We start from the raw sequence: 559,672 nt of genomic DNA, 5'->3' as shown, positions 1-559,672 counted from the left end.
GGTAGGAGGAGTATTTTATCACTGACATTTTCAATACTGCAGCACAGCAGTACTAAAAAGCAGATAAATTACTGTTGGTTTGTTATTGGGTTTATCTTCTCACCAGGAAATGCATCCCTTCATTGCGGCACCCGGCATCCCGCCCCCTTGCTAGGCCATTGCTCTGTGCAGTGGTTCTTCCCCGGCACCCGTTATTCTTACACCATAAAAACAACCTGCTGTCACTTTAAATGGCTGCGCACACTTCAGGTTCAGTAACAAATATATTCAGTTTTAAGAAACTGACAACAAAATTATTTCAAGTAAAATTTCTCCTGCTGCCTAGTTTGAGCCAGCTGCGGACTGGACCTTTGGGAAGGGATACAGGACAAGATTGCCTGTTTCTGTTTCCCGGTGTATTCGCTTCCCAGGGCTGCTGTGAAAAAGCATCACAGACTGGGTGGCTTAAACAACAGACATGTTTTGTTTTACAGTCTGGAGGCTGGGAGTCTGAGATCAAGGTGTCAGCAGGGCTGGTTCCCTCTGAGGGATGTGAGGAAGCATCTGTTCCAGGCCTCTCCCCCCAGCTTCCAGTAGATTGCTGGCAACCTTTGGCATGCTTTGGCTTGTAAAGGTATCACCCCACCTCCGCCTTCATCTTCATATGGCGTTTTCCCTGGGTGCATGCCTGTTTCTGTGTCCAAATTCCCTCTTTTTATAAGGACACCAGTCATACTGGACGAGGGCCCACCCTGATGACCTCACCTTGATTACCTCATTTCCAAATAAGGTCACGTTCTGAGGCACTGGAGGTTAGAACTTCAACATATCACTTTGGGAGGCATAATTCATAACACCTGCCCAAGTGGCTACCTCGATTCTCCCATCAGTAGGATGAACATGTAATTTATCATCCAAATAGGACCCTTTTGAGACTGAAAGGGGGTGCTGTCAATAATTATGCCAGAACTTCAGTTGTAAACCAGAACCATCCCAGTCAAACTGGGGCATATGGTCACCCTACCCACGAAGCACAGACCCAGTGGACGCAGGGAGCCAGGTGTGGGGGGCTGGAAAGTGTTGACTTGACCGACAAGGCCATAGTAGGTGCTGGCACTCTCTGGGCGTGGCAGATATTTCAGGCTAATGGTTTCCCTCATGCAGCACTGGAAATATCTCACCTGCAGTTCACTGGATTCAGGCAAATGCATCTCTATTTCAGCAGGTGGCTTAAGGTTTCCTTCTTTTAGAATCAGAGCACCCAGGAGCCCTTTTTCTGCTGAGATCTCCTCACTCCACCAGGAGGTCTCCACAGACAAGACCTAAGACAGCCCCACTGCAGTTCTCTCCACAGGGGATCCACATCTGGTCCCCTGAGAACACTCACCGAAATTTGCCTTCACAAACTGTGGGGATAAGATTGCCCCCAGTGTGGTAACACCTTTTTCCTCTTCAGTCAGAACAACTAGTCAACCCAGTGCCACACGTTTTAGATTTCCCAGGAGGCCTCTCCAAGGGGTCCCTTTAAAGCCCCTTTCCCTAGGTTTAAGTTAATGAGAACTAAAGGACTCAACTCATCAACGGTTCTCTCTCCAAATACTTTTTCCTTTAATTTTCCTCTCTGGGTCCCCTTCCTACCCTCAGTGGGAGGAGTTCAGCACCTCCAAGCCATCCCTTTTTGCACGTCCTGCACGGCGACCTGACACATCTCCTTGACATGTGACATCTATTATTTTGGTGCTTCAGCCAGAAACAGAACCAAATGGTTTCCCTGAAACCGTCTTTTACTCTACTATTATTTACCAGGCTGAGGCCCTCTGAAGGCAGGGATTGTCTTACTCAACTTGGCGTCCCAAGCCTCCAGCTGCGGGTCTGACCCCTGGTAGGGGGATCTGTAAATGTTTCCCAATGAATGAAGTAACGCCAGTTTCCAGTCCTCTCCACGTTCGGATCCCTCTCCTCTGACAGCGTTTCAGTTTGGTTTTATTAAAGCCCTAAAGCAACCTTTGGTAATGGAATAAAGAGACAAGCGTAGAAAAGGGAGATGGAGGTGAACTTCGTCCAGCTTCGGAAAGGATGCCTCTGATTCGGGCAGGCGGGATGCACACAGGCAGAGGGGCGGGCGGAGCAGACGCGCCCCCCGCTGCGAGGCTCCCCGCGGTCTCGGAGAGGCGTGGCTGCCTTTGAGCTCCAGCTGGCGGCTGCCGGGCGCACTGCAGGGCTCCTCCTGGCTGCGAGAGGAGGGACCACTGCTCCCACGAGCAGCGGGATCTTCTGGGATGCTCCGGGAGATTTTCATTGGCTGCCAAGCCAAGTTCAAAGGCGGCCTGGAAGCTTTCAGGATAGACACGTCCGTCCAAAACGCCCCCGGCGTTGACCAGACCCAGGCAGGTGGTCTGCCCTGCGGATGTGCTGAGGGAAGACTGATTCAGGGAATCCAAAGAAAACTTTGTTAATAACATGGGGTTCCACATACTGCTCTGGGGCCAAAAATATGCTGTGGGACAGAAACACTTGAATCGACCTTTCAGATTTTTTTTAAAAGGGTTCATTATTATTGCACTGGTTGCTTGTAAGAGAAGATAAAGGCACTTGGGGAAATAAATTTTGACATGAGAGGTATGTTTTATAAAATAATTTACATAATATATATATAATAGAAGTAGCCTCTGACTGGTGTAAATACTTCGAACAACCCAGATGTGTATTAAGTAGAAAATATGAATCGCTATCCCCTCCCTGGCACCCCAGCTTCACTCCCTCTCCAGAGAGGTAATCATTATTAGACAGTTTGGTGAGTTTTCCTTAGTAATGGTAATCGTGGTAGTAAAAATAATAATAATAGTAGCAAAAATGGATCAAGGACTCACTTATGTGTCAGGCAGTGTCCTAGGTCCTAGGCATTGGGGTCTCAGTGAACAAAACAGAAAAAAAGAAAACCCTCTTGAAGTGTTTGTTCTACTGGTCTGAACTTCAAATGGGCCAGGAAAACCACAGTCCCTGATGATCTGTTGTCAGTAACCTTTCTGGGACACATGTGGTAATTTAATAAAGAATAATAATTCCTTATGTTTATTTAACCAGTATGAATTGCTTCCTGATCCCTGGGTTAGCAGCAACTTTATGTCTTTATTTTTGAAATTGAATTAGGACCCGTTCACAGCCTTATATATCAAGATTAGAAGGGAGTCTGGTATCTGTCTGCTGAGGTGCTCCCTCTACCTTGGCATGAAGGATTCTAGAGGGGATCTTATGATCCAAGAAGGGGGTCTTCTCGACTTCCAACAGGAAGTATCCTGACTTCTGAGTCCAGAGTTGACCAGAGCTGCTAATGTTCCAAGCTACTACTTGATGTCATTGTCAGAAATGAGCGACCCACCACATGGGGTGACCCAAAATATTGAACCATCTGTATACCATGGGCATCAACCAATCAGAAGACAAGCAAGCCACAGTGCCAGTGTAGGGTGCTGGGACCCCCATCATTCCTGAACTTAACCTTTGTTCATTAGATCATGGATACTGGAGGGGAGGGTGGGGAAGCCAGGTCAGAGTCATCGTGGTAGAGGGGACACTTGAGTGGGCGGAGGATTGAGGCAGTGGCTAATGAGCCGCCATTACAAACGTATTCCAATATGTCAACCACCCATAGAGCCACACCTGTGTGGGCAGGTAAATAGCCCAGCTCATGGTCTGTCAAGTGGGGCTGCTGATGGTGGCAGTGGATTCTTGCTTGCCCAATTACATGCCCTAGACAGTGCATCCATGAAGAAAGGTAGATGATGTCTGTTCCTTTCCTTGACCCACGGAGCCCTTCACTGCACTCCACAATATTTGAACCCAGTTCTTACAGACATGCTCCCAGGAGGTCATCCCTCCTCAAAGGGTCTGCCTCTGTGTGGGCTCTGCAGTCTGGTGGAACTGACATCACTTGCCTCCTTCTTATTCCCAAAGGGAACTTCTCAAAGAGCCATTTGAGCTTTTGGATATAAAATGCTGATTTCACCTTATTTTCTAGGCAATGGCATTGGCCCCATCTCTTCTAAGAATGGCTACCACAAACCCCTGACACACAGATGTGCATATGCCAGACACACACACACACAAACACACACACACCCTCTGAAGAAAGCTACCTGTATTTTACGGGTTCTCAAACTTCAGGAAACATAAAATGCAAATTTCCAGGACTCCCTCCCTCAAGAGTCTAGTTAATCAGGTATCCAGTGCAACACAGATTTTTGTATTTTAAACAAGACACCTCTCAACAATTGGCTTTGAGGCAGATGGTCAGACGGAAACAAACACCCACTGTTCCTCAACAAGGACTTCAGCTCCATTTACAAATCACTTTGTGTTTTGCAAACAATGACAGGTGTGTTGCCCTCTCCAAAGCCCTAATGCTGAACAGAGAAGTAAATCATAAACTCTAAATTTGGTTGTTACACTCACCCTATTAGTCTGTTTCCTTTAAGTTGTCCCTGGCAAACATGCCCAGAGATTCCTTTGGAGATTGGAGGTTATTGCAAGGATGCAAGGGAATCTGAGGTAGCATGGAACCTTTCCCCAGCCATGTAATCTATCTACCTCCCAATACTCCTTTGATCAATGTTCACAGAGACTTGAGGCTCAGGAGATAGCCCGAGTCAAGTACCCATCTTTATGTTTGTTCATTTAGAATATATATTTCCCCCAAAAGGGCTTATGATTGGTCAGCTCTTCACCGAGCAGAGTGGAAGGCTCTTCTGAACAGTTTCACACCCCACACAGCCTCAGGGGGTGGAGTTTCTCATGTTCAGACAGCTTTGGTGCCATTTCTGATCCAATGACACATGACCTGAGACGTGAGTTCATTTTCCAAATTATACGACAACTCTTGGAAGAAAGCCCCTTGTAGGAATATTTTCCCCAGAAGGAGATAAGGGCAAGCAGGCTCTTGAAGGTTCATGGAAAACTCTTGGCTTCTCCATGTGTTCTCCATTGACTGGGGGCATGTGGTATATACATACATCAGAATACTATTCAACCTTTGAAAAGAAGGAGATTATACCATATGTAACAACATGGGTGGACCTGGAGGATGTTATACCAAGTGCAACAGCCAGTCACAGAAAGACACGTATTGCATGATTCCACTTCTGTGAGGTTTCTAAAACAGTCAAATTCATAAAAGCAGTGACTGGAAGAGCAGTTACCAGGGGCCTGGAGGAGGGGGATATGGGGAGTTAATCGTCAACAGGCATAAAGTTTCAGTTAAGAAGAATTAGTTAAGTAAGAAGAGATGTGCACTATGACATAGTACCAACAGTCAACAATAATATACTATACACTGAACACTTGCCCAGAGGATAGATCTCATGTTAAGTGTTCTTACCAAAATAAAGGAGTCTTTTCATACCGGAACCTTGCTTTCCATCACGCTGAACGTTCACTTCCTCCTTCAATTCTCAGCCCAGAACTTAAAAACTCATTGTGTGTGAATGACCAAAATTTTTTCTTTGTTACTTCTACCCAGAGTTTTTTCCATTTTGAAAACATACGTGTATGTGTGTGTGTGTGTGTGTGTGTGTGTTACTTATTCAAGGCTTCTGGTCAATGGTGCACAGAATTTAGCCTCCCAAGGTCTGTTGAGAAGATAAAAGAGATGTTTTTATACCACTGAAACCACAACATGAAGGAAAACAAAATAAAGGAGCCAGGAACAGAGCTAAAACTGGGGGCGGGGGGGGGGGGCGGGGCGGGAATTCTAAAAGATAGAAGCAAAATGGAATTTGGTGAAGAGAGAAAAGAATAGAGAGGAATCACTCAAAGAGCAATCCTTCCCAAGGATGAGAGAAGCTTGAGGGTGGGAGTCCACAGGGTAGGGCAGCTGGGAGGCCATCACGGGATTAACAGCAGTGTTCTGGCCATCTACTGCTGGGCTGCAAACGACCAAAAACTTAAAACAATGACAATATTGATTGTGCTTTATTTATTGCACAATATTTATTGCGCAATATTTATTTGTGCAACAAATCTACAGTTGAGGCAGAATTCACTGGAGACAGCTGTGTCTGCTTTCTCAGCACTGGAGCAGTTCAAACATGGGGGCTGGACCACCAGGGGCTGCTTGGTATCTCTGTGTGGTTTCTACAGATGGTCTCTCCAGTGTGGTGGCTTCAGGGCAGTTTGGCTTCTTACATGGCAGCTCAGGGCTCCAAAGGGACATATCCCGAGAAATAGCCAGGCAGATACTGAATTGTCTTTAGGACTTAGCTTTGGAAGTCGTTTAGCATCACTTCCACTGCAGACAATTCAAGGGGAAAGAACATAGACCCACTTCTTGATGGAACAGTGTCCGCATCAGGTTTAAGAAGAGTATATGAGAGGGGATAGTTTCGTGGGCCCATCTTTGGAAAACACAAACTGCCACAAATTACGTTTAGACCAGCTGCACCAGATAATTACGGAAAACCAAAACAGTGAAGAGAAGGGTCAAGATGAACAAACACAACTGACCCATGAAGGAAGAAAAAAAAATTCAGGAAACACAGATATAATTTTTTAATAAAAACTGATTAGGACCATCAAAATTACTTGCGAATACTTTACATCCATAAAATAATATAGGCTGATATGAGAAAGACATAAGCCAAATAAAAGAATCTGACCAAAGTTAATTATTGGATGGACTGGCTGGATAATAGAAAAGGTACGGTGAGGACCAAGACAGCAACCTAGAAGATAATCTTGAAAAAATCCCCTACGATGTACAGCAAAAAGCAAAGAGTGAAAAATCTATTTTTTTAAAGCTGGTCTTTAACCAAAGGAGTTGAAAACTTATGTCTACACCGTAACTTGCATAGAGATGTTTAGAGCAGCTTTATTCACAACTGCCAAAACGTGGAAGCAACCAAGATGTCCTTCAGTAAGTGAATGGGTAAATAGACTGTGGTACACCCACACAATGGGTTATTATTCAGCACTAAAAAGAAATGAGCTATTAAGCCACGAAAAGACAAGGAGGTACCTTAAATGCACATTACTAAGTGAAAGAAGCCAATCTGAAAAAGTTACATACTGAGTGATTCCAACTATATGACATTCTTCAAAAGGCAAAACTGAGACAGTAAAAAAGATCAGTGATCACCAGGGCTTGAGGGGAAGGAGGGATGAACAGGCAGAGCACAGAGGATTTTTAGAGCAGTGAAAATAACTGTATGATATTGTAATGATGGATACGTATCCTTATACGTTTGCCCAAACCCACAGAATATACAACACCAGGAGTGAACCATAATGTAAACTATGGACAGTGGGTGATTATGATGTGTCACTGTAGGGTCACCCTGATTTTTTAAAAAAGTACCGTACTGGTGAGTGATGTTGATAATGGGGGAGGTTACATAAAAAATAAAAAGTTAAAGAACATAGAAGGTAAGTCTACTGGGTCACAACTTTTATGTACTAGGACTATCAGAAACAGACGCAGCCACAACAGAGAGGAGGAAATAATCTCCTCAAATAGAGGAAAATATCCTCAAAGTAAAGAAAAGTGTGACCCTTTGGGAGTCTAAAAGGTCCCCAAGGGCTAAATGGGGTGAATAAAAAGGAGCTCATGAACAGAAACATACAGTTGAACTTTCGGATCTCTAAGATAAAATAAAAAGAAAATATCCTTCAAGAAATATGCATATTCTTTGTGCCAGAAAGAGAAAACTGGTTACCTACAAAGCAAAGAACCACACTGTCACTGGACTTCTCTTCAGCAAACATGGATTCGAGAAGTCAGTGACATCATGTTTTCTAATTATGAATGATTTTTTTCGATCCTAGATTTCTATACCCATCCAAGACTAATCAGGCAACATTAAGAAATATTCACACATGCTAGTATGCATGTACTCTCAATTTTAAAATAAAATTCTAAAAAAATAATTAAATAAAAATACAATTCTAAAAGAAATACTCAACTACAATGAGATACTACTATACACACACCAGAATGGCTATAATTTTAAAAGACTAAAACTGTCAAGTGTTGGGGGGAGATGTGGAGTAACTGGAACTCTCATACATTATTGGTGGGAGTATAAAATGCTGCCACCACTATGGAAAAACTGTATGGCAGCTTTCTATAAGGTTTGACATGCATTTACTCTATAACCTAGCAAATGGCACTCTGAGGAATATACACAAGAGAAATAAAAGCATGTGTGCACATAAAGACTTGTACACAACTGCTCGTAGTAGCTTTTTTCATAATAGGCAAAATCAAGGAAAAACTCCAAATACCCATCAACAGAAGAATGGAAAAACAAATTTTGGTATATTCCTGAAATGAAATTCATCTGTAGAAAAGAACAAATTCCTGATAACAACAGCATGGGTAAATCTCAAGAACATCACGTTGAGCAAAAGAAACTAGACACAGAGGACTACATAGGTCTGGTGCCATTTAAATAAGTTCTTGAACAGATCAAAATAAACTGTGGTGATAGAAGTCAGAACAGGGGTTACCTGAGGGGAGTGGGGATAACTGACTAGAGAGAAGGATGAGGGAACTTTCCAGAGTGATAGGAATGTTGTTTGCCTTAAGATTTGTACACTTAAGATTTGTGCATTTTCCTCTACATAAAGTACGCCTTCATAAAAGTACATTAAAAGGAAAAAAATAAATCAGGAGATATAATTCACCAGTTTTAATGATTGGGTGTAAAAAGAGGGAGAGAATGGAGAACTGAGTTTTACATTCAAGGATGATTCTCAGGCATCTTCAGTGCTATCAGCTGAGCCCGAGAATAACCGGTCATGAGCAAGACTGTCAGAGGTGGAGTTCTCAGCCAATAGCACAGAATGGCAGGGTGGGCTTTGCTGTAAGTAATTCCTTACCATCAATAGCTACCAAAGTTGCGAATGGTTTGTTTTGATATTTTTAACTCAGCAAGTGCAGATTTGAGGTTACCGCTTTAATGAGGGCATTGTAACAAACTTACATTCCAATGTACAGTTTCTGATGGGAAATCAAACGGTGAAGTTCAGCCCCCAAAACAGGAATGTGCATCACCTACAGTTTACTTACGCCACAGCGACCTCCTGGAGAGATTAAAGCATTCAGATGCTTACAGGGCACCTTTATGGTTTTAGCGTGCAGTAAAATAAACCAAAATACAGAAGGACAAAATAATTTAAAAGGAGACATTCAAGCAAAATTAGAAAAAAATTCAAGAAAGAACTTAGTGTAAGACAAAAAGAAGCACTGTGGTTACGTATGACCCAGAAGAAGAGAAGAAAGCTAAAAATCAAGGAAGGAAGGTACCCATGAACACTGATGCTCAAGACATCTCCTGCCAAATGGCTGAAGTTTAAGAGCACAATATCACATCTTCATCTCTATGGACTCAATCAGACTAATGAGCTCTGTGGTAAATAGTGACTGCATAATGAAAATATTGTAATAGTTGTATTAAATGCGAAACTTAGACTCGGTCTTGAGATGGGTAAGAAAAGAATTACAGTCTTGCCAGTAAAAAATAAAAATAATAAAAACTGGAAAGCATGGTGGAGATGAGAGCTGGACAGACGCGTTCATATGCTAATTTCCATTTCCTTCATCCGGGAGTGCCAACAGATAACTGTCTGAATTTCAGAAGTAAACCGAGGTTTGATTATATTATTTTAGGTCATGAAGATCACCATTATAAGAATTAAAAATAATACCTAAAGAGGGAAGGGAGAGGGCTTCCCTGGTGGCGCAGTGGTTGAGAGTCCGCCTGCCGATGCAGGGGACACGGGTTTGTGCCCCTGTCCAGGAAGATCCCACATGCCGCGGAGCGGCTGGGCCCGTGAGCCATGGCTGCTGAGCCTGTGCGTCCGGAGCCTGCGCTCCGCAACGGGAGAGGCCACAATAGTGAGAGACTTGCGTACTGCAAAAAAAAAAAAAAAAAAAAAAAAAAAAAAAAAAAAGAGGGAAGGGAGAGTGGTGGGTATAAAGGTAGTAAAGAAACTGCACTGAGTTCTTCATAACTCATGGTCTGAAGGCAATAGATACCATCTACAGTTGGTAAAACAGGACATGAATATGTATACTGTTGAAAATAAATGTTAACTACTTGCGGAACTTAAAAATCATTAAAAATGGCCATCTCGGGACTTCCCTGGCACTCCGGTGGTTAAGACTTCGCGACTTCGCCTTCCAATGCAGGGGGTAAGGGTTCAATCCCTTGCAGGGGAGCTAAGATCCCACATGCCTCGTGGCCAAAAAATAAACAAAACAGAAGCAATACTGTAACAAATTCAATAAAAAGACTGTAAAAATGGTCCACATCAAAAACAATCTTTAAAAAAAAAATGGCCATCTCTGAGAGTGAGTGACGGATTCAGGATGAAAATGCAAGTTGAAAATATTAACTGTTAGTTCCTTCGGATGGCTAAAATTGGAACCGTGATGGAGTAGATTACTACCTTTACTGTTTTGTTTGTTTAGGGTGGCTGATGGGAGAGGCAAAAGCCTCCCCCACTTCCTCCACAAGCTTTCCCTTGGTACCTTCCGTGCCTGCGCTGTTCTTTTGCTTTAGCTTTGCAGGATTTTTTGTCAGGATTCAAGCCACCCAAGGTTCCCTTATGACAATCCCTGAGATCTCACATGAGAACTACCAACCGGAGGGGTTAGAAGCCAGTGAAGCAAACCTGAAGGCTGGCTGACTGCCTTACTCTGCTACTCCTGACATTCCTTGTTGGAGATACCAGGTAGGGCCAGAATGTCACCAACCTGCCTCACTATCATTCTAAGGAATTAGCTTAAAAATGTATGGCTAATAGAAAGTTTAACAATAACAAAGACATTAACATTAACAAGGAATTTCCATCTCTGCCCCCTTCCACCCTTTCCCCTACACACACACACACACACACACACACACACACGCCTCCTGTTTCCATGGAGGAACTTCCTCTTAAGCAAAGTTCTCAACCCTATGGGGTAAAGAGATGCATCTAGAAATATGTGGGCATTATTTTGGTTGTTAAATAACTGAGCCACATGTCAAGGATGCTAAAGATCTTACAGTGTGTAGGACACTTCAACCAGAAACTGTCCTGCCTAACATAGTAACGGCAACCATTCAGCAACATCCCAATAGAGTGACACTCTTAACTCTCTGTTCCCCTTCCTCCTCCACCCCAGGGAAGGAATGACTTCTCTAATTGGTGGCTTTGGGAGAAGGAATGAGGAGGGTAGCTCAGGCCCTGCTGGGATCCACTGTCTTGGAAAGACCTGGAATTCATCCACACCAGAGCCTGGGTGGGAAAATCTGTTAATTCTAGTGGAATGTTAGCAAGCCCTTTGGGACACAGTTCTGAAGCCACTGTCTGCAGTCACCTTTGTCAGTAATAGAGATGACATTTTTATGTCCATTTGTCTCTCTGCTGTGTATTATTTCCCAATTGTTCTGAACTGGGAAGGGAATCAAGGAATGCTATTTGTTTATTTATTTATTTATTTATTTTTGTTTTTGCAGTACGCGGGCCTCTCACTGTTGTGGCCTCTCCCGTTGCGGAGCACAGGCTCCAGACACGCAGGCTCAGCGGCCATGGCTCACGGGCCTAGCCGCTCCACGGCATGTGGGATCTTCCTGGACCGGGGCACAAACCTGTGTCCCCTGCATCGGCAGGCGGACTCTCAACCACTGCGCCACCAGGGAAGCCCCAAGGAATGCTATTTATTGATCCAATATTTTTTTTAAATTTTTGAGAGACTTAAGAGAAAAAGTGCAGAATATAAATGCCAATAGTCTTTAGATTTTTCAGTGATCTTAAATTTTAAAATGCCCATCATTTAGAATAATTTGTTATTCATATGGATTAAAGGACATTGAAATGGTATTTTCATTATTAAGACTGCACCTAGCCTAATGCTAAAATAGACTCGAGGCTGCTTTTTAAAAAATGCATACAATTGCACAAGATTTTCTTTCTTGCTTAAAGATACACAGTATGGAAAATCAAGGTCCAATAACAAGATAAAGCATGCTCTACAGTCCTGTACAATTTTAAAAGGTAGGCAGCAAATTAAGTACTAAACTTTCAAGTGGCCAAAGCAGAAAGGAAAACACAGTTTCAATACTGATTCTGCCCCCTGAATATAAGATTTAAATATATTTTCATTCATTTTACATACACACACACACACTCACACACACATACATACACCAGTCAGTGTGTCAGTCGCTCAAGACAAAATCAGAATTGCTAGCACCGATGCCTGAGGGACCTTTCTACAGTAGTTTTCATAAAAGGCTTATTGGCTGATATAATGGTTATTCCTCCACAGCATCTCTAAAGCAAATATATCAGTGAATTACTTTCAGCTGTTTCTTATGGTTTTCTTCAACACAAGCCATGAGCATGATGCCAAAGCAGAATTTAATAAAAGGTCTCCTTCAGAGACCAAGACAATCCAAGAAAACTTCCCTCCAGTGGTCTGGCTTGATGCCCAAACTTACAAGGGATAGACTGTTTCATCATTTATAAACATTTTTGAATAGCTGCTATTATATTGTATATATGATAAATGTTCAAATTCTATACTGCCAATACCCTATCATCTACTCAAGGACATAAATCATTCCAAAGCTTAGACATTTTTTAAAATTAAAAAGAGCTAGAAAATCTAAATGCTTTTTGGCTTTGGATTATACTGCTTGGATATTTTTTTAAACAGTAACAATTTACTTCCTCTAGTATCTTTTTCTTGGTTGTCTGTATCCTCTGATCTTCAACATGTGAGCTCCCTCACAGGGTATGGGATGGAAGAATTTCCACTGAGGTAAAACACTGAGTCATTATAACTTCTACTTATATTTCCTTTTTTTTTTTTTTTTTTTTTTCTTTTTGCGGTATGCGGGCCTCTCAATGTTGTGGCCTCTCCCGTTGCGGAGCACAGGCTCCGGATGCGCAGGCCCAGCGGCCATGGCTCACGGGCCCAGCCGCTCCGCGGCATATGGGATCCTCCCAGACCGGGGACGAACCCGTATCCCCTGCATCGGCAGGCGGACTCTCAACCACTGCGCCACCAGGGAGGCCCTATATTTCCTTTTTAAGAACGAAAAGAAAAGGGAGGGAAGGAGGGAGGGAGGGAGCAAGGAAGAGGGAATTAATAAAGCCTTCCTGGGGCTTCCCTGGTGGTGCAGTGGTTAAGAATCTGCCTGCCAATGCGGGACACGGGTTCGAGCCCTGGTCCGGGAAGATCCCATATGCTACGGAGCAACTAAGTCCATGCGCCACAACTACTGAGCCTGCACTCTAGAGCCTGAGAAATACTGCTTTACACAGTATATTTCAACACTTTCCAAATTCCATTCATTCAGGTATCATCTCATCTCCATGATTTGTGTCAACTACCATCCATTCTATTAAGACTTTCATTCTCACTTTTTTTTACTTTAATAAGTTTATTTGAAAAAGAAACTTGTGGGAATTCCCTGGCAGTCCAGTGGTTAGGACGCTATGCTTTCACTGCCGGGTTCAATCCCTGGTGAGGGAACTAAGATCCCACAAGCTGCAGGGCGTGGCCAAAAAAAAGAAAGAAACTTGTATGTTGATTCCATAAGTGGAAGACTAGTATAAGTTGTCATAAAATGAAAACCATAATAGGGAGGATGGGAGGGAGGGAGACGCAAGAGGGAAGAGATATGGAGATATATGTATATGTATAACTGATTCACTTTGTCATAAAGCAGAAACTAACACACCATTGTAAAGCAATTATACTCCAATAAAGATGTTAAAAAAAAAGAAAACCATAAAAAAATTTTTTAAAGCATTACAACTAAATTTAAAAAATATCTGTCCATGTACCTTTAATATTAACGTTAGCAAATGAAAGAAAAAACATAAAGCTTTTAGAGGAAAATATAGAACGATATTTTCAGGACCTGAGGGTAGGCAAAAGTTTCTTAGGTCACAGAAAGCAAAATCACAAAAGAAAATTAGGTAAGTTGGATTTCCTTAAAATTTCAAACTTCTGCTCATCAAAGACACAATTAAGAAAATACAGGGACTTCCCTGCTAGCACAGTGGTTAAGAATCTGCCTGTCAACGTAGAGGACACGGGTTCGATCCCTGGTCTGGGAAGATCTCACGTGCCATGGAGCAACTAAGCCTGCGAGCCACAACTACTGAGCCCGCGTGCCATAGCTACTGAAGCCCACACGCCTGGAGCCCGTGCTTCTTAACAAGAGAAGCCACCACCACGAGAAGCCCGTGCACTACAACGAAGAGTAGCCCCCGCACGCCACAACTAGAGAAAGCTCACGCGCTGCAATGAAGACCCAACACAGCCAAAAATAAAAGTAAGTAACTTTTTTAAAAATTAAAAAAAAAAGAAAATACATAAGCAAGCTACAGATTGGGAGAAAATGTTGCAAAACATCTACCTGACAAAAGACTTCTATCTAGGGTATGCAAAGCATTCCTACAATGCAATAACAGAAGACAACTAACCCAATTTTAAAAAGACAAAAGTGACACTTCATAAAAGAAGATATTAGACAATAAGAACAGGGAAACAGTGAATGGTTTACTCACTGATTCTACAAACATTCACTGAATATTAAATATGTGCTCCATGAATAGAACAACTGTGCTCCTGAGGGCCTCACTGCTGGTAGGGGAGGTGACTAAACAGATTCATCAAATACAGTGTAGTGAGTGTTATTACACAGATAATAGCTTTTCATGTATGTATACATACACAAACACCTATGTACACATCTACATGTATATACATATGTAACATATATTAGTAATATATAACAATAATGCAATATGTAATAAATACTAACATATAATACATTACTAATATATAATATATATTATATATTCACAGATTTGAATACAGATTTATATTTATGAAGATTTTTGTGTGCCACTAAGGGTAAGGGCCCTTCCTGACTGCCCTGAACATTTATTCAACATTTCCTGAGCACATTAACTAAACCTGAATAAGTATGTGCTAAGTCATGTAAGGAAATAAAATATTCATATATTTATATGATTCCATTTATATGACATTCAAGAACAGCAAAAACCTATGGTATAGAAATAATAATAGTAGTCATCTTTGGCACTATTTTGACTGGGATGGAGCTCAGGGGAAAATCGTTTCATGCTGAAATGTTCTAAAAAATCTTGACTTAGGTGATTGCATACACTTATTCGTGTTTGTGGTAGGAAGTTATACCTCAATAAGAAGTTTAAAAGGACAAATCAGGCAAGCTCCTGCCTTAAAGGACATTGCAACCTAGTCGGCAAAAATAAGGTACGCTGAAACTAACTACAGCAGAAGGCAAGGTATGTTAAAAGTGATGGATCTAGGGGACAGTGTGGCTCAGGGGTTGAGGCATGGCCTCCACACCAAGAGGTCTTGGATTTGAAACCAGCCTCGTGAACTTGGGCCAGTCACTTCATTGCTGTGAGTTCACTCCTGGGAACCCATTAAAGCAGTGGTCCCCAAACTTTTTGGCACGAGGGACTGGTTTCGTGGAAGACAACTCTTCCACCGACAGGGGCGGGGTGGGCGGTGGTTCAGGAGGTTAACGCCAGCTCCACTCACTTACCTGCCACTCACCGCCTGCTGTGCGTCTTGGGGCTTGGGGACCCCTGCATTAGCGCTTCCCTGCTCTATAAAATGTGAATCATAGTATTTCCCTGCCAGGATTGTAGGGAGGATCAGACGAAATCCCTTATGTAAGTCCCTTACCATAGTGCCTGGCACTCATTTGTATTCAGCGAGTCTCAGCTTGTATTATTGCTACATGCAATCATTCCTAAAAACTCCCACAACACGGTAAGTATAAGTTCTCACAGCCACAGTAGCCCACACGCAGCAAGTGGACCTTTCTCTATCGATCCACTTTTCAACTGGACCTCTGTTGAACCCCTGTTCTGCCACGTGGCAGAAAATAAAATCTCAGTTCCTGGTTTTCTCAGTTATTTCAGGGTCGAGCTCAGTCCTTTCGTGGTTTCTGCTTCCCAGATCGGGGAGGTGGGTTAGGTTGTGCACTGAGGAAGTGGCTGGTCCATGCCAGCACCCAGGGGACCTACCTTGTTCCATCAGAATCCTGTCCTGAGGGGCCTGGCAATGTCACCCCTCACACTGATACTCACCCCCCAACCCCAGGTTCCAGCCTCCACTGCATACATTACCACCATGTTGAAAGAGGCAGGCATGTTTTAGCATGGCAGGAGCTAAATGCTCTCATCATTTAAAATAGACAATAGATATTTTAAAATAATTTTAGGGAAATGCTAGCTCCTGCAAAGCCCCTAACCAAGTGCTCACCAATGTGGGACACTTCCCAGATCTAAGTTCTCAATTGCTATTTGACCACCTTCCTTTTGCCACTAATCTCTCTCTGGTTGCCCAAGGATTCCATCCTCCAAAACCAACTAACAAGAGACTTGGAACAAAATAAAATCAAAAGCTGGATTAGCATATCATTAAAGGACTTCATTTTCCACATAACAGAATCAAAAGAATGAGTGGAGCATGGCAGGTGCAGGGAGGTAAGGAGAGAGGGGGACAATGACAATAGTAATAAAAGTTACATTTATTACATGCTAGCTGCTGTACTGAGGCTTTTTTTAAATAATGGGAAATTTTTGTACTTTTGGTATTGTCTCACATAATTTTTTTCTTTAATGGGAAACAACAGCAGATGGGGAAGGAAATATTCTACTTCTCTTACCAGCAATCAGCCCTGTGCTACTTAGTTCAAAGCAGGATTTCCCCCCTTGGTCATGAAGTTCTCAGAAATTAGCTCAGTGAATCCTCACAGCAACCCAGTGAGGAAGCCCCACAATCATCTCCACTTGAAAGATGAGCGCAGAGTGTTGTTTTTTTTTTAATAATGCACTTAAAAAAAAAGTCTTTACTGAATTTGTTACAATACTGCTGCTGCTTTTTATGTTTTGGTCTCTTGGCCATGAGGCATGTGGGATCTTAGTTCCCCGACCAGGAATCGAACCCACACCCCCTGCATTGGAAGGCGAGGTCTTAACCACCGGACCACCAGGGAAGTCCCACAAGATGAGTGCATGGAGTTTTACGTGTGAGAGATTCACGGCTCTAGTTGAAGCCACCATGGTTTTGGGTCTCTGCACTGCACCCTCACATCTAATACAGTCTGGTATGGTCACTGGCTGTCTTGGTTTTGCTACCCAGGCCTATCTCCTCCTCTACAGCCAGCACTTTTTTTTTTGTATATATATTTTATTTATTTGTTTTTGGTTGCATTGGGTCTTAGTCGCGGCACACGGGCTTCTCTCTAGTTGTGGCGCGCAGGCTCATTTGCTCCCCAGCATGTGGGATCTTAGTTTCCTGACCAGGGATTGAACCCATGTCCCCTGCATCAGCAGGCAAATTCTTCACCACTGGACCACCAGGGAAGTCCCTACAGCCATCAATCTTATGATGCCATTGTTACTCAGTGTACACACAACAGCTGTACAGCAGTCACGGGAAGGGTATATCCAGTTGGGAATTTAATTAATAGATTTTTTCTTTAGAGGACAGCAAAATTGAGGAGAGGGTACAGATCTCCCAAATACTCCTTTGCACCCACACTCACAACCCGCCCCACGAACAACATCGCCCCCAGAGTGGTCCATGTGTTACATTTGATGAACCTGCATTAACACATCATGATCACCCAAATCCACAGTTTACATCAGGGTTCACTGTTCGTGCTGTACATTCTATAGGTTTGAACAAATGTGTAATGACATGTACCCACTATTATAACATCATACACAGTATTGTCATTGCCCTAAACATCCTCTGTGCTCTGCTTTTTCATCCATCTCCTTGTCCCCCAACCCCTGACCATCACTGATCTTTGTACTGTCTCCATAGCTTTGCCCTTTCCAGCATGTCATATAGTTGGAATCATTGGCTGGGATTTTTTTTTTAATATATAAATTTATTTATTTATTTATTTATTTTTGGCTGTGTTGGGTCTTCGTTGCTGCCCGTGGGCTTTCTCTAGTTGTGGCGAGCGGGGGCTGCTCTTCGTTGCAGTGCACAGACTTCTCACTGCAGTGGCTTCTCTTGTTGCGAAGCACGGGCTCTAGGTGCGTGGGCTTCAGTAGTTGTGGCACATGGGCTCAGTAGTTGTGGCACACGGGCTTAGTTGCTCCGTGGCATGTGGGATCTTCCCGGACCAGGGCTTGAACCCATGTCCCCTGCATTGGCAGGCAGATTCTTAACCACTGTGCCACCAGGGAAGTCCGGGTAGGATTTTTAAAGAGACTCTGAGTAGCTATTTTTGGAGGTGGCAAGGGTTCAAGGAAGTAATGGGGATACCGAGGCGCCCAGGGACTAGTGCCTTGAAAAGTCATTACTACCTGCGGGCCTGAAGATGTTACCAGAGCCTGGTTGAGAGTTAGCACCACGGAGAGGGGCTGTCCAAGGGAGGATGAAGTCACAGAGGGATATAGCTATGGCCCAAACCGAGCCAAGTCAGGAGGAATAAATATCCAGACCTTTCTCTCTCCTCCACCCTCAAGCCTCTAGCTGGTGCCTCCCATGGGCCAATCAGAAGCCAGAGGGCAAGATGACTTAGGTGACAAACACAGTCCATAGGGCTTTGCTTCCCAGGATGCAGAGCAGGGTCTAAAAGGGTGGAGAAAAGGCTTGGGGGCAAATGGAGAATTACCCACCCAATGGGTAATTCTCTTGACTTCACTATCAGTCAAGTCTTAAACAGTCTGTTCCCCAGTAAAAATTTAATTCTCTTTGTGAGTACCACTGGCAAAGGAGGAAGCATATTCCTATAAAGAAACTGTGTCCATTTTTAGATACTCTCTAGTATGTAGACTATCTACAGTAAATTGTACTTTTTTAAGTGGACAATTTTTACATTGAAAACAGAAGCCAGTGAACCTGTTCATCTCCTCAGTTAATCAAGAGTTCAGTGTGCCTTTGTATGAAGACAAACTGCAGCCCTTTGGACATTTCTTCCAGTTCTCATATTTAGAAGAAGAACCAAATGAAGTTAGCAAAAAGCAAGGATTGAGGAACTATATGACAAATGTTTTGTGGGTCTTTTTGCTTTTTTTTTTTTTTCTCCTTTTTGACCAGAAGTGACAACAGAGGAGCAGAAACAGGGGAAATTTTCTGCCACTGGGCATACCTGTTATATTGTTGGATCACAGACTCCCTTTTTTTAAAATAAATTTATTTATTTATTTTTGGCTATGTTGGGTCTTCGTTGCTGCACGCAGACTTTCTGTAGTTGCAGCGAGCGGGGGCTACTCTTCATTGTGGTGCGCAAGCTTCTCGTTGCGGTGGCTTCTCTTGTTGCGGAGCACAGGCTCCAGACACGCAGGCTCAGAGGTTGTGGTGCACGGGCTTAGTTGTTCCGCGGCATGTGGGATCTTCCCAGACCAGGGCTCGAACCTGTGTCCCCTGCATTGGCAGGCGGATTCTTAATCACTGTGCCACCAGGGAAGCCCCCCCAGATCTTAACAATGAAAAAGACCTTAAAAATCATCTAGTCCTGTGTTTTTCAAGCCTTTTTAGTTGTGAGGGCCCTTGCTCAGGCACTGACATGGCAACCCACTAAGTGGAAGAATTTTACTTCACAGGGCCTGGTACTGTGCTTTGCACTTGGCCAGGATTATCTCATTTCATCCTGTCTACAGCCTTAAGAGGGAGGTTCTTCCTTTTGTACATTGACAGAGAAAGATGCCAAGGGTCAGAGACGAGCAAGGGCACATTGCCAGTGGCTGTAGCAGGTGGGATTCAACGTCAGGGTTCCTGACTCCACAGCCCGAGTCTCTGCTTCCACATAAAGGCAGAGGTGATTTAGTTAAAGCAGAGTGTAGGTTTTCAGAGCTTGCCTCATTCTCCCCTTAACCCTGACCTTACCCTTGGCCACCTGGGACACTGTTTAAAAAATACCCATCCGAGTCTAACACTTGATAACTCAATCGGTTAAACTGACTATCATCAACCCCAATATATGGAAAAACAGTCCCATACTTCTCAAATACACCCCAGCTCTTATTTTCCCTCCTCTTCAAAGTACTTAGATATAATTTTCCCTGTCATCAATATGCACATGCAATTTAATCTTTGGCTTCTTTTAACCTAAATCTATTTTCTATAAAAGTTCCCATGTATAAATCCAGACATTGGACTCACCAATTTAAACAGCTGTTTATCATTTTTATAGAATACTTTGTAATAGAACTTCCTGCCCCGTATTCCATGGAAGCCTCGTTCCTGATGATATTAGTAGGTGTCTGCAATAAAAAGGGGTTTTTACCAGTTTTTATATTTATGTGAAAAAATATGTATTTTTTGACAAGTTTAGGAAATGATACACATGCTCTCCTGCACATCACATGCACATTAGAAAATTAAAGATGATAAAAAGTCATGTAAGAACTTCCCTGGTGGCACAGTGGTTAAGAATCCACCTGCCAATGCAGGGGACACGGGTTTGAGCCCTGGTCTGGGAAGATCCCACATGCTGCAGAGCAACTGAGCCTGTGTGCCACAGCTACTGAGCCTGTGCTCTAGAGCCCATGAACCATAACCATTGAAGCCCGTGAGCCTATAGCCCAGGCTCCGCAACAAGAGAAGCCACCCCAATAAGAAGCCCGCGCACCGCAACAAAGAGTAGCCCCCGCTCACTGCAACTAGAGAAAGCCCGCACACAGCCATTAAAACCCAATACAGCCACAAATAAATAAATAAATTTATTTTTTTAAGTCATGAAAGAGAGCAACGGACGTGATTAGGCTTAGTAAACGGATTTGATCATAAAATCCTTTTGTAAAAACCTCTATGGAGCAAATCCACTGCTCTACAGATCCACCGGATGGAACCCCGCCTTGTACCAGGTTTGCTTGGTCCTTTCTCAGTGAGTATGGGACCCTTACTTTACAGACGAGGAAGGTAGATTTTCAAGTCACCCATCTGGCTGGTAACACCGATCAGGATCCTAGCTCAGGTCTCCTAATAACTTTTACAGAAACCCCTGTGATAAACCTGTCTCGGCTCTTAAAGATGGACACATATTCTGATATTTCACAACTGATGGAGAGCAAGCCAGCAGAACTCCTAGGCCCTACGGTCACCTCACATCGCCTGGTAACTTGGTGGCCCAAGGCCTCTTAAAAGGAGACTAGTTATTGGCTGAGGATGACTCAGCTTTGCCTCCAAATCCTAAGGTTCTCCACTGGGAGGCAGCTGCAGGGGGCATACCAGTGGCTCGGAACAGTTTCCCTCTGCTGAGGTGCTGCAAGCACCATCCAGTCAGTAGCCTGATCCCACGGCACAGTCTTCTTGTGTTCTAGGCCCTGCAGAAAACTGATGGATTTTTGGGTTACACAATAAGCAGGTTAGGAATAAAAGTGTGGGCTCTGGGACTTCCCTGGTGGCGCAGTGGTTAAGAATCCACCTGCTAATGCAGGGGACATGGGTTCGATCTCTGGTCCGGGAAGATCCCACATGCTACAGAGCAACTAAGCCTGTGCGCCACAACTCCTGAGCCTGTGCTCTAGAGCCCGAGGGCCGCAACTACTGAAGCCCATGCGCTCTAGGGCCCACGAGCCACAACTACTGAGCTCGAATGCTGCAATTACTGAAGCCTGCGTGCCTAGAGCCCAGGCTCCGCAACAAGAGAGAAGCCACCGCAATGAGAAGCCCGTGCACCGCCATGAAGAATAGCCCCTGCTCGCCACAACTAGAGAAAGCCTGTGCACAGCAACGAAGACCTAACGCAGCCAAAAAAAAAAAAGAAAAAAAAAGAAAGTGTGGGCTCTGGCATGGAGCCCTGAACAATGTGCTTGCTAAAGGCAAAGTGAATATGGGGTGGGTAGAGGAAGACAGTGGTCACAGATATCAGCTATGACCACACGATCAGTCGCAGAAACCAGGACCGTGATAGTTGTGCGCGTTCTTCCTTACTTGACATGAATATATTTGCTTATATACAAACCAGTTTTACCCTCTTTCATTGCTCTAGCCTCTGGAATAAGATGTGTTAATAGTAGTTAACCTCATATTTCATTATTTAAGCTACAGGATATCAAAGGGACATTGACTTACCTAGAAAAGAAATCACCAAAACATGGACTTTGGACAGGTCCAGCACGTTTCTGGATGTATGAGACAAATTGTATTATGCCTCTAATTGGTTAAACTGCCACCTATCAAAGAAATACTGGGTAGGAGATGGGAAAGAGGTGCAAAGGAGTGTAATTCAGCCAGTACTTATAGGAAGTTAGATATAATACTGCATTTGTCCATGCAACGTAATTCAGCATCCTTGAAAAGTAAGTGTGCCAACAAGGTTCAAGGAAATTGATGCCTTTGCACTGGAGGATAAATAACCAAATGCCACCTGGGGGGACTCACACTCTCCCAGGCTTCTTAGAACTTACAAGCAGCAGAGACTTTTTGTTGATACCAAGAGACGATGGGGGAGGTTCTGTGCGGAAATGATTTTTGGTGCCAGGTGACTCATTTTTAAACAACTTCCACATTCGGCAGATGGTGATAATGCCAGCGCTTAACGATAGAGCTGGGTAAATCAGGACGGCATGTTTCCACACTTCTCAGATGCTTATTTCTAAACAGTATGTAAAAACCACGTCTTTGGGTACCTCTCTCTGCAGTGAGTCATGTAATCTAAGCAAGGCTGCCGCCTCTGGAGTCCATGCTGCCCTCCTGTTAGAATCCAGTAATGGAGCACACTGATTAGAGTATGGAAAAAGGATCCAGACACTCATTTTTCAGATGCTGAAAACATCAGGCCACAGAATACACTTACCACAGACATTTTCTGTCTTGATCATTTCTCACACGAACACTGTCCTATTGAAAGGACCTTAACCCTCATCAAATTCCCATGTATTCCAGACAAATTAAATCATGTAACCATAGAAACTATGGGGTAGAAGGAACTTATACTCATTGAGACCAGGGCAGAAATAACGAACTTTTTATCAAATATTTCATGCTCCCCCTCCCGTGCAGAAGAGCTGTGGCTGAAACATGGCTGCCCAGGGAGGCAATACATTTCTCAATGCCTTTCATTTGTGCAAGGGTGTGTGACTGGTATTGGCCGATATAAAGTGAGCAGAAGTGATGTGTGCCACTTCTGGCCAAAGCAGTTAAGAAGAGGGTGTGTCACTTCTTCTCTCTCCCCTTCCTCCTGGACACAGAGGTCTCTAAACCTTCAAGGTATGGCAGAGCCATGAAATGAGACATGCCTGGGTCCCTGAATCACCATATGGGTCCCTGAATCACCACCAGGACAATCTTCATCAGATTGTTATGTGAGTAACAAATACATTTTTACTGTGTTAAGACTCTGAAATCACGGGCTTAATCTTTCTTGTAGCTAGCATTTCCCTAATTAATACAGAGTCCAACTTCCATCTTCCTCTCTCTATCCAGTGTTTTAATTCTCTTTACAACTCCTCACAGAGACATTACTAGGAATACCCAGAAGCACTTTGTACGATGGCCGAGATTATGCACGCTGGTATCAGGCAGACTAGGCTTTTAATTCCATTTTCTATACTAAACTAGCTATGTGTTCTTGACCAAGCCAATTAACTTCTCAGAGCCTTGGTTTCCTCATCTGTAAAATGCACATAATAATAGTACTTAGGTCATAATATTGTTGAGCGAAGTAAAGGAGCTCATCCACATAAGGCACTAAATATTTAAGAAATGAAGGCTTTTGTTCTTCCTGGCATTATCCTACAGGTGATCATGCAACACGCTCTGGTGATACTATTAAAGAGATCAACGGGCAGCTTTTTGTTGCATGACACTTTCCAGAGGGCCAGAAGAACTTAGGCAGACCAGCAGCTTCCCTACTTAGATACCAGGACCTTAGAAAATTGGGTGAGTGATCCAATAGAAACACAGGTCCTAGGAGACTCGGGTACCAGGAACCCAGAAGGAATAAGCTTCAGAATCTCTGGGCACTAACACATCTTACCAACACTCAGGGTCCTTCAGTAAAGAGGAGATGGGAGCTGTTGTTTTCAGGATGTACACGTGAGGTCATGTGGGAGACGCGAGTGGATAAACCCAGTGTAGGTCTATCTCTGACCGGGCCTCAGGAAATGGAGCCCTCCCCCATGGTCGCTAAGGAAACCCCAGAGATGCTCTCAGGTGACATGAAGAAGGGGGAGCCCCAGCACCAGAAGGAGGCTTGGGGGGAACGCTGCTGGGAGCGCATGAGGGCGATGGAGGAGGGCAAGGGCCAGGGCAGGCGGCAGAAGCCTGTGCTCCGCAAGAGAATCAGCAGTTTCCTGCCTCTGATTCCTGTACCTGCTCTGCCGGCTCCCCTTTGGGCCAGGGCACCCTCTCCCTCTGCCTTCTTAGCAGAAGTGCAGAGCGCCTTGTAGACTTCCCTGCTGACCCCTCTGTCACCCGCTGCCCCAGGGCAGTCCTGCTTTGGCAACAGGAGCCTGAAACAAGACTCACCCTTTCCTTCCTTTGCCCAGACGCTAAGGGTTGGAAAACAAATGCAGATGTTTGGCTCAAAACCACTCCAAAGAAAGATGAGAACAGCCTGCTTCCTGCCGCCCCTCTGGACAGCGATCAGGAGAGTGATAACTCAGACCCTGCCCTGTGCCCACTTCCAAGATCCCTCCAGCCAAGCCACTGAAGAGGCTTCACGACACTGGACCCACCAACTACTTCAAAAGCCCTCTCTGAAGACCAAGAAGGACAGAAAAGGAAAAGCAGAAAGAGAAGCTCCGGTGCAGCACCCCGGGCATCTGCACCGAGGGACACCACGGGCTCAGGCTACCTTCCCCCTCTGCTTGTCTTTCGGTCATGCGTTTGTATTGCTGCTGCAGTTTTCAAGTGTTTGGACTTGAACAGATGAGGGAAGGCTTTCCACCACAGGAGGGAGAACCAAGAAAATTTCAAATACAATGCATTTTCCAGATTCCCGTCTTTATACCAAAATATTGATATTCATGAAGGCAAGCAAGAAAGGAGGGAGGGAGGGAAGGAAAGAGAAGGAGCCCTTCAGAGTAAATCATAATTTATCTTGGGCTTCCCTGGTGGCACAGTGGTTGAGAGTCCGCCTGCCGATGCAGGGGATGCGAGTTCGTGCCCTGGTCCAGGAGGATCCCACATGCCGTGGAGCGGCTGGGCCCGTGAGCCATGGCCGCTGGGCCTGCGCGTCCGGAGCCTGTGCTCCGCAACGGGAGAGGCCACAACAGTGAGAGGCCTGCGTACCGCAAAAAAAATAATAAATAAATAAAAATAATAATAATAATAATTTATCTTGTGCTTACCTCATAGTCTGGTTTTCAGCACTCCCAACACTGATGACCTAGAAGAAAATGAAGTCATGCAACAGTGCCCAAGTGACCTGTCCCCCCAAAACACACATCTGAAGCAGCCCATTCCAGCTTTGGATGATGCGACTGAATACTTTCCTTTATACTGAGACAAAATATTTCTGCCTCTATTTCTCATCCCTGGTCCTCTCTCCTGTCTTGGGTCCACATGGAACAAGTCTAAATTTTCTTTCTCATGTAAAAGTCCACAGTGAAGCCCTGTCCATGTGAGAGCAGAGGGAGAGGGTCGTCGCCTTGAGGATTAGCTCTCCACGGGGAGCCTTCACCTTTGCAGCGATAACAGGCAAAATCTTTCATGGTTTTTTTTTTTTGAGGGACGCTAAAGGACTCTGAACCCCAAGTCTTCCTTCCAAATTCCAGTCTTGCCCTAACTCCTTTACTGTGACCTCTTCTTCCTCAGTGTCCCCTAATATGGCACAGAGGCTGCAGGGAACAGGACCAGGATAGGTACGTTTGGAGGTCAGAGCGTGAGATGTGACCCAGTTTGTACTGGGGAGAAGAGAGACCCCAAAATACTGGAGATGCTTATATCCAGTCAGCACAGGCCACAGCTACTCATTTTTCATCATCACCAAGGCCCCATGGGTGAGACAGGAGCAGGAAGTCAGAAACACCTCCCTCTGCCAATCCTGTCCCAACGTGTCTCACCAGCCCAGGTGTCCCTCATACCCTCCCCTCTGTCTACTGTCTTCTTTTCTAAAACGATCCTTCAAGATGTTGGTGGACGTAAGAGGAAAGATTTGAGAGAAGAGAAAGGAGAGGGCCTGGGCTATTTATCCAAGAATTTAAACCCCTTAACGTCTGGCTCTTCCGAGTTCTCTTCAGAGATAACTTACTCTTCTGATCTTCTCATCCTTCTGCTTCTATCTTCCCAAGTTGACAAATATTGTTTGCCCATGTGACACCCTTTTCCTTTCTCCTGGTCAAAGCTTTCTGAGTTTCCTCTGATGAGGCACCTCCTTGGTCCACGTGGTTTATTCGACTGACTGCCCACAACTCACCATCGCAGGGATGAACGGAAGACCAAGGCCTGACCAAGCAGAGTCACGGTGATTGGCTTGGGGACAAAAATGGGAGGGGAGGCAGCCCAGTGAGAGTCTACACTGTGGATTTTGCTGGAACTATTGGAAAGGATGTGCTGAGGTTGCTAGGCTAATAGGATTTAAACCTGGAGCTGTAGACAGCCATCATCACCTGCTCTTTGCGGTACTCTTTTTTTTTTTTTTTTTTGCGGTACGCGGGCCTCTCAGTGCTGTGGCCTCTCCCGTTGTGGAGCACAGGCTCCGGACGTGCAGGCTCAGTGGCCATGGCTCATGGGCCCAGCCGCTCCGCGGCATGTGGGATCCTCCCGGACCAGGGCACGAACTCGCGTCCCCTGCATCGGCAGGCGGACTCTCAACCACTGTGCCACCAGGGAAGCCCCATCACCTGCTCTTGAGGAAAGCCTGCTGAGCATGAAGCTAACACTAAGGGGTGAGGGACCAAGAGGTGAAGAGACACAGGCTTTGGCTTATGGCTGTTTGAGTTGTTTGTCTCTTGCATCCAAAATTACTCAGAATTCTGAGTAATACTTGACCCCGGTGGTTCTGAAACTTTTTCGTCTCAGAATCTCTTTGCAATTTAAATGTTTTTGATGACCCCAAAGAGCTTTTGTTTCTGTGAATTATTTTTATTGATATTTATCATATTAGAAATTAAAATTGAGAAATTTTATAACTGTCAATAAAACTCACAACGAACTCATTTCGTGTTAGTATAAATAACATATTTTTATGAAAAATAACTACATTTTCCAATAGAATATATTCAGTGAGAAGCATGCCTTTGTTTCACATTTTTTCAATTGTCTTGCAATGTCTGGCTTAATACAACATAGCTGAATTCTCATATATGTTTCTGCAGAATGACATTGCCATATGTTCTTTGGTTAAAGTATGTGAAGAAAACCTGGCCTCACAGAGATATGTATTGTTGAAAAAGACAGATTTTACAAGACTTTTCAGAGAGTTGTGGATATTCTTTTTTGGTATTTTCCCAAAACTTGACAAGTGGTAGTCTCTTAAAAGTTCGTTACAATGTGGAATCTGAAACTATAAAAGGAGCTTTTCATATTCTATATACTCATAAAAAGTGAGGGTGGGGCCTCCCTGGTGGCGCAAGTGGTTGAGAGTCCGCCTGCCGATGCAGGGGATACGGGTTCGTGCCCCGGTCTGGGAGGATCCCATATGCCGCGGAGCGGCTGGGCCCGTGAGCCATGGCCGCTGAGCCTGCGCGTCCGGAGCCTGTGCTCCGCAACGGGGGAGGCCACAACAGTGAGAGGCCCGCATACCGCAAAAAAAAAAAAAAAAAAAAAAGTGAGGGTGATAAAAGGCAAAATAATATCTTAGAATTAACAGGAAAATAGTTTTGATCTTCTGGATCCCCTGAAAGGTTTCTAGGGACCTCCAGGGGTCCCTGGACCACACTTTGAGAACTACTGCTCCACCCTAAGCCTCATCAACCCTGACTCTCTCTGTGTGTGTTTTTCTAATTTAAAGTTCTTTTTTTTCCTTTTTTTTTTTTTTCTGGCCATGCCGTGCGGCTTGCGGGATCTTAGTTCCCTAACCAGGGGCTGAACCTGGGCCCAGGCAGTGAGAGTGCCGAGTCTTACGCACTGGACCACCAGGGAAATCCCTAATTTAAACTTCTAATATGAAGAAAAGGGAACTGATTTGGCTCATTCGGTCACCCTTCAAGAAGAAAATCTGTATAAGGTTTTCAACGAATAGTGCTGGGTGCTCCCCATGTTCTGGGCACTATGGTGGGAGCTGGGAGTACAGTGAAGAGCAAAACGGAACGGGCCCCTACCCTCAAGTTGCCGGTAGCCGAGCGTGGCTCCCAGACATCAATCCTAACATAGATTTACGAACTAGGGTAAGTTATGTGAAGGAAACTAAAAAAAGTCAGGGAGTGGTAAGGGATTGGTTCTGCAAAGACGCGACTTTTAAAAGATAAAAGGATAGGGGCTTCCCTGGTGGCGCAGTGGTTGAGAGTCCGCCTGCCAATGCAGGGGACACAGGTTCGTGCTCCGGTCCGGGAAGATCCCACATGCCGCGGAGCGGCTGGGCCCGTGAGCCATGGCCGCTGAGCCTGCGCGTCCAGAGCCTGTGCTCCGCGATGGGAGAGGCCACAACAGTGAGAGGTCCATGTACCGCAAAAAGAAAAAGAAAAAAAAAAAAGGATAAGTAGTCGTTCTAGGACGGTAGAGGAGAGGCATGGGGAGGGGCGAATGCCTCTCGCTCCAGGCCGAGGCAGTTCCATGTGAAGCCAGCATCCCTGGAAAGCGAAGGTAGGCACCAAATTGCAGGAGAGTCTGGAGAGGTAGACAGGAGCCACCTGTTAGACACAGTGCTTGCAAAACGCCATCTCATTGGCTGCTGGCCTGCCTACAGAGGAGTGCCTTTGAGTCTGGCACCTGCCCCTGGTCGAGGCAGCTGGAGCCGAGATGCAGGGTCATGTGGTGGCCCAAGCATCAGGGACCACTGGGAAGGGATTGTGGGAGTACAGCAAGCACTCCCAGAAGACTTGTGATCTCCTCTAAAAATCATATTCCATCTCTCACGGCTTCACAGTTGTCCAACGCACAGCCATCCTCTGATTTGGAAGCCTTGAAGATCTTCTGCATTCGCTGGTCACCCATGCTTGATTTTCAATAGGGACATTGTCACCGGTGGGGCTCCCGAGAGGCAGATTCGGAGATGGAGCTTAGCAGCAGGATGACTATTAGGCCTTGGAGACAAGACTTGTGAGAGAGAAGCGACAGAAGCAGGATTGCACAGAGGGAGAAGCTGACCCGCAAGGCACTCTCAACAAAGGTCTCAGCTAATCTCATGGGCAGCTCTGAAGCTGAGCTGGCCATCCTGAATTGTCTCGACTTGCAGCAGGAGGGTCAGCTTTACACCCTAGCGTCTCCCAGTCACTGGATATGCGTTGCTCTGGAAGGAAGCATGACCTTGGAAGGCACCATGACCAGGCAAGGCAGTTTTCTTCAGTTAATGCAAGCCCCAAAGTGGAATGACAACAGATGGCTCTCTTCCAGCATCATTCCCAAGTCCTAGGGGCATAATCCTTCTTTCCAGAAGGAGGATCTGAGGGGTGCATCACAGCGCCCATCATGCTCAACAAGAATCACAGTGGCGTTTATGAGGACAGCGGTGGCCAGGGACTCAGTGGGACTGAGTTCCAGTGCTGGCTTTTCATGAATCAAACACACATAAGAACTTAGAGCTGGTGAGCTGGGTGCACCCTGCCTGTCTCTCTACCTTGTCTCATAGCCATTCTCCCTCATTCATCCACTCCATCAACCCTTCAAGCTCATTTCTTCCTTGGGGCCTTTGTACTGTCGATAAGAATTAACTCATTTGTGTGCTCAACTAGAAGGTATGGTCCATGGGCACAGAAACTGTGTTCTTCATCTTTGTGTCTTCAGAACCTAGAACACAGTAGGCATAAAAACATTTGCTGGAAAAAAATGAATGACTGGACTTCCTTGGTGGTGCAGTGGTTGGGAGTCCACCGGTCAATGCAGGAGACACAGGTTCGAGCCCTGGTCCAGGAAGATCCCACATGCCGCAGAGCAACCAAACCCGTGTGCCAAACTACTGAGCCTGCGCTCTAGAGCCCGCGAGCCACAACTACTGAGCCCGCATGCTACAACTACTGAGCCCTCATGCCACAACCATTGAGCCCACGTGCCTAGAGCCTGTGCTCCACAACAAGGGAAGCTACCGCAATGAGAATCCCATGAACAGCAACGAACAGTAGCCCCCGCTCACCACAACTAGAGGAAGCCCATGTGCAGCAACAAAGACCCAACGCAGCCAAAAATAAATAAATAAATAAATTTATTATTTTTTTTTTTAAAAAAGAATGACTGAGGACCAGGCAGAGTGGGTATACTGGATTACTCGGGCTGCCATAACTAATTACCACAGACTGGGTGGCTTAAACTACAGAAGTATATTTTCTCACAGTTCTGGAGGCTACAAGTCTGAGTGTCGGCAGGGCTGGTTTCTTTTGAGGTCTCTCTCCTTGGTTTGCAGATGGCTGTCTTCTCCCTCTATCTTCACATGGTCTCTCCTCAGTACATGTGTGGATCCAAATTTCTTCATCTTAGAAGGACACCAGTCACATTGGATTAGGGCCCACCCTAATGGCCTCATTTTACCTTAGTTACCTCTTTAAAGACCCTATCTCCAAATGGAGTCACATTCTGAAGTACTGGGGGTTAGGACTTCAACATACAAATTTGGGGAGAAACAATGCAACCGAAAACATTGAGGGGACACAAAAAGGCTGTGTTGTGGGGTTCTTCTCTCAGAAGCATTGCTGTTTCACACAAAAGAAGAGATGACATAACACCAGCCAGCATTATTTTTAGTCTTTACAACCCGGCACTGTGCCGGTGCTTTTTACAGGCATTAACTTATTTCTCCTCACAACCATCTGTTGAGGTAGGGAGCAATATGCCCATTATACTGACAAGAAGACAGAGGCTCTGAGATCTTACTTACTCAAGGTCACACAGTGGCCAAGGGGAGAAGCTAAAACTTGAACGCAGATCTCCTGACTCTAAGCTCCCACAGTTAACTATTTCTAGAGAGTGCCTCTTGTTTATCTTCACAGCTTTCCCACCCCATGATTTAAAATGCTAACACCCTGACTCCACAGAGCCATAATTCGTTTAATTACATGGTATTTTGTGATGTCCTCGCCCAGTCACCTGTGGCCCTCTCCATGGAGAAGGGAACCATCCAGGAAAATAACAGAAACCCAGATGTTGCCCTGCATTCAGGGTAGAGAAGCCTGAACAAACATTTCTTTTTGCTCCCAGCACTAAGTCTAATGCTATGCTCCCCACCCTGAAACTTAAAACCAAAATCAGAACTTACTTCATTCTATGTTTCATTAGCTTGGAATAAGCCCAAGATAAGGTTACCCAATTGACGAGTCTGAAAAAACTGCAACCAATTACCCTGAAAAATATGCTAAGCCTGAACAGATTTATTCAACGTTGCTTGGTGGGTGGCTTCACAGGACGGAGGCCAAGATTTATCATCTGTTTGGCTTTGCCTTTGATTATTCATTGACTGGCATGACTCTCTTACCATAAGCTGATACAGTCTCCCATCTCAGAGAGAGAGAGCAAAAAAAATACAAAACACCACATTGACTGATTCATTCCAAACAGAATGGTTTTTTTTTTTTTTTGAGACAGACCTGTGGTACTAATGCACCTTCCCTGTTTTCCTTTTTTAATTCAAGGCAGGAGATTAATGAAAAATTTAGTGATGGGTGTGCAGGTGGAATGTTCTACTGATTCCTCTGGGTGTATATCTGAACACACATTATAACTGGCTGTTATAAGCCATGCATCTTGGTAGATGTACTCTCAAATCATCTCATTTAACTTGCACAAGATCCCATAGATAGGTGCTGTCATCCCCACTGTACAGGTGAGGAAACTGACTCTTTAAAACTGCGTTGTCCAATACGGTAGTCACTAGCTACAGGTAGTTATTTAAACTTAAAGATAAAGTAATTACAATTTTAAAAGTCAGCTCCTCAGTTACACCAGCCACATTTCAAGTGCTCAACAGCCAGGGGTGGCTAGTGGTCACCAAATTGAACGGAACAGATGTAGAACATTTCTAACAACACAGAAAGTTTTGTTGGACATGCTACTCTACAGTCTAGAGGCAAGAGCCTTGCCATTTGCTTAAGCAAAGGTGAGATTCAAACCCAGCTCTCTCTGCTCCAAACCCACTATTCCAGCACACCTATGGCATCTGTGGTCTCCCAGTGGGAGCCTCTTAGCTACAGAGGGCAGCAACCTTGACCCTGATTTCTTTAGTATTCCCATGGCGCCTTACACTTAAACTGAAAACTTCTTTCTGCCCTGAAAGGCGTGTTGGAAAATGCCAAGAAATGACCAGCAGGTGGTGTGTGTGTCCCATGTCTCATAAAAGTGTGCCATCCCCAGGCCCTGCTAAAAAAGGAGCCTGCAAAATCCAAACACTTGTTCTGTTGCAAGACAAAGGCTATAGATAAAATTGGAATTGTTCTCTCTTCCCTCTCTTTAAGTTCTTTTTCTTATCACTCAGAAACTTTGCAATAAAGACGTTTAAAAAACTGGAAAATACAGCCACCTTCCAATGTCAGCTCCCTTGGCTTTAAATAATATCTAAATGTGGATTACTCTGAAATGTGCCTCCTCAGACAGACCCACCCCTAAAACTCTTATTGTATTTATCCAACTGCCTACTTGGTATCTCACAGGGGTGTCAAAAAGGCATTTCGATATGAATTTGACCAAAAAGGAAGTCTCACTTCCCTGACCCCTCTGCCTCCCAAACTTGTTCTTTCTCCATCTTCCCTATTTCTAGAAATAGTACCACCATGCACAAAGTTACTCAGGTCCAAATCCTAGCCTGCGTGCACGCACGCACACACACACACACACACACACACATTACATCACTTCATCAGCAAATCCTGGTGGTTCCACCTCAGCAGATCTTGAATCCATTTACTTCTCTCTGTGTCCACAACATCTCGCTCATCCAAGCTGTCATCCTCTCTTGCCTGGACAACTACAGTGGTTCCTAACAGGTCTCCATGCTTTGTCCCTTGCTATTCTCCAACACATTCTCCAAAGACATCGTTTAAAACCGAATCAGAGGGACTTCCCTGGCGGTGCCATGGTGCCATGGTTAAGAATCCGCCTGCCAATGCAGGGGACTCGGGTTTGAGCCCTGGTCCAGGAAGATCCCACATGTCGCGGAGCAACTAAGGCCGTGTGCCACCAACTACTGAGCCTGCGCTCTAGAGCCTGCAACCCACAACTACTGAGCCTGTACGCCAGAACTACTGAAGCCTGTGCGCCTAGAGCCAGGCCGCACTCCGCAACAAAGAGAAGCCACCGCCATGAGAAGCCCACGCACCAGAATGAAGAGTAGCCCCCGCTCAAAGCACCTAGAGAAAGCCCACACACAGCAACGAAGAGCCAACACAGACAAAAATAATAAATAAACAATTTATTTTTCAAAAAAACCAAATCAGAGTATGTCACTCCCTTTAGAATAAAATCCAAGCTCTTATCAGGAAGTTCATGTAGGCCTACAAGACCCTACAAGGTCAGGCTCCTGCCTCCCAGGGCTTTTATGGTTGGTTACTAATCTCTCACATCTGTGGTTCCTCAAGCACACCAAGCTCTCTCTTCCCTAAGGGCCTTTGCATGATCTCTGGTCTCCTTTCAGGGGTCACCTCCTCCGAGATGCCTTCCCTGATTACTGTCTAAAGAGGCCTCTTCTTCTAGTGTTTAGACCATTACACTATTTCACTCTTCAGAAAACTGACCCCAATTATAAATGAGGTTGAACTCAAAGCTACCAGCTCCAAAGTTCCAGTACATTTCAAAAGAGGAGGGAACATGGCATTCAGAACTCGTACCTGAAGGCATATTTTCAATTAAAATCGTCCTCTTGTCTTTCTTACTTCAAAACACCTCTGGCATTCTTGCTTTGGAATTTCCTCCGGAGCCAAGCATTTGGATCATAATGTGGTTCTAAATGGGCTGCAATACAGACAGCGGCAAAGAGCACGTTTTAGAACAGTACTGTGATATAATCTCATTTTTCAAGTGGAAGAAATACATGACACTCTCTCTCACTTTCCCTGAACACACCTCCCTCACACACGCACTCCTTCCATGGAAACACAGTTGTCCCTCGGTATCCGCGGGATAGTCGTTCCAGGACCCCGGGCAGACACAAAAGTGCGCAGACACTCACTTCCTGTCTATACAATGGCGCAAGCGCAGTCGGCTCTCCGTCTCCGCGGGTCCGCATGCTCAGTTCAACGCGCTCTGTGGTTGGTTGAATGCGTGGACGGGGGCCCCGCAGGTGCGCGGGTACGGAGCACAGAGTGTATTTTAAGTCTGAAAGGAGACTCGCTAAATTGTTAACAGTGTTTACGGTAAGGAGAGGAGAACTTTCAAAACGCGCCATTACTCCTCTGCAACTGGGATTCCCAAGGGAGCGGATAGGGAGACGCGGGGCTGATTTTCAGCTGGAATGCAGCAACTCGGGCTGACCCGCTGGTCACAGCCCCCGTCCCCTCTTACTGGACTGTGCCATGACATACCAACTTTTTTTTTTTTTTTTTGGCGGTACACGGGCCTCTCACTGCCGTGGCCTCTCCCGTTGCGGAGCACAGGCTCCGGACGCACAGGCTCAGCGGCCATGGCTCACGGGCCCAGCCGCTCCGCGGCATGTGGGATCTTCCCGGACCGGGGCACGAACCCGTGTCCCCTGCATCGGCAGGCGGACTCTCAACCACTGCGCCACCAGGGAAACCCCATACCAACTTTTAAATGTTTTCACTGACACCCAGAAAACAACCCAGGTTCTGTTTTCTGCCCCAGTACACACTGCTGTATTATTTAAATTCAGTATGATATGTGTGCATCGATTTAGTTCACATCACATATGTGACAAAATTCGTTTCATCTCAAGACTGAGCATCTACTATTGCCGTGTACCAGTGGTGGGGTGAAGAGGCAAGGACAGATGAAACACAATGTCTGCCCCCAAATCTCACAGCCCGTGACCAAGACTATCATCACCCAGCTTGCTCGTGACAGTTTGATCTGAAAAGCTGTTGGCTCTTTTCAAATATCAAAATCTTCCTCAGTGAGCAAAACCCTAGAAAATTCTCAAGGGGGCTGGGGGTGGAGGGAGTGCAAATAGAAGCCTGCCTTGTCTCCGAAGGCAGTTCCAAGAGAAGACTAGGAAAGACTTTGGAGCAAAAATGGCCACTAAAGTAAGTCCTTGATTGCCGAGGAAGCTTGGATGGGACGATCATTTATTTGCTGTATAAATTCTGGCACCAAAAGTAAAAACTCATTCACATTTTCTTAAAACTATAGTTCATAGTTACACCTAACCCCTTTTTCTTAACACAAATATTTTTGTAACATTGTCCTTACTCTCCTGAATTGTAATTTACACCGGGTATAATCTACCTACAAAAAATTTCTAAAAATCAATATATTGTTTTGTCATATAAGGGAGAAGTAAAAAATACAGTTTACAGTATAATATGTATTTTATAATACGAAAGTGCTCAGATGATTCAAGAATCAGTGAGTAGTCAAATGTTTGCACCTATTTTTAATGATGACATCTGGATTTCAGAAGAACTAGACCATATTCGACTGAATGTTGTTGACTGTTTTGCTTTATATTTGCTATTTCCAAATAAGGGCTAGATAAGCATACACAGAATCTCCATGAATGAAATAACTATAAATGAAAACTGATGCAACTACGTGGCCCTGGTGACTCGGATCCCAAGTGTGATACTGCCATTAATGACATCATTTTCCAAGATGGCGGACAGCTCTGGGTAAACTGCTAGAGCCTTCCTTCCATTTACACAGTAGTAGCGTTCCTGGGAAGCGTGGTGGCTATTAAAACCATGCTGGTGTTTGTGGTTATGTGAAAAAAAGAGTTAGGACCTATGCTCAGATAATGAAAAATAAGTTCTCACCTGTGTCAGTGGTGGGGCTTTTGAAATCTTGAGGGACACAAGACAACTCTTTGCTCCACAGGCCTGTCTCATACTGGCCCCCGAAGCCAGGAGGATGTGAGACTTCCTCATGTCCATCCCTGCAACCCCTGCAATTCTTGTGAAAACCAAAAGCCCCGTCACCTGGAAACATCCTCTAAGGATGTGCCATCCCCTTTGAGAAACACTTCCTTGAAGTCGCAACTCTTAGGAGAACTCCAGGTCTTTTAGTCACTCTTTTTTTTTTTTTTTTTTTTTTTGTGGTACACGGGCCTCTCACTGTTGTGGCCTCTCCCATTGCGGAGCACAGGCTCCGGACGCGCCCGCTCAGCAGCCATGGCTCACGGGCCCAGCCGCTCCACGGCCTGTGGGATCCTCCTGGACCGGGGCACGAACCCGTGTCCCCTGCATCGGCAGGGGGACCCTCAACCACTGCGCCACCGGGGAAGCCCTTGGTCACTCTTTGGGTTACTACAGCGCTTACTCTGTCCCCTGTCACCCAGCTGGACATCAAAGCATCAGCAGCAGGCAAGTTATGGGGCCTGGGAAGAAGTGATCACAGTGATGACGGCTCTGGAAGGAACAGACGTGCTTCTGGGGAGTGAGAGGCTGAACTCCAGGCAGTAGGTGACACTCTGGCTCCAAAGGGCACACAGTACTGGCCACAGGAGGGAACTCGGCCAGCAGGTCATAGGGACAGAGAGAGGCCCTGCATGTGAGAACAGGAGGGTGAGCTGCAGCCACAGGAAAGCACGGGGCGTGCAGCAGCCACAAGGCACCCACAGACAAAGTCCCACTTGTGGAAGAATCACAGCCTAAGGACTCTTCCAGGGTTTCAGAGAGAAAGAGGAGTAAGTGGAGGGAATAGAAGGCACTGGTTAAGAACTTGGGCTTTGGGATCAGACGAGTTCAAATCCCAGCTTTGCCACCGCTGACAGGTGTGACTTTGGACCAGCTGGTTAACTTCTCTTTGACTCTGTCTCCTCATCTGTAAAATGGGCACTAATGGCAGTAGGGCTCAGATGGGATCAGAGGGAAGATGCCGAGCATGCTGCCTGGTGGCCTGCAAGCTGCTCCAGAGCAGGACTCTGACTAGTTCTGCTCCCCTTTATACCCAGAGAACTTGATGCGCAGGAGCCACACTTGAGCCCTGGTCGAGTGACCCGGCTCGGAAGGCCGTGTGAAAGGCAGCCATTCTCACCGTTATGAAGGGACCAGATACTGGGGCTGGGGTAGGAAGTGGGGACTTGGTTCTTTACTGGGACACCAGATCACAGGCAGTACAAGAAGAGGAAACCAGATCACCCGGGTGACTGAAGCAGGGCTCCCGAAATCTCTGAGTGAGGACAGCCTGGTCTCAGCACTCAGGGGCTGCCAAGCTCCCAGGAGAAAGTCCCGCAGCCCCATCATGGGGGAGGGAGGGCACTGGGGCCAGACAGCCACGGGGCGCTGAGAAGCACGGGAAGGAGGCCTGAGCCAGACCTGGAAGAGCGTGCTGGCCTGCAGACCTGCAACTCCACGACAGGTCCTCCCGCCTGGGAACTGTACACATCAAAACTAAACGGAGGGCTTCCCTGGTGGCGCAGTGGTTGAGAGTCCGCCTGCCCATGCAGGGGACACGGGTTCGTGCCCCGGTCCGGGAAGATCCCACATGCCGCGGAGCGGCTGGGCCCGTGAGCCATGGCCGCTGAGCCTGCACGTCCGGAGCCTGTGCTCCGCAACGGGAGAGGCCACAGCAGTGAGAGGCCCACGTACGGCAAAAAACAAAAAACAAAAAAAAACTAAACGGAGCCGTGCAAAGTGAGAGGAAAGTAGGCCAGCCCTGGCTCCTTCCCCCGCACCGGCTCCAGGTCACGTCACTCTCCCCTCTGTGTTCTGGGCTCCAGCCACACTGGTCATTTCCTTGTTTCTCGAAAATGCTAAACTTCCCCACCCACATCCCCACCAGTCACTCTTGCCTGGCTGATTTCTTCTCACCCTTCAAGTCTTGGTTCAAACATCACTTCCTGGGAGAGGCTTTCCCCGAACCCCCAGACCAGGTACAGTGTCCCTCTTCTTTATTCTTATCCTTGCCCCTTCCAGCCTTTTCCTTCTTAGTATCTATTGCAATGACAATTATTGTGGGTGTAAGAATCTGCTCAGTGTTCATCTCTCCCACTGGACTAGACACTCCTGAGAGCAGACACCATGTCAAGTCCATTACCCCATATCCTGTGGTATGCAGCCTAGTCCTGGTGCATGGTTAGTACTCAGTAGATGTCAGGAGAAAAGAGAAGAGACCCTGAAACTCAGAACGGGGTTACTGGGTTTGTCCTGAAGGAAAATCAGATGCATAGAGAAACGCAACTCTTAAGAAAGCCAGGCCACTGACATTTCCGATTGAATATTCATTTTGCAGCAATTTGTCACCCTGTTTCGAGGCCTAGCACACAGCAAAGATGCATGCCATCCTCTCCTCTCAAACACAAGTGGCTATGACAGAAAATACTTGCGTTTGTGTCCCCTTCTCCCTGCTGTCCAGCAGGGCACCCTGAGTGATGTCAGGTGTACCATCCCTTTGATCTTGCTGGTGAGAAAATACGTTCAGGACTAAGTCCCAGGCAGAAATGAAAGCTGGAACTATATTCAATATCCTGTGATAAACCATAATGGAAAAGAATATGAAAAAGAATGTATATATATGTATGTATAACAGAGTCACTTTGTTGTACAGCAGTAATTAACACGACATTGTAATTCAAATATACTTCAATTAAAAAAATTGAGGGCCTCCCTGGTGGCGCAAGTGGTTGAGAGTCCGCCTGCCGATGCAGGGGATACGGGTTCGTGCCCCGGTCTGGGAGGATCCCATATGCCGCAGAGCGGCTGGGCCCGTGAGCCATGGCCGCTGAGCCTGCGCGTCCGGAGCCTGTGCTCCGCAACGGGGGAGGCCACAGCAGTGAGAGGCCCGCATACCGCAAAAAAAAAAAAAAAAAAAAAATTGAAAAAGAAAAGCTGAGAAAACAGATTCTTTCCTTGTGTCCTCTACCAACCTGCCACCACTGTGCAGATCTCCCCCAGCTAAAATCTGCCGAAAAAGACACCTGAGCACCTTTTCTGGCCTGTGGGCGAGAAACTGTAGTTCATTTCTAGAGATCACTTCATTCTTTGTTTTTCTTTCTGTATCATCACTAATGGGAAGCTCAGATCCTTTTAGGGGCTTACAGAGTACAGGCAGAGAACAGTTAGCCCTAGAAGGCCAGCTTTTTCTGAAGGCAGAGAAATGGCAATTTCCCAGCATCTCACTTCTAATAGTTAATTATCACCTCCAGTTGCCAAACCCTCATTCTGAACCAACAAGCATGCTCTTAACTGCTTTATATAAATGATCCTATTTAATCCTTCCAGCCCCTCTATGGAACACATGCTATTGATATTACCCTCTCCATTTTCCAGATGAGGAAAACTGAGGCCTAGAAAGTTGAAGTAACCTGCCGGATGCACAGGACCAGGAAGAGGTGACAGTGGCGTCAGATCCAGGTCTCTTTGCCCTCACAGCCTGAGCTCTTAAGCGCTGCACTTTACTGCAAGAATACTTACAACTCAGGGAGGGGGAAGGGTAAGCTGGGACGAAGTGAGAGAGTGGCATGGACATCTATACACTGCCAAAGGTAAAACAGATAGCTAGTGGGAAGCAGCTGCATAGCACAGGGAGATCAGCTTGGTGCTGTGTGACCGCCTAGAGGGGTGGGATAGGGAGGGTGGGAGGGAGGGAGATGCAAGACGGAAGAGATATGAGAACATATGTATATGTATAACTGATTCGCTTTGTTATAAAGCAGGAACTAACACACCATTGTAAAGCAATTATACTCCAATAACGATGTTTAAAAAAAAAAGAATACTTGCAACTTACAAGGTACTTTGATTGTTCAATCAGCTAGTTAATGGAGCAACACGAGCACCAACACCAATGAGAATCATCGTAGATACGTGTTCAGGTATTTTTATTACTGTCATTATGTTATGGTCCCTGATTTACAAATATTGTCTTGAAGCAGAGGAGAGGCCATCCCTCTGAAGATTCCTTACTCTTTGGCCTCTGCCCGGGGTCTGGCCACAGAGGCAGCTGTGTGTGTGACTCGGGCAGCTGTCAGCTGAGGTGGCCGTTGCCCAATTGCTCAGATCCCCCTGGGTCAAGGGTGCACCATCACATGGGCCCCAGACAAGCACCCAAGTGGGATTTGAGATGCACCCATGAAGGTGACAAACCCTGGCTTCTATTACCGGTTCCTAGAACTAAGCTGTTTCCCCATGTAGGGTCCTGTTATGATTCATGCAAAGTGAGGGCTGAGTGACAAGTTCAAGTCTTCTTTAAATATGCCAACCTGAAGTGGGTGGAAGGTCACTCCGGAGTGGGTGATGCTGGGATCAGCAGCTCATGTACGGGGTCGGGGGTGGGGGGGGCGGGCAGGCGATTCACGGATGGAGGGACCCCTGGGTGTGGAGACGCGTTCGGCCCTGGGTTCAGCTTCTGGCTCCGCCATTTAGCTAGCTGTGCAACTTGGGACAAGTTTTGTGTAACTTCTCCGAACTGATATGGGATAGTCATACCCACATCCACCTGGTAAACTTTTCAAGAGGATTTTAAAATAAAATCAACCCCTTCAGGTAAGCAGAGGAAGTAGGATGCAGCAGTTCAGAGCATTAAGTTTGCAACCAGACCTGAGATAAAAGCCCAGCTTGGCCACTTCTTTGCAACCTTGAACAGATCACTTTTAATTTCCCTGAGCTTCCATTTATGCATCCCGGGAAAAGCCACCCACCTTGGAGGGTTTGGAGTAAGAATTACGTGCAGTGGTACAAGCAGTATGCTTAAGTCAGTGCCTGGCACTTAGGAGAGCCTCCATAAGAAGTAGTGTTATCTATTAGGTATGGTCAGGACCAGAGCCTGGGCTTCTTTATGATCTGGCCGGAGGTTTGAAGTCAAGTGTCCAGGCTTAAGTCAGGGAGCAAGCAAACTCAGGGCAGGCTAGGGGGTCCAACACAGAAGCAACCCCAGCACACTGGTGGGTCCTGCCCTGTTCTTCCCCAGAGCCTCCTAAGAGCTGCCTGCCCTGTTTCTCTACCTGGCCAACTGGATTCTTAAGTTTGGACTTTTAGGACATTCATCAGCGGGTCTATCAGCAAAGGCTGAGGGCAGGGCTGAATTTTAAACTGATGTCAATTTTTACTTTAAGGGCCCTGAACCTAATAAAAAAATGTGTCTCTAGTTAAAAAGGGATCTTGGGTTGACGTCAGTAAGAGAGTTCAGCCATTAGCCAGTTTGATTACGGATAGCTTATTTATACAGGGCTCATCTTTGATTAACTGAAAGTGGGGATTCACTGCATCCTCCTCTGCTTTCCCCAAAGGATTTTTAAAAAATATTAATTCTGACCTTCCACTCTGTAATTGTACTTGATGGATAAACAGCCAGGCCAAGTGGAATAAGTAGGACTTTGGAATCAGAGAAACCTATGTTTCTCTAAGGCCGCATTTCTTATCTGTGAGATAGGACAAGAAAACGTAGGTTATAAATTTGATGTGAATATTCAGTGAGATCAGACACTTAAGGCAGAATGGTTTTCCCTCTCACCTTATTGCACTCACCTCTCCCTTCCTGGAGACTTGGGCAGCAGACACTGTTAGTCTTCTACCCAACTATGATTCCACACCCCTTCTGTCTTAGAAACAGGATCCCAGACGGATTCATTCTCCTTTGAGAGGCCATGCCTTTTATTTTAGGGGACGGGAGTACCGAACCCCTGGATTTCCCTGACAGTCCAGTGGTTACGACCCTGCACTTCAATTGCAGGGGGGACGGGTTCGATCCCTGGTAGGGAAGCTAAGGTCCTGCGTGCCACATGGTGCGGCCGGAAAAAAAAAAAAAAAAAAAGTACTGACCCCCCTAGGCAGTCCTAGGAAATAAACCTTGTTTCATTTAAGCCAGCCCTGGCTTTCTCAGGCCTCCTGCCAAGTGGGTAGTTTAGACAAGAGCACATGATACAATTCCGGGTGATGAGATGGGGAAAATTTGCTGGGGAGCCTCTGGGGAGGTTTGCACTGTTTTGAGAAAAAGGATACGAGACAGATATATTTCCTTTTCTATCTCTGAGTGTTGTCATCTGTGTGCAATAGCTGAGAGAAGGCAGCCATCTTTGGACCATGAAGAGAGCCAGCCTATGAAGTTAGGGCAATAAGCTGAGAATGGCAGGGCAGAAACCAGAAGGAACCTGGGCGCTGGGTGATGGTGCTGGGCCAGTGAATGAACCAAGCCAGCAACTCCGGGGTATATGGGCCCCTTGCTATATAAGATAATAAATTTCCTCCTTGTTTTAGCCCTTTCTGGCAGATGTTTGGTTATTTGCAGTCAAAAGTCCCCCCATGCAGACCCCCTGATAACCTCATCAGGGTTGTTTGCAATTATTTGTATTCTCTCTTTCTGGGCCCATGATAAGATCACACTTCTTTACCTCCTTTGACATAAGATGTAAATATTTGGCTTGCTTTGGATGAGATGTGAGCAGAAGTGCTGTATGTCATTTCCAGGCAAAGGCTTGTATGTGCCAGTATGATTTTCCACATCCTCTTTATCTGTCTGAGCCATCAAGGAAAGAGACAAGGCCACCATCAACTTGAATTCCCCAGTGATTATGATAAAGAGAGGTTGCTACAGCCAACATTATACACGTAGCATAAGAAATACATTTGGTTGTGTTAAATCAATGACATTGGGGGGTGATGTTTGTTACTGCAGCACAATCTGGTCTTTCCTTACTGATACCCATCTAACTGATACATTCAAATAATAGAATAGAGACTCTGGCAGAGAAGGCAAGGGGAGGTATACTAATGGAAGTTTAATCCTTGTAATGTGAAAAGTCTGATTTCTTTCTAGATAATTCACTCTAAGGCCAGACTACTGTACAGAATTCTTATCCCCTCGCCACACTGTCTTTAAGATTCACACCCCATCCATCATTAGAACTAAAGAGAGAAGCCACAATAGAGATTCACTGAAAGAAAAGGCCAGACTTTTGGTGAAAGGAAGGGAGTAAAGAGACTGAATGGACCAGGGAGTCTGGAAGGTGGAGAGGGGTAAAGAGAAGTTCAGGTGACAAGAAGGGAGGTCACAGTACCCTCCTGGAGTGTTGAGATTCAGACCTTGCACCTGCTCAAGTAGCTGGAAATTGATTGGCTAGAGTAGAGAAGTCACTCCTGGATTCCACTGTCCTGGTTTAGAACTAGCCCCTCAAACCCCAAGTAAACAAGCCTTCTAGGATGATATGTACAGTAAGTCCATTTACTTATGAATGGTGTGTTGGTTTGCTGGGGCTGGTGACTTAAACAACAAACTTTTCTTTTCTCAGAGTGCTGGAGGCTGGAAGTCCAAGATCAACGTGCCAGCAAGGTTGATTTCTTCTGAGGTCTCTCTCCTTGGCTTGTAAGTGGCCACCTTCTCCCTGTGGGGGTATGGTCTTCCCTCTGTGTGTGTGTCTGTACCCTCATCTCCTCTTCTAAAGACATCAGTCATTTTGCATTAGGGCCCACCTATATGACCTCATTTTACCTTAATCACCTCTTTCAAGGCCCTTGTCCAGATGCAGACACATTCTCAGGTACTGAGGCTTGGGACTTCATCATATGAATTTGGGGGGTGGGGAAGGGGCAACAGAGTTTAGCCCATAAGAGATGGTAACATTCTTCCTTTTCACAATAAAGGTAACAGTGCAAAGAGTACATAGGTGAAGTGCCTGGCACTCAGTCATTCCAATAAAAGGTAATTATTAATTCTGTCGGGTTGCTTTGCCCTTTGCAGGTTCATAAATTCCCCGAGGAATGATTAAAGCCCTATGTTCTTATGCTTCTTTGTGGCTTGCACAGCCCAACCTTGCATCATAAACATGGTACTCAACGATTACATCGCAGTGGTTAAGAGTGTGGGCTTTAAAGACAAATATGCTGAAGCTCAAATTCTGACTCTGCCCTTTAAGTGGCTGGGTAACCTTGGGCAAGTCATTGAAATGTTCTATGACTGTGTCCTCCTCAGTATATTAGGTTTATTGTGCCTACTTATAATCATTTCCCAGGACTGCTGCAACAAATTACCACACGTGAGTGGCTTAAAACAACACACATGTTATTATCTTACAGTGGTAGAGGCCAGAAGTCCAAAATCAGTCTCACTGGGCTAAAATCAGCATGTCTGGAGGGCTGTGCTCCTACTAGGGGCTTTGTGGAAGAATCCATTCCTTACTTCTAGAGGCCACCTGCATTCCTTGGTTTATGACCCTTTTCTGTCTTTCAACCTGGCGATTGCATCACTCTGACCTCTGCTTCTGTTATCACATCTTCTCTGATTCTGACTCTTCCATCTCACTCTTTGACATATAAAGACCTTTGTGATTACCGTGGGATAATTCAGGATAAACTCCCATCTCAAGATCAGCTGATTAGCAACCTTAATTCCATCTGCAAACTTAATACCTCTTTTTCATGTAACGCAACATATACACAGGTTCCAGGGAGTAGGACATGGACATCAATGGGAGCACATTATTTTCCCTACCTCTCAGAATTATTGTGAAAGCCAAATGAAACAATCTATGTAAAGGGTTTGGCACGGTGGGTAATCAATAAACAATGTTCGGGACTTCCCTGGCAGTCGAGTGGTTAAGACTTCACACTTCCACTGCAGGGGGCATGGGTTCGATCCCTGGTCGGAGAACTAAGATCCCGAGTGCTGCATGGTGTGGACAAAAACAAAAAATCTTGGTCCACTTAACATACACCTGTATACTCAGAAAAAAAAAAAACCTAAAATAGAAAACTAAGGTACTTAAAAATAAACAAACAATGTTCTTTGCTTCCTAAGAACTCATTCTATGAAACTCCTCATTGAAGGTCAATATTATTTGCAAAACTATGGGTCTCTGCAAATGAGAGTTACTTTAAAATTCTGGCAGAATTTGTTTAGGTGTAGAGGTGTCCAGGATCATTGCATCTTTGAGGAGAAAGAGATGCTATAAGTCATCAAAGCCAACTCTCTAATTTTACCAGAAAGTTAACTGGGACCTGAAGATTATAAGTGGTAGAACAAGAACTAACAGCTAGATTTACTGTATGACACACAGACTTAACGTTTCATCATTAGGCAATATTTCAGTAGTTATCTTCTGCTTCTTTTCTCTTCATAATCCAGGAAGACGGGAACCTGGATGGTGGTCCAGATCTGTCAGCAAAATCATAATTGCTTGCATTTATGTAGCACTGTTCTCCCAGTGAAGTCGAAGAATCTTACACAGAACCTTCCTCCATGAATAAGGGACCTGACTGTTCATGAATAATGACCATTTGTTTTTTGGTCTGATTGGCCATTTTTCCTTTGGGTTCCACTCTTCATTCTATTCCATGGTAAACATACTCAGTCCATTGCCTACAACCTCCTCCCAAGGGTGGCACCATGGCCCAGGCTTGATCAATCAGGAGCTTCCCTGGGATTCTTGCCAGAACCATTGGAAAAGTTCTCTTTCTTTCAGATTGCAACCTTGGGGCCATTGGCAGCCATCTCGTTTATTGTATAGAAAGAGAGAAGCATGATTAAATCATCTGGGCCCCTCAAAAAGCCAAAAGACTCCTATTTATAAGAGCTAAAATATATCTTTTTTTTCTTAAACCAGTTTCATTTGAATATCTGCAACTTGTATCTCACCAATACAACTGGTATCGATGTAAAGCCTGATCTCTTTCTTTGAATCTTTAATAGAAAATGGCTTATAAATTTGAAAGTTTCAGTTCTTAGTAAGCGATTTATGAAACAATAGCAAAAGATTTAGGGAACCATTTATCTTTAAAACTTGAAGTGTGGTAATCCTTGGTAAATTAAAGAACTATATACTTTTTCTCTAATTTTTAATTATGAAAAAATTTCAAATATACACAAAAACAGAATGGTATAATCAACACTCATGTACCCAATACTCAGCTTCAGAAAGTATCAGCATTTGGCCAAACTTGTTGCTTCTATGTCCTACATTTTTTCCCACCTCATTGAAGTATTTGAAAAGTAAAGAACTATATTCTGATGTGCATAAAGTCTCCTAAACTGTATGACCTGGGCATATGAATGTCCACTCAATTATTGTAAAGATATTTACTATGCGCTTACCTTATGCTCAGGGCAACCATCAAAGCCCATTTTCTTTCTTCTTTTTATGCAAGTAATTTATGTTCACTATGGCAATTCAGAATATGTAGGCAGGCAGGAAGTAAACTAAAATCATTTATAATTCAGTCACCTAGAGAGAGCTATTATTACTATTTTTTTTTTTTTTTCTTTTTGCGGTATGCGGGCCTCTCACTGTTGTGGCCTCTCCCGTTGCGGAGCACAGGCTCCGGACGCGCAGGCTCAGCGGCCATGGCTCATGGGCCCAGCCGCTCCGCGGCATATGGGATCCTCCCAGACCGGGGCACGAACCCGTATCCCCTGCATCGGCAGGCGGACTCTCAACCACTGCGCCACCAGGGAGGCCCTATTATTGCTATTTTGATGTATACGGACCCAGACTTTTTTCTCTGCACATATAATAATAGCAGCTATTATTTATTGAGAGCATCATCCATGCTAAGAATTAGGCTCCATGCTTTATCTGGGTCATTATTTCTTTTATCCTCACAATAACTCAATGGAGAAGCGACTTTCATTATCCTGATGTTATAGTTTGGGAAACCAAGACACATCAAAGTTAAGAATCTTGCTCAAGATTACACAGCTAATAAATGATGGGGCTGGAACTGAATGAAGGTAGTCATTTTTATTATTTTAATACCAAAAACACAGGATCGTACTCTTTTGTATCTTGCTTTGTTTGCTCAAAAATATATCTTGAAGATCTTTCCCTGTCATAAACCTATCATTTCATTTTTAAGAACTGCAGTGCATTCTAAGACATGGGTGGACTCCACGTCACTCAACCAAATGCTCATGTAGACATTTAGTCTGGTTTTCATTTTCCCACAAGCATGGTGCCCATAGTCCAGGATTGGCTTGGCTGTTTCCGTGAACATCATGCCACCCGCCTGCCCCTACACCATGAGTTGTAGCTTCTAAGCACCCTGAACTGCAAGCCCTTTCCTGATAAGGCATGCCCTTTCCCATGGCTACATCTTCACTGAAAGTGCTTACATTTTTCAAATTCCAGGCATTCCCAATCCTTAAATGTCACCTGTCCCTTTTCCTGATTCCTGGCTGGATGGCTAGCCACTTGGGGCACCAACAGTATGTATGGCAAGATGCCACGTCACTGCTGTGTCTGGCACATTTGCTTATATGTGTTTCTAAGATGCAAGGCATTTCTTTTCTTTTCTTTTCCTTTTTGGCCACGCCATGCAGCATATGGGATTTTAGTTCCCTGACCAGGGATCGAACCCAGGCCCTCGGCAATGAGAGCATAGAGTCCTAACCACTGGACTGCCAGGGAATTCCCATTTCTTATCCATCTTGGAAACCGCAGTGTCTGGCACTGTGCCTGAGACCTAGCTCAGCAATTATTTGCTGAATTAAAGAAAAGAGAATTATTAATAGTAACAACAGCAACAGTGATGGCTACTTTCTGCTCAGCACCTACTCTATTCCAGGCACTGTGGCTAATTACCTTATGTATATTATTTTGGTTAACACACATCTGTACAAGGTATCATTATGTCCTTTTCTGGGTAAGGAAACTGGATCTCCGAGAGGTGAATTAACTCACCCAAGATCGGCCAACTGATAAAGAAAAGAACTAGGATTTGAGTTTAGTCCAGGTACAAAGCCCAAGCCCTATCACACTGGTGTCTTCTCACGACCCTAGGACATGTATCCATTCTTCAAAGAAATATTTACTGAGCACTTACTTGTGCTAGCCCTGGACATAAAACAACAGACACACAAGCATCAGACTCACCTGGAGGGCACATTGAAAATGCAGATTTCCTGGCTCTGGAGATTCTGTTCAACCTGTCTGGAGTTGGGCCCAGGATCTGCATTTTAATAAGGCCCCAAGCAGGGCTGACATTCCACCAGTAGGCACTGGTGTGGCCCCACTGGTTGTTAAAACACTGACATATTTCTAAACCGCTTGGTAAGCAGACATTGCCCCCAAAGGACCTGAGGGTAGGTGACCAACTGTCCTAGGTTTGCCTAGGAATGTCCCAGTTTCGACAATGAAAATTCCACATCCTGGGAAAAGCAGGATGGTCACTGACCACAGCTGAGTGTCCCCTGCCACCTCAGTTACCCCGATCTTTCCCAGATCCGCATGGTTCCGAAACCACAGGGTCGTTGGGTTGATGCCTGGCATAGGATGGGCCTCTCCAATTGTAACTGCTGTCAGTTCTGACTTGTGGAGGTCCTCACCTTTTCTGGGTTTAAATATTTTGAACATCATCTCTGGCCCAAGTGATTCTGATGCAGGCGGTCCAGGGACCACTCTGTGAGAAACACTAGTCCAGTCGCCTGATACCAGACTAAGCATTGAGGAGATTTTTTCAAAACATAGTACTAGAAACATTTATGGGCCAGGAGCCATGAGAACTTTACACAAATTAACTCGTTTAATCCTCACTGCAATGCTAAGAAGCAGATGCTATCACTATCCCCATTTCACAGATGAGGAAACTGAGGCCCAAAGAGGTTGAGAAACTTGCCCAAGTTTGCATAGCTAGTGAGGAGCAGAGGCGGGGTTCGAATGCTGCTCAGCTCCAGAGTCTGTGTGCCTGGCAAGCCAAGACAAACACTCCCGTCCAGCAGACCCAGGCTGTTTGTTAAGGTCAAAACCTCGGGAGACCGCATTCCTCTGCATACAACTGGCACCACTGTCTTGCTCTGAGCCCCCAGTGTCCAGAGTTGAACCACTGCCACACATGCACAGGCTTCAGGCCTGAAGGCAACACCGAATCCTCCCTTCTGCTAATTGCTCTCCTAGAAGCCGTTTTCAGTTCTCACAGCAGCTCTCCTCACATGGCAGCAAACTCTGAATATCAACCGCATTTAGGAGCGAGGGCTTGAAGCATATGTCAGAGGCAGAGAGGAACCAAGTGACAGCCTTTCTTCCGGGAAGGAGTGTGAGTTTTTTACAGGCAGGGCTGCTTTCTCAGCGAACTTCTCCTCTTCATTTCTGAGTCCACCTGTTACCAGGCCAGATGGCCCCAGCTAGCCTTTTCTTTCACAGGCTTCAAATAGAATGCAACACCCTCTGAGATTCAACCAAATTCCACCCACTGACACGAGCCCCCTCTTTACCCAGGTGTTCTTGAAGTCTTGGAATTTGACACCTCCACAATCTGACATTTACGACTGGGAAGAGGAGGCCTGGAGTGGGTGCTCCGGCTTTCACTGAGCCGTTCAATAAATCCTGAGTGGGCTATCACTGTGTACCGAGCATCGCGCCAGGTTTGTGGATACAGATGAACGAGGCAGAGATGGTGGCCGCCCGCTCATGGAGCTTACAGCCCGGGGGCCAGCCAGAGGAATATCGTTCATTGTCATTGAGAGAGATGCCCTGATGGAGAAATAAGTGTAAGTGTTTAGAAGTTAAGGTAAACATGCAACTAGAGATTCTCATACTAAGTGAAGTAAGTCACAAAGGGAAAGACAAATACCATATGATATCACTTACATGTGGAATCTAAAATATGACATCAATGAACTTATCTATGAAACAGAAACAGAATCACAGACATAGAGAACAGACTGGTGCTTGCCAAAGGGGAGGAGCTTGGGGGAGGGATGGAGTGGGAGGTTGGGGCTAGCAGATGTAGGCTTTTATATATGGAATGGATAAGCAGCCAGAGCCTACTGTATGGCACAGAGAACCGTATTCAATATCCTAGGATAAACCATGATGGAAAAGAACATTTTAAAAAAAGGATGTATATATGAATAACTGAATCACTTTGCCATACAGCAGTAAATAAACACAACGTTGTAAATCAACTATACTTTAATTAAAAAAATTTAATTTTTTTTAAAAAAAGAATTAAGTGTAAGCTGTAAGTGAGGATGTTTAACAGAGGACTCTGACCTATTGGCCATCAGGGAGACCTCGATCCAAGAGGTAATGGGTAAAAGCCGCAACCGGAAGGAAAAAGAAGGTGCTGGTTCAAAATAGGGGCAGGGAACAGGTATTACAAGTTCAGGGGATGCATTTGCAAGAAAACCTGAAACCTATAGGAAACTGTCAGAGTCATGAGAGGCCAGCGGCAGAGAACAGCACCAGGGGGGAAGGCAGACACGCCAGAGCTTGTTGATCTCAGTGAGAGATTTGGGTGTTCTCCAGAGAATAGGGAACAGGAGAATGACACGGTCAGATCTGCATTTTTAAAAGACTCTTCTGGGGAGTTCTCTGGCCGTCCACTGTTTGGGACCCTGGACTTCCACTGCAGGAGGCACGGGTTCGATTCTTGGTTGGGGAACAAAGATCCCGCAAGCCACGCGGCGTGGCCAAAATAAATAAATAAATAAATGAACCATTTGAATTGGAAAGACTTCTAAATTGTTAAGGGGGGAAAAAAGGAATAAAAGACCCTTCTGGCTCCAGCTAATCAGTAGCAGAGGCAGAGCTGGGCCTCAAATTCAGGTCCCTTGTCTCCCTGTCCTGTGTTCTTTTTCACCAGCCTCAGAACATGAGTCCTGCTCTCAGCATTTGTGTTTGAAGAACCCTGTTCCATTTGTATCCAAACTCTGTTACCCACTTCCTCAACTTCTTCATCATCCGAGGTGAAGGAGAGCTCAAAACCCAGGCCTGGAGTTCCCCAGTGGTCCAATGGTTAAGAATCCACCTGCTAATGCAAGGGACACGGGTTCGAGCCCTGGTCCGGGAAGATCCCACATGCCACAGGGCAACTAAGCCTCTGTGCTACAACTACTGAGCCTGCGCTCTAGAGCCCACATGCCGCAACTACTGAGCCCATGTGCCTAGAGGCCGTGCTCCGCAACCAGAGTAGCCCCCGCCCGCCGCAACTAGAGAAAGCCGGCACACAGCAATGAAGATGCAACGCAGCCAATAAATAAATAAATAAATAAATAAATAAATATTCCATTAAAACTCAGGCCTACACAGATGCTGAGCCAGACCCAGCTCTTATTTCTAGCTGTGTGCTCTTGGGAAAGTTAGTGAACATCTTTGGGCCTCAAGTTTCTCATCTGCAAAATGACAATAAAAGTCCACCTCAGATCATTGTTGTGACAATTTTGGTTTTTTTGGCCATGCTGCGTGGCACGTGGGATCTTAGTTCCCCGACCTGGGATCAAACCCGAGCCCCTTGAATTGGAAGCGTGGAGTCTTAACCACTGGACCACCAGCGAAGTCCCTGTGGTGACAATTTTAAAAGATAATGCATGTGATACATTATGTAATGCATTATAATGCATGCAATGCATTGTGTATGACCTATGACCTCAAATCAATACCCAGTAAATAGGAACTCTTCACTGGAACTCCCTTCTCCATGGGGGAATCCAAAGACTTTTGCTAAAGTTTTCAGTACACGTTTTCTTTTCTTTCTTTTTTTTTTTTTTTCCATACACATTTTCTCAAGGTCTTTCAAGCTGGAAGGAGCCACCGCTTTTTGTTACCTTTAGTCTGGTAAGGCTCATACCTGCCCTGGCTATAGGGAGGACCACGTAACCCAGGCCTGGCCAATCCTAGCACTCCAACTCCATCAAGGGGTGGGCTATTTATTTATTTGGTTGCTCTGGGTCTTAGTTGTGGCAGGTGGGCTCCTTAGTTGTGGCCCACAGACTCCTTAGCTGTGGCATGAGAGCTCTTAGTTGTGGCATGCGCGTGGGATCTAGTTGCCTGACCAGGGATCCAATCCAGGCCCCCTGCACTGGGAGCGCCGAGTCTTAATCACTGCGCCACAAAGGAAGTCCCTGCACTATTGATTTAAAGGGGCCAATTATAATCCTTGCCTGAGATCAAATACACAGATGCTGTGAACAAGGAGTTCTCTCTTTTCCATGGCTGAGGCTGCTGCCAGCCATGCTCATGGAAGCCAACAGGCAGGCAGGAATGAGAGCCAAGAGTCAGATGAACAGAGCCAGCACTTGGGTAGCAAGGAGTTGTAGGTCCTAGACCCTGAGGCCACTGTCGTCACAGCTCTCTTTTACAGTTCTGCGAACTACCTGCACAGCCCTGCAAGTTTCTCGAGTCACTCATTGCCTGTCTTGCTTTAGCCAAGTTGAGAGGCGTTTTGACACTTGCAACCAAAAGAGCTCTGACAAACTGTGCAGTTGTCGGGGGCACAGGCAATTCTGAATCATCGACTTAGAGCCCTAAAGTTCAAAGAGGCCTCAAAGATCATCCAGGACAGTGGCTTTAAAAAAAATAATACAACAACACACTTTGGTTTGAAGTAGCAAAATCTTCTTTTTCAATCTTCAGAAACCCAAATGTATAACACAGATAAAAGAGGAAGTGCCTTTGTGGCTGTGAGAGTGTGGGAAATCCTCAGCCCTGCCCACCACCTCCTGATTCTGTCCACTTCCCCTGCATCCATCTCAAAGTCAATGTCTGGTCCAACTTCCTACATCAGGAATCACCTTGACCACATCTTTGACACTTGTTCATCAAGCCTCAGTTGGACGCATTCACCACAGGCAGCTGACCAAGCCACGAGGTGGTCCACTTCCTTTGCAGACTTTTCTGATAGCAACATAGTTCCTCATCTGCCTTGTGGTAACACCCCCCCACACACACACGGGTCTGAGTCCTTGGGGGTGAAACGGAGCTAAATAAATACACCTTTCTGATGGCTTCCTTTCCTGAAGACAATTTTCCTGTCCCACTTAGTTCCCAGCTTATACACACTCAGTTTCCTCCTCATGGGAACTCACGTCCAGCTGGTGAGATGCCTAAAATAGGCAGGCTGCTGTACAAGGTGTGGTTTAAGGAGAGACAGAAAGACAGAGGCTTACAGTTAGAGCAAGTGTTTATTAAAAAATAAAAAAAGAAAGAAAGAAAGAAAAAAAGAAAGACAAACACATAGAGGTTTCTGACAGCCCCCTACTTCCTATGGGTACCATTTTGCCCAGGCTGGGGGACTGTGCTTAGGCCCATACACACCTCTTCTCCTTTCTCTTTCAGCCCTCACAACCAACCCATAAATTTAGGGATGATTTTTATCCCCATTTAAAAGATGAGGCCCAGGGACTTCCCTGGAGGTCCAGTGGTTAAGACTCTGAGCTTCCACTGCAGAGGGTGTGGGTTTGATCCCTCCTGGTCGGGGAACTGAGATTCTACAGGCTGCGTGGCACAGCCAAAAAAAAAAAAAAAAAATGAGGCCCAGAGGAATTAAAGTAACTGGCTCAAAGTCAAGAGCTAATATTTGGTGCGACTGGGATTTGAACTCAGATCTCACCTGACTCCAAAGCTGGGCCTTTAGGTGTTCTTTCTTTTTTCTTTTTTTTTTTTTTTTTTTTGCGGTACGCAGGCCTCTCACTGTTGTGGCCTCTCCAGTTGCGGAGCACAGGCTCCGGACATGCAGGCTCAGCAGCCATGGCTCACGGGCCCAGCCACTCCGTGGCATGTGGGATCTTCCCGGACCGGGGCACAAACGCGTGTCCCCTGCATCGGCAGGCGGACTCTCAACCACTGCGCCACCAGGGAAGCCCTAGGTGTATTTCTATTAGAAGGCATAGCCCTCTGTGCTACTGACCATCTAGCCCTGGAAGATGCTAAGATGCAGCAATGGAAGGTTGGCATCAATGCAGATACTTTTTTGCAGACTTTATATCACTGTGGTCAGGACACAAGGCAGACGCTTCTTTGTAGGTGAGCCTTGAAGAAGCTTCTTTTTAAACACAGCACAGTCATTGCGTGTTAGAGATGATTTCATCTGTTATTTGAGCAAGCAATCAAGGAAGACGTGGGTCTCTAGGGCTGGGATGATGAAGCATGACTGTCTGCGTGACCAAATCGATTACAGTTAACCCAGCTTCCCTTTTCTCTTGCCCGTCAAGTCTCTTTCATTAAGCTCTTTCCCAACAGAACCCCACTTCTGGGTGTCCCTGTGCTGGAGGAAGAGGGCCTGGGGAGCAAAGAGGTGCAAGAACCAGTTCTGTCCACCTTAGAGCCTGTGGTGTCACCAGAAAGGGAACTTGGCCTCTGTTTCCTGCTTTCTAGCTTTAGGGCCAGTGTTTCATGGCTGCGTCTGACGTTTTCTCAAAATGGGCCAGCTGTGAACTGTAACAGTAATAATATTCCTGACGGCTTTCACTGAGCAGTTGCTATAGGCACAGGCACACACAGCATCTTGTACAATACCCACAGCGTGCCTTCCAAGCAGGCACTTCTGTGATCCTGGTTTAGCGGACATGGTCACTGGGGTCTGAGGAAACTGGGTAACATACTGAGGATTCTTGCTCAAAGTCACCCATTTGTAAATGGCATGGTTGATACTTGAACTCTGGCAATCTGACCTAGAGCCCAGCTATATTGATATATTAAGTGATCAAAGCAGATTTGAAAACAGTGTAGGATACTATTCAGCCATGAAAAGGAACAAAGCATAGTTACATGGACGAATCTCACAGTAATCATGCCGAGTAAAAGAAGCCAGATAAGCGTGTACACACTGTATGATTTCACTGACATGATACATTGAATTGATGAAATTCTAGAAAATACAAACTGACAGTAACAGGAAGCTGGTCACTGGTTGCCAGTGGCTCGGTGGGGGTGGGGGGCAGTGAGGTAGGAGGGAGGGATTATAAAGGCATGAATAACCTTGGAGCATGATGGAATTCATTCTCTCAATTGTGGTGATGGTTTCCTGGGTGTATATGAACGTCAAAAGTCATCAAGCTGTATACTTTAAGTGCGTGTGGTCTATTGTGCATCAATTTTATCTCAGTAAAGCTTAAAAAGCAGTATTGGGCATGGTGCTGTTTGGTTTTTAAGGAAAAAAATAAAACATATATATACATATGTACATAGGTATACAGATATATTTATATATGATAGCGTGACTCACAAGGTCCTGTGTGATCTGACCCATGACCCTTTCCTCAGCATCATTTCTCACCACCCACCCCTTAACCCTCCACGCTGGGCAAAGAGTAGCACTCTCATTTCCTCCCTGGCCTCATGCAGTCTCTTACCCCCTGTCTTTCTCACTAGCTCTGTGCTCCCTCCGCCTGGTGGAAAACTGTCTCACCCTCCCCCATCTTTCCTTGGCTGACTCCTCTTGAATCTTTAGGTCTCACCTAAGATGTCCCCTCCTTCCTCAGACCGAAGCACTTCCCTTTGGCACCTGGTACTGTAATCGTTTAATAATTTTTCTCTACTCTTACCTTGTAAGTTCCAGGAAGGCAACAGGCTGTCTGTATTCTGTTCCTGGACGTGTTCCTCATACAGAGCACCAAGCCTGGTACACGGTAGGTTTTCACTAGATATGTGTTTGAAGGAAGGACCAGAATGATGTTTTCAAAACCTAGTGGACAAGCACTACTTCTATATACTAACATATTATTAAGAAAAAAACCACACGATTAATATTCTCCAGTATGCAGGCAAGCGTAAGGTTAAGAGTGATTACTGAAACAACATGTCACATAAGTGGTTAAGAATATAATATTTAGAGTCACTCAGAACTGGTTCTACCAGTTGCCAGCTAAGTTACCTTGAGCAGGTTATGTTATCTCTCTGAACCTCTACTTTCTTCTCTGTGTAATGGAGGTAGTGATATTCGGTCATTGTTAGGTAGTTTCAATGAGATAACGCCTGGGGTGTGCTCAGTAGGGAACCAGCACACAGTAGGTGTGCTATTACTATTATTATCCTTATGATGATGATTATTGCACTGATATTGTCATTCAGATCAGTGGAGTATCAACCGTCAGCCAAAACCCTCACATTTATCTGGTTCTCTTCTTTTCACCAAGCGTTGCTCACATAGCATTAGTTGCCCCTTGCAGGAACCCAGCGAGGAGGGACACAGATGTTATTATTACCCGTTTTAAAGGAAGCTGACTTCTTCCCAGCTTCCCCTTCCCCCTCCCCTGGCCCCCGTGTCCTCCCTACGTCTGCATCTTTATCCCTATCCTGCCACTAGGTTCATCAGAACCATTGACCACCTAGAAGGGTGGGATAGGGAGGGTGGGAGGGAGGCTCAAGAGGGAGGGGATATGGGGATGTATGTATACGTATAGCTGATTCACTTTGTTACACAGCAGAAACTAACACACCATTGTAAAGCAATTATACTCCAATAAAGATGTTTAAAAAAAAAAAAGGAAGCTGAGGCCCAGAGAAGCAAAATGATTTCACCTAAATTGCATATGAGGCAAACAGTGGCACCAGGGGCCAATCCCAAAATGGTTCAGCCCCGTAAAAAGGGTACTTGCTGGGGTCTTGCCTGCTCCTTAGACATGAAAGGGACTGAAAGCCCCTGCCAGGTGGAACCCAGCCTCCTTTCCTCAAGTCCCCATCCCTGCCCCTCCAAAAACTCCCTCACCCAACAGAGGTACAACCCTGCCCCCTGCTCCAGCTCACACACACAACTTCTGCCTTTTTTCTCCCCCTCACATTTTCTGCTCCTGTTTCCCAAGACTCCCCTCTCTCTGAGCTGCTCTTTTCCCACAATGATACTGAAATCTCATTTGATTAAGCAAAGCACTTTACCCTCCACCCCCGGCACGGCAGGTATGACCTAAAGATCAGTGCTCAGCCATAGAAAGGCCCCCCTAAACCTGGCCCCTGCCTCGTTTATCTCAGAGCAGGGAAGATAAATGAGAAGATCTGCTTCTGGAAAAGATTTGCTGGGAAGATTTGCTTTGTTTGCCTAGCACAAAAACTTGCTCGATGGTATGCTTAATTTTATTTTCTTCCTGACATTAAAAAAAAAATACATAAAACCCTGGTTTCTGGGTTCTCTCTAAAAAATGAGAAGATTGGATAACACAGGCCCCTGGGTCAAACACAGCAGCAAGAAGCCAAAGTAGAGTCATGGCAGGCCCTGTAGCCAGGCCAGACCGTTAGTCTGTGCCGGAATCCACGTTTGCGTGACTCGTCTGGCCTCTGGAAGAATTTGAGGCTGGAATCCCTGCGCTGGCCGTGTCACCCAACTGGCAGAGGTTTTACGTCAGTCTTCTTTCTTCCCTTCTCTGAGTGGAAAGACCCAGTTACGGAGATTCATTTTTCCACTGATGTAAATTATACTACCACCCCAAATTAGATAGCAGAAACAGTTACATGCAGTTTGGTTTTCAGCATATTTTCCACCCCAATGCAAAAATGTTACATGGCATATTTAGAATATTTCCCCCTCTCACAGTAAATGTTTTTTTCATGACAACTGAAATTCCCATTATTCAACTATCTACCATGTGCTTTGAGATTTGGAGATGATTCTAGCTGATTCCAGAACTGGAGCTGAAGAACATAATTTCTGTTTTATGAGTAGCTTTCTGCAGTGTAGTCCCTAGCATAATCTGATATAATGCTCATTAACTGAATTGCTCTTTAGTTTACTATTTGAAGTTCAATGCACATTTGCAAAGGCAGCTCAAGTTCCTTTTAAGCTCTGACACCATTTTCTTGTGCCTCTCCCAATCTGCAAATTAGCTGACCCTCAATTTCTTCCAAGGGCCTTTAGCCCCAAGCAGAGAGGACGTGGTCCTAACTGTGTAAACTTTCTCTCTCACTGCTGACATTGAAGAGCCACCTGATTTGTTTTCACTGAAGGAGTCCCCAGGAAACACCATCTGAAAGGACAGAGCAAACCCTAGAGAAGTGCTTCTCAAAGTGTGGTCCCTGGACCAGTAGCATCAGCAGCACTTGGGAGCTTGTTAGAAATGCACACTCTGAGCCCCGCCCCAGAACTTCGGAACCCAAATCTGCATTTGAACAAAATCTCCCGCTGATTCATCAATAAAGAAAACAAGATAATTTCTTTAGTGAAAAGGACTGTGAAGTAAATAAAAGAGAGGGTGACAAGACAGTGACTGCGAAGGGGCTCCTTAACACAGAGCAGCTGTTCTCGAAATTTTTGGTCTCAGGACCCAATTATACCCTTAAAGAGTGTTGAGGACCCTAATGAGCTTTGTTTATGTGAGTTATATCTATCAGTATTTGCCATATTAGAAACTAAAACTAATAATTTTTGAAAATATTGTTAATTCACTTTAAAATGATAAATGTTACCTATTAACATATATTTTATGAAAGTAGCTATATTTTCTAAAACCAAACGAACTCATAAGAAGAGTGACATAGTTACACACGTTTGCCAATCTCTTTAAATGTCTGCCTTAATAGAAGACGTCTGGATTCTCATATTGGCTCCTGCATTCAGTCTTTTGCAGCATCATATGTCATGGGGACTTTGGAAAACACCACACTTATGGGAGAGAAACAGTGAAAAATGCAAATACCCCCTTAGTACTGTTATAAAAATAGTTTTGACTTGGGGTACCCTCCCCCCCCCACACAGAGGGGGTCGGTCCCGGACCACACTTATAACTGGTGATGTGATGTGATCTAGCGACGGAGGAAGGCCTCCCAGTGGGGTGGCGTGTAAAGCGTGATCTCAATGATAAGGAGTCCTTACGGGAAGACTTCTCACTTTAAACAGCATAGAGATTGTGCAGTGAAGGTGTCAGTGCGACTTCTGGTCCCGACTTGGTCCTAGACTAGCTGCAAAACTAACGACAGGTCCCTTGTCCTCTGTGTTGCGTGAGGAGGGTGGTCTGTAACATTGCAGCCCCCGCGCTCCGCCCCAGTATCCGGGAGGTCCCAGCGTGAACTTTAGAGCAACCCTCTTGTTTGCCCAGCAGAGGGCGATGGAGACCAGCCCCGGCCGGACCACCTCCACCCTGAAGGCCCTTCGGCGCCTCGCCACACAGACATAAGGTTCCCTCGTGATCCGGGCGGTTTCCTTGGCACCAGCTGGCACCAGGTATCTCGGGCAACCTGGGCCGTCCCCGGGGAGGGGCTGCGAGCCGCGAGAGCCCTTCACATCGCTCCAAACGTGCCCAGGTCGGGATGCTCGGATTCTCCCGATAAGTCTCGGAAGAGCAGAGGGGAGGAACTGGTTTGGGCAAAGACACATTTTTTTCCCCCACTGGGCCTGTCGGTGAGGAACCACCCAGGAGCTGTTGACTCCTCACTGGGAAAACCGGGCGGGGCGGCCGGAAGGGAACAAGACGGAGCGCTGCGCCAGCTCTCCCCCGGGGCTGCCTGCCTGCGGGCGCGGGGCCTCGCTTGCCTCAGCGCTGCCAGGGCCGGGGCAGGGGCCGCCCGCGACGTCAGCTGCCTTCCCAGAAGAATTCCACCGCCTGCGGCCAGGGGCCCGGCCCGTGTGGGGGCGGGGGCTTTTGGTTTCCGAGGATGACACCACTCGCTCGCTGCGTCTCCTCGCACGCACTCAGTTGTCATGGAGACGACAGCATCCTGGCAGCCTTGGTGAGGCCAACCAGCCCTTGATAAGTGACCCGGAGCTCGGCCCACTCAGGAAACCACTGGCTCTAGGATGCCTGCCCGAGGAGACGGGGCCGCGTGTCCCGGATTCTCCCCTGGGGGAGCCCTGTTGGGCCACCTTCCTCATTCTGCAGGATTATCCAGATCTCAAAGCACTCTCGCCAAGGGTCTTAGAAACAACCTTGCGGGGGGGGGGGGGGGGAGGGGGCGGGAATCGAAGCCCAAAGAAGAGAGCCCTAAGACAGGACGTACCAGGCAGAACTGACTTTCAATTCTCTAAGGTTTTGCTTTTTTTCTTACCTTACTTTCCATGGAGCGTTTTCTTATGATTGTCTTCAAAAGGTTCTCTGGCTTTAGCCACTTTCAGTGAAGGAAAGTTTGTTTTAATTCGCCTCGGCAAGCTTGTATTGAGCACTTAGAATGTGCCAGGCAAAGAGAGTGGGGGGTGATTGTAATAATAATGCCAGCCAGCGTGCCTTTGACACTTTCAACCATGCACAGAGGTGAGCTCAATCTTCCCTACAACCTTAGGGGGTAGGTAGGTCTTGTCCCATTCTAGAAAAAGGAACTCAGATTATCCAGTCAATCTGAGACCAGCTTGGAAGTGAAATCAGATCTGAGCCCTAAACCAGAGACCTTAACCATCACCAAGCAGCCTCTCAAAACATCAGTTAAAATGGTGTCTATGTCTCTGGAACCGATGCATTTTTACTGCACTGAGACCATGCATTTAATCTTTATGTGTAAATAATAATTGAGAAGGTCACGACAAAAATAATCCTAAAGAAGGAATAAGAGTTATATAATAATAATGTAAACACAGCTACCATTGACTGAATACCCACTGTATGCCAGGCCCCCTCTACAATCATTACCACATTCGATACAACAACTCTCTGAAGTCAGTTCTATTACTTTGGTCCCCACTTTGCAGTCAAGGAAACTGAGACACAAAGAGGTGAAGTAACTTGCCCATATCCCACAGCTGGTAGATTAATACATAGTACTTAACAGAATCGTGTGCTGATCCATAGTAGGCATTCAGTATAATCGCACTCTGCTTGGGAGAGAATGGAGAGAGGACAGGATATACAAACACCTCAAGAGAGCCTCATTCATTCGGACCATTTCCATCTAAGATATATTAAAATTTGAAAGCAGGCCAGAGTAGGGTTCCTTTTATCCCCGTGGGCGTGGGTGGGGTGAACATTGCTAAGCAAATAACATAAACAAGGTGAGGACATTTTTTTTAACATCTTTATTGGAGAATAATTGCTTTACAAGGTTGTGTTAGTTCCTGCTGTATAACAAAGTGAATCAGCTGTACGTACACATATATCCCCATATGCCCTCCCTCTTGCGTCTCCCTCCCTCCCATCCTCCCTACCCCACCCCTCTAGGTGCTCACAAAGCACCGAGCTGATCTCCCTGTGCTATGTGACTGCTTCTTTTTGTGGGAAATGTTAGAATTTAGGAAGCACTTTCGTACCCAGGATCGAACTGCATCTTCACGACACTCCTGAGAAGTAGTCAGAACCGGTCACCTTAGCTCCAATTTACAGGTGACCTCTGAGGGGCTTTGCTGAGAAGACTTTTTTTTTTTTTCTTTTTGCGGTATGCGGGCCTCTCACTGTTGTGGCCTCTCCTGTTGCGGAGCACAGGCTCCGGACGCGCAGGCCCAGCGGCCATGGCTCACGGGCCCAGCCGCTCTGCGGCATATGGGATCCTCCCAGACCGGGGCACGAACCCGTATCCCCTGCATCGGCAGGCGGACTCTTAACCACTGCGCCACCAGGGAGGCCCTGAGAAGACTTTTTAACTACTAAAGAAAAAATTTAGGACACGAAAGTAAACCACTCCCGAGAGACAAAAAGTGGAAGCAATCCAAATGTCCATTAACAGATGGATAAACAGAATGTAGTATATACATACAATGGACTATTATTCAACCTTAAAGAGGAATGAACATCTGATACAGGTGACAACAAGGATGAACCCTGAGGACATTACGCTAAAGTGAAATAATCCAGTCACAAAGGACAAATTTGGCATGATTCCACTTACATGAGGTACAGTAGACAAATTAGTAGAGATACAAAGATACAGAGGTTATCAGGGGCTGAGGGGAGGAGGGAATGGGGAGTTACTGTGTCATGGGTATAGAGCTTTTATTTGGGACGGCAAACAAGTTCTAGAAATGGACGATGATGATAGTTGCACAACATTGTGAATGTACTTGATGCCCCTGAATAGTACGCTTAAAAAATGATCCAAATGATAAATTTCATGTTATGTTTTTTTTTTTTGATGTTGGGGGTAGGAGTTTATTAATTAATTTATTTATTTTTGCTGTGTTGGGTCTTCGTTTCTCTGCGAGGGCCTCCTCCAGCTGTGGCAAGCGGGGGCCGCTCTTCATCACGGTGCGCGGGCCTCCCACTATGGCGGCCTCTCTTGTTGTGGAGCACAGGCTCCAGACGCGCAGGCTCAGTAGTTGTGGCTCACGGGCCCAGCCGCTCCGTGGCATGTGGGATCCTCCCAGACCAGGGCTCGAACCCGTGTCCCCTGCATTAGCAGGCAGATTCTCAACCACTGCGCCACCAGGGAAGCCCATGTTATGTATTTTTTATCATAAGGAAAATAATCGTTTAAAAAAAGGAAACCTCCTTAGTACTCCCCATTCTTCTGTGACTTTTTCTTTTCAAGAGAGAATTCTCACATGTTTATTAAAGCAGGAGTGGCTTAAACCCAGGCCCATTTCTGAGCTTTGCAGGGGTTGCTACCTCCACTTGAAAGTAAGAAAACGTCACACCTTTAAAAATAGCTCACCATTGTGTGTTTTCGCTAAATACAGGAGACTGGTATTCCCCTCAGGTATTCCAAATGAGCAAGATCTGGCCGCGACAGGACAGAAGCAGGAGTGAGTCACTGGCTTGGCAGGTGAGGTCATCATGGGGTGACGGTCTGCGTCAAGAGGGCCCCTCACCTCCCACATCTCTGATCTTCTCCCCTCATGGGTGGCCAGGTCACCAGCCAGCTTAGCTGGAAGTCGAGCTGCTCCAGTGTGCTGTGCAGTGGGAGACATTCCTCTTTATGACTCAGTGCTTCAACACCCCAGTAGATGGGCACATAAAGCCTCCGGCAATGAAAGCCAGCTCCGAGGTCAAGACCCCGACTGCCAAGTCATGGTCTATAAGTAAAAGAGGGAAGACGTATATCCTTGGGAAGGGAGCGGAGAGAGCTTGTTTTCTGTTTGGTGGAATGCTAACTATCTAAGAAATGGTGGAATGGTTCTACTTATCTTGATTATCCTGATTAAGACAACTTAGGAGAGTGGCACACGGAAGGGGACAGTAAATATTTGCTGAATGATGCTACTTTGGAGGAGTTCAACTGCAAGGACAATCCCAAACTCTGAGCAGAAAAAAATATATTCTTACTTAGCTTCCACCAACCTATTTTCTCAAAGGGGGCCTGGAAAGGGGGCTTGATATATTTTCCTGGAATTGACACAGGTTTCATGCAGACAACTATGGTACTGACACAAAGAATCATGATGTTTATGCAGGTAACTAAGTTATTAATAAGTGGTAATATAAAGGGACTTTCTTGGACACGTTTGTACACTCATCTAGCAACTGTTAGCAGAGGTGCCATGTATGTACATAAGATGAAAGAGAAAGTTTTTAATTTATCTGTGTTGCCTTTTTCCTCTTTCATCTGTACACTGTTGAGTCAATCTGGTATGGTTGAAGGTACATGGGCCTTAGCATCAGACAAGCCTTGCATTAGTCAGTCAGGGACTCTTGGTTGAACTGGGTTCAAATCAGCTAGAGGGGGAGAAATTCAGGGGATGGCTTCAGGCACAGCTGTATCCAGGTGCCCAAATGATAATGTTATTCTGTATCTCTCAACTTCGCCTTCACGGGCCCATGAGGTGCCCAAGAATCTTCCCAGTAGCTCCGGGCTTACATTCGCCTGGCATAACAACTTCATGAGAAAGAAATCTCTCCCATTGTGAATATCTCACAGACTGAGAACCTCACAGTCTGAGAAAGAGGTAGAAGCCACTTCTAGAATGAAATGGAATGGTTGCCAGGCAGGCAAAAACTATGGATGTCCACTCCCTGTGTGCAAATGTCTGCCTATGGGAGAGAGGGTTTACAGTTCAGGTGCTACTTTCCTGGGTTTGTCTGTGAGTCAGTCCTGTGTGGTGAAATGTGTGTGCTCTGGACTCAGTGGACCAGAGTCGAAACTGGCTCTTCCCTCACTGGGTGGTCTCCAGCAGCTCACTTAGCAGTAATCATGCTAATAACTACCATGTTTTGAAGGTGAGACATGTGATAGGCATTAGGTCTATTAGCTCATCGACTCAACAGCTCTGCAGAGTAGTTAATATTGCCCCGTCTTAGAGATGAGGAAGCTGAGGACCAGAGGCCTGAAGTGGCCTACCGGTGGTCACTAAGCTAGTAGTGGGCACTGCAGCCCAGGGCACTCTGACTCCAAGTGGCCTCTTTGGGCCTCACTCTCCTGGCCTGAGATGGAGAAGGAAGAAGAAGAGGAAAAGTAACAGGAAGAGTAAAATGCCCGTCACATTAAGTATGCAGCGAATCTAGTTCTCTGCATCTGTTCTCCCCCTCTATTTTTTCCTTACTTCCTTTCTCTTTTTCTTTTTCTGGTCACTTCTTACGGTCCTGGATTTTCCCTCCCTCCCTCCCTCCCTCCCTCTTTCTCTGCCCTCTCTCCCTTTCCTTCCTTCTCTTTCTCTCTTTCTTCCTCCTTTTCTTTCTTTCTTTCTCTCTCTCTCCTTCCTTCCTTCCTCCCTCCTCCCCTCTCTCTATCTCTCTTTCCTTCTTTCTTTCTCTCTCTTCCTTCCTTCCTTCCTTTTTGCCTCTTTTTAAAGTCCTCACATGGTCCAGGGTGATATTTCTGAATCACAACAGGGGCAGGATAAACACTGGGCCTTTCTTCATTGTTGCAGCAGTCACTCTCTTACCTATGTTGCCCCTAGAGGAACCCACAGCTGTGAACCCCAGTGCAGCACCTGGGCCTGCCCAAGATCAGGTTCTAGTTTACTTGGGAGGCAAAAATCTAGGCAAATGGGATTCCTTCCGCCCCCGCCTCAAGCCCCTGTGCTCACTGATCTCTGCTTGAAAGTCTTACTAATTTGTTTGACCTGAATCTCCCCCCTCTGACCAAGGTGGCACAGGTGCAGGGCATCCTCTCTCACTGGGGCCCTGGCCTGACCTCCTCATCACCCCCTGCCGCCTGCCCAGGGAGCCGGCCCAGAGGCCTGATGACAGGGAAAGGAAGTGAGCACCAGGCAAGATCAGCCTCAAGGCTTTGAGATAAGCGCCTTTAATTTGGACGTGTCCTGACTAGAAATCAGGAGGGTTTGACATTCAGAGCAGGGAGCTGGGCTTTACCCAGATCCTGGGCAGGGGTGGGAGCCGGGCCCCCGGGGCAGATGCAGAGCTGAGAGCTGGAATGCCACCTTCCTGAGGAAGGACAGGGACTGGGGGTGTGGGGGGACTTGGAAAACAGTGAACCTCTAGCTCCTCAATGAGCATGGCATGTAACGTTCTGGCCTTGGGAACAGGACGTCCACACAGGCGACAGAGCTGACAGGGCTCCCAAGCGCTGCTGCAATGCCCAGCACTCACACTCCCTCCTGACAGCTGGCTGCGTGTGTGCAACAGCGTGTAAGTCACTTTGCGCATAGCCACGTGCCCCGTTTGGCGTGAGGGCCTCACCGCCTGCCCAAGGCCCTGCGGCCACTCCACGTGGCTGCGGCCACCGAGGCGGGCCCTGCAGTTGGGTTCAGGGTCTCCCTCTGGGGGCAGCATCCTGGCAGCCAAAACTGCCTCCTGTTTCACCTGGAAGGAAGGCACTTGTGAGTAGAGGGGCGCGGTGGGCAGAGGAAAGGGGTGTGTGTGTGGAGAAGCTCATGCTCATTAAGTACCAGCCCCACCCCAGAGAAAGGGCACTAATGAACCCCATTTTGTAGATGGGGAAACGGGGACTCCCAGAAGGAAGAGGCATTGCCTGCTCACTGAGCGGTTTCATTTCATGGGCTTTACCCACCTCCAAGGGGCCCGGCACCTGGGCGCCGTGATTTCCTCGCCCCGGACTTCTCACGCTTCAGTGTGCTCACACATCACCTGGGGCAGCTTGTTAAGATGCAGATTCAGACCCAGCCTCTGAGATCCTCAGTTCTGACCTGTTCCCAGGTGACGCTGCTTCTGCTTGTTAGGGCCACGTGAAGAACGAGGCCCCAGTTGCTAGGCTGTCTTTGTGATGAGCTTGGAGCAGGGTGCATTTCAACAGCGCTCTGGCAACGGGTGGGAGGTCTAGCGCTGGGCTCTCCGGATGGAGCTGTGCTGTGAGTTTAAACTATCCACCAGGTTTTGAAGACTTAGAATAAATGATGTAAGACATCTTTCATAACTTTTTCTACTCATTACAGGTTGAAATGATACTATTTTAGCTATTCTGGGTAAAATAAAGTATCTTTTAAATTTTATTTCACCTACATCTTTTTGCTTTTTAAATACGAGTACAAGAAAATTTTACATTATGCACGTAGATTGTGTTATGCTTTCAGCGAAGAGCTCTTGTCTAGAGCTCTCGACCAGGCAGGGGCGATTTTGCCCTCCAGGGGATATTTGGAAATGTCTGCAGACATTTTTAGTTGTCATACCTCAGGGGGAGGGGTTGCTGTTGATGTGTCTGGCCAGAGGCCAGGGAGGCTGCTCAACACCCTGCAATGCACAGCACGTCCCCTTACCACCAAGATTTATCCAGCCCCAAATGTCCATAGTGCCAAGATTGAGAAATTCTGGTCTAGAATCATCCCCACTGTCTCTGAAATTATTTATTTTATGACTTATCCATTGCTTTTGTCCCCCTCCTAGAGTATGAGTCTCATGGAATCAGGGACATCGCCTGCTCGCAGCTCCTGGAACAGCGCCTGGCACGAGGTAGGCATGGCATTCTATAACATGCGTTCAGCGTCTCTGTAACTGCCTGAGCCAAACAGGTGGTTTGAATTCACCCATGTAAATTCGCAGAGGCCCACCAGCCCCAGGCCTCAGAAGGCCGTGAGACCGCGCTGCCCTGAAATCAAGCTAGGACGCGTTCTAAACATCTTGGCGGGTTTGCGGGGCAACCGTACGTTCACCAGTCTGTCGATGGCGGGTACGAACCACGGGAGCAGAGATAGGAACTGACTCAGCAGGGCGGCCCGGCCCCGCCCTGACAGGCCTTTTACAAACCAGGCTGCTTTGGTTTCCAGTGACTTTATTTACCACTCAGTGGTGGTGTCAAAGGCCTGACTCAGGCCGTCTGGCTGTCTTTTCTTAGTTGCTGGGCCCACGGAAGCCCAGACCCAGGATTTCTAAGGAAGAGTCATCTCCCAGCCATCTCCCTTCGCAAGAAGCCTGTGGGTGGGGCGGGCGAGGCCAGAGGAGAAGCTCAGGCCCACCCCGGGCGTGCAAGGGAACAGGACTGGGACGGATGACATTCTCTTGTTCAGATATCTCTTTAATCTTCGGGGTCAAGTCTTGATAGCCACTTCTGGCCCTTCTCCCTTTCCCATTCATCACTCCCGGGGGTGGGCTGTGTCCTGGTGGAAGTCGGGGAGGCTGGGCTTGGCCTCAGGGCTGGGCTATGTGACCTTGGGTAAGTGAGGGAAGTGCTCTGAGCCTCAGTTTTGTCTTCTATAAAATGGGGGGAGGGGAAAGAGGAGTAGGAGTTGTGTTGGTCTTCAGATCGTTCAGTGTCTCCCTCTAGTCTGAAGGAAAAAGCGCAGACTCCTTAGCACGGCCCGGCTTTACTCCTGTCACCTTGCTGCCTCCCACGCTTCAGCCTGGGTGACCCGCCTTCGGTTCTGTTCGTGTGCCTTGCTCTCTCTCTTGCCTTCCGGTCTTGCGACCCGCTGTTCTGCCCTTCCGCGGAGTGTTCTAGAGTCGGGCTTAAAAGCATGAGTGGTGGATCCCATGGCACAGGCTGACTGTGTGCCCTTGGACAAGTTTCTTACCCTCTCTGTGCCTCCATCTCCTCTTCTGGCCAATGAGGATAACAGTGGTACCTGATGTATACGGTCACTGTGCCCATTAAATGAGCTGGTGCTTGTCACGTTATTAACAACGTTGCCCCAAACCTAGAAAGCAACGAGGAAAAAAGTCCCTGCCGTTGTTTTTATCATGTCTGGAACCTGTTCTCACTTGTGTCTCTGGAATCAGCTGAGTCGTCACCCTCTTCAGGGAGCCTTCCCTGATTTCGCACCTGCCAGCTGAGGTAACTGCCCCTCCTCGGGCTTCTGAGTCACCCGACTCACCTCTGTCACCACCCTGTCGCCTGTGTGGTAACTCCTGTTTACTTGGCTTGCTCCCCTCAATAGAATGTCACTTGCTCTAGTCGAGAGGTTGGAAATGGATCACCTGCTGGCCCAAAGCACAGGTGTGCCTTAGCTGGACTAGAGGGGAGTTTGGAAATATTTTCATAGGATGCTGAACTTTGGAAATAGGATGATTCTCTAAAAAAATTAAGCCTATGAAGAAAACCTAAGAAAGCCCCTTTAAAAAATACGATGATTTCACATAAAAACCTGGATTGCTGTTGGACAATAAGAAACTCTGCTAACACAGCCACGGGCATCGCCTGCACCTGCAGGAGTGTCGCCTTCAGGCAGGCGCCTGCTCGGAGCGTCCTGCAGGCCCGAGCCACCCACCTCGATCCACTCTCAGCCTCTGCTCAGGAAATAAGGAGGTGATACAAGCCTATGATCTAAATCAGGAAACCCTGGGCAGTGAAGGAGGGGTGCTGTTTATAACCACAGATGAGCCAGACAGCCCAGGGGAAACGAGCCGTACACTCCCCCTAAGTCTAGGGCAGGGATCCTAAGCATCTTTGCATTTCACAGCACACATTTCCTGCCAAATGAATGCTCAATAAGTGACAAGAACAGCAGCTAGCATTTCTGGAGCCGTTGTTGGACGTGTTCACTCCTTCAGTCCTCCCGAGAACCCTGTGAGGTGGGGACACTGAGGCAGGATACATTAGTAACCTGTCTCAACCGTACAGGTGGGAAGGGGGAACCCAGGCAGGCTGAGTCTAGACACCTATGTTTTGGCTAAATCAGTGGACATGCCTGCAAAAGGGAAGCTGCTCTGGGCTCAGCCTTCCTTTACAGAAGATGGACAGTAGGTAGGGTTAATGGTGCGTCTTTGCATTTGGCAAGAGGAGGGTAACTAGGGCACGTCTGTCACTCTGGTGTCTGATGAGACATGACTTATAACTGAAGTCTCACCCACACTCCCTGCAAACACAGGGCTTCTCCCTTGTATGTGTCCCCTGGTGCTTGATGAGACTTGACCTATCCTTGGAGCCTTGCCCACAGCCTCTGTACTTGACTTTTATCATTCTTGATACTCCTTCCCCCATGAGTATGTGATTCCCCCAGTATATATGATCACAGCACACGAAACGAATGTTTTTTGAAGGGAGAGATAGTCTGGGAATATTCTTTTGAAGTCCAGGAAAAAAGGCAACTGTTTATTAAAGAAAAGAGGAGAAAAGTAAGAGGGTGGGAGAAAGGGATTCTCCTCCCCAGCAAAGTGAGTGAAGAATTACAGGGCAGGCACAGCAGAGGGGGAGAGACAGGAGAAGGGAAATGGAACAGGGGCCCTGGAGGCCTGAAGAGGAGTTGCTGAGAGAGGGACCAAGAAGGCAAGAGGTGGCAGATTTTTAAAAATTCACAGCGAGACTTCAGCAGCTTCAGGCTTAGGCAGCCACCTGGTTGGCTGTGCTCGAAAGAAAGTCCCCTTATTGGGGAAGGGAGAAGGAGAGAAGACCCTGAGAAAGAGAGACCACAGAGATGCAGACGCCGGGCTCAAATCCCAGCCTGGGCCCCCCCCTACTTTTCACCTTGGTTTCCAAGTGGGTGTTCCAGCCACAGGAGGGGAAGTGTTCAGACAGAGCTCGGCTGGTGGCGGTGAGTCAGGGCCCCAGCCAGGCCCTTGCCAGCCCCGGGGGGTGGGGGGAGCCTCTTGCCCACAGGCCTGGCAGCAGCTGCTGGGTGTTATCAGGAGCCACAAGGCTGCAGGGGCCTGGCAGGCCATGCAGATTCCCTCCAGATGACCCGCGGCCACGGGGTCCAGCTCCAGAGCCCTGTTGCTCTGCTGCTTCCATTCGATCTGGCCATCTTCCGAGTGTTTGCGATTTCAAGGTCAACAGTGCAAGGGAGACAGGCTTGCAGGGCAGGATCAGCCTAGCTGTAAAGGACTGTCACCAAACAGTTTATTACTCACCTCCCTTCAGTTGTAAGCCCTGAGAGGGCGGGAGTCCTGTTGTGGACCCCACTGCGTACCCAGCACTTGACATGAAGGCTGGTATACAGTAGGTGCTCAACAACTGAATGGATTAGCATGCATTGAAATCTTCCTGCTGCCCCTGACTAGCTGTGTGACTCTGCCCAAGTCCCTTAGCGCCCCCGAGGTGCCACTTCCATCATCAGTATAATGGGATATGGCCAATAAAAGTACAGACTAGGGACGTCATCCCCCTCCTGCTGTGAAATAAGATAGCGGCACGGGAGTGGGGGGCTGGGGGCATCCACTCTGTAGCTGTCTCTCAAATATGGGGGGAGGTGCCACGGACGAGATGCTTTCATGTTCGGAAAGTCTGCAGCTTCTGTGGCAGGTAGTTCCAGGTGCGTTGTACAGATGTTACTTTTTAGGAAGACGGTGTGGTTATGTGGTTAAGGCCTCGTGTTCTGGAGGCCCAGTACCTGGGTTCAAATCCTGCTTCCACCCCTCGCTTCCTGTGTGATCCCAGGCAAGTCACTTGGTCTCTCTGAGCTTGTTTTCCTGTGTGTAAAATTGAGTCGTCGTGAGGTTTCAAGGAGATCCATCCCAGACTGACCCTGGCACAGAGTAGATGCTCCAACATGTGTCAACCATGATCACTAGTTTCCACCCCCCAACCCCGTGAAGCAGACACGACTCCCTCCAGGGTGCAAAAGAGGAAACCAGAGCTGGCCAGGTGGGGAGGCGTGCCTGATGGTGGAACCCTAAGTAGACACCCCCGTCCCCGAGGCCCACCACAGCTGCCAAAAATAAGGTGACGTGTGGCCAGCCCTGCCTCCACCCGCTGCCCCCGGGGAGAAGTGAAACACGAACCCACCAGGGTAAGAAAGAGGAGAAGGAAGCAGCTGAGGTGAGGAGAGGCGAGTGGCCCCGAATCCTGTCAGAAGGACCGTCTAGGGCAAGGTCAAGTCCAGGTCGGTGAGAGGGTGGAGGTGGTGGGAGGATAGTGTGACAAGAACAGAGAGAGAAGTTGTTCGCATCTGGCTAGATACCTCAGCTGTGACCTCCCGTCTCTAAGGAGAGGGGTCCCTGCAAGATTTGCTTTCAAAACTCTCTTGGGAGAAAACTCATGGCCCCGATTCTTAGAAACTGCCCTCATCCCAAGACAATAAACAACTCAGCGGCTTTTTGACTTTCCGACCAGCACCCAGGAGTTGGCCTTCTGCCTGGTGTACCTTCAGCCTCTGATGAGAGTTCCCATTCCCTACACTTTCAACCTCCCCATTTTACAGATGAGAAAACTGAGGTTGAAACGAGGCCTCGGGCCCTAGCTCTGCCATTACTAGCTCTTGGGTCCTAGTGGTTCACCAGCCAGGCCTGTTTTCCCATTCCTAAAGCAGAGGTGTTCAGGCCCCATCTTCCCTTCCATCCTTCCTCTTCCCTCCAGAGCAAAGGGTGTGGAATTCTAAGGCGAAGATCACCTGATCAAGTGGTGTGGATTAGCCAACAACCCAGCACTGAGGTCAGCCTCTGGAAGCAATTTAAGATGGCCCAGGGATCTGAGATTCCACACGCCCACAGGCAAGCTGAAGTGTTCCCTCCCACGTAGGGCTGCCTCCCTTCCTGAGCAGTTCTGCTCTGATTCTGTGGGTGAAGCAGCTGTGCCTTCTGCAGAGCTCCAATGCCAGGCTCATCGTAGGTCTTGGACCAGGCAGGATCCTGCATCAGGGATTACCGTCCCAGCTTGTAACGAGCACCTTCCATGGGCCAGGCACCAGCCAACAGTAAGCACCTCTCTCCCCGTGCAGCAACCCTCAGTGAGGCAAACCCACACTTACTATACCCATTTTACACCCATGGAAGTTGAGGCTCAGAGAGGCACCTTGCCCAGGGTCGTGCAAAAGCAGAGATTCAGACCCAACCTGGGTGACTCCTTCGGACAGAGCCGTTCCATTTAAATCAACACCAAGTGATTGGATTATGTGTCATTTTCTTTCTTTTTTATTAAAAACATTTTCCCCCTCTAATTACTTGCGTTAACCAAGGGACGCAAGGCGGTAACCAATGGAAGCGTTTACAGATAACATGCTGGGTCGCCTGGAATTTGATTTAAACTAATCCAGTTTGGGGAGGGATATAAATCAAGCAAAACTGTCCATGAACTGATCGTTCTTGAAGCTGGGGTATTGGGTTGAGATTCTCTAGACTGTTCTCTCCCATTGTGAATAGGTTTGAAAATGTCCATGATCATGTAAAAATCTAATTTAAATTTAACATGTGCAAAGTAGTGAATTGGGGATAAATTCACTACTGGGACAAGCTGTGTGCCATGGTGGGGGGGGGGCGGGCGTGTCGCCCGCCCCACAGCTGAAAGCATTTTAAGGTTGCCTTGAGAAGGCATTCATTACGGCCTCCTGGGTCTGCTCTCCCTGGACCACAAGGGCCCTCTTTGCATCCAAGAGAACAGTCTGCCCCCAGATTGGCAGCCACGTGAAGACAGCATGTCAGGGTTCCTACAACCACACTGCGGTTTTATGATGGAATTTGGAACCATATGTGGTTCGTGTTCAGCCAGTCAGGAGATTTGAGGACTCTCTTATAAATGTTACCAGCAAAGGCACAGTGGCTGCCTGTGTTCTGTGACACCCAGAAAACTGGAAAAGATGGGACCTCTGACTTCTGTGTGTTGGCCACGGGTCCAGAAGTGACCCCTCTCTGCAGGCTCCCGGGGGCCCCGTGCTCAGTCCTCCTGCCTTTTCCCACTGTGCCCTGGGAGCTCCACTTGTCCTTCCAGGCCCCCCAGAAACAAGGAGGCCCCCTATTGACAGCCTTTCCTGTCTGCACCTGCTCCTTCCTCAGACAAGTGGAATCAGCTCTCCACTGGCCTTCATTATATTGAACAACATTCATTTATTCAATAATTATTCATTAAACACCAACTATATGTACTGGGGTTACAGCATAGAGTCAGTAGATAGATAGATAGATAGATAGATAGCATGTACAGCACATAAGAAACATGGTCCCCATGCTCCAGGAGCTTCTAATTTCATAGGGGAGAAAGGCAATAATCCACTATGAATACGACTAATCATTAATTACAATTCTGACAAGTGTTTTGGAGAAGCATAGGAGCTGTGAGGTCATATAAAGAAGAACCTGGTCTGTTAGGGTGTGGGCATGCAGAGGATTCAGAGAAGGCTTTTTGGAGAGAATAATGTCTAAACTGAGATCTGGAGATTGGAGGTATTCGATGTCCAAACAGGGAAAAGGGGTTGTTCCAGACAGAGGGAACAAAGGGCAGCGGGGCATGGCTTGTTGAAGGAAGTGGAGGAACAGTGTGTGGTCTCTGTAGTATGTGGAGTACAAGGGGGAAGGAGATGGTGGCAGATTATGAAGGCACTTGAAGGCCAAGCTAAGGATGATGGAGCAATCATGAGAGTGTGTGTTTGGGCGGGGGAGGTGATGTTATCCTTTTGAACCTAAGATGATCACTTTGGTTACTGCAGGGCTGAGTGGATCAGAGCAGGGCAAATGCGAATGCTGCAGGGCTGGGCCAGCTCGTGTGACACATTTGAGAGAATTAGGAGAAAACACCCCACCCCCGAGGAAGACATAGTTCTGTAGACCCATGCTTACAGAATGGAGCCTGGCCTGCTTTTCAGTGCCTACTGACTCTGAGCCAGTACCCTTGTGCAGGGAACAACCTGTACAACTGTACATAATGGCCATGGATATTGGGGAACGGAGAAATCAGAAGACTGTAGAACATTTGTTGACAAGTCTGCCTAGTCCACTATAAACACCTTGACTTCTAAGTTCTTGAGCTTCACATTCATGTTTGCAGCTCCAGTGCAGGTAGGAGATGCTCCAAATGTTTGCTAAGTGGATTCTTCTTTGGCCATTTTTTTTTTCCTTTAGACTTTCTGTTGTGTCGTTCTCTTCTTCTAAAGTCATAGTGGCTTCTTGTTCACACACACCTGTTAGGTGTTAGGAGGCACTGTGTCAGGCAGTTTGCCTCTTTAGTCCTCCAAATACCTTATCCTCTGTCCTTTTTTTTTTTTTTTTTTGCGGTATGCGGGCCTCTCACTGCTGTGGCCTCTCCCGTTGCGGAGCACAGGCTCCGGACGCGCAGGCCCAGCGGCCATGGCCCACGGGCCCAGCCGCTCTGCGGCATGTGGGATCTTCCCAGACAGGAGCACGAACCCGTGTCCCCTGCATTGGCAGGTGGACTCCCAACCACTGCGCCACCAGGGAAGCCCCTCCTCTGTCCATTTGACAGAGGCTAGGCCAGGGTCACATATCTAGGAAGGTGGACAGGGACCTTTCTAAATCCTTAACAGACAGGTCATGCTGTGTGTGAATCTGGCAAGTTCTTGGGGCGGGGTGAAGGTGGGGAGCAAGGGTGTGGCGGCATACCTTCTAGTAAGGATTCTTGACGTTGAGTCTCTAAACCTTGAATCTTAGAATGTCAAGGTTGAAAGGGATCATCTGGGGCCTCATTTTACAGATGGGCCACCAAGGCTCAGAGAAGTGCTAGAAATTGTTCAATGTCACTGAGTTAAGTCAGAGCCAGAGCAGGACTAGGAACCAGGTCCCTTGACAGGTTTGGAAGAAAAAGATAGATATCAGGAGTAGAGATTAGAAGAGAAAGACCAAGGGAGGGATCGCTCTCTAGGGATGGTATCTAACCGTGATGGGTATCAGTGACGTGGCCCGGGGTTAGCTCAGGACGACAGAGTCCTGGGTGACCATGTGAAGGAGAAGAGAAGGCAGAGAAAAGAGAACTTCCTCAAGGTCTGGGCAGGTCTCTAAACTGGAATCCATTTGGATCCGGCCTGGCTTTAGAGTCTTTTTTAAAATTTTTAATTTTTTAATTTTTTTTTTTTTGGAGTATAGCTGCTTTCCAGTGTTGTGTTAATTTCTGCTGTACAGCACAGTGGATCAGTTATGGGGGTGGGTGGGACGAATTGGGAGATTGGGATTGACATATATACACTATTATATGTAAAATAGATAACTCATGAGAACCTACTGGCCATAGGCTTTTCAGACAAAAAGTTGATTTCTTGTTCTGGGCTGATGGCCAGGAAAGACTTCACTGTCAGCAGGCTGCGGACGGCTGCTCTTAGGGCGCTGGGCAAGGTCAGAGAGAAGCCTGGTTCCTCTTCCCGGCGCCTCCAGCCCAGGTGCCCTCTGAGGGCCCCATTCCAGTTCCCAGCCGGTGCCTGCTTGGGGTTTTCCTGCTTCTGGGTCTGCATCACAGCCCCTCTTATGTCACATTGCTTCAGGTCCCACTAAACGTTTGTCTGAGCTGGAAAATCCCTCGGAGCCCGCCCAGGCAGCCCGTGACCATAGCGGCAGGAAAGTGTGACAGCGAGGCTCGCGGGGTATGAGGTTTATTCTTGGTGTGTGGTTGGGAAGGGCGGGGCTGATGGGGGTGGAGTGGCATGGGATGGTCAGGAGAGAACAGCGACATCCCAAAACGAGGAACCCCTCAGAGAATTTCCGGCCAGTTTTCCTTCCCAAAGTGGCCTCTGCTTCCAGCCCCCAGGACTGTCTCCCTGCGTTGGGTCTTCATGGAGCCTCTTGGGGAATATCTCAAGATCCAGGGTCCAGCCCCTCTATTTTAAATAGAGCATGTCAATCCCACACTCCCAGTCTATCCCTCCCCACCAGTGGCAACTTTATTTTAATCCACACATCCTCCTTGAGGAGCAGGTATTAATCCCATTTTACAGATGGGGAAACTGAGACTCAGGAGCACAGTGTTGTACACCTACTCATTCATCCACTGACTCATCAGTTACTTACTAAGTCCCCACCATATAGTGGCCACTGTCCTGGGTAAGGCAGAGGGAGCCCAGAGTACAGTCCCTGCCTCAAGTTTATGCGTATATGTTCCAATAGAGGATTGCAGCCATGAGCAAATAAGCCCATCAGTAAGGAAGGTACCTGCAGATTGGTATCAGGAGCACGCAGCGTGAGGAGATGGAGGGTCAGTGGGGGTATAGTCGTGTTTTTTTTGTTTTTTTTTTTTTGCAGTACGCGGGCCTCTCACTGTTGTGGCCTCTCCCGCTGCGGAGCACAGGCTCCGGACGCGCAGGCTCAGCGGCCATGGCTCACGGGCCCAGCCGCTCCGCGGCATGTGGGATCTTCCCGGGACACAAACCCGTGTCCCCTGCATCGGCAGGCAGACTCTCAACCACTGCGCCACCAGGGAAGCCCTAGTCGTGGTTTTTTGTTGTTGATTTTTGGCCGCACTGCACGGCTCGCGAGATCTTAGCTCTGCAACCAGGGATCGAACTTGGGCTCCCACAGTGAAAGTGCCGAGTTCTAAGCACTGGACTGACGGGGAATTCCCTATAGTGGTGTTTTAGAAAGAATGCTGGGGGAAGGTGTTCTTCACAGGTGACATTTGAGCTAGCTTTGGATGGGTGAGAAAGAGCCCAGGGAAGGTTGATCTCAGCAGGACCAACAGTGAGAGCAAAGGCCCTGGGGTGGGAAAGGCCTGGTGGGTTAACAGGAGTTCCGGGGAGGGACTCATGTGAACAGGGGGGAGCGTGGGAGGAGGGGAGTTGGGAAAGCAGGTGGGCCTGGGTCACGGCGGCCTTCCAGACCCCAGGGAAGGGATGGAGGCATCGCAGGCTGTCAGTGGCAGAGGCTGGATTTTAACCCATAAATCCAAGCCTCCGTGGCCAGCCTGGGCTCTGCCCCATTAGCCCAGGCCTCAGCCTTGACTCTGAGCTAGGCTTGGAGGAGGGGGAGAGGGGAGGCTGGCTGGGACCCCACCTCTGCTCGTGGTGTGTCACAGGACAGGCAGAGCCACTCCCCGTTTCCCAGCTTCGGAGCCTGTGGGGCCTGTGGGTTCCCCACTGAACAGGGACAAGCCTGGGGGGCATCGGACAATCAGCCCTAAGGAAGGAGCCACTGTTCCAACCCAGGACTCCGCCTTGCCGGCTGCCCCCAGACTTCTGGGCCTCCTGCCTTCCTCCACTCACTGTTCCCTCACCATCGAGTCGGCATCGGCCCCACCTGGGTTCAAATCCTACCATCAGAACCAGTGGGACAGTGGAGGAGTCATTTTGTTGCCGCCCTGAGCCTCACTTCCCTCACCTGTGAAATGGGCTCACACCTGTCTGCTCTCCTAGGGCTGTGGGGGAACATTAAATCTGATGAGAGTGCTATTAGCAAACACGGACCAAGCTTGCTCTGGGCCAAGCTTGTGCTCATTGCTCTGCGTGCGGTGTTTACTTTATTGTCATGTGCACGACGTGGGGTAGGGATTGTTATGGGAGCCAGGTCTGTGGGCACACGGCCTGTGCAGTCATGCAGGGCCACCACGCGCTTCCAAGGGCCCTACAGTGGGTTTTATACTCAGCCATTGCTGTCTTGAAATTTTTAACAATTTTTTGACAAGGAACCCTGCATTTTCATTTGCACCGGGCCCTGCAAATTATGTAGCTAGTTCTGATTATTATGTATTCATTTATATATTCAAGAGATATTTATGGAGCCAGGCATGGCTTAAAGGCCCTGGAGAGAGAGGAGTGAACAAAACAGAATTCCCCACCTCGGTGGAGTTTACTTTGCATTACTTGGTTCAGAGAGGGTAAGTTATTTGCCCAAGGTCACACAGTGAAAAGGGGATGCCCAAGTTGCAACTCAGAACTCTTAACCACAGTACCATTTCCCCTTCAGCCTAAGGCTGGAAAGTGTTTAACAGCACACCAGGCAAGGAAATAGCCACAGAGTTCTAAGTGCTTTAGATGTGTTAGCCCATTGCAACAGCCTATTTTAGAGACAAGGAAATGGAGGTCAGAGAGGATAGGTAACTGGCCCAGAGTCACACTGCTGGTAAGGAGTAGCGCTGAGACGAGGAGCTCAAGTAGGCTGGCTCAGGGCCACGCTCCTAGCCCCTCCAGCACACTGCCTTTCGAAGTCATCACTCAGGAAATGGTGGCTTTTTATAACTCTTTTAATCACCACCATTTTTGTTTTTGTTTCCGGAGACTCCACGCAGCCGCGAGGAGTCGTCCCACCCAAGGAGACCCATATCACTTTGTGTGGAATGAGGGGATTAACAAATGGATGAGCAGATTCCTTCCAACTATGGGGGTAACATCGACAGCTGCCCGCCACCCCCTGGCCCCAACTCCGACATGATTTATCACCGGGTCCTTGACATCCAACTTTCGTTGCCTTGCCTTCAGCCAGTGATGAAACCTCTCCAAGTTCAGGATGTAGAAAACAGGGTCTCACCTTCCAGGAAACAGGCCGGGCTGAAGGGAGGGGGCGCTGTGGGGAGCAGTGGTTCACAGCGATGGTTATCGCTCAGTACAAGCTTTCCTTTTCCTCCCTCCGTGATGACAGGGCTTGTCCTAGGGGTGCCCTCCCCTTGAGGCTGTCACTGTTTGGAGGGTCTTGTCTCCCATGCTTGGGCTGATTTGAGGAACTGATTAGTCTGGCAGACCTTAAGTCCTGGGTGATTTCTGGGGCTCTGCCCAGACTTCCCACTCTCCTCACTGGTGTGTGACATGCTCTGTCATTCATTCATTCCTCAACAAGTAGTTACTGAGTACCTACTATGCGTCAGGTACTCTTCTAGGAACTGGGGATACAGCAGAGAATAAAGCAGACGAAAATCCCTGCCCTCAGGGAGCTTATATTCTAGTCCAGGATATTGCCAGGATATTGCCAGGACTTCTTTGGATTGGATGCAGACAGTGGGAATTTTCCCTTCTTGGGCACTGGATATTTTTTCACTCTTATAAATATTATCAAGTTTTGTCTAGGACACAGTTAGGGTACTTTTTGTTTCAGGTAGGAGAGTAAATCTGGCTCCTGTTACTCCATTTTTGCCAGAATCAGAAGTTTTTCCTTATGAGAAAGCCTCTAGGCCTGGGAGGGGCAAGACTTAAAAGCTCATCAGTTATTTATACCTTCATGTGAATGAGTTTATGAGCTCCTTTCTGAAGCATTGTGGTTATAGGAAGTGAAGAACCAAAAGACATTAAATTAGAATATAAGACTTAGGAGATAAATCCAGAAGTTCTCATACAGCCATAATTTCATTTGAATTCATCAGCATCTTGCAAATCTGCCAACAAGTCAGGTGCTTCTATTTTCATTTTACGATGAGGAAGGTGAAGCTGGGAGGGCTTAAATGACTAGCTCAGTCACACAGCTAGTTAAGACTCAGAGCTACTGACTTCTATCCTCAAGCTCCTTCTAACACACTGTGGGTCAGGGGTCACCATGGGGAGGGGAGAGGGCAAAGGGCATCTGTGATCCCCAATACTCGTGCTGATTTGGTTATTTCTCATAACTTCTGCCTCAGCTTCCTAGGGGCGTAAGTCAGCACAGCTCATGTTCCCTGAGCAGCAGCTACAGCTTAGAAAGACAGAAAGAGAAATCAGACCAGAATGTCAATTCCACGAGGGCAGGGGCCACATCCGTTCGGTTTACCCCTAGGGCCCCCATGCCTAGAACAGCACCTGACCCCTAGTAAGTTTTCAAGGACTATTTGTCAAACAGAACACGATGGAATGGATTTGGGGAATAAACAGACCATGAGGAACACCTGCCTCAGTTGCCTTATCAGTAAAATGGAGACAAGTCTCTGCCTTTTAATGCTGCTTTGATTTTGTTGATGTATGCTTCATGAGGACAGGGGATTTTGTCTGTTTCACTTACACACTGCTGTGTCCGCAGCATCTAAAAACAGTGCCTGTCACGTAGTAGGTGCTTAAGAAATATTTGCTGGGTGAACAGGTGAGAGTGAAATATCTAGGTTTCGGTGAATGTGTAGCATCGGGGTTAAGAGCGAGGAATTTGAAGTCAGAGCTGAGTTTGGCTCCTGGCTCTGCCACTTACTAGCTATATGACCTGGAAGATGCCTGTGAACCTCAGTTTCCCCATTGCTTACACTAAGGAGGGTCATCATCTCTACATCCAGGTGTCCTGAGGATTAAGTGAGGTTGTGCAAATAAAGTTCTTAGCATAGCTTAAGGAACAAAGAAAATGCTCCAAAGTTATAAAGTTCTCGCGTGTCTAAGAGTGAGGGTGCATTTTAAAAAATTATTTAAAACAGTTTTTAAAAATTGAAATGTAGTTGATGTACAATAACTTGTTAGTTTCAGGTATTTTACATAATGATTTGATATTTGCATACTTCATGAAATGATCACCACGAGTGGTCTAGTAACCATCTGTCCTCATACAAAGTCATTACAATATTATTGACCATATTTCTTATGCTGTATATTATATCCCCATGACTTATTCATTATATAACTGGAGGTTTTTACCTCTTAATCCCCTTCACCTATTTCCCCCACCCCCGAACCCCTCCCTCTGGCAACCACCTGTTTGTTCTCTGCATCTATGGGTCTTTTTTTTTTTTTAACTTTTTATTTTATATTGGAGTATAGCCAATTAACAATGTTGTGATAGTTTCAGGTGCACAGCTAAGCACATGAGTCTGTTTTGAGGGTGCATTTTTTAAGGGCTGTTTTTCTCCAAAAGGACTTTTATCCCTTGGACTCCTCCAAAAGACCCCAGAGGTTGTTCTCCTGAAAGTTGAGGCTGCATGGAAAACAAATTCCTATCAAATCTCCATTGACATTTTAGGTGCTCCTCAAGCCCGCAGGGCAGGGCCCCATCCTGCCTTATGCTGGCTTGATCCTGATGCAGCCAGATTCTCCGCGGGGTCACCAGGCTCTGCTCCACTGCCCTGGTCTTCTGCAGCCCTTTGAAGTTGGGCTGTGTCTTTTCTTGTCTCATGGTTGGCTGGGCCTCAAAGCTCACAAGCAGGCCGTTCCGCACCAGGGTGCAATGGGTGCTCGAGAGATCTCCAGCAGAGATAGGGAGTGAAATCTAGTCCCGCAGCAAAGACAGCTGCAGATAAAGTGACCACCCCGGGCTCTGCCATCCCCACTGAAGCCCTTCAACCCTCATCGATGGATCTAGTCCAAGTCTGGGTCTTGGCCCACTCACAGGCCAGAGTTCTGGGTCTTTCTGGTCTTAACTCTTTGGGCCTGTAGACTCCATAAGTGTAGGTCAATTTTTGGTTTAGCAACTTCAGTCATTATCAAGGGAAGATTCTGTGGCTTGGAAAAGAATGACCAGTGAGGCTGACCTTCCTCTGGACTGCAAGGGTGAGGGAGCAGTTCAGAAGAGTGAACAGGGAGGCCTCTGACGCCGAGGGGTGGGGGAAGATGCAGAAGGGTGCTGGGCACAGAGAAAGCTCTCAAGTCCTGAAAACAATTATTACGTGAGTTTGAGAATAAGGAGATTCCAGACCGAAGTGTCCATATCTTTCTTTTGACATTCAAAAGTCCTACCCATCTTTAAGGCTCATTCACAACCCACTTATTTGGAGGATTTTATGGAGCTTAAATTTCTCCCAGCCTCACTACTACATGGCTCTCCTCCCCATCTGTTCTGCTCCACTGCAAGCTCTCCCTAAACACATGTATATGTGTGTGTCTGTAACTAGCTTGTGTGCTTTCATTCATTCATTCAGAAACAGGCAGTATAGTCCAATGGTTAAGAGTGCACATGGGAACCGGGTAGCTGGAGGTCGCTCTGACAATTACTACCTGTGTGAGTTCAGCAAGTTACCCACTTTTTCTGTCTGCCTCAGTCTTCTCATCTCTAAAGTGGGCATAATAGTACCGACCTCATCAGGCTGGGTGATGGTTAGCTAGATGACTACCTACAAAGCATTCAGAACAGTGCCTGGTACATAGTAAGTACTCAATAAATAAGATACCATGCTTATCCTTTGTCAGCAAACATTTATTAAACATCTCCCAAAGCTGTGTGTATAACTATTACTGGGCTCGTGGAGATAAAAGATAATGCCTGCCTTCCTGAACTCTCACTTTAGACTCCACACCAACCTTTGGTAATTTCCCTTCTTTATCGGCAGGAAAATGTTTACTGATAAATTCATGAAAGACGGACAATTATTCCTTCTCTGATCGGAGCTTGAACTGCCCAGGGTTACTTTTGTCTTGTGTGCATTGTCTTAAGGACCAGAGGGTTTACAAAGGGCTCTACCACTCACATACAAAGTTATTTCTCCTCCGCTGAGGCTCAGTTTCCTCAACGGTAAGATGGGAAGTGGGTGGTAACTTCTGCCTTTTAGGGTTTGCAGAGCAAAAACAAATGAGGCAAAGCTCATGGAGGCATCGCGGAGCCCCAAATGGCTTGCATAGGATAAAAGTGAGGGCAGCCTCTCACAACCCCAGTGAGAGTTTCCTAGGAGGGCAGGACCAGCTTCTTGGTCCCTGACAGGATAACACACACTAGGGCCAAGTGCAGGGTCTCTATCACTTCATTAACAGTTTACACAGCAGACCCAGTGAGAGTCAGAACTATAATGATTGTAAGCCGCAGAAACTCCTCTCCAACAGCTTAGGCAAAAATAGAAATGTGGGGTGATGACTCTGGGGGTAATTGGTGTATGCACAGGAAAAGCAGAAGTGCAGCCAAGGCCTCAGGACAGCTAAGGGGTTCACTCATGTGTTCTCTTGCTGTCTGTCTCTATCATCTTATCTCTTCTCTCTCTCTGCCTGTCAGCTCTGTTCCCTCATACCAGCTCCCTCTATGTGGCAGGAAACATGGCCATCAAGAACATCCTGTTTCCTTAGAGAGAAACTGAATCTTCTTCCCTAGATCCAAACCAAAAATGAAAAAAAAAAAAAATCTCATGGAAAGATTCTGATTGGCTCACCTTGAGTCATGTGTTTCTTCCCGGGATCAATCAGCTATAGGGGGTGGAGGGCAGCAAGGGGAGATGGAGTTGCACAGCACAGACTCAGACACTAGGGGCCTACCCAGCTATCAGGACCCCAGTCGGGGAGCCTCCACTTCAGCCCCTGAGAATGTCTGAGGCTGTCCCCTTACCACGCTTAGCACTTTTATTGTGCCCTGGCCTGAATGCATGTCGTTTCCCCCAGTAGATGATAAACTCCACAAGAACAAAAATGATATTGGATACTCTTTTTAGTCTTCTCTCTTCCCCCTCACCCTGCCCATAACACATAGGATGGCAACCTTAAGCACACTGCTAGTCACATGGTCATGGAATGTCCCAGATAAGAGATCACAGAACTAAGGCACAGAGACAGAAAGCAGTTTGCCCAAGGTAACACAGCTCAAAGTAGATGCCAGGTCACCTGCCCTGCGATTTCTGTTTGCTTTCTCTCTCTCTTAGGGTTAAAGGCTCCAATCCTTATTCTTACAAGGAAGCCTCTGCATAGCTCAGTCACTTCCTGCCTCTCCAGGCTTATCTCATACACTCTATACATCTTCAAGGTGGTTATTATTTTTATTGCTATCCCTATCGTAGCCAGAGGCACCCACACTGATCTACTTCCCTCTCATTAGAGATAAAGGAATTTCTGACTCTGCATTCCAGCCAGGGGTAACTTCTTTCTCAAATCTGCCTCACCACCCCCTATCTTCAGAGCTTTTGCACTTGGAATTTCCTCTGCCTGGAACACACTTTGCTAGGGCTGCTGTAACAAAGGACCACAAACTGGGTGACTTAAACAACAGAAATTTATGGTCTCAAGTTCTGGATGCTGGAAGTCTGAGATCGAGGTGTCAGCAGAGTTGGTTCCTTCTGTTCCAGTCCTCTCCCCCAGCTTGGGGTGATTTGCTGGCCATCTTTTATTCCTTGGCCTGTAGATGCATCCGTCTGATCTCTGCTGTTATCTTCACATGGCATCCTCCTTGGGTCATATCTGTCTCCATGTCCAAATGTCCCCTTTTGATAAGGACATCAGTCACACTGGATGAGGGCCCACCCTCATGACCTCATGTTAACTTGATTACCTCTGTGAAGACCCCTGTTTCCAAATTAGGTCACATTCTGAGGTGTTGGGATGTTAGCACCCAAACCTCTCTTTGGGGGGACACAGTATAACCCATAACAAACATCATTTTTCACCCCTTTCCCACCCAACCAGACATCCTCCTTATCCATCCCATCTCAGGCGAGCTTTCTCTGAACGCCGCAGACCTCACCCGGCCCTGCTGTCTGCCCTCGTGTATTCTTCCTTCATATTTGTTGTGGATGGCTGGTATCTGCTTGTGTTGTGATCTGGTCAGTACTTGTGTCTCCCTCAGATGCTCCTCTTCATGAGGGCAGGAGCATGACTGTCCTGTGCACCACTGCAGCCCCAAAGCCCAGAACCTGACTGTCAGTAAAGGGTATCAGTAAATGCCCGTGGCCTGAATGAATGAATGATTGAGAGATTAAGCTTCACTAATCAGAAAAGCAAAGAGAAGTTTCTAAGCAAGGCCCTCAGGGTCAGAGAGATTAGTATTTCCTCTGGAGAGAAAGAATTTGCTCCAGAATCCACCAAGGGCCAAAACCCCGCCCTCACCTCTTGACTAATGGTCATGGCCTCTCCCTCCTACCCCATCACCCTGGGAGAATCCACTCAGCATAGCTTTGCAGGGAAGGCCTCAGGAACCTCGGGGAAGCTGGAGGTGAGTCAGAAAGGCTGGTTAAGTGAACAGCTCTGAAACCTGACCCTTGGCATGGAGCTTGGGGGAGGCGGGTTCGCAGAAGGTAACAGTGCTTGCTTTAAAATTCAAGGGGCCTGAGGGAGCATCATCTTGCAGAAAAGCACTCTAGTTGGTAAGGGGCCAAGTGTGGCCCAAGCTCCAGGTACCCAGGGTTGCTTTCCCACCACTGCCTGACTGCGTGGATTTTGTCGGGTCCACCCCTCCCCGCGGGGCTATCCTGCACTCACCTGCGTAGGAGATGCAGCTTTAACCTTTGTGGCCTCTCCTCTCCCTTGTGTGGGTGGAGAGGCCAGGTGGAGAGACCTTCATCTGGCTCAACTGAAGCAACTCGAACTACCGACCCATAAAGGAATTCCAGCCCCCCCCCCCCCCCGGCTTCCCAGGACCCCTGGGGAACACCTCATAGGCAGTAGAATCCCAAAGGGAAAAAGGAAGGCCTCCCTAAACCTAGCTCAGGACGAGGGCCAAGCTGGAAAAAGTGACTTGCATGCCAGTCACCACGTTTTTTCCCCAGTGAAAGGCTGACTCATTGCAACAGGCTTGGACTGGCTGGGACTCGAGCCGGTGGCTTGGAACATGCCTGGGCAGTGAACGCCTTGTCTAAAGGCTGGGTGGTGAGAAGCTGCGGATCAGGGGAGCTGAGGCCGCGGCCCTGGGGAGCACCCGCACGCAGCATGGGAGCCCGAGGGAAGCAGGGGGAGGGGGCGTCCCTATTTTCCCTCCCTCTCAAACTCTTGGGGGCCTGGCATAGCACAGCAGGAGCTGGGTAAAGTCTAGAGGGGTCCTAAGACCCCAGGGGAATTAAGTCCTAATGTCCTAAGACATACACGTTATGGTGTTTCCTCCCCATAGGACAAGTAAACAGAAAACAACACTAAACTTAAATGTAGAGAAAACGAATAAGGTCTTGATTTGTTTCATGAGCATTTATCTCCATGCTTTCCTTTGAAATATCAAAGTGGAATTATTTTCCAGTATGGGGGAAGATGGAAGGGAACTGGGGTTGCTTTCCTAGTGCCCTGAGCACATATTCAGTCTGCCCTTGGGGTGGTTTGGCGTGATGCAGAGTGCAGAGTTTGACTCTGATGGACCCCCCAGACCCTATTCCCTCCTCATGCCATTGTCCATGTTGACATCCAGGGCTTTTTGGCAAGGACTTTTGAGTCATGCGTTGGTTTAAATCCTGGCTGTGCCATCTGCTTGCTGTGTGACCTTGGGTAAGTCACTTGATCTCAAGTGACTTAATTTCTGTACGTGTCAAATGGAAAGTACACAGGATAAATGCATGCATAGTGCCTAGCACAGCACATAGCACAGAGTCTGGCTTATATACAAGATCTCTTCCAGCTTCTCCGTTTATGCCCTACAAAGCTGCTTTTTAGGAAAAAATGGTGTCAGTCATTCACACTTCAGTGTGAATAAGCTCCTGTCAGTGTCATTCCTTCTTTTCATTTATTTACTCAACAAATGCCACGTACCTGCCTGGTACCTCATTTGAGCGAGGTGCTACTACTCTATGTACAGATTTTTCTTTTTATCCTCACAACAGTCTCTGCAAGATCACTAATATCCCCATTTGGTGGTGGAGGAAACTGAGACTCAGGGAGGTGAAAGGACGTTCCCAAGCTCAGACAGCAGAGCCTTGTTCATTCAGGAAACACTGACTGAATTTCTGCCCTGTCTCAGAATGGGGACTAGGGGCACAGCAGGCAGTGACTCACGCCCCCATCTTAAGACCCTCATGGGCTACTGGCTGTATTTGCACATTTCTGTCATCACTCTAATTGCTAAAGTCCCTGAAAACCTTGTGCATGTGGTCAGGGAGCGCCTTTCCCTTCCCTCCAATTGCCTGTCACAGGGAGTTGCCTTCCTCCTCGTATGTAGGGCTGGCCCTGCCCAAAGCTGAGCTGCTAGATCAAGAAAGCCTCCTGCTTTTCTTTCCACATCATTTTCTGGGGCTCTGCTGAGTAGATTTCCAAGACTACCTCAGAATTCCGTTCTTCTCCCTTCTTTTGCACTTCATGAAATAATATATATTACAGAAATCACACACGTTCATTGTAAAAGAGAGAGAGACAGAAGAAAAGAAAAGAAAGAAAAGCAAAAATTTTCAAAGTAACGGTAACTCCAAGTCTTGCTGAGATGGTTAAAATTTTGTTGTATTGTCTGCCAGACCTTTCTCTTATACAATTAGAATATAATTAATAGTGATAATGATAATACCGATAACACTAATTTTAACTAACCCTGACTTGAAGCTTCCTCAGTACCAGATACCGTTCTAAGCACCTTAAAAATTTTAACTCATTTATTCCTCACAATAGCTCAGTGAGCTGATTATTACTGCCCTCATTTTACAGGTGTGGAAATTGAGGCAGAGAGAGAGAACAGTTAAAAGTGTACATATTACTCTGTTTTTTTTTTTTTAAATGGGAGCATTCTGGGGGCCTCCCTGGTGGCGCAGTGGTTGAGAGTCCGCCTGCCGATGCAGGGCACGCGGGTTTGTGCCCCGGTCCGGGAGGATCCCACATGCCACAGATCGGCTGGGCCCGTGAGCCATGGCCGCTGGGCCTGCGCGTCCGGAGCCTGTGCTCCACAACGGGAGAGGCCACAACAGTGAGAGGCCCGCGTACCGCAAAAAAAAAAAAATGGGAGCATTCTGAAAGCACTGCTTTGTGACCTACTTTTCTCCCCTTAACAATTATAAATTTACCTTCTCAATTGTACTTTTTCATGACTATTTAGCATTCCAACCTTCATGCATACCATGAATTATTCAACCAGTGTCCTGTAGGCCACTTTTCTGATTTTCGAGGTTTTTTTTTTAAACTATGAATGACACAGAGATGTCCATCTTTGTAGCTTAATCTTTGAAAACCTAATGAATCCCTCCCTGCGATAACTCCTGGAAGTGGAATCACCTCGTCTCGAGACATACCTATTCCAAGGCTTCTGGCGTCCCTTGCAAATTTTCTCCCGGAGCAGTAAGACTCCTGGGAGGCTAAAGGGATGTGAACTGTCACAGCCCCATAGAGGACCGCTTTGGTGATACCCATCAGAATGACAGATGCTCATGCTATGACCCAGCAGTCCCACTTCTGGGAGTTTATCCCATAAATATCATTATACACGTACAAAGTGACATCCACATGTTACAATTAGTCATTGCAGCCCTGTTGGTAATAGTGAAAGGTCAGAAATAACCCAAATGTCCATAATAAGGAACTGATCAAGTACATGACAGTATATCTATACAGTGAAATCATACGCAGTTGTAAAAAGGATTCCAAGCCTTTCTATGTATTCATGGGAATAGCTCCCCAAGATATAGTAGGATAAAAATAAGTGCAGGCTATTTACAATAGCCAGGACATGGAAGCAACCTAAGTGTCCATCAACAGATGAATGGATAAAGAAGATGTGGCACATATATACAATGGAATATTACTCAGCCATAAAAAGAAACGAAATTGAGTTATTTGTAGTGAGGTGGATGGACCTAGAGTCTGTCATACAGAGTGAAGTAAGTCAGAAAGCGGAAAACAAATACCGTATGCTAACACATATATATGGAATCTAAAAAAAAAGGGTCATGAAGAACCTAGGGGTAGGACAGGAAAAAAGACGCAGATGTAGAGAATGGACTTTAGGACATGGGGTGGGGAAGGGTAAGCTGAGACGAAGTGAGAGAGTGGCATGGACATACATACACTACCAAATGTAAAATAGATAGCTAGTGGGAAGCAGCCGCATAGCACAGGGAGATCAGCTCGGTGCTTTGTGACCATCTAGAGGGGTGGGATAGGGAGGGTGGGAGGGAGACGCAAGAGGGAGGAGATATGGGGATATATGTGTACGTATAGCTGATTCACTTTCTTATACAGCAGCAACTAACAAAACAATGTAAAGCAATTATACTCCAATAAAGATGTTTAAAAAAAAAAAGTGCAGGGAGAGACAAATTAAAGGTATGGGTCTATCAGATACAAACTACTATGTATAAAATAGATAAGCAACAAGGATATTTTGTATAGCACAGGGAATTATAGCTATTATCCTATAATAACTTATAATGGAGTATAATGTGCAATAATACTGAATCACTATGCTGTACACCTGAAACTAATATAATATAAATCAACTATCCTTCAATTTAAAAAAATGTGTGCAGAATGATGTAAATAGCATGCTATTTTTGTATGAAAAAAGGAGGCAAATGATAGCCCTCATTTGTAGTTGCACGTATAAACACTGATAAGCTCTAACATAAGTTAAAACAGTACCTACCTGCCTGTTTACAGTGATTTTGGCTGGGCCAGAGGGATCAAGATTAAAGAGAACGAATCAAGACAGGAGAACAGTTTTTTCACTGATCACTTTCTGTGCTTTTAGAATCTGAAACTATGCTGTACTTCTATTCAGAAAATTCTAGCTCTTAAAATTTCCCTTCCGGTATTGTTAAAAATTTTTTAGGTATGATAATGCTATTGTAGTAATTTTTTTTATAGAATACTTATTTTTGAGAGAGAGTAAAATATTTACAAATGAAATTATATAATGTCCCGATTTGCCTCAAAATAATATTTGAATGGAAGAAGCAGAATAGTATATATATTACAGATGAAAGTGATTGGACATGAATTGATGACTGTTAAAGCTGAAAAGCTGATACATAGAGGATTCATTATGCTCTTCTGTTTACTTAAAAAAATAATTTATTGAGGTGAAATTCACATAAAATCCAGCACTTTAAAGTGAACAATTCAGTGGCATTTAGTACATTCACAGTGTTGTGCAGCTACCACCGCTGTCTAGTGCCAAAACATTTCCATCACTTCAAAGTAAAACCCTGTACCATTAAGCAATTTCCCCCCATTTTTCCCTCCCTCCAGCTCCTGGCAGCCATCTGTCTGTGTTCTGTCACTTATCTATTGTGGACTTATCTATTCTTGATATCTCATATAAATGACCTCATAGTATTTGTGACTTTTTGTGTCTGGCTTCTTTTACTGAGCATGTTTTTGAGGTTCACCCATGTTGTAGTTTGTGTCATTCTACGTACACATGTTGTAGTGTAGAGCATGTAGTACTGCCTTTCTTTTTAGTCCTTTGCATGTATATACCGCATCATGTTTATCCGTTCATCCGTTGACGTACATTTGGGCTGTTTCCACTTTGAGGCTATTGTGACTAGTGCTGTTAGGAGTGTGCTTGTACGTGTCCTTGTCAGAGTACCTGTTTTCAGTTTTTTGGAGCGTATACCTAGGAGCACAACTTCAGTTGTATGGTCATTCTATGTTTAACTTTTTTTTTTTTTTTTTGCGTTACGCGGGCCTCTCACTGTTGTGGCCTCTCCCGCTGCGGAGCACAGGCTCCGGACGCGCAGGCTCAGCGGCCATGGCTCACGGGCCCAGCCGCTCTGTGGCATGTGGGATCCTCCCGGACCGGGGCACGAACCCGCGTCCCCTGCATCGGCAGGCGGACTCTCAACCACTGCGCCACCAGGGAAGCCCTATGTTTAACTTTTTGACACGTCACTCAGCTGTCCTCCCCAGCAGCCGAACCATCTTACATTCCCACGAGCAATGTAGGGAGGTTCCAATTTCTCCACATCCTCGTCAACATGTTTTTTCTTCATTGTAGCCATCCTAGTGGGTGTGAAGTGGCCTCTCATTGTGGTTTTGATTTGCATTTCCCTGATGACTAATGACGTTGATCTTCTCATGTGCTCCTTGGCCATTTGTACATCTTCTTTGGAGAAATGTCTGTTCAAGTCCTCTGCCCATTTTAAAATTGGGTCATTTTTCTTTCTGTTGTTTCTGTCTACTTTCTTATATGTCTTAAATTCTCCACAGTAAAAAAAAAAAAAGGTACAAAAATATTAGACATTTTATAAAAAACTTTAAGAAACACACGTCTCCCCTCCCCCCCCGCCCCACCCCCCGGGAAAAGTTGTAGTTTTCCCTCCTTTTTCCCCCAGTTGAATTCCGCAGAGATCCTTGCATGATCCCTACCTCCATATACCATCCATAATGTGGTTTCCAAGAAAACCGTATTTGCTCTTCAAACAAATAAATAAGCACAGGTGTCTTCCCTTTCACCCTCTTACAGGTAGGTGCAGGGTGGAACAGCAGGGCGCTTAGGAGGAGCCGAGGCTGGCTGTCCCCATCACTTTGGCCACAGCCTGAGGCCAACCCCCCACCTACCTAGCAGGCTGGTGACTCATTCCCTGAGGGCCCCGTGTAGAGCGGAAGAAACCTTCTGGGCCCCAATCCAGCCACATCACAAGACTGGATGGACCAGCGTGCTGGTGGCTTGCATAGCCAATGGGAGAGGCTTCACCCAGCTCATGTTCTGCTGTGGCAGTCGGGCCAGACAGATGGCTTGGGATAAATAGGGGGGGTTGTTGCTGAAGGGGGGATTTTGGCTTTGAGTGGCCTCAGCCTCCCTCTGGAGCCCGGAGAAAGTGGTAGGTGAGGTGAAGGCCATGCCTGAGGAACGGGCTGTAGTTTGGTGCCTTCCAAACATTCTGTGATGTTTTTTAGCAATGGAACTCTTGCTCAAACAAACCTTTACGATATTTAGGACAGAGAAACAGGAAGCTGCTCCAGCTAAAGAGGGGGTGAGAAGCCCAGAGCCTTCCCTCCCTCCATGCCACGTGGCATGCTGGGGAGTTCTGGGTCTCTGGGGAACATGCCGGTCCCATTAACACAGAGTCTTTATATGCAACCACTTGGGAACTCAGCGCAGTCTGTCTCTTGGAGCCTTGAAGGGGCCTCAGAGGCCTGAGGAGAAACCTGGCAGCCCGGCAAGCTCCAGCCTGAGATTCTGACCCCTCTTCCACACAGAGAAGAGACCTCTTGCTTACTGCTCACCAACCACGTACTGGGGAGCTGACCAAGGGCTGCAGAGATGGGCCAGGGTGTGCGTGGGCTGCAGGAACCTGCAAGGGACAGAAAGAGCTGCAGTGGCCTGGTCTCCAAGCCTTCCAGCCTTCATTCCAGCAAGAGAGCCGGGAACTCGGTCTCAGCCTCCCTCCCTCCGTCCAGTGGAAATGCCTCTTCCCAAGTGGTCCATAGGTCCCTACTGTCCCAGGCCCCTCTACCTGCCCCTCTCCTAACCTTAAGAGAGATGTGCGGGAAGGAGTGGCCCCTCCTCCCACCCCAGAAAATTTGACATAGAATTTCCTTAAACCCAGATCCTGGTTCTCAGCGTAGTGAACCTAAGTGCCCAGCCCGCCCCAAGCCCCAGTAGTCCGGCAGGGTTAGTTCTTTAATTAGAGAATGGGCCCATTTTTGGCTGCAGAATGGTATGTGGGGACATTTGTCAGGAAGCAAATAAAGAGTCGCGCGAATAACTTTACCCTGAGCTTCAGTTATCTCCTCCGCCCACTGGGGATCATAGTACCTATTCCACGGGGCTATTTTGAGGATTAAGTAAGATAATGCATGCCCAAGCCCAACGTCACAGCAGCTCAGTTTAGAAGCAGTTCTATACCAGAGAAAGGGCCTAGCTCTCTCCTTCACACGATGTGTAACCTCTGATGAGGCTCAGATTTCTCCTCTCTGAGCTCCAGTTTTTTCACCTCTTATTAAATACCTACCCTTCACAGTTGCTGTAGGAAGTAGAGATAATTCACATAAACCGTTTAATATAGTGCCTGGCATAGGGAGAGTACTCAAAATATGGTAGTAACTGAGGCAATTATTATACTTTTACTATTATTATTTTTATGATTACCATTACTATTATTTAACAGGAAGGGCAATGGGGTTTTGTAGTTAAGCATGTAGACTCTGGAGCCAAATTGCCAAGTTTAAATTCCAATTCGCCACCGGAGCTGTGTGACTTTAGGCAAGTTACTTAGCCTCTCCTTGCCTACATTTTGTTAACCATGTAAGGAGAATAATAATTAAACCTACCTCATGGAGTTGCTGTGAAAATTAAGTTTTTGTATATGGAGTGCTTTGAAGAGTGCCTGGCAAATAATAAGTGCTACAAACTGCTCCTAGTAATAGTAGTATTGGTATACTATGCACAACCAGATTCTGAAAGCCTTCCCCTTGGATCCAATTAAGAAGAGGCAGAAACCAACATATTCACCGTTCCACTAATGGTTTAGTGACTCAGAAGCTGTGTGACCTTGGGCCAGTTAACTCCCCTCTCTGAGCGCGCCTTTAGCTATCTCCAAAATGTAAATTATACTAGTACCCGTAATGGTCCTTCTAGGTTGTTAGGCTTCATTAGTGAGCCATGACCCGTGGGAAGCTTCTAGCTTCTAGTTAATTAGGCTCTTTTTCCAATGCCCTGCCTAAATCCAGCTCCACCCCCGCCCCCCCCCCCAAGCAAGCCTTCCCTCCCCCGCAACCCCGGGAGAGCGCTCGGATTCCCTCCCGCGGGGCGCGAAGGGGGGCTGCCCGGCGCCCGATGCCAGGTCCTATTCTGGGGGCCGAGCGAGCCCGCGACCGTGCCAAGCTTCCCCGGGGATCAGGTTTCTGCTGACGCGGTGCCAGGCACGTCTGCTTCCAGGAACCGGCAGCCGCATTTAGCCGCGGGCCGCACATGAAAGGGCTGCAGTCGGAAACGTGACGTTGTGTCAACAGGCGAGGCAGGTCAGCGCTGGGTGAGACCATCCCAGCCGGCCGGAGGCTCACGCCCTGTCTGAAGGCGGCTGGATCGCAAGTGTCCTCTCCCCCTACCTCTGGCCACCTCTCCTCGGCCCCCAAAGCCAGCGCTTCAGCCCCTCCCAGTCACACACACCCCTTGGTTAACGGAGGTCCTCTTTGTCCCCAAGGGGCCAAAGGCTGGGGTGCGAACCCCTCCTCCGCATCTCCCTCCGAACCACTTGGAACCTGCTGGAACCGACCTAGGAAGAAGATCAAGGGCAAACTGGAAGCAGAAAAGGAGGCAGAGGGAGGGCTGCTGCTTTGAGGGGTGCTCCATAGGCTCCAGTCGTGGGATCTGGGCTGAGGCTGTGTGGAACCCCCAAACCCTTCTTAGTTCAGGGTGTGACACCACTTCCCTGTCTCCACAGCTACTCCTTGAGTCACGGCCCAGGGCGGAGAGGGGGGCAGGCCCAGAGAGCCTGGCCTTGTTTTCAACCCCGTGCTCCATCCCCAGGATACACTTGACTTGTTTAGGTTTTTTACCCATAAAGTCTAGCCAGAAAAGCTCAGCAATTCATGGAGGAATTCAGGAGCTTAACAGGCAGGAGACCCTGAGGGCCAGGCCCTAAGCTGCTGGGAGAAAGAGGGCCTTACCGATTGCTGTCTGCCTGCTGTAGGACATGCGAGGGGGGCTCAGAATCCTTTTTTACTGAACCACAAACAGGTGTGGAGGGGGCGATGCCAGACTACCAGTTCATTGCTAAGACCACCAGCTCATCTCCTGACTCCTGGTCCAGGGCTCCTCCCATGACACACCAGGCTGCCTGCGGGCACCTCACACAAGCCAGGCAATGCTCACTCTCGCCTGCTGGCTCATCAGCAGAGAGGGAAGGTGACATTTGAAGCAAACAGACACGACGGGCAGGTGGTGTCTCTGCCTGGCTGAGAACTCCCTGGGGGCAGTTTCCCTGCATGGGCTCCAGACAGCCAGAGGGTTCTGGAAGATGCTCTGGGATCTGGAGCTTGGCGAGCCAGGCGCTGGCCATCAGGACACCTCTGAGACGGAGAAGGGGACAGGCAGAAACGCTCACTCGACCGGGTCATTTCCCACTTCTTTTCCCATGGAAATTTTTTTTTTTTTCCTAAGAGCGCTTGACTAAGGAACGCCAATATTCATTCACGCACAAACACACCCAATGAGAGGAAATCCAGGAAGGATGTAGAAACTAATCATGGAATGTTGCTTTCAGAGGCAATTGGACAGGATATGGCAAACCCATTAGACCGTGCTAGACTCGAAAAAACTAGAACGCCTTGGTAGAGGTGCTATCCCCAGCAGCAATTATTATTGCATCATAATCCATTCAATCTTCTCTCAGTGTGCTGCCCCCTCCAGCAAGCTCCCCAGACACTGAGGCCCACGATTTCGTACTTTGATTTTCTGTCAAGTTTTAAGGACCATGACGAAAGCAGACTGGGGGGAAAAATAGGCTTTTTGCTTAACTCTGGAAAGAGGCACAGGCTGATAGTGAGCCTCTGGCAAAGGTTAGTCTAAGAAAACAACTGAACAAATATTTACCTACGAAATTGACTGAGCTTATTCTGTCTGAACACAGGCATGGGAAAACCTGAATGAAATCATACCAAGATTAACTAGTTGTTACCTTCAGCCAAGAGGGGAGGGCAGGAGGAGAAGGCCATTATCACACCCTTGAGAGTTCTTTTAAAAATGCAGGAGACCATCTTTCTCTTCCACAGGAAAAGGATCATTTTATTAAGTATTTTAAAACAACTAGTTAACATTGACTCATAGATAAAAATATTTACAATTTCCCACCTTCAGGAAGGCTCCAAAATATAGACACTGTACCTCTCCCCAGAGAAAAAAAAATTATTCTCTTCAAAAACAGGAATACATTCATTTGTTCTCACTTTTGTAGATCAAGTAATTATACAAATAAACATCTGAAACATTTTCCTTTTTAATATATTTATATAATATATATTTATGACAGTTTTACAAATAAAGGCAACGACTTTAATACCAAAATAAAAACAGGAAAGGAAAAAGTTAAAACACGATCAGTGATCAAGCATAGTGCATTTCAAAAAGCTGGTGCAGGGCGAGCTGGACAAGTCAGAAAAGTACTCTGGACCAAAAATAAAACTTCTTTGAAGAAGACAGAATCCTTTTTAGCAATAAGGACACTCCATACGCCGTCGGGCGAGGGGAATTAGCCTGCAGAAAGGATGCTGCTTTGCCAAGGGTTGGTTAGGCCTTTAAGAAGCTAAGCTTGGTTAAAAGGAGTTTTAGGATAGAGCTGAGAGCCGAGTCTGGCTTGGCTTGTTGAAACTGCCATTTGTTACTCAGCTTTTACGCACTCTGGGGTGCTTGGAACTTAGGCGCCTGCATCTCTCACAGCCTGGTTTGGTTCCCTGGACAGAGAAACTGTTTCTAGGTGAGACTAGAAACAGGTGCCAGAGGCCCGGGGGACCCCTCCCGCCTCCCCTGGCAGCCGGGCTTGTACCAGGGCGCCCTTTTCAGATCCTTAGTAAGCGAATCACTTCGAAAGCCTGAGTAGGGAACTCCATTCTCTTTACTCCCCCGAGGCAGGGGTGGAGAGCAGACCTGCGGATATCTCCCCATATCTCCCCAAACCACTACCGTGCTATGCCAGCGTTTGCTACCTCACCACTTTGCAGAACGCTCAGTCTGGCTGCCCTCTCCCCATGTGGTGAGTCACGGAGACAATAAAAGGGAGCAGGGTGGGGTCATAAGAGCTGGCTGGGAACTGCACTCTGGAAAGCCCTCTTTTGAAAGTACCTTTTGCTCAAAGCCACAGACCCGGCTCCCAAAGTGAAGACTGACTCACAGACCAAGACTTTGAAGCTTTTGAAAATCCAGCTGATCTGTATCAGAGGGGACTGTTCTCTGGGAGGGGAAAAGCCCAGAGGTCTGCGACAGTCCCCCTTAAATCTCCTGATGTCAGGCAATCCTTCATGTCTTCCCTACACCAAAAGGAGCTTTAATGTCCCATACCAACACACAATGCACATGCGTGTGCGTGCGCACGCGCACACACACACACCCCTGAATCTTCTCTCCCTGCCTCAGATGATCTTGGCATACACACTGGAACAATCCTGCTACACTCACAAACACGTTTTTTTGTTTTTTGTTTTTGGAAGTAGGGAGGAAGGAAAGCGAAGCAGCAGGATCCCCTAAATAGTTTAGTCTTTGGTTTCTAAGTTTAAAGGGGGGATCTGCTTCAGAGCTTGGAGCAGGGCGGAAGAGTCGATGGCCGGATGGGCTGGCAAGGGAGAAGGGAGTCTCTGGGGCATGAGCAAGGGGGCTGAGATCTTGTCTGGGTTCATGAAGCTGGTGAGAGCTGCGGCAGAGGCGTTGAGGCCTGGGTATAACACTGGGACAGAGGTGGGATACCAGCACTTCTCCAGCATGGGCAAGTAAGCAGTCGCTGACGGTGGGATCAGATAGAAGGGCAGGCAAAAGGGAGGCTGGTGCGGGTGTGGGCCCAGGAACGGGGAGCTGATGAGGTCACTGCTAGTGAAATGGCCTTCATCATCTGAGAGCTGCATTCTGCTCTTTTTCGTGGGGGGTTCTTCGGATTCTTGCTTAATAGCACCGATCCTTTCTCCCATGGTGAACCTGCGTCCATGATCACTTTTGAAGAACGGCTGCTCGACACGCAGCTCAGTCTTCTCTGATTCTCCTCCGTAGCCGCTGTCTGTGTCCGTGTCACTGCCACTCTGCTCGCCGCTCGAGTGAGCGAAAGTCCGCTGGATGACTGGCACACAGTTTTTGCCTGGGCCTTCAGAGCCTTTGGCCAGGGAGCTGGGTTTCTCCTTGAAGTCCATTGCTTTGGCACCTGGGTCTGACGGCTTCCTGGCGGTACCACCCTGCAGGAGCTCGGAGACCACACGGTGGAGGTGGGTGACGAGCTGGGTAGATTTCAGGTCCCGAGTGTTCTCGTGCTTGGCCAGGTACTGAAGCACCTCCCGGGCACATGTCTGGAAACCTGAGCAGAACATCTCTTGACCTGCTTCGACATTTCTCCCCGACAGATCACCTGGATCAACACAGATCCAAAGGAAGACATTTCAGAAGGCCCTGTGGTTCACCTGGACACCTATGTTCCAAGGACCCAGAGCTTTCCTTTCTGTTAACAGCATTTGCTGATTTATGTTCCTAACTCCAAAAGTAATAGGATCAGGGGAAATGTGGATGACAGCAAAAAGTATAAAGAATAAAATAAAAATCATCCATAATTCTACCATTCAGAGATGAGATATGATTTGTAATGGCTGTACAATATCCCATCACAGACACAGACCATATTTAATAGAGACAGACTGTTTCCCCTCTTGTTGAATTTATAGGTTGCTCTTGAGTTTACATTATAAGTGACACAGCAATGAACATCCTAGTATGTTTGTAACCAGAGTCAACTTATAGTCAATTTATACCTTTTTACCATAGGAAGTGACTGGATCGTCAAAAAAGGAGAATGAAGGAACAGTGTCACCTAAGGTAAGCTTATTTTCAATGACTTATACAAGTTGAAGTCATGCTGTCATCTTTAAAGGCTATTTCTAAGTCTTTCCCATGTATTCCATTCATGATCCCCAAGAAATTAGGTATGGTCATCTTCCTGTTTTCCGTAAGGAAACTGGCAGAAGCACTTGCTAGCTTTTTGTGATTCTCATCATACTAGTTTGGAAAGGAGAGCAGAGGAGAATGGAATGAGGGGGTGGGGAGAGGAATTTCTCTCTAGTTTGTACAGTATGATTTGGAATGGGTGTGACGAGATGGTTAGAAGGTGGCTGTGATTCTCTAGAAGTCAGTAGAAACAGATGATGAAACTTCAGCGGTTTTGTTAGATTGTGTAATTCACCAAGATACCTAGTGGCTATTCAGGGAATCACATGAAATGCAGGAAAAACTTCTGTTGTCACCCTGCCAGGATCGTACCACACACCGAGTGATAAGGAAGTAGAGAAACAGGAAAACACTGGGGCATACCCGTGATTTATTCTCCAATGAAACAGGGCTAAGAAGAACAACTGTAAAACACCCACGATGCAAATTATAGGTGCCTTGGCATTTTCAAAGGGAGGGGGGAAAACTCCCAGAATCCAGAAACTCTTAAGTCAAAATGCCACAGAAATATTTTACCATTTGACTAATACGTATTCATGCCAGGTGGCACACGCAGCATTCCGAATGAAAAGCCTGACCTTTTAGGAAAGATAAAACGGCATCTCCCCCAACGAATGTGCATAAGCAATCTATTGCAGGAACGTTTCTCATACCAGGTGTTGAGCCCACAGGCTCTCTATTTGTGCTAGAACTCTTAGGAGATGATAGCCAGGCTTGGGTACTCACCAGCTTGCAAACCGCTCTGCAGGGCAATGATTTTCTGCTGTTGTTGATCAATTAGGTTTGTGAGTGCTTTCACATGCTTCAAGGTAAGTTCAAGAACCACTGCTTTTTCCAAGTGACCCAAAGTCTGGAATAAAAAGAGCGTCAGTCAGCAGTGAGCGCAGAGAAGTCCCACCTCTGGGACACTAATTAGCAATGAGATATGTCTCTAAAGGAAGGAAAAAAACCTTTCCTGGTTGGCTAAATTTAGTTTTAAGTTCATAGTTGAAGTTTAAAAAATATATATATATATATATATATATATATGTATTCAATATATATTTTTGATTAAAGAACAACAAACTGTCACCCATCTTTGGAGGCCTTTTGGAAGCAGCAGCTAGCTCAGGAGAAAGCTTTGACAGATAAATTTTTCCAGCAGCCGTTGCTGACCTTAACTCAGGGGAATCCGGAGATAACATTTCTCTGCAGTGGTGTCAAACCGAGAGACTTCTACTGTGTCTGGCAGCCAAGAGGCTTTCCCTAGTTTCTTTCCTGACATCCTGTGATAACTTCCAGCTCATCTACACTTTTTTCTTCCTCCCTAAATACTATTCTTTTTTCTTTCCCCAACCAAAGCCTGCCAAGCTAGTAAGCTGTTGGCTATTGCCAAGAAAGGACAGGACGTAAAAAAAAAAAAAAAAAAAAAAAAAAACCCACATACACACACACATACACACACCAAAACAAGTCCTCTTATTTTAAAAAGGGACCGGGGGAAGGGGGGGAAGGGGGTAAAATATTTGCGAGCTGCTTGGTTTGCTCAATTCGGGGAAACGAGAGAACCCTGAAAATCGCCAGCAGGGAAAGTCTTAAACTCTTGCAAGGGAAGGCCAGCCGGTGTCGGTGCCAACCTGGAGAAAAACAAACGGTTCTCACCTCATTTGCACGAGGCTGCCAGAAAATTCTGACCCTGGGGAAGGGTACCCCCAAACAGAGCCGCCCACCAGCTCGGATCGAGCCATCTGGTCTGCAGTTCCCAGCGGGGCCTGCAGGTGGCGAGTGACCCTCGCCCGCCCTCTGGGCAGAGGAGCTGGTTTGGACAGGGGCCAGCTTCTCACTTACTGTAAGTTTGAGATGTTCGGGGAGGAGATCCTTCAGCTGGGCGATGCACTCGTTAATCCGGTCACGTCTCTTTTTCTCGATGAGCCGGTGCGGCAGTTTGTAGGTCTCCTACGAAGCGCACGGGGAGACGGTGGGCGCGGGAGGACGGGGGTGAGGAGCCCTCCTCCTCCCCCCACCCCCCGCCGCGGCGCGAGGAGTCGGGGCAGCGGAGCAGAGTCACACCCAGAACCAGCTCCCCTCCGCCCCTTCTTCTCCAGGCCACTCAGTAGAGGCACAGAGCCCACACCTGGCATACCCCCTCCAGCCGCAAAGTGAGAAAACTTTTACTGGAAACTCAGCGCGTGCGAGGGGCTGGGGTCCCGAGGGGCGCGGTGCTCTTACCTTGCTATCCTCGCTCCGCTTTATTCCCCGCCGCGACTTGTACACTTGGTACATATGGGCAAAATCCATCCTGCAGGGAGAGGGACGAGGAAGGGCTGTGACTTGCGCACCGGCTGCAGGAGCCCTGGTTGGCAAGAACCCCCGGATGCGCCCAGAACTACTCCTAGTTGCAAGCCGCGCACAACGCAGGGCTGGAGTTGAGGCTTGAAAGGGCCCGGGGTGCCAACTTACCCTGGTAGGTCTCCGGGCTCCAGTCCCGGCGCTTTGGGCAGGCAAGCGGGGGGCGGTTGCGCACTGGGGATCCGCTCCATTGCGCGGCGAGCCGGGGCCACTGTGCGCTCCTGTCTGCAGCGGCAGAGCGTCGGGTGAGGACTGTTCTGGAGAGGGTTTCGGGGGTCTCTTTGCAGGGGTTCCTCGGACTCTGAGCTCCTTGAAATCCGCTGGGCTGTCGGGAGCTGCGGCTCTGAGGTGCAGCTTCAGTTGGGGGCGTGCATGGTGGACCCGCGGCCTCGGGCTCCGGCTCTGCGCACAGACTGGCAGTGTGTGCTCCCTGCGCCGTCTGCGCCGTGTGAGCCAAGTGAATGAGAAGTGGGGCGGGCGGGGAGGCGGGAGGGAGCGCGGGGGGGCCGGTTAGGGCGGAGTGGGGGGGTGGGGGGGGACGAGCCGAGGAGTAATGGAGAGGCTGCGGGCTGGGTTAAATGGGAACGAGTGGGTGGGTTGGAGCTACGTGTTCTACCCTGTGACTCCAGGCACGTCTGGCCGCTGCCGGGGAGGGAAGGAGCGACCTGCCCGCCCTCCCCCGGCTTCATCACATGAGTCTCACGTGTTGGACGACGCTCCCGCGGCTGCGAGGGAGCCCCCGCCTCCACCCCCGGCCCCCAGGTGTCTGCGGCTGCCTTTCCCCGAAGAGGGGGTGGCAGCGCAGCCCGGGTCCTGCCCAGCCGGGTGGGGGGCGCGAAAGCTGGAAGGGGCCGGGGAGGTGGGGGGAGGTTGGTAACGTGGGCGAACCTGCCCCAGGGAAATGAAGTAAGTTCCCGTCTCCTGGGAGGGAACGGGGGAGGACGGACCCGCCCGCGTCTGACTCAAGCCGGGAGAGGAATATCCCCTCGCTAGCTCCAGCCCAACCCTCTTCCTCCTCCCCCCCGCGCGGCCCGCTCGGAGGAACAGGCGCACAGCGGAGGGAGTCGCCCGGCTCCCCCCCCCCCCACTCCCCGGCGCCTTCCCCAGAGGCTGGGGTTTCTTTCTGTGCCGGCTTCCCTGCCCCCACCCCTCGGCCCCGCGTCCAGGAATCGCCCGCCGTGGGGAGGGGCTGAGGGGCGGGGCGGATGTCACCCCATGGGAAGCGGGCTGGCAGCCAAGCGCAGGGGCAGCCGAGGCCGCCGCCGAGCACGCTGCGCGCACCTGACCCGCGAGGCTGTGCGCCGCGGGCCCCTGGCTCCCTCGGAGCTGCGTTCCCGGGCACAGCCTGCACGCCGGCGAGCACCCACTTAAGCACCCCCAAAGGTGCCCCAGTGCCCCCCCCCGTCCCGCACTTGTGCCAGTCAAGCACAGAAAGATACCGGGCGCGGTGCCCTGCGTCCCCTCCCTCCTCTGCCCCCACCGGAGCAGGACGCATCCCCTCGGGCCGCAACGTTACACAACCGCAGCGAGCGCGCCTGCCCTGCAGCAGCGCGGAGTGTGACACTTCACGTGGCCGGGGCTCGGGCCGCAGCGCTCCCGACTGCGAGCCCCACTGCTCTGGCCGGGGGGGACGAGGCCCCCGGGCTGCGGTGTGCCCGCCAGGGTCGGCCATCTCCCTCCTGCCGGGGACTTCGGGGGCGCTGTGTGCGGTCTGCGCTCGGAGGAGGAAGGAAGAGAGAGACTAGGACAAACTGTCCATCACAGTGACATCTTAGCGTTCATTCATTGGACACATATTGTTGAGCCCCTACCCTGTGCCAGGCGTTGTGCCCGTTGCTAGATAAACTGTGGGCGAATCGAACACAGATTCTGCCCTTGAACTCACAGGAACGTCTGAGAAGAGGTTCCGCTGGGCAGTGAGGGGAAGGCAGCCCTGGGAAAATTATATCGGTGCCACCGAGGGACAGAGGGGAAAAAAAAGAAAAGATAGGAAGTGTGTGTGGTTTTGTTCTTATTTTTAAAAATTTTTTTAAATTTAATACGAACAAAGATGCCTGGGCAGAGGAGGAGAGGGGAGAAGTTAACCCATTGCCCGGAGCCTGGGGCAGAAAGGCCTCCTCCAAGCGGCCCCAGATCTCCGCAATCTCACTTGGGCCGCGGGAGGCCCCCCCCACCACCTCCCCCGGAAAAGTCCGGCCTCTGTGACCTTCTAACTGCCTGGAGCAGGGAAAACAGCTGAAACTCTAAGCCCGCGGTGTGAGCAGCGCTGATGCAGTCAGAGGAGGGAGCCAGTGGAAATTCATGACTAAAATAAGGCCTGGCTGGGGATTTCACTGACCTCTGTGCTGCCCTGCCCTGCAAGATCGGGGAGTTGAGAGATGACTGTAAGCCTTTCCCACCACGCCTCGGGTCAGTCACCCCGCTGCGGAGTGACCTGGCTGTGGGAAAGATTGAAAAAAATGGGGTTAACGCTGGGCGCGGGTGAAGATTAGCCTCGGCTGCAGTTTGGGGGCTGGGGTGGGGTCAGTCTTAATTGCCAGTGCCCTTGACAACCTAGAGAACTGGGATTCACACTTCGACCGAACTGGGAGTGGATTTCCTTCAGGTCGTTTTGGAGAGCTCCCACTTCCTGTTTATGTTTCACAAGCGTCAAACTCATTAGCAAGTGTGAGAAGTGCCTCCTTTTCTAACTGCTGACTGGCTTGACCTCACTTGGTTCAGCATCCCTCCCTCCTGGAATGTACTTTTACTGGCTTTTGTTATCAACCATCTCTCCGGAGGCTTCCTGCGGAGAGGTGGGCAGCAGGGCCACAGGCAGGAGGGGACTGGAGTCGCTCCTGGGTTTGTGCTTTCAGTCTAAGGGGACCTGCTCCATTGTGAGACTTTAATAAGGGTGAAGAGTTGTCATGACTGCGTCCAAACCACAGCTCCACAAGGAAATAAGTACTGGGGAAGGAAGGAACATATGTCCCCACGGCTGTGACCCCCCCCCTCGGCCCCGCCCAAGCCAGGAGTGAACCCAAACAGTTCAGATTCCATGGCTCAGGTCTCAGTATCATTCCTAGAATGCTTTGAAGTTATCGATACTTTTTGCCCTTACCTGACCTACAATTGGAAATAACAAAATATATCATTTCCTACTTTTTGTTTGTTCGAAATGTACTCTCAAGCATCAAGAATTCTCTCCACCTAACCAAATTTCTACCATATCCAGCTTATGTTACATTTTTAAATTAATTAATTAATTAATTAATTTGTTTTTGGCTGCATTGGGTCTTCGTTGCTGCACGGGGCTTTCTCTAGTTGTGGCGAGCGGGGGCTGCTCTTCATTGTGGGGCTCGGGCTTCTCTCTGCCGTGGCTTCTCTTGTTGTGGAGCACAGGCTCTAGGCGTGCGGGCTTCAGTGGTTGTGGCACACGTGCTCAGTAGTTGTGGCTGGTGGGCTCTAGAGCTCAGGCTCAGTAGCTGTGGTGCATGGGCTTCGTTGCTCCGCGGCATGTGGGATCTTCCCGGACCAGGGCTTGAACCCGTGTCCCCTGCATTGGCAGGCAGATTCTTAACCACTGTGCCACCAGGGAAGCCCCGCTTATATTACTTTTAATGTTTTTCTTTTCTCAATAGCTTATGATTATTTTTTATTGATTAAAATAAAATAATTCCTTCCCCTCATGCATCTTTCCATCCAGAAGAATCTTAATATTTCAGTCTGTCATCTTTTGTAGATAATTGTTTAGTGCTTACTGTGGGCTAGTTTTTGGACTGTATGTAAAAACATTGCACATGTTAATTTACTTCTCACCACCACCTTATAGGGCAGGTATTAGCTCATTTTTGCATACATTTAACACATATTTATTGAGAACCACTGTGTACCAGGCACTGAACTAAGTCCTAGGAATATATAACGTGTCCTCTTGAGGAAATTGAGGCTCGGGAGGTTAAATTACCTGCCCCAGATTATATAGCCTGAGAGTAGATCTGGAACTAGACCCCAGGTTTGTTGGGCTCCAAAGCTTGTGCTCTTAATCACTGTAGTTACGGCTGCCTGGTAGGGTTGTCTGGGTTGCACACTGCTCAACTCCAGGGGGAGCCATTCACATTGCAGTCTGTGTGAAAACATCCTCTAGAGTTGTGCAAGGCAGCACTGAGCAGCTGCGCTGAGTAATCCTGACATTTTGTAGCCCTCTCCTCTGTTTTGTTTCTTCTTAGTGTACAGAGAACATAATTTTGCACAAGGAAGGACGAGATTTTTCTTTTCTGTGCTAGTGAGGCTCAACATTTCGGTGGTCTGATGCTGTGTGTTGGGAAGAGTTAGGCAGGCCCTTCCTAGCAGGAAGTTAGAGCCCACAGCCCCCTCCCTGTACGTACCCACACCTTTCTTGCCCAGATATCTATCACTTTTTGCCTATTGATGAAGTCTCACAATCTTTTTTATCACAGTTCACAGTAAGAAATACATTTTACATTATGGCTAAACACGTACACACACATGCACCCTCGTGCACGCACACACACACACACACACACACACACACACATCTGAAGCATATTTAAACATAGAGCCGCCAAGACTTGGCTGGGCTATAGTAATAAGCGACCACTATTCTGTCTCTCACACTCTGAGCAACGATTTCTCACTTAAAGAAAAACTTAAACCATTTAGGAAGAAGCCAACCCAATGTACTTCAGATGAAAACTTTACAAAATAGTATCTCTTTGATATATTCTTTCTGATATATTCTGGTCTTGTCTAGTAAATTTTAAAAAATATTTTGATCTTACTGAATTGATTTTTTAAATTTTATTTATTTATTTATTTTTGGCTGTGTTGGGTCTTCGTTGCTGCGCACGGGCTTTGTTTGGTTGCAGCGAGCGGGGGCTACTCTTCATTGCAGTGCGCGGGCTGCTCATTGCGGTGGCTTCTCTTGTTGCGGAGCACAGGCTCTAGGCATGCAGGCTTCAGTAGTTGTGGCACATGGGCTCAGTAGTTGTGGCTCGCAGGCTCTAGAGCGCAGGCTCAGTAGTTGTGGCGCACGGGCTTCGTTGCTCCATGGCATGTGGGATCTTGCCAGACCAGGGCTCGAACCCGTATTCCCCTGCACTGGCAGGCGGATTCTTAACCACTGTGCCACCAGGGAAGCCCCTGACTTGATTTTTCAATCCACCAATAAATCCCGATCTACAATTTGGAAATATGCTCTGCCCTAGAGATAGTGTGGGAATTTTGGCTTGTCCCCACCAGAAAAACGTCAACAGCATCTACACCCTTGCAGATCTTCCTAAGGCACTTAGAGAAATGTTAAATAAGACTGCAGATTCAGGATGAATTCAACGGTATAGATGTCTCCTTTCAGGACATCTTTGCTTTATGCTCAATTGTAGGAGTAAAATATTCAGAGTTTTGTCAGTATGTATCATGTTATGTGTTGGTGAGATGTAGTTCCTTCATCCAGTTGAGGAAGTTTTCTGCTGTTGCTAGTTTGCTGACAGAGACTATCATAAAAGGATGTTGAATTTGTCAGATACTTTTTCTGCATCCAACGAGATAATCATGTGGCTTTTCTCTTTCATTCTGTTAATACCATGAATTACAATTTTTTTTAGCGTTCAGTCAACCTTGAATTCCTGAGGTAAGCCTCTCTTGATCAATGTAGTATTTTTATTGTGAGATTTAATTAGATAATAATATATATTAAGGATTTTCATGTCTATGATTGTGAAGGGTATTCATCTGTAGTTTTTCTTTTCTTGTAATCTTTGTCAGCTTTTAGTATCAAAGTAATGCTGTCTTCATAAAACAGTTTGGGAAATATTCTCTCTCTTTTCTGAAAGACCTTAAGTAGGACTGGTACCATTTCTTTCTTAAATATTAGGAGGAGCTACTTGTAGGCCTGGAGTTTTCTCTGGGGGAATGCTTTTGCCATGAATACATTTTAATAGATTTCAGCCTATTGAAAATTTTTATTTCTTCTTTTAACAGTTTTGGTAATTTTTGTTTTTCAAGAAATTTGTCTCTTTCATTTAAAGTTGTGAATATATTGGTATAGTGTTATCCTTTTAATGTTTATATAATCTATAGTGATAAACGCTTTTTACTTCTTTTAACATTTTTATTAGTTATTTTCTTTCTTTGTTTTTTCTTAATCATCTTGCCAAGAGGCTTATCAGTTGTATTAATCTTTACAAATATCCAATTTTGGATTTGCTGATTTTCTCTGCTGTCTGTTCATCTAATATTCCATCAATTTTCTCTCTTATTTTTCCTATTCCCTTTCTTCTGGTTATTTTATATTTAATTTGTTCTACTTTTTCTAGTTTCTTTTGATGCAAAGTAATATCACTGATTTTAAATCTTTCTTCTTATTATAAGTATTTAAAGCTAAAGAATTTCCTCTAAGCCCTGCTTTCACAGCATCCCACAATATTTGGTATTTGAATTTTCCTTATCATTCAGGTCAAAATATGTTGTATTAGTCTTTGTGATTTTTCTTTGATTCATGGGTTATTTAGAAGGGTAATGTTTAATTACCAAATATTTGTGAATTTTCCAGATAACTTTTTCCTTTTTCTTTTGAAATAATTTTAGAATCACAGGAAGTTACGAAAATAATATAGAGAAGTTTCATGTATCCTTTACCCAATTTCCCCCAATGGTAACAGCTTACATGACATGACACAATATTGAAACAAGGAAATAAGCATAGATACAATCTACAGAGAGTTTTCAGTTTTCACCAGTTTTACATGCACTCACTTATGTGTGTGTTTGAGTCTGTATGTGTAGAGTTCTATGCAGTTTTATCACGTCTGTTACACGTCTGTTATCACATCTGTGTAACAACCACCCCATCAAGATGCAAAACTGTCCTATCACTGTGAAGTCCCCTGTTGCTACCTCTTTATTGTCATACCTATTCCCTTCTCTTCTCCCATCTCTAATGTCTGGCAACCACTAAAATGTTCTTCATCTGTAGTATCATGTTAAGAATATTATTAAAATGGAATCATATATTATGTAACCTTTTGAAGTTGAATTTTTTTTCTGCTCAGCATAATTCTCTTGAGATCCATTCAAGTAGTTATGTGTATCAATAGTGTTTCTTTTTTATTGATGAATAGTATTCCATGATGTAGATGTGCCACAGTTGTTTTAACTATTCATCCGTTCAAGGACATTTGAGTTCTTCTTTTTGTTGTTGTTGTTATTAGAAATAAACCTACCATGAACATTTTTCTACATGTTTTTATGTAGGCACAAAAAGCTTTCTTCTCTGGGGTAAATGCCCAGGAGTATAATTCCTGGTCATATACTAATATATGTTTGTTTGTTTTTTAAGAAAATGACAAACTATTAGCCAGAGTAGCTGTACTATTTTATGTTCCCAGTGGCAATGTTTGAGAGATCTAGTTTCTCTGTATCCCAACCAGTATTTGGTATTGTCACAATTTTTTTTTTTTTTAGCTTGTCCTAATAGGTGTGTAACGCCAGGTATCTTTTTATATTGGTTTCTAATTTATTACCATTGGGTCAGAAGACATACTCTATTTTATTTTAGTTCTTTGACATTTGTTAAGATATCTTTCATTGCCCAGCATATAGTCTATGTTGATGAATATTCCCTGTGGGTTTGAAAAGAATGTGTATTCTGTAGTTCTTGGGTACAATATTTTATCAAGTCATTTGGGTCAAATTGGTTGACAGTGCTGTTCAAATATGTCTCTCTACTGATTTTTTTGTCCATTGTCCTACAATTACTGAAATAGGAGTAGTAAAACCTCTCCAACTATGCTTGTAGGTTTGTTCGTTGCTGTCAACTTCTGTTTTATACATTTTGGAACTCTATTCTTAGTTGCATACACATTTAGGATTGATAGGTCTTCCTGATGATTTTATTCCCTTGTCATTAAAATTTTTCCTCTTTCTTTTCAGTAATATTATTGTTTTGAAGTATGCTTTGTCTGATATTAATATACCCACACTTGCTTTTTTATACTTAGTGTTTGCATGATATATGTTTTTCTACCCTTATGCTTTCAACCTGTGTCTTTATAATTGAATTGTATGTTTGTAAACAGCATATTGTGGGATTTTGCTTTTATAGCAATCTGACAATCTCTGCCTTTTTATTGGAGTGTTTAAAATATTAATATTTGAGGTAATTATTAACATGATTGGGTTTAAATCTCCCATCTTGGTATTTATTTTCTACTTATCCCATTTGTTCTTTGTTTCTGCTCCTCCTTTCCTGCCTCCTTTTGAATGTGTTGAATTTTTTGATCATTCCATTTTATCTCCTTTGTTTAAGTGCACTTCTTATTTATGTATTTATATTTTTAGCTTCACTGGATCTTCGTTGCTGCTCATGGGCTTTCTCTAGTTGCGTCGAGTGGGGGCTACTGTTCGTTGCAGTGCGCAGGCTTCTCATTGCGGTGGCTTCTCTTGTTGTGGAGCACTGGTTCTAGGCACGCGGCCTTCAGTAGTTGCAGCACGCAGGCTCAGTAGTTGTGGCTCATGGGCTCTAGAGCGCAGGCTCAGTAGTTGTGGCGCACAGGCTTAGTTGCTCCGCGGCATGTAGGATCTTCCCAGACCAGGGCTCAAACCCGTGTCCCCTGCACTGGCAGGCGGATTCTTAACCACTGTGCCACCAGGGAAGCCCTAAGTACACTTCTTTATGGTATATTCTAGTAGCTGTTGTAGGGCAGTAGTTCTTAAACTTTACCTGCATTAGAAACTGCTGGAGGTCTTATTAAAACACAGATTTCTGGGCCATACCCCCATAGTTTCTTATTCTGTGATAGAGCTCAAAAATTTGCACGTGAGTTCTCAGATGCTGATGATATATATCTGGGAAGCATACTTTGGAAATCTCAGCTCTAGAGATTATGCTCTGTATCTTTAAGTTACCACAGTTTACCTTCAAATAATATGCTAAAAAATGCTACTATACAACTTGACAGATGTATAAGAACCTCACAACAATATAATTCTATTTATTCCTCCTCTTGACCTTTGTGCTCTTGTTATCTTACACTTTACATATGCTATAACTGTCACAATATTTTGTGTTTGTTTTTATTGTTTCTTGTTTGCTTTAAACAGTCAATAGTCTTTTAAAATGTTATTCATTCACAGATAGATATAGACGTAGACATATTACTTTGAAAAGGCCTTTGACATTTACCCATGTATGTATCCTATCTGATGCTCTTCACTTCTTCCTGCAGATCTGAGTTTCCTTCTGGTTTCCTTTCTGTTCATTCTGAAAAGTGAATGTTAGCTTTTCTTGACGTGTTGGTCTGCTGTAGATGAATTCTCCCAAATTTTCTGCCTGAAAATGACTTTATTTCATTTTTACTTTTGAAGTATATTTGAAATATGTTTTCACTGGATATGGAATTTGACAAGTGTTTTTCTTTTAGCATTTTAAAGAGGTTCTATTTTCTTCTGGCCTCCACTGATTCTATTGAAAAGTCACCTGTTCTTGGTATGTTAGCCGTAAATTTATGTCTTCTTTTCCCCTCTGGCTGCTTTGCAGATTTCCCACTTACTGTTGCTTTTCAGCAGTCTGGCTAGATTTATTTAGGTGTGGTTTTCTCTGTGTTTAGTCTGTGTGGCATGTGCTGAGTTTCCTGGTTTTGTGAGCTGATATTTTTCATCAGTTTGTATAAGTCTTAGGCAATAAAACTTCAGTGATTTCTTCTGCCATGTTGCCCCCTTCTCTTATTTCTGGGATACCATTTACATGTATGTTGGGTTGTTTGAGATTAGTTCAAACATTGTCAGATGCTCAGTTTCCTTTGCTGTTGAGTCAGCTACTAAGCTTATATAATGAATTTATTTGTGATACTGTGTCTTTCATTTCCAGCATTCCCATGTGGTTCTTTTTTCTAGTTTCCACTACTCTGTTGAAATTCCCCATCTCTTCATGCATGTTGCCTTCCTTTCCATGAATTTTTTTTTTTTTTGAGGTACGCGGGCCTCTCACTGTTGTGGCCTCTCCCGTTGCAGAGCACAGGCTCCAGAGGCGCAGGCTGAGCGGCCATGGCTCATGGGCCCATCCGCTCCGCGGCATGTGGGATCTTCCCAGACCGGGGCACGAACCCGTGTCCCCTGTGTTGGCAGGTGGACTCTCAACTACTGCGCCACCAGGGAAGCCCCCATGAGATCTTTTAATAGTTTTTTTTTTTTTTTTTTTTTTTTTTTTTTTTTTTTTTGCTGTACGCGGGCCTCTCACTGCTGTGGCCTCTCCCGTTGCGGAGCACAGGCTCCGGACACACAGGCCCCGCGGCCATGGCTCGCGGGCCCAGCCGCTCCGCGGCATGTGGGATCCTCCGGGATCGGGGCACGAACCCGTGTCCCCTGCATCGGCAGGCGGACTCTCAACCACTGCGCCACCAGGGAGGCCCCTTTTAATAGTTTTATATCATAGGAATTTTGTATTTTAATACCCCAGTTTGATAATTACAACCTCTGAGCTATTTCTGGATCTGGTTCTACTGTTTCTTTCTTATATTAACCATGAGACACATTTGCTTCCTTTTCCATAGGTCTTGAATTTCTTATTGCATGGTGAATATTTCGTAGGAAAGAGAAGTAAAATACAAAGTAAATAATATATACCTCCAAAAAGAGCAAGGCTCTTCTTCCACGAGAGGCTGAGCCAATCTAACCTATACTTGATCTGGATCTGGGCTTAATTGTAGCTTTAATTAGACTCACTTGACTACTGCTTTCAAATGTTTTGAGGGTGAGGTAGGACTTCCCCTTCAGCAGGGGCTGGGATCTGAGCACTGGCAAGATTTTTGAGATGTGCCTATTCTTCAAAACCAAGCTAACAGGTTTCAGACCTGTGGGAGGTCTCTCCCTGCTCTACTGCCCAGCTGATAGCTTTTTGATTTCTCTTTGACCTTTGTCCCCTGCTTTCTGCACCCGCTGGAGATCTCTTCCAGACTTTTTGCTCCTTGCAGGCCTTAGCAGCTCCCTAGACTCTGTGAAATGCCTCAAGGAGTCCTCCTCAGCCCTTCTTCCCTGCCCACAACTTTGGTGAACTACTTCCAACCCTGTGTGAAGGCTCCTAGGACAGTTTAGGTGGGTAGGTGCAGACTCACTTTGTGGCTACGGCTCCTCAGCCCAGAGGCAGCCATTACAAGTTTGGTGAAACTTCAGCTGAGTTCTCCTTATCCCCACCAATCACAAACTCTTCTTCCTTCTGCCATTCCACCAGAGGCAAAAGTGGCTCTGAGTCTCTTTTCTCTTATGGAGAGCTTGTCACTTTGAGTTTAGTTCATTTACATTTTTTGGTGCCCTCAGTTCTCTGATGGGTTTTAAAAGCCATTGATTATTTGAGGCTTCCCTGGCTTGTTTTGGTTGTTAGGGTGAGAATGACAGTCTCTTACAACTCTGTACCTCTGACCTGTAAGCAGAAATTGCCCAGATAACTGCCTCTTATTAAAGATGAGAAGGTGTGTAGGGATCAGAAGGAAGAAACCAACTGGTAGTAACTGAACATTTGAAAGATGAAACCAGCGCAGGGAGCCGACAAAATAGAGGATAGTAAAGGTTTGCACTCAGATCTGTCAAATAGGTGCTAAAGTGCTCATCTCACACACACACACACACACACACACACACACACACACACACAGAGGCTAAGGCAAAGAAGAAGGAAGAGATGCTTTGGGCACCCAACAAGTGACATTTATTTCGAAGAAAGGACTTGCACCGAAGTCTGTTGTTTTCCTCTTTGGAGAACGTCCCCCTCCCTCCTATGTCTCTTAGGGCAGTGATTCTCACATTTCACTCTGCATACAAATCTCCTGAGCATCTTGTTAAAATTCAGATTCTCTCCCTCTAGATCTGGGGCTGGGCTTGAGATTCTGCATTTCTAACCAAGCTCCCAGATCATACTGATGATATATGAATAGCAAGGTCCTAGAGAATGTACACCTTCATTTGTGGGTGGGAATAAAAATGGAACTTAGAGTCATGCAAGGTGCAGAGAAAAGTGACATTTTAGTATTGAGGAAACCTTGTGAGAGGCAGGCTTCTTTGGATGGGGTTTTAAGTTTTTCTTGAAGTGGGCAGATGCCATGCTGGGAGCTAGGGTCAGAGGTGGTTCATTGCCATAAGAAACCAGGCTTTTTATACCTCTGGTCTCAGAACTGCCTAAGTTCGTGGAGCACCAGCTCCATGGGGAGAGAAGGATGAGGAGAGGATATGGGGAGAGGGTTTGGGTAGCATTAGGGAACCCAGCCAAGTTTGGCTGAGTGGTACCAGCAGTGACAACTGCAGAGAACACTCACTGAATGGTTATAAATTAGCACCTGAATCCCACCTCGCCTTCCAGTGACCAGGTTTGTTTGTTTATTTGCACCAGAAGAGACTCACCAATTGAAATTTTATAGCTCTGATATTAGCTATTGGTCCTACATTATATACAGAACTCATTCATGCATCATAAGAAGAGAGAATTAATTTTCCCTCATTTTCTGCACTTACCAATGCAGCGCTAATGTCAAACAAAGATGATTAGGGTCCAGACCACCTTTTAGGAAGAAAGCGTGGAGAAATCTGGAAAATAATGACAAACCAGCTGAAGAGAAGGATTCAATTTAATAAAACTTTACCACTCACAGACATTCAGAGGGAGGTAGTCTGAGGTATGAGTAGCAACTAATTAAAGAAAATTTAAGGGGTTGTATTTATTTAACCAAAACATTTACAGTCAGCCCTCTGTATCTGTGGGTTCCACATCTGCAGTTTCAACCCCACCACCCAAAAAGAATTCCAGAAAGTTTCAAAAAGCAAAACTTGACTTTGCCCCTCACTTGCCACTGTTTACATAGCATTTACATTGTATTTGGTGTCATAAGTAATCTAGAGATGATTTAAAGTTTACAAGAAGATGTGCATAAGTTATATGCAAATACTACACCATTTTATGTAAGGGACTTGAGCATCCTCAGATTTTAGTATCTGTGGGGGTGGGAGGTGTCCTAGAACCAATCCCAAGCAGCTTCTGAGGGAGGATTGTACTGAGAGTTTTCTATGTACCAGACATATGCTATGTGAACAAAATTCTCATGATTGGACTCTCAAGAAGCTTACAGTTCTCATGGATGATTTTATTACTTTGAAGCATATAAGAAACTTGAACTAGGCTAAGTGAATATTGCATACATTTCCCTAGGTCAACTGTTTAATGAGTAGATAAGAATTATTCAAAATTGTCATGCTTTTTTTTTTCCCCTACAAACGGGCATTTTAACTGGAAAATAATTTGTTCTCTTAAGTACTTAAGCCAAGTTTTTTCAGACATCACTCACACTATTTGTTTTCTTGAGTAGGGCCCTTTCTTTTCTCCCATGGCAGGGACAAATTTGAGGCTGACCAGTAGCCAATTATCACAGTGTTCTAGAAGGGTAAGACTTTCACTAAATGGGGATTGATAAATGAGGCTACGAGGTCCAAGAAAGCTGGATAATATTGTTAGAGGTTAGAGCCAGTACTTTGGTGCAGTGAGACTGACATGGGTGAAAGTCTCTTGCGCATTCCTTAAAGCCTTAGTTTGCTCATCTGTAAAATGGGGTAATGATAGTAGCTACCTCATAGGGTCGTTCTGAGGATCAAATTAGATGAGTGTTTAAAATCCTGATGACAGTGCCTGGCACATAGTAATGACTCTGTTAATATCTGTTGACACCGTGTATTTTTCTTGGTAGCGTGCCAGTAATAAGTTAGCATATCTAAGCCTTTAGGCCCATAGATGTAATTTGGATATTAGTAGTACAATCATTTTCTCTGCAAAACATACTGAAGGTGACCTCAGATTCTAAGACTGGGTGTGTGTTATATACAAACTGTTGATTGCTCTTTGGACCAGCAAGTAGGGAAACAATTTCAGAGTCCTGAGCTTCTTGCCCAGAAAAAGACAACATTGACCTATGTCACCCTTCCCCAGCACAGTTATGTTGTCCAGAATAACCCAATAGACTTTTCTTTTAAATAAATAGATAAAATCTTAAGTTTTAGATTTTAAAGTATATTAAAAGATAAATAGGTGATTCTGAGGAATGTGAATGAATGTTTATAAGGATTGTGATGACTAGAAAAAAATTAGACCCATTTTTAAACTATCTTCCCTTAGAATCTAAGAAAAGTCATGGAAATTTTTAGGATAAACCTGTATAAATTCATCCCACAAAGAATCATGCAGTTCCATGGAGGTGTTCAGAGCTCTGTGGTTTTGTCTACATGGTGCTGAAACTTTTGAACAATTCAAACAATGGCCCAGTATTTTTTTAAAAAATTAAATAAAATAAAAGGTCTTTGATGGATGAGCCTGGTTAGTTACAACATCTGATCTGGTAGCCAACTGTGCATATGGACTTTGCCTGGATGCAGCTTTCAATAAAGTTTAGCAGTAACAGGAATTTGTGATAAGAGTAGCAAAGAAAGGTAGGCGTGTGTTTAATAAAGCTCCACATCACAATGGACTAAAAAAATAGAGTATGAAACCAGGACCATTCAGATTATAAAATGTAGTTAACCGTTGATTACGTACAGGAGATGATATATTCATTCATTCAGCAAAGATTTATTGAATGTTGTATTAATCTGCTTGGACTGCCATAATAAAATACTATAGATTGGGTGACTTAAACAAGAGAAATTTATTTTCTCACAGTTCTGGAGGCTGGAAGGCCAAGATCAGGAAGCCAGCATGGTTGGTTCCTGGTGTGAGCTCTCTTCCTGGCCTTCAGATAGGTGCCTTCTTACTGTGTCCTCACATGGCAGAGAGAGAAAGACAAAGAGAGAGAGAGTTAGTTCTCTGGTGTCTCTTCATATAAGGGCACTAATCCCATCATGAGGGCCCCACCCTCATGTCCTCATCTAAACACTAATTACCTTCTAAAGTACCACCTCCAAATACCATCACATTGGGGGTTACAGCTTCAACATATGAATTTGGGAAGGACACAATTTAACCCATAGCAAGCACCTTCCTATGTTTCGTACTGGAAATACAAATATGATCTCTATGTTCCTGGAAGGAGGAAACAGACTATAAATTAAACAAAGAAAGTCAGTTAATTTCTGAATATGATGACTGCCATGAAGGAAATGAACAAGGCTCCTAGAAAATGGGGCAAGAGATGAGGAGGCCACTGGCCCTTCTGATGATGGAATGTTTAGGCTGAGACCTAAGGAATGAGAGGGAGCCAGCCATCAGAGACTAGCCAGGAGAAGGGCATTCAACAGAAGGGACTGCAAGGGCAAAGGCCCTGAGATGGGAAGGGGCTTGCCATGTTCTAGGACCAGTTACAAGACCATTGTGCTTTGAGGGTCATGACTGAAGGATGAGTGACACGAGAAGAGGTTGAATTGGTAGCCAAGGGCCAGATTATCTGCAGTTTATTTAATAGTAATACCTAGGTGTTTTTTGGTACCTTGGCACTTGTTATGAATTAAACTCAATCATCTACAATACTGTAGAATTTTGTTTGATAATTCGGCTTCCTCAATTCACTTTGCCTAGAGGGATACCCTTTGAAACCAAACCGAACACCTATGGTAATTTAGGAAGATTCAAGATGTGCAGTGCCATCACCAGCATGGGACAAGTTAAGCCAACTCAATTACCTGAGGCAGTTTTTGTTATTGTATTAATACCAGATTCTTAGAACATCTGATACCACACTGAAATCACCTGAGGATAAACAGCCATGCAAAATGGTGTGACCAATTAAAAACTATCGTTCTTGGATGGGAAACCAACCCTTATGAGTTAAGGTGTAAGGTGCAATGTGCCTCGTCAGAACTGAGTCAGCAAAGTAGCCCACGTGGGATTAAAACCCATGCTGTTTGCCCCCTTCCATAAACAAGTCAACTCAAACTCAAAAGGGCATATTTCCCTCCTCATTTGGCACAAGAGATTTTTTTGTCCTGGCACAAGAGCCCAAAGAGGTCCTTGTACACAGCCTTGATGTTATGCCAGCTACATTTTTGAGAGGTAGAAAAGATTCGCTTCGTGGGCTTTTGGTAAATTCATACTTTCACCCAATACCACCCATTTTTCAGGAGTAGAATCCAAGTTTCTTCTCACGCGGAAAGGTGCTTCCTTTCTCTCTGCTTCTATGTGTTGCTGCGAAAGTGTCCCTGAAAAATATGCAAAGATAAAATGCAAGAGCAGCATATAAAATGGACAACTTTTGGGGCTTCCCTGGTGGTGCAGTGGTTGAGAGTCTGCCTGCCGATGCAAGGGACACGGGTTCGTGCCCCGGTCCGGGAAGATCCCACATGCCACTGAGCGGCTAGGCCCGTGAGCCATGGCCACTGAGCCTGCGCGTCCGGAGCCTGTGCTCCGTAACGGGAGAGGCCACAACAGTGAGAGGCCCGTGTACCGCAAAAAAAAAAAAAAAAAAAAAGGCCAACTTTTGATCTCCACTGTTTGCAGTTTGGAGGGTAAGGTTTAGTGACTTTTAAGGGCTGGGTATGTTGCATGTTTCCTCAGTGATTCAACCATGTGATTACAGAAGGTATTGAATTTGTTACTAGCATCGTAAGTGCTAGATGAAATGTTTAGTCACAGAGGGAAAATGTATATTGTTACTTAAAAGAGTTTGATCTCATAAAATGCAAGTACTGAAAAGAGAAGGAATATTAGAAAATTTATGAGGGGCAAGACAAAGTGATCATTTCATGTGACAACACAGGCGTAGCCCCCATTGACACCAATGAGTCAGATTAGGTCCTGAGAAGCACAGTGGTTCTTTCAGTTTTCTTGACCTGGAGTGTGAAGATCCTAATGGCACCCTCTCAGGAAACCCGAATTCTTGCCCAGGGAATATATATCGATATTTAGTAAATGCAATAACTTTTAATTATACAGATATGTGCTTTCTGCTTCTTAGTTCTTCCATGAACTGGACTATAATGTAGAACTATCTACTATCACTTGCTTGTATTAGAGTCTAATTAGATTGATAACCAAGCAAAACTTTGTTACCTGATATTTCAGCATGACATTTGACAAGCTATATATATTACTACATTTATTTGGATTGGGTTTCCCCCGAAGTTTTCTTTACTTAAAACAAACCAAAAAAAAAAAAAAGGGTATAAGAATTATAGTGACATTGAATTCACGAGTATCCTAAGTGCATCTGAGTGTATGCCACTGTGAAACTTTCAAGATGATTGTTTTCATGGATTTAAAGAAACAGGAAGAAAGAAAATGGGAGAGGGGAAGAAAGTGAGTTTGTAGAATGTACACACTTTCTTGAACAAACAGTTTGTTCTCAGGCTCTCTGCCCCAACCAGCTTTAGTCATTAGCTGTAAGATCAAACAGGGCTTTATCCTGGGAGGGACATTGAGGAGAGTGTACAAATGGAAAACAGCAAAGACCTAAGCAGAACATCTGGCTCAGAAGAGAGACTCTAAAAAGAAGGCAGGGGCCTCTATCTGATTCATATGTTCATACATTCATTTATTCACTCATTCATTCAATTTATTGAGCCCCAGACATTGTCCTAGTCATTAAGGAATCATTTATCGACTTTCTCTTCATCTGCTGTTTTCAAGAATGAAAGAAACAGAGCAACCAGTGATTTCCGGTGTGTGGAACAGACCAGTTCCATTTGGACTTCCTTTCCCTGGACCAGCTCAAAGGGGCAGCCTGGCTCTGCTCAGAACACCATCTGGGTTCCGGTGCCCTTGGCCAGCCCTCCACAGAAGGCTCTGCCCCTAGGGCAGGGCCAGGAAAAGACTCCACAGCCCCTAAGCTGAGCCAGAGTGGAAGAACATGTGGAAGAAGGTCCAGAAATGTTTTTGTCATCTTTAAAATGATGACCCCTGACTAGATACTGCAAATGAGGATTGGCCAGAGAACATTTCCCTAATCGTGTTTATGGCAGAGTTCTTTCAGTGGTCGTATCGGGCATTCTTTCTGGTGTGGGGCTCGGGTTAGGCAGTAAGGCACCTAGGATGTGAAACTGAGGGAGGTGCTCACTCTTGGGTTGTGCAAGTGCTTTTGCACAGGTGGGGGCTTTCTTTTTTTTTTTTTAATTGAAGTCTAGTTGATTTACAATGTTGTGCTAATTTCTGCTGTACAGCAAAGTGACTCGGTTATACACATATATACGTTCTTTTTTTTAAATAATTCTTTTCCACTATGTTTTTTTCCCAGGATATTGGGTATAGTTCCCTGTGCTGTACAGTAGGACCTTGTTGTTTACGCATTCTAAATCTAATAGTTTCTATCCTAACCCCAAACTCCCAGTGCATCCCTCCCCCTCCTCTCCTCCCCCTTGGCAACCACAGGTCTGTTCTCTATGTCTGTGATTTGTTTCTGTCTTATAGATAGGTTCATTTGTGCCATATTTTATTTTATTTTTTAAAATTTATTTATTTATTTATTTATTTGTGGCTGAGTTGGGTCTTCGTTGCTGCACGTGAACTGTCTCTCGTTGCGGTGAGCGGAGGCTGCTCTTCATTGCAATGCGCGGGCTTCTCACTGCGGCAGCTTCTCTTGTTGCAGAGCACGGGCACTAGGTGCGTGGGCTTCAGTAGTTGTAGCACTGGGCTTAGTAGTTGTGGCACACGGGATTGGTTGCTCCGTGGCATGTGGGATCTTCCCCGACCAGGGATCGAACCCACGTGCCCTCCATTGGCAGGCGGATTCTTAACCACTGCACCACCAGGGAAGTCCGTGTGCCATATTTTAGATTCCACATATAAGTGGTATTATATGGTGTTTGTGTTCCTCTTTCTGACTTACTTCACTTAGTATGATAATCTCTAGTTGCATCCATATTGCTGCAAGTGGCATTCTTTCTTTCTTTTTTATGGCTGAATAGTATTCCACTGTATATATGTACCACATCTTCTTTATCCATTCGTCTGCCAGTGGACATTTAGGTTGTTTCCATGTCTTGGCTATTGTGAATAGTGCTGCCACGAACATAGGGGTGCATGTATCTTTTTGAATTCTAGTTTTGTCCGGGTATATGCCCAGTAGTGGGATTGCTGAATCATATGGTAAATCTATTTCTAGTTTTCTGAGGAACCTTCATGTTGTTTTCCACAGTGGCAGCACCTACTTACATTACAGGTAGGGGCTTTCTTAAATGTTGTGCCCTAGGTCTCTCATTCACTTCACACTAGTTCCAGCCCTGCAATTAATTCTTTTTTTACTCCCCTCACCCCTTCCTCCATAGAATCTACTGTCAAAGAAATTTGGAAAATATTGCTTATCATATATGGTATATTCTTCATTTCCCCATCTGCATCTTTTGATTTATACACAGTACACAGTACTCTATTATGGGCTCTGAGTATTCCTGCAGAAAAGAAATCCTGTAATCCTACTGAGCCCTGCATTTCCCAGATGTATTTGACTGTAGAATTATTTTCTTTTTTAAGAAAAACTTATTAGTATCTCATGGGACATTCAGGAAAGTTGGTTAAAAACTACCTCAGAATGGTTGCATATGGAACATACTCATTATTTTGAAAACTTTTTTTGCTGAATAATAGCTGTGTTCTATTTTGGGTTTGGGTTCATTTGCAAGTTGCACGAAACCCTCCAGCCTCTGAATAAGGAAAGGGTTAGAATGTTCATTCATTACCTTCCAACTCCCAGACGAACAGTTCATTGATTCAACCAACATTGATAAGACACCTACTATGTGCTAGGAATACAAAGGTGAGTGAAATGGTTTTCCTTACCCCTAGGGGGCAGAGGAGGAGCAGAGACTTACACAACTACAGGTCCAAGTACTATTGCTGTAAAAGTGCAACACAAATAAGGAAAGTAGCTCACAAAAATATCCTTTTATGATTTTACCTCCAGACCAAATGAACTGCTTCTAAGGAGAGAGCTATTTATGATATTTTCCAATTTTTCCTATAACATCTTGCAGGGAACTAGGTACATAAGGGGTGCTCGATAAATATTTGTCAAATAAGTAATAGTTGAGGAAACATCGTGCAACTTAACTGATATATATTAGATTATAATATCTATTAAGGATCACTTACAAACACACTTTAAGAACTCAAACCGAAGGTTGTACTAACCCTTCTAAGTTTCATTTCCCCATCTGTCAAATAAGGATAATAGTACTAATTTCAGGGGGTTCTTGAGAGGATTAAATGAGAATTACCAAAAGCAGCTATTATATTCCCTGGCATGCAACAATTTGGCCAACTAACTACAGTTATTATGATTACAACACACTGCGATTTTTATCCAGAAAGTTACCATAACTGGCACACTTTGATTTGGCAAAAAGCTCACCTAGAGCTTTATGTGGCCCCATCAGCACTGTCCCCCTGCTGAGAACATATGGTTTTGAAAGGTTGTTGTGAACGCATGCAGGTCAAGAGCCCTAGGTAAGCCTGTACATACACACACACTACAACACACCCAGCACACACTCACACTCCTCCGTCTCCCCACATCTAGCTCCACCACAAGGCACCTGCAGCAGCTCCCTAAATGGCTGATTTCCCCAGTTGCCGACGTGAACTTGTTGTGAAATTGTCAGGCTGAGTCCTCCCTCTGAAGGCAGTTTTGAGACACAAAGCAGGCATGATAACTAGAAGAGAGACCTCGCGAGCACCCATGAGCAAGACCCCACCGCACGTCCCTTCTGGTTAGCTTTAGATTCCTCAGCTGACTCTCTGCAGTGTCTGCTTTGGACGCCTCACTGATTTCTGCTGCCTTCGCCCCCGCTAATCTAAATTCCCCCTGAGAAAAAGATCTGAGCCGCATTCACCTGGATTTTCCTGGCTCCCCCTGCAGTGTTTTCTAGACTGGAATAGGCGTTGGGTGACTTGTTAAATACACACAGAGTATCTCCAAAATCTCTAGGCATGGGCCCCACAGAGCCGTGTTGATAAGCCTTTTGGGGGAGTTCTTGGCAATCAGGGTGGTGTTTGGGCCCGCCGTCCCACAGCGCTGCATTCCACATCTGCTCACGGTTGGTCTTCTATGTTTATTGAAAGAATGAATGACCTATGAGAGGGTAGGAATTCAGCAAATAGGAAGGCGTTTTGCAGAGGAGTGTGTATGTGTGCTCATGTGTGCCCACATGCATATGTGCCGCGTGATCTATAAAATAGAACTCAGTCTGTGGCATAAGATGCTGCCTGTATAGTAATCCCCCCTTATCCTTAGGGGACACATCCCATGACCCCCAATGGATACCTGAAACCACAGATATATAGGTACCAAACCCTATATAAACTGTTTTTTTCCTATACATATATACATGTGATAACATTTAATTTATAAATTAGGCACAGTAAGAGATTAACAACAATAACTAAAAATAAAACAGAACAATTATAACAATATACTGTAATAAACATGGTGTGAAGGTGGTTTCTTTCTCTCTCTCAAAATATCTTATTGTACAAATTTAAAGCCTTTTCCGACTTAACTAAGCATTTATCATGCGCTGTGGCTGTAACTTTTGCAGTTTGAGGTTTGAGAGCCAAACTAGCATGAATTTCTTTTTCCTTCTTCACAGTTTCACCAATAGAAGAGTCATTCTTACCGTAGATCTCAGCAACCTCAGCAGATGATTTCTCTTCCTTTCCTTCCTTCCTTTCACCTTTTCACTTAAAGGAAGAACTTTGTGGCGTCTCTTTGGCATTATCTGAATTGCCAGCATCATTACTTCTGCGCTTTGGGGCCATTATTAAGGAAGATAAGGGTCACTTGAACACAAGCACTGTGATACCTCGACAGTAGGTCTGATAACTCAGAGGCCTACTAAGTGGCTGACAGGCAAGATGGGGCGAGATGGCGTGAGATTTCATCACGCTACTCAGAAGGGCATGTGATTTAAAACATATGAATTGTTGGGAAGTCCCTGGCGGTCCACTGGTTAGGATTCGGTGCTTTCACCGCTGTGGCCTGGGTTCGATACCTGGTCAGAGAACTAAGATCCCGCAAGCCACATGGTGAAACAAAAACAAAAACAAAACAAGAAACAACCCCCCCCCCAAACTTATGAATTGTTTACTTTGGGAATTTACCGCTTAATATTTTCAGACTGCGGTTGACCGAGGGTAACTGAAACAGTGGAAAAAAAAACCGAGGGTAAGGTGAGGCAACTATAAATCAGGACCAGGTGACCCAGGTGTCACAAGGTCCACGAGGGAATAGTAATCACGGAGCTGCTGTGAGTTGAACGATGCCAAAGCAAAGCCAGCACCTCGCTCTGTAGCACAGCACAGCAACTGAGCGCGGTAGTCTCGACTCTTTTTGTTGCTGGAACAGACAGCTCCAGATTTTCATTATCCTGTCCAAAGGAACCCAGAGGAAGGTAAGCATCCATTAACAAAATATCAGGATAGGAGCCTGATGGACCCAGCTTACGTCACATACCCTTCCCTGGGCTAATCTCTGTGGCCACGAGGCTGGGGTCTATTTTGGCCAGTCTTGGATTACTTATTGATCCTTTGGCTAGGGAACAGGGTCCCATGATTGGCATCTCCAACAGAAGTACGTGGAGTGGGAATCACAGTTCCTTGAAGGAATAGTAGCTACTGCCAGAAGAACTGGAAGAGATGGCTGTGGAGGTGAAACACAGGTTCACTCCCAGCAGTGACCTTGACCTATTCTAATGAACTGAGGCATCCAGCCAGCCCCAAAGGGATGCATCCTATCCCCCCCCCCCCCGCCGACCAAGCTCCTTGAACCTCCCCATTGAAGGACTGTTCACCTTGAAGTGACCTTGAAGGTAGTGTTTATTTCCTGGGGGTCTAGGGTCATAGCTCAAAGCAAGCATGGTCAGTCTAAACATCTTTTGGAAGTCTCCTGTTTGAAACGAAAAATATTTTGTGACTTGTATTGAATCCATTTAATTTAGAAATAATGTTTTTTCCCAAATTTTTATTTTGAACCTACAGAAAAGTTAAAAAAAATAGTACAATCAACACCCATTTTCATCAGATTTGTTAACATTTTACCACATCCACTTTATTTCTGTCTCTTCACACATACCTATGGAAAGATACACACAAAAGAAGCTAAAGATATTTCCCTTTTCTTCCCCTCTAAAGAGTTAAGAGTTAAGAGTTAGTTGCAGGTACAATGACACTTCATCCCTAAGTACTTAAGGTTATACCTCCAAGAACAGAAACATTCTCTTATGTAACCGCAATTTAATTATTATACTCAAGAAATTTGACATTGATGCAATAATATTATCTAACATATAGCTCATATTCAAATTTCCCCAAGTATATCAATAATGTCCTTTAAAGTGTTTGTTTTTTTTTCCTTCCCCTGCTCTGGGATCCAGTCAAGGATGACACATTGCATTTGGTTTTCTTATTTCTTTAGTCTCCTCTTTTTGTCTTTCATGCCATTGATATTTTTGGAGCCCAAGTTCCAGTTGCCAAACGTCCCTTAATTTGGAACTCTCTGATTCTTTCCTTATGATGAGATTCAACATTTTTGGAAGGAATACTATGTACTTCTCAGTGCATCCCCTGAGGGACACATGATATAGGTGTGTGCAATTATTGGCAGTGTTCACTTTGATCACTTGGTTAATATGGTGCCTGCTGAGTCCACCATTATAACAGTACATTTCCCCTGTATAATTAATAAGGAATTCACATGAGATCACGTAAATGTCCTGTTTTCCAGCAGCCTTCTACACTATGGTGACTTTTGTCTGAATCATTTATTCCTCTGGTGATTATAAAATGTTGATTTTTCTATTTCTATCATTTCTTCTTACATTTTTGAGTTGGTATTATTCTATCTTTTAAAAAACCTTTCCCTCTATGCAACATTTATTTTTTATTTTTAGTAACAGTAGGGACTTGTGGATTTTTAAAAATTTAATGTGTTATAATCCCTTCTTGTCTTTATGCGTTTTGATGCTCATATTGTCTGAAGTTTGGCCAGAGAAAGTTCCTTCACACCACCTCCTCTGTTCTTTTGAGATAGCTACATCAGTTTTTGAGAGTGTTCTTAATGTCTGGCAGAAGATATTCCAGACTGACCTTGTACTTTCTCTGTCTCAGCCCTGGAATCAGCCATTTCTCCAAAGGGTGCTGATTCTTTTTCACGAAGGATGGTATTTAGCAACCAAGGCATAGGTAGTGGGTGTACTCATTACTATTGGTATGACACTGCGGCCGTGCTATCAGAGCCAGGGAATACATCTATGTATATACATGCACACACACACATATACCCACACATATCTGTAGTTATTTCTACATCTGTCTATACATATTAAAAGCTGTGAGTTCACACTGATAGCTCCAATTCCAATCAAACAGCCCAGGATTCATTCTGTCCTTCTCCCTCTCCATATTTGCAACTCCATTGCTCAACAGTAAGAAACCATATGGGGGATAAAATTTAATTTTGCAAACATTGTGTTATATGCATAGAATGGAATTGTACTCAGTAATAAGCAGAAATGAACTAATGCTCAACATGGATTAATGAATGAATCAAAAAAATTACATTACAGCAGAAACTAACACAACATTGTAAAGCAATTATATTCCAATAAAGTTGTTAAAAAATTACATTGAGCAAAAGAATCAGACACATATACAAAATAGATACACATAATGTATATTCCATTTACACAAAGTCCAAGAACAAGCAAAACTAATCTATGGTGATAGAAATCAGAAAGTGGTTGCCTCTGGAGCGGGTGGGAAGACTGGCTGGAAAGGAACACAAGGGGATTTTCTGGAGTGATAGAAACATTCTAGATCTTGTTCTGAGTGGTGTGTACACAGATGTATTCAATTGTCAAAATTCATTGAACTGAACACTTTATATCTGTGCATTTGACTGTATGTAAATTCCTTCATTAAAAAAGGAAGATAGGGCTTCCCTGGTGGCGCAGTGGTTGGGAGTCCGCCTGCCGATGCAGGGGACACGGGTTCGTGCCCCGTTCCGGGAGGATCCCACATGCCGCGGAGCGGCTGGGCCCGTGAGCCATGGCTGCTGAGCCTGCGCGTCCGGAGCCTGTGCTCCGCAGCGGGAGAGGCCACAACAGTGAGAGGCCCGTGTACCGCAAAAAAATAAAATAAATAAATAAATAAATAAATAAATAAATAAAATAAAAAAGGAAGATATAAAAATATGCAAAATGCTCTTGAACAAATGAAAAGATTAAATTTCATTCATAATAAGAGGATGCAAATTAAAACTGCACTGAGATACCACTTTCATTTATCTAAGTGGCAAACATTCAAAACCTTGACAAGACACACTGTTGGTGAGCCCATGAGAAAATAAGCAATAATATCTAAAAATATCTAAATATCTAAAAATAACTATATTTCCTCTCTGCCCCATCAATCTCACTTCTGGGTATTTATCCTGAATATACATAGTCTAATGCTAAATTTCCATATATGCTTGGGTCTGTTTCTGGACTTCCTATTTTTTCTGCTAGTCTGTCTAAATTATGCTCCAATATCACACAGCTTTAATTGTAGAGGTTTTATAGTATGTTTCAATGCTATTAGAGCTAGTCTTCCCTCCTTGCCTTTATTTTTCAATTTTTCTACCTATCCTTGTGCATTTTATTTTTAAAAATATATATGAAGTTTAGAATCAACTTGTCTAGTGCCAGAAACAAAAACTTATTAGTATTTTTTTTGGAATTGCATTACGTTTATAATTTAGGGGTAGGTGACATCTTTATGATGGGTGATACTTCCCAAAAGCAAGAAATGTCTTTCCATGAAGTATACTTTTACATGTTTCAGGAATGCTCATATGGGATTTCTTCATATAACTTTTACACATTTCTTGTTAATATCTAAATATTTTATCTTTGTTGTTGTTGCTATTGTAAATCGGGTTTTGTTTTTGTTACCCCTTTTAGCTGGTCATTGTTTGTGTATATGTACCTGTTGATTTCTGTAGGTTAATTTTATATCCTGCTATATTATTGAACTGCTTTTTTTATTTAAGTTAGTTTTATCTTTAAACCACTTGGCTTTTGCAAGTATAATATCATGTCATCTGCAAATATAGTTTCACTTCTCAGTTTCCAATTTTTATAATTCAAATTGCTTCCTCCTGTCTAATTGCATTGGCTGATACCTCACATATGGTGTTAAACATGTAGTAGTAGAGATAGTTGGCATCCTTGCCATATACCTGACTTTAGTGGGAATGTCTCTAGTGCTTCCCAATTAAATAGAAAGCTGGCTTTTAGACTTAGGTATTTTTTTTATTGTGTTAAGGAGATATCCATCTTCCTATTTTATTTAGCATTGGAATGAGTGTTGAATTTTATCAAAAGCCTTTTCAGCATTTACTGAAAACAATCATACAAATGTTCTTCTTATATTAATATGGTGAATTATATTAAAGGATTTCTTAATATCAAACTAATCTTGCACTCCTCATATAAATTCCACTCAATCATGCTATTGGATCCTGTTTGCTAATGTTTTATTTATGTGGGGTTTTTTTTGTATCAATATTCGTGAGACTGATCTTTAAGTTTGTGTATATGCTATACTTACTAGGTTTAAGTAGGAATGTTAATCTTGCTTTATACAAAAGTTAAACATTTCTGTGTTCTATGCTATGAAATAATTCACATAGCATTGTGATTACTCCAATTTTCAAGACTTGGTAGAATTCCTCTCTGAAACTATCTGAGCGTGATGATTTTTTTATGGGGTAGTTCTTTAAAATGTCCTTAAAAATTTTAATGGAAATATGTCTGCTTAAGAATTTTCTTTCTACTGGGGTCAATTTTGTAAAATTGTATTCCTAGAAAGTTATTCATTTCATCTAAGTTTTCAAATTTGTTTGTGTAGGATTGTGCAATGTAGTCTTCCATGATTTTTAAAATTGCCTTCATGTTAAGACATTTCTCACTTTCCTTTTTTCTATATCTATGCTTTTTTCTTTACATTAGCCAGTGTGCCCCTCACTCCCAAGGAACCATTTTAATCTATTAATTAGTTCTCTTATTTTTCTGGGATTTTAATTTCTGCTTTAATATGTATTACTGCTTTCCTTAAGTTATTTGGTTGACTTTGTTTTTCTAGCTTTTTGAGTTAGGGTGTCATTCACTTGTTTTCCTTCTTTTATCTTTATGGATATAAGTATTTGAGGTTATGAATTTCCCTTTGATCACTGCTCTAATGTCTGCCATAAATTCTCATATATAGTGCTTTATTTTTTTAAGAAATACTCCTGTTGTGGTTTTCATTTCCACTTTCACCTGACTGTTTTTTAATTGAGATTGTTTTAATTTTCACCTGTAAAGGCCTTTAAAATATTTTGTCATTTCACTGTATTGTGATAAGAATTATAAAGTCCTCATCAGTTAAAATTTTTTCTCCCAAAATATTAAACTAAAATTGACACGGGGAAGATGAGATATGTTCACCTGGTAGTGTCTTGTTGCCCTGGCATACAACCACACATCCCTGACAGCATGTTTAGTAATTTTTGATCATAGTTTTAAAGGGCAGAATCAGTTCTTCTTGTAGGTATTCAAGTATTATTTCCTTATCAATATAATGATAGTATTTGATTAAAGTAGTCTGGATACATCAAACCATATTGGTTCACTAGAATATCAACCTAAAATTATGTATATGCACTCAGTTCTCCTGTGGTTCAAAAATTTTATGATAATTAAATTCCTCCCTTTTTTTCAGTCCCCTGGCAATTATATGATTTCATGCAGTCTTTGTTTTACTGTATGCTCAAGGTTACCTAATAGGTTATCAGCCTGCATTAAGAACAAGGTGATGGCTGTAATCACCACAACCTAGTAAAGATCTAACAGTTAATAAGTGTTCAAGAAATAATTTTTAAGTTGATGAGAGAGTAAATGAATATTTATTCATATAGATTATAACTTAAGTTATGATTACATATAGAACATATAGATTATATGTTCATATATGCATATGTTACATGATATATTACATATGAATATAATATACAGAACATATAGATTATAATTCATTTACTTTTGCAAAATAACATCACTCTGATAGATCTTCAAGTAGTTAAGTATGGATGTTTTCATCTTACTACTAATACCCCTTTTGTGCCATACTCATCATCTAAGTTTAATGGGTTGTGCTTTATAGCTTAAGTACAGTGTGTTAGAAATTGCATTTTCAAGGGTGGGTGTCAGGAGACCTAGAGTTTCCCAGGCTAATGGAAAGGAAATAATTCCTCAGGCTGTCTTAAAATAATAAATCATACAGTCTTTTAGTTGATGGTACAAAAAAAAGAACTCTTAAAGGGATTGATGATGGAAAGGATGGCTTTACAAGTCACCGAGTCTTTTCTGAGGGTCTCTAGATGGAATGTGCAATGGAGCACAGCTTTAATAATCAAAACTCTGAGAGTTGTGTGGTTGTCTGTTACATTTGGTAGCCTCCAGTGAACCATGCCTCCTGGTGTGAAAATTCTAGGGCTAAACCTTAGAAGCCTTGTCAACGTCCGCTTTTCATTCTTGGAACCAGCCACTGTGCTGTAACAGCCCAAGCCACATGCAGAAGCCACACTGAGGAGTAACAAGGCACTCCAGCAGTGAGCCACCTTGGATGTGTCACCCTAGTTCAGCCCCTAAATCAAGGGTGAGAAAACTGTGGCTTTCAGCCAAAAGTGGCCTGCCATCTGATTCTGTAAATAAAGTTTGACTGGAACACAGCCATGCCCATTTGTTTATATATTATCTATGACTGCTTTCTCACTACAATGGCAGAGTAGAATAGCCATGACAGAGACCTTATGACCCGCAAAGCCTAAAATGTTTACTATTTGTCCCTTTATAGCAAAGTTTGCTGACTGCTGCCTTAGATGACTGCAACTTCATCTGCCATCACGTGAAGCAGAAGAACTGCCAGCGTGAATCCAACCAACGCACATCGTGAGTGATAATCTAATTTTTGCCGTCTTAAATCATTAAGTTTTGGGATGGTTTGTTATATATCAACAAGTGAAACAAACTGTAAAATCTAATATCTGTATTTTATAAGCTTGATGATTTCATGGTTTAAATTTTTCTTTTCTTTTCTCTTAACTGTCAGTAAGCTCTGTTGAAATTTTTCCTATGTGTCTTAGCTACATGTCACTGAAATTTCTCTCTCCAAGGTGAACACACTCTTTGTTACTAAATCCACTAGATGTCTTTCAGTCTTCATCTCATTTGACTCTTGGTCAGCATTTGACACTCTTGACCACCTCTTTGTTCTTGAAACATCTTCTCCCTTTTATTCATTTAAATCATAATCTCCTAATTTTCTTCTGTCTTTCAAGAAGTTTCTTGTCAATTTCTTTTGCAGGGGGTGGGAGGGGAGAGGTGGGTGCTGATCTTCTGCCTAACATTTAATGTTCAAGTCTTTAGGATTCTCTCTTAGATTTCATTTGACAGTCAACTAATATATATTGAGCCTACTGTATGCCAGGCATTATTCTAGGTACTTGGGACACATTAGGAAACAAAAAAACAAAACTCCCTGCCCTTGGAGAAATTTGTAAGTGTACACATAATAAAATAAATCATTACAAAACTAGACGTTAATAAGTGTTTTAGAAAAAATAAACAGAACGGGGGGTAGGGAGTATGGGGTAGGGGGAGGTGGGAATTTAAAGAAAGAATAGATCAGAATAGGCATTTCTGAGATTATGATATTGGAGCAAAGCCTTAAAAAAGGGAAAGGAACTGACCTGTGGGTATCTAGAAAAGCATCCCTCTAATAATTAATGATGTTGAGCATCTTTTCATGTGCCTCTTGGCCATCTGTATGTCTTCTTTGGAGAAATGTCTATTTAGGTCTTCTGCCCATTTTTGGATTGGGTTGTTCTGTTTTTTTGATATTGAGCTGCATGAGCTGTTTGTATATTTTGGAGGTTAATCCTATGTCCATTGATTTGTTTGCAAATATTTTCTCCCATTCTGAGGGTTGTCTTTTCATCTTGTTTATGATTTCCTTTGCTGTGCAAAAGCTTTTAAGTTTCATTAGGTCCCATTTGTTTATTTTTGTTTTTATTTCCATTACTCTAGAATGTGGGTCAAAAAAGATCTTGCTGTGATTTATGTGAAAGAGTATTCTTCCTATGTTTTCCTCTAAGAGTTTTATAGAGTCTGGTCTCACATTTAGGTCTTTGATCCATTTTGAGTTGTTGCTTTTGTTTTTGTTTTTTTTTGACTGCGTTGGGTCTTCGTTGCTATGTGCGGGCTTTCTCTAGTTGCGGCAAGTGGGGGCTACTGTTGGTTGCGGTGCACGGGCTTCTCATTGCAGTGGCTTCTCTTGTTGTACAGCACAGGCTCTAGTTGCGTGGGCTTCAGTAGTTGCGGCACGTGGGCTCAGTAGTTGTGGCTCACGGGCTCTAGAGTGCAGGCTCAGTAGTTGTGGCATACGGGCTTAGTTGCTCCACGGCATGTGGGATCTTCCTAGACCAGGGCTCGAACCCATGTCCCCTGCATTCGCAGGGGGATTCTTAACCACTGCGCCACCAGGGAAGCCCCTTGAGTTTATTTTTGTGTATGGTGTTAGGGAGTGTTCTAATTTCATTCTTTTACATGTAGCTGTCCAGTTTTCCCAGCACCACTTATTGAAGAGATTGTCTTTTCTCCATTGTATATTCTTGCCTCCTTTGTCATAGATTAGTTGACCATAGGTGCGTGGGTTTATCTCTGGATTTTCTATCCTGTTCCATTGATGTATATTTCTGTTTTTGTGCCAGTACCATACTGTCTTGATTATTGTAGCTTTGTAGTATAGTTTGAAGTCAGGGAGCCTGATCAAAACTACATGAGGTATCACTTCACACTGGTCAGAATGGCCATCAGCAAAAAATCTACAAACAGTAAATGCTGGAGAGGGTGTGGAGAAAAGGGAACCCTCTTGCATGGTTGATGGGAACGTAAATTGATACAGCCACTATGGAGAACAGTATGGAGGTTCCTTAAAAAACTAAAAATAGAATTACCATATGACCCAGCAGTCCCACTACTGGACATATACCCAGAGAAAGCCATAACTCAAAAAGACACATGCACCCCAGTGTTCATTGTAGCACTATTTACAGTAGCCAGGTCATGGAAGCAACCTAAACGCCCATAGACAGAGGAATGGATAAAGAAGATGTGGTACATATATACAACAGAATATTACTCAGCCATAAAAAGGAACGAAATGGAGTCATTTGTAGAGACCTGGATGGACCTAGAGACTGTCATACAGAGTGAAGTAAGCCAGAAAGAGAAAAGCAAATATTATATATTAATGCATATATGTGGAATCTAGAAAAATGGTACAGATGAACCTGTTTTCAAGGCAGAAATAGAGACACAGACATAGAGAACAAACGTTTGGACACCAAAGGGGGAAAAGAGGGTGGGATGAATTGGGAGATTGGGATTGACATATATACAGTAATATGTATAAAATAGATAACTAATGAGAACCTGCTGTATAGCACCGGGAACCGCACTTTGCTGTACAGTAGAAACTAACACAACATTGTAAAACAACTATACCCCAATTAAAAAAAAAAAATAGGACAAGTGAAAAGCATCCCAGGCAGAGAGTACAGAAGTGCAAAAACCCTAAGGCAAGGAGCGAGCCTGGGGTGTCTGAGGACAGGAAGGAAGGATGCCCCCGGTGGTGGGATGCAGTGAACCCTAGGATATGAGGTCAGAGAAACAACAGGCTCCAGATCCTGTAGTCCTTGTAAGCCATTGTCAAGACTTTGTCTTTTCTCAAGGTGATGGGGGTGGTCTTTGGGGAGTTTTGAGGAAAAGAATCAAGTCATCAAAAGGACCACTCTTGCTGCTGAATTGAGAAAGAATGGAGGTGGCCGGAATGGCAGCAGGCTCTGGGAGAGAGGCAGACAAAAGGGTGCCAGCAGAAACCAGGAAGAGTGATTCTCTCCTCTAACTGGACACAGTTTTCTTGGACAATCTGAGGTACTCATGCTGTCCTGGTTCTAATGATCATTCATGGGCTGATGCTCCCAAGTCTATTCTTTTCCAGCCCAAATCTCTCTCCTGAGTCTCAGACTCACAAATCCAAAAACCTACTGGTCATCTCCTCTTTCAGTGTTTTGTGGGTGTCTCAGGCTCTGCTTTTTCGTCTAAAATCTTTGTCTCCTCCGGTGCTCCCTGGATTTCACTACTGAAGCCATGCAGCCATGACTTCTTATTAAAGCTTTGTCTTTAAGAGGCCACTGCTAACATATGTTAGTGGACAGTCTGTGGTGGCACATAAATGCTTTGGGTTCCATTAACACATCGTTATGGTTTAGTTTATCAGATTTTCTGCCTTAGCACTGGCTTGAAGGATTGGACATAGAATAAGTAGGTTTTAACTGGGACAAGATGATGGAATGCTGCCTTAGATGACAGTTCAAGGCAGGGTGCCATAGTGGTCGAGCACTGAATACCCAGAGGATAGAGGATCGGAATTAGAGTGGATTCCTTACATTTTGCAGTTTTGACCAATAGGCGCATTGCCATTGGGTAAGTAATTCTGAATTTGTCACTTTTGTTACAAATAGTAAACTTAACATGTAGCCAGAATACAAGAGTGAAGGCTCCATAGATATTATAGAATTTTAATATGTGATTTCAGTTTTCTTCCATCTCTCCTGGGAATTTTTTTGTCCACTCCCCATTATAATTTTAGAATTTAGTATTCATTCTTTTGACTTTAAGCAAAGGAGTTATGGAAAATATTTTATTAGAAGGGTGTATGATTCCTTTTTCTATGATCTTTTTTAAAAATATATAATTTGTGTGTAAAGGAGCTTCAGAAATATCTTAATCTTTTTTGTCTAACTCTTACAAGTGGTTTTTAAAAAGTAATAATTTATACAAGGCAAATAAATCTTCCCAGATTATTTTTTTCCATATCACACTTGTATGTGGGAAAGAGTCTTGTAAAAATCATTAGTGTGAAACTAGGCCAGTGAGGGCTATTATTTTTTATTAAAAAATCAACTTCAAAATGAATGTTTAAATGCAAGCTTAACATAGTTAAAAATGCAATTAAGTCTCATTCCTTGACACTTGAGAGCTCTTTTTATTTATTTATCATAGTCAACAAATATTTTTCAAAGGCTTGCTGTGTACTAGGCAGTATGTGTGTGCTAGGGGTAGCAGGTAAACAAAACAGAGAAGGAAGTCGCTACCATGGAGCTTACTTCCATTGGGGGAGGTAGACAAAAAAATAGTACAAGATAATTACTGCTTGTAGTAAATGCTAGGAAGGAAATAAACAAAGCATGGAGGAAGAGAGACAGACAGACCTACCTAAGATCCTACCTAAGGAGGGTCTCTCTGAGAAGGTGAATTTGAGTTGAGGCTTGAAGGATGAGGCCAAGTCCACCAGGAGAACTGGGAAGTGCCTTGGAGGGAGGGACCAGCAGAAGCAAAGGCCTAGAGGCAGGAAAGGCTCAAGATTCAAGAAAGAGAAAGGAGGCCAAAGTGACCAAGAATGGCAGAGGTGGAAATAGGGGCGGGAGCCAGATTGTGCAGGATGTTATAGGCCTTAGTAAGGAATTTGAATTTTATTGAGTGTAGTAGGAAGACAATGAAGGATTTATGCAAAGGAATGATGTGACCAGATGCTGTTCTTTGCTTTTTAAAAAACCGTGGCAAAATATACGTAACATAAAATTTACCATCGTAACCATTTTTTAAGTGTACAATTCAGTAGCATTAAGTATATTCGTGATGTTGTGCAACCATCACCACTATCCATTTCCAGAACTCTTCGTCATCCCAAACAGAAACTCTGGATCCAGTAAACAGTTACTACAGGCTGCCTTATATGGGAATCATTTTCTGTTCCTTTCAATTCTGCATGCCCATGATGACTTTTCTTAGAAACTCTCCCTAGGGAGAAGTCTTTCCGCCCAGGGAAAGCTATCATGGTGACTCCAGCAGTTCTGTCCCTAACCCTTACTATCCTCACACCTGTAATCCAGACTGGAGCTCACTGAAGTGCAGGCTAGTGCTTCCGGTTGAGGGCGAGTAGAAAGCAGCAGCTGGGTTTTAGACCAGTTCCGAGCAAATGATCTTCCTCGTCTCAAAAACCGGCCACACCACTTTGGAAAATAGTTTGGCAATTTTTCAAAAAGTTAAACATAAGACTACCATGTGCCCAGCAGTTCTACTCCTACCTGTTTCCTCAGGAGAAATGGAAACATGTATCCACACAAAGAATCCCACCTGAGTGTTCAGAGAAGCTTTGTTCATAATAGTCTCAAACTAGAAACAACCCACTGTCCATCGACTGACGAGTGTATAAACACAATGTGGCTGGTGCATGCGACAGAATACTTTTCAGCCCCCAAAAGGAACAAACTACGGACACAGGCTATGTCAGAACCTCAGAAACACGATGTTAAGTGAAAGGACCCACACACAGGCAAGCACATATTGTATGAACATGAAATAACCAGAAAAGGCAAATTTCTAGACAGAAACTAGATTAGTGGTTGTCTGAGGTTAGGACTGGGAACAGAGATCACCTGTAAGTGGGCATGAGGGAGCTTCTTAGGGGAGATGAAACTATACTTAAACTGACTGATGATGATAGTTGCACCATTTGGTAAAGTTACTAAAAATCATTGAATTATACACTGAATACGAGTGAATTTTATGCTGTGTAAAACGTACGTGATCAGTAGCTTGGATAGGGTCTGATACTCAATGCTCACTGGAAGACAAATGGTTCACTTGGAACAATATAGAAACCTTTTAACTGAGCAGAATGGGAAGGAAAATCTGTCCTAATATTGCTGATATGCCTTGCTTTATCTGTGACAATTCTATTTTGAATGGCTCTCATTCTCTCTATTTTAAAGGGAATTAAAGTCTCTAAAGCCTTTTAAAAAAGCCATAATTACCTAAGGTTTTCCCTATAACTATGCAATTCTTATTTCCTTCAGCTTTTCCTACTAGGACTTCGGATCTGAAATAATTTCTGTTCCCTGAACTGTTATGTCTGTTCGCAAGTAAACTGGTTGTATCAAAGATTACTACTGAATATTTCATTTTTGGTGGCTTTGAGGAATTTGAGGAATTTGTTTTTTAAATTCTCAGAGAAGCTTTTGGTCCTCAAATGGCTGAAAGTTTCTGATCAAGATAACTTCACAAGATAACTTGGCCAGTGTTTGTTCAAATCCTGTGCTTGGCTGTTTTTGGAAAAATATCTTCAAATTAATTTTTGTTTACAGGGTATGGTTAGGAAAAGCATAACTATGTTATAAACATCCTTTTGAAAAGTAGCAATTTAGGAAGAACCTAAGAATCAGGACCTGTGGCGTGACCCTGGGTAAGTCTGATTACCTCCGTTTTCCCTCTTTTCTCATCTTGTATCCTGGGGACAGTATGTACCTTAAAGACAGCAACATATAGAAGCACCTAGAACAGTGACCACCAGCTAGGAAGCACTCCATAGGTGTTTTCTTTATTCCCATGGAAAATGACCATCAGTAGTAGTTTGTATGGTATTTCTTTGGATGTTTTTCTTTTTGCACGATCATTTCTTTTCAAGAAGCAGAATGAAAACCATCGTATATCTTGGTTTTTGAAAGAACAAAGCCATCATCATCATCTACATTATCATCATCGGCAACAAACACTTATAAATGCAGGGTGGTGTTGTGGTTAAAAGAGTGGGAGCTGGGTCAGCCTACCTGGGTGTGAATGCCGGCTCTGCCGTTACCAGCTCAAGTGACCTTGAACAACTCTCTTAGCTTCCCTCAGCCTTGTTTTCATTAATAAATTGGGACTCGTAATGGTACCTTTGTCATAGGACAGAGATTAAATGATAGAATACGTGAAAAGCACAACACTGTAAAAATGGGGCCAAATGATGACTCTTAGTAATTGTAGATTCTTAGACGCTGTATGAGAGACCATCCCCATTCTTGACCAGCCAGCAATCTCTGTTTGCACTTGAATGCTAAATTTTATGTGACTTTAATCAGTTTAGAGTTGCTAAGAACTCAAATTTCCTTACTGGGGAAATAGAAATTGCTATCGTAGATTTAATGAAAGGCAGAGACATGTATTGTCTGGCTCTTCCCTCCTTTGGATTTAAGGAGGTGAGTACAGTAGGTGAGTCCAAGGTAAAGATCTGCATTGGGCAGTGTTCATGTCTTTGAACCTCCTCTTAGCAATATTCGCTCACTTCCCCTCATCAAATTTGAAGCCTCTTCTCTAAATGTCTAGGGTCTTCATGTTGCCTCCTGTGGTGGATTGAAAAACGTGGCAAAGATATTTGACAGCTGCTCTCATGAAAAGGTAGACTATTTGTCCACACCTTGAATCTGAGATGGTCTAGGCACTTGCACTGACCAACAGAATGTACCAGAAGTGACTGTATGCAGGCCTTTCCTCTTCTGCCTTTGCCTCTTGCAACCCTGCCCCGCAACCACCATGCTATGAAGAATCCCAGAGTGAGAGATCAGGAGAGGAAACAGGCCCAGGACATTGCCCTGCTGAGCCCACTGGAGTCCAGCGCCAGCTGACCCCCCTGCTGACTGCAGCCATGGGAGTGAGCTTAGGTGAGACATGTATGAGCCACAGAGTTGTGAGAAATACTAAACCGTTATTTTAAGTCACCAATTTTAGGGTGGTTTGTTACACAAAGAGTGTATAACTAATACTCCTGCAAACTTCCCAAGACGTCACCTCTACCCCACCCACACGCCCCACGCACACTCACGAGCGTCTCTCTGACTTGCTGGGCTAAATCAGTGATGCTTTGCTGTGACCCCATCCCTGTCTTAACCCCACAGTAAAACTTCCCTTTTATGTGTCCTGGCCTTTAGGAGCCTTGCGGTCAGTTAATGGGTTTGAAAGCAAACTCATACTGTAATTCATACTGAGACCCTAGGAACTGATATTTGCTTAATGTTTTACCTTGCCTTTTTTAAAAAATTAGGTTATTTATTTATTTACTTTAAAAAATTTATTTATTTACTTATTTATTTTTGGCTGCATTGGGTCTTCGCTGCTGCGCAAGGGTTTTCTCTAGTTGCCGCGAGCAGGGGCTGCTCTTCGTTGTGGTGCATGGGCTTCTCATCGCGGTGGCTTCTCTTGTTGCAGAGCATGGGCTCTAGGCGTGTGGGCTTCAGTAGTTGTGGCTCACGGGCTCAGTAGTTGTGGCTCACGGGCTCAGTAGTTGTGGCGCGCGGGCTTAGTTGCTCTGCAGTATGTGGGATCCTCCCGGACCAGGGCTCAAACCCGTGTCCCCTGCATTGGCAGGCAGATTCTTAACCACTGCGCCACCAGGGAAGCCCCTGTTTTACCTTGTTTTAACCCACGGGAGTAGCTCCTTGCAACGAAGAAATTTAAGACCTGAGGCAGGCAAGGTCCTGGGAAAGATCCCTCTGGTAAATGGCTGACTCTTTGTCCTAGAGGTAGAACCTTTAGTTATATGAAAGCTAAGTAAGGCGCCTCCCACCTCTGAACTCTTTTCACCTGCTTCTAACATTACACTTCTTTTGAGTAGGACAGTGGTTTAAAATACCCATTCTTGGGTCTTGCCCACCAAGATACTGAGATTCTGATTCAGTGGGTCTAAGTGTGGTCTAGGTGTCTGTATTTTCATTGATGTTTAGTGACTCTGAAAATCTCACACACACACACACACACACACACACACACACACACACACACACACACACACACACACACACACACACACACACACACACACACACACACACACACACACACACACACACACACACACACACACACACTTCAGCCCAGTTCAGCTGAGGAATGAATGGGTACCAGTGGAAGCAGCCTGGTATTCACATCACATAGTAACATGGCAGAGGTAAATGGGGTTAACTTTATAATGTGTAACTATCCTTTGTTATTGATTGAGGAAGGGAATTATACCACCCAGTCTCATCACTCAGAAATCTTGATCTTCTAGAATGTAGGATGGAAAGGGGCTTTGAGAGATGGTCTGATCCATAGGCAGAAACAATCATGTCTGCTTAGACATAGGAGAAGCTATCCTATTTCTAAAGGCTCTGAAAGTTGGCAATTTTAAAATCTGGTTTAATCATCCATTAATAACCAGATCTGGAGTTTACTACCTTTTGTCAGTAAAAATTGAAGCCCAGCAATTTATTTTTTAAATCTTTACATTTTTTGTGTGTTTTACAAATTCACGTCGTACAAAATTCAAAAGGGACAGGAGTGTACAAAGTGACTATTTCCCTCCTATGCTTTTCCCCCCTTCATTCACTTCCCTTCTCTGGGGCCCAATACTTTAAAAAAATTTTTTAAATAAATTTATTTATTTTATCCTTTTTTTTTAGATTTTTTTTTGATGTGGACCATTTTTAAAGTCTTATTGAATTTGTTACAATATTGCTTCGGTTTTATGTTTTGGTTTCTTGGCTGAGAGGTATGTGGGATCTTAGCTCCCTGACCAGGGATCAAACCCACACCCCCTGTAATGGGAGGTGAAGTCTTAACCACTGGACCGCCAGGGAAGTCCCTTATCTTAGTTATTGTATTGTTGGCTGTGTTGGGTCTTGTTGCTGTGCGTGGGCTTTTCTCTGGTTGCGGCGAGTGGGGGGCTACTCTTCATTGTGGTGTGCAGGCTTCTCATTGTGGTGGCTTCTCTTGTTGGGACCACGGGCTCTAGGCGCATGGGCTTCAGTAGTTGTGGCACACGGGCTCAGTAGTTGTGGCACACGGGCTCTAGAGCGCAGGCTCAGTAGTTGTGGCGCAGGGGCTTAGTTGCTCCACGGCATGTGGGATCTTCCCGGACCAGGGCTCAAACCTGTGTCCCCTGCATCGGCAGGGGGATTCTTAATCACTGCTCCACCAGGGAAGCCACCTAATACTTAAACAAAATTTTTTTTAATTGAAGTAAAACATATTTACATAAAACATAAAATTCATCGTTTTAACCATCTTAAAGTATATAATTCAGTGGTTTTTAGTATATTCACAGTGTTTTGCAAACATCAACCCAATCTAATTTCAGAATACCCCATCACATCAAAATGAAACTTTATACACCTCCCAATTCCCCCTCCCCCAACTCCCTGACAACCACTGCATTGGACATTTAATATAAATAGGATGATACAGTACGTGGCAACTTGTGTTTTTGTCTTCTCTCACTTAGCGTAATGTTTCCAAGGTTCATCCATGTTGTAGCACGTATCAGACCTTCATTCCTTTTTATGACTCAGTAATATTCCATTGTATGGATACACCACATTTTTTATCCATTCATCCACTGATGAACATTTGGGTTGTTTCCTGCTTTCAGCTATTATAAATAATGCTGCCGTGAACGCTCACGTGCAAGTTTGTGTGTAGGCGAATATGTTCCTAGGGGTGGAATTGCTGGGTCAATGGTACCTCTTTAACTCTTTTTTTTTGGCTGCTTTGGTTCATCGTTGCTGTGCAAGCTGTGTGCAGCTTTCTCTAGCTGTGGTGAGCGGGGGCTACTCTTCGTCGCAGTGCGTGGGCTTCTCATTGTGGTGGCTTCTCTTGTTGCGGAGCGTGGGCTCTAGGGGTGCAGGCTTCAGTAGTTGCGGCACATGGGCTTAGTTGCTCCGCGGCATGTGAGATCTTCTCAGGCCAGGGGTTGAGCCCGTGTCCCCTGCATTGGCAGGTGGATTCTTAACCACTGCTCCACCAGGGAAGCCCCATGTTTAACTTTTTGAGGAACTGCTAAGATGTTTTCCACAGTAACTGCACCATTTCCTGTTCCCACCACCAGTGTATGAAGGTTCCAATTTCTCTGTATCCTCACCAACACTCAGTATTTTCTGTTTTTATTTTTTTTATTGCCTTCCCAGTGGGTGTTTGTTGCTAGTGTATGGAAATACAATTGATTTTTGTGTATTGATCTTGTATTCTGCAACTTTGCTGAACTTTTTTATTAGCTCCAATAGTTTTTCTGGTGGATTTTTTTTTTTTTTTAGTGTTTTCAATATATGAGATCATGTTTTCTGTGAATAGATATAGTTTTACTTCTTGTTTTACAATCTGAATGTCTTTTATTGCTTTTCTGTGCCTAACTGCACTAGTTAGAACTTCTAGTACAATGTTGAATAGAAAGGGTGAAAAGTGCATATCATTTTCTTTTTCCTGATCTTAGCAGGAAAGCTTTCATTGAGTATGGTGGTAGCTGTGGGTTTTTCACAGATGCAGTAGGAAGGTTTGTGTGTGTTTTTTCAGGGATAGTATATTCATATATTAGAAAATATATTAACATAACTTTTAGCCTATATACACTGTCTGCACCTTGCATTTTTCAGCTAAAAATATATCTTGGAGATCTTTCTAAATTAGTACTTAAAGAATTTCTTCATTTAAAAAAAATGGTTGCTTGGTTTTTTCATTGTAGGGACACACCATCATTTATTTAATCAGCCCTCTACTGAAGGATAATCTAACTCTCAGCAGTATTGGTCATATGAATTCAAAATCAGCAATCATTTATATAATCCCTAATATTTATTTAACCCCTACTATTGTGTAGGGCACAATAGAAGTTATTGAAGAAAGTAGAGTCTTTCATTCACCTCATTTTCCTATTTTTGTTATAGAAATATTGAGCAAAAAAAAAAAAAAGTTAGCCTAACCCTATTTCTTCCAACTTTCTAAATTTCAAACACATAAAAGAGTTGAAAGAGTTGTACAAGGTAACTCAAATAATAATTACCTAGATTAATCAACTGTTAACATTTTGCCATCTTTATCTATGATAATATGTTTATTTGCTCTGTTTGCTGAATCATGTGAAAGTAAGCTGTGGATTTCTAGACAATTCACCCCTAAAAATAAGGATGTTCTCCTACTTAACTACCATATTATATCACACAGAAATGTAACCATTTATTCCTAAATATCATCAAATATCTGATCCATGTTCAGTTTTTAAAATTTGTCCCTGCAATGTCTTTTCAGTGTCTTTTTTTTTCCTTAATTAAGATCTAATCAAAGTCTACACACTACATTTTGGTTGTTATCTCTCTTAAGTCTCTTTTATCTAGAAGAGTTCCCGTATTTTTTTTTTTTTAATAATATTGACTTTTTGAAGAGACTAAGCTAGTTGACTTTTAGAATGTCCCACATTCTAGCTTTGTCTGATTGTTTCTCATGGTATTGTTTACCCTGTTCTTTTATTCCCAGTATTTTCTGTAAATTTAGAGGTTAATCCTAAAGTTTTGATAAGATACAGATTATCTTTGGGACAACATTTAGTAAGTGAATCTATATACTATTGCATCCTATCGGGAGGCATATGACGTCATTATTCTCCTATTAGTGATGTTACGTTTGATCACTTGTTTTCAGTAATGTCCTCTGGAACTCTCCATTGAAAAGGTACGATTTCCCCTTTAAGCTCTGATAGTTACTCCTTTAATCATTAGAGAATGTCAAAGACTTGTGTTTGGAGGAGAGGTGGTGGAAGTCTATTTGCTTCTTTTCTTCCTTATATACCTCAATTCCAGCTAGTGGTTTAGACAACTTTTAGTTACAAATAGAAATCTAATGGCAGGCATGCAATAGATCAGGTGACAATCTATAACCTGGAGTAGTAGGGCATGATCAGCCCCTTACTCTGGGATCAGTGGAAAGGTCATTGCATTAGAAATCAAAACCAGGGATCACAGTTTCAGTCTCTAATCTGCCACGAACTAGCCATGTGACCTTAAATCATTTAACTTCAATGGGCTCCAGTTTCTTCATCCCTGACTCCAGATGGTCTTTAGAGTTCCCTATGGCTCTGATGATGCTATGGTTTTGCTCCATTTCACTTAGTGAAAAATATTAGATCACATTTACTAGATGTACAATGTGAGAGCTTTTGTTTCTCTCAAAAATTAAAACACTTGGGAATTTCAATTAATTCCATGATTAGGGGGTGTCTACTCCATGTAGGTGTTCACTACATATTCTTGTGAATCAGGATACTAGTTTTGATGAGTGGACTTTTGGTTTTCTTATTATATTTTATTTTTATTTTTTCCTTTTCTTTTCCATGACCCAAGAAAATTGTTGGGCAGCTAGGTTACTTTTTCTTTGTCCTATCGGTTGAATTGTGTCCCTCCACCAAATTTATATGTTCAAGTCCTAACCCCCAGTACCTCAGAATGTGAACTTATTTGGAAATAGCATTGTTGTAGATGTAATTAATCAAATTAAAATGAGGTTATCAGAGTGGGCTCTAATCCAATATGACTGGTATCCTCATAAAAAGGGGAAATGTAGACAACAGAGACATACACACAGGGAGACTGCCATGTGAAGATGAAGGCAGAGATTGAGGTGATAAATCTATAAGCCAAGGAACACCTAAGATTGCCAGCAAACCATGAGAAGCTAGGAGAGAGACCTGGAACAAATTCTCCTTCATATCTTTCAGAAGGAACCATCCCTGCTGACACCTTGATGTTGGGCATGTAGCCTCCAGGACTGCAAGACAATAAATTTCTGTGGTTTAAGCAAACTGATACACTTGGTATCCCTGGTCTGGTAATCAATTCCTTGAGGAATTATAATAACCTACAGGGAAAGTAAAGAAATCACAAGCTTTTCTCTCTTTTCTTTAAACCATTTTTGAAAATTGATGTATAGTTAATTTACACTGTTGTGTTAGTTTCAGGTGTACAGCAAAGTGATTCAGTTATACATACATATATAAGTTCTTTTTCAGATTCTTTTGCATTATAGGTTATTACAAGATATTGAGTATAGTTCCCTGTGCTATACAGTAGGTCCTTGTTGGTTATCTATTTTATAGATAGTAATGTGTATATATTAATCCCAAACTCCCAATTTATGTCTCTCCCCACCTCCCACAGGCTTTTCTCTTGTACAGATGTCAGAACCCTTACCTGGCTGAAAAGATATGTATGAATGTATGTATGTATGTATGTATGTATGTATGTATTCATGCAAATTCTGTATCAGACCAGACACATTTTCTGAACTGTTCATGGGGTAATTTGCTGCTATTGTGTCTCTGGTAGGTTTTGTGCATCTGTACATGTGCACATGTGTATATTCTCAGGCATGTATATATAAATGTCAGCCTTATCCTTTCAATAGATTCTGACTCTTGATACCAAGGAGATAGACTAGAACTCATTATTCTCTAACTGAATTTAAATATCTTAGTTGTTTCAGCATACATACGGTCACGTCCCCAACACAAAAATATTATAATCAGACTTTTGAGTAAAAATCTTAATAATTGCTCGCAATTCCTATATGTAGCAAGATACCAGCCATGGAAAGATATAAAGGGAGCCAAGTAAGTAGAAAATTCCTCTGAAGAATACAAATGGTCTGCTAGAATTTTCCATTCGTTTCCGCATTTTGCCAGAATCTTGGAATGTGGACCTCTCAATACATGTTATACTTCAATAGGTAGTTTAAAAAGCACACAAATGCAAAAAATGCTTTTGTTTGGTTCAGATGAGTGGCTTCAGAAAGCTATATGGATGTAGTGGTTTTATGAGCACTTCTTCATCTATTCTAACAGTATAATTTGTTCTGCTTTGGAGGAATTCCCTCACCTGTGTCCTGATGATCACTATGGTTCCTTCCACCTATAAAATGCTATCAGTCTAACATAAATGATAGCAGAAGTAGTTAGTGCTAGCATGAATTTTTCAAATGTGACCTTTCAAGGTTGACATTCTGACATAAGCCTTCATTAATGATTGTTACTTAACCACAAAATCATCTTGCAAATGTAACAAACAAATCTGGCTGTTGTTATAAAAAATTTAACTGTCTGTGTCTTTGATCATGTACTGTGATAAGAACAGAGTGCTTAACCAGAGTTGATGGATATGAATTTAAAAAGGGACAATAATGGAATTTTTATACTTATTGATGAGTAGAAGTTCAAGTATATCTGCATGTCTGCAATCAATGCCTTGTGTAAATGTAAGCAATATGCACTTATCTACCTGAAAAGAAGCTCATCTTGCAAAACTAGATATTTAGAATAGTTCTGTTTTGCAATAGAAAGACTGGTGATAAATGAGAAACGTGTTCATCATATAGACGACTGTGGTTCAGACTAGTCCAGATGCCACAGGGTCACTACCAAACTCTTACACTCGTGGTTGAATTTAGAGTGGTTTGCTTAGGCACGTGGTTTGGAGTGAACAATCATTACCCAGACGTTATTCACATGTCTCAACTTCTATAGTGGTATAGAAAGAACAGAGACCTCAGAATCTCCTCTTCGGATTCACAGTGTTACAAAGAGAAATTAATGGAAACCAAAATGAACTCCTACGAGCCCAAAGAACATAACTTTGTCACTATCAGCCTAAAATACTGCCTTTACCTAGTCTCATGGAAGTTCTAATAAACAGTGCAGGAGGCATTCATCCAGGGGTAAAATGTATTCCATAAAAATTGTCCTTTCTTTAGGGATACTTCTGGTATGATAAGCACTTATCTCACAAATCATTCCAAAAATGACTCCATAGTCCATGATTTATCTTTTCAAGTATGCATCCTAAGAGCCCAACCCTGGCAATTCCATTTTCAAACCCCAAAGAGATATAAGCAGGACTGTGAATTATGTCACCAACCTGATAATAACCAGTGATCAAATTTAATCTGTTTCCAGATTTTCTAATAATGATTCGATGTTACAATGTTTGGCTTCAAAAATGTCATAAATAACACATTTTTTACTGCCAGTGTTTTTATGATCTCTTTTCATATCTGTCAGTTCAGATTATTCAAGATATCTATCAGTGTATATTAGGCATTGTGCCACTTATTTGATTTTACTTAGATCCAACTGCTTCTTTGAAAACCTGTGCTGAATTGGGTTCTTGAATTATGATAGTGGGTTTCTCAAATTCACATATCTGGCAAACAGAATTGTTTTGGTATTTATTAATCCACTTTTAAAAATAATTTTATGGCTAGTGTGGGCTGCCAAACACAAGCCCAGTGAAACTTTACAAAGATGGGGAAGGATTAACTATTTAATGTAATTAATTATTCCTGTTTTGTTCACAGTGATAATCTGTCTTAAGACACCCTAAGACATGCCCTGGGCGTACGCTCTTTTCCGCCTAAACTCTCTAGTGTTAGCAGATGTGCAGGGACTCAGGAAGACAATTGTTGATAAAGTACCAGCTAGTTCCCCAAAGACCCAAGGCTTGTATACATCCCAGCAGCCCATAAGCACATCCTTCTTCTGACCCAGCAATAGGAGAGCGTGTAGAGATGGGAGTGCTCCTTTGCCATCTACTCACTGGAGGATGTGCGTCCACACTTCTCTTTAAGGCTTGGGTGATGTTTGCAGTATGTGTGTGCAGACACCCTCTTGAACCTGGTGTGGATCGTCCAAATGATCTCCCTTCCTTCCTTCAAACCTCAGCTTGAATATCCCTTCTGCTAGGAAGCCTTTCTCCATCAGCCTAATATGGGACATGGGTTAGGGTTGCCACATTGCACAACTGTAGAATATATATATATATATATATATATATATATATATATATATATATATATATATATATATATATATATTCTTTTTCAGGTTCTTTTCCCTTATAGGTTATTACAAAATATTAGGTATAGTTCCCTGTGCTCTACAGTAGGTCCTTGTTGTTCATCTATTTTCTGTATAGTAGTGTGTATATGTTATTCCCCAATTCCTAATTTATCCCTTCCCCTGGACCTTTCCCCTTTGGTAACCATAAGTTTGTTTTCTATGTCTGTGAGTCTCTTTCTGTTTTGTAAATAAGTCCACTTGTATCATTTTTTTAGATTCCACGTATAAGTAATATCATATGATATTTGTCTTTCTCTGTCTGACTTACTTCACGTAGTATGATAATCTCTAGGTCCATTTGTGTTGCTGCAAATGGCATTATTTCATTTTTTAATGGCTAAGTAATATTCCATTGTATATATATACCACATCTTCTTTATCCATTCCTCTGTCGATGGACATTTAGGTTGTTTCCATGTCTTGGCTACTATAAATAGTGCTGCAGTGAACACTGAGGTGCATGTATCTTTTCGAATTATGGTTTTCTCTGGATATATGCCCAGGAGTGGGATTGCAGGACCCACGTGCCCTTCTTATGTGCTACAGCTTCCACTGACTTTACCCTGCTGAACTGTAACTGTTTCCTTGTCCACCTTTCCTCCTGAAGAACAGGGACTGTATCTTAGGTGGTTGAACCTGACAGAGTATGTGCTCAGTAAAGGATAAACTGAGTTGTTAAGTTCTGTGGCTCTGGATGCCATATCCCCCGATGTGTGGACCTGAACAAGCAATTGCCATAGTCTTGTTTTGGAAGAGAGGTGCTACCCGCGTTAGAGGTCTCCCTATTCCTCGTCATTGATGAGCGTTACCTCCTGCCAGGCCCCAGTACCCTGTGTACCTTCTGAGAGAACAGGGCTGCCGGAGGGGTTGGAATGGGAGAGAGGGGCTGAATAAACCCAGGTGCTCCAGCCTTGGTTGGTACCATGGTATTTTAAAAAAGCATGTCCACCCCCTTCCACACCCCTTATCTTTTCTAAGGTAGACCTGTCAGTTGTAAATTCGAGTTTTAGTGGCAGAGGATTATATAATCCATAAGGTCTGATTTGTTACTTATTCATTTAATATTTTCTTCATATATATATATATATATATGGAAGAATCAAAATCATTGAAATCAAAAAAGATGGTTCTGCTTTGTGGAAAACAAATCCTTATGCTATAGTACATTTTTCTATTAAAAAAAAGAAAAACTGATTTTCAGAGTTCTGCCAACAACACTCTAAGCGCTAGATTTGCAAATAGGCTTATATTCGTATTTAGAGAATATACATATTCAGAGACATATTATTCAGGAAATATTTGGTTGTCTTCAGACTTAGTAAAACTTATGGCTAAAAATAAAAGGGGTAAAATATAAATAGTGGGGAAAGTTAGGGAAGATGAACAACAGCCATTACAAGAATAGAAAAGAGAGGAAGAGGTAAGGGGAACTGTGCGTTATTTTCTGTTTTGGTTTATGTCTTCACCACTATCTGAAATTCAATTCAATTGAACAAATATTAACTAGGTACCCAGCATGCAGAAGGTCAGAAGATGCAATATCAGCCTCCATGTTCTTGGAGTTGAATAGACAGGATATAATGACTGACTCCCCAAAATTCTTTCCTTCAGGTTATGAAACCATGATGTAGTTTAGGGTTTGGACTCAGTTCCATGGTAGCCCCGCCCTCTCACCAAAGAATTGTTCAGACACCCAGGCCTAAGCCTAAAGTAAAATTCCTCCAGCCACGATGGTTGGTTCAGGAATGATTGTGTGACCCAATTTAGTCCAATGAGATGCAAAAGGCAGTTTTCTGAAGGCGCCGGGAGAGTTTCCTGATTCCTAAAACAGAGAATAGATAGTAGGGTATTCTTCCCAGAGCCCCAGCTGGGTATGAATAGGAGACCCACAAGCACTGCAGTCTCTTGCTATTTGAGACTAAAAGTTGTGAACAGAGATCAGCAGAGTCAATAAAATCTCAGAGAAATGGATGGAGAACACTGATCAGGCCTTGCCTGGATTTGCACTAATACTTCATTTCATTTTAATTGGATGAATCAACAGATCTTTTTTTATTGCTTAGGGCAGTTTGAGTTGGCTTTTTGCATTCTAACTGATGCACTTGGTAAGCACACTGATATTTATAACGCTTGTCAGAATATGATCCGTGATATAAAGTTTATGCTGAAGAACAAAGCAGAGTCCCTCGGGGAGGGGATCCCGTTACTAGTAATTGTGGAGTAAAATAATATGAATATTATCAATTAGAAATTAAACTAGGTTTACAAGAAGGAATTAACACACGACAGAACAAATAACAAACGTTAAATAAGAGAAACCTAAGTTAGAAATGAATCATAGAATTTGAGAGTTAGAAGAGATCTCAAAGCTTAGATAGGAAAACCCCTAGATTTCCTGTGTACAAATAGGCCCCGAGAGGCTAACTGACTTGCCCCAAGTCGCAGAACTGAGTTGCAAGGTTGAGAACCCAGTTTTCTTGAATTCCAAATGGGGTTCTTTCTGCTGCATTCACATAGTTCCCTCTCTAAAGATAGGAAAAGAAATAGGAAAATGGTATTTTAAAATGTCAGCATAGGAAGAAGAGTGAGGAAAATGCTGCATTTTCTGCATTTTCATTTTACGGGGATTTAGGAAGCTCATAATAGAAATTTTAGATATTTTGTTTTTAAATAAGACCATGGCCTTTACTAAAAGCTTGAGCATACGATACAGTGTGGAACCACCTGGGGTAGCAATGATATGTGCTCCATGTAAAGCCAGGCGGGGCTGGTTCAACCCATTCTCACCCCAAATCCGTGACATCCCCCCGCCCCCGAACTGTCAATCATCTGGCTCTTGATAGAGTTAGACTCTACATTCTTTTACAAGATCAAAACCCATTCCTTAAGAGGTCAGGCCAATAGTGTATTCAGCTTGGTGTCTTTGCACTGAGGGACGTTTTTCTCTATTCTTCCCACATATTAAGTGAGGTAGGAGATTCCACTAGAACTGTAAATGCTCAAACTGCAATAAAATGGATCTCTGGAGTTAGACCTGTGTTCTGGTCTCAGGTGTTCTATTTTAATTGCTCTAAGATCTTAAACACGTTGTATAACCTCTGAGTTTCCATTTCCTCGTCTGTTAAACTAACAACTGCCTTGCCTACCTTTCAGGGTTGTTATGAAGATCAAAAAAGCTCATGACTGTGAAAAGCAGAGGGTGATTTCTACAGGCCTTCATGCCCCTCAATTTAAAGATCAGGGAGCCGAGAGCAGCTGAGTGACTCCCAGGTCTGTTAGTGACAGACAGGTAGACCAACCCCTTCCTGAGAATGGTGAGATTCAACCTCCAGGATAGAGACTCATAATTACATTCAAAACAGCCACCAGATTTGCTAGATTTATTCAACAACCGCCTAACAAAGCTATATATGAACACTGGATTCTACCATTTCTCTTAAAATGATGCCCCAAACGTAATAAAACATTACATAAAATGCCAAGAGAGATCGGTATGAACAATCTAGCAGAATGAAGCCCATTTTAAAATCAGTTTCTAGCACTGTTTTGCTTTTTTAGCTAAAGAAAAGAAAAAACACTCAAAGAGTGTGACTAGGAAGTTCAGTGAAGGAAATGACAATTATTTCTTGTGGACATGCGTTAACAGTACAGACACTCAACACATCATTGTCTTCTTCAGACCTCTCCCAAATTCTCCTTTTCCCTGAGTTTGTGAACCCTGCAACTTGAATATTCGAGGTATTTACTCACATGTAGCCAGTCTCCTGCATTGACAATTTAAACGATGTCTTTCCTCAGCCAGAAGGACTGTGAGATCTTGTGATCTACCATATTGACATTCTTTCTATACTCTATGTGTTTGTCTGTTTGCCACTTTCACAGAAGGATTTGAAGCAATTTATACAAATATATGCTCTGTCCAAGAATAAAACAAAGTGGAGTGAGTTTGGGGAAAGAAAAAAAAATATGGATGAGGAAATGTGATGAACTGCCAGATATATATACACAGTAGCCCAACTCAGTTGCCAGCAGTGGGGGGAAAAAAGAAAAAAAAAAAAAAAAAAGACACTAAGCTTTTCGAGAAGCCAGAGCAAAGACAAATCTTTGCTACCTGGTGATCGCCATTTGGTTTATAGTCAGCAGCCTGTGCCGGGCTGGAGAGAAGCAGCAGAAGGCAGGCTTGGCTTACAGCCGATGCAGCATGCTCTTCGGGAGCCATACTAGCGAAAGCATTCAATTGCACCCTGAACTCTAAATATTCACTTTTAAAACATCCATCTGTCCACCACCCACGAGCCCAGTGGAGTGGCTGCTTAACTTCTCCAGTGAGTACCCGATCTACAGATTCCCCTACCCTGAGCAAATTGGGTTATATCCAAATTCAAAGGCTGCCTTTGCTCCCACAGAAGCCACTTAAGCGTCTGCTGCCCTTGGTAATTCACTGCCCTGGGCAACTGCTTGTTCCATCTCTGTTCTTTTCCCAGCCAGAGTCATTGTTCCAACTTATTTGTATGAGTCAATGCTTCTCAGATACCCAGAAGCCTATTCCCAGAGCTCACTCATTAGTCAAGTCTGTTTTTTCACGAATCAATTACATTCTTTTGTAAAACTAGCTAATCTGAAGAAAAGTGAGTTAGCTAATTTGAGAAAGCAAGTGTTGAAATTGTTGTAGCATCATGTTTTCATAGAAAGTGCTTCTCTAAATTAGAGCTGAGGTATATATGTGAATGATGCAAGTGGTCATGGAATTTTAGGAACGGGTCTTTCTCCTTGCAGCCATCTCCCTAGATTTTCTTCTCTCTTCCAGTGTACCTTTTTTAAAATTTTTGTTTTATGTTGGAGTATAGTTGATTAACAACGTTCTGTCAGTTTCAGGTGTACAGGAAAGTGTTTCAGTTATACATATACATGTATCTATTCTTTTTCAAATTTTTTTCCCATTTAGGTTATTATAGAATATTGAGCAGAGTTCCCCATGCTATACAGTAGGTCCTTGTCGGTTATCTATATTTTAAATATAGCAGTGTGTACATGTCAATCCCAGACTCCCAGTCTATCCCTCCTCCCGACCTTTCCCCCCGGCAACCATAAGTTTCCAGTGTACCTTTTTGACAATGGTGCTATATAAAAACCTTGTTCCTAGTTGAAAGAAAGACCTGTGAAATGACAGGCCCATGGGTATGCATGGGAGGGTAAGATTGAGACATGGGAAGTAGACAAAGAATGGGTGACACTATTTGGGCAGCTTGCTTTAGCTGTGTCTATAATCATTACTTTGTGATCATTTTTATCACCATCTGCCTAACTAATAGTGTTTTTAAAACCAGGGCCTTAATTCAGCCCCTACAGAGTGTTTGTTTTAAACTATTTGGTCTATCTAACAACTGGTGAGAAACTATCAGAAACTCGCAGAGAAAATTCTTTCATTCATTTACACAGACTTGAATGTTGCAAGTGCATGAACACATCACTTTTATTTTAGTCACAGCTTTCTTTTCTTGTTTTGATCTGCTGTTTGACTTTTTGCCTTGCCAACCCAGATTCAACTGTCTTCAAAGATGTCTTTAGCGATCATTAAAAAAATCAGCTCTCTTTTCTTTGGATAACTCTGCAACCTGGAGAATTAAAACAACATTGTCTAGTTGTACTGTTGACTCATGTGCAATCTTCAGAAAAGAAAATCATTTTCCTGTGGCTGATTAGCTTTTGAAGCAAGGTTTCCACGAACATATGCTCTTTGGAGACTAGCAGTAATTCCATCTGTTTTTCTTTCCTATCCTTTGTAATACAGAAGGTGGAGGATCTATAGGAGCTGTAAATTACTGAAATTCTCTATACCTTTAAAAATGCATTTCCAATTCAAAAGATTTTCATTATTTTTGATAAGCAGTACAGTTTAGGAAAAGAGACTATTTTTCATCTGTAAAACTGATAGGTTTTATAGATTTGGATTTCTATGGAGTCTATTTTTTCCTTATCCATCTGTTGTCACAAACTCACAAATGAGAAATAGCAATTATTGTGAAAGCAGAATGACCAGAATAATCATCTCCAGTTTTGGAATAGGTTGTACTGTTTTGTATTTGTCTTCACCTGCACATGTCGAACTTAATGCTTCTCTGAGGTAGATAATTTTATGTTATTTTATAGATAAGGATAATGATGTAATCAGAGGTTGATGAAGTCCTGGTGTCATATCACCATGCCACAAAGTAAGCTTTTAAAGCTCAAATTCAAGGATCAGAAGTATGATTTGCTGCCAAACCACATCAGAAAAGATTCCCAGATTTTGACACCAAGGTTGTGTCTCTTTGACATAAGGATATGCAGGTTGACTGGGTCAACTTTTTCTCCGCCTCTCGGGTCCTCTTTCCACTTAATCAAATACAACGTAGGCTCGAAAACAAGAGCCGTGACACTCTCCCAAAAGTTTTATCTTTAAAACAGGGATTACAAGCCCAATACTTATAGAGTTGTTTTGAGGAAGAAATGAGAAGATGTACAGGCTTTGTTACAGATGCTGGCACTTAGTAGGTATTCAATAAATGTTAGCTACTATTATCATTATGATCAGCTCATAGAGGAAAGAAATGGAGAACTTCAAAATCCCTGACTTGGAGCAGATTAAAAGAATGTTTGTAATAGGGTGTTTACTTTGAAAAAGAGAAAGTGTCAATTGTTTCTTCCAAAAGCTTGGAAGAGCTAAAATACTCTTCTGTAGACGCACAATGCTTGGAGCCAGGAATTCTGTCATGTATTAATTTCTACCTATTATCGATTCTTGTCGTCTACTCTCATCTATATATCTACTGTCTATCATTATCTGTTGATTTTCTGTCAGTTATCTATCATCTGTTATCATCTATTATCCTATTATGCAAGAATAAATTTTTATCCCATAACTCTCCCATTTACCCACAGCCAGTTGACAAGGGTCAAAGATCTATCATAGGGATAATAAAGGAGAAATAGCAAAGTGGTAGCTAGCAACCACTTATGAAATTACCAATATCTGATGATTTTTGACCTACATGAGTAGCAATTCCATATGCTTCAACCTAATAGACTATGAATCCAGACACATCCAGGCTACGAATTAAAACCTAAGAGACAATGTATTTTCTATTGTTTTTTTCTGACCTACTTCCAAAGCAAATGAAACAAACATATAGCAAAAGATTTTAAAAATTGAATAGGAAATAGTGATTCACCAGTGTCGTTCAGCGTTTAGAGAGTACAAATGAATTCAGCACAATTTCAGTTTACTGCACTTGCCATCTTCAGAAGCCAATTTAGATATAGGAAATGGCATTTTCTAAATATAAAACAGAAGTAAACATTAAAGAAAATTATGGCTATTTCTAACATGAAAGCCCACTGTCTTTTAAATATTTCTTTTTAAATTTAATTTTATTTATTTTAAAATTTATTTATTTTACTTTTGTCTGCATCGGGTCTTTGTTGCTGCACGCGGGCCTTCTCTAGTTGCAGCGATCTGGGGCCACTGTTCATTGTGGTTTGCAGGCTTCTCATTGTGTGGCTTCTTTTTGTTGTGGAGCACGGGCTCTAAGAGCTTGGGCTTCAGTAGTTGTGGCATGCGGGCTCAGTAGTTGTGGCTTGTGGGCTCAGTAGTTGTGGCTCGTGGGCTCTAGAGAGCAGGCTCAGTAGTTGTGGCGCACAGGCTTAGTTGCTCTGCGGTATGTGGGATCTTCTGGGACCAGGGCTCGAACCCGTGTCCCCTGCATTGGCAGGCGGATTCTTAACCACTGTGCCACCAGGGAAGTCCCAGGACAGGGTTATTTTTAAAACAAAATTCTCTACTGCCTTAGACTGTATACTCTTATTATGTGTTAAACAGCTCTAATATTGAAGAGTATTTTTACAAGATAATTTTATACCTTCCTTCTTGCTGTTTCCTGCTTCCTTAATTGGTCACCTCGCTAACGGAACTCTCTCTTTGAAACATTGTGGCTTCCCTGTCAACAGGGAGAGGCCAACAGGCTATAAGTAATGCTGTCTTCAAGGCTGGGATTATTATGCTTCCATCCGTCTTTCTTTCCTATAAGCAGAGCTACCGTCTGTTATAGGCTATACACGCTCTCCCAGGACAGGCTGACCTTCAACATGCTAATGAAATCAAGACATGTCTTTCACCACGCAATTAAATTTCAGTGAAGTTCAGAGGTTTTCAGATGTGACATCTTGAAGACAATTTCATCTGCAAAAGTTTCACAAATCACACGCTGGCAAACTATCAGCTGTACGGAGTCAACACTATGCTCAGCTGTATCTTCTCAGGAAAACAGGCTGAAGTATTAACAGGAGGTTTTCTGAAAGGCTCCCTATGGCACCTTTTTGAAAAGATATTAAACCAAACAGCTGCTGATATGGAAACTGGCTGTTTGAACTCTAACTCAGTTAGATATGTTGACAGGGGAGCCTATGAGGTCTGACAAACATGATGCAGGAAATGACTAGACATTTAATACTTATTACTCTGCAGTATTCCTGGGGCCAGGGAGGTAGCAGGGGTGGCGTTAAACCGAGACCCAGGTCAGTGAGACTTGAAACATTCCATTGTCCTCCTTTCTAGAGATTCAGGCATTATAAATATTAACTTGTCCAAGATCCTGCTTCAGAGCAATCCGTGACAGGACAAATGAAACATTTTGCAACACCTTAAAAAGAAACAAGCCTATCACTGCTGCAGAGCTAGTTTTATTATCCCACTTCCTAAAAAAGCCAAAGAGACCTCAATAGCTCTGGCAGAATCTTTGTAAAGGTGATGGAATTTGGCCTTTTAATGACGCAAAAAGATGCACGCATGGATTTTGCAAGTTTATACTTCCACGTACATAAATGCTGGGTTTCACCCATGTTTGAACTGTTTGGACTTTTAAAATACAATAAATACAGATACTATCATATGGAATTTCTTTTAAAAGCACAAAAAGTTAAGAGTATAAAAGTGTATTTGGGTTATGTGGCACAGTTGGTCTTTCACAATTTTAGAAAAATGAAAGAAAGCATTCTCATAGCAAATACTGTTATTTTTAACCAGTACAAAAGTCATCAGTTGTGCTAAAATTTCCATAAATGCAAAACAAGTGTGTTCCAACATAATTCAAGACCATGGATGACAATCCAAGAAATACTAAGCCAGCGGTCAGGCAGACACCATGGCCAGAGGGTCAAATCCAGTTCCCAGCTTATCTGGGAGCTTAGGATGGTTCTTATATTTTTAAAGACTTGTAACAAAGAAAGCAAAGAATAATCAATCATGACTGTTCATGGCTGGCAAAGCCTAAAATATTTACTAACCAGTCCTTAGCAGAAAAACTTTGCCCACTCCTGTAGTAAGCAGTTTGCTATGCTGTGAGCAGAACTGCGTCTTCCCTCAGACCATGCAAGATGGAGTAAAATCTTCCCTGCCCCTTAACAGTTTACAATCTACACATAAGGGGGCATAAGGCCAGTAAGCTCGATTGTAAAGTAACTGGCGTCAGATAAGGGCTTCAAAGGAAGAGACACCAGGCTTGGTGGAGAAATAGAGTGGCTTCTTGGGAGGTGATTCAGATGAACCCTGAAGATAAAAGATTTTGAAGGACAGAGGTGGGTGGAGTGAAGAGGGGGTCAGAGAAACCGAAATGCAGGGAGTACTCTGGAACCTTAGGGCGAGTCACTTGCAGAAGCAAGTGGCTGGAGGGGTGGCCTCCCAGGCAGGAAACCCAGGCAAGGGTATAGCACAGGCCACGGGTAAGGTGGTAGGGAATCTAGACATTCATCCTCTAAGAGGCCCAAAGGACAGCAATTCATGCTTTTACTTTGGTGTCTGATGTGACTGTATTCTCCTATCCTGACAGGGAAGTGTTGGATTATACTCAGTGACAAACGAGAGAAAAAGTCCCTCTTAGCCTGAGCATCTAGTAAATGAATGGCTTTGGCTGTAAGTCAATGAATAACATTAATATATGCGGTTACCAAGTCACCATTAATAAAGCACTGCACAGTTTCAATCTACTCATCAGAATTCTTAAAAGTCCTACTTTTAAGGCAGTTCAAACCGAGGCGAGGCACAGGAACACGGAGTCCTGCCTCTGAGGGCTTCCCTGACTCAGTGCGTGACCTTCGGCAAAGCGCTTAGCTCTATCTCAGCTACCTTGGCAATAAAATGGGGGTAACAGATCTTGAGCACCTCACAGGAGTGTGACGGAGTGCGATAAATGTCCACCAAAAACTTTCAAGATAAGTGCTCCTGGAAACTGAGTTGTGAAAAGTTCTCTTTCAAGAGTTCAGGGGAGAAAAAAAAAGAAGATTTTAAAAATCAAAATAGGACGCTGTTTATAGCTTCTAAGAGTCAAGAGCTTTGCAACACAGAAATGATCACTGATGGAAAATACAGAGCCTACAGATTGCTAAGGGTGCCCATAAACTACCAGGAGAGTTCTGTTCTGTAAGTTAATATGAGGGAAGGAATCGTTTTAGTTTAAGGTGGGAGAGGATACTGAAAGTCAGACAGCACTGCCCTGCACAAGACAACCACATGTGGCTGCAGGATCTGGACTTCCAGAGCTTGGAATATTCTGCCCACTTCTCCTGTGTGTTATTCAGTTATGAAGGTACACTTTCTTTTCTCTTGAGACTTTCATAATGTGTCCTAGAGAGAGACTGTGGTCAGTCTAGGGATAGAAGGGCTGCCTCGTAGCTGGCAGTCTGTCACTGGCCCTTGGAGTTTGAGGGAGATGCTATCAGGCTGAAAATACTAACTAACATTTCAAAAGAATGTTGAAGAACTGACCCCTAGGTATGCCCACACCACAGCTAGAGCAGACTCCTGGGGGTAGGAGACCTGAGCTGCTCTGCTCTGAGTTCACAGTGAAATATTTCTGGAATTCTGCCAAGAACGAGCACCTTTTTTTTTTTTTTTTTTTTTTTTTGGTACACAGGCCTCTCCCGTTGCGGGGCATGTGGGATCCTCCCGGACTGGGGCACGAACCCGCGTCCCCTGCATCGGCAGGCGGACTCTCAACCACTGCGCCACCAGGGAAGCCCGAACGCGCACCTTTTTATCCTCTCCTCCTCCTCTTCCTCCTTCCCTCCCGCATCTCTCCTTCCCCTCACTCTCTCTTCCTTTCTTGCTTAAAGAAATCTTGATCTTAGAGTGGACCAAACAGGAGAGATAGGCCAAAAGAATTCAACTTGCAATTTGCAATCTTGTTGGGAGGACAGCAGCTCAAAACCACAAAGCCCTGAGTTTGACCCTAGCAACTCTGTGGCTACAGATGACTCATCTTGATAATTATCAGACTGAGTCTTCTCTATTGGTTTGATAACACCTGATGAGTGAAGAACTTCAGTCAAATGTGCACCCCTAATAATTGCTCTCCCTATTGCCTTTATAGACTCCTTGTTCTCTTAATTTTCCTGGTATGTATCAAACAATAAGATATCCATGCAATCCTTGGGTGCTGCTTCAAAAAAAAAAGATAAACTGTTTTCAGATCCTTGGAGAATGTTGCCTGAGTGACGAAGGGAACAGCAAGGCAGAAGTATCAGTCGGGGGTGGCTGGACTAGGAGGAAGTGCCCTTTAATGAAATCTTGATTTTCTATAGCTTTTTAAATAACAGGGTCGCTAAGTAGGAAAGTCACTGGAACTCCAGTGCAGCAATTTTGCCCCCCCTCCTTTTTTTTTGGAGCTCTCAGTTTACTGAGGCTCCCTGCCATCTCATCTGTCTATAACTTTTCATCACTTTTTCCTCAAAGTAAGGAATGTGTCCCAGAAAATGCACCTCTGTGACTTAGCAACGTGCCAAAGTGATCTGAGCCTTCCCAGTGTTCCAAAGGAAGCAATGATTTGAATTCAGCTGCTCAAACAATTAGTCTCTAAGCAGGCAGCTTGAAACTTCCTTAAAGTAATGGTGTAAGTTCTGGAGGGGAAATCAGCTTGTTGGTAATTGTTTTAATCTTTCAGCTAATTAATCGTTTGTTTGGTTGTGTACAGTCTTTTGAGCCTGATACTCTGCTAAATTAATCTTGATGTTAAAGTAAGATGGGAACAAGATCGATTTCTGTTCAGTGAAACTATGTACTTTCTGACATTGAATTGTACTTGCAGATCCATGGTAAAAATCACGTTTGAATGAACCACAATTCCACTCCAACAGTGTGTATAAGCTATACACATACACATATATAACATATACATATATATCAGTAACTTACATATGTAACTTATATACATGTCTATAATATATATTTAGGTGTATATATATGCACCAAATAATTACATTATTTACAGCAGCACTATTCATTATAGTCAACAATTGGAAACAACTCAAACGTCCATCAACTGTAGAATGAATAAATAAATTGTGACATACTTATACAATGACCTATTACATAGCAATGAGAATGAATGAACTACTGCTACAAAAACACAGGAATTTTACAAACAAAACACTGAGCAAAAGAAGTCAGATGCAAAGGGACACAACTATAAATCCATTCGCATGAAGCTCATAAACAGTCAAAATTAGTCTATGAAGATCTATTCTAATAGAAATCTGAACAGTGGGTGTCTTTGGGGAGAGGGATACAGTGACTAAAGGGAGAACAAGGGAGCTTCTGAGTTTTGGTGATGGTTACACAAGTATATTTGCTTTGCGAAAACTCATTGCGCTGTACAATAATGATTTGTCAACTTTTATGCATGTGTGCGATACTTCAGTAGAAATTTACTCAAAAACCTGCAGAGTCATTATTATCTGTTTTGGTTTAGTGTAATTTCACTTTTCATCAGAATGAAAGAGATCAAAATTTTGTGAATGCTTTCAGGCTGCAAATAAGAGGAGACCCAACTCAAAATGGTTTAAACAGGGGTTGGCAAACTTTTTCTATAAAGGGAAAATAGTAAAGATTGCAGGTTTTTTCAGGCCGTGTGGCTTCTTGTCAAGACTACTCAGCTCTACTGCAGCCTAAGAGCTGTCACAGACAACATGTGAACAAGTGAGCGTGGCTTTGGTCTAACAAAATTTATGTGATAGTGGGGCCATCTCCGAATTCTGCCTGCCACGAGCTCTAACATGAAAAATTAAATCAGGTAATAGAAATAGAATCAGGCAGTAGAAAATTAGACATTCGGAAGAAATGGGCTTTCTTCGGCATTCTCCTTGCTTGGTGGATTTATATTTAAAACCCAACTCCATAAAAACAAAGATAACATGAAAGTCCTGAAAGATCTTTAGCTATTTGCTGTAGCAGGATTGTCAGAATACCAAGTAAAATACTGAACTGTTTTCATAAAAACGATCAAAATGGCAAAGACTTTTATTTAAAATTTTATCTATTTATTTCTGGACTAAGTGATACATTCACAGGGTTCGCATTTCTGAAGATAAAGGGATGTGCAATGACAATCTCTTTCCCAGTTGTCTCTTTTCTGTCTCATAACTGATGACTGCAGGTCCTCATTTACCTTTTTCTGTTCACTACATCATGGAAATCATTTCACATCAGTACATAAAGGGCTTCCTCATCCCTTTTAACAGCTGCATAATATTCCGTTATATTCATGGAACTGATTTATTTATTTCCTATTAATATACACTCAGATTGTTCCTCATCTTTTGCTATTACAGAAAATTATGTATTAAATAACTTAGTATCCAGATTATTTCACACATGCTTGAGCACATGGGCAGGATAAATCCCTGCAAGTGAAATTGTTGCGGCATAGTATACGTCCATTTATAATTTTGATATATATTGCCAAATTGCCTGTGATGGTGTTGTAATGATTTAAACTTTCAGCAGTAAAACTGGAGTACCTGTTTGACCATGCTCTCTCCAACAGTGGATTTTACTTAATCTTTCCCAATCTGATAGGTGAAAATGATATCTTATTATGAGTGAACTAGAGCTTTTTCCACTTATTTCTTTTTCTGCAAACTGTCTTTTTTAATGGAAACATTGATCTTTTTCTTATTAATTTGTAGGAATCCCTTATCTGTTATAAGAATGGCATTTTTTTAAAGTTTGTTGTTTGTCTTTCAACTTTGCCTGTGTTTGTTGTTGTTTTACCCTACAGAAATATTTGACTTTATGTATAAATCAACTTCTTTTATGGATTCTGGCTTTTTTCTATATTTCAAAGGGCCTACTGTTCTCTAAGATTATGTAAAAAATTATCTAACAATTTATTCTGGCATGCTCAGGATTTTCTTTAGTTCTAAAAATGTTACTCCACCTGGAATTTATCATGGCAAAAGGTATAAGGTTTGGATCCAACTTAAAATTTCCCCCCCAGCGGACTGCTCGGTTGTTTGCACACCATTTATTGGATAAGCCATCTCTCTCCACTGATAAAAAAAAGGCCATTTTATCTCATACTAAATGTCTTTTTGTATCTGAGTCCATTTCTGTTCCACTGAGCTGCCTGTCTGTTCAGGTACCATGCCTTTTTAATTATTGTAGCTTTACATTTTACTATCTCACACAGCTAGGCAACCCTTGCTTCCCTTTTTCAGAATTTTCCTGCATACACTTGTTTGTTTATTTTTCCATATTAATGTTATAATCAACTTGTATCATTTTTAAAAAACCTGTTTAAAATTGAGGGTTTTTTACATGTATAGGTAATTTAGGAAGAATGACATTTTTATTTTTATTTATTTTTTAAAATTTATTTTATTTATTTATTTTTGTCTGCATTGGGTCTTCTTTGCTGCGTGCGGGTTTTCTCTAGTTGTGGCGAGCGGGGGCTACTCTTGGTTACGGTGCACAGGCTTCTCATTGTGGTGGCTTCTCTCATTGCAGAGCATGGGCTCTAGGTGTGTGGGCTTCAGTAGTTGTGGCACACAGGCTCAGTAGTTGTGGCTCGCGGGCTCTAGAGTGCAGACTCAGTAGTTGTGGCACACGGGCTTAGTTGTTCTGCAGCATATGGGATCTTCCCGGACCAGGACTCGAACCCGTGTCCCCTGAATTGGCAGGTGGATTCTTAACCACTGTGCCACCAGGGAAGCCCAAGAATGACATTTTTATAAAGCCTTTTTACCTAAAATCATGGATATCCTTCCCTTTGTTCAAGTCTTCTTTTTGAACCTCAGTAGCTTTAAAAGTTTATTCTTAGGAATTCAATCTTTTTGTTGCTAATAAAAATGGGGTCCTTTTTTCCATTATATTTTCTAACTGTTGTTTCAAGGACTTTTAAAAGCCAAAGAAAAAATTTATTCTTCTTTCAATAAATGGAATTTTCTAAAACATAGTAAGTAACCATAGCACTTGTAATTTAATTCTGTTCAAAATAGTTCAAAAGGAAAAAAAATCGCAACTTCATACAAGTAAAAGGATATTAGGAACAGACTAAAATATCTTTTTAAAACTATTTATTGATTCACATATAAAATGAATAAACAGAATCCATATAATTTTCTTGTTCTCACAAATCACTCACTGTTCATCTTTTGCCTAGTAGGGCATGCAGCTTGTTTTTGCTCAGTGCTGCTTACGGAGCTCTGCTAATTACTTACCTCTCCCCAGGTGTAGGCTGGCAACTCAGCTCTTCTGAGTCTTTCTCACCTAGATCTTAAGAGACAAACACTGCTGGGGACTAGAGCTTGAAACAGATGATGCCTCCCCGCTTTCCCCACCTGCCAGTTCCCCTCAGCACAGCCTGGGGAAGAAATATGTATCCAGGAAACCACAGTTCTACCCAAACCTGAGAACATTTCCAAGGTTAGTAGGAAAGAAGAAGGAGGGAAGTCTTTCGAGGGGACCTCCATTTTGGTCATCTGGGAGGATGCAGTATGGACGAGCAAGTTGTTCTAAGAGGGGAGCCTGGAGCTGGGAGGTCGCTAGGCTGTGTAGCCTTAGGGTGGAGTTCTCCTTTAGTGAGTGGTCACATTCTCGTCTTGGGTCTCATTCTTAGAACCGAGTTGGTTGCCTCTCTGACTTTGGAAGGATCACAGATTGGGCTGCGAGAGGCAAGAGTAGGGTGACTTCTCACCTCTCCTTTCAGGCAGGGGAGGAACTGGAAGCCATAATTTCCCCTTTCTGACACCTGAACAGCGTTCTTATAGGCAGAAACCCTACCGATCCCATTGCTTGGGTTAACTGGTGGCCTCTGTACTTATTGAAAGACAATCAAGAGGCCTTCTGCAGAATAACAAGGAGTAGAAAGGTTACGGAGTGTCCCTCCCTGTCTCTGCCATGTACATGGATTCCCTTATTTTAATCCTCACAACAGCCCTGTAAGTTAAATATTTCTGTTATTTTCAACTCACAGATGAGGAACCGTCAGGTTCAGGGAAATTAACTAAGATGGCAAAAGACAGAGTCAGGATGTGAAATCAAGTGTCTGCCTTTGATGATCAAGCTTTGTACCACTATACTTGGCTCTTATGAAAATGAATGGTAAACCTCAATATTTGGAAGTGAGGATGAGCAAAGGAGTTAAAGTTGTTTCTATTTACTGAATACTTCTTCCCATACTTTTGCATATTAACATTTATTCTAAAATGTGCGTTTTACATATATTGGCAGGGCCCATGTCCATGAGAGTAGTTGTAAACTCCACTCAAAGGCATATAATATTTTGTTCAAGTGATAGATATACTCACAAAGACATTGAAACTTAAATAACAGATCAGCTAGCATGTTTATTCTACACTGCTCTGAAGACTGTTCTACTTGTGACTATAATTCTGTACTCATAATTTATTACATTCTTCCAGAGATGTCAGATGTGTGTGTATGTGAGTGAGTGTGCGTGTTTATGAATAATATGATTTCCTTGTGGGTGCGAATTTCACCCTCTCTGTGATTCCTGTGCCGTGCCCTAACCATATTGCTAGGCAACACCAAGAAACACACAGCCCACATTCTCCTAACTCCTTTTGATGTTCCACAAATGGACTTTTGCTTTTCTGTGCAAGCAGAGTCACACCAGTGGGTTTAGAATTTTGGATTTTTAAGTCATCAGGTGTCCACGCAGATCTAGACCAAGTGACCATAACTATCAGAAACTGGCAGAAAAGAGGAAGAGCTGGCGTAAGGGACATGCACATATTTGTTTTAAGTCTTTAGCTGATGATTCATTAGTGAAATCAAATGTGATTCTTGTAGGTGACGTGAAGGAGAGAGAGGGTGCTGGCTTCCTTCTAAAGTACTCCTAGGACTTGAGGGTAATTGTGTAAGGAATACTCTTCATGATACTGGTGATGTCAACATACACAATTCGCCAGATACAAATCGGGTGCACATCTCCTCGGTCAACATAGAGACTAGTATTTTCAGGTCCGGCTCTAGAGCTTAGCAGAGCACAGTGAATGGATCCTGTGTCACAAGCTAAAGTCACTTAGAGCCCTCCTGCTCTCCATTTCTAGAGAAAGGTCAGAGAGAGGCTTCAGTAGGCTGAAAAATGCCAGAATTGGGCCTGCAGTGGACAGATGCTTAGCACATAAAAGATCTTTTGGTTTTTCCCCATCCTCTCAAGCCACATCTCAGGGAACCACAGGAAGCAGAATTTTCAGCTCTTTACACAGCTGACCGACATGACTGAAGAAGTAGCACTGCCCAAGTCAGAAAGTCTGTGACACTCAGCCTGTGAAAGCAAGTATCACATTACAGTACCTTAGTTGTAGGCTTAAGAAACTGCAACATTTTTGCCAGTTGGGAGATAAAAATGAAATGGAAATGGGGCCACCGGTAAGAACTAAACGTATGGGAAAATATGGTTGTATTAGTTATCTAAGTCTGCGTAACAACTTCCCCCAGAGCTTAGCAGTTTAAAACAATAATAAATATTCCTACACATGGTTTCAATAGGTCTGGAATGGAAGAGTACCTTAGCTTGGTTCTGTGTCATGATCTCGTATGAGCTCACAGTTAAGATGACAGCCAAGGCTGCAGTCATCTGAAGGCTTGACTGGGGCTGGAAAATCCACTTTCAAGATGGTTTAATTGCATGACCTGCAAGTCCTTGCTGGATTTTAGCAAGAGGATCTAACAGCTAAACATGTGGTTTCCTATGTGTCCTCACAACATGGTAGCTGCCTTCTCCAGAGTGGATGACCCAAGAGAGAGCAAGACAGAAGCCACAATGTCTTTTATAACCTAGCATGAGAAGTCACACTCCACCATCTCCACAATATCCTACAGGTTATACAGGTTACTCCTATTCAGTATGGGCGGGGACAACATATGGGTGTGAACACCAGGACGTGGGAATCACTGGGGCTGGCCATCAAGTGATAGAGACATTTCTGTGCCTACAAGATTGAGGAGAAATTCATGTATTGATTGAGTGATTGACTGCGCTAGAGCAGTGGGCTCAATGCAAGCGGCAAGCAGTGCTATAACAGACTCACCTGAGGAGATTTAAACATGGTTTCCCTGCCCCACCCTAACCCCCAACATTCTGATTAAATCAGAGATGATACCCAGATTTGGGAACTACTGGATTACATGACCACCAAAGTCAAGTCCCACCTTAATCCTGTTCGCCAAACTTTCCTGATTGTTTACCTAGTGTTACCTGGGGAGTTTGTTAAAAATACAGATTTCCATGCTCCACCTCTAGCTTCATGAATCAGAATCTCCAGGGAGGGGCCTAAAAATCTGTATTTCTGCTTAATTTTTTAAATTCTTGACCAGGTCATACATTGAACATGATTAGAAATCCCAAAATATATAAAAGAATGTCATCAAAAAGTCTCCTTCCCAAGCTTGTCCTCCCAACATCCCAATTCACCTTCTGGAGGAGGTGATCAGTGTTACTGGATTTTTTTGGTATGTGTACATTCCTCCAGCAATATGTGAATATATAACACATGTAAGGTAAATATATTTACTTTCCATATATATGTGTGTGTATGTGTATATATATATGTATATGTATATATATATGTGTGTGTGTGTGTGTGTATGTGTGTGTGTATTTTTTAAAGAAAAATCCAAAGAGTATACAGTGAAAAGCCAGTTCATTCCTGGCTCTGATCTCCATTTCTCTTCTTCGGAATCAGTCAGATTCAAACACTTTTCCCAGTTTTTTGTGTGTCTCTTTCAGAGATAGAACTCTGTCATTTTAACAAGTGACTCAAGTCATTCTTATAATCTGGTGGGTTTGCGACACCCTGATGTTTCCAAGTAACTTGAAACAGCTAGAAAACTTCACTTGGTTACACTTGAGTTGTATGAAATGCATTTGGTTGGATTCTATCCTGGATGTTATACTTAGTTTTGTGGATTTAACCATTATTTTATTTTATTTTTATTTTATTTTTTGTGTGTGTGTGTGGTATGCGGGCCTCTCACTGTTGTGGCCTCTCCCGTTGCGGAGCACAGGCTCTGGACGCACAGGCTCAGCAGCCATGGCTCACAGGCCCAGCCGCACCGCGGCATGTGGGATCTTCCCGGACCGGGGCACAAACCCGCGTCCCCTGCATTGGCAGGCGGACTCTCAACCACTGCGCCACCAGGGAAGCCCCTAACCATTATTTTAAAAGGCCTACTATGTGCTGGGCCCAGGTGGCAGTGAACAATGAACCCAGCTCACAGGCACTCACATCTGATAGAGGAAACAGCCACTTTCAGCCCGAGTGTTATGAGGAAGGTGTGTGTGGGGACCACAGCAGCCGCTGGCACTGGAGGTGAGGGGGGCGTCCTGAAGGAAGGGCTTTCCACCCTGAGTCAAAAGGGATGATGAGGTGGTGCAGACCAGGCAAATGGAGAAGGGAAGTATTCCTGGCAGAGAAAAAAAGAAAGATGCAAAGGCTTTAAGTTTCAGTCCAGTCTGCTGCTCTCTGCAACCGAAAAGTAAAGCATTGTGGTGTTTGTGTGCAGGAGAAGTTCAAGATAAAATGAGGGAGGTAGGGACTTCCTTGGTGGCGCAGTGATTAAGAATCTGCCTGCCAAGGCAGGGAACATAGGTCCGAGTCCTGGTCTGGGAAGATCCCACATGCTGCGGAGCAACTAAGCCTGAGTGCCACAACTACTGAGCCTGAGCTCTAGAGCCTGCGAGCCACAACTACTGAAGCCCGCGTGCCTAGGGCCTGTGCTCCGCAGCAAGAGAAGGCACTGCAATGAAAAGCCCGCACACCACAATGAAGATTAGCCCCCGCTTGCTGCAACTAGAGAAAGCCCGCACACAGCGACGAAGACCCAATGCAGCCAAAAATAAATACATAAATAATTAATTTAAAAAATATATATTAAAAAAATGAGGGAGGTAAACTGGGATCAAAATAAGGTGGGAAAAAATATGACAGCTCTGAAAGTCAGGCATTAAGCTTGGGAATGATGTAACCAGTGTTTAAAAGAAATGAGTTGGAAGGGGGTGCGAGTGGAGTCAGGGAGATAACCGAGGAGACCATTGTCAAAAGGGATGGCCATGGTAGGGAGGGAGAAGACCGCAGACATTTTAAAGTTACTTAAAAGGCAGATTCAGCAAGAGTTGGTGACGGATTGAAAGGGCTGTAACTGGGACAGCCCCAGATTGCTACGATGGGCAGTCAGGTGTTTTCACTTCAACCGGGAACACAGGTGGGAAAGCGCTTTGGGAAAAGGGATTTGGGAGAATGAAGGATTGAGTTTGACATTTTGAGTCCGAGGAAGAAAGGAGAGCTAAATTAAAGTCTGCAGTCCGACTGAGAAATGAGTCGTTTGGTGGTGGCTGGTGGCAGGACAGGCATCTCCTAATTCCTCTTTAAACCTTACTGAGTTTGCATCTCGGCCTCCACCCCTGCTTTTTCCCTGCCCCCCACACTCCCGACGCCCCTCTAAAGCAGGCTGAACCTAATGGTCTTTTCCTCCTCTCTGCATCCTCCAGAGTGGAGGGGTCCGAAGGGTGGTCCTGCGTTATAAGCTGCCGCGTTTACAAAATTCAGGAGCCCGCGTGTTAGGTTCTGTAAAAAGAAAATACTCTTAAGGTGCTTATAAACCATCCCCTAATGGTTCCATGTTTACCAGAATAGTGTACAGCACGGATTCTGACTCTTGAGTTTCTCATTTACTCTGGGCACTAACGATAAACCTCTTTAGTACTGCACTGGCCACTGATTGCACTGTGGATGTGTTTGTAATAATGTAAGCCTGCAGTCATGGTTTCCTTTGCCATTTGCACTTATTAACTCCTTTTGCTGGAATTAATAGAGCTTAAGCAAGTTAGATATTGGAAAATACGCACCTTTGCTTTGTGCCGTGAACAACCAGCCAGAGGCATTTCAAATTGTGAGGGTGACTAAGAAAGTAAGATCTTTGCTATTGTGCAGAGAAATCTGAAGAATTTTATCCATCCTTCGGTTCTCTCTAAATGGCTCATTGTATGCTCTCTGTAACGGCTCTAGGACAGATTTCTCTCTGAACTTCACAGCATGGGTGGAAGAGAGTAATTTGGCCTTTATTTTTTCCTGGCAGTCGGTGCCGGTCCATTTATATGGTATGTTCACAGGAGAGCTGACAAGTGTTGAAAAGTTTTATTCGATATGCATTTTTTTTTAAAGTAGAAACAAATCCGTAAAAATAGGTACGTTTAAGCTAGTTTTCCTAGTTATTCTTAAGAGCATAACCAGTTCGGTTTCATTAAGGAGTTCCACCTCAAATAGACTAACTAGCTATGTTAAACAGTCTGGGCTATGTTTAATATTCATGATAAAACCGTGTACTATATGAACAGTTTTTAATGATATAAGTGCAAAATCACATTATTTTTCTGTGTAACTTGTAAAAGCCATTCCTTCTAAAATGGGGCTGCTTATGCTAATTTGTTATAGTTAGTGAGTTGCAGGCAGCTCTGTGAATTTACTTTTCTTGGCAGTTCTAGAATATCCTGCCATAACACATACTGAAAAACTGTTTGATGGGTTATGAAAATCTGGATGTACTAAAGGTACATCTTGTGCAAACCATAAAATAAATACATGATTACATTTAAAAATCTGTTATCTTATCAGGTTAAGGAAATTGTCATTATAACAACCCAAGGAAAATTAAACCATTTTCAATGGAAGATATACTTTCCCTTTGTACATCCTGTAAATATTTTTAATATCCAATGCTGGCTCAATTTTGCTGGTCTTTCTGGAAAAAAAAAAAAAAACCCAAAACTGCCAGCTGGAGGTAAAATGGATTCCATCTAGAACCTACTTTGGAGATAGGTAACACCTCATGGCTTTAGTTGATATTCTGAGTAAAGTGTAAGAAATGCTAGTTGTCAGGATTGTTGGTATAAAATATATTTTGAAATTTTCAGCATTATTTCTAAGCAAGCCAGCCAAGTTCTATTATTTCAAGGATATTGAATTCTGGGTCTGTCAATATTAGTGTTGCCACTGATACATGATTGCTTCACTAGTAACAAATGAATAAGCTATATAATCTGGTTTGGTGCTGTGCTAGCTATACCTTCCCAACTCCTTTGAGACAGCCTCGACCTCCAGGAGCTTAGATTTCTAACACATGAAAAGATGTTGGGGAGAAACAAAGGCAATTCATTTGTCCACTTATTCAACAAATGTATATTGAGAATGTACTACGTACAAGGCCCCTTGTTACACTTTCTTCTGGCCTGGGGAATACATTGTGGCAAATAGGAGAGATTTGGTTCATATCCTTATATTCTATCGGGGAGACAAAACATGAAATGACAAATCATACAATTAATTATTTAATAATTACAGGAAGTGTTTCAAAAGATACCTGCAGGGTGGGTTGAGGGCAGATATCTGGAGGCGGGTGGAGGAACAGGCTTATTTTTAAGGGAGTTCTTTTTTTTTTTTTTGTGGTACGCGTGCCTCTCACTGCTGTGGCCTCTCACGTTGCGAAGCACAGGCTCCGGACACGCAGGCTCAGCGGCCATGGCTCACGGGCCCAGCCGCTCCGCGGCATGTGGGATCTTCCCGGACCGGGGCACAAACGCGTCTCCCCTGCATTGGCAGGCGAACTCTCAACGACCGCGCCACCAGGGAAGCCCTTTAAGGGAGTTCTTGAAATTTAAATTGTGTTTGGAATGAACTGGGACAAAATCTTAATTGTGTCAAGTTAAAAAAAAAGTTATTTTATTTAAAGGTAAAGAGTCAAAAGATCTCTAAGATAAATATGGTGTAGTTTGGTGATAATCTTATGTAGGCAGGAATATGTCTGTGCACGTGCCGAAGACAATTTCCTACCACTTGAGGAAATGATTTTTAATCTTAGGGTAAAAGTAAGATATTATATTCCACTTAAGAAGGAGGAAAAATGGATAAGAAATGCAGATGGCCAATTAACTTCTTCAGTCAAACCTCATGCACATGATAAAAAATGTAAAGTTTAACGTTAAAAAAAAACCTTTAACATGCTTATATGTTTGTAAAAGCTTCAAATTGATTAAAATTCTTCAGTGACAAGGTTAGGTTCCTTGATCAGTGAATGTTCTCATATATTTCTAAGCAAAATGGTATGATTTTATTTGAAGCTGAGACGTAAGGACAGAGTTGTACAAGGAAAGCCTAAATTGATTAAGAAAAGTCAAATATATAATTTAAATGATTTTTGCAATTTACTCTTCCAATTATAAATTTCAACCAAACCTAATTAATTTTCAATTTCTAGCACAACGTGCAGTTTTAGAAAATGTGTCATGAAAGAGATATACAACCAGGGACTTCCCTGGTGGCGCAGTGGTTAAGAATCTGCCTGCCAGTGCAGGGGACATGGGTTCGAGAAGATCCCACATGCCACGGAGTAACTAAGCCCTTGCGCCACAACCGCTGAGCCTGTGCTCTAGAGCCCGTGAGCCACAACTCCTGAAGCCCTCGCACCTAGAGCCTGTGCTTGGCAACTAGAGAAGCCCCCGCAATGAGAAGCCCGTGCACTGAAACGAAGGGTAGCCCCCGCTCGCCGCAACCAGAGAAAGCCTGCGTGCAGTAATTAAGACCCAAGTCAGACAAAAATAAATAACTTAATTTAAAAAAAAGAGAGAAAACCAGAAGTAAAGTAAATGTAATCATCTACTAGGCTTAGATTGGGTAAAAAGATTAATTTACACTTATTCAGTACTATTTGAATAGGTAATATGTACATTATTATTTTTTTAAACATTATGAATTGTACATTTATTTGGTTCAACAAACATTTTCTTGAGCATCTACTAAGTATTAGGTTTGATGAGGGGCACTGGGGATACATAACATCTGCCCTTGGAGAAGTCTCAAGCATAGCAAGTCAACTCTGTACCTTGTAACATTGTGGAGGGTGCAAAGCACTATGGGGAAGGAATTTTTAATCCAACTTTTAGGTAATAAGTACATTATGGAAAAAAAAATCAAGGAATCCCAAAATTAAATATCTCTCGTCCCATCCTGTTCTCCATCCACCTAATTCTCAACCATCCTAGACCACGCACAGAGACGGCACACTCTGGAAGTTGTTATTACTTGTGTGTGTGTATACATGAGTTCTTTAGCACATATGAGCACATTTCGATATGGGCTTGTTTCTTTTTACACAAAAGGTAAAGTCCCGAGTACACTGTTGAGCCTTCACTTTTTTTCTCACTTATTTCTTGGAGATCTTTTTGTATCAATATGCAAATCCTTTCACTTTTGTTTTTTCATGTACAGCTGTATCATATTACACTGTATGGATGTACCATAATTTATTTGACATTCGGGTTGTCTTTAATAAACAGTTCTGCAGTGAACAACCTTATGGGTGGTTACTTCTCAAGTATACCCAAAAAGGTAGAATTGCTAGTCAAAGATACAGTCATTAGTCATTTTAGTAGCTGTTGCAAAAATGCCCTGTGTTTGCACTAATTTAAAGATTGCACTCATTTACCCTTCTATCAGAAATATATGAGAAAGTTTATTTTCCATTTGGTGTTATCGATCTTTTAGATTTTTTTGGTGAGTGATTGGAGAAAAATGGTATCTCAGTTTTTCATTGTTTATCTCTTTTAAGATTTTCTATTGGACTGTTAGTCCGTTTTTCCCCTTATTTGAAAAAGCTCTTTTATATTAGGAAGGTAAGATCTTCGTAATATGAGTTGGAAATATTTTTATCTTACATTCTCATTTGTTTTTTGACTTGCTGGGGATGGCTTTTGACACAAAAGTTTTATTTTTATGTATTTGAATTTATCAGTATTTTCTTTTATGGCTTTTGGATTTGAGTCATTGTTGGAAAGGGCATCTCTACTCCACGATCATTAAGAGAGCATCCTGTTTTTCTTCTAGGGCTTGAGTACTTTTCATTGTGTGCCTTCAAATATTTTATCCATTTGGAATTTTTCCTGGAGTAAGATATGAATTTTCCTCCTAAAATGTTACCCAGTTATCTCAGTGTCAAGTATTGAATTGTCCATGTTTCCACGCTGTTTTGTGATGTCATTTTCATCTCATATCTATTTGGATCAATTTCTGAACTTTTAAAAATATACATATTTTTATACATTTCAACTCTTAAAAATGTTCCCATGCTGTTTCTGTGTTCAGGGTTCTTTTAGGTGACTTCAGCGTTTACTTTTTAAAAAAATTTTAAATATGCTTTATTTTCTCTTAACAAAGCTTTGCATTAGTTGCTTCCTTGAGCAACAGCTCTAGAAATTTACACAGAATAAGAAATGTGTTTGCAATTATGTGAAAATATTATTCGCATCAGAACTAATTCTGCAAAAGCTGAATTCTTGCGAAAAAGAAAAACCTATTTCAAGTGAACTTCCCTCAGTCCCAGGGAACCTCCATATACTCAGGTCAGAAATATTTCTTTATTATACATAATGTATTTTAAAGTATTTAAAGATGGGTCAAATGGGCAAAGAGTTGGAAGAAAGGGTTTTAGATCTACCTCAGAATCTCTTAGTGAGGTTACTTAGAGACTTATCCTTAAATCACATTTATTGCAGGCTGGTTTTGTCACTTTTTAAAAATATTTTTAAATTGGAAACAACAGCGGGCTGGTTATATAATTCTTGTAATGGCAGGATTTTAGGGAAAATATCAGGCCTGCAGGCTTTAGATAATCACATGCAAAGTCACGTGTGAGAGTAGGAAAGGGGGAAGAGCAGTGCTATGTCTGATTATTTACTTTCTGGGGGTGCACACAGATTATTTCTGGTTTAATCTGGAAGATTATATAGCCGAGAATAAAGAGCCCATAGACATTCTGCAGACTCCAGAATCTCACCAGTTGGTTTTAAACCTGAGGCACATGGGCTGCATTAGACACTGGACCACCCGCTCATGTCCTATTCCTGACTTTCTTGAATCAAATAAGGTCTTTTTGAAAAGCTTGAAATTAGTATTCATATAAACAGGGAAATGCTGAAACCAGCTGGCATTCTGTAAATGAAATCACTAGAACAGGAACTTGGAATAGTTTTTCTTCCTGATTATTTTGCTAGGTCGTCACCATAAATGGCCCCAACTTGGGTCAACCCTCTGACTCTTCCTGGGGAAGACATCCACCTAAGTATTTTACAGGGTTTATTAAATTATTTTAAAACATTTACTGTGTTTAATATAGACATGGCTATTTATAAAAATGAAACATCTATTTGGCAATCAGGGAAGAATGACATAGAATGCTAGAAAAAAGAGGAAAAAGAGGAAACAGTTTCATTACTATCAGACGTGGAGTAGAACTTAGTCTTAGCTAGATCTCATTTAAGAAATGGAAACAAAAAAAGAAATCCAATTTACTTCCTAAGTTTGTATCAGAATATCTTTTCTTTTTCAGAAAATTCATCCTGAAATTTAAATGAACACATCAAAAATGCAAGTCCAATCTCCTCATCGGAAACTTAATATGATAGCTTGAGAAAAATATCTCATTAACTATACCCTGAATAGTTTTTGCCCATAACTAATAACGTGTAAACAGAAATATAGGAAGTCAAAATTAATTTTAAACATACTCAGTAAATGTACAGCTCTATATTTTTCATAATCTAAAGGGAGAAAAAAAAAGCGTTACTGAGAAAATATCCAGATTTCTTTGAAAGAAAGTTTATTGACTATTAGCACCGAACTCCTTTCTTGTGTGAAATGATTGACCAGTGTGTGAATTTTTTTCTGTGAGTAAGGATATAGGCATATCAAAATTGGGATTAGGAGGCTGGATGATTTAAGTGCCCTGTGTAATTAAATGTGCTTCTATGCTCTAAAAATAGCATTTTGTTGGGCTTACCGATACAATAGTGAGATAACCTATAGGAGGTAACTTGTGACGACGCTATGGTCACTATACAGTTGATAAGAAGCATTGGTTGATGGTTTCTACTGATGAATGAAGAAATTATTGGAATAAGAGGGAAGGAGAGAACAGCTGTAAAGTTGCTAGCATGAGGCAAAGAATGAATGAAGCAGTGGATAACAGTGATTATTTGGTGGTAAAGCACTGAAGGCAAGGATTACAGTCTATATTTCATTTTTTAACCTTTAGCGCCTCATACGGCTTTCATTGTTTGCTAATTGTTTGCTAATTTTGTTGCCTGAGCAGCATAAATCTCTCTGTTTGATTCCTTTTTAGTGGTTCTTTATTAAAACTGCCTGTGAGAAATGAAAATTGAAAAGGCTTTTTTTCTTTTCTCTTTTATTTAAGGAAAGGAAGACTGGGATAAGGTCAAATTACTGTTTGGTTAGTGTATAACAGAAAACAGTTACATTAATTGAAAACTTCCTTTCCTGATATTTCAGACATTCTAGGGTTTGTGTTTTTTTAATTAATGGATGTATTAAGCACCTTCTGTGCTTAAGGGGTAAGACTTGGTGCCTATTCTTTAAGCAAATTATTTCATTTGAGTGACAAAGTTCATGCTCCCTTATGTGTAACATAAGTGTAGTATAGTTAAGTCTATACTAAGTGTCTAAGAGGATTCAGGTCACAGAATTACGTGAACTGTCAGCGCAGGAAAGTTTTCTTGAAAGAGATCAAGGTCAGTTCTTTCTCTGCTTCCACGTGTGGCCTATAACTGACCAGGAATCAGAGAACTGGATTGCTCGTGCATACGAAAGAACAAGGGTAGGATTAACGGGATTGGGGAACTTTGTTCACAATCTTGGGAAGAGTGCTTAACATGTCACTGGGGGCACTTTGAGGGTGTGGGGTGTTTGTGTGTGTGTACCCCACCACGATCATCTTTTTTCCTGGAATTTTCCCTTTCCGAGTTAATAGCTAAAGATGCCATAGAAAGAATTGAGGGGGGACAGAGATGGTTTAGGATTACGTTTGAATGAAAAAGTGGTGGTTTCAGAGGGTTCATTGCAGCCCCTGAACCGGGGGAAGGGCCTTCCCCCGGACCCTGTCCGGGGAAACCATATGAATATGTTATTCCTCTCAGTGTGAGTGAAGTTGACATTAGAAGGGAATTGAAGAGAGCTCAGGGAAAGACAGCACGGGCCTCCATTTTTGATAGTAATGGACATGGGGCAGATGCATTTGACGTCATTGGGAGATTCTTTCGCCTCTGAACACAGTCTCAACCGGCTCCTTGGAAGTCTTTCCAGTCCTGTGGCGTCCTCCAGTTCCTGCCTTAGATTTCTGCTTTCCAGCAGTTACCTAAAAGCACAGCCAGACATTCCTGACTGCTCATTTCTAGCAATAATCTCCTCCTTTGAAAGAGCCCCTCATGGCGAGAGTCCTGTCTCCTGCTTTCGACACGCATGCCTGCCTCAAATGTCCTTCTGACATCCAAGGTACAACTCTTCATTCTAGGAATTCTCTGACCCTCTGCTCTGATCCCAGAATGAACACTCACCTGAATCAATACTCAGGTCATTCTTTACAAATGAATACCTTCTGCATCACCCCATGCAGACTGCTATACCACTGAAACCTTTCTTCTAGATCTGGAATTGCTAGGAATGAACGTTTCTTCAGGGATCTTAGCAAATCTAGAGTCTCCAGGTGTCTGCTAAATCCTACCTCTGTTGAATCATTTTGTTGCTTAGCATGCAATTCTATTAATTTGTCTGATCTACTTAGAGCTGAAAACCTATGACAACTTGCTATGGTCAGTATGTCATCCTGACCCTCACTTAACAAATATCAGAGTTCTAACTACGTGCTGGTGCTAAAAGGCTCTCTTCTTCCTCCGAGCAGAGTGCTCTAATGGCCTTCTTTTTTGGGGAAATGAAGGTTGCTGCTATACCAACATGCTCCTATGTGTGACTTGCGATCACATATTTACGTCTTAAGACTTTTCTTTATTTTCCAGATATTCTACACTGATCATACGTCACTGCCCTCTAAAAAGTCATCTGAATAGAAACATCATCCCTCCCCCAAATCGACAGATAGAAACTTATAAAAATAATAGATGGAGATGTTCACGTACACATATACACATATGTAACTTTTAAATAAAGATTCACAAGTAGGAAGTTTTGATAATAGTGATATTTGACACTGACCTAGTGTTTTACCATTTAACAGCTGTTTTCATATATCTTGTATTGGAGGTCGACTAGCTTAGTAGTTAGAAGTCAGTTCACATCTTGATATGGCATGGGCTGGGCGTTGAACTTCTCTAAGCCTCAGTCTGATCTCTGGGCCTATCTCATAAAGTTATTATGAGGATTTGGTGGAATGACGCTTGTAATGCGTGAAGAGGATCTAGATTATGGGAAACGTTCAATTCATGTTCCTTATTGTCTGATTTTTTTCCCCCACAAACATTCTTGTGCAAAAGTAGGGCATGGGGGATTATCTTCATTTTACCAAGGAGGAAGATCGTGCTCAGAGAGATTTGCTGAAATGACAAGCAATTCTTTAGTTTTTAAACTGAGTTCCAATTGCAGTCTTATTGCTGGCCTGGAAAGGGCCATCAAGTGAGTCCCCAGGGACCTTTCTCTAGGGTGGAGCAAACACACAGGGAACCTGAAACACCCGTTGAACCACTCTTGTGGGGTTAAGAGAAGCCCTGTGGATCTGACCCTGTCAGATCCTCTATAGAGTCGCAGAGCTAATGGCCTCAGTTCAATTTGAGTCAAATGTTAACAAGGCAGGTTCAAATCATTCTTTACTCTTTTTTGGGGGTGCAGGTGGGGGAAATGATGAAAACAATTATATTAATTTCAGTAACCTCATTTCTAAATGAAACTTACTTGCCTGAGAATTTCTGTGAGTGTGTAGTTGCTTTCAAAACTCAGCTGCCTTAGAACACTCTATGACATAAATCACAGCAAGATCCTTTTGACCCACCTCCTAGAGAAATGGAAATAAAACCAAAAATAAACAAATGGGACCTAATGAAACTTAAAAGCTTTTGCACAGCAAAGGAAACCATAAACAAGACGAAAAGACAACCCTCATAATGAGAGAAAATATTTGCAAATGAAGCACCTGATAAAGGATTAATCTCCAAAACTTACAAGCAGCTCATGCAGCTCAACGTTAAAATAAAAACAAACAACCCAATCCAAAAATGGGCAGAAGACTTAAATAGACATTTCTCCAATGAATATATACAGATTGCCAACAGACACATGAAAGAATGCTCAACATCATTAATCATTAGAGAAATGCAAATCAAAACTACAATGAGATATCATCTCACACCGGTCAGAATGGCCATCATCAAAAAATCTACAAACAATAAATGCTGGAGAGGGTGTAGAGAAATGGGAACCCTCTTACACTGTTGGTGAGAATGTAAATTGATACAGCCACTATGGAGAACAGTATGGACATTCCTTTAAAAACTAAAAATAGAACTACCATACGACCCAGCAATCCCACTACTGCTACTGGGCATATACCCTGAGAAAACCATAATTCAAAAAGAGTCATGTACCAAAACGTTCATTGCAGCTCTATTTACAATAGCCAGGACATGGAAGCAACTGAAGTATCCATTAACAAATGAATGGATAGAGAAGATGTGGCACATATATACAATGGAATATTACTCAGCCATAAAAAGGAATGAAACTGAGCTATTTGTAGTGAGGTGGATGGACCTAGAGACTGTCATACAGAGTGAAGTAAGAAAGAGAAAAACAAATACCGTATGCTAACACATATATATGGAATCTAAAAAAAAATGGTCATGGAGAACCTAGGGGCAAGATGGGAATAAAGATGCAGACTTACTAGAGAATGGACTTAAGGATACGGGGAGGGGGAAGGGTAAGCTGGGACAAAGTGAGAGAGTGGCATGGACATATATACACTACCAAATGTAAAATAGATAGCTAGTGGGAAGCAGCCGCATAGCACAAGGAGATCAGCTCAGTGCCTTGTGACCACCTAGAGGGGTGGCATAGGGAGGGGGGGAGGGGGGGAGATGCAAGAGAGAAGAGATATGGGGACATATGTATATGTATAACTGATTCACTTTGTTATAAAGCAGAAACTAACACACCATTGTAAAGCAATTATACTCTAATAAAGATGTTAAAAAATAAAACAAACAAACAAAACTCAGCTGCCTTGGTTAACGTGGCTTTGCAAAAGGGGCACACACAGAAGCTTGGAACCAACGGCGGGATGCTGGCTGGCCCTTGCCTTATTTGGGCAGGTGTGTTCATCCAGCGACTTTATGTGTGGCAGGGCTCCTCTTCTTAAACGACTTGAAAAGTAATGCATCTCATCGGCTTGTGACAAAGATGCACTCTGTGATTCTTCTTAGCAGTTTCATTTCTTTTACAAGATAAAAGTTAACGCCTCACAGCACTTTTTGTGTTAACCATTCTTGGACAAGTAACCCAATTTTCTTTTTCCTAAAATATAGTTTTAAAAACAAATTCATTTCTTTTACAATGTACTGAAATGTTAAAATGTTTCGGCTAGGAAGTGTCACCCGTCCTTCTGCTGTGCTTCTTGCAAAAGTATTCTTGGACTGCTCAGCTTTAAGAGAGATAGACTATGTCAGTGAAACATTCCCAATAAGTAAAGGGTACTAACTCACATTATTAAAGATATTTTGTTCACTGATGGATTCTGTTAGTGGTAACTTTAATTTATAGGAGTGAAATGTTAGGAGTCAGTTGACCAGCAAAATCTCTGAAATCACCTTGTTGAGAAGACAACTTAAAGGGCAAACATTTGATATGTACCGAAGTTTTTGGTAATGCAGCTATCTGGTAAACTTCAAAGTGGAATCTACAGAGATAGTATGGAAAGCTAATGTTAAAAGCTTCATAAAATCATAGCTTTGAATTATGATGAAAACATAGTTTAGGAAAATAAGCTGGAAAAACTAGGTTTAACGGTTGGACCACAGATAGAAAAGTATTTAATATAGGCATAATAATCTGCAAAGAATATATGGGTAATTTCTACTGGTTATTTATTTTTACTTCTGACAATTTCAAAAGAACTACAAAATGCCATAGAAATATAACAGCTTTTCTCTGATTGGTACATGTCCCAGGGCATGTTTTTGCAATAATAGAAATGTTAGTTTTGCTGTTCACACAAAAAACCCTCAATTTGGCTAATTTAAGTCTTAGGCACAGAATGATGCCTACCAGAATTGCAGTGAGGTACTGCACACATTGCTTCCTGTCCTGACCATTTGAGTGTTGCTAGGCAACAGTTAAAAAGGCACCACATACCTTTGGTGTGACATTGCCAGGTGTTAAAAAAAAATGATACCAGGTAAGCTGAGCTGAGAAGCTAGAAATCCATTAGGAATAAAAGATTCCTGAACAAATCCACACTGAATGAGTGTGGTTTGTGTGCCTGCCTGCATGCACGTGGATGTAGAAACATAAGTTATTAATAGTCATCCACAACTTGTTACAGAACATACAAAACTAATTTTCTTTGAAATATGTGGACACAAGAGCAACCTTGCCATGGATACCCTACTTGTTTCAACTGTAAGCAGTGAATCGATTTTTTTAAGAGGTGAGGGGTTTACAAAACAGCCGTAATGGTAGATTATTCATATCCTCCTCTCCCCAGTTCTGAAAAACCTGGGGAAGGAGATTAAAGTGTAGCCTCCAAACCAAGACATCTATAGGAAAAATGAATTAACTTTCATAGGGGTTGCAAATTGAAATAACTCTTTTTTTTTTTTTTAAGTCAAAGCTCCTGGAATTAGTTTTTCTATCAAGATTTTATCCCTAGGGTGAAATTCAGATGCAGAGTTTAGAAGCTGAGGCGGGGTTGTGTTTTCCAAACACATGCCCTTCCCTCGTGCCCTTCTAACAGCCTGACGATGGCATCCCTCCATCAACAGGTGGGGCCTATGTCCCATTTCCTGGAATATGGGTGGGCCAATGACAGGGCAGAAGGGATGTCACCTGACTTCCAAAGCTAAGTCATGCAAAGTGACAAAGCTCCTGCTGGGATTCCTTTCTTAGAACTTTGTCTTAGGATCCCTAAGACGCACCCGTGAGAGTACCAGCTAGCCTGAAGCCACCTTGCTGGAGAGACCACATGGGAGGCTCCTTAGCGACAGTTCTAGCCTCTAGCTGTTCAAGCCTTCTTCCCACCACCAACCTCCAGACACAGGAGAACCAGCCTTCAAACCATCCCTAGTTGATGCTGAGTGGAGCAGAGACCAGCTGTACCCACTGAGCCCTGCCCAAATTGCAAAGTACTGAGCAAAGTAGTGTTACGCTACTAAGTTTTCTGGTGGTCTGTGATGCATCATTAGAGAACATTAGGACTTGGAGAAAATTTTGTTAGAGTTAAATGCTAAGTAAAAGTTAATATACCCATAGCAGGGTTGTTCGACCAGCAAATTAATAAGCTGTCATTTACAGTGTTAGTGTCAAGTTTGAAGCAGAAAACCACCTTGTCTTGATGAGATCTGTTGACAAACATGGAACCGTTTGGTTGACGAGCTTCCTTGATATTCTTCTGAAGCTTAGCCATAGTCTAATGTCTTTATTTCTTAATTATGATAATCAAGTGAACAGAGGAAGGCAGAGGATGTAGTGGTCTTTTAGCTGTCTGCTTCTCGTGATTCTCTGGGCTAGGAATTGGGATAGTGCTCAGCTGGGTAGATCTTGTGCTCCGTGTGATTTGGTGGGAGTCACTCACTCAGCTGCCTTCAGCTTGTGGCTGGACTGGGTCGGAAGGTCCAGGAAGGCCCCTCTTGCACATTGCCTCGCCACTCACGTGCTGTGCCTCATCACTCAGCAATGTAACCCAAGCTTCTTTAATGCATGGAGGCTGACTTCCCAGAGTGGAAAGCAGAAGCTGCCAGACCTCTTAGGGCCTGAGCGTGAAAGTCTGAGAATGTCACTTCCACTGCATCCTACTGGTTAAATGAAGTCACAAACCAAGTCATGGGGAGGGAAAAGAGACTCTACGTGTAGAAGGATGGCGTGTCATGCACATACAGGGTGGGAAGAAATGGTTGGCCATTTAGGAGACAAACAGGAAGAGTAATTGGCTCTGAAGAGGGAGAGAGGGGTTCTAATCCTAGCTCTGCCACTAACTAGCTGTGTGGTTTTGGCCAAGTCACCTGTTAATGCTTAACCTGTTTGTTCACATGCCAGGTGAGGAGAATGAGTCATGAGCTCCAAGATCCTGTCTAGTTCCAAAAATTTGCCTCTAATCAAGACAGAACGAACATTAGCCTAGAAAGTGAGTGGGGGAGGGTATATAAACAAAAACACAATTAATGAATTATCCAATTGTTCTCTTCTGGGCTGTTGTTAGCCTGTGTTTAACCTTTAGCTCTGGATGGGCTAACTAGACTAATCAATCACCATAGGATCTCAGCTTTTGAGGCTTATTCTTCTATCTTGAGGATCTCAGCTTTTGAGGCTTATTCTTCTATCTTCAGGACTTTGCTCCTGGTACAACCTACCTTTCCCTTCCACGTCTTCCTCCTCTTCAGCCTCACGGGGTGGGAAGTCAAAATGCTGTTCAGTTTTACACCTGAGTTTTTACCTTTTACAAGGAGCAGGAAGCATGAGGGCTCTGAAGGGAGCTGGAGTAGGGACCCTGGAACTAGAATTTGACAAAGTAGTATAGCCAGTTGAATACCTCTCTGAATATTGTGTTGAACAATCTGCACCTGTTGCAAGATGAGACCTACCCCCTCACCCCCAAAGTGAACTGAACCAGGTTTTTTTGTGTTTTTAAAAATCTTCAACCATGGGCTTTATACTTGTGAAATATACAATTCCTTCAGCAAGCAGTCTCAAACACTTGATTTCAGGAGAACTACAGGTTGCCACAAGGACCCCCCAAACTAGATCTTTGATCATTATTTGGGAGGTTCGGGATGGAAAAGATCTACAGTGGGTACACAGGGTCTTTACCTTAAGGAGCTCATCATTTAGTAAGTTACCAGGTGCCTTCCAATTTGCAGGCCTAAGTTAGACGTAGCAGGTGAGCCCTTACTGGCTATACCTGCTCCAGGAATTTCCACAACAGCATCCAGATACAGGCAGAGCCCTGTGTATCCTACCCCATACTCCTTTACTCTAGTCCGTGATTTTTCAAGTTGGGGGCAGGGTGGGGACACTAAAGCAGTGTGCACTGAGATCTACTGGATCCCAGATGATCATTCTGGCACTAAACTCTCACCCCTCCCTACGTCTTTCGACTTTATTGCCAGAACTCTTAGGACTCCTCAAATGAGAAAATAGTCATGTTTTTTGGTTCCTGTAAGCAATATACAAATCCTCATGCTCAAGAATGCAGCTTATCATTACTATCAGAATAATCTGCTAGATCTGCCGCCCACTCCATGTTTATGGTCTTCATTCTTTCTCTAAGCTCTCTCTGTTATCTCCACCAACTAGGATCTTCTTAGCCTTGCTCCCTTAATATCCCACACCGTCTCCCCTCACAGCCTATTTCCAGTGCTTCCATTCTGTCAGAATTTCAGTTTAGGCCCCTACAAATCCAAATGCAGGAAAGATATTCTTTCAAATGTTGTGAAGAAACATGTGATCAAGATCAATCCACGAACAGTCACTTTTCTAAAATCTTTGGGGGAGAGGTGGTAAAGATGAACCAGAACTTTAAGACCTCAAAGCAGTAATGCTTTTTGTTATTGGTTCAATTCTCATTGTTCCTTAATCCTTCTCCTATTCTCTAGAAACCAGGAAATGAAATTTGGGGATAGAGGAGCAGATCTGAAGCTATGTCCCATTATATGTGCACCCAGGTTCTCAACCTAAAAAAACTGTCCACGGGACAAATATGACAAATGGGGGACAGATGTTCACCTAAGTCCTGTATCAGGAATGCCCCAACTTAGGCCACGACAGCTTCTAAGTCGTGTTAAAAACAACAAAAAGCTAGTTCTCAAGGGACATGTGTCTTAATCGAGGGACTCGTGGCATAAGAATATACAAAACTGACATAAGGCACATATTTCAGGTTTTGAATCTAACATCGCGGTCTACATCTAGCCTTATATTTTTCTTTGTATGACCATACACAAGAAAGCTGCACAAGAACACCTGTGACTGGGTTACGTTAATGGAAGAAGTCTAAGTGTCACTTGAGTTGTATGCGTGACCTGGCCGATGGCCGGGTGGGTGCCCTCGGAAGAGAGCATCACTCTGAGCCTGCTACTCCTACTGGAAGAGACTCTGCCCACAGAATGCTCTAGAGAGGATCATTACTAAAGGGTGTGCTGCTCTGAAGGAACTGTTGAGGTTCATGACATGCAGGAGTTCGTGAGGGTTCCAGAGATTTGCATTTAGACATGAAATGAGGAAATCTGGAGTAGTCTGTTCTGACGTTCCTCTGACAACCCCAAAAGGGCAGGGTGTGTAGCCCGTGACACCCACTTCCTTCCCTTTCCGAGGAAACGCCCCCTCCCCGATCCAGGCCTCCCCGGACCCCCACCCCGTCCCCCGCCTTCCAGTAGAGCTCGCAGCCTTGGCCGCGCAAAGGTCTTCCGACCCCCTCCAAATCCCGATCTGGCGCACGCGCACACAGCACGCGGCCAAGTAGGCGCGGCCGGCTGGGCGAGAGGGGCGTGAATCGGCCAAGGCTGCTGCGCTCCCTCGAGGGGGCTGGGCAGCGAGGGGGCGTGGTGAGCGCGAGGCCCCGCCTTGTCATTGTAGGCGGCGGGGCCAGGTGCAGGTCCACGTGAGCAGCCGGCCCACGGGCTCTAGGGCCCGGGCGCGCAGGCGCACAGCAGGGCTAGGGCGAGGTCGGAGGCGGCAAAGGGGTGAAGGCGGAGGAGGTAGTGCCTGGGAACAGGCAACCTGTGTGTGGCGCGGTGCCCTGCAGCTGGTGGCGGGTGGGGCCGGCGGGCGGGCTGCCGCTTTCCCGTGTCGACGGAGGCTGCTGACGGGAAAACAATCCGGGAGGGAGCGCCTCGGCCCAGGTCCCTTCCCCTGAAAACCTGCGAGATTTCAGGGCCGAGTAAGCCAAGCAGAAGATCTGGGCAGTGTTAACAAACGGACGTTGAGATTCGCAGAGCTCAGCCTTCGAGGCCTCTGTGACCTCTGGCGTGTCACAGCCTGGCCTCAGTTTCCCCACCCTTCTAGAGGGCTTGCGGCTTGCGAGTGGCCCCGAAGAAAAGAGTTAACGTGACAAATACTACCAGCCTAGTGAGTATTTAGAGCATCTGAGTCACGCCCTTGCCCTCATTTCAACAAGATGAGTTACACGGTGGTTTAGTGTCAGGGCCCCTGTGTGAGCTTGGGCCTCAGTTTCCTTGTCGGCGCACAGAATGTGCTTCGAAGGTAACGAGAAGGGAGTGTGGAGCTTTGTCCCTGGTACATGGTGGGCTCATAATGCTAGTTCCAGGTGTCAGGCGGAGCAAATGGCGTCGACGTAGAGTTTATTTTAGAGTAGCCAGGCTGTCTGGGGGATGCAACCACAGACCACGCGAGCCGGGGTGCATACCTGCGGATAGCGGTCCGTTTCTACTCTGTCAGCTAGCCAGGGAGAGGGGATACACTTAATAATTTATTAAGTATACTCCCATTTATCCCTGACTTAGAAAAGGCTTCCTTGGTCTAATTTTCCCGACCTCTCTAGTTGGTAGTGTTTTAGAAACGCTAAAGGAAACGTTTCATTGATTGTTATGAATTTGATGTTACATTTAGTTCTGTGCTTTTTATTTTTTTAAAATAATTTTTGGCTTTCGTTGCAGTGCACAGGCTCTTCGTTGGGGTGCGCTAGCTTCTCCCTAGTTGTGGCGCGCAGGCTCTCTAGTTGGCGTGTGCGGGCTCTGTTGCCCCGCTCTATTGCCCCTCGGCATGTGGGATCTTAGTTCCCTGACCAGGGATTGAACCTATGTCCCCTGCTTTGGAAGAGGGATTCTTAACCGCTGGACCACCAGGGACGTCCCCATTTAGCCCTCTTATGATGATGATGATGAGGGAAATGTGACTGATCTGTATTTGGCATGGTTATTAGTATACTGGATTAATTTGGGATAAAATTGTCAGTACTCAGCAGGAGAGCTGGCAAAACCGTATGTTCAACTGTTACTGGGGCTCCGTGTTGAAAGCTTAAAAAATATTCGTGTTCTGTGCTGTATTACCTTCGTGGTCTCAGTAATACCCCAGCTTCCATTGTCTCTAGGGTGGTCCTTGAAAGCTTTTGTTAATTTTTATTTTTCAGACATTTTGACCTTAATCTCACCTTTTCCTACCAGTAACCACTTAAAGATTCTGTTGCTGCAAGAGTTCAGGGAAAATCCATTTGTAATATTATTTGGAGAAGGGTGACCACACCCTGACTTCTACAGCGTTGAGTAAATCAAACTACTGTTCTTACTGGAAAAAACCTGCAGCTGAAACTGGGGTTAGGGATAAAGAAACCCAGCTGGATTTTGCCCCTCAGTACTAGTGATAGTTTCTGTTTGTGGTGTGTTTATCATAAAACATGCTTTGCAAGAATGCGACCAGCTCTTTATGAGTCTACCGTGACTCTACATGGTTTATGATGACTATACATGGTTTATGATGCCTAGCATCTAAGATATGTACAAATAACTGATAGATCCTGACCCCCTTAAATGACTGACAGGTGTTTGCAAAAGTCAGTATTCAGCCCACACAATAGCTCCTTGCTGGAAAAGTATTTGGTTGATATTATCTATAACTGATACTTTTAAAATATAGTATTGAAAGCATATGAGAGATTTCGGGGTTTGACTTTTTCATTTATTTTCATCTTCGCGTTTCAGTATTTTAAACAGTTGTAGAGCTTATGTGCTAGTGTTAACAGGTTCTTGAATTTGGCTTAAAAGAGCTCGTTGTCCTTGGTCTCACTATTTCAGTTCAACATACATTATTTAACAGAGAGTATAATATGCTGAATAACTGCAGCAATCATAATAAACATTCATTGAAAATGTACCGTTTCCATTTATATTTATGCTTATCATATATATCCATTTTATTTCACCATTTTGGACACTGGGGAATAAGACACTGTTTATTATATGTTTTCACCTCAGGAAATTTATGACTTTGTTTCCTCTATTTTTTTAAGAGAAAAGAATCTTTCTGAAAAGTGAAGCCTTTTAATTGTGGTAGAAATCTGAATATAATGTTTCATTGAGAAATAGTAGTCTCCTTTAAAATTTTTGTTGTTTTTTCTTTGTTTCAAATGAAATAACGAACTCTTAACAACATTAGTGTGGCCCTTAGCCAAAACCAATCATTTCTTACTATAGTAAATGGATCAAGAATTTTAATTTAATACATAGCAAGTATAATACTTAAGGAACCGCTCATAAAATTGATATTGGATGACAGAGGTTTTAAAACAAGGGTTTTAGACTTCAGAACAGGAAAGGTAAATTTGTGTTTATCCTGTGCTTTATTAAAATATTGGAAATTAATAGTAAAAAGCACTGATGCATTAAAAATAAGCCATTAGACTTTGGGCAACATGGATTAGTCAGTGATACATATATGTATATAATGATATATATGTATATGTACCATTGTTTGTTTTACAAAAGGCTTTCACTTTATCTCCTCTCATCAGTTCTCCTATATCACTTTCATATAGGTATTGCTTAAGCCATTGAAGAAATGAAGAAAAAATTTCAGAAAAGGAAAAAAAAAATTCAGAGAAGGTGAAAGGAAATTGCCCAAGGTCTTCTGAGTCCAAGTCCTGTAATGTTCACACAGTAAAAAAAGACATGGTGGGCAATGAATATCTTTGATTGAGCCCATTGTCAGTGCAGTCGGTATAGCAGAATTACAGTTCTTTCACTGCGATTGACTCTTCTGTTCTAATTTTTACCCGTTTCTATTACCAAAATAAGGATTTCTGAATCTAATAGTAACAGGAATAGAGTGGTGAACGAGATGTAAAGCAGCCTCAGCTCTCATGGGAGTTACAATTTAGAGGGGTAACAGAGAGCTAAATAACTTCAGATTGTTAAGTGCTAAAGAGATGAAGAGCACATAACCCAGCTTACGGTGTCATGGAAAGATCCCCAGGAAAAGGGTACCTTAATTGATGTCTGAAGGATAAGTAAAAATCAGGTGAAGGCAGGAGGAGATGGACAGTCTCAGTAAAGGAACAGTATGTGAAAAGATGTGATGCAGAAGAGTGCATCCATTGTTCTAGGACCTGGAAAGTACACTGTTAATCATTATAGATGTAGGGATGTGTTGGGGGCAGTGGCTTTGGTGAAAAAGGAAAGGGTGAGAGATGAGGATAAATAAGGAAGAAGGAGTTAAGGAACTTTGAATCTGTGAGTAAAGGTTTTGGAAAGTAGGGTAGAAGAATGCTGGGAGCTTCGAGACTGTGAGTAGGAGGAACAACTATTAGGAGACCATTGCAGAAGTCCAGGTAAGAAATGATGGTTGCCCGGAAAAGGGTAGTGACACTGAAGATAAAATGAGGATGGAAAAGGGAAGATAACTGAAAAAAATATGTATGAGTAGAATTTTTTTCTTCAAAGAATGGTTTATCGTCCTAGAACATAATTGGTAAAAACTCAAGTTGCATACTGCAGAACTTGCATCTTTTTAAAAAAATATTGAAGTATAGTTGATTTACAATATTATATTAGTTTCAGGTGTACAACATAGCACTTCAATATTTTTATAACTTATACTCCATTTAAAGTTATTATAAAATATTGACTGTATTCCCTGTGCTGTACAATATATCCTTGTAGCTAATTTATTTTACGTGTTGTAGTTTGAACCTCTTAATCCCCTGCCCCCATTTTGCCCCTCCTCCCTTCCCTCTCCTTACTGGTAACCAGTAGTTTGTTCTCTATACATGTAAATCTGTTTCTGTTTTTTTCATTTTTAATTCATTCAGTTGTTTTATTTTTTTAGATTCCACGTATAAGTGATAGCATACAATATTTGTCTTTCTCTGTTGACTTACTTCACTAAACGTAATACCCTCCAGGTCCATGCATGTTGTTATAAATGGCAAATTTTCGTTCTTTTTTTATAGCTGAGTAATATTCCACTGTGTGTATGTGTATTTATATATATGCCACATCTTCTTTATCCGTTCATCTCTTCATGGACACTTTGGTTGCTTCCGTATCTTGGCTATTCTAAATAACGCTGTGAACATTGGGGTACATGTATCTTTTTGAATTAGTGTTTTTATTTTGATTAAATTTTGGGGGACTTGTTCTGTGGCCTAGCATATGATCTGTCCTGGAGAACATTCCATGTGCAATTGAAAAGAATGTGTACTTTGCTGTTTTGGGATAGAATATCCTGTAGATATCTATTAAGTCCAGCTGGTCTAATGTGTCATACAAGACCACTGTTTCCTTATTGATTTTCTGTCTGGACGATCTGTCCATTGACGTAAGTGGGGTGTTAAAGTCCCCTACTATTATTGTATTATTGTCAGTTTCTCCCTTTATGTCTGTTAATACTTGCTTTACGTATTTAGGTGCTCCTGTGTTAGGTGCATATATTTTAATGAATATTGTATGCTCTTCTTGTATTGATCTCCTATCATTATATAATGCCCTTCTTTGTCTTTTGTTACAGATTTTGTTTTAAACTCTACTTTGTCTGATATGAGTGTTTGTTACAGATTTTGTTTTAAAGTCTACTTTGTCTGATATGAGTATTGCTACCCCAGCTTTCTTGTTGCTTCCATTTGCATGAAATTTCTTTTTCCATCCCCTCACTTTGAGAGAGTGTGTGTGTGTGTGTCTTTACATCTGAAGTGAGTCTCTTGTGAGCAGCATATAAATGGGTCTTGTTTTTTCATCCAGTTAGCCACCCTGTGTCTTTTGATTAGAGCATTTAGTCCATTGGCATTTAAAGTGATTATTGATAGGTATGTAGTTATTGCCATTTTGTTACTTATTTTCTGGTTGTTTTTGTAGTCCTTCTCTGTTCTTTTCTTCTTTTAGTTTTTACCCTTGTAGTGTGATGATTTTCTTTAGCTGTATGCTTGTGTTTCCTTCTCTCTAGTTCTTGGGTATCTATTGTAGGTTTTTGATTTGTAGTTATTATAGGGTTCATATATGTTGACCTGTAACTATATCTGCTTGTTTCAAACTGATAGTCATTTAAGTTCAAACACATTCTAAAAGATATACTTTTTAAAATTCCCCTCCCCCTCGTTTTGTGGTTTTGGTGTCATATTTACATCTTCATGTTTATCCCTTAACTGCTTATTGTGGTTGTAGTTGATGTACAGTTTTTGTCTTTTAATCTTCATACTAGCTTATTTAAGTGGCTGATCCACAGCCTTTACTGTATGTTTGCGTAGGTCCTGACCTTATCGCTTCTCTTGCCTTCCTACCTGACTCTGTGTGGATCTTTCTTTATAGCTTTGCACATATAAGAATCTTTATGCCTGTCTCCAGTTTGCTTTCAGTGATAATTGCTCTGCATGTAAATGTATTCTTGATGTGTTTGTGCAGGGAGGCAAGTCCAGTGTCCTCCTACTCTGCCATTTTGGTCTCTTATATAGGAGTAGAACTAATGCAGTTTTGTGATAGCTTGGATGAAGGGAGACAAGAGAGTAATGCCTGGGTTTCTGTTTTGGCAATTGAGAGAATAGTAATACTACTCACTGAGAGGAGGGATACAAAACAGGGGTCCAGATTTGAGAGGAAGACTGTGAGGGGAAAGATAACAGTTCAGTTTTAGACAGATTGAGTCTAAACATCAAGCTGAAGATAATGACTTGGGAGGTTTGAGTCGAGGCCAGTGATTTGGGAATTATTGGGGGGATAATATTTGCTTCTCATTACGATTGGGAGAAGATTAGAAATACTAAGAATACTTAAAGCTCTTTTTGAAGGAAGGAATTATGTTTAATTTACATGACAAGTCTGTAAGCAACCTCTAGAACAAGGAAAACTTTGCATCACAAACAATCAGAGCTAGTGGCTTGAAAAGTGCCTTAATGTGGAAAGACACCTAATTTTCTTTGAAAAAATGAGCACTGGGAGGGCCCGGTGGGATGGAGGCTGGGAGACTGGGGCAACTGGCATGCAGCTCAGCGGGAGGCAGGTGCCTGGAGATGTGACTGGGGCCCACATGGCCAGGTTGCCATCCCAGAGCAGGGCTGCCATACCCTGGCCCTGGGCCACTCTCATTCTGCATGAAAAACCAGCTCCATGACCCCCCAACACAGGTGCATTTTTAAAAAAACAAGTACTTAGAGAATTACCTTTCAAAAAAGTACTGCAGGGATTGTTAGATTGGATTTTAAAAAAATCAAGAACCAACTCTATATGCTATCTGCAACAAACTCACCTTAAATATAGAGACATAGATAAGTTAGAAGTAAAAAATGGAAAAAACATATGCCATGCTAAACACTAATCAAAAGAAAGATGAGGTGGCTCTATTAATACCAAAGTAGACTTCAAGAAATACTGCCAAGGAAGAAGACGGGCATTACATAATGAATAAGGGGTCAGTTCATCAAGAACACTTAACAGTCACAAATGTGAATGCACCTAACACAACTGAAAGAACCAAAGGTGAAATAGACAAATTCACAGTTTTAGCTGGCAAGTTCAACTCTCCTTTTTCAGTAATCCATAGAACTAGTAGACAGAAAATGAGTAGGGATGTAGAGACCTAAACAGCCCTATTAGCCAACTTGATGTAATTGACTGTTAGAGAATACTCCATCCAGCAGTAGCAGAATACACATTCTCGTCAAGTGTATGTAGGAAATTCCCCAAGTTAGATCCTATTCTGGGGCATAAAACAAATTTCAAGAAATTTAAGAAATCATATAAAGTATGTTCTCTGATCCCAGGAGAATTAAGCTAGAAATTAATAACAATATCTGGGCAATTTCCAACTATTTGGAAATTACACAACACACTTTTAAATAACCCTGAGTCAAAGAGGAAGGCATAAGGGGAATTAAAAACTACTTTGAATGGAATGACAGTTAAAATGCAGCACATGCTAAAGCATTGCTTAAAGGGAAGTGTAGCATAAAAGGCATATATTAGAAACAAAAAAGGCCTGAAATCAATGATCTTAGCCTCCACCTTAAGAAACTAAAAAACAGAAGAGCAAATTAAATCCAAAACAAACAGAAAATAGGAAATAATAAAGATAAGGGCATGAATAAAGTTGCAAACAAAAATAGAGAAAGTCACTAAAACCAAAAAGTGGTATTTAAAGATAAATTTGATATACCTCTAGCTAGACTTATCAGGAGAAAAGCGAGACTTATCAAATCAATATCAAGAATGAGGGCCTCCCTGGTGGCGCAGTGGTTGAGAGTCCGCCTGCCGATGCAGGGGATACGGGTTCGTGCCCCGGTCTGGGAGGATCCCATATGCCGCGGAGCGGCTGGGCCCATGAGCCATGGCCGCTGGGCCTGCGCATCCGGAGCCTGTGCTCCGCAACGGGGGAGGCCACAACAGTGAGAGGCCCGCATACCGCCAAAAAAAAAAAAAAAAAAAAAGAATGAAAAAGAACATCACTACAGACCCTACAGACATTAAAATGATAGTAGGGAATATTATCAACAATTTTCTATGTCAATAAATTTGATAACTTAGATGAAATGGGCAAATTCCTTGAAGGACTAACTACCAGAACTTACTTAAGAAGTAGTAAATAACCGAACAACTTTCCCACAGGAAAAATCTGGTGGCTTCACTGGTCAATTGTACAGGTATTTAAGGAAGAAATAATACCAATTCTACACAAACTCTTCCAGAAATAGAAAAGGAGAGAACACTTCCCAACTAATTTTATGAGGCCAGCAGTATACCTCACACCCATTAGGATGGCTACTATCAAAAGAACCAGAAGGGCCTCCCTGGTGGCGCAAGTGGTTGAGAGTCCGCCTGCCGATGCAGGGGATACGGGTTCGTGCCCCGGTCTGGGAGGATCCCATATGCCGCGGAGCGGCTGGGCCCGTGAGCCATGGCCGCTGAGCCTGCGCGTCCGGAGCCTGCGCGTCCGGAGCCTGTGCTCCGCGACGGGGGAGGCCACAACAGTGAGAGGCCCGCATACCGCAAAAAAAAAAAAAAAAAAAAAAAAGAACCAGAAAATAATAAGTATTGGGGAGTATGTGGGGAAATTGGAACCCTTGTGCAGTGTTGATGAGAATGTAAAATGATATAGCTGCTATGGAAAATAGTATGGTGGTTCCTCAAAAAAATTAAAAATAGAGTTACCATATGATCTAGCAATTCCACTTGTACATCACAGGGATGTAATACACATTATATAGCAAATAATACTGTAATAATTTTGTATGGCGATAGATGGTTACTAGACTTATTGTGGTGATCATTTCATAATGTATTTGATTGTCAAATCACTATGTGTACACCTGAAACTAACATACTATTGTATGTCAACTGTATTTCAGTTAAAAAAATGAGGGGTTTGAAGAGATATTTGTACACCCATGTTCATAGCGTTATTCATGATAGGTAAAAGATGGATGCACCCCAAGTGTCCATTGATAGATGAATGGATAAGCAACATGTGGTATATGCATGCAAAGGAATATTATTCGGCCTTGAAAAGGAAGGAAATTCTGGTAATGCTACAGTATGGATAAAACTTGAGGGCCTTATGCTAAATGAAATAAGCCAGTCACAAAACAACAAACACCATATGATTCCACTTATATGAGATACTTCACATAGTCAAAGTCATAGAGGCAAAAAGTAGAATGGTGATTTTGAGGGGCTAGGGACAGGGGGAATGGGGAAATATTGTTTAATGGGTACAGGGTTTCAGTTTTCCAAGAAGAAAAGAGCTATGGAAATGGATAGTGGTGATGGTTGAACACATACTGAATATATTTAATACCACTGAACTGTACACTTAAAAGTGGTTAAGATGGTAAGTTTTCTGTTGTTTATTTTCTCACAGTAAACAAAATTGAACAAAATTCAGTATATAAAAAGAGTAGAAAATATATCGTGACCAAGTGGAGTTTATCACAAGATGCAAGATTGGTTCACTAGTCATAAATCAATCAATGCAATTCACCATATCAACAGACTAAAGAAGAAAAACCATATGATCATCTCAATAGATGCAGAAAAAGCATTTTAAGAAACATTTATTATTCATTCCTGATAAAGCTCTCAGAAAACTAGGAATAAAAGTGAACTTCCACTACCTGATAAAGGGCATGAATGAAAAACCTACAGCTAATATCATACTTAATAGTGAAAGACTTGAATGCTTTCCCCCTAAAGTTAGAACAAAGCAAGGATGCTCGCTCTCACCACTTTTTTTTTTTTTTTTTTTTTTTTTTTGCAGTACGCGGGCCTCTCACTGCTGTGGCCTCTCCTGTTGCGGAGCACAGGCTCCGGACGCGCAGGCTCAGCGGCCACAGCTCACGGGCCCAGCCGCTCTGCGGCATGTGGGATCCTCCCAGACCGGGGCACGAACCCGTGTCCCCTGCATCGGCAGGCGGACTCCCAACCACTGCGCCACCAGGGAAGCCCTCTCACCACTCTTATTCGTCATTTTCCTGAAGGTCCTAGCTGGTGCAATGAGGCAAGAAAAAGAGGCATACATAGTGGAAAGGAAGAAATAAAAATGCCTTTATTTGTAGATACCATGATTGTCTGTGTAGAAAATCCCAAAGAATCTCCAAAAAACTCCTGGATATAGTAGGTAAAATTAGCAAGGTCACAAGATCCAAGGTCAATATATGAAAACTGTTGTACTTTTCTAACAGCAAACATTTGAACTTGAAGACTTTTTAAAGTGCTCTTTAAAATAGCATTCAGGGAATTCCAGTGGTCCAGTGGTTAGGACTTGGAGCTTTCACTGCAGTGACCTGTGTTCAGTCCCTGGTCGGGGAACTAAGATCCAACAAGCTGCAAGGTGTGGCCAAAAAAAAAAAAAAAAAAAAAAAAAAACTATTTAAATACTCAGGGAAAATATAACAAAATACGTGTAAGATTTGTATGTTAAAAACTACAAAATTGATGAGAGAAATGAGAGGAGACCTAATATCAGTGGTGAGATATTTTGGGTTCATAAGTTGGGAGACTCAGTATTATCAGAATGTAATTTCTTCCCAGAATGATGTGTAGGTTCAATGAAATTACAACCACAATCTCAGCAGCCATTTTTTTGTGGAAATTAATAGGCTAGTTCTAAAATTTATATTGAGAGGCAAAGAACATAGAATAGCCAAAACAATTTTTTAAATTTATTTTTTACTTTATATTGGATTATAGTTGATTTACAATGTTGTGTTAGTTTCAGGTGTGCAGCAAAGTGATTCAGTTATACATAAACATTTATCCATTCTTTTTTATTTTTTTAATTAATTAATTTATTTATTTTTGGCTGTGTTGGGTTTTCGTTTCTGTGCGCGGGCTTTCTCTAGTTGCGGCAAGCAGGGCCTATTCTTCTTCGTGGTGCGTGGGCTTCTCATTGTCGTGGCTTCTCTTGTTGCGGAGCACAGGCTCTAGACACGCAGGCTCAGTAGTTGTGCCTCACGAGTTTAGTTGCTCCGCGGCATGTGGGATCTTCCCAGACCAGGGCTCGAACCCATGTCCCCTGCATTGGCAGGCAGATTCTTAACCACTGTGCCACCAGGGAAGCCCTATCCATTATTTTTAAGATATTTTTCTCATATAGGTTATTACAGAATATTAAGTAGAGTTCCCTGTGCTATACAGTAGGTCCTTATTGATTATCTGTTTTATATATAGTAGTGTGTATATGTTAATCCCAAGCTCCTAATTTATCCGTCCCTCCTCCATGTTTCCCCTTTGGTAACCGTAAGTTTGTTTTTGAAGTTTGTGAGTCTGTTTCTGTTTTGGAAATAAGTTCATTTGTATCATTGTTTTTAGATTTCACATATAAGTGATATCATATGATATTTGTCTTTCTCTTTCTGACTTACTTCGCTTAGTATGATAATCTCTAGGTCCATCCATGTTGCTGCAAATGGCATTATTTTATTCTTTTTTATGGCTACATAATATTCCATTGTATATATGTACCACATCTTCTTTATCCATTCCTCTGTCCATGGACATTTCGGTTGCTTCCATGTCTTGGTTCTTGTAAATTGTGCTGCAGTGAATATTATAGAGTGCATGTATCTTTTTGAATTATGGTTTTCTCTGGATCAGTGCTCAGGAGTTGGATTGCTGGGTCATATGGTAGTTCTATTTCTAGGGGTTTTGTTTTTTTTTGGTTGTGTTGGGTCTTCATTGCTGCACATGGGCTTTTCTGTAGTTGCCACGAGCAGGGGCTACTCTTTGTTGTAGTTCACGGGCTTCTCATTGCAGTGGCTTCCCTTGTTGTGGAGCATGGGCCCTAGGTGTTTGGGCTTCACGAGTTGCAGCATGTGGGCTCAGTAGTTGTGGCTCACAGGCTCTAGAGCGCAGGCTCAGTGGTTGTGGCACATGGGCCCAGTTGCTCCGCGGCACTTGGGATCTTCCTGGAGCAGGGCTTGAACCCATGTTCCCTGCATTGGCAGGCAGATTCTCAACCACTGCGCCACCAGGGAAGTCCCTACTTTTAGCTTTTTAAAGAATCTCCATACTGTTCTCCATAGTGGTTGTACCAATTTACATTCCCACCAACAGTGTAGGAGGGTTCCCTTTTCCCCACACCCCCTCCAGTATTTGTTTTTTGTAGACTTTTTGATGATGGTCATTCTGACCAGAGTGAGGTGGTACCTCCTTGTGGTTTTGATTTGCATTTCTCTAATAATGAGCAATGTTGAGCATGTTTTCATGTGCTTCTTGGCCATCTGTATGTCTTCTTTGGAGAAATGTCTATTTAGATCTTCTGCCTATTTTTGAATGGGTTGTTTGTTTTTTTGATATTAAGCTGCATGAGCTGTTTGTATATTATGGAGATTAATCCCTTGTTGGTAGCTTCATTTGCAGATATTTTCTCCCATTCTGTGGGTTGTCTTTTCATGTTGTTTATGGTTTCCTTTGCTGTGCAAAAGCTTTTAAGTTTCATTAGGTCCCATTTGTTTATTTTTGTTTTTATTTTCATTACTGTAGGAGGTGGATCCAAAAAGATATTGCTGTGATTTATGTCATAAAGTATTCTTCCTATGTTTTCCTCTAAGAGTTTTATAGTATCTGGTCTTACATTTAGGTCTTTAATCCATTTTGAGCTTATTTTTGTGTATGGTGTTAGGGAGTGTTCTAATTTCATTCTTTTACACGTAGCTGTCCAGTTTACCCAGCACCACTTACTGAAGAGACTGTCTTTTCTCTGTTGTATAGTTTTGCCTCCTTTGTCATAGATTAATTGCCCATAGGTGTGTGGGTTTATTTCTGGGTTTTCTATCCTGTTCCATTGTTCTATATTTTATTTTTGTGCCAGTGCTATACTGTTTTGATGATTGTAGCTTTGTAGTATAGTCTGAAGTCAGGGCGCCTGATTCCTCCAGCTCCGTCTTTCTCAGGATTGCTTTGGCTATTTGGGGTCTTTTGTTTATCCATACAAATTTTAAAACTTTTTGTTCTAGTTCTGTGAAAAATGCTGTTGGTAATTTGTAGGGATTGCACTGAATCTGTAGATTGCCTTGGGTAGTAGAGTCATTCTGACAGTAATGATTCTCCCAATCCAAGGACATGGTATATCTTTCCATCTGTTTATGTCATCTTCTATTTATTTCATCAGCATCTTACAGTTTTCAGAGTACAGCTCTTTTGTCTTCTTAGGTAGGTTTATTCCAAGGAATTTTATTCTTTTTGATGTGATGGTATATGGGATTGTTTCCTTAATTTCTCTTTCTGATCTTTTGTCGTTAGTGTATAGAAATGCAAGAGATTTCTGTGTATTAGTTTTGTATCCTGCAGCTTTACCAAATTTTTTGATGAGCTCTAGTCGTTTTCTGGTAGCATCTTTAGGATTCTCTATGTACAGTATCATGTCATCTGCAAACAGTGACGGCTTTACTTCTTTTCCAATTTGGATTCCTTTTATTTATTTTTCTTCTCTGATTGCCGTGGCTAGGACTTGTAAAACTATGTTGAGTAAAAGTGGCAAGAGTGGACATCCTTGTCTTGTTCCTGATCTTAGAGGAAATATTTTCAGCTTTTCACCATTGAGTGTGATGTTAGCTGTGGGTTTGTCATATATGGCCTTTATTATGTTGAGGTAGTTTCCCTCTGTGCTCACTCTCTGGGGAGAATTTATCATAATTGGGTGTTGAATTTTGTCAAAAGCTTTTTTTGCATCTATTGAGATGATCATATGGTTTTTTTTTTTTTTTTTTTTTTTTGCTGTACGCGGGCCTCTCACTGCTGTGGCCTCTCCCGTTGCAGAGCACAGGCTCCGGACACACAGGCTCCGCGGCCATGGCTCGCGGGCCCAGCCGCTCCGCGGCATGTGGGATCTTCCGGGATAGGGGCACGAACCCGTGTCCCCTGCATCGGCAGGCGGACTCTCAACCACTGTGCCACCAGGGAAGCCCGATCATATGGTTTTTATTATGTTTGTTAATGTGATGTATCACATTGATTGATTTGCAGATATTGAAAAATTCTTGCATCCCTGGTATAAATCCCACTTGATCATGGTTTCTGATCCTTTGAATGTATTGTTGGATTACGTTTGCTAGTATTTTGTTGAGGATTTTTGCATCTATGTTCATCATTCCTATTGGTCTGTAATTTTTTGTGTGTGTGTGGTATCTTTGTCTGTTTTTGGTATCAGGGTGATAGTTTTAGTATCAGAATAAATTTGTGGATGTTCTTTCCTCTGCAGTTTTTTGGAATAGGTTCAAAAGGATAGGTGTTAACTCTTCTCTAAATGTTTGATAGAATTCTCTTGTGAAGCCATCTAGTCAGGGACTTTTGTTTGTTTGAAGTTTTTAAATCACAGTTTCAATTTCAGTACTTGTGATGGGTCTGTTCATATTTTCTATTTCTTCCTGGTTCAGTCTTGGAAGATTGTGCCTTTCTAAGAATTTGTCCATTTTACTGGTGTAGAGTTGCTCATAGTAGTCTCTTATGGCGTAGAGTTGCTCATAGTAGTCTCTTATGATCCTTTGTATTTCTGTGGTGTCAGTTGTAACTTCTTTTTCATTTCTAATTTTATTTTATTTTATTTTTGGGGAGGGGGGTTTAAAAAAATTTTTTTAATTGAAGTATACTTGATTTACAATGTTGTGTTAGTTTCTGGTGTACAGCAAAGTGGTTCATATATATTTGTGATATATATATTATATATTATTTTTCATATTCTTTTCCATTATGGTTTATTACAGGATATAGAATATAGTTCCCTGTGCTATACAATAGGACCTTGTTGTTTATCTCTTTTATATATAGTAGTTTGTATCTGCTAATCCCAAACTCCTGATTTATTCCTCCCCCTCCATCCCCACTTTGGTAACCATAAGTTTGTTTTCTGTGTCTGTGAGTCTTCATTTCAGAGTTTATGGATTTGAGCCTTCTACCTCTTTTTCTTGATGAAGCTGGCTAAAGGTTTATCAATTATGTTTATCTTCTGAAAGGACCAGCTTTTAGTTTTATTGATCTTTGCTGTTGTTTTCTCTCATTCCTGTGAGAAAACCTCAGCAATGTAATTACTTTCCTGTTCCTGGGTTGCCCACCCAGGGGGCGCATGGGATTTGATTGTATTGCGAATTCACCCCTCCTACTCTTTCGTTGTGGCTTCTTCTTTGTCTTTGCATGTAGAATATCTTTTTTGGGTAGGTTCTAGTCTTTTTTTGTTGATGGTTGTTCAGTAGTTAGTTGTGATTTTGGTGTTTTCATGAGAGAAGGTGAGCTCAAGTCCTTCCACTCTGCCATCTTGTCTCCAATCATGCTGTTATCTCAATCTCTAATTGCTTTTTATTAAATAAGCTCTTTCCAGTGTTTTTCAAACCCCCTGCTGGTTCATGATGAAGCTTTTTTTGTCCTCTTTAAAGATGGGTGTCCGCTGTGGTCAATCAGAGCTACCTTGAGTTTCATTCATTCATTCATTTATTTATTTATTTGTGTCAGGCCTTAGTTGTGGCAAGCGGGCGCCTTAGTTGTGGCTTGCTGGCTCCTTAGTTATGGTTGTCAGGCTCCTTAGTTGCAGCAGGCGGTGTCCTTAGTTGTGGCATGTGAACTCTTAGTTGAGGCATGCATGTGGGATCTAGTTCCCAGACCAGCGATCGAACCCAGGCCCCCTACCTTGGGAGCATGGAGTCTTAACCACTGTGCCACCAGGGAAGTCCCAACTTTGAGGTTCTTATATACTGGGAAGCTGGAGATCTGGGATGGTGCTGAGCATCAGGAATGGCCCAAAGTGAAGATTCCAGCAGGCTCTTCTGGATTTCTCATTATTTTTTGTGGACTCCATAGTTTGGCTTCTGTATCCACCACCCTAACCCAGGAGAAGCTTCCCTGAATTCACTGCACAAGCAGTGCAGAACAGTACAGTTTCTCTACTCCTCGGAAAGCTGAGGTAAGATTTGCCACTGGCAAAATCAAAGCTTCTGGGCTGCTGTTTTTTTTTTTGTTTGTTTTTTTAAAGTATGGTAAGAACATAAAATACACAAGATGAGATCTACTCTCTTAATAAATTAGTCTACAGTATTGTTAACTACAAGCACAATGTCATGTAGCAGATCTGTAGAATTTTTTACCTTTTACTACTGGAAGTTTATACCCATTGAATAGCAACTCCCCATTTCCCCTTTTCTTCAGACCCTGGCTACCACCATTCTTCTTGTACTTTGATGACTGACTACTTTAGATAACTCCTATAAGTGGAATAATGCAGTATTTGTCCTGGCTGGCTTATTTCACTTTGTATAAGGTCCTCAAATTTCATCCATGCTGTAGCATACAAAACAATATCCTTCTTTTTATGGCTGAATAATATTTCACTGTATGTATATGCCACATTTTCTTCATTCATCTGTTGACTAATATTTAGATTGTTTCCACCTCTTAGCTCTTGTGAACAGTGCTTCAGTGAACATGGGAGTGTAGATATCTCTTTGATATCTTGAGTTCAGTTCTCTTGGATAAATACCCAGTAATTGGACTGCTGGATCATATGGTAGTTCTGTTTTTAATTTTTGAGAAACCTCCATACTGTTCTCCATAGTGGCTGCACCATCTGACATTCACACCATCAGTGTACCAGGCTTACAGTTTCTCTACAGCCACACCAACACTTGTTACTTTGTTTTCTTGATAATGCCATCCTGAGAGGTGTGAGGTGATATCTCATTGTGGTTTTTTGATTTGCATTTCCCTGACGATGAGCATCTTTTCATATAACTGTTGGCTATTTGTAGATCTTCTTTGGAGAAATGTCTCCCCAAGTCTTTTGCCCATTTTTAACCAGCTTATTTGTTTTTTTGCTGTTGGGTAGTAGTAGTTCCTTATATATTTTGAATATTAATCTCTTATCAGTTTGCAAGTACTCTCTCCCTTTCCATAGGTTGCCTTTTCACTCTTGAGTCTTTGTTTGTTTGTTTGTTTGTTTTTGCGGTACGCGGGCCTCTCGCTGTTGTGGCCTCTCTCGCTGCGGAGCACAGGCTCCGGACGCGCAGGCCCAGCGGCCATGGCTCACGGGCCCAGCCGCTCGGCGGCATGTGGGATCTTCCCGGACCAGGGCACGAGCCCGTATCCCCTGCATCGGCAGGCGGACTCCCAACCACTGTGCCACCAGGGAAGCCCCACTCTTGATTCTTTACTTTGCTGTGCAGAAGCTTTTTAGTTTGATGTAGCCCCACTTGTCTGTTTTTGCTTTTGTTGTGTATCCTTTTGGTGTTCAAATCAGTGCCAAGACCAGTGTCATGAAGATTTTCCCCTATGTTCTCTTCTTGGAGTTTTAGAGTTTCAGGTTTTATATTTAAATTTTTAGTACATTTTGAGTTGATATATATGTATGGTGTAAAATAGGGGTCCAGTTTCATCCTTTTGCATGTGGATATCCAGTTTTCCCAGCATCGTTTGTTGAAGAGATTAACCTTTCCCCATTATGTATTCTTGGTAGGCTTGTCAAAGAGCAATTGACCATATATGAAGACAATGAGATATTGGTGAGTGGAAAGACACATAGGCCAATGGAATAGAATACAGAGTACAGGAACAGACCACACAAACATGGTCTGATTTTGGATAAAGATGCCAAGATAACTCATTGTAGTAGAGATAGTCTTTTCAAAAACTTGGTGCCGGAATAATTGACATCCATATTTTTAAAAATGAACCTTGTATGTATACAAAAATTAACTAAAAATGTGTCATAGATCAAAAGGTAAAATTTAAAACTACAACACTTCTAGAACTTCCTGTTGCATCTGTGAGCCACATGTGGCTATTTAAATTTAAATAATTAAAACTAAATACAGTGTGACAATTCAGCTGCTTAGTTGTTCTAGCCACGTGTCAAGTCCTCAATGGCCATGGGTGGCTAACTAGAGGCGTACTGATTAGCTCAGATTACAGCATTTTTCTTTTTTTTTTTTTGAGCTTGGTGGGAAAGGCTTTTCTGTTTTTCTTAAAATATATTTCATTATTATTCTTTTACATCTTTATTGGATTATAGTTGCTTTGTAATGTTGTGTTAGTTTCTGCTGTATAACAAAGTGAATCAGCTATACGTATACCTGTATCCCCTCCCTCTTGCATCTCCCTCCCACCCTCCCCATCCCACCCATCTAGGTTGTCACAGAGCACTGAGCTGGCCTCCCAGTGCTATACAGCAGCTTCCCACTAGCTATCTGTTTCACACATGGTAGTGTATGTATTGTCAGTGCTAGTCCCTCAGTTCGTCCCACCCTCCCCTTCCCTCCCTGTGTCCACAAGTCCGTTCTCTATGTCTGCATCTCTATTCCTGTCCTGCCACTAGGTTCATCAGTACCATTTTTCTACATTCCATATATATGCGTTAATACATAGTATTTGTTTTTCTCTTTCTGACTTCACTCTGTATGACAGACTCTAAGTCCACCCACATCACTACATATGACTCAATTTCTTTCCTTTTTATGGCTGACTAATATTCCATTGTATATGTGTACCACATCTTCTTTATCCATTCATCAGTCGATGGACATTTAGGTTGATTCCATGTCCTGTCTATTGTAAATAGAGCTGCAATGAACATTTTGGTACATGATTCTTTTTGAATTATGGTTTTCTGAGGGTATATGCCCAGTAGTGGGATTGCTGGGTCATATGGTAGTTCTCTATTTTTAGTTTTTTAAGGAATCTCCATACTGTTCTCCATAGTGGCTGTATCAATTTACATTCCCACCAGCAGTGCAAGAGGGTTCCCTTTTCTCCACACCCTGTCCAGCATTTATCGCTTGTAGATTTTTTGATGATGGCCATTCTGACCGGTGTGAGGTGATACCTCATTGCAGTTTTGATTTGCATTTCTCTAATGATTAGTGATGTTGAACATCTTTTCATGTGTTTGTTGGCCATCTCTATATCTTCCTTGGAGAAATGTCTATTTAGGTCTTCTGCCCATTTTTTGATTGGGTTGTTTGTTTTTTTGATATTGAGCTGCATGAGCTGCTTGTATATTTTGGAGATTAATCCTTTGTCAGTTGTTCCATTTGCAAATATTTTCTCCCATTCTGAGGGATGTCTTTTCGTCTTGCTTATGGTTTCCTTTGCTGTGCAAAAGCTTTTAAGTTTCATTAGATCCCATTTATTTATTTTTGTTTTTATTTTCATTACTCTAGGAGGTGGCTCAAAAAGGATCTTGTTGTCAAAGAGTGTTCTGCCTGTGTTTTCCTCTAAGAGTTTTATAAGAGTTTACATTTAGGTCTTTAATCCATTTTGAGTATATTTTTGTGTATGGTGTTAGGAGGTGTTCTAATTTCGTTCTTTTACATGTAGCTGTCCTGTTTTCCTAGCACCACATACTGAAGAGGCTGTCTTTTCTCCATTGTATATTCTTGCCTCCTTTGTCAAAGATAAGGTGACCATATGTGTGTGGGTTTATCTCTGGGCTTTCTATTCTGTTCCATTGATCTATATTTCTGTTTTTGTGCCAGTACCATACTGTCTTGATTACTCTAGCTTAGATTAGAGCATATTTCTATCATCACAGAAAACAAGTCTTATGCACTGCTGTTCTAGAAGAAACCATAGGAGAAAATCTTTGGGATCTTAGTTAGGCAAAGATTTCTTAGGACACAAAAATTGTGACCATAAAAAAAAAAAAAGGATAAATTGGGTTTCATCAAAATTAAAAACCTACGGTTTTTGAAAAGCTGTGCTAAGAAAATGAAAAGACAATCCACAGACCAGGAAAGAAATATTTTCAAAACATGTATTTGATAAAGAATTGGCAACCAGAATATTAAAATTTTTTTCAAAATTCAATAATATCAACGAAATTAAAAAGTGAGCAAAAAGTTTGAAAAAACATTTCACCAAAGAAGATATATGAATGGCATATTATTTAAAATTTCTAAACTTATATAGGTATGTTTTGTTGTATGTTTGTTTAATCAACAGTGGTTATCTGGTTGGGAAGTTTTTGGTCCACTTTTGTTTTCTTTATACCTCACTGGATCTTAACTTTTTAAAAAAATTAATTATTTTTTATTGGAGTAAAATTGCTTTACAATGTTATGTTAGTTTCTGCTGTACAGTGAAGTGAGTCAGCTATATGTATACCTACATCCCCTCCCTCTTGGGCCTTCCTCCCACTCCCCCCATCCCACCCACCTAGGTCGTCACAGAGCCCCAGGCTGAGCTCCATGTGCTACACAGCAGGTTCCCACTAGCTGTCTATTTTACACATGGTAGTGTATGTCAAACCTAATTTCCCAATTTGTCCCACCCCCTCTTTCCTCCACTGTGTCCACATGTCTGTTCTCTATGTCTGCATCTCTATTCCTGCCCTAGAAATAGGTTCATCTGTACCATTTTTCTAGATTCCACATATATGCCTTAATATACGATATTTGTTTTTCTCTTTCTGGCTTACTTCACTCTGTATGACAGACTCTAGGTCCATCCACATCTCTACAAATGACCCAGTTTCATTCCTTTTTATGGCTGAATAATATTCCATTGTAAATATGTACCACATCTTCTTTATCCATTCTTCTGTTGTTGGACATAAGGTTGCTTCCATGTCCTGGCTATTTGTAAATAATGCTGCAGTGAATATTGGGGTGCATGAATCTTTTCAAATTATGGTTTTCTCCAGGTATATGCCCAGCAGTGGGATTGCTGGGTCATATGGTAGTTCTATTTTTAGTTTTTTAAGGAACCTCCATACTCTTCTCCATAGTAGATGTACCAATTTACATTCCCACCAACAGTGCAGGAGGGTTCCCTTTTCTCCACACCCTGTCCAGCATTTATTGTTTGTAGATTTGATGATGGCCATTCTGACCTGTGTGAGGTGATACCTCACTGTGTTTTTGATTTGCATTTCTCTAATGATTAGTGATGTTGAGCATGTTTTCATGTGCCTCTTGGACATCTGTATGTCTTCTTTGGAGAAATGTCTGTTTAGGTCTTTCGCCTATTTTTTAATTGGGTTGTTTGTTTTTTTGATATTGAGCTGCATGAGCTGCTTGTGTATTTTGGAGATTATTCCTTTGTCCGTCGCTTCATTTTCAAATATATTCTCCCATTCTGTGGGTTGTCTTTTCATCTTGTTTATGGTTTCCTTTGCTGTGCAAAAGCTTTTAAGTTCCATTAGGGCTCATTTGTTTATTTTTGTTTTTATTTTCATTACGCTAGGAGGTGGGTCAAAAAATATCTTGCTGTGGTTTATATCGAATAGCGTTTTTCCTACGTTTTCGTCTAAGAGTTTTATAGTGTCCAGTGTTAACATTTAGGTCTTTAATCCATTTTGAGTTTATTTTTGTGTATGGTGTTAGGGAGTGTTCTAATTTCATTACTTTAAATCTAGCTGTCCTGTTTTCCCAGCACCACTTATTGACGAGGCTGTCTCTTCTCCATCGTATATTCTTGCCTCCTTTGTCGTAACTTAGGTGACCATATGTGCATGGGCGTATTTCTGGGCTTTCCATCCTGTACCATTGATCTATATTTCTGTTTTTGTGCTGGCACCATACTGTGTTGATTACTGTAGCTTTGTAGTATAGTCTGAAGTCTGGGAGCCTGATTCCTCCAGCTCCGTTTTTCTTTCTGAAGATTGCTTTGGCTATTCAGGGTCTTTTGTGTTTCCATATAAATTGTAAAATTATTTGTTCTAATTCTGTGAAGAATGCCATTGGTAGTTTGATAGGGATTGCGTTGAATCTGTAGATTGCTTTGGATAGTATAGTCATTTTTACAATATTGATTCTTCAAATCCAAGACCATGGTATATTTCTTCATCTGTTTATGTCATCTTTGATTTCTTTCATCAGAGTTTTATAGTTTTCTGAGAACACGTCTTTTTTCTCCTTAGGTAGGTTTATTCCTAGGTATTTTATTCTTTTTGTTGCAGTGGTAAATGGGAGAGTCTCCTTAATTTCTTTTTCTGATTTTTCATCATTAGTGTATAGGAGTATCAGAGACTTCTGTGTGTTAATTTTGTATCCTGCAACCTTACCAAATTCATTGATTAGTTTTAGTAGTTTTCTGCTGGCATCTTTAGGATTCTCTATGTATAGTATCATGTCATTTGCAAACAGTGATTTTTTTTTTTCTTTTCCAATTCGGATTCCTTTTATTTCTTTTTCTTCTCTGATTGCCATGGCTAGGAATTCCAAAAGTGTGTTGAATAAGACTGGTGAGAGTGGACATCCTTGTCTTGTTCCTGATCTTAGTGGAAATGCTTTCAGTTTTTCACCATTGAGTATGATGTTGGCTGTGGGTTTGTCATATGTGGCCTTTAGTATGTTGAGGTAGGTTCCCTCTATGTCCATTTTCTGGAGAGTTCTTATCACAAAAGAATGTTGAATTTTGTTAAAAGCTTTTTCTGCATCTGTTGAGATGATCATATGGTTTTTATTCCTTAACTTGTTAATATCATGTATCACATTGATTGATTTGCATATATTGAAGAATCCTTGCCTTCTTGGGACAAATCCCACTTGATCATGGTGTATGATCCTTTTAATGTGTTGTTGGATTCTGTTTGTTCAGTATTTTGTTCAGGATATGCATCTGTGTTCATCAGTGATATTGGTATGTAATTTTCTTTTTTTGTGATATCTTTGTCTGGTTTTGGCATCAGGGTGATGGTGTCTTCGTAGAACGAATTTGGGAGTGTTCCTCCCTTTGCAGTATTTTGGAAGAGTTTGAGAAGGATAGGGGTTAGCTCTTCTCTAAATGTTTGATAGAATTCGCCTGTGAAGCCATCTGGTCCTGGACTTTAGTTTGTTGGAAGAGTTTTAATTACAGTTTCAATTTAATTACTTGTGATAGGTCTGTTTATATTTTCTAATTCTTCCTGGTTCAGTCTTGGAAAATTGCACCTTTCCATGAGTTTGTCCATTTCTTCGTGGTTGTCCATTTTATTGTCATATAGTAGTTTGTAGTAGTCTCTTATAATCCTTTGTATTTCTGTGGTGTAAGTTGTGATTTCTCCTTTTTTGTTTCTCATTTGATTGATTTGCATCCTCTCCCTTTTTTTCTTGATGAGTCTGGCTAAAGGTTTATCAATTTTGTTTATCTTCTCAAAGAACCAGCTGTTAGTTTTATTGATCTTTGCTATTTTCTTCGTTTCTCTTTCATTTATTTCTGCTCTGATCTTTATGATTTCTTTCCTTCTGCTGACTTTGGGTTTTGTTTGTTCTTCTTCCTCTAATTGCTTTAGGTGTAAGGTTAGATTGTTTATTTGAGATTTTTCTTGTTTCTTGAGATGAGATTGAATTGCTGTAAACTTCCCCCTTAGAACTGCTTTTGCTGCATCCCATAGGTTTTGGGTTGTCGTGTTTTGGTGTCATTTGTTTCTATGTATTTTTAAAATTTCTTCGTTGATTTCTTCAGTGCTCTCTTGGTTATTTATTAGCACACTGTTTATCCTTCATGTATTTGTGTTTTTCACAAATTTTTTCCTGTAACTGATTTCCGGTCTCATAGCGTTGTGGTCTGAAAAGATGCTTGATGTGATTTCAATTTTCTTAAATTTACTGAGGGTTGATTTGTGACCCAAGGTGTGATCTATCATGGAGAATGTGCACTTGAGAAGAAAGTGTATTCTGCCACTTTCAGGTGGAATGTCCTATAGATATCAATTAAATCTATCTGGTCTATTGTGTCATTTAAAGCTCATGTTTCCTTACTTACTTTCTGTTTGGATGATCTGTCCACTGGTGTAAGTGGGGTGTTAAAGTCCCCTACTATTATTGTTATTGTGTTACTGTCCATTTCCCCTTTTATGGTTGTTAGCATTTACCTTATGTACTGAGGTCCTCCTATGTTGGGTGCATAAATATTTATAATTGTTATATCTTCTTCTTGGATTGATCCCTTGATCATTATGTAGTGTCCTTCCTTATCTCTTGTAACAGTCTTTATTTCAAAGTCTGTTTCATCTGATACAATTATTGCTACTCCAGCTTTCTTTTGATTTCCATTTGCATGGCATATCTTTTTCCATGCCTTCACTTTCAGTCTGTATGTATCCCTAGGTCTGAAGTGGGTCTCTTGTAGACAGCATATATATGTGTCTTGTTTTTGTATCCATTCAGCCAGTCTTTGTCCTTTGGTTGGAGCATTTAATCCATTTACATTCAAGGTTATTATCTATATGTATGTTCCTATTACAATTTTCTGAATTGTTTTGGGTTTGTCTCTGTGGGTCCTTTTCTTCTCTTGTGTTTCCTGCCTAGAGAAGTTTCTTTAGCATTTGTTGTAAAGCTGGTTTGGTGGGGCTGAATTCTCATAGCTTTTGCTTGTCTGTGAAGCTTTTGGTTCCTCTGTGGAATCTGAATGAGATCAGTGCTGGGTAGAGTAATCTTTGTTGTAGGTTTTTCTCTCTCATCACTTGAAGTATATCCTGCCACTCCCTTCTGACCTGCAGAGTTTCTGCTGAAAAATCAGCTGATAACCTTATGGGGATCCCTTTGTATGTTATTTTGTGCTTTTCCTTTGCTGCTTTTAATATTTTTTCTTTGTTTTTAATTTTTGTTAGTTTGATTAATATGTGTTTTGGTGTGTTTCTCCTAGGGTTTATCCTGTATGGGACTCTCTGTGCTTCCTTGACTTGTGTGACTATTTCCTTTCCCATGTTAGGGAAGTTTTCGACTATAATCTCTTCAAATATTTTCTCAGACCCTTTCTTTTTCTCTTCTTCTTTTGTGACCCCTATAATTCAAATGTTGGTGCATTTAGTGTTGTCCCAGAGGTCTCTTGAGACTGTCCTCAATTCTTCTCATTCTTTTTTCTTTATTCTGCTCCTCGGCAGTTATTTCCACCATTCTGTCTTCCAGCTCGCTTATTCATTCTTCTGCCTCAGTTATTCTGTTATTGATTCCTTCTAGTGTATTTTTCATTTCAGTTACTGTGTTGTTTATCTGTATTTGTTTGTTCTTTAGTTCTTTTAGATCTTTGTTAAACATTTCTTTTATTTTCTCAATCCATGCCTCCATTCTGTTTCCATGATTTTGGATCATCTTTACTATCATTACTCTGAATTGTTTTTCAGGCAGATTGGATATTTCCTCTTCATTTATTTGGTCTTGTAGGTTTTAACCTTGCTCTTTCATCTGTGACATATTTTTTGGTCATCCCTTTTTTTTTGATGGGTGGGATTGTGTTCCTGTCTTACTGGTTGTTTGGCCTGAGGCTTCCAACCCTGGAGTTTTTAGGCTGTTGGGTAGAGCTGGGTCTTGTTGATGAGATGAGTACCTGTGGGAGACCTCACTCTGATGAATATTCCCTGGAGTCTGAGGTTCTCTGTTAGTCCAGTGGTTTGGACTTGGACTTTCTACCACAGGAGCTCTGGCCCAACCCCTCAGGCATGGAAACCAGAATCCTGCGAGCTGCAAAGTGTGGCAAAAAAAAAAAAAGAAAAAAGTCACAGAACGATAACAAAGAGGAAAATATAAAATAAGATTAGAAAACTAACAGATACGTTAGAAAGAATAGAAAAATAAAAATTTAGGGCTTCCCTGGTGGCGCAGTGGTTGAGAGTCCGCCTGCCGATGCAGGGGACACGGGTTCGTGCCCCGGTCTGGGAAGATCCCACATGCCGCGGAGCGGCTGGGCCCGTGAGCCATGGCCGCTGAGCCTGCGCATCCGGAGCCTGCGCTCCGCAACGGGAGAGGCCACAACAGTGAGAGGCCCGCGTACCGCAAAAAAAAAAAAAAAAAAAAAAAAAATTTAGATAAAACAACAACCAGAAGGTAAAACAGAACCACAATAGTTAAATTGAGGAGGGGGAAAAAAAAGCTGGAAAAGGCCTTGGCTTTGCTGGGCGGGGCTTAGGCAGGGATGGGGTTTAGGCAGCGGGCAGGGCTTATGCTTAGGACCCACAGGGCTGGAAAAGGCAGGGTGGGGTGAGGGGTGTTGGGGGGGTTTAGCCTTCATGCAGCAGGAGGGGCCCAGGAGTGCCTCTGGCCTTGGAGGGCAGGGGAGCAGGTCCAGGACCCCAGCAGGCTCACTGGGCCCGAGTGGGTGGGGAAGTGCTAGGCCTGTTCCCCACATCCTCCGATCTGGAGGGCCCCTCCCCGTTGACCTCTCTTCTTCCCCCCTCCTCCCTCCTGTGCCCCTAACACCTGCGTGGCTGGAGGGAGCCCCGGAAATCAGGGGACCAGACCTGGAAGCCCAACAGGCTTCCCAGAGCCAAGTGGGTGGGGGAAACACCTGCGGTGCTTCCCCTTATCCTCCGGCCCAGGAGGGTGCCCCCCATTTGCCTCTCCTCCTCTTCCCCCCTCCTCCCTCCCTCCTCCACCCCTAGGACCAATGTGGTCTGGACAGGGCCTTGAAGGGCAGGGACCCAGCCTGGGAGTCCAGGCTTCCCGGGGCTGAGTGGGCCTGGGAGATGCCCGCCACACCTCCCCAATCCTCCTGTCCTGGAGGCCCCCTCCCGCCCGCCTCCCTCCTCTGCCCCTAGGACCAACACAGCCCACAGGGGGCCTCAGAGGGCCCGGCCCGGGAGCCCCGCAGGCTTCCTGGGCCTGATAGGGCAGGGGAAACGCCTGATCCTCCGAGCCCCCCAGGGTCTCTCCAGGCATGGGAACCCCTCCCGCCTCGAGCCACCCCTCAGGGGTGCTGGTCCTGTCCAGCCTCCATTTCTCCTCCCACCTCAGTGCCCCCATGTCCTACCCAGTGGCTCGGGGGTTCCTCCCCTCTCCTTGGGCATTGATGTCCCGCACCAGTGTCTGGCAGGCACCCTAGTTGTGGGGAGACGCAAACTCTGCGTCCTCCCCTGCTGCCGTCTTGACTATGCCCCCTCTTAACTTATTTGTGAAATGCTAATCCTTACAAGTAAAACATGAGGTGATAAAAACTCTAATAAGGGGTGTGTGTGTGTGTGTATAAAAGTAAACACATTTTTAATAGCTGTTGCTGGTTCTCCAAGAGTATCAATAGTGAAAGTAAAAGGAAGCCACAGACGGTCTTGGGTAATCATATGTAGCTTCATCATTCTCTATGGTCATGTTAATTAACTGACTTGTTCAGCCTGTTTGGACCATAAGAAAATGTGACCTTCCCAATTGTATTCAAATCTGTCAAGCGTGAAAACAGGCGATTTGTTTTTCTTGTCTTAAACCTAAACAACTGCCTGGTTTCTGCTTAGGCAAATGTGGTAGGCAGAATAATGGGCCCCTTAAAGATGTCCAAGTCCTAATGCCCAGACCCTGTGAATATATTACCTTACACGGCAAAAGGGATTTTGCGGTTGTGATTATGTTAAGGATTTTGAAATGGGGAGATTTCCTGGTTTATTCAAGTGGGACCAATGTAATCACAAGTCTCCTCATAAGTAAAGGAGGGAGGCATAGCATCATAGTCAGTGTGATAAAGGGTGTGAAGGGACTCGACTGGCCATTTCTAGCTTTACAGATGGGGGTAGGCAACGAGCCAAGGAACGCAGGCAGCCTCTAGAAGCTGAAAAAGGCAAGGAAGTAAATTCTCTGCTAGTGCCTCCAGAAGGAATTCAACCCTGCCAACCTTTTTTTTTTTTAAAGTTTTTTAAAATTTTTTGATGAAGACCATTTCTAAAGTCTTTATTGAATTTGTTACAGTATGTTTTTTGTTTTTTTGTTTTTTGTTTTGCAGTATGCAGGCCTCTCACTGCTGTGGCCTCTCCCGTTGCAGAGCATAGGCTCCGGACACGCAGGCTCATTGGCCGTGGCTCACGGGCCCAGCCTCTCCACGGCATGTGGGATCCTCCTGGACCGGGGCATGAACCTGCGTCCCCGGCATCGGCAGGTGGACTCTCAACCACTGCGCCACCAGGAAAGCCTTGTGTTTTTTTTTTTTTTTATGTTTTGTTTTTTTGGCAGCGAGGCACGTGGGATCTTAGCTCCCTGGCTAGGGATCGAACCTGCACGCCCTGCATGGAAGGCAAAGTGTTAACCACTGGACCACTAGGGAAGTCCCCTGCCAACCCATTTTAGACTTTGATAGACAAGCCAGCACAGGTTTATCTGTTATAAGAATTGAAAGAAGGAAGAGAGATTGGGGTTGCCTAGTGAAAGGGAGGGGGCAGTGAGGGATGGTTTGGGGTTGTGAAGCAGGACTCCTGGGGCCAGAGGCATTATGATTATTGGATACTTATAAGATTAAATGGTCCGCAGCAAAAAGGGTAGTGACTGCCTGATCTTTTGTTGTCTGTGCAACTCCTTTTGGGCCACTGCTAAATAGTCCTTCCTTAGTGAAAGACTCCTTATTGGCCTTGGCTCCAAAACCCTCAAGCAGATTACGTGAAGGTTCACAATCTTTTTTCCCCCTCAAGTGTCTTGAGCCTCTTTACTGGCAGGAATTGTACTAGGTACTGAATGAAAAGAGCTAGTTACAGCCCTTACCCATAAGAACTCTTACTTTGCATCTCTTAGAACTCTTACCTGGTATTTACAGGTCTTCCCCAAACAGGTGGACAGGTGGAGGCCCCAGCACCTTTTCGGCAGGATTGCACCCGGCATAGTGAAGTGTTGGCCTAGAGAGGAAGGTATATGATACAGTCAGCCCTACAATCTTTGGATGTGGATCCTGTGGCTATGGAACCCGAGTAAATGGACGGCCGATTGTACTCCTTACGTAAAGGACATGAGCACCTGCGGATTTTGCTATCCATGGGGGTCCCCATGGATACCGAAGGGTGAGTGTATATCATCAGATGATCTGCCTTTGAATCCCAGGTCTGATGTTCTAGTTTGGCCAAATCACTTCACCTTTCTAAATTGATTTCTTCTTCTCTAAGTTAGGGAGTTATCAGGAAGGGGAAAAAATAAAGGTGTTTTAAAAGCTGGTTGTTCTTTGAGTTGAAAGCTGAAGACAGATGAATTATAGTCTTTTTTCATTCTGTCAAGGTAAAGGGCTAATCTAGAGGGAGGGGTTGGGACCAGGGGGCTTAAATTGTTCTGTATAATAAACAAGAATTTTTAGCTTTTACTTGAAGCTGGAGGGAAATTTTTTTTTGTTTTTATTTTGCTTTTGTTTGGGCAGGGGTGGTGAGAGAAAGTGGGTCCTAGAATTAGGCTCGAGATGAGGATACAAATGGCTACTCCACTGGCAGAAAAGGAAGGGGGCAGAGAGCTTCAGTGTCTGATTATCAGTTTTATATAGTTTCTTACTGTTTACTTGTTATTTATTTATTTGTTAAAATCTTCCTCTACTAAAGGTCTGCTGTTCACAACACCCAGGTGTTAATGTGTTTTGGAGACAGAGTAGGGACGGCTGTGTCTACACTAGGGTGGAGGGGAATAGAGAGAGGGGAGATGATGAGAATTAGGTTGCAGTCAGGATTTAGGATGAGAAAGTGACAAGGAATTATTAGGAAGTTGTAAGCACTCACCTTAGGATCCTTGAAATTCTTAAGGAAAGTCCTGGGCTTCGTACAGTTATGTGAGATAACGATCTAAAATTTGCATTTGAATGTTAAAGATGGTACAATTTAGGACCCTTTACATGTCAGGGATAATACCTACTTAACAGTGTTGGGAGACTTCTACCTAAATGAGAATGTAGGTAAAAGCACTTCATAAACCAAGGAAATACATCATCACCCCTAAGATAAAGTGTCTTCCCATGAAGATTTTGTAAAAAGGAAGTCAGACGTAAATTCAACTCTGATCACAGATATGAGAATAATTATCCGGAAGTTATGAGCTCTATAATAGTTTTCTTTCTTTATGAATTCAGTTCAAATGGATAGTAAAAACAATTTGGATGTTAAAGATATAGTTTTTAAAAATGACTCAATATGTCCCAAACATGTCATGTTAAGACTTGGGGGTTTAGGATCCCACTGTAATAACTTCAGGCCCATCTGGTAGGAACAGAAGTAGCTTTGGTCGTGCAGTATTTAGCTGACATCGTGGATCGGCCTGAGCACAAGGAAATGATGATGTTGCAGAGGAATGGGAAATGACACGTGTCGGGTATATACGCGACACTTGACATATATTGTCTTTTTTAAAGCTTATTGCTGCCCAAAGAAGTAGTAGCGTCTCCAGTCTTTAGATAGTGGTTGGGGGAATGGGCAGGGTGTGTGTGTATGTGTGTGAACATTACAGTGATTAAAGAACTTGCTTAAAATCCTAGCGTTGAAGTGGTAGAGCTGGCATGAAGACTCTTGCCAGCCTCCAGGTCCAGTTCTTTCCCTCCCACCATGCTGCCACGGGGGCCCTGAAGTAAACGAACACTCAGCAGCCGAGCCTTGTGTGGTTCTGCTTCCTTGTCCCAGCGTCATACCGCATCTTAATTGTTTTTCTTCTACAGAGCATTTACAGAAAGCTTCTGACAAGACTTCATGAGATGTTATAGGTGACAAGTATGTGGGAAAAAAGATGAAATCATTAGCTGAATGAAGTTCTGGAGTGGACAGGTTAAATTCCTGGATTGCCTAAAGTTTCATTGACATGGGACCAGCCGTCTTTCGTGAGGTCCTGGCAGAAATGCTGGCAGACTCTTTCCATTAGTGGCTCTTGCATACAGTATGCGCTTCTTCTGTTGTGGGACTCTTTTTTTTTTTTGTTGTTGTTCAGAATTCACCTTAGGGGTTTTCTCAAACTCGGCATTCTTAATCTATAGTGGTTTTTAGCTTTCTTTTTTCTTTCCAGACTGCGTGAATGATGCAGTTTCACTTCTGGGTGTTAGGATTCTCTTTCACACTGGTTTGTCATGACCTTAAAGTATTTTAAGTTTCTCTTTGCATTAATTTTTTTTTTTTTTAATGTAGTACCCCAGTGAGCTAGAGATTTGTTTTACCAAATGAGTTTAAATCACCAGCAGCCGGAGAGTTGTCCACGAGCGTTGTCAGACTTGACCAAATGTAAAAACCTGCCAGTGGTCTTTTTCTTTTCTTCAACTTGGTAGGTTTGGGAGTCCAGACTCGAAGGCTAGTTACGCTTCTGCATCAGCCTTTAGGTTGTTAAGAGTTGCCAAAGATGGCATACAATACCAGGGATGGAGAGTTGTTTGTTACCATGATCAGAGTGGTCTTCGTTTATAATTGCCATCCTAGCTCTCCCCTGTAGATAACTGACAAGTCCTAAGAGTCGTTCTGAGCTGCAGCCACCCACAAAAACCACATGCATGGCATTTTACTCAAAACTTTACTTTAACCACTGCTTTGTGATGCAAAACTGGTGGAATTTTGGGTACTTTCTGTAAAATCGAAATCTTTACGGGGGTTTTCCAGCATTCTAGTTGATTGTTAACACATGATCACTGTAACGAAGAGAGCAGAGTTGGCTAATCAACACCGACTTCTGTGGTAGGTAGGATAGGATGCCCGTCTGTATGGAACCTTTCAACGTGGAGAAAGCCACGGTGACTGAGAGAACAGATTCTCCTTTTGAAAAATGCAATTAAATAAGAGATATTTATATGAGATTTGTAGTTGTAAAAGATAGAGATTTTAGGAGCTTCTTATCTTTGCCACAAAGTTTTCAGTCTTGACAAAGTAATCATATTCAGGACTTTCTAAATTGTAGATCCTCTTATGAAAGAGATTTGAAAAGAAAAGGAAATCCATTTGTATTGTAGGACCAAATACAGTTCTGCGTAAGAACCTTCTGTACAGGGAGAACTGTTATGGGAAACTGATTACTGATAAGATACTGTAGCCCATCTCTGGAATGGGGACAGCAGGTGGAAGAGCTCTCTCTCCTGTTAGCTGAGTCAGGAGTGCTTTGTTTATTCTGGAGCTAAGCCCTTGGGCAAGTCACTTTACCACTGTAAGGCTCAATTTCTTACCTTTAAAATGAAAGCTCCACTCCCGTTCTGTGGTTTGGTAGATAAGAACTTGTTGTCTCAAGAGCCTTCAGTAGGAGTCCTTTGTTATTCTGTCTTCTGTAAAGGTGACTTTTACTGTCATGTAAATTAAGCCTTCTATGAAGCACATTTTGTTTTTTAAAATCTGTGAAAACATTATTTTAGCAAAACTCAACTCTACTTGTGTAAGTATGTAGTTGTGCTCCTTTTGTATTTAATAGTATTGAAGGACTAAATTTCTTTCTATGTAGCCCAGAAGTCAGACTAATGGTCTCATGATTAGCCTTAAAATAACTATCAGAAACTTTCAGGCTGTTTCTCATTAGTGCATTATCCCAACCAACCGTAGGAGGAGGATACAGAAATCTATAATTGAGTTTTTTTTAAGTTAATGAATTTATTATTTATTTTTGGTCGCATTGGGTCTTTGTTGCTGCGCGTGGGCTTTCTCTAGTTGTGGTGAGCGGGGGCTACTCTTCGTTGCGGTGCGCAGGCTTCTCATGGTGGTGGCTTCTCTCGTTGCAGAGCACGGGCTCTAGGTGCGCGGGCTTCAGTAGTTGTGGCACGTGGGCTCAGTAGTTACGGCTCGCGGGCTCTAGAGTGCAGGCTCAGTAGTTGTGGTGCACGGGCTTAGTTACTCCACGGCGTGTGGCATCTTCCCGGACCAGGGCTCGAACCCGTGTCCCCTGCATTGGCAGGCAGGTTCTTAACCACTGTGCCACCAGGGAAGCCCTATAATTGAGTTTTTAATGTGATAATTCCTTAGTTTACTGTGAAGATCCTGTTAATTTCTCACTAGCACATAAGTAAAGCTTTGTTTAGTTTGCTACTGCAAAGACTGAGTTGCTGGTTAGCTTCCACAAATAAGGTATGCTTGCTTTATAATTTATGTTAGGAAATGTTTAAACAGGGTGAAAGAGCAGTTTTTACAGGAGCAAAATCAAGCAATCCGTTTTCAGAAAGTAGAACCAAATAAAACTGACTGAAGAACAACCAGTAATGAGCTTGGAAACAGGTAGGTTGAATCAATTTTTTAAAAACAAAGTGAAAAGCGTTGTATTTTGTGTGCGTGTGTGAGGAGTCGGCGCACAGCTCTAAGAGTATTTGCGCAGGATGCACTATCGAGTAAAGCTCTAGGGCTCACCAGGGCGGAAGCTGTATCTGCAGGGGAAACAAGGTTCATCACTACATAATTTCAGGGACATAAGTAGAAACGGGCCAGAAAATATAAATGTTAGAAAAGTGGAATGGAATTTCCCAGACCCTTTGACTTAACACGTGGTTTAGTTAAGGAAGTTGGCAAAATCTTCAAATATGAATCCGTGCTACAGCAAACTTTTAAAATTAAATAATCAGAGCCAAAAAGACTTTTTGCATGTTAGTAGTATACTATCACATTTGTTTCTTAGCCCGATAGCACTAATTCTTCACCTCGGTGAGTAACTTTGAAGGTGACTTGGACCTTGATCCTTAAAGTAGAAGTGTTGAAAAAGCGATGTCTGGAGAAAGGTGAAATCACAATCACACATCAAAGGCTGTAGGAGTTATAACTTCAAATTTTATGTTTCAGTTGTACCAGCTTTGTGTTCACTCGCAAACTCCAAGGGTAGGCTCTACCGCTTGTAGGGTGGAGTGGCATTCCAATTCCATTTATTTTCTGCTGAAGCTGGCGAGTTGAATGAAGATTGTATCTCAAGTGACAGGATTCGAATGAAACAGGACAAACCTGTAAAAGCTGCAACCTGAACATGTCATTGCAGAACTTTGCAGTGAATGAGATGGGACAGGGCTTGGGAGACAAACCACACACACTGCCTCTCCGTGCCGGGCAGCTCAGGAGATTGAAGGGAGATCCATGGGGAGCAAGTCCTTGCTGGCTGGAGCTCACGTTCGGGGAAGGTTGGGGGGGTCAGCATGGAGCGCCGATTTGTCTATAGATACAAGTACGTATCTATCTTGGGCTTGGCTTATTATGGAAAAATTCTATGGAGATACGCTGACTGACTGGAAAATTATTCACTTTTTTTTTTAAGTTATCAATTACAAAGTAGAAGCATTGGTTTTGAAACTAGTCATTTAACGGGAATTTAATCACGACCTAGTTCCCAGCATTGGATGGTAATGATCCTTATTTAGCAAAGCACAGAGAAAATCAGTGTTTGTTGAAAGAGCAACCACGGTGGGCAATGCTCTCAGGAGGGGACGAGTTAGCTTCTGTAAAACATTTTCAACTGTCTTGAAGGACTCTGACCGCTGGGCATGAGTGAGAACTAATCTCCCTGTTGGTGATTCTTTGCACTGCAGGTAGCAAGTTGCACGTCCCCCAGGGAAAGTGCAGGAGTGGGAGCCTTACCATGTGCTACGGTGCTCGTGACAGTCTGCTTGGCAGTCACTTACCGAGAAGAATGAATGGCTGGCTGCTGCATAAACCCTCCCCCACAGCTCTTCAAGTCGTTCTCAGCTATCATTAATCAGGTAAGCATTTTTGGAATTAATCTGGTAGGCAAACCAGTTATACTTTAAATTGGTCCTAAAGAAAATATATAATTGGAATAGCTGTTGTTATGACGCAAAGAAATGTCTAAATGAAAGCCACCAGTCGGTCGCTGTATTTTATTCTGCATCATTTATTACATATTATTTTTATATCTGCATTTACAAACTTTACTCATTTCAGAACTCTGCTTTCAATACATGTTTAACTTTTTTTGTAGAGAGATTGTCTTGTAAAATGAGATCCATGTACAAAACTAGGCAACAGATATAAAAGTTTCCTTTCATACTTTTTCATCCAACAAGAAAAGAAATAATGTGACAAAGAAATAAAACCCAAATGTGGCTCTTTCACAAGAATAACATGTCAGTGTTCAAACTATGAGCTCTAATGGGATAGATCATATTTCATCTTTATATGGATGGATATAGTTTAATACTTCTTAGCTACTGTAGCATGTTGGTTCAGATGAAGAAAAAAAATCAACTCTACTGTTTGGACTAGATAATCTAGAGCCCATCAATTACTCATTGCTTTATAACGTGACACCAAAATTCACCGAGGAGGTGACACTGATTGGCTAGCAGTATGCATTTACCTCAAACGTGGCATTAAAAAGTTCCCTTTAAAAAATTCACTGACTTGGCAAACTAAAGTCTGAGCCTCTAATTTAGCTCTCTTACTTAAAGAAATAGTTTAAATGATCAATTCAGAAGCCTTAAAGTATCTTTGAAACTAAAGTTGCTTTTCTTAAAATGAATGCTGACTTGACAGTTCGTAGGCTTGGCGCACGGTCACTACGAGACAGAGGCACTAGGGCCGCTAGCAGTGAGAAGTAGTGTCACCACAGGATAATTATATGGTACAAAACTCACTCTTAAGATGATTTTGGCAGCAGCATCATTTGATATGTAACCATTTATTACATACTATTAACACACCAGCTTCAAAGATGTGCACTCCCCTTAGGCTACTCAGGAGTTACAAATTTATTGTGATTGCATAATTGGTATTGCACAGTTCTATAAAAAACATAAATACTGGCTATTCTAGTTTTAAATACAAAATACATGTCATATACTTTTAAATCTATAATGTGGTTCAAGTGCAAATCAGGTGCTTTCTTTAGTCCTTCCAAAAAAGGCATTTTTAAATATTTTTGGCACAAATGAAATTTCATCGTGCCAACAATTCTAATTACAATACATATGTCCAAACCTTGAGAGTAGCAATCATATACATACAGTATAAAACTGAGTATTTACAAATATACTAAGCATAAATGTAACCTCTGTGGGTGAATCAGACCGAATTAGCCATACCCACACTAAAAATAATTTAAAACGGTAAGTACGATTCCTTTGTTTCCTTTGCTTATGCTGGTTGCTGTGGGTTGACGTTCACGTGAGGAGGGTGTCCTAGAAGACCAATTCTTTGTTTCTGCTTCCTTTGTTCTGTCATCTGGAAAGTTAAAAAGTTTCATCATTAGACCCAGACACTTCCTGTACGTCAGATCATATACTCAACCATAGATCACCGCTGTGGTTATGGTTTATACTGAAACCCACTTTCTACAAACAGTGTACTGTCAGTATATCAAACACAGAACTTCAAAAAGGACATCTTCCTAGGCAGAATGGGGAATTCTGTGCCTTAGGCAATGTGACATTCAGAAACTTTGCTTTCTCCTTGTTTCATAAAGGAACAAAAAAACAGTTAAAGCACAAGATGCTTGATCGTCGCCCAAATCCACTTCCAACTGATAGCTTTGTATGATAGTAACAGCACACTAAACTGTCAAGAAAAGCAGTGTGTTTAAAATCCTAGGTTTAAGAGAGATTAAGTCCACCGTCTTCAGGGGGTCTTGATTCCTCTCCAGTGACTCTTGGGTAGTTTTGATTTGCGAGAAAAAAATCACACAGCCTTTCTAGGGAGATGAGGAATGTCCTCTCCTCTGAGGTCCAGGGTGACTAAATAACATAATCATGGCCTGGCACTCAGTGGTGACTATTCCTTGCCACCCTACAGACACTAAGGTCAGGAAAGACCATTTCCTAAGGCTGGTCAAATGAAACAGTGCTTTCAAAACCCAAAACAAGAGGTTGGTACTGTTTATTTTGGCTGCCGAACTAATAAACCAGTTCTCATATTGACAGGTATCTAGCTCTGTTCTGGCTATTTCAGGGCATAATTAATTCCCTGTATTCACATTTCTCATAACCCAGTTAGTCCTAGCTTAGGATTTGACGCTGGGCATCAAATATTTTGGTACAAAATATCCTGAGAACATAAAATAAGATTAACTTACCTAGGTTCAATTTTAAAGTGGTTATTTTTTCTTAAACATAGCCGTTTTCCTTTCACATCAAAATACTATTTTTAGGCTCCTGTGAAATGCCTTCAGTTATATTTTAGAAGAGAAGATTTACAAGGAGTGAATATTTCCAAAAGGCAGCTTTTTATAAAGCCTTTTATAAAGAGTTGAATTAGGATATTCCAGCTAGCCTCTAAAGTTTCCTTGGATGAGTGACAAATCGTGAAGGGAGGTGTCACACCCTATACTACACAGATTCAGCTGCGGAAGCAGAACCTCACGTGACCCGTGGAATAAATTCACAAGTAGATTGTAATGCAGTCAGTAATTCACTCATCTCACTGCCTGATACTTCATGTGCTTAGCCCCAGAGTTTCACCCCCTGACTAGCCCCTCGGCAGGTAGCCTTGAGAGGGAATCCAATAAAACTTAACTAAATTTAATGATCACCACATTCTCACAGATGTAGGAATCGTGGTGGCCTCAACCCGTATTGACAGATACTTTAGTCAAAGCTTCCATTTAAGGATGCTGCGATTTTTCTGCTGTATAAGTTGGCCATTAAAGCTTTTCCTGAAATTTTTCCATAAATAACTACGTGCATTTGAGATGACCTTTTATGTACATGCATCTTCACGCCTGTTTGTCGGATCAGCTTTTTGTGACTTTTCAATCTGTTGGCTCTTCCTTCTCTTAGACTTAAAAGCTTCTAAACTGGGTTCCTTATAGCAAATGAGTCTGCAACTGAAGGCACACCTTCCTTCCCTCTTCGACAGGTTATCACCTGATAGCCCAGTGGAGGTCCGATTCTGATTTTCCAGGGTTGTCTTCCTAAAATAACAATCGCATCACTCTCCCTGCATCACAAACCTTAAAGCTCCCTACTGCTGTAGGTTAGTGGCCCAAACCTTCGTTCAGGCAGTCATATTCCTGGTAATTTCAAGAACCTAGTACATACCTATCTAATTTTGTTTTCTATTTCCCTAGAATAATGGTTCTTAAACTTTGGCGTGCACCAGAACCACCTAGAAGGCTCCTTAAAACACAGATCCAAGGGTCCACAAACAGAGTTTCCGACTCAGTAGGCCCAGGTAGGTATTGGTGTTACTGATCTGGGACCGCTGCTGCTCTAGAAGAGCTCTTCACTGATTATCTCAGAAACAGGCCAAGATCACTGTGGTTATATTTTCATATACTTGAATACTTAAAAAAAAAGTATTTTGGGTAAATATATTATTTTTCTCAAAATAAGACCTTGGAGAAGATTCTCTGCAGTTGAGCAGGTGGTCAGTACACAAATCTGACTGCCTGGATTCTGTTCTGATCGACCATGGCCTTTTTAGAATGGCTACCATTTAAGTGAGTAACAAATGGTAAGGAATTGGGCAACTGCTTAAGTATTGGTCCCTTTTGGCAAGGTCATCATCCAGTGATAATTATATGGGAAGAGTAATGAAAACAAAACCCCCTAAAGGACTAAATCTGGCCTATAAGAAACCAAGCTCAACACTGCTGGCCAGTTGTTTCCCTGGCCCCTTAGTACATATTCTCACATAACTTCTGGCTTTATTAGCTCAATTCAGCCTACTTACCTATCGGTCTTCATAGATTCAAATGCACTATATATGTTATTTAAGGCATCATCGTTATCTGTTACTACTACCTATATCAAAACACAGAAATAATGACCAAAGTCTATCCTTAGCATATTCTCACAATGTATTCTCTCTGGACATTTGAAACAAAACTGACTAGATAAAAATATCCATCAGGGGCTTCCCTGGTGGCACAGTGGTTAAGAATCCGCCTGCCAATGCAGGGGACATGGGTTCGAGACCTGGTCCAGGAAGATCCCACATGCCACGGAGCAACTAAGCCCGTGCGCCACAAGTACTGAGCCCGCATGCCACAACTACTGAAGCCTGTGCGCCTAGAGCCCGTGCTCCGCAACAAGAGAAGCCACCGCTCGCCACAACTAGAGAAAGCCCACGCACAGCAATGAAAACCCACCGCAGCCAAAAATAAATAAACTTTAAAAATATATATATCCATCAGATTCACGTCTAAGGTGGTAACTTCAGTCAAAATTCTAATACTGAAAAAGCTACTTTGATTAGGGTGAAATGTCCCATTTGTAGTAGATACGTTTAAAATCCTCAAAATCTACATTTAGCTAAGGATGAATATTTGAAGCAATACCCTTCTTCATAATCTATATACAGACTAACTTGAATTTCAGCATTCCTTCTTTTGACTCAGTCTAAACAAGAAGCAAACGATACTGGTAGCTTTACAAGTCAGATGTAGCCAAACATCTAAAAGATCTTGCATGAAAATACGGAGTGTTGAGCGCAAATGGGCAAAATTTACTCCACCACTACCGGCCTCCAAACGATTAAGGGCTGGCATAGCAGGGAAGGTTCAGCAACAGCACGTGAAAGCCGCAACCTGCTTTCCTGTCACAGTGAGGTCGTGGCTACTCAGGTTCTATAAACAACCAGGAAACTCCAGTCCTCAGAATTGCGCTTCACAGTCCTATGGAATCAGTCACGCTCCTAACGATGAGCCTGAAATATTCAGAAATAAAACTGCAGCATCTCTTGAACACAGTTACATCGGTTTAATATAAATATACAGATATTCACACTCCCGATCCTTAGGGTGCTGTTCTCTCTAGTTCATCTGGCAAACTCGCAAGCTTTGAAACCAAGTTCCTGCATTCCCACCTCTGAGAGGGTTTCCGAGGCGTTGCCTCCAACCCTCTCCCTGTGATCAGGCTGAATGAAGTGCTCCCTTTTCTCCACTCCCAGGGCAATCTGTTCAAACCTCTGTTACGTACTTACCATGTTGAATTATAATTTATTTGTTTACTTGTTTGTCTCCCACTCTAGGCTGTTAGTTCCTTGAAGAAGGAGAATTGGTTCTATTCACCTTTGTAACCCCAGTACCTAGGGCTGCACCTGGCAAATAGGTGTTTCATAAATGATAGTTCGAAGAACAAATGACCCAGAGCACAGTGCCATTCCTCGAGCATGCCATGCGTTTTCATGCCTTTGCTCATGCTGATTCCTTTCCTGGGATGCCCCCTGCTGCATTTCTCAGCTAGCTCAGACGTCACCTGCTCGTAGGACTGTAGAAGCTAAACTCCTCTGACCCTCTAAGGCCTCACACGGGACTGCCTGCCTACTTCTCTGTGCTCCTTTGTTCACAAATGAAACTCACTTCATTCCTCGGGCCATGGAACTTTTCCTACTGTATCCTAACATTAGAGGTCTGCTTCTCTCTGGATCAGTTACAGTATCCTAGAGGGCAGGTGTTACCAAACGCCTCTCTTTTGTGGTTCCAACACAGTGTAAGGACCACAGACATTCAAGTAAGGTTTAACATTCCATTCTTCCAGCTGTGGGGAAGAATGGAATTCTTCCTTCCTTACGCAGTTAATGTTAACAAGATGATAACCCTCTTGCATGAAAAATGCCGGACACTATCACATGCTAATATGACATGAATTTCAAGCACTACTTCTTTGCCTACCAACTACAAACAAGGGTCACTGTCCTATAGGAAGCCAGTCACATTTTCAAGAAAGTGAACCCTTCTCTCAATATGAAGAAAACATGCAAAAAAAATTTAAGTTCTTACATTAGTTCTCCTCCTTGGAATAAGAATGTAAGAGAATCACATTTAGTATTCAGAATCTCTTGGGAGGGGAAACTTCAAGATGAGAAGCATCATTAAGTAACACTTAGAACAGCAATTTTAATTAACTGTTCTTGGCAGTAACAGAAAAACCACTAACCAGGATTTTACTAATATCCTTGATAAGAACTTTTTCTCCTCAAACTGGTATTTTAAGAAAACAACAACCAATGAGGTCAATAACAGTAAAGATTAAATCCCAAGACATTCAGCTGTCTTTGCTCCATTATGCTGGTTTTTGGACCAGAAGATCTGCAAAAATATCTAACTGATGAAGCAATTTTTGTATTTTCCAGCACTTTTACCAGTGAATGGTATTCTTTCATAGCTGTTTTAAAAAATATCTATCACGGAGTTTCTTGTTCATTAATCATTCATGGAGTTTTTATTTTGTAATTCAAAATTTTTTTCCCTTGGGAGGGCAGGAATTCTCACAATTACCATTTAAGAACCAGCAGTTCTCTGACCTGTCTGCATGGCTTTTTATGCAGAACAATTTAAGAAGTCTTTAGGACTGGTACACACCAAATTTAATAAAATTCAAATCTTTTCAACAAGTTGATTCTCAAATGCTTTACAGTTTTGTTACAAAATCAAAAGAAAATGTTGACTAATTCCTTCTGAAAAAAGCAGATTTTCCCCAGCAAAAGCAACAATGCTGAATTTTTCCTGTGATTCTGGTCACCTTAAAACCTAAGCAGATCAATGCTGGTAAAGGCACTGGAGAATATATTACTGGCTTCCTCCAATTTCTTCTTAGCCTATAACACCTTACAAGAAAAAATGGTCCAATTTCAAATTCATTCTTAGGGGAAAGGTTTTCTGAAGGGTGGTTCCAACCATTAACTTTAAAACAAAAACGTAAACAGAGCTGAAACCAAGCAGTTTAAACCACACTGGTTTTGATGTCACTTAATGAACCTTAGTCCATATGTAATCAAGTTTTACATAGTTTGTTCAAGCCAAAATTTTGGCTTCATAGAAACGATTCTAATGCCAAGTCTCTGATGAGTGGTGTAACATGGCAATGAATGTACCACTCCTTAACCTTTAAGTGCGTGATGCAACTTCTGAAACTCTTTAACGTTCTTAAAAAAATGAATGAGTATTTAAACAGTCAACCATGAAAGGCAGACAGGGTACAGTGACAAAACAAAACAAGGGAAAATAAAAACACAACACACACACACACAAAATCAAACCCAGACTGCAAGACCAGGAGTTCCAGCCTGACATTTTCAGGTAAAGTTGGATAAATTTCCTAAGAGCCTGCTGTGAACCTGAATGTCCTCACAAAATAAAATGAGGGAATTGGGTGCAATGCCATCTGTGGTCTTGGCTACCTCCTATACCTATGATTCTCTGTGCGAATTCCTCAGCTTCAATTCACTCCTTAGACCAGGTTCACTGGTTTGCACAGTGTGCATCACTGAAGCAACTTCAGAATCACCCTCAGGGAGAGATTCAACACACAGGGTTCTCTAAGCATTGAAAGGACAGGCCCGGCCTATAGAGAAGGGCTCGAGTGGCATTTACTACCCCAGAATACCCAATAATAGTTTGTTTCAGACATGTTTACAAATGGCACTTTCTAGAGCACTAAATACTTCCTTTATTTAGGTCTGCATGAGATCAATTTTCGTCAGATTTTTTGGCATCTAATTTAAAACATCTGATTTAATGGAGATTCTTGTAGCCACAGCTCTCTCAAAGGGAGAGGAAGGGAACTTGAGCATTGCTACATGCCTTACGGAGCCTGCCTTGCTCTTCAGGGGGGAAACAGAAGCAGCTGTAGCAGACAGTGTGCTCATGAATCAGTGTAGTCCTGTGGAACATCTGTCAAGTGTTTCACAGTAGGGGTAAAAAGTTAAGCAAAGTAATCTAGTTAGATCTTCATTAGTTTTACTTATTTAGGTTATTACTCATTTTAAGGTGGCTACCAAGCTCAGCGCTGTAGACAGCCTTCATAAATAAGGCCTTCTGTTCCCATTAGTCTTTTTATTTGTATCTTAATACATGTGAAAGAAAAGAACTTGAGACCAAATGGTATCTTGGGGCTCAGTTTGGCACAATTTAGTTGGAAAAGAAATACAATTCAAAGTAGGATTGTTAAAGTGCCATGTAAACTACCTCCAAGAAGAGTTGATCCCAGACAGGGCCTTCACTAGCTATTATGTACCTAAGAGGAATAAATCACCTGTGGGTATACCTTACAACTTACCTCTAGGCCAGCCTTGCCTGATAACTACTGCTGTGCAAAATTTATAATCTGGTCTACGGAATTGATTAAAAGCTTTCAGCACCGCGTACGGAAGGCTGAACTGTTGCCATGTTTGTGCAGGATTATCCCGGTCACCTACGGGCAGAGCACAGGTCCTCCCAGCAGGAGGTCACCACCTGGTGACTGTGAATGCTCATTTTAAGGGGGTCAAGGGCGGGGCAGGGGGGCACCGGAGTATATAGGGTTTGCTGCAGACTTGCCCCCTTCGCCCAGCTTAGTTACAGGGGCAAAGCATTTATCTTAGGGACAGGGAGCAGGATGGAGCAGCACGTCTGTAGACAGCTGAGCCGTGTGAGAGCAGGGATGCGGCCGGCAGAGCGGTCACTGTTTCACCCCCAGCACCTGCCACGCTGCCTGGACTATGGGAGCCACTCAATAAGGATTTGGCCAATGAATGAACCAAAAGGAGCTCTTCCTTGACTGTGGTTTATCCCAGTATGCTGGATTTCAGTATCTGGGGCCAGGGTTCGATAGATCTGAGGGCTGAAAAGCAAAACCAGAAACAGCCTTTCATCTTTTGTCAGTGAAGAAAAGTACAGCTTTACACATCGTGTTTTTCTGTACAGCACTTCATTGAAGTAGTTTGCATTTTCTCATTTTCTGGTTTTGTTTTTCATATGAAAACCTCGTCCTGAGCAGCACTGAAAGTAGCGTCATGGGCTTATCCTGTCAAAGGGCAGTGGAGGGGGAGTGGAGGGGAAACTGATGGACTAAATGAGTTTGTCCTCTGTTGCCCGTTTCCTTTTCTATCCAGGTGATAAACTTCAGCATTTTAACATGAGCACTAGTGATTTTTTTTCCTCACCACACTTGGCGTGTGTGGTAGTGGGGGTGTGTGTGGGTGTGTGTGGGTGTGTGTGGGCAGGTGGGGTTCCTTTTCTTTACCTGGTCCTTTAACTCTGACAGCTGCCCGGAAAGATTCGTGACCAGCTTCATGGTGGACTCCAGCTTCTCCTGCAGGCTCCTCAGCTCGTTCTGCTCTCCGTCCGCATCGCTGCTGACCAGGGACATGGCTCTCATCCTCGGGAACCAGTCAAGGTTTCTCTCCTAGGATCCACGGGAAAGAAAGAGGGAGTCACTTCGAAGAGGAGAGACCACAGAGGCAGTCTTCCTGCTCCGTCTTTTCTTTGTGCCATCTTCCATCCGGCTCTTTCTGATTGCTGCAGAACCAACGTACTGTACTGTGTATTTTTTAAAACCCTTCAGTAAATATCTTTTTAGTTGAACATAATTAAACTCTCTTAATTCCTAGAAGAAATCACGTCAACATACGAGGAAGAGTGGGTTTCCAGACAAGATTCCTAACCTCCAGATACGACTACTACCACTCCATCTGGGATCTTTGCAAATGACACAGCTAATGAGATTGGAGTTTTAAAACTGTGTTAAAATGTATGTAATAAAATTTACCATTTTTAAGTGCACAGTTCAGTGGCATGAAGTGCATTCACAGCGTTGTGCAGCCACCACCACCGCCCACCTCGGGGATTCTTTTCACCTTCCCCAACTTCAGTTCCATCACCCCTGAACAGCAACTCTCCCACCCCTGGCAACCGCCTCCTGTTTGCGGCCTGCGACTTTGACGACGCTAGATACCTCATACCGTGCTGTATAGTTTTTAAAGCATTATACTTGGAAAATCACTTGCAAACACTCTACAAGTACGTGAATTTTAAGATCCCGAGTGTCCTGGGGTCGACCAGATACGTGTGTGGGTGTGTTTGCTTGGTAGAGGGCTGTTAAGAGGCTGAAAATGGGGAGCAGGTTCAGTTTCCCTCTTTGTGAACTTACGGACACCACCTCTCGACTCCTGTTTCCTTTTCCTTCCAGCCCGAAATGGCTGGTGGGTGCTGTCAGTTGGTATAAGAAAGACCCATTCAGTCTCCTTCCCTGTCTCCTCCCTTTGTTTTGATGCCTGTAAACAGTATTTCTCACCGCTGGTTAACAGAATGGACAAGCCACCTCCTCCCACCTCACTTCTTTCTGCCCACATACGCTTTTCTCATAAAAAGTACCCCTCCTGGGTGAGTTCTGTACAGAGAGGCAGGAATGAACTGTAAGAAGAGCTTCATCAGCCGGAGGTAAGGGGAGGCACACGGACTCATTCCACAGCCAGCTGGCGTCACATCTCACCTGGGCCATTCGGATCTCGTCGGGATGAATTCTAATAAACATCCTAACACAAATCACGCCCACCCCACCAACACACAGAATTTGCTGCTGTTGCTTTGTGTACACCAGAGATCAGCGGAATTTTTCTGCATAGTAAACATTTTCTGATAGTAAATATCTTTGGCTTTCTGGACCATATGGTCTCTGTCACAGCAAATCTGCTATGTAGCCCCCAAACACCCATAGGGAATACATAAATGAACGGGGGTAGCTGTGTTCCAATAAAACTTTATTTACAAATGCTGGCGGAGGGCCAGGTTTGGCCCACAGTCTGGAGTTTGCCAACCGCTGTCGTATAGAATAGAAGGCATCAACATACTCAAAATCAAGAACAAAATACCCAAGACGTCTAAATTTTAAAAAGCAAGATAACTAAACCGTGTCTTGACCTAATGCAATCTAGCAATATAGAAGCCAAACAAGAACTAGTTGAAAATAATACGAAGAAGGCATACCACAGTGGCACAAGGTGTCCCATCTACTTGAGAGCGTTTGCTTAAGACGTGGGAAGTCTAGTCGGGACTCACTAGCCTGCCAGCATCCTGAGAGCAGGAACCACCTTAGTACAGTGACTGGAACACAGCAGACCCTTGATAAATATTTGTGGAAGCAAGGGATGATAAAGCCACTGTCTCCTGGGCGGGCCCTGGTAACTAATGCTTAAATGGTAAACCTCCATTGCTTAGAAGGACTGCTGGAAGAGGGAAGTGATGCTGTTTACCTTCCTGTACCACACACACTGTGATCAACGCTCCCTTCCCATGTGCCCTGATGTTAGCCGGTACTCGTTATCAACCTCCCACCACAGACAGAGCAGTGGGCAAGAGGATGTTTGACAAAATACCCCATTTCAAAGATGGCCAGCCTAAAACCCTGGAGCATAGCCACGTCTAATCAGTTTTCTGCTGTGTGTCTACAGGGAAGAGGAGAGAGCAGACATCTGAAAACATTTAAGCACAGCAGCACCACTGAAAGGCAGCTCAGGTCACCTGTCACTGATTATACCACTGCCCCATGTTAATCCTTCACACATCATCCCACCTTCCCACTGTGCCACTCTAAGGGAAGAAGCACCTAGCTGCTCGGGGCACATGGCGGGGACAGGTGGCTGGCGGTTACTCACTCTCACTAGGCAGCGCGGGCCCCGTGACGGAGGGAGAGACGGGTGGCCAGGCTGATGGACCATGGGCACAACTGCAGCAAGGCCGGCTGTGTACCCGAGACTGGATGTCCACGGGGATGGCTGCAAATGTCTGCACACTGACCCCTGAGGAGAGCAAGGTGAAGAGGAAAGATCCAAAGTCCCACTTACACCGTCAGACTCGGGAGCACATGGACACACCATCGATGGGGATACGACAGAAGGTGACGTAGCAGGGAGTTCAGAGATCGCTAAGGCCTACGCTGCACGGTAACGCAGGACACAGCCCCAGGAGGGAGGAAACAATCCCTATATTTCAAAGGAGATCCTGAGGATGATCTGGTGTTTACAAACTGTAAACTTCTATTACTGAGTATATTTGGGGGGAAATATTTGATAGTTCTTTAGATTCAAGTCAAAAGTATAATAAGCACTCTCGGAAGAAAACATTTTTAAAAATACAGCATATTCAACGAATACTTAAGGAGCCCTTACCTTACATGCTTGGTTCTGAGGAAACAGCAGTGAGCCCCCTGCACTTGGTCACTGCCTCCTGGACCTCTTTAAAGTGAACATGGCTTTGAAACCTAAGTATGAGGTAGGGTTCCTGCCATCAAAGTGCTTGCAATTTAGTTAAGGAGAGTGGACATTTCAGTTAAAAAAAAGAAGAAACAAAGCAGCTAGGCCGTGTCAAATGAGCGGCAGGAAGAGAAGGGTCAACGTAAGGACCGACTACAGTGGTTTTGTGTGGCTGGAATCCTCTTCGGGGAGGGCCTGGGCCTGAAGGAAGGTTATCACTTGGCCAGACGAGGGGCCAGCGTGAGGGCCTTCTCAGCAGAGGGGGGGCTGGCACAGCCCTGAACCCAGTGTGGCCGCAGTTGGGGCGGAGGGCAGACAGGCAGGGCAGCAGCCCAGACCGTGGAGCACCGGAGAGCCATGCCGGCTGGGCTGGCGAGGGAGAGGGACGGTGGTGACAGGAGGTGACAGGAGGAGGCCTGGACACATGGGTGGTGGGGAAGGGGAGGAGGTGACCTGGAGCCCATGCCCGACAAGGCGCTGGCAGAGAGAGGGGACGTGTACGAGCCGGAGTGAGAGCTCACCTGCAGCCCACAGACTCCCGACATGCAGAGGAATGTACAACTGCCTAAAATGGGTAGAGAATTCATCTCAGACCTGGCTCTCAAATTTTCATGTTCATTTGCTTAACAAAACCCTCCATAAAAATAGAAAACACAGATTTCCAAACAGAGTCCACATTAAACAGGTCTTCAAAAAAGAAGACAGAAAATCCATGCAAGATTCTGTACGTAGCTTAAGTTCCTTAAGTTTAAGGAACAGTTTCTTTTCCTTATTCTAACAGCAAGCGACCACATGACTACAGATGAAAAAGAGAATTTTTCCATGGCAGATTCCCACCTTCTTCCATGGTGTATGTGATTTGATCTCTGGACTCCCAGGCAGTGATTTCAGAAAGGTCTCTGACAAATGCAAAACGCACAGACCTCATCCAACAACCGTTTACTGAATATTTCTGATTTCTGTCCCTGGCACAGGGCTGAGTGCTGAGGGTCTAGAGATGAGGAAGACAAGGTCCCTGCCCCCAAGGGGTGGAATGCAGTGCAAGGAATGTGCAGTGCAGGGCTCAGGGCACGGCTCTTCGCTTTCATGGACCCCACTGCAGGCCTAGCTCCAAGTCCTGAGTGCCCAGTGAGTATCCACTAAGCCATCAAATGGGGTCCACCGGCCTTAAAATGGCGGCTACTGGCATCTTTGCTCCACACCGCAGTGGCCAGGAGATGCGTCAGATGCTGTTCGTTTTCGCTTTATCTGTACCTCTGTAAGTGGGCTGCCACCTGTAATCCTGGGGCATGAAGGCCCTGCCCGAGGGGTACATAAAGCCATAGACAGAAATAATGCATCTTCTTAGAATGTCCATTTTAGTCAGTGGTTAACGATCCAAAATATTTTTATATTAAACTCAAAATATGCCCTGGAGAACAGGAAACCGAGTCTGATTTTAAAGGTAAAACCCCAAGATTTTAAAGAAATGTCATACTTTTCACAGGCCACTCTGTACCATGTGCCCCAATCCTGGTTCTCCATTTCATGAGAGTCCTTCGGTACAAAGGGAGGAACAGGATTTCCTGGTCGAGATGTTTACCAATTACCACCTTAAAGGTTCTCCCGGGCTTCCCTGGTGGCGCAGTGGTTGAGAGTCCGCCTGCCGATGCAGGGGAGACGGGTTCGTGCCCCGGTCCGGGAAGATCCCACATGCCACGGAGCGGCTGGGCCCGTGAGCCATGGACGCTGGGCCTGCGCATCTGGAGCCTGTGCTCCGCAACGGGAGAGGCCACGGCAGTGAGAGGCCCGCGTACGGCCAAAAAAAAAAAAAAAAAAAAAAAAATCATCCTGAGCTGTCAAGTCTAATCTCAAATTACCAGGGAGCATCTAGTGGTTAACATTAATTAACAGTTCTAGCCAGACTGTTCTCTCAGTTTCCATTCGGCTTTGCACCCTGCACTGTGGCATAAGCTCCGACGCGGTGTGGAGGCTCCCCACCAGCAGGACCCTCTGCACAGAGATCGAAATCTTTACAGGAAGATTGTTAGACTATCCCAGTCCTGGCCTTGGAGCGGAGAGAGAACACCTGAGTCCAGTCACTTTCTCTTTAGCTCAGACTTTCATAGCAAATGCTGAGCTTGTCTGAGTGCTCAGTGACTCCAGGGAAGCCTGCGCCCGTGGTTCCCCAGCCAGTCAGGGGCTGAAGGTCCATAAATGTTTGTAAAATCCTGCCTTTATGTCCATTCCAGATCAAAAACATGTCTCAGTATCCTGGCTTCTGTTGCCTTTTTAAGAAAGTCATCAACGAAGGCACTTTTGTTTATACATGAATTCATCTCGGGCTGTGTGTGTGTGCGTGTGCGTGTTCAGGAGGGTGGGTCTGGGGAGGCTCGTGGGTTCACTGCACGTCTCTCAGCTGTGTCTGTCGCTCTGGGTCTGAGGGCCCCTCTGTGCTTCCCTCACTTTCCTTGCTGCTGGCACCTCGCATACCAATGTCATTAGGCACTGTCTGCCCTGGTCCTCCTACAATCCAGCCAGTGCAGTTCCCGTCACAGCAAGCACTTCCTCTGTCAGAGCAGACAAACCGACTCAAGCCACAGCCGGAAGCAGGCTGACCACAAGTGCTAAGGTTCTGGTTAGTTCTTTTCTAGGTAAAGTTGGAAAAGTCCCTGCAAAGGCAAACATTGAAGTTTTAGACACGGGGGCGGCACTGACCTCTTGAAATGTTCTTAACTGGAAAGAGGGAGGCTGTGTGTGTGTGTGAGAGAGAAACACAGAGAGAGAGAGGAGGAGAGGAAGTTGGATTGTATGATGCAAATGCTCATCATTCTGAGAAGCGTTTGTTTTTTTTTTTTCTTCTCTTCTTCCCAGGTTCAACTGAAGAGGCTGTTCTAAGAAAGACAACTGAGATCATCAGTCACCTCCTCAGAGAAAGTCCACTGAGGGAGAGTTTTGTTTACCATGTAAACAACGCAACATTTATTGTTGAATCCCTTATTCTTTTATAGTCAGACTAGAGAATTGCAATTTTTTTTTTTTTTTTTTTGGTGGGGGCATGAGGGTCAAAGAAAGGGTCATGGGCGAGAAGATGGGTCCTGGGAAGATGGACCTGTAAGCCACAGAATCCCCTCGGGGAAGATTCAGGAAGGCAAAGACTGTCCTTTCAACTCAAATGTCAAATGCGTTTCCACTTATCTTCCCAAGCAAGACGACAAACAGGATTTTCCCAGAGTGCCTGGTGATGCTTAGGTGACAGGAGTGACTGAGGGGCAGGCCTGGAGACAGATTCTTGGCCACCCCATGTATCCAAACCTCCCCATGTATCCAAACCCCAAGAAAATGCCTGGAAGAGAGCGGAAGGGGAGGATTGAAGATAATCCTTAATTTTTCTAAAGCAGGAATATACTACACTCAATAAACTTTAAATATTTGCCCCTCTTGGGAGTTAGGGTGACTATTTGCATTGAAGAGGAAGAAAATAATCTTTAGAGCTCACTTTTCTAAGATCATGGAAAACAAACAAAACCCAGAATCCATTGCTTTGGGTGAAAAACAGTGAAAGTAACTCTAAGTACGCTCAATGACTCCAAAATTGTCATCTATTATACATTAAAAAAAAAACTAAATTGAAAAAATAGATTCCAGAGGTAAGAAGATTGAGGGTTGGGGGCTAGAGGGACAAACAGGTAGAGCACAGAGGACTTGTAGGGCAGTGAACCTATTCTGTTTGCTGCTGTAATAGTGGATCCACGTCATTATACATTTGTCAAAAGCTACAGAACGTACAACGCCAAGAGTGAATCCTAACGTAAACTACTGTCTTTAGTTAATAATGATGTATCTAGATTAGTTTATCAATTGTAGTAACTACACCACAGTAATACAGAAGTTAATAACGGGAACTGGCGGGTGAGGTGGGGAGAAGGGGGCATACGGAACTCAGTCCTTTCTGCTCAGTGTTTCCTGTAAAAAATAAAACCTATTTTAAAAAATGGATCCCACACCTGGAATTTGTTGGCCAGCCTGAAATGAAATTCAAGGGTCCAGGTCCCTGCATCTCACAGGTTTGTTTCTGTAGCAAGCCCATGTCGTCAGCGTGGCAGTGGGAAGAGCTGCGTCCTAGGATCTGGAGCTGAAGCCCTGACAGTCCAGAGTGTTCACAGGACAGTGAGCTGGGGTGAGTCAGCCAACCAGCCTGGGTTTCTGCTCCTTTTTTTTTTTTTTTTTTGAGAAAGAGATTACTGGCTACTTCACAGGGTTAATGTGAGGATCAAATGGCTGTAAGAACATGTCCCGTCAAGTGGAAAGCACTATGCACAAGTAGAGGTCAGCGTCAGTGGCCTAAGGTCACAAAGCTGGTCTGCAGCCCACGATGCCAACCCCAGGTGTGGCACCCGACTGCCACGTAAGTTAGTTCTTCCTCTCCCGGGGTGAGGGTTTCGATCTTAGAGGCACAGATTTCTCTTTTGCCGATGGAGCCACGGGAAGGGTGCCCACGCTGCTCGCAAGTGCAGGCATCAGCGTGGTCTGCTGCTCTTGTCTCAGACGACATCACCCAGACACGCTCCATTATATAATCTTCAGCTGGGATGGAATGACCACTCACCCTTCCAGACTCAGTTAATAGCTGTCCTTGGACGATACAGTGTAACAGAGACGGGCGCTGCCAGGGAGAGAACCGCACCCATTTCTGATGAAATCCCTAGGCAAAGTCAGCTGCAGGGTCACTGCTGCATGTCACTCTGGGCCCTCAGGTGAAGTGATGCCGGGCTCCCACTGGGGCCACAAGAAAACAGTGCTCCCTACCTGGAGAGGTGCAGCTGGGTCCTGGGCCCCTGGGGTGGCGGGAGGAAGAAGCCTGAGGTCACAGAGGAGGGGAGAAAGGTGGGGGATGGCCTGTGCTGGACCAGGGCAGGGCGGGCCGGATGGAGATTCCTGATGAAGAGCCCTCAGGCGAACTCGCCTTCTCCCAGGCTGGCTCAGGATGTTCTGCTCAGGCCACGTCCCCTGCACGTTCAGTTAGCTAAGCAATCTACCAGAATGTTCCTTGTGGTTACGTATGGGATTTTAACAGTTTTTCTTGGTTGTCCTCTATTCTTTTTTGCATTCCACGAGTTTTAAACTTTGATCTCTTTATACAATGATGGTTTTTTTGGTTTGTTTTTAGCCTACTTAAAAGGCTTTCCAAAGTTCTTTGCTATTGTTTCGGGGAAAAAGACTTCGTGTTTGTCTTTGGACATACACTCATGCACACCCACGTGCCACCCCGCTCGCTGCTTCACCTGCAGCAGGGTCCCGCTAGATAGTGTGTCAGCCTCTGGCTGCTGCGCTGGAAATCTCCTCCTGATTGAAATGGTTTTACTGAAGGCCAGCCCTGCCCAGACACCCTGAGAAACCGGTGATGGGAGGGTGTCGTCGTCCTCACCGTCCGGACGACTTCAGTGAGAATTCAAGGGCGTGCCATGAGGGGGGGTTTGGAAGGCAAGGTGCCCACAGCCTGAACTCTTCCGGGAGAAAGTGCAGATTCTCCAGATTCCTCAATCCTTTCCAACCGCCCCATTTTACCAACCTGCCCCTTGCACTCTGACGCACACACTCACTAGCTTGTTCACATGGGTCTCCTCTCTCCCTCCTGACACCTCCCTGCATCCAGTCCTGATACAGACCCTCAGTAGTCGTTTGAAAGTTGCTTTGTGGAACTGTAGAGCTAAAGGTGGCCTAAGAGACCCTCTGGTTCAACTTTCTCACTTTACAGGTGGTAACACGGGGGCCCTGTAAAAAAGTGCGTTTGTGAAAGGAGAAACTGAGACCTTGTCCACGTCATAACCTTTAAACACAAACAGCTATACCTAAATGCTAGCATCTTTCCCTCATTCTCACATTCCCTAGACACACACTAGTAGGCCTCATTCTGAAGAGATACATTTTAAAGAATCCTGAATATATGGACTCGATAAAAACAAATTCAGAACATTCTCATAAAGGCCAGGTGGTCACACACCTCTCAGTGGCATTGGGCACTACCGTCCGGCTCTGTCAGACGCAGTCCGTGCTCAGAGCAGAGAGGAAATGAAGGAGTGAAGGCCAGGGAGTTGCCGGCGTGGCTACGGAGCCGGGGACCGAAGGGGCAGGGCGGGTGGCCCAGTGGGGTCTGCGGTGGGGGAGGGGCAGGAGGCGGGCTCAAGGTGTGGAAGGGAGGAAAGTGCATTTTGGGAGCTTAAAAAATCTGCCGAATTGGGAGAAATGTCCGTGTAAACAAATATTTTACATACGTGTACAAACACGTCAACCCCTACACACACCCTGGGACTGACGAGCCAAGGGGAGACGCTAGCAGAGGCGGTAAACCCGCCGGCAGCCACGCTCGTACTGCGCCCAGGCTCACGGACCGCACGCGCGGGCGGACCCGAGTGCCGGGGCCCTGCGAGAGCAGTTAAGTTCACGGCTGTGCTCCCCTCGCTGCTACACACAGTGGCCTCGCACACCTCGGTGAAGGGCAGGCGTGGGAAGCTCAGAGGAGAGGGCGGGGAGGGCCCTGCGGACCCGGCTCCCATGCCCAGCGCTTCCGGACAGGAGGAAGCCGCCCACCAAGCGCGGCCGGGCAGGGGCGGCTTTGTACCTCCAGACTGGAGGGCGGGACGTGGTGTGAGCCTGGGTGGGGAAACCGAAGCTCTGCAGCTGCCATGGACACGAACCCCGGCTCAAGTGCAGAGGGTGGGGCGAGCGCGCGCCTGGCCTGCCGGGTGGCACGTCCGGTGATGCTGACGCGCTGTTTCCAGCCGCCGAGAGGCGAGTGCCAAATCCCTCTCCACTTCTCCCTCACTCCGACGTGCCTGAACTCTGCCGTGGTGTCAGCGAACTTCAGAAAGCTTTCTGGGCCGGAGGAGAGGGCAGCACAGCCTGTATCCCTACCCACCCACCGCTGAGGGCTGGCGGAGCCCCGCGGGCATCTTAAGCAACTCCGTGGCCTCCCGGCTTAGGCAGGAAAGCAGAAGACACATCTCGGGATCTTATCAACATCCCCTGCCCCACGCCCCAGCATATCCTCACTGGAATTCCAGCATAAAAGCCCAAACCCATTCCTGTACATCTGTGCAGAAGCAGAGGGCTTCCATGTCACAGTATCAGCAGCCAGGGCCCGCCTGCCAGGCACACAGTGAAGCACAGGTGAGGCGAAAACTCGGGAAAGGGGAGGTCGGGGAGTGTTAGGTGCACGCCGCTCCCTCCTACACCCGAAGTCCGAGGAGGTCAAGTGAACTGATACAAGATGGAACAAACTGGAAATCTCAAGTGGATCAGTGTCTGGGGGGGTGGGAGTAGGGGGATGGGCAGGCAGGGGGAGAGAGCGGTCTGTTCTACCTGTGAGAAAAAGTCAGCGCCAGGCCTGAGGGATGATGAATCAGAAGCTCTGATGTTGACTTTTCAGGGAGTTCTGTGCATTCACATGAGTCCCCTGGGTGTGGGAGCCCAAGTCTGGCTGTGGCTCCGGTGAACCGTCCTTCCCCTTTAACTAACCCCTCTCTCCCCCCAAATGTGGTCACCAAAGGAAATATCATCCCCTGTTCCAAGCTTAGGTGAGGGCCACGAAGTTTACCAGATTGTAGCAAGTCCAAATGAACACCTATTGCACGTACTCCCTTTATCAGAGCTGTTCTCTGCCGCTCCCGAACTCCAGTCTTTTAAACAACCCCTGTAGCGCAGGACTCAGGTGGCTGCCTGACTAGTGGTGCTGGCGGCAGCTCAGAGACTGAACCCCATCGTGTTATTCGTGCGCATTCCCTAGGGGATCCTCTCTCCTGCTCTTCTCCCTACCCCCCTTTTTCCGGCCCTCGCCTGTTCTGAAGGCAGCTAATTCAGCACCGCTGCGGAGGGGCGGGGCCCGGGAGATGAGCCAGTCCTAGTCAGGAAAACCCGCTGCCTCCAGAGCCCAACGGCTGCGGGTTCTCGACACTGAGGCACGTGTGCGAGCACAGGTGGAGCCACACTGAACCTGCACATGTCAGGACACCTCCAGGGTGGGCTCATCAGCAGACCTGGATGTGAATCTCAGCCCGAGCACTTCTCAGCCGTGTGACCCTGGAGAAGCGGTTCAGCTTTCCTGGGCTTTAGGTTCCCGTCTGGGAGACGGTGATACCGCCACCTGCAATGCTGTTACGGGGACCAAACAAGATCATGCACGCAAAGCATTTATTTCAGTACCTACTGATTAAACGAGATCGATTACCACGGTATGATCCAGTCTGCTTGGGTCAGGGCAAAGCACGGCACAGCCTATAGTTCACAGGAGCACCCTCTGTGCCCCAGGATCAGGCTGGCATGGAAGAAGGTTCTCCCCAGCTAGGTCACCGTTCAGTTCACTCGTCAATTCACACGCTATGCTGGCAAAGAGGAGGGGCCAGAGCGGCCCCTGTCAACTATGGATGAGCAGTATCCCACCTGATCACCCTGTCTTTAAATGCAATTAACTCAAAAACACACCTCTGAAAATACACCTTATGTTGACAAGGTAGAATTCCAAGCTTCAGAAGGGAAATCTCTATTTTATTAGCAAAATAGATGCCTTAATATTTAAGTTAGTGTTTGGTCTTCTTTACCAACCTTCCCTCTTAATGCTTCTCGAGTTTCTAACTTTCAAGAATAACTTAAGTCTGCTTTTCAAGGACTGACTTTTCTCCCGAGCTTGACTGTCATAGAAAATTGGGCTGCTGGGTCTTTGCTTGGAATCATATATTTGATCTTTTACCTACAACGCTCCCACTGTGCAGTATTTAAATTCCTTCAGGCAAAGATACCCACAACTGATTTACCACTTATTCTGGTTAAATACATAAGCCTGCATTGCCTATCACATCATCATGTATAGACTAACACAAATTCTCATTTCGGTTGGCAATGAAGAAAAGCGCTAAACATCATTCAAGCAAGGGTGTGTGGTACATAAATTATAGTCCAGGGTTAAAAAAAACAGTCCACTTATGACAAAGGCTATCGCCAAAACTCTATGTGGTAGCACCAGACTTCAAGTTCATATGGGGAGAAGGGAACTCAGGGTTTTTTCCTCCTCCTTTGAACTGCCAGGGCTAAGTGAGGTCACTCTGTAGTCACATTTCTCTGAAAGTTCAGCCCTGTCTGGGGCCTGAGTCAACGAATCTGAGACCGGCTCTGCACTACCGGGTGGCGCTGGGAGTCCTGTAACTTAGAGAGTCACAGAAGAGGCTGAGCGTCCCGAAGTCACCTCCGCACAGTGCCACCTCCCATCGTGTGCGCAAAGCCAAGAGACGAACCCACCAGCTAACCCAGTATAATCGGGATAGAATCTAACACACAGCACTCCGGGGGCACTCCCCACGTCGCTGGAGCCCCTGGTCCTGGGCGGTGAACCCGAGCGGAGGTCAGCCCTAAACGCACAGAGAGACGTCACAAGTATCCGTGACCGACTCAACGGAGAGACAGTGATAACGTCAGCATTTAAGGACACTTAACAGTTTTAAATTTAAGAGAGAGGAAGACACAGTAATTTTCCACTGGAGGATGCCCATTCTGACTTTTCTCAGTAATAGCACGTCAACAGCCGAGACGCCTTATGCAGTCCAAGCACCTAGGAGTCAGTGTTCGCACCAGCTGTCCACGCTGCAGCCCTTTGCTTCCCGGCTGACGGCTCTGTGCCTGAGTGCTTACCACCTCTGCCCCCGGGCCCACACGTTCCTCTCCTTTCCGCCACCCCACGGACACGTGAGGGGACACTGACCCTGATTCACACATGGGTCAGGGAAGTCCCATGACTTGCCCGGGGTAACCTGGCTCGGAAGAGCCAGAGCCCAAACTCACACCTTCAATCCTCTGCTCCCAGATCCCATTCTTAGGTGGTGATGACTGTATGGGAGGCATCAGCCTGGGCCTGGCTTTGCCAGGAAAGGTCCCATCTCCAGTGAAAGGAAAGGGGATGATCGGGAGAGGGAAACCATTTTCTATTATGTTTAGAAGAAAACTAATTTGTGGGTGAACATCCGGTTGCTAAGTTCTTGGCTGTGAGGCACAGCATCAAATGCTCCTTCTTTCCAGATGTTTCCGTCTCCAGAGAGAGGTCCTGGCCCCTGACCGTCGGCCAGTTCTCGAGGGAACTGCAGCGTCAGGAGTTGGCCTCTCAAAGTCAGCTTGGGCTTCTAAGAAGCCTTCTCCCATCAGAGGCCCTGGCAGAGTCTACTAAGCAGTTGTTGGTTTTTGAGATGAAAACCTAGTTGCCATCCCTGACACCCCATCTGCAAGCAGTTGTTTTCGGGGCATCTGCAAAGCTCCCCCACCCTCCGAGCGGCCACCCGGGGCCTTTTCCATCTGGTTCTGTAGGGTCGTCTTTTGGCAACTGTGACATCCCAGTTCTTTAGGAGTCCCTGGGGTCTGAATGAACGGGCTAAAGGAGAGCTGAAGAAGAACTCAACACCCACCGCCTCGTGCCACGAAGCAAGAGGCGGTTTTCCCGAGGAACCCAAAGAGCCCGTCTCAGTCATTTCTTCTGGGACATGATAAGCCAAAGGGCCTCACGGGCTCCTGGCCGGCTTTTCCTTCTGTCTCTGACACTGCTCATCAGCTGCCTTTCTCCCTCCTGACGCTGGAGTATTTGCAGCCTCCCAGAGTTGGCTTCTTCGAGACATCTCCTGGCTTCTCCTCCCAGAGGCCAACCTCCCGAGAAGGGATGCTGAGGACCGCCCCACCGGCTGAGGCTGCCTCTGGGGCTGCCTCTGGGGCATCTGACTAAGTGAGCCCACGACCGGGGCAGGCCGGCGGGGGGAAAGAGCCTGCTCCACCGTGGCGGCTGAGTGCCCTCGGGCTGCCAGCCCCCACTGAGTGACTCAGCTGGGCACCCCCAGTTCCTAGCCCACTGTGGCTCTCCAGGGAGCCTGCCCGGCAGGGATTCATGTGGCTTCAGGGCGAGACACCGCCAGGAACGGTGTTGGCAAAATGGCATCGCCTTTTGGCTGGTGGATCGAACGCTTCCTGGGCCCTCGCCCAGCACACGAGACATCTGGTTCCTCAGCAACTTGGACATTCAGAGTTAAGAATTCTTTGATGCTACAGATTTTTAGGCTGTTTGACAAGAAGTTCTCATACAAAGGAAGATGCGGATGGGAAAGTGCCGTGAATGCAGGGGGCCCCAAGCATGCTGGGTGGCCGGATGGGGGCGACTTCTGGCTCTTAATCCTCATCAGGTGACTGCTCACAAGGCTCCTGTTAAGTCTTCATGACTGAGACAGAAACCCAAACGTGCACCAGAGTTTTCTGTGACCGTAAAGCAAGGTGATTAACAGAAAACTTCAAAACTGGCCCCCGAAAGACTTAAAGATAGGGCACATTCAGAGAGAGGCAAACAAAGTAAGGGGAGAAAAGGAACGTGTAATGAGGGTGAAAACTACAGGCTATCGCTTCTAAACATTAAAGGATTTAATGCAAATGCAGGTTGGTTTACACAATGCAGACAGGTTTGTGTCTGCATGAATGCCGATCCAACATGGTTTAATTTGGCACTGTCGACACCAGGAGGAAAAGAAAGGACCCGAAGACATTTCAGTTAATGTGTCCTGACCCCGGAAACCTACCCTGTGAACATCAGCACCCGACAACCACCAGAATTCCCAGTCTCGCGCCCTAAAAACAGACCCTGCTCCCACCTGGCCCAGAGCCGCCAGCACCCTCCCCGTGTGCCCCCAATGCTGGGGTTATGGAGTGCAGTTCCGGGTCATTAAACCCAGGCTTGCATCCCAGCTTCTGAGCTCTTGCTGGGCAGCTTGCTTAACCTTAAGCCTCCCTTTCATCTGGAAAAGAGGACATCCATCACCCTCATTCTGGGACTCGTGTCTTTTTCTCCCCCTTCTTTGTGTTATTTTTTCTCCTTGTCTTCTCCTACTCTAATCACTCTGGTCTCTCTACCCTTCTTTCCTTTTTTTTTTTTTTTTTTTAATTTGGTTGCACCACGTGGCTTGCAGGATCTTAGTTCCCCGACCAGGGATCGAACCCGGGCCCCCTGCAGTGGAAGCGCAGAGTCCTAACCACTGGAACGCCAGGGAAGTACTGTACCTTCTCTCTTTTAAAACCTTTTAAAAAGTCATCTCTGTGGTGAAACCCCATCTATTTCTCCTCACCCCCAAAGTTCTCTCTTCCTGGCTCCCCACTTTGGGTAGTTTTCTTCATTCAACACAATAAGAGACGTGGAAGAGCTTCACAGACCACAGACAGCTAAGTCCATACAGAAGAAGGAATACATCTCCTCGGCAGTCACATAACCAGTTTGGATGATAATTTCTTAAAACAGTATCTGTTTTGTCTCTTCTGTTAGACTCGTACTATTCGGCGTATGATTCACGAACCAGCAGCCTTGGCATCCCTGGGAAGCTTGTTGGAAATGCAGAATCTCAAGTTCCGCCAGTGCCTGCTGAATCAGAATCTGAATTCCAACCAGCTCTCGAGATGACTCAGATGTACATTAAATTATGAGAAGCACAGAATTAGACCTAAGGGCCTCCATGGTACAAACAGTACAGCATCCCCAGAAAGCCCCTCAGAACTAGGGCCCCGTGAGTACTGGCCTGCCTGCGTCCACCGCCAGTGATCAGCCCTCACCTGGGGTTTCTTTGCATAAAAAGCTTTAAAATCACATCTGCATAAAAAAACACGGAAGGGCTCATTTAGGATAACTTATACCTGGGCAGAGTGCTCAAGTCCTTGGCAACAGGAAGGAGACCAGGGCATCGTGTAGTCTTTCTTCCCAGCTCATGGTCCCCTCTCCTCAGTGAGCTGGTGTAAATCACAGACTCCCTGAACTTCACAATCCATGCCTCGTTGCTTTACCACACGCCCCTGAACGTTTCCATGAAGCTCAGAACCCCAGGGATGAAAGGACAGCTGGCCCGGGACCCCCAGAGCACACGCCTGGTGCCTCTACAAAGCCCTGCCTGAGAAGAGCGCTCTGCAAACCTGCGGCACCTTCCCCCTTCCCGGGCCACGGCGGTCACGCTCCCCATCAGCAAGAAGATTAAATTGGGACTCAGATTCCTCCATCATGTGATCCCTTCCTGATGATGAGCAAACTGTCTCCCAGAAAGGCTAGGCTGAGGCCAAACAGACCAACCAGGCTGAACTACACCGAGTGATCCTTTAAAAAATATACCGCTTAGAGACCAGGTCAGATATAAGGAGAAAAAACAGAAGAGGATCCATCATCAAGAACAGAGGCCAAATACATAGAGATGGGAAGGCGGGCTACAGAGCGAGATCTAGGTTAGAAGCCCAGCCCCGGTTAGGGCGGCCGTGCACTAATCTCTCTGAGCTGCAGGGCTTCCTCCTTTAACCTGGAGGTGACACCCCCTATCTGGGGCTTCTGAAGATCACCTGCAAAGACTCACGAAGTTCCAGAGACCAGCGCCCGGTCCGTGATAAGGGATCAGGAGACGCTGCATGTTAGCTTCCCCACTGGCTCCCAGTACCATGCTCCGAGCTGAAGCCAGGCCGGCAGGCCGGAGGGTGACCTGCCTCCAGGAGCTCTTTCCGCTCACCTTGATCATTTCCGCCACGTAACTCTCAGGCCCCGTGTACTCTGTGGAGTCCTTTACTTTCACCAGGACGATGAAGCACAGGTAGTGCCACATGTTGTGCTCCTCCTTGATGTGCTCTTCGAAGGTGACAGTCTTGTTGTCGAACTTGTCTCTTTCCAAGCCTAAAAAGAGACCGAAAGCCCCGGGTAAGCAGCCGTGGTGCAGAAAAACCCACGAGACAACTGCCCATACAGAGGAGGCTGTAGTTTCACTCCTGCCTTTATAAGGAGTTGGGTTCTGTTGGCATAATAAATGCATTCACTTTTGCATCATAGCAGGAAAACCCAGGCTGTGGGTCAGATGGACTTGGGCTTGAGTTCCACCTCTGCCACTGACCAGTCACTGTTTGGTGTCTCCATGTGCCTTAGCTGCCTTCTCAGGGGATGGGAAGACAACCATCTAGGTTCCAGGAGTGTGTGTGGGTTAAATGAGCATGGGTGTGACAGGCCCGTGCACACAGGCAACCAGTGAGTGTGAAGTCCCTTCTCCCAGGTAAATGCCAAAAGGGAGACACGTTAAAAGGTTTGTGAGGAGACAGTGTAAGGACCAAAAGAACTAGACATACAGTTTAAACGCCAGCTGGTAAGTTTATATTTTGCAGAGGTATAGGTGAGCAATTCTGAAAATAGCTTCTGTGTATTCTTAGATTGAGCAAATAAATAAATATATGGTGATACTGGGAGTCAGATATCTAACTGTCAAAGAAGGGAGCACAAACATAGAAAGAGAGAGAGACAGAATAAACTCTGATTGTTGAATTGGAATTAGAGGTATGGGTGTGAACTCATCCTTTCTCATGTGTTTATAAAATAGATAGAGAACTGTGTGGATACATGTGTCCTCTAGATCTGTGCCCTAATTAGCCCTGGGAGCGGTGACACACCAAGAGGAATGAGCACACCCAGTCACCAGATCTTGGCTTCTAAATACCAGCCTCCGCTAAACAGAACCAGAGCTCTTTGGAGAAATGGCTGATACCAGGGCTGGGTCAGGGAAGACACAAGTTGAGCTTGCATCCAGAATATCTCATGGTGCTAAAAAAGTAAGAAAGTCCATAATAGATGGTGACATGGCAAAAACACAGAAGCCCACTTTGAAGGGGCTCTCAAAATCTGGGGCAATCTGAGCATCAGAATAAATTATGACAGTAAAGGATTATATAACCCATTGAATTAACTAAAAATACACAAATCCATTGTGTTACAAATACAAAAGTACAAATATACACAGGGAAAAGAGAAAGTTATTTCTTAAAGTAAAAAGCCAATTAACAAATGTAGAAAGAATAAAGTAAGAAAATCATCATTTGGCAAACATCACAATCACAGACTCAGGAAAAAACTAGATGCAAAAACTGGTGAGTTAACATTTAATTTGAGAAATAATGGGATATTTACGTTGCCTCAAAGTATCTCCTCATAAAATGGTTCTCAATTACAAAGAGCAGAAAAGTAACTTCAGTGGAGAAACAGGGCAACTACCAGCTTAACTAAAGGATCAGAGTTAATACAACCAGTTATAAGATGAACTGGCATCAGGTACCTCCTGATATGATGCACTGAGGAGAACACAGCATTCCTTTGATGTTCCTATAAAAAATGCATAATCTCAATCTTACTATTAGGAAACATCAGAAAATCCCAAACCAAGGGACATTCTACAAGATAACTAACTTTTATATGCTTCAAAAATGTCAATGGGGCTTCCCTGGTGGCACAGTGGTTGAGAGTCCGCCTGCCGATGCAGGGGACACAGGTTCGTGCCCCGGTCCGGGAAGATCCCACATGCCGCGGAGCGGCTGGGCCCGTGAGCCATGGCCGCTGACCTGCGCATCCGGAGCCTGTGCTCCACAATGGGAGAGGCCATAACAGTGAGAGGCCCGCGTACCGCAAAACAAACAAACAAACAAAAATGTCAATGGACTGAATTCAACACGTGACCTGGGACTGTCATTTGCTCTAAAGGACATTATTGGGATAAAGTGTGAACTCTGACTAGGATCTGTAGATTAAGTAAGAGCATTATATCCTTGTTAACTTCCCAATTTTGATAATTATATTGCATATATATAAGAGAAGGGTCCTATCTTTAGGAAATACATAGCACTGAAATAGGGATAAAGGGGCATTGTGCCAGCCACTCTCAAACTGTTCAGAAAAATAGTGTGTGTGTGAATAAAGAAAATGAAGGAAAAGTTGAACATGTGAGGAACTGGGGGAAAGAGTATTAGAAATTCTCTGTACTATTCTTATGACTTCTGAACTGGAATTCTGTCAAAACGAAAAGTTTTAAATGGTTTTAAGGGGGCAAAAAGCTAAGATCTTAAGCTTTTAAATGGAAAAATGATCATTCTTTGAGTAGACACACCAGTAGGGAATTTATGTATTTAGTAACTACATTATGAACAATCCTGAAATGACTACTGAGCTCCCAGATTCCTACATGATAAATCTGCATTTACATGTATTTCCTTGTAGTTGTATAGAAAATGATATCTCTGGTACCCCATGCACCTCCCTTATGTAGCAGTTTACTACTTATCATTAAGTGTCTACACAGTGCACGTGCTATGCTAGGCATGTTTCATAAACTAGCTCTCCTAAGTCCCAAGATAAGGCAGAGAAGTACATATTATTGTACCCATTTTACAGATGAGCAATAAAGGTTCAGAGATGTGAAGTGACTATACCATGGTTACACAGCTAAGTGGCAGAGGTTTAATCAGAAACCAGGTCTGACTCCCAAGCCCAAGCTCTGAACATTTTCACTAGATGTTCTTAGAGGACTCTATTTCCACTTAAAACCTGTTACCATCTGCAGTAAAGACATCCACAGGCTGGAGGTGGAGGAAAGAGCTCCATTCTGGTTACTTAGAATGGGAACAAGAGATGCTCTGGCAGCCCAACAACCATGAGACCCTGAGACACACAGATTTCAAATGATGTACGATGATGTTTCTGCTAGCCCAAACTTCATTTCTTAAAACCAACCGGCAAGTGCTGCACTGAGTCCACGGGCACTCCAGATACTCCCCAGCAGAACAGATCAGAGGCCTGCTCAGTGCCAAGGGCAGGGACACTGGGGAACAGCAGCGGCCCTTCCCACGGGGAGTCTGGGCACCCCCAGCCACTCGGCAAAAGCCAGGCTGCACCACTCACCGCAGATAAAGCACGTGGTCTTTAAGATCTCTTCCTTTTTCTGCTTTTCACTCCTCAGATCGGCAAAGGTGTCAATGATGACCCCGAAAATCAGATTAAGGACAATGATGATGACCATGAAGAAGAACAAGAGGTCATAGATCACTCGAGCAGCAAAGAGGGGCTCCTGGAAAAGAGGCGCCTCTGTCAGTGGATTATCCCCTGTCCCCAGCGCTTGGGTCTGCAGAGCTCAGGGCAGAAGGAGGGGACTTGATGCATCCAAGTCCGAGGTCCCAGCCCTCCTGGCCCACCCCAACCCCCAGCAGCGCCGTGTGCTTCGTTCGGCACGTTACACTGGGCGTCAAAGTGTAAAAGCCACAAATGCGGCTCTTTTCACACCCGCTGTGTATATTGTGAGTTCTCCAAGTGGCACGTGGCACGTGCCCGAGAGCGGCTTCCTGGGATCTAAGGGGTTTACAAGTGTGTTCATGCAGGCCAGATCTGGCCGCCGAAGGAAGGAATCGCTTCAACACACGGAGAGGAGAGCAGAAGCTGCCCCCTTCCACGCCGGGGCTTCCTCCCAGGGCTGCAACTCGACGGTGACCGGAGAGGAAAGCAGCCCTGAGCAGCTGGCTCCGCACGCACGTCTCCTCCTCACCGCTCCCAGCTCTGCCTCTGTGTCTCCGGTTTACACTGGAGCCCACTGCGTGGTGCTCTCACCACCCACCCCGCCCCCCTGCTCTTCCTTCCCCTGGGGCGCAGCTACCTCTTTGGATGGCTTCCTGAGCACATCGCCCACTCCGCCCCCGCTCCGCAGCCCGTGACTCAGCACTGTGACGATGCACATCAGTAGCGTCTCACACGTGTGCTCTTTATCTTGCTCCGTCTCTTCTGCAGGGACCCGCTCTGCGAACACGGCAGGTCGTGAGAGATTTGAAACGTGAGTGAAAAGAGATACCGGGATTTGGAGATCATGCTTCCTGAATGCCACCTCACCAGCTGACAGACAGGAGCCAGAAAGAATAAAAGAAAGGAGCCGAGCATCCAAAGCTTTCTTTTTCACCAGTTTTCATCACTAAAACTTGCTAATTTCTCAGGCCCAGAATTGCCCTTCCCTCTAGGAAATCTAAAATATTCCCTAGCGTTTTCAGATTTTAAACTACAGTGTCAGCTCTGAACAGGCGCTTGACCTTAGGTAAGTCGCTCAGTACTCTGGGTGATAAGCATCTCCCCTCTCAGCTCAGGGCCCAGGTTCCTCAGCGGGGATAGTGTAGGGCTAAATCCAGCAACATGTTTACAGTTGGTCCTCTGAATAAATCGCTTTAAACTGGAAACTGTCCATTCTTACTGGTTTTTGGAGGAAGAACTTGCTGACCGCCCTGTTCTTTTCTCCAGCTGCAGTGAGAATGGTCTTGCTAAAACACCAATCTCATCGTATCACTCCCCTCTCAACAAGCTGGATCATCCTTTAGGTAAGCTTTGACCCCCCTAGCCTGACATGTAAGACCCTTCATGATCTGGCCCTTTGTCGACCTCTCTGGCTTCACTTCTTCCGGCGGCTCTCCTTCTTCAGGATCGGTATCTCCCTAAACACGCTGTATCTACATCCAAGCCTTTAGGCATGCTGTTCCCTCCAACAGGAATATCGACCCCTCCTCCTTCGCCCAAGATTCTACTGTTTTCGTTCGGCTGTCACCTCCTGGGTGATACTCTTACTCCAGTATTAGGCTGGGTGCCTATCTTCTATATTCCATCCTTATTCTCAGCACTTAGCATCCTATCTAGTAACCACCTCTTTGCCCACCTCCCTCTCCCCCCGCCCCGACCCTGCCACTGTAGTATTATATCTTAGAGTACAACACAGTCCCTGGCAAATAGTGGGCACTCAGTAAATACTGGCTGAGTCAATGAAGCAGCTATTTTTCTTCCCACATAGCCTTCTTTCCCCCGCTTCATCCCCCTCCTCTCTCCCAGCCCTTCCTCTTTGCTACTGGCCTTACTTCTGAGCAGTGAGTCTGCTTTCATCTGCTTCCAATGTCATGTGCACCATCTAAGCCTCTGGGGGGAGCCGGGCACTAACGTGGTAACGCTGCGAGGTCCTACCTTCTTTGGGTGCCGGAGAGGAGCAGTTCTCCCCAGTCTCCACCCTACACACGTCAGAGTACAGGAACTCGCTTGCCAAACTCTCACTGGCTTCTGGAGAGAGAAGGAAATTTTATGATGAACAATCTGGCAACATATGGTTAAAATGTTTGAAGTCCCCAATTCACGGCTGATTAAACAATTCTTTACATAAATAACACCCGACAAGCCTGCATATAAATTCAAAGCAGAGATGCAATTTACACTTTCATTTGGTGATCTGTATGGGAAAAAAGCCAGAAATGTCAATTCCTGTAAGCTTACTAGAAATATCGCACTTAAATAGCACCTCTCCAACTTTAAAGACAAACAGCTGAAACTCTTCGACAAATACTACTGAACACACAGACTCCAGCAAGATTTATAACAAGTCTGCATGAGAAGCAGGAGTGGAAATCTGAGGTCCAGATCAGTTTAGTTCAGAACCCTAAGATGGTTGGCAGTGAATGCCATTTTGAGTGTCAACTTGGAGGCTGGAGTTATATGCCAAGAATGCAGCATTTGGGAGGGAGAAAAAGGCTGCCTGGCTTAGTTACAATTCTAGTTTGTTCCTTGGACTCAGGGCGCCTGGCTACCAGATGAAAAAACAGTAATATTTCACTTACTAGTGTCAAGTATTTTAATTGAGGAAAAAGGCACTTGGGTATCACTCAAGAATATGTATCTCTCTCTCAAAAGAGGAAATCTCTTCTGTTTTTTCTATAAATTAAAATCATATAAGCTCACTGTAAAACTTGCACATTGTTAAAAAAGAAAAAAAAAAAAAAAGCCCCAGAGACAGCCAGTGATTGCAGTTTGGGGGTATATTCTTCTATATTTTATAAGACATATATGAGCTTTTTAATTAAAAATAAAAATCTACAGATCCTATTGTAGTTATTCTTCTGCAATTTCCTACCATATCTTGGGTACTTTTCCATGAAGGTTTATAAGGACGTACCATATCTGCAGGGTTCACCACACCATGGATGAACCACACTCTAATGAAACACTCCCTTACGTTGAGATTGCTTCCAATGTCACACTGCAATGAACATACTTCTGTACACATCTGTTTCCACATTTTTTTTAAAGGATAAATTCCTAGAGGTAGATTTACCAAGCCAGAGGGATGCATACTCCTATGCTTTCAATATACATGGTCAAACTGTTTTATGAAAATGTTGTACTAGTTTAAAATAGGACTTTAGTAAATAAATTCAACGTAGCATCTGGACACTCACACTTAGCACTGACACGTCATACTGCCCTTTGAATGAAGTGAGCGTTAGGGAGATACCTACATTGCCAAAGTCATCATTTTTAGTTGTAATCAGGAAATACTCCTTTAATATTAAAAAAGTCAGAAGATCCCAAACCCACCTGGAAGAGCGGTTTCATTGGGCAGCCTATCTACTTCCAAGATGAAGTCATCCTTGAAGAAAAGGTAGCCCACTATTGAGAACAAGTAAACCAGGATCAAAGCCAGGACCGCCGTCAAGATGATGGACCGTCCGTTGCGAGTGACGCTTTTAATGACATTAAGCAGAGTCTCTTCTCTGTACACTAAGTCAAAAAGCTTTAAAAACAAACGAAAGGACAACAATGGGACAATTTTAAGAAGCCTCTATATTAGATGGACATCAGTATCCCCTAATGACAACTTTATAATGATTTATAAAGAATTTACCCTTCCGGAAACTCAAAAGCATTATACTCTTAACGTGTTACACCTGCCTGTGTTAACAGTGAAAACCGAGATGGAAAAAAATAAGGAAAATCAAATATAGAGAAGGAGGGTGGGAAACAATAGCAATTTCAAGTTGTTTACATGTAGCTTAGAGGTCTTGGGAATAGAGAAAATACAGGCTCTACCAGTGAGCTGCAGAGGACAAGGGGGAGGAAAGGGATGAGGGGCCTGGTATTCATTTAAGGATTATTCACTGCACTTCTATTAAGGGCCAGCCACTCTGGATATGGGACTGGCTGACCTGCAATGGGCCAGGCCAGGGAGCAGGGACTCTGGAGTGGACAGAGGTTCAAACCTCAGCTCAACCGCTTGCTACCACCAGGACCAGGTACTACCCCCTTCCTCTCGGAGCCTCAGTTTCATCATTTGCAGACTGGAGGAGAGAGACTTATTGTAAAGAATAAATAGACAATGTATAGACAGTGCTTAGCATACAGTCATACTTATGTGCTGAGTCAGTCCACAATTGATGGTAATTATCATTAAATTCCTGACGAAGAGACTGGGCCAAGGTCACACAGGTAGCACACAGCAGGGACGCTGGCGGTGGTAACACGCCAGGAAGCCTAAACCCTTCCTATGGCCCTGGTGGGGCAGAGACCCCCTGCGATTCACAGCGGGTTCACCATCTTGGTGCGCCCTCTGTCCAAGGGGCCTGCGCTTTGCAAGAACTTGGCTTCATAAGAAAGGGAGGCTCCCTGGAGGTACTCAGAGGTATGGGAGACCAGTAGCTGGTTTTCTAGGAACTACAATCTCAGATATTTGGCTGGAGGGCTGGCGGAGAGCCATGAGAGAAGAGATGCATGGTGTTATTCTGGACCTGGGGGGACTAGCTTTCATATGGCCTCTGTGTGGACATCTGATCCTGTCCTGAAGGTCCTGCTTCCACCATGGCTTTGGGGAATGACTGTGCACAGCCAAATGAGTCAGGGGACAAGGGTGTGAATCCTGACTCTGCTTTTAACTTGTTGCAAGCTGTTGATCGGGCCATGAGACCTCTCTGGACCTCAGTCTCTGCATTGGTAAAATCAGTGGACTGAACTAGTTCATCTCTGAGTCCCTTTCAATATAGAATTTTACGTCTGAGTTCATCGTCTGCTCAATTAGCCCCTCTGCCTCCATGAGGCCAGTCTGTGTCCTGAGACCAGTGTGAAGGGCACCGGGCAAAGGAGGACACTTAAAAGGAAGCAAGGAAGAGGCCTTTACTCGATACAAGAGTACAAAGGCTAATGTTGCTGTTAAGGTTGGTTAAATATTTTCCAGCAACCCACCATGAAGCAGCAAGTAAGAGCAACTTCAGACAACAAATGACACTGGTTTTCTGGGGCTAAGAACTGTAGAGATTATACAGCCCCCAAATCACTGAAATGACAAGTAACTTTTTCCTTTTCATTTAGCTATAATTTCTGATTTTAAAACAATGGACATATATCACTTAATAATAAGGAAAAACTTTCTTCTAATTAGAAAATTAGACAAGTTCAATGGAGAAAACTTTGAAAACACAAAAAAGCACAAAGAAAAAACAAAAATCACTAATAACCCCAATATCTATAGACATTTACTCAACAAATTCTCTCCTTCTGACCTTACTACATAATTGAGAAAAGTGTAAGTATGCATACGTATTTTTACAAAAATATTATACCGTAAGCTGGCATACAGTCCGCTTGCTTGGTAAAAAGAATCATAAACATTTTCATGTCAAAAAGATCACCTAGTTAAAGTACCTGCCTGGATGATAGCCTGATTGACAAACTCAGAAACCCTGTGAGGGTGTGATCAAAATAGATATTTTTTCAAATCTAAGTAAATAACTATCATCACAGCTCTGGTTAAAAATAAGCAGTGGTCTGATTTTCTGGATAATACCTTTTCTGTCTTCCTTCTGGTACTTTCACTTATTTTAGATTAGAGATTATTCGAATATGGTCCTGAGGTATTTATAGTCTCTTGATTTTGGGCAATATAGCTGCCACCTCTGTCTATATTTAATAAAAAGAACAATTAGATCTATTTGGATTTCTGAGACCGTTTTCATTTTATATCCATGGATCTTTGTTAAGGAAAGTTTTACTTCATTATGTTTTTAAGCTTTGTTTCTGTTATAATTTTTTCTGAGGAAAAAAATAATAAACCTTATGTCAGTTTCAAAAAAAAAAAAAAAAATGATCACCTAGTATTCCAGTGTATGGAAAAACCACAGTCTACTCAACCAATATCTTTTCCTTTTTTAAACAGTCAAGATGTTTTCAATTATATATCATTAAAAGTAATGCTGTGATGAACACCTCTGCATGTGCCTGTATATATACCTGTCCAGTTATATCTTTTTGGCAAGTTTCCAGAAATGGAACTGCTGGGTCAAATATTATAACACACAATATTGCTCCACTGCTTTCTGGAAAGGCTGTACCAATTTACCCTTACCACTGTTAGAGAACGAGGCCCACTTTCGCGCACCCTCACTAGAAGTGGGCACGATCCTGCTTCTGAACCTTTCCCAACATTACAGGTACAACACGGGGTCACGCTCGTGTTTTAATCAGTATGTCACTGTTTGACATTAGAACACTTCCACGTTTACTGACCATCTGAATTTCTCCTTTTCTTACCTGCCTGCTAACGGACTTTGCACACTTTCATCTTGGGATGTTAATCGTTTGCTAAGGACACAACTTGAATGCAGGCTTGGGACCGGGTTCAGCCAGTCTCGGGGTGAACTTCAATTAGGCCACAGTCGCCCACTCTGCCTTTCCGCCCTGCTGGTGTAGAGCTTTCACGTGACCTGTGGGTTTTCCCTGCTAGAGGTCTCTCTTCAATTCCTTCCTGTCACAGGCTTTCCTCACTTGTGGAATCATGTGAACGGTTTCAGTATTTTGTCTGTGGTTCCCAACAGACACGTTAAATACTGCTTTTGACACCAAAAGGAACACATCACTTGAAGTCACAGAAAGTCAAGGCCCAGATGGCTTAGAAACCCTGCAGAAGCACCTATAAGAAGCGGCCAACCCCAGTCTCATTTGACCCTGGTCAGTCTTTCTCTAAGTGCACTGAGCCGAGGTAGAATCACCAGGAGCTCGGAGCCCCTCTGATCCTTCTGTGACAGGTGAGGGACGGGAAGGCAGGCATGCAGACTGCAATGTGAAATACCGGTTTCACCGAAGCAGGGACTTTTTCACAGGCTCAAATGAAAGGCAGCTCAGGGCCGTGCTTAAGCACTTAGACCCGGGGGTCAACAGGGCTGCGTGGCTGTCGTGGTCTCTGCCCCTGACTTGTGGCGCGACTCTGGGCAGGTGCCTGCCTCACCAGGCTCCACCTGGCCGGTGGTAATTTGCAGAGTTCGTCCGCCTCAAAGGTGGTCGTGAGGGGGGACAGAAAGAGCACACAGGGAACAGTAAGCGACAGTAACTATTCTCTTCTACACCGTGAGGCCCGTGAGGGCTGGGACGACACTGCCTCGTCTCAGCGTGACACCCACCACGTCTAGTTCTGGCATCGGCTGGCACTGCCCATGACCAAAAGAAGACGATTTGATGAACAGAAAAAGAAACAGAGCCAACGGGATATAGATGGTCGGAAAAGTCATTCTCTGCCAGGGCGAGATGGCACTGAAGGGGACTCCCCTACCTCGTGGGAGAGACCCCTCAGCAGGGGTGGGAGAGACCCCGACTCAACTCTGCCCCCCCACTGAGAGAGGACAGGAATTTGTCAGGTTCCGGACTTGAGCCTCCCAGACTCACAAACAGGAACCCCACCCAGGGGTGTTACTGCATGAGACAAAAAGGCTTAGAAATATACACAGAGCTCTAAAGATCTCTGATAGAGAGTGACCAAAATAGGGCACGTAATGGCCATCACAAGTGTATCCAGAGACCTCTTTGCCTAAAACCTCAAAGTACGGCCAGACCTATTTTAAAATGAGGGAAACGAATCCATATCCATATCCCGCAGTCTGCCAACAGCCACCACTAAAGGAAGGAGCTAATCCTGGAGGCCTAAGTGGTGCATCCTTGATGGTGTTTGGCTGGGAGAGGGGAGACAGGATGACAGAGACGGTAATAACAGCCAGCCATCGCTCAGCATTTCTGTGGCGGTGCTGTTCTCAGACCCTGACACGCGAAGTAGCAGAAAATCCCTATGATGGCCCTGCCAGGAAGTGGACTGTTCTCCCCATTTCATAGATGGGGAAACTGAGGCACAGAGCAGTTAAGTCACCAGCCCGGAGACCACATGGACGGCAACTCCTGGAAGTGCCTTCCTTGCTCTGCTTTTTGCAAGTAAATCCCTCGTCGTTTCTTTTTTTTTTTTTGGCTGCACCATGCGGTTTGTGGGATCTTAGTTCCCCAACCAGGGATCGGACCTGCACCCTTGGCAATGAAAGCGCACAGTCCTAACCATTGGACTGCCAGGATATTCCCAAGTCCCTCGTCTTAAGTCAACCCTTAGGCCTTGATCATTTTTTATCATCAGAAACATTCTAATACTTCTTCTGTTCCCTTTATGGATGGTTTTGCTCGCAGAAAGGTCAGTTTTATGCTTCCTGTCATTTGACATAGGTACAATGAAGTGGGTTTTTATCTACAACTCTACAGGTCAAGATTCCCTGTAATGACAGGAGAATAAGCAGATAGAGGTCTGTCATTTAAAAACCTGCTCAGGGGGAAAATAATGGAAAATCAAGACATTTAACCACTCGGCTCAGACTGGAACACAACTTCTGTTGAAAAGGTCTCCTGGATCAATAAATCTCGCAAGCTCATTGTCATGGGTCTTGGGTCTTTGAAAATGGCTCCTGTTCTTATTGGCACTACATGTTTTCACTGGAAAATGGATCCCATGAGAGCTGTCAGAAGGTGATAGTCACAAAAACATTCTCCTTGTAAGTGCTGGCTGAGGCCAAGAAATCAGACAGACAAAGGTGCACATGGAGGCAACATCTCCTGACCCAGATGGCGGGCATCATCTATCATCATGATCATGCAGTGTGATCGTGCACCTCCTGGGTTCCTGATAGCTGACCTGCTCCCTGGGTAGCTTTCCTCTCCAGATGCCCCAAACGCTGTGTACAGGGCGGGCTATGACCTCACAGACCAGGCACACCAGTCACCATGACAAAGAGGGGTCTGTGAGGGGAGGAACGACAGAGGATGCTCTCCTAGTTGCCCACATGTAAAATCTTTCAACACCAGCAACTCACCAGCAAACTGTAGAAGAATTCATGGACGAAGAGCCCCATGGCGCAGATCAGCAGATACAGCAAATGATAAAGGAACTCAACATCCAGAACCATGGCTCGGTAGCCTCTGGTGAATGTTCCACAGTTGCCCACAAAGCTCATGAGAAAGATGATTTTATTGCAGACCTGACAGAAATGACAGCAACAGTCAGACAAGCACGGACCAGGCGGAACTCGAGACTCTTCACGAGAGCCGAGGGCAGTTTGCCCCCAAGCGTCTCTCAGCGCCTGTGCCCAAACCAAAGCTTCCTTTTGCACCCAGGGCCCACCGAACGCGCGGAGAACTGTGCTGCGGATCAAAGTCATTTCGTTACTTTGCTTTTCAGGCATATGGCAAGTGAATGTGACAGTCAAATAACTTCATGTGCAACACTAATCAAGTGGCATTGGTAAGTGACACAAACAAAATTAACACATACTGAAATTATGATTTTCCAGATGAGATATGAATCATTTCTAACATCCTTACATGAGTTAGTCAAACACAGAAGTCACCTCAATCCACGAACCCTGTGATCAGCATGATTAAAAGTGTTTTCTAACTTTCTGTTACAGTCTAGGCATTAGAGGGTTGCAATTTAATGAGAAGCAGCCAGCTCTTGTCATCCACGGCTCCTAATTTTACAGGGAAAATGAGAATTCTCTTGGGGTGGGCAGGGGAAAGTAAGTGACTTGTGGATGAGTTCTGTTCCCCTGCCCCCTTTCTGGGAATAACAACTTCTTTTTTTTTTTCTTTTGGTGATGAAAGTTAAATTTATTGTGGTATTCATTTTGTAACTCATATACATATCAAATCAAAATGTTGTACACCTGAAACTAATACAATATTATATGTCAATTACATCTCAATAAAAAGTTAAAAAATTATGAAAAGTATGTAACCTTATTAATAAGCAAAGAAATGTGATTTTCCTGATTTCTTCCTTTTCATAAACTCATATTTCATTGAAATAGTCATATATATATGGTAAAAGTAATAGCATTTTTTCCCAATAGCATAAAAGAGTATAAAGAATAAATGTAAGTCTCCCTCCCAACCTATACTATCAGATCCCCTCCCACTCTCCAAGAAGACTACTCTTATCCCCCAGAAGGAGCCACACTGGGACCTCGTAAAGTGCCAACGCTTGGTCCTTCTTGGGTTGGGAATAACTTCTATTTTTCCTCTGGGAATCCATCCCTTCCCATGTATCGGTCCTTGAGGTCTGGGTGGGGCTCCATCCTGGCCAGTCGGAATTATGGCAATCCCCTGGCGACGACTGGTTCACGGATAGGCACGTGACCAAATAGAGTCAATGACACCCACTGAGATCCTTCCTGGGACTGCAGCGTAAGACAACTTTGTTCTTTACCCCTGACCTTGGACCTGACAGAAAGTGAGCTCTGAGGCTGCTGGCATCCATCCTGCATTACCATGGAGCCCAAGCGTACCACCAGCACCGAACCAAAAGAGAGGAACTGAACCCTGACGCTACTGTCCAGCCTCCTGAATTCAGCTACACCTGAAGCCAGGGCCTAGGATTCTCAGTCACATTTTCTCCTTTGCTTATATTAGCGTGGATTAGGTTTTCTGACCCCTGCAACTGAAGGCTGACCTACTGTATAACAGAGTCCCACCTTTGAGAGAAACCCCATGACTGAAGTCTGCCTATAGCAACATGCTGCTAGAAAAACCTGAATCAGGAGAAAGGTGGAGAGAATGCGCTTCGGCTGCACTTGGTAAAACCATCTCCTGCTACCCGAGCTAGCTTGGCCACAGGTGCTGGGGAAGCGGTGCCAGTTAATCTGGTGGGTCAGTGCAAGCGAGCTTCTCGGCAATCAGATAAGGGGGGAAGCCAACACCCACGGAGAAGGTTCGGCTTTCTCAGACAGGCTAACCTTTCAATCCACCAGGTCTTTTTCTTCTAATATTCTAAACTTTGCCAGTGTAGGGTCTTTTTTAGGGTGAGAAAGCATCATTCATTCTGAAAGAACTGTGTTGCTGGGGTTTCAGAGAGGGGGGGGGGGAAAAAAGGCCACGCTCTGGTTGACATTCCAGGACCCCACACCAGCCCAGGCACCTGCGGTATTAACAACAGAGCAGTCCACTTCACCGGAGTCCACTCTCCCCTTTAACTTCCGCCCCCGTTTTCTCTGTTGCTTCACCAGCAACTGTCTCCTATTCATGGTCTTAGTCTGCTGTCCCCACTTCCTACGGACCCCGCTTTGGTTAGTGTCAGATGTGGCTATTGGTCCCAGCTCTCTACTGCAGCAGCTCTCCCCACGTCCCCAGGGATTCTCCAGGGCACACACAGCCGTCTTGCCCTGTCCACTCCTAGCACCCAACCCCAGCTCCTGCAGCACCCTTCTCACCACCGTCCCTGCACGTGGCTGCCAGGATACCACCCTGGGCTGTTTCCCCAGCTCTTAGATCTCCAACATTCCTTCACTGTGTGTCCACAGCTGCTATTCCTTCTCCCATTGCTGCATGTAAACGTTCCTCTTTTGTTATCCCCTCTGAGTAATTGTTTACTGTTTCAGCTCCCCCACCCCACCCCCCACCCCCGAGCTAATGGTATTATGAATGGTCATTAATTATCCAAACGGAGTCTTTCTCCCAACTGATTTATGTTAAAGAGAAAACTATGGAATGATCAAAGGCCAGAGAAACAAAAGAATTAACTTGCAGAAGACAACCTCTAAAATACTGAGTGTTTTTTCCTTTTACTTATTTGTTTCTCCTGTATTTCTTTCTTAAAAAGCTTCCTCTCACTGCAGGTGAAGCCTGCATTTCCTGCTTCAACGCTGATGGGGCTCTGTCATTCTGGTCATGCCCGATTTCCAAACATCAGACCCAACATTAATAGCTTGTCTTGTTACCCCAAGCCCAGTGAGCCAACAATTTTGGTCTATTTTCACCCTGAAAACCAGGTCCTGCATGACTTCGTTTTAGCTGGAGGCATCATTCTTCTCCCAGCCTCCCGTGACTAAAAACCTGGAGTTATACTTGCCTCCTTCATCACCCAGTCAAGACAGTGATACCTTCTTTGCCTGGAGAAAAGGACCCAGACCAAGCCCCGCACTGCTTTCAGGCTAAGGCTCAGACCCTGCGCCCACCACGTGTCACTGTTCCCTCCGAAGCTCTGACATGTGTACCTTCCTTCTTCTCTGTTATGACCAAGATGCAGGCTCGTCACACGTAACTGAAAGCCCTGCTAGAGGCCCTAACTGGTCCCCCAACCCCCTGCTCAAATCCGTGTATATTCATGCCACTACCAAGGGAATTTTCTCAACCACTGAATTGAGAAAAACCCTGAATCATTTCCCACTATTGGGAATAGAATTTCCCAACCTATATTCTATACAACACTTATTCCAAGTGATACTTTACAAAAAACGTGGGCAAATAAGTTCGGGAAACACGAATACCCGGTGTCCCTTTCTTCCAGATTCATAACCCGTATCAGCAGGTTAAAGTCTCAGAAATGCTACCGTGAAAAACCTTTCATGTTGCTTAACCCAGCATTTCGCGCATGGATTTGACCAAGGAACGCTCTTTTCACCTACGATTTATCAACTTGGAACACACTGCCCTGGAGGATGAAGCCCCAGTGCGTCTTCCTGAAATGCAGGGCCCAGGTTCCCTGTACAGGATCAGGCCCTACGTGTCAGTACGTGAGCCACAGAGGAGGCGAAGCGCAACGGGTGGCCGTCTCCTGAGCAGGCCCGGGCTCCCCTCGCCACTGTGGCCTGTGGGGAAGATGCTCCGCTCAACCCCTGCTTCCTGGCCCCACCGTCTCCATTCTTCAAGACAAAACTTCAGCCCTGCCCCCTTCTCCCCTAGCGCCCTTTTGCTGCCTCTGCCATCTGAACAGCCACTGGGGGACATTTATGATTGCCCTCAATTACTGGGTTCACCTTTTTTGCAGTATCACTTCCACTTTTGAACAGTGACCTCAGTTTCCTTATACATTCAGGGCAGAAACCTCTGGAAGGCAGTTTTAGATCCCCACATGTCCCAATTTGTTCCTTTTTTTCACCAGGAAACCTCTCCAATTTATGGCTTTATATCAGCTGTGTCCATTTCCTAGGAATTCCGCAGATGGAGCTGGCACCTACCCGTCCACAGCGGTGAAACAGCATTTCCAAATGTCACTACTGACTTTGAGGTGACTCTCCTTGATTCTCCTCTTACCTCTCCCCCAGCTCCATCTCTGTCAACAGTTCCTCCTGCTTCTCTGCGGTCCTCACCAGAACTGGGTGCTGTGTTAACATTCGGTCATTTGACTTACTGGCTCAAATCTCTCGTCCTAGCACACCTTTGACCTGATTGGCAAAACTAACCCAGATCTCAACTTCTCTCCCTTTGTCTGCCTAATTCTGAGAGGAATATTCCCTGAAAATGAGACTGCCGGTGCCCGGAGAGTACGTTAAGAGGTTCACCGTCTCGTGAGGAGGGGAAGAGGGAGACGGCCACCCGCAGCTCTCCTTGCTTCCACTATTTTAACAGTTGACCCAGATAATATTTTTCGGCACCGGAAGCACAGGCCAAGATTCTGGAGAGGACGGAAGGCATTCCTACTTGTACGTAATCAAAAAAGTGGCGATGAAGGTATTCATACTTACATTGAAAGCTCCCAGAAGAAACAACGTGGGTTGTAACCCGACCGAAAATATCAACCGGAGAATTGTGGAAGCGATTAAGGCCCGGATGCCGTGGGGCTTGGGGAGGGCAATGACGATGGCCAGAGATATGAGCATGGCTGTCCACAGCAGCCCTGACCAGTGTGGCTCCAAGGTTCCTGAAAAGACAAGGCAGGGCTCTCAGAGACCAGAGCTTTCACCGGGTACAGGTGACAGTCCAAAACAGGTGTAACGTCATTTTCTTCAACCGCCTCTCTGGCCTCGTGTGTCCCAACCCTCACGTCCAGTTCTCTGCCCCAGACGTAACCAATCACATCCATGTTTTCTTACCTGCAAGCCTTCTACTGATACATGTTCCTTCTACCTGGGAAATTCTCTCCCTTTCCCACTCGTGTTAAGTCTTAGCTTCGATGTCACCTCTTCTAGGAAGTCTCCTCCTCACAAACATGCCACGTGCTCCTTCCTTCTCTGATTCTTGTACCCCTGGTCATCCCTAGGGGACACTGTTCTCTAGCGGTCACTGCCCCCTCCCTAAACCCCATCCCCACCAGACTCCTAATTCCCCAAGGGAAGCACTGGGCACCCAGTAGGCACCCATCAAATGAGTTTGTTCCATGAGCAAAACTCATACATGTGTCACACTTTACTCTTAGGGGAAGCAAGCTGGAAGAATAAACTTCTAATTTCTATTAAAAGTATGCTAAGGAAAATTGCAGGTCCCCTGCCTGCATCCGATTTCTTCAAGGCAAGGAGGAAGGCAACTTCCATATCATTAGCATCATCCTACAATTAGATTATCCTTGTAGTCAAAGAGCTTCTACCAGTTTTTGTCATCTCTTGCTATTGCAAGTTCTATTTAGAGTGTCCCACGAGACGGCTTGGTTATATAACATGAGCCAACAGGGCTAAAAATAAGGTTCTGTAAAACACTCATTAAAAAAAAAAACACCCCTATTTCAAATGCTGTCACATTTTGAGTTTCCTTCAGATGTAAACAAGTAGCACTACATGATTAAGGCCACTTATATAAAGGAGTTTCAATTCTCCAGAACTGCCGGGACTGAAGCGCCGCCCGGGAAAGAGACGCCCTGGCAGGTTCCAGCTCTTCCACGAGCCTGCTGGCTGTCCTAGTTCATTTCGTCCACACCTGCTGAGACTCACTTTCTCTCTGAAAACGGTTCCCCTAACCCCAGCCACCTACCTCTTCCCTTTGGATATCCTTCAAAGGTAAACCTCATTAGGAATGGGCACCAAGAGGCAGAAGCTTCTCAGAATTCAGGAAGGAGTGCATATTGGGGCCTAGGTGTCCCTTGCTGTGCATTTAACAATTGTGAGATATTGTATTAAGCCATTTACGCTGATTATCATTTATTTAACCCTCTTGATCACCCTATGAGGTTGCTATTATCATCTCCATTTTACCCCAGAGGAAACGGAATCTTGGGCTAAGTATCTTGCCTAAGGTGACACAGCATATACCAGGAGTATATACGCCCCTGGAGGAATGGTCCTTAACGATCATTAAAAAAAAAATCCATCCGTTTTAAAGTGCACATTTTGATGACTTCTGGCAGTGTGTATAGTCATAGGACCTCATGTAACTGCCAACACAATCAAAATATAAACAACTTCATCACCCTAAGAGGTTTCCTTGTGCCCTTTGCAACTGATGCCTTCCCCCATCTCCAATGCCAGGCAAATATGGACCTGCTTTCTACCACTGCAGCTTTGCATTTTCCAGAATTTCATGAAATGAGAAAAATAGTCATATTTGTAGGTAGTCTTTTTAATTCTTTCACTTAACAAAATTTTTAAGATCCATTCAGGTTACTGTGTATATTAATAGTTTGTTCTTTCTACTGCTGAATAGTATTCTGTAATATGAATATACCACCATTGATTTATCCACTTAACAATTAATGGATATTTGGGCTGTTTCCAGTTTGGAGTTGCTACAAATAATGCAACTGGAAACAACCAAGTACAAATCTTGGGGTGGGTGTATGTTCTCACTTCTCTTGGACAAAAACACGGAAGTAGATTTTGGGATCCTAAGTACATGCTTAACTTTAGAAGACCTAACCATACTGTTTTCCAAACTGATGGTACCATTTTCCCTTCCCATCAGTAATATATGGGAGTTCCACTTGCTCCACATCATCACCAATACTTGGTATGGTCAGTTTTTCTAATTTTAACCATTCTAGTAGGTTTCTAGTAATATGTCATGGTGGTTTTCATTTGCATTTCTCTAATAACTACTGATGCCGAATATCTTTTTATGTGCTTCTTGGCCATTCATATGTCTTTTTTGTGTGAAGTAACTGATCAAATCTTCTGCCCACTGTTTTAGTTAGGAAATCTTTTTATTGTTGAGTTGTAAGAGTTCTTTATATATTCTGGATATAAGCCTTTTGTCTGATGTATGATTTGTAAGTATTTTCTCCCAGCCTGTGGCTTGCCTTTCATTTTCTTAAGCACTTGATTATCATCTTAAACTGCTCTTAAGAGCTCAGTGTAATAAATGTGACCAGTACAACACATGTACTCAAATCCTGAAGGGGACAGTATAAAAACCTGCTGTCTTCCCACTATAAAAACAGAGGTGAAAATTAATGCTAGATTCCAAATAAACAATTATAGAAAGACTTCTTTGAGACAACTGGAGAAACATGAATATGGACAGGCTATGACATGATTTACTGTTAGTTTTGTTAGATATGATAATGGTATGGTGATTATACACATTTTAAAATATTCTTAGAAGTTAGAGATGCACAGTGAAATATCTATGGGCAAAATGACAAGATGTCTAGACTTCTTTAAAATCTTGCAGAAAATACAGTAGGAGTATAAATGAAACAAAACTGGCAAAATGTTGGTAATCGTTAAAGCTGGGCTTATGGGTATATGGCAGCTTATTATACTGTTCTTTCTACTTGTCTATATATTTGAAATTTTCAACAGTAAGAAAGTTTAAAAAGTAGTACTTTATGTGCTTTAATCATCATGCCATGTTTACAAATTCAGTATGAAATCTGAAGATGCCCAATTTTCATGCTTTTCAAAGACACTGTGACTCATCAGTTCTGATAAAGGGGGAAAATGATACTTCTAAAAAGGAGCTTTTAAGGCCACAGTGTCCTTGGCAGCCGCAAGCCTTGGAAGTCACAGAGCCACATCGGCACACATAGCAAGGTAATTACACACCTGAAAGAGGGACATTTTGGAAATCCTGGTTTCAGGATTCAATGAGCAGAAATATTGCTCTCAAAGAAATACTTTCAGGTAACCAATCAGATTTTGTTTCTAGACCGGGCTAACACAACCCTCCTCTTGAAGACGGTCAACAGTGAGTACAGAAGATGCCCCTGACACATCTTCCAAAAGAAAAAAATAAATCCCTCTGAGTGAGTGGATGTGTTTGAGGTGATCTCAGTCACTGCATAATGGAAAGGGCTTCCTTAGGTTGGATCAACCTTGTTCTCTCCAAGGACATCTAATTACATTTTCTGTTGAGTCTATCTGCATGAAGTTCTAAAGCCAATGCTGCCAAAACAGAAAGCCAGGGTTGATGCCACCTTGAGTGCCACCACTGTAAAGTTGGAAGGACCTTTAAGAATCATTGCATCCAGTAGTTCTTGAACTTGGATGGGCAAGAAACAGGATGCTCCAGAGATCCTGACTAGGTCAGCAACTATCTTCTCCTGACCTCTACAGGAATTTCCAAATCCACACTTAGGTTTCACAACTACTGGTTCAATTTAAGCACCTCTTAACAGAGAGGATAAGGAGAACTAATTGAAATGGCTCGCCCAGAGTCACGTGGCAGGTTGAGTGGCAGAGCCAGGCCTAGACACGAAGTCTGGACTTTGTAAATCTAGCTGTTCCACTGGATGAGGCTTATCATTGAAGAGGAGAGAGGTGTCAATGAACTGGCCCCAGCACTGGCCTCAAACCTGCCACAAGTGACCAGCGAAGAAAATGGCCAAGATATATTAAAAAAATCAATTTTAAATATTTTTAAAGAAGTGGAGGGTAAAATGAAAACACATCCAAAGTAACAGTTGAAGAATATGCTATGAGGTGCACAACAGCTCCCCAGAGGTGAAGAGAGGCCTGGGCTCCGTCCCCTCCACCTAAGCCCTTGGTTGACCACTTTGCGCTCTGACCTCTGCTGACTGGCAGCCTGATGAAGGCAGACGTCCCCCAGGGGGAGCACCCTGCAGCCCTGTGGACCTGCCCAACTTTGCAGCCAAGGACACTTATGATTCCTGATATTGCATTTTAAAGGAAAATGCCCCTTGGGCTTGTGTTTAAGTACGGCTTTGGGGGGGAGAAACATCACTTAAATGGAGCCTTCAACATAGCTTCAGGCCAAACAGAAAAGCTAACGCCTCAAATGGGTAAGTTAGACACATCACAGAACATACGACCACTTTCAAATCTGACCTTAAATTTACTTCCATTACGTTTATGACATCTGCATTATTAAATCCAGAGCTGAGCCTGGAATTTACCTCTGCACTGTTCCTGGTTTTTTTTGGTTGTTTTTTGGTCTTACTTTTGGGCTCTTCATCCCATTATGTTTCACACAAGGTGGCTCCTGGCAGGTTGTGACATACATATGGGAGGTGATCTGCCAAAAAGCTCTGATGAGAAATTGAGCTGAAAAGTAGGCCTCCCAGGAGGCTGTAGCAGGTGTCAGAAAAGTAGGCCATAGATGTTTAATAGAAGAGGAGCTTCCGCCAACCCCCAGAACCCCACACGCATAAATGTCTCCAGAGAGCTGTTACGCAAACCGGGAGCCCCAAACAGAAAAATGCCCCTCCTGATCGGCTTGCCTTTTCTCAGCAAAATGTGCAGAATGTGCATACAGGTGACTGGAAGGAGACAGTGGTGGGGGAAATCCATCAAGACCATGGACAGCACGTTTCATTATGTGAATAATGGCATGTAGCTCTTAATAGACTAAACAGCAAGGATGTGCCGTCTGCAGTCACTCAAGCCCTGCTTCACCTTACCTCTTGTCAAAAAAAAAAAAAAAAATTCCAGAGATTTCTTACCAATTCTTGAGCCTGAAATCAATTTCACAAGTATGGCATGGGCAAAAAACATCTACTGGACTGAGCATCAAAATATCTATGTGCTACGGTTAGCTCGGTCGCTAACTGGCTGTGTGACTTTGGCTAAATCTCAGCTTCTCTGGCAAACAGTTTCCCAACATATAAAACAAGGAGGCTGACTAAGATGAACTCTTACAGTTTTAATACTGTATATAGCTTCCTCTCTTTCTTTCCTGGTAAATAAATACGGACATACGATTTATATTGTTTCAAGTTAGATTTAAAAATAAACCCATGGTAAAAGCTACACTCTCATTCGGTCTGAAAATGGGTAACTGGGATCCCATCACTTGCACCAGTACTTCCAGGGGTCACGTTTAAGATGCAAGTCACAGCCTTCCTGCTGCTTCTGGAATTTTCCTGGAAGTTAAAGATATGGGTGGTACCTCCTCGGACTCCTTTAAATGGGTAGAAAAAGGCCACAAGCAGATTCATCAGGACAGCCAGGTTGAATGAAATGCTGCTCCAGAAAGACATGTTGCGGGCACACCAATACAGAACGGGCTGGGCTGTGGAAACAAGGAAAGAGCCCCGTGAGGTGCAAGACTGCAAAAGTCAGAACACTGGGAACCCACATGGCCCTCCCGCTCCACCCCTACAAGTCCACTTTTGTTCCCAGTTTTTACCACAACAGTAAAAACGATCGTTTGTTTTGAAGGTGATTCATAGGCTCAGAACGACACCAGATTGGTTTGTTTCTGTTTAGAGGACTTACTGGAACAGAAGATGTATTGGGGGCTACGAAGGAGAAGAAAGGGGAAACGTTGGAGCATCTAAAAACCCTGCGTGCCCCTGTCAACACCATCAGTTATGGAATCTTGGGGGTTATCCAGGGTTCATGCGCCGAGTCCTCAGTTGCCCCTGGGGTGCTGGGACTGAAGGAGATGCCTGAGGAGACCCGAAAATTCAATGAGACTTTGAGAAGTGGGGGGCGCTGGTTGTGGGGGCGGGACACACAGCATTCAGAGTTGGCCCAGCTGGGCCCCAGGCTAGGAACAACGTTACCTCTTCCACACTCCTCCCTTGCTCGAAATTCTTCACCAACTCACTGGTGACTAAAAGCAAGATAATGATCCCTTTCCCAACACCAGGTCATCTGCCATGTTCCTGAAGTCTGGGGATCATTCTTGGCGGGGCGGGCAGAGGAACTGGGAGTGGGACTTCTGCCTGGACGGTCAGCAGTGGAGCTCCCATTTGCAAAGGCTACAGTAGAGAAAGGATGTGGAACCAACGCCCTCACGAAGGGCGAGAGACCCTTGACACAGTGCTGCCGTCTTAATCCACTGTTACCGACAGTTGATACCACACTGGCTGCATCGCAGCAGGAGGAGAACAGGCCGGTGACCACACTGTGTGCACCGGTGCTTCCTTTTCCTCTGAACTCTTCAGTGGTGCCTTACACTTAGGATGATGCTCAAAAACAGGTATGGCAGGAATAATTCCCATCTCCACGCCAGAGGCAAAGTTTCCAAAAGACAGTCGCATTCAACATTATTCCCCTCCAAAGAAAAGTGTGGAGTATGTGAAAATGGATCTCTAGCGTGTTATTTCTCTTTCCCAATGAAGTCATCATTTAACTTTAGGACAGGGACAAATCCAATGACTCGAACGAGGCCTATAGCAGTAGCCAAGCCTCTGGAAGCTTCTATCCAAAATAAAGTTATGGCATAATTAAACAGAGCCCTGGATATTTTAATAACTCCTCATCTCATGTTTGCACTTGGTAAGACACCATGTTTCCAAACTGTAGAGTTTTAGAGCTATAAGCATCATCTAGTTTAAAAGATCTCATTTTATAGATGAGGGAAACTGAGGCCCAGCAGAGGATAGAAGGCATGGAGATCTCATTCCCCAGCTCAGAGTCCCGCTGGGCTCAGTGACAGGGACAAAGTGAAGTGGCTCATGTCACCTTTCAGTGGAGGAGCCGACCAGGAATCAGTCCCACTTATAGTTAATGAATGACTTTTTCATAAGTTAATTGCCAAAGCAAGTTTAAGATGAGAAATCACCCGTTCTGTAGACAATGGCTAGTGGTGTTTCTTCTGGGACTGAAGCCCATTTCTGATCTGAATATGAAAACTCCAGAGAGCACAGAAGAGACACATGGCAAGGATGACAAAGGGCTGAAAACCGTTGAAGCTGAGTGATGGTTTCACCGGAATTTACAAAATCCTCCCCACATCAGTGTATGTATAACAGGCTCATGAGAAGTTAAAGACAGAAAGGCAGGAAATGGCAGGGCTCAGTGATGGGTAAGACAGAATTCTCTTCAGAGGAGCCCTCAATACTAAGTGTGAGAGTAGCTGCTGTATGACGGTCTTCAACTATGGCAGACAGTTCACAAATCTTACTTTTATAAAGCTAACATTGTACTTAAGTTGTGGTGTCACTCTGAATATGAACAAACATTCTGTCCTTCAAGTCAATTGGGTATCTACGCAGGTGCAAGAAGACAGGGTACCATGATCCCAGATGGGCAGGGCAATTTAAATAACTGCACCTGGGGCATCTCTTGGTAACCCTCTTCCCTAGTTTGTTTGTTTGTTTTTAAGGAACTGGGGCTTGCGTGAGGACTTGGACCCCATGTGCATATAGCAAGAGAATTTCCCACTCTACTCTGGTGAGTGTAATAAACCATGAGGGTAAACGCCACGTAATATCACATAACAAAGCGTCAGCATGTGCAATTCTGCCTCAATTTCCTTTCACTATCTTCTAGTTTTCTTAGCCCAGAGTTTTCTCGTCACTGGGGCCAGGATCTTCAGGTGAAGATGTCAGACAGGCACAGTGGACAGAGGATGTGAACGCACAGAATGGGTGTGTGCATGTGTGTGTGTGTGTGTGTGTGTGTATGTGTGTGTTTTGAGGAGAGCAGGGAAGAGGGTTTCAAGAGAGCCCAGGACCTGAGTATCTTAATACTTGCAGAAGAAAAGATGAAGCAATCCGAGTCTCAGACAGACCTTACTGTGTACCTGAGCCCTAGCTACAGATTCTCCAAAGCGCAGATGATTCTCTGTGATACTTTCAGGAAAAGGAAGAGGAGCTTCCTGAATAAGCCACAGAAATCTTTTCTGCAGATTTATTAGAAGAGAAATAAGCTACATAGAGAAGAAAATATATTTCATTTCATTGCACCTCTGAGTACATCTCTCCCCTTCCTAAATATGCAAATCATGTTGAATTCCGTTATTACTTTCAGTTTTTCTCTTACCAGAGAAAGCTATGAAGCCAATTAAAATCTCTCAGTTGACAGCCATAGCTGTGTTTAAGCTTCACTGAGACAAAAACTGTTTTTGAAACAAAGACAGACTTAGTAAGAGAAGGTATTAGCTACAGTGCAACATAAATCTTGGAATGATGAGGTGGCCATTCTTCAATCAATCAAACAATCAGGTAGTCTTAATTCCCCACTTTACAGGTGAGGGCCTAGACGAAGTTAAGTCATCTGCCCAGAGCCACAGAGTCAGGGGGTGGCAGAAGGCGCATGGAATTCAGATCTCCCACCTCTTGGGGCTGAGGTCTTCCTATTATGCCAGGCTGACGACAACATCTCAGGGATGACCAGGTATCTCACCTCATCATAAAAGGTGAAAAACCTTTCTTTCAGTTCGTAAGCCCCACTGGACAGCCTATTTTATATACCTATTTGATAACACAATTCTGAGAGAATGAATATATCTGACCAGTCTTAGTACTTACTAGACCCATACATTGGTAAGGGTGAAATCACCATTTTACTAACTATTTTGGAGGTTTGGATACACGAATTCAGGATCATCCCCTAAAGCTGGAATTATGGACTATTTCAGTGAGGAGCAAAATCAACAAATAAGAGGAACTTCCCTTCTATTTAATGGAATAGCTGAAAACACAAGAGTACACGACGGATGGGGTCTATGTCTACCTTTCTGGGTATCTCTTTTATCCTACTGCCCAAGCATGCTGCTGTGTAGACATTCAACACTACTGACAATGCTTGAGCTGGAGGAGCTTAGATCAAACCCACAGAAGCTACGAGGACACACAGAGAGTGGGGCAACTTGTCCCCTAGGTCTTCTGGGGGCCACACCAAGGAGGACACGCATGCTGTTCTGCTAAAGGTGGTCCAGACACCAAGCATGGGGCTGGGTGAGGAATGGGTTGGCTCAGCAAAACACATGATAATGCTTTAAAGTGCCGGACGATGAGATGCCCCTTAGAGGTCAGGGAAGATGGAGTGGGAGTGAGGTGAGAACAGCGCCCCCTGGCCAGCCTGTTTGCACAAGCCCCTCGGACACCAACCGAATCTGGGGAGGCAGGGAGCAAAGCAGTGCAGTGGAAGCAGTAGAGGAGGCTGGTCTGTGCCAGCCCAGGCTGGTAGGGGCGGAAGAGGACAAAAGCGTCCAGAAACTGACCTCTAGCCCAGCTTCCCCTCACCGCAGCAGGAGCCCCAGTGATCACAACTGCAGCTGGAATCCAGGGTTTCAAATAAAAATCCTGGCTCCTGACTAACAGACAGGAATAAAGCACCATCCTCTCTACGTTGGTCCTAACAGTTGGCGCCTAGCATACTGTCGGTACCGCAGGATCACGTTAAAACCCTAATGAAAACCGGGCGTGGAGAAGTCCTCCGGGACAGCCCTATAAAAGTATTTTAGATGAGTAATTGCAGCCCGCCTGGCTGGGCTCCGCCACGGGACTCACTGGTGACCAATGACGCATCTCAAACGGTAAATGATTCCATTGCCTATAAAAAGACACTAGGGTCTAAAATCCGAGCTACCCCATAAAAGGGGGAAGACCGGCATCTTCCGAGCAGGTGGGCTAGTAAATGAGCAGTCAAGTGGGCTGAATCTCCGGCTCAAATGCACCATCCTGTGAGCGCCAGGCCCGCCTGTTCTCCGCTCCTTTTATTTTCTACATCAAGATACCAAGAAAGGGCATGCCCAGTTCTCCCTGGAGCTCTGCAAGCGGATCAGATCAAAGGCGGCAGGAAGCAAGCCCTTCCAGGGGAGGCGCCTCCCTAAGGCTGGAGCACGCTTATCAGCTCCACAGGTGCCCAGTGTTCTTGGTGCCCAGAGGGGGACAGAATCCTAAATCGCACCAGCTCTGCTCCTACTTGGAGGTCCACGTACCCACCGTCAAGCCCTGCTGTGTGAGACCCCAGAACCGCGTGTCTCTGGAGCTTCCAGAGGCGCTGCTGACCCACCTCGCAGCTTCTTTTGCCAATTCATCTCATTGAAGAGGTCCTCGGATCGCAGGAAGAAATCGTTGATCTTGCTGCCTTGCTCATCCCTCTCTGTAGTGTAGTATATTCGTAGCTTTGACTCCGTGGTTAGGAATTCACATATACTGGGCACGGGGAAAACAATCTGTTCCATAGTTCGGTCTAATCTGACAATCTAGGGGGAAAAAATGGACGAGGTTCAGTAGTCATCATCTTCAAAAACCCACACAAAACTAAGGATCTTTGCACTGGCCACGGGTCCAGTATTGAAGATCCAGCACAACACAGACTTGATCCAGTCTTCTGTGATTTTGTAGCTCCCAGACTGGGCTGCATCTCTTAGAGCTCTAAGAAAACAGTTTTGGTAAGTCTGTTAAAGTATTTTTCTAACCTCAGACCCATTATTTTGACTAGTGACTAAGTTTTATGTGGAACAATTTAAAGCATGTTTTGTGTACATATTCAGATGAGGCTCTGGGCTGGGGATATCCAGTAGAACTTCCTGTAATGATGGAATCGTTCTGTATCTGCGTGCCTGCCCCATCCAAAAGAAGAGTCACTAGTCACACGTGGCCATTGAGAACTAGCACGTGTGGCTAGTACAACCGAGGGTCTGAGTTTAATACTTAATTTTAATGTAAATAGCCAAACATGGCCAGTGGCTATCCTACTGCAGTGCTAGGTTGTGGTGCAAACCTCACCTAATAGCCTTCCTCAGATTGCAAAGTTGCGTTATTTTTCCTAGATAGGAACTCTACAAGGGGATCACTGGTTTATGCAGTTGCAGTGACCTCCTACCTCTGACTTGTCATGGCATCTAACATGTGCAATGCATGAACCAATATGCCCATTTAACACTGGTATAATAACTTCTTTAAACTAGCTTTGTTGGGTCCTGGGGTGGATACCTCACAGATTTTCCCCGGGCCCTTCCTAGATAGGCTCAATCCCCAGAGAGAGTTGTCTGGTCGAGATTGTTCAAATTTTTCAACACTGCATTGTCATAGTCCTGGGGGGCAGAGATTTCCAAAGGGGTACGTGCTGCAGTATCATAGGGACATGGCCTCCATTTACCCTTCCTCCCCAGAGGCTGGACAAGTCAGGTGAGGTCCAGGGCCCACGCCCTCTACAAGAAGATCTGGTTCTCTCTCTCCCAACACCGTTCCCAGCGCAGCAAGAGAGGTGACTCAGGTCAAGCTGTAGTGGGAAACTCTCAGAAACGAGACAGGTTCCCACAGTCCTGCCTCCATAAATTCTGGGAGACATCATCTTGAGACCAACAGCTTCCAAAGTGAGTTGGAGATCAGGTTATGGAAGCTTCCTTATCATACTAATTGCGGTTCATAAGCCAACCTCATTTAACTGGAATTGTAGTGCGGGGGTTGGTACCACGGGTGCACACACAGTCTGAAGTCTCCCACTGTCCAGAGCCGCCCTGCTTGACACCGTCAAGTGGGCTCTGGATCAGCCCCCCCTTACACGGCAGGAGCATGATCTCAGAAGTGTGTCTGGGCTCAGGAGGCAACGAAGGAGGACACAGGAGGCCTCCTGGCAAGAACTGACTCCCAGACTCCAGGGCTACCCGGCCCGAGTGACCAGAGTGAAGGCACAAGGGGTCTGCAAGAGCCCCAGGGAGTGACAGCGCTCTCCGCCTTGCATAGGTAATTCCCTGGGAGGCTGGAAGGTACGGGCAGCTGCCCAGGAACAGGATTTAAGAGCTCGGGACACCCTGGCTGGCCATTTCTCTCTGTCCTTTAAGATTGATCCATGCCTCTTCATTTCAGTAAACTTACAGTCGGGAATCAGAACTCAGCCGCTCCGCCACCTCTAACGGGGTGGATGACCTTGTTCACACCTCTTAATCTGATCAAGCATCAGTCTGCTCCCCGGTGAGCCAAGGAGCTCGGGATGATCTCCAAGGCTCCTTCTCCTCCGACATTCCACACCGCAAACACCTGAAGCTCATCTTCTAAGGGCTCCAGAGGACAAACTTCCGGTCATCAACAATAAGTCAAGACTATGTGCTTACACACACTGTCATGATCAACTCATCAGTGAAATGACACATTTTATTAGGACAGCCCAGAGACCCGAGACCGCGGGTGAGAATATACTCTTACAAGACTCCATCCTGAACATTTCACACGGCCCAAAGGAGTCTGTGAGTCCTTCAAAATCTTTGCCCCGACACTGATACTGAATCTGTGCATTTCCTCACTAGCCAAACAAGACAGACACACCATCGCTGACTGCCCACAGCCTGCACCCATAGGTCTGTGCTCTCTCGACTGCCAGGAGACAAGGCAGGTGACATAAAAAGCACCCATAGGCTCGGGGGTCAGCGCCAGACTTGGGTGAAAATTCCAGCCCTGACAGTGATAACCAGACAGATGACACAACCTCTCTGAGTCCTATTTCAGAGTGTTCCCAGCTGCGAAATGGAGAGGATTCTGTTTCCTGTGTGTGTTTCCTCTAAGGCAGACCTGGTCGTATCACTCCTCAGTGTACAACTCTCCAATGATTCCGCACTGCTCTGAGGGTCAAGTCCAGACTTCCTCTGAGGATGGCGGACACGGTCCTGCAGGCTCTGGGCCGCCCATCTTCCCTCTCTGATCTGCTCTCCCTCTACCTCCCTACATCCTACCTCCTCACCTTCACCTCCCACCTCAGGGCCTCCCCGTGTCTGCCAAGCTCCTGCCTCCCGGCTCTGCCTGTTCATTCCCATCCTTCTGAAGGTCTGTGCTTAGATACCACTCTTCAGAACAGGCCTCTCTGACCACCACAGTCCACAGCAGGTCCCTCCGGGGGACCGTCTCGTGATGCCTCGTTTGTCCTCACGGCCCTGTCAGAATGCACGGCGCGTCTCCTTATGTGGACTCACCTGCCTTCTCGCCAGGCCTTACACAGGCCTCGGGACCGGCTTGGCCATCACTGGCTGTTACTACTGAGTGCAGGCCCTGGTGCACTGTAGCTTCCCACGACCTGTTTACCGTTCCGACCAATGACTGCAATGCCAACCCCAGCCCAGGGCACCCACACCAGAGGCCCTCGACACAGGCCCAGGCCCCGAGTTTACCCTGCCTTTACCTCTATCTGGGCCGTGTGCTTGGCGTAAAACTCCAGAGCTTCGTCTCCCTCCACCTGGCCACCAGGTTTCAGCATGGTCTGAAGTTCTTTGTTGTGCCGAGCCAACTAGAACACAAATACAGAAAACAGGGGAGTCATGTCTCTCTGCAACAGGAACACACAGCTCCTTTCCAGCTCTGGGTATAAAAGACGCATAGTAACGAGCAGCAAGCTGCGGGGCAAAGGGGGCGAGGGCACCTCTCCTCCCCATCAAGGGGCGCGCTGCACGGCAACTATTCTGAGCTCTGGCAGAGCAGCGTGGAAAGCTCATGCCCACTCGAGGTCCCGCTTTGCCCTGATTCCTTTAGCCAGGCAGGAGGGAGATGGGGTTTATCCATCCAGCCCCACGGAGCCTGCATTCGGAATGTCCCGAGACCTCTCAGGGGCTAAATGCCAGGAATGGAGGAGATAAGGGGCAGGGACCTATCAACCTCTGGCCCAATCCCATCCCTGTTTTCTACCAAACTCCTCTACCTAAGAGAGGTGAAAGGGACAGGAAGTGCCAGCCTGCAGCAGAGTTCCCGGCTGCCCACACACATCAGCCTCCAGAAAGAGGAAGTGTCTGCAAAAGCCCAGACACTTGGGAAGAGAGTTACGAAACAGGGCCTTTTGGTGCCAGGGTAGGAAGTATTACTACATCCCCCAAAATGCAAACAAAAAGAAGTCATCATGACAAGTTCCCAAAGATTGCCAAGTGCGATCGGTCAGGCAGCTGACGTTTATTTCTTTAGATGGTTAAGACGGACTCATCAATATTTATAAAAACACTAAGACTCCTTTCAACTGTCTTGAGACACAGTCATGATCTATCCAAGTGTCACTGCTCAGTGCGAACGCTTTGAAGAAACGTGGAGTTTCCAAGGACATGACCCTACGGGAATGGGCAATGGAAGCATCCTGGACCTCGGCACATTTGGTCAGGTGGCTGGCAGTACCCGTGACCACGAACCCAAACAAGCTCAGGCTAAAACCTTAAAGGAAAAGTAAGTTTAAGGGCACACAGCATGGAATCCTGGCCAGCAGGTGGGCGTGGGGAGGGGTGGCACCTGATGAGCTAAGATGTAGATGTTGTGTCCCACATTCCTGGGGGAAGCAGCTCCGTCCTCGCCATTCTCTCCATCCTCGAATTCCACTTCGCCTTGCATGTAGGCTTTCTTGATCACTTCCACCTGCAAGAAGAGCCAGGGAACAGAGTTCCTGCTTCAAGGAAGACCCACGGAGGACTGGCCACGACAGCATGCATACTCTCAGTCTCCCCTCCTGGGGCAGACACTGCTCATAGCCTCAGTAGGCTCGGCCAGCAGGCGTGGACACAGCCTCAGAATGCTTCTCAACATGATCGCAGGCAGTTACCACCTATCAGCCTTCAATGAAATGAGAGGGGAACCCATTCGCTCTCGCTAGGCCACGAGACATTCTGTGGCCGGCCCATGCCCTTCTACTTTAGAACGGGACAGTGGCTAAAAAAAAACCCCAAAAAGCCTCCAAACAATGCTATGATACAAACAAAGGCTAGAAGCCACGTTGTCCCTTTCTCTCCGTTTCATTCTGCCAACTCTCCCCATCCCCTACCTTTGCCATTTCAGGAAAAACTAAAAAGGAAAGCATTTGCCTTTAGGAATAGCTGATGAAACTATTTTCTGACTCCAAATGTTTCCCTGTCTCCCACAGCCTACTCCATGTGAAGAAAATACCACTAACAGGCGACATCTACCAGCACTTTCTATGTGCCAAGCACTGTGCTTAGTATCTTCATTCTTTCAGAAACTTTAATGCTCATAAACATTTTATGAGATGTCAAAGATTCCTCCTGATTATGGATGAGGAAGCAGACCCAGAGAGGAAGGAGGAGTGCTGAAATTCACACGGCCAGTGAGCTGAGCTTTGCCCCTGACTGTCTCACGCCGAGAGCACGCTTCCCAGGGCGTTTCGGTGCCGGCCTTCCTGCTCCCAGCCACTGGCCTCATTTCCCCAGGAACACGGCTGGCTCTGCCCATTTCTCAGTCCCTCCCTGGTGCCCAGCACAACGCCCTGGACAAAGCAGGGCCCGGCCAATATTTATCAAATGAACCTATCATTCAAGATTTAATCATTCAACGATTAAGAATACAATGCGTTCAACCCGTAAGTTGTACTAAAAATTAATCATTTTCTTTGATGACTCAGAAGGCATTTCCGCCTCCTGCATCGCCTCGAGGCCATTACTATGAATTATTTCTTGTTATCCAAGACCAAGCACGGCAGGGGGACGCACATTTCTGTACTGACGTCAGGTCAGGCCCTAGAAATAATTTTGGAGGCAAGACCCTCGCTCTCTGAGCTTGTCTTCCCTTCGCTTCTCCAAAACCAAACTGAACAGACAACGTGTTGCGCGGGACCTGGGAGCCTGAACGCACACATATATGCATGCACACACACGCGTGCACACACAAATGTACACACGTGTTCCAGACACGTAAGCGTCTTCGCTCTGCGCATGCTCAGAACCGTGTTTGCTCCCGGAAGCCTTTGACTCTTCTCCGAGATTCGGGAATGAAGCTAATCAACCACAAGGGGGCGACCCGGGAGTCAGTGGCACCTAGAGCCCGGGGTGCTGCCAGGTCCCCCACCCAAGATGGGGCGTGCTCTGGATTGATGGGAACTGGAGCGGGGTCTCTGCTAAGTCATCCTGTCCCTACTCAGGAGCGACAGATCCCAGCCTCCCCCAACCCCAGTTACATAAGCCATTACGTAAACTCGGAAAGGACTTCCATCTCAGGCTGAGAACTCACTCCTGACCTCAGAGATCAAAGAGCTGGGCTTGCTGTGAACTTTATTTAAAGGAACACATAAAGGGACTTCAGCCTGGCCCCAAGTGCACACTGGGTCACCGGGGGGCAGGAAAGTTTTAGTGCCCTCATTTAGGTCTGTCAGTTACAGTTCATCTGCGTGGGAAAAAGTCCAAATAGAGAGTTCTGTCCTCAGCTCGGTTCAGCGTCTGAGAGCTGCCGTCTCACAGTTTGCAGCACAGACTCCCAGCCTGGAAGTCACAGCCAATTGTGAATCTCACCCCCCAAATATAAACAAGATTGTGTTTTCTTTTATAAAAAACGCAAAACATCAGTGGGCTTCCCTGGTGGCGCAGTGGTTGAGAGTCCGCCTGCCGATGCAGGGGGACACGGGTTCGTGCCCCGGTCCGGGAAGATCCCACATGCCACGGAGCGGCTGGGCCCGTGAGCCATGGCCGCTGAGCCTGCGCTTCTGGAGCCTGTGCTCCGCAACGGGAGAGGCCACAACAGTGAGAGGCCCGCGTACCGCAAAACACACAAACAAATTTAAAAAAACCCCAAAACATCAGCACCCCACAAAACACCCTTCTGTTGCCCAGCCTACGGGCACCAAGAAGAGATGTGAATTCTTGAGCCCTGGAAGAAGACACGGTACAAAGCGGCAGTGAATGAAGAGTAAGAGGAGACCATGCATTCTCGAAGGGTTTACTGTGTGTGCGGGTACTGTGCGCAGGGCCCGGTGGGAATCATCTGTCTTGTCTCCAAAGCAACCCTCTGGACTAGCTGATACCATCATCTCCCTTTTAGGGAAGAGGGAAGTGCAGCTCAGAGAGTTCAAGGGCCTCCCAAGGGGACCCAGCAAAGGGCAGAGCAACGGACGTGAATTCCAGTCTGCCGGGCTCCCAGACCTGTCCCGGTGCCACCTCCCCCAAGGGAAATAGGCCAGGGAGGCTTCCATGCGTGTTTGTGCTGAAGGCAGAGGACACTTACTCCACGCAGGGCTCACTTCCCTGCCCTAGGCAGGGGCCCGAACCAAACGTTCTCTCGGCACTTCTGATCGTTGGCATCGTAAAGAAAGCTCGAGGAGGCAGATGCCCTGCTCGGCCACAAGTGAAGCTCTGATGTGGGGCAGTGCCACGGCCAGAGGCTCAGCCGTCCGACTCACCAGTTCCTTGGGCCTCATGTTATAGAGGATCCTCTCGGCATTTTCACTGTCGTGCCTGCTCTCCATGATGGCCAGGAGCAACTTGGATGCGTTGTTCTAATTGGAGACACAAAGGGAGGAAGAAATGAAGAGGAGCTACTGGGGGCAGCTGGCCTGAACCATGGGTGACCAGCTGCTGCGTCCTGGCTGAAGACACCCTGCCCCACGGCAGCGCATGGGTCAAGAGCATCACCAGACTGAGAATGTGCCACTTGACACCCCAAAAACATGTCTGCAGAAACTGACTAGGGTCAAAGAGGCCCCTCTTGGTTTGGGCACAGTTTCCCCCTTATGTCACTTGGTCCAAGTCCTAGCGGACATTTAAACATGGGTTCTGTGGGCACACTGGGACCCTCATGATGACGGTGGTTAGGAGGCACCTGATACATAGACCCACGACGCCTCCGGGGGGTGGGGAGTGGTTATAAACACTGTGATTCAGCCTTGCAGGTCAGAGAAGGCAGGCAGTTCAGGTAATTCCCGCCCGGTCCTAAAACAGCGCTATCAGGTCTCATGACCAGTACTATTACCGTGACATACAGCGACGCCAGCTAACAAAAGTGACCCCGCGGAGCACCATACTCATGCCAAACCATAATTTCCCATTATATCCAAAGTTTTCATGTGCCCACACCCTGTACTTCTTGACTTGAGCTCATTTTAGGCCCCAGGCCTATGATAATCCATATGCTTCTTCATGTATAGGACTCGAGAGTTGTTGTTTTGGTGAGAGGGGGCAGTATTTTTTTTTCTCCCCAAGCACAGATCACAGCAGTTCCATCGGGTTGTTGTGCTATCAAAAGGTGGCTTCTCACAGGGCAGAAATTTCTATAATAAGCTTCAGGTTCCCGGATTAGTGGTTCAAAAAGCCACTGAAATGCTGATTAGGAATGCATGGAATTCTCAGTTTATTTCAGGCTCCCATCATATATATTCTGATAAATGGTAGCCAGGGATGTGAGCTTGAATGATGTTCAAATCACTTCTATAACATGATTTGTCAAAGGAGTTAAAAATAGTGCCCCCCCCCCCAAATCCACTTAAACCATACACCCAAACCATCTATTAGTTTGGACACTCATTTTGAAATACTAAAATAAAATAAAAGTAACTGTGCAATTCCTGTGGGCTTCTGTGTTACCACCTTCCCTAATGACCTTTCTGTCCTCCGGCACCACTGAGGCCATAAATACAGGTCGGCTTTTCAGCTAAACCCTATAGGTCCAGGCTCTCCTGTGACAGTGATAAAGTGCCCAGTGCTGCAAACAGGGGCAAGATGGAGGGCAGATCTCAACCTGCCCCAACATGGGAACAGGTGAAAATGAAATGTGCTCAGTAAGGCCAACATTTTGAAATATACTTTAGACACCAGGATGGAGCTGCAAGTCTGATTCTCAGGATTGAAACTTTAGACTGAGAATCTTTGGAAGCCCTAAGAGAAGTGAGGGGCTTTTTGTTCATTTGTTTTTACTTTTTAATGTTATTTTAAATGAATTTTCTTGGTACACTCAAGAAATCAACATCAGGACTAGTGGGTCAGCTTCTCAAACATCCCAGAGGCTGGCTTGTAAACCCAGCAGCTTAATCACCTTGAAGTCACTGCTTCAAGGTGCTTAAGCTTCGTCACCTCATAAAACTATTTTGGTATCAGAGGGAGTCAGCATGTCAAGGGTGCTTCTACATCAGTCATCTGTCAGCCACTGTTTGTACACGATGCAAAGAAACTCATCAGAGGCCCAGAGGCACGATTCTGGACAGTTTAACTCTCCTTATTTTAACCCAACATTTATGAACCACCCTTCTGCTAAATCAACCACAGAACAGAAAAAGGTGTTGCCGGATAATACAAAAGTTCAACTTCTTTTTGGTCCTAGATAGTTTTTCGCTGTACTATTCTTCAACGGGCCCTATCTCCTCAGTGGGGGAAAGATGAGAGACCACAGAGGGAATGGAGTTTCCATTCTTTCTCCGTCTGCGGCTTTCAGAATCAAGGCTGCTAGTTCTTGGATGCTGTTCGCATTTGTTTCTCAGCTTTGAGTGATGACTTCTCATTCCATGTGACCTGCGAGTTGGAAAGCTGGTATCCTGTCCCAAGACCTTATCTGGAAGGGAAAGACTGAAGTTCTGCCTTTTACTCAGAACTTGCAGCGTGGATCATTCATTTACTTTAAAAGAACTGTCTTTAGTATTTGGTTGCGTGGCAGTGACCACGTCGTGTGCACAGGCGATACACGAAAGGGTTTCCAGATGCTACTGTCTTTTGCTTTCAGTTCCTACTTGCCTTCAGTTCTAGTACAAGGTCCATCCTCTTCTTTCCCAGAGGGTTGATGTCATTGAGGATCAGGGCTGTGATGATGTCAATGCCATTGGATTCATGGGTGGCTATGCAGTTCTGAGGAAAGAGACACATGCAGACATTACACAAACGCTGGTCGCAGATCAGACGTCACAGGCCAACAGGCTCAACTGCTATTTCAGCACAATGCTTGCCAGTCCCAGAAATGTCTCTAGGGGGGAGCAGCAAATTTTCCGTGAGAAAGTGGTAAAAATAAAAGACAGATGAAAGTCTCTAGTTTCAGAATTAACAGTAAACAGTAGGAAAGTCCCCACACACTGTAACTGATAAATTGGCCGTGTCTAATCCAAACAGTGCGGTGGGCTTTTGTTCTTAAGGGAAAATATGGTGTGTGACTGATTCTGGGTCCTGAGCGCTGTTTTCCCCTTCAGAGGTGTGCAGCATTCTCTCTGCATCACTCGGTTTTCGTACTGCACACTTTTGCTTAAGGCTTAAGTTTGGAAAGCAAGTTTTAATTCACGTAATATCAGAATTAATCACCTTCCCCCAGGTAAGATCCCCATTTGCAGCAGAATTCACCCCAGTATGCTCCCTTGAACAGGCCTCTGTTTGGCAGAAAGGCCATCTTGAGGTTATAAAGAAATTCATTTAGATAAAGCCTCTCCCCCAAAACCTGTTGTAATTTTTTTCTTCCTTTTCACTTTAACTCAAACTCTCCCATTGGTCCCATCAGGAAGCCTGGAGACGAAAGTGGATCTAACAAAATGCTAGCCTCGGAGTCATGGACAACTAAGATCAGATTTTTTAACATACGGCAAGTGGTCCCTCTCGTAAGCTGTTCTTCTCCTCTGAGTGAAGGTTCTGGCCTTGTTTCCCAAGTAACACAGCATGTCATACCTTTCCTGGCCACTGGGTTTATAATGGGCTATTTAAGCACTGGCCTACCCCCTCCAGCCAGGATACAGCTATAATTTGAGCTAAAAATCATACTCATTCTAGCATCAGTGCAAAACCGCACAAAATCTGCAAGATGTCAGGGATAAGCAATGACTCTACTCAAGAAACTCTTGGGTTCCACTCCCAAAATATACTTCTCGAGAAGCATTAAGTCAAGACTAACGGAGTCCTTCTCTCCTCTGAACGTCTGTGGTGTTCAAGTCTCAATCATACGTTTTCTCATGTTATTTTCAAGTTGTCTCATATACAGCAAGGTTTTTCTCTCTAGTTAGGTTTAAACCTCCTTCCATGAAGTAGCCCCTTTTTGAGCCTTTCCTAATATTTGAAATAGAGCCCAGTCTCCTGGTCATATTCATTTAACTCCAACTTTAATATGTGTCCCTAGTCAACTTCGAGTTGGGCCGTTCAAACCAAACCAAGCTGGGCATGATCGCCCCGACAGCCCCTCGAGTGCCTGTGATTCGGTCACATCCTGAAACATGAGAATGCTCGGTTGCTCCTTCCTCACTGCTTAGAAAAGGCCTCCAGTTCTACTGAATCCCTAGGTCCCTAGGTAGATGCTGTATGACTTCTGAACTAGTCCCTATCAACAGCGTTTCAAAATGATAAACTTTTTTTTCCACCCCGAAATGCAAATGGATTTACCTGGTTCTCATGGCAAGGTCCTTGACAGTATTCAGTCAGACTTTCCAGGGTTTGGTTGATGAGGGCCACATTCTTTTCGTTGATATAGAGTCCGAGAAGACCAAGACCCCCCGTGGTACTTCCACAAATACAGTCCAGAAACTGCAGTGTCTCACAGACCAAATTGTAGTTGGTCTTGTTATTTTGGCAACGAAGGAAGTTCTGCAGTTGGGCAGTCCCCAGGTTGGGGGAACAAAGGCAAAGAGAAGAGGGAAAAGGTCACTCATTCTGCCCTTTTGAAGGTATGTAATTGGTTGGGGCCTGGGATTGACCAGCAATTATGCAGAGAGATGCAGTGTTGGGTAGAACAGAAGAGTCAGTCAGCCCCCATGACGGTCAACCGTGGACATGGTCCATGGCAATGGCTGCAGACACTGTGGCCTGTTCTCCGAGGTGCTCTTGTATGGGATGCAGGGGAGGAGAGCTCCTCTCTGACAGCCCAGTTCAGACGCCAGTAGCCTTTTTAAGTTCTCATTTCTTTCTTTTCCGCCCCAGCCCACCTCCCCACCCATCACATGTTAAGTTCAGAGCCTTCTGACGTTTCCAAGGACAGTAGTTGATGTTTAGAAGATGATGCTGTGGTCTGGATGCTGAATGCCCAGAACCTAACACTGAGGATAATTCATCACAGAATGATGTGTTACAGGCTGGGCTTAAGCCCACTGCCATGGTGGGACCCTGGCTTATCTTGTTTGGCCACTTCCGTTATTAAAGGAAGGAACAAAAGTGAGTAAATGTGTGTGTGCTTGTGTGCACGTGCCCGAGTATGTATCCTCCAGATAAACTTGCAAAGCTAACAAGAGACATAACAGCAGATGATTTCTCAACAAAGTCAAGCAAGCCACATGCAACCACCTCATAATTCACAGTCTACTCTGATGCAGAAGAGTTGGTTTTTGTTTTTTGTTTTCGTCATAGACTCCAGTGATCTCTTCTTAAAAAGAAGGGAAGGTTAACCACAGATATTCTTTTGGGCATAGTTATAAAAGTTACACGTTTACTGTAGAAAACTGTAGAAAATTGCATCTTTTTAAAGTAAAAAGATATAATCAAAAGATAAAACGAATGTTAACTTTTGACCTGGTAATTCCACTTCTATCACTATTCACAAAGTACGTACTGGATGTTTGCTACAGCACTGTTTGAGATAGAGGAGAACTGGAAACAAGCTAAACGCCCATCAGTTGGGAAGTAAACAAATGATAGTGTATCAACATCATTTAATATCACAAGCTGGAAACACTGAGGTAGGTCCATACGTGTCAATATGGAAAGAGCTCTAGGACATACTGTTAAGTTAAAAGAACAAAAAGGCAAATAGCAGATGAATATGTATCCAACGCTTCCATCCAAATATACAGAAAAAGGACAGGAAGGATACAGTCCAAACCAACAGCAATTCTCTCTGGGTAGAGAAGTGGGAATGGGTACAGGGACTGTTTTCTTAAACCAAACACTTATTTTCATTTAAACCTTCATAGAATATATTCATGTATTCCTTGTGCAATTAAAACATCCATAAATGCACAGATTAAAAGCTGGTAATCAAGTTTATGCTCGACTCATCCTCTAAATAATCCCCCCCCTCAGCCCCACCCCAAGTTAACCTCAGGCCCTTCTGCTCAAGCCTTCCTGACTAGTCTAGGAATTGCACAGTCATTCAGGTCCAGGTGGGAGGTGGAGAAGGACAGGTGATTTGAGACCACGTGGGCTTTCGTAAGGTGACTATTTTTCTAAGGGTCACAGGAAGCCAGAGGAGGGTTCTGCAGCCATTTCTTGCTCCAGCCCCTCAGGGAAGATGCTACCTGTTCGAGGGCCTGCCTGAACCCCTCAGCATGCAGTGGTGGAGTGAAGGAGTATTCAGGAAGAGGGCAGGAGACCGCCAGGCTAACCTAGGCTCAAATTCACAGCATGGCTCTCGAGGCCCCTTGGCCCCTCCAACTCCTGTGTCATCATCCCTGCCAGGCCCTGTCCCTCCCCACCTCTGCTCAGTGATGTGGCCACTCCCGCCATGCCCCTCTCTGTTCACGGACATCATCTCTCCCGCCATGCTCCTCTGTGTGGCAGCCATGAACTTCTTCCTGCTCCTTAAGCACCCTTCATTCTCCCATCTCCTGGGCTTCAGCCCCACTATTCCCTCTGCCTGTCACTCCCCCCCCTCCCTGTCTCCACCCTGATTAACTCCTCTTCCTTCAGGATGGCATCTCAAGTCACTTCTTTCAGGAAGCCCTCCATCCTGACTCCAGTGAGACTGGAGCACCAGCACTGGTGACCGACAGCCAGCACAGGGACTGGCTCGTGCCATGGGCTTCATAACCACTGGCTGAAGTATCTGGATTAAGTTGGATGAAGGAAAGGGGACTTGGGAACTCATCAAGGCCAACATGTGACATGTTTCAGACTCCCCAGGAAGGATGGTGGGCTGCCCTTTCTTGAAAGCCTCTCCCATTTCTCATGGCCTTTGCAGAATGTCTAGCCAGAATCCTTCCTTCCTAACTCAGTTCCATATTCTCTTGTTCTCCAACAAAACAGAGGCGTGCCACTCGCTAAAGGCCCATGGGAACTCTTTCTATGCTCAAGGAATAGAGTTCACCCAGAGCACATACCACCTACCCCACCTTGTCCAGACTAGAAAAGTCCTGTTCTTTTTGTGGTCTTCCTTGGAGGGCCAGGGACCAAGTCAAGATGGGTAGATGAAGGAAATCAAAGACTTCAAGTCTGCGCTTAAACAGACTTCAGTGGAGAGAGAGCAAGACCTGTATTCCTTAACCCAGGTGAAAGGCAAAGCCAGCCTCTCAGGGGAAGGTTCAAAAGCACACAGAAAATGGTTCAAAAACAGTCCTTCCCATCAAGTTTCTCGCTACTGTGAACAAAGCTTGCTTAAGGCAGCAACTGCCCATTCAGCAAAGTCAAACTCAGTGGCTTTATCGCTACTGAACATTTACCAACAGGAAAGTTAAGGTTCTAAATATGACAAGAAACTCTGGGCAACTTCAAAGGGCCAGATTCCTTCTCTCTCTGGGCTTATCTGCACTTCCTTATACCAGGGAGCTGATAATTCTCTCCTCGTGAGAATGTCTTCTCCCTCGGATCCACGAGAAAACCCTGACCCAGAGATCCACCATCGGTTCCAGAAAACTGCCAACAGGGTGGCATACAGAGTAGTTGACTCTCAATTAAAACCATCATTTTGAGAACTGGATTCCTACAAATACCATCATATCAGAGCAATTTTATTACTACCTCAGTGTGCCTGGCTTAGTGGGAGTCTGTAAAGATGAGTGCAGCCTTAATCCTTGTGAACCACTGGTCCAGATCACTGGTTTTCCAGCCACTCCTTGCAAAACCCTGGAGGACCCCAGGAATGCCCCAGCTCTCAGGGCTCTTGCAGGTGAGGGAGGAAAGGAAAGTTCTAACACTCTGTCATTTCTACTCTGAACAAAGCACAAAGCAGCTTTGTTCTCATCTCCTTTACCACGTACATTTCTGCCTAAGATGTTCAAACGGAGGATTCTGCAGCCCCAAACAGTTAAAACCGCTGGCGTTATAGAACCTTCAAAGGTTAAGTTGCTAAGCTTTAAATATATATATATTGAAATATACTGTACACTCCCTCTACCTCCGATACCACTGTTTCTGGCAGAATGGCGTATTAGAGAAGGTTGTTTTGGAAGGACTCCTTAAAAGGGGCTTCTGCCCATGGGGTTCTCAGGGAATTCGTTCAAAGCAGAGTTTTGCAAAGAGCTAAGGTACAAAACAAAAACTGTGAAGACTTCCCCATAAGAAGTGGTGAATTCATACAATGGGAGCCTCCCTCTGCTTTCCCAGTGGAGGCTGGGTGTGCTGTGAAGACGGCAGGTCAAGGGGGCGGACGGGAGGTAGAACAGGTCCATGAAACCAGAGCCACGTCCAGGAAACAAGCACATCAGGACCGCCCCTCTGACATTCATGGATGGACTCGACTCAAGGTAGCCTTGTGTTTTGTTTGCTCAGAATTCAGCAGACATCAGCTCCCCTGGGAAGGCTTCCTGGACCCACTTTACTACTGTGTTGGTTCTCCTGCTCTGAACCCACAAAACCCCTAAGATGACACAACTGTAGCACTTATCACCCTGCACGGCAGTCTCCCGCTTGTCGAGTGGCTCCTGTCCTAGATGTGCAGCTCTGTGAAGGGAAGGTGGTGGTGGGGTCCTCCATCACCCCCAGGGCAGGGCACAGAGCAGGGTACTCGCCGAGATGAGGAGATCAGCACACATATGCACAGTCTCAACCTACTTTTCCTTTGGAGCCCGAGGTTGGTGGAAACCAGTAACACTGGTATAGGGGAACAATATAGGGCACTGGCCACCAAGTTCAGCCTAGAAATCACCCCAGCAGCAGGGTAGGGCCCCCATCCACAAAGACACCACAGTCGAGCTGCAGGCTTTGTTTTCTTACTGGTGGGACAGCGTGGTTTCCCATGGCATCGCTCTCACTCCCTTGGCCTGTCTCCCCGGTGATGAACGGTGTAGATACGGTGCGTGGAGCAGACACAGTCCGCCTCCAGGCAGAGAAACACCAGCCAATGAGCCAGTAACCAGACCCCGGACCTTTGGGTCATGAGGGCTTTGTCCACCCACTGATCTTGGCAACCAGGCAAGTCAGGCCAGTGCATCAAGGGCCGACGTGTTCTATGTCCAAAGTAGGAATGTTTGAGCAACAGGCAAGAAAAACAGACTCACAGCCAAGATCCCACACTCAGACGTGGTCAGGGATGAAGCTGGGAACGCCAGTGCAGGAAAGGAGTGGGCAGCAAAGCAGAGAAAGAGCCTGAAGTCCCTGCGTGGCTGACAGTGGAGCTGATGGAAATCCCTTCATTTTGAAATACGGCCCAGATTTGGCCGGTTGATGACCTTGGATCTAAATGCTTTTTTTTTTTTTAATTTAATTTAATTTTTTATTTTTTTGGCCGTGCCACGCGGCATGTGGGATCTTAGTTCCCTTACCAGGGATGGAACCCGTGCCCCCTGCAGTGGAAGCACGGAGTCTTATCCACTGGACTGCCAGGGAAGTCCCTCGATGCTTTTTCAAAGCCCAGGCTCTTTGGACCCATTCAATTGAAAACAAAAATTAGCACAGTAAGTATTAATACTGCAGACTTCACCCACTTCCACTAAATTGTTCTGTCTTACTGCTTAACAGTATAATTTCTTACTCAACTTATCCAGGCAGAGATTCTGCAGCAAATTTTTTTTTTTTTTTTTTTTTTTTTTTTTTTTTTTTGCGGTATGCGGGCCTCTCACTGTTGTGGCCTCTCCCGTTGCGGAGCACAGGCTCCGGACGCGCAGGCCCAGCGGCCACGGCTCATGGGCCTAGCCGCTCTGCGGGATGTGGGATCTTCCCGGACCAGGGCACAAACCCGTGTCCCCTTCATCGGCAGGTAGACTCTCAACCACTGCGCCACCAGGGAAGCCCTGCAGCAGATTTTAAGTGTTAGCGATTTCTTGTGGTGGCACCAAATGGTCTGGCCACAGCTAACATGTGAAAGGCCATCAAATCACCTGGTGGGTTAAGTCAGCAGTGCAAATATTTCAAGGCTGCACCTTCCCCTTGCTATGTTTGCACTAGAATTATTTTCTTTTCAAACCATCACGATTCAAATAAAACTACCCCCACCAATTTATTTATTTTAGGAGAAAACATTCTATCTTAGAGGAGTTCAGACACACTTTTCCCGTTCATCCTCATCCATTTTAGGCAGAGAGGGGTGTTTTCCCCAAGAGTCAGAAGCAAAACCAGGAGAAGGCCGAGGCCCCAGTGCTCTAGCATGCTTCTCCTGGGCAGAGACAGCTTCCACAGATCTGTGCCCACTCAGAGCAGAGGGTATCTCTGGAACCCATCCTTGGCCCTTCCTGAAAAGCCTCTGCTGTTGGGGAAACTCTGCAAGGAAGAAAACGCCCTCTGTCTTAATGTGGTGGTTGACAGCACAGCCTCTAACCACCAGACTGCCTGGGTTCAGTTCCAAGCTCTGTACTCCCTCACTGGGTCTTGTGCCTCTTGGTTTCCTCATCTATAAAACAAGTGTTATAATACAGGCAACACTAAGCATCCAGGATCATCTAAGTGCCCAATAAACCTGGCCACTGTCATCATCCCACGACAAAAAAAAAAGTGAACAAAGGATTTCTGGAATAATAAGTTCAACAAATATTTTTGAACATTTGTGTAAAACACCAGAAAGCCACTTCATTCATTCAACCAAGAAATATTTGATTAGAACATTCTATGTACCAGATTCTGTTAAGTCTAGTATATTTAATCATCCACCCCTCCATCCATTCAAGTTTTACCTGTGCACCTATGTATCAAACGGTGGCAGACTACCAGATACACACACACACAGAGGCACATACACACATATTAACAAACACATGTGGAGCGGGTGGCAACTACATTGTTGAGCATGAGATCTGGTCCCTGTCCCTGTGGAGACAGTGGGGATGACAAGAAAGAGAAACACTTCTAGTGCCCAGACATCGAGAACCATGCTGGGTCCTCAGCTCGAAGAGATGGGCTGAAAGGAGAGGAGCTGAGATGTCACAGTAAGCGGCAGCAGCTGTGAGGACCTGGGACCGCCCCCCACCCCCCGCTGCCCCCCAGCCCTCACCTGTAGGTCCCGGTTGTGGTTTTCGCACAGGAGCTGCAGGAAGCGGAGGATGGGCTGCATGATGGTGATGACTGCGCTCATCTCCAGGTCGTCCTTGGTCTTGTCTGCTGTGGCCTGGGCGCCCTCCCCTGACTGGTAGTGATCGTCGGGGTCAGCCTCCCTTCTGAAGGTGGTGAAGGCTTTCCTGGTGGCGGCAGAGGCCTCCAGGAGCTGATCCCGGGCCTCTTCCGTTATCTGTGTCGTGGGCTCTTTGGCTAGAACGCAAATGGAAGATGGTCAGTGCTGCTGAATCCCAGGAACGCTATTCACCACGCCAAGGATAACGTTCAGAGACCTAAGTTCTGGAATTCGCCCGAGGGTCCCTCAAGGTTGGCAAAACGCTCCAAGAAGCCACCATCTTCTCTCACCTCTTAGGATTAAAAGTAAGTTGAGCCCTTCCAGCTTGCTGGTGGCTCTAACACGTCACCTACACTTGCTCTGTGGTTTAGAGGAAAAGCAGTACAGGTTCTGTCAACCTCATACATCTGACTCTGGGCCTCAGCTTCCTCATCTGTAAAATGGGGAGAACATCAGTGAAGTCTTCCTCTAGAATGTTCCTGAGACAGTCAACATAAGCTAAGCACACTGTAATTACTGTTCTTACACAACAATGGACGGAGCCCTTTACTAAGCCCCAAGGCACCGTGATTAAGCACTTGATATTTATTACCTCACCGAATCTTCAGAGTAACCCTGTAAGGTAACCAGGCACTAGATAGAGTTAGGAGCATTGGACTCTGTAGCCAGACTGCCTGGGTTCAAATCCTGACTCTAGTACTTACTAGCTCCATATCCTACAAGTTAATTACGATCCCTATGCCTCAGTTTCCACATCTGTAAAATGGGGATAATGATTTTATCGATTTTACAATGTCCACTTGAGTTCTAAATGAAGTAACACATGTAAAGGACTTTGGACAGTGCCTGGTTCATAGAAAGTACTCAGTAAATGTTAGCCTTTCTTCTTTTTCTTCTCTTTCTTCCCATTCTAGACCAGTGGTGATCAACTAGGGATGATTTTGACCCCATCTCCACCCAGGGGACGACAGGCAATGTCTGGAGAGATTTTAAGTTGGGGGTGGGCTACTGGTATCTACTGGGTCGAGGCCACATATGCTGCTAAACAGCCAGCAATGCACAGGGCAGCCCTGATAGCAACGGATTCTCCAGATGTCCCATGTGCTGCGGCTGAGGAACTCGGCTCTAAACTTAAAACAATGAGACTCAGACCTATTCACGGCCATTTGACTCCAACACTTTTGGGTCTCCCCACTCCCCAGTATAACTCGTCTTCAAGGGGGATAATGGATAAAAAGCTTTAGGAACTTTCAAATATTTCAGAAAACAAGGGAGGATTAGCTGACAAAAGACGACAGCCAGTTTTAAAGTGCGTATTCCACAACTTTCTCTAACATTAAATGGAAATTACAGGAAAAGATGATTAATGGATTTCCTGCCAATAAAACCCTGAGTCTGACAAAGAAGAATGTATGTTGGTTTCTTAAACAAGAGGAGCCTCCAAAGCAGCAGGAATTCAGTTCAGGTTACACAGGAAGAATTATATCACAGCCAGATTGGTTTTCTTCTTCTGAAAGCCCCAGTCAGAAAACAGTCTGGAGTCTAGAAGTCATGTTAAAACTAAAGGAGGGCCTCCCTGGTGGCGCAGTGGTTGAGAGTCCGCCTGCCGATGCAGGGGACGCGGGTTCGTGCCCCGGTCTGGGAAGATCCCACGTGCCGCGGAGCGGCTGGGCCCGTGAGCCATGGCCGCTGGGCCTGCGCGTCCGGAGCCTGTGCTCCGCAACGGGAGAGGCCACAACAGTGAGAGGCCCGCATAACGCCAAAAAAAAAGAAAAAAAAAACAAACTAAAGGAAAACCAGGGATTCCTCCCATGTTTACAATCCAGCTGACTGAAGAGCTGCATGCAGGGGGGCATTTACCTTTTTTCCGTGATGGGGCATCCCTGTCTACCTCATCATCTTTCTTTTTATTTCCCAAGTCACTCGTGTTCACCGTCACCGTTGCCTTGATCTCTTGCTGGGCCACCTTCATTCGGTCATAGAAGACCTTGAAGAATTTCTCCGACTTCTTATCTTCTGTCAACCGGCAGAAAAAGGAGTGCTGCCAAGGAAAACCCACAGCTTTTTCAACACTGTGACACACCAGTTACTGAATCCCACTCAGGACACCAAAACCGCCTGGAGATCAGAGCCAGACACAAAACCTCAAAAATGGTCTAACTTTGGACCAGGGTTAAACACCGTTCAGTGCAGTGTCATTCTCTGGCTTCTACAGCCTGAGGTTTTCTACACAGAGCCTTTAAAGCAAACTGCCACTCCTTGGCTGAATCAGTCATATAGGCTTGGGAAGCATGCTAAGGGGTGGTGGGCAGATTTCAGCCAACAAAGCACAACCCCCTACACACATATAAATCAACTCCACTAACAATGGAAACAGAATGTATTTTTGGTGATCATTGCAGGGCCAGTCATGTGTTTAAGGACTTCTATGAGCCCTCCTCTTTGCAAAGCCTTGTGAATATATACAGATGAGTAAGACGTGCTACCTGCCCCTATAGGGCTCCATTCCAGGTTAGCATGACACGCCCATAAGGAGGGCTTAAATGCGTAAAACGTGCTCCAGAAGCTACACAGACAATTATATTATAGAAGCTCGGAGGTGGTAAGGATGACATTGGGCTGGAGTGATCCCAGAATCGTCCTGAAAAAGGCGATTTTCGAATCAGGTTTTAAAGGGCAGGTAAAGGGTGGTTAGATGAAAAAGCTAACAATTAACAGGTAGCTCGCCTCTTGAATACACATTTGTTTTTGGACCCACTGCAAGCAATAGTATACATTGTTGATATAAAAACACAATATGGTATCTCAACTTCATTTGTGAGCACTCTCTTTTCGCCCCTTTGCAAATACCACGCTGTTGTGAATTATTTACATAAAAATACAATACGGTCAATTTCCAGCGGAATTAAACAAAGCTCCAAACAATATCTTTGCTTCTCCCAGTTGGCGCTTTCTGCCAGTTTCATATCCTCCCCCATTTGGAAAGATGGCACTTCCCTACAGAAGGTAACCCTAGGCTTGCAATCCCAGAAAAAAACAACATCTTACCAGCCTCATGAAGCCCCTGAACTGCTCCATCTCCTCACCCCCCCACACCCAGTGCTTGATTCAGCACCTGCCCCCGCCCCGAGAGCCACCATGTTTCCATCTGCCAACATGCAACTGCAGTCACTGTGACCCTTCTTCTAGCCACTAGCCCATATGCTACCCTGACAAATGTCTGCCTCATTTGCCCACCAAGCTCTTCTTGATCGTGCCCTTTCTTTTCCCTCTCCCTGTTCTTCTTTACCTCTGGCTGTTTCTTACACACAGCACAGGATCCAGCCTTCCTACTTGTGCTCTCTGGTTCTGTCTTTTCTCCTCCAGCCACTCCCAAACGCCAGGTTACAAGTCACTGCCTGCCTCCTGCTCTGCGTCATCATCCTGTGTGTCAGTGAGTCCTCCAACGCTCCCACTCTGTGAACCAAGCTCGAGCCTTCAGCGTGCTCCACTGCCCTTGATTTCCCTCTGTTTTCCTTTAGGCTTCTAGTTCGTCCATCCATTCAACCAGCGTTCCATGTGTCCATCCGCCCATCCACTATTTACTATGCACCTGCCATGAGTCAGGGATTACGCCCATTATAGGAGAAACAATGCTGAGCAAAAAGAGGCCTGCGCCCCATGAAACTGGCGGCTTGGTAGGAAAAAGACACAGTCATTCGATCGTCACCCTAATGACTTTCACTAAAATAGCCTTTTAACCACTGACTCAACAGAGTGCTGGCAAACAGTAGCAGACACTCAGCGCCACTGCCCTGTTCTTCCTGGCTCTTCCCATGGCTGGAGTCCCCTCGTCTTTCAGTCACAGCATTAACATCACCTCCTCAAGAAAACCACCCCTGACCATCCTACTAACGCAGCAGCCACGCCAGCTGTTTATTCTCACATGCTCTATTTTATTCTTCATAGCGATTGGCCCCTGAAACGACACTTGTATTTACTGTTCACCTACTTACTGTCTGTCTTGGGCAAAGTGTAAACTCTAAGAGGGCAGGAGCCTCGCCTACATGGTTCACAGCTGTCGTCAGAACACCCAGAAGAGGCCCAGCACATAGAAGGCGCTCTATAATGATTTGATGAAAGAATGAATACAACTCAACACTTTATGGCTCCTCTTGACTCGCTACCCCCCACCATCAGATCCTACTTATATTCAGTGGCCACGGCAGAAATAAATTCCCACCATACTGTAGATTCTTATTTCTCAGAACCTCTAATGTGAGAAACCAAGTTCCAATTGTTCACGTCTTTGAGAGCCAGTGCTTCCGCAGACAAACAAGAGGAGGTGTGCGGGGGACTAAGACCTCAACCTATAGCCACCTAAACACAGTGATTACATTTTCCACCAAGAGGCGTCACACAGCATCTCACCCACACGAGGTCAGGAGGGGACTGCACAGGAGGCGGCTGCTCGGGGCAATGAACTTCAGATGCTGCCCCTGAAGTCTTCTCACGGCACGGAGGCAACTGAAAAAGCATCCTTGGACACTCCGGTCATTCAAGAAAACAAGTGCACTTTAAGTAAATAAGTAAATAAATAAAGAGCCAAAGCCTGCCATCTGTCATCGGTAAGAGTGCAAGAGTACACACCCATCACCTGCTACAAATGCACTGCTTCAGGTCTAGCTGGTTAACCCAGCCCACGTCACCTGACAGGGTCAGGGCAAGGACACCTCTTATAAAATGAGAGAAAGGCAAGGCACTGAGGATTACAGGCTTCTACATACGTTTCTGCAATGGCCAGTATATTTATTTTGCACTGTTTATAACAGTCCCCGTCCCTCAAGGATTTGAAGCTGCTTTATAAACAGAACGTGGTCAATAAAACGGCAGAGTAGACAGTGGGGTACGGTGACATGAGTAAGCACAGAAAACCGACATCAAGCAAGGGTGGGGGCTGGAGGATGGGAGAGGTGATTCCGGGAGTCTTGGGCTCGGCTCCGAGGCACCCGGCCATCACGCTGAAACGAGAGACCAACTCCATCACACCTCTTCGTAAGAAGCAAGAGGAGAGATACCACCAGTGCTTCGAAGGAAGGAAATGTCTCTTAACGGAGGGGTTAGGAGGACAGGCTTTCCAGTTGGACCCCCTGGGTTCAAGGCTGGGGTCCCTTATCCACTGGCTCTGTGACCCTGGGCAAATTACTCGACCTCTCTGAACCCACATGGAAGGGCTGCCAGGGTGCACACAAAGTGCTTAGCACAGTGCCCGCTAAGTGTGTTGGTTTCGTACTACCATGACATTAGTATCATGTGAAAACCCCACAGCAAAGGCATCACCCAAGCAGCTAAGGGGTGAGAACCGTCAGAAAGACCGGCCTTCGGCTCCACCGCTCACCAGCCAGTGTCATCTCAGAAAGTGACGACGTCTCCGAAACCCCAATCTTCTCATCTGCAAAATGGGCACTAAAACAGGGTGTGCCCTTCCCGGGTGGTTATGAAAACCCGAGATAATCACAGTAACACTCCCAACGGCTGACCTGACGAGGTGCCGGGAACCTGGGGTGAACCTTCGTGCGTCTCACCTCACACACAGGCCCTGATGAAGCAGTTGTTACTATTACTCTTTTCTGAGATCAGGAGACCCTTTTGGGTCTTTCAGATAATGTGCAGCAGGCGTGGAGCACGCCCGAGAAGCCCACAGTGTGACAGACGTCGTCTTCCCAGGACGCCATGAGAGGCACGGGCCCGGGAAGCGGCCGAGCAGCGACGAGGGGTGACAGGGGCCCCAGCTGAGAAGCTCAGCCGACGCCCTGGACGGAAGACGTCTGGGCTCCAGAGGGGAAGTGCTGGTACCTCGTACGGGAGGAGAAGTGAAAACGGAGGCGTGTGGAGGAACTAAGGACCCCCGGTCCCCAATCGGGGGCTGTGTCGGGGGAGGCATGGGGGCCGTGGAGCCGGCCGGGGCCAGGGGCTCCTGCAGACCCTCGCTGGCCCTCCCTGGTGCCTGGTGTCATCTGGACTCGGTGAGACCAGGGCCTGCACACGGCTCACAGACCTGTCCATTCCACCTGCTTCCGTCACAATGTGCTCGGAGGACCTGCGGGCGGGAAGGGAGCGCCCTCCTCAGGACTGTTACCCCAGAAGCGGGTGGGACCTCAGACCCGAGCAGGCGGGGACTCGGCCCCGGCCCGCCTCAGGCTCTTCAATGGGCACTGGTCTACCTCCCTCCATGGGCGTGATTTCAGTGAATCACACCCCAACCTCCACCCCCAAAACCTAGAGCCAAGAGCCATAGAGAGACTGTTTCACTTCTCCAAACTTTTCACTCCACCCCACCCAGCAGGTTTGAGCAACCCCTTCCAAATAAACTTGGCCTAGAGCAGGCAACATTAGTCCCAGGTAAGAGAAAGCAAAACGGGGGGCGGGTGAATGGGAAGTGACTAAAAGGGAAACAAGAGAACTTTCTGGAGTGAAGGAAATGTCTTGATTGGGGTGGAGGTCACACAGGTGTGGTAGAGAGAATAATGCGCCCCCATCCCTGAAAAGATGTCCAGACCCTAATCCCTGGGACTTGTGAATATGTCACCTTACATGGCAAAGGGGAATAAGGTTGCAGATGGAATTAAGGTTGCTAACCTTAAAATAGGGAGATTATGCTGGATTATTCAGAGGGGCTAGTGTCATCACAAGGGTTCTTTAAAGTAGAACAGGAGGGTAGAGTGATATGGTGTGAGAAGGACCTCCACTCAGCATCGCTGGCTTTGAACATGAGGAAGGGGCCACAGCCAAGGGGCCTCTAGAAACTGGGAAAGGCAGGGAAACGGATTCTCCCCCCGAGCCTCCAGAAAGGAATGCAGCCCCGCTGACACCTTGATTTTAGTCTAGTTAAGACTCATGTCGAACTTGTGAGATAAAAAATCTGGCTGTCTTAAGCCACTAAGATTTTAGTAATTCGTTACAGCAGCCATTGAAAACAAATACGATAGGTATAAACATCCGTCAAATCTGATCAAACTGTACACTTAAAATCTCTACATATTATTGTACGTAAATCACATCACAATAAAAAGGAAGAGAAGGGGAAAAAAAACTGCTTTGTTACCCGAAGGCTAGAGAACTCTGTCAAGGCTGTCCAGACAAGGGGCCACCCTCAGAGGCCATCTCCCCCTGCAGAGGGATCTGCGTCTGCCGCCCTCATGGCCCATCTTTCTTCACCCTCTGCTTATCTCCAAATCGCATGTGATTCCAAAGCCCTCTTCACATAAGCTGTCTCATCAGCGTTCTAGGAGATTGTCAAGATAGATATCACCATTCATAAATCCATCACGTTATAGACAGGAGACCTGGGGTCAGGAGAGGGCAGCTGACGTGTGGCAGAGCCACGCCCGCTCCCTGCCTCTGCACTCAAGGCCCTGTGCACCGCCTGCCTTCTTAGTGATCACACGGAACACCAGCCCCAGTGATCGGCAGGCAACTCCAAAAAAGCGAGGGTGGGTTTGGGGGCAGACACAGCGTCAATGCCAACATTGCGGACAACAGGTCCATGTTTGGAGTGGCCTTAGGGAAGGAAGCCGGGGTTGGGCCAGGTGAGAAAGTGACCACCTGCAGCGGCCACCTCCATGGAAGCTCTGGGGGACAGAGGTGGGAGGGGACCCAGGTATGGCCACTGTAAGCCAGGCTTAAAAACAATGCCCACAAAACAGAAAATATGGATCACAGAATGTTAAAGCTGGAAGCACTCTATTCCAGACATTTCCAGATGTTTTTTCCCAGCAGGGAAACCCTGCTTCTCCTCCGTCCCCTAACACCACCTTCCATAAGGACCCGGGTATACGAGAGATACAGGCAGAACTGCTCAGCCTGAAACACAGCAGGGAGGAAGCCCCTCACATCACTGCAACTCCTCCTTGCAATGCCAGGGCTCCACAGGATGTGGTTTGGGAACTACCCATTTAGTCCAGCCCTTCACATTTTACAGAGGAGGAAACTGAGGCCCAGAGGGGGAAACAGACATCTCAAGGCCACACAGAGCCCACGTCTCCTGCCTACTCGAGCCAGTCCCTTTGCCCAGGCTCGGTGGTGGATGACTGGCTGACACAGCAAGCAGCTCGAATTTCATTCCTGCTCTCAGGTAACTGTCAAGCAGACACGGTTTGCCCTCCTCGAGCTGCTTGAGCTGTATGGGGACTGAAGAACTGAGGTCTTAGTTTAAAATAATAAGGAGACCACCCTTTCAGATCACTCTTGAAAATAATAAGATATCCCTTAATTAGCCTGGCAGCCACCCTCTGTGCCCAGCCAAGTCCTTGCAAAGGAAAGGAACGTGATTTATGACAGGTCCCCCCGGCTCCTGAAACCAGAGGCGGCCCGAAGTTAGGGACCAGCAGACAACTGGCAGCTCCTCTAAACAACAGGCCGGAAGTGTGCAGGATGGGGTGGGGGGACTCCTTTCTTTAGGTGCAAGAGGTCACACTGTGCAGGATGGGGTGTGGGGAGAAGAATGGGAGGCACGGGCCTTCGCCATGTGCTGGACATACAACAGGGAAGGTGAGCGAGTGAGCACCTTACTGAAAAGCCGTCTTCCCCAGAATTCAGAGACTTGGGGGAAGGAGGGCAAAGACAGTCTTGGAACCTTGGGACCCAGAGCCAGCCAGCCAGCCTGCACCTGCAGGGACACGGGAGGAGCCCTTTACGAGCATCTCAGATAAAGGAAGTGGCAGCAACAGGAAGCAGAGGTGGGTGTGATCCAGGACGGGTCTGGCGGGAGAGGGGACGGTATGGGGGGAGCAGCCCCCGGCGCTCCGGGGACAGCTCTGAGACTTTGATCCTTCCCCAAAGGAAAGCATGTCACCCGGCAGCAGTCCATCTTCTAGAAACCCTCACACTGAGCCTTCAGAGACTCCAGAGAATGAGCTTTTCTGTCTGACTGCCTGGTACGCAGCCCATGACATTCACTCCGCGTGCTCACTTCTCTGCTGCAGAATGAATTAAGTTCTCAGGCTAAATGCAAGAATTTGAAAAATGTGACTGCTGAACAGTGCTGAATCCTTGTGCTTCCAGGAGCAGATGGAAAGTCCTCCCTGGAGGCTGACTTTTTCTCTTCTGACTCTGCCTCTGGCACACGGGGACCTCGGCCTCGGCCCTGGAGTCTCCAGGACTTGAAGGGATGTCTCCAAACAGACCAACCCCTTCCTGTCCAGCTTGTTCAGAGGCTCTGTGAGTGACAGAGTGACGGCAATGGCTACCCAAGTGTGGGGTTCACCTTGTGGGGTTCTCTTCCTATACCTGTGATCAACTGAGACTTCATCACTTCCTGGGGACCCCCGATCTGTAAATTACAGTGAACAATGATTGAAGCCTTCTGATTTGCTTGGCACCTACCTAAGTGCTTTGTATACAGTATCTCATTTAACCCTTCTAACGACCCCAAGAGGTAGGGGCTACCACTATCCCCACTTTACAGACGAGGAAACTGAGACTCAAAGAGGTTAAATAACTTGCCAAGTCATACAGCTAGGAAGTGGTGGTGGCGGTGCCCCAGGACTCAAGCCCCACTGGTCCGACACCTCAGCCCATGCTCTCAACGCCCCGGCTTTGTTCAACACCTCTCACCTGAGCAAGAGTGTGTCAAACTCCAAACACCTTTTGGCTTTTTATAACGCACTCCCTACCCACCAGCCCAGGTCTCTCAGCTGCACAGCAGAGTCTCACAGACTCTTCTCACAGGAAAGAATAGCCATGGTAGGAACACATGTGAATGCCCCAACTTTCCCGCAAGGCCTGATGCTCTTGTTAAGCTGGGCTCCCAAAGAAGCCTCTTTTGCTACTTGAAGCTTTGCCAGGGCTGCGTGTTACGGGTTGTTCACCAAACCACCAGCACTCAATGACCACCGTAGGTCTTGAGTCCCTTTCTTAGAAACCCATGACAACAATCAAAACCCAAAGATCATGTAGCAGGAACCAGGTGATAAAACACACATGCTTTAGGCACAGGAGCCTGGAGAATTGCAAGTCTGGAAACCTGAATTTTGGCCATGGCTCCTCAATAACCAGCTACGTGAACTTGGGCAAGTTGCTTAACTGCATTTGTGCCCTAGGTTCCTTATCTGAAAAACATGACTCTTACCACCTGCCCTGCGTGCATCACATGGAGGGGGTCCATCAAGGCTGCAGTTATGAAACACTATGAGAAACGCACTTTGATTACTACGGGAAGCTACTCAAATGCAGGGTGTATAATCTATCAGTACCACTTTCAAAGGAAATCAGTTAGCAGGTAAGATAGGTGGAGCGACTAATGTGCTGGGTGTTACGTGATGACCAAAGTCTAGTGTCTCAAAAACATCCAAAGATAAACAAGCCCAGCTCGTACTGGTAGGTCAAGATGGCCTGTAAATTGACAGCAAAAACACACTGAAGAGCCTTTCCCAGTAACTGTCACAATGAAGGAAGTTAAAAAAAAAAATCCAGCTGGAATTCCACTAGTTACAGATGCCATTCAGATTCCATTAGACACAGAGACAAATGTTTTTGCTTCCACTTCGCAAAGTGTAATACACCCAAGGCAGAATGGTGTCAGACCCTCCCCGTGGACAGGCCCAAGCCTTTCAACATGAACTGTTTTTCCAATATTTTCAACTATTCTTGACTTCAGGAAAAGTATGATATTTGAAAAGAATCTAATAATTAGTGAAGAGGGCATTAAGAATCAAACACTCCCCTGGTATAAATGATCACTCACTCTAAGGACATTTTTTTAGCAAGGTTTGATGGGTTTCAACCAGTAAACATCTGCAAGTCTCAGCTCACCAATGTCTCTGAGGATGTTGTCAGCTTTAATGAGTTCAGAAATAATATAAACTTTAAAACAGAAAAGAAGGAAGTGATGAAGTGAACGAAGTATGGGTTGTAAAGGCACTGACATTTCAACTTCATTTTTCTGAAAAGAGTTCCTCCCTCATCCAAACTGTAGAGCCATCTCTTAATAACTCAGACATAAACAGCATGTTTCAACTCCTCTTCCCTGCCAGGGCTGGACGGAGGCCACCGTCCGCTTATCGTTGATTCCCAAGGCCTGAGAGAGGGGCTGGAGGACAAGGAAGACCAAATAAATCTGGGCACTGGGCTCCAGGGAAGGGCCTGAGCTCCAGGGTCAATACCAAAGCACTGGATCTTCACGATGCTTTTCAAGGTGAGTTAATTCTGGTTTTAGCAAGCAGCAAAGTCCCACCTGTTCCCTAAGAACCACTTTTCTTCTGAGACCTGAGAGCTTAACACCTCTCCTTACCTGTCCCCCGGGGCCCACAGGAAACAGCACTGGCCAGGAAAGTCTGCCCGATCTGGTAAGCAGTCTGGTCCCCCCTCTCCCGTGTAGATCAGAACATTGACAGCTTCTCACATACTCATCCATGACACCTCAACCAACAAACTGTACTTCCTAAAAAAAATTTTTTTTGAAGGTGTTATCTTACAAAGTCCCTGTATGTGTAGGTAAACTGTCAGCGATAACATCTCTAGCAATATTTAAGAGTAAAATCACACAGATTTCAGGGAGGCAGATCAGCCTTCATTCTAGAAGACCCAGGGACAAGAAGTTAAGGGGACTCCCAATTTTCCCTGGGTTCAATTCTCAAACCTCCTTACAGAAGCCAAAGGCCAGCATATTTTGTGGGGTGCGCTGGCACAGCCGTCTGTCCTTTCCGGCCAAAAGCAGGAAAACAAAGAGCCTCCAGAGGAAAACAATGATGACCAGTAAAATGGGAAACAGAAGCAACCCCAAATTTGCCTGAAGCGATGGGAGATTGCGGCAGGGACCTCCTTGGGAAATTTCTTTAAGTACAAGAAGGTACTTTGGTGGCTCTTCAAGCCAACATGAGGTTTATAAGAAAGAAAGGCACCGTGAAGCAGACGAGGCTCTGGTTAGACCTCAGGGACGACTTTTGTTAAAGTACTCAGGGAGGCTTTGGAATCTCGGTCTCCAGACATCTACTCGACTAGAGAAGAAGAAAATCAGTATCAGTAAACGTCTGGGGCTGCTGGAGACGCACATTAGTCTCCGAGGGTGCCCTCCAGGACTGATTCTATGATTTAACGGAAGTGCCTTCTGGTGGTTCAGGTGACACTCAGGTCTCGTGTCAGCTTGCCTACAGCCTTGCTGTGGGATCTGTGACGGGAGACAGAGGCCTTCTCAGTGGGCCTCCAATGTGTATCATGAGACCTGAAAAGAACGACGCAAGAGGTGCTGCAAAAACTCCATCAGCAAGAAACGCACCCCGGGCATCAGCAAAGGAGGGCTCAGGCGGGTCCCCTGCCCAGAGCCTCGGGGCGACGCGGCTGCTGTCCCTTCCCGCCTCACTTGGGGGTCCCATCCGCGTTATCAAGAAAGAACTGACACAGGAGTCGGAGGATAAGACCTTCGCTCTTTGGTCTTATTTCTAGCCCGGGTACCCGAGGGCCGATCCATCAACACCGATGGACATTTTCTGCCCTAAAATCACCAAGGTTCCCCAGGGCATCCAACTGCATTGAGCTTTATGTCGACGTCAAGAAGAATCCTTTGCACACCCATTCTCTGTGTTTGTACGGAGAGCAGCAGGGGCTCAGAGAAAGGGCTCCATGTCCTGCACACTCAGCAAGGTACAAACAGGTGGACAGGGGTGGCTGAGGAGCTGGGCAGGTATGGGCAGGGCATTTATGAACCTGTAGCCTCGGTTTCCTCATCTGTAACGGAGGAAGGAGGAGGGGAAGTGCCACCCAAGAGGCCTGAAGGATGGAATCAAGAAGGTAACACAGTGCAAGCCCAGCACAGGGCCTGCACCTGGTAGGTGTTCTGTACCAGACACTTTCCCTTCCCCACTCTCAACAAACCGAACTGTGACACACCTGCTCGACGGATAACATCCAAAAAGAAATAAATATACCCTGGTCTGTCGGGGGCAAGGACGTTGGCTGGCAAACAGCAAAACATCAAGCAAAGCGAGCACCTTCCTGACGGAGGGCTCACCATCACCCTCTGTCCTCTGATCGATCAAATGACCTCTCAGGTCTCAGTCCTGGTCTGAACCCCAAAGGACACGCTCCAGGACTTTCAGTCCTCCCAACCCAGCAGGTCCATTTCACTGGGTACTGGCCCATCAGGGGGCCCATATGGCTGCAGAGAACATCCTTGGGATCCGAGAGTAAAAGGTACAGATGGCCAGACGGATGGAGATGGCGGGGTAAAATTACACAGCACTCATCTGTGTAAGTGCTGCTTAATAGATTATGGCTCTGGCATCAGTAACGTGTATCCAAGTAGGTTACAGCCCGAGCCAACTTGGTGCCCTTTAGAAGCACTGACTAGGGCTTGGCAGGGGCCGTGGAGATCACCTAATTCAGCCGCCCACCTGATGATAAGCTCAGTACCTGGGTCGAGCAGTGGTCTCATGCCCCGCGCCCCTGCCCCCCCCACCCCCCCAGTGCTATGTTCCAACCACGCTGGCTTCCTTCAGCTCCTGCAACATGTTGGCTCATGCCAACCCATCTGTCTGAACGCTCCTGCCCTCTGCTCTTCACGCCACTTGTTCTCTTCTCGTCTGCTAAGTCTGGGCTTAAATGCATCTCCCTGGAGAAGCCTCCTCTGACCACCCTCAGTGGCTTCTCCATGACACTCTTCCCTCTTCACGCTTCTCCCTTATTTAATTGTTAACTGGCTTACGATCCATCTCCCCTGCTAGACTATAACCTCCTCGAGGGCAGGCCCTCTATGATCTCAGTCCAGACCGTGTCACGGCCACCTGATCCAGTGCCTGGCACCCAGCAGGTGCTCCATCAATACCTGCTATCTTAATGAACGCACAACAGTCCTGAAGGACGTGCAATCCTGCAAAACTTAAATCGAGTCCAGCTTTGCATCTATGGCAGGTGAAGTTTAACTCAATAACCAGAAGATCCCTGTCCGTGAAAGCTCAAAATCCTGCCAAGCGGGGAAAACGCCGAATGCCAAAGGCCAGCTGAAGGAGGCTAATGTGGCGGTCTCACCTCTCAGAGGCTTCTCAGGTTTGTGCCCAGGTCCCTGCGATGGGCTCAGGCTGGCTGGGGATCCTAATCCATCTAGTTAACTGTTAACTACTCTGGCCTCGCTGACACTTGCATTATTAAGGTGGGCGGGGAAGGACCATCATTCGTAGACCTTCCATCTCAGAACCTGGCTCACACCCCTGACTTGGTAACCACAAGCTCGGGGCCGGACAGTCTGTGGGCTTGTGTTGCAAGGAGGCGAATGAAAACACATTTTTCAAACACCGTATGGTGAGGGCAACTGAAGCACCATCCTCCAACGGCAATATAAATTTTTAAGTCCTGAATTCAAAGGAAAACAAGTGGCTTGAAGATATCAGATGGTTTACAGGACTCTCCCCTTTGGCATCTGGGACATCTTGATGACAAATTTAAAACCCAGGCAAAGGTAACTGGGAGAAACATCAAGAGAGGCTCTCACACGTTCACAGAGGAACTTAGAGGACTCAGGAAATGCACGTGGGCATAGATTTCTCAGTGAGAAGGAGGGTCATGGCAGAAATGCCGATGCCAGCTGTGAATGTCACTTAGGTTCTCAGAGTGCTCAGGGTCCAGGCTTGTGAGTGACATGTCTTTAAGGCCCCCATGTCGGGACTCTAGCCGCTGGCAGTTTCTAATGAGAAAGTATTCTCAACCATGAAGTTAGCTCGACTGGAAAAGTTCCAAAGGGAAAGCCCCTCCAGTTACTCAGAGGGGGGGAAAAAGTTGCCTTCTTGGTCTGGAATCTGGGGATATTTTATGCAGATGGCTCTAACAGAAGTTACTAAGGGGAAGTCAGTTCGCCTTTGATTATTCAAACAGGCTACTGCTATTAAGAATTGCACAACTCTTGGGCAAGGCAGGGGTGGGTTTCAGCTTTGTTTTTTTTTTTAAGCCTATCCTCACGGGAACTAGTTATTCTTTTCTAAGAACATTTCATTATGACCTCCCTAACTCACGTCTTTTAAATGTCTCTGCTCGGGTGGGAATGTGACTAACAAGGCAAAGCCATCAGAGCAGCCAGGGTGCAGGTGGACACCCCCCGGAGCTGCCACCGGGGGCTTCTCAGGAGGGCAGTTCTGCTTCCCTGCTGAGAACTGGATGGAGCAGCCACTTTTTTTTAGTGCAGGCTGAGTAATCTCAACCTGCAACCTTCAGGTAACAGAAGTTGCCCAAGCTCCAGGAATTATCACTGTGGGACAAACGCCTTCCTTTGTTTTCATGTGGTTCCATCTTACAATGTGCTAGATGAGATAAGAGGTGTCACCCCAACCAGGGCAAGAGCACAAGGAGGATTACGGAAATGCCAACAGCCCTCCTTCTCTAGGGCAGAGCGATGGTCTGCCCAATGGGCAATGGAATCCATCTAGTTCAGGGGCCACCCGAGAGCAAAGGGTAAGCTTCTATCGGATGAGCCTGAAGCCTCCCAGGACAGGTCCCTATCATGAAGGGGCTGGTAAGAAAGAAAAATATCCTAGGAAAAGAAATAGGTGAGGGTGAGAGAAAAGACACCTTAGCCAAAACCCTTCTGATGTCTTAGAGCTACACGATGGGGAACTCTTAGGGGGAAAAGGAAAATATTCTGTTTCTGGAGACAGCTCCAAGAATACTGAGCTAGGTGTGAGAAACAAGCAAGCTGAGAGATTGGAGGGAAAAAAAAGAAAGAAAAGAAAAGGTGGGGAGAAGAAGGAGTCAGGGAAGGGGGAGCGAGATGGCTGAGAGACAGGGGAATTAAAGAACACCATGGCAACAAGTCCGTCCACCTACCCTGGCCGCCCACCCACAGCCAGATTCTTTGCTGACGCACTTGAGAACAAGCTGGTTCCTACCAGCTCAGGAAGGTGAGCAAACCCGGAGAGCTCATTAAATCCCTTCTCAGCGACTCTTGTCTGCCTGCAGATAGTGAGCAGGGAGGATATAAATAGAAGTTATATAACATCTCTTTGTTGATTCCTGTGCTTACCAAAAAAATGCAGCATGACCTTGTTTTTTTTTTTTTCTGCAGCGTTTTCTTCAGCTTGCGGGTTGAGGACTTAAAGCCAGTTAGGGATCATCTTAAAGTTTAAAGAGTTAGCTATAGATTTCCACACTCAGGAGGATCATCCGAGCTCGGAACCCTCAGGATCAAGTCCTCCTCAGGTATTAAAAAAAAAAAAAAAAAAAAAAAAAAAAAAATCTACTAGCTGTAGAATAAAACTTTAAGGAATCTTGTGGCGTCCTCTGAGGAGATTTCTGATGATGCCAGGAGTTGTATTAACACCCAAGCTCAGAGAACCGTGTGAAACCAAATACAGGACTTGGGTTTTCAAAGGAGGTCAGGGCACTCAAAATACATACATTTAAAGCCAACTGATGGTTTCTAAATACCTCCAGGAAGACTCAGTTGTCTTTTTCTTTCTCTACAGGTAAGACAGTAAGAGTCCAGTGGAATGCAAAGGCCTCCTCCTTAGGGAGGCCAACAGAGGTGAGAAGTGCAGAGGGAAACACCAACGGGAGGCCCTGAGGTCTACCCCAACCCGGTCGGAGCCTCCAGCGCTGCCGGGGCTCCTGCACAGACTCTTGCTCTGGCACCTTCACCGGGAGGTAGCTTGAAAGGAGCGTGTGCTTACAGGCTGTGCTGCTGAACCCCCATTACTCTGCTATCTTGTCTAACCTAGTGATGCCACAAGACTCTTTCAAAAAACTGTTACCATGGGAACTTTTCCCTCTCAAGCATTTTTCAAGAAATGCTACAGGTGCTGGAGAATTCAATGCCCTTGGTCTCAGTAAGCATTTTCTGAGTCTTTGAACGTGCGGCTTCAACCGAGAGGACTTTCAAACCCATGATGCAAGGGTTTTGAACACCAGTCTCTTCAAGGGATGGGGTTAATCACACAGGGCATGGGTGCTATGATGGCCCGAGGCCCCACTAGGCACGCAAATTCTGAACCACAGGGCCTTTAACGCATCCTATCCGCTAAACAGAAGACCCCGTAGGGATATAAGCAGCTCAGAGGGTGACCCCAATAAGGGATGCTGTGGCTCTCATCCGTACCATGGGATTTCCCTTCTCATCAGAACTGGGAGGCGGTCAACAACACAACAAGGTATCCATCCAGGCAGGGCAAGAGCCACCATCCCCCACTGAACCCCTGGTCCTAGGTCAGCACATCAGCTCATCTCTCAACTGAGCCCTATTAGCCCAAGCCTTCTCCTCTTCTAAATTCCTGTGAGGAAAACACCATCGACCTTCTATAATATAAACAGCGCAGAGCTGGTAGGAACCAATACGTCCTCCTGTCCCGACGTGGCAATGTTGCCAGGTAACAATGTAGAAATACACTCAGAAAACTGTACGTGACAATACACAACCTCCGCTCTGCAGCTGATAACCGAGGGAGTGTTAAAACACCATGTTCTCTGAACACTTGGGCTCTTGGTGCAAAAAGAAAATTAAAGGGGATATTTCCTCTTGTAAATATAAGACAGGCATACGACTCACACATGCAGCCACTAACTGCAAACAGTAGAGGGGTTTGCCGCAGCCATCTGCAATGCACCCCAGCTTTCACTCTCCTGCCCCTCCACTCCCCCCAACACGGATTCCAGAAAACTAAGAGAAACATAACCAAGCATGAGCCTCTCCTGTGTTAGGGACAAGTTCTCCTCTGACCAGGGAAAGGACACAAGTGGCAACTACAGGAAAACTCATACCTTATTATAAAACTGGGCGTGCTTCCATCGTGTGGTTCCTAAGCTGACTTAGAGAATTCACTGCATGACCAAGCAGTGACCACTTGCTTCTCAGATCAAATAACCAGCGCTGCCTACCCGCTCCCAACAATGAGGAGGAAGGTGCTGCTCTGGAGGACGCAAAGCACCACAGTGGATGTGGAGCACTGATGATCTCCCTGGCATTGGTCCCATGCAACTTCAAGGCTGTCCAGCATGGTAGAAAGTCAAGAGGTTTTTGAGGGAGATAGACCTGGGTACCGAATCTCAGCTCTACTAACTGGGTGACTTTGCGTAAGACCTCCCTCGATCTTTTGGGACTCAGTTTTCTCATCCAGAATTGGGGCTATCCCACCTAGCCCAGGTCAAGTACATAGCAGCACCATGCGCTGTGCCTGCCCTGGAATGGGCACTTTATAAAGGCAACAAGTCCTTTCCTTTTCCTTCTGCAACACATAAACCTTCTTCAACCTGCCCAAGAATTGAATATGGGGAGAACCCAGTGCATGGAGCTTCTTCATGCAAAATGGGCAAAAGATGAGCTCTAATAAGCCTCACATTACACCAAAGTACATATGCTCCTTTAGATGCAAGTGAAAATCAAAAATTGTAGCAATATAATCTAACTTTTCTTAGGAGCCCTAATTCAGTGAGCTGCCCTCTGTCTCCACGGAGAGGAAGTTATGCAAGAGACCTTCCTTCCCATTAACTTTCATGGACCTGAGACCCTGGAACCCGCTAGAGGGGAAGCAGCATGTGTGGCACATATAATTTTTATTTGGCAAATGAGATGCCCAGCCTGAAAGGTAAAGTCTTTCGTGGTTCTCTTCTCTGTCATACACAGGCCGGTGATGTAACCAAAGCAAAGACACACAAGCCATCTCAGGACTTCTCTGGAAGGCAGACCGCCCTCCACAATGAGCCCACTAACAAAAAGAAAAACAAAGAGAGAGAAGCCACAAATTCTGCAGAAGGGCTGAGAACTCCGGCTCTTCTCTATATTTATTCATTACGTAGAGATCGAGTTCCCTTTACCCAACACATGCAGAGACTTCCCTGGGGAATGTGGGGTTGAAACAAACCCTGATACAACTACCAGCTAGCTCTGTAACCCTAAGCAAGCAACTTGACCTCTCAGATCCTCTATTTCCCGCTGAGCAAAAACGGGTCCAGGCAGTACCTGCCCACACAGGACCACCACGCAGAGTAAATGAGATCATGCAGAGAAAGCACCAAGCCTCGCTCCTGGCATGTGAGCGTTCAGACTCTGGTACTCATTATTATTACCACCAACTATAGTTACTATAAAGAAGAAAAGAAGAAGGAAAAGATCCATCAAGAATCTCTGGCATCATAAGGAGATTTCTCCAAATTGACATTATATATTTCCCTTGGGTTCAGATAAACTTAACTCCTTCTCTCACCTAAAGAAAGTGCCTCTTTAAAATTGTGATAACCGTTAACAACACATTTTCACATTTCACATCCTCATGTTTATATTGGGAAAAGAACAAGATGACGAACGTAACACGGTGGCAACATAGAGTCCAGACTTTAATTCATTCAGGGAACATTTATTGAGCACCCACCATGGTCCGGGTGCTGGGAAGTAAGACTGAGGCTTGACCCTGGGAGAAATTACACTCTTGGGTAGGGGGAGGGGGGAGGAGAGGAAGACATACAACCAAAAAGAAACTGTGAGCAATGACTACGCATTAGGCACCATTCTGCGCTGCTGTGTGCTTTCCATATATTATCTCATTTAATCCCCAGACTAACCCTACAGAGCAGGATTCTCTATGTGTATTTGTTACGTACAGATTGACTTCCCTTCATCCAACACATGCAGAGACTTCTCTGGGGAGCCTGGGGGTGAAGACACACTTGATCTCTGCCTCCTGGGTCTTACAATGAGCCTCCATTTCAAGAGTGGTGATTGCTAAGTAAATGAACTGCCCAGACAAAGAGACCACTACTTCTGCCTCAGGGGATCAAGAAGTTTCCCAGAGCAGGAGGCAATTTAAACAGGGCTCAGGGAGCGTGCCAGGCAAAGGGAAAGCGGGCACGTCCCACAAGGAGCAGAGGCATCTGAGTACAAGGCCAGGGCCAGGCAAACGAGCAGGGTGCAGCCACAGGACAATGAACGTGGGGGTGAGCGTGGGAACCCAGGCAGGGCCAGACACGTGGGCACCAGTGGATCGCAGAAACATGGCAGTGGATTTGACCTTCCGCGGAAGGCTGTTAGGACAGGGAATGAGGTGGTCCGGCCTTCATCTGGTGGGGAGGGGTGGGCATCACTGAGAGCAAAGCAGTATGGAAGAGAGAGATGTCCAGAGGCAGGGAGGCCTTGAAGAGCCCATCTCGGGCTGAGAACTCAGATGACCCGTGCTGGCAGATGGTATAGGATGCTGGTCAGGGGCAGGAATTCTGAAGCCAGAGCGGCTCGTTTCCAACCCCAGCTCCCCCAGCCCCAGCCGGGTCACTTTGGGCAGGTCATGCAGCCTCCAGGTGTCAACTGTCTGGCTCATTACAAGTCTGAACTAAGTCCTGACTAATAGAATACTGGGAGGTAGAGTGGACGCAGAATGAGTTCCTGATGAAAATCAAGAGGGAGGAGACGGATGACATCAAGGTTTCCAGCTCGGGTGACTGCACAGGTGGCGGTGGGAGGTCCACTGACCTAGATACAGAACACAAGAAGGCTAATGGGGTGGAGGACGGGAGGGGATGGGCACGCTTGGGGTCACGTGAACTGAGAGTTAACACAGGTGGAGATGCCCAACAGTGATTTGGGCAGAAATCTGGAGATGATCACAGAGGTAGGGCCAGGAACTGTTGGCATAAATGGTAGCTGGGAACCATGGGGATGGATGAGGTCACCCAGGGAGCTTGGAGAAAAAGACGACAAATAGGCTGGAGACCAGGCGCCAGCATCTCACGTATTTGAAGGTTAACTGTATGTGTCCCAAGGAGTCCCTTGTCCACCACGAGGAAAACCTCCAGAGGAAGCACAGAAATAGCACAGCGTCGGGCCATCAGGAAGTGACTGACGTAAAGTGTGGCACCCTGGGGTGGACGGTCAGACAGGGCTTCCAGATGAAAGCTCTGGACTCCTGAGCCATGTATACAAATCCCCTCGGGAAGGAGCTGCCCGAGTCTGCCTTCCAAATCTGCATTAAAAAGTGGTAAGCAGGGCGCTGGAATATATTCCCGCAGAGGCAGTCAAGGGAAAGGGGAGATCACCCCTCCAATCAAAAAACGAAAGAAAAAGGAGAGGCCTCTCTTTCCCTGAGTTTCCATTTATAAGCTGAGCAAGTGGCCAGACTCTCAGGGGACTTAGGCTATTACTCATCTGGTGAATATTTACCACAAACCTATCACTGCTCTACCAGGGGGTGAAGGACACAGAACAGAGGGATTAAGACATGGTTCTTTTCCTTAAGCAGCTTCTATCTCGACAGCAGAGATTCAACAAACACAGGGGCTGGCAGAGGTTTTCCATAAAGGTCCAAACGGTAAATATTCTAGGATTTGCCGGCCATTCGGTCTGCGGTACCACCCCTCAGCTCTGCCCCAGCAGCGTGAGAACAGCCAAGGACAACACTAAAGGTTATTGTGAGGCTGGCTGTGTTCCAGTAAAACTTTATTTACAAAAGCAGGCGTCGGGCTGGAGTCGACCCGCTGGCCATAGTTTGCCAGGCCCTGGACCAACGTATCATAAGCCAACAGAGGAGAATTTGGTGTCAGCTTAGAAGTTCCTAAGTTCCTAAGAAGGCACTCCATCCTCAGAAGTCACTAAGGAAACTTAGGAAGAACACGGACCTCTTGCTAGAGCTGAAGGACAATTTCGACTTGTGGATTTAATAGGATACAATGAAGGCACGGTGACAACAATCTTCCAGTCTTCTCTGACATTTTTTTCTGCTCCTCAGTCAAATTTTGGAGATCATGGAAAACCCGAGGTTTCCTCTGAAGATACCTCCTCTTAGAAACTAATTCCTGTTTATGGGTTTTCTAGGAAGCAAGAAGATTAACACTTTGTATCCAAAGATCTCCCTCCAACTCCCTAACGACTGCAGTCCTGTTAGGGAAGGCCAGAAGAGCACACATACGGAACTGTCCACTTCTGCCTACACTGTTGGCTTTGCTACTCAGGAAAGAAGAAAAGTAACATGGGGTCTGCAGTTCCTCTACAGGCACGCGCCGGTGGGCACATCTCCCCCTCGGACCACCGCAATAGGACTGTGCTTCTCAAACCCAAGTGACAAAGAACATGCTGGCCATCTCTGCAGTAATGTTTTGTCCTGAACTGCAGTAGGTCTGTGCATCATCCAGGGCTCACATCACTTGGACAGCTGGGGGCGTTCATTCAAGTCTTATATTCCCAACAATGGGAACTACTTTTGGATTTTGAGTCTTCACTGCAAAACCTTGGCCTAGACCAATAATCCTAAAAGACTCTTGTTCAGTGACACACCAGTTTCCTGGGAATGGAGAGGAAGGGCCTATGTCCAAGGATGACTTAGATCAAAAAGTAATAATAAAAATAATACAGAGAAGGAAAGAAAAAGTCCTGGGTCAGGGAGCAGGTAACTGGACTGCCTGTTGCTTTCTGCTTCACCCAGAACGTCCGGCAGGATAAGGGACCAGTACCTGAAGCAATGAAGCCTCCCAGCCTCCTGGACCTCTAAAGTTAGCTCAAATACAGAAAGAGTGAGAGGGACTTAGGTGAACAGTGTGTGAAAACAACATACGACAGCACACCCCACAGGCCCACTGGATCATCAACCACTAGACAGAAGCAAAACATCAGAAGTTGGATTTTTGACGGAGAACAAATTGAAGAAAACAAAGCTCATTTTTAAATAATAAAGACTGTATTAACACAAAAAATCACCACCTCATTTTGAGATCCTTCTATGACCTGGGCACTGAGTGAGGCGCTTTCGGTGAATCAGCCTGTCCGACCATCCCAGGAGCCCTGTGAGGTGGGGACGGACACCGTCCTGCTCCCCAGGCAGGAGCTGGACTGGGGGGTCAAGGACTTTCCCTGAGCCCTGGGGTGGGAGGCGAGAGGCAAGGCTGGAGGCCTTCGTCCCTCCATCAAACCAGCCCCAGGGCAGCGGCTCATTCCTGCAGCCACGCCCTCTACTGCCCCCACCAAGTGACCCTGTTTAATCCTCTCAATAACTGCATAAGGAAGGGACTCAGGTTTCCTAACTCATGATTTACAGATGAGAAAACTGACTTTCAGAGCATCCTGAGAAAGTCCAAGGTCACCCCGCTGGCAGGGGCAGGGCCGGAATTGTAGCCCAGGTGCTTCCACTCTGGAGGCCAAGCTCCCTCCCCTGCTACGCCTACCCTTCTGGCCAGTGTCCCCCGAAGTCCCTGACCTCACGCCACCCGTTCTCCAAGGAGGGCCGACTGGCAGTGCCTGCAGCCCTCCCTGAACCAAGCCGGGCAGCTTCGCCGTCCAGACCCCTGGTGGCTTCGGCCAAAGGGCACAGGGGGCGGGGCCACCTGCCTTCCTCTTATTGTCATGGCAACGGCTCCCACACCCCCCCAGGCTGGGGAGAAAGTCTCCTGACTCCACTGCTGGCCGTGCTCTTCTCCCGCATGGATAAAACCCGAGGTCAGAAAACACCGCTCCCGAGTGACTCATTTCTGACTTGGCTGCCAAACACAACACCCTTTTACGTAACTCGCTTGCACACCAGTCTCCTCGTCCTCCGCCTCGGGGTAGCTGTCCTGTCAAACCAAGGCTGATCTTCCTCACCAGCTGGTCTCCCATCTCCCGCAAAGGCAAAGCAAAGCACCCTTCCTGCCCCCGATCTCCGCTCACTGGGGTCAGGGGTGGCCTCCAGTCCAGCGTGCTCCCCGCTCAGTGCCTTCTTGTGGTGACTTCTTCTGGAAGGGGTGGGAGATTTCCTATCGAATATTCGCTCCTGGGCTGACGTCTTAAGCCAACCACAAAAAATAAGTGTGTGGCAAGGGAAAAGCCCCTGGACGAGGGACCTGTCTCTCTCTCAGCTGAATCCGCAGCCAGCTTCCTGACAGAGCACGTCTCACTTTTTCCAACTCGAGCTGTGTACGTGCGGAAAAGAAAATCCTTTCTGGGTGTGTCTGTAGGCTAGACTTGGCATGGGAAGCGCCGTGGGCAGCCATTTGATATATACAATTCACTGGGCTTCTGCAACCGGAAGCAATTAATCCAAAAAAAATTTTCTTTTTCGATCTTTTCCCTTCATTTGCTGTGAGGTTCTCTATGGTCATGACAGCACGTACAGCCCCAAACATCTGTATGTGCTTAAAAAAGAAACCTAACACTGGGTATTTTCAAAGATACATTCTACTCCTCCTCTTCCCCCAGGTGAGAGCAGTCTCTGTCCTCCTGAAGCGAAGAGGAAGTGGAGGAACATCCCCCGGGTGCTGGTGGGGACATCTCAAGAGGAAGAAACACAGAAATTGGCAAGGACGCGAAGGACGGATATGCAAGTGCCATGAGACTCGCTGAGCCCTGCGTGTGCCAAAAATTAATTCATAAGCAAATGCTTATTTTATAGTTTCCCACTTGCTACAAAACATCAAGCGGAAAGATTTCTTCTGGGGGCTGGCAGGAAGTGGGTGGCATGAGAGAGGGCAGAGAGAAGGCAGGAGTTACTCTTTCTTTTTTTTTTTTTAATAGATCTTTATTGGAGTATAATTGCTTCACAATACTGTGTTAGTTACTGTTGTATAAGAAAGAGAATCAGCCATATGCATACAAATGTCCCCATATCCCCTCCCTCTTGAGCCTCCCTCCCACCCTCCCTATCCCACCCCTCCAGGTCATCTCGAAGCACCAAGCTGATCTCCCCGTGCTATGCGGCTGCTTCCCACCAGCCAACTATTTTACATTCGGTAGTGTATACATGTCGATGCTACTCTCACTTTGCCCCAGCTTCGCCCTCCCACCCCGTGTCCTCAAGTTCATTCTCTTTGTCTACCTCTTTATTCCTGCCCTACAACTAGGTTCCTCGGTACCAATTTTTTTTTCTTAGATTCCATACATATGCATTAGCATATGGTATTTGTTTTTCTCTTTCTGACTTATTTCACTCTGTATGACAGACTCTAGGTCCATCCACCTTACTGCAAATAACTCAATTTCGTTTCTTTTTATGGCTGAGTAATATTCCACTGTATATATGTGCCATATCTTCTTTATCCATTCATCTGTCGATGGATATTTAGGTTGGTTCCATGCAATCCCTATCAAACTACCAATGGCATTCTTCACAGAATTAGAACAAAAAATTTTACAATTCATATGGAAACAGAAAAGACGCCGAATAGCTAAAGCAGTCTTGAGAGAGAAAAACGGAGTTGGAGGAATCAGGTTCCCCGACTTCAAACTATATCACAAAGCTACAGTAATCAGGACAGTATGGTACTAGCACAAAAACAGAAATATAGATCAATGGTACAGGATAGAATGCCCAGAGATAAACCCACGCACATATGGGCACCTAATTTACAACAAAGGAGGCAAGAACATACAATGGAGAAAAGACAGCCTCCTCAAAAAGTGGTGCTGGGAAAACTGGACAGCTACATGTAAGAGAAAGAGTTACTCTTAAATAGAAGCTTGGTCCCAAGGCTCAACAATGTCACCCATTCCTGGAGAACCCCAGGGTAGTGGTACCATCTCCTTGTTCCTATAAGCAGAGGGTTCACCATGAAGCCTGAGCCACTCTGATAGCACCCAGGTAGGAGAAGTTCTGGAGGCAGTATCTGTCTTCAGACATTGTTACCATCAAAGAAGCCAGGGACAGAAGACATGGGAAGACTTGGAGTCCACTATGACAGGCCAGGAACTATCCCCAATTCAGCTTCCAGGCATTTCAGGGCTTAAGTGATGGTGTTACAGATTACAAGGTTTCAGAGTAAGGGCAGTTCTCCGTGTGAGGGTTCCTAGCCAGCACTGTAGGTCCTTAGTTTTGGACTGCTACAAATGGAATCCCTCTGAGGTCTGGACAATGAAGTTTAAAACTTCTGAAGAATTCTGGTCCCCAGTGACCTTATCCTCAGTACAAGGGTGAATTTTCACACACCATCAAAAGGGGAAGGACAGGAGTTGACACGTCTTCAAAAATGGGATTGAACTTCCAGAGAGAACTGAGCTCCTCCATTGCAGAGACAATAGTGTCTCCCTTTCTTGCCCAACTCAGGGGCTTGACCGACCCATGGCAGGTGCTCAAGCAACAATAACAAGGGTGTGGCGGAGCCAGCCTCCCCCTCTCCTTAGTGCACAAGCTCTACTCACAGCAAGAGGTGCCACTCCTCTCCCCTCCCTCTGGAGCCGAGCTGGTCTCACGACTGGCTTTGACCGGTAGAACGTGGCAGAAGTGTTGTACCATGGATTCCAAGCCCAGACCTTAAAACGACTGGTAGCTCCCACATCCTACTCCCCAAAACACTGCTTCTCAGAACCCAGCCACAATGCTTTAAGAAGCCCAGATCACACAGAGAAGCCACATGGAGGAGAACCAAGGGCACAGCCCCCGCTCAGCAGCCAGCTGGGCGCTAGCAGCAGTGCTACAGCCATACAAGTGGCCACCTTGGCCGTTGCAGCCCAGTCAAGGCCCTGATGACGTCAGCCCCAGCCAGGATCACACAGAGCAGAACTACTTACTGCTTGTATGATGAGGGGCGAGTTCCGTAACTATTCTGGGCTTTAGTCTCATCTGAAAAATGAGATAATCATGGCACCTACCTCTTAGGGAGACTGTAAGAATTAAATGAGATGATACATGAGGAACACGTAAGCGTCCTGGTCCACAGTAAGCCCTTAATAAATGCTGGTTATCGTCATCATCATTATGGTTTTTACTTTAATTTTTTAATGATCATACAGTAAAACTGACTTTTTTGGTGTGCAGTTCTACAAATTTTCACACATGTATAGATTTGTGTGTCCAAAGCAAGACACACAACAGTGGCATCACCCAAAAACACTCCTTTGTGCTATTCCCTTATAGTCGGATTCTCCCCTCAGCCCTATGCTGGAAAACACTGATCTAGTCTCCATCACTACAGCCTTGTCCTTTGAGAATGTCATATAAATAGAAGCATCCAGGGCATCGCTTTCCAAGACTGGCTTCTTTCACTCAGCATAATGCCTCTGAGGTGCACCCACATAATCGCATTTATCAACAGTTCATTCCCTTTTATTGTTGAGTAGGATTCTGTTGCATGGACATACCACAGACTATGCAATCACCGTACTTTAAATAATTATTTTCACAAGCCAGGGAAGAAAGACTTCAGAAATGGAGCCAGCCAGCCATCACTACTGGATTCTGAGTATTTCTAGAAAAACATCTAATAATTTCTAAGAAGTCCTGATTCAAAGCGGTAAGGAAGCCAGGAGTCCACATGCATGTATGTCTCATGATAGATACACACAGGAACAGAAACCCAGGGATGACTTCCCGAATCCCACACAAAACTGGGTTGGAAAGCAGGCCTCACTCCCCTTCTTCTCCATGTGAAGCCTGCTGCACATCCTGGGAGGAGGCGTTAGTAAAGGTAAGGGCTCTTCTGCAGCTGTCTCCTTGGAGAACCCGCACACAGCTCTGGAACCGTGCAGCGCTGCATGCCCCACAGCGACTGCCCTTTCGACCACCTGTCCCTGAGAAACATGAGTCCAGGGGAGCCCACCTGGATTCCCTTCCTGGGACTAGGACACATCACGGTGGACAGGAAGGATGGCGGGCAGTGCGCCCCAGCTGGGACCCACCCCGTCTGTAATGGCTGACAGCCTTCAGCGATCGTTAGCAGTCACAACCGCAGCCTTCACCCAACTCACACTAACTTCCCAGCTGCTCTTTGACTACTTTGAACCGGCTTCTCTAAAGCAAAACAAAACTGAATCACACTCCCCCTGGGACTTCAGGGTGTCTGTGCTTAGGTGGCCCCAGACAACTTGAATTCCACATCATCTCTGGAGAAAGAGAAGCTCGGGGCCAAGTCAGCTCCAGGCTAGAATGAATTTTCCTGGAACCACAGGTTTCTAATGAGGCAGTGGGTGAAACCCTCCCAGCAACCCCTGAAGTCACAGAAGGAGAGAGAGGAGAGAGAGATGGGGTGCGGCCAGAGCCAGCACACGCTCCATGCTGTGTCCTCCCAAGCTGGCAGGGGGCTCACAGGCCACCCTATCCAGGCCCACCCAGCCGTGAGCACACTGGGTCTTCCAACAGACAGCAGCTCCACTCGCCGAGAGGCTGGGACTGGAGCTCCACCGTGGCATTTCATCTGGAGCCTGAGCGTATGAGTAATAAATGTGTGAAAACATGAAACTAATATTCGTAATTACTTTACAAGATAAAGAACTTGAAGGAAAAACAGCTTCTGTGTGCCTTGCCATCACCATCAGGGGTACACTGTGAAAAACACAGCATCTCGCCAGAAACTCAGACTGCGTCGTGCCAGCCAGGCTCAGCGCCGGCAGCCCTCAGTCTCCTTGAGCCCTCCCCGGGCTTCATTATTCCTTAATTAACAGTGTCCTCGTGTCCAGTCATCCAGACTCGGTAAAGCCTCCGGAGCCAAGTGGGGGCCCTCTGACCTTCTGGCTTCTGGCATCCAATCGGGTGACATTTTGGCCAACATGCATTAACTATAAATGGGTCCAAGGCACCAGCCTTGAGGAGACAGCGAGCATTGGAGAGTCTCCATTCATGACGTCCTGTCCCCACCAGGCTCAGGATACTTTTCCTCCTTTATTGAAGTATAGCTTTTGTAGAGTAAAGCACACCAATTCTAACTGTATGGCTCACAGAGATTGAAACAGATTTATACCCACGTAGCTACCAACATGTAGCCCATCATTTCCAACACCCCAAAAGGCCCCCTAGGCCCCTCCGAGAAAACATCCTGCCCTGTGAGCACGCCTTCCACCCTTGCACCCCTGGGCCTTCTCTCCCTGAGGCACAGTCCAGACTCCCCAGCCCCCAGCTCTGTGCACAACTTTCAGCCCCACACGCGTCCTTCAAAGCCCACATCATCCAAAAACCTTTCACTGACTCCTCACAACACGGCTGCCGTTACTTCTTCCTTGGAGGGTCCACAGTATCTTTCCTACCTCTTGGATGGCACTACACAACATTCTTGAGACACAGCTTCCTGTGTGCATGTATACTAAGTCTTATATCCTTGCTTCATTTTTAATTTCTTGAAGACTGGGATTAGCAAATTAGCAACTTTTTTTTTTTTTTAATTGAGGAGGGGAAGGAATAACCTAACGTTTCCAACTTCTTATTTGGTCAGTAGGAAAAAAAACCCAACCACTATCAACACCACTTCAGTCAAGAAAAGACATCAGAGATTAAAAAAAAAAAAATTGGACAGGCTATAACCTCAGAATAAAATGGTCAGATGGTCCTTCAAACCGATACATTTGGTTTATGAAACACTGACCGCATCACTCTTGTTTCCACACTTGGCTGTGCCTGGAGAAAATTCTCATAGACCGACTGGCCCCAGTGTCTGGAAACTACTGCCCTGAAGTCCCTAGTTCAGCGTTGTGTACACAGCAAGTGCTCAATTAATGTTTAGTTTGACTGATCTAGTCCCTGGGAATCACATGGTTCAGAGACCAGGAGAGTTTCAGCCCTGCTTCCATGACAGTGCACACACCCAGACAGCAGGACCACGGCAGTGGGCGAGCGAATCCTCGTGATCAGAGGACCTGCAGGACCCATCCACGCGCACACGCATGGTCAGACTCATGCGGGACAAAATCAAACGGCAACCCACATGCTACAGGTCACAGGTGCCCATGTGACAGCTCAGTCGTGCAGCAGACTCTCCCACCGGCACAAATCTCAACTGAGGGCAGTGCACATAAGAACGTCAGAAGTGTGTGTTGGGGCACTTGGGCTGGAGGCCAAGGAGACAGGGCCGCCGCAGTTGCCGTGGGTGGGTGGGGGGGCACAGGGCACCTAGCTGCAGGAGCGAGTGGGGCTGAAACCCAGGTGCCCTGGCTCAGGCCCAGAAGAAGAAATGCCCTTTTTAAAATTTCACAAAGAAACAAAACTTCATTAATCCAGATTCTGAAATTAAATTCAAGACCAAGAATATATGGTCAGGGCTTCCCTGGTGGTGCAGTGGTTGAGGGCCCGCCTGCCAATGCAGGGGTCGCGGGTTCAAGCCCTGGTTCAGGAGGATCCCACATGCCGTGGAGCAGCTGGGCCCGTGCACCACGGCTGCTGATCCTGCGCTCTGGAGCCCATGAGCCGTAGCTGCTGAGCCCGTGTGCTACAACTGCTGAAGCCTGCACGCCTGGAGCCCATGCTCCGCAACAGGGGAGGCCACCGTGGTGAGAGGCCCATGCACTGCGGTGAGGACTGGCCCCCACTTGCTGCAGCTGGAGAGGGCCCATGAGCAGCAACGAAGACCCAACACAGCCAAAAATAAATAAATAAAATAAACTTATTTTTAAAAAAAGAAATAATACACTTAATTAGGGGACCAAACATCCCAGTGTACACCTGCTGACCTAGCATAATCATTAATGGCATAAAAAAAAAAGAATATATGGTCAAGTCAAAGACATACATAAGGGTGAACTTTATGGTATATGAATTATATCTCAATCAAAAGCTGTTATCAAAATGTGTGTGTGTGTGTGTGTGTATATACACACACACACACACAGCTAAGTAAACCCTTATTCAGAGCCAACAAGGAATGAAGAATGCATGAAGAAGGGAGTATCCAAAATATTTTAAAATATTTAAAGGAATCTTTTTAAATGCCAGGTCCATATGAAAATTATGTATATATTATTAAAATTCATTAAAATTGCTTCTTTAAGGACTTCTACTCAGAATTCTACTTCCTGTTATTATTTTAAAATATGTGTCATAACAAGCCAACAAAAAGTCATCTATTTATCTTTGACTAAGCTAGCCTGGCTTTCCCCTATTAGCTCCTATTAGTTTAAACTGGTTCAGTTTTATTGAGCTTTTCAGTTAAAAGAAAGAGAAATATATAGTTTGCAAGAGCTGCAAGGTCCATAGATGTAACAAATCTAAATAGCACACACAGTCCAAACCCCTTCTGGTCATCAGGTGATGGGATCCTCTATGATCTTGGATAAAAACTGTAACTAGAATTCATGCAATCATTCATGGAACAAACATTTATGGATTATCTATCATGCTCCAAATCCTGGGCCAATCTTCTTCACACATCCTCGGCATTTTATCAGTTTTTGAATGTAACTCATGTTTTAGAACCAAGTCTGAATTAGGACAGGATGACCACAGCAAGATATCAAAAGAATTCGCTTTTCAGAACAATACAATTTTGTGCCCTAAGAATGAGCGCTCTCTCGTACAGGAGTCTCAGCACCGCCCAGTACCTGGTTCCGGGAACAAAGCCTCCTCCTGTTCAGCAAGGACACCCCATCAGCAGCGAAGCTGCCTTCTTACCTGTATGGTGGTGTTGCCTCCTTCCAGCAGGGCGATGGCCAGGAGAATGCTTTCGTGGAACACTCGATCGCTGGATGCGTTCATTATGAGGTCGATGACCAGATTGGAGGCCCCCTCCTTGTCAAGGTGGCACTGAACCTCAGCCAGGCTCATCTCCCCCCTGCTCATGGAGCTGGACCCGGAACCTCCCCCTAGGAAGATAGAACATTGCTCTTATCAACCACAATCAGAGCAGTTAACATTATTGCATACTTACTGGTGTACCAACACGTTGTGCACTCAACACTTTAATGATACTATCTCCTTGAACCTTCTTAACAAGCACAAAGGAAGGTACTCATTATTAGCACAGAGATGAAGTCACTTGTCCAAGGACACCCAGTGCAGCTTGTAATTAACAGAGGTGGAACTTGAATGTAGGCAGGTAAGATGAAGGAAGAATAAGACATTTCAAGCAAGAGACTTAAAGCCATCCAGTCAAGACTCTCCCTTACATTAAAATACAGTGACCTGGGGCAGAATTATTAAGAACTGATCTGAGTTTAAGAGACAAACTAAACTTAAACACTTCTTAGAACTTAAACGCTCTCAAGAAGCATAGCCTATAATGATCACTTCAGCCCTCTTTCTAAGAAACCCACCCTAGCCCCAAAACTCACCCTTTCACATACTTTGTTCATGCATTCATTCAATAAATATTGACTCAGTGCTTGGCATGGAGCCGAGAGCCGGGGGTAGGGGAGTGAACCAAACAAAGTTCACCTCCTCACTGACGTTCAGATGAGAAGAATATACTTAGGAAGAGATGGCCTGTGCCATTTAGTGGAACAGATTCCAACCATGTTTAGAAAGTGCCTCTTTAAGAACTTGCACTAATATTGGCAAAACCCGAAATATTAATGTTCATGGGGAAATGGGGTGATCAATTAAAAAAAACAAAAACCCCAGAAAATCATCTATCAGTCCCTCCCTGCAGAGCTCAATTCAAATGCTACATCCTTTACATTGCTTTCCTTGACCTTCTAGAATCTATTGCATTTATACTACAAGGTAGACACTGGCTGTCACATCTTCTCTCCAACAGCTTCTTAAAGCAGAATCTGTCTCTGATGCATTTCCAAACCCCCCTCCTGATATTGCTCCAGAGCCTCACATGTTTGTTGAATGACTGCACTTTGGCAAGTAAAGAGAAATAGTTTTGAGATGCTGTGGGAAGAACTTCTGCTTGACAATCACTGGGAACGTTTGGATGAGAAGCTAAGGTCTGTCTCCGGGGTGCTCTGTGGGCAGATCCGCTCTACATTTTCATTTGGCGAGAAGCCCAAGATCCCTCCCCAGAGATTGGCAGAATTAATTTACTAACCACTGAGTATTTCTTTGCCACCAGCAGAGTCCACCAAGGACTGGAAGTGCTCAAGAGTCATCACCATAGCCCGGGAATCAGGCAACTCACATTTGTGCTTTGAGCACGGAACTACTGGCCCCTCTTAAAACCAACACTATCGCCCACAGTTGAATTCAACGTTTTGGTAGCCTTTACCTGTAATTGTGCTTACAATGTTTTGGGACTCCTTTCAGGATGTGTTTTAAAGCAATTCTTTCCTGTTTTTTTTTTTCTTCCAGAAACCTAAGACTTTGGGGAGGCACAAAGCTTGGGCATTAGAATTAGATTTAATTAATTTAAAGCAGCTTTACATTACAGACTAGTCACTAACAAGCTCCCCTTTCCTCTGTTCAACAGGGATGACAGCAGTCGCTACCAGATAGTGAGTAACTCGGAGGAAAAAAGGAGATAAAGAAGGCAAAATGCTTGGGAAAGCCCTCGGCTCAGTAAGTGTATAATAAGTGGTGGCTTCCGCCCTCCTCACTGCCAACAGCATACTCATCTTATGGGAAAACATGAGTCCTCATGGCCACGAGAAAATGTGCCATAAAGTCAAGTTCGTTGAGTCATTCAAATATCACCAAGAGGGCTGCTGCATGGGAAAAAGGGGCAAAACGCTCAGCCAATATCTAATTGCAGGGAAACATTTTTAGACACCAATTTGATGGTAGACCAAAGACAAAACAAGCTGCTAAAATAATACACTTGCAACCCAAATGCATCTGTTAGAGGTCCAACCTGCTAACCAGAAACATGCAGCTCTTGCGTGGCACACTCAGTTCACACGTGCAGCGAATTAGCACACCACGTGGCCTACCTCCTCCCCCGGGCTTGCCGGGTCCTCCTGGTGACAGCGGGCCATTGCCAAAGCTGGTAAGGCTCTCTCTTCTTCCTGAAGGTCTGATGTTTCCATAGTAACGGTTGACCAAAATCTGCCTGAGGGCCTCACCCTTAATTCAAACAGGATAATGAAATCAGGTTCTGAACTTAATGCATGACTGAGCTACTAATATTAAAAAAATACAACACAGAGGTACTCAGTTATAATTGGCTCAGTCTCACTCAGTGAAAAAATAAATTATTAATAAGAGCATTTGGAAACTCTAAAGTTAACTTCTTCAGTGTTTTCTCAGGAAACCAGATCATAAAAAAGCATCAATCTAAAATATTAAATATCTGAAAGTATTCTCTCACACAGTGATAAAGACAGAACATTAATCTCGGAGGGTAACTAACAGTAACAAAAAACAAAACAAAACAAAAGAAAATCCCTTTGGGATAAGCCAGTAAAATTCAGACAAATTGAAAAATTCACAGGTCATCTTCCCCACAGCAATATGAAAATATTACTCCAACCAGAGCATTTATCCCAAGGTCCAAAGAAAATCTCAACATATCAGAGTAACAGAGTAAATAAAACAATAAGCTGAAAGTAAGCCTTTTTTACAGAAATAGTCAATGGGCCACATAGTGAAGAAAAAACAATGCAACAGGAAATAAATTTCTGGCAGAGATCAGATATGTCAATCAAAAACTGGCAGCATAGATAAAGTGACATTTGCGATTTGCTTTGAAGTAATATGGGAGGAGGGTACTAGCTGGGTATAAATGAAACAAGAGTGGGCATGAGTTGATAGTCACAGAAGCTGAGTTATGAATGAGGGTTCTCGAAACTCTTCAAAATATTTATTTTGAATATTTTTAAACATTTCCATGATAAAAACTTTAAAATATACATAAATATCAAAGGACTCCTGGGCAGGGGATATAACAAACTGCCACGATTCCAACCAAAAAAGAAAAAAAAAAAAAAAAACCTAACCAAAAAAACAACCTTGATTTATTCTCAAATACTACGCACATTGGTAAAGCAGCACAAAGCAGTGGGATTTATTCTCAGCTCTATTCCTCGTGCAGTCTTGCTGAGGGACTCCCAGACCACCTTCCAAATCTGGAAGTTTCTACCAGTTAAAGGATATATGGATTTCCCCTGGACCCTTTCTCAAGGACAAAGCAGTTAAGTCCTGGAGTTCCTCTGGCACATCACTGAGAGGTAAGTGAGAAGTCTAGCAGAGAGAAGAGGTGCTGCAATACAGCAAGTCTCTAAAATAGAGACTCAGGAGCTCTTCTGAAGAGACCTGCCACTGTAATGGGAGCCAGTAGAGCTTAAAGTGATTTGTTAAGAGGCTCTAAGAATAGGTCTGGAGACTTCAAGGAGGGTGTTTGCAAAACAAGATGGGAGGGAGAAGAGTGTCCTAAGGGTGGTGGGGAGGCAAGGGGCCCCCTGAGGGAGGCGGGACCAAGGAAGAAGGACCAAGGCAGAAAACTCTTTGGTTCAATTCCCAAAATGATGTGAGGTCCCAGGGCTACACGGCCTGGCTTGTCTCCTTTGTTAAATGCATGTTGCTGGTCAGACTCCAGGGGAAAATGGAGAGATGGGGTAAACAGGAGAGAGAGAAGGGGGGAAGGCAGTCCTGATTTTTAAATGAAAGTTCAGGCATGAAAAGAAATCTCAATTTTCCTCTCTCCATTCCATCCACAGATAAGTCTCTCTTCGTACTTAAGCAAGGGAGAATGCTTGTAACTAGGACATGAAACTCATTTCGTACTTCGACCACCAGTAAATTCAAGATTCCAAGAGTACTTGCAGTGAAGAAGCTATTTGTGATCTTTAAAAATACTTTCAGAGTAAGCTGTTTTCAGTATAATATTCTTTAATGGCTTAGGAAACCACATTTTGGTATAAAGATATAGCTTTGCACCAGTACAAAGGTTATCAACACTCTCCAAGGAAGCAGTCATGGAGAGCATGGTGATTTTAAAAGGCTGACTTCATAAGAGAAACACAAATTTCAAAGGAATGGTCAAGAAAGCTGACTAAGAAAGAAAAGGGGGAAAGACAAGGTTACCTCCACATTAAATGTAACAGTACACTGAATACCATTTCTCTTTGTCAACTTGATTTTCTTTCTAAAGATACAAACTTTGAGTTCCCCCAGAATGGAGGGTTGGCAGGAAACCATCCCAGTTTTCTATGGGATCCTCTTGGGCGCCACAAGAACATTGTTTGAGAGGTAAATGGCTGATCTGAGACCTGTAAGCTGCAGCCACAGAGAACAGCCAACATTGCCACTGTGGCAAGAACCTGGAAGACCACAGGGTCGAATGGTCAAAGGCAGGGTGACTGTCACCAGCCGACAAACATGCATCCTTTAAGGGAAGACTCAACCAGAGGCTTCACACTACGATTCCACCTAGGACTGGAGTGGCTCAGAGTTTCCGCTCCTCGGGGTTTTGAGGGTCTCATCAGCAAGACCCAGGTCAGTTTGCCATCAAGGAAGCAGGAAGGAGAGAAAGGAGCATATGCCATCCGTGAACGAGTGGACTCCAGGAACAGCAACTTCACATTTATGCAGCCTGGATGCCAACTGAAGTTACAAAGGGATCTCACATTACCATTTTGCCTCTCCTTGCACAGACAAACCCTAGCAGTTACCATAGCAACCGATGCATCAAATGGTACCTTTTCCCCCATAAGAGAATATCATGAAATGTGTTCATTATGGCAAAAACACACACACACACACACACACGCTCCACCCTACAAACTTTTAATTTTTTCCCTCTTAATTATAAGGTTTTTGGCACACATGCACCTCACCTTCACTCTACAAAAAATAAACTGTAAGGAAAGGGGAAAAAAGAGAACATGCGGGATTTGCTTTTTTTAAAAACAAAAAAACAAAAAAACAAAAAAACAAGATGAGATTCATTCCCTTTCTGAAAGAATAAAGACTGAAAATTTTAGGTAAAAAAAGGGACAGAAAGAGAAAATGCATAAGCATTATTAAAAGTGATGCAAATCCTTAGTGTGAAAACTTAGGTTCAAGGAAAATTCTGTTTTTCTGAGCTCGTGGCTTAATTTAGGAAAAATTAAAATCTGCAGAGAAAAGCCTTCCTAATCATCTTGATATAAATTACTCAACAGCACTAAGCTGTTCACGGCGTACTGGGCTGAGAAAGCTGATTGCAGAGAAGGAAAAAAAAGTCACTTCCCAAAAAACATCACTTCTCCAGCTCTCATATTTGGCCATGCAGCCTTTTCTTCAAAAAGAATACTAGTTTTTCTCCAGCAGTTTACACCTACAGCATGCAAACAAATATCAGATGTTTGTCTCTGGTAAAAAAAAATTCTACATTCCACACACATGATTACCTAAGACTAAGAAAAGACAAAGGCAAAGAGTTTCATTTGCAGTTATGTGTCAGGTGAAAATGGTGAAAAAGGCAGGTCAGTGATGTGGAGTCAAGAAACCAAGCTCCTGCCTTGCAAGTCAGTTCAAACGAGTTTCATTCTGTCAATTAAACTCGTGGCTAATGAACTGTGTGGGAATATAGCCCAGTGTTGAACACAGCACTAAGAATTAAGATCGCAAAGGAGAGAAAAAGTGACCTTTGGGCTCCCAGGTTCCAGCCGCTTAAAAATCAGGTGCTTCAGGAAAGATTACCCTCTCACATGAGCAGTGAGCCTCTCACACCTTAGTCAGCACTAAGGCAGCACCTTGATTTAAAAATACCTTCCTTTTCCTACTCCGGTTGTCTGTCAAATCACTGCTGTGTCTCAGTCTGCAAGGCGACCATGATCATTAATATCCCTTCTCAGAGTCCAGCCACTGTGCTAAGTGCTTCAAGGGCACAGCTCTGGAGAACAGTCATAAGGGATGGAGAGTATTACCCGCATTCTACAGCAGGAGAAACTGAGGTTAAATAATGTGCCCCAAATCACACAGTGAGGGCCTGACAAAGGCAGGCTTGAACCAGTTTCTAATTCCAAAGCTCAGGCACTGGGGCAAATCAAACTTAGGGCATGAGAGACAGCTATGTGCCTTTCCCAGCTACTTCTAAGACCCAGGACAATTCTTGAAGGACAGGCAAGGATGGAAAAAACAGGCCTGCAAGGTGCCCTTGTTCAATGAACGGCAGGAGACACTGGAAGCTGGTGGGGAAGGGCTGAATGCCAACTTCCTAGAAGAGCTTCTTTGGTCATAGTCTGAGAAAGCACAATCGCAAGAAACAGGAAAGGACTCGAGATGTGCTGGGACTGCGCAGGGACTGAAAGCACGTGAGCAGAACAAAGGTGCCCCAGGCACCCACTCATCTCAGACGAACATTCTCCAGGACACTGGTGAACACAATTTCAGGGCAGTACTCGCCACGACTGCCCATTTCCTAACCCTATGACTTGTGAAATGGAGGGGCAGTCTGTCTCAGTAGGTCAACATCAGCATTTATAAACATTTACGTGTTAACACATGTAAAAGTCTTAGCATAGTGATCGGCACATGATAGGCACCCAGAAAACCAGGATATCTGGTATTTTCCAGAAATAGGTAACATGCAATCAGTGGTCAGCATGCTAATGATATTATGTAGCCTTCTAGGAAATGGTTTAGCAATGCATAATCAGCACCTTAAGAAAGAATCTACCCTTTGGCCTAGAAATTCCCCTTTTTTGAATCTATACACGTATGTATACACTTGTTCATTTCCTCATCAAAGGAAAACATTACAAAGTGCTCCTCAATTTGTGGAACTTTAGCCAGTTGTTAACTTTCAAAGACTATCAAAGAAAATGCTTAGATATATTAAAGGACAAAAGCAGGGAAGAAAAGTTATACACTTGGAAGAACCCCAATGACAATGAAAGTGTATCTGTGTGTGTTGCCACACACTCTCACGTGTGCAAAAAGGGGGGCAGAAGAAAATATTAAATCAATAGCAGCTTTTATAGCTAGGTAGTGTAATTATGAACATTCTTTCCATTATACTTTTTTTGTTTATTATACTTTACCCATGATGATCATCCATTACTTACAGAAAGAAAAAAAAAAAAAAAACTTGTTTTTAAGGCTACACCTAAGGAAAAAGCCAGTCCAGGAGAAGAAGAGAGGATGTGAAAAGCTGACTTGTTCGTTATCCGGGGACCGGCTGGGTGTAGTGCGTGAACAGGTAGTTTATAGGTAGAATCACCAGTCAGTTTCATTTCTGTAAATGGCTGTGATTGGTCCTGAGCCAATTAATGCTATAACAATGACAACAACAACCACCACCATCCGTCTTTAAGTCACAGCCTGTGGCTGTGGACAGTGTTGTGGTCATTAGCTCCCAACCCCCAGGACTACGTACCCTTTTATGGTCCTCCAGTTGCCTCAGGGGTGGACTCGGTTCAAGCTCCTGCTAAGCAGGCAGAAATTCCATTTAAGTACGTACAACACTAGGGAGACACTTCCGTCGTCAGGATCAGCCACAGATAAAATACACGAAGCATGCGTACACAGCAAAGACGGACAGAGAAGGAACACAGGCCTGTGTGGGGCTTTCCCCAGACAGATACCAGTGCTCCATTACTTCGGATAACGTTTAACAACGCGCCCATCCCCGACCCTCGGGCACTGTTTAAAATGAACAGGCACATGACTAATAGTTTTGGCCAATATTATTTTTTGCACAGATTATGAAAAGGAACTTCAATGTTAGGTACATTTACATGAACCCAAAAGGGGTCATAATGCAAGACTCAACCAGGCAGGTCCTTATATGACTCACACATGCATTACTGCACAGCACATGCGTGAGGACATCAATGCATACGCTTCCAAGCAGACACATACATGAGACCTCAGCACTCCCCAGGCTACCAGCACATGGCATTCTAATCAAGGCTACTGATGCTGAAGAGCTCTGATTAGAATATTAGAGAATGATCATTACAAAGCAGCCCCACTGGAACTCAGCTATTTGATAATCTCTTTCATTTCTAAGATCTCCTTTCAGATAAACTACACTTCATTTTAGCTTTGACTCCTGGGATTCTATAACTGTTTCTGAAAGTAAATTTTGATCCTTGGAAATATGCCTCCCCAAAAAGCTTCTCTATAACTTTAGATGTCTTAATTAATTCTAGTCCCTCATTTAGCAAGCTGAGTTAGCGACAGGAAGAACAGAAACAGTGCACTGTGAAACTACAACTTTATCAGCAGCTTCACCAAAACTATACATGAATATCCAGAACTTCAAATTCCCTTCATCTCTGCGCAGAACCCAGAGTTCTATTTTGTGTAACAGCAGAAAGGCCTGGACGTTCCAGCATTTCTCAACTGAACATTTCAAGACAGAGGTGAACGGTTTTGTGTGAAAACCTTTGGAGAGTCACGTGCCCTCACCTGCAGGACCCTGTGGTTTAAGCTCCAGCAACTAAGAAGTTTCTTTCTACACCAAGAGCCACCCGATTACAGCAATGATCAGGTCCCAGGCAGACAAGAGACTTCCCTCCTGCACCTACCAGCGGGACACACACTTCCCCAGAACAACTCACACACTCAACCAGGAACACTGACAAGCACCCATATTTGCTGGCGCTGCAAATACAGGTGAGCAGCACACACCTCGGTGGAGTTCTCAGAAGCTGGAGCTTGGGGCATCTAGTTGGGAGGAAAATGAAGCATGTTAGTTACAGCACGCGCATCTCATGGGCCACGAAAAGTCCAGAGACCAACACGCAAGGACGAAACACGGAGGGCAAGATCAATGATGAGGTGACAGAGCTGTGCCACATCCACTGGAAGGGGCTTCAGCCACTGAGGGCAGGAGACACCCTCCCTTTTGAACTGAACTGAATGTGCTTGCGTTGGGAGAGACAACTGGCCTGAGATGGGGAAACAGATTTAAATTAAGGAAAGAAAAAAGTCTACCACTGATCAAGAAGAAAGTATGCCTTTAAAAAAAAAACAAAAACGATGTCAAAGGAAGAACTACTGCACATCTATGTTTTGTTCGTCCACAGAGAGGAAAAGTGATACAGCGTATCCCCGCGGAGGCTCAGGGAGGGGAGAAGCGTGTGGGTAATGACAACAGGGGCCTCAGGTGCAGCCCCCTCCCCGGAGGCCCGAGGCCCTTGCAAAGTCTGTACCACCACTCTCCCGTGACAAGCTTCTTCCGTGGGCAGGTGCGTCCTCCCGGGTCTCTCCTTTCCCCACATCCCGGCCCTGAATCACAGGGTAAGACCCAAGGCTCCAGCTTGGGGACTGAAGAAGCCTCTCTCCTCCAGCAGCTCTGGGAGGAGACAGGAAGGCTCCTGGCTGCAGGGTCACTTGGCTAGTCACTCGCCCCTCCACGTACTTCCCTTGGGGCTCCAGGGCCTGGGGTCCCCGGCGCCACCCCCGCCATTCCATGTAGACACCCCACTCCTCTGACTGCCAGCTCAACTTCATTACACCCAACCCATACCTGAGAGGCAAGATGATGGCCCCGAGCAAAATGAAAGGCAATTGCGAGGGTGCACGTGGTGGCTAAAAAGTCCACAGTTCCACGTGGCGGCAGCACCACGAATCTGTCCCCCGGAAGGGCACATGCTTGGAGGAGGGACTGACATCAGATGGAACCGCCAGACCCCACCCTGGGCTGCCCCGAACCAAAGTCACACACCAGGCACGGCTGGCTGCTTCAAGGTGCGGTCTGGGGCCGTGGAACGAAGCCAAGGCTCACGCTGCAACTGAGTGACCTTGGCCTCCTTCCGCGGGGCTCCAGCGACACAGCACACCTCCCGGGAGGCCAAAGCGTGGCTGTCAGGTGTGAGCCGGCGCAGGTGCTGAAAGCACGAGGTGGGGAGGCTGGAACCTGTGAAATCTGGCGGGGTCTCAACCCAGCTCAACGCTTGATACCCCTTTTCACGGTTTGATCCCCAAGATAGAAAAAAATGTTCTTCATATAAGACTTATTATGTAACCTAATGATTTCTTTTTTTTTTTTTCTATTTGCCAACAGGTAAAATGAAGTAAAGATACAGGGGCTCTCTTTAAGTACAAAGATTAAACTAATTTAAGAAGGACAAGGAGGCATAGGTGGGGGCCTGCTCACTCGATTCCGTACAGAAGAGCTTTCAGACCTGAGTGCAGCTCCACTAGCCTCAGGGAGAAAATATCCCTCCGACGTGCTTCGCTTCCTGTTGGGGCCGGGAAGCGCAGAGGGGTAGCAAGGACTTGAGTGTGGCGAGGAAAATACAACCAGAGCTCAGGCGTATGTGTCTTCCAGATAATATAAATAAGATCATGATCTAAGAACGCACTTTAACTCTATCCTTACATCCTGTATGCTTTAGGCTAAAGAATTAAAACTGTGCAAACACTCGTACCATCTGCTCTTAGGGCAAAAAGGACACATAAGAAAAAGTTGAACTAAAGCAACTTCCCATGCATTTTAGAGCAGTCAGAGATACAGATGGGAAAAAGTCCTATCTTTTCCAATTGGCTTTGGCCACATTTCACCAACCTATCCTTTATACTGATTCTGTATGATCAGAACAAAAGAATTATAGGCAGGGATTGACTGTAGGAACCTACTGAGCTATCCTCTTACTCCCTTGCCCATCAAAATAAAAGTTAAAGAAAAAGAAGAAGACGGAATGGAAGGAAGTAGCGTGCCTTTTAAAAATTCTCTTGTCTGAGATCTCTTTGTCCAAAGAAGCATCTTGAATTCTTTTGGAACGTTCATGGGTAGTATATAGCTATTTCTTATATACTGAGAGAGCAGTCGTTTCTGATATGTTTTATGATTGTACTGACACCCTATTGCCTCCCTCAACTGCTGTCATGTTAGTTTTCGTTTAATTTTTAAAACAAAAATTACAGTTAATGACCTTTTCCCCTAGAACATTACAGAAAGACTTCTGAGACAACAGAAAATGTTTTGCTGCTTCAGGAATCACTATTTAAACAGAAGGACAATTTTTTAACGCTATCCATTCAGGAAACAGAATAGAAAAAGTGACGGCAGTGGACAGGTATCATGCGACCGTGGCTCATGCAGGCACTGGCGCTCTGTGTGACCCTCAGGCAGTCACTGAACCTCTCTGGGCTTCCACTTCCTGACCTGTAGTTCAAGGAGACTGGAGCTTATTATTTAGGATTCCTTTCCAACTAAAACATTAAGTAATGCTTGGTATATTTTCAGTAAACTTCATTTTGTAATATCTAACAGGCAAGTTCTCTAAATAATACAATACAATAGGACATAAAATGATTTCAGGCATGGAAAAGGCCAAACCAAGCCCGGCGTATAATTTGGTAAAATAACCAATGACCTTTACCAGCACTTCTTCCTATGAGGATTTCACCTGTATTTCCGGGAGGATAGGCTCTTTTATGGCAGTAAGCCACACTTTTGAAAAAGATAAGCATGTGAGTAAGCTATATATGTTCAAATCAGATAACGGCTACATAAATACAATATATATTATCCAAAGCAAAAGATAATTTTGGTAAATGAATGAACTGATTTTCTCAACATATTTTTATTATCAAAGTAACTTTTTTTTTTTTTTTTTACATGAAAGGTCATTCTCAGTGACCACATAGTAAGGGAGGCTATTCTGAGAAAATGAGTATTTCCGCATTTCCCAGGTCTTGTCTTCCACTACTTCATCTCAGGATCGGTCACTATCATCAGATGCTGACACCTCCAGTCAAGGTGAAGTCTCCCCAAATGAACAGGTGACTGGCAGTGATCTGATGCTGCCTGGTTTTGAACTTGGAAACCAACTATTGCCCTCTATTGCCTCTGCACATTTCTTCTTGGATCTCATGTCTTCTCAGTGCTTTGAGACAAGGTCAGCAAAATCAAACTTCAAAGGAAAAAGATTTCAAATGACTGGCTTTGAAACAGAAATTCAAAATGAACCTCAAGTCACAGAATCCCAAGTGTCCTTCCCAGATGAGGCCACGAATCAGGTCATCGTAACTACGGCACTTGAGTAGTAACTAGATTCGTGCAGATAAGATGCTGAAACACTCGCTTTCTATACATAATGTACCTAACATTTTATCCGGGGATGGATTTCTACTACAAATGAAGGAAATTATACTTTGCCATTCTTAATAAAAACCCACAGACTTCTGAGGGTTCCTATTTGTGGTGTTTGTACAACGGCACATCCTCACATACATACATACTGTATATACATACCTATACACATCTGTTTCATGTGTGCCTATTACAGGCCAACACAGAGCACAGCCCCTTAGAACACCCTGTTTCCTGCTGCCATCAACATGAATCCTTCTCCCCTGGGTTTCTAGAATTTTCCTTTGAAATAAGATGTCTCCTTCCATGGACCACCCCTAGCAGAGGTTGAATACAGTTCAAGAAATGAGACTGTACGATAGATCTAATTATCAGCACAGCAAAGAGAATTCACCATCTCCAATCCCCTGAATCAGGCTTCAGTTCCTTTCAACCACTCCATCTCAGAGGAGGGAAAAAATAAACAAACAGTGAATGGCCTTGCAAATATGTTTGCTGGGTCCTGGCCTTCATGAGCCTTTGAAAACCCACATTAAGAGAACAGAATGCTTGAAAGAAAACTGAGCTAAAATAGAAGTTACCTAACATTTTAGCAGGGCAATTTTAAATCTTCACATTTGCTAACACAATGCCGTTTACTAATGGCATTTGTTTATAGAAACAAAGTGAGAAATAAACATTATCTAGTTCCAACGATGAAGTTTCACCTGTATCTTATAGAACAAGTTCATCGGAACCCAAAAGTAAAATTCAGTTTTAAAAAGCACATTCTGACTTGACTGAATTATACAACTTCCGTCATTATGGAATCATCTCAGCATTAAAAAAAAAAAGAAAAAGAGAGAAAGAAAAAAAACTTCCCCCCAGATTCTGCAATAGCTTCTGTATGCTCCGACTTGAGCTCACTTGCTCTATGGCTGCCAGTGTCTAACAGTAAACAGCCCCGCTGCATTTATTGGCAATTACTGCTGAAGGTCACACATCAGCAGTGAGCCTAAATTCCAGGAAAAAAAGAAGCTCTTATGTAACTGCCGCCTGAATGTTGGCAGGTGCCCAACCCAGCAGTTCACAGCAATGTAAAAAAGTAGGACACCTCCACCCTGGGTTGGATGTCATGAGAACGCCCCCTGAAGGTGAAATTGAATAATTCTTGGGTTTCTCTTCTCTGTTTTCTGCCCCCCTGAATTTTTACTGGCAGTGGCCTCCTTTGCTTGCAGAAGCAGTTCTCGGTGGCGGAAGCTGAGGATTCAATATATAGGCAGATACAGGCAGGTTGCTGCCACTGTAACAAGCGGTAACGCCAACATCCCACTGGCTTTTTTGTCGCAATGCAAGGAGCTGAAGTTGCCAGCTGCCCCTAGTGGCTCTGGAGAGGTCAGGGCTCCAAGCGACAGTGATTAAATGGGGATCGTATCTTAAATCGGAAGAAATGCAGCATGTCCACTGAGCTACAGCACACACTTTCTAAACACGCTCTCCTTTCCAAAGACGCACACATGGAAATGAGGTAGGTTACTGTTCTGCTCACCGCCTCGGCCTGAGGTTTGAGCGCTGCATCAAAAGCATCCCTTTGTTTAGTCCAGAAATTCACAGTTTAGAAAAGTGACAAACATGCTCACCAGCCAGTGGTCCTCACGGTGTGACCTGACCTCCTAAGCTGTCACCTGACCTCCCTGCTCAGGTACAAGTCCCTAAGTTACATGGTCTCATGACCCCAAGTACTTCACCTTCCTATATTTCTCACGGTTGATGGCTGTCATTTAACATTAATTTGGATTATGGTCTGTCACCTCCACAGAACCGTAAACTCCAGAAGGGCAGACACTGCCTATTTGGACCCAACTCCCCTAGTCAACGCGCCTGGGATGGAACAGGCACTCAGGTATTAGTCATATGAAGGAATGTCTCAAGCAGCCATCAGTGCCTGTTTAAAGCCAAGAATGGGTAGATGAGGGAACTTTCTGGGCTGATAGAAACAGTCCCCATCTTGATTTGTGTGTGACTATAGGTAACAATTCGTCGAGGTACAAACTTAAGAATAAGCTGAATGGACACTAATGGAAGCAGCTCGCTACACGTCTCCCCTCATCCGTCCTCTCCCTGCCCCCTAAGGAAAAGGTAAAATCAGGGGGTAAGGATGGAGACCCTGCCTATTTGCAAAAACTGATAATAATAAAGAAAAGAAAGAAAACCCTCCTTTTCCTGGTTTCAAATGAAATTTTACTCCAGAAGACAGCTGGGAAGGCTCCCACCATATGCACTTTTCTTGCAGGGACTCTGATTCTGTCAATTCACCCTCTTTTCTCAGAGCACAGACAGAGACTCAGACGATGCTGTGCTTCTTTTCCAAGCCGTTCACTGCACATCTCCTCTCTCACGATGCTCAACAGGCCTTTATCACCGAAGAGCCGTGGTCCTTCCCCAGTCTAGGGACCATGGCTCTCCAGATATGCCGTACCCTGCTCAGGGGCTATTCCCCAGCACGTTTCAAGGTTGAAGGGCTGGTTTGCAATTTAGGTGGGAGGCCTTGCCCGTACCATGGGCCAGCGTGAACTCTCATTAAGTTTCTTAACGGAGTGTCTGCAGAACTCCAGCTGTGGGCTGCTGGTTTTCACCCACACACATGGACAAAAGGCTTGGTGGGAGAGAAACCTCAGGAGCTGCGGTTGTTTCCAGAACAGACATGGATAATACAGGCCAACCAGGCATCTCTGCTTAGAGGGCCAGATCCGACAGCCTGAGGACCTGGGGACAGTGTTGGTGCGCCAGGGCTCTGAGGGTTGCCAGGGATAACAACGGAGAGGGGATCCACAGTTGCTTCCTCAGGGAATTTTCAAAGAATCCAAGTGGCTGCCAGAACATTCTTCTTTTATAAACAGACAGTATTCTATTTCCTAGTGTATAATTATAAACACACCTGCTCCAACTGTGGAATCTTTCCATAAGCGAGCAATAAACTCCCAGCCAGGAGACCCAAGTTCTATCTTGAGCAAGCAAACACATCAAATGATTACTATGCTGCAAAACAGTATATTAATAACACTGCAGACTCCGATTAGGGAAGGTTTTCCTTTCCTGGCTTAATTTGTCTTTAAGCAAATAGAAACTCAGCCTCAATATTTCAGAGGAAAAATTCAAATTAGAGAGGCATTTACAACTCTAGGGAGAAACAAGAGTGTCGAAGGGTGCCAATATGAAAATTCAGCATTAGACGTTTTGCTGGCATACAAATAACCCGGAAGAGAGAAGACCAAACAGGAAGTAGCAAAAATCACTGTAGTTAAAGTCGCTAAACCCCTGTACAACCTTCTGTTTTTCTCACCCTCTATTCATCCCAAAGAAGCACAGCCTCCTCACCTGTTCATGCTGACCGATTTAAGGAAAAGTCTGCACTTACAGGCTCTACCACGGCTGAACAGTAAGCGCTCCAGGCCAGCAGCTGAGCCGGCAATACTAGTTCTGCTTTGGCCGCTATCTAGCTGTGTGAGCTAACACCACTCACTTAACCTCTCTGAGCTCCATTCCCGAGGGAACTGGACCAAATTCATAACCACTCGTGTCGCTTTCAGTTTTAAGTCTGTCATTCAAACTCTCCTTAGGTACACCTGAACCATCTCTTAGTATTTCTGAAATTGTGGTGGTAGATATTAAAGCAGGCCTCATATTCTATTTGGTAGCTCTATCCCACCAAAATAAGGCATTAATCGTTCTACCAAAAGAATGAACAGACCTAAAGAAATAGACCAGAAAATTAATTTTTAAAGGTCAGATAAAAGTTTTTTCCAGTCTGCTTCAATTTACTAAGCCATTAAACTCCCTCAATTATATGCATTAATTCCCCTCATTAATCCTTTCTATTTTCATTTACCAAACATGTATCACATCCTACAGATATGGCAAGAAATGCTGAAAAATATTCATAGGAGAGAAAATATTTAAGACACCCTCAAATCCCAAACAGAATGGCCACTCATCAGTCTCCAGGGTCATTCTGGGTAAATGAAACTAATTCGATACATAAGTATAGAAACCATCAGAGGACATTTCAATTTCTTGATCTCTAGTTGGTTTTCCTAGAAGAGAAGCCAGGGATATTGTACATTCCTAATCCCACCACAAGCCAGCAGCTGGAAAGTCTTAACTAGGGCTGTGGAATTTGCACGGCACTTTGACAGAATTTTATATGACCCCTCAAACTTAACACTTCCAACATGTAGGCCAAGAGAGCAGTGGTTTGGTTTTTCTTTGACTACTTCCAAACTGTACCAATGTAGTTATTTCTTTTTGCATGGTTGCTTCACATATGGACAGAAAAGCTCCTCATGGTAATATCAACACTCAGTTTCAGAGATATGTTAATAGCCAGTGTCAAGCACAAATTCAGCTGAGATTCTAGACAGTGAAGGATTGAAATCTTATCACAGCTTAGAAAATCTTTATGTAGACTCAGATGGGATCTCCGAAGACAAATGGCAAACAAACTCATGGGAAATGCTAACACAAACACAAAGGACTCGACTCACTCCCACAGGCAACACTACACAAAGTCAGATACTAGACGCTGCAGAGACTAGGGGATAGATCACAGAGTTCACTGGAAGAGGGTCATGGAAACATCACCATGGGACACTTAAAAAAAAAATGAAATTAGGACCTCTGCATTATCCAATTCATCAATGGAAATCAGCTGGAAAAGAAAAAAGGAGGGGGGAGAAAAAGAAGGAAGTGTTAGAAAAGGAAATACGAGCGAGCTAAGTGTTAGAAACTTTGTCATTGTATTCTTATCACTGACTCAGGTTGAAGCATCGTTAGAACATGACCATCTTAAGGGGCGCAGGCATTCTGGACGCCAGTGCACCTCACCCTGACATCTGCTCTGCAATGTTCTGCTCCGGAACAGAGGTGCTGCCACTCTTTGTTCACATGCCAGGTATCAAACCTCGCAGGTCACTTAACCAAGAGCCCAGGACAGCACTTTGCACTCTCTTGTAGAGAGAACCCTTGAACTGAGCTGTGGGCAAGGGCAAGTTCCCCAATCAAGAACCATGTCCTTTCAGAAGGGGATGGCAAGGAGTAGGGTCAAAGGCTAAACTCTGATCAACTCAGCTTAGGACAAAATTCTTTCTTTGGACTCATCTTCCCATTCAGTGGGGGAGGCGGGAGTCTGCGGTCCAAACTATCACTGGACTAAATCAGATCCAACTTCAATTTAAGTAGTAAGACCAACATATATCAAGCCCAGAAGCTCCGAATCCTGATACTGTCGATGATTAAAGAGAACAGATTTCCCCTAAGGTGATTAGTGCCTACCCAAGTGAAAGTAGTAAGAAGTAAATGATTTATTAGCATCAAGTTCAAGAAAAAGAAAAAACAAAAGCACTAATCACAATTATGCTTGTTTGATGATAGAGGGATGATCCACAAAATGTACTAAATATTATGTTTCATTAACATTTAGTATATTTTGCAAATTTAAACTCCTATTAGAAACACTGGTAGCTGGAAATGTTAATAGTTTATTCACCTAGAGAAAAGGAGCACTGGTAATTAACAGGGGACTGACAATTCGTATGAAATGAAAACCCTGACATTACTTAAGGTCAAAAACTCTCTAGTAGTATAACAGCTACTATTATTCAGAAGGAAAAAATGGACTTCAAATAAATTGAGATACACTTTCACATTAATTGTCGGCCTCTGAATTTCTTTCCAAATCCCTGTGACTAATAACTTAAATAAATATAGCTTAATAAAAATCCTACAGTAGATTACAGAGTAGCCAATATATAAAATAATTACGCTTTCTTTTCAAGCAGGGTCTAAGAGCTTAAAGATGTTCTACGAGTTATACAGAGATTCAGGTTAAATTTTAGAGATATTTAGCTATGGGGGGTTATTTTTTTAATGGTTTAATCTGTAAATTAAAAGCAGAGTTTAGTAGGCACTGCACACACAGAATGGTTGCAAAGTCCTGATTTTAAAGTTTATTAACTTTGAATACATTGGATAGAAAAACACAAGAATCACACAAAAATGTATTCCATCATTATTTTGGTGATCCTTTTAAATATTCCTTTATTTTATATTTATCACTCTTTGGTAAATATTGCTGGTCCTTTGCATTTTAGAGACACAATAGTAAAAGATGATTTATTTAATTCCTAAATGATCATGGTTAAATTTTGAGACCACCTTCTTTGTCCAGCCCTTACATTTCCATCATATGTCATAGTTCTTGGATGGGCACATCTTAGGCAATGAACCAAGACAAGTGGACTGACCACTGGCTTCTCACGGATCTGACTCCTAGGGCCTGACGCAAACCACAGGTGATACCAGAGCCCAGTGGACCAGATCCATGACCATGAAGACTCAGGAGAGGGCAGGGAGAAGAACAGCCCTGGATGTCCCAGGAGGGGGTTAGTCATGGGACAAGCTCCACTTAAGAAGCAACTAATAGAAAAATTGGGCCAAGAAGACAGAAATGGCATTCACACTGGCCCTTGTGTCCCAAGCACCCAGTCCAAAGGACACCTCATTTATTTTATCGACTAATGCCCACGGGTTCACCTAAGAAAGGTTATTTCTTTGGCTCTGGGTTCCTTCCACCCTTGAAAGAGTCAGCCTGTCCCATATGTCACGCTTCTTTAGTCAAACAGGGGCAGCCAATAAACCATCAAAGGCATTTTCCAAAAGCCTCAGCGAAACTGGACAAAGTGGATACCAAACTGGAAGAAACAGAAATCATTTAACACCCTCCATCCCCTTTTAAAGTGAATGGTTAAGGAGCCTTTTCCAGCAGTCAGAGCCTGGGGCCAGAAGCTTGGCACATACGTGCTGTCGGTCAGGAGTTGCTGACTAGCACGGGTTTCCAGAATATCTTCCTTGGTTGCAGAGCATTTCCCATACTTGCTTATAGTACTTTCACTTTCAACAAGGGGGATGACAGCTCCAATCAGACTGGAAAGAAATGTCATCCTGCCTCCAAGCCTCTATCTGCTAGGGTATGACTCATTTCTTCACCAGCTGAAAAGGGATTTGAGCTACAGCCTAAGAACCTCTTCTCAACTCTGATAACTCTTTGATAGTGACCTCCACCTGCTGCCCTCTTTTTTTTGTTGTTGTTGTTGTTTTTTTGCGGTACGCAGGCCTCTCACTGTTGTGGCCTCTCCCGTTGCGGAGCACAGACTCCGGACGCGCAGGCTCAGTGGCCATGGCTCACAGGCCCAGCCACTCCGCGGCATGTGGGATCTTCCCGGACCGGGGCACGAACCCGTGTCCCCTGCATCAGCAGGCGGACTCTCAACCACTGCGCCACCAGGGAAGCCCCTGCTGCCCTCTTGAAGCCCTGGCTCTGTCACTCTCCATGAGCTTTCTCACAAGCAGTGGTACAACATCTCAGGTCTGCTGTATCCTGGGGGCCGTGATGGTGTTCTCCCTGTTGGCACTACTGGGTAGTGAAAGGGAGCAGGGAAGCACACCTCTACATGGCCCCAAAGATCCCGGTGTACTTTTCTGTTCAGCAGCAAACACTCGACCAACTCCTAGTACTTCTACTTTCCACGTTATAAAAAGAAAAACTTTAGAGAAATAAAAGTATAATCACGATTTGCAAAATTCACTGGAGTTGGGACACAAAGTTTACCTTAAGTACCTTGGGTATAGAAAGAAACAGATATTCTCAAGAAGAGAAAATTGTGGTCTCCACATTTTAAAATCAAGTTCTCTGCCCCAAAGGTGCTAGTATATTCACAGCTGGTTAAGGTCCCTTCGGTGGATTTTAGTTTATTATGGAGAGTGAATTTCTATAACTAGAGTCATATTTTTTAAACATTTCTTAAATCTCATCTTAAGAAAAATAAACATCTTGTGGAATAAATGGTTATTACTTATTTGGTAAGTGTATTCTCTATTACTGCCCACCCCCCACCTTTTTTTAGTGCAAGGCCTACCGAGCTGTCTACACAGGTGTTGTACGGACTGGTCATCTCATTACTTCCCACTTGTACCAGTGTTCTCTGCCTTTATATTTATAAACTCTTTTCTGGCAGGTTTCCTACACAAAATTCCTCCTGAGTTATAAACACTTATTTTCTAATTAAGCGAGATTTATTCCAGTTTTAATTTATACATTGTACAAATTTAGAGTGACGTTTAAAAGCCTTGGGTTTGGGGGCAGTGGAGAAATATATAGTGCAAAAAGGACTGCATACCTTTCTGTTTTATTTTTTCTTATCCGAAGACCCTCACACATTAAATTGCTCTAATATAATGACAGATATTGCTTAGGTTAGAAAGCAAGATTCCGACAGACTTTTACACTTGCAAAAATCTGGTTGTCACCATCCCTTTTGATAAGGAAGACTGTGATTTAATTACCAAGGCTTCTTCACAGAGATGAATGAGTTACTGTGTATTCGATAAGTCAGTGATATCAGCACATTTACATGCTAGGAAAATGCTGATAGAAGTGGCTTGAAGACAATGAACATTATTACCTTCAAATGAAGACTGGTGAAATTTAAACTCAGGCCCATGCTTTTTTGCTGGGGGCAGAAAGGAAGAGCAATGGGGCTCTTTTTACCCCACTTGGACCAAAATCGGGGGTGTGACGGCTGTTCTCTGTACATCATTGCTCACTGCATGTGCTAAGAAGTCTCATGTCCTAGGGATGGTCCATTTCCCAATCTCAACTAGAAAAGGTGACATGTTTGTCCGTCTTCATTCCAGTTAGAACTGGAGGCAGTTTCTTCATACACTGGAAGGATTGTGTAACACCTCACCAGAAAGAAGCAAGTAAACCCACAGGTATGCTTAGCTGGAACCCAAAATTCAGGAACACACACCTTGATACACAAGAGGCATTTGCATTCTCATTGGGAATTTAAACATATGGAAAATCTTGCTGTTGCTGTTTTTCTGAATATAGATTGTATGGCAAGCAGCCTGTAAGAGACAACTAAGTATATATGGCTTTAAGGAGACAGTCATATGATTTAGCTACCTTCACGGCAGGATAAATAACTTAAAAAAAAAAAAGTTAACCCCCTCAGTCAATATACCTGAACTAAGGTGGATTTCTAACTGCTCCCACTCTACTTCAATTTAACAGCAAAACCTAGTTTTAACATGAAAATAAAATGCAGTACCTTTTCTCCATAGCCTCTGTCTTTGGTCATCATTTCTCTGAGGGTCTGTAGGACCTTAATGCAGAGTTTCTCCTCATTCTCCTCTAGCAGCTGTTTAGTGTGCTTTATTAACCTGAATGGAGGGGAAAACCACGGATTACAGCCCTGAAACGATCTTTAAATTTAAAAAAAGAAAAGAAAAAAAAAACACTTGACAATCAACTTATTGTAACTGGTCAGTTAATGAACAAATATTTACCAAGGGCTCCCAGGTTTAACAGGCTTCCGGGCCTTCCCTGCACTAAGAACAGCCTGATGGTGTCTCAATAGCGACACCTGCTGGTCGGTAACAGCAAACAGGCTCCCTGGCCACGGGTCTGCCACACATAGTGGAGAGATGATAGGAAATGGAGAACAGAGACAGGGGCCCCCTCAAACCAGCTCATTTAGGAAGTGCAGCTATTTATCCACTGAGGATTGTCAGTAATGTGGCTAAAATATGCCCGGGGTGTAAAAAAACCTCAGGAATATGATGGTTGGAGCAAACACACTGTTCTCTTGATCCAGTCTTATTCTTTGAGGGGCCCAGAAAAATAAGAAACTCAGGGAGAGCCCATGCTCAAGCTAAACAACCAACCAAACTTAGGGTGAAAATCAGATGGAGATTTCTGGTGACGGAACCAATCGTCTCTTCTAGATTTTGCCCCAAGGCACAAACGAACCAACTACAAAGCTATTAGGAAAAGATTGTGAGGCCCTGGTAGGTGTGAGCTTTTTGAGGGCACAAAGGCCATGGCTTTTTGAGTCTGTATGGCAGCTCATGGTGGGCACCCTGTCCACACGTGTTGAATGGAAGATGAACAAACGGGCATGCAGTTCAAAGGAGAAATTTTCACCAAAACAAGTGTCAGTAAGTAGGACTGAACCTACACACTTACTTTGGGAAGGTCAGAACAGATCCCTAGCACGGGACCTTGTACTCATCAAAGTCAAAAATCAGGCCAGCCCCTCCTTCTTCAGGAACCAGTGCTGTGTCTGGTCAGTGGGATTCTGCCCCTGAGCTCCGCAGAGAAAGGGGCTGCTTACTTGCAAATGAAGCCACCACTTTCACACTTTCTTCTGGCATCTGTGTTCTCCGGGAAAAGCAGCTCAGGCCTGTGGAGGACGTCCACCAGCACAGATAACTCGGCCTGCACCAGGGGCCTGAGACGGTCCTCCAGGGCAGAGACAATGTCCTGGAATGGAAGCACAGCCTTGGTGAGCAGCTTGGGCCACAGCTGACCGCAGGAGGGTGAGAACATTCATTTCTGACCTAAAGCATGACCACAGACGAGACTGGGTTAGACTAACCTTAGCACCGTCTGGTATTTGCCCCAAATTATTAGACATTGCCCAATGGTTACCTGAAGCATTAGGCCCTGACACAGAAAACAAAGTGATAACAAGTCATCATTCCCACCCACCCTGTGAGATGGTCCTTATGCTACTTAAGGGATCATTCCACATATTTTAAAATATGATGCGAAAAGTACGTTCGACAACATGGAAAGGTGTCTACAATCATGAGTGTAAAAAATGGTCAAACAATAGTATGGACTATATGATCCGCTTCTTATAAACAACACTAATATCTAAAGGATATGCAGCAAACATTATTAAAACATCATTAGTGGTTTTCTCTGGGTGGCGGAACTATGGGTGATTCTAGTTTTCTTCTATATATCGGTTCTTCTGAGTATTCTCAAATTATTTCCAATGAGCATGAATTAGTCACATAATAAAAAGTCATATAAAAAGGAGAACACAAATGAATGAACATGCTGTATCAACATGCTAAATACATGTACCCTGATAGCATGATGGTCTTCAAATGCAAAACACATAGCTGTAGGAAAGGAAAACAGAGAGAAGTTGAAAGAGCAGCAAAACCAACACAACAAACACCATATAAAGGCAAATGGCAGAAAACAGATGAGAAATTATCTTCAAAAGATGCTAAAGTCTGCTGTCTGGCTTGCTAACTCAGAACCAAGGTATCGGCATGCTGGCTAAGAAGAGCAGAACACAGCGTACTGGATAAGATAAGAAGGATCCGTTAACCAAGGAGATTTGCATGGAAAGGGCCACTTTAATTGCATTCATCTCAACTGGGGACCCAAATTTCATAGACCGAAAATTCATAAAGAATTGGGTGATCCAGATCATCCAATTTCTGGTGATCCAGAAACTAAAACTAAAACTTGTCAATACAATTTTACTTAATCTTAGATTTAACAAAATCTGTAATCACTCAATAATATTTAGGATGCATTAAAGAATGCATGAATGAATCAAACTATTTCTTGTGGGGAGGCGGGGGGACAATTTTCCCAAAAAGTTTGTACGAGTACATTGCCACATCCCTTAATTCAGAGTAACTTGCACACCACTGTCAAAAAGAGGGTCGCTTTGGCAAAATTCTCTGAGGGTTTTGTCAGTTTCCCTAACAGTTTCCTCTTAGAAAGCACCCAATCTCCCCTTCTTCAATAGTTACTGGTCCTAACTCTGGCAAAATGTTACTTGCCTCCAGCATTTGCTTGAGATTGAAGGAGTTCTTCGGCATCATGTTCATGAAATCTTGCATCTTTTGCCGGGTTTGAACTTCACATTGCAATTAATTTGCATTGTATTGTCAAATGTATAACATTCGGCAATCAGGGAAAGACCAACAGACAAGGATGGAGAAGCGATGGGCAGAGGGAGATGCTAGTGTTAAGTGAGGGGGGATGTCTGAATGGGGGTTAATTATATAAGCGTGTCATTTGCAACTTAATGTTCTCACATTATGACAACTTTTGCTGTTCTGGGCAATCTCGTAACTCCAGGGACTCAGACAGACAATAACTCATTAGATAACGAGGACCCCTTTAGCCACTGGCCAAGTCTTTAAAACAAGCACTACCTAAACTTATATATTTTATTCTATTCCCCAAGAGTATGCATACTAAATCTAAGAAGAGCCCTGGTATGTTTCTGTAGCCACAGATAATTTATTTAGTTTGAGCAGGAGAAAATACGGTGTGTTCATACAGTTATGAGTCTACAATACAATAACCTTCCTCTTTCTAAAACATAGTGGGGTCAGGAAGCAAAGGTAAAGGTCAGGAAGCAAAGGTAACCAAATTACCTTTGTTTAAGAAGTGGTTCTGTCACAACAAGGCTGAAATTCTTCCCTTGACCTGCGAAGCTCTGCCCACCTCCCCAGCTCCATGGGTTCTGGCCACACTAACCTTCCTTTGGTCTTTGAACCATATTCTCTCCTGTAGAATGGTCTTTACACATGCTCTTTCCTTCCCTTCCACTCCATTCTTTAAGTAAGTCCTACGGTTTCCTGATCTTGGTTCCAATGCTACTTCCTCAGCAATGCCTTCCTTGACCACCAGCTCCAGTTCCAGGGAAGATGAACTTCCTCATCAGTGCCTTTCGTAGCACCACTCATTCCTCTGCAGTGTTTGTCCCTCCTGACATTTTACTTTTATCTGCGTGATTAGTTGATTAATGTTTGTCTCCCTTCCAACACTTGAGAGTCTATGAGGGTTAAGGTTACTTCTGGTTTTGGTCATCGTATCCCCCGTGCCTAGGGTGGGGTTGATTAATGAATCAGTGAACTCATTCGTCTTTAAGTAACTTATGTAACCCTCAGAGATTCATTTACTTCACCAAATGATAATAATTATTACAGTCATAACAATAATAATAGTAATAATAATTATAAGAGCAGCTCACTGATCAAGTGCTCACTACATGCCAGGCTCTGTTCTATGTGCTTTATGTGTATTATATTTTCCAAAGATGGTCATCGCAGTATAAACTATCTTGCATGCTTTTCTTACAATGAGTCACTGACATCCCTCCCATCAAATGGTGGTCCATGTCCTCTCCCCTTGAACCTAAATGGACATATGTCACTGCCTTGACCAAGAGAATATGACAGAAGGGGTGCTATGTGATTTCTGAAGCCAGGTCATTAAGGCAAAACAGCTTTCACTTATCTCTCTCAAGAGAGACTTATTTTGGGACCCAGCTGCCATGTTGTGAGGAAGCCCAGACCACATGGGGAGACAATGTGTAGATATTTTAGGTGACAGCTGAGGTCCCAGCTGACAATCAGTATCAAATGCCAAACATGTGAGTGAGAGAGATTTCAAGATGAGTCCAAACAGAACCACCATCTGATTGCAACTGCATGAATGGACTTGAGGAAGAAACACCTCACCGAGCCCAGTAACCTCCAACACTAAAAGAGAATAAAACAATCGCTGTTGTCCTCTGTTAGGCAGGCAAAGATAACCGGAACATCTTGACTCTCTTAATCTTCATATCAACCCCGTGACGTAGGTGTTACGATTATACTATTTTGCAAGTTAGGAAACTGGAGAAGTTGAGTAACTTTCCCAAGGTTATGCATTTCTAAGCAGCGGAGCCACGATTTGAACCCAGGCACTGTCCTGAGATCACGCTCTTCACGACTGCACCATGGCACTGAGCTCATCTGAAGGATCTGTGATTCTCCAACTGTGGTCCATGTACCACCTGTGAGAAAATCACCTGGGGTGCTTGTTCAAAGGAAGATGTTAACATTAAGATGTATGTTTAAGTGTTTAACATCATCTAATTCTCACTACTCTCCTTTTTAACAAAGGGAGAGCACATCTCTTCATAGGTACTAGGGAAAAAAAAGAGTATACTCTAGCTAGAATTTAATAACACTTGTATTTTCATTTGGCTCATTTTGATATAAAACTCTTCTCTCAAGTCATCATTACACTTGGTTACCTACGGATTCAAGAGGCTAAAATCCCAAGGTGACGAACAAAAAGGAGCTGTTATGCCCTTATTCTAAGCATCCTCTAACACTGAAGTACTCCTTCCTAATAAGAGAGGAGGGACTTCTTCATAAAGAGATCTGTAAATCAATGAATAACCTCTAAAGACCATGACTTTGTCAGGAGCTTTTCTGGTCCCAAGTAGCTCTGCACTCCTAGCCCCACAAACATTATTGCATTTGACTGTCCACTCGCCATACTGACATCCCCCTGTGGCCAGCCCAGGATTTTCTCTGGCTTCAGGAAGCACTTCTGCGTGGGGAACCGCCTTAGGCCAGGTTAAGGATCACTTCTGTCAGCACCAGGCATTACCTGCAATCGCTCGATGATATTCCGGTAGTCTCTGGAAGCTGCCAGGACAGAGTCTCTGCGAGCTGCATTGCGGGCTGTCAGCCGCCAGTTCATGGCAGTTTTCTGCACGATGTTGTGGGACTTGAGGAAGAGGTTGTTGACCTGGCTGTCCAGGTCCACAGGGATGGCAATGGCCCGGCTCTTGGCTGTACAGGAGAAAGGGGACTCGTGAGCCTACAATTTTGATGGGAGACACCCTAGAGACAGACATCTCCCCGCCACCATCCAGCAGGCAGATGTTTCCACGCCTATAACATGAGTGTGGATATGGAGTAGCTCAACTGAACTTCATAGTCTGTTAGGTCGGGTTTTCCAATGTGAATTCTCAGGGGCAGCAGCTCTGAGAGAATGTATAATGCTCCAAGGTCATACAGTTTAGGTAACTCAAAGTCAAGGTTCAAGGGGCTTCCTCAATGAATAGCTTCTTAGGGTCTCAGTGTTCATACATTTTAAGAATTATCAAGACAGGGAACTCATTTGGCCAGTAAACTGTTTTTCTAAAAATTCTCCAGTTTGGTATTCTTTCAACAATCTACAAAATGCTGTTTTAAGCCAAACACAGTACAAAAGATAATATTTACAATGACATAAGCTAGTCTTTCCATACAGGCTCTTGTATTTTTTTTTTTTTACTCCCTTCAAAAAAGGACAATTCCAGTCCCATCATGAGAAAAACATTAGTCAAATCCACAATGGGGTATACTGCAATAAAGATGTTAGAAAAAAAAAAAGTAACCAGATGAGCAAAAAAAAAAAAAAAAAGAAAAAACCCACAATGGGGGACATTCTACAGACACCTGACTAGGACATCTCAAGATTGTCAAGGTCATAGAAAATAAGGAAGGTCTGAGAAACTGTCACAGACCACAGGAGACTGGGGAGGCATGAAAACTAAATGCAATGTGGTAGCCTACACTGAATCCTGGAGCAGAAAAAGGACAATAGTGGAAAAAAGTGGTGAAAACCAAATCAAGTCTGGAAGTTTAGTTCATAGCAATAGGCCAACGTCAGCTTCTTAGTCTTGACAAACGTAGCTGGTAATGTAAGATGTTGACAGTGGGGGAAACTGGGTGAGGGATATATGGGAACTCTTGTGTTATCTTGGCAACTTTCTTATAAATCTAAAATGACTGCAAAATAAAAAAGTTAATTTTAAAAAGGAAAATAACTAGACGAACAATCCTTTTTTCCATATGCAAAATCCAACAACATGGAAAAAAATAAGACAACTGTTCCTTGTCTTCAAAGCTTCATACCAGTAGAAGCAAAAAAGTGCTGGGGTTAATGGATTGTACAGTTTTCTTGCTCTGCTGTTTCACAAATACCAGCTCTCCCTGCCTTTCCTCATCACGGCCAAGACTATGAAAACATTTCCTCTCTCTGATGATTACTGGGCTAGGGAACTCAGAGATCTGCCCAAGTTTTAACCAATAACCTTAAGCTGCAGGATCATACATGGGCAGAATTTAGGGTTACCTGGGGAGCCCATCTCAGACCCCTATTTGAGAGATATCACACCACGAACCTATAATCTGTAACGTACACACTTTCAAAAGCCTAACCTCCTTCTGTGAAATAGTGCCATGTAAATAATAAAAAGACACGAATACCTGCCATATGAGTATAAAGGAAATCAGGCAGGGATGACTGAAATCGGGCAACGAGCCCTAGTAAACACAAGGTACACTTGCTGGACAGCTACTCAACAGTGCTAAGAACCCCACTTGTCTGTCCTGGTGTCTGCAGAGATCTTTTTTTTTTTTTTTTTTTTTTTTTCTTTTTGCGGTATGCGGGCCTCTCACTGTTGTGGCCTCTCCCGTTGCGGAGCACAGGCTCCGGATGCGCAGGCCCAGCGGCCATGGCTCACGGGCCCAGCCGCTCCGCGGCATATGGGATCCTCCCAGACCGGGGCACGAACCCGTATCCCCTGCATTGGCAGGCGGACTCTCAACCACTGCGCCACCAGGGAGGCCCTGCAGAGATCTTAATAGCTACTAGAGACAGACAACCCTTCTTAACTTAGGCAGGAAGATTATCCCTTTGCATAGCATGTATGGGGAGGGGGTGGAACAGGGCAAAGCAACAGAGTCTGACAAGATGAGGGTGAAGGGAGCTGTAATGGTTGTCACTTCCTTTCAAAGCTGCCTATGAGAGGTGATACAAGGTTGGGGGGAGGGGATGGAGAAGCACTTATCATCAAGAGACAGAAGGGAGCGGTGCACCATTTCTGAGAAAGGGCGTTCCACAGGATTGGACATGTGCTTTGCACGAAAAAAAGTTTCCATGTGGTCAAATATGTTTACCGGATTAAACAAATCACTTTCTTGAACAAGGGGCTTCCCAGGGCCTTGAATAAACTTGAGCTCTGTGACTTGCCAAGAGTTGCCTAACATTTAACCGTGGAATCTTGTTTTTCAAAGCCTATCTTTCTTTGGGACTTGCTGGCTCTGGACTTTGGCAGGTGCTGGCTTGGAAAGATGAAAGGGAGGTTTAAGAAGCAAGATCTCAGTTCCAGTTCTGGCTTTGCAGCCTCCCGGGTGTGGAAGCCTCACAGAGCTTTATAGCCACTGCTCCATGCAGGGTAGCCTTTATGACCATGGGGCAACGCATTTTCATCATGTTAAATCCAACCTGAGTTGGTGTCTTACCTACATCAGAGAGCACCCGAATGCAGCTCTCCACTGAGGCCTTCTGGCTCGGCATGAGCCAGTTGCAGTGGTAAACCCTGAACACACCTTGCAGCAGCTGCACAAAGACGGGCTGGCGAGTCTGCGAGAAAGAGAAGCCAAGAGGAAGGCGACGTGAAGACTTTTATTTGTGACTGATTGATACGCTAGTCAGAAACAGACACTGCCTTGAACCACGGGTTCATGGACCCTTATACAAGGGTGGGAAGGGGTGACCAGTGATAAGCTGGATTCCAGAAGTGGCCTGGCCAAGGGAGAAAAAGAAGCATCTTAAGGCAATGCACCAACTTGATGCTAAGTCTGACCACCAGAAGGTGCAGCAGAATATCACAGCCTGAAAACAGGTATTCTTGTCTAGTTACCAACTGGCTGTGTGACTGTAGGCAAATCACTTCACTTCTCTGAGCTTTAACTTCATGCAATATATAAAATACAGGGATTGAGGCCAATGAACCCCCAGAGTTGTTTCTCTCCCGTTGCAGAGCACAGGCTCCGGACGCGCAGGCTCAGCAGCCATGGCTCACGGGCCCAGCTGCTCTGTGGCACGTGGGATCTTCCTGGACTGGGGCACGAACTTGTGTCCCCTGCATCAGCAGGCGGACTCTCAACCACTGCGCCACCAGGGAAGCCAAAGAACCTATATTTTTAATCAGCATAAACAAACTGGTTAGTGAATCTCACCTAGAATGCTCCTTACTTCTTTATTTCTGGCAGTGTCTTCAATGACATAAGGAGAAGCTAGTTCTGATGGTTACTCTTCACAAGTGTTCATTTACTACAGATCAGTACTTGCAAGTTAACTACAGAGTAGGAGTTATTCCTCTCTATGATGGTATAAATTTGTACTCATTTTAAAATAAAGGAACTCAAACTACGACTTAATCAATTTGACATTGACTTCCTGAGTGCATTTGCAAATTATAATTTTGGCCTTCATCCAAAGCTACCTGGACCAGAGTAGCTTTAGACCTGCAAGGCAAAGGTCACTGTGTATGGTAAGCTACTCCACTGGTCTTTAATTTTTAGGAAAAAGTACTTGCAGATCCCTTCCGAAAAACAGGAGGAGTTAATACAGCAACGAAAAAAAGTACAGAAAAAACTCTAGAGAAGTTTCTTAGATAAAAAAAAAACAATTGAAAAGTGCTAGGGGAAAGGAAATTTATTGTAAGAAAGTAAAACAGGTTATGATATCACTTATATGTGGAATCTAAAAAAGTGATACAAATGAACTTATTTACAAAACAGAAATAGACTCACAGACATAGAAACAAATTTATGGTTACTAAAGAGGAAAGTGGGGAGGGATAAATTAGGAGTTTGGGAATAAACTATACACACTACTATATATAAAATAGATAACCAACAAGGACCTACTGTAGAGCAGAGGCAACTATACTCCGTATCTTATAATAACCTATAATGGAAAAGAATTTAAAAAAGAATACGTGTGTGTGTGTGTGTGTGTGTGTGTGTGTGTATGTGTGTGTGTAGAACTGAATCACTTTGCTGTACACCTGAAATTAACACAACACTGTAAATCAACTATATTTCAATTAAAAATTTTAAAAATAAAACAAGTTAATAAAAATTCACAACCTCCTCTATAAACACCGTTCAGATAACTTTCACTTATTAAGTACCACACAGTTCACATAAGAGCTTACTGGGGCCTTGGTAAGTATCCTATGACAGAGGAGTTACCTTAATACCACAAAGGAAAAACAAAAGCTCAGAAAGGTTAAAAGAAAGCAGCCAAAAGAACAAAGTGATGGCCAAGCAGTGATCACCTTCAGGGCTCTCTGATGCCCCAAATCTGTGCTCTTTCTACTAAGTTCACCTACAAACCAGAATCTCATTACTTTCTTGAGGGAGTACTTTCTGTTCTGCACCTCACAGCCCACCAAGACAGTCAACTGTGTTACTAACAGAGAACAGGAACACAGAAAGCCTGAGAAACTGGCTGAGAAGCCCTGATACTGAGCCTCTGAGCCCAATGGGTCCACTGAGAGCAGCGATTTATTGAGAACACTTCTTCCCTGCCTGTCCCTGTGCTGAGTGCTTTATACACACCTCATCTGACCAACCCCTGACCCCATGAAGTAAGTAGTGGTATCATCACCCACCCTCCTGGCTAATGTGCGTGGAGTTGGGATGGGAACTCAATGGCCTAACTCAAAGAAAACGAATCCTTCGACTAAATGAATTCAATTGAACCAATATTTATTGAGCATCTGCTCTATTCCCATCTGGCCTCTGAATAAAAGATGAATAAATCGGCCAGAGGAGCTGCTTCTTAATTATCCATTTTAATGGACAACCTGGGGGCATCAGCTCAAGCGACCTCTTGGGTTAATGAACATGGTTGCCCATCACCTTCTTCGTGAGATTCTTCCCCTGCTTAGTTCTTAAGGCCCTGCGTTGCTCGTGAATCCCATTCTGACTGTAAGATGGCCCCTTGATCTTCCTCTGGTCTCTTTTACAAACTGTCCTTAATTATCTGTGCTCTGCCCAGTTCCCTTCTAGTCAACCCCTTCATTTTCCCAGCTGAGACTTGAACTAGCCAGTGTTTATATTTGGACTTTACCACTTCCCTCTGCTGAGTCTCCCTCATTCCTTTAACTCACTCAACCAATGAACATGTACCAGGGGCCAGGCACAGTGCTCGAGATAGAACAGTATCTGAGACACCTCTCTGCCCTCCCCACTGTAGCTTGCCGTCTAGCAGGACACAGTACAAACTGCCAATTATTAAGCACCTACTGTGTACCAGGCACTATGCTATATTTTCATAAACATTAACTCTAATGCTCACAATAATCTGCAGGGTTGATACTATAACCCTGTTAGAGTAAGAAACGGGGTTCTGAAGTTTCAAGATCTACCCAAGTTCACAGAGCTGCGAAGGGGTGGACTGAGGATTGGAACGCAGCTCTGACCTGCTATAAAAGCCTCCAAAGTTCCGTTGCTGCGCCCGGATCCCACATTTCCAGCTGCCTCATGGACATTCCACTGGCACCTTAAATGCAGCACAGCCCAATCCCAGGCCACCATTTTCCTCTCTCACAAATGTGGGTTAAAAGAGGGGGGGAGGAAACAAAACCAGGAAGGACGAAGGTACAAATCTAGCTGGGGAGCAAGACACAGGCTTTTCAGCAGATAAAGTAAGACCTGTTAGGACAGCTTCAAAATAGGATTCCTTGAAAATAAATATTCTAGAAATCCAGCTTGGACTTTGTATTTTAAATACGCTTAGACAACCTGGGCCTTGCTAGGGACTTACATAACACTTATGTTGAAGATTTATTTCTCTGACCACTCCTACCTGTTGATTGGCTTAAAACTGGTTTCAGAGCAAGGCAGCGGAAGGAGACAACAGGGGGAACAAGAGGAAAAACCCAAAACACAAATTCCTGTTTAATGGTTTCCATTAAATTCATTTGATGGGTTCACTGTGACATTTGGTTTCGCAATACTGTTTCACAATCTCTAGGAGAATGGGTATTGCCATAGCACTTGCCACTATGCAAGTCCAACTGCATAACTATGCCACTATCCGAGTCCAACCTGACTAACCAAAGCAGTTGGCTCTGTAGAACAGCACTTGGTAAGGAGCACGTTCTGGCCTCCAGCAACTCATGTGCTTGGGATCTAACAAGTTCCTGTTGCCCAGTTACACAAAAACTGTGTACAGATATTCTAAAAGTCGCATTCTAACTTTATGATACTTTAGAGCAGGGGTCCCCAACCCCCGGGCCACGGACCTGTACCTGTCCACGGCCTGTTAGGAGCTGGGCCGCACAGCAGGAGGTAAGCGGGGGCAAGCCACCGAAGCTTCATCTGCCGCTCCCCATGGCTCCCATTACCGCCTGAACCATCCCCCACCCCGTGGAAAAACTGTCTTCCACGAAACTAGTCCCTGGTGCCAAAAAGGTTGGGGAGCGCTGCTTTAGAGATAACTAAAAGCTAGCAGTGAGGCTCAATTAAATAGACGGTTACCAACAGTCCCTAAGAAAACATATCTTATTAAAAATTCCATAATTCAAGTTTTAGAGTCAGACAGGTCTGGGTTGAAATCATGGTTTTGCCAGTTAGTAGCTGTGACCATGGCTGAGCACGGTAATTAAATCCTCTGAGCCTCATTTTGCTCAGCTGCAAAATGGGGATAAGACCAACTGTACTAAGCTAATATGAACTCCTTTACATAGGTAATGGAATATAGCAATATCTAATAAACGTACCAGTGATATTATACTGACCGTGAATCACTCTTCTCTTGGAGAAATTACCTTAAGATTATTTGTCTACGCTCCAACCACCCTGGGCCACCCATCAACCCCAGGACAGCCTCCATCTATTTGCATGACAAGGATGGTTACTACTGCTCTTCTGACCACCTGAGACCAAGTCCTGCTTTCATTCTGCAGGCTGTACACACAGACCCGCAGCAAGACTCCCACAGCCACGGACCCAGACATCAGTTCTATAAAGAAGAGCGATTTTTCCAAGTAAAAGAATAATAAAAACACCTCCCAGATCCAGGGATTCAAATCTTCGTAACTCTAACTACACTGACAATCAGCACGCAGGGCTGCTGCACGGCATGACTCCAGGGGGCTCCACGTGAGCAGCACATGCTGGGGCTGGTGTATCGTGGCAGCCCTGCCGTCAAGGCTAAAGGACTTCTCACTCCCACCTGCCGCGTACCCCTTCTGGTGAACTCTAGGCACACACTTCAAGTTAAAATGGAGATTTCCAGACATATTTTTAAATAGTGTTAATAACACGCTAGCATTTATTTGAAAGCTGCTTCTCTTTCTAAGATTCGAGGTAAGGAATCAACAAGATTAAAGGGAGGGGAGGGAAGAAGGCATTTTAAGGAGAAAATCAACAACCAGTAGAACCATCTGGTACAGAAAATCATTCTCAGGTACTTGATTATCCAAAGGATCCTGGAAAAACCACTCTTCACAAAGAGAAAAGCATCTGTAGCAATGCTCCGCAGAGCGGCTCATCTATAGCCGCTCAGTCCCGAATCCACACCAACTCCAGCTGCCAAGTACCTATTGTGAATACCCTGCATCTATCAATACATTTGTATCTCCTACCTGCAAAGTCGTACTCTGGTCTGAGAAGGGAGAACTGAAGAACGTAGTAACGATGCTCATGACAATTTCGGTGACATACTTCTCCAAAATTGAGTCTGCGTGTTTCCTGTCACTTGTGTTGTTACAGGCCTGGAGGACAATTGGACACTTTAGACATTATACCAAAACCTGCACACCAGTTGTAAAATTAAGAAATCTGTGATTATTCCTGCTAATTACCCTTAACAAAGGAAAAGTAAAAGCCTGCAAGGCAGTACTTCTCCCCTTAAGAGACAGCAATGATAAAAAATAAATCATGGAAGAAGAGAAACAGATCAACTTGGATATCATGGTGTGGAATCACAGAACATTAAAATTGGTGTGGGACCTACAAGGCCATCGCTTCCCAATTCCTACCAACTTGCAGCAAATCTAAAACCCAAAAGGTCGTAAGAGGCATAATAACTACAATTGTCTACATTGTCCCTAAAAGTAAACTGTTTAAGCCATTCATCTTCTCTAGGCCATAGTTTCCTAAAGCATATAATTAAGATCCTGAATCAAATATTACCACTGAGGTCCACTGTGCATGATATTCTCCAAACCTACAACACTCTTCCATTCAGTAAAAATTCTGCTGATATGCAGTACTGTTGAAAACAGTGGGCTGTGACTCAGGATAATTGTGTAAGTTTTGGGGTGAAGAGAGACTTCAGATTTCACTTGGACTCTACATAATTTCGCTGCGTAGAATAAGATTAGAGATTTATTAATAGATGAACAGGTTTAAAAAATTCATTTTATTAAATCAAGTTTTATTACCAAATTCATTAGCCCTCTAATTTGAGATATAAAGTTGTATAAAATAAAAAATTATGAAGTAAGGAGTAAAACAATCAAATTTTATTAGCTATCATGCTCTGAGCCCAGTGATGAGCAGTGTGTGGACACATCCAGAGAATGAAGGTGGCAACAGATTTTACAGCGTTTTTGAACAATTTAAGGCAGGGGTCAGCCAAGTTAAGTGCTGCTGGCTGTTTTTATAAATAAAGTTTTATTGGAACCCAGCCATGCCCATCTGTTTACAGACTGCTACGGCTGCTCTCATGCTACCAGGGCAGAGTTGTAGTTGTGACAGAAACCGTATGGCCCACAAAGCCAAACATGATTACCATCTGGACCTTCACAAAAAACTTATCGGAGTCCTGATTTAAAGAGGCAAAGCAGGCCTTCCATTTCAAGCCTAAACCCCCAGATTTATGGGATTAAAAGACTAGGAAGAATTTGAGATAAAAATATATACATATTGAAATAATACATCAATATATATATATATCTGTGACACCAACACCAGGGTATTATTAAACATAGTCCTTCATTATAAGGAAAGTAAGTTCTTTCAGGCTCCTTGTCTCACACTGGGAATTGTACAGTCAGGAGAAAATACCACATTCTAGCGTTCTCCAATGCACCTTGTTTTTTTTCTTTTTAGCATCACAACGTTTCTGAAATTGGTATTCATCTCACAATCATTCTCTCAAGGACTGAATTACTTTCCCCCCACGTGCCCTCCCCCCGAACCCTACCACCACAAAACTCATATGAAATCCATAAAGCGTCTTGTGAGGTCTCAGTCCCATAGCTTTAGAACCAATATTAAGCTCAGTGCAAAACCAAACCAAGAGTACTGAAGCCCACCCCAAAGGCTTGGTCAGGAAAGCAATAGACGGAAAGTGACATGCTTTGCAGGATGCTCGACACCAGACTGTAGGAGATATTATAAACGCTCACACTCAGGAAGGTGTCCTTCGAGGAAAGACTTATTCTCAAAGGAACGAAAAGTTTATAAATTTGATTTTAGTATGTCCCAGGTTATCATTTACAAATCAACCCATAAAGGATGAGATGAAGACCAGAAATAAACTACCTTCCCTGAAGCTTGACGAGTAAAATCTATTCTCAGCTGGGAGTAAAAGGGTCACGAGAAACGAGACGTGTGGAGAGACGAGAGCCAGGGGCCTCCCGTGCCACAAATCAGCAAGGTGAAATTACGTGACCGCGTCCTTACGTCTGCACAGCGTGACCCAGACCCACACGTACCCCCTTACCCTGCCTCCTTAGCTCCAGAAAGACTTACCCTGCAGATGTCCACAAGGAAATTCTCAAACAATTTCCACATGTGATTACTGGTATAAATCTCCTTCATTTCCACCTCCGTATCCACATAGCAGTGATTTAGGAAGTTAATGTACGCAATTTTAACCTGGAAGAGAGAAACAGGCTTTTCTCAAAAACCAACTTAGTACGTGCGGAACTGATTAGTTCCCTCATTTTAATAGTGACAAGGATGGACCATGATAGTCATTCCATTTTCCCCTGCACGCTTTAACTTCTATGATTTTTTTTTTTTTTTTTTTTTTTGGCAGTATGCAGGCCTCTCACTGTTGTGGCCTCTCCCGTTGCGGAGCACAGGCTCCGGACGCGCAGGCTCAGCGGCCATGGCTCACGGGCCCAGCCGCTCCGTGGCACATGGGATCTTCCCAGACCGGGGCACGAACCCGTGTCCCCTGCATCGGCAGGCAGACTCTCAACCACTGCACCACCAGGGAAGCCCTCTATGATTTTTTTTTCTATGATTTTTTGATATTCAAAATTCACTATTATAAAACTCAAAAACAAATCTTTTGGAAGAGAATATGTTCATGACCTCAAGGTAAAGAATGGAACAAAAAACACTGATCATAGAAGAGAAGATGGACACGTTTGACTACATTAAAATTAAGAATTTCTGAGACACCCATGGTGGGTCCAGTGGTTAAGACTCCATGCTTCCACTGCAGGGGGCATGGGTTCGATCCCTCATCAAGGAACTAAGAAAAAAAAAAAAAGAATATCTATGAAATGGCACTGTTACAAGAGTTAAATGACACGATTTGGAAGAAACTGTTTGCAATGCATATCCCCACAGAGAATTCCTACAGATTTGTGCATATAAGATGGCCATGCCAAAGGAAAAACAGGCAAAAAATCTGATCTGCTATTTACTGAAAGGAATATCAAATCTCAAAAACAACATATGGAAAGGGATTGAATCTCATTTAGTAATCAAGAGGATAGAAATTAAAACCACTATGAGATATCATTATACACCCACCAGATTGAAAACAAATATATACTAATAAAGGGTCTGATAACAGCAAGGGTTGGCAGGGTCTGGGAGCAACAAGAGCTCTGGGGGAGGGGTGGCCACTGGAGTAACTGCTGGAAACTACTTCACATTATCAAGTCAAAGGGGAGAAATGCACCTTGTATGACCCAGCACTTCTAAGTATACCCCCTGCAGAGACGTGTACACGTGTGGGCCAGGACACACGCACTGGTCCTAAGAGCCAAAAAGCAAAAATAACCCAAATGAGCATCAACAGACGTACAGAAAATCATATTGTGGGACAATGACACAGAGCAATGCTCCAAAGCAAAGGAAATGAGTACAGGTGCGTATGTCAGGATGGATGAATCCTAACACCAAACAGTGGAACAGGAAAAGGCACAAAATAGTGCATAAGGAAGTTCAAAAGTGGGCAAAACTGAATTATACTGTTTAGGGACGTACAAAGAAAACTACATAAGAGCCACGTCACAACTATGCCTCCATGAGGGAGCCCTCTGGGGCAGGTTGGGGACTGGAAACGGACACAGGTGGGGAATGAGGCACATTTCCTGACCTGGGTGGTTACACAGCTGCTATCTTCGTAATTATTCTTATACTGCACAAGTCACGTCTATGTGCTCTCTGTACTTAGGTTGTATTTCAAACAAAAATGCGTAAAAAACAAGCTATTATACCTCACTTATGCATAATAAGAGAAATGCAAATTACAACTATATCGAAACACCACATCCATATATCAGGGATACGAGAATCCAAATGTTTGATAATACACTGTATAAACCAGACTGTGAGAAAAATGCAATTTTTTATTTCCTTCTTATTATTATTATCACATTATATAATAAGCTGGTTCAACATTCATGGAAGACAATTATGGTACCTCTGTACAATGAAATTTTATACAACTATAAAAAAGGAATGTAGAATCTCTTTATGGACTGATATGAAAAAAATTTTACGTGGAATGTCACCTTTTGTGTTAAAAAAGGGGGGGGCAGGAGAATAAAGTATATAAATTTATAAATGTTTTTATGCAAAACTCCAAAAGGATACACAAGAACCTAATAAATAATTTTCTGAGGGGTGTGGGGACCAGGTAAAGAAGATTTTTCATAGTTTACTCCTTTATGGTCTTCGCTATTTGAATTTTTCAAAATGTATTAACTTTTCCAACATTAATCTAAAAACAGTATATATATTTAATATATACTACATATGCTATATATATATATAAATGTATGTATATTTAGTTTAAAATATAAACTGAGTATATATTTTAAAACATACAAAGATAAAATATATACTGTATGATCCATTTTTTTGTTACTAGCTAATGTATATGAATAGGGAAACAGAAAGCTGGAAGAATTTACTTCAAAAACCTAAGAGATATTTACTACGGGCAGTGAAATGGTAGATTACTTCATTTTCTTATTGGTTACCTGTAGTTCTTGAATATTTTACAGTCGACATTCATTATTTTTGCAATACAAGTTTTTGTTTTAACTCTGTCTTTTTATTTATTTATTTTTTTTGTGTGTGGTACGCGGGCCTCTCACTGTCGTGGCCTCTCCCGTTGCGGAGCACAGGCTCCGAAGGTGCAGGCTCAGCGGCCATGGCTCACGGGCCCAGCCGCTCCGCGGCATGTGGGATCCTCCCGGACCGGGGCACGAACCCGTGTCCCCTGCATCGGCAGGCGGACTCTCAACCACTGAGCCACCAGGGAAGCCCAAGTTTTTGTTTTAAAGAATATATTTACAGAGTTAAGTTTTACACTGGTATGAACTGTATCTCAATGCACGTTTTTCTCATTTCTGAGAAGTTCATTCAGGTCAATGCTCTTTGCTCAACACGTGGAATCATTCATTCCACAGAGCTGAAGCCCTCCAGCAGTTTCCCATTCTTCTTCAAGGAGACAGACGGAAAAATTTACTTCCCCCATCCTTCCTCTAACCCCAAACCAATGCTCAAGAAGATGCTGTTTCAGCCAATGGAAATCTCACGACAAAATGAGCTGCAGGTGTCAAAACTGTGAGGTCCCACCTAGGTCAGTGGAAGACTCCCATCCAGCCACAGCCCCACACACCACGAGGAGAGACATGAGCAGGGCCCACCTATCCTGGGGATAGAGTCGCTCACCTCGGGGATGCAGTCCTCGTGGGTCACCACGCGGACAATGTCATCCAGCGGGAGCAGGGAGTTGCACTTGATCTCCGTGTAGACGTTCTTGCCCTCTGTGCACACGGCCAAGAGCTCGACCAGGTGGATGTGGTACATGAGAGGGCTGTTCTCATCCATCCGGTCCCGTTCCGACCTCATCATCTGGATCAGAGTCTGGAAAGAGGCTCTGTCGTTGTAGAATACGAGGACATCCTCTCCTGCATTAACCAGCTATAATCAAAAGAATAAGACTTGCTTATAGCACAAGTTGGCAGGGATGGGGGAAATCACTAAAAAAAAAAAATCTATTCACAAAGAAAGAGATGTTCTGTTAGCATTTACCTTCCAAAACCAGTAGCACCTGTACTACTGACCTCACCTAGATTTCATTCATTTATATTACTAAACAACTACACATCTTCAGCAGCAGCATTTTCATTCACAGATATAAAAATACCACAACAGTCCTAAAAAACTATCAGGGGAAGAGAAAGTCTACATACCAGCATTCATGTATCTGGTAAAAATGTAGATTTCAACCTTGCACTTGTATTTCCAAACTAATAATTAGGCTATGATTTTTGTTTTTAAAAATGTTTCCATCTCCTTTTCATGCCTTATAAGTACTCTTCTTACAACTCTTTCATACGCTGCCTTATTTCTTCACAATCACAAATTATCCAATCTTAATTAAGATACGCCTTCCTTTCAACACTCAAAGAGTCAAGGCATTCCTATTCGTAACTTGTCTCCCGGGGACTGGGACTTCTCATAACTCTACTTAAGAATTAATCAATTTCACCACTGCATGAAATACAAAAGATCCAAAAAGGGCCAGCACAGAAGTCAAAATAAATATGGTCAATATTACTTACTTAATAATAACTAACCTTTATAAACTCTGATTATGTGCCAGATACCATGATTACTTACAACAGCGACTACAGTAGCACAGCAGACTTCCAATAAACGGTAGCTATTACTGTCATCATTATCTGAGTTAACCTGCCTATCAGCTCCTCAAGTGAATATCGCCATGCCTTCATTTACAGAAACCCACACTGAGGGTTTGAGAAGTCAAATAACACATCCCGAATCACATGGCCAGGGACATGGTACAGCCAACATTCGCATCCCAGGTCGAGCCAACACTTTTAATGACACTGCACCACTTTTCACTGAAATCATATATGTAGATAAGATTATAAACCCAAGTGTTAAGTGGATTTACTTGAGATTCCTTTTTTTTTTTTTTTTTTTAAAGGTGGAAGGATGGATGAAACCAAGCATATGCAGACGCCGAAGTTGCAGGAGTGACAGAGGACCTTCCTGGCCAGACGGCATACATGGGACACTGACGTCCCCCAGAGAACCAAGGGGTACTTTGCCCCAATTCCACTGACCAGTTTCTCCTTGAGAATCATCAAGCAACAATTTTTCCAGCTAATTAATTTGGTGAATATTTTTTTTTTTTTTAAGTCGTAGAATCTACAAGAAGGGATGCTCTGGCTCAAAGGGTTCTACCCACATTTAACCTCCATCCACTGTATTTTGGTTCAGTATTCCTGGGGGTGTTTTTCCCTCTCAGAAGAATCCAAGCCAATGATCCTTAAAATAAACAGAATTATTGCCACAAAAACTAGATCAGACTCTTGCCTGTATCTATAGCTTAAGCTCACAAACACATGATTACACACACTTACACACACACACACGCACGCAATTACTTTCTGTCCCTTCCTATGGCTCCTGGACGGGGTGCCAGTTCGTACTGATAAAATTAAATAATTTTTAAGCTCCTATGGAACACCCGAGGAATCCATAGTTGTCACCTCAGCCATGACCATGTCTTGGCACTTTTTGATGAATTTCCCTTCAGCCTTGACAATCGTCTGCAAGAACTTGATGTACTGGACGTTTCGACCGTGAGTCTCAATGCAGTGAACAAAGTGCTGGACGACTCTCTCGTTGATCTCACTACACAGCTGGAAATTGTTCATGAAGATGTGCTGCATCGTGACCGCCTCCAGGATCTGGCACAAGAGTGAGGGCGGGGGCACAGGCACATGGTCAAAGGAAGGCCAGAGCAGAGGACCAAGTGAGAAAAAGAAGAGTCCACGACAAACACAGAGAGGGGGGCATTTAACCCCGTGAAAGCATCCTTCTCCATTCTCGCTTCTGTATCGCCTTCCTTTTTACTCAACTTTTTCAATAAACACATAGGGCACTAAACTAATCATTAGTTTTCTGCTGAATGAATTCCAGAGGGACCATCAGCACCCAGATCAAGAAATCAAACAGGCTGCCTTTATGGCCCACCCCCCAGTTTTACTACTATTTTGACTTGCACAACCATAGATTTGTTTTGCCTGTTCTCGAACCTCACGCAACCTCTTCTACCTGGCTTCTTCAACATTACTTTTGCATGTTGTCATCCATGTTGTTGCATGTATTACTAATTTGTTCCTTGTCACCACTATGTACATTCCATTGCATAGCTATACCACAATGCATTGATCTGTTCTATTGTTGATGGGCATCTGGGGGAGTATCTAATTTTAAGAGTAAGTAGTTACACAATTCTTATGACAAATACAGTGAACAGTGTGAACAGTGCCGCTCTGAACATTCTTCTAAACGTCTTCTGATAAACACAATGTATGCATCTCTGTTGGCTTTATACCCAAGAGTCGAACTGTTGGGTTGCAGAATTTAAATATGTTTGGCTTCGGAAGATACTTCCAAACAGCTTTGAAAGATGTTACCAATTTACATTGTACATTACAGCTACTCTGTATCCTAGTCAACACTTAGTAATGTCAGTCTTTTCATTTTAGTCACATTTTGTTGTATGCATCTTGCTTGATTTGCATTTCTCTGATGACTAACCATGTTGCGGGCCTTGTCATATTTATTGGCCATTTGGATAACCTCTACTGTGGAGTGTCCCACTGTTAAATTTTTTGTCCATTTAAAAAAGTGGGCTCTGTATTTCCTTACGGACTCTCCTGAGTTTGATACCTATTCTGGGTATGAACTCGTTGCTGGACTCGTACACTGTGTCTTCTCCCACTCTTTGGCTTGTCTTTGCTAACTTAATGGTGTCATTTGATGAACAGAAGTTCTTAATTTTAAATAAGTCCAATTTATTGATATTTTCCTTGATGACTAGTGCTCTTTGCATACTGTGTGAAAAAACTTCCCTTTCCACAAGGTCATGAAGTTATTTTCATGTTCTCTTCTAGAAGCTTAATTTTCTACTTTTTACCCAGACTTACTGAGTTATTGGGTTTTATGACTAGTATGAGGTAGGGGGCTTTAACCTTTTCATTTTTTGCGTTTTCTTTTTCTTAACATGACAAAGAGGGAATATTACCCAACAACGCAGTAGTCCTTTTCCTGGAAAGCTCCAGCAGTACGGATAAGTGAGTGTTTCTGTGTGTTTCTGTGTGTGTATGTGAAGGTGTGTTCATGTACAAAGATGTCCTTTGCAGTACTGTTCACAAGCCAAAATCAGACACTGCCTAATTGTCCATTAATACAGGAACTGGTCTAAAAAAAGTTACAGCCATTCTACAGAATGCCATTTAGCCATGAAAATGAAAGAGAAAAGTTTATATATTTTTCACTTGCAAAGACAGCCAAGATGTGTTAAGTGAAAAGAGCAAAATGCAAAACAATTGGGTGGAGTGTACCACCACCTTCTTTTAAAAAAAGCATATTACACATTTAATATATTTTTAAAAACATGTTTAACTAAAATGTAACATAATTATGTTTTACATGGATATATGATGTTTTGTATAAACACAGAAAACTTGATGCATGAACTTAGGAGGTTGTGCCTGCACTGTGAGAATCAGCACTTTGCTATGGTTGGAGTTTTATGCAGTGAGGACTGTTATTAAGAAAAAATATCAATTTATCTTACCTTTGCATCCACCACCTCTTCCCCCCTCCTTCTACCTTTTCTCCCAAAAAGATGGGGAGTATTTACATCCTCCAGAGTGTTGATCAAAATATTCCCCGTTGGAATGAATGTTGCCTCATAACAATTCCCAGCGGCCACAACAGCAAAAGAACAAGGTGTTCTTCTCGCTTCCTGCTTCCCCACCCTCCTCCCCACACAGATTTCCAGACAGGCTTCCAGTCTTACCCCTGGGTTGAGAAACAGGTTTATATGTTTGTGGAGCAAAGCCTGATTCTGCTGGTTGCCAGCACAGAAATTCTGCAGAAACTCGTGAGCCAGCCTCATTATCTCCTGCATCTTGGTGTCTTCGGCCTGTGTGGAGGGAGAGAGACAAAAAACAGGTTGAAAACAGGGCTATGCCTTTGACTAGAGAAGGCTGACAGGAGAAAGTACTGATCTCTAGGCCAGGAGGCCAGGTTCGATGACACCCCCATCCCCTCTGACTAATGTGGGGCTCTGGGAGTGTTTGCTGGGGGCGGGCTGTGTGAAAACATTGGGGGACTGCACTGCTGACCCTGCAAAGAAGCCAACAAGTTGTTTATACGTCATGGAGAAAAGTGAATTCTCTCCCACTAGCTTTGGGCAGAAATGAAATGATTTTATTGGGGAAAAGGGCAATAGAGAGTGAAAGCTAAGAGGAAGTGTCTGGAATTCCACTGTCTAGCAATGGCTGACATCTCTGAACTCCCTACTTCTGAAAACACCGACGGACAGCAGATGGGAGCCGACTTCCTCACTGGCCATAAACACACACCTCCCCAGCTCTCGGGCATAAATTTTTAAGTTGCCTTAACCTGTGGACACGCTAACATTTGGCAGTAGCTAACATGGCACAGTGGAAATCTCTTTAGATTCCAAGTTAGGGCACAGGTATCTGTCTTAACTCCTTTCCCTGTCACTTCAGGCACATTAGTTAACCTAAGACTTAGTTTTCCTACCTATAAAATCAGGATAATATGTGTCTCAGGCATTTCACATGGTTGATTACGATATTCTCATTTCATATATCAAAAACAGACACTCGATAAGCAACAAGGATAGATTGTACAGCACAGGGAAGTATAGCCATTATCTTATAATAACTTTTAATGGAGCAAAATCTATAAAGATACTAAATCCCTTTGCTGTACCCCTGAAACTAATATTGTAAATCAACTATGCTTCAATTAAAAAAAAAATACACTCAGGGCTTCCCTGGTGGCACAGTGGCTGAGAGTCCGCCTGCCGATGTAGGGGACATGGGTTCGTGCCCCGGTCCGGGAGGATCCCACATGCCGCGGAGTGGCTGGGCCCGTGAGCCATGGCCGCTGAGCCTGCGCGTCCGGAGCCTGTGCTCCGCAATGGGAGAGGCCACGGTAGTGAGAGGCCCGCGTACCACCAAAAAAAAAAAAAATATATATATATATATATATATATATATATATATATATACTCAGTATTTGTAAAGAGTTGGATGCCTATGACAAGACAATTATATAAAACCTCTTGCCACTCTGCCCAGTTCTAAACAAGCCACCGTTTCCAATAGTAAAAAGGCCCCAAATGGAAATCATCCCTCAGATTCATAGAGCCCACGTCATCTTCCTAAGTCATCGCACATACTTCGCCTCATTTCAAGGGCCAGAAAGTGTAGCAGTTGGGAATGCAGGCCCTGAAACCAGGCTGCCTGGCCCTTAGGCCAGGTCTACAACTTCCAAGCTGTGTGACCTTGGGCAGGTGACTTAACCTTTCAGTTTCCTCATCTGTAAAATGGAGCTAATGACACACACACTTCCTACTGTGGTTACGACGATTAAATGAGAAAATTCACGTCAAGGGCTTAGACAGTAATGACTCAGTAAACGTTAGCTATTGGTACTGGTCTAGAATGAGTGTCAGCAAATTTTTTTCTTACAGGTCCAGATACATACTTTAAGGGTTTATGGGTCAAAAAGCAAAACAGAAGACATTACGCACGAACTTATATAACCCCTGAAAATTTAACTATTCAAAAACGTAGCAACCATTCTTATCTCATATGCTGTATAAAAACAGGTGGTGGGCTGGAAGTGATTCATGTCTGCAGTTTGCCCACCCTGGTCTAGACAACAACCCTGTGAGAAAACAGAAGACATCTGCCGAGAACGCTGACGGAAGGAATCCGAACTGTCAGTGTGACAATCGAACAAAGCAGGAGATTTAAAAGGACACTGTTAGCCAGTCTCAGAACAACAGAACGGGTATTACATTTGCCTCCCATTTACAGAGAGAGGGGCAAAGCTTCTAGCTCTAAGAAACAAGAGGGTTTTGGACAGACAGACACTGCAGCAGCCTTGAACCACTCTGCATTCTTCCGCTTCTTCAGCTTAGAGAGGAATCTCCTGGTGCACAAGCTAACTAAAAAGCTTCTGGCCTTCAAAGCAGACCTTTACAGGGCAAGCAAGCTCATAAAGACATAACAAGAGGTTCGTTGTTGGCAGGAATCCGTCCACTGTTCTCACACACTGGGATGGCTGTACCCAACCAAAACCCAGACAAATTACACGCACACACACATACACAATCTTCTGACTTTGAGCCACCAATTCCAACCGAATCTGGTTCCTATAGATCGATTCAACACTGCTCTGTAAATGAATGTCTCTCATTAGGGAAACGTTATTATGGGGCAAAGCCAAGGCCAGCAAACTCCCTCCTCACATTCTTCACACAGAGGGAGGTAAACCCACTTGCTCTTTCTAGTCAAAATGTCAGCCACATTCGGATGACACCCACACCTGTCTACGTTAATTCCAACGTAGTTAAGTAGCTGACCTACTGGAGGCATTAAACTTGTGCTTTACTGGTGGCTGGTGAAAGGCCTGACTCATCTGATTCACACAGGCACTGTGACTGAGCAGGAGGCCTTGGCAGGGAACTTCCTAAAGCGCAGGGCAGCAGGTAAAGGTATGTTACCTACTAAGGTGAGGTACAGGTAAGGTGGAAGGCACACAGGTCCAAGACCCGGGCTCCACAGGTGAGTGGGGCTGACTCTGCAAGGTGCAGCTGGGCCTTCCAGGCAAGTTACTAAACCTCTCTGGCCTCAGTTTTCTCATTTAAAATGGGGCTTGTAATAGTACCACCTATCTCATCAGGGTGTCCTGAGGGTTAAATGAGCAAATGACGTAAAGGCCTCAGCACAGTGCCTGGCACCCTGCAAGCACTAGGCAGTGAACCTTCTTCAGGTGACGCTTCACTAGCGAGTCTCTGGGAGCCACTGGCAAACTCAAGAGACCAGCGTCTATGCCTTTGGACTCTAAACTTCCCCAAGCCTCGGTCTCCTCATCTATCACGTGGCAACACCAAGATCGCCATACTGGGTTTTAGAAGCTTGAACGAATGCTTCTGAAAGTGCCGTCAGGCCACACGGATGCAAATGTTATCCTCCTTCCCTGAACCCCATCACTAGTGATGCCAAACGCTAACATGAAAAATGGGAGACGCAGTGTAACGGCTAGCAACAGACCAGAAGACTTAGAGCCAAGCAGTATCTGATAGATGCAACTCAACCAGCTGTCAGCACATGAGTGAGGACCTGGAGTGGGCGAGTCCCACGTCCCCACATGCATTTAGTACCTTGTAGTGCTGACGTGCCTGAGTAACACTGCAGACGAAACTGTACAGCACAAGCCCATGTGCAGAGACAGCTGTCATCAGACCTCTGTATTCAGACCAAGCTGTCCCCATCCAGCATGGTACGGGAGTAAGGAGAGAATACACAGACTGCTCCTTCTTTATAGAATCTTCCAAGTGGAGGGAGGTTATGGGTGGTTTTGCTTCCTTGTTAGGATGCTCTGTTTGTTTCATATAAATTACCTAAGACGGCTTTATAGTGACAATCGTCACATCAGCTTCATTTCTTCACCAACCGCTCCCAAGTGCAAAGGGTTTGGGGAGACCCAGGAACCCGCCCCCCACCCCGTGGAGCGGCAGCCGTGGATGTGGACGCCCACCTTCTCGTAGGGGATCTGTAGAAGCTCCAGCACCACGGCGTGGGCGCCCATGTTCCGGAGCAGGCGTTGCTGCTGCTTCCTGCTCTTCCTCACCGAGGCGCCTTCTTGGACACAGAGTTTGCTGAGTCGAATCAAAATCTGGTACAAAGAAAGAATCGAAGTTTCTCCTCTGACCCCCATCTCAGTTCCGAGGACCTAACCTACAGCCTAGTGACTACAGTTCGTGATACCTCACTGTATACTTGGAATTGGCTAAGGGAGTAGATCTTAAGCCTTCTTACCTCTCCCCACCAGCTCCCCCAAAAAACCTAACTACGTGAGTGATGGATGTTTAATTAACTTGACTGGGGTAAGCATTTCACAGTGCGTATGTATATCAAATCATCACTTTGTCAAGTATATTATAATTTTGTTAATTACACCTCAAAGTTGGAAAAAAAATTTTTAAGAAAAAGGAAATCAATCTCAGAAAACTAGGAAGTGTAGTTGGAAAAAAGATTGCAGGGGGTGGTGTGGACAGGAAGGCAAAAGGATCACAATATATTAAGAACATAAGATGAGGGAAACTCCTCTAACTTGTAGTATCTCTATTGATTGTATTAAACCAAATCCACATAGGGCTAAGAACAAGTCTTCCAGAATAACCAATGGATTACGGCTCCATCAGCAAGTGGGATGGTTTCAGATCTCCTAAAATGATATGACTCAGCATCATTGCCAAGGACTTGGGAAGAATTTGCTCTAGGGTAAAAAACACCAAGCGCCAACCTCCCAACTTTGAACTAGCCTATGCAAAGATTCCTAAGGAGCTATGGTTCTCGTTGGTGGGTACTACGTGCCAGCCGCTGAGGAAAATCCTTGACAATTTCACCACTTAACTCTTCCTTCAACGGTAAACCTTCACAAGTATAGGTGCTGGAGGCACCTATACAAGGTGAGGAGACTGAAGACACACAAATAATAAGTGGCAGAGCTGGATTTGAACCAAGACCTGACACTGAAACCCATGCACTTAACCTCAGAGGTGTACTTTCTCCCTGTTACACTTGCCATGAAGGGAAAAGCTCAAGAGGGGGCACTTACCTCTTTGACCACCCTGTAGTTATAGCTGCTGGTGCTCTCATGCTTCTGTGACTTGTTATTCCCCTCCTAGGAACCAAGATGAACATGAGTGGGGTTTGTACAACTCTTAGGTTCCTGTCTGTTTGTTAGGATTAGCATCACAATTCAGGAAAGAACAGGAGTTTTGCAGCGTTTTCCAGCCGTCATGCTGGGTTTGTGCCTGTCATTCACTTGCTCACAACTCAGCTCCCCTCTGATGGGAGAGGATGCACATTATTGCACTGATGGGGGAGAAGATGATGGTCCAGGCATGGCTGGAGAACAGGTTCTTTCCCAAGTGCGTCTGCAAGGAACACCTGGTGCTAGTTCACTCAAAGTCTGTTCTACATGGGCCAAGGTGGCACGAGAGATGACACTGAACTTGTATTTGTAGCTCACTTCCAGGAAGAATGGCTGTCACCCTGTTAACAAGCAGACCTCTTGAGAATCAAGCCCATCCTATAATCTGCATTTTTATCTAAAACCGGAGGAGGACATTTACTTGTTCTGAGGACCCCATCCATCTCCTCCTGCAGCATTAACTTGTGTGTCACCCACCTCTGTTTTCTTATGTTCATTTTCACCAGATGCACCGTCCATGGCCTCATCAGGGCCCTGCCCTTTGTACACCCAAAGCTCTGACTTCTCCACGATGGATCTCAGTTGGTCCAAGTCTTGTTTGATCTGTTTGTAGTTGTCGACATCTTGGCTGGTAACAAGCAGTTGAACCTGAACGAATGCAATTCATTAATGACTCACAATAGCCTCTCAGACAGACAATGCCAACAACACACACAAACACACACACACAGAGCAACCCGACCTACCTGTTTGAAGGCCTGCAGGACCTCCTGCCTCTGACTGAAGTGCCGAAAGAGGAGCTGCAGGGCCCCTGACACCAGGGGTGGGTAGTCATGCATCGTCAAATGCAGCAGGACCCGGAGGAAGGTTCTGCCGCCGTGGTCATCCAGGTCCAGTGGCGTGTTCTCCTCACTGAGGGGAAAGGCCAAATGAGCCAAGACGCCCTCTCCCGTGCCCTTGGGCCCAGACACACCTCACCTAGTGAGATTCCTAACTCTGTAGCCCCCCTCAGCCGACCTGGCTTTTCATTGCCTCATTTAACAACATACAACCTTATTTGCTCTTCAACTATGTTCTGAGGTGAGGGGGCAGTCAAGCTGTCCCAACTGGGGGCTTCCCTGGTGGTGCGGTGGTTAAGAATCCGCCTGCCAATGCAGGAGACATGGGTTCGATCCTTGGACTGGGAAGATCCCACATGCCTCAGAGCAACTAAGCCCGTGCGCCACAACTACTGAGCCTGTGCTCTAGAGCCCGCGAGCCACAACTACTGAGCCCACATGCCACAACTACTGAAGCCAGCGTGCCTAGAGCCCGTGGTCCGCAACAAGAGAAGCCACCGCGATGAGAAGCCTGCGCACCGCAACGAAGAGTAGCCCCTGCTCGCCGCAACTAGAGAAAGCCTGTGGGCGGCAACGGAGACCCAATGCAGCCAAAAATAAATAAATTTAAAATAAATTAAAAAAATTAAAAGATGTCACAACTGTCTAATTTTTAATCAAAGTCCCCACCCTCCCACAGTGACAGGCCTGGCTTTGCAACCAGATTCCCAACTGGCGTTCTGCTGGGCTTCACCTGTGGTTTGAGAGCTGCACACAGCTGTGTTTCTCCCGAGTTGCTAGTTTATTTTTTATTTAGGATGCCCCGATTCAGCACCTAGCAAACCCTCTGTGGTGAAGGATGAGCTTTCTTTATGTCTAGTCTGTAGCCAACTGCTGTCTTGGTCTGTACCATGGTCCACTGATGGTGCACTTGGATGCGGTCACAGGGTCCAACTGCCACCAAAGTGCCCAAAGGCTCACTTATCTAAACTGGTAGCAAGCGCTTTGGTCCCACAGACCCCACTTTGCGGAGTGTTGCCGTGAATCACCCCAACTCAGTGTTCCTCCAACTGGGGTTAATCAGTATATTATCAGGGGTTCTCTCAATATCTACGGTAACTTGACTGTGTGTTACTTATACAAGTAAAAATGCAATAAGCACATGCTGGAGCAAATGGCAGGCCACCTCGAACCTGAGCGCTGCCACTCAATTTTTGTGTCAGTGCCCAATTTGTATTTCCAGTCAAATGAGGGCCGAATGCTGGGACCTTTGTGGCTGCAGACAAGCAAGAAAGCCACAGATTTACTCAGTGAGTAAATCCTCTGTTCGTGCTACGTGCTCCAAAAAGGTGTGAAGAAGCTTTCGTTGCTGTTCAATATCAGGAAAGTGGTGGGAGAGCTGAGACACCACCCAGCAGACCGAAATGACATCATGTTAAACTCAAAACCCCTGAGTTTCAGAAGAGCAACCTCTTCCATAGAGTAAATGCTGCTGCTAAGTCAAATTTCACAGGTTCTACATTAAGCGCTGCGGTAGACTGTTAACATCGGTGGCCCCTCTCTGGTCTAAACACTCTTGTATACGTCCCTCCCACACTGATGCTGGGCTCGGCCGGGCAATTTGCTCTGACCAATAGGACGTTAGCAACATGATGCAAGCAGAGGCTTGCTTAGTGCTTGCACACTGTTGGTCTCTACACTTAGAGCCAGTCACCAAGCTATGCAGAAGCCCAAGATACTCATGTGCAGAGAGACAAGTCCCAGCCTTACTGACACCTCCATCAAAGAGCCAGAAATGCGAGAAGAGCAACATGAATGTGCCAGCCCCAGTCACAGCTACCACAGCTGCACGACAGACCCAACAGGGACCAACAGAAGAAGCATCCAGCTGAGCCCCCGTCAACCCACAGAACTGTGAGAGGCAATAAAATGCCTGTTGTTTTAATCCATTAAGTTTTTTTTTTTTTTTTTTTTTTTCGCTACACGGGCCTCTCACTGCTGTGGCCTCTCTCTCGTTGCGGAGCACAGGCTCTGGACACGCAGGCTCAGCGGCCATGGCTCACGGGCCCAGCTGCTCCACAGCATGTGGGATCTTCCCGGACCGGGGCTCGAACCTGGGTCCCCTGCATTGGCAGGCGGACTCTCAACCACTGCGCCACCAGGGAAGCCCTAATCCATTAAGTTTTGAGAGTAGGTTATTACATGGCAATAGGTAACTCAACCAAGCCTGCATATTCTAAGAGTTATGCATAGAGGGTGTTTATACCAAGTTTGCCGGTGTTTGAGGCTTATAGGTATTTGAGTCTTGTAACAATGTTTTGAGTCAACACTGAGCAATCTCATCCTTTAGAAAAGGGTTCATACATTAATCTCATGTTAGGGACAATGAAAGAACAGTATAAGTGTCTGTGTCCTTTTCATCGCTGCTTGGCTTCTAAAGGGCTCGGGGGTGACTGCAGCCCATTAGCAGCAATGATCTTGCTACACTCACTCTGTTTTGAGCCCCCCCCCTTTCTTTCAACTCTATTTCCTCACCATTTAAAAAAGTTTTGTCATGTGTGTACTTTGGGAAACCTCCATCAATTCTTTCTGTTGTAAGCAGGAAACACACACACACATGAACCCAACTAAGATCACTCTGACCCGAGTACTTAGAGTTATGAAGAGAGCAGTCAAACAACCTAAACCCGAAGACTAAACGTTTCCTAGTACAGTAAAGGGGAAGCCTCCCCCATCTTAGAACCACCTACAAAACAGAAAGTGAAAATATACTTTCCTTCCTCCAAAGATGCCCTCGGCCTGCTCTTCAATGTGTTCAAAATCAAGAGCACCTGTAAAGTCAGAGAAGAGAACTTCAGGTGCAGGAAGGGGTGAAAACGCGCTGCTCGTGAACTTCCCCCCAAACAGGCTCGCCCCTGCCCCTCAGGCCTTGATAGGTGGGGTTATTTCTACCACCACCGTTCTCCTTATCCATCACCACTATTTCCTGGGCAGGGAAAAGCATCCACCATGAGTAAAAGTTGGTAGTGGACAGTAAATTTTCTTAGAGAGTTTTGTTTTGGGTTTTTTGTTTTTTTGTATTTCACCGTAACACTAGAACCCTCAGCTGTCTTATGACTAAGACACTCCAAGATGGAAGGAAATAAGATCTATCCCAGAAGGGATCTGGGCCCTTTCAATTATTCCCCTGCCCCAAAAGGGTAACTCCCAGGGTCTCATTCTAAAATGCAGTCATCTTCAAAAACGTTCACATATTACCCTTGTTCTAGAACATACTCTTTGGACATCCAGTTTTCATGAGGCCCAGGTCCCATTTTACGGCTGAAGCCCCATTCTGGCATCACTAACCTGGTACATTACTTGGTCCCTCTTGGCTGCTGCTTCCGGAGGATGTTTCCGAAGTCTGGGAATTGCTTTCATCAAACTCCCGCTTAAATATACACAGGAGGCAGGAGATCCTATAATCCAACCTCACATTCAAAATAAACTAAAGATTCAAGTGGAAATGGAAACAGATTGGTTACATTAGCAGACCACCTGGAACATTCTGCCAAGCCACCGCACTCTGGCTGGGCCTGGCGTCTGCTGCATCAATTACCTTAAACACTACGTGAGCCAGATATTGGGCTTAGATTTCAACCGTCACTTTAACAAAAGACTTCTAGGACTATAGCAAGTTCGCCCACAGAACCTTAGCTTCTAGTGTAAACTCCAGCGTCCCGGCAATGAATTTAACGCTCAGAACAACACATCACTCACTCTCCACTCCATCCTCTATAAAACATTGCTTTAGTTCAGCAAGTACTGAATGCCAACTCTGGGCCTTAAGAAGAGTGAAGTTGGCTGCTTTTAAAAGAACTGACAGAGAAAAATGTGTCTTCAGTACTGAAAATTAGTTTGGGTCTTATTTTCTATTACTGATTGTTTTCTCTGATGTAGATACAAACCCTTGGGCTCCCTCTTCTTTCACTCCCTGTATCCCCTCCCAGTTCACTCCAACAGAAAGTCACTTTTTCCATGTTTGTGGCTGGAGGTCAACCACCTGGCATGGTTTAAGGGCCTTACTGACATCCTCCCTTCCGTCCTCTCCTTACCTCTGCCTGGCCCTCCTGGCGACCTTACCCAATGCCAGGGTTGTCACCCTTCCTGGACTGAAACAGATCCTTGGCTTATCTTCCAAGCTCTTGGTCCACGTTTCCTACCGACTGCTGGACATCCCCTTTGGGGGTTTCCCAGAGTCTCAAACTCAGTATTGTACCAAACTAACAGTGTCCATTCTGCCTGGGCTCTCCCACCCTCAGTCAACCTCGGGACCATCAACTCTTCCTTCCTTGATACACACACCTCATCAGTGACTAAGCCCTGCTGGTTCGACCTCTGCCACTCCTCACGGATCTCTCTCCCGCCGTTGTTTACCCCCGCTCACAGCCTCTATCTCCCTCCTCGGCCATTACAGAAGCAAGTTTACCAGATCCACATCTCAAAGGTGCTTCTTCTTAGGTTAGCCCCCTGCTTGAAAACGTTCAAAGGCTCCCCACCGAGTAAAGTCCTAATACTTCAGGCACCCAGAGCTCCCTAGAGCATGGTGCAGTCCGCCTTTCCAACCTCATTTCAGCACACTCCACGTCCCTGCCCAAGGAGAACAGCTTATGGACCCATGCGCCATCATGTCCTGGTTCAACCTGCTCCATCCACCTGAGAACGGCCCCTTGTTTCTATACATATCCCGTCCAGGCCTAAAGGCTCCGAGAAAATCTTACCTCCTCTGGTCCTTACTAAATAGGATCACATGACCTAGCTGTATCTCAGGAGAACACTTTTCTCATGGCTTTATTTCCATGTACACACAGCTTCATCACACCTTATCTTCCTATTAGACTATAAACCCCCTGTAGACATAGCCTGTGTCCAAAGCATCTGTGCATTCCTCATAGAGCCCAGCAAAGTGCCTTTCATATGGTAAGGGATCAGTAAGTATTTGCTGAAAGAATGAATCCATCAACCAAATGTTCTCTGATTACGACAGTGAGTCGACCTCAAGATGTAACCGAGTTTCACACCGCATCAATTCTGATAAACATGCACGATATTCACATACTTGGGACCTGTAAGCCAAGGCCTAAGAAATCCTTGAAATCCTTCTCTACTTTTGGTCGGACATAAATTCAATGAGTTTTCTTCTTTATTTAAATCACTCTTTATTGCCTTCAGTAATTATTCTGAGGAGTCCCAGTGATGTTTTCAAACCATTAGCTAATTGTGATTTCAGAATCGAAAAAAAATCCTCAAATCTGTAAACATTTATAGTTCTCTACTCCATGTTCCGGGATTGAGATTAGACAGTGCAGGATGAAAGAGAAAGGTGATAACAGTATTCTTTTCATGAAGGAACAGCTGATTTTGTTAATGAATAAAAAATTACCAAGGAGCAGAAAGAGGAAAATGCACTGTTGGCAGGCTGGGAGGTTCTCATATGGAAGATCATGGCCTCTCCAGTAAACTGGCTCCCACCCTCTCTTGCCTATGCCAGGACTTTGCTCCTACAATTGATCCTCTCTCCCCTTCAACAGTAAGTCTTCCCTCTCTACGTGATCACTCCCATTCAGCAGACAATCTTGCTGACATCTCCCAACTTAAATATTACCAATAATCACCCTGCAGCCACCTTCCCACTTTTCTCTGTTCATCTTCACAGCAAATCCACTCAAGAGGTTGTAGGTATTGACTCCCCACTTCATCTTCTCCCATTCTCTCTTGAACCTGACCTGTTCCCAAACTCGTCAAGGATGCTCCCACCTCAAGCCTCTGCATTTATTGTTCCCTCTTGGAGTCCTGGAGACTGTTTTCCTAGATACCCACATACTAGCTCCCTCATTGCATGCAGGTCTCTGATCACGTGACCTTAATGGGGAGACCTTCTCTGACAATTCCATCAAAAACAATACCCGTGGCCTTTAACCCCAATGGCCTTCAAACCATCTTGACTCTTATATTTTAACATCCTTAGTATATACATTTTTATATGTCTATGCCTCCTATCAAAATGTAAGCAGGAACGATTCTGTTCATTGCTGCATCTTCAGTGCTTAAAAGTACTCGGCATGCTCTGAAAAGGACAGGTTTCTGGTAACTGACTATACAGCTGAACTGAATGAATAAGCATTTTCAGAACTCTAATGGAAAACTGATGAATTCATAAAAGTGCTAACAAAAGATCAAGATGAAAAAAACCTAATTACATGGGACTGAGTGAACTGATGAGGATGATTATAAGTTTTGTGATTTTCTGTTTGAGTAAAAAAAAAAAAAATCCCACAAGGACTCAGAGGCAAAAAATATACAAATCAATTTTCACTGCAAAGTAGCTGTTACACTGGAGGATTACTGGACTGAATGTCAATATTATGACATAGTCTGATTGTGTTTCGTGTTTGGTAATTGCAATCATTGTTGCTTTTGTTGTGGTCATCCATTTACAATGCTTGGTGTCAGTTTATTTATCTCTTGTAAAAATAAAATACAGTGTGTGTGTGAAAAAAAGATTAAATGAGATAATGCATATGAAAAAAGCATTAGAAACAAATATGCTTTATTCTCATTGTTAACTGAAATGGTAAATGATGTTTAAATTGTATAATTATAATTAATTTGTAATGTGGTACTCAAAATTTAAACAAATATATCCCTCTCACAGTAACACTGTTAGAGGTAAAAAAAAAAAAAAAGTACTCGGCATGGAATCAGTCTCTATAAATGGCTGTTGAATGAATGAATGAATGAATGAATAAGGGAGGGAGGAAGGGAAGGATTGAGGGAGGAGTTACAAACTTAATGGAACCTTGACTGAGTAATGGACAAAAAACAGGGAATTCAGCTATGTATAGAAGCGTAAGTGAGTTAATTCTAAGTGGGTGAAGACAGAGACCAATGACTAGGGAAATGTAAGGTAACTGCAGAAAGTGTGGCATGGCTGGAGGAACAGGAGATGACCGCACAGGGAGCAGAGGGCCCATTCAGAAACAGCACTTGAGGCTGAGCTAAGAGTCTACCTCCACTCTCTTCCCAGAAAGCCTAGGGCTCCATCAAAGCAGGGACACTGGATGCAGATGGTCCCCTGGGAAGCACACTCCTGCCCACCCTGCCCCCACCCCGGCCCACGGTTACCTGGAGTATTTCAATGATCTTCAACTTGGTGTCCATCACCATGATGTCCTCCTTCTCTGGCTCTGCTTGCTTCACGTTGCCCTCAGGGGCGGTGGCCGTGGGAGTCATGGGCAGGAAGCCTCCTCCCCGGAGCACCACCTGGGTCATCAGCTCCCCAACCCCATGGATGGACCGCATCACGTTACTACCTAGGAAGGGCCAGGACAAACCTTGGTCATGACATCCCTGGTGTGCGCTCTGGGCACCTGGCCAGCGGCAGAGGCTCTTCGGGACAAATCACTTAACATGTCTCTGTTCCAATACATTCTAAGACCCTGGGAACCTGAAACGGTTAACAACCATCAGAAATGCAGGGCTTCAAGGAGTAGGGGAAAGAGTATGGAGCATTTATGTATGTTAATTCACCTGCCAAATTTTATTGGTCACCTACTACATGCTTGTTGCTGTGCACAGAACCAGGGATGCAGGAGCTAACAAGAAACACATCTGGTGCTGCTACCAACAGCCACTTGATCTTGAATACATTATGCTACCTCTGAGGGTCAGTTTCTTCCACTATAAAATGAGAATAACGGAGCCCAACTGACAGAGATTAAGTGGCAAAATGTATGCAAAACGACTGAGCACAGGCCCTAACAGACAGTAGGACATAAGTAAACGTACTTTTTCTATTCTAGCTGTAGAGACCAGTTAAACAATAATCCACACATGACTACCTAGTATGTGTCTACTACAACCCTAAAACAGAGGGGGAAAAAAACATATAAAGGCAGATTTTCCTATTTACAAATTGGAAATAGGATACCCAGACACAGTCTGGATTTCACTTACTCATATACTAATATAAACATTTGAGGACCTCATGACACATCAAAAACAATGACATGTATCTTTAAGACATAAGCATTAGGCAAGTGTTAGGCAACTTTCAAATGGTGCAGTGAAATGTACAGACTCATATATATAACTATAAAAAATACAATAGGGCCTCCCTGGTGGCGCAGTGGTTAAGAGTCCGCCTGCCGATGCAGGGGATACGGGTTCGTGCCCCGGTCTGGGAGGATCCCATATGCCGCGGAGCGGCTGGGCCCGTGAGCCATGGCCGCTGGGCCTGCGCATCCGGAGCCTGTGCTCCGCAACGGGAGAGGCCACAACAGTGAGAGGCCCGCATACCGCAAAAAGAAAAAAAAAAAAAAAAAATACAATAAAGTGTTAACAATCATTGACTCTAAGTCGTGGGTCTACAGGTGTCCACTGTACTATTCTTTCCGCCTTTATTTATATCTGAAAATGTTCATAATGAAAAGTTGAGAAGAAAAGGACAAAGAAAGGACGTGCCATCACACAGTAAGTATGAGAAGAGCAGGAGGAGAGGCTGGGCAAGCGTGTCATGACGTATGGGCACCATGAGATCTCCCTCCTCAGCTTCTCCATGTTATTCTCACCTTTATTCTCCTCTCCCTTCGCCATCTTGCTGATGGGGAAGATTGTGGTCACGTGCACACAGTCCAATATGGCCAGGAGGATTTTGGTTAATCGTAGAAGGTCAGAGAAGTTGTAGAAACCAAAGTATATGAGATTCCTAGCTAAGTTTACAACCTATCGTATTTAAAAAAGAGAGAGAGGAGGAAGATGGTGTTAGATAAACAGTATCCTTCACTTCCATTTTAGGTTGACTATTTTATAAATGACTGATTCTGACCTTCTTTACAGTAAGAGAAGGCATTCATTTTACTTGCAGTTTCTGACCAAATTTCATTTTGTTTCATAAGGAGAAAAGAAACAAAACCCTGCAAAGCTACTGATCTGCTCTGATGACTGGTTAATAAAACACTGACCTCATCATTGGCTCTGTGCAGCTTCCCAGAGATAATACAGGGCAAGCCAAGGTATACAAATCAAGGACACAGATAACAGAGCAGTCCTTGGAAATCTAATTCCTCAAAAGGCAAAGTGATCTCAAAGAGAAATACTCAACTGAAAGGTAATAAGGATTTATGTCCCTCAAATGATTAACCTATGACAGATCCCAAGCACAGACTGGTCTTTCCTGTCACTTTTAATATAATGTACAGATTACACATAATGTTCTATCCTTTTACATGATTCAGTTCACCATATGTATTTCTTCCAGAAGCATAACTACCTTAAGCCAAGTGACTGGTATTAGTTCTATTTTACTCTGCAACAAAACTGAGCTGAATTCCTTTTTATTACAAAACCAGAGTATCATGATAAAAGAAAATCACCACCTATTTTCTATTTACCCCATAGAAAAATGATCAATACAAAGCAGACAAAACACACAGATCACTTCACCATGAGTTACCTCAAATGTAAGTTTATTTTTCTCCTTATCAGAGAAAGGGAACCTCTGACACACCACATCTCTTAAATACTCCTCCACAAATTCCATGGTCTGAGCAAACCTCTCCTTAATTTCATCTTTGGAAGCACCACTACTATCATAGCTAAAAGGAAAGGAGAAAGAAAAGGAAATCAAATTTCAAGTTCTGACCAGTGAGGCCTTCCCTGTTTGCTCAGCCCCCAGAGCTAACACCATCCACCCCAACACTTCCCACCCTCCTGCCCCTACTTTACTTTTCCCTCCGCAGCACCCACCACACCAAGGTATATATTTTAGTCCTTTATCTTGGTTACTGTCTGTCTTTCCCCACTAGTGTACACACAGTTTTCTTGTTTGTTCCCAGATAGATTCCTTGAGCCTGGCATGTGGGAGACACTTAAACATTTGTTGAATAAAAGAGATATAAAAGGGCAATCATGTCATCTTTTACATTCTTGAGGAAACAAATAACATTTGCCACCCTTAATTATTTCTTAAGCGTAAAGAAAAAATGACTTATCTTTCCTCTCTGATTTAACTAGACTTATTAACCTGACCATAAGTGGTTTGTCTTCCGCTACACAGAACACTGTAACTAAGAAGTTTTAAAGCAACATGAATGAGGTCTTAACAGGGTGAAGGAGGCAGGCTCACTCATCAATGGCAATCTCGGAGGGAATCTCGGACCAGAGGCGGGCGTATTTCACGGGAGTGACTTGCTCCTGTGGGTCTCGGTCCACATGCATGTGGAGCATGAGACGGCAGAAAGATGCCCGCAGGTCATAGGGCAGGTTCTCATCAGACATGCAGCGGAGAATGAGGTCCACGTCCAGCTGGCCTGAGATTTCGTTGATGGCGAGGTACTGGCGGTCCAGGCACATCCTCGCAAAGAGGTTCAGCTGGTACCTGGAGAAAAGGAAAGTTACACAGGGCTCACGCTCATGGAAACACACAGCAGGAGCGTCGCGGGGGGCCCCAAATCTCATGGGAGTGACAGGCGGCCACGGGAACTTACACATCAACACTCTTCACGTGCTTGTGTATGCAAACTCTGGCTTCTGTACCACGCGGAAAAAGGAACAGTTCAAGCCACGCCAACAGTCACATGTGCCTACCCTGCTGTGTGGGAGTAATTACATGGCTAGTTGATGCCATTTTGCCCTTGTTTATTTTATAAAATGCTGGTGGTGGGAGGAAGCATTAGGCTGAAAACGGTTGCCTGTTTCTTTAGTTCTGCTTTTATGCAGCATTTGAAAGACCGCATAGGAAATGGTAAAGGTTTCAGACCCTTACTGAGTCTGCTTAGAAATTTTATGATACTTTCAGGGTCTTATCCCACAGAGCCCTCCTCTTTGACTTTTACACACACATGAAAAACATGGTAGAAGAAATAGGGGGTTCCTCAAAATGTTACAGTTTCTTCCTCACCTAATTACATATGATCTCTGTTGACTTCCAAATCTGACCACTGAAACACTCTTTCTCATTCACTGTCAGCAGAAGACATAGCAAACATTAAAAGAGTAACCAGGGGCTTCCCTGGTGGCACAGTGGTTGAGAGTCCACCTGCCGATGCAGGGGATGCGGGTTCATGCCCTGCTCCAGGAGGATCCCACATGCTGCGGAGCGGCTGGGCCCGTGAGCCATGGCCACTGAGCCTGCGCGTCCGGAGCCTGTGCTCCGCAGTGGGAGAGGCCACAACAGTGAGAGGCCCGCGTACCGCAAAAAAAAAAAAAAAAAAAGAGTAACCATACCCATAATGTGAAATAAGAAAGCCATAAGGTTCCACAGTGGCAAATTCCAGCTTCTAACTTTATAACCCTATTTATTACCAATAATCATGAGTTGGAAATATTCTCAACCGCACTAGATATCAGTGAAACGAGGATTAACCTATGTTCTATTTCATGCTCGTAAGATTAACAAAAATTAAAAAAGCATCACAGTATTCAGAGATAGCAAAGACAAAGGGAAATAAAAGTTCTCTTTTGGTGGGAGTGTACACCAAAATAGCCAATTTAGGATTGGTTGGTCAGTTTAAAATATGCATACCCCCCAATCTCATAATTCCCTGGTGTGGAATGGAAACTCCTACACATATGCACAAATTTGAACAAGGATATTTCCCGACATGAAAAACTAAACTGTGGCATACACTGAATATCAAAGAGCAATGAAAATGTGGCACAGTAATAAAATGGAATAGCATTCAGCAGTCCAAATGAAAGAAATGGACCTACCACCATTAGCATGAATCCATTTCAGAAACAATATGAAAAAATAAGGCAGATTTCAGAATGGAACTCAGACTCTGGAACCATTTATATAAAATTTTAAGAATCAACAAAATACTATGTATTATTTATGAATGTACAGAAATGTAAAATATAAACACACAAAGAGTGTGGAAGGTCACACACCATCTGCCTGAATGGAGAGAAAGAATACAGGAGGTAACAAAGGGCATTGTAATTGCAAAGTTTTATTTATTTCTATTAAAAAATGCTGTAAGCACTTCCTCATCTTTCCTTCCCTCTTCTTTTATTTTAAAAGTATTTATTGAGTCAGCAGATCTCAGAGCTGGGACCGAGGTGACGCTGGGAGGGAGGAGGTGACTGGCAGCGATGGAGACTGAGCAACATGGCGGGGACAGTGCCAGCCAGGTTCTCGCTGTCAGAGGAAGGAGTTATGAATACAGAAGGGTGAAGGCTAGAATCACGCTACAGTGTTGGAACAGAACTGAAAGTACTGATGTGAACTCATGATTTTGTTTACATTTATATAGATTGATATAGAAATAGATATGTGTGTGTCTACGTAGACAAACAGATGTGTGTACAGACACACACATTTTCTAGCTCTGTCTGCAAAAGTTCTATGACGTTGTAACTATTGTCTCTATTTTATAGATAAAGAAACTGGGACCTAAAGAGGTGAATAACTTGACCAAAGTCAAAAAGCTACTATGTAGGGCTTCCCTGGTGGCGCAGTGGTTGAGAGTCCGCCTGCCGATACAGGGGACACGGGTTCGTGCCCCAGTCCGGGAGGATCCCACATGCCCCGGAGCGGCTGGCCCGTGAGCCATGGCTGCTGAGCCTGCGCGTCCAGAGCCTGTGCTCCACAACGGGAGAGCCCACAACAGTGAGAGGCCCGTGTACCGCAAAAACAAACAAACAAACAAACAAAAAAACTACTATGTAGAGAGGTGACCCCACAGCCTGACTCTTAACTACTACAAAATATATCTGTGTCATGTGTCATGCTATGTAGGGATCAACTGTAACTGGGGGCTGATGCAAACACTCAGCCTTCTTTTGACGGAGCCACACCCAGAGAGCAATGTCCTATCTAAGTATCAATGAAACCTTACACTCTACAAACTCCCGAAGTACACATCCGTCTTTCTGACAGACGATCTCATCAGAGGACACCCATGCCGCCCTCGCACCTGTAGTAGCTGAGGACGTCTCGGTCTTCTTTCTGCCCCTCCTTAGCATCCTGCGCCAGTTCCCTCACACTCTTACTGCGAACCTCTTTGCTGCTGTCCCTCCAAAACAGCCACACCTCTTCCTCATCCTCTCCTGCCTCCAGAGCGTTCTCTCCAGTAGAAACACCTTCAAATTCGAAACGAGAGAGTACCAACCTGGAAAATAAGAGGAGGGGGGAAACTCATTATGTTTGAAATCCTTGCTCATCACTGACCAACTGTATTAAAGCACTGAACTCTAGCTGCACTTTCAGCACAAAGACACACACAGAAAGCCACTTCACTTCTCCCATCGGCAGAACCACAAAGAACCAAACATTAACGTCTTCATACGCTTTAGCCCAGGGGTTCTCCACCAGGGTGACTGTGTCTCCCAGGGGACATTTAGCAATGTCTGGAGACATTTGTGGTTGTCCCAACCAAATGGGAGGGGTACTGTTGGCACCTAGCACGTAGAAGCAGGGAGGCTGCTACACATCCTACAGTGCAGAGGACAGAACCCACAGCAAAGAATTACGTGGCCCCAAACATCAAAACGCCAAGGTTGAGAAAGCCGGAATCAGCCCAAGCCCAAAATTAAGTTATGCATGAGAAACAAAAAAAAATCACTAGTTTAGAGCATAATTTAGTGTTTTTTAAATAAACTTCTTTTAAACATTTTTTTTTAACATTTAAATATTACTGACACTATGCTTCTCAGGAAAACTGCTCCCCTGCTAAAAACAAATTGCTACTATTACCAAAACTTCTGTGGACCAATTAACACTTTTTGAACAGTGATGATTTAACAAGCTCTTCCCTACAATGACTTAATATCAATAATGAATTACCTCCTTTAAAATTTAAAACTGATGATCATAATTAGAGAATTTTAAACTCTTAATATTAAACCAAGGGTGTGTAAAACGTTCCCTGGTGAGCTCACATTACTGTCAAAGTATGTGACATGACCATGCAGAGGAGCCCACACCAAAAGCAAACTTGATAATTCCTCTGATCAAGACCTTTGCAAAAGGACGATCAATAGCCAGCCAACCTGACTTCAGAAATCAAGGAGCTGGGTTTTATTACCTATGAGCACAGACATCCACTGAGCCACACATTCTCCACCTAAATCCCGTTCTCATCTCTCTTTATCTTAAACCCGCAGACCTCACTCACTTGGTCTCAATCAGAATGTCAGCGTTGGTTGGATTCAGCACAGCTTTACATATCAGTTCCTGGGTCACCGGAATGGATTTGTTCATGGACACACAGAGATCAGAGAGGTAATCTAAGAATCTATCGAGAAAGAGAAACCAAATAAAACAGTTTCTGTAGACAGAGCAGGGGTTGGGCTCTGGGAGCCTGGCTCTCCCTCAAGAGGACTGACCCAGCCTACCTTTAACACAAGTCAGTGAGGCTTTGGGTTTTAATGTCAGCATCTATGGAACCCCCAGAAACCCAGACACCAGAGGGAAGGAAGGATGGATGGATAGATGGAAGGGAGGGAGGGAGGGAGGGAGGGAGGGAGGGAGGAAGGAAGGAAGGAAGGAAGGAAGGAAGGAAGGAAGGAGGGAGGGAGGAAGGAAGGAAGGAGGGAGGGAGGGAGGGAGGGAGGAACGGAGGGAGGGAGGGAGGGAGAGAGGAACGGAGGGAGAGCAAAGAAAGAAAAGCAAAAGAGGAAGGATGGCAGTGACTGTTGTGAGGAAGAGCTGACAAGGTAAAAATGAACAGAAGGAACCACCAAGTAAGAAGTTCACGTAAGGAAGACATGGTTATGATGCAGGGTACCCAGAGTGGTGAGGGGCAAGGCTCTGATGCTTGAGGCCCAAATCAGAACCCTGGTTCTGGTTCTTACCCACTACGTTCTGATATGTACTGTTATCTGGGGGGAATTACTTAACCTCACTGTGGTTCAGTTTTCTCATGGACAAAAAAGGCTAATATAGAACGTCAGAGAGTTCTTCTGAGGATTAAATGAGCTAATTCATGCCAAGTGCTTACTTAGTTCACACACTGGCACATGAGAATGGGCCATAAAATGTTATTTTATGGGTGGGGGCCGTCATTTTTAAAAGAACACTTTCAGCTTTCCAGTGTCACCGTTCATGATACGCACACTGTAAACTATTTCCCACTTCACCTGAAATGGTGTGCATCTTAATTAATTAGAAGGAGGAAAAAAGAGGGAAGAGAGCGTAGGGGGAGGGGGAGATCTGTATGAATGCAACAGAATTGACAGAATTCACTAACGTAAATAAAAACACTCAAGTCACAACTATGTGTGCAAAAGACTAACTGATGATATTTGGGGGAGTTCTAACTGATCACCATGGGGTGCTACGAAGTGAATGAGTGACCGATAGTTGTCATTTACTGTGCACCTACTAAGTGCCAGGCACTTCACATGTATTTATTCTCATTTAATTTTCACAATGACCCATCTAGCAGATGAGGAAGTTAAAGCTCAAGGTCACCCAGCTGGTAAATGTTGCAGCTAGGATGCTACCCTGCTCTCATTCCCATACCAAGGTCTTTCAGCTACTCATCAAAGAGCCTGTCAAGACCTGCCCAATCAAAACCCGTAGCTAGTGGGAAGCAGCTGCATAGCATAGGGAGATCAGCTCAGTGCTTTGTGACCACCTAGAGGGCTGGGATAGGGAGGGTGGGAAGGAGGGAGACGCAAGAGGGAAGAGATATGGGAACATATGTATATGTATAACTGATTCACTTTGTTATAAAGCAGAAACTAACACACCACTGTAAAGCAATTATACTCCAATAAAGATGTTTAAAAAAAAAATGCTGGGCTTCCCTGGTGGCGCAGTGGTTGAGACTCTGCCTGCCGATGCAGGGGACACGGGTTCGTGCCCCGGTCCGGGAAGATCCCACATGCCGCGGAGCGGCTGGGCCCGTGAGCCATGGCCGCTGAGCCTGGGCGTCCGGAGCCTGTGCTCCACAATGGGAGAGGCCACAACAGTGAGAGGCCTGCGTACCGAAAAAAAAAAAAAAAAAAAAAACCTGTCCCTCCCTAACAGTCCCAAACAAAGGAAATCCAGGAAAAAGCACCATGACCCGCTCAGTGCCTGCATGGGAAATGCAAAGACACCTTCTGCCTATCAACCCCGCCCCTGCCTCACCTGGGCTCCCTGTTCTTTCGCACCAGGCTGACGAAGGTGTCGATCTCCGCCGCGGTGATGTGTTTTTCCAGGAGTTTCCGATTGTTGTGGAGCAGGGCCGTGATGGTGTCTTCAGCCAGCACATCATAGCCAATCTGCTTCTGCATGAAGCCAAACTGCTTGGCTATGTACTCCTTGGAAGGAAGGAAAGCGAGGTGAGTGGGGAGGACCGGAGACAATGGGATGAGGCTGGAAGTAAGGGAGGGGCCAGCAGCCCCTGGGGAGCACCACTGCCCATGAGGGAAATCGCAGGGGAGCATCTTTCCACAACTTTCTAACCCAGGACGACAGCTGCACACTCGCTCGCATCCTTTATTTTTACTCAACCTGCCACACAGATGTAATTAAGTAAAATATCCTGTATTTACAGATAGGTATTTTTATTAAGCCCACTGTATAAATTTTAATGTAGTGACTTATTTTTCGAAAGGTCAAAAGTTGTTTTTCAGCTCTGATTTTATTACTAATTCAAGAGGATTTAACCGTGCCTCACTGCTCTGTGTTGCTGATTAAACACAGTCAAGCCTACCTGGATATTTAGAACAATGCTACCCCATTGCGTTTTCCTTATCTGGGGTGAAAATACATTTTTGAAGTCAGTGGGTAGCAGAAACAAGTTAGGAATACGTAAGCCAGTCAAGTATATTCGTAGAACATATGAAAACACCTCTGGCTTCTTTTTGGGGATCAGACATGACATTCCACAGAAATATTTAAGAACTCCAGGAAGCCTCTTATGAATGTTTGTTTGTTGCTATTCAAAGACATTTTCCCTGCCCAAAACAGACTATTTGCTTGCTCCAAGTTCAAACGGCCCTTGAAACTTGGTATAATTTTTGTTCATTAATTCCAGAATTCTAAAAGTGACTCAGGATGAACACAGCAGACATGGGCCACACTTCAGCCCTCACTCTATAAGGATGCATGTTTGGGAATTCATCAGCCCCCAGGGATGTAATACTGCCAGCTGGCACAGGGTCCATAAGCAACCAAGCAAAGACATCCAGAGTTGCAGCAAGAGGGACTGGTTTAGTCCCCTCACGTACAAGCGAAATGTCCTGGTACACACGACAGACTCTGATGTATCCTCACTGGAAGAGAATAAAATCACTTTGGCACTAGTATGGTATGAGTATGGTATTCACGCACCAGAGGTAGATTTATAGCAACCATAAAACTACCGAACATAGCATCACGGGTATGTGATATTTTATATTTAAACAGTAGCAAAGGCAAAGAGAAAGGTTTAGAAATACCAGCTAACAAAGTTACATCTAACATTTTAGAGCACTGCTTAGGATCAACACGATCTTTTGATGATACACAAAAAGCTTTAACTACAGAGAACAGTTTAAATTTAAAGGCCAGATGTAGGAGCATTCAGAGCTTAAAAACAAAACCTTTTGAAACACAAGGCAGGGATTGGAGTTTCAGTTACAATCAGCATCACTCTGTGCACCTACAGTAGTTTACGGAGCACAGGGTTTCTCAACCTCAGCGCTACCTACTGACTTCTTGGGCCGCAAAATTCTTTGTTGCAGGGGGCTGTGCTGTGCGTGGCCGGAGGTTAATGGCATCCGTGGCCTCTGCCCCGTAGATACCAGTAGCATCCCCAACTCATGACACTCAATAGGGTCTCCAGACATTTCCATATGTCCCCTGGGAGAAAAATTACTCCCAGTTAAGAACTACTGATACAGTGATTCCTCAGAATGTCCAATTGTTAGGAACCCTCACAGAGGTTAAAGCACCTAATTCACGGAGAGAATATATTGGTTGTGTGTGTGTTTACTGTCATCACACAGTTGATGACTTAGAATGTCATAAAACATGAGCCAGAACCAAAACAAAGAGAAAGTTACCAGCAGAGATGGAGGAAATGGATGGGACAGGAAGAAAAGATTTCACTCCATCTTCAATATAAGCACATGGAATCAGTGTGCCCTTAAGTCTTACAGGAATGGGCCATAAGAAGTACTGTATATGTAATACCAATGTCAAGGAAAAGAAATCTCATTCAAAGGTGGCTGTAGAAGGGGAATTTTCGGGTATCCTTCTCAACTCTGTAATATATCTTCCCAGGCTTGCAAAAGAAATCCGTTTCCTTTCTAAGAGCAAACTTAACAATGAACTACTATTAAATAAATATACATGTGACACCTAAAACTCATTGAGGAAAGTACATGAACTTCAGGGAGGAAGCTGCCCATCACTTTCCCTTGGTCCTTAATCCCAACCTGGTTCTTCCTGTAGTCCTGCTGGGAGTGTCTCAGGACCCTGTAGCAGAGGCGGCAGATGTGTCTGAAGGGTGCGTGCCGCTGGTCCCCCAGCTCCTCCAGACGCAGCATCGGGCCGTCACCACAGTCCGTGAATGGGGCCTGTAACAACTTGAAGATCTGTTTGCAGAAAGAAAAGAATACAAACTGCCATCACCTACTGTTTTAAGGGCTAATCTTCTGTTTGGAAGTAATATAACCTCAAGGGTGACTAAACTATATAGGAAAATCTCTCTATGCAAACAATCATGAACCTGAAAACTGCATTCATTCCATCACCCGGGACTGGCTCCTCCCTGAATTCAGTCCTCCTGGACCTAATTGGTCCTCAAGTACTTGAAAATGCAGTGTTTCAAGCACTGCCTGAGAGCCCAGACTCTGGAATCAGCAGATTCTAGGTTGAAATTACACATCTTTATTACTTTCCTACAGGTACAGATCATGGTCAAGGTAACCTTCAGTTTTCTCAGCAGTAATATAGAGAAAATAATACCTAGCTCACAAGGGTGTTGTAAGGATTAAAGTAGATAGTAAGTGTCAGGTCATAAGTGTAGTGCTCACACAGGTGATCAACGAAGGCTCCTCCACAGTTTCAGACCCTCTAGGAATCACTACTGTGGAAAAGAGCATGGGCATTAAGCCAGAGGTCTTATTTGGCAGTTATCACATCAAACAGCAGGGCATAATTTATTCTGGGACTTTAAACCCTTGTTGAAACAGGATGGAGTGTTAATAAATATTGTCTATCACAGTCCAAAAGGAGAAAGGATTCTCAATTCCAAGTTCCTAGGGAGAACTATGGGACTTGTAACTAACACGTTTTTCTTTTGGCTCTAGTGGCCCAGCCTCCAACAGCTTTAGAGAACTGTATGGCATACATTTCCATGTACTTCATCTACCCTGGACTTGTCACTTTTCTCCCTCTCATTTATTTCTACCCTAGTTTATTCTAATTTATTTCTACCCCAGTTTATTTAACTTTATGCCAAATTACATCATCTATGTATTTTCTGTGAGTTCATTTTATTTTCTATTCATTCTTCATTTATAGGAAGGTTTTTTGGTGACTTATAATGGTCCCCATAAGAGCCTCTACAGGCCTTCTGAGTTTATCATATACTCCAAATCTCCCAGACACATGAAATAACCTTAAGGATACACTGCACTTGATATTATTTGTGAGGAAAATAAAGTTGTCAACTGAATTCTTGTTGGGGTTCCTAACAGGTAAATTCTCACACGGCTGATATTCAACAAGCGTGTTAACAATCAACTGAACTATCAAACCATGAAAAGATGCAGGAAACTTGAATGCATTTTACTAAGTGAAAGAAGTAAAATCTGAAAAAGGTACATACAGTATGATACTAACTATATGACATTCTGGAAAAGGCAAAACTATGAATACAATAAAAAGATCAATGGGCCATCATCAAAAGATCTACAAACAATAAATGCTGGAGAGGGTGTGGAGAAAAGGGAACCTTCTTGCACTGTTGGTGGGAATGTAAACTGATACAGCCACTATGGAGAACAGTATGGAGGTTCCTTAAAAAACTAAAACTAGAACTACCATATGACCCAGCAATCCCACTACTGGGCATATATCCAGAGAAAACCATAATTCAAAGAGTCATGCACCACAATGTTCATTGCAGCACTATTTACAATAGCCAGGACATGGAAGCAACCTAAGTGTCCATCAAGAGATGAATGGATAAAGAAGATGTAGCACATATATACAATGGAATATTACTCAGCCATAAAAAGAAATGAAATTGAGTTATTTGTAGTGAGGTGGATGGACCTAGAGTCTCATACAGAGTGAAGTTAAGTCAAAAAGAGAAAAACAAATACCATATGCTAACACATATATATGGAATCTAAAAAAAAAAAATGGTTCTGAAGAACCCAGGGGCAGGATAGGAATAAAGACACAGATGTAGAGAATGGAACTGAGGACACGGGGACGGGGGAGGGTAAGCTGGGACGAAGTGAGAGAGTGGCATGGACATATATACACTACCAAATGTAAAATAGCTAGTGGGAAGCAGCCCCATAGCACAGGGAGATCAGCTCGGTGCTTTGTGTCCACCTAGAGGGGATAGGAAGGGTGGGAGGGAGACGCAAGAGGGAGGAGATATGGGGGTATATGTATACGTATAGCTGATTCACTTTGTTGTACAGCAGAAACTAACACACCACGGTAAAGCAATTATACTCCAATAAAGATGTTAAAAAAAAAAAGATCAATGGTTGCTTGCCAAGGGTTGGGGGAAAGGGAGGGACAAATAGGCAGAGCACAGAGGATTTTTAGGGCAATGAAACTACTCTGTATGACGTGATAATAATGGATACATGTGATTATACATTTGTTCAAACCCATAGCACGTACAACACCAAGAGTGAACCCTAATGTAAACTACAGACTTTGGACAATTACGATGTGTCAGTGTAGATTCATCAGCTATAACAAATGCACCTCTCTGGTGGGGATGCAAATAACAGGGAAGGCTGTGGGTGTGTGGAGGTATGAGGTTGCCGGGGAATCTCTCTACTTTCCACTCACTTTTGCTGTGAACTTAAAACTGCTCTAAAAAATTAAGTCTATTTTTTTTTAAAGTCAATGGATCCAGCCTGCGAGGTGGAAATCATTCACATCCCTCTATAAGAGCAGTGATACAACTGATTTCTTATAAAGCCAACCCAATATGTCACCACTTACTGACCTGCTTGAGAATATTCTGTTCTCTCATCAGCTTCTGCCGCTCTCTGTTGGGCTTAGAGAAGACCACTTCAAGAACATCTTGACCGGAATTAGTTCCACCAGTGACAAAGTAAACCAAGTCTTCCAGCAGCTTGGTTACAGATCTTAGGAGGAAAAAAGCTATTAGATACGGGAAGTGTTCGACGTGCAACAGGCTGATAGCTTCACCTTGGAAGCCTTCAGGCCAAAGGAACCAGTTAAGCAGAAGCAAACCCATTCTCCCAGTTTCCTTGAAAGTGTCAGTTGAGGCCAATTACCAATAAGAGTGAAATAGAGACAATACCTCACTGTCCACAAAAACATTACCACCTTCACAAAATATCAGACATTACATTTTATCTCAGAGTAACCTCAACCCCTGACATTCAGTAAGATAGTTCCAGAGACCAAGTTGGAGACAGGGAAACAGAGAAAGAAGGAGATATTTACAAGTTTAGAGACTTTCAGAACAGTGAAAGCAAAGGTAACTATTTCTTGAAAACCACAAGTTGAAGTCACCCACAAATGCTAAGGCCAGCTGCTCTCACACGGAGCTCTTCCAAGCACCCTCTCTCTCTGCAAGGGGTTTCAAAAACCCACAGTGGGTGATGATGAGCGTGCCCGGTTCTGGCAGGGAGCCCTCACCTTCTTTCATTCTGGGTGATGGTGCCCTTCTCCAGCTTCCCAGCTATGGAGCCCAGCACCTTGCTGGCATCATTGGCAAAGTCCAGGTCCCGAACCTCAGCAGGAGAGACGGGAACTATGGCAAATGCTTCTTTGTCTTCCTTCACGGGAGAGGTTCCAATCTGAAAAGCAAGATGGTCTTCGTGGAACAGCCTCTTAGACTGACAGGGTAAGACATTAATCAAACGCTGTATTTATGGGACATGGGGCAATCCAACAAGCCTAGAGCTCTCTTGTGGTTCAAATAAACGGACATAGAAAAACACCTGGAAAGATGTAGCCCAAATCATCAACAGCTGTTACCTCTAGAGGTTGGTATTGTGGAGAAAAGTAAGGCAGGAAATGGGGCAGTACTATGATTTTATAGCTTCATGTGTTACAGGGAGCATCTGAGACTTTTGTAATTTAAAAACACATTTATAAATACATAGGGAAAAAATCAAATGTACAAAATGGTAATTCTTGTTTCTGAGAGTGTTATAAGGGTAGACACTGTACTGATCTTTTAGCTTTTCTATATACATGAAAATGTTCATTAGAGTAGAGGAAAAAATTCCAGTAATCTTCCCCATCACCAAAAAATATTATGTGAGAGTATAATTCCATTTTTTAAAAAGAAAAACCCTATGTCTGTGTATTTATGCTCTATGATCCTGAACAAGGCAAGAAAGGAGAGGTGGGCTTCAGGGAGAGAAATTAAAGAGGTTGGAAGAACTTTCAAGAAATAAAAGTACACATTTAAATACAAAGAGAAATAAAGAAATAATAAAGATTGTGGGAAATCAACTAGGTATGTGACTTATGTCAAGGCACAAGCAAACATTCCCCCAGCCAAAATCAGCCTTCAGACAGACATGAAATCCAGACAATTGCTCAATCTTTAGGGCAGAAGCTATGGAACAAAATAAAAGGTTCTAGTTATTTCAAAAGCACTGGGCTTGCTTTAGCCAGGTCCCTTGGAAAGAATTCTTTCATCACATTCAAGTTTGTCTGCCACCATGCTCTTGCCGAAGCAACAACTTCAGACCTCCATACGCCCCCATCTGCCCTCAAAGGAGCCCTTTTATCGGGAGCATGAGACCAAGGGAGGCAGCCAAGTTCAGGGACTTACTTTTAGCATCACGGGTTTTTCTTCTTCCTTGTCAATGGGGATATTTGTGCTGTGAACCCAGGTATTAGTACACAGGTGTCTGAGCCGGACATATGAGTTTCTAAAGGAAAAGAAAAAAAGAAGAAAAAGGATTTTAGGGACAGGGCTATTTAGGCTCTCTATAGCCACTGGCCTAGAATACATCCCATAAGAATAAAAAAAGGATACCAAAATGGTTTTCCGCTACACACACTGGACAGCATAAACTTAAGAGCAAACGGTTCTGGTCTAAGATACACTTTGACAGATCTACAGTGGCAAACCATTCATAATCACTCTAAGGTGATTGTCTCGTGCTGTGTTTCTAAATGCAGCCACACCTCATTCTATCAATGTTTGGCTCTAGTGCCCTTAACAGACACTGTTTTTCTGTTTTTTGAACAAATTAAAGGTTTGTTCATCATTCAAGTCTATAGGTTCCATTTTGGCAATAAAGTATTTTTAAATTAAATATGTACATTGTTTTTTAAGACATAATGCTATTGCACACTTAATAGATAACAGTGTACTGTAAACGTGACTTTCATATGCATTGTGAAACCCCCAGATTTGTGTGACTTGCTTTATTGTGATACTTGCTTTATTGCGATAGTCTGGAACTGAACCCACAGTATTCCTGAGGTATGCATGTATAAAATTATACACTGTGAATGACTATCTCAGAACAAACTGAGCATGAGACAGAGTAACAAAAAGTATTTACTGAGTACCTATTAGTGCTTATCATGAGAGATGATAAAGCAGTAATTGAAATTTTCATATGGATCAATATAGCAAAAAATAAAACCATAAAATACCTGGAAGAAAATGTGAGTAAAAATTTAATAATCTTGTGAGAGGGAAAGCCTTTTGAAGCACATAACAAAATATAAGATTTCCAAATTTTAGAAGCAAAAGATGAATACATCTTATTACATAGTTTAAACTTTACATTTCCATACAGCAAAAGTAGAAAAAAGTTTAAAAACCATCATGAACAAAACTGAAAGAAAAATGACAACCTGGGAAAATAAAAGATTAATATATAGTATAAAAGGGTATTAATCCACATATATAGAGAGATCTTAAAAATCAGTAAGAAAAACATCATGAATATTGGAAATGAAAATGGAACACGTACACAAACCAGTAATTTAATAAAGAAACATAAATGACCAATAAACATCCAAGTACATATTCAACTTCCTCAATTTATACAAATTAAAACAATATATCATTTTATTGTATCATATTCCAAAGATCCTGGAAACGGATACAACCCAGTACTTAGAGCTTAGAGAGCTTACAGAGCTTAGAGAAATGAGTTCTACACACTCATGGTAAGAGTGTCAACAGGTTAAACTCTTGAAGAGAGTCTGGTGCTTTGTATAACATGTAAAATGTATCTACCTTCTCATCTAGCAATCTTATTTTTATATTTCTTAAGATATGACAGCACAGGTGCAAAATGAGGCAGAAAGATGTTCAACAAAGCATTATTTATAATAGTTAAAATCTTTCACACAACCCAATGTCTCAGTAATGGGCTAGTTAATTATAGTATGTAAGACAGAATAGTACAGAGTTCTTTAAAATGATTACAATCGATATTTGTTCACTTGGAAGTATGTACAGGATATCTTGTTCAGTGGAAAAAATGTTAAAAATAGCTTATGATTCACTTATGATAAATTATACACAGGTTATCTGTGTGCCCAGAGACATGTCTGAAACTACAGAAAACCAAAATGTCTGTCATAGTTACCTCTGAATGGTTAGATTTTATGTAATTTTTTACTTGTCTCTTTGTTCTCCATGAGATTTTAAAATATTTTTGTTGTTGCTTCTTTTTATGATGAGCATGGATCATTTTACAATGTTTTTCAAATTTGCTTTTCTTTTAAAGAAGTAGTGACATAATACTTGCTCTTAAGGAATCTACCGTCGCATTAGTGAGATGAAATGAACGCACACCAAGCAAAAGTAACAGGAGACACATTAGAAAGGCTTTAAGATGGGAGACAGTCAAGGTAAGTACTTTTAGAGGAGGAGATTAAGGAGGCTTCAGGGAGTCATGGAATATTTTTGTTACAGAAAACTTGAGCTGGAACTTTAAACACTGGTGGGACCAGAGCAGAAAGGACAGCATGGAAGTCATTTGCATTAAGAGGAATTCAAAACAGTAGCATCACAAGTTCATGGGAAAGGGGCACGGGGGAGGGCACGTTAAACCAGGCACATCTCTTCAGTAGATCCTCTAACTTCCTTCATTTTAACTGTCTTGAAAATTACAAGTGGTATTTACTCTGAATAGCACGAATATAAATTAAACAACATGAACAAGAAATTTGACAGAGATGTGCATTTTTTCTTCTGAGGAACTTGGATTCATTTTCTTATTTTCAAAGTATAACTGAAAGCTTGGAGCTTAACTTTTACTTGGATGATTGACTACATTCTATAGAGTTCTGTGTCAAAGTTCATTTAAAATACCAAGGGCATTCTATCTATTCATCTGAAGTCTCATTCCCAATCCTTAGCTCAAAAGTCATGATATCAGGACAACTGCAAAAGAACCACAAAGCTGGATGCTCTCCCAATGTTCATTTATTGCACCTAATTTGCATAAATTGCAATTTTACTATCTTGCTTATTATATTCGGGACTTGTCACTATCCCTTTCAGTTTGTCTTGAAAGCATTCTTTCAAGCAATGACTATTACAAAAAAAGTTCTTTACTGGTAACATTTCAGGTACTTTCATGTATCTACCGCCAGACCTTCTGATCTTCAAAGAAGCAAAATTTAGCACAGCTCTAAGATGGAGGGAAATGTGTGTACTCCTCCTAAAATTTTTATGACTCCACTGAATCAATGAATAAGAGGCCCTGTTTACTTCTGGCTCTGAGACTGGTGGCCAAGGGCAAGAACAGATAAAAATTTAGAAAGCTAAGACCAAGTCCAAGATCATAACTAATAATAAACACATTGGTAAACCGTGCCAGACACTTTTTCCAGGGTGAACACAAGGCTTCCCTTGCTTATGAGTTAACAATCAGTCTGTCTATGGACAACTGCCCACAAAGAATGTTTTCCAACAGAGAAACAGTAATGAATCAAGGGGATACAGAAGCAGGGCTCTACAGCCAACCAAAGCTGTTTGGCAAGCTGACCTAGAAATTCAAACTTCCCCTTCCCACGGGATCATGGGGATTTCCAACCCACTGGGGAATATGGCCAACTGGCACCTCATTCCTCTTCACCAAGGGAATGCCATGAAATATCTTCTGACAGATATTTTACATCACATGGTTCTGTTCTTTGCTAACCCTTACAAACAAAAAACTTAGCAAATAAAACTAACGTCATTACCTTGTCTTCTGGGAGCCTAAAAACAAAATCCATTAAAGAACTTCCAGAATAGAGGACACAACACATGGAAAAGTACTTAAACCAAAACGCAATTGGATTCTATAGTCCCTATGCCTATCTAGGTAGTCAGTGAGAAAGGACACTTTACAAAAGCAATCTACCCTACTTCAAACCATACTTTTAAAAATGACCTCAAAATCGATCAAAGATCTAAGTGAAAAGAGCACAAACTACTAAAACTCTCAGAAGAAAACATTAGCATCAATCTTTGTGACCTTGGATTAGGCAACAGTTTCTTAAGAAAGCAAAAGCATAAGCAACCAAAAGCAAAAATAGATAATCTGGACTTCAACAAAATTAAAAACTTCTATGGTTCACAAGACACCACCAAGAAAGTGAAGAAATCTACAGAATGGGAGAAAATACTTGCAAATCATAACTGATAACGAGTTTGTAATAAAGAACATTTAATACTCAATAATAAAGACACATAACCCTTTTTTTTAAGTGGCCAAAAAATAATGGGCAAAGGATCTGAAAAGATGTGTCTCCACAAATGATATACAAATGACCAATAAACACATGAGAAGGTCATCATCATTAGCTATCAGAGAAATTCAAGTCAAAACTACAATGAGATACCACTGCACAGTTACTAGGATGTCTCAAATATAAAAAAGACAGATAAACAAGCATTGGAGAGAAATTAGAACTCTCATATACAGCTGGTGGGAATATAAAACTATAAATGTAAAACTGGCAGTTCCTCAAATGTTAGACATACAGTTACCACATAACCCACTAATTCCACTCTTAGGTATAGACCCATGAGAAATGAAAATATATGTCCACACAAAAATGTGTACACCAATGTTCACAGGAAAGCCAGAAAAAGGCAAATAACCCAAATGGCCATCAACTAATAAGTGAATAAATAAAATGCGACATAACCATACAGTGGAATCTTATTCAGGAATAAAATGAAATGAAGAATACATGCTACAAAATGGATGAATCTTAAAAATAATGCTAAGTGAAAGAAGCCAGTCACAAAAAGCCATTCCATTTATATGAAATGTCCAGAATAGGCAGATCAATAGAGACAAAATGCAGATTAGCCTAAGGCTGAGGGTGGAGCCTGGGGACATGAGAGCGACTGCCAATGGGTACGGCGCTCCTTCTTGGGGTGATGAAATTGTTCTAAAATCAATTGTGCTGATGGTTGCCCAACTCTGCTAATCTACTAAAAACCAATGAATTGAGCACTTCCAGTAGGTGAATTGTACGATACATGAATTATATCTCAATATATCATTAAAAAAAAAGCAATCTACATCAGGACAAACTTGGAGTATGCGAAGCTGTGCCCATATTTAGGATTTAATAGGAGAACATCTCCAGCTTTTCCCAGATTCTCAAGGGGTTAATGACTCAGCAGAGGGTAAGAACCAGCGATCCTTGTGCTGAATGGCAATGAACAGCCTCCTTGTAAGGTTCTCTTCTTGTGGACACTGCCTTCTGTTTATCACTCTGAGAGGGACAGGAAGAGTATCCAGCACAAGAGAAGGTTCTCCTCTAATTCTTTTTTTTTTTATTTCATGTTTTGGCATTTTTGTTAGCGTTAATCATTCCCTTCTCTGCCGTCTAATTTTATTTAGCACCTAAGTGTCTAGTGTAGGCTAGACACTTGGATACCAACCTTTCCATAGCCATTACTTTCTTTACAATTCCTTTAATGTTTCCTATAATACAATATTTAAGAACATAGTCTTTTGTGTTACACAGACATTTCTGTGTTCTCCTCCGGTTGTAACAGCACCCAAGCTGCAGTTACCACTTTCCCAGCCCAGCTCTGGCTGAGCAGGTAAACAGCAATGATATACAGGAATAATGAAACACAAAGGAATCCTCAGAGAGAGGGGCCCTGTGTAAAACCTGCCAGTGCCCGTGAGACTTCCACTCCCCAAGGCTGTGTCCAAGAGTCAGAATTGCTAGAACAGCCCTATCTGGCTCTGCAACGGTGCTCGCTGACTTGTGATAAGTTGTTTAAATTCTCTGAGCCTAATTTCTTTACCTCTAGGAAAGGTCAAATAATAATACCTATCTCACAGGGGTTTTGGTGAAGGTGACATTATATAACATGAGTATTTAGCATTATAGATGGCATAGAGTCAGCATTCAACAACTGTTAGCCACTATTAATACTTTTGTTGATTTTTTGTTTTTTCAAGATTTTTTTTTTAATGTGGACCATTTTTAAAGTCTTTATTGAATTTGTTACAATATTGCTTCTGTTTTATGTTTTGGTTTTTTGGCCATGAGGCATGTGGGATCTTAGCTCCCCAATCGCGGATTGATCCTGCACCCCCTGCATTGGAAGGTGAAGTCTTAACCACTGGACCGCTAGGGGAAGTCCCTGTTGATTTTAAGAGTGAGCTTTTGTTCCATTTACGGTCTAGTAAATGGAAATACTTTTTTATGCAACAAAACTAAAAGTCAAATTTAATAAAATAACCCAAGAAGACTGGTCTGATTTCTCAATACCTTTAATAAAATTTACTATGCATTGAGTGAATTTCACACGTTCCATTTTCTAGAATTTCTTTTCAATTGTTTATTCAATTGACCAGAAGATCTCTCAGATTTGGAAAGGAGGGAGAGAGTAAAGGAAACTAGAAATATTGAGCTACTTAGGCTTAACGTTTGGTTTGTTCACCTAAACATAGTACGTCTCAGCTAACCACTGACTACTGAGAACTTACAACTGATAAGCCATGGAAAAAAAAAAAGAAAAGAAAAATCAGATGTCATTTCAATGGGCAACCAGAACAAATCCTTTACCAAATCCCGTACAAAAGCTTCAAGAACGACTATGATGTTTTGGATTCCAAGAACCCCAGCCAGGCCGCATATACCACCCTGACTCACTTAAGATAAGCCGTTTTGGACTCATACCTTGGGACAAGGCTATCGCCTCCACGGAGGGTGGTGGGATCTAGCTCAAAGATGGAGGAGATGTCATTGCCTTCGGGCACAGAGACCAGGGAGTACACCATCTTTTCTTGGGCGTTTCGCAACCTGCTTCGGGAGGCATCCTGATCAGAGTCCAGCTGAGGAGGAAAAGTCATCAAGTCAAGGATTGCACATGCCACGGCCTTCCCTCACTACAATCACTGCACAGTCCACAGGAACAGGGAAGAAACAATAGTGAGCGTCAGTAGTTGGCAGGAGAAGCACCACAGTTTCAGAGCAGTCATCAAAGACGAGAGTTGGCCACCCACACCAAGAATGTTTCCACTCTACCTCCTGGTGTTGCAATAAAAATGCTTAAGCAACGTGGGGTTGCATTATCTCCACGGGCAGAGTGCTACAGGCAGTACATCCGGGTGCAGGGGTCGGGAGAGCGGAACAGCACTGTGAGAAACTTCGCCTGTGGAGTTTGTTATGGGCGGTTGTGTTAACCTACAGTGAAACTGTCTAGCAAGAATATGATCCAGCTACTCCCCAGGAGAAAAAAAACAATGCAATGAAATAAACCTGAATCCAAGTGTTTGTAAGCAGCTATTCCCGTGTGGCCAAGAAAAATATTTGAGAAGTCAGACTAGCCCTGAAAAAATGTTCCTAATTAATCAATTGCTGACGACAATTCAGGGGAAAAGGGGCCCCTCCTGCTACGTGAGGGATTTGGCTGAGACTGAAGAAAATCTCTGACAGTCAAGGCTGAAGAACAAGGATGAAAGCTTTCCCAAGAAACTGTAATAACACATCTAGTCTCCAAAGGCCATCTGCCTAAGAAGACGGAAGCAGCATGCTGAGCCCAGCGCCTGCTCTGACAGGCTTCACAAGGTGGCTCTCCGCCGTGTGACTCTATACGGGATCTTTTTTCATGTTTAACATCCTTGCAAGATGACAATATCCACCTGTACGTCCTAGGAAAATCACATTTCCCTTGTCTCTATCGGGCTTTGCTTAGGCTGAGGCCCTGCTTCCTTTCCAAATGGAATGGAGAAAAGAAAAGCAAATCTAACAGGCAAAGGAGAGAGCGTTAAGACAGTTTCATTCCACGGGGCCTGAGTTCTAGGACTGTAGGCAACAGCTTGCTTTTGCAGTTCACCAGCGGCCCCAGCCTTTGTCTATTAAAAAAAAAAAAAAAAAAAAGGAAGGAAGAGAGGGAGCGAAGGGAGAAAGAAAAGAAAATGCAAACAATTCTTCTAACATCCCAAGCCTCTGCCTCCCCCGGACACTCCCTCCTTCTCACACCCTGTGCCTCTGGCTAAACAAACCCCCATTCGTCATTCCACCTACATTAACGTAAGAGTCCACTGGAGAGGGGCAGGACATCTCCAAGAGCTCAGTTCAGCAGAAAGCACTCTGAACAGCATCTGCCCTCTTCTAACCACTGTTACCTGCAAAGGGCTGCACACACCGCTTTCAACATAAACCCTGCCCCGGTTCTGCTGTGAGACACGGGGCTCAGCTACAGACTGGCAGTTAAACTTCAGACCTGCCACACATCTGAAGAAAAATGCCAACTGCATTGAGTCCACTGCATCTGGACTGTGACTGAGCAAGGCGCCCTCATCCTCCCGAGTGCAGTCGGCGTTTGCCATCTAGTGGGAGGAAAGGCTCATGTGCAGAAGGCTGTCAGACGAGAGCCAGCCTCGGGTTGTTCTTTCTGTCCCTGTGGCATCAAGCCCGTGGCTCAAGGGGGCTGCTGAATTTACAAAGAGGAGAGCAACAAAGCCGAATGGGGTCCCAGGCAAAACCACAGGCACTGGGTGCCAGTCTCAGGAAATACGCGACCAATAAGCAGAGCAGAAAGAGAGGCTTCCTCTCCCACACTCCCGAGTCTCCCAGCCAAGAGGAGGGTGAAGGGTGCAGGACCCTCCCAACGCTGACACCTTCCTCCCAGAGGCAGGAGCTGCGCTGCTGGCCCTGTGGGTGCGGGGTGAGCCCTCCCACTCACACCCCTCCTCCACGCGAGGACCGCCACCCCGAGTAGCCAGAGCAACGCAGCCCAGATCTGCAGCCAGACCCACTGGCACATGGCACTGCCCTGGCACGCAGAAGCAGCACGAAAGAGTAGAAAGATGACTGCGCTCCCAGAGACCCTGAGGCATGTGGCCAGTGAGGACCACTCTCTGCTTCTTCACCCGTCAAAAAAGATGGAGAGACCTGTCCCGATTTCTTCGTGCAACTGCTGTGCAGCCCAGAGGAACTGCTGGATGGAAAGGCAGTGAAAATGGTAATCATCCTTTGCAACTTACAAAAATGCCATTTATTAAGCGTTTACTATGGGCTAGGCACTTCATTTGCACAACATCTCACTTCGTCCTTACAACCAGCCCATTGTCTACAACTACAGATGAGGGAATTCAGTCTCAGAGAGGGCAAGTAACCTGTCCAGAGTCACACAGCTCCTAAGCGGTGGGTCTGCTATTTAAACCCAAGTCTGACTCTCTCCCGCCCTACTTTTGATCACTGTGTCCTTCCCCCTGCACTGCACGTGCCTGTCTTTCCCTCGCACATGAACAGGCCAAGAGAGCAGTCCCGTTCCACACAGAGTTCAAGGTTCACTTGGACATCAGCTCTCCCTGAAAGAAGCCATGGTTCTCCTTCAAAGCCACCTCTGAGGGGAGCCTTAGTCCCCCAGCAAGTCCAGCAACTAACTAATGGTGGGACACCCTCAGCTAGAACTCTGCGTTTCTTCCAAAGCTAACATTCCGCCCAAACCTAACTAGAAGGTTCATGGCTGCTGCAGAATTCACAGCACTTTCATTGACAATTATATTCTGTATTATCTCCACCCCAACTCCCTTCATTAATGTACCTATGTTAGTGTCCAATTTTTTCAAAATTTTACAAAAAATAATACCCTCAATACCACCTAGCATATTCGCCATCAAGATGATCACACGGACACACAACGTCAAACAGAGCAGCAACCGTTTGGGTCTATGTTTTGTTAATCCTAGACCAGAATGAAGCACTCCACGAGAGAACTGCATGACTTACACCCATCATTTCCCTGTAACACAACCACTTCCCTCTTCAACCCGTAACTGTGGACACCTGAACCCCCAACCCAAGTGCCTCCATATCAGCATTAATTGGCAATATGGCCTCCAAAGAAGGATCCAGCTGGCATTAAAATTCCAAAACACATAATAAGGTCTATTTCTGACTTTGCAGAAAGGACACATGGTTAGACAACTGAGTGTCTAATCAGCGGTCATGCCTCATGTGCTACCTCCACACTCTAAATGACAGGGTCCACCTTATACACTCATTCCTTGAAGACATCTGAGTGAGTCATAGTTTCAGGTCAACAGCAATGAGACATTGGCATGTAAAAGGCTGGCTTCTACAGGAAACATCACCGTCTCCAACCTAGCAGTATTCCAAGAGATACCATGAACTTCTGCAACTTAGAGATGGAGACCCCTTGACTAAGCACACAGAAAGAGCATCATGACCAACAGTCTCTTGGACCAACCAGGACACAAGGGGATATGACTGCCCTCAAGGGAAGCACAGAACAAGATCCTCTGTTAAGGCAGAGTAAGCTCTCCCCTTCCCCAGCACTCAGTGACCACAGGGGCAGTTTCTTACATGGGGTTCCAGATCACATGTCCTCACCCTACCAGACGAAGACAAGAAGGCTCTTGTCCATACTTACTGAGGGCTGAAACTCCAGGCATTCTTCCTCAAAGTCAGGGTCTACCTGATGAAAAAGAATCATCGGAAATTAAAACATCCATTGCTTTCTCAAGGACTTGGCCCCGCTAGCAGGAGACTTCAAGGCCTGCGAATATCTTTGGACAGCTAAGAACTTCTCCCTTCCCTCTGTTCACGAAACCAGCATGCCACAATCACAACACACGTCACACGAGTACAACACACATGGAACAATCTACCAGTCACCGATAGATGGCTCTCAAATGTAGACAGAGGAACACAAAGAATCCACTAGCAAAGCAACAGTTAAAAGCCTGAAATAAATAAAAGATCAGTATCCAGTCATTGATAATCCTGCTTATTTCTAGTTAGAAATTAAAAAATGTCTGGCTTCCAGCAAGAACTACATTCACCCCAGGACATAACAGATAATGCAACCACCAATGATCTTTGGCAAACCATGTAATCAACATTTCTCACAGCTGGTTAGCTGGGTCCCTAACTTCCTATGGCTCCATTTTAAATTTCAACTTAGTCTTGATCTTCGGCTCTTCAATATTTCAAAATCATCAGTTCATACAAGTGTCAGGCATCCCAGGGGGGTTGGCACATTTAGATTCAGCCTTCCTTGGGGTCAGCTGCAGGAGCAACAGTGACACCCAGGCATCAGCTTGAAACTCTCTGAGCAGTCTCACCAGTGGTGCCAGACGACAGGAGGTGTCCCTTGATGTACGGCTAGAATCTGCTATGAATATGCATCGTACATCTTCCAGAAGATCAGAATAAAACTCAACATCTGTCACACGGTAACACGGCTCCTTAATTTAATACAAAACTAAAAGGGAAATTCCTCCCATCCTTCAGTGTTGAGTCTTGCCTTTCCTCAAAAACCCTTCGCGGTCATTTAAAATACATCGCCTTGATTTTTTACATTCCTGTAAGTAAAAGACCCTGTCTATTCCACTAAAGCTCTGAGTAACCAGGCTTTATAAAATTACCTAATTCTTTATGGGCTTTAATGCTTGCAGCTTTACATACCATGTTTCACTGCGGCCAAGTCTTGGTCATTCATGTTAGGATCAGGGTCGGTAAATAAGATGCGGTGAGAGTAGTAAACCAGAGCAAAATGGAAAGATATGGGCTTCCCTGGTGGCGCAGTGGTGGAGAGTCCACCTGCCAATGCAGGGGACACGGGTTCGTGCCCCGGTCCGGGAAGATCCACATGCCGTGAAGCGGCTGGGCCCGTGAGCCATGGCCGCTGAGCCTGCGCGTGCGGAGCCTGTGCTCCGCAATGGGAGAGGCCACAGCAGTGAGAGGCCCATGTACCGCAAAAAAAAAAAAAAAAAAAAAAGGAAAAGGAAAGATAATCCTAAAACCCTGATTAGCATTATTTTTTTTAAGATCTATTCTCTTAGCCACTGTCAAATACAGCTGACCCTTGAACAATGCGGGAGTTAACACGTGTATAATTTATAGCTGGCCCTCCAAATCTGCGGCTCCCCATCTGCAGTTCTTCTGCATTCTCAGATTCAACCAGCCACAGACCGCGTAGCACTGCAGTGTTTACTACTGAAAAATATCCACAGGTAACTGGACCCATTCAGAGTTCGAACCCGCGTTGTTCAGAGTCAAGTATACAACACAGTATTATTAAATGAAGTCACCAGGATGGACATTGCATTCCCACGACACCATTATTTTCTAACTGACCTTCTCCCCACATCTTCATCAGAATCCCTGTCAAATACTAAAATATGTTGACGATTTTTGCGTCTTCTTGTCTATAAGCAGGGAAATGAGGTGGAAGGAAACAGAAAAGCAGAAGGAAAAGCTAGGTAACTGAGCATTACCCTCAGCCCCTAACTACTCAATGGCTATAGGTAAGTGAGGAAAGAGCAGTGCATCATCCTTGAAAGAGAAAAACTATGGGGCTGCCACTTACCTCTGCTGCTAAGTAATGCCCGGTAGCAAGATGCTTGAAACGGAAGAGGCTGTTCCAATATCCTGCTCCACCCCGACACGGGTCATGCTGGACCACCTGCAAGAGGAGACATGATCACCAGGAGTGGAAGAAATGTCCATCCAAATAAGGGCAGCACCGAATCTGAGACACCACCCAGAAGTCATAGTGCAGGAGCCGTATTTAAGCTGAAAAAAATCATTATCTTCCAACAAACCCGTAACAAGTATCATATGTATTGTTAAGCAATGTTTCTCCAAAGAAAAAAGAGTCCCCTAATTAACATAAAACGGTTGTAAGACAAAGTTCAGTGGTTTTCGGATTATTTGCCTTAATCATAAGGAAGAAGTTAAGATCCTGGACTTCATCCACAAAAGGCGAAACAAACAAACAAAAAGAATCTCATGGAAAACTGTAACAGCAATTTATCCATGCACTCACGCACTATAATACACCCACACGCCTGTGCTTTGAAACTGGACACTCACAGTGCCGGGGCCAATTCAGCATACAAATAAATGTAACTGTAGCTTCTGCTCATGATGGAATAACTGGCACTGGAGTTGCTGCCATAAATAGACACCTCACACAATACATGAACACGCCATAGACGACGAGAAAACTGAGTAAGATATACAAAACAACTGGGTTCCGATGTTGGATGGCAGGGAGTGCACAACTGTGATCTCTGAAGACAGGGAAATAAGGTGATCTCCACGACTGCTCCAGCTTTCTGTGGGGAGGTCCCCCTTCTGGACAGTGACATCGAGAAGAAGTATTCAAGCAGAGGAGACCAGTCTCACTGAGGTGAGGAGATATGTCAGAACTTAAGGAGGCTGAGGTGACTGGAATCTGTCAGGGCAGAATACGGAGCTCCCCAGAAGAAAAGTTCCAGAAATCTGCACAGGGGCCTCCTTTAGTCTTTGGCTAAATACCAAGCTGCATATGTGTAAGGCGAGACCCCACAAGGCCAAATAAAAAACGAGAGGGTAGTCACAAGCTCAGCAAGCCAGGAGTTCACACAGGACTAGAAGGTGTTCTGATTCTAACAAGCCAGAGGAGAGGCCGGTTGAACACCTGGGGCATTCAGTATCGACGTCCAAAGGCTCACACCTTAGTAGCAGGGCTAGTCTAGCCCTAAAAAAATGCTACAGTACACTTGACCTAATGAAGCTTTAAAACAAACCTCCAAAGGATCAAAGTGATCTACAAGTAACTTTCTTTGTCTGGCAAAACAAAATTCAATACTCTTTAAAGGAAGGCAACAGATCCAGATAGTCAACAAAGGAGCATCACAACATTCCACATATTGTCATAAAGCAGCGGACAGGCAAGAATCAGGAAAATGCAACCTGTCAGACAATATCGAATGACCCAGTATGTCCATGTGGGTAGGTGGAGGCTAGAGAAATATGTAATAGTGACCCCCAAATTTTCCCATTTTGATACATACCCACACATTTTAAGAAACTCAGTGGTTTCAAAGTAGGATAAATACACATACACACACTCATACATGCATCAAGACACATCATAATTAGGTTAATGTAAACCAGAAATAAAAAGAAAAAATTTTACAGTAGCTAGGGAAAAAAAGAGACACTATATGCAGGGAACAAAAGAAAAGAAAACCACTGAATTCACATCAGAAAATAATGCATGCAAGACAACAATGGATGAATGCCTTCAAGTACAAAAAGAAAAAAACTGTCTATGTAAAATTCTACATTCAACAAAAATATCCTTCATGAAGGAAGGCCATATCGAGAAATCAGAACCTTTAATACACTGCAGGTGGGAACATACAATAGTGCCTTCAAGACAGTCTGGCATTTCCTCAAAAGGTTAAACAAAGTAACCATATGACCCACAATTCCACTCCTGAGAGAACTGAAACTGCTCACAGAAACTTGTGCATGAATGTTCACAGCAGCATTATTCACAACAGCCAAAAAGCAGAAACAATCCAAATGCCCATGAATAGCAAATAAAATATGGTATATCCATACAGTGGAATATTATTTGACAATAAAAAGAAATGAAATACAGCTATGCATGGCAACATGGATAAACTTTGAAAACTTTATGCTAGGTAAGAGAAGTCAGGTACAAAGGACCACATGTTGTAGGATACCATTTACATGAGATGTTCAACCTGGGCAAATCTATAGAGATAGAAAATGGACCAGTTACCAGAGGTGGGGAGGGGCAAATCTGAAGAAAAATGAGCTGTGACTGCTGCGGCTCGGGAATTCTTTTGGGTCAACTAAAAACCATTGAGAACTACACACTGTACATTTCTGAACTGTGTGACATATGAATTGTATCTCAATGAAGCTGTTATTTTCAAAAACGAAAAATAAACTGATCTTTTTAAATGAAGGTGAAATAAAGATATTCACGGACAAATATAAAGCTGTTTTCTTGTCTTCAAGTGAGGGCTGAGAGAACTGGCCAGTGGCAGACCTGCACTACAGAAATGATAAGGGAGTTCTTTAGGCTGAAGGAAAATGATTCCAGATGAAAACTCAAATCTGCACCAAAAACTGAAGAGCTGGAGATGATGACTATGTGGGTAAAAGACTCCTGCCCTCTCATTTTTCCATGTTTTTAAAATGCAAGTGACTCCTTAGACAAGGCAAAAAAAATAAAAATGCACTATGGAGTTTGTAGCATATATAGAATAAAATGCAAGAGAATATCACCACAAAGAACAGGAAGGGAGAAACAGAAGTGCAGCTGACCCTTGAATAACATGAGCTTGAACTGCAAGGGTCCACTTACATGTGGATTTTTTTCAATATTAAATACTACAGTGCTACATGGTTGGATGAATCCACGAATACAGAGGAACCACGAACACAGAGGGCTAACTATTAGTTACACGTGGATTTTTAACCATGTGGAGGGTCAGTGCCCCTAACATCCATGTTGTTCAAGATTCAACTGTATACTATCGTAAGGTTCTTACATCACGTGTAAAAAGTTATGACGATATGTAAAACCGATTGGCAATGAGGTGAAGATGTATAATGAAAACCCTAAATCATGACCAGAAATATAAAACACATGGTGTTGTCTTCCTTCTTTTATTTGGAAGGGGCACTTAAGTTTCTAAAATCCTCAAGGTGAAAATAAAAAAGGAAGACGTACAGTGTTGCCCTAGAGTATTCAGAGGGAAAATTGGCAGGGAACAGTTTTGGGGGGAATAAATATTAAATAGCTGTTGCTTCTCAGACGATAAAATATAGAAGATGTTCTACAGTGGACTTCTGGGTTAAGTCAGTCCATACGGCACAAACTCTCCCCAAAAGGTTGACATGTTTAATTCATTTCTATCAGGTTGTGAGTGAAGAAGACACAGTACTTGCTTTTAAGGTTCTAAAGTCAGTCACAGTGACTTCTGTAGGGTTCTGACATTTCTAATACTTTTTTAGTTTATGAATTAAGTCCCAAGTCCCTACAGCCTGGATATATTGCCCTTCAGGATCTGGTCTCCTAAAACAGTTTCTGTCTTATTTCTCATGACTATCCTCTGCCGTTCATCAAATGAGGTTACTGAGTTCTAACCCAAGGTTGCCTCCCATTTCCAATTCCACGTTAGTATCTTATATGAAGTGACTTCCTCCATTCATCCCTTCCTTCTGAAATATAGGTCATCCCGTCAGCACCAGCTCAGATGCTAGCTCCTTCAGGAAGTCTTCCTTAATCCCTTGCCCTCCCTCATCTACACCACCAGAGGACAGGGAATGTGCCTCTTTGTGCTCTGGAGCACACCATACTTCACCATCCAGTATCCTTCCATCCTATCACCAATGTGCAGTCACCTACAAATTGTGATGGGTTAGGCACTTGATTACATATTGCTGTGATAGATAACTGAGCTAGGGAAAGAAAAAAAAAACAGAAGGAAGAGATGATCAGATGATCCAGAGAAAGAAATTTCTAACTTCAGTTGGGAGTTGGCTTCCAAGGTAGCTATTATTTTCCTCCACAGGAACATCTGGCATCCTTCTGATATGGCGTGATGTGTTTGTTTCTCTAAGTCATCCCAAGTCATCCATTGTTTTTGGAACAAGGTGGGTTTAAGTACCTGGATGTGACTTATTCCTATAAATCCATGAATCCTTTCTCCCTGCCTGCCCCACCCCATCCCTTACCTCCACCTCCCACAGGGCTTTTGAACTAGTGGCAGATGTGGCTGACTGCCGGCCGGTAGTTCTCAGGAAGACATGCTGCTTCTTCCTGTGTTCGTCACAGGTGAGAAACTTCTCCTGCTCGGCATGGAACAGCCTCACCACGTCACCCTAAAAGTCAACACACGGAGGAATTAAGGAAAATGCATTTAAAAAGAGAACCAAAGAGGACCCAAGGGCTGCCCAGCCTGTAACGTATCAAACTTACCCCCTTTAATATGTCGTCTTTGTTATCACTCCATTTCATGAAAAGGACTATTTTCCAGCTTGTATTGCAGTTGACGGAATTGACCTAGAAAACAAATTAGAGTTATTTTTTCACATACCCCTCAACAACTGTGGTTTCCTGTGCCCAAATGCCTTATTTCTGCCCAAGAAGCAAGGCTGTTCTTCCGCCCTCCAAGCCTAAAGACTGACACCATTAAGATCATAGAACTTGCAAATTCAATTGGCCTGATAGAAGTCTTCGGTAATAAATGGTTCATTTGTACCAGTCAGTATGTATGCTGCAACTCTGGCTAACAGAACCAAGCTTCCTGCCCTCCTGGAATGATATCTTCTTCTTCTTTTTTTTTTCCCCAAGTCTCTTGTACTATAGCCAAAAAGTAAAGGCCCAGTGAAAACAAGTATGTATAAAATGAGATGAGCTACAAAGGCAAAAAAAAAAAAAAAGTCCAATGTATACATTCTAAAATGTTAATGATACAGCCATTGTTTGTACATGAAATATATGCCAAGCACTGGGCTAACCTTCACTAATATATTTTATCCTCAGCAACACCCTAAAAAATAGCAATAACCATCATGCCCATTTCAGAGGTAGGAAAACTGATGCCCAGGGAGACTGGGTAATGAACCTACAGTCACAGAGGTAGGGAAGGGCAGATTCAGGATTTGAATCCGTATCTGTCTGTTTCCAGAGCTTGTGTCCTCCAAACAAACATTAGGCAAACATTTATGTCACAGTCAAGTTATTGCCCTCGTGTCCTATAATTGCCAATTAAGTTAAGTAGATGTACTGCCAAAAGTAAGATATCACTCTCACAGGGCTGCCGATGGCCGGCAGTGTCCCCTTCTTATGAATTAGCAAAAGACACACTCTTTAGGGAGACCAATTAGAAAAGGGTACCCCTCTGGCCAAAAACACTTGGTAAAGGGGACCCTTCTCTTGTTAAAGAAATTAGAAAATAATCCCCCAGGGATACAAAGCTTAGCAAGCTGAGCCCTCAGGTGACTATCAGCCCCCACCCAATGAACAGGCTTATATAACCTCATGTGGCAGGCCTGGCTCTCGGTTTGTTCACCTGCAGAATGGGTACACTGCCCCGAGTCACTACTCAAGTCGCTGTGAGCACGCACATGCTCTGGCCCCAGGAAGGTTTGCTCCTGCAGCATATGACTGCCCACAAGCCACAACTTGATTTCCCTTACCTCGTTGCAGCCTGGGTTATCCACCAGCTGATGACTGCTGGCATGTAAGGGCTGGCCAGCATTCACGGGGTTCAGAACAACCTTGTCACCTATGACCACCTGGAAAGGAAAGGACCAATAGAGCGTTTCACAAAACAGGTCAGGACTGCAGACTGACCAGTGGCTAGTTCTGGCAGGAGCTGTAAGAGCCTGCATAGAAGAAGGCCCAGCTTCCAGCAAGTAGAATGATACAGCACAAATGCACAATTAACTCAGCTCAGGATTCTATCATTACCTAAACGGGAAAAGAATTTGAAAAAGAATGGATACTTGTATGGGTATAACTAAATCACTTTGCTATACACCTGTAACTAACACATCATTGTCAATCAACTATACTCCAATATAAAATAAAAATTTTCAAATATATAAAGAATGGAATTTCAAAAAAATTAAAAATTAAAAAAAGATTTTAAAACCCCAAAGCCTGACCCTGACCAGGAAGGGGTGATATTCACAGGCCTAAGGGTAAATTTTTGTCCACAATTGTCAATGATTATCCAAAGGCGATCTCAAAGTCAGTCCAGAGCAGGAAGAAAAAAATCGTATCTTCGTTAGCTTCAGTTAAGGCACTTGTACAAATAAGCTCTAACTAAATTTTAGGAGTAGAAGCAGATTATTGCCTGAAGTAAGTCTTTATCTTTGAAAGAATAAAGCTATAAATTTATATTTCTAAAGCAATGACTTTTATACTTTTTTGAAAAGTCGTAGTAAGAAATACATTTTCTATTATGACTCAGTCATACAGACTTATGTGGCTATATGTGTATATGTATGTATGTGTATATACATATATGCATGTATATATAGAAAGATATAGAGATCTCTATTTATCAAAAAAAAAAGTCACCCCCCCAAACAATCTTATCCCCATTATGTTTAACACAGCTTGATACTGCCTATTCTATTCCACTTTCTAAAATGAGACTCACAAGCTACTAAATTGATCTCTTGGCCCATGAGTAGATGAATACCTGTCCTTTGAAAGACACTATTCTACAGGTATTCAAGTCCATCTTACTTTCTCAACTAAGGCACAGCTAAACAGCTAAGCTTAAAGGACCAGAAAGCAAAGGACTTGCTAAAAATGAAGTTCAGAGCAAAGCACCCTTGTCTTTTATTATGGGAGTGGAAGGAAGAAGAATAGAAAGGATGGTTTCCTAAGGTGTAAAACACACCTATTCTCAGTTTGATACATTTGGGGAACACATACAACTAAATTTTCTCTAACTCAAAATATATTCAAGTTAAATATGTCAAAAAACCCAACCCTTTAGGTGAAACCTAAGCTTTACTGGACTCGTTCTTCTATACTCAGTGGATGATCACTATGCACTGTACACCAGCTGCGAGGGGACTGCTCAGGTACTAGATGCTTCAGGTATATTGTATAGACTTTAATATGCACACAAACATATAAACTAAAACATATCTAAACGACCCAAAGCTTGGATACTTCAATATTAAAAAATGGGAAAACCCAGTTTCAGGTGAAGGCAAGTTAAGCTTTTTGACAAGAGTTCACACTGTTTCAATACCTATTTCTTTTTGGTAGAAAACAACTATTTCAGAATCTTAACGAGGTTCGAGATATAGCTGATAGCATTTAAACATAGTCACTGTTAAGTATATGCCTGCATAATGACTTATTAAGGTAGCTAATAAGTATCAGAACTGTTCTAAGTCACCCTGGAAAGGATTTCTGGGGCTTTATAACTTAATGACCCCTCAGGAGAGGAGCCAGCTCGGGACCAACCACAGTCACTGAAATGGAAGCAAGAGCCTGCAGAGTTATCAACAAAGAGGAAGTGAGGATAATCCTAAAATCCACCCTCCTTCCCTGATGTATCTACTTCTTTTCCATCTTTCTGTCCTAACTTGATTTCTACAATAGAGAAGCATTTCTTTTCCACTACTGATCTAGAAGGACAGGGACGCTCCCCAGGACACTCATACAGGATAGCTGCTTTTGTGGTAAAGTTACTCAAGTAATGGGCTGCTCACATGATTTTTTTCAGAAGCCTAGTAGGAAAAAAACAGAGCTACTGTATTTAGGTCACATTGCTCTCCAAATTTCCCTGTTTCCCAAACACTGGTTTCCATAGTGATTTCCTTCTCCTCATACAGGATAAGCCTCTGGCTCCAACTTTAAATTTCTCTTAGTTGACTCTAGTGTACGGTTATGGTTGGAGGCCTGGCACAGAGCACGCCCTGGGCTGGGCATATGCACTTACACTGTCTCCGATGGATCGCAGCTTGTAGAATGGCTGAATGTAAAACCAGGACCCTTCGTTGCCAGCCTCGTCCAACGTTACTCTCATGGCATTCTTCTCCAGCAGAGCTGGAAGCCTCTTATTCACTGTTAGGTATTTATTACTTTTCAAATGCAAGAGCTGAAAACCACCAAGAGGATAAGGTGAGTGTCAGCACGTCTCCGAATCTCTCCATTTCTCTCTCAGTCATATAAGATATGTATCAAACACTCCTCCCACCACTGAGCCACCTGTGAAGTTAGAGGACCACAGAAGTGGCTAAGGCAGGGAATGATTAGAAAAGAAGGAACACCAAAGGGAGAAGTAGAAGGAAGAGGAGAAGACATAGTTTACCCCCAACACAGCCCTGGACAAGATGGATGGCGCTCAGGTCAAGTGCACCATTGGCTAGGAACAGCACTCTGCCACTGGTTAGCAGCAAGGGGTCTAACCCCAGGTAAAGGGACTAAAGAACTGCAGTCTGAATATGCCCTGACATGAAGGTGGAGCTAAGGAAGGGCACTTTTGAACAAGAGAAACAGTTCAATTTAATAAGTGACCCCATTAGGGGACTGTCAATTCATTTGGAAAAAACATGGCTGCTATGGATTTCCACCTTGAATTTCTAAGCACTCTATTCTTAATTCTTGTGTAACAGTTACATGAAGGGGATGGAAAGATGGAAGATCTAGATGTGAAACATCTCATAGTAAGTCTAGACCAGGAAGAGCTGACCAAGGCTTCCCAACTCAACAGGCCATAATAGAAGATGGAAGGGAATATGAAAGACCGTCCAATCCCTGGAGAAATGATAAGACTAGCATGGGACACCACTTCCAACTGCCAGTATCTCCCTTTTCAGGTTAACAGATACAGTTTCTAGAACACTCCTAGGAGGCCCACAAGTCTTCTTGTCTCATCTGTGAGCCCCTGACATCCCCTGGCCATGATACATAAGGCAATGCCTTCCCAAGCTTCCGTGGTACTCTGCTGAGTAGCCCGTGATCCCCCATGCACCTCTCCAAGTGCTGGACTCAGCTGGTTTATAGCCTGGCATTACCTACAGGTGATCCTCAAGATCTAGGCTGGGAAAATAAGAAATATTAGGTAATAAGTATTCACAGCATACTCTGTGACAGGTACCTCTCAATCATCCTAGGCCACAGATACCATTATTATTCCCTTTCTGCTGGTGAGCCAGCTGAGGCATGGCAAGAGTTCTTGCCTAGCACCTAACAGGAAAAAAAGTGGGAAGGAACTCCTTTGTCATTTGTAAAGTTAATATTAGTATTAGTAAAGAGAGATAAATTAGGAGTTTGGGATTAACATATACACACTATTCTATACATAAAATAAACAACAAGGACCTACGGTATACCACAGGGAACTATATTCAATATCTTATAATAACCTATAATACAAAAAAATCTGGAAAAGAATAGATATATGCACATATGTATAACTGAACCACTTTGCTATATACCTGAAACTAACATAACGTAAGTTAACTATACTTAAATTTTTAGAAATGGTTAAAAAAAAAAAAAAAGCCACATTTGGCCCTGGACTTCTTCATACAGTTTTCTGCAAGGATAGACCTAGGTGGATTTTTTTTTAGCAAAACCTGTTGTAGCTGTTTCTTAAATTTTGTTTTATCCTGTCAAATTTGAAGGTACCAGATATAAACAAGTAAACCTCACAACCCGTGATGTAAGACATGAGACCTATCATCAAATATTCTACCTGAAGGTACAGAATTGCTTATTACTTCTGGCGACCAGCTCGTGAACCAATTTTTACCAAATATGAAGAACTTTCAAGCAATGCAAGTTAGGCCAAAGCGCAACAGCCAGGCTCCTCTTCAGAGAGGGAGCCTCCCATCTAAAAAATGTGGACAGATTTTAAATGAACAGGACAGAGGAGAGAAGTGGACTCTTGCACTGAGAAAGAACCAACTAAAAGCCCAAGAGTCCAGCCCACATCACAAGAAATGCTAGACCTTTTGCAATAAACTGGCTGTCTCCACGGAGTCCTATCTGTCCAAACCGGGTTTCGTGTGCTTGTTTTTCATTTCACTCTGTGAAGGTTCAGCTCCACGACAGAACAGCGGCTTTGACCCACCTGGATCACGTTGCCATACTGGATCACGGTCCCCAGCAATTTCCTGTTTTCTGTCTCATTCTGCTTCTTTTCCAAGTCTGCAGCATGCTGTACATAGAGGAGGAAGATGGGTCACAAAGAGGAAACAAGGGGTTATATATTTCTCTGCCGCAAGGTAAAAGCAATATAGCCAGTTCATACAAGAACCACAGAAATAAGCAAATACCTAAGTACACCCTGAGGCTAAGAGCAATGAGCAAGGGATTCAAGAATCCAACCCACTATGCCTTGTTTGCTGGCCTTCTTGGCTTTTCAAAAATGTATTCATTTTTTAAGGAATTCATGGACATCTGGTTAGGGTAAGACTAAGTCACAAGCTTATGTATTTTTAAAGAAAATAGGGTAGGGTTGGAAGGGAATTTGCATAGCCCTTTTATAATTTGTACAGGTCTTCTTTATAGCTTTGGACTAAAATAAAACAGGATTTAAATACTGGTCTTGTGACCTGGAATGTGTTATTTAACATCTTTGCAAGCCTCAGTTTCCTCTTTTGTAAAATGAAAATAAAAATAGTACCTTCACCTCACAGGAATCACACAGCACGGTATCTCATCACTGCAGCATTCATGGAGTGTTAGCTATTATTGTTACATACCAATTATAATTTATTTAATTTTCATAGTAGTTCCCTGAGGAGAAGATCATTATCCCAATTTAATAAAGAAGAAACAGACTCAGAGAGATGAAAAAGTTTGGTCGACACTGCACAGCTACTTGAATGGGTACAAAAGGAGTACTATTTTCTCTACTACTGTGTATATTTGAAATTTTGCTTAATAATGTCATTTTAAAAAAATTACATATCTATTAACTAAGTAAGAGATAATCCTCAAACCCACATTTGGGTTAACTCCAGATTTACACATTCACAAATGAGGCTGGAGATATTACTAGTGCAGCTCTGGCAGGCCAGGGAACATGGTAAAACCAAATAGAGGGTTCCCATAACAGTTTGCCAAGGCCACCAACCCGCACAGCCATTTTTCCTTCGTTCACCTGTGTAGCTCTGCAAGTCTGTTAGCATATTATAACCAAGGGGAACTAGTTTCATCCTAGGCAATTAAACTGCTGTTCCAATCTCTGATTCCCAAACCCAGACTAACTAAAACAAAAGAAAAATAATGGAAGAAATACGGCATCTAATCTGATGGGTGACAGAAGCATGATGATGACCAATGATGTACTTCAGAATCGTTTCCAATGTTCTCTTCGTAGAGTCTCCCCTTGCCTTGAGGCAAGATGCTACCAGATGCCAGTGGGTTAATGGGCTTCTTTCCCAGGGAACACATCCGCATTTCCACACAACCCTTCTGGACTTGGTCTTGGTTCCACCACAGACCAGCTTTTTTTTTTTTTTTTTTTTTTGCGGTATGCGGGCCTCTCACTGTCGTGGCCTCCCCCGTTGCGGAGCACAGGCTCCGGACGCGCGGGCTCCGGACGCGCAGGCTCAGCGGCCATGGCTCACGGGCCCAGCCGCTCCGCGGCATATGGGATCCTCCCAGACCGGGGCACGAACCCGTATCCCCTGCATCGGCAGGCGGACTCTCAACCACTTGCGCCACCAGGGAGGCCCCACCACAGACCAGCTTTATCGTTTTGGCCAAGTCGTTTAATCTCACCAAGCCTCACTCAGCATTCTCATCCACAAAATGAGGACAATACAAGCCTTTTTTCTCCCTAATCATAGAGATTACAGAAAATGCATACCAGACACAAAAAAGGCATTCAATAAATTTTAACCATTGTTATACACAAGTTTCTGTAACTAAGAAATGTTCTAATGAAAACTTCAAAAGGTGAACTAAGGCGGGTGGGCAAAGAATCTTTGTTTCCTTCAAATTCGGCATTCGCTCCACCTCTACCTGGCGTATAGGTATTTTTAGGAAGGAACATCTTTTGAGAAAAATAAGCTGTAGGAAGCAATCCTAAACCAAAAAGAAACCACATTTATAGGAGGGTAAGGATTTGCCTACGTTTGTGTGGATGACTGCAAGTCTGTAGCATATGTCTCAACCCTTTAAAACAATGGTCTATTCAGAGGCTTCCCTCTTTCTCTTTTGGAATTAGTTACCAGTCTGCTATTCTCAGTTACAAAAAGGTAATATCCACTGGGTTCAAGACACATCCAGAAATAATGCCAGCGCAGACACCATGGCCATCCTTGGCATCCAAACCGCCCTAGGCATGGCTCTCCCCCACCCTCTCTTCCCCTCCATAAACACCTCCCCATCCCTTCCTCCCACCTCCGTTCTCCCTATTTTCATGCCTGAGCTGTACCCCATCCAAAGAGCTCTACAGTACCCACAGGTTCTGCAGGTAGTTTAAAAAAAAAAAAAACACTGGACTGAATCCACTTGGAAGGCAGGTTTGTACTTTGCAGAGAGCCATTTATTCTTTCTGCTAAGCAGTTCTCAGCTAATAAGGACAGGAAAGTTGAGAAAGCAAAAAAATGTCAAAGGGGGGGAAAATCAAGGAATTCAGTAAAATAAAACATTTTCCAACAAACAAATACAAATTTTCTCTGCTCGAAACACCACACCAAAAGGATTCACCTTGAGAAAATTATAAAGTACTGTGTCTTGAACTTAAATGATATAAGAGCTCCTGTTTAAGAGGGAAAATTCTCATGGATATTCCTCTTACTCTCAAGAATTTCCAGTGGCTTCAATCTAAGAAATATTAATCTAAAATATTAAGTTCCTACCTACGCTCAGACTAAGTACACAGTAGTAATCCAGTGGTCACTGGCATATCTAAAAGGAAATGTCGGATTAGTCACCAAGAAGACACATATTTCATATTTAAGACTAATTAAACACCAGCAGCTCTAAAGATTAAAGGTCATTCGTGTACAAACATACAAAAGATAAAATTAGGACAGAAAATACACAACTGGAGAATAAATATCTAAGAATATCAAATATCACATCTGAAAACTCCATTAAAAGGTTTAATGATGACCAAGCCTACATATACTAAACAAACATTCCATGCATTAAGCTTATGGACCATTCTAAGAATTCACTTTTCCTATAAGCACCCTTTGTTTAAGGAGAAAACTCTCCCACTCACTTCACCTTTTACTAAGTGTACAAATACTATATATGTGTTCATTTGAGTTCACAAATCAGTCTTTAGATAACTCCTCCACAAAACCAAATTTGTTCCCTTCCCCCAGTTTTACTGATATAACTGACATATAATTTGGCTTTCAGAAAAAAAATCCATCATGATTTTTAGTCCAAAAGGTTGATAAAAAAAGGAAGTAAAACTAACACATTTTAAATCAACTATACTCCAATAAAAATTAATTTTAAAAATAAAATTTTAAAAAAGGAAGTACAGTACAGACAATATCTGGGCCCACTGATCAAGGCTGCTTTCACCTTTGAAAAAATTAGATCTGGTCTATTAAATCCCTCAAGTATATTCTAAAGAGGAGCCCACACTGTAAGACAGTGAATTTGTATAACCTTTCTAAAGAATAATCCAGCAATATCTACCAAAAAGTTTTTCAACGGGCATAATTTTGATTTAGCAATCCCATTTCTAGGAGTTTCTCTAAGAAGATAATCTGGCATGTGCACAAGGCCATAACCATCATTTATTTTGGGGGGGAATGGCAAAAACTGTCAGAATCCTGAATACCTCCTCCCCCCATAGGGATTGGCTGTCTAAAATTACAATACTGCTATGTCATGGAGTAATCAAGTAGCCATTAAAAATACAGAGCTACCTATTTATTTATGACATATTAAGTGGGAAAAAAAGCAGATGAAAGAAAGAGAAGTGAGGGACTTCCCTGGCGGTCCAGTGGTTAAGACTCCATGCTTCCAATGCAAGGGGCATGGGTTCAATCCCTGGCCAGGGAACTAAGATTTATTTTTGGCACCGCCAAAAAAAAAAAAAGGAAGAAAGTGAGATGGCATGCCCCCATTAATACTTTAAAATAGAGAGATAAAGGAATAAAATAGGGGATGGGAGACTGGGGCACATACCAAGATTACCTTTGAGGATTAAGGTTTAGAGGTCTTTTTTTTGCGGTACGCAGGCCTCTCACTGCTGTGGCCTCTCCTGTTGCGGAGCACAGGCTCTGGACGCGCAGGCCCAACGGCCATGGCTCACGGGCCCAGCCGCTCCGCGGCATGTGGGATCCTCCCGGACCGGGGCACAAACCTGTGTCCCCTGCATCGGCAGGCGGACTCTCAACCACTGCGCCACCAGGGAAGCCCTAGAGGTCATTTTTTTTTTCCTTTTCTTACTCATGTATACTTTGGAGCTCACCTCCTACAATACTCACTTCAGAAACACCTTCATTGTACCTCTGTGGCAAGAAGCCTAGATTTTTAAAAAGCCATCTTAAACGTGTTATCTTTTCAGTATTTAAAAATCCCAATAATTTAAGTACCTGTTGCTCTTTTCCCTTACACAATGGGTTGTGGACAGTTCTGAATTTCTAAGGGAGAAATCACGCTCTCTGCTATGGTCTCTACCACCATGAATCACCACAGACATTACGATGCTCCCTAAGCAACATCAAGGTCAACCCCATCACAGTCACCTGTTATTTTATTTCAGAAATGGAGAAACCATTATTAAATTACTACAGAGACGTCACTGGAATGGTGGAGAACCTTATTTAAGGTCAACAAGCTCTGAAGTATCTAACATAAATTTTAAGGTTTCTGGAAACAAGCAAGGCAGGACCCAGGCTTCAGATGACAATAAAGACTCCTCACTCCTCTGGTTCCTCCTAGCTTGTAGAAGCTACGGCTTAAGGTAATGGACCATTTCTCAGAACCAAAACAATGTAGGTGCTGTTTCAAGGTAACAGGTAAAAATGCTGTCAGGGAATGGTAGTCGAGGGCTGTAGAACAAATTATGTGACTTGCAGATGGGGGAACCTCATTCTGCCAAGAGTCTTGGGAAATCACGACCAGGGGAGTTAGAATCCAGTTATTCTCTCAGAACGAACAGACACACATAGCAACCAGCCACTAGATGTCATTGTCCTTCAGGGAGTTGGTGGCATGTTGCTTATCCTAGTCAATAGGAAGTCAACTGGTCTAGACGACTAATTCCTTAAATGGCATTAATTTAAAATAATCTGACCTTTGACTGGGGTGCTCCACAGTAGCTGACAAAAATAAAAATGAAAACCCACTGGAGACTGGCCGTCCGCCCCCAAAGGCAAGTGGCTGCCCAAAATACAACATTTTAATGACGGCACTAGAACATGTGGATGACTTTCAGACACAAGAGGGGGAAAAAAAGGTCCAGCCAAGCAGGAAAGCAGGAACTGCACAAAGTTAACAGCCAAGACCTGCAAGTCATGTCAGTGATCCTGAATCAGGAGACAGTGTTGGTTTCCTTTTAAAATTTATTTAAAACAAAAACAGCATGAAAGAGAGAATTTATTGTTTATTTTAGTAAGGAGTTCAAAGTCCTTGGTCACCTTTAGGGTCGCCTTTTCCAACTCTGTGGTTTTTTCATGGTTCATTTGTGGCAAGGGGTGGGAAAAGGAACTGCTGATGAAACAACACACGTATCACAGGCTGCGAATAGTTGGCCAGAGGACGCCATCCTGCTGAGCCATTCCTGTACTGGTGTTGAGTGTTATGTTTTAAACTTTAAGGGAAGTAGCTGCCAACATTTTTTAAAAATTGGGAGATGACACATCAAAGCATGGATTTTAGCTTCTCTTGAAGAAGCAGATGATGTGGCGGCAGTTCCTGGCCCGCCTTCCCACGCAGCAATGGCAGGGAAGCGGAGCTGCCCCCTAGACCCGCACACAGGCACACGCCCCTTAGCAACCCAGCCCACCAAGGCCTCTTGGTTCCAACTGGCTTCCTGCTTGGCCATGAGGAATCTGAATTTACAACTACAGCTGTAAAAAGCGTAGGAGAAGAAAGGGGTTGAGATGGACTAAGAATACCTCAGTGGACAGAATCAATTTCATCCCTACCTTACCCAGTGCAGCTGGCTGTGACTTTGTCATTCATTAGTCACAAAGAAAGCAAGCGTGAGCCCCACGTGCTCACAGATACCCTACATCCTCGGCTATCATCACTAAGTCTCAAGAAAGAGCTTTTTTTTTTTAATTAAGTTAGTAAATATTTGAGTGCCTACCATATGTTGTAGGCAAGAGGGATACAGCAACGAGCAAACCTGACACAAAGTTCTGCCTGTGAGTAGTTTACATTCTAGTAGGGGTAGAGAGCTGATAAATAAATTAGAAAGATCATGATAAGTGATGTGGAGAAAAATAAAGCAGAACAGGGGGATGGGGAATGGACTGCAATTTCAATACCACAGTGGATATATGTCATGTCTTTCTTCTCCACATCCCAAAGAAGTTCCACACAGATTAGCCTCACAGAAGAATTATATCATCTCGACACTAGAAGAATTATATCATCATTTGACAGATGGAAAAACAGGCTCAGAGAGGCTCAAAAATTTGCTTATGGTCACAAAGCACATCAGCCGTAGAATGAGCATCTCTTTTATATGCCAAGTAATAGACAAGATAAATACAATGATAAAAGCTAAAATTTTCTGAGCACTTATCACATGCCAGGCATTGTTCACGTGTTTTATGTTTCATTTCATGTAATCCTCAAAACAACATCTTGATGTGGATATTATCATTCCCATTTTACAGACGAGGTAACAGAGGCACAAAATGGCTAAGTAACTCACCCAAGATGTCCAGTTAGTGAGTGGTGAAGCTAGCATTCTAATCTAGGCAGTTCGCTTCCTGAGCTTGTGCTCATAACCAGTACTGTACCTAAAGCCATCCCAGAAAGGGAATGGCTGAGAAAAAAGAAACTCTCAAGACATCTCAGGATGACTATGACCCACCTTTCCTTAGGGTCAGCTCCCTTTTAGCCCTTTATCAAAGACTGTATGAAAGCTGGTATCCAGAGCTACAGGACTGCAAAACTCATCTTCCCGACCCATTCCACTCAGACAACCCACATGGCCGCGCATGAGACCTCGCCATGGAGCTCCATCCCAATACGTACGTGTAGTTTGTTAAGCAGCACTGCGTCTGTCGTGTTGTTGGTTCCTGGCTTAGCAGCTTTCCAGAACTGCTTCTGGGCGGAGTAGCGATTCATGGGACATAGTTTAAAGAGGCAATCTAGAAGTGAAACAAACAAGTAAAAAGCGTTACTGAGGAAGTATATACACTCACCCTATGAAAAAAACTTTCCCCTTTTATGTCTATAAGGCATTATAAATTACATGGAAGTGTAAATGCTAAGTTACAAGGCCCTTTTACAAACCTCTCCTTTGACCTTTAATTCTCACCGCCATTATGTGAGGTTAGAAATGAGGAAAATGAAACTTCTAGAAAGTAAGTCAAATGTCCATTGTCACACAGCCAGTTAGGGGCAGAGCTGGGACTCAGAGTCCAAATTCAGAGCTCTCAATGCTGCCCCAGAGTTATCTCCTTTCCTTTATGATGGACAAATTGAAGGGCAGTAGTCTCACTGTATGCAACAGTACATACAAACATTTCTGGATATAAATCCAACTCACTTCAATTCGACTACATTTAAAAACAAAAACAAAAGCTTATGTGGAGGCACCTCCATGGGCAATGGTCTCTTGAGTGTTGTTTACCAGATGATTCTCTGGGGAGCAGGAAGAAAATAAATGAACTTGCAGAGACATTCTGTGTCTTCTCCCTCTCTCTCAGTGCATGGTGATGTGCTTCTGTTTAGGAATGCCTGGGGTCATGACATTTTACACTGTTTTATGTAGTAGAACTAACTCACAAAATGGACTAGTGGCTTCAAAAGATGTCTGCAATGAAATCAAAACACCGAAGAGAGGAGTAATGCAAACCCCACAAACAAGAAAAAGGAAAAATAGTGATGATCTAACCAGATGTGAAGAAAAAGTCACCCAGATATTAAAGACTGTTTTAAAAAACACTTAAAATGTTGTCTCTAATGATGAACGTTGCCCTTAAAGCAGCCATGTGCCTTAAGATATTCATGATAATATGCTAATCATGATTAAGAGGACACATTATTGTTTAACCTTAATCTTTTTTTTTTTTTTTTTTTTTGTGGTACGCGGGCCTCTCACTGTTGTGGCCTCTCCTGTTGTGGAGCACAGGCTCCAGACGTGCAGGCTCAGCAGCCATGGCTCATGGGCCCAGCTGCTCGGTGGCCTGTGGGATCTCCCCAGACCGGGGCACGAACCCGTGTCCCCTGCATCGGCAGGCGGACTCTCAACCACTGTGCCACCAGGGAAGCCTAATCTTAATCTTTTTCATCAACATATATTTTCCTGCTTGCTTTTATAATGTATACAATCTATTCGTACAGTGACACATGTATATAACTTTTAAACACACACACACACACACACACACACTTTAGGGGTATGTCAAAAATTTTTGATAGGGATATGCCATGGAAAAAGTTTACAAATAACCGCTCTAAAAAACTAATACTAGAATTGATACTCACTCTCTGAAAATTTTACCTTTTGACATACAGGATTTTCAAATGGTATTTGTACAGTAAAATTAATAAATTTGGAATGAACACCCAGATTTGGAAAAACTGCACCCTGAAAGTAGATCGGATAAAGCTTTTATAAAAAACTTAATCTACTAACTGTACACTTATTCTTATCTGTTCACTGAGACATTCCCTGAAAGGACACTGAACAGCTAAAGACTGTCTTTGTCTTAGCCAAATAACTATCTCAAAGTAAAAAATATTCATTTACTGTCAAGGACACAGCTACTAAGTCTTTCCTCTAATTCAGATCACCCTTTCTTCTAGTTGGAATCAATGAACTTTTACTAAGTACAGTGCACACAAATACTTGACACTGTTCAGAAAATAATTTTTAGTCAATTAACTGTAGAAATAAAAGGTACTTTCCCATTTCTGTAACCTCCTTCGTCACTAAATATTTCTACCTAGTCACAAGCAGCTACCAGACAAATATAAGATCACTGATATCCATCTTTATCAAGAATATAATCCATCTACTGAAAGTAATCGTTAGTGCACATGAAAGACGCTATCCAGGTCTTTAGAGAACAAAGGACATGGCAGGAAACTGGTTTAAAAGATAGGGCCGCTCTCTCCATCTCTAATGAAACTCACAGGTCAGTGTTATTTGCTGTATCAGTGGCAACTTCATGACATCACTGAAAGACACAGTTTTTCTACCGCTTTGATATATGTGAACTCCCCATTCACCCTGAGAACAATCACATACAACCATGAGACTACCAGCCAGGGTTAAATGTCCTATCTTTGACACAAGACAGAAGGTGGCATTTGCGCAGGACCAGGGTGACTTCCTTGATAATCACAAGACTTAATACCAAAAAACCATTCAAAACACTTAAGTCACTGGTATTAATATCTGATACACAACTTTTTATGGATTAAATGAGGTTAATAATTTCAATTTTCATCAATAAGAAGACATTGAGAAAAACGATTATTTTTCCCTCCAGCACAATTCATATGATGATGGCTAACTGGTATGCATTAGCATCCCACCCCATCCGACCCATAATTTGACTTAAGTTGATTTGAGGATCCAGCTGGATCTATAACACCAAGGGATTAACATGCAGTGGAAAGTACCATTTTACAACTGTTGATGGTACTGTCAGTGGGTATAACCCACCTAACAAACCAATGGACTACACACAGGCTCAAATTTCACATAGCTTTCCATTCACCTAAGATGAGAGTGTGAATTGAAGCACTGTCAATCCAACCAAAGCCTTGTTGTAACTTCCACACCAACTATTTTTCTTGGGCAAAACAGAGCATTGTACTGGATTAAGCATTTTTACAACCAACCGTCTATGTAAATATGAGATGCTAACATACTAGTAACAAAACCAAATTAGCCTTGCTGATTTTGTCCTGTCTTCCTGGTTGCTTAGCAACTGATTCAAAGTGAAAATTAAATTAAGCAATTCAAATATGATGTTAAAGTAACCTTCTGAAATTTTGCACTTCAGTGGCTCTATATTGCCCTTTGCTATTTGGATGGCACAGCAGGACAAAGTTAAAGTTCTGCTGGATTCCAATACTGTGCTAAGTATAGAAATGCACAAATATAGGGAATCTGGTGGAAAAATTGTACTTATTTGGGGGAAGTATGTATGTGTGTATATGTATGTGCATGTACACACACACACACTGTGCTTTGATTTTGCCCCAAAGAAATGCCACAAAGATCTCTTACGTGACAAGTGATTTTTCAAGGCTTTTAAAAAATAAACTAAATTAAGCTTTCAAAAAATTACTTTGGAATATTCCTAAGCTTTAGCAGATGCCACACTGGGCTAGCAAAGGAGAAGTGAGCAGAATGGAGGGGCTGGGTTAAGTGTTAAAGGGCCCGTGGGCTGAAAACAGGCCACAGCTGATCTTCCATCGTTTAAAGAGCATTCCAGGGACTTTCCTGGTGGCGCAGTGTTTAAGAATCCGCCTGCCAATGCAGGGGACACGGGTTCGATTCCTGGTCCAGGAAGATCCCACATGCCGCAGAGCAACTAAGCCTGTGCACCACAACTACTGAGCCTGTGAGCCACAACTACTGAGGCTGCGAGCCACAACTACTGAAGCCCGTGAGCCTAGAGCCCGTACTCCGCAACAAGAGAAGCCACCACAGTGAGAAGCCCGCACACCACAACAAACAGTAGTCCCCGCTCGCTGCAACCAGAGAAAGCCCACGTGCAGCAACAAAGACCCAATGCAGCCGAAAATAAACTAAATAAATAAATTTATAAAAGTAAATAAATAAAGAGCATTCCAGAACTTGGAATGATGTGAAGGGAGAACACTCAACTGCTTAGCAGCTGCGTTAACCATGACCTTAGGACTTGTGGTGCTTGGTTAAGAAAAGACAGGAGGGGACTTATCTGGTGGTGCAGTGCTTAAGAATCCACCTGCCAATGCAGGGGACATGGGTTCGTGCCCTGGTCCAGGAAGATCCCACATTCCATGGAGCAACTAAGCCCATGCACCACAACTACTGAGCCTGCACTCTAGAGCCCACGCTCTGCAACAAGAGAAGCCACCACAATGAGAAGCCCGCGCACCGCAACGAAGAGTAGCCCCGCTCACCGCAACTAGAGAAAGCCGGCGCACAGCAACGAAGACCCAACACAGCCAAAAATAAATAAATTAATTTTTTTTTAAAAAGAAAAGACAGGAGGAAGAGGAGCCACAGGTGTGCTTGGAAGCCACCTTAATGGGGTCCCCAGCGGGGTGAGAAAGCAAGAAGCCGACCTCAGAGGGAGCCACACATCAGGGACTCAGAGAATAAAGTCTGCCAGAAGAATGGCCGAAACCCCCCATCTCCTTGCTGTCCTCCACATCCTTAGAACTTTGAACTCTAGAATGTAAAGTGCCTGACGGCAGGGACTCATGTCTGTTCTGTACTCTCTGGTAACCTAGGGGCTAGGAGTAGTGTAGCGGCACAAAGATGGTTATTGTATTAAGGATTTAAACGTGCTGAAATCCCTAGGTCTCCAGAAGCGACATCAGGTTTGTCCTCTTAAGTCACTTCCAGCTTTGAGCCCCCAGCAGTCTATTCATAAACCCAATGACTACTTATTAAAGTGCCTACTATGTGCTGGGCACAGTACAGGGGGCTGAGACTGTAACAGTGAACCCAGTGCACAAGTTTCTTAGTATAACCCTAGTGACAGCGAAAAACTAGTCAAATACACAACTTGAAGTATACAGCAAGTTAAAGGACTATGGAGACGAGAATTATCTATCAGCCCAATGCGGCTGGTGTGGAGGAGTAGCACTTTACACGGAGTCATCAACGAAAGGCACATCCACGGCTTCTGAGCAGAGAGCTGCAGGGTGAGAAGGAGCCGGGCTTTGGTAACAATGGAGAGGCAACGCCTTCCAGGCAGAGGGAACAGCAAGGGCGAAGGCTTCGAGCTGGAAGGAAATCTTCAGGACGTTATAAATGAGCAAAGAAGGGCTGGAGGGTAGCGGACGAAGGGAGAGTTGTAGGAGACGTGTCTGGAGAAGCAAGCAGGGGCCACATCACGCAGGGTTGTGTGGGTCACGAGGAGGCACTGCTTGTCCTTGTGGGAAGCTACCAAAGGGCTTTAAACAAAGAAGAACCTGGTTTTTGTTTCTACAGGAGCTTTCTTCTTGGTGATGGTACCTCCTAAGAAAGGGAAGGCTGGGAGGGGGCGGATTTAGAGGAGAATAGGAGAAATCAAGAATCTTATTTTGGCTTTGCTTGGTTTGAGATGCCTATGCAACAAGCAAGCTGAAATGTTCAGTGGGCCATTGGTCAATTAGCAGGTTGAAAATACAGGACAGTCAGTAACTTAAGGTGTTAGAGGCAGAAGAAGAGGAAGGATGGGGGTACTGGAGAAGAGAGTTGACGAAATCAGTACGACAAATGCAATGCAGCGACTCATCTTGGCTAGGGAGATGTAACCAAACCTAGAGAATATGTTAATTGAGCCTTACAAAAGCTTGAACTTGATTCATAGTTTTCAGAGGGCAGAATAAAGACCTTTCCTCTCCTTTTCCCCTCCCCCAACAAAATACGCCAACACCATGAACATTAAAAACAAAAAAATGCAACTTCATCTTCTGAGAAACTCAAATCCTTCTTTTGGAATAAATGAAGATGGAAAGAGGATGGAGAGGTGGAACTTGAGAGACGGAGGGAGGTATCTACAGTGAGGGTACCAGTGAGAAGCAAGCTTATTTGCCCTGAGGAACCCTGGAGAGGCTCAGGACCCCGTGATGACACTGTGCAGGGCATCACTGCCCAACCTGGAACAGGGACAAAGGGCCCATGGGCTGAGGCCCAGGAGTGATGGCTCATCCCCTCCGCCTGCCACATGGAAGCGTGATGAGGCTTGCAGAGGGAGAGAACACTAGTAAATGCTACAAAAAAGCTAGGCAGGGCTTCCCTGGTGGCGCAGTGGTTGAGAGTCCGCCTGCCGATGCAGGGGACACGGGTTCGTGCCCCGGTCTGGGAAGATCCCACATGCCGCGGAGCGGCTGGGCCCGTGAGCCATGGCCACTGAGCCTGCGCGTCCGGAGCCTGTGCTCCGCAACGGGAGAGACCACAACAGTGAGAGGCCCGCGTACCACAAAAAAAAAAAAAGAGCTAGGCAAATCAGGACAAATGAGATTATTAAGAACTCCAGGGAAAAGCTGTGTACTATTGATAAAATGTAGTATGTGTTTAGCTCAATGGTGAACAATATTGACACAGCTCATAAAAATCTAAGACCAACTATTAATTTAGCCAAAAAAAGTAATACAACTTTCATGGGAGGGTGGAGGGGGAGCAGGAAAGTGTCAGAAGCCACCGTCACGTATAATACCAGGAAGTGAACAGGTGATATTTAAGATAAATTCATCTACAGATATGAAGAGACACACATCATCTAGAAATACAGTGGTAAATACCAGAATAAAATGTTAAAATGTTTTCAATTGTTGCCTCAAAAAAGTGGGAAAGCGTGAGGTGTCAGACATAAGACCGTTATTTTTATTCTGCATTTTATCAATATTTGACTTTTTTAAGTTCAATGCACGTAACATAAAATTAACCATTTTCAAATGAACAATTCTGTGGCATTTAGTACATTCCCAGTGTTGTACAACCACCACCTCTATTTAGTTCCAAAACATTTTCTTCACTCCCAAGAGTAAACCCTGTATCTACGAAGCAGTTCTCCCTCCAACCCATGTATCAATGAAAATCTTTAACTTTTAAAAATGACCTTTTTATACTAAATCACTGTTCAATATCATAGTGAGATATCACTTTACACTACAGGGTGACAAAAGGCAACAAGCTGGATAATAACAAGGATCAGAGGGGATGTAGAAACCTTTCTGCACTATTGCTCAGTGTGGCTACAAAGGAATGCGCACATAACCTCTAACATATAATTCAGCAATTCTCTGCTGGGCAAACATTTCAAAGAAATCTCTCCCAGGTCACCAGATCTCGCACTTCCACATGTAGAAGGATGCTCTAGGAAAAAGGGCGATGAGAAGGCACATCTGCTCTTGAGCGCACTGGCCTGGAAGCAACATTAAACTTGTGCTCACAGACCATCAGTGATAATCAATCACATGATCCCCCCACCCCCATGACGCCAGGAGCTAAGAAATGCCCTTCAGTCGAGTGCCCAGGAAGAAGAAATGAGTTTGCTGTGGACCTAAGCAACCCCTGCTGCAGTCTGTCCTCCAGGTTGCCAAGCACCCGTTTCACTGTCTCTTACCCCATCCACTCGCTGATGTAGCTGCAGTTAACGAGGCAAACACAGTCCCTCATCACACAGAATTTGAGCTCTTCTAACCCACCTCCTGATCAAAGAGACAAACAGTCAACAAGCTATCATTTTTTTTATATTCTTCATTCAGTGAGTATATATAAATGCAATTTTATATAGGGAGAAATCAAGAGTAGATATACATGAGCTCAAATATGAAAAACTTAAGTGTTGATCGTACATATCTTGGCTTCTTTTTTTTTTTTTTTTTTGCTGTACGCGGGCCTCTCACTGCTGTGGCCTCTCCCGTTGCGGAGCACAGGCTCCGGACACACAGGCTCCGCGGCCATGGCTCGCGGGCCCAGCCGCTCCGCGGCATGTGGGATCTTCCGGGATCGGGGCACGAACCCGTGTCCCCTGCATCGGCAGGCGGACTCTCAACCACTGCGCCACCAGGGAAGCCCTCTTGGCTTCTTTTGAAAAAGAGGCAACAGAATAAAAAATTCAGAAGGAGCAGACAATATGATTAACAAAGAGAAAGGAGAATGTTAATTCCCCACCAAGGGAGTTAAGATTTCAAAGAAGCAATGAAAGGGGAAAACAAAATTGTTGGATTTTAAGGACTTTCCCAACTCAAACTTACTGGACAAACAATTTCACGAGGGTAGAGCTTATCTGCCTTCTGTATCATCCTGTCCCTGGTGCTTTCAGTAAATATGGGAGCAGTGAATGAGTACTCAATCAGTGAGTGGGTACTCAAGGTGGAAGAATGCTCTTCAAGGCAGTTCACAAAAGGAAAACCTACTCCTATTTCCAACAAAAGCCTTCCATAAACAAGTAATTAAGTCCAGTTCAGTAAGAGGAAACCAGTACACCACATTGTTGTGTCTGTTGCATGCGAATCACATTTCCCAAGCCAGGACAGAAGAAGCCCTTTGAAGTCCAGTGACATTTTCCAATAGGGACTGCCAAATCAACCTTCCATGACCTGTCTACAGAAAACACAGACATTGTTCCTGAGAGACAAAGGACAACAAGGTAATTTTTTTCCCATTAAGGTGACCAGATGCTTTTTCTGAGTAGAAAACTCAGACTGAGGACTCCCAAGGTTGCTCTCCTGTACCTTTATCATCTTACCTGGTTGCAGGACCATCATTCACAAACACATTAAAAACGAGAAATGTAGGGAGAAACTGCCCTTTTTGACCTACTTTAGCTTGGCCAATTAAATTTTTATTTACCTTTTTGAATATAGATCAGAGAAGTAAAAACTTAGTTGGGAAGGCAAGGACTCTTCGAATTGTGGAAGACAAAAGGGACCAGGAGTTCCCTCTAGAGGCGGCCCCAACACAGGTATCTGCCTTCGCTTGGACAGTTGGAGCCTCTGCCCTGGACTCTGCACCTGGACAGATGGATACAAAGTCCCAGGGCCAGTTCAAGACTGCATGTGGAAAAAGGATAATAAGGGAATATTGATGCCAATTAATTCAACAAGTTAAATAAAATAGATTCCTCAAAAGAAAAAGAAAAAAAAAAAAACTGCTCGTGGGAGCGGTGCCGGATGTGTCCACGGGAAATGTCCAGAGCCTGCCTCCCCCAGCACCTGAGTCTGGTTCCCTGCTGACTCTGCGAGTGACTGATAGTCTTTCAACAGTTTCCTCTTGGCTTACGTGAGTCAGTTTCTGCTGTTTGCAACCAAAAGTCCGAGCTGACCCGTAGAGTAACAAAAATGCCAAAAACAATAAGAGACAAGGAATCTGGAAACCCAGGTTCCAGCCCTGGGCTCCACCACTCACTAGCCAAGAAGCCACAGCCAGGTTACTAAAGCTCTCTGTGTCCACACATCTTCCCTGGAAAACAGATGATCCCCAAGGCACCCCAGAGCCCTAAGACCTGATGATGTTTGTGGAAGCTCATAGACCACGTCAGAGAAGTCACAGAAAACCCAAATGTGGAAGCACTGTATGTACACTGATCTGCCATCTGGAAGAACTGGTTTAAACCTCAGCTCTATTCTATGTTGTATGATCTTGGGGAAAATTATCTCATCTCTGTAGGTTTTCATTTCTTGCCTATAAAAGGGCAATAACCACAATGAGTAACTCACAAATTAACCTAAAAGATTAACTACTTCACTTGAAGCACTTAGTACAGATTCTGGCACAGAGTAAATGAATATTAGTCACTAAGACAGAATGGATAAACAAATTGCATCTCATGTTCCAGTTTGATACTGGACAGCTACAGACTACTGTTACACATAACAACATGGATGCATTCCACAAACATTATTTTTTTTTAATTTAATTTATTTATTTATTTTTGGCTGTGTTGCGTCTTCATTGCTGCGCACGGGTTTTCTCTAGTTGTGGCAAGTGGGGGCTACTCTTCCTTGTGGTGCACGGGCTTCTTATTGCGGTGGTTTCTCTTGTGGAGCACAGGCTCTAGGCACGTGGGCTTCAGTCATTGTGGCTCGCGGGCTAAGTAGTTGTGGCACGCGGGCTCAGTAGTTGTGGTTCGTGGGCTCTAGAGCGCAGGCTCAGTAGCTGTGGCGCACGGGCTTAGTTGCTCTGTGGCATGCGGGATCCTCCCAGACCAGGGCTTGAACCCGTGTCCCCTGCATTGGCAGGCAGATTCTTAACCACTGCGCCACCAGGGAAGTCCCCACAAAGACTATTTTGAGTGAAAGAAACCAAGGCAAAAAGAGTCCATTTATACTGAACGAATCCATTCACGCGACATTCAAGAACAGGCAAAACTTTGCTAGAGCCACAGTCAGAATAGCAGTTACCTGTGGGGGTGGTATTTCCTGAGAAGGGGCACTTTCTGGGGTGCTGGAAATGTTCTCCTAGCTCAATCTGGGTGGGAGTCATGTGGGTATAAGTGTATTTAAAACATCATCAAGCAGTGCTCAAATTTAAGGTTTGTGCATCTTTGTGTGTGCGCGCGCGCACGTGTGTGTGTGTGTAATACCTTAAGGAAAAAAAAACTGAAATAGTACTTGTTCTCACAAAAAGGAGGATGATCTTGCTGGTAACAGAAAAACAAATTTCCCCTTCATGTAAAAGGTTAACAATAGTGTCTGACTTCTGTGGCTGAGAAAACACACCTTGTTTTGTCAGGGTTGGGGTTGGGCGCTTGCTGGGTCATAATGGAGAGGAGGAGGGGCGGAAGAGAGATGACATCACTGTCTCCCCAAAGGGCAGCCGCTATTTGCTCACCTCAGGACACTCTGGGCAATAAGCATTCCCTGGCACCAAGCCCGATGCCTGGAGGTATTCTGACCGAGTCCCTTTTCCCCACTGATTCCCTGTTCTATCCAAACACTTTTAAACCATTAACAGGCAGCGGTTTTAAATCTGTAATGAAATGCCATGTTGTCTGACGTTTGCTTCAAAATAACTGGGGAGAGAGAGATGGGAGGATATAGATGACTTGAGATTGGCCACGAGTTGCTAACAGTCAAGGTGCGTACTGGGTACATGGAGGTTCGTTATACTATTATTCTCTCAATATGTATATGTGCTTAAATGTTTGTAAAATAAAAGACATTTCAATATGTTCGAAATCATCTATTAATTTATTTTCAAGTGCGAAATTTTTATAAAAATCAATCAAATGTTCACCAAGTTCAAAAAAAACCTATTTTTAAAAGAGGAAGAAAGGAAAAGAAGAAAGGGAGGGAGGGAGGGAGGGAGGGGGAAAAGGAAGAAGGAAGGAAGGGAGGGCGGGACAGAGGGAGGGAAGGAAGGAAAGAAGAGGAAGAAAGGGAGGGAGACAAGCATGTTATTTACATCATCTGGTCCAATTTGCCAATCTACCTGAAAACCAACATACTCTAGAAAGGAGTAAGTAGCTGGATGGACTTGTCAAATAAATCCAACAGTCACAAAAAATTGAGCTAGGATGCCCAGCTCTGTTAGATATATGAAGAGTAAACAAAATCGAGGACTTCAGGTTAACAATCTTGCTGTGTAGAACTCTACATGCTCAGTATCTCTCAACGCAAATCAAATCTCACAGTGCATAGCCCTGGCTATTTCAAACACTACAGCTCATGTGCACCTCTGAGGATATGTCACATCTTCTACAAAAAGGCATTCAGAAGGTCTGCACCATGTGGTCTGAAAAGACTTACATGAGCTGTTGGGTTGGTTATCCCACGATCCTCCTGGAAAAATACTTTTGCCATCAGAAACGCCCATCACACGAAGGAAACATACAGTTTCTCCTGAATTTGATTTCTCCTTCATTCAACAAACATTTCTTAAGCACATGTGTGCTGGAGACACAGTGTCAGTAGAATCTGGGCCCTGAGAGTCCTCGGGGAGACAGACGGAGCCAACAGGTAGCTCCAAGGTGTTTGCAGCAGAACATCTAAGCCAGCCCAGGGAGACGTGGGAGAGACAGTGTCAGAGGCCTTCTCAGCTGAGCTTAACAGCTTCTACTGCTCAAGCCAGTGGGCGGGGCAGGAAGAGGGATGGACGATATGGAAAGAATGAGCAGCTGGAGAAACCTGTTGCATTATATGCTGCACATCCTGCTTTTCTGTGAAGTGGACCAGACCTCCTGATACGGCCCATGGTCTAGAAGAGAAAGGTTAATACTGCCAGCCTGCTGGCCCTCCTCTCACCCCTACCTAGGCAGGGTGGGGGCAGGGGCAGGGAGGAGGACATCACCCTTTGACCCCATGAGGGCCCTTCCCTCCTATGCTCTCCACGTGGTATTCAAGGCAACCTTGGCCAAGTGAGCAAAGCTGTCATTGCTGGTTTGTATTCACATCTCCATGGAGAGGCAAGAAGGCAAGTGGACAACAACGACCAAAGGAAGATGCAGCCCCATCTGCCTTGCTTTGTTCGTTTGTTTCCTGGTCTGCACTGAAGACCTAGGGACCCAACTCTGGGTCCTTCAGTGCTTCCAACCCAGGATTCCCCAACCAGCCCCTTTCATACATGATGTGGGCCACTCCCTATACATATTTGTGATTTTTTTTGCATACTAAGCATACCCACAGTGAACAGATGACTTCCAAAGGGACCCTTTCACCATCCCTAACTCAGCGAAAAGGAACTAAGTAAACAAATCAGGAGTCACTCAAAGATGTCATATATTTACCCTAAATAAAAAGAAAAGTCATTTTCTTAATTTATTTCATGACTTAGGTTTCCTTTACTTACATTTGATTTTTAATCCTAGCAAACATAGTCTACCATCAAACAGCCTTTACAAGTCAAAATATCTCTCAAGAAAAATGACTGTCAAGATTTTTCTCTCCTCCAGAACACGTATCTGAAAGACACGATACATTCCCACCCAAACAGTGGCTTATTAGAGTAGCAACTCTCCAGGAAGGCACCTCAAGAATGACCCCTTGCTTCAAAATTATAATACCAGGGTTTCTCAGCACAGGCCCGACACTGTGGGCATCATCTATAATTCTTTCTTGGGGGGGGGGTGCTGTCCTGTGCATTGTAGGAAGCCTGGTGGCATCCGTGGCCCCTACATCTCAGGGGTCAGTAGCACCCAGGTATTACAATCAAAAATGCCCCCCACTGAGGACCTCAGGATTAAGCCTTCCTTCCCATTCTTCTCATGAATCAATGCCCTAAAGTTACCGAAATTGACAAAATGGAGGGATAAAGACAACGGTAGGGGGTGAAGAGGGAAGCATTCCAGACCCTTCTGTACTACGTCTCAAAACCACATTCTTTGTCTGCTGTATTTGCAACTCTACTTTATGGCTACAGCTCTTGTTCTGAAACTGACTCCCCTGCCTAAAACCCTTTAGGGTTGTGATTCTCAGCCCTGGCTACTCCGCACAGCCACACAGGGAGTGTTTAAAATACTACTATGCTCTGGCCCCTCTCCAGGAGATTCTAACTCACTGGAGGTGGGGTGTGAGCAATTTTCCCTCCCAAACTCCCCAGGAGATTTTAACTGAGAACCACTCCTTCAGGATCTCACACCACAGCAGTTGAACTCAAATTCAGGTGTACAAATATCATAGTTGTCAGGGGATTTTATCAATACAAATTAATACAAATGCCTGAGTGGAGGGTCAGGGCCTAGGAATTGCCATTTTTTAAATAAATTTGTTTGTTTGTTTGTTTGTTTTTGGCTGTGTTGGGTCTTCGTTGCTGTGCACAGGCTTTCTCTAGTTGCGGCGAGCGGGGGCTACCCTTCATTTTGGTGCACGGGCTTCTCATTGCTGTGGCTTCTTTTGTTGCAGAGCACAGGCTCTAGGTGCACGGGCTTCAGTAGTTGTGACTCGCAGGCTCTAGAGCTCGGGCTCAGTAGTTGTGGCGCACGGGCTTAGTTGCTCCACGGCATGTGGGATCTTCCCGGACCTGGGCTCGTACCCATGTCCCCTGCACTGGCAGGCGGATTCTTAACCACTGTGCCGCCAGGGAAGTCCAGAACTGCCATTTTAAACAAGTTCTCCAGGTGATGCTTCTTTTTTTTTTTAATTGCGGTATTGTTAATTTACAATGTGTGTTAGCTTCAAGTGTACAGCATAGTGATTCACTTACACATATATATATATATTCTTTTCCAGAGTCTTTTCCTTTATAGGTTATTACAAGATGTTCCCTGCGCTATACAGTAGGTCCTTGTTGTTTACCTATTTTATATATAGTAGTGTGTATCTGCTAATCCCAAACTCCTAGTTTATCCCTCCCCCTCCCTTCCCCTTTGGTAACCATAAGTTTGTTTTCTATGTTTGTGAGTCTATTTCTGTTTTGTAAATAAGTTCATTTGTATCAGTTTTTTAGACTCCACATATAAGTGATATCATATGATATTTGTCTTTCTCTGTCTGACTTACTTCCATAAAAAAGAATGAAGTACTGCCATTTGCAGCAACATGGATGGACCTAGAGATGATCACAGTAAGTGAAGTAAGTCAGGTGATTCTAATGTGAAGTGTCCCCAACCGCACTCAGAGAAACACTACCCTGCAGAATAAATGAATTCTAAGAACGGGACTTCTCAAACTTGAATATGTAGACCAACCATCTGAGGATGTTGTTAACAGGAAGGCACTGACACAGCAGGTCTGGAGACAGGTCTGAGAAGCTGCATTCCTAACAAACTCTCAGGTCATCTGGAAGTTGCTGGCCTAGGGAACCACTCTGAGTAGCAACGTTCTAAGAAACTGAAGTCACGGCCAGCCACTTGGATTCCCCAGTCCTGTCGGACATACCTCAAAGAGCTTAGCAAGCAAAGCGCTCAGATGCCTCAGAGGACAGCGTGGTGCACAGAACATCAGCTGGGGATGCGTGGGCTGCCCACCTTCCCACCCACCTCTTTCCCACCCACCTCTCCAGTTTCATTTCTTTAAAATGCTCCTCCACCAACACCCCGCGCCCATCATTCCAAAACACTTACAGTTCTCACAAACATGTGCCATATGTCACTCTTCTGTATTTTTACCAACTTGTTCTCTCCGCCTGAAATTGTATTCCCAGGTCCCCACCTTGACCAGCACCACGGCTATTTGCTGCCTAGGCCACTCTTCATCTCTCACATGCTTTCAGCTCACCTCAAAGGCCAGCTCCCTAGAGAAGACCTCCCTGTTCCCCATCCTACCTGACTCTGCTACGATGCAGACTCATCACTGCCTCCTCCAGGATGTCAAACAGTGCCTTTCTCCCTTATGATCTATGTAACAGGTACGTGGACCATGAAGGACTCATCTATTCAGTGGGAAAAATTACTTCCTCTGCCCCGGATTTAAAAAAAAAAAAAAACAACCAGCAAGACATTGACAACCCTAAGTTGCAAACAGTGCCAGTTCAGAAATTTAAATGATCTAAACCCTTATAATGATCAAAGCTGCCAATATTATTTCAAGCCGGGTTTCCACTCCCCCACTCCCTTCTGACATACACCTCCGTCCTTCCCACCGTACCCCCATCCTGCCTACTTCACTTTCAGATCCAGGGATATGGGAAGAGATGAGGGACAGGAGAACAGCAGAGTCCTTCCTTGGCTAGCTTCACACTCTAGCCCAGCATGACAGATACTTAGAGCTGCTTCATTCACGAGCACTTTTTCTTAGATTTTTATTTGTAAATAATTGGAAACTTACAGAAAAGTTGCAAGAGTAATAATACGAAGACTACTCTTTACCCAAAGTCACCTATTGTTAACATTTTGCCCATTTGCTTCACCATTCATGCTCTCTCTGTATGTACACATATAATATGTAACACTTCACATGTATGATACATACATATGACATAATTTCCTGAACCACTTGGGAGTAAGTTGCATACATTATTGCCCTTTATATTTACTTCAGTGCCCATTTCCTAAGAACAAGGATATTCTCTAACGTGGCGATGGTGCAGTTATCAACTTCAGTAAATTTAACATTAATCCTATACTTTTATCTCAACTTTTATGTTCCAGATTTTCATTTTGTCATTTGATCCAGTAATGTCCTGTCTAGCACTTCCTGATCCAGTCCAGGATCCAGTTTAGGATCAGGGATTGCATTTAGTTGTGATATGACTACAGCTGTTACACATCTTTTATGATCATGACATTTTTTTAAGAATACAGTCCATTTTTTAAAAACAGAACACTCCTCATTAGGGGTTTGTCTGATGTTTCCTCAAGGTTTGACTCCAGCTGGAATACTACGTAAGGGATGCTGTGTGCTTCTTGGGGCATCACATCTGGAGGTGTACGGCATCCATCTGTTCTGGCTTGCACTTTAACAGGCATCTTGGAGGTGTGCCTGCCATTGCTAGATGTCCCTCCTCTGCATTCCCTCTTCAGGGGGAAAAGCATCTGTTCTGGCAGTCACAACCCCTCCTCAGCCAATGAAGGTCCGATCCATCAACCCTAGGTTCTTCTCCATGGGGCACCCTTCCTGGCTAAGAAAAGCCCCACACCAGCTCACCTACACTCATGGCCCTTATGTGCCCAGTGGAAAAATCACACATTCTTTGCCTGAGGAAATGAATGCCAATGTAGCAGAAATGCTCTTTTACTTTGCTGTCAACAGAGCTAGACAGCCTCTTTCATCCCCATATATTCCCTGGTTGGAATCAGACACCCTCATCCCTCCCCCAGCAGAGGAGATACATACCCAGCTCTCCAAGTAATCCAGTAACTTTTTTCAGTTAATGCTTTTATAAAGACTCTGATCCCTCAACAGGAATGCATCATCCTCTGTGTCCTGGTGCCTCAGCAGAGACTTCTGACTTCATCCTACCTGACCTCCCTCCCACCTTCCACCTCCACAACTCTGCCAATGCCTGGAAACAGAAGTCTACAGTCTTATTCATCCCTGTGTTCCAAACAGCCTAGCAAACACATAAGCCTTCCCTAACTGTTGTTGAGCTATAATGTACCTCCCACCTAGAACACATCCTCAGACACACTCGAAAACTGTCATCTGAAAAATGGGTCTTGCCTTATTTCCGTCTCCTTTACTTCTTTTTTTCACTTGTTTAGTCAAAAGTTGATGCTTTAGTATTTTAGTTAATGTTTGTTTTCTTTTCATATGTTTTGTTACCCGTAAGCTTGAAATTTTTAATATGTACCCATTTTTTATTGATCTATCATTTACATCCAACAAAATTCACACTTTTAAAGTATACAGTTCAACAGTTTTTTTTTTTTAAAGTTGAGAGCTGGTATAACTATCACCACTATCTAATTCCAGAACACCCACATCTTCCCCAAAAGAAATCCTGTACCTAGTAGCAGTCACTGCCTGTTCTCCTCTCCCCTCAGGACCTAGCAGCTTCTAATCTACTTTCTGTCTCTATGAATTCTGGACATTTCACATAAATGGAATCATAAAATACATGGCCTTTTGTGACTGGCTTCTTTCACTTAGCATGTTTGGAAGGTTGATCCATGTTGTGGCAGGTATCAGTACTTCATTCCTTTTGATGGTTGAATAACAGTCCATTTTGTGGATATACCACATTTTGTTTATCCATTAATCAGGTGATGGACATTTGAGTTATTCCTACTTTTTAGCTATTATGAATAATGCTGCTAGAAACATTCACAGACAAGTTTTTATGCAGATCTGTTTTTACTTCTCTTGGGCATGTACCTAGGAGTGGAATTGCTGGTAATATGGTAACTATATTCAACCTTTTCAGGAATTACTGAACTATTTTACAAAATGGTTGCGTGATTTTACAATCTCAGCCGTATGAGTGTCCCAATTTCTCCACATCCTCACCAACACTTATTACTGTCCACCTTTTTGACTCTAGTCATACTGGTGGTTTCTCATTGTGGTTTCCATTTGCATTTCTCTAACGACTGATGATAATGAGCATCTTTTCATGTGCCAATTGGCCGTTTGTATATTGCCTTTAGAGAAATGTCTATTCAAATCCTTTACCCATTTTCAAACTGGAATCGTTGCTGTGTAGTTCTAAGAGTTTGTGGTGTGTGTGTGTGTAATTTTACAAGTTCCTAGATACTAGTCCTTAACAGAAAAATGATTTGCAAATATTTTCTCCCTTCCTGTGAGTTGTCTCTTTACTTTCTTATTGAAGAGAAAGATATTGTTCTTTGAAGGTTTTAAGTTTCATCAAGTCCAATTTATCTATTTTTTGTTTTGTTGCTTATGCTTTTGGTGTTATATCAAGTAACTACTGCCTAATCCAAGTTCATGAAGATTTATACCTATGTTTTCTTCTAGAAGATTTATATTTTAGCTCTTATCTTTAGATCTTTGATCCACTCTGTGTTAACTTTTGTGTATGGTGTGAGGTAGGGGTCCAACTTCATTCTTGTTCATCTGGGAATCCAGCTGTCCCAACACCAGTTGCTGAAAAGATCCTTTTCCCCTTTTAATTGTCTTGGTACCTATGTTGAAAATCAGTTGACTATAAATCATGGGTTTCCTTCCCCTTTACTTCTAAGAGGCAATTAATTGTACACCCAACACTTCCCATGCTCAACTATCAACAACAAAAGGAAAAAAAAAAGTCTATTTATTAAGAAAAAAAAATGTTCTAGGAACCCACCAAGAAAGCCTACAAATATAATTAAAGACATGTGAAAATGTAAAATTAGTATTATTTCTCTCAAAGTTAAACAAACATATATACAAGAACAAAAACCACCATCTATACTGCACTCGAGTATGTAAGAATGTGTGGTGATGCAACTGGGTCTGAAAACCCAACTTTTCAAATAAAGGAAGAAGACAGAAGGTCTTCAGAATGGGTTCTGTTGACACATAAGGCAGTGTGAGATTACATTCCAAGGCTACTTTTCTTTACTGTCAATAACTTTTTAAACAATGGATATGACAACATACTTGGCAAAGTTAGCTTTGACGAAGTTCTCTTCCAGGAATAAATTCAACTTGTAATACTGAATGAATTTCTCTAAAGACCACAAAATTATGATGTGGTTTCATGAGCTGTACCACCCAACCAAGAAATTAAGTGGGACTCTTATTTCTCCATTCCTGTGTTGTGATGGCTACTGAGGTTCTGTTGAACTCACATTTGGGAAGCAAATAAGTCTTAGAGGGACAGCCATAGAAATTAGCTTTTATGACACAATCTTGACCTTCTTCCAAGGAATGTGTCTACCACCATTAACTTTAAATTCTCAGAATACCAACCTTCACACCATAATCTCCACATTACAATTTCTAACCAGCCCACAGACTATCATTTTACACAGAAGACACATAAACATTCACATATATTTGACAAATGCCAGGAAAGTGTTCTCAATTTAGAAGCCAAAAATTAAAGCTATTTAAACCCTTCTCAAAAAAACACAAAACAGGAAGGTCGGTAGAGACAGCCTTCTTTCTGAGCTCCAGCCTGTCAAAGAACCCATCTGCATGTTCCCCAGCAAGGCCACCCAAGACCCAAGGTTGCCTTCTCCTTAGAATCACAGAATCATTTAAAACCTTAGAAATCCTGGATGCCAATGCCAATCCCAATCCCTGGGGGAGCTTGAGAGAACATGACAAGTGGCCAGAAACCGGGGCCGTAATGTCCAAAAATCTGCCTTGAATGGATAAACAAACTGAGTTATGCAATGGAACTGTGCTCAGCAGTAAAAAAAAAAGACCAGACTTTTGACAGAACCACAACATGAATGAATCTTAACATAAAGTATGGTGCATGGACAAAAGAGAGTGCATGCTGTATGATGCCATTTAAATATAAAATTCTAGGAAACGCACACTAATCTATAATGATGAAGCAGATCAGGGTTCCCTTGGGTAGGGGTGGAAGTGGGGTAAAGAAGGAGGGAATAGGGATTAAAAGGGGGCAGGATGAGACTTTTAGGGTGGTGAATATCTTAATCATGGTGATGATTTCACAGGTATATACATGTGTTAAAACTTACCGAAGTGTACATTTTTTAAATGTGGAGGTCATTGTATGCCAATTATATTCAATACCTCAGAAAAACAATTTAAAACAACAGTAGCACAAAACTACATCCACCACTTTACAACAGGGCATATTGATGTGAGAACCGGACACTGTCAAGCCCAAGACCAATTCAGTGCAGAGGAGATCCGACTTGTGCTAGTGCCAGGGAAGGAAAGCCATGACCCCAAGGACCCCAACTATAAAAATGCCATCACTGGGTGGGTGAGGGCTTCAGCCAATTACTTTCATTCAACGATTTTCATTTTTAGAGTTCATTACTTCTCTTGACCCCAGTTTTATGAATCAAGTACAGCATCACAAATCCAACTGGCTGCAGCAGCCACTCAAGAATTTTAAGAAGGTGAGGACCACAGGAAAGGGAGGGATGTTAGCAAACTGTAGAGTGCTTGCCCCCTGAAAAATTGTCAGTTTCTGACCATTTTGCCACCTAAGAACACTAATCCAAAGTGGCTGGATCTTCTGAATTTTCCCCCAAAGCCAGAATTTTGTGTTTTTATGTAAAGTATACAATTTTAAAGGGTGAACCAACTAACTCAATTTTTAAAACATCGTGCAGGTTAAACAACAACTAGTGAGAGCAGGAGTCAGCCCATGGGTTGATGATCTGCAAATGTGGACAGAGAGGCTATGAACACAGGCTCTGGGTTCAAGACCAGCTCTATCCCTCTCTGCCTGCAACTTCAGGTAACTTAACCTCAGATCCCATATCCTCACCAGTAAAATGGGGCTATTCATAAAGGATCTACATCTGAGGGTTGCAGTCAAGACGAAACGTTTAACACCTAGAAAACCCCCAGTACATATCACCAATATTATTCTCCAAATGAGAGCATGCCTCACTTCAACAGACTTCTCCAAAAATAGATTTGTCTTTTGTATTGAAGCTGCAGATGGCATGAAGCTTGGAGTGATCTTAAGAACACTGGAGAAGCCAACAGGCTTCAACAGGCCAGAGGAAGGAGACAAAACAAACCACATCACACAGGCTCAAGAGTAAACGTCTGCATGCTGGGGAGCAAATCCTAACTCACTAAGTAAGATACAGGCAATACGCAACTCGGAAGGACTTGGAGGGATGTGAGCAGAACGTGACAGTGTTTTATGGCAACAAAACATGGTGGGGAAGAGGGAAACGCATTACTAATGATCCTGTGCACTAATTAGACCACAAGTGAATACGACATCTAGTTTTGGAAGCCACGCTGTAGGAGACACAGTTAATGGTATACAGCCAGAGAGAGGCACCAGGACACCCAGTGGACTTGACAATGTTTCTGGAGGAAAGTAAGGCTCGGTGAAGTTAAGTACCTTACATGAGATCATACCTGAACTGAGACGCTCCAAATCCAGAGCCACACTTCTAGACATACTTTTGGAAAACTTCATTTGGAAAAAGTTAAAACGATTTACTGTAAGACGTGATAGAGCCTTTACTATACTCCCATGCTTTATGAGCATCTTAAAACATGGACCACAACTGTGTGCCCTAAAACTTCTCTACCTTTATTTTTATTTATTTATTTTTCACCCTTATTGTTATTATTTTTTAATCCTCTGGTCAAACGAGGGTTTCCCAAAACAGGCCCAGATAACCGAGTAGGGAGAAGACCTCCTTGCTGCCCTCAAGAATCACAGGACCCTGTTACAAAGGGGTTGGACCGCCACAGGCCGTGTGCAGAACAAGGGTGATGACAGGTCGTAGTCAGGAGAGCTTGCTTCCTTTCAACCAGGGGTGATGAGGGCAGTAACACACCTGAACCAGGAGAAGGACTGAAGCTTAGCACCCCTCGCTATCCAGAGTCACACAAGGCTGTGTAGACCTAGGACAGGCGCTGAAAGCTCGTGCCACTTGATAGGAAGATTCAGTGGGAAACAGTCACAGAAGCACACGGCAGGCGACTTCCCGGATGGTTTATAGAAACAGCTCTCTGAACCTGAAAGTCAACTAACGCTAACAGCCTCCCAATGTGCAGGTCTCTGCAGATGTTTGCAAAACCAAGCACAGGGATTAACACAAGGGTGGTGACCACTGTGACTCTGTGTACTTTGGAGTCTGACCACACAGCCGGGAATAGCCCAACAAGCGAGGAGGGGCAGCCTGCAATAAGCACAGCTAAATAGGATCCCGTATCATGCTAGTCAGAATCCCCAGATAAAAATTAATCAGGACTTGACCTCTAGCCAAACCCAGTTACGGACCTGAACAGAGCTTGCTCTCACTTCTACAACTTTCCTTGGACTCCTCGGTACCTAGAATGACCTCTTGATCCATCATCTTCCCAACAGAACGCAAGTGCCCCCCTTCCTTGGTGATGCCAGCCCGAAGTCATGTCTCCAGCCTGGAAACCCTGCGGCACTTCTGCCTTCCTTCTCTTACAATGCTTCTCAGGTACGGCCCTGGATGACTGCCTCATTTATCTACGGCATTGTGAGCTCCACGGGGGCTCAAGTGACATCCTCATCACCTACATAGACCCCCAGCCCCAGAAAACCTTGCTCACGGCTCTGACATAAAGACACATTCAATGAACCAATAGTAGCTTCACTTAAGAGCATTATCCTAAGCCGAAGTTGCCAGCTGGTGGACTTCAGGCCACATGCAGCTCACAGCCAATGTTCTATCTGGCCAGCTCACTGTTTCAAACACTCATATTAACTGCCACTATTTAAAAAGCAGGCAATTTCACATTAAAATCCTCCTCTCCAGCTTTTTATTAAAAGACAAACAAAAACAGGAACTGGCCATGCTGGGCACCTATCTCTGCATGGCAGCAAGTTGCTGGAGGTGAGTGAGAGGACCCCTGGCGACAGGACATACACTTACTTCCTCATCTGCCCTCATCCTCTCTGAGCTCATTTCCTCACTTACTGTTCTCTGCAGGCCTCACTCATGTTTGCTGAATACAGTAAGTAAGGGCAAACCCCTGTGGACATATCAACATACTGAGAAAATCAGCCTCTAAAAGTTACATCCTTTTCCTGACCCAGAGAAACACTGTGAAGTCAAGTTGCTTTCAAGTGAATTACAACCACATTCCCATTTCCCCATAGGGTGACTTCTGTTTTGTCCTGTGTAGTAAGCATGGAGTAGTTGCTGGGTGTAAACACTGCCAGGATACACAAATGAAAGGTGACTGTGGAAAGACCCAGCAGCTAATGAGGAGTTCTGATCATAAGAAGCTGTCTAAGCCTGCAGGGAGAAGAGAGATTTCCATTTATCAAAATTGAAAGGATTCTAGCAAAGAGGCAGTCATTTAACCCACATAACCCGAAACCGGAAAGGTGACACTTCACACCTTCATTAGGGTAACAACCTGCTTTGGAGAATTGCAAACCCATCTGTGACCAGTTACCAAACCCTTCTGAACATAAATAAACCCCATGTTCCACTTCTGCCATCTACAAACAAAGGATCAGCAGAGTACAAACACCACTTAACACGAATAGTAGATTATTATTTCACTTGACTACTAAGTCTGAGATTTGGAGTCAAAGATGATGACATATAGGGCAGTTATAAATATTATTAAAATCAATATTTTAAAAGCAGGAATGAAAACTCACGCAAAGATTTTATCTCTTTGTTTATGAACTTGGTTTTCAACCACAAAGGTAGACTCTTCATAACAAACCCCAAAGAACGTCATTCTCAATTCTTGGCTCATCAGGGAATTTTACTGTAGACACTCACCTACAAGCAAGATACAGATACCAGTGCCAACTTAAGGGATTAAACTGGCATTCTAGTGAGGCTCTCATAAGCAGGGGACCTGGATTTAATTTCCGGTTTCACCATCATCATTGTGGGGTGAGGAGGCTGGGGGTGGCAGGGCAGGGTGTGGCTTAAGCAAATCCCAAAGAAAAACACACCAAGACCATAGTTCTTCAACTAGGAAATGAGGGCCATACCTGGCCGCCTTTCTGATTTCATGAGAACATTCTTCCCCAATCATGTTTCTAAAATTCTCCCAAAGGTCATCAATGACCTAGATGCTATAAAGTCAACGCACTTGGGACTTCCCTGGTGGCGCAGTGGTTAAGAATCTACCTGCTAATGCACGGGACACAGGTTCGAGCCCTGGTCCGGGAAGATCTCACAGGCCGCAGAGCACCTAAGCCCATGCGCCACGGCTACTGAGCCTGCACTCTAGAGCCCGCGAGCCACAACTACTGAGCCCACGTGCCACAACTAATGAAGCCCACGTGCCTAGAGCCCGTGCTCCACAACGAGAAGCCACCGCAATGAGAAGCCCATGTATCACAACGAAGAGTAGCCCCCACTTGCCCCAACTAGGGAAAGCCGGCACGCAGCAACGAAGACCCAAGGCAGCCAAAAATAAAAATAAAGAAATAAATTATTTAAAAAATAAAGTCAACTGACTTTTCACATCTCATCCTCCCCAATCTCGGCACCGTCTGACACTCTTCATCACCCTCCCCTGCAATTGCCAAGTTCCCTCCCTCCGTCTCGTGGCTCCTCTTTAGGCCTCTCTTCACTAACAACTCCTTCTCTGCTCTTAAAAACATCCCTAAGCCAAGGCCCCTGCTCCTCGCATATACTGGCCCAAAATAACTAATATATACCAGGTACTATGTGAAGAGCTTCATATACAGTATCTACTTTAACAAATTCTCACAACTGCCTTTTTAGCTAGATTCCATTATTATCGCCCTCCTCATTTTTCAGAAGAGGAAACAGAGGCTTAGCAATTGGCCCAAATTATACATCATGTAAACATGAGAGCAGGGGAGGGGTTTATAAACCAGGTCTAAATCCAGAGCCCAAATCCTTAACCTCCCTGCTCTGTTTCCTCCTCCTCAGCCAGGCTTCCAAAAGCAACACTGTCCGCATGCTCAGTTTTGAATTTAATTTCTGCAGCAGAGACTGTTTGCTGCTTACTCAGTACCCATTCCCCCTTCTTCTCACTAATAGAACGCTTTATCATTGGGGTGGCAATGGGCCCAGATTCAAATAAACACATAGGGCTTCCCTGGTGGCACAGTGGTTGAGAGTCCGCCGGCCGATGCAGGGGACACGGGTTCGTGCCCCGGTCTGGGAGGATCCCACATGCCGCGGAGCGGCTGGGCCCGTGAGCCATGGCCGCTGAGCCTGCGCGTCTGGAGCCTGTGCTCCGCAACAGGAGAGGCCACAGCAGCGGGAGGCCCGCGTACCGCAAAAAATAAATAAATAAATAAATAAACACATAAAGCCACACACAGACATTTCCCAGCCTCCCAGTGAGATGGTCCTGGGGAGGGCCTTCTGGCTGAGGGTTTTTAAACAAGGCTCAATCAGTGGGTAGGTGCATCCTTTTGCCCTTTCCTCTTTCCCATTTCCTGGAATGTGAATGTGATGGCTGGAGCAAGAGTAACCATCTTATGATAAAGAGACAACCTGAGGACAGGCACACACGAGGGATGGGAGAGCAGAAAGACACAAGGGGCCTGCCTCTCGATAACCACACAGATGCCACAGCAGACCTGGAACACCTCTACCTGGACTTCATTTACCTGAGATAAAGATGAACCCCTATCTTGGGCTCACTGGGACTAGGATTCATATACAAATGATTTATTAAGGAAACGCGGGCTTCTCTGGTGGCACAGTGGTTAAGAGTCTGCCTAGGGCTTCCTGGTGGCGCAGTGGTTGAGAGTCCGCCTGCCGACGCAGGGGACACGGGTTCGTGCCCCGGTCTGGGAAAATCCCACATGCCGCCGAGCGGCTAGGCCTGTGAGCCATGGCCGCTGAGCCTGTGCGTCCGGAGCCTGTGCTCCGCAACGGGAGAGGCCACAACAGTGAGAGGCCCGCGTACCGCAAAAAAAAAAAAGAATCTGCCTACCAATGCAGGGAACACGGGTTCGATCCCTGGTCTGGGAAGATCCCACATGCCGCGGAGCAACTAAGCCCATGCGCCACAACTACTGAGCCTGTTCTCTACAGCCCGCATGCCACAACTACTGAAGCCTGCACGCCTAGAGTCTGTGCTCCGCAGTAAGAGAAGCCACTGCAATGAGAAGCCCGCGCACCACAGTGAAGAGTAGCCCCCGTTCGCTGCAACTAGACAAAGCCTGATTGCAGCAAAAACCCAACGCAGCCAAATAAATAAATAAATAATTTTTAAAAAGGAAGTGCTCCCAAAATAAACCCATAAGGAAGTGGGGGAAGCAAGACAGGGAAGAGAGAAAAGCTCATCAGAGTGGACTGTTAGGTACAGTTCTACAGAGGATGACTTCAGCCTGATCCTGCGAGGAGCCCCGGAGTATAAACAATGCCTCCTGTTTTCCCGTCCTGAGGCTGAGTTTTCATTCTTCTGTATCAGTCAGTCCCTGGTGAAGGTGGGAAACTTCAGAGACTCCCAGATACTCTGGGCTCTCCATGTTTTATGGCAAAGTGGGTCCTGCAGCCTGAGGGCTATCTTCCCATGATGAGCTGCGTGCTCTTGGGCTGTAGGACGCAAATGCCCCAAAACCGAGGAGGAACACATAGGGATCCCAGGGGACCCAGGGCAAGCACTGACTGCTGCTGCTACAGCATCCATTCTATTGAAAGCTCTGTGATTTATATTTCTGTTCTGTAACAGCCGGACCTAATCCTGAGTGATGCAGATTCTTGGCTGAAGACAGCCACATTTGCATCTCCAGCTCTAACGGCTCTCCTGAACTCCAGCCAAAAATATAAGTGCCAGGTATCTCTCTCCACATTTGTTCATACCTACCGCATCTGGCTCCTTCAAGGATACAGGCAGCTGACATCTGCCTCATGGCCATGGTGACATGAACCAGTGTCAAACCATTCTCTGCCCCTCTCACCACCCGAAATCCGTTCCTTCTCCTAACCATCGGCAGTGATTCACGGCACCACTACCTTCCTGGTAAATCAGGAAAGAACACTTACATGATCTCAACGTCTCTCTCTCCCTCACATCTCCGAAAGCCTGTGAGCAGGTCCTAGTGAATCTACCTTCTACGTACGGCCACCCTACCTTTAGTACTGCGTCTGCCTTGGTTTTTAAGCCTGTCATCTACCACAGGGACTCTCCTGGTAGCCTCTCTGGCTCCAGTCTCCCACTTCTCCATGAGGGGTGACCTTCTGCAACACTTGTTGACCATAGCCTTCCCTACCCAGCGGTCTTCAGAGGCCAAGAATAAAGATCTGAGCACCTGAAACCAGCACCCAAGTGATGGGGCCTCCAGCCGCACTTCCGGTTTCATCTCCCACCTTATCCTGTGCATCTTTAACAACACATCTCACACTTTCTGTCACTCTGGGCCCCCCTGGAATATTACACAAGTCTGTTTATGTAAATACAAAGGTGTATTTATTTTCTCATGACTTATAATAGAACTATGATAGAATACAGTTGCCCTCTCTCTCCTACAGTGTTCTCTATGCCCGCAGGGAAGCATGCCATCTTATTCACTTTTATATTCCCCCAAGGAACTAGCATCAGAAATGTAAACAGAATTATTCGATGTATAATGCTGAATCAAATTCAAGGCTATAAGGCAAAAAAAATCTGTCATCAGCCTCTCCACTGCTGTGTTCACTTCTTTCCAATCTCAGCTATTAAAGTATTAAATGTAACCCAGACTCTGCCAGGAGCTCCAGTCACTCACCTGGACTCTCACATTCCTTCTCTTAAAATGGAGGGAGGGGCCTATACGACATCGTAAAGCTTGAGAGTGAAGAGTGGCCTTGTTTAAGCCTCCTGTTTACAAATAATGGTAACCCTTATTCAAAGGAGGGAAATGACACGTCTCGGTTCACAAACATGCAAACAAAATCCACACGTGGAAGCTAGGGGTAAAGCGTCGCCAACAGGTACTGTTAGACGGGGTACCAAGTGCCAAAGCAAGGGTGACAAGAGCTGAGGTCGCCTGGCTTTGAGCAAGTTCTGGCCCCAGCACACAGCAGGTTCTGCGCTATCAGACCATGGGTCACTTCCCAGTGATGACACCAGAGAAGCCAGTGGTTCGTAGGGTGCCCAGCTCAGCCCAATCCCCTACTCTTCCAATGACATAACTTATTTCTACAGGGAACCAACTTCCAGCCACACCCAAGTGCAGTGTTTGGGTGGAGCTCGCTCAACCTCCCCGAGCTCCACAGGTGGGCCCGTGACCCACCCGGGTCAAATTGGGGATTGCCTCCCCAGGCCACAGTGCTAGGAGCCCGGGGCCTCTGAGTCGGTGGGATTTAACTGGCTGGAGAAAACAGGCGGAGACATCTTCCTTCCCCTAGCCTGGCTGACAAAAGCGTGCAAATCCAGAGCTGCACACCACAGTCTGGATACCACAAAGGGAAAGGCTGCCTGAGAAAGGAGCCCAGCCACAGAGAAGCAGAGACAAAACACGGAGAAAGCAGCAAGTACAGCCCCTGAAGACACATCATTTCAGTCCCTGGGCTCCAGCCGGTAACATCAGCCAACAAATCCCTGCATGAGTGAGGCTTTCAGCTGTCTGTACCCTAAGGGATCATGATTCATATAAAAGTCATGAAGGGAAAGCAAGAGGAACTGCTTCACTTAAACAGCCAGAAATGTATCTCACAGTAGACAAAAGGCTTTATGCTTTACAAATAGTGAGCAAAATATGATGCAAACACTTAATGTACACAGAGTATCACCCATGTGTTGAGACTAAGAGACAAAACGCATAACAGAGGCCAACAGTGATTAGATACGTAACATAAAACAAGACAGTCAACCTAAGTACACGGAGTGACTCTTGCACCTTCCCGGCATTCCCAGGTATGACAGGTAAGGCACCAGCCACACTTACACAAGAGCGACACAGTCCCCTGCCTTCAACTCAAATTGTGTCGTTATTACACACAGACATTATTCTCACTGCCCTCTGTTTTCAGTTGAAGAACTCTTCAGAACCCCAGCTCTGAATTAACCTACTGAAGGAAGGATCAAGGGTAAAAGATCAAAAGCAGGAAGACCAATCCTTAACGTGTGTAACATGAAAGAAGTTCTAAACCCTAACCGCAATGCCTTTTCAATTTGCATCTTTAAAAAGTCTGATTATATAAGAGAGTTATATCAGATCTGACTAGTAAACTGACACTGTTCCAAACGAGGACTTAAAAAAATCAAGTCGAGGGAAGCCATCATTTAAATAAATACCTCACAACCAAACCCAAGCCAGAGTAACCACTGACATTTAATACTCTGGTATCAGTCCTGAGTGCTGAAGGTTTCTGTAATTCTAGCATAAGCTTCTCTTCAAAAAAATTTTTAAATGCCCAGGTTAAATGAAAAGCTCTTGCAAACACTCCGCCCAAACTGGAACCAGTTCAAGGCAAAGATCTAGTGATCTGAACACAGTCAAGTCACTTGAGGAATATAATCAGGTTATCCTGCCATTCTTTCTTTTTCTCCTTTACATTCTTCCCTTAGGAGGAATTGAGGAAACACCATCCTGAATCAAAGTACATGGAGAGAACCAGAGTTATAGGGATGAGGCATTCCTCCTGCCTCATGGTCTTGAAATAGCGAGGGCAGATTCAGTGGTAAAAAGCCACAAAAACCATAATACCCTTCCATACCCTACCATAATCCACTTACCCTGCTGACTCCCATTCATTCATAAATGCTGATTCGGCATCTCCTTTGGGCCAGACACTGTTCTAGGTACTAGGGATACCTAGTGTCTTGGTGACCAAGCCAGAGAGCACCTCTATCCTCACATAGCTTAAATTTTAGAGGGGGAGACAAAGAGTGAATAACAATAAAAAAAAAAACATAGTATTGGGAATAATAACTGCTGTGAAGAAGAATGAAGCATAGTGGAGGGACAAAAAGGGATGAAGCGGCTAAAGGGATCAAGGTGATACGGCAGGAAGGTCAGGGGAGGCCTCACTGAGGTGGTGACAACTGCACAGACACACGAGGGAAGTGAGGGTACGAGTCCTGTGGGGTGGGGGGACGAAAATTCCAGGCCAGGCAACGGCTCTGGGGCAGAAATTAGCTACGTACACAGAACTGTAAAGCAGCCCATATGGTTAGAGCTGAGCCAGCCGGGAGAGCAACACGTAGGCAGGAGCCAGGTCACGTTAAACAGCAGTTCTCAATCCTGGTCGCATGTGCAGATATTCTGATCCAGCTCCTCTGTGATGTATCCTGGGCACTATGGTTTTTTGTTGTTGTTTAATTCCTCCAGGTGATCTTAATGTGGAGCCAGCCGAGGCTGAGAACCTGGCTTGACAGAACGTCCTATAGGATTTTATTATAAGTGAGCTGGGAATTAGTGGTCAGCGTATTTAACTGACCTGGTCGCAGGACTACGTGAGATCATCTAGAGAATGAACACAGGTAGAGAGGAGATGAGGGCTGAGAACAAGGCCTGGGACCAGACTAAGGTAGTAAGAAAGAGGGAGAGATAGGGAGACCCAGAAGGTGCAGCCAGGGAGGTTCTGGAGAGCCAGCAGGGTAGGGTGTGTGCAAAGCCAGGCGAAAAAGGGACTTCGTTACTGCTTTGAATAGAGGTTAAAAAAACCCACTGTAATGTTAAAATACACACACAATAATAGCCTTCTTTTACAAAAAGGTATACACATAGGTGAATAAATGCAGAGGAAAACACCTGCAAGATTACTGCACCATCGATAATAGTAGTCAACTAGGGTCAGGAAGGGAATAGAAGGAGACAAGCCTTTGCATCAATGCCTTACACTTTTATGGAGAGATTGTAGTTATCTATTTCTTATAGAATAGAAAGCTCTTAAATGATTCTGCGGGCAGCCAGGGCTAGGGATCCCGGGATGGGGACACTCAAGGGGACATACTCCAGCATTAAATATCATATTGAAAAAATGTCTTGGAGGGCTTTGAGATTTCCTATGACGGATTTCATATCAAGGAAAAAATCAATACAGAGCATGTTTGGCAGCTGAGGTATGCTTAGGGAGAATCTCCCTACACAGCTTCTATTTTGGATTCCAGTAGGCTATTTAACAAAGTCAGATGAGAGGTGTTAAAAACCTCTGCAGCTAAAAGCTGTCTTCAAGAAGACTCCAGGCAGCTTGATTTGCAGCCTTCAGTGACAAAGATTAGATCCTAAGCTACTAATTAAGAATACCTGCCCTTTTAACAAGTCCTTTCCAAACTGAGGCAGCTTCTCTTTCTTTCTTTCTTTCTTTCTTTCTTTTTTTTTTTTTTTTTTTTGGCTGTGCCACACGGCTTGCAGGATCTTAGTTCTCCAACCAGGGATTGAACGCAGGCCCCAGCAGTGAAAGCAGTGAAAGAGTCCTAACCACTGGACCACCAGGGAATTCCCCAGTTTCTCTTTCAACACCCTTCCATTTTGCTCCTTTTTCTCACTTTATCCCAGAAGCAATTACATCCAGTAGGTTGTTGGAAGCCACCAATTCCAGCCACTATGAGATACAACTCACTTAACTGATGTGAAAAGGAAAGGAAGCCCAGTCAAGATGCACCATCTCGGCACCATTTCCTTAAAATAAAAACTGTGAACCATTAGCTTCAGCATCACCTGTGCTCTTGTTAGAAATGCAGGGTCTCGGGTAGAGAGACAGCAATCAGAGGCCAGGCTGATTCCGAATCTGCATTTTAACAAGATCACCATGTACTTCCACAGTAAAGTTTGAGAAACTGCCTGAAAGCCAAGTTAGCTGATCATCATAATCTCCAGGTAAATGTTAAAAATATATATATATACATGTATTGCCAAGTCCTATCCCAACAGCAGGGACGGAGCCCGCCAATCTCACATTTTCATTCTCCTAGGTGATTCCAAGGCACAGTCCAGGTTGGGAACCAACGCCTTTAGAGGACCCACAGGTCTGAGACCCACCTGAGTAGCAAATGAACCAAAGTCAGAGACAAATGGAACAGGGTAAGAAGAGAGATGAAGTTTAAGAGAGAACATGGCAGCAAAGCAGGGCAGAGGGCTGAGAGTGTTAAAGACACAGTAATCTCGACAACTTACTGACGTGCATTTAGGATAGTCAGTCCTTGCACCGCGATCTCCAGAAACTACTTAAAGAAGCACTCAAGGCTCTGGGCAGCGGGACCATGACGTAAACAGTGTTAGGAGGCAACAGAGCAAAGCAGTTGGCAAGACAGTGCTTTCCAGTTAACTGTATTGCTTTGGGCATGTTCATTCTGTTCATTCAAGCCTCAGTTCCCTCAAGAGTCGAACAAAGAGTTAATCAGCACCAGCCTCTTAGTGTCGCTGTGGGGAAGAAATGGGGAAATGGGGGTAGAGCTTTCCGTAGAGACCGCTACCGTTAAGCCTTCGTGTCAGTAGTAAGCGTTATTGTTAGTGTGACAAAGAGTTATGTGCCCCAGGACAGATAAGGATGAATAAGGAGGATCAAAGAACTAATCCAGCCAAGAGACATTAATCTCTAGTGTAGAAGGAGTAGCAGTAGTGAGATCAAAATATTCCTGTGTATCCTGTACGGGCACACGAGTGGTTGGGTTTACATGCTTAACCCAGCATGAGGCAAACTTGTTCATTTACACACCTTAGCACATTGCTTCCAACCTTCTCAAACTTGTTTGTTATTTTCTAAAAGGGAAACAGAAACACTCAGACCTGATAGGACTGAACTGAGTATTCAAAACAAGTGGCTGTTCAGAGAACAGCCCAGAATTCACACCCAAGGAGAGTGGGGGACACTCGTGTGCCTCTAACAGGTTTGGGTAGGAGTAATACACTGTCAGAGGTCGGGTCGGGTTTAACTCTGGTGTTTAACTTTCAGAGGCTGCCCTGCTGTTTTCCTCCTTCAGGCTTTCCGTCCCAGTAAATGTCTAGATGGCACATATGTGCCTGTCCATTCGCTTTTTGGGGATGCCTGGTGATGTCAAGCATCCCTTAACTTCACACACACCCCCAGAATGAACTGCAGGGTAAGGAAGAAGAAGAGGGAGCCTTTCTTTCTGCAGCAAAGAGGAAAAAATGCTCCCCAACAGGCCCTTGAAAATGAAAGTGAGTTCAGTTCAGGAGTTTCGCTGCTTCTCCCACTGAGTGGGGCAGCCTCTGTGCTCTGGGAGGTTAAGAAGAAAAGACGTTTCCTTTGCCCCCTCCCTCCAAACTCTTAATGAAATCAACTTCCTTGTACTTTATAAAACAACAACAACAACAACTGACCGTTCTTTTGGCAAAGAGTGAAGGATCAGGTTACATGAACCTCACTTCCTCTCCTCCCCCCCTCCACCCTCATCTTTTATCAGAAAGAATATAACTATCTTTTTGAGGACTAGGGGTCTACAAACTTCCTTTTTATGCTAAAGCAGAAAACAAATTTCAGCTCCAAGAAATAAGGCCCACCTTCTCATCTCTCTAAAAGTTATGCTAATTATTTTTAAAAGCAATGCTCCTTAGAAACAAGAGAAGGGTGTGTAGTCAGAAAGGTGGTGTGGGTGTGCTAACATGACTTCATATACCACAAACATGATAAGAATACGTTTTCCTATAAATAACATCAAAAGAGGTACTTACCGAATATTAAACCGAGAGCTCTATTAAAACCTGGGATGTGGAGCTCTCACATGGGCAAAATTATCTGTTCCTTAAAAGGGACAGGAAAAAGCCCCCAAAGTAGTAGGGAGAAAGCAGGACCGGAAATAATAATTGGGGGAAAGGTAATCTAGATAACAAGATACAGGGAAAAGGGAGAAGGGCATGCCCATTCCAGGCCCTGGACAAAGCAAAAAAGCCGGCATCTTTCATGAGTCCCAGTTTCAAAAGGAAGTTTACACTGCACTATATATATTACGTGCCAACCTCTCACTAGGGAGGGATATATCACCGTCAGCCCTGTATTACATTGAGGATTCTTAAGGATACTCCAACCCTGCAATTGCCCCAGCTCGGAACAGACACCACAGAGCGACCAGCAAGCTCTGGTTCCCAGCTCCGAACTAGATGCAAGTGGGGGAAATAGTCCTTGAAACTGGTGAAACAGCCCTTTCCAGGAACAACGAAGCCCACAGCTTTACCAAATAAGGCAAGTGAAAGCGAAAAGCCAAGGAAGAACAGGCTCAAGCTGTATCTTTCCTAAAACTAGCCAGCTGGATCATAGAAATGTGAGTATCCCGATTCTACCGGCATGGATTGCAAATGCAAAGAGAAAATGTGAAGAAACCACAAAGGAAAGAATATTTTGCCAGAGAGAGGCCTGGAATGCACGGATCCCAGCCAGTGGAACTTTCAGGAAGTTTCAAACCCACTGGGCTGCCCAAACGTTCTCTTGTGAAACACGTAACTCAAACCGGAACAAGGCTTTGCTATGATTCAAATCCTCTTTCTCAATGTCATACATGAACAGCTTCACAGCAATTCAGATATAACATATAGTTAGACATTATTTTATCAATAGATAAGGTTATCCAATGAATTTTCTTTTTTTTTCAAAAGAAGTATTTATGAGACTACCCGCGTTTAAATATTTTTTAAAAAATGTATTTAACTCTATTTTCTTCCCTTCCAAAGAAGTTCCACATCCAATTCCCTGTTTTAGCCCATCTCCTTTACAGGAGAAATGGGTTGATTTTTATAAATCAACTTTTCTTTCCCCCCTTATGCCATGAGTCTTTTACATGCCAGAGATGATATTGGAGACAAAGTTTGCTAAAATAAAGGCTGGGGGTAAAAAAAAAAAAATTTCTCTAGGGTTGTGATTTAGACTTTGACACTGTCTTCTGCAGCTTTTGAGACAAACCACCAGCCCAAAGAGTATGGACTTCTTACAGCAAAGGAGGCATTTTCGCTAAAGCACGCACATCACTGGGAGAAGAACGACACATTCCACAAATTTTTCCAGAAAGTTTAGTATTGCTTTCAGTTTCCTTGAGTCATTTAGGTTTCTGAAAGTTAATCATCTCACAGGAAAATCGAACAGATGGTAAGAAACTTTCACAGCCATGAAGGGATGCACTGAAAAGATTAAGAGGCTCAGAGAAAATGCAATGTCCAGTCAACCACCAGTCCCTTGAAATGCAGAATGTGACTCCTCTGTGTCCACGTCCTGTTAATGCAACCTGGACAGTCACTTACCATCCTGGATCTTTTTTTTTTTTCTTGAAGTTTGGAGATAATAACATAAATCACAATGCTACAGAGAAACGCTCAAGTCTAGGTCTGTCTCTAAATGCACCTCTGCTGGCGGGTGGGACACGGAGTTGGTGACTATCCATTCTCCACAGCACACAGGAGAAGTGGGTCAACTGGGCTCCCCTTGGACATAGTCAGACTGTGGGGCTGGGGGGTTGGGTGGGGGGAGCATTGTCCTATAGACGCAGCAGGAACAGCTTTGAGGCATTAAAATAACCAGCTGTTCCTTTGGCACGCTCCAGCGTTTCTGGATCAGAAAGCTTGTATATTTGCTAGGGGGAGAGGGAACTTGCCTATCTGATAAAAATCAGAAGCATCTATCTTTTGAATGCAGAGCTTGATTTCTGATGCTGGTTTGAGAACACTGGCAAACACACTCCTTGGAAGTACAACTCAGGCCAGGATGGGCGCTCCGGAGTCTGCAAGCCTCGTGCGTGGCATAGCTTAAGAAACAGCGTCATCTACATTTGTCACTCTATTGAAACTAACACAACATTGGGAATCTACTATACTCCAATAAAAATTTTAAAAAAAAGAAACAGCATCAGCATTAGGAAATGTGGTGAAGATCTGAAAAGGTGTTAACTATCCTGTCTTTTGATTACTCTAATGTGGGGTCTGTTTACTTCCATTTCTCTGTCTTTAAGTCCTTAAAAAAAACCTCAAAAAGTCTTCAATACTCAAATACTAGACCATTTCTTTTAGGCAATCAAACAAACAAACAAACAAAAAAAGCCTGCCTCGGACTTCCCTGGTGGCGCAGTGGTTGAGAGTCCGCCTGCCGATGCAGGGGACATGGCTTCGTGCCCCGGTCCGGGAAGATCCCACATGCCGCGGAGCGGCTGGGCCCGTGAGCCATGGCCGCTGAGCCTGCGCGTCCGGAGCCTGTGCTCCGCAACGGGAGAGGCCACAACAGTGAGAGGCCCGCGTACCGCAAAAAAAAAAAAAAAAGCCTGCCTCTCTAAATTATTTTCAGTTTCCTTCACAGTTTGTGTGGACAAGATGACATTTCAGGTCCACAGGAAAAACTGCAGGTCCCTCCAATACCAGAGAAAACCTTGGAATGACCTAGCAAACTGGTTCTAGAGGGCACAATTTATGACCTATACTAGTTAGTCATAACCAGGGCAGCAAAAAGCACGGTTCCCCCTACGGTCATTTTTTGCATTACAAACGGTGTCTGAGCATTTGGTTATTTTCAGCCATTCATATAGTAGAGTCTGCACAAAGCAAAAATAGATGTTTGCTTCATAAAAAACTTGTAATGGGGTGGGCGTTGCCCGTTGTCCCAGACTCATTGAATACTGAGAAGGGATGGTTCCCAATATAGACTGCCACTACCAAGCTAAATTTTCCTAAACGAGGTTTATATAGAATATGGCAAGCAACCTAAAATTATGTAAAAATGACCAATGTATACAACACTGGTCTGGGAACAACAAAGAAATCTTTCCTGGGAGTTCTGAACCCCCCCAAAACAGAGCTAACCTCACAACGTAAGACCATAGCGTCACAGTCCGTGTGTCTCATCCGCACCGACAGCCCCCTTAGGCAGGAGCCTCATGGCCTCTCGGTAGCTCAGAAGGGACTGACACTTGGCATTCCTCCTGCACCTCACTCGTGGTGCCTCAGCAAAAACACTCTGCAACATGGCTGGGCTATCAGAACAGATCTGGGTGGCTTCTAAGTGTTTCTTAGGTGAATTACTTTGAATTTTTACCAGTACCTGAAACAGGGAGTATTTGAAACTTCTGAAATATTTCAGTTTGGTGCCTGGGGGGTGTGGGGATTGGTTTATATCCCAGGGTCAATACAGTTAAGTCCTAAGGGTTACGGAGTCCAGAGGTACAGAGTTTAATTAACTGCTCTGGCATGGAGCATACTGCTTGGTATTTAGAGAACCAATAAATATTTGCTGGACAAGGCAGGAATCTTCATTCCTCTTGCCTGAGGGTAGGGGCATCTTCCCAAGGGTGACACTGGTAGCCTCTCTCCAGTCCCCCTCAATCCCTCTTCCTGGCAGGAGGAAGTCCCACTCAGGGACCGAAGGACTGGGAGAAGCTGGGCATGCTTAGTTCAGTCCCTGTGGCTTGTCCACCGAGAGGATCTGTTCTGATCAGTTCAGCCGGGGAAACTCTGTCCCTGCAAGGGGCTGGGGATAAGGATGGTTGTGGGGTACTACTAACAAGCCTGTGGGATAGCAAGGCGAAAACCACATCCTTCACTTGCGACATCAGTGAGCTGTCGAACCCCAGTGCAGCAAGCTCTCCGCTCTGCTCATCTATAACCTCCCTGTAACACTTGTTCTCGCTGCCAGGATCATTAGCAGATTACATAACTATGCTGCTTGGAATAACTGGCTTGGTAATTTTTACAATGAAAAATGTGGGGAATTTGTGGGGTTCTCTTGTTCTGCCTCCCCTTCGAAGGGTGACGTGGGTCCTAAGACGTAGCTGGATGAGTAAATTTGAAAAGCACTTCTCTGAACCATCAACCAACCAATTCCTTATTTAACTAACTTGAACCCTTATCCTTCCTCCTCACTTAATGTTATTACTGTTAAGATTCTCCATCAGGGGGTCTTCCAACATATCATAAGGGGGAAAAGGCTTGATTTAACATTCACAATGCAGTTATATCTAATTATCCAATCCAGATAATATATGCTTACAAACTGCAGATGGTGGGATGTGCTTTAAAGACAAAGCAATGAAGGCAAATAATTCCACTTAAAGTCTATGTCCAGCCTCATTTTATACAGCACCAAAAAGAACCCACCATGCCTTCTGAGACTAACACTTTCCAATTCTCTACCACTAAAACAAAAACTCAAGCTCAGTGCCACTGTCTAAAATGAACTTTCCTACAGAAAGGAACCCAGATCAGTAACAGACTTTCTATTAAAGGGAAACCACCAAAGAAGGACGTACTCAGTTAGTGACTGACCAATATCTCCTCTCTCTAAGCACCTCCAAGCCAAGCACCAACCTTAGTCCACAACCATTCATCCCAAAAGGAGAAAACACTTTTCCATGAAGACAGCTCTGGTCAAGTTACAGGATCAACATGATCTAATAGATGCTGATCTATTATTCTAAACAGTTAAGCTATAGAATATATATAATATAGAATATATAACATTATATATAATATATAAAACAAGGATTTAAAGTATATATTGATATTAGCGAGGTATTATGATCATTATTATATGAAAAAGAATATAGAGCTCAACAAATGTTTAATTGTACTACTATTATTAAGTGCTTACAATGTTCTATTTGCTACTTAAGTACTTTGCAATATCATCTCATTTCATCATCAGAGGGACACATCCTTTAGAAGGCTGTGAGAGGTTAAGTTATCTTCCCAATATCACATAGCTGATGAGCTGTGGGCTAGAAATCAAACCCAGGCAATCTGACCCCAAGTCACATGAAGTCACTGCACAAATGGACCTTCTTCGTATCAAAATGCTCAGGTCATAACAGCCATGGAATAACATAAAATTGGTTGGGTAGAACCAAATGAAATACTTTGATAGGTCAAAATTGGCAGTAATACGTGGGTCAAATTTTTGTTCTAGTCAGAACTGTAGAAGCCTCAAAATTACAAGACAAAAGATGCCTTGACCCCTTGAGCCCTACCCTCTCGACAACACTGTCAGGTTCACTGTTATCTACCTCATTTGGTCTATCTCTACACAAACCAGTAACAAGGACTCTGTGCTCACACAGACAAAATGTAAAAGGCACCAAAAAAAAAAAAAAAAAAAGAAAAGAAAAGAAGAAAAGACTACAATAAGAAAAACTTTTTGATGTGTAGTCATTTTACAATTCTTCCGCTGTTCCTTGGAAACTACACATTTCATTATGGCCAACAGGAGAGCCATCAACAGCCAAATCTCATGCACTTCTTGACTGGAAGATTACTAAGCACAGACATCCTTAAAGAAGGGGGATTCGAATGATGATAACTCCACAGCTGAGCCCACCACACAATGCAGAACCACGGGGCTAGGTTAAGTACCAAGGCCCTTTCTCGTTCTAAAGATAACACAAATTCCACAATTTTAAGTGGCAAAGGAACCTAGAATAATAACTGGATTAATGCTTTTGTTGTCAGCCATGGAAATTTCTAATTTGAACAAGGAGGCCAATAGACAATGGAAGGAAATTAATCAAGAAGGTCGAACTGAAATTCTCCCTCCTGTGATTTTCTGTATTTTCCTATATTGTCACTCAAAAGATGGGAAAATCGCTCTTAAAAAAAAAAAAAAAAAAACAGGTGGCAGAGAGAATCTGTTTTCTATAGAATCTTATGTAATTAAGTTTTTAACCTCATATCAAACAATTTAAAAAAAGAAACATGCCTATACAAAAGCTCAATTTATTCACTTACAACCTTTAAAAAGCCCAATAGTGTAAAGCATTATAGCAATCTGAAAGTAATCATTTTTCTCCTGCTGCTTGCTATAAACAAATTATGAGCCGGAAGTGAAAGGGCTGATATTTGGAGATGTGTATAGAATGTGTAGTTTCACTGGCTTTAGCTATTCGAAGAGCTTCAGGTAATAATGCTACACCCCTTCAAGATTTTCTGTTCTGGGATATACTATCTTATGCACTAACGTAAGATTGGGGTGAGTGAGCAGAAAAAAAACCAGTGTGACTTCTATCCAAATGTACTGTAGCTAGAACACCCCAATATAGATATCCTAGCATGCTTCCCAGTTCCTTTATAATATCTGTCACACTTGTAATTACAGTCTGTTCTGCTATAATGTGATAGTTGGTGAATTCAAGAAACCTGGTTTATCCAAAATGATGTTATAATGTTTTCAATGAAAATGGGTTAGAAAGGACTTGCAATCATGAAGTTGTTCTTCTGGATGAATTTCAACAGCAAAGGTATTTTTGTAGTTACAATGGACCTTGCTATTATTACAAGCTGAAAAAAAAATCAGTTGATCCAAACTAACGAAAACCCAACAGCTTATCACAGAAGAGATCTTCAGTGACTCAGAAGATCCTCTAATATCTCCAGGTTTCTAGATTCTTGCTATTCAGCGTGGTCCACCTGCTGCCAGCATCAGCACCCTTGGGAGTTTGCTGAAAACACAGGACCTCAGCCCTCACTTTAAACCCACAGAATCTGCATTTTTAACAAGACACCTAGGGGATAGCCTTGCACAGTAAATGTCAAGTAGCACAGCTGTACACTATCCCAATAAATCATAAAAGCTTGCATTAAATAAAATAACTCGGGGCCAAGGAGCAACCTGCCACTCAAACAGTGCAGCTGTGTAGAGAGCTGCACAGCTAATCATGTACCCAGGTCCTCATTTCAATAATATTGTAATCAGCAGGGGGCTGCAAAGTGCAAAGCTTGTTTCCTAATAAAACAACCTTACTGTATTTAACTGGCTTCGTGGGAGAAAGAACTCACAGTAGGAGAAATTCCTGTACTTGTTCTGCAACTGACTCCTTCCTTAGACTATGAACTCCACGAGGGCAAAGGCTGTATCATTTTTTTCTTTTACGGCAGAATCTCAGGGCCCAGCCCAGGACTGAGCATACGGTAGGGGCTCATTAAGTGTCTGATAAGTGAACAAATAAGTGGAATGGTTACTCAGCAGGAGATTCCTGAATTTCAGCCAAAGCTCTGCTGACCCCTCACAACTTACTTCCCTGGCTCTGGGGCTCCCAGTCTTTTCAGCCCTTCAATGACAGGTTAGAACAAAGAGCTACTCTGAGATCGGTTTCAGCTCTGACGTCTTAAGGCACAAATTCCTCTAGAGTTGACATTTTCACTTAAATATTAACCTCATTCCTAAGCCACCTTCAAATAAAATCAGCAAGTATAGATCATAGCATCCATCCTATGGCTAACAGGTTCAACCGCTATTATCTGTTCTGGCGTCAGTCCCTCCAAAGCTAGAGACTGCCCGCCACGTTTGTTCCTTCTCAGATACAGTCTCTGTTTCTATCTTGGGAACCAGCCTGCCTCCTCACTGAATGCTATCGTTTTTCACTTCCAAGCACTTGCCTTCCACCCATCCTCCTCTCACCCCCCCACCTTCACTTCCCATCATCACTTCTCACAGCACCCTCTGTGAACCACCCACACTTTCACAACGGTAGGCTTCCTTCCCCCAGACCCACGGAACGTGGGGGCAGGACCTAGGAATCTACACTTTAAACTTGTTAACAAGGTATTTCTTCTGCACCCGCATGTGTGGAACCCACTGTCCAAAGACCAGTTTGGGTGTTATTTACACTAAGGACTTCAACTGCCCGACAGTTCCAATCCCTGCCCATCAGTTCCTGCTATAAGCTCAATGCACTTGCACGAGAGAAATGAGCTTTAGAGCACCTTGCCAGGCTTGCTAGTTATTGCCTATTAGGATTCTGTTCAATCATTAGGATGAAGAGAAACAATAAAACCATTTTGTCCCCTGAGGCTCTTTCACAGTGAGCAACATTTTAAAAAATAATTATGTCACGTTTTTAGCCATTACTACCTCACCACCCCGACACATGTAACACCAACACCACTTTCCTCCAATATAGCGTCACTGCTGGTCGTTAAAAATAATAAATATTTCACAGTAACGAAACACATCAACGGACCACCCATAATCATGTGTTTCAACACTCATTCATTCATCCATCTAGTCATGCATGCCAATAGTGAGCTAGGTCTGGGGAGACAATTATCAACAAGTTCCCCGAGGGCAATGATATTTTTAACATGTTTTTTGCTTTTTTAACTAATATTTTATCTTCTAAGCCTGCTGTCACAGAATTAGAATCTAACCTACTTATTCTGGTTTTCTCTGTACAAATCCTATCGTGTATGGAGGAAGCCAGGAAAAGGTGATAGATAAATTCCATTTAAATCTTCTCTCAGATTTTCCTCCATCCCATTAAAAGATGAGTTTGATCCCTTTTATTTGTGCTCCTCTAATAGGGCTTTCTGTAATCCTAGCAGTAATCTGAGTATTTGTTCTTCTATTTGACTATCTCCACCAGGAGGAGATCTTTTTGCAGATAGGAATTATGGTTGGTTTGTTCTCTTCAGAAAGCCTTTTTACGGAAGTATAACGTACAGAAAAGTACACACATCATAAGCAGAGAAGCTGAATTTTCACAAAGTGAACACGCTGTGTAAGTAGCACCCAAATTGAGAAACTAAAAACTATGTTTGCAATCACCTTTCAACCTCTTGCAATTGACAGACCCCTCATTACCTATCCAAAGACCCCAGGAGTCTACGGACCATTTTGACTATCATTGTCTCTAACAGACTAGTAAGACTGAAATAGACTTCTCAAAGCCGCGAGGAGGCGTGAACAGACAACGGTCATGTTCCAACCCTATGACATTATCACTGTGATGATGCACCAGAAGCTCTCTTCCACAGCATGGAAGACTGTTTAAGGTAGGAGCACTCATGTGCAGATCCTTTAGAATTAACTGAGCGTTTCCATCGGAATAACTTCACCCCAAACCCAGCTGGGGGAAAACAAAGGTACTACACATAATTCTAATCCCCGAGCCCCTAAAGTATAGGATGGCAGGAGTGCCAGGAATATCCCAAACAAACTGGGAAGAAAAGCACATTGTTTTTGATACTTTGGTATCTTTTATAATGACAGTAAGAGGAGATTCCATTATGTAATTCAAAGACTTGTCAAACTACCATGTCCCCTGCAGGAGGAATTTCTGGCTTTGCTTTACGCTTTAAAGCATTCACTGCGCAAATGAGGTATTGCCCTCACATTACAATAGGAAATGTGATTGCAGGTAATAAAGAGCAGACAAAACTCATTTAGGAAGGGTAATTTGGGGCCAAGAGGACAGAGGCAAACAATGCCCATCAATTCTTGAATTGTTTTTTTTTTTTCTTCCATAAGAGGCTGGGTGAGGCATCTATCTATACTTTCCCACTCAGATCTCTTGAGCAACAGCCCACAAGTGAATAAGAGCTGGTGAAATCAGCTGAAGGAGGGAGAAAAACTAAAGTCATTCTCCTTAGAAGTCCCCCACCTAGGACACCATGTGTACACTAGGTATCTCTGTCACCATGACCAAAGTTGTTTAAATACATGAGTACAAAGTATTCTTTTATTCATTCAACAATTATTTATTGAGCATCTTTTACGTGCAAGACACTCTTGCAGATGCTGAGAGAATTCATGGTGCTGAAATTCTCTTGGAGGAGAAAGCCAATAATAATGCCACAAGTAAGTATAGTACGACGTCAGAGAGTGGTAAGTGCTCAGCGAATGTTGACAATGAGCTCCTTTTTTTTTTTTTTTTTTTTTTTGCGGTATGCGGGCCTCTCACTGTTGTGGCCTCCCCCGTTGCGGAGCACAGGCTCCGGACGCGCAGGCTCCGGACGCGCAGGCTCAGCGGCCATGGCTCACGGGCCCAGCCGCTCCGCGGCATATGGGATCCTCCCAGACCGGGGCACGAACCCGTATCCCCTGCATCGGCAGGCGGACTCTCAACCACTTGCGCCACCAGGGAGGCCCGAGCTCCTCTTTTGATCAGGTAGTTTGGGAAGGCCTCTCCGAATAGGTCACAACTGAGCAGACACCTGAATTAAAGAGGAAGTGAATCAAGAAACTGTCCATGAATAAAGCCACCTGGGTTGACGGTACAACAAATGCAAAAGCCCTGAGGCAGGAACAATCTTGGTGTGTTTAAGGCACAGTAGGAGGTCAGCGTGTCTGAAGCCACATAAGTAAAGGGATGAACATTTTTAGGACATTACACACCAAGGAAGAGACTGGATTTTATCCTCAGTATGATGGAAGCCATGAAAATGTTACGAGAAGAAGAGTGATAAAACCTGGCTTATGTTTTAAAATTATCACTGGCTCCTCTGTGGAGAACAGACTGTAGGGGGTAAATGTGGAAACAGGGAGACCAGTTAGAAGACTATGGGAGGGGTCCAGACAAGAGCCAATGGTGATTAGGGAAAAAGTGACAGTGATGGACAGGTGAGAAGAAGTCAGACGGGGGATATATTTTGAGCACAAGTCAGGAGGATTTGCAGATGGATTTCATTAGCTATCTAATCTAAATTAAAATAAGAGGAGTTACAAGACTCCAGATCTTGGATGTGGAGAAACTGGAACCCTTGGGTACTGTGGGTGAAATTGTAAAATGGTGCAACTGCTGTGGTAAACAGTATGGTGGTGCTTCAAAAACTTAAAAATAGAACTACCATATGATCCAACAATCCCACTTCTGGGTATATACACCCAAAAGAACTGAAAGAGATATTTGCACACCCATGTTCATAGCAGCACTATTCACAATATGCAAGAGGTGAAGGCAACTAGATACCCAAGGACAGATGAACAAAATGTGGTCTGTACACACAATGGCATATAATTCAGCCTTAAAAAGGAAGGAATTCCTGCCACATGTTACAACATGAACGAACTTTGAGAACATTATGCTAAGAAGCCAGTCACAAAAAGACCAATACTGTATGATTCCTCTTTTATGAGTTAAATAAAGTAATCAAATTCATAGAAACAAAGTAGAATGGTGGTTACCAGAGGCTGGGGGGAGGAGGAAAAGGCGAGTTTTTGTCTAATGGATACAGAATTTCAGATTTGCCAAATGAAAAAGTTCTGGAGGTCTCTTTCATGATAATGCAAATATACTTAACATTTCTGAATTGTTACCCATAAAAATAGTTAAGAGGGTAAATTTTACATTAAGCATTTTTTACCACAATAAAAAATGAAACTCATGTTTAAGGCACCATTTAAGCACCTATTGTGTTTAAGATATTCATAAATGAAAATACGAAGCATCCTAAAGAAGAAGACTTAATATCTACAGATTTCATCTGTATCATACTAAGTTTTCAAAAATTTGCTTCCTTTTATAAAGTACACACTATATATATTAGAACTGTCGTATATGCATATCATTTTAAAGTAAATATATAACCGAACGTAAAAAAAAGACTCCAACAAGAGTCTTAAACAAATGGGAAACTGGACTTACCACTTACTGAGAAAAAACTGAGAAGTGCAGGTTTATGAGGGGGAAATCAAGTGGTCTAAGTTTGAGATGCCTGTGAGATATATCCAAGGGGAAATGTGCAATAAGATATAGTGTATGTGAGTCTGGAGTTCGAGGGAGAAGTCTAGGCTGGCGACAGTAATGTCTGAGTCATCAGCGTTGTGTTAACATTTAAAGTCATGGGACTAGACCAGCTCAGTAAGTGAGGGAGTAAATAAAGAGAGGAAATCTGAGAACTCAGCCCTGGGAGACACAAAGAGTAGACCCAAGAATGACCAATCATTGAGCAGGAGGCTGGGAGAGGAATTTGAGACAAACAGATCCAGACAGTTGAGATGTGGTGGGTGCTTGAGCTGAAAGGCCACATAGAATTGGGACGGAGGAGGCCGTGATGGGTCAAGAGCAAGAGAGAAGAAATAGAAAGAAGCAGAGAGGAATTCCCTGGCGGTCCAGTGGTTAGGACTCCGCACTCTCACTGCCAAGGGCCCAGGATCAATTCCTGGTCAGGGAACTAAGATCCCACAAGCCACAAGGCATGGCAAAAAAAAAAAAAAAAGGGAAGAAAAGGAAAAAAAAAGAAAGAAAGAAAGAAAGAAGCAGAGATGAGAGAAGCCATTCAGACTCTCACAGACAGAAGAGCGCAAACTCTGTTTAGCAATCTCAGTACCAGTGAGAATTGCTTATTCTTGGTTTCCTATTGATACTTTTACGTGTCTGTGAGCCCGCCTGTTCTGTTTACAGTAACCTTCAAGGCAACGTGAGTGTTGAGTCTTTACCGCCAAAGAATCCCTCATGTAATCCTAAAGGAAGGAGACAAGGTATGTGATGGGTAAGAAGTGAAACCAATTGGTCTCACTCAAAATTCTCTACTTTACTTGATGGACGGCAACACTTGCCCCCAGTTCTTCACTTCTCCCTGCACCCACGCCCTCTGCCTCCTAACTCTGCAGCGCCAGTCTTCCACGCATGGGGTGGCCTGCTCTGCCCCGACTTCAGCCTCAGCCCAGGGTGACAAGCTTTGGTCAAGCAGACATGATGCAAGCGGAGGCTTCATGGGTTTGTACACTGTGGCTGGCTCTCTAGAGCCACTGCCAAGACTGACGGAGAAGGAGAGACGTGTGTAGCAGAGCTAAGGCACCCCGTCACCTCACCCCATCCTACAGGCAGCCAAGCCTAGACACGTGGGCGTTCTCACCCACAATCGGCAGAACCTCAGCGACCCCAGACATGTGAGCAAAAAACACTTATCGGTGTGCACCCCTAATGTTTTGTAACTGCTACGTTGCCAGTCACTATGTAGCAAAGATAACTGATACATCATCGATTAAAAACACTGATGGGATTTGATTCACTTACTTCCTATTCACAGTTATCACCACTGATAAGTGAGGACAAACTTGGCCCCCCAAAACTGCGAAATACAGACAAAACATAATTGACAGAACAAAAAAGGAGCTTCAAAAATATCTAGGTGATGCGTGATCTGACGGATCTACCCCCAACTACTGTAGAACTACCTATCATTTTAAGGTTTATGGTAAAATAAATGAGCAAATAAACAGACAAACAAGCAAGTAAAATAATACTAAAGACTATGAGGCATTCAGACTCTTCTACTTGTGATTTGCTATACGGGTGTCTGGAAACTCAAGAGACAGTCTTATTCTTTCAGCATGAAAACATCATTTATATTCAGTGAGTGGTTACACGGTCTATTTGTACTGTTAGGTCAAACTGTGCATAGGTTCCAAAAACATTAGAGAATGATTTTAGAGGAACTCAAGTTAGTACGGCTCTCATAAATGATATTCACAGACTGTAAGAAATTGCGGACATAGAGCTGGCTATTTTATGAGAAATACAAAAGTTCTCAATAAACTGAAATTAATATTTCAATAGTCCATACTTTTATTTTGATAATATCATGAGGCTCAGGAGCTTACGAAGACTGAAAGAAGCCCAACTAACAACTTCCTATTTGCCTCTGATCAAGTCTGAAATTTTGTCATTTTCCCTCAGCAACTGTTTTTGTATTGTACATTGAAATAGTAAGCCTCAAAGGTGGAGTGTGAAAATATGCAATGGTCCAAAATTGAAGGGTAGCTCAATTGCAGAGTTGGGAGAAGAGAGGAAATGAACAGCAACATAACCCTTAGCTGTTATACTTGGGACTCCTGGAGTCAAGAATATCAGTAAATACCAGTCCTTGGTCAGCCCACAGTTTAAAAATATTAAATTCCCACAGGAAGTCCTTTCCTTGAACCTGAGTATAATTGCCTTAAGATCTTTAATAGCCATTCAAAAAACTTAATTAAATATGCGTGAATGCATTCAGCAGCTGGTCTTTAAAAAACACATTATTCCAGAGTTCAATGTGAGCAAAGTTTAAGGTTAAAAACTGGTTTCCAAAACTATGCGCTCCCATGACAAGCTCAAAGACCTATTCCTTAAATACCAAAACATACATGCACCCTTTGAAAGACATCTATAAAACAGCTGTGTTACCTACGCAGGCAAACACATGGAATCATAGGTTTCCACTTTGGGGATCGTGAGTTCTGGGATTTCTCATCGTACACAAAAAGAAAGGTAAGCATTTTTAAAAGACACCAGAGATCTGAGTTTAGGATCTTTTAGCTTATGGTTCTCACACGCTAAGTTTTGTCCTTTGACACTCAATATTCATTTTTCTATAGAAAAAGGGTGGTCACAAAAATGACTTTACTTATAGGAACCTAAAATATAATTTGTTTAAAAATGTATAAAAGTATTGCTATAATGTTATACTGCTACACTGTTAGAAATACATTTTATATACATGTATACAGAAATATATACACTGTTATAGTGCTAGAAACTAAGCATTTTTAAAATCAAATTTTAAATTTTATATGAAAGACTGGATATAAGAAAACATGTCTTCAAAAAAAAAAAAGAAAACATGTCTTCCACACTATCACCAGAATTAACTTTCTTTTTAAAAAAAAAAAAAAAGCCAAACTGTAATGATTTTTAAGTCATGCTCTGGCTTACAAACTTTCGTGTTTTTAAGGATTCTTCCAAAGTCCTTATGTCGTGAAGAGAGCATAAAAGAACTTGCCCCATACAGCCCTCATCAGCATTTCCAGCCTCATCTGGAACCACTCCTGTTGTCAAGAGCCAAGCACCCTGTACTCCGGCCACACAACTCTGTGCATTCTTCACTCAAGCTATGGCCTCTCATCTTCTTGATGTTGCAGGCTTTACTCCCTTTGCTGAAGTGCTTCGGTCAACATCTACCCATGTTGCAAGATCCACCTCAACTGAAGCCATCCCCATCCTTCTTAGCCCAAGACACACTTGGGACATTGCCACTAATTCACACCACTATCTTCCCCCTCAGGGGAGGGATATAATCTTTACCCAGCCTGTCAGCCCCTAGGGCCTAGCATATAATAGGTATTCAACAAAGCTCTGTGGAATGGGAGGAAGTAGAAGGAAAGAGAAGAGAAACAGAAACAGATAAAAGCATGCACAGGTCCCGAAGGACAGTTAAGAATCTTAGCAGTAGAGTATGACTAGTTTTCACTACATCTCAGTTCACAACAAAGCTTATGATGTTTTTTGCTTTCTGTATTTCTCTAAAACATCACTAGCATCCAAAAGTTTTACCATAAAACTCTACAGTAAGTACCATCAGTTCAAGGCCCAATTGTGTAAAAAGAATAGACTTTGTTTTTTTCTTTACACCCTCCTCTCCTCGGGTCCCTGGGTTCGGGCTCCCTCACCCCCATGCCCTGCAATGGCTTTGGCATAGACTCCCAGTGACCACCTGCTAGATCCAATGAGAAGCTCTCTTACCTTAACATATTTGATTTGTTGGGGGTGATGATAGTGTTGAATCTTCATTACTGAACCTCTAGTCCCGCCTGGCATCCAGGACAGCCTCCTCTCCCAGATGTTCTGCATTTTCCCCTCACTGCACCTGCCCCTGGGTTTTCTCCCTTCCCTTTACTTTCCCCCAAATGCTGGTGTTTCTTGAGTTTCCAGGCTTTAGTCTTTTGCCCTTCTTTTTTCTGTGCCATCTCATCCATCCCCAAAGTCTTTTTTTTTGCGGTACGCGGGCCTCTCACTGTTGTGGCCTCTCCCGTTGCGGAGCACAGGCTCCAGATGCGCAGGCTCAGCGGCCATGGCTCACGGGCCCAGCTGCTCTGCGGCATGTGGGATCTTCCCGGACCGAGGCACGAACCCGTGTCCCCTGCATCGGCAGGCAGACTCTCAACCACTGCGCCACCAGGGAAGCCCCATCCCCAAAGTTTTTAAGTACCATCTGCTACTGACTTCTAAATATGTATCTAAATGCAGCCACATCTCACCGCTGGACCCTTTTTCCTTGCCAGCTGGGTACTGAACATACCCTACACTGAACTCAGCACAACTTCATCTTCTCCTCCCATGCTCCCTTATCGTGGTTAACTGCACACCATTCCAGTAAGCTCTCAGGGCAGAAACCTGGGAAACGTTCCCAGAGGTTCCCTCTCCATCAGCACTCGTATCCATCAGATACTAAGTCCTGTCAAAGCACTTTTTAGACTTCTCTCCTCTGCAGGCCCACAGCCCAGGGTCCTCACCATCTCTCACCCATAGCGTAGAATAACTCGTCTTCGGCTTTCTCCATCACCCCTTCCCACACAACCCATCTTACGTGTAATGTGAGCACAGCTGTCCACCTAAAATGCAAATATACCAGACTCACTCCTCTGCCAAAGCCCTTTAATCACATCCCTGACTAAAGGTAAAGGCCAAGTGGCTTCACTGCCCACAAGACTCTCCATGACTTGGGTGTCTGTTCATCCAGCCTCACCTTCTGTGCGGCATGACCTGTCAACACCCCCTCCAGCCCCAGTGAACCTCTTGCACAGTCCTCCCAATGCTCTGGTATCTCCACTGTTTTACTTGTGAGGTTATTTCTTCCTGGAATTCTTCTTCCCATCTTGTACGACTGGAAAATGCCTCTTCGTCCTTTAAGAACTAGCTCAAGTGTCACCTCCTCGGGGAAGCCCTCTGTGACCAACCCTTGCTCCCAAGACTCATCCGTATAGTTGAATGTTGTCTTCCTTTGTCCTACCTCTAATCTTGGTTTGTACTTGGGGTCTAGCACTTTCTACACTATACTGTTATCCTCTGTTGGCATACCTCCTCTCCTGGTACCCTAAGTTACAAAAGAGAATTTACCTTATTGTGCTTTATCTTTTCACTTTCAACCTGGAGTATTTCAAGAATTCAACAAGGAACTGATCCATCAGCAATTAGGTCCTTTCTTCTTATCTCTAGTGCTACAGGAATGAGTATGAAAGAGAAAGAACTAAAGCAAAATAGACAGGGATTGTCCAATGTTACCTAGGTAAGCATTGAAGGACATAAAGAGGACAATTCACTTCCTCTTCAATTTACATTAACTGAACACATTCCAGGCCACATCCTAAGAGTTTAACACATTATCACATCTAATCCTCAAAATACTGTGATCAAATAGGTATTATTATTATCCCCATTTTACCGATGAGGAAACTGAGGCAAAGAGAGGCTAAATAACTTCCCCAAGGTCTACATATAGGTTTAAAGTGGCAGAGCCTGGATTCAAACTCAGGCAGTCTTAACCTACCCTGTGTTACCTCTCAAGATACACGTCGGGGAGAGAGAGAGCTGAAGTGGGAATGGAGGAAGGCAGAGGAAAGGAAAGGAAAGCAATCTAATACGCACTCAACTCTCCTGAGGAGAGATTAAGAGAAGGAAAACGTCTCAACTGCTCTGGGTGCCAGGAGAATATCTAGTAGTGGCCAAGGCCAGGGCAGTGGGTAACTAACTGTCCAGAGTCATACGGGGTAGACAGGTGGAAAAATGCAGGGAAAGAAAGGGGGAGGCATCCTTATTGTGTTCAGGAGGTCAAGAACCTGGGAAACAGCTCTACTTTTGCAGTGAGTATGTGTGTGTCTATCTGTCTGTCTCTTGGGCCAAATATTGCTGCCTATTTCTCTCCACTCCCAACTCTGTCCTGGCTCTGGACCCTGAGCTTATCCAGCCTCGCTCTTGGCCGAACTGAATCACCGATTCCCCATCTTACCTATTTCTTCATTCCGAGCTGAGGTTCTAGGAGATGAATTCAACAGAGTCTTGCTCATAGGGAAGACCAGAATAAATGTCAATATATTCTGGGAAAACAGCTCCTGTGCAACAAAAAATTGCTGATATATATAGTCAGGGTTAATTAAATAAACTGTCCTTTTGAAAAGCAACTGCTAAATACGTAAGTTGAGGGGAGTGCTGAGAAGATCTATCCAACAGGAGGAGGGAAGAATAGTCTTTAAAAGTCCAAGATTCAGTTTCCAATTTGGCTCCTAACTTGCCTTAAATTCTTAAGCCAAATAAATTCTTACAAGTCATGATTTTTTTATAGTTATTTGTTCTGTGAATTCATCTCCTCCATCTCCAAATACGCTTGGACAAAGTTTATTTGAGGATAGGTTACAGTTCATTGCACAGGGATTGGCTACCAGGAAGGGCAACAGGCAAGGCAGAGCCAACACTGTGCCACTCGGATCATTAAGAGTGAGACGTCGCAACTTCCTGGCACAAACCTCAGGCCAAAGTGGTAACAGATGAAAAGGAGAAAGAAATAACGGCAACCTTGTGTTCTGAAATGTCAGTATCACTTCCAGAGTTAATATACTTAGTCAAACATCAGAATCACTCTTCAAACTACTTCATCTCTGAATTTCTGGGGTTGTACTCAACAGAATTCCCTAGAAGTTAAAACTTAAAACCTGTTTCAATATCAATCACCTTTCTATTTCCCAGAGGGCCAACTGTTCAATAGCCTGCAGAATCCAATGTAGGTTAAAAGAGAATTGAGTACCATTCAGACCTTCCCCTTGGGTGGGTAATCAATACAGCCTGCTCCCTGTGAGGACAGGCTCTCCTGCATCCTAAGGCGAGCTCTTGACCCCAAGCAGGAAAGAAAAAACTGTTTATTTCTTGGCACCAGGAAGCCAAATTTAATTCTACTTAGCGTTCATGAGCTTTTCATCTTCCAAGTGCTTCACAAATATTAACTAATTAATCTTCGCAGCACTGCTGCACAATGACATAAGATCTTCCAAGGATAAAGACCAAGAGAGGCACTGAACAGCCACAGAATAGAATTAGGAAGATAGGAAACTCCTTTTACTTAGAGGTGTTGTTAGTGGTAATGGTGGCTCCCAGTACCCCACCAAGGCTAAGCCGTTTGAGATGAGTATGAAAAATAGTGTTGCAACGAGAGCTGCTGTGGTGACAGAGCCCAAGGTTCCTTACAGAATTAAGTCTCAGTTCCCTCAAGGGTAAGTGAGGTGGATGATAGAATCATCTCCAGAGGGTGCATACAAGGATTCAACAAGGCAACACGTGTCAAGACCTTACCACAGAGGACCCTAGTAAGTGCTCAATAAACACTAAGCTGTTATTAATTGAGAGGGAGCCATGGCTTCCCGGTGCCTGAACTGAAAAAATGGGTTAAACAGCTTGAAGAAATCTGCAGACATTGTTCATTTTTCTGTTCGTGGGAAACAATGAATTCAGCCAAATTATATACATTTCTCTTAAGGATTGAATTGTGTTCCCCCTTCCCCAAAATTCATATGTTGAAAGCCTAACCCCCAGTACCTCTGAATGTGACCTTTTCTGCAAACAGGATTACTGCAGACATGAGGTCATACTGGAGCAGGGCAGGCCCTAATTCAATGTGACTGGTGCCTTATAAAAAGGGGATATTTGGGCATGCGCGCGCGCACACACACACACACACACACACACACACGGAGAACGCCATGTGATGAAGGTAGAGATCAGGGTGATGCAATAGAAGCCAAGGAATGCCAAAGATCATCTGCAAACCACCAGAAGCCAGAAGAGAGAGACAATGGCAACAGATTTCTTCCTCGCAGCTTTCAGAAAGCTGCCAACACCTTAATTTAGGTGAGACAATAGAATTGTACTGATTTAAGCCACATGGTTTGTGGCACTTTGTTACAGCAGCTCTAGCCAACTAGTATACCCTCTAAATAAAGTCATATTTGTTTAATAAAAAAGCATGAGCCCACCAGTTCCAAAAGCAAATATGTTGGTCTGTTGATCCACAGACACCCCAAACATCCGGAATGGACAAATCCAATGCAGTCTCCTCTCCTCGCCAAAGAAAGAGTCAGCAAAATAGGAAACAGGGTGCTGGAAATCCACACAACTTGGGGTACTGGGGGCAAAAGCTCCTGCATTTTGGTAGGAAATCAAACTTTTGTCCCCTGAACTTCGCAAGGCTTAGCAAAACCCAATTTACATAATACTTCTCAACATCTGGGTAAAGAGACCGAATTATTTCTTGCAGGGTCTTGAGCACTGCCTATAGTGGGTATGGTTTAGGACAAGGTGATGGGCTCCCCGCCATCCAGCTTTCTTTCTATTTCTCCAACACTCCTTGTACCCACGTTGCGGTTTCACCCTCGGTGTTCCGGGTGCCTGGCACACCATCCCCCACAGGCTCGCATGGCTGGCTCCTCTTAGACTTTTAAGAATCAACCCACACATTACCTTCTCTAGAAGATTCCCTCACCTCCCTATTTAGGGCTGGCCACACCACTCCACCCCAGCCAAACTGCATCCGACCATCTTACTTGATACTTTTCACAGCATTTATCATTCTCTTGTGCACCTTACTATTTATTGTTTACTTGCTTGGTGTTAGTCTCACCCCACTAGAATGAAAGTTCTATGAGGGCAGAGATTTCATTTGTCTCATTCAGTACTACAGCCCCAGTGGTAAACATGGTGCACAGTGTTTTGCAGGCACTTTTTTTTTTTTTTGAAAGAATAAATGAGTATCACCTTCAAAGGTGAGCTATTTTCAGCGAGGTGCAAAGTCCTGCAGTTTATTCAAGGGAGACCCACTAGCTGGTGCAATTTTAAGACTCTGGAAAGTCTCAACATATATCAAGTTAGCAAATCTAAAACCTAAGATATTGGAAATGTGTATTTAAACGATCCCTGCTATAAACAATTTGCTGAGTGTAATATAAACATGTCACATATCCTTTCCTAAGTAATTTCAGCTTAAACAATTAGTCCAACTGCTTCACCCACTCCGTATTTTTTTCACACACTATCAGCTACAAAAAAAAATCTATGATTACCACAAAACAAGCTTTTAATAAAATTGGGGACTATTATCACCCAAAAGGCAAAGCTACTTGTTGAAACTTAACATTTCAACCTAATAATTTTTCTTATACAAAAATACAAATTAAAAAAATTTAGCACATCAAGATATCTTGATAAGATGTATCTAAATGCCAATGTTCTATACAATCGGAAACTAAACAAGCATTAAAAACAAAGTTGAATAAATGTCAGTGACCTAGGAACTTTTCATTTCAGCTTGTCTAAATCATTCTCCTAAGAAATACAGCCATCCCGAGAGTCACAAGCTCTGAATCCTGAACGTAACCTTTATAGCAAAACAAACAGTTATCTGTTTGTATTTTAAAATAGTTATTGGCAGGTCTATTACTCATGTTCTTTTATCCCACATCCAAAAAAATTAATAAACCTTTAAGTCATTTAGGGTAAACCATAACTGTTACAAACCAATGCCATGAATAAAAAAATAAAGAAGTCCCTAGGCAAGCACAACACTGTCCAAAATCCATTCCAGATCCAAAAATCAGAGATAAAGTTGATATACTTTTTTTCTTATTTTCTCCTTTTTTTTTTCCTTTTGGTCAGTTTATCACACTGGACCCAAAAAAAGTAAGTTTGAAAATATAAATGTACTTGGATAAGTATGCAAATTCTAAACAATTATGTATTAACAAAGTTCAAAAGGTTAAAAAAAAAAAAAAACAAAACCAGTCAAGCCAACCTAGGATTTCTGGAGCCATCTTTAACTACCAGTCACAGTATCATCACACATCATCATCACAGTATCACGAGAACTGGTCATGTGTCATTTGGAGAATAAAGGTAGACAATGGGAAATTCCACGTCATCCTTCTCAATTAAGTCAGTTGTTGCCATCCTTAAGATGGAATTTCACTCACATCATTACCAATTACAGGAACAATCAGCTACTAGGCCAAGCAGATCATCTCCTTCCATCTGACACTACTTACCCAAAACTACTTGGCATGTACTAACACCTATTACACAGAAGTAATCAGCACATCACAGCCAACCAGGTCAGCTGCTGAAAATGGATCAGGAGGCATTGAATACAAGATCCTCCACCTCATTCTATGGATATCTCCAGCAGAATCCATATATGACCTAAAGTCCTATCAGCCTACATCCTCAAAATACTAGAGTGCCATCTTAGAAGCAATTCATTGGTCTGCAAGTTGCTCTAGTCTCCTAGATTATAAATAATTATGCTTTAGCCCAGTTCAAAAGGTTAAAAAATATCAGTCAATCCGAGCAAGGAGTTCTGGAGCCATCCTTAACTGCTCAGTCACATTATAATCCACTGCTCCCCTCTACTTCCCTTCATGAGACCTTGGGGATAGATTATGTGGCAGAGGCTACATGACTGCATCTACTAGCCAGCACTAAAACTTATCTGCCCCTCCAGAACCTTTTGAGATGTCAACTGTGTAATGTGACTAACATTTTTTTTTCCTTTCTCCTTGAAAGGAAAGCCTAAACCCAGTTCTCTCTCCTTCCACAGAAAGCTTAACATGATAGTTGCTTTTTATGCTTCCTGATAATTCAAATGATATGAAGAAACAAGACAAAAACAAAACAAAAAGGAATGGTTAGAAAAGTTGATCTGAACATTAAGTATCAAGAAACCTACCAACAAAATATTATGAGCCTGATGGAGAATTTTATTACATTAAGAGATTCCCTTCACTCATAAGATACTATAAGAAGACACTGCCTACTATCTGCTTCTACTTTTTCTTATTTGTCCATCCATCACCTGCCCATCAATCCACACATATGGCAGGCATAGTGTTTCCAGCTGCAGCTATTTAAATCATTTTTTTGTTTATGTATGTGCCACAGGCTGTTCCATGGTCTTTACAAATAAGAAGTCAGTCAATCTCATAATGGCCTATGAAGCAGGACAATTATCCTCATTTCACAGATGGGGAAACTGAGACACAAAAAGATTATGTAACTCACCCAAGGTCACAGAGCTACTAAGTGTCAGAGCCAAGATGGAAACCAGGCAGTCTGGCTCCACAGCCCATATTTTGAACCAATACAGGATGCTGTTTGTTAGAAGAGATGACCAGCGCATCAAAACTGAGAGGTTTAGTGATTAAGAGCTCAGGGTCCAGCATCAGAAAGACTTTGTTCATATACAGGCTGAGTTACATACTAACCTAGATGACCCCACACAAAGTTACTCAGTCCCCTTGGGTCTCAGGTCCCTTGTCTGTACACTGGGGATTCTCCCATAAGGTATGATAAGGATTAAATAAAATAATATATTTAAAGCACTTAGTGGCTGGTACCCAGTAAGGGATCCATGAGCTGTTAGCTTAAAAAAATAATTACAATTCCATATGGCAAAATGCCTCAGCAGGGACATCCATAAACTGCCCTCTATAACTAAACTGAAAAATTCTTGTGAGGAAAACGATTATTTTTACTCACCTTTGTAAGCAAAGAATCCTGCCCCAAATAGTTGATAGCTGAATGCTTGTGCATTAGAGATTTTTAAATTTAAGCATTAAAAAGGAATTTTTATTAAAATATACTTAAAGTTAAGGAGAACATAAGGCTTTTAAAAATATATAAAGGGGGCTTCCCTGGTGGCGCAGTGGTTGAGAGTCCACCTGCCAATGCAGGGGACGCGGGTTCGTGCCCCGGTCCGGGAAGATCCCACATGCCGCAGAGCGGCTGGGCCCGTGAGCCATGGCCGCTGGGCCTGTGTGTCCGGAGCCTGTGCTCCGCAACAGGAGAGGCCACAACAGTGAGAGGACCGCGTACCGCAAAAAAAAGAAAAAAAAAATATATATGTATATACACATATATATATATATAAAGCTTTTAAGTTTTTAATCAAGTTAAACTTTTTAATCAAATTAATGCAACCACATATTTTCAATATCAAATATTGTTCATTAAGTCAATTGCATGATAAAAAGCAAAAGGGACCTAGTCTAGATTAAAAGGGACTTAAAAGAGATTGAAGAGATATATGCCTATGTACAAGAGTAGGCCTTGTTTGGAAACTCATTTGAACATTTTAATTATTCAAACTTTTTTTCTCAGATAATCAGAGAAAATTCAATTTGGTAATGATAGAAATTGTTAGTTGTATTGGCTGTGATAATAGTATTGTGCTTATCTAAGATGCCTTTTATTTTGAGATGCATTCGGAAGTATTAAGAGGTGAAACGGCGTGACATTTTCTTTTTAAGTATCCTAGCCAAAAAAAAAAAAAAAACAAGATAAATGAAACAAAAATGGTAAAACGTAGAGTGTTGTTAAATCTTGCAGACAGGTTCATGGGGGTTCACTGTATCTATTTTGAGGGGATTTGGAAATTTCCATCAGAAAAAAGTTTTAAAAATTAACTTAAAATGAAAAGCAACAATCCCTTGTCCTGTAATAGAAGCCACTTTCCCCAAATGCCTCTCCAGAGAGGATGCACTCTTAACTCTTTTCTCTGTTACTTCTTAGTATTTATTTTCCTCTCGTAAAAAGATTAGTTTGGTATTTTCTTGCCCATGGATTTTTAACTTCTTTTTTAAATGTAGTCCCTTTTAACTCCTGTTCCACCACCTTCAGTAGCTCTTATTTGCCCTACTTTGATATTACTGTCTCCTCCTTCACTTCTCCATGTCTTTCCATCTCTTATCATCTACCTTATATAATTTTACTTTTGCATCATCAAGATTGATTAGTGATAATGTTTTCTAACCATGAGCTTTCTATTTTGTCTGTAAATTGACTCTGTGTTTCTATTATTATGACCATGTAAATATTGTTCAAAACATATCAGATAATGTAATATAAATATACTTCCTTTCAGTTCAGTTTTAGTTTCTCCTGGAGTTTCTACCTGCTTTTCTTTTTTCTTTCACTATTTGCCTTTAGCATATCCTCGACTTTCTTCAAACTCTTCATCATATCAAGCATTCAACTGGATGGCTTTAATTCCAATTAACATTTTTCCCCTCCTATGTTTTAAACATACGAAACCTGTCACATGACAGAAGAAATTCTCACTCAGAAAATATATTCCAAAGCCTATTTTCCCTGTTTTTGAACTGAGCTGAGAAGATGTCCAAACACATCTATAAACTTATTCAGAGTGGGCAGAGAATGTTCTTGTAGGAAAGGAGGTGGAGGGTAGGGGTAGCAGCTTATGCAGTTCTAATAAAGCTTATGTTCAAACTCAGTGGAGTCACACCATGAATTTATGAACATCAGTGAATTTACAATGAATGCTGAAATCACTGCATTTTTAGAGAAGTGAGGTATGCATCCACATGAATCTCCTGATTCACGTTTACATTTAGAATAAGTGGGAACAACGCTACCCTCATCCAAGCTTCTGAGTCATATCCATGCACTATAACTTTGATAGAGGGAGAAAAAAATACTGAATCTGCAAGAGTAGACTTACTCTCCTTCATAAGCTTAATTCCAAACGCTAAAAAAAGAAACAAAATTTAAGCTAAAAAGCCACAGATGACTATTTAGAAGTCCAGTCAAAGCTTTAGCCAAAATATTTCATCATATGGAGGCCCAACTGAACAGAGTCAAAAGGAAATTAAACAGTATTAAGAATTGAGGCTCTGGAGTTGGAGAAACCTGGGTTCAAGTCACCAACTGCCACTCACTAAATGGGTGATCTCAGCTGATAGGAATGTAAATTGGTGCAGCCACTATAGAAAACAGTATGGTGATTCTTCAAAAAAATTAAACTAGAACTACCGCATGATCCAGCAATCATACTTCTGAGTATATATGCAAAGGAACCAAAATCACTATCTTTAAGAGATACCTTAAAAAAAAGAGAGAGAGATATATTTACACCCATGTTTACTGCAGCAGTACTCACAATAGCCAAGATATGGAAATAATCTAAGTGTCCATCAACCTTTGAATGGATAAAAATGATGTGGGGTGTGTGTGTGTGTGTGTGCGCGCGCATGTGTGTATTTACTTATATATTTATATTTATATAAACAATGGAATATTATTCAGCCATGAAAAAGAAAGATGTCCTGCCATTCGGGACAACATGGATGGACCTGGAGGGCATTATATTAAGTGAAGTAAGTCAGATGAAGAAAGACAAACACTGTATGATATGACTTACACATGGAATCTATAAAAAGCTGAACTCGTAGAAACAGACACCAGAATGGTGGTTACTAGGGGCTAAGAGATGGAGAAAAAGGGGAGGTGTTGGTCAAAGAGTACAAACTTCCAGTTGTTAAGATGAATAAGTAAGTTCTGGGGATCTAATGTCTAGCATGGTGATTATAGTTAACAATACCGTGTTATATATTGGAGAGCTGCTAGGAAAGAAGATCTTAAATGTTCTCACTACAAAAAAGAAACAGTGGTCATGCAATGTGATGCAGGTGTTAGGTAATGCTACAGTGGTAATCAGTTTGTAATATATAAACCTATGAAGCCAACAGGCTGTACAACTTAAACTTACACACCTTAAACTTACAGTGTTATACATCAGTTATAAGTCAACAAAGCTGAAAAAATAAAGGAAGGGGGAGGGAGGAAGTGTGTAAGTGATCTGGGGCCATAAAAAACATACCACATTGTAGTTCCCTTAAAGTAAGAGATTCCGTCTGGCCAGGTGTGGGGACTATGTGTGATAAGGCATAACAAGCATTTAGCACAGTGTTGATAAAGGCTAGTCACTGATATTATTATCAATTCAGAAGCCATCTTGTGTCCGAATGCTTGGCCATTTCTCCATAAAAAAGTTTCTTTGATAATTCTATTTCTATGCTACCTATTGCACAGAAATATTTGCATTTGTGAATGCAGAGCTATGTAAGCTAAAAAGCAGCACAGTGCAGTGGTTAAGAATTCAGGCTCTGGAGCTGGACTGTGTGCATTCAAATGCTGGCTTTAAGCCATGTGGTGCTAAGCAAAATTATTTAATTTCTTCCCTATCTCAGTTTCCTCATCTGTAAGACAGGTAAGCCTCATTAGGCACTTATAAGGATTAAATTAATTTTAGCACAGCATGTGACACAAAGTGGGGGCTATACAAATTTTTGATAAATAAATTACAATATTGTTCATGATAGAAAAAAAAAACTTGTATGTTTATCATTCACCAAATGCCTACTTATGCTCTGACATATCCATACTATGGAATAATCCTCTATAGTGGAAAAGAACTAGGCACTGACTTTCTTTGAAAAAATGGGTTAAAGAAATACTTCCAGGTAAAAAAAAAACAAGTTGCAGAAGAATAAGTTTAAGTTTAAGAGGACTCATAAAAATGTACATGTTTATATACTTGTATATGCCTTCCAATGAATAGGAAACATTCTGGAAAGACAGACACCAAACTGCTGAAAGGGATCCATTACCTCTGAGGATCTAGGTTCTTGTCTAGGCTCTATAATAATTAGCTGTACCACCTTGGCTATGTCACGTAACTCAGTAAACACCCAAGGATAGCTTCCTCAGCTTAAAAGACAGGGAGAGTTAGGGGTGACTAGATTCAGCAATCCCTCCAATCAATTCCAACCCCCCAAATTCCCTGACTTTGATTATGGGATTCTGGTGCTTTCTATAAATAATAACACTGAGTTCTCCAACACTCCACTCTGCTCAGTATTTATCAAAAGCCCTATGGAACAGGGCGCACTGTTTCAAAAGCACGGCCCGTACCAGATTGAAACACATTCCACGTGGGTACAATTCCATCCACGGACCATGCTCTCAGTAATAAACTCTTTCTTCACTCTCAGCCGCCACACCGGTGCCATGTGTTCTTACAGAAGAGAGAGTTGCTTTATCAATTGATATATGAGCAACGGTTCCTTTATTGCCATTTTTACTTTTTCTCTGGATTATCATCAGAAACATATTTATACTACCATTCGTAGACATATGTAACCCAATTAATCTACCCACAAGCAGGAAGACAAGAAACTGCTGTTTCAAAATCAGGGTCATGTTTCCATCATTCGCCCAACGACCAATGACAGAGACACTCTGTCACTGACACCAGTCATGATTTTTGGTCACCATCTTCTCTCACTGATTAGACCTGCAATCTCAACCTCACTCCTTCCCATCTGGCCTTCCTACCTCCCTACAGCCTCTATCCCTCCAGCCCAACCCACCAACAAACTCACCACTCTTCGTCCCCAGCACCTACCATGGTGCCTAACACACAGCAACCATCAAATATATTAATTCAATGGATTCATCACACACACACACACACACACACACACACACACACACACACACATCTATTAACTCAGCCAATACATACTATTACCAGACTAATGTCCATAAAGGAAAGTACTGATTACATCTACTTATAGATGCAAAAATTTATTCTCAAACCCCGGAACACCTGTCTGTTGCCAAGCATTGTGCTCACTTCTAATGATATAAAGAATGATATATTGCTCCCCCACTCACTGAGAAACGTTAGGCTCACAGACATCAGTGGGTCTCTGTTCCTACCAAAGAGAATTGAATTTATCACCAACTCTGCTGCTCACTGATGACCACAGTCTGAATGTTTGTGTCCCCCCAAAATTATATGTTGAAACCTAATGCCCGATGTTGACAGTACTAGGAGACAGGGGCTTTGTGGAGGTGGGGGGATTAGGTCACGAGGCAGAGCCCTGAGGAAGGGGATTAGGGTCCTTACGAGAGAGAGTTGAGAGAGCTCGCCACCTTCCACCATGAGGACACAGCTAGAAGGCACCTCTATGAAGGGAAAGCAAGCTCTCACCAGACTCCAGGTCTGCCTTCATCTTGGACTTCCCAGCCTCCAGAACCATGAGAAAGACATCTTTTGTTTATGAGCTACCCAGTCTATGGTATTTTTGTTATAGCAGCCTGAACAGACAAAGACAATGGGTGATCTTGGGAAAGCTACTTAAACTCTCCGTGTCAGTTTACTCATCTACAAGATGGGGATACCATCACTATACTATATGGCATTGACCTAAAAAATGAGGTAAGGTATATAATGCATTCAGCATAGCAAGAAATTAATAAATGTTCTTTTTCACTGGTAACAATATTATTAACAAAATCAGAATGCCTTAAGTCTGGCAAGGGCTTCAAAATCTGGCACGGATCAACCACTTCAGCCTCAACTTCAAACACTTTGTCCCAAGTCAAAAAAGATAACCTCTGGACTCCGCCCATCTATAGTTTTGGCCCTATAAGTCACTGCATAGGAATATCCCTCCCCTCATGTACCCCAATGCCTCTCATTCCATTCATCTCTAACTCCCATCCATCCTTCATGGCCCAGCTTTATATGTCTTCTTTCAAAGTTTCCCTACTCTTGTCTACAACCCCTTCCCCAACAGACTTCATCTACACTCCCACGGCACTTTACACACTGATAAAACAAAACCTCATCTGCTCTTTATAGATTCAATAAGATTTTGTTGAGGACCTGTTTTGTACTTCATTTTGAGTTGGGAATCCTGAGGTCAACAGGAAAGACACAACCCCTGCCCACGGTATAGGAGGGGAGATACACAGAGAATAACTCGTTACCCAAATAATTTCTTCATTAAAATTGTGATAAGCACCCTTAAAATAAAACAGATAAAAATACAAATAGGATTGCTTCTGCTATATTGAGATCCGGATTAACAGCAAGTCTGTTTTAACATGGTACCTCCAGAATGTACTTCATAAATGTTCACTGTAGCCAACCAAATTATCTTTTCTATTAAAAGTTGAGTTGATTGAGAGTAGGGAACATGTCTTAGAAGAGAAAAAGAACTAGATAGTTAGTTGCAGCTATAACTCTTTGACTTACCAGTGATATAACCTCAGCCTGACCCCTGTGATGTTCAAATTCCTTACTGGTATAAAAGAATAATTCTTTAGAAACTATTAAAAGCACTGCACATGAAGTATTATCTTTTTATCTACCCCACTGCAATTAGCGCATATTATTAACATAACAAGAATTTGGAAGTATTTATTGAATGAGTGCTAAATCATGGGCCAAGGCTGGGGCTACCTCTCTTATGACCTTGTTTCACAGGCAAGGACCAACGTCAACACTGAAACATCTACTCAACCCTTTATAATTAAGACGTGGAATAAACTCTCTAGATAAGCATAGGCACTTCTTGGCAATGCTTGAGAGATCAGAAAGATCTGTCCTAATAAAAAGCATTATACACTGAAGCTATGAGAAGATGGTGTTTTCTAAGGAAACATTTCTGAATTGTTCCATGATTTCACATCTTTCAATCTCAGCACCAACAGTGAGGGGCAAGTAAAAGAGCACACCCCATGAACACGATGATGCTGCATGATTCTGACATACTCTCCCCATTCCCATTACTTCTCCCTTCTAGACTCCAGCAGCTGGTCTCTGTCTTTTTTTCTTTTCTTTCCTTCTCTTTTTTTTTTTTTTTTTTGGTTACACGCAGACCAAGACCAGAATGAAATGAACAAAACACACATTGTAGTACAGGGACTTCCCTGCAGCCTGGTCCTTGGCCTCCAAACCTCTGCTGTGAGAAGCCACAGCTGACATCTTCTCTTCCAAGTCGCCACGCCCTTACATACATACACACAAGCACTTCAGCTCTGTCTGCTCCATGCACTGGGAAAAACAGCTCCACGTAAGATGTAAACGCAAAGCCAGACAGCCCTATTCTGGTCTCAGTCCTCCTCTTTTTCTCCAGCCATTTTGGTTCCCAGGGGAGTCATCTTAATCTTCCACAAATCAATGTTTTGAATTTACTTCTTCAAGCCCGTGTTAGCAAAGCATGTCACTTGTATCTGGATAAAATCTAACTTAAAGGGCTTCCCTGGTGGCACAGTGGTTGAGAATCTGCCTGCTAATGCAGGGCACACGGGTTCGTACCCTGGTCTGGGAGGATCCCACATGCCGCGGAGCAGCTAGGCCCGTGAGCCACAACTACTGAGCCTGCGCGTCTGGAGCCTGCGCGTCTCTCTGCAACAAGAGAGGCCGCGATAGTGAGAGGCCCGCGCACCGCGATAAAGAGTGGCCCCCGCTTGCCACAACTAGAGAAAGCCCTCACACAGAAACGAAGACCCAACACAGCAAAAATAAATTAATTAATAAACTCCTACCCCCAACGTCTTCTTACAAAAAAAAAAAAATCTAACTTAAAGATAATTGGCAGGGCTTCCCTGGTGGCGCAGTGGTTAAGAATCTGCCTGCCAATGCAGGGGACAAGGGTTCGAGCCCTGGTCCAGGAAGATCCCACATGCCGCAGAGCAACTAAGCCCATGCACCACAGCTACTGAGCCTGTGCTCTGGACCCCGTGAGCCACAACTACTGGGCCCACGTGCCACAACTACTGAGCTCACGTGCCACAACTACTGAAGCCCGCGCACCTAGAGCCTGTGCTCCGCAACAAGAGAAGCCACTGCAATGAGAAGCCAGTGCACCACAACAAAGAGTACCCCCGCTCGCTGCAACTAGAGAAAGCCCGTGTGCAGCAATAAAGACCCAATGCAGCCAAAAATAAATAAATACATAAATTAAAAAAAAAAGATAATTGGCTAATTATGTGCTTGGGTTTTTTTTGTTTTGTCTTTTAACAGTTTAGGAAAATTTATTACATGCCAGGTGTAAGAAACACAAAGTTTCAATTGTTTATTATGTACCAGGCACTAAATGATTACCTGAAACAGCCAATAAAATCATCATCACAACCCTGTCAGGTAGGTGCCAGTGTGGCAGTGGGATAGATGGTTACCATGCACTTGTGCAGCAGACATGTCAGTGCCTTTATGCTGGCACTTGTGCTTGGGGCATCTGCACCTAAAGGGTTCCTACTGTATGGAAGGAGCTGGCTGTGGCCCTTTGGAGCAGGGTCTGAAAAGCACAGGTACTGGAAATTGCCAATATGGCCCTACTCAGAGAATTATGGGGTCTTGGGAAATTTTTAATAGCCAGAAATCAACCCCTTCCCCCAAGAACAGCTTTCTTTCTGGCATATGCCAAGTTGTTAGCAGATTCAATGACAGGTGAATGTTATAACTATAAAGAAAGAGATGGAAAGCACAGGAAATGCTGCAGACACTGATTTCATCAGCAAAAACAGCCCAGCAAAGAAAACACGGGCAACTGAAGTGATGTCTCAAGAAGAAAACCTTGTTTTTTTCCTTGGGGGCAGGGAAAAAAACACCACCTTTGACTTTTCAGTTAGAAGAAATAGCCACCTCCTTTCTCTTCTCCCATTTCCTTCCTCAGAGTGCCCACATGGTGCGGGGCATTGACTAGACCAGATTCAACCCCACAGGAGCAAATGCAGAGAAATGGTCCAGAGAAAGAAAGTAATAGTTAACACTGACAATTTGCTACCTCTCAGCAATCCAAGTTATAGTTTGGGGAAACAAAGAATCAGAATGTTTCAGGCTTTTTTATAAAAAAAAATGCTCAAACTTCAAGACAGATGTTTGTGAGAAATGAACAAAGCACCTGAATCCTTTATTCATGGTGGAGCTGTCAGGATTTTAGAAACTTGGAAATCCTTTTTCTATTTTTTGCAAGAGAAAAATAAGTTCAAGCCCCTCTGCTTTAAACAGCCCTGGTGAGTCTTTAAGTTATCTTTGACTTCAATTTTAAATAGTCTTGTGATAAAACAGAAAGGAGGGGGCTTCCCTGGTGGTGCAGTGGTTGAGAGTCCGCCTGCCGATGCAGGGGACACGGGTTCGCACCCCGGTCTGGGAGGATCCCACGTGCCGCGGAGCGGCTGGGCCCGTGAGCCATGGCCGCTGAGCCTGTGCTCCGCAATGGGAGAGGCCACAACAGTGAGAGGCCCACGTACCGCAAAAAAAAAAAAAAAAAAAGGAGGATTACTAAATAGCCATGTCAGTGCATTTACTGATTATGAAAAAGCAAAGCATCATACTTATTTAAACACTTACTATAGAGAAAGTTAGTATTTGAAAGTTTTTTTTAATATTTTCATGTTATAATTCTCTTATTAACCAATCATTTCTAAAAATCAGAAAATCAAGAGCGACTAGGATTTTTTTTCCTACTAACTGGACAACCAAGGGTGCTCTGTGTTACTTGCCCTCTGTAACCAAGAAGAAAAACAAGCCATGCTCTCCTGAAAAGTGATTCCTTAGAAACATGAGAACCACCCATCAGCTTTCCACTTCAAGAAGACTTTTTTTTTTTTTTTTCTGCTGAGAAAGGCGAGTTAACAACCCAGATTTTCTTAATACGGTTTACAGGTTAGGTGAGAACTGGAGCAGTTTTACTCTAAGTGTAAAATGCAAACACTTACTTGAAATTTGTGCTTCTGACTTACAGAGAATGTGGGGTCCTGGGCAGTTCTTTAAAAGATCTCTTAGGCACTAGCCCCAAAATTTAGCCCCCAAATGAAACTTATGACTTGAGCGAGACACGCCTGCTCTTCCTCCCCCAATAACATATCTTTGGTGTCACCTTGAAAGAACGGAAGTGATCAGTGTAAAGGGTCAGTGGCACAATTCCAATCAACAGGACAAAGGGCTCCTTCATCACTACCTGTACATTTCAAGAGGAAACATACGGGCTTTAGGAAAAGGTGCTGAGATTTATTTTCTGCATGAAGGAAATCAAACAGCTGCGAAACCTGATGAACTTAGACGCCATCAGATGGCATCTTAAACTTAGATGCCATCCAAGAAATGAGAAATAAAGTACTGAGTATTTACTAGGAAGATGAGAATATCCTAGTTTCACACACACGCATACCCCTCTTTTACTTCACAAGTTCTTGGATCATGTGGCTAGAAAATGCCATGAAAAAGAAAATCCAAACATGTAAACAATGCAAACTTGGTTGTTGTTTTTTTTTCTTTTTGCGGTACGCGGGCCTCTCACCATTGTGGCCTCTCCCGTTGCGGAGCACAGGCTCCAGACGCGCAGGCTCAGCGGCCACGGCTCACGGGCCCAGCCGTTCCGTGGCACGTGGGATCTTCCTGGACCGGGGCACGAACCCATGTCCCCTGCGTCGGCAGGCAGACTCTCAACCACTGCGCCACCACGGAAGCCCCAAACTTGGTTTTTGACAGCAGCACAGAGGCGAAAAACTGAAGATGAACAGTTACTGAGACGTAATTCTCAATTAATTACCAGATTCAATTCCACTGGTTTTAATTCAACTGCAATTGAATCTTGGCAGTGTCTGGCTATTTACAGTCAGATGGAGGTCTTATTAACTTTATCTACTACTGAAGGCAAACCTAAGCAGGACAGGGGACAGACTCCACTCAGAGGAATAAAAAGATGATGTTTTCTAACAACCCCACGGCCAGTGCTCACTCAATCACCCTACATAACCCTAACCAGTGCTTGGAGTTAAAAGAGGGTTTGGTTATTAATTCAGCGTGGGAAATAAGAAGTAGGATGGCTCAGTCACAGGCAGGCACCCAGACGGAGCCAGGCTTGTAACTGTGCTTCAGAAGTGGGTACAGAAGAAAATGTGAATTTAATAGAGTGAGATAAAATGATATCTAAGGCCCTTTTGCCAAGAAACAGGCTGGTACCTGTTTCATATCCCACCTACCACACTACAAGTCTAAGTCTTTGCAGGGTAGGAAGGAGGAAAATGACTGGTGCATTTGAAGCTCAACCCCCTGGATTTGGGTAAGTGACTTATATCCCAGTGTGACTGGGTAGGAAGGGGGGGTGGAAATTAACATTTACTATGTGCCTGTGACATGCACAAGAGACCATCTTTTTGACAGGGATAGTATTTTATAGCTTAAGTCACTGAGCTTCTGAGATACTAACACATAGTAAATGGCAAAACTAATATTTGAACCCAAGTTCCACTATAAAGTCTCTGATATCACCACCACATACCACCACTCCACCATGGACCAACATGCCCAACTCCTTTGAAGTCACACTGGACCAGGGCACAATTAAGAAAGGCAAATCCAGGCTTCCCTGGTGGCGCAGTGGTTGAGAGTCTGCCTGCCGATGCAGGGGACACAGGTTCGTGCCCTGGTCCGGGAAGATCCCACAGGCCGCAGAGCGGCTGGGCCCGTGAGCCATGGCTGTTGAGCCTGCGTGTCTGGAGCCTGTGCTCCACAACGGGAGAGGCCACAACAGTGAGAGGCCCACATACCGCAAAAAAAAAAAAAAAAAAAAGAAGGAAAGGCAAATCCATGTCATCAATTGGGACATGGAGGTAGGGAACCCAGAAGCATAATACAAGGAATGGCTGCAGATCTGTCTTTTCATTGCTTGTATTAAGGCTTTCCATTTGTGGTAGTTTTAGACACTGTTATCACTTCTTGGCCAAATTTTTTTTTAAATGCATACATGGGGTTTATCCATATTAAGTAACTACAGGTGGTAAACTGGAGGGATTGGTATGTGCTTCTTACAACCGAGATGCAAGAACAAAATGTCAAACCTAATCTTTCATAAACTAGAGATTAAAACCAGTCAGAGACACAGAGCGGACCTGAGTGATTTAAAGAGACTGTAAATACAATTGTAATACAAACTGTGCCCAGCTCAGGCCTTGCATGGGATCAACACTTAATAAAATTCTGTTATGTTTCATTATCCAGGCCAGCATTCTCACGTCACAGATGACGAAGCAAAGGCCCAGACTGGTCAAGAGCATTGCCTGAGGTCATGTTGCTAGTCAGGGGCAAAACAAAGGGCTGGGACTCGGGTCCTTCAGCTCCCAAACCTGGACTGATTTCTGGACACTCCAAGTCAGCCCTCTCATTTTCCCCTTGTTATGTCTTATGTGCCCACACTTCTTCACATGACATGAACTCCAGAAAGGTCTGTCAAGATCTACTGCAGAATGCAGCACACTGTCACTCCAAAGGGGAAAAAGCCAAAGTTCTCCTAATGCTTGGTTTAGTGCATTGAGTTTTAAGCATCACCCTGTCCCTCTGTCGCTGAATTATTTGTCCCATCTTAAGACAGACACACGACCCTTTTATGTAAATGAAGAAGAAACAACAAGGAGTATAATACAGTTTTCAGATTCATGGGCTGAAGGCCGAGTGCACGTTTGCTACCGAGTAGACAGAAGAACCCAGTTTGAGCAGGAGCCGGAGCTAAGGCAGAGCCTTGAGGCAAGAACTTCCAAGAGGAGGAAAAGTTCAGGAGCTCCCTCTTAGTGGCAAGTCTTGCTCTATCGTGTGCCAGAATTACAAGTTTGGGCAAGTTTCATAACCTACACGGTCATCTTCCCTCAACTGGAAAATGGTTATAATGCACCAACTTCACCAAACTGAGGTAAGGATCACACGATATAAAAGTGAATGAAAGGTTTTTGTATATACACACTCTCAGGCGCCAGCAATCCGAATGTCTTCTTACGGTGCCCTTAGAAGATACTTTCTGCTCCCCAACTCTATCTTCCTAAAGAAAAGAACTCCTTTTCCAACTCAGAAGCATAACTCAGAAAGGAGGAGAAAAATTTACATCCCTATCATCATCATGATAATAATGCTGAGCACTGACTACATGCTTACAGTGTCCTTGGCTTTGCTCTCAGAGCACTTCTTACATCCCTTAGTCCCCCAAACTCTCTAAAGCTGTTACCGTTTTACTTAGGAGCGAATCAAGACAGAAGAATGAAACACTTTGCCCAAGATCACACATTCATCAGGATTTGAACCCAATAAAGATGCTTCCAGAGCCAAATTCTTTTTTTATACCATATGCAGCCTCCATACACAAGTACTAGAAATAGGAAAGGAAAGATTTCCCTACCACTTTCCAAGAAAAATTACTTCCTCCTTAAGACGAAAAAGGCAAAAACATTGGATTTGAAGATCATCTAATTTATTTTAGGTTTTTCTCTCAAGCTTAATCTTTTTGGGGAACCAAAACCAAACTGTTTTTGATACCGTGAGTAAGCTCTTGGCACTTAAGAAGCTGTTCCAGTGAAAGCAAGCCAAAGGGCAAGCTCATAGAATGACCCTCCAACATCGCCATCACATAAAAGTCCATTTCGCTTTGCAAACTGGCACTGTTGTTCCAAAATAACTGAGATGGATGGCCCCCAGACTTGGTCAACGGAAACCCAGTCACGTGTATGAAAGGCTTTTCTTCACCTAGTCCCACTCACCTAGCCAAACCGAGGAATTACAAACAAAATGCAGAAATTATTCACTTGGGGCATACCTCTCATATGCCAGCCAATAAAACAAATCAAGTGGCTATTACTCATTAAGTTATCTGCTTTCACCAACAGTCATACTATTAATGGCAGATACTGGCATCTGGTGAACATATATGGTTGCTTGCATCCATTTAAGATGACTTTACATGTTTAACTTCAACTGGGGAAAAGAAAATCTTCTTGTTCTTATAGATAGGTACCTTGAAGTATTTATTCTTGATAAAAGCCAGTATTCTTTAATCACCAAAACACTAAAAATTAGACAGAAGGAAAACCACGTGCAGCCCTCCACTGCAATCAGCGTACCGCATTATGGAGGTCCTCATGTCTACCCTAGCTATTTCTAACACCTCTTTCCCTGGCCACTTCCCCCAAATTCCTTGCAGCTAGGAATAGTATGGAACCCAGTATTGACCAATGAAACGAAAATAGGATCCTGGGGAACACGAAGATAAGCTTTTGTTGTCTTATTTAAAAGGACAAGAATGAGAGGAGAAAGCTCACTGTATTGCCCCACCCCTTTAATCTTGCCATGAATGCAAACAGGATGTCTGATGCCACAACAGTCAATCTGTAACCAAGATGTAACAAGAGCATGAAAAGAAAAGTCCATACTCTGAGTATGTGGAGCAAAAAGATAGGACATTTTAGAGTCCTTCGCTAAACCTGAGACTGCCCATTCTCTGGATTTCTAATTAAGTAAACAACAAATGTACTTACATTTTAAGCCACTATTAGACGGACCTTTCTCTTATTCAAAGTCAAAATCATTCCTAACAGACTCAGGTATCATTATTTATTCCCTGATAACCACCACAGCAGACCAGTACCCAATACCTCCATTTTTAGGAACTGATTCTAGCCCAGGTGGTTTTCTTGGGAGCTTCCATGTCAACACAGGTAACCCTAAGCCCCTAGTCTAATCCCCCTAAGCTTTTTTTGATCCAGAGGAAGACATCTGACTGAAGCTCTTCCTGGAATTTTTGATTATTAAAACAACAGAGATCAGTCTCTCTCCAATGATTAAAACTGTAAAATTCTAAATTTCAGGAGCTATTGGCAGCCATGTTTTCCATCACCCAGAAAATGACACTTTGCAGGAGGTAAAAAGCCAAGATTGTGCACATCTATTTTTTTTACAGTGTGACCAATTCTGAATGAGCCTCTCAATCAAAACACAAAAAAAGCTAGACGAAATACTGAAACACATTTTAAGGCACCTACTGAAGTATGTACTGAATGAAGTAGATCGCTAGTTGGGAATCCAAAGAACCCAATAATGAAGTGAAAGCAAGACCCCTGGGTGGTGCATGAGTCCTAAAGCTAGCATTCACCCTGTGGTTATCTGGAAAACCTGCTGACTTCAGGCTTCCATTTTGATAGCTGTACTGGATACAGGAGATAATGTTTTGAGCCTAATCAAGGTCAGAAGTCTTCTAGGAGACTCTTGCATAAAGCTTGGACTCCCAAGGAGTTACACCTCCAAAGCAACGATGAATAACAAAGAAACCTACTCCAGTAATTTGTCTATCTTGACTTCGGCACTAGATATAGGAGAGGAAACTCTCCTATAATTCGTAACCACAAGTGGGCTCTCATACTTGTTTGTTACCCAGATTCACACTATACAGGAAATCTTTAAACTCTAAGCAGAAAACAAAACAAAATTAAAGAAAACCTTAGGCAGAGAATTTGATTTAAAGAAGTCCTGAGTTGTGGCATCTCAGGCAATCGGCAAAAGGAAACAATTTTCTCTGGAGGAACAGAGCTTTACGGCAGTCCTCAAAGAATTCCCACAGATGAAAATCCACGAAACACAAGCAATAGTCAAAATCACAAAACACACAGGGAAATAAGACACCAGTTTTAGAGCAAGCTACTACAGAAAACAGAGTCAGATCTGTAGAGAACTGGAATTTTTAGAGACAGAATATTTTAACACTATGTTTTGTTTTGTTTTGTTTTATGCAACAAGAAGTAAAATAGAGGCTTGAAAATATGGAGGAATACGGAAGAATGACCAAACGTTTTTAGAAGATACAAAGAGAATTTTAGAAATGAAAAACAGAATTGAAATTAAACTCTCAAAGAATAAACAGCAGTTTAGAATAAAACAGAATTAGTAAACAAAGATAGAGGTGAAAAACTATCCAGAGCACAGGCTAGAGAGCAAAGATGGAAAAGATGAAGAGGTTAAGAAACATAACCTAACTAAAGTTCCAAAAGACAACAGACAAACTGGGAAAGGAAGTATTCCAATTGATAACGGCTCAGAATTCTCCACTATTGTTATAAAAAACAAAAAAAACCCTCAATCTAGGAATCTAACAAATATCATTTAGGATAAATGAAAACAAACCAACACCTGGAATCATACCGATAAAACTGCAGATAAGCAAAAGCATAGAGCAGATCCTAAAATCAACCAGAGAGAAAAATACAAACTTTCTGCCAATTGCTTTTAACAGCAAAAATGGAACCCCAAAAAACAGCAATGCTGAGACAAAGTACCCATCCACCTACAATTCTATACCAAGCAAAACTATCACTCGAGAATAAAAGTCAAATTTTCAGACAAACAAAATAGAATAAATATTTTGAAAGAAAAAAAGAGAATTTACCACTAGCAGACCCTCTAAATTCTATAGGGCATTTCTGAGGTGGAAAGACAATTATCCCAGATAGTCTGATAAATTCTAACGTGTTAAGTCAATTTTTTTAAAGACAATATGAAAAATCATATCTAATATGTAAGCTTAAATAAAAAATAAAGTACTAACAAGAGCATATACTCAGAGAGGGTGACAGGAATCAAAATGTTTTAAGGTCCTTGTATTGTATGTTAGGCTTAATTAAATACACATTAAAATATCTTGAGTAACTGCTATAGTAAACATATAAAGTATAACCTTCAAGCTGGTAGAGGGGAAAAAAATGGAATGGAGAACAACAACAACAAAAAACCTTCAATGAAATTTAAAGAAGGAAAAAAATAAAGAAAAAAATGAGGTAAAAAAAGAAAAACACAAGCTAAGTTTGTAAATCCAAAACCATCAGTAATTACAACAAATATATATGGAGTATATATTAATTATTAGACAATTAATATGACAATTAATAGACAATATATGGAGTATATATTAATTAATTAATAGACAAAGATGGTCAGAATAGTTTTAAAAATCTGGTTATGTGCAGCTTATGAGAGACATCTCCAAAGCATAAAGACATAATTTAAAAGAACAAGTTATACCAAATATATACTAACTAAAACAATTCTGGTGTGGGTTTATTAATAACAGACAACAACAGACTTCAAGACATAAAACAGATAAAAATGTTCCTTGCATAATGATAAAACACTTAGTTCATCAGGAAGTTATAACAATTTTACAAGTGTTAGCCTTTACTGACATAACTTCAATAAACTAAAAACTAAGAAAACTAACCACAAAAACTTAAAACTTACAAGACAAAATTACAAATCCACTGTAATAGTGGGAACTTTTTAAACCTTTAAAAAATGTTGGGGCTTCCCTGGTGGCGCAGTGGTTGAGAATCTGCCTGCTAATGCAGGGGACAAGGGTTCGAGCCCTGGTCTGGGAGGATATCACATACCGCGGAGCAACTAGGCCCGTGAGCCACAACTACTGAGCCTGCACGTCTGGAGCCTGTGCTCCGCAACAAGAGAGGCCGCGATAGTGAGAGGCCTGCGCACCGCGATAAAGAGTGGCCCCCGCTTGCCACAACTAGAGAAAGCCCTCGCACAGAAACAAAGACCCAACACAGCAAAAATAAATAAATAAAATTTTTTTTAAAAAAAGAAATGTTTACATACAGTTAAATTCACCTTTTTCTTTGGTAAACAGTTCTACGAGTTTTTAACACATACATGTATTGTATAATCATAATCACCAACACAACTAGGATATAGAACAGTTCCATAACCTCAGAAAATTAACAGTGGGAAATTTTAAGAAATGTCTTGATAGATCCAGCATACAAAAAACAGCAACAAAAAAAGACCCTAATGAACTCATATATAGGATATTGCACCCCAGGCTGGAAAAAGCATATTCTTTCCAGCACAGTGGAATATGCATAGAAATAGGTCACATGCTAAGCCATAAAGCAAGCCACTCCAGTTTTAAAGAACTGATAGGATACAGATCATATTGTCTGACCAACACACAACTAAGTCATGAAAAAAATTTTTTTAAAGACAGAACCAGAAATCCCCCATACAACTGAAAATGTGAAATACTTCTAAATAACTCATAGATAATAAGAAATGATAGTAGATATAAGAAAGTATTTAAAATTTAATAAGAATAAAAAATACTACATGTCAAAATAGGTAGGATGCAACTAAAGCAATATTAAAAGAAATTTACAACTTTAGATGCTTGAATTACAATGTGAGAAGGGCTCAATATTTGGAATTGATTATTCAACTTAAGAGAGTAGTAAAGGAAGAGCAGAATAAATCCAAAGAAGGTAGAAGGAATAAAATAAAAGGCAAAAATTAATGAACTTCAAAACCAACCTACAACAGAATCAGTAGAGCCAAAATGTGTTCCTTTGAAGGCTAACAAGACAGAAAAATGTGCCAACACTTATCCAGAAAAAAAGAACAAACAAATAATACTCAGATTATTATTATAATAATCCCGTTGATGCTGTAACAAATTACCAAAGTTTAGTAGCTTAAAGCAACACAAATCTATGTTCTCAATGTCATGAAATCTAAAATTAAACTGTCAGCAGGGCTGTACCCCTTCCAGAGGCTTCAGGGGAGAATCCATTACCTTGCTTTTTCCAGCTTCCTGTACTCCCTGACTCATGGCCACATCACCCAACTTGTTGCCTCCATCCTCACATCGCCTACTACTAACCCTAATCCCCCTGCTTCTCTCCTATAAGGACCTTTCTGATTACATTAGGCACCTCCAGAAATCCAAGATAATCTTCCCATCTCAAGACCCTTAATTTAGTCACATCTGTGAAGTTCCTTTTACCAAATAAGGTAATATATTCACAGGTTCTGGGGGTTTAAAAGTGGACATCACGAGGGAGAGGGAGACTCTTAAACTTACCACAGGGCCCAAACCAGACACTTCTGGGATTAGCGAGATAATAGAAGGATATTATAGGTTTGAAAACTTAGATGGCATGGCTACCTTCCTAGAAAAAGACAACTTACAAAACTGACCCAAGAAGAAATAGCCCTCTAAGGACATAAGAAAACTGTCTACTGATAAGTAGTATATCTTGCTATAAAGAAAACATATAGGTTTTTATAGTTTCCAGGAAGAGCTAATTCCAATGCTACACAAACACTCCCAAAGAACAGAAAAACAGGGAATATGGCACAACTCCTTTTAGGAGTGTAGTATAACCTTGACACCAAAACTAGATGAGAACAGGAGAACACAAAGTAGCAGATGTGCAGAGAGAGGAAGAGACCACAGATGGACACAGGCTGCTGAAGGTACTCAGTGCCTGAATGGGTCTCTTCCTGAGCCGCTGTTGCATCCCTGCCCTGCATGCAATTCAGCTGTTCAGCCAGTGCTGTTTGAGCCAATAAAAGCCCCTTTATGTTGCGCTAGTTCAAGCTGGCTATTACCCACAACCAAGAGTCCTGACTAGTTCACCATTCCACCAACCAACTGGACACACTCAATCTCTACAATGATACTTGCTAAGAATCATCAATTCAATTAACCACATTAATGCAAGGGCCCGAGGACACAAAGGTAGTGAAAGCCAGGTCAACCGGAGGTACTTTAAAATGTGTGCTGTCACTTCTCAACAAGCTCTCTAACTGCATTTTTTCTTAAGCTATTATTATTATTTTTCTAACATCTTTATTGGAGTATAATTGCTTTACAATGGTGTCCTAGCTTCTGCTGTATAACAAAGTGAATCAGCTATATGTATATGTATATCCCCATATCTCCGCCCTCTTGCGTCTCCCTCCCACCTTCCCTATCCCACCCCTCTAGGTGGTCACAAGGTACCGAGATGATCTCCCTGTGCTATGTGGCTACTTCCCACTAGCTATCTATTTTACGTTTGGTAGCGTATATAAGTCCATGCCACTCTCTCACTTCGTCCCAGCTTACCCTTCCCCCTCCCTGTGTCCTCAAGTCCATTCTTTATGTCTGTGTCTTGATTCCTGTCCTGCCCCCAGGTTCTTCAGAACCATTTCTTTTCTTTAGATTCCACATATATGTGTTAGCATACGGTATTTGTTTTTCTCTTTCTGACTTACTTCACTCTGTATGACAGTCTCTAGGTCCATCCACCTCACTACAGTTAAGCTATTATTAAGATGAATTCAAATGATTTGGGCACAGTGACCTGATGGAATACATGGAAACAATGAACATCAGGGAAATAAAACCATGTCTAGGATTCAACATTCTCTAAGAATAATCCTCAAAGTAGTTCTCACTCATCTCTCCTCATAAGATTGCAAATTCCTTAAGGGCAGGGACCATTTCTATTTGTTCAGGTAGATGACCTTGTAAATAGCCAAGAAGCTTGCACAGTCCAATGACCTTTCAGACTATGTTTCTAAGAGTCTTGCCAAGCACATATTTTCCATTGCAATAGTTAAGATGCCAATACAGAAACATGCAAAATGGTGAAAAAATCAAATGGAGAAAGTTTATAGCCCCTTAAATATAGCCCACACTTCAAATTCTATGGAAGAATTGTTTTTGGGTAAAAGAGAAAAAGCTGAAATCATAATAATGCAATTGAGAGAGAACATTTATCATGATGTTATTGATAAGAAGATACAACAGTGGACGTTCCAGAAAATCCTGAGCCATGTTTTCAAACAGTAATAAACTTGGCAAAGAGACGAACTCAATTACACCTCTGCAGCAGCCATGGCAGGCAGTGGAAAAATTAGACAAGAATGTCAGCTAGGGATCTGAATACATGCCCTGAAACCACAGAGGCTGAAACCTTCCTCGCTCCAGAAATGTTAACACAGCTTTATGGATTGATGCAATACTGGTAACACTGCGAGCCATCGCCAAAAAGATGAGCTACTGCAGGCAGGGGGTCTTAATAGATAGATGACAAGAGATGCCAAATTCTGAGTAATCTACATACGGGTCATTTTCTTGGCACTCAGTCGGCACTCAGTGACCAGCTAACTGTGGGGTTGAGGGAAGAACACAGCTGAACTCAGAACTCGGAATGAGGGGACAACAAAGGGGCATTGGTCCCTTCATCACACATTCAGCATTCAAAGGAACTAAAGTCTAGAACCTAGCTGCTAAGATTTCAGACAGGAAACAGCTTTCCAAATGCCTCTCCTTCTCCCCAAGCCGACTACGACACCACCAACAAGTGTCCTTGTGAGAATCGCAGCCCAACATCATTTTCAGCTCTTGCCTTGCGAGTCTGTACCCCGCAAGGAACAACTGGAAATAATGCTGAATATTCTGTTTTGCTCTCTCAGCAAGCTTTGTGTATTCATTCCTGAAAGATCTGAAAATAAAAGTCAACGCTAACATTAAAAAAAAAAGAAGAAGAAAAAAAAGAAAAGTTCTTCTAGCTTGCAAGAGACCAGTGAAGGACAGTTATGGGTTTCCTTCCTCCCCCTGACTGGATCAAGGGACTGCATTCCCCTGGGCTTTTATATCCTTGTGTAATAGTTAATTAAATACTCTGTGCTTACTGGTTTATGTACTAGAGAACACTAATTTTAGAAAACCGATTAGCTAGTTCTTTCTAACTGTATGTTATTGTAGCTAAGGTCAAATTTTTCACTGAAACTATGGCAACAAAACCCCAGTATTCTTTGTCAACAAGACCGAAGCAAAGTTCTCAAGAGCAGGCCTCTACGTGATGGCTAAACCTAGGCTGAATTATTCTATTTTCTACCTTTACCTGAAATGCCATGTTTCTGAGAATGGATATGGGGGAGGGGGTGATCTCGGCCTCAGAAACTTGCTAGCATTAAGTCCAAGTGAGCTTATACTTAAGTGTCATCACTGATAACATTTTTAGACACATATAATTTTAGCAGCACAAAATATCCAGACATTTCAGAAGCACCCAAATTGGAACTCAAATGTACCTGGAAAAATACCAGACGAAAAAAGGAACTTCTGAATGTCAATAAGAGAAATAATTGCCCAACCTTATTTTCTCAATTATTGCAACTGCTCTAATTGGAGTTTTTCTGCCCTGACCTCCAGCTATTGCTTTGTCAGGGAAAAAAGATGGACTCTTTGAAGGGACACATTCTTCTCCCCACACCTGTGGCCACTCTCCACTTTTCTCCCCAAACCAGTGGACACAAGCACAATTCTTGCCTTCTCTAGCAGCCACGCTGGCTTCTGCCTTAGCCAACAGTACCAAGGAAGCAGCCGCTGGATATCCCTTCTCCTGGAAGCTCAACTGTCCTCACAGCCAGGTAGAGAATGTCACTCTGCGGGCCAACTGGCAGGCACCCCTCTGAACTTACAAAAAACACACAGCAGGGTGGGGGGTTTCAGGAAAAGAGCAGATTGGCAATATCTGCCTCCTGTCTGTCAAGAGCGGTCGGAGTGCCTGCTGCTTGGGTTAAGATAAACACAACTTCCTCTCTCGGCTGGGCCTGTAATTCTATACATAAGGCAGGATTGCCATCTCAAGTGAACGCCCCATCAGTAAGTGAGGCCCTGATCAAGGCTTGTGTAAGTAGAGAAAGGCCTTTGGTTTCTCTTCAGAAGGCTGCAAGCTCTCGAGCTCCCTCTTGTTCATTAACTCGTTCAATAAAGTACAAGAAATGCAGAGAGGTTAAAGTGTGTCTGGCCATGGATATCTTTGTACACTCCACATGCTGAAGTTTTAAAACGGACATATCAACGTCTGAAGGGCAATGTCTGACGTTCCTAAGAGATGTCCTGAAAGCTGTTAATTGCAAATTTAGCCACAAGGGCTACTCAGCTACCACATATTAAGTGCTTAGGTTGTGCAAGGCATGCTGCCAACGGTGCTACACACGTGCATCACCTCACCTTAAATTAATCCCATCAGTTCCATGCTATTATTATTATTATTTTTTTTTTGCGGTACGTTGGCCTCTCACTGCTGTGGCCTCTCCCGTTGCGGAGCACAGGCTCCGGACGCGCAGGCTCAGCGGCCATGGCTCACGGGCCCAGCCGCTCCGCGGCATATGGGATCCTCCCAGACCGGGGCACGAACCCGTATCCCCTGCATCGGCAGGCGGACTCTCAACCACTTGCGCCACCAGGGAGGCCCCATGCTATTATTAACCTTAGTTACCAGTTGGGGAGACTAAGGTGTAGAGAGGTTAAGTAATTTGCCCACGGTCACACAGCTAATGAGAGGTGGGGCAGGGACCTGAGCCCAAGTCCAACTCCAGAGCCAGCACTCTCAGCCACTATGCCCATGACCTCCCCAGTACATCTTACCTATTCATTTAAACCAGATCTGGCAGGATCTTGATCCAGAAAGGTTTTTGGATTTTTATATTTGCTCACCTTTTCAAATATTCAATAATTCCATCTTTCCACTACTACCTATTGTTTTCTACCCATTGAACTGAACATACTTGGTTCCCTGAGAGGTACTCATGTGGACAGCGTGTCTGTACTCTCCCCAGCTGTTTGCTGACCCAATGCCCTCAAACACAGGGCTTCCACGGGAAGCAAAAACAGAAGAAACAGCTGGGTCCTTTGGTGGGAAAACACAGACACTTACGGTCAGATGGGATCATCTACCTAACCTCTGTCCCAGAGCAGAAATCGTCTCCAAGATCCCTGACAGATGCTCAGACCACTATGAATGAGAGGAAACTCAGTAATTTGAAGCAGGCCTCTTCCCTAAGCAATGGCTCAGCATTTATTACAGTCAGAAGCACATTCCTAAAATCGAAAACTCTGCCTCTGGTCACTTTCCTCTGCTGGCCCTAATTCTCTACTGTTCCGGGCTCAGAACATCCCTTCATATGACAGCCTCACAGTAAGAGAAGACAACTGTCAGTTGTCCCTTCGGGCCTTGCATCAGCATGGCGGTTTGTCAGAAATGCAGAATCTCAAGCCTCACCCAGACCTACTGAATTAGAATCTGCATTGTAACAAGATCCCCAGGTGACCATTCAAGTTTCAGAAGCGATGCCTTAGAGGTTTTTCTTCATTCATTCTACAAATATGCAAGAGCCTACCACAGGCCAGGGCCTGTGCAAAGCCTTAGAGGAGACAGGCACAGCTTCCGAGCACACGATGAGTGGAGTGGGTAACAGGGAAGTCATACACCAGCAAGAGCAGCCAACAATTTTAGGGCATTTAGGACAGGAAAGGCACTCCTTTAAGTACTTAACATGGACTGGCTCCTTTGACCCTCACAGAAACACCACGAGGTGCATATAATAATCTTCCCATTTTCAAGATGAGGAAATGGAGATACTGAGAGGTTCAAGCTGACATGACTAGCATAAAACAGAGCTGAGAGTCAAGCCCTAGCAGCCTGGCTCCAGGGTCCGGGCTGACAAGGAGCAGCCTATGTGTACACAGGGTCGACAAAGACCCTCCACAGGGGATGCCTGAGGTCTGAAGGATGAGTGGGCATGAGAAAGACTAGGGGGTCCCAGGAGGAATGACAGAGATGGGGAGATCATTTCAGAGAGAAGATAAAGGGCACGCAAAGGCTCAGAGCGCAAGGCGAGTACCCTGACTGCCAGGACGAAATGACTCGGTGAGGCAGGAACACAGAATGTGGAGGTGGAGGGGACTGCAGGTGAGGCTGAGAGGTAAGCAGGGAGACTCATGCAGGGCCCTGTGAACCCCGAAAGCATGTCCTTTATCCTAAGCACAACCAGGGAACCACCAAGGGCGCCAAGCAACCAAGTGACATCATGAGACCTGCGCTGATTCCTCTAGGCGCAGGGAATGGATGGGAGGGGCCCCAACACTCAGGCCCAACGGAGACAGAGAGGAAAATGCAGAAACCAGCAAGGAGACCACTGCAGCAACTTAGGTGAGAATTGTTGTTGCCCGGTTAGTCTAAAATGTCTCAAGTTCTCTCAGTTACTCACCGTTCAGCATGAATGCCATCTCTTTGGGACCTATGCTCCTGGTTACCCCTCCTTTAGCTGTATTCCCATTGAGCAGTATGACTCTTAAATGTGGAACCCAGGATGTGATAAGAGCCCCCAGATGCTTCTTGAGAAGTACAACTCTATTAATTCACTTGAATGGATGAGTAGAGACATTGTCAAGAACACTCCAGACATGGGTTCAAATCCCAGCTTGGTCCAGACTGGTTACTGACCCTCTCCAGGTTCAGGGTACCCAACTGTACAGTGGGGATAATACACCACCACACCACAGGAGCGCTCCAACAGTCAAGAGCAAAGGCATACCATGACTCTGCCAGAAGACCAGGCACGAAGGAGGAAGGGAATGAATTACTGTTTGTTTTTCCTGATCATGTATTGAATGAAGCCAAGGAATCTCAAAACTATGGGCGTAAGAGAGAAAAAAGATCAAACACTGGGGGAGGTCAAAGAGAAGGCACCCTCAGAGGATGAAGCCAGTCCACATTCCAGGGAGAAGACAAGTCAACTATAAGAAATCTGTTCAGAAATCTTTCCAGACTCAGGTAGTTTGGAGACAGGTTATAGCACAGCATCAAGCATCCATGTAGGAAAAAAATTAGCCTTCAGTTAACCTGAAATGTCATCAGCAAAAAACGCTGCAAGGACCGGGAACAGTGAAAACCATTTTAGAACAAGCACTAATTCCTTTTCAACCAGCTTTTATCTAAGGACCAGCATTATGCCGGGCACTGGGCCAAGAGGGCAGGGCAAAATCTGGTCCCTCCAGGTGCTCCAAAATCTAGCTGGGGAGACAAAAGTAGAAGACAGCTGTGATACACACTACACTGAAGGTTAAGTAGGCAGTTAGCATGTACCTCTAGCACGCAGACATTTGCTCCTGGGCAACGCATTTCAGAATGCCATATTTCGGGGCAGTAGAGGAAGAAAGTGATTAAGAAGGAATCCAGTAATTTGGCAAAGGAATACTCAAAGGCCCGTCTCCTTCTAAAGCAGTTTAGAGTAGGTATTAAAAGGAAGGCTTCTGATGTCAGACTGTCTGAGTTCAAATCCTGGTTCTGCCACTTCGAGCTGTGTAACTTGGACCCACCACTCAACCTCTCGTACATTAGTTCCTCATCTATAAAAGGAGGGCAAGACTTCATAGCTCTGTAGCTGCCTTATGGGTTGTTATGAGGGTTAAATAAATTAACGTATGTAAAGGAAACTCTACAAATTAAATAAATAGATTAAATTTCATTAACATGTGTAAGCACTAAACATGGTATTCACTATTATTTGCACTTATGGAAAACACATTATCATTAATGACACAAGGCGACAGGATAAAAAAAAATTTTTTTTAAATCCATTGTTCAAACACAGCAGCCTAAAAGATAGTGTGGGTGGGGACCCAGGGTGTGTCCCAATCCCAGTTTTGACACAGAATTGCTTTCTGAGCCCAGGAGACGACCTAAATCTCTCTAATTTCCTCATCTGTCAAAAAAGGGAGGGAAAGAATTATCATAAACCCAAGTGATTCACCACATAACTTCATCAGGGCTCTGAAGACAGGATTAGAAAAGCCTTCACCAAAAGAAAAAGTCCTTCATCAACCACCATGCTCTGCTTTCAGGAGAACCATATAACAGTATGATGCAATTACACATGCTCTCTGTCCAAATCAATTTTGCCCTCAATGGAGGAAGCCACAACAGCAATACCGAGATTCAATCAGATGACAAAGAAAACACATTCCTTACACTGGAAGCACTTTATGCATAGAGAGCTGAAATTTGCTCTCTATTAGCAAATGAATTATTATGAGTAAATGAATGTAAAACAGAGGTGTGGGGTCTACTCTCCCATGGGTGACTCAGCTATTCAGAAAGGAAGCTATCCAAGGCAACGGAGTATAAAGCTCTCCTGTGTCCACGTGCGGGATACCCAGCACCTTCAGACACGCATCTCAAAGCTTGGAGCAAGTAGGCAGGAATCCAGCGAGGGCCACTTGTAGTGTGTGGGACTCCAGTATAATCACGGAGGAGGCATCACTCCAGTGACCGTGGAACACGCTGGGACCCTTCCATGGTGTCCGGGGAATTGATTTAAATTACAGTGTCGCTCCCTTTAGATGGAGTCTGTTGGTTCAAGATTGGGATAAGCGGGTAAATCTGAAATGAAGATTATAAAAAAACCTACTAATCTTTTTATTAAATTTGAATTGATTTTGTGAATGCGGAACACGTTGCAAGAGACGTTCCCACAAAGCAGCTGCTCATACACACAAAACCTTGAATATGCTTCAAGGCGTATACTTGACAAGCACCTTAAATAGACTGACTTTTCTGCCTTATTTATAACAAGACAGTCAGAAAACTCAGCCCCACTGGGAAAGGCCCATCGTGGATTAGAATCAAAAGAACAAACAAAATTTAAGGGAGGCCCTCCCCTTCACATGTGGGTATTTAAAACTAAGTAAGATATGGGTTCATTCCTTCGAGGCCTTGGCAAAAGAAAAAAAAAAAAGGAGAAATAATGTTGCTTAGCAACAATTAGACAACGGGCAGGGAAGGAGAGCGGGTGTGAAAGAAAGCTGAGCCTATGAGTTCGTTATGGCCACCCTAGTCCAGGTGACCTTTGTGACCCAAGATCCAGGCCGTGTCCCCATTTGGCCTCAGAATAAGGCCCGGCTGTTTCCATCCATTCGTCTTATCTTGACGAAGAAGACCTGTAATCCCAAAGAAATAGAAACCTACTTCTGGATAGCACGAGGCTCCTGGACAACAATGCTGCCTTGTGAAATGCTCACCGGCCTATTTCTGGCGCTGATCACAGTTTCCAGCTAAACTCCATTGAGCAGATGGGAAAACGGAGGCCCGGAGAGATGCAGCGACTCCCCCACGGCGTCACAGTGGTTGGTGGCAGAGCCCGGGCGGGGCGCTAGCTCTCAGGTCAGCTGGGGCTCTCTACTCCAGGGCTAGCAGTTTTCCCACATCTGCGAAGAACCATCCCCCACCTCAGCCTAAACCGCAGGTAAGACTGTGATCAGATAAGCAGGTTGCTGGTACTCAAATACTTCTCATCGCTGGATCATGAAAAATGCCATTCTTATTTGAGGCTCCCTTCAAAACTGCTGGGAGATCCCAGGCCAGTTCACAAAGAGCTTGCATGAGATGGGAAACCCTTCTTTCTCTCTCCCAACCAAGCCATCTTACTAAATCCACAAGTCCCCTACTAGGTGGGCTGACACAGTGCAAGCATTCTGGGACTGCAGAAAAAGAAGAGTCCAATAAAAATGAAAAGACCCTAAGTCTGATCCTCAAATTCACAGCCATGCTTTAGATCCAGAGTGGTTTGTCACCGCCAACCAGCACACTCCTCATCCCAGTATCATCCTGAGACCATGATTCCTAGGCTGTCAATCTTTTAAAGGGGACACGTGCTGAGCAAGCAGGAGCCGTCAGCCAACATGTGACTCAGGAGACGCCCAGAGGCAGGGTTATACTGCCCCAGACCAGACCCTCATTTGCATTACAAATAGGATTCAAATAATGTTGCAGGTCACAGACAGAGTACCCCACACCTTGTTAAAAACGCATAAAGACAAAAATAAACACATGGGACCTAATGAAACTTAAAAGCTTTTGCACAGCAAAGGAAACCATAAAGAAGACCAAAAGACAACCCTCAGAATGGGAGAAAATATTTGCAAATGAAGCAACTGACAAAGGATTAATCTCCAAAATTTACAAGCAGCTCATGCAGCTCAATAACAAAAAAACAAACAACCCAATCCAAAAATGGGCAGAAGACCTAAATAGACATTTCTCCACAGAAGATATACAGACTGCCAACAAACACATGAAAGGATGCTCAACATCTTTACTCATTAGAGAAATGCAAATCAAAACTACAATGAGATATCATCTCACACCAGTCAGAATGGCCATCATCAAAAAATCTAGAAACAATAAATGCTGGAGAGGGTGTGGAAAAAAGGGAACACTCTTGCACTGCTGGTGGGAACGTGAATTGGTACAGCCACTATGGAGAACGGTATGGAGGTTCCTTAAAAAACTACAAATAGAACTACCATATGACCCAGCAATCCCACTACTGGGCATATACCCTGAGAAAACCATAATTCAAAAAGAGTCATGTACCAAAATGTTCATAGCAGCCCTATTTACAATAGCCCGGAGATGGAAACAACCTAAGTGTCCATCATCAGATGAATGGATAAAGAAGATGTGGCACATATATACAATGGAATATTACTCAGCCATAAAAAGAAACGAAATTGAGCTATTTGTAATGAGGTGGATGGACCTAGAGTCTGTCATACAGAGTGAAGTAAGTCAGAAAGAGAAAGACAAATACTGTATGCTGACACATATATATGGAATTTAAGAAAAAAAAATGTCATGAAGAACATAGGGGTAAGACAGGAATAAAGACACAGACCTACTAGAGAATGGACTTGAGGATATGGGGAGGGGGAAGGGTAAGCTGTGACAAAGTGAAAGAGCGGCATGGACATATATACACTACCAAACGTAAGGTAGATAGCTAGTGGGAAGCAGCCGCATAGCACAGGGAGATCAGCTCGGTGCTTTGTGACTGCCTGGAGGGGTGGGATAGGGAGGGTGGGAGGGAGACGCAAAAGGGAGGGGAGGGCTTCCCTGGTGGCGCAGTGGTTGAGAGTCCGCCTGCCGATGCAGGGGACACGGGTTCGTGCCCCGATCCCGGAAGATCCCACATGCCGCGGAGCGGCTGGGCCCGCGAGCCATGGCCGCGGAGCCTGTGTGTCCGGAGCCTGTGCTCCGCAACGGGAGAGGCCACAGCAGTGAGAGGCCCGCGTACAGCAAAAAAAAAAAAAAAAAAAAAAAAAAAGGGAGGGGATATGGGAACATATGTATATGTATAACTGATTAAATTTGTTATAAAGCAGAAAAAAAAGAACAAGACAATAAAGAGGAAATTTAAAACTCAAAAAAAAGGAAAATGCATTTAATTGATGGTAAAGAATCTAAAATAAGGAAGAACCCAGATTATTAAAGATTATTAAAACCATAATCATGAAATCAAAAGACTTGACAACCATTGACCTCAGAAAGAAGACTCATTACTCATTACTGCAGTCTACCACCAAAGGTAATAAATGTATGCCCAGCCCACTGAATCAGGAATTGAAAAAAACGTTTATGAATATATCCTTTGTTAGCATCTTTCCAAAGAATGTGGATAGTTGTCTGTTTTAACTTCTAGAAAATATTTTGGGAACTGCCATTAAAGACATTGAAATCAACTCATTATCATTACCAGAAACTATTGATATAACGTAGTTGCATATGTTTGGCTAAATATAATAGAAATCTCTTTGAAAAAAAAAAACGTATTAAGTTAAAGGGTCCAAGTGGTCTTCTATCTTGCAGTGGGCTTTCTTCCTCATTTATATGGTCCTAACTTAATGCTAGAAAGAGTGTGGGCAGACAGCAGAAAAGTAATAACCTAGTCCATTCCCATTTAGAGACTGCAGGTGACAACGGCTTGAAGGAACCCTTGTGCTTTGCGCGGGGAAGGGTCCATAGGGCAGAGGGAAGACAAAGCACTGGGTCCAAGCCTTTGCAAGAGTGTTCTGGCCTGACTCTTGACACTCACACATCATGTGATGCTGGGCCAGATCCTCAACCCTTGTCAGCCAAAATGGCATCAGGGATAAAACAGATACACCCTGGGCTGAGAAGGTGTTGCAAAGCTCAAGGAGAGAGAACACGTGAAAAGTGTCATCATCTACTTTGCTCCAACAAACTACTAAATTACAGGGGCAACTTTCCTACTTTATAGAAAGATATTTCACCTGCTGGGCCTCTACTTGCATATAAACAGCTGTCACGTGGACAAATTACTCTCAACACAGCCCTGAAACATTTTAACTGTGTATTGGCATTGACTTCCTTGACAAGGTCTCTATCTTTCCTCCCTGGGACATAAATGGCTGGTGCACAGGAGGCAACCAATAAATGTTTGTGTAATGATAATAATCATTCGAAGAAGGGACATTTAAGTGACTATGGGCAAGTTACTCAATTTCTTAGGGCCTCAATTTCCTCATCTGCATAATGGGAACACTGATACCTACACCTCACAGGAAGGTGACCAGACTAAAAGAGAGAATCCACGGGAAATGCTTTGCACAAGTAAATGCTCTATTACTGTTGGCTACTGTTATTGATAATGTGGGTCTGTTTCTCCAAGACACCTTAAGACTCTCAAAAAGCCAGGGGGACTGTGTTCAACTCATCCTGCCTTCCCTTATCACCAAAACCAGCAGCTGGAACACAGTAGGACCTCAGTGCTTGTTGAGCTGAACACTCACGTTCATAATACATCCACCTAGTGGATTATTGCGCTTGAAACCAACTTGATTAGGGGAGAAGGACGAAGCACAGGGGACAAGGGTGATACTTACCTAACACATCCACACTTTCAGCCTGATCTCTGAGCTGTTCCCCAATTCACATGAAGCAGTGAATGACATCAGAAGGCTTCCTTTCTCCTCCCCTTTCCCTGCCCAAACTAAACTCCTCCCCATCTTTCACTGAGTTTTCTTACAAACAGCTTTTCTTCTGAAACTAAAGGCTCAGCTACAAGGTTAAAAACCTCTCACACCTTGGTGACACTGATACGATAGCATCTGTACAAGATCAAGAATTTGGGGCCAAGACTGGCCTCTTGACATAAATGGAAAAGATCAAGTTTTGAGGGCAAGAACTGGACCACTGCCCCAGTCTGAAAAAGGAGATTACACAGTAAACCGCATCAACACCAAAGCCTTTCTTATTTCCCAAAAGCCCCAGTTCTTATTTCCACGCCAACAGTGCTGAAGGTTATACTTAAAACAGCAGAGATCCTAGGATCAAAATGGACGATGGTTGTTAGTTTCCATCTTTTCTTTGCAGAAGATGCCGGTATATTTACTAGGGGGAAGGGATGGGTGGGAGTGAAAAGGAAAAGATAACATAGAGACAGGAAATCACTAACCACAAAGCTTCTATTCCCAGTTTCAATCTGATGTTTGCCTTCCCTATTCTTTTAAGATTGTGGGCAAAGCAACACAAATCAGGAAGAAAAGAGATTCTGCCTTCCCTTCCATGGACACTGGTGCTTTAAAATGGTACCACATTAACAAAAGGACTAAAGTAACTGAATTATTCTACATCTCAGCTCTTCTCATCACCTAGAGGGCAAGGACACGGTCCAAAATTCATTCCGATAATGAAAAAGCCTCGGCTTATGTGAAACAGATGTGCAGCCAATCTTTTCTTCCTACAGACAATGTTAGGGGCAGGAGTCAAAGGAATCACAAAAAAAGCAATTCACTTGGAAATGTACTTTTACTCATCAGAAAGAAGCAAGTGTGTTCAGTAGTTTGACTCTTCTGCATCTACTGTGAAAAGTAACAGCAACCAGTCACCGAGCAAGCCTTGTGGACCCAACTACTCTGTTTAGCTCTTTACCCATATTATCTTCAATCCTATTATCTTTATGAGGAAGGAATCCTTTTTCCCCCATTGCATAAGTAAGGAAACAAGCTTAGAAATTTAAGTCATCTATCAAGATCACTCAGCTTGTATAGGGGAACACTGGGCCTCAAATCTAGGCTCACGGGGTCCAGGTACACACCCCTAACCACAGAAGCATTTAAAGACAAAAAGTGGAACCACACATAAGAATTCACATATAGTTCCTTTCCCTTCTGCCACCATATGTGAGTATCAGGCTCTGTACTAAGAACTAAGAACAAAAAGACAGGGATAACTAAGGCTTTCTGAGCCCTTAACTAAGGGCCAGGCTCCCTCAGTACTAAATGCGGAACACACATTTAATCGTCACAATAACCTTATAAGGGAGGGACTTAAACCATCTTGCATTTTGCAGATGAGAAAACCAAGGTTCACGGAGGTTAAGCCGTTTGTCCAGGGTCACGTAGCTAAGAAGGAGTAGAACTTGGATTTGAACCCAGGAAGCCTGATACCACAGCCTATGCTATTAACCACTAGGGTAGCAGATTTCAAGAGGAGCTCACAAAATTAAAAACCCAAAGTCAGAAGCCACAGGGAGTATTAGATAAATAGGCCTTTGGCTTCCATTTACTTAAGAACAGGTTTATGATGGTTCTCAATATAGGAAATAACTTGGCAAGGAAACAATGGAAGCGACAGCAAACCCAAATGACTAAATGTAGCTCAGCTGATTGCTCGGATAAAGACTCCATCATCCTATGCGGCCGCATGCCAGCACCTCACTTTTCCATGTGTTTGTTAAACTTTGAGGTGCAATGGCACAGCAAGGAAATGGGCTAGAAATGCCTCCAAATTGCCCAACTGCCCTATGCACCATTTCTAAACATCAAAATGACTTCAACTTCAAAATAGACTTGTATTTGGAAAGGCAGTCATCCCTTTCTAAAGAGAGATCTTTCTCTTCATTTTAGAGAAAAATGTTTCAAAGTACGCTACACCAGAATTGAAAGGCTGCTTTGGAAAACGTCGCCCGGGCTCCAAGCTGGAAGAGACCTTCCTGGCATGGCAGCGGCTGCGAAGGGAGATGGGCCTGGGCCCCTCACCTGTGTGCAGAGCGCCTCCGGCTCACCACAAGGAATTTAGGCAGCCGTGACCTACATTCACAAAGCCTGCAGCAAAGCTTGTTTTGAACCAGATTTCCCACAAGTACAAAGCACCTCACAACCTAGAAACCTTTATTTTTAATTTATGGGGGAAGACAGTCAACAGATTAAGTCACTGTCACATGACCACCTGTAGAACCAGGCCAGGCCATAAACGGAGTTTGGTTCTTTCTAAATGGCCTCTATCGGACTGTCACTTTTATCTCAGAACAATCCCTTTCAATCAGCCACCAGGTGTATATCTAAGCACCAGGCACTTTTACCCTAGGGCCAGAAAAACATATATCTCTCCTGACTTCCCCTGGCTATGGTCCTGTTTATTTTAACGTTTTAAACCTGTATTCAAATAGCCACTGGTTAACTTTGTACAGTACATTAACATCTTTCTCAGCTTCCTTTCCCAACTCCCAGAGCCTGGGTGTAGAATGGGATAAGAGCTCACATTGGACCCAAGCAATAAGCTTCTCATCCCTTCACTTGGTCCCTGCTGCAAAAGCAATGTGTGGACCAGCTCCCTGCTATGTAATAAAGCCGGGAGTTTACAGCTCAGGCTCTATCAGCAGTGGTTCTTAACCTAGGCTGCCCAGGAGACTCACCCCGGGAGCTTTCAAAATATCTCAAATGCCCAATTAAATGAGAATCTCTGGAAGTGGAGCTCATACGTGTTATTTCTGAATGTCCCCCAGGTGATTTCTCTGTGCAGCCCAAGTTGACAAGCCCAGCTCCTACTGCACCCATCACCAGCTCTGTGAGTCCAGACAAGGTGCTAAACCTCTAACTTTGAGGGCTTCGATCCCCTCCCAGGGAGAACAGAGCCCTCCAAGAGCTAAAAATGCCTGCAGAGCCCTTAGCACGTTATCTCTCCATCACTCCTGGCTCAAGTCTATCACTCTTGGCTCTTTTGAAAGATAAATTGCAGCACATTATAGAATTCAGAGTAGGGAATTAATTCTCTGAGTGAGCGACTGGATTATGATCACTGGATCAAATCTTTCTGCTGCATTCAGGATTCTGTTTTGGAAGATGACATGGAACAGGAACTGAGAAGAAAAAGGCAACAGAGGCAACAGGAGCCTCAGGTTCCTGTCACATCAGGCTTACGCCAACAATTGTTTTTTTTTAACAGTGTCCCACCAGCACCCCCAGGTGAAAACATTCTGCTGGCAGACTCACGCCAACTGGATGCAGCTCAACACTGAACGTCTTCCAAATGGCTTCCCCCCATCTGAACGTCTGCCTCCTATTTTATTCTAATTTCTTTAGCTTTTATCCAAAAAACTCAAACAGTTTCTAAATCACCTAACAATAAGAACTTATAACTCAAAGGACACAATCTGCAAACAGCAAGGTTTAAACTCTTTGGGACTGAAGCCATCAGTCAAATACCTAACCCAGTGGGTTCTCAGCCCTGGCTGCATATAAAAATCACATGGAAAGCCTTAAAAATGCCAGTGCCTAGGCCACAACCTTGAGAGATTCTTTAATTGGTCTGGAGTGGGGCCCTGGGCAGCCATGTAATTTAAAATCTCTCCCAGATAATTCTACTACACAGCCAGGGCTGAGAACCACTAACCACAGTAACAGCAAAAAATAAAAACAGAATGTTTCTCACTTTAAGATAACAATTATATTTTAAACACCTCCTAGAATAAACTAAGCTACCTTCCAAGGAAGGCATCAAACGCAAGAGGCCTACGAAGAAAGCCAACACTGCTAGGCTACCAGCAGGAAAGCTGTCCCACCTATGCCTTTTAACTCAAAAAGTAAGTAATAATCAAGAACTTCTCACTCCAAGGCGAGGTATCTAAGGATATCAAACCCCCAAAGGGACAGCAAGATCTGCCGAAATAACACTTGTTCCTTGTGACTCAATCCAGAAATCCTGTTTGTTTGGACATACCTGCACAAGTGTGAGGCTTTAAACTGAATTAGCACTTACCAACATGTATTCAAGAGACAAATGAAGGCCCTAATACAAGCCAACCCAATCTTGACACTGAACTTATTTATGCATTTTCAAGAGGTCAGAAAGCTTGAAATTGGTATCATACTTTTAAAAAATATGTAAGCAAATAAACCTACGACTGCTTTAAAAAAACTAAATCCACACAGAGCAACACACTTCATGAATTTTCAAATGAGTCAAGGGACCCGCTCTGGGAAGGTCACCAACTTACCTCTGAATTTCTTGGGTGGATTGTTAAGGTCCCCAGTTTCTGGCTGTACAACACAACGATCATCAACCAGGCTGCAAAGAAAATAAAGATAAATGTTGTACCAAGCCGAGTCTAAGAAAATAAAAGCCTAAGCACTATGCAAAAATCAAACACTCAGGGCTGTTCCTGCACAAAACTTAGGCTGCCCTATTCTCCTGCCAGGGAGCTGTTGACATTAGAGGTTTCCTATGTAGGGAGCTAAACCTCATCCAAACACCCAAGACTCTGCTTCTGCAACGGACACATTCAGCTACTGTTTTCTCTTACCCGCAGCCATGAGAGATCTGAGCACAGCACGCACTAATGCTCAAGTCGGGGGCATAGCAAGGGATCCGCGCGCTCAACCAACGGTAGCTGAGGGGCCCACCCCATGCCAGGCACTGAGCTAGGCCCTGGGATGTGAAGATGAGTAGAAGCCAGGCCCCTGCCCTTAGGGAGCTCAAGGCTAGTTCATGCAGGAGCCACAAAGACAAACTGATAACAAGAATATAAAACAAAGGCTGTAAGGGAAGAGAACAAAATACAGCCAGAAACTAACTGTGCCTGAGGCCATCTGCAAAGCTGCTGGTGGAAGAGGGAAAACTGGAGCTATTGGAAACTGAAATCAAGGTGGGGGATGAAGAAGAGGGGAGCGTTTTCGGGGGGAGGGAACCCCACATACAAAAGCATTGAAGTAAGAAAGGACTTTGGAGCTTCAAAAGCAACTAGTGCAAAAAATACACATAAATAACCAGCCCCAAATTATATATAAAGCCTCCGTGTTTAAAGTCCCAACTGAACAATCTGACTTGTACAATGCTTTTAGAAGAACCGATTCTAAAACAATATTTCTGTTTGAATAGATGAGGAAATTGAAGCTCTGAGGAGTTTAAATGACTTTTCCAAGTTCCTAAAAGTGGTATTGGTAAGACTGGCTCATTTTCCAAGTGACCACAGAATTTGCTCCCAGTTAATATGGTTTTCCAGGGTTTCTTCCATTAATCTGTGTCTTATCCCAAAGGCAACGTACCGTTAAATACCCGGCCTTAGATCTTACTGCTCCTTCCTCCAAAATTCCCTGACAACTCCTAAAGTCCTGCACGTCTTTCAAGACCCTGATTCAGAGCCCCCATCTTCTCCATGAAGGCCCTCAAGCCTTTCCTGCCCCAGGCCCTCTCTGCCTCTCCTCTGTCCCCCCAGTATCGCTGGGCTGAAACACAAATGGTGCACTAGGCTACGAACTCCATGAGGGCAGAGAGCTGCCGGCTTTGTGGCCCAGAGGTGCCCAGGGCCAGCACACTTCCTGCCCAGGCTGGGTACTCAGTATCTATTTGGTGGATGAATCAAAAGTGTCCCACCAGCAATTTGCCTCCTTCAGCTCCAAGACACAAGACCTCTCTGCATCAACAAGAGGGACAGTGTGGTCACAGCCTGAATTGTAATGCAAAAATTAAGAGCAGAAAGTCAAGAGTCAATGAGCCTCTGTGAGTATAAATAAGGTAATGTCACCAGATCAAATATAATATGTGTATGCAGGGGCTGGGGGGAATGCCTTGGAATCCAGTGCAGGACTGGGTTAATTTATCATCAAGCTCTCAAACAAGCAGGAAGAGGTAGGAGAAAGGGCCCCAGTCCAGGCTAGAAGAAAATGAATTGTAGATGGCACTCGGCCACCTACTAGCAGCATGACGCTAACTCCATTACTTCACTCCTCCTGGTCTCAGTTTCTTCATGCGTAAAATCCAAGAGTAGGTCTCAAGGATTCTCAAGTAGGGAGATGTTCATAAGACTTTTTGTTTCTTAAATATATTGATACCAGGCGCCCATCCTCCCCAGGCCTACTAAAGCCGTGTTCCAGGATGGGACCCAAGAACCTTTATTTTTAACAAGTTCTGCAGGTGATTCAGAAGCACTTCTCTGACACTGCGTGTCATACGCTTGGGCTCTTCAAGGTCCTAGTTGAGTTCTCAAGTTCAGTGAGTCAATAAAGCCATTTGGAGGTAACCACCATCTATATAAGTGGAACTGGGCAACATAAATGGAGCTGGAGGCTGATTCCACCAAAACTGGCAGTCACTCATCGTCACCCGTGACTGGTGCTCCATAAATGTAAGAAATATGAGAAGGAAAAAGGTCACACTTTATTTTCCAAATCCATTTTTACCCTAATTATCCTCAAATATGTGCAGGGAACCAAGGGAATAAAATATTCATCGAAAGCAAGGACTAGGCCCCCAAATTCATAAAAGAGCCATCCTCATGTTAAAGGGGGAGACCTTATCATTAATTTGTTCATAATACTTGAGGAAAACTCGTAGAAAGCTCTGTACTTCATACGGAATCTAAGAACAGATGCTCTGGAAGAAAAGGAGGTACTGACATTTTAGGGGCTGGCACAGTAGACTGAGCAAGTGACAGGAAGCGTGCCCGGGTGACTGGAAGGGCAGTGGCACCGTTAAAAGAAACTGGGGCCAAAGAGGAGGGATGGGGCATATAGTGGGGTTGAGGTTTTACAAGGCATCCAGGTAAGAGCTCTGGGCAGACAGTTAGGAGGGTGGTGAGCAAATTCAGCCAGAGAGGGGTGGTCAGCAAAGCCAGGAAGGAAAAGTCTGCCCTGTCAAGGGCAACCGTTAGGAGTGCTGGTCTTAGAGTCCCGAGTCTTCGCAACTGTGAAACCCCGGGGCAGGTGACTTCACCTCTCTGATGCTCAGAGGTTTTGCCCCCATAAATAGCAATAACGATAGTGCTCACTGTAAAAAGCTGTTTGGGGATTAAAGGGATGGTGTATGTACAGTATGCAGCACAGAGCTGTAAACACCCGTAGGATTCGTGTAAGGACCATGCCTACTTATTATTGGTGTTGTTTTGGCTGAAAAATAAGAAGAGGACTCAAGATTCAACCACGGATGGGAAAAGCAAGGAGTCAGCCAAGAAGAAAAAAGGGACAACAGAGAGGCAAAGCAGCAGGACTCTTTGCCAAAGGCCACAGCAGGTAAAATGTGAAGGGTGGGTCTTTAGAGAAGTTAAAAGAAAGGTAAGGACTGAGAAAAAAAAAAAAAAGCACTTGATTTGGTGATCAGGCACTCGTGGATGACTTGTTTTTATCGGATGACTTTTGAAAATAAAATCTTTATTCAGAGAGGTCCAGTTGAGCTACAGAATTCTTTACGTGAAATAACTTGCTCTTTGAGGCTGGAGTAACTGAGTGAGAGCCTGAGAGTACTCACTTTGCACAAATACCAGAGAACAAGCATACTTTAAGAAGTATGATTAAAATGAAGGTTCTGGCTGCTGTAAGAATGAGGTTCCTGGAGAAGCCGTTGCCTGCCTTCGCCCCATCTATTTGAGATCAGCTCTTGCCAAATACAACAATGCCACCCACTACTCCTTCCCAGCAAAGACATTATAGACCATTTGTGACTCTTCTGCAGTTAACCATCTTCACTCCCCATTCTGCTTGTGTCTGCCTTTGGGGCTACTTCACATCTCATTTCCTCTTCTAGACAATAGGAGTAGGGAAAGAAGGGAGAAGACAATCAAATGAGTACATTAGGGAATGTATGTATACCCTTAAGAGTTAGGGGAGGGCTTCCCTGGTGGCGCATTGGTTGAGAGTCCGCCTGCCGATGCAGGGGACATGGGTTCGTGCCCCGGTCCGGGAAGATCCCACATGCCGCGGAGCGGCTGGGTCCATGAGCCATGGCCGCTGAGCCTGCGCGTCCGGAGCCTGTGCTCCGCAATGGGAGAGGCCGCAACAGTGAGAGGCCCGCGTACCGCAAAAAAAAAAAAAAAGAGTTGGGGGGGAAAAAAAAAACTGAAGAAAGCACAAAAGACCAAAGTTCTGATTTAAAGAACTTTGTGCAATTTGTAACTTTCAGATGCACACAGCAACTTGAAGTAGGAAAAGTTCTGCTCCCAATAAGAGAGATAAGCATCTGAGAAGTTCTGGTCTTTGCTCCGACAACAAATAAGTCACCATTTAAAAATAAGAGCTTTTACGAAGCTAAAGCACTTCCTTGGGGTCTGTAAATATTAATCTTAAAATTCATCCCATATACTTAACACTTTCCCCCTGACATATGAAAAAAGAGGAAATTATAATAAATGCTGAATTAACAGAGTCCTAACTAATGAGATTTCACTCTTGCAGAACTGACAGGAAAACAGTATTTTTGTGTAAGATGTTAAACTTGGTTAACGTGAGATTTGATATTCATGATTCCAACCACTGCTGGAAAAGCCAGTAAAATGGAAACATTCTTGTCCTAGAAAAATCACAGTTTTTAAGCTGATGTTATGATGCCTTAAACAAATCCTGCCACACAAGAAACCAGGTGCTCTTACCCCAAGGTGCTAATAAATCCATTTGTCGATCCCTCGGCGTACAGAGAACAAATGTCTCCAATATGAAGGAAACTAGACATCTTGTCAGACATGGCTTTCTTGAGAATCCTAGACAAAGTAAAATATGCAACATTATTAGAAGGAAAGAAATGCTCGGCGGGCGGCGGGGGGAGTCACTGAAAATTGGCTTTGCTCAATTTTCCAAAGCGTCCTACTTAAAAGTCAAATTTAAATGGGAGTGTGACAGGCAGGCAATTCACTGAGCCAAGCAGGACATCTGCAACCACATTTTTCCCACATATTCTTTCATTTCAGGATATTCCAACCACAGTAATGCTTGTTTCTAACAAAACCATGCCTGAATCCAATTCTCCAAGTTGAAGACCCTCAATAATAAATGGTGAATATGAAGACAGGAGGCAAGTCAGCCAAGAACTTTGCAGTGATGAGGAGCTGGAAAGTCTGACTTATGAAACATTAACATATTCAATCTGCCTCAGGGAACGTTCAGTCAGAAGGAAACACCTGGTATAAAACTTGGGTCCGGCAGTGCCTGGGCTGAGGTGCCAAAGCAACAAGATGAAATTAATAAGAGGAAACCTTATTTGTGGTAATAAATACCACAAAGCTCTGGCAGCCTTTTAAGAATTCAACGACCTACACACTTCACCCAAATGCTATTCCAGGGTCTTTCCTTCTCATACTTCACCAAGAAACACTTGCAGAGGGAGAAAGAATCTTAGCACCTGGTCCAAACCCTCCCCAATGCAATTAAGAAGAGTAAGGTTGAGGTCGTTTAAGAACCTTGGTCAGGAACGCACACAGCTACTTAGGGGCAGTCCTAGAAAATGCTCTTAAATTCAGGAAATCTCTACACAGCCTAGTAGACACACACACACACACACACACACACACACAAATATCAACGAAAATATTGACATGACTCATAGAAACAGCTTTCATCAGGGCCATAAATATTGAGGAGTGGGAGCCAATTGTAAAAAACTAAATTGACATTTAAGAAACAATCTCAGTTTTGTGGGAAGAGTGTGTGCTGGTGTGGACTGCAGTAACCCCCCATCATTTCCTCAGGCACCTGGTGTGTAGACGTTCAGGGTCACCTAGGTCTTCCCCAGACCTCTCCTCCAAACCCAGACCCCCTTAAACATCTCTGCCCATCTCTTTACTCAAGATTCCTTGCCAGAAAGCATTCCTCCCGCAAAGCCACAAGAGTTGTAAGGGCGTGGAAAAGCATACTCTTCTGAAATTGCTTTCTGGGTGCCAAGTTTTCTTTTCAGAATTAGCATGCAGCAATGATGAGCAGGAAACCTCAGGAAGCATTTCTCCTACCATAGCAGGAGGGGCAGGTAACAAAACAAACCATTAAAGAACCTCAGTTCACTGCTTGTGAGAAACAGCAAGGAAAAACTAATTTATCCCCCCAACAACCAAGATGTTACAAGAGAGATAAAGAGCACTGCCTTGAACTTATGTATAAAGAGAGAGAGCAGCTGAGAACAAAAACTCTCAAACAGAAGAGCCAGCATCTCTGGACCTTGGGGAAAGACAGACAACATGCAGAGGGACAGTTTGCCAAGTCCCACTCTCCAGAATCGAGTCTATCATCCTGTCATTTCTTCCTAACTGGATATTTTATACCTAAAGGCAAACCAACGTATTAAACAACATCCCCAAAAGCTGCACAAATGAAAACCACTAAGGGGGGCTTCCCTGGTGGCGCAGTGGTTGGGAGTCTGCCTGCCGATGCGGGGGACGCGGGTTCGTGCCCCGGTCCGGGAGGATCCCGTGTGCTGCGGGGCGGCTGGGCCCGTGAGCCACGGCCGCTGAGCCTGCGTGTCCGGAGCCTGTGCTCCGCAATGGGGGAGGCCGCAGCAGTGGGGGGCCCGCGTACCGCAGAAAAAGAAAAAAAAAAAAAAACCACTAAGGGGAATTAATATTTCCCTTATGTGCTTATATATAAAAGTTTTATCATAAAGGGTCAGGAAGTCTGTGTACTTCTGGAACTGATTACTAGGAAGCAAGTTCTGTTTCAATTTTGAGTCAGACCAAATTTGTGTCTGCACACTTCGACCTCCCAGAAGGACACTGGGAAGCTGCTGAATGCAGGAGAGCAGGTACGTGCTCAGGCAAGAGGGCAAGGGGCCTTGTCTACTGTGACTGACTCTCCTTTCGGGCTTGGCCTTTGAATGAGTATTTGGCCCCAGTGGAGACCAGGCCAGGAAATAGGAGTATGACTGTTATTCACTGAACTTTCAGCACCACCTGGTCACCTTACTAAAAGTTTCAGGCCCTTAATGGGAAGAAGTGGACACAATTCAGTGTTCTGGAATGACAAAGCATGACATACTCAACGTTGCCTGCAGTTGATAATTGCAGTAGATTTCTGGACCACGCTCGTGCAGCAAGGTTCTGCATTAAGACCGTTTCCAATAATAATGGCTAGCATTTGGCAAGCATTATCATGCCCACCATTGTGCTGAGAGCTTTACAAACGTTCTCAAATCCTCAGGACCACAGCATGAGGCAGGCGCTACCATTATTCCCATTTTGCTGTTGGGAAACTAAGCTACAAAGAGGTTAAGATGGCCAAGCCACATATAATTAACAAGCAGGAAGGCCCGGGTTATAACCCTGGTCTACATGACTGGTAAACAGAACTGTTGAATGGTGATACCTGGAACACAGATTAAAATGTTAACCATTCTTATTCTCTGGGTGACAAGACTATGGAGAACTGATTTTCTTTTATATGCACAATTCTATTTGCTAATTTTTCTACTTTGGTATTTCCTAATTTTTCTACCGTCACCACATAATATTTTGATATGGAAAAAATTTAAGTATCTTCTTCCTCATCAACATGCTTATTAAGTAGATGGTTGAACAAATAAACTTTAGGCATACTTTACATTTCCCCCAGAAAACGCAGGCCAGTACATCCACCACAGTTAATGATCCTCTACTGAGCAATCTGCCAGGGGTCCCAATTTAAAAAAGGCGGGGTGGGGGGGGAGGCAGGAGGAGGGACAGATTCTCCCCCAGGGTCTCAAACAATAAGTACCCTCACAAAGGACCAGGCAGAGCCTCCCTCGTCTGGCTGGAAATCTTTGGAGATTTCCCGTCACCTACCATTAGTCAAGTGGAGGAAGAGGAGAAGGGCGAGGGAGGGGGAGGAGGAGGGGGGAGGGAAGGGGAGGAGGAGGGGGGAGGAGGGGGAGGAGGAGGGGGGAGGAGAGGTTCTGGTGCTATCATCAGTGATGTCCTGGAAGTAAAAACAAAGGCCACGATAGTCAACAGAACAGGCCTCTGGGGCCTGGAGGGGAGGAGGTGGAAAGTCAGCTGGTGCCATGGGCCTGGGAGCAATCTTATGGAAGACTTCCTGTTGTTCAGAAGCAGGGTGGGAGAGCCTGCCTCTTTATCTGATCCTGGACCACTTGTGCCTGCAAACTTCTCACAGCTGTACCCAGGGCTCCTGTGTCACTCACACAGTGGCTGGGGATCACCTAAGGGAAAAACAGAGCCAGGGCCAACCTGCAGTTGAGCTGCATGACCCTGGTACATCAAATACTATATGGACACCTAGGGCTCTTTGCTAACAAACTCTGAATTGGTCACCAGACATCTACGAGAACAAGTCTAGGTGGTTAGCTCCAGAGCTCCAACTCTCTCTTGGTCCACTAACTATTATTTTTAGTCCACCACTGTCATCCAGGCCACTTAAACCTCTCTGCTTTCCTTTCCCCATCTGTAAAATGGGGATAATACATACTTCAAGGAGTTGAGGAATAGATGAAATGGTACATGAAAAGTGTCCAGTACAGGGGCTGGCGGACTTTCACTGCTCAATGCTAGCTATTTTTCATTACTTTTTTAATGAGGTGAGGTAGAATTCTGGATGATTCTTGGGCTTCAAAATTATGAATCACTACATTGTATAACTGAAATTTATATAATACTATAAATTTACTATAGCTCAATTTAAAAAATAAAAAGAATTCTTTATATCAAACTTTCTCTGTTCATTATAAGATAAATAAGTTCTGGGCATATAATGTACAACATGACAACTATAGTTACCAATAGTGTATTGTATATTTGAAAGTTGCTAAGAGAATAGATCTTAAAAGTTCTTATCACAAGGAAAAAAATTTTTAACTATGTATGGAGATAGATATTAACTAAACTTATTGTGGTAATCATTTCACAATATATACATATATCAAATCATTATGTTGTACACCTTAAACTTATACAATATTATATGTCAAGTATCTCAATAAAACTGGAAAGTTAGTAAATTTTTTTAAAATTTAAACTCAGCAAAGGAAAGGATCCCCTGCATAAAAAGTCAGCTGGGTATCATAACAAATGAACTCCTGTATGACCCATGATGATACATTTCACTTTAGGGAAGATAATTATCCTCCCTAATTCACCCCTTGAGAAAAAGCTGAACAATGCAGAATTATACTCAACTCCCAACCACAGAGCATTCTGGCCTTTCCAAATATACAGAATCATAGAATAAATGGCGGAAGCAACCCTGCAAAGCCTGTAATTCCATCTCTTGCCCAATAATAGAACTCTCCCCGTCCCACCCCACCCCCCCATCTCGCCTAGGTATAGTCTTCGCTTCTGCTTGAACACCTGGCAATGAGGTCTACCCTAGGTTCAAACAGCCTAGTCAGAAGACACTCCTGCCCTTGTCCCCCCCGCCGACACAAGGACAAACGCCTCCCAGAATTTTTGCTACTGATCTGTCTTCCGATGCTCAAAGGCCTCTCAATATGTGAATGCTCTCTATCTGATTTCTCCTAAAGACATGGCTTCTGATTGCAAAGCATCAGCATCCTCCCCTGCTCCTGACAGCACCTGGCCTCAAGAGCCAGGGTTCCAACCCCAGCTCTGCCACCTCATCACTGCACAGCTTCAGGCCAGATCCGTAACTTCCCTAAGCCTCGCTTTTCCTACCTATAAAAGGGGGAGAGTAAGAGTACCTCCCTCAGCAGGTGGTCAGGGGCTCAATACGATTGTGTTTATAAAGCACCCACCAAAGTACTCGGCAGGAAGTAAATCATAAAATCTACAGAAGCCATTTCTAGACCACCTCCACCTCCTACCACTGCTCTAACCAGCTGATGCACCTTCTAAAACAGGATTCCCCAGGGAGGCTCGACCAGGGTGGAGAAAGGATTTCTATTACTGCCTCTGTGACGTCCCCAAGCAAGTGGAGCTGTGGTGGCTTTGCTGAGCCTCACATCACCCGCTGGCCCAGCTTCAATTCACTGTCCTCTGAAACTGCTCCCTGAGCAAACTGTAAAGAAAAGGGATGTCGGATTCTATTTGTAAGCAAGGTGGGAATAAAAATGCGCTGATTTAATACTCAAAAGCATTGAATTGTATACTTTTTTTTTGGCCGTGCCACATGGCACGTGGGATCTTAGTTCACAGACCAGGGATCAAACCCGTGCCCCCTGCAATGGAAGCACAGAGTCTTAACCACTGGACTGCCAGGGAAGTCCTATTGAATTGTATACTTTAAAAGGGCTATCATTTTTTGTATGTGAATCATATTTCAATTAAACAAAATCAATGTGAGTTCACAGAAAAGCAGACATACCAAGCTTTCCACAAATATAAAGAATACCGTAAAGTCTGAAAAAAAAAATGCACCAATTCAGAGATCTCCTTGGAGAAGAGAAACCAGAGGTGGTGGTCTTCCAAATCTTTGGTCACAGAATCTGTGTTGCTCTTTGCCTTTTCTATACCTCCCTGGTCCTCTTGTGCACTCTGCTGGCTCCAGGGGTTTCTCTAGGATGAGGATTCCCAAATCTGTCTCATGGCCAAGAGCTACTGGGATTCAGCTCCTAAATGCCCACAGCATCTCAATGTACCAAAAAGAACTCACCTGTCTGCCCAACCCTCTTCTCCTCCTCCACACTCACATCATCTACCTCCACAGAGTCTGGTGGCATCTCCCGTCTTCCCTCTCTCCTTATCCCTGTCACAGGGCCTTTGTCCATGCTGTTCCCTTGGGCCTAGAACACATTCATCCCTATCTCATCCCCTGCCCTACTTAAAGCCCAGATCTGTTTGGGATCTGTTTTGCATTCCCACTGCATTCCCATCACCCGTGCCTACCACATGGTAGGTGCTTAGTAAATATGTCAAATATATGAATGAAGAAGTTTAATGGGCATCAAATCTTACTGATTTTAAGCTTGAATATATTTCTTGACTCCCCCAATTCTTTTAAACTCCTCTTCCCCCACCCAATCGCAGCCATTACCATTTCTCAAGTGGGCTCCATAAACCTTTCCTATTCATCTCTATGAATCTGTCTTTCTCCCTGCATCTATTCTACATGCACAGCCAGTATGACCTTCTAGAAGCATAAACCAGACCATGTCATTCCTCTACTTAAAACCTTCCCAAATCTCTTCAGGGCTCTCCATAATTTGGTCCCTGTCTACCTCTCCTTCCTCGCCTCTCTGTACTCTCCCCACTGCTTTTATACTCCAGCCATGATGAACTCTTCCAGATTCCCCAACATGCTGTACGGCTCCCTGTTCCCCAGGCCTTGGCATATGCTGTTCCCGCTGCCTGACACTCCTCCCCTCCCTTCCCCTCCCCACCACCCCCCCGTGGCTAACTCCCAGTCACCTTTACAGTCCCAGTTTGATGTCACTGCCTCTGGGAGGCCCTCTCGGACTCCCCAAATCTGGGTTATATGTTGGCAATATGCTTCTCTATATAGCACCCCAATTACCCCATCTGGGCTCACTACCACTGTCCTAAAATCACCTGTTCACTTGGTTGCTTGTTTACCTGTCTTCACCATTAGACCGTGAGTCCATGAGAGTAAGAACAGCAGAATTATTCTTCCCCATTGCCTCCAAGTCCCTAGTACAGTGCCTGGGACACGGCAAGCAGTCGAACTTGGGTTTAACGTACTACAGTATCAACTTGTCGGCTGCCTAAAAGAAATTACACTGTTTTTTAGGGGATTGTTTTCCTAAAACTAATTAAAGCCAAGTTTATACTGTTGGATCAAGAATGGAGAATAGAGGCCTGCTGGCCCTTTTCAACAGATTTCTATGAGAAATCTGGAGAGCCAGAAACAAAATATCTAACTTCCATCCCCGAAAAGAAGTACCCCTCTCCCACTGACCATCCCTTAGTATGTCCAGAAAGGCTAGAAACATTGACTCAGAACACCTGGATTCAAATCCCAGTATCATGAGTTACCTGCTGTGTGTTCTTTTTTTTTTTTTTTAAGAAGATGTTGGGGGTAGGAGTTTATTTATTTATTTATTTATTTTTGCTGTGTTGGGTCTTCGTTTCTGTGCGAGGGCTTTCTCTAGTTGTGGCAAGCGGGGGCCACTCCTCATCGCGGTGTGCGGGCCTCTCACTATCACGGCCTCTCTTGTTGCGGAGCACAGGCTCCAGACGTGCAGGCTCAGTAGTTGTGGCTCACGGGCCTAGCTGCTCCGCGGCATGTGGGATCCTCCCAGACCAGGGCTCGAACCCATGTACCCTGCATTAGCAGGCAGATTCTCAACCACTGCGCTACCAGGGAAGCCCTGCTGTGTGTTCTTAAGTAATTTACATAACTTCTGAATTTCAACTCCCTCGTGCATATAAAAAAAAGGTGGGGTGGGGGCTTCCCTGGTGGCGCAGTGGTTGAGAGTCCGCCTGCCGATGCAGGGGACACAGGTTCATGCCCCGGTCCGGGAGGATCCCACATGCCGCGGAGTGGCTAGGCCCGTGAGCCATGGCCGCTGAGCTTGCGCATTCGGAGTCTGTGCTCCGCAATGGGAGAGGCCACAGCAGTGAGAGGCCCGCGTACAGCAAAAAAAAAAAAAAAAAAAAAAGGTGGGGTGAACACCCTTCCTATCTCGCAGGATCATCAGGAGGGGAAAACCAGATAATCCACACAAAGTGCTCAGCCCAATACCTGGCCCTTACTAAGGGCTCACTTTTTTATTTTCAAGTGAGACTGAAATGAAGACGTTCCCTTTTCTTCCTTCAAAGTCTTCACTCACTTCTGTCCATAACTTGTGATTCTTCTATTGGATAGATCCTTCTTACTTTGTCAGCACTGCTGGAAACACACTCAAATAAACAAAGGTCCCAGAAATGTTTCAGTCCTCTGCAGGCCGGTTAAGTGGCCGACAGTAGGACAAGTCATCCAAGGTACTGCTTCTCAGCCCCCAGATTCAAAATACCCAAGACAGCCAGACTTCATCTCCACTTTCCCTTCTTCTAACATCAAACCAGGCCCCTGCTGGAAGGCGGGGGTGGAGGGTGGAAACCTCTTCAAAGGAATGATAATTCAATATTTAGAACCTCTTCCACATGGGTGTTAAGACAGGCTAAAGCACAGCCTCATCGAAAAAGAATTACGTTCATTTCATTTTAAACAGCTCAAGATAGGAAAGAAATCCAAATTTTTTTTTTTTTTTTTGCTAAAAGCTTTGTGGCAGAACCTCACTGATTGTCATTTTTCCCATCTATTTCTCCTGCACACACTTAACTAATTGCATTATATTCGTTTTTCTAAAAAAAAACTCAACTTTCGCCTACACACAATTCAGAATTTAAAAGTTAGCAACTCCTGAAATGAGACCAAGTTAGAACACTTTCATTAACCAAGAAGTTAACTAAGGTATCACTTAATCCTCAAGGGTGGACAAACAAGGGAGGAAATCAGAATCATTACTTTATGGCAGTGAATAGACCCCAAAACCACAGACTCACACATTTTTATTAACATGTAGAAGCAAGCCTCTTGTATTTCATTAAGATGAAGCCACCTGGCCCTTAGGGCTGAACACTCTGACTTTCAGTAACCAGGGGACAAAAAGAAACCCACTGTCACTGCCCTTAAATTCGGCCCTTCCAAGCCCTGGTGTCAGGCACTGAAGACCCCCGTCATGCCTGCCCCTGGTGCATCACCCTCTTCCTGATGACCAACTGCCCCATGTGTTTTCCCGCCCACTTACCTTAACTTTGACACTCGTATACATCACCCAAGACACATGCAAAATACTCCCCAGAGACCTGGATTTGCACTCATTTACCCTTCTTAAACAGTTAAACTGACTAACATGGAATACCTCATCTGTTTTTCTTTTTGGCCACGCCGCGAGGCATGTGGGATCCTAGTTCCCCAACCAGGGATCGAACCAATGCCCCCTGCAGTGGAAGTGCAGAGTCCTAATCACTGGACCACCAGGAATTTCCCTCATCTACTTCTAATAGCTTCCACGTTGATGCTTTTAACACCAGTTGTGACAGAATTCGAGGAAAATAATGCTTCGAGACAATCTAATTTCTATCACAGGACACAACTTCATCCGAGGCCAACAGCTGCAAGAACCACCAAGTAAGGGGTTGTAGAGTAACAGCCATTAAGGAAGTTGCATTTGAAGTGACTGTTTTCAGACATGGAGAGGAGAGGAACCTGCGCTTTACCATTTTTTAATGACCCCTCCCACTGCAGAACTTCTGGACTGGTTGGTGTAATCTTGCTCATCTGAAAAAGATGAACACAAGTACCATTGGCTTCCAAGTTCTCAGTGTTCCTTTGCAGTGCAGGAGGAGCTTTAGCTGGGAAGCAATTTTGTTCTGCAATAACAGCTTAAACGCATTCCCATGCATATATTTCCGAACAGAAAGCTTCCTCTCCCAAATGTTCCATGCCACCATCCAAGCTTCCAAATTACCTACCTATCCTATAAGCCAGTGGCTCTTAATGGTACCCCTGGGACCCCTGAGAGCTCCCAAGACCCTTTTGGAGAATCTTCAAAGTCAAAACTATTTTCATAAGAACACCAAGGTGTCATCTGCCTTTTCACTCAGTCTGCCATACGTGTACAGTGGAATTTTCCAGAGGCTGCAAGACATGTGATGTCACAAGAGACTCAAGGCAGAGGCAGGTATGTGAGTCCAGTTATCTTCTATTAAGCCAGATCTAAAAGCAATTTTCAAAAATGTAAAACAAGGGGCTTCCCTGGTGGCGCAGTAGTTGAGAGTCCGCCTGCCGATGCAGGGGACACGGGTTCGTGCCCCAGTCTGGGAAGATCCCACATGCCGCGGAGCGGTTGGGTCCGTGAGCCATGGCCGTTGAGCCTGCACGTCCGGAGCCTGTGCTCCGCAACGGGAGAGGCCACAACAGTGAGAGGCCCACGTACAGCAAAAAAAAAAAAATGTAAAACAATGCCATTCTTCTCACTGAATTTTTTTTGTTTTGGAAAACACAGTTATTGCCCATTAAAAATATATGTTACTGTGTTAATATGCAATAGGTCTATTTCTTATATTTTCTGTGTTAATTTTCTCAGGGTTCATTTTGAATATTATAAATACAGATTGGTATAACTCATGTCAACAGAAGTTCTTTGAGGTCCTCAGTAATTTTTAAGCATGTAAAGAGCTCTTGAGGCCCAACAGTTTGAAAAAAATGCTGCTACAAATTTTCTTTAAGATTTGCTCTGGCACTGGCTGGTTGTGCACTTAGGACTCATATCATATAAATATAAAAAACTGAATAGAATAGGATTAAAATGCAAACCATACAACTTAATAGCCAGGGCTTTAGAGAGGACCCCTTGATTCGAAACTTAAATCCTTTTTATTTGACACATTGCGTACCTACTATATATTACCCCTACTCCAGGTGCTGAGGATGTAGGTCAAATAAGACAGTCATGGTCCCTGCTCTCACGATACACATATTCTAGTGAAGACAGTAAACAGACAAACAAAAAAGATAAAACAATCAAGTCAGACAATGATTAAGTACTATGCAGAGAATTAAAACTGTCACCCAATCATATCAGTTATGGCTGGTCAGGGAACAAGTTGAGACATGTAAATAAGACCTGAAAGTCAAGACAGAGGCAGTCATGCAAAAAAAAAATCAGGCGGAAGAGCATTTTAGGCAGAGCAAACAGCTAGTACAAAGGCCCTACAGCAGAAAAGGGCTTGGCAAGTTCAAGAAACAGAAAACCAGCACAAAGTCGGGAGAATTAATGGGGAAAGGAGGAAAGTACTGGGCAAGGTCAGAGAAAAGAGAAGCCTGTACCAGTGGGACTTCCCAAGGGTAAAATGCATGGCTTTTATTATAACTGTGATGGGAAGTTCAGAACCTTGACCAAGTCACTTACTCTTTCTGGGCCTCAAATTACTCATCTGCAGAATGGGGATCCTGAGGGTTTACCTCATAAAGTTGTGTTGAGGATTAAACACAAAGAAAGGAAATAACAGACTTAGCACACAGGAGGCAAGACACAGGAAACATCCCTGTGTGCTGTTATTCTACCTTCTGATCTGCTCTCTTCTCTACTCTCATAAGCTACTCGTATTGAGGGCTTATGGGCTTATGATCAGTTGAAGATCAGTCTATCAACCAGCAAGTCCAAATGAATGTAGACAAGGGACACATCATGACATGCGTTTACCTGAACATGCCAACACCAACTCCTACAGAATGTTCTCCCCAAGTAAGACCCAAACCACCCAAGCACTGCCAAGTGAAGAATGGATGACTGCACGACACCTATGGAACCCCAAGTTTTGCTACTTGGCCTGAAAGCACCTTACGCTTGGAAAGTCATTCTTCTGCTGAAAAACGTAGCCAATGGAAATCCATCAGCTTTTCCTGCTCTTTCTTGGCATATCCACATCACCTCCAGCTCCTAAAAAACAAAGGGCTTTTGCCAAAGTCTTTCAGTGCTGGTTTTATTGCTGCTGGCTTTAAAAATGACTGTTTAAAAAGAATGAAATCATAAAGCACCCTTTAAAGTTAGGCTGCAAAGAAGAGGGCTTGTGCACAGAGACTTACAAGCGCCTGGAGATCCAAGAGACCACGGGCACTCAGAAACACGGGGGGACCATAGCCACCACCAACACAAAATGGCACCACTTCACTTTTAGGTGAAGCAGCCCCCCGTGGGCAAAGCCAGGCAAACCACGAGGCCTTTTAGAGGGAAAACAAGAGTATGCCCAGAAAAAGGAAGAGCTGCCAGCATTTGATCAATCTCCTGGCTGGAGGCCAAGGACACTCCCTCCAGAGAAGCACAAGCCTCAGTAAGACGCCCTAGCCCAGGCACATATATGGTAACACGGCTGTAAATACGGGAGAGAGGAAACCATCCTCTTCATGGTTGACTCTGCCAACAGAAGGAGAAAATGTTCTCTTTCTAACCGTCTCTGCTTACGGGGGACTCTCACGGTTAATTCTGGAACTTCCTTTGAGCAAAGAGACTTTGACGATATCATCTTCGCTGTGAAACGAGGACAAGCGGCAGCCCATTTTGCAGTCTGACACCTGGCTAGATGCTCCCACCCCCACTGCCATCCACGTCTCTGTGCAGCCCCCTCCTTGCCTTCTGGTCCCGCTAGAGTCTAATCAGGTTGTCCTCAGAACTGCAGTGTGTCCCCATCAAGAGATAATTTATTTGACTGCACAAAGCACTTCTCTCTGGAGCACAGAAGATCGCATTCTGCTTTCGTTTTCAGCCAGTCCCAAAGAAAGTCATCAATTCAGAAGTTTCAGCTTTAAGCAGGGCCCTCTGTTACAATCTCAGAAATAATCATCGTAAACCTGAAGTTCGGAGCGATCCTCTAGTTTAAATGTTGCTCATTTAGACATCTCACACACACACACACACACACAAAGATAAACCTAGTTGCCTTTTCACAAACACATCTGCTAAATAAGCTATTCTTGAAACAGGTACATGATCTAGTTATTTCTCAGAAAAGATGTCAGTATGACACATGCTCCTGGCCTACTCCTAAAGGCCAACGTAAGAGAAGCCAATCAAAGTTGGCAGTCAGAGCACTTGACATTTGCTGGGGAGAGATCATTTAGCCAAAAGTCCTCATTTTATAGGTGGAAACAAACAAACATCCTCTGAGTGATTTCTTGGAGGTCACACAAACCAATTAGTGGCCAAAGCCTGCAGACCACAGGGCTCCAGAAACCAAGACCAATGCTTGGAGGGAGGGGGAGGGTGTTTGTTTTGTTAAAAAGTTAAAGTCGGTCCCCACCTAAGAAGACTCCCCTCCGCCCCCCAATAGCCTGAACCATAAATAAATAAATAAATAAATAAATAAATAAATAAATAAATTTTAAAAGCATGTTAGGTTAATATCCTCAGAGAGAGAGAAAAGTCTCACTAAGTCGGGGGAAAACTCTAGGCTTTCTCAGCCTCAGGGCTACTGTCACCGGGGGGCAAACACTTCTTTGCTGTGGGGGACCCTTCCTGTGCACTGTAGGATGTTTGGCAGCATCCCTGGCCTCAACTCACTAGGTGCCACTAACACCCTCTTCCCCTCAGCTATGACAACAACAAAAACCATCTCTAGCCACTGCCTAATGGCCCCTGGGGGACCAAATCACCCCGCTGGAAAGCCTTGGTTGTTTTGCTCTCTGAGACCTTTTGCTAGCATCTATTATCCTCTACAACTTGGCAGCGATGCCCCGAAGCAGGTATTTTTATACCTATTCTACAGAAGAGGAAACAGTCGCACAGATGTTACATGTTTTGTCTGGACTGAACACGCAGGCAACACCCAGTTCTCGGGAGTCCCCATCCTGCGGCTCAGCAGGACAACACCGTTTCAACCTGAGAGCAGCTCATTCACTAGCTCATTCCTACCTCCACTCCCTTTTAGTAACCATCACCAACTTTCCAAGCCGAATGCCCTCCAGAGAGCTGTGCTGAGAAAACACCTCAAAAGCAACCATGACGGGCTGCTGAAGACCTTTCTACCTGGTCCTCACTTCGCTCTCCACGGCAAACGGGCAAAGCAATAGGGCAACTCAGGAAATAGGTCATCGGGACAGGGGTACAAAAAATTAGATGAAGAAGTAGCCTACAGACTTCAATGGGAGATAAAACGTAGATAAATAACCTCATTCACAAGTATCTGTGAGCACTTACTATGTGCCAGGTGCTCCTATGGGGGAAAAATCAAAAAGGCCTATAGATATAAAGTGTCACGGTGGTTCAGATGACAAAGACTTTTAAGGTTCAGGAAAGGTTTCCCAGAAGAAGAAGACCTGGCTGGGAAGAGAAGCCCTTAGCAAGGTGGATACAGAGGGGATGAGGACAGGGTCGGCAGGCAGAAAGCACACGTGCAAAGGTACAGAGACAGAACATGATCACGCACGTGGCTGGGAAATACATGAATGTCCCCAAGTCTAGGTGTTTCTGTCAGCTTTTTCTGCTCAGAAATATGTGCATGTGAAGGGCGTATGGGGAGCTTTTCAAGATGTTTTTGCAAAATAAAATCACTTCCCAGAGAAATCTGCTCCTGAAATGCAAACGAACACTGAGGAATTTGGAGGCTAGTGATATTTTTTTCTTCTGTTCATCTTTTTCTGATGAGCAATGCTATACCAAGCAGTCCAGAAGTTCTGCTGACTCAAAGGGTCACAGAACATTATAAAACATAAGCTCCTCAAAGCGTCTGACAACAGGTTAAAATGCAGCTTTCTGTATGTCTGCGGCTTCACAATCCTAAGTAGGCTTTACATGTAGATTTTGGTCTCTTTCTACCTCTATCCGAACAGCCAATTTAAAAAAATCCCTCAATGTAAGTATGAAAGCTCTCATTTTTATCAGAGAGAATCCTGCCAGACTTTTTTTTTTAACATCTTTATTGGAGAATAATTGCTTTACAATGGTGTGTTAGTTTCTGCTTTATAACAAAGTGAATCAGCTATACATATACATATATCCCCATATCTCCTCCCTCTTGCGTCTCCCTCCCACTCTCCCTATCCCCTCTAGGTGGTCACAAAGCACTGAGCTGATCTCCCTGTGCTATGCGGCTGCTTCCCACTAGCTATCTATTTTACATTTGGTAGTGTATATATGTCCATGCCACTCTCTCACTTCATCCCAGCTTACCCTTCCCCCTCCCCGTGTCCTCAAGTCCATTCTCTCTGTCTGCGTCTTTATTCCTGTCCTGCCCCTAGGTTCTTCATAACTATTTTTTAAATCTTAATTTTATTTATTTTTTGATACAGCAGGTTCTTAGTAATCATCCATTTTATACACATCAGTGTATACATATCAATCCCAACCTCCCAATTCACTAATGATGAAAAATCTGAAAGAGAAATTAAGGAAACACTCCCATTTACCACTGCAACAAAAAGAATAAAATACCTAGGAATAAACTTACCTAGGGAGACAAAAGACCTGTATGCAGAAAACTATAAGACACTGTTGAAAGAAATTAAAGATGATACCAACAGATGGAGAGATATACCATGTTCTTGGATTGGAAGAATCCTGCCAGACTTCTATACCCTCACCTTAGTTGGTGATTTCGCCTACCTTTCCTCTTAACTGAACATTGAGAAGGCTGCTACGGGAAAGTACAGAGGTCAGTTTTAACAGGTGACAGCTAGCCATGAAAAAACAAACTATAAAAATAAGTTCTGAAAAAGGACAGGGGCAAGCACCCTCCAGCACAGATCTTCTCACACTTTCACACGCGTTAAGAATCCCCTGGGGACCTTGCTAAAATGCAGTTTCAGATTCAGTGGATCTGGGGTGGGACCTGAGAGTGCATTTCGAACAAGCTCTCAGTTTGAAGCCAATGATGGTGGTCTGGTGACCACAAATGGAGTAGTAAAGATGTAGAACAAGGTTTCTCAAATTTTTGGCTGTGACCCACAGTAAGAAATACACTGAACTTACAATCCAATGTTTACTCTGTGTGTGTGTGTGTGTGAGAGAGAGAGAGAGAGAGAGAGAGAGAGAGAGAGAGAGAGAGAGAGAGAGAGAGAGACAGCGTGAGAGAGAGAGATTGAGAAAAGTTGTTGCAGCATACATAGTTCTTTAAGTATCCATGTGATATACTGTGACGTTTTCTATTCTGGTCTACTTTATCAAAAAATAACCTATCAAGGTCCACCAAACTGATTTCACAACTTCTTAATGGCTTGCCACACAGTTTGAAAAGCATGGCTACAGAACAAGAGTAACATTCCTGCTTGACTGGGGAGAACTCCTACATCCTAACCCCAGCATACTAAAGCTAAAACTGAGACCAATTTAAAAAGGTAAGAAGAGTATGTTCAGAATTTTTTTTTTCAAAGGCAAGGATGTATCGATTACATTCTGGAAAAGCTTTCATGAAAAATGTTCAGGTTTTACATTTCCTTCATTTTAATTTATTTTCTGACCCAGAGGATGAGAGTGAGAAGAGTACCTATCTGGCCCTGAGCTCAGCTCTCTAAGTACCATCTCCCACTCAAAAGAACTAGGGCTTCTTGGAGAAAAGACTGAATTCAGGTCTGCATCAAGAAATATAGAAGATGAGCCTGGAACATCTTGTCATATAAGAAGAAGGAAGTCTAAGACCACTGGGGTTGTGTCTTTTGAATCAACTTGAGTAGCCTCTCTCTGAGCAGAGATGGACAATTTGAACATCAATTTGTGACTACACAAAATGAAACATAGAAAATATGTCTAAAGCCATGAGTTCATAATGATACTAAAAAACCATACCCATTGGTCATCTCGGTACAGGGTTTCTCAACAGTGGCCCTGCCGATACTTTGGAATGGATTATTCTGGGTTGGAGGGCTGTGAGACGTATTGAAGGCTATTTAGCAACATCCCTGGCCTCTAACCATTGGACGCCAGTAGCACCCTCTCCCCAGTTGTGACAACCAAAAATGTCCCCAGGTATCATCCAATGTCCCCCACTTGAGATCCATTGCCATGGATCATGCTAGGGAATCAACGTGTTATTTTTGAAAACTGATAAAACACAGAGGGAGACTGAAGTATTGATCCTGTCTTTTGTTTGTATATATGAACTTTACCCCAGGGAACCAAAAACTAAGTGGAGGAAATTTCATTTCATAAAATATTCCAGCTAATAAATGAACTAGAAAAAACAGAATTAGGAGTGTTACAAGTCCAGTTGAACTAATGGACTGAGGCAATGAGCATCACTGGATGCTAATCACAAGAAGGCATATCCAGACATATCACACACTCCCGTAAGTGAAGCTCACTAGACTTGGAGGGAAAAAAGCGTGACTCTGATCAAGGCTCTGCATCTAACTATCAAATTAAACATAAATATAATAAATATAGAGGACAGAGGAACATGTTCAACTACACCACACTGATGCAGTCAGCAAAATCCAGACTGTAGGAAAAGATATCACCCAGTTTCTTTAATAACAACCAAAAAATGCATGGAAAGAAAAGAGGGGTCAAGGAAATATATAGATTAAAAGACACAGTGACCATTTGCAATGTATCGACCTTATTTGGTTCCTAATTCAAACAAACTGTTGAAGTACGCATACCTGTTATTATTATCATATATATGTTGAAATAATAAATTTATTTAAATTGAGGAAGTGAGAACACAGACGCAATTTTAAAATTTGTTTTTTTTCCCCTTGAGATGGACAATAGTACCGTGATTATGTTTTTTTTTTTTTTTAAAGAATCCCAATACTAGAGATATATACTAAAATATAGATGAACTGGTATATCTGAGATTTGTTTCAATGCCATCTAAGAAGAGAGGGAAGAGTATATGAGAATGTGGATAAAACAATATGGGTCATGAACTGATAACCATGGAGGGTGAGTAAGGAGTAAAGAGGGGTCCATAATACTAAGATCACTACTACTTCATGTATTTCCCATTTTCTAGAGTAAAGTTTTCCTGTTAAGTGCAAACAAAAGAGTGCCTGGCCCTAACCCCTCAGGGGATTAGGTTACTTTGCAGAACAAATAAGAAATTTTTTATTTAAATACATGATAACTAGGCTTTACCCCTGTAATATGGTAACTGACATTTGAATAGTGTTTTACCTTCCATTTCGTTTTCTTTTTTTATTCTTTTCTCCTTATTTCTTTTTGATTTGTATTGGAGTATAGTTGATTTATAATGTGTTTCAGGTGTACAGCAAAGTGAATCAGTTATACATATACACATAGCCACTCTTTTTTAGATTCTTAAAAACACTACAAACTGAATGAGAAAACCTGGACTCTATGACAGTGATGAAACCTGAATGATATACTTTTTTTTTACCCTAGTGATTCCATACATGTCCTCATTCCAATGAAATCCCATCAAACATACAGTCCCCTTTGGATAAATGACTCAGATGTCTATTTATTAAGAAGAAAAGATGTTCACAATATAGAGTGCAAAAGGCAAGGAATCAAACAGGAGGTATGAGTCCCTTTTCACAAAATTTAAACATACATGTAATTTTTATATGTCTATACATAGAGGGAAAGTTTGAAACCCTAATCTTAGATGGTAGGATTGGGAGTGACTGCTTTTGTTTTGTTGCCTGTATTTCCTAAGGTTTTACAACTGAATATGTACATCTTATACAATAAGTAACAAAATGTATTTTTGTTACACGTTTGTACACATTGAGGGGTCCACTCCACTCATCAGGGAGAATCACTTAGAAGGAACTTCATATCCCCCAAGGATATTAGATAGCAGAGCATGAGTCCTCTTTGTGTAATTCCTTAAAATGAGACTAGACAGACTGCAGGGTAGCCACAAGGCACAAAAGGTTTGTGTTGAAGATAAACCCCCAGGAATATCATTAGGTTCTTAGAATTTGTTTTGTTATCCAAGCTAACTGTACGTTCACCTCTTTTATCAAAGATGCCTTTCCTCCTGAAGTGAATTACAATCCCAGGTAAACCACTGAGAATTCTGGGCGAGTTTACAAATCCTCGGGAAAACAAATCATTGCATACCGGCAAACACCTGGCCCCCGCACAATCTGCCCGATTCCCTCTCCCACCTGAACGCCTAGCACTCTCCCTCAGCTGCAGCCACCCTGGCCTCCGTGCCCTTCCTCTAACAGGCCCCACCTGCTCCCAGCTCAGGGCCTCTGCACTGGCTGCTCTGGCCCTTTGGAACATCCACCCCCCAGACACCTACATGGCTCACCCAGCCACTTCCTTCAGATCTCTGCTGAAATGCCACCGTGTTAAACAGCCCTTCCCTAACACAACATTGCAAATCAACAAAAATTTTTAAAAAAAGAGAGAGAGAAGCAGACATAATAGGTAAATGAGTAGAGTTGAGCTGACCAATTAACAACTGATTTCCCTCTTACCACAACCATAAACAGAGATGAGAAACTCATCACAGCGTTTTCGAATTGCAGGTATAAATAACAAAAGGCAAACTGAAAATAAAAAGAGACCTAACCTGATTGAAGTCAAAAGAAAAAAAAAAAAAACCCTTCCCATGACCCCCTTCCCGACCCCCTTTACTCTGTTCTGTTACTGTTATCATTTTTTTCTTTTTATTGTGGTAAAATATACATATATAACACAAAATTTACCATTTTAGCCACTTTTAAGTGTATGATTCAGAGGCATTAAGTACATTCACATTATTCTGCAACCATCACGACAATCCATTTCCAGAACTTTGTCATCTTCCCAAAAGGAAACTGTACCCAGTAAACACATGCCCCATTCCCCAGCAGCCCTGCCCAGGGCAACCACTATCCTGCCTCTCGTCTCTATGAACCTGATTGCTCTAGAAACCTCTTCTAAGTGGAACCATACACTATTTGTTCTTTTGCATCTGGCTTATTTCACTTAATAGAATGTTTTCAAGGTTCATCTATGTTATAGCATGTATCAGAATTTCATTCCTTTTTAAGGCCAAATAATATTCCACTGTACAGATACACCACATTTTTTTAATCCGTTCATCTGTCAATGGGCATTTGGGTGGTTTCCATCTTTTTTTTTTTTTTTCTTTTTGCGGTACGCGGGCCTCTCACTGTTGTGACCTGTCCCGTGCACAGGCTCCAGACGTGCAGGCTCAGTGGCCATGGCTCACGAGCCCAGCCACTCCGCGGCATGTGGGATCTTCCCGGACCGTGGCACGAACCCATGTCCCCTGCATCGGCAGGCGGACTCTCAACCACTGCACCACCAGGGAAGCCCGGGTTGTTTCCATCTTTTGCCTATTGTGAATAATGCTGCTATGAACATGGGTATGCAAAAATGTTTGAGTCCCTGCTTTCAACTCTTTGGGGTATATACCCAGAAGTGGAACTGTTGGGTTACCTGGTAATTCTACATTTAATTTTTTGAGGAACAGCCATACTGTCTTCCACAGCGGCTGCACCATTTTACATTCCTACCAACAGTGCACAAAGGTCCCAATTTCTCCACTTCCTCACCAACACTGTTGTTTTCCGTTACCCCTCACCCAGCTTTATTCTTCTCCATAGCATTTACTACATATCATACCACAATACTTGCTTATTATATTGGCTGCCTACCCCCAGTTAGGATTTAAGCCTCTTAGGAATAGGACTCTCATTGCTGCATCCCCAGCATCTAGAACACACTCTGGCACATAGCAGGTACTCAAAGTTTGTTGAATGAAGGAATAAAATATTTGAACCACAACTTTAACAGGCATTAGAGTTTCTGGAATAGATTTATCATACCAAGTGCCTTAAACAATGTCCAGTTTAGGGAGGAACCTGGACATAGTTCAACAGGAGGAATAGCTCAGTGGGTGATGGTTTCAGCTCATCCTCATTAGCAAAAACCTCAGAACCACAAACACTATAACAATTGGTAGGAATCATGGAAATTATGTCATTCCTGCCCCTGACTTCAAGCCTTAATTCATTTCATCAAAAGAGCCGGGCAAAAACTTAGTGAACTAAAAAATCGCATATACTTCCAGTTACTAAAGAAAGAGCCTGTGAAAGCAATGTGTTTTATTTTAAAAGATCAAACCAACAGCAAAAAGATGGGGCACTGGCCTTGGGTAGACTCCTTAATTAGATGTGCCCAAGGGCAGCTAAAACCTAACTCCACGCCTAATTTTAATTCTTTGAGTTTTTTCTGTTGTTCAAATTTGGTGTTTGTTGTTTCATTTTGGTTTGTTTCTTAAGAGCTGCTTGTAAAGAAATCAGATTTTCCATGAAATCATTACAAATGAGCTAAAAAGCCACTTGGGTTTTTGCTGTGGAAGTCAGTTGGTAGTATACCATTGTATTAGAAGTTTCTTTCTCTCTCTAAGACTACGGTCTTCCTCAGCTGAAAATATTTTGAGATTAAAGGCAACAGATCTGTCTTCAGTTTGCCTATTTCTTCTCCTGTAAGCAACCATTCCATCTCTCCTTCCCCAAGAAAAGATGCTAATTCCCTCCAAAAGGCAACCACTGTGTTTAAATGGATAACACCACTGTCAACTCCAAACAACTTCCATGAGTGCCAAACTGGAGGCCAGGAGTAATTCATTACGAGCATGAAGAACTTCCCCTGCCTGATAAGGAAATCTTGATAGGATATTCTGTTCCAATTTGAATTATTCAAAAAGCAGATTATACTTTCAACACACTCACACACACATGCAAGCGAAAGTAAGAAATGAAAAAGAAAAGTGTTCTTACACAACTGGCCACAAAGCAAACTGAAGGATGCATGAAAAGACATCAACGTTTCACAGTTTAGACTCACCGCAATTTAAACTTTCGAAGTATTCAAAGGGAGAAACACCTGATTCTTGTAACCTGCTCAGATGCCTTGATGCAAGACAATCAAGATGGATTTCAGGTGTGAGATAAACCCAATGATGAACTTAAACAACGTTCCTTGTGGTTTGGTTTGGTTTCTTTTATTCTCCTCATGCAGACTTTCAGCACACAGCTTACCAAAACGAACTCAGTACAACACCTAAGACCTCCTCAAATACCCACAGTCTTTTATTCCTACATCTATGGCTACATCGTTTTCTTCTTACATCAAGGTCACTTTGTTCCTTCATCGTTTGGTGGGACACAAGCAAAAGTTATTCATCGACAGCAATAAGTTTACCACTTTTCCCAGTTACCCCCTTATCCCCCCACAAACCTAGGTACATTTGTGGGAAGCAGCAGAGCCCCAAACCTTGGGGTTATATCTTGCATCCACTGGGTGCTAGTTACCGGACAAGTGATTTCACTCTCTGCACCTCAGCTTCTTCACCTGTTCCTGACTCACAGGGTTTCTGTGATGTATGGCTCTGGACCTGGCTTACAAGTACTTAATGGGTATTATTATTTTTAGCAACCAGTCAGAGAAGAGACCACTTTCTCCCTGCCTGCAGCTTACTCTGAAGAGGCGACCTGAACCCAATCCTTGGCCTTATGAGTGCCCACGTAGCCATACGAGTCAAGAGAACTCCAAGAAGAAAGTAGACCTCACACATCCAAATCCTTCCCACTCCACGAGCACTCCTGAGGCGCTTATCAACAGGAAACAAAAGCACAATACTACTATAATGAAATGTCTGACTTTTCTTTTCTAATTAGAAAAGCCCAAAGATTGTAGCCCAGGGAACAGCTAAATATTTAGAATGTTAAAGAAGTTATGAAGACCCAGGCCCCCCACCCCTATTACCCTATTGTTTATCCTGTTCCTGACCATTTCAGAAGAAAAAACTTGTGATGCTCAAACCTGCAGCAATGAGGATGTATGTGCACCCGTTGAAACCTCCCTCTCGTGAAGTGCAGTCTGAACATTTGGGGAGGAAAAAAATAGGAGCTGCTTGTGTTTACAGTTAAATGCTGCTCTCAGCTCATATCCCATGACAGGCACCTAAACCATAGGAATCCACCAGATGCCCTGATGTTCAAGTGGCTTCAAGTCAAGGGCTGGATGCTATTATCTTATGCTTCAAGAACTTCCCTTTTTAAAGTTCTAATTCTTTCAGTTTGCCAGCAACCACTTTCATTTCTTGGAACCCAACCTACTCTGATTAAACACACGTTCACAGTAAGAAAAAAGAAAGTGACTATTTTTGAAAGAGAGAAGCAGATAATTTTTGCTTACATATCTTGGCAGATGAAATACACTGTATCCTTCAGAATTTAAATCATCAGCACACCACCTGGCAAGTTCAATTCTCACGTCACCAATGGGCATCCCTTTTACTGCTCCATTTAATGTTTTTCTTTTTTTCCCCTCCTCTCATAAACCTTCAGGCTGCTTCACTTCTGAGCTAGGGCCAAAAGTACTAGGCAGGACTGCCCCCTGGATCTCATCCGCTCCCGAAAGCCCTCACCAAAGGCAGTGACAAATTTTGGAGACTGAGCTATGAAGTTTCCTTTTCTTTCCTACTCCCCATCTCCATGGGTCTTTAGAGGGAACTTAAATAGGCTTAGGACAAAAACTCCTTATTGATTACAGCTCTCAGGCTTCCACACTCACCTGACCCGGGTCAGGCACTCTGTTGCCAAAACACGCCCAGCCAGGGGTGCGAGTCCTGCTCCTCCCGTAGTCAGCTCCTAAATATTGAGAAAGAAAGAAGACTGAATATGAGATTGGCCAGATGTGGGTGCCTAAGAGAAATTTTCAAATTCCACACTTCCACTTTCGTTAGCCTCCTTCCTGGAGAGACAACCCCGCTCCCCCCCCCCAACACACACACACACACACGCGACCACCACCACCAAATCTGAAAGGTAGGTTGGTGGGATCACTTAAGTGAGGATTACAGGTAACTTCGCTTATTTGTTTCCAATATATAACTGACAAGTGAGACTACGTGCGCACAAACTTCGAACGCGCCGGGGGGCTGAAACTAAGCGAAGTGTTTGGCAGACCCCAAAGCACTTGTTTCCCAGAGCGGAGGCCAAGTATCCTCATCGGGCGTGAGCTTCGTCGACACTTCATCCCTCACCGCTCCCGGGGTTTTCTTCCGTTTTTTAAAACCTCCCCACTGGGGCCCCAGTACATGCATTATTCTCCCAACCGTGCAGCACGAGGGACGGCTACATTTTAAGAAAGATTGTTTCCTTCAGCGGACTCACACAGGACACCCCCGCACACACCTCCCCCCCCAAAAAAAAACAACTGTTTCCTGCAGCAGCTGCAACAGTTTCCAACTTGGGGGAATGCCATTCCAATCCAGAATGGGCAGCCCTCAAAGCCAGTCGATGGAGTCCAGAATTTTTTAAACCTCAAATGAACCCCCCAAAAATGCCCTCTGTAAAAGAACCTCTAAATGCATGCAAGTGCATGCAAATCCACCAAGAACTCCCAGAGAGCGAGGCAAAAACTTCTGCCCCCGGGGAACCAGTACCAACTCCCCGCGCCCTCTGCCCGGCCCCAGCCGCTACCTTGGTGCCCGGGGAGCCACGCCGCTTTTGGGGAGCAGGGCGAGGAGAGGGGTTAGCAGCCGCTGGGTAATCCCATGTCCGCGAAGAGGGAGCTCGTTCCGCGCGGATGGAAGCGGAACACCCACACCTCCTCTCGGCGTGAGCTTTCTCTCTCCACCCTCTGCCTCCTCCTCCACCACCACCTCCTCCTCCTCTCCTCCCACCCCAGCGAGCCTGAGGACGCGCTTTACCAGCTCAGCCACATGGTTACTGCACTTCGAAGCGGCTCCTGGCAGCTTATATAGGCCGGGAAGCTCCCTGGGCAATGTAGTCCGAGTCCGGGGTCGTGACGGCGCCTGGGGCAGAGAGGATGAACTACAAGTCCCAGAATCCTATGGGCTCCCGGGCTGGGCTCTAAATACACGCACGCCGGGACTGGGAGGGGCGTCCGGCCGAGAGTCCGGGCTTCAAAATGAGCTCGGATCTAGAGAGCCGGCTGGGTTTGGAGCCCGCGATCCAAAACCATCTCTGGGGGCGCCCCCACCCCCTGGGGACTCTCCTCCTTCGGCTGCCCCCTTTTCCTAGAATCCAGGTGTCACTGGGAGCAGAGGGCGGAGAGGAGCTTGGATTTCTGCTTTGGGAAGTTTTTACAAGCTGTTACCCACCCTTCCCCCGCTTTGAGTCCCCGAGCCAAGAATTTCAGAAATCCAGGGCACAAAAACGCCAGTATTTGCGGTCAAGGATTAAAGGCGCGAGGTTGTCTTTATTTAATCTGCTCGGCCCTGTTCGGGTTTGCACAGAAAACTAAGTCTGGGAGCAGCGCAAGTGGGGACACAGACAAGTGGCTTGAGAACACTTTCCTGAACCCGAACTGCTTGTGTGTTTCCTCGCCCCGCAGGAGGTAAAGAAACGCAAGCCTCTCCGTGCACAAATAAAGGAGCCGGGTTGTGACTTGCCAGCGCTGAGATTGAGAGGCAGAAAATAAATACAAACCGCGACCTCGGTCCTGACCCTGCTACAGGCAGCCCCTCTGCTCCCGGGAGCTGTAAATGCTTAAGTAAATAAACCGCAAACCAGAAAAATAAGGGCTGTGGAGAGAGAAGCTCACACAAAGATGCGCGTCCAGGCGGGGCGCCCTCCAGCAGCTCCGACAGGGGCTTCAGGGACAAGGTGGGTTTCAGCTCACTGCTAAGTGATGCCTGGCTACAAGCTTCAGGCTGCGGCTTTTGCAGGGAGGGCAAGTCAGCCTCAGAAGATGTGCGTTCATTCCTCAAACGTTTCCTGAGAGTCTACTGGGTACCAGGCGCTGTGCCAGGCACTGGAGTATGGTGGTGAGCCAAAACACATCGCAGTGTTCCGGACAGGCATTGCCTACTGCCGCATAGGATCTGCTACAACAATAGCAATAGCAATAATAATAATTGGGGAGACTGATTTTCAGCCCAGCCCACATGCACTTTTCATGAGTTTTAACAACCATAGGCATATTTATTATCCCTATTGGATAGACGCGCAACTGAGGTCTCAAAGAAATCAAGTAACTTCCCAAGATGACACCGTCAATTAAGTAGTGCAGCCTGGATTCCAAGTCCAGCCTATAAGTGTACTAAGTCCTTGTCTTTCGGGAAATCCATCACCATTGCCCTAAACGGCCTCCCTCCCCATTTTGGGAGCAGCCTCTGAGCCCTTGGGCAAGTCATTTTAATCTCTTTGCCCTAGTTTTGCCATCTTGGAAGGAGAAAATCGTTAGAATTTGCCAACTTTCTGTCAGGTTTGCTTGATACAGAGTCAACAGTCTTGTGAAACTTCAGAAACAAATTAGGGGAGCAGCATAGCTGATAATTATTACTGACATAATAATGCGAAAACTAATAATAATTACTGACATTTATTGGGTACAGGCCATGTGCCAGGCATTACTCTAAACTCTTTATGTACATTACCTCATCAAATCCTATTAATGAACCTTTTTTTACTTATGAGAAAATTGAGGCACAGAGAGGTTAAGTAACTTCCCCAAAGTCACACAGGGAGTAGGCTGTCCGACTCCCAAACCTTGGTTTTTTACTACTGCCCTCCACAACTTCCCCAGTGTAAACATATGTGTTGTTTTTGCGCATATAAGCGTTTAATCATCCAGGAATGGTTATCACATTCACCTTTGTCCCCTCCTCTCTTTCAGCATCATCTTCTGGTCGCTGGACACCACAGGCTTGTGCCTAATGCCTCAAGCTACCCCTCCCATCAGCAGGAAGCTCCCCCATCTTGTCACAACAAAGGGGTTCACACCTTTCCCATCTGTCCCCTCTCTTCTTTTCCTCCATGAAAACAATCTGTTCTATTTCTGAAGGGTTTTTTGTTCTGCTTTTCATATTCAACAAATCGCTCTATGCTGACATAACTGGTAAATACTAAAGGGCAATTGTTCCCTGTGCGTCTAATTCAGAAACACAGTGGGATTTTAACGTGGATTTTCTGAAGAAAACTTGCTCAAGTCTGAGGGCTGGAGTTGGGTGATTTTCATCCTCACCATATAGTGGACACTTGACCTTTAACTGCTTTCACCACTGTCTTCCCACCCAGACCACAAGTTTCATTAAAGGCAGGGACCATATTTTATTTATGCTTGTATTCCCTACCACCCTTAACCCAGCAGACCTTAGTCCTCTGTCTGTGCATTTTTTTAGATATGCAAAAAAAAAATGTTCATTTAAAAAAGGTGTTTTTACAGGAGGTGTGGCAGGCATGTGGAAAGCTAGATGAACATATTTTTTGAGAACACAAACCTTGTAGCCCATTTGCGTCATAGACTGTTTCCTCTACCTGTGTGTATGAATGGTCCTATTCAACATTTTGCAACTGGCCTCAGGTTCTGGAAGCTACTGGATCACTAGAAAGTAGTTTTGCTAAATTTGCTATGATGCTCAGAGGTTCTCTATGATGGAGTATGACTGATGATTGAATTCCCGATAAAAGGACCACAGCCCATTTCATTCTCCATTATCCACAGAGGGAAGGGGTCTTCTTTGTCTTTGCTGTATTTTTTTTCCTGGTAGGATTTTCTAGATCTGTGCTTTCCAATACAGTAGCCACTGGGTATTTGGGCACTTACGATGTGACTACTTGTAACTGAGATGTGAAGTAGGTATAAAATACACACTGAACTTTAAAGACTTAGGACAAAAAAAATCAAAATATCTCATTAATAATTTTTATATTGATCACGTGGTGAAATGATAATATTTTGGATATATTGAGTTAAAGTAGATTATAAAAATTAATTTCACCTGCTTCTTTTAACTTTTTTACGGTATTACCGCAATATTCAAAATTACATATATGGCTTATATTATATGCTACTGGACAGTGCTGGTCTAGAACACCAAGAATCTGATTCTTGAGATCCAACTTGAGAAGATGACCAGCTCTGAAAGTTGCCATTTATGACTCTGCCCTTGAAAATGCCCTATGCAGGGAAGTAGGAGAGCTTTGTAGTCAGGATACTATCACAGATTGAGCAGAAGTCTGAAGAATGTCCAGGGCCTCCCTGGTGGCGCAGTTGTTGAGAGTCCGCCTGCTGATGCAGGGGACACGGGTTCAGGCCCCGGTCCGGGAGGATCCCACATGCTGCGGAGCAGCTGGGCCCGTGAGCCATGGCCGCTGAGCCTGCGCGTCCGGAGCCTGTGCTCCGCAACGGGAGAGGCCACAACAGTGAGAGGCCCGCGTACCACCAAAAAAAAAAAAAAAAGAACGTCCAAAACTAGCACACCAGCCTACCCCAGGGAAACCCTACAAATAGAAACAGGTTCTCGTCAGCAGTATTTAGCTGAAACTGCAACTGAATTAATCTTCCTAGAAGCCCACCCTCAAATGCTACCCTGATTAACACAGCAAGATATGCTGGAGAAAGCAAAGAACAGAAAAAAAATGGGTGTGACACCCAGGAGCACCATTAATATCCATGTAGCTGTGGCCAATCATCTAACTGTGCAGAGGCTCAGTTTTTTTGATAGAGTAAAGCCGATAATCCTTGCCCTGCCAAGCTCACCAGATCAAATGAGTCATTGGACATGATTGGCGTTGCAAGCTCACCATAGCTGTACCAAGAGAACCTTATCAACAAGCATGGGGAAAATGTTGATGCGTCATGATATAGTACTCAGTTCCAAACCAAACTTCAGGTTATTAGGGCAGCATTAGTCCCAGTTTTCTCCCAGGCAAAAGATTTAAATTGCCTATGAATGTCACAGTGGGCCTTGAGTACTTTCATTAATAGCTCTCCAAATCACTCTTAAATGGCAACACAGAATGACTGACAGAAGTCAGAGAATTTGATGTATTTTTTCAGGCCCTGATGTGTTACCTACATGTGCCATCAAACATGAGAACTATCAGTAAAGAGAACTAGCTACTATATAGCCAATCTTCCAACTGTTCTCTCTTGGTCATTGGTCATTATTTACTTTTTGTGGTGGAAGGATGGAGTCCCAGTCCTCTTTGAGAATCTTGTAAAACCCATGGACATTTGCCCCAGCACAACACAGATGCTCACAATTTTAGCACCAGTTCTTGAGATTTCTTGTACCAACACCCCCAGTCTCATTCATAGATATCCCTACAAGACTAGATTGTTTTTTAGCTCCATCTTTCTGTAATGTTGTCTCTCCAACCAGATAAACTGTTCGAAGATAGGGACCAGGTCCTATATTTGTGTGGCATGTAGCTCAGCTTTGCATACAGAGTAGGTGCACAGCATTTATTGGCTAATTCACTGTTGAAACTATAAGGATGGCCAGAAGAAATGATGCACAAACACATAGCAGCCCTACTTGAGATGGAAAAAGTGCAGTTGGCATTTGGACAAGAGCAGAAGAGAGACCAATTTGGCATGGAGCTAGGAAAAGTAAGGTGTTTTTCCCGAGCCCAGGCTCTGGGCATCCTCTGAGGCTAGGAAAAGGCATGAACAGGGAGAGGCCCTATATTTGCTGTCCCATCTCTGGAATTTAAAAGAGACTCCTGGTCAGTAACCTTGCATGTGGAGGGAATCTGGACAAATTGTCAGTGATATAAAATCTGGGAGGGCCTCCCTGGTGGCACAGTGGTTGAGAGTCCGCCTGCCGATGCAGGGGATACGGGTTCGTGCCCCGGTCTGGGAGGATCCCATATGCCGCGGAGCGGCTGGGCCCGTGAGCCATGGCCGCTGAGCCTGCGCGTCCGGAGCCTGTGCTCCGCAACGGGAGAGGCCACGGCAGTGAGAGGCCCGCATACCGGAAAAAAAAAAAAAAAAAAAAAATCTGGGAGGCAGCATAATAGCTACAGAAGAATGCAAAAATTAAGTTCTCACTACCACTCTAAACTATATGAAAGTGACAGCTATTCCATCTCTGATTATTGCTGCCAAAATTGTCAAGAACCACATAAGCAAATCAAGAGCACTATTGTTCTCTTACCCATTATCTTCCTGTGACACATGCAGAACCAGGGCTTTATTATCATCTCAGACATTCCCCCATCTCCTGCCTCCCATCTGTAGGACCATCATCCTAAACTACTCTGGTAGCCAAGCTAGACCTAGGGACTTGAAGAAATCTTGGGAAAGTCTCATTATCTTATCCCAGTGTTTGAAATGAAAGGCAATCTGTCAAAAGAAAAACAGAAAGCTTTTCCTTACAGAAGATTTCAGCTAATACATGTAGAAGGAATAATAAAATTAGAAAATCACCATTTTGCAGCTTCTGCTGTAAACATGTGTTTAGACAGATATCAATAAATGCCAAACCTCCTGGGCGAAATGTTGATGGGAAAAAAGATATTCATATGGTCCTTAAAAATCACCTCCCACACTACTCACCAATGAGGAAGTGGAAAGTGGACCTTTACAGTGAAGAAATATGGCAATCACCCACATTAACCAAGGAATCAAATTTACCATCAAAATACTGGAACAAGCAGAAACTATTTACATCCTGATATGATTCTATAAGAAACCCACAATATCACATGTGAAATGTTCTTGCCCAAAATGTTTCAGCATACAGTCAGACAAACCCAGAATATGGGGCATTCCACAAGACCACTGGTCTGGACGCTTCAAATAAATCCGTGTTGTGGAAAAAATAAATGGCAGGAGGACTATCTAGTTTTAAAGGGCTAAAACAAACATTACAAGTAAATGCAACATGTGACCAGTGATTGGATCCTGAATTGGAAGAAATAAGAAAATATATCTATGGAAGACATTTTTCAGCAACTGGAAAAATTTGAATCTAGATTGTATATTAAAGAATGTTATGGAATTATTCATTTTCTTGGGTGCGATAATGGTATTGTGGTTATGTAGGAGAGTGCCCTTGTCCTTAGGAGGCATACCCTAAAGCAGCGGTCCTCGATGTTTTTGGCACCAGGGACTGGTTTTGTGGAAGAATTTTTCCACGGGGTGGGGGAGGTGATGGGTCAGGCTGTAATGCGAGGGATGGGGGGATGGGGAGAGGCAGATGAAGCTTTGCTCGCCCACCACCGTTCACCTCCTGCTGTGCTGCCCAGTGCCTAACAGGCCGTGGACAGGTACCGGGCCGCAGCCAGCGGGGTTGGGACCCCTGCCCTAAAAAAGTATTTAGAAGTGGAATCTCCTGGTGTCTGAAACTCACTCTCAAAAAATGCGTATGTATTTAATCTGAAAAAATTGTTTATGTATTTGTACTTGTCTACTTCCTCAAAAAACGATCTAAAATCTTGCCACGTTTATAGATATTTCTATGACCATTTTTGTGATCATTTCAGTTATGCTGGAGAATTATTTCATACTTTTGAAGGTGATAGTTAAGTGCAATAAATTATTTTAAATTTTCCATTTAAGTTTTTCAGTAAAATGTAAAACAAGCTAGTTCCTGTAACTAGGCATATTTGTGCCAAAGGTGTCCAAGTTATGAGTAATTCATTGCAATTACTTAAGGTCTTTTCAAGGCAACCAGAAAAGCAAAGCAAATGACGCATGAGCAAAGGGAAATGGAAAACTTGAGAATTTTTACAGACTTCATTTTTCCCTTCTCCTGGGAAAGTTGTTTAATGATCAATAGACCTGGTCACTAAAGCAAGTACTGAAATCTACTTAATTCGGTTACCAATCAAGCAGAACCTGCAGCTTTTTCACTTCCCGTGTTATATCAGTGTATCCAGACTCAAGAGAGTTAACTGCTTCCTTTTGTTCCCACTTTATTTTGTTCCCAACTTAAAGTAGCATTTTCCTCTAATTGTAGTTTTAGGATATGGGTAATCTGCATCATGAGTTCAACCCAGATGGAGAGTTTGAGTTTAATCCTTCACAAAACAGATCAGTGAGGTGGGGTCAGCCCAGGGAAGTGGGACTGGAGAGGTGGGGAGTAGAGGGATTTATATAGGAACACTTTATTGGCTACTTCAGTACCTGGCTGTCAGTATTAAACTGATATTTAATGGGTACCTACATGCTCTACCACGTGCTTAGCTGGGCACCAGGAAGCGTGGAAAAGACTGCGTAGAATGCAAAGTGTTTTGCTGTCTGCTTTTTCTGTATCATTACCTTCCTTCCAAAGGAATTTCAGACTTTCAAATGTGGTGTTTAGAGGGTAGCGAATAGGATGATTGGCTGCTTTTTAATGGTTAAGTTGTAGCCCTTAGAGGGTCTTTCATCCCATTTCCTTCACTGTCCTTCTTTCCAGTAATATTTTGCAGACCTACCTAGCAGCTGTGACCTAGGAAATCGCCTAGTTGTTGTCCAGGTCCCCCGGCCTTCTTTAATTACTTCACCACCATCCAGGGTGATGAAGTAGTTAAAGAAGGGAATATTTCTCCATTAAAGATACACATTATCAAGATGATGCTTTGTCGTGGAAACACTTATATTGAATATAATATAGCAAGTGAAGGAGAGGAATAGCTTCTTGTGAGTAGTTTCTCTACTCAACTCTCCCTCAAACAAGCCCTTTTAATTACACTTATAACTGTACTACCTCTCAGGGGTAGGAGGAGGAAGCAGAAAGTGCATCTATTTTAAAGGCAAAGTCTCACTCAACACCTGAGATGCCTCGAGAAGTAGATGAAGTTGACAATCCTTGATGCAAATGAGCGATTCTATGCAGATAAGTGTTCACTAGAAAAAAAATTAAACAAGCAGATTGTACGCTCATTATCAAAAATAAAGGTATTTGGAAGAGAAAGATTGTTTCAAAAGAATCCCATTCATAGGAAAAGCAAAGCCTTTCTTTCTGAGTTTTTGATATACTGTTTTCTACCTGAATGAAAAAAACATGTAATAAGGCTCAATGAAAATAATTCCATGTAGTAACAAGTAAACAGAGCTGGTCCTTCCAAAAAATGATTCCAGTAAGAATTTACTAATTATTTTTAACTTGTGCATAATTGAATGATCATTTGACCTTCAGAAAAAAACAAACTATTTCAGTTCATGTGGTTTTGGAAAAGTACACTTGGCTTGAGAAGTAGGGTGAAAAGCTGTTATTAGATAGATCTTTGTATTATGTCTGTTGCCCTTGCTTTAAAAAAAAGAAGTGTACATTCTGACCCCAAATCAGTGTTAGAAATTAGGTTCTCAGGGCTTCCCTGGTTGCGCAGTGGTTAAGAATCCGCCTGCCAAGGCAGGGGACTCAGGTTCAAGCCCTGGTCCGGGAAGATCCCACATGCCGCAGAGCAACTAAGCCCATGCACCTCAACTACTGAGCTTGTGCTCTAGAGCCTGTGAGCCGCAACTACTGAGCCCATGTGCCACAACCACTGAGCCTGCGTTCTGGAGCCCGTGCTCCACAACAAGAGAAGCCACCGCTATGAGAAGCCCACGCACTGCAAGGAAGAGTAGCCCCCGCTCTCGGCAACTAGAGAAAGCCCATGCACAGCAATGAAGACCCAATGCAGCCAAAAATAAATAAATAAAATATTTTTTTAAAAAGAAAAGAAATTAGTTTCTCAGATTAATAGCCTTTATTTCTCTTCCACTTAGCTTATTTTCAGAACATTATCACAAGGGAAGAGGCACCGATATTAAAAAAGAAAAGGGCAAAAAAAAAAGACTTTTTATAATGCTAACCTATTTTGGAACCATGTTTTGAAGCAATAGAGTGGCACTTGGTGACATGTCAATCCACATTCAAAGTAAAAGAGGGAAAACACTGTCATGTGTTTCATGGAATAATTCTTAAACAGCAAGTAATTAAATTTTGATTCATTGCAGCCATTAAATTATAATCTTTTTTTGTCACTATCATTTAAAATGTAGTAAAAGCAGAAACATCTTGAAAAAATGAGGAAACAGTGGAGTTTGCCTTAAAAGTCTATTTTGGAGGGGGGAAGAGTTCATACATTTATATCATTCCCGCATAGAGAAGAAGCCTGTTTGGGAAGTTTAGGAAACTTTTTGTACATAGGATGGAACACCCTGCTAGAGACATGTCACTGGCAAATGTTGGCATCCATAAAGCACACAACAGCAAAGAGAGCTGGCAGATTTGGGTAGAATTTTGAACCCATGGGTTGTTTTCAGAGTATTTGCCAATGCTATGTTCTCTGATTCCATGGGTTCCCCAGTCCCTCCCACAGTGCCTGGCAGATGGTAGATACTTGGCATCTATTTATTATATAAACATATGAAGTCAGTATATTTCTTAACATTATGTATATGCATGGGATATCTGGGTTTCTAAGGATCAGTTAAAGTGGTACTGGAGATCCCTAAAGTATCATAAACAAACTAGGTAGCCCTGGTTATTTAATATTCATTTACAGGTATTAAGAAAAGTGTATTCATTTAAAATTTTCTATTAAATTAAGATACAGCCAATACTAGGTAGTAAGTTATCTGTATCCTAGATAAGTCAACCATGCCTGCAAGTAGAGTCGAGTCAAAATGCCTAGATTTTTCCACTCCTAGTTATCTGTCTACCCAAGGGAAAGGAAAACATACATCCATACAAAAAGTTGTGCACAGATGTCCATAGCAGCATTATTCATAATTGACAAAAGTGGAAACAACCCAAACATCCATCAACTGATAAAATGATAAACAGAACACGGACTATCTATACAATGGAGTATTATTCAGCCATAAAAATAAATGAATTACTGACACGTGCTATAAGACAGATGAACCTTGAAAACATTATGCTAAATCACAAAAGGCTGCATATTATATGATTCTATTTATATAAAACATCCAGAATGGACAAATCTATAGAGACAATGTAGATCATTGTTTCCCTAGGCCTGGCAGGGAGTTGGGGTGCTGGGATGGAATGTAGGGGACTGCTAAAAGATATGGAATTTCTTACTGAGGTGGTGAAAATGTGCCAAAATCGATTGTGATTATATGCCTTTGTGGTTATGCGAAAAGCCACGGAACTGTACACTTTAAAAGAGTGTATTATATAGTGGATGAATGATTTCTCAATAAAGGTATTACAAGAGAAAAATGCTGGGTTTGAAACCTGGGACCCTGCCACTTACTAACTTAGGTAAATTACTTATCTGAAAAGGGGCCAATATAGTGTCTCCCTCAGGGGGTTGTTGCTATAATGATTAAAGGAGATAATTCTAGGGAAAAGCCTCAAATATAACAAGCACGTAAGTGGTAGTATCATTTGTTATTATAGGATATTGGCTGATCCACTGCCCTTGCTGTTGTGTTTTGAATCATTTAGGAGACACCACAGGAACATAGCCAGCAGTACAGCTGCATGTGAAAAGGTGACCTGAGCCAACGGCTGCTCTTTAATTAATTAACTAACTGACTTATTTTTATGTTTAGCTTAGTTCTATTTTCTTCTTCCAGTTTTATTGAGATATAATTGACTTACAGCACTGTGTAAGTTTAAAGTGTACAGCATAATGACTTTTACACACTTCATGAAATGATTACCACAATGTTTAATGAACATCCATCATCACATATAGATACAAAATTAAAGAAAGAGAAAAAATTTTTCCCTTGTGATGTTAACTCTTAGAATTTACTCTCTTAACAACTTTCATACGTAACATACAGGAGTATTAATTATATTTATCATGTTGTACATTACATCCCTAGCACAATAGTTATTTATCTTACAACTGGAAATTTGTGCTTTTTGACTGCCTTCATCCAATTCCCTCTCCACTCCGCTCTGGTGACTACACGTCTGATCGTTTTTCTTCTGAGTTAGTTAGTTAGTTACTGAATTACTTAGTCTGTTTTTGGAGGATAATTGGCCTACAGCACTGTGTTAGTTCCTGGTACACAGTATAGTGATTCCATATTTCTATACATGGAATGTATCTCAAAATGATCACCACAATAAGTCTAGTTATGATCTGTCACCATACAAAGATACTACACGATTATTGACTATAATCCCCACACTATACATTTTGTACCTGTGACTCATTTATTTTGCAGCTGGAAGTTTGTACCTCTTAATCTCCCTCACCAATTTCTCTCCCTGACCTAACCCCTCGCCTCTCTCAACCACCTGTTTATTCTCTGTATCTATGACTCTTTCTGTTTTGTTTTGTTTGTTCATTTGTTTTGATTTTTTAGATTCCACATATAAGTGAAATCATACAGTATTTGTCTTTCTCTGACATTTCACTTAGCATAATAATATACAATGGGGAAAAGACGACCCCTTCAATAAAGGGTGTTGGGAAAATTGGACCGCTCCATGCAAAAGAATGAAACTGAACTAGTCTCTCACACAGTTATAAAAATAACTGCAGGTCCCTCCATATTGCTGCAAAAGGCAAGAATTCATTTTTTTTATGGCTGAATAATACTCCGCTGTATTTGCCACTTTCTTTATCCATTCGTGTGTTGATGGACACTTAGGTTGCTTCCATATCTTGGCTGTTGTAGATAATGCTGCAATGAACATAAGGGTGCATGTACCTTTCTGAATTTGTGTTTTCGTTTTCTTCGGACAAATACCCAAAGTGGAATTGCTGGATTGTAGTGTACTTCTATTTTTTATTTTTTGAGGAACTTCCATACTGTTTTCCATAGTAGCCACACCAGTTCCATTCCCACCAACAGTGCATGAGAGTTCCCTTTTCTCCACATTCTCGCCAATGCTTGTTATTTGTTGTCTTTTTTATTACAGCCATTCTGGCAGGTGTGAGGTGACATCTCATTGTCTTTTTTTTTTTGTTTTTTTTTTGTTTTTTTTTTTTGTTTTTGCTGTACGCGGGCCTCTCACTGCTGTGGCCTCTCCCGTTGCGGAGCACAGGCTCCGGACACACAGGCTCCGCGGCCGCGGCTCGCGGGCCCAGCCGCTCCGCGGCATGCGGGATCCTCCGGGACCGGGGCACGAACCCGTGTCCCCTGCATCGGCAGGCGGACTCTCAACCACTGCGCCACCAGGGAGGCCCTCATTGTCTTTTTTGATTTACATTTCCCTGATGATTGGTGTTGCTGAGCATCTTTTTGTGTCTGTTGGTCATCTCTGTGTCTTCTTTGGAAAAATGTCTTTTTAGGTTCTCTACCCTTTTTTTTTTTAATCACTTTGTTTCATTTTTTGATGTTGAGTTGTATGAATTCTTTGTATTTTTGGATATTAACTCCTTATCAGATATATAATTTGCAAATACCTTCTCCCATTAAGTAGGCTGCCTTTTCATTTTATTGATTATTTCCTTCACTGAGCAAAATGTTGTTAGTTCGATGTAGTCCCATTTGTTGAGTTTTGCTTTTGTTTCCCTTATATGAGGAGACATCTAGAAAAAATATTACTAAGACTTATGTCAGAGAGTGTACTGCCTAGGTTTTCTTCTGGAAGTTTTATGGTTTCAGGTCTTACATTTAAGTCTTTAATCCATTTTGAGCTTATTTTTATAACTGTGTGAGAGACTAGTTCAGTTTCATTCTTTTGCATGGAGCAGTCAAATTTCCCCAACACCATTTATTGAAGGGGCCATCTTTTCCCCATTGTATATTCTTCCTTCCTTTGTTGTGGATTAATTGCCCATATAAGTGTGGGTTCATTTCTGGGCTCTCTATTCTGTTCCATTACTCTATGTGCCTGTTTTTGTGTCAGTACCTTACTGTTTTGATTACTGTAGCTTTGCAGTGTAGTTTGAAATGAGGGAGCATGATACCTCCAGCTTTATTCTTCTTTATTTTGATAGAGAGTACACTGAATCTTTAGATTGCTTTGGAGAGTATGGTCATTTGAACAATGTTAATTCTTCCAATACATGAGCCTAATATACCTTTCCTCTGTTTGTGATGTCTTCAATGTCCTTCATCAATGTCTTATAGTTTTCCAAGTACAGGTCTTCTACCTCCTTAGATGGATTTATTCCTCATTATTTTATTCTTTTTGATACTATTGGAAATGTGATTGTTTTATTAATTTCTCTGACAGTTCACTGTTAGTGTATAGAAATGCAACAGATTTCTATATATTGATTTCGTATCCTGCAACTTTACCAAAATTGATGTTCTTTAGATTTAAATAAAGAAACAGAGAGACTAGAGTAACTGACTGTGAGGCCTAAATTTTCAAGGTCACAGGGGCTGAACAAGCCTTGTGCAAATAAAAGTGATGAGGGAGCAGAAATACCTGTGAGGGAACAGAGAAGAACACAGAGGAGATGCTCACCAGAAGGTGAGATGCTGGGAGTAAAGTTGAGGTTGGCCAATACCTAGAATCGTCTGAAGTCCTGGTAACTTCCTTGTCTAATTCCAAGCCATTCATAGCCATGCAGTGTGCCACCACCACTGTGTGAGGCAGTGTAACTGAGTACTAAATAGCAGAGGTACTGCCATCACATTGCAGAAGTCCAAGTCCCACTTTCCAATCCCAGCATTCCACTTACCAGACTCATGACTTTGGGCAAGACCTATATTGGCCCCTTTTCAGGTAAGTAATTTACATAAACTCTCTGAGCCTCAATCTCCTCATCAGCCAAATTGGTATCATTACAGAACTTCGCTCACTGCCTTGTTAAAGGAATGAAATGAGACAATGCATCTAAGTGCTCAGCACGTAGTAAATACTCAATAAATGAGACACTATTAGTTAACACTACAGTCTTTATTATTATTATTATTACTATTAATGCAACTTTACTCCTTGTACACAAAGGCATTTAATCAAATAGCTGGTTATGCAAAGCTGTTCACACAGTGAAGTCCTCTAGCTGAAAAGTAGTTTGTATAAAACGATACTAGAAAGGGGAAATTTTTTTGGGGGGGGACCATGCCACACGGCTTGCGGGATCTTTGTTCCCCAACCAAGGATTGAACCCGGGCCCTCAGCAGTGAGAGCACGGAATCCTAACCACTGGCCCACCAGGGAATTCCCAATAGTGGAAATTTTATAAAGGAGTTATTTACTCAGTCGTTTCTTTTGCTGATGATGGAACAGACATCTAAAGATTCAGTGGTTCTTCCAGTTCACAGAGACACACAAAGGCTATGTGGGGTTGAGAAACCAGGCTTCCTGACCCTAGGCAGGAGGTAAGTCCACTGACTCTCAGATCTTTGGGATTGAAACTACTAAATTAAAGTAGCAAACTTTTCTACCTAGTCTCTTAATCAGCTCTTTATTTTTAGTTTTTAAACAGGAGTCAAGATTAAAATCCTAATGCTATTTACTTTTTATTATATCAATTTTTATTTCTGTAAATTTTATTATATACATTATAATAAATTAAATCCATTTATTTTAGTTAGGTTTTATTCCACTGAGCTTTTGGCTGGTCCATCAATATAGCCAAGTTCCAACAGGAAAGAGACACTTTTCCGTGGTGAAATCACAAGAATGTCCTGGGTTCCCAGTGACCTAACCTGTTCTGTTGCTGTGACCCAGAGAAAAAATTCCTGAAAGAGGAGCAACAGTGGAGTCATTCCACGGCTGACTTATTTTTTTTCACATGACAATAATACCAATTATCCTAGAAATGGGAGGGGGGAAAAAAACCAAAATCCTTACTTTTTTTGGTCAGATTTCCCAGAGGAGCAAGCATGGCACAGTTCCTTTTTCTTTTCTGCAATTATTTTCAAATTAATTTGCTCCTGGCCCAGTTTACTTTTATTCATTTCTATAGCCATTGAATCACACCCAAATGAGCTTCCTCTTTCTATTGTTAGACAAATTTTCTCAAAATATTTAAAAACTTTCTGCTTCCTCTCCATTCTGTTTTGTGGGTGAAGCGTTTTATTCAGACTCTTTCCTCTGAGTCTTCTTGAGTTACAAAGTTAAATGATAATCCGTGGGTGGGAGACTTTGAGAAAGTTTTGACAATCGTAGGAAGACAGTTTGTGAGATGACATTTATTGTCTCTCATTGGCTTATCTATGGATGTGCCTGTGGTGTCTTGTATGTTACACTTAGTAAATTGTCATTAATAATGAAGATGATGATGATAAACACATTATATTAGAGACCATTTATTGAGGTCTTCCTATGTGTTAAGTGATTTACATAGGTCATTCTATTTAATCCTCATCGCAGTCCTAAAGGGTGGATTTTATTAACCCTATTTGATAGATGAATTCCAAAATTTAAGTAAGTTGCCCAAGATCATTCAACTTGTAAGCAGCAAGGGCTCTCTGAGTCCTAAGCTCTTATTCATTATATCCATTCCTCTCAAACTGTGGTCCTCAGACCAGCAGCAAGAGCAGCACCTAGGAAATTGTTAGAAATGCAAATTTTTATGCTGCATCCCAGATCTGCTGAATCAGAAATTCAGGGAGTGGGGCCCAGCAATCTGTGTTTTAATCAGCTCTCTGAAAGATTCTGATGGATGCTGAAGTTAGAGAAACAGCTGCAGCATGCTATGTTTTATAGGCACAAAGGCATCACACCTGTAAGGAGGGAAGTGACTCCAGGACCTTTGCCTGGCCAGGGACTGGCTGGGACCTGTGGCTTCCTGTCTCTCACAGGGAGGTCTGAGACTTCCTGTGGCTCCAAAGGCCCACAGATCTCCAGGGGTTGGGTGGTTGGCCTTTCTCTGAATTCCCCTGGACAGCTAGCATATGACCTCTGTCTGTGCCTGAACCCTAAGTGGTTATCATCACCGTCCAATTCCTCCCTGACCCCATGCAAGACCACTCTCATACTTTTCTAGAGACAAGGGAGAACAGTGAGTGTGAAGGTTGAGATGCAGAGTCCCCCTCTGGTGCTCAGACTCACCATGGTCCAGCTGTGCCCCCAGCCAAACCACATCGTCTGACACTACAAAGGATGCTCTGTACATCTGCTGACCTGTTGTGACCCCCAGCCTGCCTCTAGTGATAATGCTGGAACAGAAAGATGTATTTATGTTAGTTTCCCATTGTTGCCATAAAAAATGATCAGAAACTTAATGACTTAACAAACACAGATTTATTATCTTATGGTTCTATAGGTCAGAAGACCAACGTGGGTCTCATTGAGCCAAAACCAAGGTACATTCCTTCCTTTCTGGGGACTCTAGAGGAGAATCTGTTTCCTTGCCTCTTCAATCTTCCAGAGACTGCCCACATTCCTTGGCTTGTGGACCCTTTCTCCATCTACAACATCAATAATGTTGCATCTCTCTGACCATTCTTCAATAGTCACATCTCCCTCTGACCACAGCCAAGAGGTGTTCTGCTCACCTATGTAATTAGATTGAGCAGGGCAATCTCCCCATCTCAAGGACCTTAACTTAATCACATCTGCAAAATCCCTTTTGCCACATAAGGTAACGTATTTATAGATTCTGAAATTAGGACGTGGACGTCTCTGGAGCCATTATTCTGCCTACCAGAGTCTTCTCTTGTAGCACAGAGCACAGCATTCTTTTTCGGAGACTATAGTTGCAAATTCCAAGAGATAGGAGCAAGAAGAGAAAATGAATTCATATATTATTTGCCATTTAGAGGACTATACAAAGCCATGTTTCCTTGATTCCAAGACCATTTACTGAAATATATACCCTGCTTTGAAAAAAAATTTTTTTGAGGGAAAAGGAAGCACTACCATATAATATGTATCCCTAGCTCACAAGATACAACCAGAATTCAGAAACAATACAATAAGATATGGAAATGTGTTGCAGAATCAAAGTGATACCATAGTAAAACCAGCTAGTGTTTATTTCCTTTCTTATACCTATATATTTGGTCTCAATAAAATATGATTATGAAGTAGGCAAGGTGGGAGACTCAGGTGCATAGAAGCTTAATTACTAAACCTAAAGTTTCCTAAATAAATGCTGGGACCCAAAGCTAATCTTTGAGCCTGATGCCAGGACCTCTCTATTACTTGAGGCACATCTTCCCAGAGAGACATTACTTCCTCAGTGATCTCCAATCTTTGGGTCACAGACCCCTGGGGAACCAGTGATTACAAGCATTGGGAGTTCATTCAAATGTTAAGCATTGCCTGAAGCCCAAAAAGGTAATATGTTTCTAAACCTTTCAAATACATACAGGAACTGATGTGATTTAATACGCAGTTTCCTTTGCTAATGTACTGCCTTCAAAGCAGCATCTTGACGTTTCATTTTCCAAATAAGTGGTTACTAAAAGTAAAACTTCTATTGTAGGAGCATCTGAAATATAAATGTATGTTTATACTATATATATATATATATATATATATATATATATATATATTTCCCTTTTCCAATTGATTTCTTGTTGAAAAAGTTGGGAATCATTCTTCTCCATCATTTCATTTGACTTTCCATCTTTACAGCCAGGAGGGTCAGCCAGATGGATATAACAGCACCTCCATCCAGTGCTTATGTGACGATCCACTTTAATTCATCCAACAAGTATTTATTGCATATCCACTAGGTGCTGAGCACAATTCCAGGCACCGAAGATACAACAGAGAAGAAAACAGATGAAGATTCTTGCCCTTGTGGAACTGACATTAAATAATATAAAACATGTGAAATACTTAGAACATTGCTTGGTACCTAGGAATAGCTCAAGAATTATTAGTTCTTATGATTATTATAATTATCAACTTATGTAATATCTAAAATGAGTATTCCAGAGTATTTTTTAAAAATAGGACACATTCCTCTGTATATTTAGAGAGTAAAAATGAGAAGTCCAAAGAGGCAGAAACATTTTGCCACGGGGTTCTTTCATTAGGCATTCTTTAGCATCATTGTGTGGTGAAATCACTGGTTTGGAAAGTCTGCTAACTGCGGCTTTTTAATTTGTGTGTGTGTGTGTGTGTGTGTGTGTGGCCACGCGGAGCAGCTTGCAGGGATCTTAGCTTCCCGACCAGGGATTGAACCTGGGCTCCAGCAGTGGAAGCACCAAGTCCTAATCACTGGACCACCAGGGAATTCCCTAACTGAGGCTTTTTAGTTTTGCTAGTTTGTGCTGCAGTCAATGAGAAAAATTTATACCGAGAGAAATTTTCATTTTGTTTGCCTTTTTCTTCTCCTCTTGTTCAAATAGTTTCATCTTGCTTCTCTCCCACCTTCAGAGCCGAATGATGTTGTGCACTAGTGTTGAGGCCACGGACACCAGCCTTCTCGGGACCCTTCGTGGCCTCACCACTGTGGCACAGCCCTCGTCCAGCTTTGACGGCTGCTGACACGCAGGGTCTCACTGCTTCCGGTTCATCTGTCACCGAGAGGAAGCCTGGTTTCCCCAGCTCCTCTCTCTTACCCCACAGCCCACCGCAGGTCCACAGAAGCCTATGGTTTAGCTGTGCTTGAGTCACATTGCCATCCCTGGTCCAATCAGCTGTAACTGGAAGTTCAGGCAAAACCGGCTTGTGCATCAGAACCTCTTAAAGC

General features: G+C 44.0%; 2 protein-coding genes and 1 long non-coding RNA gene across 4 annotated transcripts; 1 reads left to right on the top strand and 2 right to left on the bottom strand.

Moving 5' to 3' along the window:
- Positions 1-94,654: 94,654 nt before the first annotated feature.
- On the bottom strand, positions 94,655-100,398 carry BHLHE40 (basic helix-loop-helix family member e40). The gene is made up of 5 exons (XM_060109114.1): positions 100,028-100,398; positions 99,797-99,866; positions 99,416-99,523; positions 98,315-98,438; positions 94,655-96,998 (listed from the first exon to the last, which is right to left on the bottom strand). The coding sequence occupies exons 1-5, from the start codon at positions 100,105-100,107 to the stop codon at positions 96,142-96,144; spliced, it is 1,239 nt and encodes a 412-aa protein (XP_059965097.1). The 5' UTR covers positions 100,108-100,398; the 3' UTR covers positions 94,655-96,141.
- Positions 97,415-231,689, top strand: LOC132496706 (uncharacterized). 2 transcript variants are annotated; one of them, XR_009533519.1, is made up of 6 exons: positions 97,415-97,459; positions 128,739-128,833; positions 210,746-210,986; positions 216,410-216,580; positions 219,901-220,004; positions 231,639-231,689. It is a non-coding gene; the product is annotated as an uncharacterized LOC132496706 (long non-coding RNA). The 2 variants fall into 2 exon arrangements; XR_009533518.1 differs by lacking the exon at positions 97,415-97,459 and adding an exon at positions 99,540-99,726.
- Positions 216,705-541,105, bottom strand: ITPR1 (inositol 1,4,5-trisphosphate receptor type 1). The gene is made up of 59 exons (XM_060109116.1): positions 540,941-541,105; positions 540,030-540,106; positions 516,745-516,852; positions 512,383-512,453; positions 420,294-420,409; positions 413,227-413,313; positions 411,088-411,246; positions 408,815-408,913; positions 407,592-407,675; positions 407,348-407,494; positions 403,170-403,265; positions 401,229-401,273; positions 397,505-397,659; positions 391,161-391,260; positions 390,011-390,171; positions 389,349-389,490; positions 386,581-386,739; positions 384,305-384,477; positions 382,344-382,463; positions 381,144-381,338; positions 378,350-378,601; positions 377,678-377,819; positions 376,794-376,947; positions 375,349-375,536; positions 371,533-371,671; positions 370,957-371,015; positions 368,113-368,274; positions 367,844-368,014; positions 367,268-367,333; positions 366,185-366,322; positions 362,400-362,525; positions 360,076-360,276; positions 358,223-358,474; positions 355,049-355,174; positions 352,933-353,061; positions 347,789-347,909; positions 345,102-345,286; positions 341,011-341,159; positions 339,946-340,057; positions 320,757-320,889; positions 318,556-318,746; positions 289,211-289,391; positions 287,234-287,487; positions 280,549-280,749; positions 278,932-279,042; positions 276,612-276,707; positions 273,725-273,847; positions 272,640-272,744; positions 269,535-269,727; positions 264,733-264,855; positions 259,203-259,378; positions 254,559-254,723; positions 248,992-249,187; positions 247,591-247,683; positions 246,254-246,393; positions 245,509-245,674; positions 242,312-242,472; positions 225,779-225,940; positions 216,705-218,060 (listed from the first exon to the last, which is right to left on the bottom strand). The coding sequence occupies exons 3-59, from the start codon at positions 516,834-516,836 to the stop codon at positions 217,974-217,976; spliced, it is 8,130 nt and encodes a 2,709-aa protein (XP_059965099.1). The 5' UTR covers positions 516,837-516,852; positions 540,030-540,106; positions 540,941-541,105; the 3' UTR covers positions 216,705-217,973.
- Positions 541,106-559,672: the final 18,567 nt, after the last annotated feature.

This window comes from Mesoplodon densirostris, chromosome 10 (assembly GCF_025265405.1).
Source record: "Mesoplodon densirostris isolate mMesDen1 chromosome 10, mMesDen1 primary haplotype, whole genome shotgun sequence".
Lineage (NCBI taxonomy): Eukaryota > Metazoa > Chordata > Mammalia > Artiodactyla > Ziphiidae > Mesoplodon > Mesoplodon densirostris.
The sequence above is the reverse complement of the archived record's forward strand: the minus strand, read 5'-3'. Positions and strand labels throughout refer to the sequence as shown.

What these genes read in the sequence shown, in the direction of transcription:
- ITPR1 (XM_060109116.1), bottom strand. Translation starts at nt 516,836, where the DNA reads ATGTCTGACAAGATGTCTAGTTTCCTTCATATTGGAGACATTTGTTCT. An exon ending in AGTATGGCAACGTGATCCAG is followed by an intron (nt 411,247 to 413,226) that starts GTGGGTCAAAGC and finishes GGTGGTTTTCAG; the next exon opens with CTCTTGCATTTGAAAAGTAA. An exon ending in GGCATTACTTAGCAGCAGAG is followed by an intron (nt 401,274 to 403,169) that starts GTAAGTGGCAGC and finishes CTTTTTCATCAG; the next exon opens with GTAGACCCTGACTTTGAGGA.
- BHLHE40 (XM_060109114.1), bottom strand. Translation starts at nt 100,107, where the DNA reads ATGGAGCGGATCCCCAGTGCGCAACCGCCCCCCGCTTGCCTGCCCAAA. An exon ending in GAGCCCGGAGACCTACCAGG is followed by an intron (nt 99,867 to 100,027) that starts GTAAGTTGGCAC and finishes CTCTCCCTGCAG; the next exon opens with GATGGATTTTGCCCATATGT. An exon ending in GCAGAGCGGTTTGCAAGCTG is followed by an intron (nt 96,999 to 98,314) that starts GTGAGTACCCAA and finishes GTGTTGATCCAG; the next exon opens with GTGATCTGTCGGGGAGAAAT.